A 538,124-nucleotide genomic window follows, 5' to 3' on the forward strand; every position below is an offset into this window, starting at 1 on the left:
ATCATCTATGCGGCTATGGCTTGAATCAGTGGGTTTGAGAGTTTTTTTACAATAAAAAAAGTTAAAGTCAGTTTCTTGACATAATAATTTTTAATTGAGAAAAAAAAGTTGAACTTTCTTGCAAAATTCGTATCATAAATACTGTTGGTCTGCATATGATATCGGGGGTTAAACTTTCTTGCAAACCATCATATGTGTTGCTGCCCAGTGCCCTCCCTCAGCACAAGAGGCTTGGAAAAATTGCAAGGCCCTCATTGTTCACAGACCATCTTCCCACAACACAAACTTGCCTATATTAACTTTGCTTTCCAAAAGGGCGATTGGCGAGGGGTAGTGTCCTTGTGTTTAGGGGTAGGCTGGGTGGAGAGTGAGACTCGTGCTCAATAGCTTACGGCTTGGAAGAGCATGCTTTTTGGTTAGGTTTTAATTTAGAGGGCATTTGGGTCAATTTAAGTGAGTTTTTGGCTATATTTGAAAGTTTTTTAAAAAATTGACATTTATGAATTCGGGGGTTAAATTTTGGCTATTTTTGATGAAAACTCCATTTTTAAGCATTACATGCGTGATTTGTGAATTGTAATTTGTGACATTTACTGATGGTGGCGAAAGATAAGGAGTGTCAGGATTATACATTACCACGTGGACTCGTGATGATAATCGACGGTGGAGAATGGCCTGTGATATATGAAAGTAACAGCTCATATTTTACAAATCAACTAATCAGTGGCGCCACTCACTCACCATCTCCCGCTTGTTTAGCGCAGGTCCCAGGTGCGCACTCCTTTTATTGACCCGAAAAAAAAGGTGCACTCCTTTTTATCCCTCTCAATCTCAAATCCAAGTTTTAATTTGGATTTTGATGGGAAATTTTGGGTCTCTTCATATTTACAAGGCAGCAATATGATGGACAACTTTTTAGAGTAAACATAGATTCATGTATAAAATAACAATAGATGAAAAAACAAAACAAGACAGCTGAAAAGAAAAAATGGAGAGGATTGTTAACGGCTACTAGTTAGTGAATTTTGATTAGTTTTAATTGTATTTTATTTCAATATTAGGTTTTAACTATTAGGGTTTTTAAATATTTTATCATTTGAAGTCTCTGCCTTTAGTTTTTAAATATTTCAAGATGCTTATTTTACCACTTTCCTTTTGTCCACTTACATTCATTTTTGTTTTAAATACTTTTTACTATAACATACAATTTCCAACAATGGAGTATAAATGTACAAAAGAAAAGTGGGAAAATCAGCTCTTATCGCATAAAAACTATTGACATTCTTTGACGAATTGCTTCACTTGTTGTTGTGATGCTTTTGAACTAGTTGTGAGGTTTCGAGATTCATCACATTTTTCTCAAAGTAAATATAGTAGCAATTTTAGGTCACCATTATTCTCAATCTCGTGTTTGAAATCTTTAATTTTCGTGCTCTTATCCTTATGGTTGTCAAAATTTGTTATGATGATTGTGAGAGAATTTAAGTAGTAGTAATTTCTTTTCTCGTTATATGAAAAAAAATATCGACATTGTAGTATTGAGTCAAGAGTCCACATTTGCGACTGAATTAAGACTAAATTGCTATAAGCTGTGGTTGAGATGCATCAAAACCAAAAACTTTGTTTTCTTGCATCGCATGTACCACAAACAAAACAACATAATCTCTGAAAGTCGCAATAAGAAAGACAAAATATAAACGCATCTCAATAAAATCTCCTTCAAACTTAAGCGGTCTCAAATGAACCAACTATTTTATATATATGGCCCAAAAACAAAGTAGACGCTATATAAAAAATAAAAAATAAAAAACCTCTTTTTTTGGTACTTGCTTTGAGAATCCGACACTGCCATCAGACTCGCAGAAAAATAATGTATCATTTTCAACCAAGACACAATCACGCAATACATATAATATATTCTCAGCTTTTAATTAAGCTTTGAAAAAAAAAAACATGCTTGGCCTTTTGTTTCGCATAAGGTAGCAAGTTATAAGCTTCCATCCTGTGTCTGTGTTCCAACAAAAATCATATTTTCCACTTCTCTTTTTCTTTATGGTTATGGTTTGATTGATTTTAACAACTTGGTTATTCTAATAATCATCAAGTTGAGTGAGTACCACTTGAAAAAGTTTTGTTTAGACGCAAAGGCATCTCAGATCTGCACAAGACATTGCTTCCACAACAATTAGAGCATCCTCCTTTTGTTTATCAAGTATGGAACTTCAAAATCTCATTTTAAAATTCATATTCGTTTTCGTAATCATCTCGACTATTTGCACTCAACAATGAAGAAAGAAGTTGTTAAGAGTGCATGATAACTATTTTAAAGACCGACGATAGTTTTCTTAATCAGGATATGTTATGATACCCTAATTGATTAAGCAGTAAATAAAAAGGGACATTTGGACCCATGTTGCACAAAAGTGATTGAAGTGAAAGGTAATGTTTTAAATTTACCCTTATAATGTGGTCCCTTTCATGATTCAGACACCAAAGAAGAAGAAGAAAAAACGTTGATAACGTGATGCGAGGACCACAACCAAGAGTGAGAGACATTAAAATAAAAGGTTCAATTCATAATAAACCCCGGCAATTATGCATCCACATTTTATGTTAATTTTGGAACAAACCCTACACAAAAAAATCCCCCCACGTGCAGCACAACACAACCAAGCACCTCAATATACGGATAAGCACAAAGGAGGAGAGCCAATGTGATTTGATCCAACTGCCCCACCGTTTTATATATATATCCCGTGGGCAGCATAGAAATAAGTCATATACCACTCTATCAGTAAAAATGAGCCAACTCTGCCGAGACAAGACTGCCTGCAACTGCAACCACCAAATTCGAGCTACCACTCCTTCCACCACAAGACCCCAAACAATACATGGAAGGGTGGAAGCAAAAAACAAACATGGCAGTATCAACAACAAAGACACTGCTTGGCTCTTTGCTATCTTCCTCATTACCAATTTACGAGAAAAACTTGTATAGGGATAACACTGTTTTGCTATCTCCGACCAATAGCGTTCCGCTATGCATATTAACTCTTTTAAAACAGTGCTATCCCGTGACATACAAGTCTTTCTCAGGCATTTACGGAAAAATAATTATAATTGACTCTTTTAAAAAATAGAAAAAACAAGTAAAATAACCCTTCCAAACAAGCCAAAAATGTCCCCATTATAACAAGGGCTTAGGATTTTTGTTTTTTTTGTTTTTTTGTTTTGCTCTTGAAAAATAAACAAACAATAACAACTAGTGGGAAATGGTAAATACAATCTCTACAACTGCTGCACATGGGTTTTTCTTCCTCTTCCAACATGACAGATTCACAGGCATGACCCATTTACCAATATACCCCTAAAATCACAGAAAATGAGAGGCTGCCCTGCTCTGCTAAACACATGATTGAACTAGAAGACATAAATAAAGGGCAATATTTGGACAAATAGTTCAACAAACACAAAGCAGTAGTGAGTAGATCCACATTACCATCCAGTAAACCCTAATCTTCATCAATCCAACCCAAAACTAACATAAAGTTAAAAACCCACCATAGAAAAATAATTGAATTTCCTTCAATTATGTCCCTCTATTGAGCATGTCCTTGTACCTTATGATGGAATCCAACCTTTGCAGCTTCAGCTGATTCTTGAACTTGTTGATGAAATCATCCGCCTTGGCATCCACCTCCTCATCCTCTGTCACTTTAGCTTTCCTCTCCCTCACAGTCGCTGGCCGGCGAATCTCCACAATATCATCTTCTTTAAAATGACCAAATGCAGACTTGGAACTCGCAGACTTCTTCATCTTCTTTGGGAGCTTAGTGGGTACTTCTCCGGATGCTGGTTTGGTGTCTGACTTCGTCCTGTTCACATGATGGTCCTGTAGAGGCTTCAGCTGACTGTAAATCTCATCCAGGCTCTGCTCTTCTTCTGATTCTGGTTCTGAGCTTTCTGGGTGTTCATGGTCTTCAAAATGGTCTTCATCTTGGAACTGGTCGTGTTCAGAATGGGATTCTGGCTCCTGGGTTTTGTGCAGAGTGGTTGTGGTGGTGATGGGTTGTGACGGGGTGGTGGAGGGTTGTGATGGGTTGGTGGAGAAATCTTGTGGAATGTAGAAGTTGATGGACTTGATCCTCTGTAGCAAAGAAGGGGATCTGGTGAATTGGGGTTGCTCAGGTTCTTGGGTGTGCCTAAAAGCATAATGGGTGCTCTCAGTAGTTTCTGGGTTTTTCTCAAAGGTGTTGGTGTGTGGCTCTGGGGATCTGTAGTGGTAGAGGTTGATGGATTTGATCCTCTGCAGCACAGATGGAGATCTAGCAAGGCCTTGCTGCTGGTTTTGTGGGTCTTGGTGTTTCTGGTTGGTGCCTAAGTTTGAAGCAATGGCAATGGTGCCTATCATGACATTGAGGAGGACAAAGAAAACAGTTGGAGTGAACCAGCTGTTCATGGAAGCCCAAATTGACACAGATTCCTCAAACATGGCTTTTGGTGGTTACAGAGTTTTAGACACAGAGAGAGAAGGATGGGGAAAGATGAAAATGGAGGTGAAAAAGAAGAAGGGCGGAAATAGAAAGCTCTCTGCTTCTGTTTCCCTTTATTTGGGTGGATATTTTCATCATCTTGTGCAGGTTTTTGGTATTTTCTGTGGAAATTTTTGACATATATTATTTTATTTTTATGATATCGAGGGCACGTGGCGGTCAGTGATGGGTGAGTGTGAGAAACAGACAGAAAAGAAGAGGTGGTTGTGAGGAAATGTGTGGTTGTGGTTGGATTAAATAAAGGCAGGGTAACTGAAGGTGACAGCATTGACGGGGAGCAAGACTGCATTTGCTTGCCTCTGTGAAACGGCACCGTTTGGTACTAGTTTTACCTTTTGTCAAGGGTTCTCTTCAATCTCCAATCCTTTGATGTGGGTGATATTGATTTATGATGATGCAAATATAACTTTTCAAAATATGTATGTGCCTCACTAGTAAACAAATTGATCTTCTTTAAATTATTTAAATAAGCATATGCTTGTCAAAATTCCTCTTCATGTGATAGATATTTTCATGCTTAACAAATAAGTGATCAATAGACCTATAATTGATCTAGTGAAGTGAACGTTTGGCAAGCATTTCCACCTATAATTGATTGATACAAGCACTTAAAATTTTAATTTCTTTACAAACCATTTCCCTCTCTTCAGCACCATGGTTAAACACAAACTCACAGTCGAAATATCGTGTACACAAGTTAAGAGTGTTTACATCAGCATTCGAGATTTTAAATTTAATTCTTCCTCCTTCAATATCGCTGAACCCTGAACCCTAAACCAACCAACATGAATTTATTGTCACTCAAAATTGTGGTTAGTGATTAAAGGATTTTATGGGCAATAGCAATGCCAGTATACTTTTATGTATTTCCTAAAGTAGAACAACATGGGCAATGGGCATGGCCGCCCTTGTCCATTAAATTAAAATGTCAACCCAGCATCTAACATGGTAACATGGGCCTCCTCCTCCTCCTCCTCCGTCTCCATTATTAAGCCTGTACCACCTTTAATTACTCAAACAGTCGGCAACACAACTTCAAGCAAGCCTTGCAAGCCCTAAACCATATGTTGATCATAGTCAAAGCCATCCCCTGTGGGACTAGCAGCACTGCAAGTTCCAGATGTAGACAGAATCTCTGCCATACATGGAGGGCTCTAAGAGCTTATGGGCTACATGCCCATGCCCATGCCAATGGATCGATGTATCTAATTAAACTTATTAGCCGGACCATGAAACTACGCCGCAACAACTAACTCTTAGTCTAGTCATACTTGGCTCGTTTCTTTAAACCTTCATCTCTCTTCATTAGGTCGGCCCAAGTTATTAAAACCCGATGAAGTCGGGCCAAGTCGAGCCCAAACCCAAAATGATTCATCCATCGCATGTACCATGCAGTGCACGATTAGCACACCATGGGAAAAAAGTGTCATCACGGTGTCCTTTATTTCTGAAGCAAAAGGCCAAAACAGAAGCCGCCTCCTCCCTCAATAAAGTTCTGTTCGTCAAATAATGTCGACACACTAGCTTAATAATTTTCTCATGACTCATATCACTGCTCTGTTCTTCTGCTTTAACACACTAAATTAGTTTTTTATTATTTATATAAATATATCCTAGTGCTCGTTTTCATATAACTCATATGCATTCTATCTCATCCCCCCTACAAATTTTGCTGTTAATTGCGATGAAGGTGTATGTGGTTTCGCATGGCCAACTGGAGCTTTGACCGTTGGTCTGCCTGCCTTGGTGCGTCTTCTTCAATTGAGGTACAGTTCTATTACATATCTTCACTGTTTTATTTCCAAGAAACGAAAGTTTACCTTAAAAACTGATTTTGAAATCTGGGTGTTTGTGCAATTTACTGAAACAGTTGTTCTAGGTTGGGTGCATGTTTTGCAAATCCAAATGATGGAAATGTTGGGTTCCAAATTAAAGCACAACTGCCTGTCTTTCTCCAACACCGTACTGTCCAAACCTAACGCCACCAGTGAAGTCTGCAGAGATTTTTCAGAGCTTTGTCCCCCAATGTACCAAAAAGAAGAAGAAATTTGGACTTGCGCTCTAAAACTTCAATGAAAGTAAACTTTTATTTTGATTAGATTTGTTATAAGGGTTGATGTTTATTTTCAGGGTCTTTTTGATGCCATTATCTTTTTTGAGCAAATGGGGATATTCATCAGCTTCTCAATAACCAAGTAAATTCTTTTGTTACTCGAATATCTGCGCGTTGAGTTGTTCTTATGAGTGTCGACAAAGACAACCTATGAACAGATGAGTAACCAAAAAGATATGAAACTTGTTGTCGACCAAGTTCATGAAAGTCCCCATTTGTCCAAAAAAAGATATTAGTGTCAAAACGAGCCTAACAAGAAAAAACGTCAACTCTTACAAGAAATCTAACTACTACAAAACATTATCTTTACTTTTTGCAGCTTAGTAGCTTATTAGGAATTTGATGATGTATTGGATCTTATTATAAAGTTGTTTTGTTGTACGGTTCTAACAGAACACGCTCCATTCGTAATTACTTGGAAATTTACAGATTAAGAAAGTTTGTCACTTTGAACAATTCAGTGTACGATGTTTGCTGGATTTACTTTAACTTACTCCTTAGTCTGGTCTCGCTTGTTTTGGCTTTGGTTTTCAGCTGTTTGCTCTTGTGCTTTGGCTTTGACCTTAATCTAATTGCTCTGTTTGCATGGTCACGTTTTGTTTGTATTGCTTTGTTTGTTTGGTCCCAGATAGATGGGGAAAATGTTTTAAATTGAAGCCAAAAGGCCTATGCCTCAGTGAGATTTAAAACCACCACAAACAGCTCCTGCAGTTTCATCCATATCTTCTGTTAAAAGTTTAATCCATGATGAAAGTTTTGCTGCATTTCTTTTTATTCTTGATGACTGTTAATTAAGTCCAAAAGTAAGTGCAATGAAGATGACCAAGCAGCATTGCTCCGCTTGAAGCAAAGCCTTACATTTGATTCTTCTGCTTCCTCCAAGCTTGTAACTTGGAATTCAAGTACCGACTGCTGTTCTTGGGTCGGAGTAACTTGCAGCAAAAGTGGCTATGCTGTTGGTCTTGACATCAGCAGTGAATCTATCGTGCTTGGAATTCGAAACTCCAGCAGATCTTCAACACCTTGAAAGCCTCAAATATGCTGCTAACGGAATTTGTCGCTCTCAAATTCCATCTGCAATAGGAAAAGCTTACGAATTTGAGGTATCTAAATCTATCCCATAATGCCTTTTTCGGGAAAATTCCAATAGAGGTCTCACGCTTGACAAGGCTGACTGTTCTTGACATTTCTGAGAATTACTATAGAGATCAGTTAAAACTTGAGATCCCCAATTTAAGCATGTTGGTTCATAACCTCACAGAACTTGAAGAGTTATATCTTCATCATGTAGACATATATCAGTACCACAAGGGACTAATGGTGCAAAGTAATCTCATCTTCACTTCCAAACCTGAGGGTATTGTCCAGCAGTTTTATTTCAGGCCCTTTTGATCAGTCCCTTGCCAATCTTACATCTCTATCCGTGATTTGATTGGATTATAGTCATATCTTCTTTCCAGTTCCAGCATTCTTTGCCAATTTTTCAAGCTTGACTTCCTTGAGCCTCATTTCATGTGGTTTGTATGGAACATTTCCCCCCCAAGAGATCTTCCAGATTTCTACACTACAGACTATTGACTTGTCCGACAATCCAAAGCTTTAAGGTTCCTTACCAGAATTTTCCAACACGGATCTCTTCGAATTCTGGACCTGAGTGACACAAAGTTTTCAGGGTTATTGCCGGACTCGATTGGCAACCTCAAAATGATGTCCTCAATACATCTTTCATCCTCCAACTTCTATGGATCAATACCAAAGTCAATGGAAAACCTTTCATAGTTTCTCTAAGCATTTCAGAGAACAAGTTTAACGGTTCCATCAATTCCATTCATTGGGAAAATCTTATCAATTTGGAAGTTTGTTGACTTCAGTTACAATCTATTCAATGGAGGCATTCCATTGTCCATGTTTTCTCTTCCATTGCTGGAATTAGTTGCTCTTTCCACCAATAAGTTCTCTCATCAATTCTATGAATTTTCTAATGTCTCTTCTTACCGATTAGGCGCCCTTGATTTGTCTTTCAACAATTTGGAAGAACAATACCCAAGTTTATTTTTAATTTAAGAGGGCTTGAGATTCTTTACTTTCTTCAAACAACTTCAAACAACATAAGACATAAAAACAAAATATTTTCACATGTGTGTATATATATTTGATGGTATACCAGCCACGTGGTGTATCCGAAACATACAAAAATTTCTCAGAGTAATACGTGGCTGGTACATGTGGAATTATTCTCCAAATTACATCATTGTTTTTTGTGACGTGTCTTTCTTCTTCTTTTCCCTTTTTCTTTTTTGATTGGAATTATTCTCCAAGTTACCTCCTTGCACTTTCCGGACCTTCAATCTTTGCCGTCCAGCAGCTCGTGTAGCCAGAAGCCACGGAAAGCGGCCCCGCTTGGGAACTTCTTCTTCCAAAAAGATATTCTGTTCTTTCTCTCTCTCTCTCTCTCCGCTTGTGAACTTTTGCTTTTGTGGACTGAAACGTTTGAAGACCTTGACTGTATTTCAATACTTTTATTCATCTAGTTGCAAACACACAAACCACTGCCTAGAAAGAAAAAAAAAATTATGAAACCACTGTCCGATAGTTCTGCAGTATCAATTAATGGATGCCAAGAAAGCCCATAAAGACTCCTCTTCATCCTCACCATCCTCCTTATCAATATGTTGGGAGTTCCGAGTTTGTTGAGCTTTGGAGGTGAAGACACACGCAAGGGCTTCACCGGCAACGTCAACGCCGCTTTTGCTGATGCCGGTATCAATGCCTCCTCTTCATCCTCCGCCTCAAAAAGTTGGATGTACCAAGTGTTCTTGAGCTTTAGAGGGGAAGACATACGCAAGGGCTTCGTGGGCCACCTCCATGCCGCATTCTCTGATGCCGGTATCAACGCCTTTCTTGATGACAAAGAATTAAGAAGAACGGAATTTATAAAAACCCAACTGGAGCAGGCAATCGACGGGTCCATGATCTCCATAATTGTCTTCTCCAAGAGGTATGCCGATTCCAGTTGGTGTCTTGATGAGTTGGTGAAGATCATGGAGTGTAGAGAAAAATTGGGGCAAAAGGTTATTCCATTATTCTATAATGTTGATGCTTCAGATGTCCGGAAACAAACTGGTAGTTTTGCACAAGCATTTGAGAAACATGAAGCGGGCATCTGTGAAGGTAAACTTGAGAAAGAAAAGGTACAGCACTGGAGAAATGCTCTCACTCAAGCTGCAGATTTGTGTGGGGAAGATCTTAAAAATACTTACAATGGGTAATTACTAATTTTCTTCGATTATCATCTCCTTACTTGACAACCATCTATCCCTTTTCTTTATGAACAAATAAATCTATCCCTTTTCTTTTTCCATCATATCAAGGATGACTAGTGATATGCATATGCACTTGATCAGCGGTGATCCTACATCCTAAATGAGTCCTTCTCTCTCTATATGTATATTAATGTGATTTTTAAAAAAAAATATATATAGGTATTATAAAAATTGGGGCCCTAGGCGACTGCCTTGACTGCTTATGGCCAGGCCTCCCCTCTTGTCATATAAGAAGAAAACATTTGGATTCGACAAGGCTGTGATTTAATCATACCTTTGTTGATCAATAATTGCAGCACTGATCATGATGAACTCTGTCCTCAATTGAATGAACCTCTCTGATCTAAACTTAGATAATTGAGGTGGCACAAGTTCTTTAGTAATTACAGATAGGATTATAAATTTGTAGTTTGTTGCCTAATGAATGATTCGTGGTTCTGCTTTTGTGTTTAATTGGCAGGCATGAAGCAGAGCTTATCAAGAAAATTATTGGGGAGGTTAATAAACAGTTGCACAGCAAATACAAATTCGACATCGAACACCCAGTTGGAATTACTTCTCGGTTGTGGGATTTGAGTGATCTGTTAGATATTGAATCAGGTTCTAAAGATGTTCGCATGATTGGTATTTGGGGGATGGGCGGCATTGGAAAAACAACGCTTGCCAAAGCTATTTATAACAAGTTTGAACATAGCTTTGAAGGTAGGAGTTTCCTTGCAAACGTGAGGGAGGTAATTGCAAACCAAGCCATTAATGGTCTGGTTGGTTTGCAAGAAAAACTTCTAAATGATATCTTGAAAAGCAAGGAGGTCATAAAGGTTGGTTCTGTTGATGTAGGGATCACTGTGATACAAGAAAGACTTCGTTGCAAAAGAGCACTTGTCATAATCGACGATGTAGCTTCAATACAGCAAGTAAAAGCAATAGCTAGAGATCGTGATTGGTTTGGACCTGGAAGCAGGATTATTATAACAACAAGAGATCAACATTTGCTAGAGCAAGTTGGAGTGGATAGCACGTATCCCGCTGAAGAAATGGATGAGGAAGAAGCTATAGAGCTCTTTAGTTGGCATGCCTTCAAAAGAGATTATCCTCCTGATCAAGAATATCTTGACCTCTCAAAACGTGTAATTCATTACTGTCAAGGTTTGCCACTAGCACTTGAAGTTTTGGGGTGTTTTCTGAATAAAAGAACCACATCAGAGTGGGAAAGCCAATTGGAGAGATTGGAAAGAAGTCCTCATGAAACAATTACAAAAATACTCAAAATAAGCTTTGACGGGCTACCTAGCCATACAGACAGAGATATATTCCTTGATATATCTTGTTTCTTTATTGGAATGGACCAGGACTATGTCACACAAATATTAGATGGATGTGGCTTTTCTGCAACGCTAGGAATCCCTATCCTCATTGAACGGTGCCTTGTAGCTGTTGGTGAGGAAAAGAATTTGATGATGCATGATTTGCTTAGAGAGATGGGAAGAGAGATCGTTCGTGAAAAATCCGGCCGTGATGACCCTAAAAAATTTAGTAGATTGTGGAATCGCGAAGATGTAATAGATGTATTGAGAGATGAATCTGTAAGTACTTTCCCAGTAAGTTTTAGAATGCATGATGCAAGAGAAGCATGTGTATCCCGTGTCTATAATAAAATAAATGCTCTACATTGGTTTCGTTTTCCATTTCTTTATATATATGCATTAAGATAAAAAAGTAACAAAAATATGTGCTTTGATTGCCAACACAAACTTTAGGTCCTAACATATATACATGGACTTTTATGTTTGTAAATCAAGTTTCATATGCAAATGGCCCTTTTCTTACTTAGTGCTTCTCTTAACAGGGAACTGAAGCAATTGAAGGACTTGCTCTAGATTTGCAAAGCTCTGACAAGGCTAGTTTCAGTGCAGAAGCATTTACCAATATGAAAAAACTGAGATTACTCCACTTCAACAATGTAGAGCTCATTGGAGAGTACAATATCTTCCCCAAAAAGCTAACATGGTTGTGCTGGCATGGATTCCCTTTAGACTCCATACCAGATGACTTTCCTAATCAACCAAAACTAGTTGCTTTAGACTTGCAGTATAGCAAACTCAAAATAGTTTGGAAGGATTGCAAGGTATAATAATCTCAACCTAGTTGTTGGCTCTTTCTATCTTGTTCTATACATACACTATGTTCACTCTCTCTTCATTTCGCATTAATGTTTGTATCAGACCTTCCTTTTGGATTTTAATTTTGGTTTTGTGTAACAGTTTTTTGAGAAGTTGAAAATCATTAATCTCAGTCATTCCCGTTGCCTGATAAAATCACCAGACCTTTCAAAACTCTCATGTCTCGAGGAATTGATATTGGAAGACCGTACGAGTTTGTCTGAGGTTCACTCATCCATAGGGGATCTTGGAAGACTTTCTGTGGTAAATCTTCAAGACTGCAACATGCTAAAGGATCTTCCACTGAATTTCTATAATTCCAAGTCTATTGAAACTCTTCTACTTAATGGTTGTTCAAGATTTGAAAACTTGGCTGATGGCTTAGGGGACATGATATCATTGACAACTCTGGAAGCAGATAACACAGCCCTAAGACAAATACCATCTTCTATAGTAAAATTGAAGAACTTGGAAATTTTATCGGTATGTGAGGTGACAAGGTCGCCATCAACTAATCTTTTGCCCCCTTCTTTACATGGTTTAAGCTCGTTAAGAGAATTATTTCTTAAAGGCTGCGGTCTAATCGAGGATGCAATCCCTAGTGATCTTTGGAGCCTAATTTCCTTAGAAAATTTAGATCTTGCAGACAATGATTTTCATAGCCTACCAAGCCTCAGTGGTCTTTCAAAGCTTGAAATTTTATTGTTAAACAACTGCTTAAATCTTTGGGCAATCCCAGATTTACCAACAAATTTGAAAGTTCTGGAAGCAGCTGGCTGCACAGGATTGGAAAAAATGCCAGATTTTTCAGAAATGTCAAATATGAGAGAATTGTATCTAAGTGGTTCTTACAAACTCACCGAGATTCCAGGCCTGGATAAGTCATTAAACTCCATGACACGGATTCATATGGAAAGTTGTATGAACCTCACTGCCGATTTTAGGAAGAACATCCTACAGGTTAATCCTTCTCTCTCTGTCTCTCTGTCTCTCTCTCTCATCTTTCTCTTTCTACCACATACACACACGTACACATGCGTGCTTAGGAATGTATTTCTTTTACAAATTGGACTCTACATGGTATAGGGATGGACTTCTTGCGGATATGGTGGCATTGTTCTGGATGGAGATGATATTCCTGATTGGTTCGACAGTGTCCATGAGAATAATATTTTGGATTTCAATGTTCCTCAAAGTGTTGGTCGTAATTTTAAAGGGTTAACTTTGTCCTTCGTTTACTCTTCAGACTTGGACAAAGAAATTCCTGTTGCCATTAGCATTACAAACTTGACCCAGTGTACTGATTTTGGAGCCTGGATCACATATAGAGCAGAACAATATGACTGTGAACTTGGAATTTTAAAGGGTTAACTTTGTCCTTCGTTTACTCTTCAGACTTGGACAAAGAAATTCCTGTTGCCATTAGCATTACAAACTTGACCCAGTGTACTGATTTTGGAGCCTGGATCACATATAGAGCAGAACAATATGACTGTGAACTTGGAAATCATTATGTTTGGCAGGGACAGTTATCAAATGGCGAGCTCAAATTGCAAGACGGTAATCAAGTCTTGATTCAGATAATGCCTCAAGATAATTGTGTGAAGGTGAAGAAAACAGGTGTTAGCCTGGTATGGGATAAATTTATGAACGAAAATATGATTGAATACCATCTTTGTGGGTATCAACGTCGCCAATCTCAAAAGGCAGGATCAAGCCATGATACCTCTGATGACATCATTTATCTAAAAAATGATAATGGCATAACAGAATCACAACACTTTTCAGAACTCCCAAATCTCGAAGATTGCAGCGATGATTTTCATAAGGATCTCTGTTGTGCAATTTCCTTCGTAGATTTAGATCTTAGAGGCAATGATTTTCATAGCCTAACTCTAGGCCCCAGTGGTTTTTCAAATCTTCAAAATTTGTGTTTAAATGACTGCATACATCTTCGTGCAATCCCAGATTTACCAACAAGTTTGAAAGTTCTAAAAGCATCTGGCTGCACAGGATTGGAAACGATGCCAGATTTTTCAAAAATGCCGTATATGAGAGAACTGTATCTAAATGACTCGCTCAAACTCACTGAGATTCCAGGTTTGGATAAGTCATTAAACTGCATGACAAGGATTCATATGGAAGGCTGCACCAATCTCACTGCTGATTTTAGGAAGAACATCCTACAGGTCAATCTCTCTCTCTCTCTCTCTCTCTCTCTCTCTCTCTCTCTCTCTCACACGCGCGCGCACACACACACACGCAAATTTGCATGTATATGCACATGCATAGATAAGAATGTAATGATTATACAAATCTGGCTCTACATGGTATAAATAGGGATGGAGTTCTTGCGGATACGGTGGAATTTTTCTGAATGGAATTTATGATATTCCTGAGTGGTTCGAGTTGGTCGATGATGTGGACAATCAAGTCTACTTCGAGTTTCCTGCTGGTCGTCATTTAAAAGGGTTGACTATATGCTTCTTTTACTCTTCAGACTACCCAGAACTTGAAGATTCTCAAGGTCCTATTTGCATTACAGTTAAAAATCTTACCAAACAAACTGCTTTGCACGCAAGGATAGCATTTGCCTCAGTACAAACTTCAAGAGAACCAGAAGACCATTATCTTTGGCAGGGACAATTGTCAAACGATGTGCTCCATTTGCAAGGCGGAGACAAGATCTCCATTCTAGTAAGGCCTCTGGTTGATTTTGTGAGAGTGAAGAAGACGGGGGTTTATCTAGAACGGGACAAACGCATGAAGGAAAATATACGTAATCCTGATCCTCATTTGTATGATTTGGAAACAAATCAGGTTTTTTCCGGGGGAGTTGTTGATGGGGCAGGATGGAGCCATGACGCATCTGTTGCCAGTAATAGATGAAGAATCAGCAGTGGAAGAGGATCCTCTCGGCCGCTGCGATCTATGTACTCGTTTGTCATTGTCTATCAAGGAAAATCTTGATTTTTCTGGGGGAGTTGATGATGGGGCATTTGTTCCCACTAATCAATCTAGTGCTGTAGATGAACCATTAGCAGTGTCTTAAAAGTTTTTTGTTTAGCGCGTCTTAAAAGTTTTTTGTTTAATCTTTTTTTCAATTGTTTTTCCTTTTCCCACCTACGTTGATTGTGGTTAGTTACCAAAGATTTGAGTTGATGGGAATGATTTAAGATTGAATTTTCCTTTTTTTTTTCTTTGCTCTAAATTCTTCCAATTGCTATGGAAAACTTCAGCACACATGTCATCTGGAAAGGAAAGCGCCGCAACCTTGAATTGAATTCTATACATTGCCGGGAGCCAAATTCTCCTTTTCTTTTTTCTTGTGTTTGCAAAAGAAACTTTACACATTGCCTGGAGCCAAATCCTCTCTTTTCTTTTTTTGTTCGAAAAATTCTCTCTTTTCTTTCACTTGCAAAGAAGACGCAAATCCCTTTCACAGTTATATCAGAAACAAAAAGAATGTAACAATTGACCAGTCATCACCTTCTTGTGACTCTTTGTGTAAACCTGCAATATATTACTCATCATTTTCTGTTACAGAACACTAGTTGCTTGCTGCTGCTGGTGATCTGGATCCAATATGTTCAGTGTCCTTAAACCTCCGCCAATGAGAATCTACTAGGGTTGGCATGGCAGGGCAGGGCATGGCTCTTGTGTAAACACCTGTCTGATTGATCCTGGTACATGTTTTCTTTGAACAATCAGGATAACATTAGAGGTGAGAGAGAGAGAGAGAGAGAGGCAAAGGCATAAGGAAATATCATACAGCAGAAAATAATTACATATCAAAACTTCCTATTAACCTCTTCGGTAATCTGATCCTATCATCGAGACTCCCCTAAAACCTCCATACAATAGCTCGTTTTTTGGATCATAATGGTCTCAATTTCTCATATTACTCCTTGCCTCAAATGGATCAAAGAAATTAACTTCTACCAACTTGAGAACATTTCCTGACTTCTTGAGAAATCAATACAGATTATCCTACTTAGACCTTTCAGGGAACCAGATTCATGGTGAGGTGCCAAACGGGATTTGGAGGCTCAATCTTCTTGAAGACTTAAAAATTTCAGGCAACTCCCTGGTAAGTTTAGAAGGTCCTTTACCAAACCTCACTTCTGCTCTAAGCTTGCTTGAACTGCATTCCAACCATCTTCGGGGACAAATCCCAATTTTATGGACTCATCGGATGTCTGGAGACCCATGGCACCTGGCCAATGCTTCAAATCATAGACTTAGCTCACAACAATTTCAATGGGGAAATACCAGGAAGATCTTTGAGAACATGGCAGGCAATGCTGGCAAACCAAGGTGATCCCCCTCAGAAATCAACCACCTTCTTGATGTGGATGGATCAGATGATATTAATTATCAGGATTCAATAACAGTTGTGAGCAAAGATATGGAGATGGTTTTATTATTTAGTACAGATTTTAACTATCTTCACCGTGATCAACTTCTTGTGCAACAAATTCAGTGGACAAATACCTGAGGAGATAGGAGGATTCAAATCATTGTACATCCTCAACTTGTCCAACAATGCTTTCACAGGTGCAATCCCACCATCGTTAAGTAACATGCGAAAACTCGAGTCGTCAGATCTCTCAGTGAACGGGCAAATTCCAGCAGAGTTTGCAAAGCTCACTTTCCTCTCGTTCTTGAATCTCTCAAACAATCACTTGGTTGGCAGGATCCCACACAGCACTCAGTTTTCAACATTTCCAAAATCTTCCTTTGAAGGCAACAAGGATTTATGGGGGCCTCCTTTGACAACAGACGACATAGCTGCAGGGTTTTCACCACCGCCAATGTCCAATGGAAGGAGTGTTCCAAATTCTGGCCATGATCAGATTATTGGGATGTTCTAAGTGTTGAAATTGGATATATTGTTGGCCTTGGAGTTGCCATTGGGTCCCTTGTGTTTTGCAAGGGATGGAGGAACTGGGATTTCAAAGCTGGGGAGGGCATTGTCTTTAAGATATTCCCTCATCTGGACAATGCAAATCGAAGAAGACATTGAAATAAGGGCTAACCACAAAAGATACCCTTAAGGTTTGGGGTCATTCTCAATATGGACCATGAGGTTTCAATTTCATTAATTTACTCCCTAATGTTTTCAAATCTAACCAATTTAAGTATTCTATTAAGTTAAGTTAACCATTTGGTCAGACGTTAACTAATGACGTGTCTACTGTGGGACCCATCTGCTAACTAATTCCTTAAAAAATATATATAGAAAATGATAAAATAATATAAAATAAAATAAAACTTAAAAAAACCCAGCCTCTTCCCTGCCAAACAACCCATCGCTCCCTGTTCCCCACCCTATCTCACCGACAAGATTTTGATCAAGAGCGGCATCCTCCTCAACACCGACCCCGTCATCGGCTAATTCTTATCAGAGGCGGAGCAACAGTGGGGTCAATGGGGTCGCGCGACCTCTTGGACGCCATGAAAATAAGCCTAGAGGTCCCTTGGAGCTGCTGGTGCGATCTCGTGGAGCTGCACGCCAAGTGGTCGACGAAATGGCTGAAAGAAGAAGAGTCTGCAAGCTGAAGAAGAAGGAAGAAGAAGATGCGCGCTGGTTCAGTTTTTTTTTAAAACAACCTGGGCAAAACGACGTCGTTTTGGCCCAGGGAATTTTTTTAAATGACCTGGCCAAAACTACGTCGTTTTGGGCCAGGTTGTTTTAAAAAAAAAAAAAAAAAAAAAGGGCCAGCATCCTTCTATGATAGACAGACCCGATTCCTCAAACAAAAACCCCCAATTTGTTTTGTGTTCTCCTCCAAGGCTCCAACCCTAAGTTCCCAACTCAATCCCCCCTCCCTCAAACCCTCAACTCCATCTCCTCCCTTCCCTTGCTGCCGCCAGTGTGCTTCCGTTGTCGTCGTCGTGTGGCGGCGCCAGCTACTCTCTTTGTTTTTGCTCAAGCTTATTGTGAAATTTCACAATTCAAGTAAGTTCTAAACCCTATGTTGCTATGTATGATATATTTAATTTAATTGAAACCCAATTCATAGTTATTTTGATTACATTGGTGGTTTGATTATATTGTGAGTTTTTATTTTCATTATTTTGTAATGTAGAATATATTTAATTTAATTGAAATCCAATTCATATTTATTTTGATTATATTGATATTTTGTTTACATTGTGAGTTTTTATTTTCATTATTTTGTATATGTAGAATATATTTAATTTAATTGAAATCCAATTCATAATTATTTTGATTATGTTGATGGTTTGTTTATATTGTGAGTATTTATTTTGATTATTTTGTATATGTAGAATTATTATGGAATGGTTTTTTAAGAGAAAGTCATCATCGAGTTTGGGTAGTTCGGCTAATGTTGATAGTTCAAATAATGTTGGTAGTTCAAGAACTCCAAGTTCAAGAGAAAGTCAGTTAGATGGTGTTTTGGGTTCGAGTTCAAGACAAAGTCAGTTAGATGGTGTTTTGGGTAATCTTCAAGCGGACCCTGGATTAAGAACTCGAATGATAGATTATGATGCTAATATGAGAGATGAGGTCCGAAGATCATATCTACAAAAAGGACCTTGTCAACCTAGAGGTCATAATTTTCCAATAACTAATATGTCAGGAATAAATCGACGCTTTATTCCCCAATGGTTTGATGAGTTTGATTGGTTGGAGTATAGTATATCTAAAGATGCGGCATTTTGTCTCTATTGCTATCTCTTTAAAACCAATTTTGAACAAGTGGGTAGTGAAGCTTTCACTGGAGATGGATTTAAGAATTGGAAGAAAGGGAGAGAAAGATTTAAGATGCATGTTGGACCGGTTGGGAGTGTTCATAATAAAGCTAGAGAAGCTGCTACAAATTTGATGAATCAAAATACACATATTGAGATGGCAGTGAGCAAACACTCCGACCAAGCTCGTAAGGCTTATCGCACATGCTTGATTGCATCAATCAAGTGCACTAAGTTTTTATTGCGACAAGGTCTTGCTTTTCGTGGCCATGATGAAAGTGCCACTTCAAGCAATAGGGGAAATTACTTGGAGCTATTGCAATTCCTTGCAGATAATGATGACAAAGTTAGAGAAGTTGTGATGGAAAATGCTCCGGGGAATCTCAAATTACTAGCTCCTTGCATTCAAAAAGATCTTGTGAGTGCATGTGCCCTTGAAACACTTGATTCTATCATGGATGGTATAAAAGATAGATTCTTTTCAATATTGGTGGATGAAGCACGTGATGTGTCGGTGAAAGAGCAAATGGCTATGGTGTTGCGTTATGTGGATGACAAGGGGCATGTAATTGAAAGATTTGTGGGCATCCAACATGTTACCGACACTACTTCAAGTTCACTAAAGGATGCTATTGACACATTCTTTTCTCACAACGGTTTAAGCATTTCCAAGCTACGGGGACAAGGTTATGATGGTGCTAGCAATATGAGAGGTGAGTTGAATGGCCTTAAAACAAAGATATTGAGAGAACAACCTTGTGCATATTATGTTCATTGCTTTGCTCATCAACTTCAACTAGCTCTTGTTGCCGTGGCAAAGAAAAATATAGACATTGCCTCTTTTTTTGCAACGGCAAATAGTGTGGTTAATCATGTTGGAGCATCTTGTAAGCGGCGTGATTTATTTAGAGGGCAACTCCAAGAAGAGCTTGTGATAGCATTTGAAAATGATTGTCTTATAACGGGGCGAGGCTTAAATCAAGAAACAAGTCTCAAACGTGCCGGTGACACACGATGGAACTCACACTATGGTACCTTGATTAGCATCATATCTATGTTTTCATCAGTGGTTCATGTGCTTCAAATGGTTATTGATGATAATCCCAATGATAGTGCGGGTGAAGCAAATAAGTTAATGAGAGATATACGCACTTTTGAGTTTGTGTTTCACCTTTTCTTGATGAAAGTCATATTGGGGCTCACAAATGATGTGTCACAAGCATTGCAAAGGAAAGATCAAGAAATTGTGAATGCAATGGCTTTAGTGAAATCATGCAAGGAAAAGCTATATTGGATGAGGAATAATGGGTTCGATGCATTGGTTAATGAAGCATCTTCTTTTTGTGACAAACATTATATTGATGTTCCTAACATGGAAGAGGCATTTTGTTTGTGCCTGATAAATCACGGCCATAAGATGGTCGAAGGAGCCCCTTCTCTCGGCCCTGGCATTTGTTCGTAAAAACTGAAACGCAGCGTTTCGCCAGGGTACTTCGCCTTCCTAAAGACAAAAGAAGAAATGCTAAGGCATGATCATCTCGGCCTCAAACGCAGGCCGAGGCCGAGGCCGAACAAAATCGCGGCCGGAAATATTAAAGTCAGATCATCACGTGATAGCAGGGACCCAGGCTTCATTTAATGAAGTAGTGCCTGTTTAATGCAGCAAACCCACTGGCCACAAAGAAGCATTTAATGCATGAGGGAAGGTGGGAAGTGACTGAAGTCAGGATTTAGTGATGAGGATCAGAGTGATTAGACGTGGACATTCTCACAAGAATTCTGACAGCCTGAGATATTGGTTCACCAGCTATCCAGGCCATAAATGCGTCTTCACGGCCAGAGGCTCAGAACCCACGATCAAGAGCGGCGGCCGAGATTCACCGGGATTTCTGGGGTCACACCACCATACTTCACGATCCCAAATGTCGATTGGACTGCCCACTTGCTCCAATCCAGCTCCACCATGCAGATTTTTAGCCTCGATTACTCCTCCAGAGACTCTTCCTATAAATACAAGACTCGAGCTACATTCAAAAGGTTCAACACCAAAACAAAGCCTCCCACGGAGCAACTTATTTTTTCCTGTAATGCACTTTCAATATCTTTACTTGCTTTCCTAGGAGTAGTGTTAGATTGTAAGGAAAATCCATTCATCAATATATCATACGACCCTTGAGTTTCAAGGCGCCGGAGCACCATCCTTGTTGTTCGTTCACTCACCCCATATATCACACGACCGTCGCTCCCTGAGCAGCGCGCCGGAGCACCGCCCAAAACCCACCACCAACACCATCACTTAACGGCCTTGTAGTTCAGGCTGTGAACCTAACAGCCGAGACCAGTTCCTCTCTCGGCTACAATCGTTTGACTAGGAAGACAGTTCAAACAGGCGCACCACTTATCCATCCAACACTCATCAACACATCGACGCACGGTAGACCGTGCTGGCACGCCCGCGCACAACCGCACCGCACCCAAAAGCAGGAAACCGCGTGTTAACGCACATCCCCTCGGCCCGGAACTCCAGGCCGTGAGATTTGCGCGGCAGACACATTTATACTTCCAGGGAGGTCAAGGCGTAATGCTCCAATAAAGACCAATCGTCATCATTATCGTGTGGAGCTCTTCATTTATGTCATTGATGAGCAAATTACGGAGTTAGAAGATCGCTTTAATGAGGTAAATACCGAGTTGCTTATTTGTTTGGCATGTTTGAGTCCGAAAAATTCATTTGTAGCTTTTGATAAACCAAAGTTACTTCGTCTTGCTCGATTTTATCCTCAAGACTTTTCGGATGAGGATTGTTTGGCACTTGAAGATCAACTTGAGATTTATATTCATTATGTGCGTTCCAGTAGTGATTTCTCTCAATTGGAAGGGGTTGGTGATCTTGCAAAAAAAATGGTGGAGACAAGGATGCATAAAGTATTCAATTATGTGTATTTGCTCATTACAATGTCTTTAGTTTTACCAGTTGCAACTTGTTTGTACCATATCTAATCCTCCACTCATCCATTAACATGTGGATCATAGAAACTCCCCAAGTGCCCAAGGCTCCAAACAATCAGCATCGGCTACCGATGATATTGTCTCAAAGCAGCAAAAGATCGCTACAGGCCCAACACAGCCTACAATCGGTATCCCTTACCGATTCTGCAGAATCAACCTCGAAGCACCCGCCCGACATATCTAAAGACTCGTGTCAACCTCATAGGGCCCTCCCACGAGTCCCACATCGAAAATGAGTACCAAGAGCATACAAAATGCCCTCTATAAATAGGCCCCTTCACTACAATACAGAGGTAAAACTTTTGAGCTTGACTTTTATACTTCTATATGGTCAACAACAAGAGCTCTTAAAACAACAAACTTACTTCGGCATCGGAGGGTCTTAGGCTGGTTCCACACCGGTTCCATAGACCTTACGAGTCTCGACTTCTTTCTATTCAGGATCGGCATCCAAGGACAGGAAGAATCTGTATCTATCATTCAATCGATATGCTAGATCGTCCTCACCGCTTGTAAGTTGCACTCATCTCTATCTGTTCAGTTTTTAGTGCCAACACAACTAAAACCCAGAAACTCCTAGCTACACTCGTGAATCATATCTTGGCTGTTAAAACTCGTCTTTCCATTTCATTCAAACACCTTCCCAAAACGGCAACAACATAACAACAACAAAAAGCTCACGCACACACGGTTGGATTCGACGAGGAGGCATCGATCACTGGCGTTGAGGGTGAGGTTGAAGTCCTCATCCACCAAAAAGTTTCGGAAAAACTCAAGAACAAAATTACCAATATTCTTAAGAATTTCATATCCAAACAGTAAACTTTCCCAATAAATCAAAGAGAAAAAGAAAAAGAAAAAAACATCAAATAAATCACACTGTCCACCACTTCACTAACTACAAATCCCAAACCCACCTCCAACTAACTCAGAATTACCCAAGAAAAAAAATTAAACCAAAAGAAAAAAACAAACAAGCAATCAATAACAATAACCCTCACCTTCTCGTCCTCATCCCCCTAATCCACTAGGGCCATACCCGACCCACTTTCTATTTCTCTATTTCTCTTCCTCCATCTCCCCCTCTCTTTGTCATCCCCATCCTCCTCCCTCTATTTCTCTCTTTCTGTGGCTCAGTTCGATTGGATTGGACAAATTAGGTTTTTTAGGTTCAGGTAATTATGGATTTGGAGCAACAACTTATAAGGCTAGTGAGTTATTTGGTTCTGATTGTGAGGTTGATCTTATTTTGGATGTTTGATCGTGTTTTGGGTTGGGGAGGGCTTGGGGTTGATTGGGGGAGGGAGATCTGTGGAGGGTTGACGAAGGGTGGATGGGAGATGGAGAGAGAGGGTTGCTAGAGCTAGGGATTTTTTTGTTTTTTGTTTTGTTTTTTGGTCTTAAATTTTTTTTTTTTCCAGAAATGCCCTTTACTTGGACTAGTTGGAGTGGATTGTCAGGGTCTGTGGCGGGTCTCACCATTGACACATCAACATTTAACATTTGACCAGACGGTCAATCTAACAGACGGGGTGAATTGGTCATATTTGAATACGTTGGGTATGAAATTGATGAAATTGAAATCTCGGGGTCCATTTCAATACTGACCCTAAACTTGTGGCGACTAAAATGAAGTTAGTCCTTTATCATAAATCAAAATCACATCAAGATCAGGAAAGTTTTGAACAGATCTGACCGCAAAATATTTATTACAAAAAGCGCGGCGGCTGTTTCATGCTTCCCGGTGGTCACCACCATGTGACCATGTCATCATCAGCAGTGTTTTACTCAATACGCCACATATCCACTGAGATCATATTGGCTTCTCACCTCAGTTTAGCTTTGTCTTTCTTCTTGTAAAGGGAAAAATGGAATATTTTTTGGGTCATGAGCGGAGGGTCACATGAACAAAAGAAGGTGGGAGTAGCACTAGCAGGCTTCAACTTCAAAATAGAAGAATATCATGCATAGACAACTTCGTTCTAAATATCATATATGACGACATTATAACGTAGAAGCACAAAGTCGTAATCTACTAGCCTTATACGCAATCATTTACATTGTCCATTTTTTTTGAAAAGAAAAAGAAATTCGGTTGAGATGAGATTATGGTTACGTCTGAACCATGCACTTCTTTTCAGTCTAATCAAATGTCAACTAGCAACAATTCCCCAAAGCTAAATCACTGTAAGTATCTGATTCCTGCATCAATTCCCAATATGAAAATACTCCAATTACTTGACCAAGTTGTGAGATGAGGTCATTATTAAACAGATTAGAAATGATTTCGATTCTTGATTTTATTCCGCGTTTTATTTATCACATATGGAACTAAAAATATGTAAATCTCACATTATAATTTAAAATCTATGAATTGAATGATATACATTATTCATCTCTTTCCCAAAATCTATAAAATAGAATCATAATAAAGGCACAAAAAGTTTTTCTCTTTTTATCTTTTTCCTTTTGGGGTTTATGTACGCAAACTTAATTATTAAAATCCAAAAATGAGTACCGAGTGTCGACACTGTCGCGCTCATTGTGATGCAAAAGGTCGAAGTTGAAGCCGTTGCCTCTCTTCGCGCACGCGAGCTTTCGTCAAAATATGTCGACACTCTCTCCTAATGCCCCTCCTCCTCCCTCCCCATTTGCTTCTTCCATCTCTTTCTTTCTCTTTCCATCCCTCTGTATATGTGTCTGTTTCTGTGCTCCGCTTCTCCCAACAACATCAAGATATCCCCCAAATTGAAATTCGCCTCTTCCCCCACCAAAACTATCAAATCGAGATTCGCATTTTCCAGATCAATCAATTTCGGTGGAAATTTTATATAAACCACAAAAAACAAAACCACATCCCCATGTTATTCATCGAGGTTCGTTCTCTCGCACACGCATGAATTTCAATATCTCTACGATTCGATTCTCTGATTAAAACGCTGCGTTTTGTGTAGGATCTTCTGCCCCTGCTCTCGTCTTCTGGTTTCCGAGAAAAAGCTCGGTTTTTCAAAGGTAATCTCGCTTCTGCGATAATAATTGAAATTGAAAACAAATAACAATGACGAAAAAAGTCTCCTTTTTCTAAAATCTGTTTCTTCAAATTCTGTTTTTTTTGTTGGGCGCTCAAAAAAAGAGTCGCTTTTGCAGTCCATGGCCAACACGAGCTGCGAGAGCTCCGACCTCGAGGCCTGCCGCGACGAGTCGGAGGCGCTCGTCCTCAAACTCATCGCCGTCGCTTCGATTCTCGTCGCCGGAGTCGTCGGGGTAGCCATTCCCCTCGTCGGAAAAAACCGCCGGTTTCTCCGGACCGACAGCAGCCTCTTTGTCGCGGCCAAAGCCTTCGCGGCCGGCGTCATTCTGGCGACCGGGTTCGTGCACATGCTTACGGCCGGGTCGGACGCGTTGAACGACCCGTGTTTACCCGAATTCCCGTGGACCAAGTTTCCGTTCTCGGGCTTTTTCGCCATGATGGCCTCGCTTGCCACGTTGCTCGTTGACTTTGTGGGGACGCAGTATTACGAGAGGAAACAGGGGCTGGCCCGGCCCATCGAGAACCGGGTCGGGTCGGATGTACCGGAAATTGAGGCGGTGCAGCCCGCAAAGGATTGGAATGGGAAGGTGTTTGGGGAAGAGGAAGGCGGTGGGATGCACATTGTGGGAATGCATGCGCACGCGGCGCACCATAGACACAGCCACCCGCATGGGCAGGCCGCGTGTGACGGCCAAGTGGCGCGGGAACCCGAACTTGAACACGGGCACGATCACGGGCACGGGCATTCTCACGGGTTCGGTGATGCTGACGAGGATAGTGGTGTTCGGCACGTCGTCGTTTCTCAGGTACTTTCCTTTTATTTACCGCCAAAGACTCCTTTGTAATTTGCGGTTCGGTACGTCGTTGTTTGCGCGTTAATGATTGCTATTGAAGTTTTTTTTTTTGGGTCAAAATTGCTATTGAAGTTCGGCCCTGAAAAGAATGCGTCTTTTTTTCGCTTTTTCACTTGTGTACTTGGCGCAGTAGGTAAAAAGTGTGTATCATGTTGCCACGTGTCTGGTTAATTTACTCTAGAGCTAGTGATCTCCGTCGAGTGGCGCCCACTCATGATCATATTCCCATTTCTTGATGGTCAGTATATGAACTAATAGGTGGACCTTTACCAAGGGCAATATTCTAAATTATTAAAATACGTCGAGTGATAGGGACAGACGCACTTTTTTCACCAACTAATGTAACCCACATTTGCGTTTTAGTCTTTTATTTCACCAAACTTAAGAATACTCGGAGGGTAAAAAAATAAAGAGTTAAAAATAAAAACTGATCTCGAATTTAAATGTTAGGCTCGTTAAAATTTAAAAACACATTAAACTTTTCCATGCAGATGCCATCCTCTTGGAAGGGCCTGGTCAGTCCAGATTTTTAGTTTACTGGTATACTGATTATTTTGGCTTTTTTGGGTTTTTGTGTGTGCAGATTTTGGAACTTGGGATTGTATCACATTCTGTCATCATCGGCCTATCTCTGGGAGTTTCACAGAGCCCATGCACCATAAGACCCTTGGTTGCAGCACTCTCCTTCCACCAGTTCTTTGAAGGCTTTGCACTTGGAGGCTGCATATGTCAAGCCCAGTTCAAGACCCTCTCAGCAACTCTCATGGCCTGTTTTTTTGCCATCACAACTCCCCTGGGGATCGGCGTCGGGACGGCCATTTCTTCATTTTACAACCCGTACAGCCCAGGAGCTTTAGCAACTGAAGGGATCTTGGATTCCATGTCTGCTGGCATTCTGGTGTACATGGCCTTGGTGGACCTCATTGCTGCTGATTTCTTGAGTAAGAGGATGAGCTGCAATTTTAGGCTCCAAATTGTATCTTATTGCTGTCTCTTTGTTGGAGCTGGATTGATGTCCTTACTTGCAATTTGGGCTTGATTTTCTTTCCCCCATTTCTCATTTTTGGGTGTTTATGTTCATTGTTTAGTACTACTAGTAAATACAAGGGAAAATCAGATTCTTTCCACTTGGTTGCTAAGAGAGTAGTTGACAAGTTGTAGCCTTTTAGATTGGGACGGCTCCAATATATTTTATAAAATCTCCAACACCCTTTCACCCATTTCTTTGCTGAAAGACAAGAAAACAAAACAAAACAACGTGGCTGTGATGATCTGATGCAAAACCCAAAAAATAACTTGTGTTCACTCAACTTTCAATATGAATTATGTCTACTGGCCTTCAACCTGCCCTTGTGGTTAATTGCGCTTGCACTAACTCCTAGTGGTCTTGGGTTCGAAGGTTGGTACCACATTCTCAACAATATGAATTATGTCTCACAAATCTAAAGATATTCTTGAACCAAAAACTGATTAGAGTTAAAAATACAAAACCCAAAATTGATTAGAATTAACAACGCAAAACCCAAAACTGATTAGAGTTGATAATGATTAACCCAAAACTGATTAGGAAGAAAATTTTAAAATTTTTTAAAAAAAACCCAAAAAATAAAGAAAGCGAAGTGAAACTGAAAGGGACAAGTAGAATGGTAACTTCCGTCCTCTTTAAGCTCTCTATCTCCACCCAAAGCAAAGCTTCAGACTTTGCAGTTGAGTAGATGAGATCATGAGAGACTTGAGTGTCACTCTTTCTCTTCGTCCCTAACCCTAAGATCTAGCTCACTGCACAGTCTGAGGAGAGAGAGAGACTAGTATAATATTCCAACTTTCACTCCATAATTTCACCAAAATGCCACTCTTTTTCCACCGCCAATCTTCTCTCCCAACCACCACCGCCACCTCCCCCTCTTACTCTTCCAAGCTCCTCAAGCCCCTAAAACCCAATTCTGCCCATGTCCCCACGCGCACTTCCCTGCCCATTATCGTCTTTTCGCTCGTCTCCCTCTTCATCGGCCTCGCCGGAACCATCTTCGCCATCACCGCCCTCCGTCGCCCAGCGCCCATTCCCGTTTTCCGATGCGGCAAATCGGAAGACACCTTCCGGGCATTCTACTCTCTTTCGACCTCTCGGCAGCTCGGTGATAAGAATGGTGGCTTGGTTGATCGGCCTAAGCTTCTTGGGTTCGTCGGAATTCAGACCGGGTTCGGCTCAGCTGACCGCCGTGCGGCTTTGCGAAGCACGTGGTTTCCTTCTGACCCAGATGGCCTTTTGAGGTAAATTTCTGTTTTTGTGCAGTGAAGTTCCTAAATTTTTTTTTCTGATGTTGGTTTTGATCATATTGTCTTTGTATATTGTTATTGTTATACAATACACTTGTTTGATAACACTTCTGGGTTTGCTTAACATGATGGGATGCAGATGTTGATCTTTGTTAGCTTAGCTATGATGTTTATCAGCTCAGCTAGATTAAGATCAACAATCTGGCTTTGATGAAAATGCCCTGTTGTTCTTTTTGTTGGGGTTTTAATAGTTTTTTTTTCCTACCATTCTCTTGTAGATTGGAACAAGCTACTGGTTTAGCTTTTAGGTTTGTTATTGGGAGATCTAAAGATGCAAAGAAGATGGCGGGGGTTCAGAAAGAGATAGATAAGTACAGAGACTTTCTGGTTATTGATGTCAATGAAGAGTATTTGAACCTTCCATGGAAAACGTAAGAGTCATCGGTTTTTATTGAACTATTTGTCATATTGATGGCTTTATGTTCTTGGCAGTTTATGTCATATTGGTTTCTCACGCTATTTTGTAGGTTGGCATATTTCAAAGCAGCATTTCAACTTTTCGAAGCAGATTACTATGTCAAAGCGGATGATGACATTTATTTGCGTCCAGGTATACTGTAATGCCAGACTATATGTTTTCATTAATCTGTGAATATGAGTACTTTGGAATTTACTGATGTTTTCTTAATTTGTCAGATCGACTAGCAACACTTCTAGCCAAGGAGCGAACGCATTCACAAACCTACATTGGATGCATGAAGAAAGGACCAGTAATCACTGACCCTAAAATGAAATGGTATATGGGTTTTCAAATTGTAATCAGAGCTTTTACCTTTGTGATCAATTTATTCTTTTTTTCTGATCATCCATCCATTTATTATTCAGGTATGAGAAATCAGGACATCTAATTGGGAATGAATACTTTCGGCATGCTTATGGTCCTATATATGTTCTGTCTGCAGAAGTGGTAGCATCATTGGCAATTGCTAGAAATAACAGGTCAGCCACCTGTTCTGTATTTGATTTCTTTATGTTAGTCGTTGTTTCTTTCAATTATGGCTTTTGCCAATATATTTAATTTTTTGAACCTCCAATTATGTGATACATGACTCGGGCTTTAGTTTTTGTAAAATATGAATCTACCTTGCTCCTTCAATCCACTTTGTTCTGTTTTATCATATTCATGTAAAGGTTTTGCTATCTACAGAACTTTTCTTGAAAAAATTTGGACTTCTCATTTAGAGAGGTTCTCAAGCTGTTATTTCGTTTCCTATGGATGTCCCTTTGCTTGATAGATGTATTTTCTATTTTTCAGTTTGAGAATGTTTAGCAATGAGGACGTTACGATTGGGTCGTGGATGCTTGCTATGAATGTCAACCATGAGGATAATCGGGCATTATGTGACCCTCGTTGCACACCTACATCCATTGCAGTGTGGGACATCCCAAAATGTTCAGGTACTTTATCCAAAACATAATATTGTTACGTGATTACATTATCTGTCACAATATAGTTGTGAAGAAATTTCCTAGCTAGTTATGTACTGCACATTTGAAAGACCATTGATTTATTTGTGGTATGGTAACGTAGATGGGCGAAGGCTTATGTTATCTTTTAAATGACAATCTGGTGCAATAATTCTTTTTATGCTAGTTTTTGATAAGACCATACTCTTATGTTCTGGTCTGTGATCTGCATATCAATACGACATGTACGAAAATTATTGGTTAGTTCAAGAATAAAAGCACTTTCAAGCTAGGCAAGGATGAACCTTCTTTTTATGGAATAGTCCATACCCTTTGGCGTTGCATTTGTCGAGTCATAGATTAGTTTAATACTTTAACCCTGAACAACGTATGACTTGATCTGTGTAGATGCTCTTCAAAGAGGATCATTAGTCAGTATTTTCCTTTCAAATAAAATATATCTAGATCACTTGATCTGACCTGGTCTGTGTGATAAGTAATACCAGAACTTGAATTGCAGACATAGAAAATGAAAAGCACCGGATGTCTTATTTGCAAAAGAATGTGATTGTTTAAAATAATAACGTTCCCGATAGTTTTGAACAGATCATTTTCAACTATAGCTTCTTGTACTGTGTTATTTATAAGAGGCAATGTTTTAAAAAGGGTGATTATCTGTAAGATGCTCTAATGTGAGAAACTCTTGAAAACTTTTAGGTTTGTGCAAAGCTAGTAGGCTGAAAGAGCTTCATGCAATGAGTATGTGCTCCAAAAGTCCAACTCTTCATCCCGACGACAGATAGTGAGCTATCGCATACAATGCAACTCCAAATGCCAGTAATGCAGGAAGATCAGCACTGGTTCGGTTAAACAATATCTTGTTTCTTGAAAGAGAAGAAGCATTCTTCTGAAGCCGCCAATGAACTTGCTCTCGATGTCATTTATCCATTCATCGGTTCTTGCTGTACAATCAATGTATTATAAACTGAGATTTTTCCAGAGAGTCTCCATCTTAGGCAATCTTCCTTGCCAGTGAGTATGTAGAATACCAGTAATACAAGAATACAATGAATATACGGTACCTGTATTAGTGCAAAAGACATGGATTAATTTGAAGACTGATAGGTTTGGTGTTGTACTTAGCCTAATTACAGTGTATTTTTTTAATTGTGATGTTATGTGAATGAAGTTACCATTTTAACAATTTATCTCTGAACTAAAAAGTTAGTGCTCACTGCTCTGCTCAAACAACAAACACTGGCACTGGCTGTATTTATCAAACCATGACCCCTAATCAGCTTCTTTAAAAAGACAAAAACTTGACTTGCTTATGGTAATGTACAGCTGTGTGTGGGAGGGCAATCTCGTCCATGTCGGCAAAGTTGTGTTTGCCGAGGCAGTCTTGTCCTCTAAACATGAGATCCACCACCAGTGTTCCAAGTCGGACAAATACCTCCAGCACTGACCGTCGGATCCGCTTACAAATAGGTCAACAAAAAGTCAACGGTCGTAAGCACGAGCAGCGATACAGCTGAGCAGCACAGAAACACGAGCCATCTTGCTAAATCTGACTACACAGGCAGCACTTTTGGATGTACTAATCGTCAGCTTTGATTCCTCGGTTTCAGTTACCACTTCGCTAGGACATAAATATTCCTACGTCATCACCCCTGTCCCATCCATCCTACGTGGCACAACCATGCCAGCGTGGCGCCTACTTTTCAACCCCATTTATATCCACTTGTCTTCGCTCCTTCACACACACACACACACTCCCCTGTTGTCTCCTCTGCAGTCCGCTTGCTCTGTTTTCACTCTCGTCAGAGTCAGAGAGCATGGAAGCTGGCCCAAAGTCTCCTTCGCCGGTAACTTCCATCTCCGATGAAATGGCCGGAAACTTCCCGGAGCTCATCGACCAACTCTCGCCGGACATGCCCATCGAAGAAGAGTTGATAGAGGAGGTCATGCAAGAGCTCTACAAGGAGATAACGCCAACTCCGGCGACGAACACTACCAAGCCGTCGTCACCGGCGGCAAGTTTTCCGACGCCGTCTCTGGTGGTCGGGAACGGGAAGAGCGAGAGCTGCGGGGCTTCGGTTTCGGACTCGGCGTCGACGGTGATGGCCGGCATCAAGTTCGTGGGTCCCACCGGGAATAATGGGGGGTTTTCGCCTGAGAATGGGGTTGGGGCGTGGAGTGAATGCGGTGGTAATACTAATAATGGGTTGGTGGTTGGGAAGGGAGTGATGGACGGCTGCGATGCAGGGGAGGCTGTTGATGATGAATGGTTTGAGAGAGTGATGAATACGTGGGGCCCAGTGGATCTTGATCCATGGTTCTGATGATCAATGATGTCTGATTTTGTTGTAGGTGTCCGTACATATGATCAAATAGTTAAAAAGAGGAAGAAAGAAGAGGAGGTGCTTTAGGTGTAGGGAGGAAGAAGCTTCAAGACTCCTGTTTTTCATGGGTGATATGAATATTGTGGGTGAAATTATGAATCTGATGTCTAAACCCCAACTTTAATTTTTTTTCTTTTTCTTTTTCTTTTCCTCTCTTGCTGGTCTTGGTATCATCCTCTTCTTCTAGTGTTCATGAAATGAGCAGCCAAAAGAAAATTAATCATCATTTTAATCACACCCTCCACTGCTTTAATTTTGCTTTTGTGTAATTAAGCAAGTGGCTTTTCAGAAATTATAACCCATCACTATGTTATTTTCATGGGATTGATCAATCCTGCATGCTGTTTAATGGGTTGGCAAAGTTCAGCCCAACATTACATTCATCTGGGTAAAAGTTAAAAAACAAAAACAAAAAAGTATTGAAAACTAGTTTATAGCTAGGGGGGGGTAGATGAACTGAAATGACAATTCTTGTTGGTAAAATTGAAAGCCATTTACGTCTTCATCTAATGAAGCCAATTGTTTGCAGAATCTGCACTAGTTTTAAGCCAAAAACAGAGATGAAAACAAAAGTAATTTATTAAGTGCTCATAAAAAAAGTAGTCTCTCTAGCATGATATTGGTAGCTTCTTTTAAATTCATGTTGGCAGGACACCTAATTGCTGCCAAAGATGTGTCCACAAACATAAATTGCAAGATGCATAAACCTCTGAATTTACTCTGTTTCTGCACCATCAAAATGAATCCAATGAAGCTAGCCACAGCCCCAGTTTGGCTTTCTTAGGCTTTCTTAGGCTTTTGGTGTTGCAGTCTTCAAACAAGAGAATCTTTGCTACTTCTGTCCATTTTTCTTTTCTCTCATGCATGCATGCCAGAGTGTCTTTACAAGTTATGTGGGTGCTTTGAGTGCTTTTCAAGAATTGGAACTTGGACCACAGTCCAATTGACCATCTCAGAAATTAAATTTTTAGTCATACATTTATAATATATATAAAAATGAGACATTGAGTTTGAATTTTTGTATCAGCAAGTGTTCTGTTTTAAGATTTTGTTTGCGTGAGAATAAGAACTCTGTTTGAAATTGAATCAGAAACTGATGAAATATTTGGTCATTTTCTGCTCTGACTGCAGACTACAGTACCTTCTTGTGTACCACTTGGATCAATTTTTTCACTCTGAAAAACTAAACCAAGCTACCCTCCAAATTAATTTAATATCTCTTCCATGATCCCATTTGGATAAGAGATATTTAGTAAACTTCCACTGTAAGTTTTAGATTTTAATCTCCAAGTGGGAAAAATAAGACCACTAATTATGCCTTGATCTTGAAGGCATCAATTTAATGCCTTTTGTCTTGTGAGAAAATTTTAAATGTAATCGGTTGCGTCTTAAATGTAATTAGTTATACACAACCAATCACGACCAAGTTTTTCTTATTTGAAGACCTTAGCCTTAGGTGTAACACTGCTTGAACCATCAATTACTTAGACGTTTTTATAAAAAATTTGTTACTTTTTCTCTGAGCCTTGTGATGTAAAATTCGTGAAATGTAGAGAAAGCTTTTGCAATTACCAAAAAGCACCTTATTGGGTTGGTCCAGAGTCTAAGACTCTCTAGAGCCAGTGGTCACTGCCTGTTTTAGGTCCAGGACCATCATCATCTTCACTCGTTACTGGTTTTAGGTTCTTAGGGTTGAAGAGGGAGGGTCCTATAATAAGAAAGCATTCGTCTTAGGGCCAGAGAGGCCCAGACCACAGTTGGTCTCACCATTCATTTTTTTCCTCTTTTTTTTCTTGGGTAATTATTATTTTTTCCATGTTTAGATCTCAAGAGTAAAAGAATTTAAAGAAGCAACTGCCATGCTCACCAGTAACCATTATGGTTCTTGATCTTGGTAATCATGCCAGATCATTCCGTACTATTTATCATTATGGTTCAAACTTCAAACTCATTCCTCAACTCGAGAACATTTCTTTATTTATTTTGTCAATTATCTTATGGTCCCTGGGCTTGAGAGTCCAGATTTCCAAGCCCAAAAATGTGAACGTTTGTGCATTGTTTTCTGATAGCCCAATTCTTTTTTAGGCTCTGAGGCCGATTCTGAAAAGATCTTAAGGCACTTTACACTTAACCCATTTGCAATTTCAAGTTGGTGTTACCGAGGCATTGGCTCAAGTGGTTAAGAACGTTCAACCTTAGACTTAAAGTTAAGTGTTCGATTCTTCTCCTTCGGAATATACGTGCTACATGTAGTACTAGTGTGAAAACACAAAATGAAGATTTAATTGATTTTCGTTGTACATTTGTAAAGATAACGAAACATGAGGTTGGAGATGAATGTTTTGTTGTTTCCTTTGATCAGCTACTACCACCACCACACAGTTTAAGCCAACAGATCGATGCCACCACCAACACCAAGGACTACAGACAAACTGTCATGTAGCTCAAAATCAAAATTTGGCCACTCAATTCGAAATAAAACCAAGATTTTGATAACTACACGATGGCAAGAAATGATCCGGCAGATTTTGTTGCATGCGAAATATAACATTGAGTGAGCTACATGTTATAGCTGCAGCAATATGGTGACAAAAATAATCCACCAATCAACTTCAAACATTCGTGCCCAGGACTTGCTCACACAACTCATCATACGTAGCATCCTTCTTCATCTCAAAAAAAAAAAAAAAAAAACCAAAAAAAACAAAAAAGAAAAAGAAATTATATATGCACATTTATCTGGCCTTCAATCAATCTTTCTTGGTCGAGAGATATCTCTCTTCAGGTTGTCAACGTGTTGATTTTTCTTCAGGTTGTGCCAAACCCAAGTTAACGTTTGTTTGTGATCAAGGTCACTTATTGATGTTGATTAGGTATCTCAGAATCATGGTTTAGGATTAGAGTTAGAACTTTTTTTTGTCTTCGATCTTCTTAATGATATAAGATGGGATCAGATATTTCATGGGTTATGTGATTTGATCAAGTGGCTCAGATGCCTGCCACGCATGCAGCAATGGGTTTTCCCTTCTTCTGTTTTTTTTTTTTTTTCCTGTCTTTGTTAACTATGTATGCATTGTCCATATGTATAATTAATTGACCAAGGTAAATTTAACATATCTTCTGGATTTCCTGCATCTCTTATCCTGTGACCAAGATCTAGCTTGGCTTGGGGGGTAGTTTTTGTTTTTGTCCCTGTGTGTGGGTTTGGAGGTTTTTTACTGCTTGCTAGTATTGGTGAACAAAATTTACTGGTTCATGTGTAAGCAAAAACAGAAAAGAGGGTTTCTCTTCCTGGAATATATATATTTTTAAACTGTAAAAAAGAAATTAATAAATAAGTAACATCAAGTAGTTAAGATAGCAAAGATTTTTGTCTGAAAAGAAGGGAATAAGAAGCAGACAAGAACATTAATGGAAAAAATCCTGTGAGACTGCAAGAATGAGTATAAAAAAACTAGCCCTCATCATTAACTGAAGCAGAGCATACAGGTCATGATATTTTGGTCACTCTCTTTGGGCATTCTAGGTTAGGAAATTAGAAAATGCCAGAAAGATAAGCAAAATGAAGAGACTTGCACGTAAACAAATATATATATATATATATATATATATATATATATATATATGAAAGGATAAAAAGTACGTAATCTGAAGGGGAAGGCATGGTAAAAAAAAGAGAGATGAAAATATCAGAGCAAATAGAAGGCTGATGGCAAAAGGTGTGGGGGACTAAGAGGTCGTCACTGTCTCTAGCCTGTACCAGCATTTGATGACTTTTTGGCAACACTAAGGATGGGAGACGCCCTCCATCTGCTTAGGCTATCCAAATTCCATTCCATACCCATCTCTTCATATATATATCTGCACTGTTTTCTAGATTTCATTTTTGTCATCAATTTTTCTTTTAAAATCGTACAGCTTGATTTGGAAATATCGAGTACGTAGATAAATTCTACACCTCGAGAATGTGTTGTAGAATAGTATATAAAATCTCAGTCTCTCCATATATTCATTATCAATTTGGCAGAATAAAATAAATAAATAAACAACTTCTAAAATTCTATATTTTTGTTATGCGATGTAAATTTCACATTCAGAATCGATGTGAAAATTTATACTCTCAACTCAACAAACCCAAAAAGCCAGTGATGGGTGTGCATATGTAAACCCTTAAACCCTAAAATGCACCAGACCCACACACACTCGCACAAAACAAATTATATGTATTTTAAATGATATATTCTATGGCCTGTTGTGGTATGTATTTGATGAAGTTTTTGAATTAACTAATATAAAAGTAATAATAGGGGGGGTGTCATGCATATATACTGTAGTGTCGTGTGCGTAGAATTGTGAGTAGTAGCCTTCAACACCTCCTTTAAATTTGTCATTTTGTAGCAGCTCTTGTTTTTCTGGCTGCTATCTGGACATAAAGTCACGTGAATGGCTTTCAATTTAGGGCTCTCTTCTTTTTTCTTCTTGCCCTTTCCCCTTATAAGAGTCCTCTGAGTATCAGGCCCTTTTGATCAGCCTTACCCTATCTCTCTCTCCTCCTTTGCTGGACACAACAACACCCATTTAACCTATCTCTCTCTCTCTCTAGATCTCTCTGTGATCTCTCTCTCTCTCTCTCTCTCCTCCATGATGACACCAGTGTATCTGAACCCGGCATCCTCTCCTTTCTCCATGGTGGAGCAAGCAGAAGATCAACGCCTAAAGCTCTTTATATCACCACCCTATGATGAAGCTGCTTCATGTACTTCTTTCCCATTTCCTACTTTCTTCGACTCCTTGCAAGATCAAACTCCTGGGACTACTTTTACTTCTCTTGCTCATCATCAATCACAACTATATCATCACAAGGTAATTAAGAAACCAACGTACATAAATCAAATTATATATTTTCCTCGTTTATTTTTGTATTGAAATTTTATTTGTTATGGCTCTTGATCCTCCCTTAAGTGATTCTTCTCTCTTTGACATGTCCATATATAATGAAACTTGTATAATTTCCTGATGTTCTCATAATTAATTGATTTGATGGGTTTTCTTACTAATTCATACTCCATATATAGCTACGTTTTATAACTAAGATTTGATCTTTTTATTGAAAACCCTTGATTTTCACTTGATTATCTCTAATTTCAAATTGTCTGATCTCAGGATAAGAACATTTGGGATTGTGGAACAAGTTACGATCAAGCATCCTCATCATCTTCTTTAGTTCAAGCTCATGTGGTGGACGCTATAAGCAACAAGGACCGTAGATTGTCCGGATGTGGTGATCATGACAGAGATACCAATATTGGAGGAGGAGGAGGAGGAGAAGAGGAAGGTAAAAGTAGTAATTATATTACAACCACAAGGCCAAAGTCGGTGAAGTGGATGTCCTCCAAGATGAGGTTGATGCAAAAGATGACCAGCAACAACCCTGATCTCCCACCCGGTACCACTGATCATATACCAGCTGAGATTTCTGAGCATAAATTCCAAAATCATGCTCAGCCTCGAGAAAATAGCGAAACCAGCTTTTCCAGTAATAGCAACAACACTGCGGCTGTTAGGGTTTGTTCTGATTGTCACACCAACTCAACCCCACTTTGGAGGAGCGGCCCTCTCGGTCCCAAGGTAAATATCTACATATATTTACCGTGAATATGAACCACACATTTACACAATAATTAACATTTTCCAAATTGAACAATATAAGCGTATGTTTATAAGCTAAATACAATGTTCTTAAATTTAAGGTATAATTTGTGTATTTATGTGTTTGGTGCAGTCACTGTGCAATGCATGTGGCATTCGGCAAAGGAAAGCGAGACGAGCCATGGCAGAGGCTGAGGCTGCTGCTGCAAACGGGTTTTCCGTTGGCAGCGCCGACACTTCATCTCCAAAGGGTAAGGTGGCCAAGGAGAAGAAATCGCGGGGCAACCATAAGAACAAGATCAGCAAGCTCATCATCACCGACAATGCATCAATATCTCACAATAACAAAAAGAATAATAATAACAAGAAGAAGATTTGTTTCAAGGATTTGGATTTTCAACGAGTGTTTCCTCAGGATGTTGCTGAAGCTGCAATGCTCCTAATGGAACTCTCTTGTGGCCTAATCAATAATCACTCTTGATCTCGAGCTTTGTCATAATTATTTCCATTACACCAATTTTGTTTTTACCTCATCTTTTTAATTAGGAGGATTTCTTTTTATTTTTTTCATTTTCCATTTTTGATGTGGTTTTGGTAGCTAGTTTAGCTTGAATTAATAAAATCCAAAGGGTTCCTTGATTTGCAGAAACTGTAACTGTAACTTATTATATTTTTATTTATTGTTACACGTAATTTGATTGAGATAACTTGGGCCCGTGAATGAAAGGTTATGAGAGCTCTGGTGACTTTGAGCCCATGAATGAAGGTTTTGGAACTCTCAACTGGGCCTACATTTTGATAATGACCTCCCTTCATATCTTTCTTTGCAGATATTTGAAAATTAGATCTTGAATGTCCTTCCTGTAACTTTCATATTAAATCACAACCAAAAAAAAAAAGATTTTAAAATATTCCTAAATTATTCTTTTAGATCCAATGGATTACATTTGAATAACTGTATAACTTACTTCGACTGTCATCAATATTGACATTTTAATTTTTAATTAGATTTAAATTGGTATAATGTTTTTACCATATCTGAAAAATAAAATTCCCATTTTGGCCAATACGGTGGCTGGTTTTTTATTTATAGTACAAGCGAAAGTTTAAACTATAGAGATGTGGGTTCGAATATGAAATCACCAGTTGCTTTATTTGTTTCTCGATGTTTGTATTTGTTTCCCCTTTTTATAGCTTCTACCATAAATGAGAAAATTCATTGAAAGCATGTCATTATGTTAGAATCACATTTGTCAGTCCAAATAACCTAATTTTGGCATGGAATTTGGCTATTAAAAAAAAACATGATGTTTTGGGCACATATTTATAGGGGCCAGTCTTTGAGTTAACACATTCAAATGCAAATGAAAAGGTTTTCTTTTTCTATTTTTGGTCAAAATTATGATGAAATGATCTCATTCCTATAAAAGAATGGAATTCCACAAATGCCATCTAATCTACGGTCAAAAAACACAGTGCCTTTCATAGTAGATTCCCACTTCCCACTCCCAAGGGGCAAAAGGCAGACCAAGTCCTAGTCTCCTAGATCAACATTTCCTTAACAATAGCAAAAGGATGTGGTCAGATCACAACCGTCCATTCTGTAATCAACTTGACAATCCTATGGCCATGATTGCTTCAGACTAAAAACAGTGAAAAACGTTAGCAGCACAAGAACAACATCTGACCGACGAAAGTTGAAACGTACAGTGTCTTCGTCAGCCACAAAACATACTTTCTCCTCTCAAGGATGATCCCCTGCTTTTCCCAAAATTACCACACCAACCCCCAACTCCACCAGATACAGAGGACCCCACCAAAAGGAAATCCAGCAAATCACAAAATTATAATTGGTTGGAAGACTATCCATCCACCCAAATTTCCATAACCACAAATGTGATAATTCTATGTGTTATCTGGTGGAAACTGTCATTTAAGATTTAGATCTGATTTAGTGAGTGAATTGCATTGCTTCATAAGTCATAACCTAACCCTAGACTGATTTTTCTATTTTGTTCTTATTGTCTTTGAGGTGAGACATGGAGATAAGCATACTGTGATAGAGAATCTGCCAACAAATTACACAAGAGATTCTCAGATTTTTACTCCAGATTTAACAGATATTCAAAAACTCTTTGGTAAGTGTTTTTTCTCTGGTTGAATAAAATTTGGAAACCATTCAGATCCATTGAAACTCAATCTTGTTTGCTTCAATACCTTCCATACATTAATGATTTCTGAAAAAAAATTTGTAAATTGTTGTGGGTTTTGATACCCTACAAAAAAAAACCTGTCTTTTTCTCAATAGGTGTGCAGTCACCCACCACCCACCACCACTACCAGATCCTGAACTCCCATCATATTTTCTAAATTTTTATATAAATTATTAAAATTATTATACTCATATATTTATATATAGACAAAACCTCTTTGTGTTATATCACTTATCAAAACAAACCCACCACCTCAACTGGGTTCACTCACTCCAATGGAATAACCAAAAAAAAAAAAAAAGCAAGCACCTTTGGAAAAAAAAAAACCATATATTTGTTTCCAAGTTTTTTCAACAACCCAATTTGCTTTTCCTCTGTTTTTGCTTTCTGTGTTTTTGCAAAACAAAAACAGAGTCTTTTGCTCCCATGGAACGTGCAAGGCGGCTGGCTAACCAGGCGTTCGTGAAGCGCTTGGTTTCAGAGGCCAAGCAGTTTCGCCAGAATGAGACTGTGTTGAGCTCTTCAACATCCCCTGTCTTGTACACGCCTTCAAGGTACGTTTCTTCATTGTCTCCATGCTCTTTCATGCGCACAAGTAGCAGATCAGATTCATTACCAGGCAAAAATGTGTCCTATAATGTTGGTTATGGCACTGGGACACAAACAAGGTCGATTTCTGTTGATGCATTGAAAAACAGTGACACTTTTCCTCGCCGCCATAACTCAGCCACCCCAGATGAACAAACCAAAATGGCTGAGTTATGTGGGTTTGGTAGTCTTGATTCACTTATCGATGCCACCGTGCCCAAATCGATTCGACTCGAATCGATGAAGTTTACCAAGTTTGATGAAGGGTTAACTGAAAGCCAAATGCTTGAGCATATGCAGTATTTGGCTTCCAAGAATAAGATTTTCAAGTCTTTTATTGGGATGGGGTATTATAACACTTATGTCCCTCCTGTGATTTTGAGGAACATAATGGAAAACCCAGCTTGGTATACCCAGTACACTCCTTACCAGGCTGAGATTTCCCAAGGGAGGCTTGAGTCTTTGCTCAATTTCCAGACCCTGATCACTGACCTCACTGGCCTTCCCATGTCAAATGCTTCATTGCTTGATGAAGGAACCGCCGCTGCCGAGGCAATGGCGATGTGTAACAACATTCAAAAGGGGAAGAAGAAGACCTTTGTTATTGCTAACAACTGCCACCCCCAGACCATTGATATTTGTAAGACTAGAGCAGATGGTTTTGATCTTAAAGTTGTGACTGCGGATCTTAAGGATATTGATTACAAATCGGGTGATGTCTGTGGTGTTCTTGTTCAGTATCCGGGGACTGAGGGTGAGGTTTTGGATTATGGGGAGTTTATTAAGAATGCTCATGCTAATGGGGTTAAGGTTGTGATGGCAACTGATCTCTTAGCATTGACACTGTTGAAGCCTCCCGGTGAATTTGGGGCAGATATTGTTGTTGGCTCTGCACAGAGGTTTGGTGTTCCAATGGGTTATGGAGGTCCTCATGCAGCATTCCTGGCCACCTCCCAAGAGTACAAGAGGATGATGCCGGGAAGAATTATCGGTGTTAGTGTTGATTCTTCAGGGAAGCCTGCGCTGCGTATGGCGATGCAGACAAGGGAGCAACATATCAGGAGGGACAAGGCTACCAGCAACATTTGCACTGCTCAGGTTCGATGCTATTCTTCATTTGATTTCTTTTATGATTTGCTTTTTAGGGCTGAACTGATTGAGGTTTTTTTTTTTAATATCAAAGGATAGAATTATTGACATGATTTCCTTAGCCTGGATAACCCAAAAACAGGGGATTACTGAGCAGGCCCCCTCATGTATTTCAATTTGATTTACTTGGCTTTGTTTGATTGGATATTGTGTTTATGTAGGCACTACTTGCAAACATGGCTGCCATGTATGCTGTTTATCATGGACCTGAAGGCCTTAAAACCATATCCCAAAGGGTTCATGGTCTTGCTGGGGCATTTGCAGTTGGATTGAAGAAACTTGGGACAGTGGAAGTTCAGGGCCTTCCCTTCTTTGACACTGTGAAGGTTAAGACTTCTGATGCGCATGCCTTTGCTGATGCTGCAATCAAGCATGGAATAAATTTGCGAGTAGTAGACACGAACACTGTAAGTTTGTTTGTATCTCCTGCGTCAATTATTCAACTAAAAGCTCTCTGGGGAGAGAGGAGGGAGTATATTGCTCTACTTTATCAGATTACTGAAGGTTAACTCCTTGCAGATTACAGCTTCGTTCGATGAAACAACTACCTTGGAGGATGTTGATAAGCTTTTCAAAGTTTTTGCTTTGGGCAAGCCTGTGAGTATTTTCATGTCTTTATCATAAAGGTGATAGTTGAAATTGTTTATAAGTTGCATCCATCTAAGTGAGAATTTTGTTTGATTTTCAGGTCCCTTTCACTGCTGCATCTCTTGCACCAGAAGTTCAGCCTGCAATTCCTTCTGGGTTAACTAGGGAGAGCCCATATCTTACCCATCCAATCTTCAACTCGTATATCTCTTTCCTGATGATTTGAACTCTCACAGTCTGCTATTTGGAAACTAGACTGACTTTCATTTGCTCTCTATTAGGTATCATACGGAGCATGAGTTGCTCAGATACATTCATAGGTTGCAATCAAAGGATCTCTCGCTATGCCACAGTATGATTCCATTGGGATCTTGCACAATGAAATTGAACGCAACAACTGAAATGATGCCAGTGACATGGCCTAGTTTTACCGACATTCATCCTTTCGCCCCTGCAGAACAGGCTGCAGGTTATCAGGTAGTTACAAATGTTTACTTACAAACAAATTTAACACAGTTGCAAATGTTTTTTTTCCTGAATTTCTTTTTGTTATGTTGCTTTCCTTCATACAACTAGTAACTTGATATTGTTTGTTGTCAAATAATAAAATCCAGGAAATGTTCAAAGATTTGGGTGACCTATTGTGTACCCTCACTGGGTTTGACTCTTTTTCATTGCAACCTAATGCTGGAGCTGCTGGAGAGTATGCTGGGCTGATGGTTATTCGGGCATATCATTTCGTATGGGGACCCTGAGCTTTTCTTGTTTCCCTCTTTCTAATATTTCTTAGCAAGCACTTTTCTGTAGAGCTTAAAAGAAAAACTTTAATTTAAGGTCTTCGAGGTTATGACCTAAAGGTTTATTCTTGTTACTAATCATGCTGAACCATTCACCGAATACCCACTGCAGGCAAGAGGGGATCACCACCGCAATGTGTGCATTATACCTGTTTCGGCACACGGTACCAATCCTGCTAGTGCTGCAATGTGTGGAATGAAAATTGTCTCTGTTGGAACTGATGCGAAGGGAAACATTAACATTGAAGAGCTGAGGAAGGCTGCTGAAGCAAACAAGGATAACCTATCAGCTCTTATGGTAAGCATCCTATGTTAGAAGAGGTTTAAATTATTTGAAATGATCAAAGATGGAGAACTTATGCAACATCGACAGACATTTGATCATATTTCGAATTATAGGTGACATATCCGTCAACTCATGGAGTGTATGAAGAAGGTATCGATGAGATATGTAAGATAATCCATGATAATGGAGGTCAAGTATACATGGATGGGGCTAACATGAATGCACAGGTCTGTATCTTCTCCTACGTTACTCCCCTTTTGGCTCCATGCTTTATAGTTTTGTGCTTGAAATTTAAATTCAAATAGTTTCTGGGCTGCAGATTGTTGGCTGAGTGTTTTGGTATTAAAATTTCAAATTCATCTACATTTCTGCATGGGCATTCCATTGTGATTGGTATTTAACTAGTAATTTATTGAACATCTTTCCTGTACATATATTATGTTTATTTTTGTAGATAGTTGTAATTCAGGCTCAATTTTTCATGTTCAATCTGATGAAGCTTTTCGTCCTTGCAGGTTGGTCTGACAAGTCCAGGTTGGATTGGAGCTGATGTTTGCCATCTCAATCTCCACAAAACATTTTGCATTCCACATGGAGGTGGTGGTCCTGGCATGGGTCCTATTGGTGTGAAGAAACACTTGGCGCCATTCTTGCCGTCTCATCCTGTGGTAATTTACTCTTTACATTGAAGGTTTCATGTGATTCTGCAAATTATTGCTTTGTTCATGTTTGTTTTGAACTTGAGATGTGTAAATGGAGGCAGTATCTGTTCAATCTTTCCAACTTTTTGTGATTTATTACATGCTGGATTTCTAAGCTTTTTGACATCGTATTGAAGGTACCTACCGGTGGCTTTCCTGCTCCAGACGAGTCTCAGCCACTTGGTACCATCTCTGCAGCACCTTGGGGTTCTGCACTTATTTTGCCCATATCTTATACTTACATAGCCATGATGGGGTCCAAGGGGCTCACCGATGCATCAAAGATAGCAATTCTAAACGCAAACTACATGGCCAAACGCTTGGAGGTTCCTACTTCTTCCTTCACTGTTGTTTTTGCTTTACAGTTTGAGCTTATGAGGTTATTTTTGCTCTGTTTTCTCATGTTGTCTATGTTAATTTCTTACAGGATTATTACCCCGTTCTATTCCGTGGTGTCAATGGAACTGTTGCCCACGAATTCATTGTTGACTTGAGAGGCTTTAAGGTATGTTCTTAACACGTGCTTCGATTTAGCCGCATGTTTCTTACATTCTCTGTCAAATTGAACTCTGGTTTTTTTTTTTCCTTGTAGCATACTGCTGGGATAGAGCCTGAAGATGTCGCTAAGCGTCTTATGGACTACGGATTCCATGGACCAACAATGTCATGGCCAGTTCCTGGTACTCTCATGATCGAACCAACAGAAAGTGAAAGCAAGGTACACCCCCACAGAAAGATTTGATATTTTTTCTAATTTTGGGTACTGTTTTTCTCTGGGTTAAGTAAACTCAATGTTTCTTGCAGGCTGAGTTAGACAGGTTTTGCGATGCTCTGATTTCCATTAGAGAAGAGATTGCTGAGATTGAGAAAGGAAAAGCTGATCTCCACAACAATGTCCTCAAGGTAAAAACACTCATTTCTTCTGAAGGTGAAAGCAAATGCAAGTTAAATTGTTCAATACTTGTAAAACAAGTTATGAACCTTTCTGCAGGGAGCTCCTCACCCACCATCTCTGCTTATGGGAGATACATGGACTAAGCCATATTCCCGGGAATACGCAGCCTTCCCCGCTTCGTGGCTCCGTTCGGCAAAGTTCTGGCCTACTACAGGTAAGCTATTTACACCCCCAAAAAAAAAAACTTGAATAGCATGCATTTTGGTGTTGTTCTGATTGCTTTTACTGACAACTAATTTTTGTTGACTGTTGCATCAGGACGTGTTGACAATGTGTATGGTGACCGCAACCTCATCTGCACCCTTCAACCGGCGTCACAGGCGGTGGAGGAACAAGCGGCAGCCACTGCTTAGTCTTCAGCTCTGTGCCTTTGAACTCAACACAAAGTCTGGCCCATGGATATATCTGAAGTCATCATTTCTTCTTCTTCTCCTCCACGTTGTATATAATTATCCATCTTCATACAGCCCTTTATATCTCTGGTGACATTCATTTCCTATTTATGATGATGACGATTAGATTTTCTAATAACAACTTGTTGCTGATTGCAACTCAGATGTTGTAATTATTATTGCTTCTGTTTTTAAATATTTTTCCTTCATTGGGGTCTTAGCTGGGATTATACATTTTCATGTTTTACCTTCTTCTTTTTTCCCACTTCCTAAGATTTAAACATAATTGGGAAAAATAAATAACAAGAAATAGATACATCTCTGTTCTGTGTCTGTTATTGTGGAGATTCGTGGATGGATAAATACGACGCAGTCAAAGTTTTATCTCTATAATATGAGGCTAATCCAATTCATTGACAGTTGTGTTATACTTTGATGTGACAGGCAATGCCAATATGCCACATTTACATTTTAGGGAAAGAAAGTATTGTTCCTTTATACCCTTATCTATATCTGGAACTTAAATGCAAATCTTCTAATCAACTGGTCTAATCAACATAAGAACCTCAACGATATAAGGAAGACTTTATTAATCATCAAAAGAAACACGGGTGAACATAAGGCTTGACTCCCGATTACAAGCATCAATAATCAAAGAGTCCTAAAAAAAAGTTCAAGGGCTCCTAAAACCATTCAAACGTATCACTACTAATAAGCAAAGCCTATGTGTGACCTCATTAGCATGTCGACGGATGAACACAAAAGTAGTCTCTGTCAAACTTTTGCCCTAATGTCCTCAAAGATGACTCTATGATTAGATAACACGAGAAGGCTTAAAATAAGTAAGATTGTTGATAAATAAACTATCTACAAAATAATATTTTTTATATTTTAAAATAGGTTTTTTTCTTTGATATATTTAGTCATATACCCATTTTTAGCACTAATGATATAAATAAACCTTACACCATTTAATTTCTATAAACAAACCCAAAAAAAGACAGATAGCCCTATTTAATTTAATTTTAATTATTAAATTACTTTAATGCCCTATTGAGTGTTTTGTGTTTTTTATTTATAAGGTTTTGGAGTTGGGCTTGTTTTAAGAAATCAATGACAATTTTGTAATTTATAATAAGTTAAAATATTCTTTATTATATTGTAAATGAGCTTTGGGTGTGTTTTTAAAGTTTATTTCATATAAGATTTTTCTATAATGTGGGCCTCTATATTTGGTATAATAGTGAATCTCCCCTTTTTTTTTTGGGTTCGATTACTTTCCTTATTATGGTGCATTACATTTTCTTTTCCTTTTTTAACAAGGCAATATTCTTAGATTTCTTATTCGGAAACAAAACGAAAATTGAAGATAATATTGATTATAGACCATAACTTTGGAATAGGCTCCCGGCTTTCTGCACGGGCCTTGGCGTATGGTGATCGCCGATCGGTGTCCAAAACAGACCCATACCAAAAAAAAATAACCAGTCCTTTAAAAACTCTAAACAAATCCGTACGACTATATATATATATATATATATTTTTTTTTTTTCTTTAAAGATAGAGTGGGCCCCACCTCCAGGGTCCAACAAAATTATTAAAATTAATAAAATAAGAAATGACAATGGATAAATAAAATACTATTACCACTAGGCACTATGCTGAGGTTGCTTGCGATATTTTTTTTAAACAAAGGGAAAGAAAAAAAAAAAAAAAAAAGGATGAATGCGGAAGTCAAATTTGTTTTTTCAGCCCCTCGCTCTTTTTTATAGTCATAATTAATTACCATCAAAACGAAGCAAGATGTATAATTTGCATAATTAACTTTCTAATTGTTGTTTATATTTATGTTGGTTTACGTTCTTTCTTTATCTATCTATTTGCACATCGCTGAGTTCAACGTGGATCCCATACAACGAACGTACCAACGTAATGGTGCACCCTCCATTGCTCCGTCCACCACATTGTGTATGAATTTCAAATCATTTGCTTTTGACCATCGCATTGCCTCTTTCCAACCATAGAAACATCTCTGATCATGATATCAACACATGTTTCGGTATAAATCTCTCACGCATTCTTTCTGTCTGTTTAGTAACATATTTGTTTTTATTTTTATGTGAGAAATTAAATATAAATGAAAAACAACGAAAAATGACAAGATTGATGGTAAGTTTGAAAATTTCTAGAACAGAGTAGTCGGTTCAGCCATCGCTCAGAGAAGTGGGGTAGGGCTACTATATCAAGGCATTCTTGATAAATGTGAAGGATACCACCAAATGGCTCTCTATATATTTTATCCCTCAACGTTAATAAACATCTATAAATTCGCCTATATCACACAATCGTTAAATGTCTATATCATAAATGTAGAATCAACACAACATAAAAATGATATTGGTGAATCCCGCCACACTTCTTTTTATCTTTTTCACACCTCAACCTCAACATACTACAAAATGCATCTATGAGTTACATTCGTTGTATTCTCAATATGATTGTATTAAAGTTGTTGAACTCTCTGAACATCACAACATCTATATAATAATTACATAATCAACACAGGAAAAAGATAACAGTGAGTCTCACCACATTGCTTTTCATCTTTTTCATAGCTACGATTGTGTTATGACTGTCAAACTCTCTTAACATCACAATATTTAGATCATAAATACATAATTAATGTAGGAAAATGATAACAATGAGTCTCATCACACTTCTCTTTATATTTTTCACACCTCAACTTCAACAAACAATGCCGAATACATATATGAGTTACATTCGTTGTATTCTTAATAGAATTGTGTTACAGCTGTCGAACTTTCAGTATCACAATATCTGGATCATAAATACAGAATTAGTACAAAAGAAATGCTTATCTCTTCATCATCCTTATCACTAGTTGATCTTTGGAAATGACATGGAGTAAGCCCATTTATATAAGGCAATGCCATTTTGGTCATAGAGAGCCATAACACCACCCTCATCATCACAATCCCAACCGTTGGATATCTAACATTTCCTCCTGAAAAATGCCTCATAAATACTCAAAGGTCAAGATTGGGTGAAGTCCATAGTAAAGACATGTGGATGAGCGTACGAACACAGTAGTGGGAGTCCTTCACTTGACTTAGGGGTGAGGAAATATAAACAAATTGTAGAAATTGTTTATTGGTTTTATGGGTTTTTATTAAGCGTGTTGGAGGGAATGAGAGAAAGGGTGAGCGGTTAATCGAAGTCTCTCTCTAAGTGGTGGTAGCTTGACGAAGAAGGGTGCGCAGGTTAAGCGAATCTGCTTTGTTTTCTAGTGGGCGTAGTTTAATCCAGTAGACAGAGAGACAGAAGGATTTCATAATTTCCATTGATGATCGATGTCGAAGATGAAGCACCTACTAAGAAAGCTTCACATCGGTGGAGGACTCAATGAGCACCAAAGACTGGCCGAGACCCGACCAGAGACGAGTCCGAGCACGAATCTCAACCCGACCGCTTCTTCGCCGGCGTCGTCCACGGGTTCGGCTACAATGGGGAGAATCACGGCCGTTGAATCGGTGAGTGATCGGACGGCTGGGGACGGTGGTAGCGGTGGGGGCGTGGATTACAATTTCTTGGAGGAGGAGTTTCAGGTCCAGTTGGCCTTAGCGATCAGCGCTTCGGATCCCGATTCGCGCGACGACCCCGATTCGGCTCAGATCGACGCCGCCAAGCGGATTAGCCTCGGCTGCCCGGCTACCGTCACCGACACTCAAGCCCCCTTTGAGATTCTCTCACTTCGCTATTGGGTACGTTTTTCTAATAGAAATATTTCTAGGGTTAATCATTTTCCCGCATTTTACAACTTAATCTGAGCCAATTGGAGTGGATTAGGTTTTCTGCGAACTTTGAATATTGTTCGTTGTGTTTGTATGGTATGGTAATTTGCATTTCGTTTCTTGGATCATTTTCTAACCATAGGGCGATGATAATGGTGTGAGGATTATCTTAAAAAGGTTTGATAGCTGAATTATGGATTGCTTTGTATTGCTTGCGGTGCCATTTTCTTTACAATTTCATGTTGAATCATTGTGCTAGTTATGTTAGGCGGGTGCTTCTTGTTAGTTCGGTACCCAAAAATTTGTGAGCCGTAAGAGTAGTGCATTGGTTCAAGGATAATTGTTGGTTTCATTTTGCAATTACAATTACTTTCCAACCTTATCTGAATCACGTTCCTTCGGTTTTATTTTTCTTCTTTGCATCTTAAGTTTGAATTTGATGAGGTATAGTTCTTTAATATTGTCAATTTCGATGAAATTAGCTTCTTAACTGATTTTTATAACGTGCAGAGCCAGAATGTTGTAGATTACAATGAAAAAGTGGTCGATGGATTTTATGACGTGTATGGAATGACCTCAAATTCTCTTAGACAAGGGAAGATGCCATTGTTGGTGGATCTTCAAGCTGTGTCTGTTTCAGATAATGTTGATTATGATGTCATATTAGTTAACCGGTTGGTGGATCCTGAACTGCAACAACTGGAGAAAAGAGCATTCGCTGTATCTCTAGAGTCACGGATTTCTCAACATGGTGTCCTTTTAAGTGGATTAATTCAGAAAATTGCTGATATTGTTGTTGATAGAATGGGTGGTCCAGTTGGGGATGCTGATGAAATTTTGAGAAGGTGGAAAGTGAGGAGGTACGAGTTACGGAGTTCGATGAAGACTATCATTCTTCCCCTTGGACTTATTGATGTTGGACTTTCACGCCACAGGGCCCTGCTCTTTAAGGTTGTGACAGATTTTTTACTACCTTATTTGTCAAACTGAATCATAGACAAAACATTGTGCACCATGTAACTTCCTAACATCTTCATTGCTTTTCTCAAAATCCGACTCTCATCCTATTGCCTTTTCAATTGCTTTTCTGTTGTTAATTGTTTCATACCTTTGGTTCTAGGTACTGGCTGATAGGATAAATCTTCCATGTATGCTGGTCAAAGGTAGCTACTACACTGGTACTGATGATGGAGCTGTAAACTTGATTAAAATTGATAGTGGAAGGTAATGGCCACCAATTCTAAATTTCTATGTTTATGCATAATTTTTTGATAACTTCAATCCAGTAAATCTTGTGATGTAGTAACTTTTTTGTGCCTTATGCTTGTCGCTGAATTGTTACTTTAACATAATGTCATGCTGTGTCAAATGGGATTGCAGATAGTGATGGTCAAGTTTCTAGGGTAGTTTATGAGGTTTTGGATTATCAGATGTGGTGGGGGTGCCATAGGTAAGGGGAGCACCATAGATGGGGGCTGTAAGCTCAATTTGTAGCCACAATGATTTATTGAGCATGGCTCTTATTCTGAAAATTGGAAATCCAGATGCTTAAAGAACACCCTGTGTCCAACGTTCATATGAGATGTTTTTTGTTATTCAAAATGTACTTTGTCAAGAGGCTGATACAAAATTAGAATATTTTTGGTTGCTTTCTATGTGAAGTGCTTTGATATTTGAATGAAATTTGAAAATTATATCTATACATATATGTGATTTTCATATATTCTCTGCAGGTCCTTTGGTTTCAGATGCCTCTCTAATTTTAAGCTGTTTTAACTTTCTATCATGTTTAAGTAAGGATATTAGAATTAAAGGTTCATGATATTTGTTTTCTGCTTTGCTCCTAAAATTCTGTGCACATTTTCCATCTAAGGTGAATTGGTGCAAGCCGGAAGATGTCCTGGAACTATTACTGATGATTAATGGGGTTGTTTCTCTGTGCAGTGAATATATTATTGATCTGATGGGTGCTCCTGGAACGCTAATTCCTGCTGAGGTACCCAGTAGCCAGCTACCAAATTCTTTCTTTGCCATAAGGAGCTTTCAAGATGCCACTGAATTGCCCAAAGATATGTTTTTGTTGCAAGCTGAAGGCACTGGAACGTTGGCAGTTCCACCCGATCTTGACAGACTTTCTAGAGCTGGCAGCTCACAGTCAGAAGAAGCATCATATGTAGGTGTTCAAACAAAAAATGATAGAAGCGTTGTTGAAGAAAATCAAACTGAGAGTTCGAGAAGTGATATTGGGACTCCTCTTAGATCACTTCGTAAATCATGTGAAAGTTCATCAGGCACATCTGAGAAAGCCACATCTGCGCAAAAAAGGAAAGTGAAAAATGTGTCAAAGTATGTCATCAGTGCAGCAAAGAACCCAGAATTTGCACAGAAACTACATGCTGTATTGTTGGAGAGTGGTGCATCACCTCCCCCAGATTTATTTTCAGATATGAATCCTCAATATCTGGACGAAGCTAAATTGCTTGATCAAATCCATGCAAATGGGAAACTTGTAGATGATGGGATTCATAATTATCTTGTTCAGTTATTATCAGGAAACGAGCAATCCACTCAAGCTGCTGCTGCAGTGAGCTATGCCAATTTTGATAACTTTCTAAAACAATCTGCTGTGGACTTAGCAGAGCAACGAAATGAATTGGAGACAAACAATTTTTCTCTTCCCTCTGATACTGTTGATGAGGGATTTGTAATTGTTTCTGGTGGAACTAGTGAAACAACCCAGATCAGTGCTAAAAGTTCAGATCCTGTTCTTGTTAGTCCCCCAGGAATAAATTCAGAAGCTTTTCATGAGGATAAAAGCCATGAACTTTCCTTATCTAAACCAATGGAAACAGCCAATAGTGGCCTGTGTACTAGTTGCGATAGTCACTATGAGAGGTACCCAGCACTGGGAGAAGTTGCAGAGTGGGAAATTCTATGGGAGGATCTTCAGATTGGTGAGCGCATTGGCATTGGTAAGCACCCATCTGTTGCTTAAATTTGGTATATGTTTTAGAAACAGGCTCACAATATTTCCTCTCTGGTAGGTTCATATGGCGAGGTATATCATGCAGATTGGAATGGCACTGTAAGTTTTCTTTCCAACACAAATAGTCATTCATCATATTCCTTTTCCTTGGCTATACATACAAAATTACTTAGCATGTAATATTTTGTTGATCCTTTGATTTAAAGAAATGCTAATATTTGCAACAATTTGATAAATGCTTTTAAACTCTCTTTTCTAACAAAATAGAGAGATACTTTAAAATTTATATCAGCATATTGGTTGCATTTTTCTTATTGGTTTTCTTGTTGAAGTAGAAGTGCCAGTTGTTGACATGGTTTGAAATTTCGATGATATCCTCGAAATTTCTCTCCTTGACAAGTACTAATAGTAGATAAAACATTTCCCAAATTTTTAAATTATATTTCACTCAAAGTTTCTCTCAACATCGATATTTTCTTAATATTTTGTTGATAGTTTCTGTACTTTCAACGATGATACTTTTGTTAACATCAATATTTGATATGCTGTTTTTTATTGGCATATGTTGGTTGTTGATGATGGCATGGGGCTTGTTATGGTAATTCTGACTGCTATCATTACAAATTGTTTATCGGTCTGTGTTGACTTTTTGCATGACAGGAAGTAGCTGTGAAAAAATTTTTGGATCAAGATTTTTCTGGTGATGCTTTAGTTCAGTTTAAATGTGAAGTAAGCATCAAGACTTGAGTTTGTATATCATATTTGTCAATTATATATAAGCATAAAATTCAAATTCATTGGTTTTGTATTAATTATAGTTGATTCTTGGTGTTTGTTCATGCAGGTAGAAATTATGTTAAGACTTAGACATCCCAATGTTGTCCTTTTCATGGGGGCAGTTACTCGCCCTCCCCATTTCTCTATCCTGACAGAGTTTCTTCCCAGGTTGATTTCCTTATTACTTGTCCTTTATCTGATTTGTTATATTTCTGAAATTGAATGACCATATGTAATTTAAATAATACAAAGTAACAAAGTAGAAGGAAAAAAAAACTGATGTGTATGCATGCAGTCCAAGATAACTAGGAAAGCCTGTAACTAGGCAAAAATAGGTCTATCAAGCAAAAAATTCCTTTACGGGGGCAGGAACATCATCCAACCAACTATACATCCACAACCCTGTTTCCTTGACATTGAGTCTATAGTTATCTGTTTAATCTTATTCTCTTGTTTTGTTCCTTAATCATTCACTTGGTACACAGGGGGAGTTTATATAGATTGCTGCATCGTCCCAATTCTCAACTTGATGAAAAGAGGCGAATGCGAATGGCTTTTGATGTGGTAAACCAGATTTTTTTCTTATTTCTTTGTAGTTTTTCCTTTCTGGTTTCTTTTTGATTTCTTAATCAGTGCTCCCTGAATTTATGCAGGCCAAAGGAATGAATTACCTGCATACTAGCCATCCTACTGTTGTGCATCGAGACCTGAAGTCTCCAAATCTCCTTGTTGATAAGAATTGGAATGTGAAGGTCAACTCAAAACCACCACTTGCGTTTTAAGTTCTTCCCTGATAATGCTTTTTTTAGTCATTTATATTTTTTCCTCTTACAATCTAGATAGATTGATATTGATATCTCTATTGGTGGGAGAAAAATTGATTATTCTTTCTCAAACATCTTGTTTATGTTGTGGTGCAGGTTTGTGACTTCGGGTTGTCACGTACGAAGCACCATACTTTTCTGTCTTCGAAGTCTACTGCTGGGACGGTAATATTTGTTCAATGTGAATCTTGAAAACAAAGTTGAATACCCTATCATATGATCAATATCTCATAAAAAAGATCTTTTACAAGAATAGAAACTTACGTACCCTTTTGTTTTATGTACTCATTGCATACTATTGGAGTGCAGCCCGAGTGGATGGCACCGGAAGTTTTAAGGAATGAACCAGCTAATGAGAAGTAAGTTGCCAGAAGGTGGATGCATTTTGGGAATTTTATGTTCTGGAGGTTACCATTACAATAAGCTTTGCTTGTTGCTTGCTTGCAGGTGTGATGTGTACAGTTTTGGTGTCATCTTATGGGAACTGGCTACTTGCTGCGTCCCATGGAAAGGATTGAATCCAATGCAGGTTGTAGGAGCGGTTGGATTCCAAAATAGGCGTCTTGAAATTCCAGAGGACATGGATCCAGTGGTTGCTGAGATAATACGTGATTGTTGGCAAAGGTAAGTTCTACACTTCTTTTAGGCAAAAATAGGGAGTCTGTAGAGAGCCAAGTTTCTTAGAAATTGAACCTGAACAGCATGACTTATACCATAACTGAGCTTGGCTAATCCAGATTTGCTCCGTTTGCAGAGAGCCAAATCTACGGCCTTCGTTCTCGCAACTCATGGTCCGTCTCCGACGTCTTCAACGCCTTGTTGGAAGAACAAACTCTACAAATCAAACGACTGAATAACCCCAAAAAAGAAAAACTTTACCGTGTTAATAATTGAAGTTGAAGCTGTTCCTTGTCTCGAAGAGCGAGGGCAGCATATAAGTTTTTGTCTTCAATGCAAGAAGGAAAAAGAGAATGCTGGATTTGGTAGTGTTGGCTCAGTCAAAGTGGGGGCTCAGCACAACCTATACGGAACAGAAGAGTGGAAAACCCTCCTAAATTATTAGACTGCATAAGAAGGGCAGTGGAGGTCCCATTGAAGACCAGTCTCTCTAGTAGTAGTAGTAATAGTAGGTTGTATCAAATCTGCATGTAAGAAGAAAAAAAATTGTAGAAAAAAAAAGAAGAAAAATTGAAAAAGAAAGGAAGAAAGAAACTAATAATTCTTAATTCTGCTACTGTGGAGATCTCATTTGGGAAATTGTAAACATCTGATCTCTGCATATGTTATTGTGAAAAGAGTAAATACATTTGGAGGAAGAAAGAAGAAAGAGGAAGAATTTATGTGCAATCCAGAACTAATATTATTTGTCTTTGTACACCCTTGAAATAAACTTCAATTTAAATCAAAATAATAACCCCAATATTTCTTTTTAAAAATTAAATAATAAAAATATCTCTGAATTGGATTTTTTTTTTTGGTCAACTCTGAATTGGATTGAGAGAGAGCGCAAGAGGCCAATAACCGTTCAGAGTTTCAGAACAGAGAGATCATTGCACAGTGCCGCCATGGCCTCTGCTGTTCCGTACACATCACCAAAACCATCTCCACCGACTCTCCTCTTTCCCTCCGCACCAATCATTTCAACACCAAGCTTCAGGTATCACCGCCGCCACTGTAGTAGAATTCCCAAAATACCCCTGTCGTACTCGTTCAGAAACGGAAGCAACAGCCCGGCGGAAACAGGGTGCCCTGTGCCGCCGGAGCAGCAGCCGATAAATGAGTACCAGAATCTGTCGACCTCCTTTCCCTTCTCCTGGGCCTCCGGCGACCTCATAGAGTACTGCTCTCGACTGATTGCAACTGGGTCTTCTTTTGCTCTGCTTGTTGGCCTCCCGGTTGCCTCGGTCGGTGCCTTGGGCGCCCAATCGGAGCCGTTGAAGCAGTCTCTGTACGCAGTTTCAAGTGGGTTTCTTGTGGTCACTCTTGCCGTCGTGAGGATGTACCTGGGTTGGGCTTATGTGGGCAATCGCTTGCTTAGAGCCACTGTTGAATGTAATTGCTCTGTTTCTCTCTCTGTTTCAACTGTGTTCTTGATTTTGAATCATCGACTGATATTGAGTTGCTGATGGGGTTTTCTGCTCTTCTTCTTTCTGGTTACAGATGAAGAGACTGGATGGTACGATGGTCAGGTAAATAGGTTTTTTAAGCTTGCCTTTGTAGAATCAGAAATGCAATTTCTTTTAGAAGTTGGAAGTTTGGCTTTTCAAAGTTAAGGCTTGACTGAGATTTCCTTGGCAGATGTGGGTGAAGACTGCCGAAGTTTTGGCTCGTGACCGGCTACTTGGTTCATTTTCTGTGAGTGATTGACATTACACAGATAGATTGATTTCTTTATTTTTCCCAGAAAATGAAAATCAGAGCTTGTTGCTGACAAAACATCCTTTTTTTTGGATAAGAAAATGACTGGGTGGTTGTTTTGCCTTGATTTTGTTCAACAGGTTAAGCCTGTGCTGGGCAGATTGAAGGTCACACTGGTATGCCTTGCGGCAGCCATACTTTCATGCGTTGTGCTCCTCATTTCCATTGATGGAGGAGGTCAAACTGAAGAAGCTGGCAATAGGGTTATACATGGTGTTTACAGTGATGAATCTGCAAGATCATTCGAGCCTGACGCCTTCTGTGGCGAAGCTGGCCTTCCCTAATTCTCAGCCGTTCAACAACTGCAACGCGATATGTATATGCTGCCAAACAAAGTGTAGAGATTTGTGTAAAGATTTTCTGGTTTAGAATTCTTTCTTATGTCTTTCATTACTTACAATCAACACATATATATACAAGTTCCTAAGCCCACCAAGTTAGGCAACCAACCTAGTTAGGCAACCAACCTAGTCAAGCCCCCCAAATATTGTAGGTGCCAAACATAGTAGGTGCCAAACCTTAATTGACTACATAATTAACACATGTTAATTGACTACATCATTAACACTCCCCCTCAAGTTGGTGCAAAGATGTCACGCATGCCCAACTTGTCAATAGACTCATTGAAAACTCTACTTGACACTGCCTTTGTCAGAATATCAGCCAGTTGATTTTCTGAGTTTACGAACGGAAACTTAATCATCTTTTTTTCCAGTTTTTCTTTGATGAAGTGTCGATCGACTTCCACATGTTTAGTACGGTCGTGTTGTACTGGATTATGTGCTATCTCGATGGCAGCTTTATTGTCACAATATAGGTTTGTGGCATTCACTTGTTTAATGCCAAGATTCTTTAGTAATCTCCGCAACCAAAGCAATTCACATACTCCTTGAGCCATTCCTCTAAACTCAGCTTCAGCACTGGATCTTGCTACAACTCTTTGTTTCTTACTCCTCCAAGTAACTAAGTTGCCACCCACAAATGTAAAATATCCAGAAGTTGAACGTCTATCCGTGATACACCCTGCCCAATCAGCATCAGTGTATCCTTCAAGATCCATGTGTGTATGTTTGGAGAACATCAATCCTTTTCCAGGGGCAGTCTTCAAGTATCGCATTATCCGTATTACTCCATTCATGTGAGCTTCACTTGGTTGATGCATGAATTGGCTTACCATACTCACAGCATAAGCTATGTCAGGGCGTGTGTGGGATAGATAAATCAATCGCCCAACTAACCTTTGATACCTTTCTTTATCAGTAGGAGCTTGATCTGGATACATTCCCAATTTGTGATTCTGTTCAATAGGTGTGTCAGCTGGCTTGCAATCCAGCATTCCTGTTTCTGTCAACAAATCTAACACATACTTTCTTTGGGATAGAAATATGCCATGTTTAGATCTAGCAACCTCAATGCCAAGAAAATATTGTAACTCACCCAGTTCCTTCATCTCAAATTCACTTCCAAGGAGCTTCTGTAGATTATGCATCTCTTCATTGTCATTACCGGTAACCACCATATCATCTACATAGATGATCAGGGCCGTAAGCTTTCCACCACGATGCTTTAAGAATAATGTGTGATCTGAGCTACTCGGAGTGTACCCAAATCGCTTCATGGAATCAGTAAATCTCCCAAACCAGGCTCGGGGTGATTGCTTTAGCCCATACAGAGATTTTCTTAGCTTGCATACGGTATTAGGACCGGATGTCATAGGAATCCCTGGTGGTGGATCCATATATACTTCTTCTTGTAAGTCCCCATGAAGAAATGCATTCTTTACATCATATTGCAGTAGTGGCCAGTCAAGATTTGCAGCCAAGGATATGAGAACACGTACAGTATTGATTTTGGCAACTGGTGCAAACGTCTCCTGGTAGTCAATTCCATATGTTTGTGTATATCCCTTGGCCACTAATCGAGCTTTGTATCGGTCTATGGATCCATCAGCTTTGTATTTAACAGTGTATATCCACCGACATCCAACTGGTTGCTTCCCATGTGGTAAAGGAACCATTTCCCATGTAGAATTCTTTTTCAAAGCTTCCATTTCAATTGCCATTGCTTCAATCCATCTAGAATCTGTCACAGCATCCTGCCACTTACTTGGAACACATACAGTAGATAATTGATTGACAAATGATGCATATGACTTTGACAATCTATGAGTGGACACATGGTTATTGATGGGGTATTTAGATTTAGCATTAAGGTCAGGGCAATATTGAGGTTTAGGTTTTCCCCTAGTGGATCTAGGTGGAAGTATATATGGTGCAACATTAGGTGGCTCAGTGATTACCTCAAGTACTTCTTCATCACTAGACGAATGATGCTGTGGCAGGGCAAGAGGGGTTGTATTTTGTAGTTGATCATCTGGGGCATCTGGATCACCTTCTGGTTCCATAGTCTCAAGGTCTTCACTGAGGTCAGAACTGAGAAGATCAAGATCTTCAGGATTTTCAACTCTGTGAAAACGCGACTGGTCGCTGGATTCTTCGTGACTGGTCGCCTCAGGCACTTCTCCATTTTTTTCAGTATATTTTTCGATCGTCTCTTCAAATGATGAGTCCTTCTCTTCACTCCCCCTCTCCCCCTGAAGAGAAGGGGTCTTGGAAACCACAAAGTAGGCCAAATCTTCATGAAAAGTGGCATCCATAGTGACAAAGAGCTTTTGAGTAGGAGGATGGTAACACTTGTATCCTTTTTGATTCAAGCCATATCCAACAAACACACATCGGAGGGCACACGGATCCAGCTTACTCCGTTGATGAGAAGGAACATGAGCATAAACAACACAACCGAACACACGAGGAGGCAACTTAAGGATGGTAGGAAGAGAGATGTGATGAGCCAAGGTATCTAGTGGAGTTCGGAAATCCAGAACACTACTAGGCACTCGATTAATCACATAGACTGCAGAGAGAAGAGCATGACCCCATAAGTGGTGAGGAACTGATTTATCAAGCATGTAGGCACGGGCAACTTCAAGTAATTGGCGATTCTTCCGTTCGGCGACACCATTTTGTTGTGGAGTGAAGGGTGTGGAGGTTTGATGGATGATGCCTTGGTCCTTGAAGAATTGAGCTAAGGCACCATTTACATACTCCCCACCATTGTCGGACCGGAACACTTTGATGGATGCTTGGAACTGAGTGGTGATCATAGCATGGAATTCCCGGATTGTGGTAGTAACATCACTTTTATGGGCGAGCAAGTACACCCATGTCATGCGGGTGCAGTCATCTATAAATGTAACAAACCATCTTTTGCCATTAGAAGAGATTTTAGCAGGACCCCAAACATCAGAGTGAACCAACTCAAAAGGAAATTCTGTTTTATTATCACTTGTGGGAAATACGGCACGATGGCTTTTGGCCAATACACACGTTTCACACTGAAATTTTTGATCAACTAGACCTCGAAATAAAGATGGAAACAACCGGCGAAGATAAGCAAAAGATGGATGTCCTAAGCGACGATGCCAGAGCCAAATCTGTTGGTGAGCATGTGAGTTTGGAACATGAGTATGAGCGGCACGTGGTGGTGGCGGTGGTGAGACTGTCAAAGAATACAACCCCCCTCTCCGTTTACCATGCCCAATCGTCTCGTGAGTCAAAAGATCCTGAAATGTACAATGAGAAGGATAAAAGGTGGCATAACAATTATGTGAATCAAGTAATTTTCCAACTGATAATAAATTGCAATTAATAGACGGAACTAAGAGTGTATGGGGTAAAACTAGAGAAGGGGAAAGTGATATGGTCCCTTCTCCAGCAACATTAGAAGGGACCCCATTGGCACTAGTAATGTAAGGATGGCGGGACTGAGTAGACAGTTTAGAAAAAAGGTTAGAGTCAAAAGTCATATGATCAGTGGCACCAGTATCAATTATCCATGTAGTGGGATGCGTACCTGAGTTGGGGTTGGAGTTAGAGAGCAAGGCAGGAGACGGGGATGCATCGGTAGTCATGACACAAGCAGCTTTGGGTGTCATATTGCGGGTCTTGTGTGTATCCCACCACTCAGGATAACCATGAAGTTTAAAGCATTTTTCGACAAGGTGATCACCACCACAATGGGTACATTTTCGAGTTCCTTTTGCATCATCAGGTTTAAGGCCACGAGGGGGCAGCCCAGAGGATGCACGGTGGGGTGCCCGATAGGGCTTGACTGCCATGGCACTGCTACTTCCAATCATGGAGGATTGGCGACTATCTTCCTCCATCACAAGTGCATAAGCTTCAAGGACAGGTGGTATTGGGTTCATAGCAAGGATCCGGCTACGGACTGAATCATATTGAGGATCGAGTCCTCCCAAGAAATCGTACACTCGATCGGCATCGAGTGCTTGTTGGTGAAGCGCCACACCATCAGGATTGGTGTGCTTACAAGGACGAAGGACGTCGATTTCCTGCCAAATTAGATGCAATTTTTCATAGAAAACACTCACAGGCTCACCATTCTGAGAGGTGGTGACTGACTGACGGCGGAGCTGGTACAACTTAGAGCTATTCTGAGTAACAGTATAGGTTTTCTGAGCTGCTTCCCACACCTTACAAGCTGTTGGGCAGTGATCAAATAAGGCACGAACATTCTTGGTCATGGAGTTGAGGAGCCATGACTGCACCAAACAATTGTCTTCATCCCAAGTGTCATAGCTGGGGTCATCAATGGCAGGGGCAGATTTTTTACCATTAATGAAACCAGCCATACGCCGACTTGTTATGGCCAAACGAACACTACGAGACCATGCAGAGTAGTTGGACCCATCCAACTTATCTGGAGTGATTTGAGAAGGGTAGTCGTGAGAGGAGCGGACTGGTGGAGTAGAGGAGTTAGCCTTGGAGGAGTCGGAGGCGTCACCCATGAGATAAGTCGGGATAAGTATATGCAGCGGAAGGATAAAACAACCAAGGGAACTCAACACAAGTTTTGTGTTGGAACAATATAGGAGCAAAGAAGTAAAGGCAAGATTAAGTAGAGGCAAGGTAAGGCAAGAATAAGGTAAGAACAAGGTAGAACAAGGTAAGAACAAGGTAAGAACAAGGTTATGCAGAGGCAACCAAAATCGATTGCTCTGATACCATGCCAAACAAAGTGTAGAGATTTGTGTAAAGATTTTCTGGTTTAGAATTCTTTCTTATGTCTTTCATTACTTACAATCAACACATATATATACAAGTTCCTAAGCCCACCAAGTTAGGCAACCAACCTAGTTAGGCAACCAACCTAGTCAAGCCCCCCAAATATTGTAGGTGCCAAACATAGTAGGTGCCAAACCTTAATTGACTACATAATTAACACATGTTAATTGACTACATCATTAACATATGCTCTGTCCATAGTTAGTGATAAACAAGTCAAAAGGTATAGGACAAGAATTTGTATGTGTTTTGCCTATCTCTCTTGATGATTTGTATTTAAATTACCGTAGCTTTTACATGTAATATAATTAGAATTATCCTTCAAATAAATATATTTCCTTGTTAGGTAAACTGCTACTTGTAGTAAACATTCAATTCTTGGGTAAACAAAAACCAACTTTTACACTATATGCATAATGGCTTATTCCACACCCAAGCTTAAAGTTCAAACTTTTGAGAACTTGGTCCCAAAAAGAAGCTTCTCACAAGAATGGAGTTGGGTAACTTAAAGTAGGAAAATGCTAGGGAGACCAACTTGTGTACCAACTCTCTAATAGAGCGTGGGACCCATTGTATTGGTGGGCTCCATCTCTATTAGAGAGTTGGTACACAAATTGGTATCCTAAGTTGGTCTCCCTAACATGACCCCTTAAATTAATGAGTATTCTAATTTCTAGTGTCGGTGCCACCCAAATGGTTGGAAACCTACCATCCCCACCAGTAAAGGAGGCCCTACCTCAAGGCTGGCTGGTGGTGGTACTGTCTTCCCAAAAGTTGATCAAAATAAAATAACATTGAGTTTGACTTTAACCATCGTGAAGATTGTTGCCCCTCAACATTTCATATCAACCTATATGACAATGAAAGTTATTCGAAAATCCATGTAACAGTAAATTTAAAAGTTACTCTTTCGCAATAAAATTCAGTGACGCTTTAAAGAAACATGCGTCGTCTATGAAATTTGAACTCGTAGTCTTCTCTAACAAAGTGAAGACCGAGTACCGCTGGCCCAAGTGGTCACGGGACATTTGATGTGGTTGCTTACATTTTATGATGAGAAGTTACATACAGACAACATAACTACTTTGGCGGGTAAGTTTATGAAGTAAGTTACAAACCCAACAACAAACGAAGCCAACCGTTTTCTAAGGACGGAAAGAGAGAATAAAAAAGGTTAGAAAAAGATGGCGAAGGAGGCAAAGACAATTAAGTGAGGAAGGCGGTGGGCCCACTGAGGGGCTGAATCTCAGAGAGGTTCATGCACCTTTGCCCTGTTTTCGCCTTCTCCTTCATCGTTTCCAAAATGAGAAAAAGAAAGTCTTAACAAAAAATTAAAAAATGAAAAGATATTAAAATTTTGATCGGTTTTCCTTTTTTTTCTTCATTTTTTCAGTCAAAATATAATCAACCAGTTATTGTGTCTCGACAACAATGAAGAATAACAAGACCAATAAGAATAGCTCTTCTTCTTCTTCTTCTTCTTATTATTATTCTTATTCTCTCTCTTTCTCCTTCTCTTCAACTTCTTCCGGTTCCTTGTCACCGACTTTTACCTTACTGGGGCGGTCTCATATTTTCCTCAGCTATCACCATCCTCTGCAGGTCAGTAGCATAAGATCTTTGCTGACCCAAATGCATTATATGTGGTTTGGATCTTGTTTTCTTTCAATGTATCAACAAATTTTATGGAAAGCCCATTTGGGTATTGTCTGCTAGCAAGATAATCTTTGGAAAGTCTTAAAGATTGGAATTTTAAGCCACCCATTTCCTCAAAGTAAACATAATTGATGTGATTCAGTGTTTCTCAGCTTAAAGTTGCATTGCTGGAGCAGATGTTTCCTTTTCTGAGCTAAATTTTAAGACTTGGGTATTTTCGGCCTGCAATGTATTTTTCAGGAAGTAAAAATCAAACCGTTAAAGCGAACAGTAATCTTTCATTTTTTAGTTTATGTATCATAGACTAACTAATCTTTCTGATTCTTTTTAAAGAAGGCTTTGCATTTTGTTTATGGCCGATTGAACTGATTTGCTTATTGTATTGGGAGACGAAATTAGTCTGAAGTTCCATAAAATTTTAAACAAAGCATATGCAGCACATTAGATTTCCTGTAATGGAGCTAAAAGAAGCTTATGACATTGAGCATATGAGGTCTACACAGAGTATCGACCATGAGCTGTGGCCTCTTGATGAAATTGATCCAAAGAAGGCAAAGTTTCCCTGTTGTTTGGTTTGGACTCCTCTCCCAATAGTCTCTTGGTTGGCACCATTCATTGGACATGTTGGCATTTGCAGGGAGGATGGAGCTATTTTAGATTTCTCAGGTTCCAATTTTGTGAATGCCGATGATTTTGCATTTGGTGCTGTAGCCAGATATCTACAGCTTGATAGAACACAGGTACTGTGTCATGTTGTTCTCACATTCGCCATATTGTTTAATAATTTTGTGCTCCCTCCCCCTTCCTCCTGGCTCTCTAAATTCTTGTGTGCTCACACAAACTCTTAAGGGTATTCATTAGTTTGATCTAAAATTGTTTGTGAAAGGCATTTAAGTGCATCTTAAAAGTACTTGCTTAGATGAACAAGCAATTAGAAATGTTGCCAAATCATGCATTTGTCTATTTGCTTGTTACTGTGGAAGAAAGAACTAGAATTGACTTCTTAACCAGTTGGTCCTTTGACAATTTTGTAATGGAATCTGAAATGTCAAAACAGTGTTGTTTCGCCACGAATCTGGGTGGCCACACTTGCAAGAGTGGCTACAAGCATGCAGAGTTTGGGACGGCAATCACATGGGATGATGCCCTGCGGTCAAGTTCACGGTACTTTGAACACAAAACCTACAACCTTTTCACTTGCAACTGCCATTCTTTCGTAGCCAACTGTCTGAATCGGATATTCTATGGTGGATCAATGAGTTGGAACATGATCAATGTGGCAGGCCTAGTACTGCTCAAGGGGCAATGGGTTGACGCCATGTCCGTCGTGAGGTCGTTCCTCCCTTTTCTATTGGTGCTCTCTCTAGGTGTTTTCATGGTTGGATGGCCTTTCTTGGTTGCGCTTCTCTCTTTCTCTCTCCTCCTCTTGGTGTGGTTTCTACTGGGCAATTATTGTTTCAAGACCTTGTTAGAGTGCTAGTTCCTGTTTTCACACTAACAGCTTGAAGGCGTGAACAGATGTTATGTAGTAAAGTTCCTCTGTATGACTCTGTAGTTCCTGATACAATTTTGCTATAGGTTTTTCTGTGAATATTGTTTCTGATTTCAAGCTGAGTCAACTTATTCAACTATAGTTGATTGATTTAGAAAGCTATTGACTTTGTACCCTCTCTAACATGCTCGATTTATGATTCAGAATGAGACAGGGGACCTCTGTTGCAGCCATACCAAATTGTAAAATGGGTAAACCTTCAATGCCCATATGGCATGGTCTTGTTTCTCATTTTGGGGAGTTTTTAGGTTCTTTCAATTGAATTTAGGTTATGGAAAACTATGTATTGCAAGTGGTCTTCATCTATTGTAATGGAAGATTAACTTGAGCGTTCATAACTGGCCCATTTGTCAGATGAAATTCTCTAATTTCCAGAGTCATCATTAAATATCAAAACGAACAAAACTTTCTATCCCCAATTTGCTGTGGGGAATGCCAAACATGAGCGGTGTTTGAGGTCACATACAGATTAATCTTATTACATGTTGGGTCCGGTAAGGCAAGTTAAAGTTGAGAAATGCTTAAGAAAACATTTCAGATAAGCAACGGGATGCTCTGCTCCTCAGGTTTAGCTTCCTTGCTTACACTGTCTTGTATAAACTTGCCTTCTCAAGCTCCGTATTTCGGGGCCTTCCAAAGCTTGAAGGCCACTTCGTGCAGAAACCTATCCGCTGGTATCACAAGATTTCCACCGTACTGCATAGAAAAGAACAAATTTCATAATTCATTTGTAAACATGCATGAGCCTTATGACCAGATAATGTATCAGCTCCTAGCTAGGCTAGTACAGTAGAGAAGATAAACTCTGGAGTCAGCTATATCAGTAAATCTCTTAACAATTTCTAGCATGTGCCATGCAGTAAACTCAATATCTGATAATCTCAAATTGTACCTCCTTGAAATCCTTAAATGAGAATGTCTCAGCCATATCCTTGCGGGTTACTGCATATTGCCACTGAGCAATTAACATTGGGCAATGGTGCCTGTTCACAAAGGATAGCTGGAGTTATTAAAGGTATTTCAAGTGTGCAAGAAACCACCAAGTTTTTACTCACCTAACATCCTTTCGTGGTTGAGATCCTTTCATGGTGTAACTTTGACGAGGAACAAGCTTTGAAAGATCAGATTTTTCGTCATCTTTTCTAAATGAGACTGACAAGTTGGGATCATCCTTTTCTGAGACCTTCCCATAGCTCATCAAAACAGACGAGTGCAAACGGGCACCGATTTCAGATCCAGGTTGGGCTATTTGCGTTATAGCACCAACCAAAGCATTGAGATATCCCAAATCATCAGTAGCCTTGTCTTTCTCAACATTCACCTCACCAGCCCCAACATGCACAAAAACTAAATCATACTGGCTCGTCTCCACTGTCTTCCCTGCTGGAAACCCAAGCAACTTAAGTAACTCAGATGCCCCAAAATCAACTGGCGGTTCAGCACCGGCTGGACTGTTTATATAAAGAGCATCGATTTGGAACACGCTGAAACCAAGTTTGGTACCAAAAGATTTCAAACTTGCATTGTTTGTAAATATCGCAGCTTTCATCCCCATGAACCTGAAGCATTATGAAAAACGTCACTTGACATTGGGTTGTTAAAAGTTCAAAACTTTTTTTTTGAACATTTCCAATTACAACAGACTGAGTGAAACCCAAAAGTTATATTACCTTTCTGATATGGTAACCAAAGATGTGGATCTCACTGTATCATGGTAAGCTTCATATGCATCCAGCAGTAATGCAAACTCTCTGACTATTCTCTCATCCTCGCTTTCTGCAATCTAAATTCAAGTAAATCCCGGTGCTTCGAAGTGGGAAAGGAAAGGAGTAAAAGCATGCCAAAATGAACCCTCAGAGGAGAGAGGGATGGAGAGAGAGAGAGAGAGAAGCAGGCGACCGCTCAGAGGAGAGCGAGGCCGCGTGAGGGTTTCTTTTAAGTCAGGAAAAAAAAAGGACCCGACCCGCCCAGGCCGCCTAGGCGGGCGCCTAGAGTGAAATCGTCCGCCTAGCGCCTAGGGTCCGCCTAGCGCCTAGGCGCGGCCTAGGCCGATTTTTCGAACACCCAAATACCAAAAAGAAGTGGATTTGAATTGCGTTTCAGGTCGCATATGACAAATCAACAAACTTGATCGAACCCATAAAGGCAAATTAACAAACTTGATCGAACCCGTAGAGTTCACTTGAGAAGAAAGCAAGCCTCATATTATTAATAATTAAATTATCTATTAAAATAGAAAAATTTCCAGAGAGAGCAAGAGACATTGAAAGAGTTAAAACCTGTGGGAGGGGCAATGGGGAGGCTCAAGAAGCCACAGGAAGCTTTGGAAGCGAGAGAGTGGAGATGGATGTGTGATGGGTCGACGAAACGGACCAACCCATCTCCGTACAAAACCACAGCTCGGCTTGGCTTGTCTGCCATTGCTGTATCTCTAATCACTGATCGAGGTTTACAACCAGCTGTGAGAGAAGGAAGATGAAGACTGATTTTGGGAAGGCGTGCGGTATGAATGAATGATATGGGGAATATTGTGCACGTGGCGGGGTTTGGAGGAGATAACAGCAAAAGCTAGATGCCTTTCTGACAGGGAGAAAGTGGTAATTTTAGATTTTTATTTTTGAGAAATGGTAAATTAAAAACTCAGAAACTCACTTCACACAGGGGATAAGGACTTGTAGCTCAAGTAATCAAAAGCAGTTATTCATGCACACACAACTTCAAGTGTTCGAATCCACTCTTTTTCAATATCGCTTGTATAAAATGCATGACTTGCACTTTAATTTTTTACATTGAAATAGCGCAGTGTATGATTGTATCGACACAGACACAGTAGAATACATGTTGCATGAAATTTCTTCCCTCTTTCTCTCCCTGATGCTTCCACTATCCCCAGTGCAGAGTGGGGGCCCAAGGCCCTAAAAGAATATTTATTGCAATCCCATTTGTTTCAGCTTTTCATACTGTATTGTGAAATGAAGATTCTTGAATATGAAGTTATTCTCTTTGAAAATTCTTAGACAACGATGTTGCAGTCAGCCTATTAATTAGTTTTGTCACTGAAGCAGCTCATATGACTCGTGAGTGACCAAGTCTCCTGCTTTAGAGAAGGACAGTTTGGTTGACAGTTCCCGTCGAGAGAGGAAACGATGTAGGTACGAAGAAACTCTGGCATTGACTCACTGAAGTCACCATTATTCTCCTTTTACTTGTGTGATTACGATAATAATCCAGTTTGCTACAATTCAGAAAAATACTGGTTTATTTTCTTATATTCAAAGAATCATGAAAACTTGTTCTCCAAGGAATGGGGAGAGGAAACTACTTTTTCCTATTCCCTATTCAACAGTCAGCAGTTTGAGAAAGTTCCTTCCTCTTTCGTCCCATTTACCATTGGGGAACCAAGTATTCTGCCATTCAAAATCCTGCTACTATTCACCATTTATAAACAAGCATCTTCTCATGCCTTGAGCTGCAAACCTTCCAAGACCAAGATAACATGGTCAAGTGTCCTCCCTACCCTGTTTTTCTTCTCTTACTATTCTTTAGGATTTTCTTGGCCATGGCACAAAACACAACCATCCCAATCAATGTGGGGGTGGTTCTTGACTTAGATTCCCGGTTAGGGAAAATAGGGTTGAGCTGCATCAACATGGCCCTCTCTGACTTCTATGCCTCTCATTCTAACTACAATACTAGACTGGTCCTGCACACAAGGGACTCCACGAGAGATGTTGTTGTTGCAGCTGATGCAGGTTCCCTCTCTATTGATCTTCTCTTTTTAATGTTTTGCTTTTTGTTTCATCCAAATATTTTTGAACCATCAATTTCTTTTTTATTATTTATTAGCATGTTAAAGGTATCATATCTTGTTGAAGTACTTGCTGGGAAAAAGCGGCTTAGATTAGAGTCATGCTTGTAATACGTCATCGGATTCGTAACGAATCATTAATTGATACACAAAGAATTAAAATATCATCAGAGTGTAACTTAACTTAAAACTCTCACCTTTGAAACAGCGCTAGACTTAATAAAGAATGTTGAAGTGCAAGCCATCATAGGGCTAAAATCATCAAAGCAAGCCAACTTTGTAATTGATCTTGGAGAGAAAGCTCAGGTGCCCATAATCTCATTTTCAGCAACAAGCCCTTCTCTTCGGGGTTCATATTTTTTCCGAATTGCACAGAATGACTCATCTCAGGTTAGAGCCATAAGTACCATCATCCAAGCCTTTGGTTGGAGTGAGGCAGTGCCCATCAGCGTGGACGATGAGTTCGGGGAGGGAGTGATACCTTACCTGACTACTGCTTTGCAAGAAGTAGGTGCCCGTACCCCTTATTGGAGTGTCATTCCTTCAAAGGCTACTGATGACCAAATTGTTGCAGAGCTGTACAGGTTGATGTCAATGCAAACCAGGGTCTTCATAGTGCACATGTTGCCTTCTCTAGGCTCTCGGTTTTTTGCCAAGGCAAAAGACATTGGCATGATGGAGGAAGGTAATGTTTGGATAACGACGAATGGGATGGCTAACTCTTTTAGTACCTCCAGCTCTTCTGTCGACATAGATAACATGCAAGGGGTGTTAGGTTTAAAGACTTATGTTCCAAACACAAAAGAGCTTGAAAATTTTAGAGCTAGATGGCAAACCAAATTCCAACAAGACAATCCAACTATCCTTAACGTTAAATTGGATGTTTTTGGACTTTGGGCTTATGATGCTGCTTGGGCATTAGCCCTGGCAGTTGAGAAGGTTGGGGGTACAAACTTCAGCTTCCAAAAGATGAACAGTTCTCATAATTCCACTGATCTGGGAAGCTTAGAGGTCTCTCAAGGCGGTCCTGAACTTGTCCGAGAGCTATCAAGTACAAGATTCAGAGGCATTTCAGGAGATTTCAGTCTTATTAATGGGCAACTACAATCATCAACTTTTCAGGTAGTTAATGTGAACGATAATGGGGAAAGAGGAATTGGATATTGGACACCCCAAAATGGACTTGTGAGGAACATAATTTCAACTAGCTAGAAACACAAGCAGATACTCTACTTCTAATGCCAGTCTTGGACCTATTATATGGCCTGGAGACACCACCTTGGCTCCAAGGGGCTGGCAGATTAACCCGAAAGGGACCATAAAAGTTCTGGTCCCGGTGAAGGCAGGGTTTGAAGAATTTGTAACTGTGAGACATGATTTTAGCACTAACACAACCAAGGTCGCTGGATACTGCATAGAAGTCTTTGACGCTGTAATAAAAGCATTACCATATCATGTTCCTTATGAGTTTTATCCCTTTGCAAAACCTAATGGGAAGATTGCTGGCCGGTACAATGATTTGGTCAATCAAGTGTTTCTTGGGGTATAACTTTTTTTCTTGCTGATTTCACATTTTATTCTTAGCAAAATTATCCAATGTCTTCACTGAAACATTGGCATTTTCACTTGACAGAACTACGATGCAGCAGTTGGAGACATAACTATTAGAGCAAACAGATCCTTGTATGTTGACTTCACATTGCCATTCACAGAATCTGGAATATCAATGGTGGTGCCTATCAAAGGCAAACATGACGCTAAAAGCACATGGGTGTTCTTGAAGCCTTTGACATGGGATCTTTGGGTTACAAGCTGCGGTTTTTTCATATTCATTGGTTTTGTGGTCTGGTTTCTTGAACATCCGATAAACGAAGACTTTCGTGGGTCTCCACATCACCAAATTGGCACAAGCTTTTGGTTCGCCTTCTCAACCATGGTTTTTGCACACCGTAAGCTCCCTTCATGTTAAACTATTTTCTAGTCTTTAGTGGTGATTAATGCTTTGTAGAACCACTTGTCCAACTAACCAAAACTACTCAAAACCCAATTGGAAAAATGAGCTTTGTGTACTGTTTACATATTCTATGACTCATGGCCGTCCATTTCTGTTTTCTTTTGAGTTTTTCTAACAGGGGAACGAGTAGTGAGCAACTTGGGTAGGTTTGTAGTGATCATATGGTGCTTTGTTGTCCTGGTACTGACTCAAAGCTACACTGCCAGTTTATCATCAATCTTAACAATTCAACAGCTCCAACCAATAGTTACTGATGTGAATCTTCTCTTGAAGAATGGGGACAATGTTGGCTACCAAGCAGGTTCTTTTATTTATGAGATTTTGAGCCAGCTAGGATTTCAGGATGATAAACTTAGAACTTATAGGTCCGCAGAAGAATTGGATGAACTTCTTCGAAACGGGAATGAAAATGGAGGTATTTCTGTAGCGTTTGATGAAACCCCCTACATGAAACTTTTTCTTGCAACCTATTGCTCAAAATATACCCTTGTTGAGCCAACATTCAAAGCCGATGGTTTTGCCTTTGTAAGTTGATCACTTGCTGTTTTTCTCTTTCTCTATCAGAGCCTCTCTGGCTTTCTCTCGTTTAATACGTGTTTCCTGATGTGGGATTTTTTTTCTTCTTCTCTTTTTGACCTGCAGGTCTTCCAAAAAGGTTCACTTCTGACACTAGATGTTTCAACGGCAATCACTCAAGTGCACGAGGGAGATAAAATGAAGGCCATCGAGGCCAAGTGGTTCAAGAAAAAAGCAAGCTGTTCAAACCCCAACACCGCTGGCTCTTATGACACTCTTAGCCTTGATAGCTTCTGGGGCCTCTTCATTGTTGCTGGTGTTGCTTCATCACTATCTCTCCTCATATATGTAGCTATGTTCCTCTATGAGCATGGCCACATCTTGACATGCGTTGATTCAAAAGCCTCATTTCGGACAAGAATCCGTGAAGTACTAAGAGCATATGATCAAGAAGGCAAGAAAAGCAAAAAAGATGTTCAAGGAATCGCTGCGGTTGAATCTTCACCGAACACCAACTGTCTCTGCCTCAGAAGGCCATCAAGATCAAGGCACCCAAATAAGATTGTACCAGAAATCGTTCTTGAAGAGGAAGGAACAACTTGTACTCAGCATAGTGAGTTGAATCCGAATGTTCAAGCAACCCAAGAAATTGAATGTGCTATCTAGTTAACGGCTATGACATAAACCATGGAATCTTGCTGTGGTTTGTTTGAATCTTAATTTGTAGTTTAAATCTTTATTGTGTAGTATATAAGATGTATGCATGCAGCAGTGGTTTTGATGTTTCTTGGTTAGGACTCGTAACGAGCCTAACTTATATAAGATATGACGGTAGCATAAATAAAATGTCTTAAATGTCTTACATTGCCTAATTTTGATTTTTATACATGATTTAGTAACTTTAATGAATCTATTAACAAGATACATAATTAGTAATCACTAATCGAGGTTTACAACCAGCTGTGAGAGAGGAAGACGAAGACTAATTTTGGGAAGCGTAGGGTATGAATGATAATATGGGGAATACTGCGCATGTGGCGTGGTTTGGAGGCGATAACAGCAAAAGCTAGATGCCTCTCAAGGCGAGATAATGACAACTAGGGGAGAGAGTGGTAATTTTAGATTTTTATTTCTGAGAAATGGTCAATTGAAAACTCATAAACTCACTTCACAAAAATACTAGGGTAGGAGCAGTTATCCAAGCACAAGAGGTCCAGTGCTTGAATTGCCTTTCTCACAGAAGGTCCGGCGTCCGAATCCCCTCTCCTCTAATATTGCTTGTAATCTATCTACATTGAAATAGCAGTGCATGATTGTCATGGATATCGCCACAGTAGAATACATGTTGCATGCAATTTCTTCTCCTCTTCGCCAGTGGAGTCCTTTCTCCATCCTGCTTGTTTTTCAATCTGACTGCTCTGCCTCAATAAAGGATCGAACGGATCAGAAACAAGAGGAATGTTTGGAATTGGAGGTACGCAAGTTTGCATTTTAGCCTTGCCCTTCTACTTTTTCCATACTCTGCTATTATCGATTCTTGCTTGAGATGAGACTCAGAGAGTAGAAAATCTTCTTAATCAGATCTTAATGTTTAGGCTAATCGTACCAATTCTCTGTTGTGTGTTAAAACTAGCTTACCTGTGACAAAACTACTAGTTTATTCACAATTCATCGGTTCTAGAATTTGTTTTTTAAGGTGTAAAATTCTAAAATTTGTTATTGATATGCTCCCTTACCCATGAATGCCAAGAAAGAAACCTAGCCCTTCTGGCTCTTTCGTGTATCTAAAACAAAAAATTAAATTCATTACTTTAGGATGTAATTAACTTAAATTTGTAATGCCATGTATCTTTTTGGTATTTTGTTTGAATTTGCAGATGCAAAGAATGCCAAGAAACCTAGCCCTGCTTTGGAGTTGATGTGGCTTTTCCCCTTCCTGAAGGCTTCTCCTCTCCTGCAGACAGTTACATAAGGGTGGGCAATGTGTGCATAGCTTGAGCAAATCGTCTTCAACGCTGCCCGAAGCGACTATGTTTGGAGCTGGGGGATGGATTGGAGGTGAAGGTACCAAAAGAGTTGAAACTTGAGTTGTTTGGCTTTCATCCCCATAAAACCTGAAACTTCATGAAAAGTCAAGCTAGTTCACATTGTGCTGATAACAGTTAATCACATTTTTTACCATTTCCAATTACAACTGACTGAGCAAAAACTAGAAGTCATATTACCTTTCTGATAAGGTATTCGTAGGATTTCTCCCCTCCCCCAGTGCAGAAGCCCCCAAATCCTAAAAGCCTTTCTCGTTGGTAGAGTGGGGGCCCAGTTGGCTTGGGTTCGAGCTTTGATATGGTCTTCCTCTCAGCTTTTCATACTGTATTGTGAAATGAAGGTTCTGGTATGAACCTATTTGCGAAGGAAAACAACTAATACATATTAAATGTTGCATTGAGCTTATTAATTAGTTTTGTCAAATTGTCACTGAAGCAGGTCATATGATTCGTGACCAAGTCTCCTGCTTTTGAGAAGGACAGTTTGGTTGACATTTTGGGTCAAGAGAGGAAATGATGTAAGTACGAAGAAACTCTGCCATTGACTCACTGAAGTCACCATCGTTCTCCTTTTACTTCTATGATTACTATAATAATCCAGTTTGCTACTCTTCAGAAAAATAATTCAGTAAGGCACATTTCCAATCTAAAATACCGGTTTCTTTTCTTATATTCAAAGAACCATGAAAACTTGTTCTCTTAGGAACGGGGGAGGAAATCACTCTTTCCTATTCCCTCATCAGCAATCAGCAGTTTGAGAAAGTTATTTCCTCTTTCCTCCCATTTACCATGGGGAACCAAACCAAGTATTTTGCCATTCGAAATCCTGCTACCATTCACCATTTATAAACAAGTTTCTTCTTCCTCATGCCTTGAGTTGCAAACCTTTCAAGATATTCAAACATGACCAAGTGTCCTCCTAACCCTGTTTTTCTTCTCTTCCTATTCTTTAGGATTTTCTTGGTCATGGCACTAAACACAACCATCCCAATCAATGTGGGTGTGGTTCTTGACTTAGATACCCGATTTGGGATAATACGGTTGAGCTGCATCAACATGGCCCTCTCTGACTTCTATGCCTCTCATTCTAACTACAATACTAGACTGGTCCTGCACACAAGGGACTCAGCGAGAGATGTTGTTGTGGCAGCTGATGCAGGTTCTCTCTATTGATCTTCTCTTTTTAATGTTTTGCTTTTTGTTTCACCAGAGAATTTTTTAACCATCAATTTCTTTTTTATTATTTATTAGTTAGCATGTTAAATGTATCATATCTTGTTGAAGTACTTGCTGGGAAAAGCGGCTTAGATTAGAGTCATGTTAGTAATACTTCATCGGATTCATAACGAATCATCAATTGATGCACAAAGAATTAAAATTGCATTAGCGTGTAACTTAACTTAAAACTCTCATCTTTGAAACAGCGCTAGACTTAATAAAGAATGTTGAAGTGCAAGCCATCATAGGGCTAGAATCATCAATGCAAGCCAACTTTGTAATTGATCTTGGTGATCAAGCTCAGGTGCCTATAATCTCATTTTCAGCAACAAGCCCTTCTCTCCGGGGTTCATATTTTTTCCGAATTGCACAGAATGACTCATCTCAAGTTAGAGCCATTGGTGCCCTCATCCAAGCGTTTGGTTGGAGAGAAGCAGTGCCCGTCAGCATCGACAATGAGTTCGGGGAGGGACTAACACCTTACCTGACTACTGCTTTGCAAGAAGTTGGTGCTGGTATCCCTTATTGGAGTCTCATTCCTTCAATGGCCACTGATGACCAAATTATTGAAGAGCTTCACAGGTTGATGTCAATGCAAACCAGGGTCTTCATAGTGCACATGTCGCCTTCACTTGGCTCTCGGTTTTTTGCCAAGGCAAGAGACATTGGCATGATGGAGGAGGGTAATGTTTGGATAACAACGAATGGGATGACTAACTCTTTTAGTTCCTCCAGTTCTTCTGTCGACATAGATAACATGCAAGGGGTGTTAGGTATAAAGACTAATGTTCCAAACACAAAAGAACTTGAAAATTTTAGAGCTAGATGGCAAACAAAATTCCAACAAGACAATCCAACTATCCTTAACGTTAAATTGGATGTTTTTGGACTATGGGCTTATGATGCTGCTTGGGCATTAGCCCTGGCGGTTGAGAAGGTCGGGGGTACAAACTTCAGCTTCCAAAAGATGAACAGTTCTCATAATTCCACTGATTTGGGAAGCTTAGAGGTCTCTCAAGGCGGTCCTGAACTTGTCCGAGAGCTATCAGGTACAAGATTCAGAGGCCTTTCAGGAGATTTCAGTCTTATTAATGGGCAACTACAATCATCAACTTTTCAGGTAGTTAATGTGAACGATAATGGGGAAAGAGGAATTGGATATTGGACACCCCAAAATGGACTTGTGAGAAACATAAATTCGAACAGAAACACAAACAGATACTCTACTTCTAATGCCAGTCTTGGACCTGTTATATGGCCTGGAGACACCATCTTGGCACCAAGGGGCTGGCAGATTCGCACGAACGGGACCTTAAAAGTCCTCGTCCCGTTGAAGCAAGGGTTTGAAGAATTAGTAAGTGTGGTATATGATCCTAGCACTAACACAGCCAAGGTCAATGGTGGATACTGCATAGAAGTCTTTGACGCTGTAATAAAAGCATTACCATATCCTGTTCCTTACGAGTTTTATCCCTTTGCAAATCCTAATGGGCGGAGCGCTGGCAGTTACAATGATTTGATCAATCAAGTGTTTCTTGGGGTAGACCTCGCATTCTCTGCTCTCTCTTTTTTCTTTTTTGCTGATATTCACTTTTTATTATAGGAAAATTATCCAATTTCTTCACTGACACATTGCCATTTTTACTTGGCAGAACTACGATGCTGCAGTTGGAGACATAACTATTAGAGCAAACAGATCCTTGTACGTTGACTTTACATTGCCATTCACAGAATCTGGGATATCAATGGTCGTCCCCCTCAAAGGCAATGATGGTGGTAAAAACACATGGGTGTTCTTGAAGCCTTTGACGTGGGATCTCTGGGTTACAATTGGCTGTTTTTTCATATTCATTGGTTTTGTGGTCTGGTTTCTTGAACACCGGATAAACGAGGACTTTCGTGGGCCTCCACATCACCAAATTGGCACAAGCTTTTGGTTCGCCTTCTCAACCATGGTTTTTGCACACCGTAAGTTCCACGCTTTCTATTATGTATATAATTTATGTCTATGCCTTAAAACTCAAAACCCAAATGGTAAAATGAGCTTCGCTTACTGTTTACGTATTTTATGACTCATTTCTGTTTTCTTTTGAGTTTTTCTAACAGGGGAACAAGTAGTGAGCAACTTGGGTAGGTTTGTAGTGATCATATGGTGCTTTGTTGTCCTGGTACTGACTCAAAGCTACACTGCCAGTTTATCATCAATCTTAACAATTCAACAGCTCCAACCAATAGTTACTGATGTGAACCTTCTCTTGAAGAATGGGGACAACGTTGGTTACCAAGAAGGCTCTTTTATTTATGGGATTTTGAGTAAGCTAGGGTTTAAGGACGATAAACTTAGGACCTATAATTCCGCAGAAGAATTAGATAAACTTCTTCAGAACGGGAATGAAAATGGAGGTATTTCTGCTGCTTTTGATGAAACACCCTACATGAAACTTTTTCTTGCAACCAATTGCTTGAAATATACCCTGGTCGAGCCAACATTTAAAGCCGATGGTTTTGCCCTTGTAAGTTGATCACTTGCTGTTTTTCTCTCTGGCTTTCTTTCTCCCGTTTAGTTTATTACATGTTTTCTGATCTGGGATTTTCCTTTTTCTTTTCTCTTCTTTTTGAGTGACCTGCAGGTCTTCCAAAAAGGTTCACTTCTCACGCGTGATGTTTCAACAGCAATCACTCAAGTGCAAGAGGGAGATAAAATGAAGGCCATCGAGGACAAGTGGTTCAAGAAAACAGAAAGTTGTTCAAACCCCAACACTGCGAGCTCTTACGACACTCTTAGCCTTGAAAGCTTTTGGGGCCTCTTCATTGTTGCTGGTGTTGCTTCATCGTTAGCTCTCCTCATCTTTGCAGCCATGTTCCTCTATGAGCATAGCCACATCTTGACATGCGTTGATTCAAAAGCCTCATTTTGGACAAGAATTCGTCAAGTACTAAGAGCGTATGATCAACAAGACAAGACTTGGCATGCTTACAAGAAAAGCAGAAAAGAAGATGGTGTTCATGGAATAGCTGCGGTTCAATCTTCACCAAACACTAACTGTCTCTGCCTCAGAAGGCCATCAAGATCAAGCAAACCAAATCAAATTGAACCAGAAATTGTTCTTGAAGAGCAGCAGGGAACAACTTCTACTCAGCATAGTGATTTGAATCCGAATGCTACAGAGTTAACGTCTATCACATAAACCATTAAATTTTGCTATGGTTTGTTTGGCCAGATTCTCTTAAAGGTTCTTGTGAAGCTGAATTTGTATTACAAATCTCCATTGTGGTGGAGTGTACGAATTGTATGTGAGTTTCTATTGGTAGATAGTGTTGCGGACAAAAATTGCATCGTAGAGCCTCTGAAAGCTTCAAAGAATGATCTCCTTGTGGGTTTTTTTTTGGGTCACTTCGGTTTGTGTATCTGGATACTTGTTTGCCGTATGTATGCTTATCAGTAGTTTAGCACTGAGATTACTTATTATATCATGATAGTGTATGGTTGCCTTGAGATACCATAACAATTACATCTTCGTTGTATGGAAGTTCTAACTTCTTTTCAAGTTTCAAGGCCAGTGGAGGATTCTTCTTTTTTTGTTTTTGTTCAAAGTGGAGGATTCTCTGCATCAGTAAAGGATCGAATGGATCAGAAAAAGAAGAATGTTTGGACTTGGAGGTATGCAAGTTTGGATTTTAGGCATGCCCTTCTACTTTTTCCATACTCAGCTATTTTATTCTTGCTTGAGAGTAGAATTTTTTTAATCTGTTTTTAATGTTTAAGGGCCCTTTCGGTAACGTTTTAAGAGGTTGTTTTCATTTTCAGAGAACAAAAATGAGGTAAAAACACGTTCGGTGGCCCAAAAACAAAAAAACACCGAGAATGTTTTCATAAAATGAAAACAAGTTCATGTGTACTTGTAGAAAAGAGAAAAAAGTTGTTTTCATTCTCGTGAAAAACGTTTTCATAAAAATAACTCACATATTATTATTTCAAATTGTACTACCAGACCCATTTTCATTGTTTTTGTTTTCTGAAGATGTTTTCTAATTAATCTACTAGACGCATTTTCATTTCCTGAAAATGCAAATTCATTTTCTTGTTTTCATTCTCTGAAAATATTCTCAAAAAACACTATTCGAAAACGTTACCAGACGAGACCCAAGTTACTCGTACAAATTATGTTGTGTCACAATTCATCGGTTCTGAAATTTGTTATTAATAAGATTCAAACATAGAAAGAAAAATGAAATTGTTATTGATGATTTGTAGTAATTCTTTTGCATGTGTATCAATGTAATTGGGATACGATGGTGGGTAGCTTAATATGGGCCCCAAACTTCATGGCCGGTCCTTACATTGCTCTGCCCTGTTGCTTAGTTAAACAGAAGTTTAATGATCTTTTACAGAATTTAGTAACTTTAATAAATCTATTAACAAGAAGCACCGTAAATTTTTACAAACACTGGTATGTTCAAATTCACTACAAAAATACTACTCTCTCACTGTACAAAGGCTTTGAATTGATGGAGATAGCTGCGCTCGTAGCGCTTTAAATGTTCAAACCAAATGGATAATCTTGTGATGCTGCCATCCCAGCGTGCCGACACTCGGATGTCTCCCCTTCCCAGCAATGCTACTTGTGATCTGCCACAAAACCATTTCAAAATTGTGCTGATTGGAAGTAGCTCTGCGTGTGAGACGCTGATGCTTCAGAGTTAAGTTCTTTTAAAGATCCTCTGTAGGAAAAGGCTTCAAATTCTCAGTCTTCTTCAACTTTGGTGTGAAAAATGAAACTTGGAAATACCGTGGTAATGTCCCTAGAGGATGTGGTTAGCGAAGCAAGTCAGTAAAAATTTTAACAATATTAGATATCATGAAAAGAAGCCATAGGTTCAAACACAAGTCAGATTGTAACTGGAAAATAAAGATGAGATTGGATGTTTGCATATCGCAGAATAGGATAGCATCTAAAGAGACACAGGCAAGTTACATACTTCAAATAAGGAAGAGTCATGTTTTTCAAAAGGGTTGGATGTCGAAGCACAAAAGCCTTCCAGTCTTCTTTGTTAATTTTACCATCTTTGTCAGCATCAGCGTCCGCAAATGTCTGCAAGGCAATTGAAGATGCCGTGAGTACTACATTCTCCACCAGCTCTGATTACCACCCAGTAAAACAAAATCCAAACTTACACAACTATGTAGTGCTTACCTTATCAATGATAGACTCAAGAAGATCATCTGACAATTTCAAGTCAGATTCCATCATTATGGCAATCACCATTTGCTTAACCTGAAACCAAACAGAGGCCACTTAGTTTAAATAATATCGTGTCTGCATTCACACAAGGTATCGAATCGTAAGTACCCAAAAAAACATAAATTTCCTCGGAGACTTAGACAGTAAAAAATAGTACAAGACTCACTTCTTCTCGCTCAATGAACCCGGTTTGTCTCAGATCATAGAGCCTAAATGCAACTGCAAGTGATTAACAAACAAGAAACATAAGATAACAAGAAAGACACACAACATTTAGCATTGCCTGTTATAGCAGTAAGACTTACAATCAATTTTATCATCTATAGGGGCATATGGATGGAAGACATCCAGTGCATGAACAAACTCATCAAATTCAATGACACCATTTTTCTTTTCATCAAAGAGATCAAAAACCTAGAAGAGCAAAAACCAGTTCGTGTAAGTAGAGTTGCAGCGAATTATATATATCCTAGTCAAGTGGTTCAAGATGTTGGTATGAAGCATTTACCCTGTCCAGGAAAAGATTTTCACTATAGGGAGTTCTGAATAGTGCTAATTGAAGCTCTTCCTGCAACACAATCATCATCCAAATAGTTATTACAATGCATGAAACTAGAAAGAAACAGCACATTTCTTCAAAATTGAATTTGAATGATTCAGAGAAATTTGGCTGACCTTATGAATCGATCCGTCGTCGATAATTGAACTACTCAGCTTCTTAAACAGCTCATACAATGCCTCCAGCTCATTAACAGTAACTGCATCATCAATTCATGCAAGTAAGCAGCACAAACAGCATTCAAAATTTCTCATTAACTATTCATTTCTTTCTTCTTCTCTTTTTCCAAAATCCCCAAAGCAAAAGGAAATAATTCACAATTCGAAGTTCTGCATAAATATAGTTTTCTTAATCTTCTGAATATTTTTTTTAAAAAAAATATTACATACATCTTGTTTCATCGGCCAGGACAGACATATCGCCGAAAGCAAAACGGCATTTGGTTTGGCGCGGACGGTAGCTGAAGCAATCGGTCACAGCAAAAACCAACACCTCTATAATCGCTATAAATGGTATAAATGCCGCGCAGATCCGCTCGCCCAATGTTAAAGAACTCGATCTCTGCTCAACCCCAGAAAATTACAAAAATAAAATACGATTAATGCTGCTTAATTCATCGGAAAATCAAAATTAAGCATAAACAATGGGAAATGAAAATTCGGCCTTTTTTTTTAATACCGAGAAATCCATTGTTGTCTGCAACAACTCATCAGATCGAGGCTGCTACTTCTCGCGCTTTGTTGCTTTGTGCTTTTCGATGAAATATGTCCGCGTCTGCAACAGAGAGCTTCGTGAGGCTTCTTCTCTATCGCTGCGTTGTTGGCGTGGATTATACATTTGCTTTCAGAGACGGACAGAGAAGAGGGCGCACGAGACCGCGAGAAGAAGTCGACCACAAAGCTTCAGTTTTATATATGAATCAATGGACAATGCTTATCAGGAGCCATTCCTCCTCAACAGCTAATGTGGCTTCTTTACAAAACAACACGTGTATCTTTTCTTTGTGTTCTTCCAGCTCCTTTAACTCTAGTTTTTTTGTTGGTTTTTTCTTTAACTTGGGTTAGTTTTAAGGAGGAAGAGACGAAGGCAGGGGCGGTGCCTTGTGCTTGGGCTTGGGTAGGCTACTAATATGTAATACTATTATAAGAAATAGATATAATATATAGGTTAAAATAGTAAAAATATTAAAACGTTCTTCTTCCTTTCTCCGCCAGCTAGTTATCACCCTCTAGCCATTTCTTTCTTTTCCTCTTCTTCTTTCTTCTTCTCTCCGGCTGTTTTTTCTTTCTTTCTTTTTCATTCTTATAATTTAGGAATTTGGGTGAAATAAAGACCACCTTTTTTCCAATTTTTTTTCCCACGATCCTCATATCAACTGAAGATAGACCTTTATTTTATTTCCATTTTGGCTGGCTTATTATGGTGTCTCTGGCCTTTTTTTTTCCCCCAGTTTTGCCTGACTTGGTGTGGCTAGAATGGCACGGGCAAATTTTTTGGTTTCACCTCTATTTAGCATGTAAGTTTTCTCCTCCTTCTCCCTCTCCCTCTCCTCCTCCTTTCTTCAACAACCATGAAAAATCTTTTTTTTTTTTAAAGAAAAATACCTGCAAGTCACCCTCCCCTGCCTTCGTCTCTTCCTCCTTAACTTACCCAAGTTAAAAAAACAGCAAAAGATTTGAGTTAAAGAAGTTGAAAATTTAAAAGAAAAAAAACAACAACACCACCAACAACACGTGTTGTTTTGTAAAGAAGCCACGTTAGCTGTTGAGGAGGAACAGGAGCCAAGCGTTGTCCATAAATAAATGGACCAGCATGATGTAGCCCTTGTCCTTGACCTTGAGCTTCCGTATGACGCGACAGTGACCTAAGCGCACCCTTGTCAAGTCAAGGCACGACACCTCGCTTGGTGGAGCCCGTCGTACCTCCGAGTGGGTCTGAGCCTACGAAAAATATAGAGTCATCTTATTAATTCTTGTGGTAATATTTTTCTTCCATAATGCTCAATCATATTTCAAGTTTGGTTCCACATTTTGTCAAATATCAATGAGAAAAAGAACTAATGTTTTTAATCATCGTATGAAAATGTAGATTAAGCTCAAAAAAATTCGGAACATTGTGCGGCTACAATTGATGCGAAAGAAAATCAGAAAAATTATGAATATATATATATATATATATATTCATCATTGGAGGATTTAAACTTGAAACTTTTCCAAGGTAAATACTAGTAAACTAATAACTAGTTGGTATTTGTGAATATGTTTTTAGGTGGACAACATGTCATTCACTTTTACTTTTATTTCCTCCTTATATTTCGTGACTCATTCAATCCAATCCAATCATAGACACTAAACAAGCAACATAAACAAGTGAAATGTGAGGCCTCCTTCAAGTTTTTTATTTGTTTTAATCAACATAGGATGAGATATTCAAACTTTGAATTATCTTTTTGATATAAGTGAATGTCTAAGAGCATCTCCAATCGATATGTCAAATTGCCACATATATGGATATGAAATGGCAAAAATTGAAGGTTAAAATTGTTCCAACCGAGTAGTCAAATTCTACATAAATTTGAATGCTGGAAGAGATATGTCAAAAATAACATATAAAAAAGCTTGATGTCAAATATTATTTTAATATTATTTTAGTTATGGACCTCACTATCATTTATTCTCTTTGCATTTGACATCTTCCTTGGAGATGCTCTAACTTACTCTATTTTAATCAATGAGATGATCGAACTCGAGTGTAAGAAATACAGTCACTTTTACACTAAGGTTTATTGATCGTTTTTATTTTTAATGTGATACTAATTTATTGGAGGAATTAATTATTTCCAATAACCATACACACTTTCACTTGTGAAACTCCTGAAGTTTACCAATTCAGCCGATCACATCAGTTTTCTTCATCTTAGGAAGGCACCCAGGTTTGTTTAATTTATTGTTCTTTCTTTATCTTAGAAAGGCAACTATTTTTGTTAATTTTTCGGGTCGAAAGGCAACTAAATAAATTAATATATTATAGCCTAGGATTGTTGTTTAATAGTTTAATGGGCATATGATTAGCACACATCCCTTGATTAAATTAAAGAATAAGGCACAGGGAGTTTACATTATTAACGATTGCGTATTCGTTATATTATAACCAGACGTTCATAGTATTTGACAAATTGACAATATTATTATTATTATTATGACGAGAGATAATATTTGATAATCAATATGATTACTTGATTGTGGTTGTTATGAAACCATCGTGGTCTTATTCAAATGGATATAAATTCTCAAGCGAAACTAGATTTTTGAAGTAGACTTTGTATCGATTCCTAGTACTAAACTTTAAGATTGTTGTTCTTAATTATTGGCAAACAATTATTAAGATTGTTAAGCAACCACATGGATTTTCCAAGATTCCAAAAATGTCAATGCCCTCCTAAAATTTGATGAAAGATAGAGAAAGTGGAAGATATTACATCCAAAATTACTACTCTAACACGAGATATTATTCAGATGTTATTATTGTATGGACGCTATAGTAAACAAAGAGGAAAGTAAGGATGGGTAATACAAAATACACAGCGTCCGCACAATAATAATATCTGAATGTCCGCATAGGAGAATTTCCCTATATATATATATATATATATATATATATATATATATAATAAATTATAGATTTGGACACATAGACCTTTTTTCCAAGCACATGAAACTTTTTGCCCATATTTGTATAACTCAGTTTATAGAATGGCCTAATATAACGTGTGTCCTAGGGTTGTGCCTGCCTACATTTGTTAATGTAACTCCATATATAGTTTTTTTCTGACCCAAAAAAAAAAAACACCTCCATATATAGTTTTAATGTCAAATATTTCGAGAAAAAAACATTCGTAGGAAAATGAATTTCAAATAATGTATTCTTGTCGTTTGCCTTTCTTGACTTTTTGGGCCAAGCAGGATTAGAAACGTAAAAGAGCTACCATACTCAACTTGAAGGGAAAAAAACAAATTATACAATTTATTGGGTTTATTGATGTCTACTCTAATCCTAACCCCTGATGTCTACTCTAGTCAAGATAGAATGATTACGGCTTGGACTCTAGAATTTTGTGAGGCTTGTATCTATCCATATCCAATCTTTGATAAAATGTACGTGCTCCAATATTTGATCGATTAGTGACAATAAATAGTGATAATGTGTTTTTGGAGAATATAATATCATTTTTAAAGAGTTCGTTCGATATCATTTTCAAATAGCATGCTTCGAGAATTTCAATGGAAGCTATATATATATAATAGGTTATAGATTTGGACACATAGACATTTCTATCAGACACATGGACCTTTCTGTCAGACACATGAAACATTTTGCCCATATTTGTATAACTCAGTTTATAGGATGACCTAATATAGCGTGTGGCCTAGGGTTGTGCCTGACTACATTTGTTAATGTAACTCCATATATAGTTTTTTCTGACACCAAAAAAAAAAAAAAAAAAAAAAAAAAAAAAAAACCCTCCATATATAGTTTTAATGTCAAATATTTCAAGAAAAAAACATTTGTCGGAAAATGAATTTCAAATAATGTATTCTTATCGTTTTTATTTCTTGACTTTTTTGGCCAAGCAAGATTGGAGACGTAAAAGAGCTACCATACTCAACTTGAAGGGAAAAAAAAACAAATTATACAAATTATTAGGTTTCTTGATGTCTACTCTAATCGTAATCCCTGAAACTGGATCATAGCTAAGCCACTTTCACCTATCAAGATAGAATGGTTACGGCTTGGACTCTATAATCTTGTGACGCCACTTGTATCTAAATTCAATCCTTGATAGATAAATCGTACATGTTTCAATATTTGATTGATTAGTGACAACAAATAGCGATAATGTGTTTTTGGACAATATAATATCATTTTCAAACAGTGTGCTTTGAGAATTTCGAAACTCTTTTGTTTTGAGAGAACTCTTTTGGTACAGCTCGCCTATTGTAGGGTTCTCTTTCTTTTGATTTGTTAGATTGGTTGAAGCAAAGATAGTTCTGGTACATCTCCCTTTTTCTATAAAATTCTAAGGAGATTCACTATTATACTCAAAACAGAAGCCTAAATTATAAATAAAAAACTCTATATGAAATGGACTTTAGAAACACATCCAAAGCTTATTTACAACATAATAAAAAGGCTTTTTACTTCTTTTAAATTCTAAAACTGTCATTGATTTTTTAAAACAAACTCAATCCCAAAACTTCATAAAAAAAAGCCCAAAACACTCAATAGGGCATCAAAATAATTTAATAATCAAAATTAAATTTAATAGGGTCATCTATCATTTTTTGGGTTTTTTTTTGTGTTTGTTTATAGAAATTAAATGGTGTAAGGGTATATTTATAGTTTTAGTGCTAAAAATGGGTATATGACTAAATATCTCAAAATTTTATTGTTGTTATCTTCGAAATAGGCTAAGTGGAGAGAAAGCATGAACCTCTCTTTTTCTCCTTCAAACTCATATCACTATCAACACCAACCCCACCATACAACTCTTCCTCAACTCTTTCCTCATATCACATGCAAGTAGCTTAGTTTATGAAGGAAAAAAAAACTTTGCATAAATAGTAAAAACATGGATTTAGGGAATGCTCTGTTGATGGATGAGCCTTTGGTCTTAGATAGAAGTGGATCAACCTTCGTCTAAGATTGTCACACCCACTTCCTATAGTCCTCTTTTATGTTCTATAGTTTTTCCTCTAATTTACTTTCTTCCCCGTACGTAATTTTACTTTTACCTTTTCTTTTTTATCACTACTTTTGGTTACTAAAGGCTTTTGGAGTGATTAATGTTGTGTTAGTTAGATGGCTTTTGGTGTCCTTGAGAAAAATTTTGTTTCAACGGGGATAGCACTATTTTGCTATTACCGGCCAATAACACTACACAATGTAGAAAAGTTATCACGCATATCATAGCATTATTGGTCAGAAATAGCGTTATCCCCATTTCATGCAAGTGTTTCTCCCTCCCACCGTAGCCTGAGACACAAATTAGCTCATCTTGCAAGCAACACACATAAAAAGACAAGACCACCAGGACCCTCCATAAAAATATTTACCATGAAAAAAAAAATCTTATATTGTCAAACTATAAATTATATACTGTTTATTAAATAAAATGTGAATCTTTGATTTACAGTCTAATAACATATTATATCATATTGTTCGTTGATATAATATTAGTAATTATGAAATCAAAGATCAATATGTATTTTCTTAGATAAAAGATTAATTTAAGTGATGAGAGTTGAGTGAAAAAATAAGTTAGAATTCGAGTCCATTCTATTGTAGGTGACCAAGAAATCCCTTAACACGTGATAGAATAAGTTTACATATTATGTTATTAGAGTACATTATAAAAGGTACAATCTCAATAAAATAAAATAAAAATCCAAAAGTCATTGTTCCCTTCCCAATTAGATTTTAAAATGGTAGTAGTATTCTTTAGTCTACTATATAAATGCTACTAACCTAGTAAATTAGTAAATCCAAAGCTGACCCATTTAAGCTAAAATCTTGTGCTTTACGCTAATATATATGTAATTTAATTTATAATAATGGAGAATGGCAAGCAAGAGGGTATTTTTGCTCAACACTTTAATCTAAGGTGTATTCTTACTATCCATCTCAATATTTGACACGTGTCTATTGACATAATCATAATTGCATAAATACAAAGTAAAGAGTTAACTATAGTTATGCCAAGAGACATATGTCAAATATTGAGATGGGTGGTGAGAGCACCTTATATTAAAGTGATGAGCAAAAATAAACCCGAAGATACAATGGGGGCTTCCCATCAATCACTGTCTGATTAGATAGTAGATGGATGGATGGAGATGAACAACAACAGCATCATGTGATAAATCCAACACATCATGTTGTGTGCGGTCCTCTTTCTTCCTCTGTTGTTTTTTATGTTGTTTCTTTCATTATGTTTAATAAGACTACAGTCTGTCAGTGTGCGACTCCCTCACTAGACTCCCTGAATTCGTGTCAAAGTGTCAACGCCGTTATTAATAAAGTTGTTAGCTTGTCCTTGTCAACACCTCCTCCTCCCACCCTTTCATTTCAATGCCAAAATATACACAAAATTTACAGTCTCCTATAGACAAATACGTGCATAAAAACAATCTTGAAAGGTTTGAACTTCTTTTATTTATGGAAATCATAAGACATTAGATGCAACGTGCAAGGATGACTATTTGAGCTATAAATCCCTTGTCGAAAGGTATAAACTTAGGATAATAGTTTATTGGGTTTAGATAAAGGTATAAACTTAGGATAATAGTTTATTGGGTTTAGAGAGAATCATAATTATTTTTTTTCTAAATAGTGGGGGCATCCTGGATTTAAGTCCCAATGATACTTGTGTGAGTTTCCCCTTCCCTTTCTTAATTTTAGCAACAACAAAAAAACAAAACAAAACTTTTGGACTAACTTTTACTTTGGCTAAATGTTTGTGCACAATGCGGACTGAAAATTTTTCATCAACCAAATTAAAAATAAAAATATCATTTAAATCGTTTTTCTTCTCAGAATAATATGTTAATTTATTAATAGGCTTATATAAATAATTTAGGTAAGAATAGTTCCAAACATTATTGATACATTTATATTTATTATTCTTGTATTTTTTAAATCACTATTAGACATGTTTTTATTGTTTTTATATTATGCTACCAAACGAATTCTCGAATCTTGAAAATGCAAATTCGTTTTCTCATTTTTATTTTATGAAAATGTTACCAGACGGGCCCTAACATTTTGTGATGTGGCTTGTATCTAAATCTAATCTTTGATAAAACGTGCTCCAATATTCAATCGATTAGTGACAATATATACCGAAAATGTCTTTTAAAGAATATATATATTTATATTTATACAAGCTATATTGGGAGAGAAGGGATTCGAACACATCATCTCTAATGCATGAGTGACTACTTTTAACTACTTCAACTACAAGCCCCCTTGCGGAGAAGGTTAATTTCAATATAGATGGAGACGGATGGATCAAGGGGCGTTAGATCTTGAACTTCTTGTTGTCTAGAGAGCACCTAGAGTTGGAGCAGTTTTGTTAGTTTTTTCTTACAACTTTACACTTTCAAGGAGTAGTTTTTCTTTCTCTGCTTTCCTTTTTCCAAGTGTCTTTTGTTTATGCTTTTATTTTTCTTTCTGTTTTTTCTATTCATTTTTGTCTATGGTGTTATTTACTTCATCTACTTGTTCTTGATTCTGTTAAAGTGCTTGTTATTTTATTTTCTGCTTATTTTATTTTATTTTATCTTTTTCTGAGTTTTAGTTTTGGCCACTCTTGTTTAGCATCCTAATGAAATTTTCTTTTTGTTTGTGATGTTGGTTGCAAGGATCATTCATTTGTTCGTCAATCTTGGAGAACCATAATTGCCACATTTCGTAGCGAAGCAGTTACAAGACAGGATGCAGTAGTAGTTGGTGTTCTTTACAGTTGGTCTAGCGACTTGTCCATGGGCTGAGCTTTGTTGGGCCGCTTTGTGCAACATTTATTCATTGTCCACTTGCCCAAGTTTTGCGTGTTGGTTGTTATTGATGAGCAAGCTTTACAGTGGTAATTTTTTTTCTTAACCGGATTTTCCTCCATTTGGAAGTTTTTAAGGCAAGGTTTTAACGAGACCACTATTGCTCCATCACTTGACTCCACTGGGGTCTTTTTGTCCCTCATGGTGATGATTTCTGTTGGTGGCATTGTGGTTTCCATGTGCAGATCGAAGGGGTGTTCATGCTTCCTCTTCTTTCTCTTTTCTTGTTGTTTTCAAGTTGTTCAAGCACGAGTCTTTTTTAAGATCACGAATTTGTTATTGTCTCTCATGTTTGGGTTTTGGATCGTATTGACTGTTTTAGTGCCATTTTTTGTACTCTCTTACAATGCTTATTATTTTTTAATAAAGTATCTTTTCCACACCACAAAAAAAAAAGATAAATTATTCCAACAAAAAAAACTGATAAATTATATTTTCCTTATATTATATAGTCTTTTTACGTAAAGGGGTAAAAAAAAAAAGAGTAAAATAAACACAAACAACTGAACAAGCCCCATAATCTTGACCAAAACAAAAAGATCAAGGGCCATAATGGTCAGAGTAAAAGGGCTCGAGTCTATAGAAACTGAATGGGCTGAGCATTTGTTTTTAGACTTTTGCTTTGCTTAACCCAGTCCACCCAAGTTTCTCTCCTTCTCAACCCAAGGGCCAAATGACACGTTGTCGTATTAGCGTAAGAAACGAGTCAAACGACAGGTATCAGATTATCTGTCACAAATGTACGTCAGCAGAACAGCAGCAGCATATTAGTCTTATCCGCATCTGGCTGACAAATAGCGCCAAATTTCTCATCTCCCGACCGTCCGATCAATCGAACGGTCTCAACGTGCCTCAGAGGCTCTTAACATTTTTCTCTCATTTGAATTTATCTCATTTAACTATTACGAATATGAAGAACCCAGTCGTGCCGAGTTGGACCGAGTCGACTCGGAATCTCTTCAAACCAGTCATCGTTTTAGTCATCACTTTCGCTGCCACCGTCAAACTATCTCAGTCTCTCTATCGCTACAACCTCCGCCGCCGCTCAAGAGCTCGCTCTGGAACGATGTCGTCGTCTTTTTCATCTGACAACGGCACCGGCGTCCAAGCTCGTAGGCGCAGTCGTATTCTCTCCAGCAAGCTCTACTTCGACATCCCCAACTCCAAGGTAAACTTATATATTAATTTCATTTGTGTTTTGAATTTTTTTGGTTTTGGATTCTGAGTTTTTTATCAATCAATCAGGTGCCGTTGATTTACTCGTCTGCATACGATATTACTTTTCTTGGCATTGAGAAGCTGTAAGAGATGAATTTGCAGTTCTTTCATTTTTACTTTTTTTTAAAATATGTTCAAATTTTTAAGTGTAATTGGTTTTTTAGGCACCCGTTTGATTCGAGTAAATGGGGTCGGATATGTGGGTTTCTGTTGGTGGATAATGTTGTGGACAAAAATTGCATCGTAGAGCCTCTGGAAGCTTCAAAGAATGATCTCCTTGTGGTATTTTCTTGTCCCTTTGGTTTGTTTATATAGCTGTGTGGTTGGTTACTTGTTTGCTGTATAAATGCTTATTAGTAATATAGCACTTAGATTGCTTACCATATGTAGCTTTGAGCAGGTACACTCGGAAGCATACTTGAATTGTCTAAAGAAAAGTGCAAATGTTGCTATGATAATTGAGGTAATGTTAATAGACCACAAACTTGACTTTGGTTTGATAGGACATTCTTGGTTTGTATACTCCGAAATGAACTGAGTGCTTCTGATCTGGATTAATGGTTCTGGCCGAGCTTTGTTAGTTCCATATATGCTATGAAGATTATGACATATTTGGGCTACGATGATTAAGGTACCTCCTGTTGCCGTATTCCCTAATTGCCTAGTGCAGCAGAAAGTTCTCTATCCATTTCGCAACCAGGTAACTGATAACCCGTGTTGCGTTTTAAGTTTTCAGTCGTGTTGCCAAAGAGGAAAAGAAAAACAAACCAAAGAGGTTTGCACTGATCATTTTCCATTGCAGGTGGGGGGAACTATCTTAGCTGCAAAGCTTGCAAAAGAGCGAGGATGGGCCATCAACGTGGGGGGAGGGTTTCATCATTGCTCCGGGGAAAAAGGAGGGGGATTCTGTGCTTATGCAGATATTTCTCTTTGCATACACTTTGCCTTTGAGCGGTTAAACATATCAAGGTAGTAACATTTTCACCTCAATTGAAATAGTTGTATTATAGGATAGGTTTTGAAATTTCAATAGTAATAAAAGAAAGAAAAAAACTACTTTCAAGTATGGATATGATCACTCATTATTTGCCAATACAGGGTGATGATTATTGATCTTGATGCACATCAAGGAAATGGCCATGAAACGGATTTTGCCAATGACTGTACGGTTACCTGATCGTCCTCATAGTCATAGGGTGATTTAAACTTTAACTTGACTCTCTTCTGGAATTCGAATAACTTTTTTTTTTTAACAGGTCGAGTCTATACACTGGATATGTACAACCCTGGAATATATCCATTTGTAAGATGCCTGCTCTTGTTCTGTTTTGAGATGCAAGTTTTTCGCACCAAAGTTGCCTGCTGTACTGCTGTCTATGAGAGCAGGACTCTAACATAAACCAAGGATCTAACTCCGCCTTCATTTGATCTTCTTTAGGATTATGAAGCAAGGAGATACATTGATCAAAAGGTTGAAGTAGTGGTGAGTCATCCCAAATTCCCATTGTCATATCAGATTGTAGTTGTTTCATACTTTGACCTTGTGTAATGTAATCCTTTTTCTTGAATTTAAACAGAGTGGAACTACAACAAATGAGTACTTGAGAAAATTAGATGAAGCACTTGAGGTATACACTTAACTTTGTCTCAGATATGTATGCTTAACTCTCATTTGCTGCTGATTAATTTGCTCCATTGAATGTCACTAGCAAGTAATGTGCTGCTGTTTCCTCTCTGGAATAGTGATGAAAATAATAAACCATAAACAGCTCATATTAGTAATTAGTATTAGTTGTATTACTGTTAGAATTAATATTTAGGAAATTACTAATCATTTTTTGCTTATAAAAAATAACCGTTCGCCAATTTTTGTGTACCATACCACGTGAACTAGACCGTGTTTATGTGTATCTTAGGTTTCTGTTCATAGTTTTGATCCTGAGTTGATAGTCTACAATGCTGGAACTGATATTCTAGATGGAGATCCTCTGGGCAGGTTGAAGGTAATATCGTTCATTGATCTTTTTGGTCAAAGAGAATATCACTTGCCTCCATTCTTTTTAGTTCCACTCTTTATGTTGAAGGAGTAGGTCTCATAATCTTGAAATGCAAGCGGAGGTATTTCCTTCACCGGTTTTCTGTTGAGGTGTGTTTATGTTGACTTGTGTAGATCAGTCATGATGGGATAACAAATAGAGACGAGAAAGTTTTCAGGTTTGCTCGTAAGAGGAACATTCCTATTGTCATGCTCACATCAGGTGCTCTCTCCCTCTGTCTCATTTTTGCCTCTTTAATTTTCACTGGTTTCTAGGATCGTGTAGTCTTATTACACTAGCCAGTTATGATAAGTGGATCAATAATACAAGAAATTTACCCACCTTTGCAATGTTAAAGTGGTTTACCACACTAGGTTCTTGGGTTTTCATGCCAGTCGGATGTTTTGCGAATTCCAGATGACTTATTGTTGCTAGATAGATTGCATAGAATCTTAGCTTTCTTCAAATTTAATCCACCCCTTTTATGTTTCAGGTGGTTACATGAAGTCTAGTGCCAGAGTTATAGCAGACTCGATAACCAATCTCTCGAACAAATGCCTTATAGATACAGGTAAAAACATGACTGCCACATGAACCATCCCCCAATGTATTTTGTGGCTATTTATGAGGTTGGGTCACTGCCAAGAAGCCATGACATGGGTTTCAGGATTCATACATGAATGATATATGCATCTAAGACGAGCTAGGCATGCATATTCACTAAAAACAATGTATAGCAATAGCTTAAGTAGCGGGGGAGATTCATCATTCTTCGTTCTGGTTGGCCATGACTGCATCTTGTAATATACAGTCACGCGTTCGAATTCGATGAGATAAGAGAACGCCTACACTTAGGTTCTGCATAAATGTGTTGATTATCTGAGATTAGAGATTATCGAATTCAATGTAATATAGAGTCAAGCTTTCAGCCCTTGTTTCATTTGGGAATTGTCGGGTTGGGGTCTGCTCAGGCTTCTTTCGGGCCTAATGAGGCGGGGCCATCTCAGCAAAACAATAAATAAAGATGACTAACTAATTGACTAGCAATGTTCCTTTTTCTTTTAGGATTTTAAATTGGTTCAGTTGATGCCTGAATTCAATTTAGGTCAAGTTTTAATATATGCCATGGGAATCCTAATCCTCCTCCTACAAAGTCTACAATTTCTATTTGTACGTGAATTAATTGTTACCTAACCTAACCTAAATGTTAATTGATTTGGATTCAACTTCTCTTTGAACACGGCTTTGGGGTGGGGCGGACTAGCTATTTAAACCCTAGAATTGTTGCTAGCCTTTGTATCCATTAATTTCTGGCTCGACGTACTGTTTCTAGCTTTTTCTTAACCATGTCTGAAAGCTCAGACAACAAGAATAACAGCATCTGCGACTGCAAGGAAATATTGACGGTGGTGCCGTTTGCTGTTTGCATCTTTCTTGGTTTTATGTTTCTCTTGTTCACGTTCAAGTCATGCGAAGGCCCCAAATTCAGCATTAACAATGCTTATCTTACCCGATTCAATTACACTGAAACCAATCATACTCTCTTCTACAACCTCTCTCTCAACATCACCCATTTGATTTGATCGACATCCGAGTCACTGCATACTATCAAAACAAAATATTTGGTCTTGTGAGTTTGGACCATAGGGTTTCACCAAGACCCCAAGAACGCATCCATTTTTCATAATGCGGTTGTTCAACGACGTGGTCATTGCTTTCCAGGAAAAAGTTGGTACAATATCCGGCGAAGTCATGTGCAATCTAACGGAACATCTTGGGATAATAATTACAAGCCTATTTATAAATAAATAAAAAGACCCCGTAAAGCCGAGCGGCTACTCTTTTTATATACAAAAAAGCCCGCATATAGCCGCTCGGATATACTATTTAAAAAAAAGGGACCCGCATAGCGCCTACGTGTAAAATAAATAGTATCGCCGGGTGCCTATACTTGTTAAGTATATTATATTCAAAAAGAGTACAGCCGCCCGGCTACACTATACCTTTTTAAATAAAAAAAACCAATAGTATAGCCGTACTCGTTAAGTATATTATATTTAGAAGGCGTATAGCCGAACGGCGATACTATTTATTTTATAAAAAAAACTCCAATAGAGCCGTGCGGCTATACTAAAATTCCCAATTATAGCCGGGCGGCTATACTATTTATATATATTTTTTTTAAAAGGACCTGTCTGTCGTTTCGATGCCCACGTGTCAACAAAGTATAGCCGCGCGGCTATACGATTTTTACATACTAAAAAAACCCTAGTATAGCCGACCGGCTATACACTTTAAGCATATTATACTCATAGGAGTAGAGCCGCAAGGCTATACTACTGATTTTAAAAAAATTAAAAGAAAAGTACACTTCTAGTTGCATTAATTTATACTTTATTTATATTTATTTGCTAGTTTTATCATCTTCAAAGCATATATTGAAGAGAGAGAAATTTCACAGTAAATCAATTTGAGAGTTCAATTTTTTCTTCTTATTTTTGTGTGGGAATGTTTGTCTTTGGTCTACCTCGTTCTCTCGAGTGCTACTAAATTATGCTATTGCACACATTATTTGTTGTAGAGAATTGCATGTTGAGTTGGAGTGTTCTTAGTAATTGCTTTAGATTTCAAACAACACTTTACATGAAGAATACTATTACCTTGCTTACTACTACACCCATAAATATTTGTTTGAAATTGTTGTTCTAGTTGGCAAAGAGACTGCAAAATCACCATCTTGCATTTTTGTTATAACAAGTAAGAAATAATCTTAGCCTCTCACATTCTTTCGTAGTTAGTAAAATACAGAACGAGAAAAATATGAATAAAATACGGACGTGTTTTATTCGTCAATATTTTGCCAAATTACAACTCATAAGTTCAACCACTATATAATATTTTAATATGATTTAGTTAAATTTTTTAATATATATTATTTTTATTCAATAATGTGTGAAAATTATGTGTATAATACATGAATTTTGTGTGTATTATTGAAAATTTTGTAAAAAACAAGAGTATTAAACATGAAAAATATGTACGTACGTGTACAATACGAGTATTAAAAGTGAAAATGTTAAATTCTTTATACGGGTAATAACTCTGGAAAAGTAAAAAGTAAAAAGAGGACAATAGAGATCGGGTAATGGCCTAATAGTAATGGATAATGCTCTAAACTACTTTTATCAATAAACCAAAATGAAAAATAATTTTTTTCAAAAATTCACAATTTCTATGTAAAGAGTATATCCGCTCAACTATATGAAGTTCTCCGAAAGTTTTTCTTAGATATAATATCTATTTGGAGCCTCCAAAAGTGCTCGAAGCATTAATATGTTAATTATTATCAATTTTTAACTTGTGCTTTAGCAAATATTGTCATTTTTTAGCAATATATGATGGATGAACAGATAAAATATCCAAGACTTTTGAAGTGAACTTCTTCAGATAAAATGGTACACATGCTAAAATCAAATACAAACCGGCCCACTTTTAAAAACTTCCCATCGAGCTTGTGGCGAAATTCTATAACGAGACCTCCATATATGGACCTTAGAAGCGGACCACACATCTTAACCACACATTTCCCAAAGGTGTATTTGATAGTGAAAGAATTTGATAATATTCAAGTAATTAAACGATTAAAACTAGGTCCTCGCTTGAAGAACATATGGACCTTATTATAGAACGACTCCGAACTTGTGATACTCTGGGTATTTGTACTTTTATCATCTCGCAAGAATCGGGTAACAAGAGTGCCCATGACTGCCATTTTCTAATGCTTAGTGGCAGAGACTAGCCTGAAATATTATTTTTGTATATGGTGACATTATCAAAGTATCAAATTTGACATTATTATGAATTCATTGCCGTACAAAACATCAAGTAGTTATTATTTTAATGGCTCTTTTCTTCCCACATTATGGGCATCATGCTATATTGCTGGCTTTTACCGCCTATATCGTTGATTGCAATTGTTTGTAGCTTCTTTCGTTGGGAAAGTTTTCAGATCAGAAAAATATATATATGAGATGCTTTTTATGGCCTTTCCTCTTTGTCAAGTAATAGTGATTTTGGCTGCAAGTTGGCGTCAAGCTCAAGTCCATTTCAACTCCAACATAAAACAATTTATTTTGGCGTGTTAGTAATCAAACAAGGTCATTGTCTCCTGACAAATGGCCGAGGGCAATAATGCACAAGGGAATTAATTTGGATTGGAGAGGTGCACGACATATGCCTTTTACACTTCCAATTATCACATTATTCTGTTTTTAATATTTGTGATCCAGTGAAATAATGTCTACCACCATGATAAGTAATTTCTCCAATTGAGCAAACTCAACTTTTTTCCATTCCAAACAATTATTCAATCATAATTCTATTTATGATCAATAATATGATTAATAATGTTATGAATTGTCACTCAAGAACACTTTGCATGGATTGCTAATTGACACGCTTATGTGAGTGGTTGTTTGTCGTTGATGAAAGTGAGTTATATGATCTATCAATGAATAACAACTAGCATAACTACAAGCTTAACAAACCTTAACAGTAATTCTCTAAATCCCAAATCAAATTCATTAATTTTGGACAACGCCAATTATAAACTCTCATAAGGGTAATTCTAATCTAAAAATGGTGATTCAAACTTGAATGCAATGAGCGCTCATACTGCCTTCATCAATTGGCTGAATCTAAATATGTAATAATTTGATTAGTTTGGAATCCCCAAAATAAAAAACATTTTCTATATAACATTCAATATTCCTTGAAGTTAATTCTTGCACACGCTTGCGTAGGTGAATTCTACGATATATCAACAGCTAATAACTACGGTAACTCTTCTAGTTTTGCAAAAGAGGCAAAGCTTAAAGTAGGGGTATATATTGGTTTGAAACTAATACAATTTCACCAATTCGCATCCGATCCAAAATAGATTGGATTATGATTTTTCCAATCCAATCCAATCTTATTAGAGGTTTAAATTCAATAGGATCCGATCCAATTGATATAGGATTGAATTGGATTGGATGATCGGTTTTCATAGTGAAATATGAAGTATTTATCGTCAAGTTTAATATAATCAAACATTTTAATAGACGTAAATGTAAAATATAATAAAATGTTAGAGAATTATTTTGATTTTATAATATATTAAATCACTCTATCAAATTACTTAAAATGCTTATATCTTTCTTAAGAAAAATTACCTAATGAGCAAAATAAGCATGAAATTAGATTGGATCCTCACAAGCAAATCAGTCATCCGATTCAATCATGTCGATTTTGGAAATTGGGGATCTAATCCAATTTGCCAAATCATCGAAACCGACTAAAATTGAATTGGATTAATCAATTTAGGGGGATTGAATTGGATCTTACACACCCCTAACTTTAAAAAAACAAAAAAGATAACCATAACGGTAATTCTCGAAGTTCCTAATCAAATTCATTAATTTCGGTCACCGCCGGCATTATAAACTCATAAAGCATTCCAGATTACATTTTCCACCGACGACGGAATCCCACACATTTGTTTAATTAATCTGAAGATTTATGAGTCTTTGACTCGAAGTTGACCACACCGCCCTAACTCTGGTTAGTTCCCACTCTCTCTCTCTCTCCCCCTCTCCTCTCTCTCTCTCTGCTTGCGATTTCTCGTTCTTGAAGCTCGACCATCTGCGCGCAGTTTTATCCTTCGCAGCTGCCATTTCTGCAATGTTGAGAAGAAGCTCGTCCTCCTCGCATGGCCTCTTCACTATTTTGATCCCTACGCTGCTCCTTCTCAGCTCAGATTTGCTTTTTTCACTGTCGTTCGCTGAGCCGCTCACTGAATCAGATCCCCTCCTCAACGCTAACGCCACCGAGTCCAATGTCTCCCTCTCCAAGCCAAAAGAAGGCAGCTTCGCTGACATGATCGATAAAGCTCTCGAGAACGAGTTCAAAGAAAATGATCAGAACGAAGGTTTGTAACTTCGTAGATCCGATGTTCCTCCTCTTTCTCTGCATTTGGGTTCAATTAGGGTTTTAGGTTGAAGACCAAAAAGAAAAGAGAGGAAATTTTCGAGGATCTTTGGTTTTCTTTTTGGCTAAGAAGAAAAGGCAAGAAAATTGGTTATGGGAAGATTACTTCTTGAAGAATCCATAAGATCATGTTAAGTTGTTAAAATGCAGTTATTATAGTCAACTAATACATGTTCTTAAGTTTTAACTTTGTTTATTGTTTTCCTTTGCTTGCTCGCACTTGCAGCTACTGATCCTGGAAGCTTTAACAACAGCGTAGCCGGCCAGCAGGTTGGTGTTAAGCTAATTTATCTAACATTTCTATACAGTGAATGGGCTACAGCCATAGAGAGTCATTACATCAAGATCTGATTTTGTTGAATTCAGTTTGTAAAATATTTTGAAATCCTTTCTCCAAACACTTTCTTATTGCAATTTATGCTTTTCTAGCCCAATATGTAATCTAATATTTTGATGCATTCGTAATTCATTCTCAAATTCGATATGATTGTAAACTTTTGCTAAACTTGACCTTTTACCCATCTTTCAAATCCATAAAGAATATGTTTCAGTTCGAAGGTCTGCTAAATCACAACTTTATCTCTCTTTGTGTGGATCAGGCAGTTCTGGAGACAGTTGCTAGAGTTAAGTCGAAGAAAAATGAGACAAAAGAGGAAAAGTATGCATCTTTTAACTTACACTTTTCATGTATTCTTATCACCATTAGAATAATGAGCTTCACTGTATAGCAGCCATCTTCATTATTTAAAGCCTGCTTCTCACTACTCTGTTGTAGCTTAAATAGGTCGTTTCAACTGCACGATGTTTTTAATCTGGATAATGATAATAGAGGAGAAGATACACCAACACTAATAGATCGAAAGGTAAGACTGCTTCATTGATAACATAACTGCTGTGGGTATTTACCTTCATGGTTATAAATTTAAATTTTTTTTATAATTTTGTTTAGGACAATGTCTTCATAATATCAAATTTCAAATCAAAATATCCAGTGCTGCAACTAGACTTAAGGTAAACTTGCTGGCTCATTACAGTTTTGTTAAGTTCATTGGTCATCACTTAATAGAAATGCTGATTTGAACTCTTCTACTTATTGCATTGTAGATTAATATCAGATCTGGTGGTCGTTATTGTATCTGCAACCTGTGGTGGCATTGCCTTTGCTTGTGCTGGACAACCGGTCTGATACATACATTCATACATACATACTCGTATACATATATTTCGAAGCTCAATAGAGAAAATATATAATTCTATGATCTTACTAAGCGTTCGTATTCTGCTTCCTTGATACTAAAACATTACAGGTTATTAGTGGATATTTGCTAGCTGGATCTGTTATTGGGCCTGGAGGGTTCAACTTCGTCAGTGAAATGGTTCAAGTATGTTTTACCCTACAAATTTACTATTTGCAAGAAGATTCTCTAGCAAATTTCTCTAGAGCCCTTTTGTTACAGTGGTTCCTAAGCTATGATATTGTACTCTTAGGGTTTTGGTCAGTTGATCTCGTACCACCTATCAAGATGAGTATGAAACTACAGGAAAAATATTTTAATTCATACTCATTCTTGAAAAGAAGAAACAGAACTGCCAATCATTTTAGCTAATCCTATCACTGCTAAGGCTTAGACATTTTTCACTTGTAGTCTTGTAGTATGCAATAAAAAAAATTCAGTAAGGCACATTTGCCTCTTTTACGATTAATAAATGAAATGAAACAATTACTTTATGTTAGAGATAGATCTTATTTTTGCTGAAATTTATTTGTTAATGTATTCTTCTTATATAAGATAGTTTCGTGTCTTACATCCGTCTTTGCTCTGGTTTATGTGTGCAGGTTGAAACTGTGGCTCAGTTTGGGGTAATTTTTCTTCTTTTTGCTTTGGGCTTGGAGTTCTCCACAACAAAGGTAGACTCCTCTCTCTCTCTCTCTCTCTCTCTCTCTCTCTCTCTCTCTATCTGCAGTTTTGATGCGCTTATAACTGAGCTAAATTTGTCAAACTTCATCCCTACATACTTGTAGCTTCGAGTTGTTCGAGCGGTTGCTGTTCCAGGAGGCCTGCTGCAAATCTTCCTATTTATGTGCCTGTGTGGTATTACAGCCTCAGTATGTCTACTAATTTTCCAGAGAACTTCCTTTAAAGTTGGTGCTTTCTTATACCTATTTTACATGTGAAAACTACCTCCAACTTAGGCTCCTGCTTCTTGGCATTCTCATTCTTTCTATGCTCAATTCTTTAAGTCATATGTAATTCATTTTCTATACCTGGTATTTAGAAGTGTGCAGTTCTAATAAATTTTCTTGACATGGATTTTGAAGCTAAATATTCTGTTAATATAGACTGTGTTATACATGTTTCTCATTCTCAATGCTGCAGTTCTGATTGGATGCTGTTTGCAGTTATGTGGTGGTAAAGTTTCCGAAGGGATATTCGTTGGTGTGTTCCTTTCTATGTCTTCAACAGCAGTGGTAAATTAACTTAAACCTGTCTCATGAATGCCCAAATACACGCAGATTTGCATCCACATTCACTCTCTTAGTTATTAACTTTGTTGGATGCGTAGTTTTCACAAGTTTTTTTTTGTGGTTCTAGGTGTTGAAATTTTTGATGGAGAAAAACTCTACTAATGCCCTTCATGGCCAAGTTACCATTGGCACCCTTATTCTGCAGGTTTGTTGGTTTTATATACATATTCTTGTGGACTTCAATTTCCTTTGTGAATGCCGAATTACTGCTTTTTGCACTGATTTGTCACTCTTCTAAGTATGTGTAGAGAAGATTTTGCTTTGCAGGATTGTGCTGTGGGTTTGCTGTTTGCTTTGCTTCCAGTTCTAGGTGGGACTTCGGGTATTCTTCAAGGAGTGATATCTATGGCTAAGTTGTGAGTTGTTTGTGTTTTCTTTTAATTGTCTTTGTTCTTCCCTCATGGAACAGTCTTGTATCATATGTGTGGTAGTTCATGTGTTGTCCTTGAGGTTTTGAAGTCAAGATATTTATAATGTTTCTTGCTATATTTTTATAAAATGACTCAATCAGTGACAAATCCATCTATTAGTTTTAAGTTTATAACATCTTTCTATCTTGAACCAGGATGGTGACATTGATTACATTTTTGGCTGTTCTATCTATATCATCTCGTACTTGTGTTCCTTGGCTACTTAAGCTGATGATAAGCTTATCTTCACAGGTACCATTTTCTTAAATTTGTTATATAAAATTGCTGGATGTGTTTGTATTTTCTGTAATTAAAATTTCATCTTTGCAGACCAATGAACTCTACCAATTGGCATCAGTTGCATTCTGCTTGCTTGTTGCCTGGGTATGTTTTCCTTCCTGCTCTTCCTATTTGAATAATACTGTTTCTTTTCAAAAAAAATGTTGGCGAGCTTCACATTTCTCTTATCTTATATTCTGAAGAATCATTTTCCTTCATGTTGCTTCCATTATGTTTGCTGGTTGTTTTCCATTTTGGCACAAGTCCTTTTTTAATGTGTTAGGAGAATTACATCTGGTGTTTTACTTAAGCCTATCTATGAATGGACATTCGTCTTGACTACTCACAAAATCCAGTAGCAAGTTGGGTTGATTGGTGACCTAAGAATAGTTTTGGCTACAAATTTGTACTATGTTGATTATATTTCAAAGATATACCCTTGTTATGTGAAAGATTAATTTTGCTTTGGCTATATGTCCTTTTATGCCTTATGAGTCGTGTTTATAAGTTCTGTCCGTTACAGTATATGCATAGACCCTCAGCATCTGGTTAGTAAGGTACTGTGCACCTTATGAGTTTCTCGAAAATGATGTAAGATAATTGTGCTTGAATTCCCTGACACTAGTCGTGACACTATAGTCTAATTGTTTTTACAATTTCAGTGTAGTGATAAGCTGGGACTAAGTCTAGAACTGGGTTCCTTTGCTGCGGGAGTGATGATATCAACAACTGATCTTGCTCAACATACACTAGAACAAGTAAGGCTATACTCCATGCCATATTCATGTGGATGATCTTCTTTGGATATATTCCTTACTTCTGTAGCTCAAGAATGCATGCAACCAACCATAAATAGAAGAAGTGGTTTATTTTACTTTCTTTGGTATATTGGTTATCTTCTGTCAAAGACCTTTCTTTGGCTAGGGAGAGAGCACCTTTGTGTTTATGGTATCCATTATTATACGGAAGGGAAAAAAAGGTTACCTATCAGGATTTTATTGGTGGGCTTAATTGAATTGGGTCCTTACACCAGCTGAGGTGTTTCATTGAACAATATTAGTGCAAGTATTTTCGCTCACTGCATAATGTGGGTTTGGATTCCCTTGGATGATTAAGGCTCTGTACCATCTACTAGAAAGTGAATGGTGAGCTTTGTGCAGACATGTAAGAAATGTAGGTTTCTAGCCTTCTAATGTACCAATACCCTGTAATTTGGTAAAGAATGCAACTTGCAGTAAATGTCACAATCATTATATGTATTGGTTTTCTCGTTCTTATGTGGATGATAAATCGTTGCTCATAATGTTGAAGCTCCCTATAGTAACTTTTTATAGCAGCACTGAACTTTTCCGTATTTGCAGATTGAACCCATCCGCAACCTTTTTGCTGCTCTTTTCCTTGCTAGCATCGGGATGCTGATCCATGTTCAATTTCTCTGGAATCATGTTGATATATTACTAGCGTCTGTTATATTAGTTATCATCATAAAAACAATTATCATCACCATGGTTGTCAAGGGATTTGGTTACAACAACAAAACCTCATTTCTTGTAAGTTTGATTTGAACTCATTGTCATATTACTTATTCTAGTAATTCAGTTGTTGACAGTTCTCGGATTCTTGTATTTGTATAGGTCGGAATTTCTCTGGCACAGATAGGCGAATTTGCTTTTGTGCTTCTAAGTCGTGCCTCTAATCTCCATCTAGTTGAGGTTAGTGCTACTATTGGTTTTTTTTTCTTTTTAATGATGAGATATACTTAGAGTTCAAAATTCACTTGCCTGAGGAAATTTCTGGTTTCATACTTGAGTAACCTGATTTTTTTGGGGGGTCAAACCTCAGTAACCTGATTGACGCTGTTGTAAATAATTAATGACCACAGTACATTAATATGGCTGTGTTCTCTGGATCTTTTAAACCTCCAACTTGTAGAAGAATGTGACAACAATTATGAGCTAGTGAGCTAAACTTTGACCATTTTCAGGGGAAATTATATCTCCTGCTTCTTGGAACCACAGCCCTTAGTCTGGTATGAAAATTATCTCCTTCTGTGTTATGATGTGCTTCTTTAGTCCATTATTGATGTTTTTGCATTTTATTTTTCATTGATAAAGAAAAAAGTGTAGATATGATTTTTGTAATAATTTCCTGCCTACATTTTCTGAAATTTATTGCAGGTGACCACTCCTTTTCTATTCAAGCTAATCCCTGGTTTAGTGCATCTTGGTGTGCTTTTAAGGTGGTTCCCTCCGGACGGGGCTGTTGAGGTATTGACATTTTAAAATTCATTTTCAGAACTGGTTTCATAGAACTTGATTGAAAGTTGAAGTTTATGCGCTTGTATTCCCAGCTTTATCTTCACGTATCTTACATATGTTTGTTGACTTCAGATTGGGTTTAAAGGAGATAACCTTCGCTCAGATAGTGGTAAACAGCGCGTTATTTTGATGGTCCGAGAATCACATGATTCGTGATCTCTGTATAGTTGAAACTGTAAAGGCAATCTCCGTTTTACCCAACATGTTTTGCTCCAGCCACATTTGGGGAGTGGGTGCTTGTGGAGTTGATAAGAGAATTGAACTGTTTTCTTCACTTCTCATACAAATCTACTCGGGAGTAATTTTCTGTTTCACATTACTGGCCTAATCAACCGCTCAAATCGAGCCTCAGTAATGGAAGAACAGGAAAGAGACTATCTAACTGCTGAAAGAAGTTAACACATAATGCTTTACCTATAACATTCATTCTTTGCGCCAGTGATTTATTCTTTTGGAGTTGTAACATAATTTTGCGTCTTGTAATTTGAACTGAAATTTGTAGTTCATATGTTTCTTTTTGTCCGGGAAGTGTAGAATTTTGGATATTTCTAGTAATGTCTATATCATACCTCCTCCATGCCTTCTCTTTCAGATATGCTTGATTGTAAAGATTCACTCTTTAAGTTCAATGGTTTTTTTTTGACTTGTGGAATTTTTAACTGTCATAGTTACCAAACCTCGACTCGATGTGTCACTGATGTGTGCTATAGGAACATGGGGGCCTATACAACCCAGGACAGGCGATTTTTCTCCTGTGGCACCGTGAAACCCGGTATATAAGCCAAGTTAATAGTTGGAACCAAAATTCATGGCCATGGATCCCAATCCTTCCAGTGGACATGAGGAGAGATTTTAGGAAAAAGTTTATTATCTGACTCTGTTTCTTCTTCTTCTTATTTCATAATCAATCAGTAAAAGAACACAAAGTGGTCATGCTGACAATGAGAACAAAATCAAAGGAGGTCCCCTGTGACTGTCCACTTTGTCATGCATGGGCATGCCCAGTTTAATTAATTAATTTAAAGGAAAAATTAGGGCGCGATCCTCCGCCACCAATTTTTTTGCAATTACTTAGTTCATTAGTGGATGGCATGTCACATGTACTTCGCTAATAAGGTTCAAAAATGTGATCTCCCTAACATTATTGTTTCCGATATAAAGCCACGAAGTTACATCCGACGCATGAAATTAAACAAAACATTAATGACCTAGAAATACTATTCCACTAGCACAAGCGGTGGCTGTAAATCTTCTGATCCATGTCATGTACTAGCTAGCTAGATAATGCTTAACATATAGGTGCAGTTAGAAGGGCTCTAGGGCAGGGTTTAGTCTGTTGATCCAACGGCATCAGAGCTGCAAGCTTAAGTTCTAAATCAGTTGCTGCAGTTGGAAGAGGAGCTGCAGGCTCTGCTGCTAAAGTCGATGAAGAAGAGAGCTGACTGCTGTCAAACCCATACCCATATGGAATAATAGCACTCGAAGCTTCAATATTATTAGGTCTAAAAATGTTTGGTTTGTTCATCAGTTGAACTGAGAGTTCATCTTTACCAACCTGCATGCAGCAAAGAAAAAAAATATTAAATTAAACTAAATAATTAACCGAACATGAATAAAACTCTATTTTGCAGGCAAGTTAAAATCCCCTCCCCGTAGTAGTTTAGAAGATTAGGTTAAAGTATAATATTATTTATATAAAAATATATATATATTAATCGAAATTAATTACATAAAGAAGGCTGGGACGGCGTCGTTTGTTGTTGAGGGTGTTTAGTCTGAGAAAATACTTCTGAGCATGACTGGCGACTTGGGTTGGAGTCCTTGTGGTGACAAAATGCCGAGAGATGCCCTTCCAGTCGCCCTTACCAAGCTTTTCTAGCCCCATCACAAACATTTGGTGCTCTTCCTCACTCCAAGCCACACCTACATATTATTATTAATCATCACCATCAACTCATCATCAAACCACAGAAAATTATGAAATTAGTAAATTGGCAATTCTAATCAAGTTTGTTTTGATCATTAATTCTTATACTATCTGTTGAACAGCGCGTTTGTTTTTATTTTTTATTTATAAATAAATTCTGACCAAAATTACACATTCATTAAAAAATTCATGGGTCCGCTAGTGACTATGATAAAGCTAGTTTGCTGGTTTACAAGTATTCGAAAACTTTAAAGTGTTAATGTGGGCCAACTATATTGTTGCATCAACTTCATATATTCCTTCCTCAGACTATTAGTCATGTGAAGTACCTTCTGATGCATGATGCATCAATCATCACTTTCAAGCAAAGTCGACAGAAAGAGAAACCCAGTAATTAACGATTAAACTGAGAGTTTATGCAAAAGTACCGTTTTTTTTCAAGAGAGAGAGAGAGAGAGAGAGAGAGAGAGCAGGACAAGAAGAACTGACCCTTGTAATTATTTTCTTGGGGTAATGCTGTGAGGCCATCAGAGGGATAGCCATTTGACATTTTCTCAGAATTTTCGTCGATCAAGGCGCTGCTTTGAAGGCGTGAAGATGTAGAAGAGGAGGGTGTTGTTGGAGAAGAAGCTGCGACAGATGACAAGCAGTGGACCATGCTCGGAGGACATCTCTTAATTATTATATTCTTCTTCTTCCTGGAAATTAGAGAATTATTAGATGAGGAAGAAGAAGAAGATAGGTCAAGTACTTGGACCCCAAAGAGCCTAAGGCCACCACCTCCACCTCTCTGCCGCCGCTGCCTGACACCGCAAGTCCTTGAATTGTGACCCATGTTCCCACATTGTGAGCATTTCCTGCCCATCTCCCTGGCTCTCTCAGATCAAAATGATATGGTATCTATCGTGCAGCGCTTGGTATTGTTATATGTAGTCAACCTCAACCAACCCTTTGTTTTTGGTTGGGAATTTGATGATATGAGATTATGAGTAGTAGAGAGAAGGTTGGGCCCACAACAACAAAATCAATGTTTGTGTTGTGTGTCATAAACTTTAGCTATCAATGCCTGTTGCTTGTGTTGTCTCCAATTCCTGAATGGAGGAGGAGGAGGAAGAAGAAGCATGCAGAAGCTGCATGCATGAATACATATGCATGTAGGGCCCTTCCCACTGGAGTTGTCCTATATGTAAAGGGAAATTAAGGGCCACCTTCTTATTAATCAGTGATATGATATTATCACGTTATGAATCTACGTGTTATAAGTGAAAGATAATTTATAAATAAGTTTTAAAAAGAAAGAAAAAAGTCTGAATCATCAATGAAGTGAGTAGCTAGGGTGCCTCCAACTTAGCAGACAAACATGGAGATGGAGTCTCCAACTTAGCAGACAACCATATGTAAATGGTTTTCATCGTACCCTGCTCCTTCTGATTTGGTTGAAAACCAACCGACCTAGTTCATCGATTCTTTCTTTCCAAAGTGTTCTTCTTCAGCATATTTATAATGTAGGAAATAAATATACATCTCATTCAAGTTTTGGGCTTTTTGAATTCATGTGATCTTAACAAAATTTAGAATTTCGCCATCGGATTATGTTCTGTTCAAGCCCATGTCCATAACATTATGTTCTGTTGAAGCCCAACCAGGATAAGGTCCTCGGACTCAGAAGCTTGGTGGAATAAAGAGTTCCGTTTGTTTATTATCTGTTTTTCTCAAGCGAGGAAGGAGGGACTGAACCTAAAACTTCGGATGCAGAGATAAATATTTTTAACCACTTGAATTACAAAAAAGTCATTACTTCAAAAAGACTATATAATTGGATTAAAAATTAAACAAATTTAATTTCCTTTTGCCATTTTGAGTGACGAAAAGCATTGTCTTTTACGATTATTGAAGTAAAGACAGACTTAAAGCAACCTAACATTATATATATATATATATATATATATATATATATATGCTTTGAAAACAATATTTGCCATACATTTCCGCATACAGCCATATATTGTTGGTTATGCATAATGCATGCAGAGGCAGAGCTGTATGTTATCTGTTTCTTTTTCTTTCTTTTTTCCACAACTTTGTGTGAAACCAAGACCCCCAGATAAGCATGAATATGCATGCCCATTATATATATATATATATATATATATATATATACATATCTTCCTTCCTAAACCATCGTTGAAAAATTCACTCAAATTCAACATCATTTAATTACATAATAAAGTGGTCTTTTTTATGATTTCTAATTCTTTGCAAAGATGATGGTTGAATGGACAATTAGAAACTAAAAATAAAAATGGTATATGCAAATTGCAATGCAGATAAAATATATTTTTTAAAAGAATATGTCAATTTCCTTACCAGTTTGTTTGCTGTGCTTTTAGAATAAAATCAAGAACCCCACGATTGCATCATAACTACCACTACCCACGCAACAAGCCCAAACCATAAAGCATAAAGTGTTCAATCTACTCTCTGTCATCAATTGCAACCAACAACAATACATTAACTAGTTCTTTCCTATTTATTCATTATTCGACAATTTTTAACTTCTGAATTCATAATTCACCAACAAATTTTTAAAAAAAATCACAATTTTCATCTACAATACTTCCTTTTTAAAAGATATTTTTTAATTGAGATCAGATGAGCGATAACATACTGAATTCACATACACTACACGAATGCTATGACTCGAGTTTATAAAACCACTACACTAGTGAGTCCTTCGTATCTACAATACTCTTTTTTCAAATTATTATTATTTTTTATAACAAAAGGGTAACCAATTACTGAAAATTATAGTGGACATTTTTCATATTGATAAATTTATGCATTTTTTTGAGCTAAGATAAAATTATACCAACTTTGAAAAAAAAGAAAAAAAAGAAAAAAAAGTAGAGAGTTTAGATATCACGCGGGAGTTTGTTAGAGTTGTCACATGATCCACGAATCTCCAGCTTGTCCTTTTCAACGATTGCGACTACTCCTCCCTTCTTCCCTCCCTCCAATTTTACAGTCTTTGTCCTCTTTACCCGGTTTACTCTCTATACCCCTGCCTTTGTCCCATATTTACATGCATGTCCCTCCTCCTCTCCTCCCAAAACTTAATCAACATTTCAATCTTGATGATCTCATGGCTAACCAATTTTTCTCAACACAATCAATGCATACATCAATATAATAAATTTACTTTTTACAGAGACGATATTTTACTTTAATTTAATTTATAAATTTATTTATTTTAAAAAACACGACATGCATGCATGCGTGCGTTAATTCAAACAAGTACTAATCATTGTCCCTAATTATGTCCGGGATTTGAAAGTTAGGCATCTTATGCTGGCTTTTGGTACATAATACAGATTTCGGATTTTCTCTTTCTCTTTTTTTATGTTTTTAAATATTTAACAACCAATGCCTCAAGCTATATATATATATATATAAGTAAAGTTAGATTTTTTCTCGAAACTTATGATTAATTTGGTAACTATATAAAAAAGATGCGGTCAACTTGAATCAGAGTAATCATCACTCCCCAACTTGTATATATATATTCTAACCACTCTGATTATAAATAAAAAAATTCCTTTCAGGAAAGGACAACCTCATGTTCATTCATATGGTATCAACCTTTTTTTTTTTTGACATCCAAATTTGGGCAGTGGCCTTTGTCCCATTACCCGCAAGATAGATAAAGCCAAAGAAGATTAAGCTAAAGCAAGATACTTCCCAATATAGTTGTTGTGATAGGGTCCACCCCAATCGTTATCTAAATTTGGAAGTAAACACTAATTTAAGCAAAACACAATCACATCATAAATCCCACTTGCCACTTAATTAATCTATATCTATATATATAAAGCAAAAGGCAGAGAATGGTGAAACATTCAAAATACCAAAAAATATCCTTGGTTAATGCAAACATTAAGAATTGAAATTATTAATTAAGTGAGGATAATATGGTAAATTTACACTTTTTCATATTAAAAAAATTTTAAATTAAAAGAAAAATCAGATAATGGATCCTCTTTTTATGGAACACAACTACCCATTGTCTTTTTTAATTTTAAATAAATTTAATTTTTTTCTTTTAAAAAGCCTCTCGCAGGCGCGGAAGCGCATCCAGAGAGGCTAGTATATATAAAGCAAAAGGCAAAGAATGGTGAAACATTCAAAATACCAGAAAATGCCCTTGGTTAATGCAAACATTAAGAATTGAAATTATTAATTAAATGAGGATAATATGGTAAATTCACACTTTTTCATATTTAAAAAAATTAAAATTAAAAGAAAAATCGGATAATGGATCCTATTTTTATGGAAAACAACTACCCATTATCTTTTTTAATTCTAAAAGAAATTTTAAATTTAAAAACAAAAAAGCCTCTCGCAGGTGCGGAAGCACGTGCGGAGAGGCTAGTCGAATATAATAACAACTGTAAATGTGAGTTACATCGGTTGGCCAAGTCTCGTTTACACCGGAATTCCATCTTGCTTCCTGTTGTAATAAAATATGTTACAAGGGCATATCTGTCCTAAAACAAAAACAAACGCAAGCATAAATGCACCCCTCATGTGTTCATATGATGGTTCACCTAGTCTTTTACTTTCAGTGTTCATTCATTTCTTCTCTTCTCCTTCTCCTTCTCCTTCTTCTTGAATGCTCTAATTAATTGTTTGATTTTCTCACACGTGTGAGCACAAAAGCCATGGATGCTAGCCAAGCTCCACCATATGGCCTAACCCAAGAGGAGTTTGCAGAGCTAGAGAGCCTCATCGAAACCTACCACAAATTCGAGCCGTCGCCAAACACATGCACGGCGCTAATAGCACAGAAAATCGACGCCCCGGCAAGCCACGTCTGGCCTCTGGTTCGAAGCTTCGACAACCCTCAAAAATACAAGCACTTCATCAAAAGCTGCAACATGAAAGGTGACGGCGGCGTCGGGAGCATAAGGGAGGTGACGGTGGTTTCGGGGCTTCCGGCCTCCACGAGCACCGAGAGGCTCGAGATTTTGGACGACGAGAAGCACATAATTAGCTTTAGGGTTGTGGGAGGCGAGCACAGGCTGAACAATTACAGGTCGGTTACTTCGGTTACTGAGTTCGTTGATGGCAGAGACGGAGGGAGTGATCAGGTGTACTCGATTGTATTGGAGTCTTATATTGTGGACATACCAGAAGGCAACACTGGGGAAGATACAAAGATGTTTGTGGACACTGTGATCAAGTTGAACCTGCAGAAGCTTGGGGTGGTGGCTATGAGTTCTGCGCATGGCATTGGAGGACATGAAATTGATGAATCTTGAATTGACACAACAGATTATGTTTATTTATTTTTTTCTTTTTTGGGTTATTTTTTTCAACTTTTAGTGGTTAGCTTCTTGTTCTGCAAGTTGGATATTGTTCCCTCTTTTGATTTTCTTTTCTTTTTTTGGGTTTTTTTTATTCACTTGGTACAGTTTGGATTTGATTAATTAATGTACATTTTTTATTTTATTTTGGTTCTACAGTTTATATTGAAGTGTGTTGCGAGGGTATATCCTACGTCGGAGAAGTTTAAAGTCTGTTTTGCACTACGTAAGATGTTTCGTATCTTCACTTATTCGTTTTGAATTAGAAATTAAATTAGATTATACAAGTGTTCGGACGTCAATCAATATATAATTGCTTCATATTGAATACAAAGCCTAGAGTAGGCGCATATTTTTCCAAGCAGCTTTCGTGCACTTAAATATAAAAGCACGGCTATCAGCTTAAATCCGGCTTAAAAAATTGATAGATTTCCGCCTTCTATTTGTGCACGATTGAAGAAAAAGAGAGAGAGAGAGAGAGAGAGAGAGAGAGAGAGAGAGATTTTTAGGGAAGGGGCAGATAGTTGGTGCATAATTTGGTCCAGTGCTTTTTCGTGTGGCTTAAATGTCAAACCTGAATTCAACGGCAAGGACGGCAAAAGGAAAAGGAGAAAAAATTAGGGTGACTTGTGATCAAGCCTTGAGGGACATGTGACCAGGAAGAAAGAAGCCTCTGCCTCGTCTGTCGCTTTAGTGAAGCAGCCAATTCTGGCCACTTATATTTCATTTACATTAATCTCAATTAATTATACCACTAATTAAGTGTTGTGTGGTGTAGTTGCCTAGCTACAGCCTATTAGTAGGGGAAACAAAGTTGGTAAATGTAGTGATCATAAAAGGAACTTATTTCACTTTTGATTTAACAATCATTTTTCTGCACATGTGGATTAGGTCAGTTGACTAAGACAGTGAGGCTGCCCCCTTACACCCAATTTCCGATTCTTCTCCACATAAATTATAGTAATTTAGACTCTCGCTTCACTTGTATTTTTATTATTTTTGAAAAACACTAATTAAATAGAATACAGATTTGTGAGTCATCTAATCTATTTGGGTTCTGCATGATTTGTGGGCCCTTTTGTTCAGGCTTAGGCCCGTAAAACTACTTCAAACTGATCTTGGGCCTGGCCCAATACAGGTCTTTCTTTCACCGTTGTTGAATCCGGCTAGTCTCACTTGAAAGGCTATTGAATCGAAGGCAGGGCAGCTAAGTTTACAAATGGCAGTGTAGATAAGCCGTAGGAAGACATGGGTTTTTCCAATTTCCAGTCGTTGATTACTTGAGTGTATTTACTTTCTAGCCAAATCATGTACTGGCACATGGAGATGGGCAGCAAAATCTCAGAGCAGGTTGCATGTACTGTCACATCAGGAAGCAGAGCACCTTCATGTATTTGCTTCTAATATTTTTAATATATAATAATTAAAAAAAAGCATTATTTGTTTGTATTAAATTCATGATCCAAGAATTCAAAACAAGATCAGTTAAGTGAGAGAGAGGAGAGCCACTCCTACATCATTATGGAATCTCATCTTACCAGTTTGGCAGATTCTCATCATTACTTGTTAGATTTTAAAAGCCTATTTGATAGTTATTATGTGATCCTAACCTATAGAATTAGGGCATAGGATTGGTTTGGTTTTGATCCATGCAAAGAGAAACTATGCCAAAAGAAAGTAGGGGGGTGGGTGGGTTTGTAATTGCTCATAAATTCATGAAGATTTGCCAAGTAGATTTTCTCATCAGATTTTGGGTTTGCTTGCATCAGCATTGTCTACAAAAGTACACTGCTGGCACAGTGCCTTGGCCCTCTCTCTCTATCTCTCTATCTCTCTCTTTTCACCTCTCAATTTGCCTTTTACGCCATTAGTTGTTGGATTCTGAAGAGAAAGTTTGAGAGCCTCTCTACATTTACTCTTGTTTCTCATCAGGTTAAGCTGGCTTGGTGTCCAAAACAGCTAAAAAGCAAAGGCCTTTTTACTATATTTTGCATTTCTGAAAAATGGGGCTGAGGGGACCTGGCAAGAACAGTGGCTTGAACAGAGAGAATCCAGATATTTTGATTGTGATGATTGCAGAGAAGCAGATAATGAGAGGTGGTGAGGAGGACAAAAGAGATCAGAATGAGAGGGAAAGAGATGGGCCCTCTAAAGCCTGCAGAGGAAATGAGTGGCACTCTGCCACTGCACCATGGAGTAATGTGTTTGCTCTTTGTGTTTCTTTCTCTCTCTATCTCTATATGTGTTTTGCTCTTTGTGTTGTGTGGCTCTTCTTACTCTCTCTATCTTAATTAATGGGTCCATTTCATAATTTCATACACATTCAAACTCCACCTCTGTGATAAAAGCATTTACCTCTCTGTGATAAAAGCTTTTCATTTGTTTTTATTTCTCTTTGGCTTTTTGACTCACTCACTCTCTTTCTTTCTTTTATTGGGTTCTCTGAGATGGGGTGTCCTTTATTTTTCAGACCCATTTATGTTTCATGCTTTTTTCAAATCTTGTGGCTTTAGCTAGAGAAAGAAAGAGAGATGAACTCTCTGAAAAAAAACTTGATGGGTCCTGATTCCTGAAACTCTGAATTTCAGTTTCTTGGGTTTTGGTTTTCTTGAAAAAAATTCCCACTTTTCTGTTCATTCAAACAAAAAACTTCACCTTTTGTGTTGCCTTTTTCATTTCTTGTGATTTGAGAAAGGTGGGGGGAAGGATGCATGAGACCTTATAATTAGCTTTTTCTCCTTGTTCTTTTTGTTAAAGAAGGAACAAAGTTATTTTTCATTGTACTCCCTGTAAGGCTTTACGGATAAAGTAAACGAATCATATCTTGTGAACTTTCACTGAATTGGCTTGTTCTGAGTTCCAAGGGAAGTATACTTATATTGTTGTCAATCATCATTCCATCTTTCATCTCATTATAAATCTAAGGGGTCTGATTTGGCAAATCCCATGAATCTATTTGAAGATTTATAACAACATTGTTTTGCCTTAGAGAAGGGTTTGTTCCTAGAAAGGCCTGCATTCTCATTGAGGTTTCTTGTAGGTGGGTGATAGCTCCTCCTCTGCAAGTAGGTGGCAGGTTGGTATCTTTCACCTCTTGTTTGTTTATTGTCTAGAACACTTTCAATTGATTAATCAAGAGAGATTCCATAACAACACCTTGACTTGCATGTACCTAATTTGTTAAGTGTTTCCATGGTAATTATTTTATAGAGTTTATGACAGTTTGCATCTATCCTGTTTTACCCAACTGTTTCCATGGTATTTAAAAGCACAGACTGCACCTAAAAACTGTGTGCGGTTTTGTTTTACTTCCCTCTTTGTTGCCTTTGAAATGTTGTTTATGTTTTAACTTTATTTTGAAACTTTTCCAGGCTAAGATCGATCTGTATTGGTCGTCAGTTCATCTTATCAGAAGGAGTGGCCTGATATTATATTCATCTCCCCTGTTTTTTGTTAAACTAAATTTCCCAGAGTGTCAAAAGCTGCTGTTTATGCTCAATGCTAACTGATATTTGTTGTCTCCTTTTATGATGGACAATCAAATGTATAATGTCCCGACGGACTTGACCGCCCGAAATTCGGTTGTCATGGATGGGATTGTACCACATACAACGATGAACTCACTTGTTCAATCCTATTCATTTGATCTTAATCACCAAAACCATGGCATGGCTTTAGTTCCAGTGCTTTCATCCTTTCCAGGAGAACCTGTCATGCATTCTCATTCTGAGTTTAATGGCACAAACGGTGCCGGCATTGTTGAATCAAATCCATTTGTTACATCCCAAAGAAGGCATAATGTGAGAGACTCCTCATTCATCAGTTCAAGTTTCACTGATAATACTGTGTTCCAAGCAACACCTCATTCTGCTGCTTCACTTGCTACCCTTTTAGCTGCAAGGGGTAGTCTTCAAGAAAATCTCAACAACTTAGCAATTTCAGGAACTCCGGTCAGTTCTTCAGAAGCTTACGTTTCAAATGACTGCTCTAACAACTCTAATTCTCTGTTTGCAACCTCTGTGAATTGTGGATATGATGAAATACTTGGTAGTATAAGTAGTCAGTGGGAGATCAACAAGTACGCAGCTCCTTCGGAACTTGGTGAGAGAACTTCAGTAAGAACAGGGTTTCAACCATATTCACCCACAGGAAATCTGGATCCAAATGGATGGTTATCATCAAATGGTGAAAATGCAATGACATATCATTCTTACAGTTCCTGTAAATTCAGCAACGAGCTCGCTCTAACTCTTGCCACATCCAGCCCTTCTATCGCTGGTGGGGTGGATATCCGAAATCAGTGTTCAGACATTGGTTCTTCTGGGATGGCTCACCCTTCTTTGAATCAAACAAGGTTTGGCTCATCGGAGCGAAATTCTTGCAACAGTGAGGAGCTTTCTCTAAGTTTTGGTTCCTGCAAACCTCCTCAACTATCCCAAGTAATATGTGGATCAAGATATCTTCATGTGGTTCAGGAAATACTTTTTGACATTGCAAGCTACTCACTAGAAAATCTAGACCAGTCGAGTTTTTCATCTGCGAGGATCGTGTCTGAGAACGCTGACAGTGACAGTAGATTTGAGGTACATAAGGAGCCTGCATTGCAAAAACAGGAAATCAAAACAAAGAAATCCAAATTGCTGACCCTATTACAAATGGTATGTCAGTTCTTTTGTATTATTAATTAGTCTAGAGTTATCTGTTCTGGTTCTGATTCTAACTTAGATGTCAAGTGCATTTAGATATTGGAAGTCCTGTAGACAAACTGGATTAAAATTTGACATTTGGTAAAATCAAAGTTTCTTAATAGACAAAAGGTGTAGAAATGTTTCATTTTACACCTCAATAACCTTGTTGGCCTGTTCTCGCACATTTGTTTGCTCATGTGGTGGACTTGGAAATAGTATTTGGGCACTGTAAGAGATTGATATTGTTCTTCTGTGGATGCAGCTTGATGACTGCTACAACCAATGTGTAGATGAGATTCATACAGTTGTATCAGCGTTTCATGCTGCTACCGAGACGGATCCCCATATACATGCTCGTTTTGCCCTTCAAACAATCTCTGTACTGTATAAAAATCTGAGGGAAAGGATTAGCACCCATTTCCTTGCAATGACTGCAAATTCGAACCCTGCATCCCCCACTGAGAGTGAAAGGTCTTTTGAAATCCACAAGCAGTTGGCTCTGCAGCATCTAAAAAAGAAAGAACATCAAATATGGAGACCCCAGAGAGGCTTGCCTGAAAGATCCGTCTCAGTTTTACGTGCATGGATGTTTCAAAACTTCCTTCATCCGTGAGCTTCTCATTTATGTCTTGTGCTTGTGCTTGATTGAGTATTCGGCATCGTGATGTGCTCAAACAATGCAATATATATTTTGCTGAAATGAAGTGTTTGTAAGTAGAGATATCCTAGAATGTCTTATCCATTTGATTGATTTCAGGTACCCTAAAGATGCAGAGAAGCATGTCCTTGCAGTGAAAAGTGGATTGACAAGAAACCAGGTATATTTGATCTCTGATTTTATTGCGTCCCCAACTTTTGGTTTTAATTTCCTTTTGTTTGGCATTTGAATCCTCAGCTTCTAAGAACGCATTCTCTATAAAATTGTCCATGCCAGGTATCCAACTGGTTCATCAACGCTCGTGTCCGGCTATGGAAACCGATGATTGAGGAAATGTACTCGGAGATGAACAGACGAAAGACTCGTCAAAGTGACAACACTGAGAGAAACAATAGAAGCCACCACCACAACATAAGTATTAACCATCACAAATTTGGTGTGAACTGAAGTACATAGCGAATGGAAAATGGGGCATATTCCACAACATTAATGTTACAATTGTATATAGTGGAAATTATTCAGGAGTAGGTTTCAGCGACCATGCTCGTTGCCCCCAAGAATGTTTTGCAAGCAATAGTAGAATCGTTGTGGAAAAAAATGGCTAGAAAATTATTTATTTTGGAACTTTTTCGTAATGAAAACCGAAAGGTTAACACGCGTGATTTAGTTTAATCCTTAATTTAAAGTACAGTTCATGCATGCTAAAAAGTGTTTGGGAAACGGACGTGGGAGTTTATAGTTCACGCAGGACACAACATTGTCCACTATGTATATGCATGTGTACCCTTCTCCCTTGTCAGGGACTCAGTGCTTGCTAAGCTGTAAGCAATTTGCTAAAGCAACCCCTATAAAAACAGATTAAGGTTTAAGCCTGCTCTTTGTCACTTGATTTACACGCACTACTACTTCTACTCTCTCTTTGATACTTTTGAGCTACCAAGTGGTGGTGGTGCCGGAGCAATGGCAGGGCTGGTCGTCGTTTTCGACTTCGACAAGACGATCATTGACTGGGATAGCGACAACTGGGTTGTGGAGGAGTTGGGTGTCAAAGACTTGTTCACACAGCTCCTCCCTACCATGCCTTGGAACTCTCTTATGGTGTGTTTCAATTGGTTTTTTTTATTCTTTTTTTATCAACAATTGTCAGTCGTTTACAAGATTTTAACTTGGTACTTCTAAAATGAAGATTGAGTGACACTAAACCAAAGGATCATTTAACTGTTGAATTGGGTGTGTAACTTCAGGATAGAATGATGAGGGAGCTTCATTCTCGTGGAAAGACAATTGAGGACATTGCAGAATGTTTAAAGAAGATTCCACTGCATCCCAACATTGCCTCTGCAATCAAATCAGCCCATGCTTTTGGGTAATTTCCTTTCCTTATAAACATACTATGAATTGACAAAACAGAACAAATTATGCTATAATTGTTATGAAAAATTCTAATTGTAACACATGCAGGTGTGATCTGAGGGTGTTAAGTGCTGCAAATGAATTTTTCATAGACACAATATTGAAGCATCATGGGCTAATGGATTGTTTCTCAGAAATCAACACCAACCCAAGCATTATTGATGAACAGGGCAGGCTTAGAATCTTACCCTACCATGATTTCCACTCATCTTCTCATGGCTGTACCATTTGCCCTCCCAGCATGTGCAAGGTGATTAAACTAAACTAATTGCATATGTTTAAGTACCCCAAATCAAAATCACAAGTTTAATTACATTGGTTTAGTATGTTTGTGGGGTTTCTTTTGTTACAGGGTCTAATAATGGAAAAGATGCAAGCTTCTGTTGCAGCAGATGGGAAGAAACATAAACAGTTCATCTATGTTGGGGATGGAGCTCCTGATTTTTGTGCAGGTTTGAAGCTTGAAGAAGGAGATTTTCTGATGCCGAGGAGGGATTTTCCTATCTGGGACTTAATTTCTGCCAATCCATTGTTTACAAAGGCAAAAATTTACGAATGGAATGAGTGTGATGAGCTTGGGGCTGTCTTGCTCAACACAGTTAATGCATTCTTCACTGAAAACAAGTCGAGATCAACTGATCAATTGGTTCCAGTTGACTGTGAGTCTCAAAACAGTTCGACCTGTCTCACTGCCCATGAAGCCTTTCAAAATGCTCTCCCAGTTCCACTTCCTCGCCAGTAGTTAAGATTTAAGAACAACTTCATGTTGAGGTAGCTTAATGTTGTATCATAAGTCCTTATAGTTAATCCAAGTGGCGACGATGCGTGGACAAATAAGTTAGAATTAAGTTAGGTTTAAGGTTTGATTACCTTCTATTGTACAGCTGAAAATTGTTGTATTATGTTATTTTGTCTTCATGCAAAAGTTACTTTTAATAGTGATTCACTTATCAGATTGTCGGACGACATAAAATATTATATTGTCGGATTGTGAATATAGGCCATTGATCATGTTCCGACATCTAGGAAAGATGATGAGCAAGAAATTGTTCATAATTGATGACAAGCTTTGCAATTTGCCAATCTTATCATGCAGGCCATGACAGACTCCACCAAGTCCACCTTGACTGCATGCATAGTGATTCATGGAACCATATTTTGTTTGTGGCATTATCATCAACTAGCAAGTGAACAAGAATGACATTGCATTTTCTTCTGCTGACACATGAGCCACCATGAAACTTCCATAGTGTGCCACGTCATCCATGAAACTAAAAAGAAGAAATAAATAAACATACAGGAGAAAGCACAAGTTCATCATCCATTTTATATCATTATTGTAATGTACGTTTTTTTTCGTTGTTTAAATAATTATTTCGCAGATATACAGAAGAAAACTAGCCCTCCCCCTCCCCCTCCCCAACTAACATTTGTGGACTACAAATGAAAGAATGATGTCTGCTTTCCTTATCAATTTTCCCTTGTATCTTTCTCTTTCTTTCTTTATCTACAGAACCGCTAATACCCCCTCTCTTTCTTAATCCCCAACCAATCAAGCGAGAGCTCAAACTCAGATGGCTCGGATACATTACAAAAAAACCCGTTTTTCCCTGCAAACCCTTTTTTCAACTTCTCTCATGAGGATCCCGAACCCGAGTTTTTATTGGTTTCAACTTCAAGCCCATGCTTTCCGGTGAAAGAAGCTCCGGTGCAATGCAGGACGGACTTAAGGGGCTTCTCGGGCTGACACTAGACTGAGAAGGCCTGTATAAGCCATATCCCATGAGGAAGTACTCTATTGGTATCAACATTGCATGGGGCTGCTCCTCCGTCACCATTGACCCGCATGCCTGAACCTGTAGGTCACACACACCTCCAGTGATGAGCTTGCTTTACATTTATGGAAAGATACAACTAATGCATGATATGACCATAGGAATTTGACATGGGTTCCATACCTCAACCAAGGCACTATATCGTCTGTCTAGTCTTGAAGTCATGTACAGAGCTTCTGAGTGAAACGGAGAGCTATCCCCAACAAATATTAGTGAACGGCATTGTAGCTTTCGCAATCCTTCAGAAATGTCAGGTCTCCTGCTAGACATAAAAAACAGAGTTAATTCCATGCCACCTAATGCGTCAAACTCTAATTTATTTAAGCGGATATAATTGGACATCTCGGATGCACAAAGGCAGTTCACGTGACAGAAAACTTGACATGTAAGATAATGGAGGTTAACATTTAAAAACTAAAAAGAAATTTTGGGGACGGGATTTACCCATTCATTGCTTCAAGAAATCGCCAAACATTTGAACTCTGCCTTTCATCAAGTGACTGTACGAGCATACACACATTAGACATGTGCTCAGCACTTGACCAACCTCATTGTTTGATTTACACAGACAAAGAACTTAATATAAATCAGAGAAGGTAATAAAGGCTAGAACACTGACCCTTCTGCATGCCTGAACTATATCTGACTCTGGTATGTGAACACCACCACGAACTTCCTGCCACCAGGATTAAAAACTTAAAACAATCAAACCAATTTAAATGTGGTGACACAAGTATATGTGAGTTAAACTAAAACAATGGCAGACCTTGCTGAAGTACCGCTTAAGCAGTATCTCCTTTACCACCCCGCACATGCCATAGAAGTACAGTAAATTCGACATCACCTGCAAATGATATGAAATGTTATGTGAGAACTAGATTCTATAAACAGAACAAAGTGACAGGTCCAGGAAAGGGGAAAAAACCTTATTATACAGCCATTCGGTCCAAGAGGCTGCTTTGCATATAGGAGACACAAGTATCAAGCCCATGACACGTGATCTATATTTCATCTGTTGCAAAGAGTTATGGATAAATCAGAAAATCCATAAAGGATTTATAGGAAAAATTAATAACACATATGAGCACTATTGTGCACTGTGCCAATAGAGATCTTACAGCAAACTGGGTGAGAATGTAAGCTCCAGCTGTAACCCCCATACACATCACTGCACCAAGTCTACAGAGAGAGAAAGAAACGTCAGGGTAATTCCCTTCCTTGTTCAATCTATCTAAATACGTAAAGAATAATAATGTATTAAAGGAAAAGATAGCTTCATGGAGCTTTTTTTTGTGCGTGTGTAGCAATAGCAAATGCATCTAAACATCTATTTCAACAACTAAACCAGAAGCATTCTGACTAACAGACAACTAATTCAGATTACTCTAAGGCAAGCTCCTGATTTACATAAAGTTAAAGCATAAAATGAAAAATTGATTACCCAAAAAAATCAAGAACCTCGGCAATCTGATCTACTAAATCATCAACAGAATACACAGAATCATCAAGGCTGATTGCAGAAGCTCCCAACTGAAATAGTTCTTGAAGAAAGCACGAGATAAGAAACGATGTGAATAATAGCACTCAATATAAAAGATAATTAGACCCGTGTAGACATGAGAATCAAGTGGGAGCCATATATGTAGTCAAGTTATTGAGTTACAAACCTCATGGCCAGGAGGACTGATATGATATATGCAAAAGTTGTGGAGCAGCAAGGAACATGCTTCTGGACAAAATAATAGTCCTTGAAAGCAGGACATATCTGATAAATCACATAATAAGACAAAAGTTAAGTTGGAGCTTCAAAGTAATGTCACTGAAAAAAATATGATGTTGAAGTGCATGATTTCTCTTGATCAATCGTTTACGTCCAAATGCAACAAATCAACTATATCCTTACGCACTCTACATAAATTCACTTTCCCTAGACTATCAAATAGTTTGGTTGAACTAATCAATGACGCTCCAGATCGTAAATATCTATATTACAGTTCATAAATTTCTCCAATTTAGGAAGAAAAGAGCAAAGCTAAACTATTTTGGAACTGCACTTTAAAATACACAATGCCCCTCTGCCACCCAAGAGAAAATAAAAAATAATAATACGAATAAAAATGAATTTTAGAAATATAAATGTCAAGCAACTAATAGTTTGCTTCTTACACCTATACTAAAAAAATGGCATTCTCGATATGATGGGTAAGATCAACCAACTAATAAGTAGAACAAGGTTGAAATGCAAGACAAAAACAAACCACAAGTACAACCCATCAAAAAATAATAATAATTGGTAGCTAAATTTTGTTTTACTTACGGTTTAGGGCTAAATCAGGATAAGTGACAAGAGCTGGCTTGTCCTGATCTCCCAACACAGCGACAGACACATAGCCAAGACAGGTTTTTACAAGATGCTCCTGCAGAGAGATTCCATAATAAGAATACAATTCCGGCAAAAATTCCAGGAAAGTAAATTGAGAAAACATAATATACGTCACAAACACAGAATAGTGACAAAGCATTGTTATGACTGAAATGAGCATTCAAGAGAAGAACTAGACATTAAAAAGTTCAACCGCCTTTTGGGGTAATTTACTCCAAGGAAACAAAGTATATCATCAAGAAGAAAAGTAGAGCATTCATGTACAGTGGTACCCTTAATTCAAAGTAGAAAATTAACCACTTCTGCTCATAAGGGCATATTGGCATTCGTCAAATACAGAATGTTATAAGTTTTTATTCCTTGACTCCAAGAACATCTACATACAATTACGAAACAAAACCCATTATATTTCCCAAAGCAGATAAATCAAACTGCTAACTAATTAACTTGAAATTTGACTTATATGCAGGCTTCCAAATGAGAAACTTGCGCTGTTTCAAGCAAAACAAGAACTCAAAAAACACAAAAACAAAAACAAAAAATAGACAATCTGAATTTGCTAGTCTTAGCTAAATTATTAAACCAGCAATGTTACACATAATTTACAGACAAACCATTCCTATACAACATGCATTTAAGAAAAACTAATGCTTGGCATATTCCTTGTAATCAGACGGTGGGGCATTTCACAATAGCAGAATCAATGCAATATTTGCATTAAACAAATTTCAAATGAGACCCATGTCATTAACAATAACCTGACAGGTTCAATGCTTACATGGTTTAATTTCTTTCAAACATTTTTTTCTCGGCAACCAAACAGAGCAAAAGTGTTGTTAAAAGCAAAATCATAAACAAACACAATACAATACAATTTATAGAAATGTGGGTACCTTTCCACCAAGAGAAACCCCCTCCATATCCACCGACACTGAATCACTTGAATCCCCCATTTCCCTCTCTCTCTCTCTTTCTCTCTCTCTCTCTCAAGTCTCAAATGGCTGAGGCATTGGACTTGGTTTCCATGTATTATATATTTATATTTGTATATATCAATCTCTCTTTCTCTCTCTGCCTCTGTCTCTGTCTGTCTCTTTAAAATGTTGACGCGCGGTGAACTCGCACGAGTTGCTAACCGAGTCACCGACGCTTAATCCCAGAGGGGCTCACGAGCGGTCCGTATGTATGAACGGGGTATGGTCCTACCACGGACGCGGGTTTTGATTTAACCAGGGTTAGAGATAGAAGCCGACAGTTTTTGCGATTTTACCAAATTATCCCTGATTTCCTAATTTTTCTTTTTTCTTTTTTGCCCTTTTCAAACAATAACCCTATTTGATAATTTTTGTGCAAACACGTGATGCTGATAGATGGGCATGTATTACTTACTGCTCTGGTGAATTAGTTATGTAGTTGAAGCTGTTTTTCCTTTTTTGAAGTTGTTTTCTTTTTCAGGTAAAATTTTGACAAATAATTGTTAGTTGCATTTTCAACCAAGGGCCAGATGGTAAAATAAGCCATATGATGCTGGCAATTGTGGGAGCATTAAAGTTGTCAAAGCGTGCCATTATTTACGTGTCCTTGTTAAATGACGGGGATATTGTTTTCAAATTATTTGTACATCAATTTTACCTGATCCATTACGCGTCGTAATTAATCCTATTAATTCTAAGGATAAGTCGATATGTCCAACAAAATAAATGGATAAGTCGATATGTCCAACAACAACAAAATGGACAAGTCGATATGATGAACAACATCGAAAATGTTTATTTATTTATAATAAATCTATGTCCGTACAATAGACAAATGTACAATGGTTTTTCTATTAACAAGCGATATTAAGATATTTACGATCAAATATTAAACTTCGACTCTTCGAGTTATGAGAATTTAAAGTTACACTCAAAATACTTTCAAATTTACATATACATATGCATACGCGTACCACAAAATAAGTAAGACTAACTGAGTTGTAAAAATAATTTTACGTGTGATTTGTTTAATGACACGCGTTATAGTATGAATTTATATTGATTTGGTTATCTTTCTTCTTTTATTTTTTGGGGTTTATTCATCTATTTCTAAGAATCTGAAATGTGATATATGTGTAAGTTATGTATGTAGCTGAAATTGGAATATACTGATGGATTTGTTTTGTTCATATGCAAAGATACACATAGATTTTGTAATGGCATTTTATAATTAATATTTTTGGGATGCATGGTAGGCTTTCATCATCTCAACCCACAGGAATCTGTGGTTGAGACATCGTGTGGCTAGATTTAGCTTACAACTTAAAAATATGATTATTGAATTATTCAAGTTGGTATCTGTCATTAGCACTCACCAGACAGCAATTCAAATGTTCTTTTTTTAACACAACTTTTTTGTCATTTTAGTGAAACGTTTTTCTAATACCAGATAACGAGTTTTCAACGGAAATTGCCACACAAACAGAACACAGCCTATATAATTCTCATAATTTGCCTATAATTCTTAACAAGCACGTTCTATTATTATCAATTGGGATTTTAAAGGTGGGGATTGAATTGACTTCCAATTTTAATTTTAGATTCATTTCATCTAGGTTATTTATTTATTTATTATTTTTTAGATGTCATTGTGCATCCCTGTTTAAAGAAAATTTCAGCCAACGGGTGTAGCCCTGTGTGTGTGAGAGAAATTCTCATCCCTTGTAATTTAAACTATCGCTTGTACTAAAAAAATAAAATAATCAAGACCAATTATATTTAGATACGAGTCCATTTAATCAATGGTGCTGATTATTCTCTAATCTTATATATATATATATTTTTAAAATTACTGACTTTATAAGTTTAAGATCTTTTAAAAAAATATATTAACATGAAATTATTTGATGTTATTTTAGAAGTTATTACATATAGAACCACCTACTAAATTCCATGTTTTTTTAATGAAATTGCAACACGAATCAATCACTCAAATAGAGCCAAAAAGGAATTTTCTCATAAAATTATTGTTACTAGAATTCACACCATTTTTTTATTCACCAATTAAATTATACCAACTCCCTCCCCACATATGCAATCTAGCAAAACACACAAAGGTCACTATTCTTATATGAGAGGTCTTGTCAATCAAAACCCCCATCGGCCGTCTATATGACACTTACCAACTTCATAATCTGTTTGTCTTATTAAATCGCTTTTAAATTAATTAACCCACGAGCCAAACATGCCCATATGATTTATTTTGGAATTACTCACTCTTTTTATACACTCTTGTAAGGTTATAGACCAGAATCTTTGACTAGTAAACTAACATAAGTACACCATAAGTTCCAATAACCCATCTCCATTTACCCCACCAACCACATTTTATATCTTCTTTAATTTTATCCTCCTTTTTTTTTTTCTTTTTCTGGTAATACTCTCATTTATATAAGTTCGTAATTGGCAAAAGATTATTTCCCATATGCGCTTAAATCATTTTCATTAATTTATTTATAACAAAGGCAATTTTAGGCATATTATTGCTTGCCATTAAAAGTATATTTTAATTTTGGTAATGCTTTTGAAACATATTTAAATAATGTTTGATAATGAGAACAACAAAAGCGATAGCTCAGCTCAGAGTGATGAACAACTTTTCTTGAAAGCTATGGCAGGTAAGGTATTGACTACATTAATTTGTTTTTTTTTTTATAAACAATAAATGTTATTAATTGGCTACATATAGCTTAGCCAAAAGGAAAAGAAATACGACTCTGCCTTATTTTTCAACCAAGTACCTTGGCATTTATAAATCGCATTGTTGGTGTTCCCACAGTTTTGAACAACAACTAGAAGCTGTGTCGGTCATCATGTTTGGCAACATAACACATATAATTTGTAGAGGAGTGTTACCGATAGTCGCGAGTGGACAGGTGATGATTTTTTAGTTACGCACTAATGACAATGATTAACGAGTAAAAGTACTTTCATGCATCCACGCACAATTCACATTAACATTATTCTAACTCTCGTAAGACTTAAAAGTATAAAATATATACTCCAAGCTAATGTAAGGGAAAAAGAAAGGAAAAAGGTTTGGTATGGTTTCATAATCTGTGGGTTCTTCTCCTCCTCGCACATCAAAGTTATGACCGTCCCTCTCAATCTCGAGTGCCACGTCGTAATTGGCCCCTTTTTAAACCTTTCTTGTGCAAATCATTAGTAAAGTTTGCATAAGCATTGCGTGTGATACAGGGCAAGAACAATGCTTTTCTTTTTTGGCACCATTTTAAAAATTAAATCCTCAAATAATATTTATAATTATTTTATATACAAAAAAAAATTTAATTATCTATTTATAGAGATTAAGATTCAACTCAGCATGCAGGCGAGGGAATGAAAAAAAAAAACTTTTTTGAAAAGCTGGACGACAGGTAGACTTGTGAATGTCGTTTGCTCGCGTTGGAGCTTGGAACTCACACCACGTATTACACGTGACCAGTTCAAGTGTGGACGCTTGGAGAGAAGTGGGCCCACTTAAACCCCATTGGCTTGTTCCTGTCGGTCATAAGGACTTGTCAGGAAGAGGAGTTAGAGTTGAAACAGGCCCGACCCAATCCTCTGCGGCCAATCCATTTAAACCACGACTAAACGACAAGGCATATCAGAACAAAACGACAACAATCTAACTGAATGGGCTGCTTTTCTACCATTTGAGTTCATGGGTCAGCCCCGTGTCAACATTCTGGGCTCTTGAAGACTATGCCAGTTTAGTTTGGGCCTTAAGCAATGTCCCAAAGTTTTAATAAAAGAATTAGGGTTTGTTTGGTTCATGATATAAAATGAAGTTTGAAAAACCTAGGATGGAATCCAAAAATATAGATTGTACTCTATTTATACGAAGTTGGTTTTTAAGAATAATGAAAATGTTGGTGACAGATATGAGTTCAAGTCTGAGTTTCGGATTACAATAATTCGGAGTTTCATGTCACAATTTCGTTGTTCATAGTCTAGTTCCAAGTTGAGGTATTGCACTAACCCTCACATAATAAGACCCTCTATCCAACCAAACATTATAATGGGCATATTTCACCAATCGCTTGTTAGATATGCTTGCGAGTATGAAATGTGAGATGTGTTCATTTAATAATTTGGTTGTATGTTTGAGATAAACGTGTTTCAAATAGAGGGATGAACTTGATGAGATAACAAAAATAATAGGAATCGGACTAGAATTAGCCGCTAGATGGTAGATATCCGACGGAAACCTTGCCACCTAGCTATGTTGTTAGAGTCTTAGAGAGATGCCTTTTAAGAGAGGGAGAAAAAGAGAGAGGCTAAGGTAAATGGTTTTATTTGAGTTAGCAGAAAAATAACAAGAACACAATATTTTTTGAGATACAAAACACACATGCATACACATCAACTTTTTTGTTTGACAAACACAAACACCATCTTAAACAGAAGTAAAAGATATTCGAGAAGTCATGCTCCTAAATAAAAACCCACCACCGTTGATTTCACTCTTGTACACTTGTAGCCCAACAAACAACGTTGGATCAAAGAAAGACGGTATCATTGTAATCTACGCCGAAATTCACTCGACCACATCCATAAAGTCGAAAATATATAAAAGCATATAATATAAAAATTAACGTCCCTTTCAATAGTTATCACATCTTAAATATATCACTCCCACTTTTCTTTCATTATTCTTCTTTTTAGGAATTTGGCTTCCATATTTATTTCACGCTTTAATAAGTCCAAATTTTCCCCCAATAAATATTCCTCCAAAACACAAACACAAAAAATTGAAAAAAATATATAATAAATTAATCATAATAACCGAGGACGATGAATTATTTAGATACCCGCGACAAAATGAGCTAAAAAGCTACGTCCTGCTGCGTCATTTTCTTCCCCTCTATTTTTCAGCAACGAAAGAAAAAAAAAAGAGAAGAGATCAGAGACAGAGAGAGAGAGAAGTAGAGAGAGAGAGAGAGTGGAAATTCCATCGCTGTGAGGACCGTACGCGTAAGGCTGGGAATGGATGAAGAAGAAGGCAGAGACTGCATTTATTTCTCAATGAAGATTGGTCCGAATCCGTGAGATTCACGCAAATCCGGTTTCTCAGATCGACTTCCTCTGCATTGATTTGTGTGATCTTTTTTCGACTCATTTATCTGTCAAAATTTTGGAATATTTATAAATGAACGTCGGCGGGGAGGGGCTCTTGGCTCCGGCGAGGTCGGCGGCGGATTTATCGCCGCTGGAGTGGAAGTTTTCGCAGGTCTTCGGAGAAAGGACCGCCGGAGAAGAAGTTCAGGAAGGTACTCTTCTCGATTGTTTCAATTCGTTTCATATTATTTAGGGATTCAGTATTGTTTTCATTCTCATTATCATTAATATTTTTTATTTAATGTTGCGATTTTTCCTTTTATTGGATGATTAGGTTCAGAAATTTGGCATTGAATATTGAGAATCGTAACACGCCAATAAAATTTAATGGATAAAGTTGGATTTTTTAGTTTGAGGACAGAGTTTTAGGTTTATGATGGCAGAAACACTTGAGCTGTAGTTGGTAGACATGTGGCGTGTATATTTGATAACTGATGCCTGATGCTGTTGTCATGAGATTGATATTATGAAGGGTTTATCATTTAGAATCTTAGATAGTGAAGTTGATGGCTGTTGGTTATCTGGCTATTAATTGACGAAACAAAAACATTTGTAGGCTGTCTATTTTGTATGTATGTCTGTCTGTCTGTCTGTCTGTTTTTTTTGTGTTGTTTTTATTTTGGAGCCACTACATTTAGTTGATAAGTATAGGATGCATGCATTTAGAATTAGAACATGCTCTTACCATTGCGACATACGCATTTATATATCTTAAGCTCGGAGGGCCTAGATTTAGAGTGAAGTTAACTGGAAATTAATTATGACAAATATATCTCTTTGAATGAATGTCATCACCTGAATACTTATTTTTGAATTTTTTTATAAAGATACTTCGTAAGTGTTTGAGGGCATTGAAGTTTTCTTTGGTACACTTCACATGCACGACTACTTAGCTTGTTTACATGCTCACTATTTTTTGCAGTTGATATAATATCCGCCATTGAATTCGATAGAACTGGGGACCACCTTGCCACTGGAGACCGTGGAGGTCGGGTGGTATTGTTTGAAAGAACTGATACGAAGGATGTAAGTTAGTTGACACGTTTTTTTGGGAGGCGGGTGGGAGTGTATTTTCCTTATAACCGTTCTGCTTTTGTATTTTTGTTTGTTACACTGTTGTGATTTAGTTCTACCTATATGGTGTAAACTTCAAATATGTAGCATGGTGGACATCGGAGAGATCTAGAGAGGATGGATTATTCAATCAGTAGGCATCCCGAGTTTCGCTATAAAACTGAGTTCCAGAGTCATGAGCCTGAGGTATTATTTTCTTTGTGCTTCCCTATGACTAGTATAAATTGACTTTTGAAGATTTCCTCCTTGCTGGAATCTGGATTTGACTAACTTGTATCTTTCTTGGTCTTTCCTAAACTCAGTTTGACTATCTTAAGAGCTTGGAAATCGAGGAAAAAATCAACAAGATCAGATGGTGTCAGACAGCTAATGGTGCGCTGTTTCTTCTCTCCACTAATGACAAAACCATCAAATTCTGGAAGGTAGCACTAGCCACTTTTGAACTTTTATGTGGTTAGATTATTAACTTATAGATGATTTCCCCTCAATATCACATCTCCTACTTATTTTTATGCAACTGCATTGCCTTTTTCATTTATATCTTGTTCCAAACAAAGATGGCGATTACTCCAACCATTTCACTTTACACATCATTCTCGTAGTGAACACAAACATAGACATACACGCAGATTGTAGTGAATGACTTTTTATAGCTGCTATAGTACAACGACTTCAGATTTAATTACTTGTAATTTTTACATTATGGAAGGAAATGTTCTAATCCTGCCCTAATTCTGAGCAGATCCAAGAAAAAAAGGTAAAGAAAGTATGTGAGATGAATGTGGATGCTTCTAAATCTGTGGAAAATGGGGCAGTTGGTTCTCTGTCAGCAAGCTCCAAACCGTCTCTTGCAAATGGAGTATGTAAAGAAAGACCCATCAGTTCTCCAAGCAATGACAATTTGATTCCATCTGGGGGTTTGCCATCTCTGCACTTGCCCGTGGTAGTTGTATTCCATCTGATTTGTTTATTTTCTGACAGCATATGGTTTTGGTATTTAAAATAGTTCCAGAGTCTATTATATTTGACTTTCTTGTTATATTATACTGTGAGAATTGGCACTTGCAGTTATTGACATCTTGGTGAATGATATCGTATTTTCAGCTCTAACACTTGAACAATTGTGGAATCCAGGTGACCAGTCATGAGACGAGCCTTATGGCTAGATGTCGAAGAGTCTATGCCCATGCCCATGACTATCATATTAATTCCATTTCAAATAACAGGTGCATTTTGTCTATGAACTAAATTTGAGTCTTATTTGTATGTAATATACATTTTGGTATTGTTGCTTGGCTGTTACCTGGCATGGTATCCATTTTCTATACACTAATGTATCTTACTTTTTGGTTTTGTAGCGATGGAGAAACTTTTATATCAGCTGATGACTTGCGAATTAATCTTTGGAACTTAGAGATTAGCAATCAAAGTTTTAATATTGTTGACGTGAAGCCTACAAACATGGAAGATCTAACTGGTAGAACCCACGGCACTACGATGTCCATCACTTACTTTTCTGATTTTTAACTATTGTTTGAAATACACGACAATAAATGGAGCCTAGTCCCAACTATTCAGGGTTGGCTACAAGACTCCTGGTCTTCCATTCTCTGCCATCCTGTATGATTTTTCGTTAATCAATGTGCAATAATATCTTTCCTAGTTACCTTCGATGTTTAAAGATTTATATGTGTAAATATACTTCTTAGTTTTGATGTTCCTGCTTTACTTGCTGCTTTTATTTCTCTCCGTGTGGATTTTTGTACTTGTTTCCTTTCTTATTATTTTTTTTTTCTTTGTCCCCCTTTCATTATGTTTGGATGGCTGTGTAGTAAACTTGAATTATGCCTTATTTAAGGCTTGTTTGGGACTGCTTCTCTAGGAAGCACTTCTACCAAAAGCGCTTTTATTATAAAGACGTTGAAATTTTCATAAGAAATAGAAGTGCTTCTTGGAAAAGCACTTGGGAGTGCTTCTCGAAGAAGCACATGGCTGGTGCATCTCCAGAAAGCGCTTCTATGGCCCAAAAGTGCTTCTAAACTTTTCTGCCAAACGCTATCAGAAGCGCTTTTGGTTGTCAGAAATCGCTTTTAACTGTTCCAGAAGCACTCCCAAACGGGCCCATATGCATTGTTAGTCCAACAGCTCCACACGTGTAATTATGTTTCTTTACATACTTGACTTTTTATGTGCAGAGGTGATAACTTCAGCAGAATTTCATCCTACTCATTGTAACATGCTGGCGTACAGTAGCTCAAGGGGCTCAATTCGTCTTATTGATCTGCGGCAGTCAGCTTTATGTGACACTCACAGCAAATTGTGAGTTGTTCAGTTATTCTTTCTCCCTTCTGCTCTTTTTTGTTCTTACTCTGTTAAATGTTTTTACCCATAAAATATGATTTAGTCTTGGAAATGTAAAGTTCCTTTGACACTTCCTACTTCCTAACTTATTTTTTCTCTTCACTAAAACAAATTTTAAATATGATTTATGACATTGGTGCAGGTTTGAAGAACGAGAGGTGCCTGGTTCAAGATCTTTTTTCACTGAGATAATAGCCTCAATTTCAGATATTAAGTTTGCTAAGAATGGAAGACAAATACTTAGTCGTGATTACATGACTCTTAAGGTTCATATTTTCATTCTCTTATTTTTAAAAAAGGTTCATCTTTTCATACTTTGAACCTTCAGATATTCTAATCCTACAAACAAAGTTACAGAACTACTGACGCTTGAAAACCTTGTTTTAACCTACCACTATGGGTGCCACATCACCTTGTTTTAACATACCACTATGGGTGCCACATCTTAACATCTCACTTATATTATTGTTTTGGTTTTGGTTTTTCAGCTGTGGGACATAAACATGGATTCTGGCCCAGTTGCAACTTTCCAGGTTCATGAATATCTAAGACCTAAGGTGATGTATTCTTTTAGAAAACATGTTTAATCACAGATGGTCTAAATGAAGATGATACAATTAAATACAATAAAATGCAACTTATTTTAGTTCTTTACCTTGCTCAGCTGTGCGATTTGTATGAAAATGATTCTATCTTCGATAAATTTGAGTGCTGTTTAAGTGGAGATGGACATCGAGTGGCAACAGGTTCTTACAGGTTAGCTTTATTCTCATACACATCCTTCGTTGCTATAACTTAAACCCTGACCTATGTTGTGTGCGGCTCAACATATGAAGAAACACATTTCTGTGATTCCAGCAATCAGTTTCGAGTGTTTGGTTGTTCTGAAGGGAGCACAGAAGCGACGACATTGGAGGCCAGCAAAAACCCCATGAGGTATCTTTTAAAAGTACATATAATGCTCGTTAGGCATGCGATACTGAAAACCATTTCCTATAGCATAGCATCTTTGAGTAAGAGAGGCTCTTTTTTCATTATTTTCTCTTGAACTGATTTCCTTAATTTGTTCTCATGGGCTTCCAGGAGACAAGTGCAAACACCATCAAGGCCTTCTAGATCTTTGGGCAACCTTCCTCGTGTTCTCAGGCGAGGTATGTGTTTCCTTGCTTATGATTGTGTGTTATTTCAAACTCTGAAACTTTGAGCAGTCAAGTTTAATTTACCATAATTGATTTCAACTCAAAGTCTCAGACAAACTTGCTTTTGTAGTAAGAGAAAATTAAATTTCAGAGAATCAATTAGGTTTGATAATTCTCTGATTTAGTCCCTATATAATTTGATTTAATGAGGTTTGGTTGCACTTGATGGTTAGTCTAAACTCAGAAAGTAATTTCCATGGGACTATTCATTGTGTTAGTTTGTATCTCCGCCGTCAATTTGACTAACCTGTCTGTACTCCTTTTCTTCCATTATAATATAAAAGGTGCGGATAACTCTGGGGCTGATGCAAACGGAAATTCTTTTGATTTCACAACAAAGTTGCTACATCTTGCATGGCATCCTACTGAGAATTCACTCGCCTGTGCTGCTTCAAATAGCCTTTACATGTATTATGCGTAAAGATGGTATCGGAAGTTGTATGTTTTGGCAGGCAAAGCTTCTCTCATTACTATTGACTAAAGGCTGCTATGCCTTCTTCCCCAGCTAGTGATGTGAAGCTGCACCCTTAATCAGAAACTCTGCAACCCATTACCTAACTGTGCAACATCAGGAAACATTTTTTAGCTGATGTCAAAGTTTTCAAGGAGAAATTAGTCTCTCTCCCACCCGTCGATGCGAAAAATTGATGTTTACGCTATACCATAAGGAGAATGCTATTGTCCTAATTGTGTCTTGTTAATTGAAGAGAGGTGATATTAGCTCATCTGCCTACGGAAAGAATACCCGGTTGATATTTGCTGCCACAGTAGACACCAATCGGGCCCAATCCTGAAGCTGGGAGAAGCTGTAGTGGCGCATCAACTCTGATTGATACCTCGGGGCCTTCCACCTTTGTATTATTTGAATTAAAGTTAAAAGGGTTGTGAAATTTTATCACTGTTTTTATTCTAACCATTCTTTCCCCTCTTTCAGAATCTGCTGATTTTCTTTGATCTTTAGCAAAAAAGTATTGGTTCCTTTGGATTGAAGGCCCCCGTGCAAGACATATTCTTTCAACAGTTTCACTGGGAACCAAGATTTGTGGGTCTTAATTCTTCTGGTTTTCTGATGTTTTATTCTTTAGGTAATGTTTTTAATGTAGGCACTGATCATCTTCTATATAAATCAGAGGGTCATAAAAGCGGAAGCCTGAGACTAGTTTTGTTGATCATCTGCTCTGCCCTTCTGCGTATTTCTCTTCTGCTTAGACCCTGCTGACATTAGTGTTGCCCTTGGGGCTAGAAACTGTAAAAACTCAACTTCTCTCTTATTTATAAGCCACTGTTTTATGAAGTATATGCTAAACCAATACCAATGAAACCCTTGTGAAGTGATTTACAGTTTTACTGCGTGTATCGTGAACATTGTGCATCATTTTTCACAAAATAAAATTACCACGGTGAATTAATTATTTCGCTTTATTGGAATTACCTTTACTACCACGGTGAAGTAAGATAAACTTGCTTGAGTGGGCTCAAGACCCCCACATCAGGCATGGGCCATGGCGGTGGACTTTGATTTGATGGTCTCAATTTTGCCACATTGGTTACTTTAAAGAAAGAGCAGTTAAATATCAATTCTCAATTAATTGCCTATTTTGACACAGTTTACTATTACTTACATAAAAATTAAATAAATAGTATTTGTCTGATTTGTGAGGTTTTTTTTCGGAAAATGCTAGAGGCATCAACTTTGGGCACTAATTCTCTAATAGAGCGTGGGACCCATTATATTGGCGGGCTTCACCTCTATTAGATAGCACCACCCTTTAAAAAAAAAAAATTGATACAAGTCAAGCCACATTGAGAGAGTGGAGGTTCGAACACATTATTTAGTGTTTATGAGGTCTTAATCAATTGAATTATAAGCAAAATTAGAGGAGGGAGAATTAAACCATGACCTCAATGTAAGGGTAATTACTATTAACTTGAGCTTTATTCCATAAAAGATTAACATGGATTAAGTGCCCGTTTGACATTGCTTATTTGGGGTGATAAGTGATTTGTAAAAAAATTTGGGAAGTCCAGCCTGTTTGGTAAACTGTGAGAAAATCACTTATTGTTAAAAATTGCTGTGAGAGAAAGCTATAAGGGAAAGCAGCTAATGATGTGCTTTCATTTTCTGATTATGCAGGAATCAGTTTTGAAGAGGCACTTGGTATAATGATTATGCCACAATCATTTTCTGATTATGAGGAAATCAATACCAACAACACTTTTAACAAAAAGTTTACCAAACGCCAAACTGCTTTCCCTCACAGCTGATTTCTCTCACAGCAAATCGAACAACGATTATTTTCACAGCACAGCAATGCCAAACTGGCCCTAAGTGGTGAATAAGAATAAAAATAATTTTTACCACCAAAAACAAATAAATAATAAAAAGAAGAGCCTCTAAATCCAATAATTTAGGAAACCAAATTGTAAAAAATCCAAAATAGGTAAATCCCATATGTTCTAAATTCTAATCATAGAAATTGTCATTTGATTCAGATGCAAAACTAACACGGAGAGAAGAGCTTCAGGCCATTTCAGCTTCCTCAAACTTCTCCTCCTCTCTCTCGGTCTCTCAGCTCGAAGCTAAGGTCATGGCTCTGCTGACCCGAGCCTCACGCATCCCTCTCCAGCTCTCGGCCCAGCGGGCCCTCTCTCTGCATACGACTGCGCCCTCGCTGTCGTCCTCCCCCTCCGGCTCAACTCCGGCCACATATGCCCGCCCTCCTCCCCCCTCGGCCTCGCTGCCTCCGGCTGGCCTCTCCAAGGCCGCCGAGTTCGTGATCTCTAAGGTCGACGATCTCATGAACTGGGCCCGCCGTGGGTCCATCTGGCCCATGACCTTCGGCCTCGCCTGCTGCGCCGTCGAGATGATGCACACTGGAGCCGCCCGATATGATTTGGACCGATTCGGCATCATTTTCCGGCCCAGCCCTCGCCAGTCTGATTGCATGATCGTCGCCGGCACTCTCACCAACAAGATGGCCCCCGCTCTCCGCAAGTAAGTAACTACCCCCTCCGCATCTCTTATTTTGCTGAATTGCTGTTTAGGGTTTTTGAATTTTTAGCTAAATTTTTTTTCTTTTAATGTTAATTAGATTTGTATTCACCTGCTAGAGTCACATATTGGAAAAATTGGAGCTGCGTTTCAGCAGTGTAACGAAACATGGCCTATTGCCTATTGCTTTATGAATCTCTGATTGAATGGGATTAACATGTCTGCCATTTACCCATGTTTGTTATTTTGGAGTTTCTTTGAGAAACCAACTTTTGTTTTGTTGCATTTTCATGCATTCTGCTAATAAAAATGCACATTTCTAGTTATGCTGATAGTTTATTGTTTACTCTTGATAACAAAAACTGGTTTGTGTTGTGTTGTGTTGTGTTATGTTTCTTTTGATGGATGGTCAGTATTCGGATAGTATTATTACATTTGTTTTTAAGAATTTTGATTTCATTTGGTTGTATAATTTCCTGGATTTTGGGAATTAGAAGGTGTTGACCTTTTCACTCTTTGTGTTATGCTAAAGTATGCACAAGGAAACAAGGGCGATAAGTGATTTTGATATCTGTGCTGAAACTATGTTGCAGGGTTTATGACCAAATGCCTGAGCCTAGATGGGTCATCTCTATGGGAAGCTGTGCAAATGGGGGTGGTTACTACCATTACTCATATTCCGTTGTTAGGGGTTGTGACAGGATTGTCCCTGTTGATATCTACGTTCCTGGCTGCCCTCCCACTGCCGAGGCCCTACTTTACGGCCTTCTCCAGCTCCAGAAGAAGATCAACAGGCGCAAGGATTTCCTCCTTTGGTGGACCAAGTGAGGGCATGGATTCACCTTGTCTTTGGGGGCAGCTTTGGCTATATCTAATCAAATAATAAGTCTATCCGGGGTGGTTTGCCCTGGCTAAGCACCATGTAAAGGGAGAATTTTTTTAAATTTAGATCCCAGGGTGTCTGTTGTTGTGCTTTCCGCATATTTGTGTTGTTTTTTGGGAGCTATAATAGTAGCCACAGATTCTGTAAAACTGTTTTTCTGTTGTTAAACTGGGTGCTTGAACTATCTGCCATTGTTTATCAACTTGTTTGCTTGATTGGTAGAAGCTGCTTATAGTTTTCTCTTAGTCTGGGATCAAATAATGTGCCTGTATTTGTGTAAACTCTCGAGTTTTGTGGTTCCAATTTTGAGTAGCCCTGTATTGTTGTTGGTTCCAGACTCTCAGAGATTATCTTTATCTCTTCTCCTAATGTTCCTTAGTAGATCTATGGTTTCAATCTGTAAACTTTTGCTGCTTAAAAGCTGTGGGTCAAGTATATGTTCTAATCAAGCTGTGGTCGGTTGCATTATATTATTGTTCACCCTATTAACAGTCAAGAACTGATGAATTAGTGACACTTCTTCCTTTTGACGGATGAACTAAATTTGAAAGAGTGATGATCCTATTGACGGTTTTTATTGCTTAGATTCACCTGCATTGCTGCTGCTCATTGCCCGAGCCGGACTCGACATCTTCATTTCCACATGCTACCCTCATTGCCCGAGCCAGACTCGACATCTTTGTCTCGACTGCGTTGTAATGCATTACATAAAAGCTTTTTGTGTTTTAATAATATCTCCAACGATCAATAATTGTTATTTACCATATACATAGACGAGTTATTCTCCTTTAAGGTTTTGAAGGGAAATCTGTTTTCCAGTCCATTATGTTAATAAGCTCCTGATAAAGTAAAGAACAATGATAAATATAAATAATTCTTTCTTTACATATTTAAGTTTATAATTCTTTTCTACAATTACTTTTATTTTACTTCTTTTCACACATTACATATGCTTCAAACTCTGTGTTATGTTTTTATGTTGATCGTGATTATACACTTATTTTTCTTTTTATCAAAATCCTTTGTAAACAAATTTTAAAACACGCTTATTTACCAGAAAATACTTTAGACGCGCTTTCCGTCCGGTAAAGTTAATAGACCTTTATTCCCAAACGCAAACGCCAAAAAATCTCCGTCTCATATAAAAATCCTACTCGTGCGGACCACACCCAATTCCTCACTCCCTCCTTTTTATCTCTATCGTCTAGGGTTTCTTCCTCTACGCAACGACAATGGCCGACGAAGCACAATACTCCTCTGGTCCCGATTCGGGGAACAACAAGCGCAAGTACGAAGAGCAAACGACGCCGCCTCCGCGAAGAGCCACTGGCTTCTCAGCCCCCATCACGTCCTCATCGCCCGATTCTGCACCTCCGTCCTACAGCAGCGTTCCTCCGCCAGTTGATGACATTCAGGTGGCCAAGCAGCGCGCGCAGGAGATCGCAGCTCGATTGTTCAACAACGCCAGTGGTGGTGTTGCTGCTGGTGGCCTTGAGGCTAAGCGCCCTAGGGTTGAGAATGGCTTTGATTCCATTGACAAGGGCTTTAGCTCTGCTCCACCTGGTTCGCCTCCTCTCTTTAGAGTTTGCTTTATTTATTTATTTATTTAATTATATGCTTATGTGGGTTTAGTGTTCTGTTAGGGTTTTCAGTAGTTTTTTTTTATAGCATACTTGACATCAACGAGTTGATGGTTTTAGTTTTTTCTGGGATTTGTTTGCTAATAATTGATTTGTTCCGAGGTGCTATTTGTGTTTTGTTGCATATGTGTATGCTTTGATTATGAATATGAATGCAACAATTGTGATTGTGTCTTGTTGAATGCGATACAGATTTGAAGCCTCACTTGTCAAGCACAGCTCCTTCATCGATCCCTGTATCGTATGGTAGCTTCCAGGGCTCAAGCAAAAAGATTGATGTTCCAAATGGAAGGGTTGGTGTTATTATTGGTAAAGGTGGTGAGACTATCAAGTATTTACAGACTCAGTCTGGTGCCAAGATTCAAGTTACCCGAGATGGTGATGCGGACCTCAGTGCACCAACTAGGATGGTGGAGCTCATGGGTACTCCAGAGCAGATCGCAAAGGCTGAGCATTTGATAAATGAAGTTCTCGCTGAGGTTCTACTTCTGCACTTAATTTTTTATTTTATTTTTTATATTTGAGTTTTATCATGCATCTGCTTGTGATATATGTAAAAGTTAATGCATTTAAATTCTGGATTATCATCATGGTCGTTGTTTGTGCTAACTTTTAGTTGGATGAGTTTTATCAAATTGATATACATGGATAAGCGCTTATATTTCTGCAGGCTGAATCAGGAGGTCCTGCCATAGTTTCTCGAAGGTTAACAGTACAAGCTGGTGCTGAACAATATGTTACAAAAATTCCTAACAACAAGGTACAGAGGTTTTTCTGCATTTATCAACGTGTTCTAGGGGTTTGGTTCTTTCGGATTGGTGACTCTGTAATTCCAGGTTGGGCTTGTAATTGGGAAAGGAGGTGAAACAATTAAAAATATGCAAGCTAGGACTGGAGCTCGTATTCAGGTTTGATTTGAATCATGGAAACGATCTTGCTCTTTTCTCTTGCAATTATCTGTCCTTTTCTTTGTGGAACATGAAAAACATAAAGCATTTTTCGATCAGTTTTTTTGATATATACCTTCTATGTAAGGTTGCACCTGGTTTTACTAGAATATCGGTATATGTAACGTGCCTTAGTAGTGGAATCAAATATAGCATAATGGTTTTGATTTGAAAGTCTGTATTCTATATAGGTGATTCCCTTGCATCTGCCACCTGGTGACACATCAACAGAAAGGACACTACAGATTGATGGGACGAGTGAACAAATTGAAGCTGCAAAACAGTTGGTCAATGAAGTTATTAGCGAGGTATGTGTGATTAGTGTTTGCCTAAAAATTTGGCCTTGTACACTTGTAGTTTGTTGTAGTCTGAATTTGTTAAATCTCATGAGAAGTAAGCTAAAGTAGATATGATTTTCTCAGAGTTTCTTAAGGCTACTTTAACTTCTGTCTATGCATTTAATTTTTGCACCTCTACTTGCTCAGTTAGGTTTTTTCCCCTCGCATTTGCTTCTTGATTTGTAGGGCTGCATTTAGTATACAATGAGAGTTGTTTCTTCTGTTTGGCACTGCTTCTTGATTTGTAGGGCTGCATTTAGTATACTACAAGAGTTATTTCTTCTGTTTGGCACCCGTACTGCCCCATAGTGCTTACTGAAATATGCCTACTGACCTGTTTGAACGGTCATTAGTCCAGTCTTTCCAATATATCTTTTGTTCTAACTTATTTTAATAGCTTTGGTGGACTTGCACTTTTGCATTTTGTTCTGGTAGTAGTTTTCTTTCTTGCAGGGTACATAAGTCTTTAAACATATAATTTTATTTTTAAAAACTGTGGCAAAATATTTTGTTTAGGAGCTTCTGGATTATCTTTATCTTTTGAAGTAGTATCACGTCATATACATCTATAATCTTATCTATACCTTTGTGATTGAATGTATATTGTGGATGACTTTTTTCTACATTCTTTCTTCCATGAAGTTGATTATTGATCTGAGTTCCATGTCGGTTACTTGCCATTATACTAAACTAATTTTTCTGATATGAGATAACTTTACCAAACATATACCGTCCCTATATATTGTATTTGGTAGTCTATAAGATTGTACGTTTCACCATGTCATGAAAGGTGTAGATGCTTTCCGCTATTGTAAACTCAAATTTTTAGGCCAGTGGTTGGGCACAATATGTTTAATGTTGCACTAGTTTTGCACTTGGTATTTTGAACATGCATATGGACCCAAGGATCGTGAGGTATTGAGGATTGGTTAAGTTTCTATTGTCCTCAATTTCCCTTCTTCACTTTTAGTCTTATTAATCCAGAAGTTGTATTTTCCGCTGATCTTGTTACCATGGACAGCATAGCTGGCTGAGGTTTTAAGTCTAACATTCCATGTGAACACTGGAAGGAGCCTGCTTCTGCAATTATATATGCATTGAGTATTGAATCATATGCAGGGTTCTAGTTTCACCTTAGGAAACTGGAGAGCATGGTAATCAATTTGGATCTCCTATAGATGAATCTCTAACTGTCTATATAGAACCTGCTGTGTCTTCTGAATTGTTATCTTAAATAGATATGTTGTATATCTGCAATAAGTTTCTTCTTCCCGTGTGATTGATGCAGAAATCGGCTAATTTGACCTTAACGGACAGAGTGTGAAATAGCAGGTTGAACTGCCAAATTCTTTTAGGAGTGATTATTATGACACGTTGAGCTGTTCTAGGTCATATGCTAGCTTATTCAAATATAGTCTGTGGAGGTCTTATACATACAGGTTTAGGTTATCAAGTCACATGGAAGCTTCCTTAACTCCAATAATGCTCAACGGTACAATTAGTTGTTCAATGAGTGAAATTATTGGGATAATACCATCAATGTGCTTATTTCTATTGTATCATGTCACTGATTTTCTTATTGGGAACTGTTGTAGGGTTAGTTTGTATTGGACCATTGGTGACACCAACATGTTATCCTTTGTGTTGGTGTTCCCTCAGCATCACTCTGGTATGGTTCTAAATCTGATTTCTGGAATTTAGTAATGATATTGCGGAGAGAAGCTTTGTCTTGGAAAAATTGAAGGTTAATAGTATATTTCAGGATAATTTGAGTCCCTTTTTTTTTTTTTTTTTTTAATAATTATTATTTAATAAATGTGTAAAATAGTTGTCTTTTAACTCAATGTTAAACTAATGAGATTTAAATCCTAGTTTTTTTATTATCACTTTGATTTTAGGCATAATTATATAGCACTTCGCCTGGGTTGAAGCTTCCATTAAATCTAGATTTTCTTAATATCATATTGCAAATAATTTAATTGTTTGTTTTGTAGTGGTTTTTAAATGTTCTGTATTTTTATTGTTGTGGGAATTTCCTTAGATTATTTGTTTGGAAATTGTCCTTTTTGATTTGCTTCCAATGACTTTTAATTCCTTTGTCTTTTGCTGGATTTAATATTTAAGTACCATTTTATTCAGTCCAGCTTATTTTTGTTAAACTTGAATATAACAAATCTGTCAGTTTTACCTGCTTTCTCTTCGTTCTCCTCTTTTTTTATCCTATATGATGACTTCTGTTAGAAAGATATTTTCTGAATTTATCACTAGACATGTTTTATGCTTCCTTTATCCTGAATTGTTCCAGTCTTCTTGTTCCTTCTCTCTTATTTCTCGCAATTCTTCTGCGTATAACAAATTGTGGAAGGATGCTTGCTGCTTATGTGTTATGTGCTTATTCTGTCAATTTTATATCGGCTTCAAACTTGTGGGAAGTTGAAAGGGTCTATTTGTGTTAGCTTTTAAGATGATCCCTGGACTTATGTCCCTGGTTGATGCTTACAGGTTTTTCTCTATTGATAAAGATTTATGTCTTTTACATAAGTTTAGATATTTGACTCTGATTACACCTTTTTTCTATGTTCCGTAAGTTTGGATTTTACTGTTGATTTAATATTTAAGTACGATAATGTGGAAAGCTATTAGTGATGTTTTAGTACATGGATGATGTCCGGAAGACTGGAAATATTTCTAGGATGTCTATTTATTGAAAGCTAAACTGATTCCTATGCATTGCTTGGATATTTGCTAATCCAGTCTATTGTGTGCACATTGCACTGATTGCCATGACGTTGTTGCCTCATGTGGCAATTAGGGTTAAATGTCAGTTTGCTTTTTATGTAAAAGCTTCTATATAGTATTGTGTTATTCTCGTACCCATTCACTTCAAATAGGGAGAGGGTGGGCTTCTGCTGGAGTAACTCAATTTATACAACCACCAGTACGGTATGTAGGCGTTTACACCTTTTTCCAATATAATATGAAATCCATTAATCACTGTAAGATGTTTTTGTTTTTCCTATATGTTATGTGTTCTGTTGAATTTTAGAAATTTTCATTTATACATGTTTCCAATGTTTGTTTTTGTACATGCTGTGTTTGTGTTTCTTTATTCCTCCATATCCCAGTATTATGGGAAGTTCGCCATGGTTATTTTGTTAAAACAATTTTCTTGCAGAATCGTGTTAGAAATCCAGCAATGGCTGGAGGATACTCTCAGCAAGGTTATCAAGCACGCCCTCCCACTGGCTGGGCTTCTGGTGGACCTCCAATGCAACAACCTGGTTATGGCTATGGACAGTCTGGAGCATATTCTGGCCCATCACCACAGTATAATGCTGCCCAGCCTCCTTATCCAGGCTATCCCCCTCAACCAACATCTGGTGGATATCCCTCCAATTGGGACCAGTCAGCTGCTGCACCAACTCAGCAGACTTCCCAGGGAAGTGGTTACGATTACTATGGCCAACAACAACCATCACACCAACAACAAAATCCGGGTGGTCCTGCTGCACCTGCTGACAATGCTGGTTACAATTACGGCCAGCCGCCTGTTTCAGGCTATAATCAGCAAGGACAAGGTTATCCTCAAGAAGGCTACGGTGGGTATCATGCACCACCTCAGTCAGGGTATGGTCAGCCACCATCATATGATCAACAGCAGGGATATTCTGCAGCTGGCTATGGTAATGTGAGTAACCCAACTCAAGATGGACATACTTCCTCTTATGGATCTCAGGGGGATTCAGCCCAAGCACCTCCTCCTGTTCAGCAAGGATACAATGCGAGTCAACAGCCTAGCCCCAACCCTGCAGGTTACCCAGCCCAAGGGTCTACTCAGCCAGGCTATGGAGTACCCCCAACTTCTCAAACTGGTTATGGTAGTCAACCACCAGCTCAGCCTGGATATGGAGCTGGATATGGAGCACCTCCAGCACAAAAACCTCCTGCAAATCCCGCAGTTTATGGGCAAACCACACAGTCGCCCAGCACTCCTGGAGCCTATGGTCAGCCAGCACCTGTGCAGCCAGGCTACGCCCATTCTCAGCCCCCACCATCTGGTTATGCTCAGCCAGATTCTGCTACCCGTGCCCCATCATCCGGCTATGGCGCAGCTCAGGCTGGGTATGGGCCTCCATCCTATGGTGCACCACCCGTTGGTCAGCCAGGTTACGGGCAGGCGCCACCACCTTACAATGCATCTTATGGTGCTGGATATGCACAACCTCCTGCCTACTCTGCTGATGCCAATGCAAATGGGAACACTCGCGGGACATATGATGCTGCACCTGCTTCACAGGCTGCTCAGCCAAGTGGAGTTGCCAAAACTTCCCCACAGAGTTGATGTGTTATGGTGAGTGGGTTTTAACAGATTGGTTAGTGCCCGTGATGTTTTATTGTATTTTCTGTAGTAGTAAGGCTAGTTAGGTTAGTTTCTATGGGACATCGTATTTGGTCTTATATGTTTGGTATTTTGGGTTTGTAAGGATATGATGATTACAAGAATTTGTTGGATCTTGCTCTCTCGCGTTTTCTATGTTCTCTCTGAATACTTGTCCAATCTTTTTCACTCTTGTTCAACTTCCTCTAAATGGCAGGTGTATTTGATTTGTGAAGTGACATTGGGAAAATCCAATGGATCCCGTTGTTTGTTTATTATATTGTTGATGTTTTAAAAGGGATTTTAACTTGAAACCGGTACTGTTTGTTGCAATTCTGATGGTGGTTATTATTATTATTTTTTGGACGGAAAAAAAAAAACCACCATCAGAATTGCAACAAATAGTGAAGAGTCTGAAGGATTTTTATGAGACCCAAAAACAAAGAAAGATTTGACTCATTATGAACAAATTAGAAGGTTTTTATTAAGAAATAGAAAGATTTGCTAAGAATGTATTGAACAGATTTCGAATGATAGTTGCTACAAACTTATTTCTAATAATAGGCACATAAGCACTTGAAAAAGAATGTATTTATTCATACCTACTTACATTTATTTTTAAAAAAAACTCCCCTGATGAAATTCCGTCGGCAGAGATCTATACCGGCAAAGTTTGCCGGATAGATATCTCCTGATGATATCGTTGGCAGAGGTTAATTTTGTCGCGACAGGTTCTTTTGTTTTTTTTAATTATTATTTTAGAAATATAAAAATAGATATTAATTTGGCATAAAAAAAATATATATGAAAAAGGGCCCTCCTAGTTGCATTAGTTTATGCTTTATAGATTTTAATTTGGTAGCTGCGCGGGTTATTTTATTCGGTAAAATTTTGGCAAATTACAAGTTAAAAGTTCGCCCACTATATAACATGTGATAATTATGTGATAAAAAATGTGTATAATACGTGAATTTTGTGTGAGAAAATTTTGTAAAAGATACATGTATTAAACATGAAAATTATACATGTTCAATACGAGTATAGCCGCGCGGCTATACTATTTATTGAAAAAGAAAGAGCCGAGTGAAGCCGATAGGCTATACTATCTTTTAAAAATAATGTGAAAAAACCAAGTATAGCCGGGCAACGATGCTATTTCTTAAAAATAAATTTAAAACGAGTATCGTCGAGCGGCTATACTATTTATTTTTTCTTTAAAAAAAAAAGATTAGAGTAACGATGCACGGTTGTACTATTTTAAAAAAATAATAAAAAACCGAGTATAGGCGTACGACTATACTATTTATTTTAAATGGAAAAAATGAGTATAGCCGGGGGGGCGATACTGTGTTGAAAAAAAAAATAGAAAAAACCGAGCCGAGTATAGCCGCTCGGCTATACTATTTTTGAAATTTTTTTGCAAAACCGTGCATAGCCCTTTTATAATTAAAAAAAAAAAACGTATAGCCGATCGGCTATACTATTGCTTTTTAAAAAATTGGAAAGAACCGAGTGTCGCCGCGCGGCTATACTATTTGATTTTAAAAAATTGAAAAAACCGAGTATAGCCAGCTATACTATTTCTTTTAAAAAATTGGCAAAAACCTAGTATAGCTGCCCGGGTATACTATTTAGCATAATCTTGATTTCTCATTTTTAATTACTTTAATTTGTAGTTATCTTGTGATTATTATTTACTTAGTGAATAATTAGTATCTAAATATTTTATTAAAATAAAAAATTAATGACTATTTGTTAAGTAATATAATTTATGAAATTAATTAAAATATTTAATATTATTATTCACTGAAAAAATAATAATTAAAACATAATTACTAACTAAAGTAATTAAATAAGGCTACGATATTATTTGATTACTAAAAAGAATTTAAAAAAAAATAAAATTTATTGACCTAAAGATCAAGTTCTAGTGGCAAGATAATCAAATTTTATTTAAAAGTAAATCAAATCAAATATATTGCTGATTCTTAACATGTGTAGCAAAATGAGTCGGGTTGCCCGATTTCATTTGGTACAGTAAGGGGTGGCTTTGATGACGTGAAATGAATTTAGTGGAGGGAATGAACACCGGATAGACTTCACCGGACGGTAACAAATTGCACGCCAAACTTTGCTTGGTCGCTACTCCACGACTGTAGTGTAAAAACCCAAATATTTCTACCCAAACAAAAAGAAAAAAATACCAAAAGTTCTCTCTGTCAACGAGAACAGAGCACCAGAGCAGCAAGGTATGTTACGCTGTTTATGAATCTGCAATTTGATTCTCTACGCATTCGCTTGTTTCAGATTCTTCTTGCATATGATATATCCATGGTTTTTTAATCTGTTAAATTCAACTCCCACAAAAACCCAAATCAGTCGAAGCTCTTTTTGGCATGGTCTGGTCTGTTGGTCTGAAAATTTTCACTTTCAAATGTGGTGATTTCATTTTGAGACAAGACATTAGTTTCAAGATACCAATTTGGTTGGTTATCTATCTTTAATCCAGGGAAAGAAGAAAGAAAAAAGAAAACTGATGATGGCCTCGAAGCTGGTTCAATTGCAAGGCAAGGCTACTCAAGCTTCAAAGGTTGCGGCTGAGTATGGATCTTCCTATTACAAGCAGCTTTTGGAGAAGAACAGGCATTACATTCAGGAGCCACCCACTGTTGAAAGATGCAACCTTTTGTCCAAACAGTTGTTTTATACCCGTCTTGCAAGGTAAACCTTGCTTGGCTTGCCCTGTCTGATTTCAGGAAGATTTCTATTGGAGTCACATTGCTTGGCTTGCCCTCTTTGATCTCTATCGTTATCTTTTACAGTATACCAGAGCGCTATGAATCGTTGCGGAAGGAGGTTGATTCTGCCAAACAACTGTGGAAGAACAGGCAGGAGCTGAGGGTGGAAGATGCTGGGATTGCTGTCCTGTTTGGCTTAGAATGCTTTGCCTGGTTTTGTGCTGGTGAGATTGTAGGTCGAGGATTTACATTCACTGGTTACCAAGTCTAAGGTTCTGGATGGCCTTGATCTAATTAGTTGATTTTGTTTTCTATATTTAGATTCATTGTTATCAGAGAGATGAAACTCAGAGGAACGAATTTATTAACCCATCAACCATTCTCCATTCTAGTGTTATATCTACTGCGCAGCGCACTATTATGCTTTGTTTGCACCTTATCTAGAATTGCACTTGAAAGATCCCAATTTGTGGACTTTCTTACACGTACTAGATTTAATGTTCAATTAATCTTGGCTCTCTGTGGGAAGCGACACTGTAGTTTTTCAAATTATTGGAAACCACCATAAAATGATGATACTCAGTCTTCAGAATCTATGCCTTCATGAATCAGAGCAACGTTCACCAAAATTATTACAAAAAGAATATTAAAAAAAAAAAATACATATCCTGGATAAAGGCCTAAATACAAAACTTCTCTCTTAAAGATGTTAAGAGGAGGGATCTTTTGCCTTTTATCTATCCGTGTTGTACGAGAAAGCCAGTATAATATTGGGTAGTAAAATATCGTAATATCCTTTAAATAAGGTGGTTCCTAAATGCCATTATCATTTGGGGTGAAAAAAACAAAATGAACGCCAAGAAGGAACCAAAGAACAGTTTGATAGCATATCTAGCAGGGTCGTGATCAACTTCTTCTGAGATAGTTCTTGGGGTTGACATGGGTGTTGCCAGTGGTGCGGCTTCAATTACTGCATCTGCCAGATCCATAATAAACGAAGGAGTACAGCCAAGGGCAGGCACTCTGCCCCAATTCTCAATTCCGGATTCAAGGGCCAATTCCTTGTACTCCATATCAATCTCTTCAAGAGTCTCTATGTGCTCACTCACGAAGCTGGGCAAGAAATAGATGTCAGATTTACTTAATTCTCTTTTGAGTGATATGAAGAACCGAAAATGTTGGAACCACAAACCAAATGGTATTCTCTAATAGCCCTAGATATACAAGACATCAGAGTATCATGATGAAGTGAAATACCTGACTGGAACAGCTAGCAGACTTTTCACACCTTTCTGGCCAAGCTCCACAAGAACTTCATCAGTGTAGGGCTTCAGCCATTGTACAGGACCAACTCGGCTCTGATCACAACCCAAGCACAAAATAAGGAAGAAAAATAATCAGAAAACAACATTTACACAAGTTGGAGCCCTACATGGTAGACAGCAACCAACAATAGTTCTGAGAACCAAGAAAGCCAGAATAGTAAAAGCTGGAACTCAGAAAATAGATTTTTATAACCAACCTGATAAGCAAGAGTATGTTCATTGTGGATCCCTCTAGATTTCAACTCTTTCATTATTAAGAAGATGCACTCCTCCATTTGATCTTTGTATGGATCTCCAGCATCCTTCACATAACTCTCTGGTACCCCATGGGCACTGAAGAATATCATGACCTAAATTTCATACAAAATTAGTAATGCTTACCAGTGCTGTAGAGTCAGTGGAATAACCATACAATAAATTTGAAAAATATGCTTGATAGCATCATTTGACCAAAGAGAAAAAGAAATTTAATTGCATTGAAAGAGCCATTTCAGATGAGTCTGTGAATTAATCAAGCGCACCTGTGCAGGCTCAGAAAAAATTTCTAGCTCTTTGGAAATCAAATCAGCCATTGACTTAATATAGCCTTCACGTTGATACCATGAGTTTATAATAGAAACAGGCATCCTTGATAGGTAGGCGTCTTTCCTGCAAGATGGTCTAACATTCAGGAAAAATTGAACAATGTATAAAAATGTCTGTAGTTACATAAATTGACAGTGAAATGTCACCTGAAAATATCTTGGAGCACACGAATGCTTGATCCAGTTGTAGAGATAGAAAATTGAGGATATAGAGGTAAGACAACAAGCCTGGTTATTCTGTCTTTCTTAATCTGCCAGAGGTAATGGAAAACATTTCAGTTATTTGATTCACTCACATAGAAGATAGATATATAGATTGAAGATTTTGGATGACAATTCTATCTTCTCACGTCATTTACATTAACCAAATCAAGTAGCTTCCTCCTTGGAAGTATTAATATATGATATGTGTGTTGTACATATAGAAATTAAAGACTCACTTGCTGAACTGCTTCCTCAGTGAATGGGTACCAGTAACGCATTCCCACATAAACATTTACAGGCAAGTCTTTTGACTTCAAAGCCTTTTTGAGTTCATTTGCCTGTAGAAAGTAACAAAAACCATGTAAGTGCGAAAATAAAAGAACAAACCAACAAATAGTCTATTTAATAATAATTCTTGCAGAACAGTTATTCTTTTCTTTGGTAAGGAAACAAGACAGATTATACAAACAAAACTGAAGGAAACATTTCAACAGGACAAGTTATGTATCTGCCCTACCTGCTCATCTGTTATTTTTCGCAACGGTGAACCACCTCCAATAGCAGCATACCCTTCTTTGCTTTTGGGAGCTCGAAGCACAGAAATTAATTTTGCCAATGGTTGCTGGAGAAACTGAAACAACCTTGGGAGCCGGATGATATCCTGGTTCACACAACATGGCAATTTATCAGTAAAAGTGTGTAAACAACTCATGGGGACACAAATTAGGCAAGCAAGCCTGAGTAGAACATACCGGATCCGCAAATAGATTGAACAAAAATGGTTGAACATCATGAAGCGTCTCTGGTCCTCCTAGATTGAGGAGGAGGACTCCCACTTTCTCTTCCGCAGTATGGGAATGAGATTCTACAGTTCCAGCGTAAGTGTATACACCCGCAGGACATAATGTTTCCCCAACAGGGCTTTTCTTACAAGAATGTGATACCCCAAACATGTCTCCTTTATCGCTTGGCGTAGAGCACGAAACCGTGAGCTGTTTCGGAAGTCGCAATCTCTTGGATGAAAGGCAAGAGTCAAACCCAAGCGATCTCGAGTAAGAGCACGACCTGCCACTAAATACATATACACATTTACTCAATATCTCAGCCCAACAGAAACTCTGAAACTAATAAACCAAAACCCAATTGCCATAACTCAAAGCTTCTATTTGGTGGTTGTAAAAACGTAAACTTTCAATACGATTTTCCGGGAAACAAGAAAGCCATACAAGAGAAAGCTTTCGCTCAAGAAATTTAAGGACTTTCTTGCATAATTTATATAAATATATGAATCTAATACCATAAAAGAGCCAACTTTACTGATCCAAACATAAAAACACACAGAAATTTTTTTATGATCGAAGGGCTTACATCGATAATTTATGATCCGAATGGGAAAGCTTCATTTGGGGAAGAACCCCGGAGCATGAGGTGGCGTCCATGGCGTTTGGCGTCGGAAAAAAAAAAACCCAAACTTTTCTCAAAATCTTGAAGCGTAAAAGAAACGTCTCAGCACTTCTTTAACAAAGTCGCTACCCTCTCTCTCTATTAACCACTCTACTACCCACCCTCTCACTCTGCTACTAATTCTAATTTTTGGTTGAATACGTGTTTGAATAATTGGACCAAAAACTAACGAATACGTGTTTGAAGACTTCAACCCCCACGTCAGCGAGTCCAACGAAAAGGCGGTTGCCATTGTTTACCCTTTTTTTTCCCCCCGGAAGTTCGCCGTCACGTGACGGCACGTGTTGAAATAGTTGGGCCCGAGAAAGCTCAAAATGATGTGTTTAGCCCAATATAGAATTCAGGCCCAACTATTTGAACACATGGGCTTTGAAAGTGGGCTTTGACTTGATGCTTCTTCCTCGTACACGTTTAGGGTTAGGCATCAGCACCTATAAATTCGTAGTTAGCTCAGTCCCTCATGCCTCTTCTCTTCCATCTCTGCCTACTTTTCCATCTGGAACTCAAAAGCTGCCTGCAATTGTTCTCCATTACTTAGATTACCGTGTTGTATGAACGCTTCTTGGTAATTAAATTTCATTTGAATTATATATATTTGTTTTGGGTTCTGGTTTCTGGGTTGTGGGTTGTGTTTGTTTTTAGAAATTGACACCAGGGCTCCATATTCGAGTCAACAGCAGGCGCCCATATTGGTGGCGACCCGACTGCCGCTTGGAGCCAATAGTAAAGTTACAGTAGTGGGTGAAGATCCTTGAAACTCAAACCCAGTTTGTTTCATGACACAATATCCACTATAAATTTTTTCATCTCTCTGTTTTATTTATTATTTTATTTTATTTAGGCTGGGATTTATTTTTCTTAAAAAAATTTGTTGTGATTGCATTATTTTTTTACTGGTAAGGTAAAAGTGAAGTTGGAAGAAGTGAATTTTGGCACTCCAGTCAGACACGGGTGTTTGTTACTGATGCTATAACAATCAACCTTTTGCATGGTGCCTATAAAGAGCTACTCATCACGATTGGAGGAAAGCCATTCATTTTCCACGCTTTCCTTCAAATTCAAAGCAGCTAAATCTTCTAAAGTATTTTTTGTTCTTGCTTTCAGTATATCAAGCAAATTGGTTTTTTTTTATAATTACAATATGTTGGGTTTTGATTCTTTTGGGTGCCTGAAAACAATGGGATAAAAGACCATAATAATGTTGAATCACCAGAAGCAGAGATTAAAGAAGCCTTCCTGTAAATGAAAATAATGAAAGAGTGTTTTGGGCTCTAAATATACGAGTCAACAGCAAGAACCAATTAAATTCCATGGTGCCTTGACTGCCGCTTGGAGCCAATATGATATTTGCCAATAGAAGAAGATAGCTTGAAATGCTCTATGGTTTCATGCTACAATCTGTGGCTACATTCATTCATGATTCAACATGTCTCACTTCCCTCATAATGTGTTAAAATTGTAGTTTCAGTGACTGGATTTGATGCCTTGTTCAATTGTTTGGTGACTGGTAATTTGCTGTTTCGATGTTTGTGTGGTTGCAGCCTTGCAGATTGCAAAAGGCTTATATGTGCTGAAGGGATATCGGCCTCTTGCTTGACAAGCATTCTTTTACTTGCAAACCAAAACAACCATGAGTTTATGGAATGCCTTGTGTACTTGCAAACAAAATGGACGAAATAAAAAGATTTTGAGTTTCAGTCAATCATGCACACTTCATCATTGCCATTAAGTCTGTAGAGCCTCCAGCAAAGATGAATTATTCAGTAACAACTTACCAGCAAAACCTAAATATCGGCGCATATCGCCATGATTCAGGCAATGCAACAATAAGTTCATTATCAGAAAGGTTGTTTACATCATTGTGTAGTTTGAAGTCCTAGGTTTCAAACGCATCACTTTAAGCTATATTATCATAACAGACTAAGGTCTGCAGCAGACAAAGGGATAAAGAAAGTGCAGCTGCAACCAACAAAATCCACCTCAAGACTTCTTCTCTTTTCAGATTTTGGACTTAAATACTAGTCTTGATTTAAAATTAAAGAATTCATAATCACAGGACATAGATTTCTAAGATGGCACTGATTGAAGAATGATCAGGAGTCATTAATCAGTATAAGAAGAGCCAAAAACTACACTCAGCTATCCTCAAATTGCAGAAACCGCCGAAACCGCCGAAACCAGAACCAAATTTTAAGACTGGGAAATGTCATGAATTCGCAAGTATCCTTAACACAACAAGAACAATCAAATGGACAAAGCGGGGTGCTTCCAGCATCTGCCTTATTGAGGAATGCTATTCAGACTCGCTCAAAAGCGATTATGGCCGAACTTGCTATACACGTGTCATGGCTAATGCGCTCTCAAAGTTAGCTATTAAAATAGTATAGAATATTACTATCACTTGCAGACAACTGCAGCATCGGATACACAACACGCATGCTCACATGCTCACTCTACTTGTTACCAATTTTACCCCTCATAGGCTTTGTTGCTTTTTTTTTGTCGAAAGCTTTGTTGCCTTTACTTACTCCCTCACTTTTGTTTTTGGTCAGACTTTACTCTCTCATTCTTACTGTAGAAAGAAGAAAAGTTGCAGAGACAAAAGGCATCATATCATTGCCACCTACATCAATATAGGGAAAAAAAAAATTTAGTTTAGATCAATATTTAGGCTCATTGTCACCTACATCAATATAGGGAAAAAAAATATTTATCAAAGAACAACTAAATTGATACCATCACTATATAATGCTGTCAAAGAAGATTACTTGATGACAAAGAATTTGTCTTCTCTTCACAAGCAATGATATGACGCCTTTTGTCTCTGCAACTTTTCTTCTTCCTGCCTCTGCAACTTTTCTTCTTTCTACAGTAAGAATGAGAGAGTAAAGTCTGACCAAAAACAAAAGTGAGGGAGTAAGTAAAGGCAACAAAGCCTTCGACAAAAAAAAAGCAACAAAGCCTATGAGGGGTAAAATTGGTAACAAGTAGAGTGAGCATGTGAGCATGCGTGTTGTGTATCCGATGCTGCAGTTGTCTGCAAGTGATAGTAATATTCTATACTATTTTAATAGCTAACTTTGAGAGCGCATTAGCCATGACACGTGTATAGCAAGTTCGGCCATAATCGCTTTTGAGCGAGTCTGAATAGCATTCCTCTTCTTCTTTTTATTCAGCTCGTTGGGTTTTTCTATCCCATCTTCATTTGGCTTTTTAGCCTTTTCGGTTTCCGGTTTCTTCCTCTTTTTCCCACTCCTTAAAACAACAAAAAGACGTGTTTCGAGGCTGAAAAGTTGAATTTTTCAAGTAACTATGGGACAAGCTAATATGAAAGCAATACCTGAATGGCGCATTCCTTGAACATCGGCAAAGTCGAGGCCATCTCGGTTGATGAACCTAATTTAAGCAATGCAGTCTTGCTTTTAGTATTTTCAAATACAAAAAATGCGATGAAGTGCATTGAACACCTACCAAAGACTGTTTTGATATTTATTTTATTCGAACTAAACCAATATAATCCAGGCCTTAGGTAGAAAATATTAAAGTTCGAACTTATGCCCTCATCTTGGAAGTACTTGTTCCCTCAGCACCACCAATAATTGAAATGCTCCTGATCTTGACATCTGATATAAATCTATCAGAAATAAATGAACCAAATGTAACTCAATCAGAATGTAAAGTAACGACATCAGAGATAATTTCATCTTAGAATGGTAGGTTTTAATAAAATTTCTCAAGACGCAACACAAATGTTTCAAAATTAAGTACAGCTATGTTTAACATCAGATATAGCAGATGAGCACAAGAACAAAAGATAATTATAAATGACACACAAATTAATTTGTTTTAGGTGAACCTGGAGATGCTACTAAGGTTGAATCCCATACTCAAACTCATACAGATTCGACTATGGAGATCTAACAAAACATGTTACCATTGAAATTGAATGAAAATATGGAAAAATGGGTATAACTACTCAACCAATGGATCACCCTGTCCCCATCCATTTCATGTTTATGCATTCCTTAACTCATGTCCTGAAGATAACACATAAAACAACAAAAGTGGATACTCACGGAATGTAAACAAGTAACTCAGGATCACCCTCATTGCTCTCCAAGTGTTCCTGTTGCAGAAAGTAGGATCAGATGAGGCTTCATATGCCTAATAATTGAAACATAAATTAAAACTAAAATATATGGTAAACCTGAACTGAACCTCAACCAATGGTTCATTATCAGAAAAGTTGTCATGTCAAAGTATAGTTTTAACTCCTTGATGCAAAAACGAACGACTTTAATCTATGATCACCACAGACTAAGGTCTGCTGCTGTAGACAAAGGGGTGAAGAAACCTCAAGACTTCTCTTTCAAATTTTGGACTTAAATACTTGGTACAGTCATGATCTAAAATTAAAGAATTCATTATCAGAGTACAGAGAGTTATAAGATAACACTGGTTGAAGAAAGATCAAATTCATTTAATCAGGTTCTGTTGTACATAAGAAAAGCCAAAAACTACTCTCAGCTATCCTCGAATTGCAAAAACCAAAACCAGAACCATAACCAAATTTTTTTATGACTGGGAAATGTCATGAATTCGCAGGTATTTAGAAGCAACAAGAACAATCAAATGGACAAAGCGGGGTGCTTCCAGCATCTGCCTTACTAATTCCCAACTCTTCTTCTGTGTAGATAGCAAAGCCATCCTGCGTTCTCTTTTTCGGTTTAGAAGCCAGGTCCCCAAATCCACCATCTCTAATCCTTTTGTCTTTCTTCTTTTTATTCAGCTTGTTGGGGTTTTCTATCCCATCTCCATTTGGATTTTTAGGCTTTTTAGACTTTTCAGTTTCAGGTTTCTTCGTCTTCTTCCCTGCGAATATTTCATCGATCTCAGAAGTTCGCTTTTTGGCTGAAGATGAGGGTTTTTCAATCCCATCTTCAACTGGTTTTTTAGCCTTTTCAGTTTCAGGTCCCTTCCTCTTTTTCCCCGCGAATACTTCATCAATCTCAGAAGTAGGTTTTTTCGCCGAAGATGAGGCTTTTTCCTCTTCTACAGTAGATGCATTATCTTGCATCTCTCTGGGAGTTTTTGATTTACTCTTTTTGCCCATCTTATGGATCCAAAAGCTGCATGTCATCCAGATTACATTACTGAGAATTGACAAAACAGAGATTTAAAAAGAAAAAATGGAATGGAAAATTTCCATCCAAGAACAGATTACTCAAAAACTGGAGCCCCTGGAGGCAACATACTCCTTTTGGGTCAGTTTGCAAGACTAACTCAGTTTGTAAACAATCAAAACAACAGAAGGAACATGAAACTGGAAATTCAGGTTACAGAATATCTGCTCCTCATCAGCTTCCTAGCAAATAAACATAACACAAACCAAAAACAGAAAATGTAAAATACTGATTTCAATTGCAATTTCTCAGCTTGTAGGCTTTCAATTTTTATAGAGACGAATTTCAGTGAAACATGGACTTGATCAAAAGAAATAGCCCAATAAGTATTACAAAAGCTCCAATTTTGAGAACTCGACAACATGTTCAGTGCTATCGAAAATTTGATAAATTTCAAACAAATGCACTGTAAGTCACAGAAACACACACAGGATAGTAAAGAAAGAATACAGAGAAAAAAATAAAAAAGAGTTCGAGTTTTTGGGAAGCGCAAACCTTTAGGTTGTTGATAAACAGCGAGAAAGAGTGAGTCTCTAAAACACTGGCTTGATGTATCGGCAGAGATGCCAGAGACTAAAAGATACAAGCGAGCTTTGTTGCAGGGTTGCGAGCGACGAAGTATAAAACCATGTATTTGTTTTTCGTTTCTGGCGAGCTTTTTAGCTAAAACCCTAGCTTGATGTGGATTATAATTCGTTCCCATGATTTATGATTTAAAAATAATTTGGGTTTTGCAATTAAATTAGCCCAATAATAATAATAATCCCATAGCCAACGGTCTTGGTGGAAAATGACATTGACTTCAAATAAATGATCTTATATTCGAAATCTCGTGGTACCTTGATAGTGTGTGTGAAAAATCATGTCCCTCTTGTAGTTAATACCGTCGCTTGTATTCAATAATAATAATCAAATATGAAAAGAGGTTGACTTATTTAACAAATGAATCATTTGGATTAATTTGGACAATATCTCATTTTAACGATTCTATCAAATTCCAATCCATTTTTTACCAAAAAAAAAAAAAAATTCCAATCCATTTTGTACAAAATAATAAGCTAATCCAGCTCAACATTCCAATGGAAAAGGAAGAGAATGGCTGGCTTGTTTGTTTTTTTTTGGGTCTGAGAATGGCTGGCTTTAATTTTAAGAGTAGCACTGTGCAACCCATAAAAAAGAAAGCCAACGAAACATAGCACAGGAAAAGGAGCCACAGCAAATAAAAGGATTCTGATGTGACAACAATTCAAGTAATTTCCTTGGTGTTTATATTATCGATATACAAAAAGTGTTCCATTCTTAACAAGCACAGCAGGTCACAGTTAGCAAAACTTGTTCATTTCAGACTTTGAACTGCTAGCATGGCTTGAGTTTCCTCATTCCACATGTGAAAGACCCCCACCTTCAGCCTTTGTCCTGCAAACAAGCACACAATTGACAAACAAAACCACATGCATCAGTTCTTTTCTCCACTGGCAAATAGTATCGAATTCTTTCAACAAGACATGAAACTCTACATTTTTTAACTGATAAACCCACAAAAAGTAAACCACATTTCTTTGAAAAAGACCAAAATTTTCCATTCCACAAGGATAATGAAAGCTTACTTGTGATCAGAAGGATTTGGCCTGAGTTCATAAACAATTGTTGCAACAACATCCCTCTTCAACTGTTCATCATAGAAAAGCAAATGATGTATTAGTTATTTGCACAACTTACACAACATAATATGCTCATATGGAATTAAATTACCTGAGTAGCTTCGCCTTTAAAGCCAATGTACTCTATCTTAGTTGTATCACCACCAAAACTATCAGGAAAATGCAATGTGATGCTGGCCACGTTTTGAAACTTGGAATACCTAATTATACGAAGAAATGTAATATTAGAGCGATAGCAGATGGTAAAATGAAACTCAAACAAAACAAAAAACAACAAAAGAACTCATTTCAGTGGCAATTCAAAGTAATTACCTTCGCTGTTCAATTTGAAAAAGAATAAGGTTTCTTTCATTGTGCTCAAGTTTTATAGTTTTCATGTTCTAGAAAATTAAACAACATGGTTTTTGAAGTAGTAGTAGTACAAAAGGCAGTGAATAAATACCTTGTCTGGTACTCCAACACTCCTTGAAAATTTTCGACCAAATCCCACTCCTTAAAACAATAAGAACACATGTTTCAAGGCTGAAAAATTGAATTTTTTCAATTAACTCTTGAACAAGCTAATATGAAAGCAATACCTGAATGGCTTGCATTCCTTGAACATCTGAAAAGTCAATGCCATCTCGGTTGATGAACCTAATTAAGCAGTGCAGTCATATTTTTAGTTTTTTCAAATATAAAAAATGTGATGGATATTGAACATCTGTCAAAGACTGATTTGATATTTATTTTGTCAGAATCATATAGAACAAGACTCGTGATCAGTACTATTAAAGTTTGAACTTACGCCCTCATCTTGCTAGGACTTGTTCCGTCGGCGCCGCCAATAATTGATATGCTCTTGATCTTGACATCTGATGTAAATCTATCACAATTAAATGAACAAAATATAGCTCAATCAGAATGTAAAGAAACAACATCAGAGATGACTTCATCTAATAAGTTGGTGACAGAATGGTATAGAACTTATCAGGATGCGACCAAATGTTTGAACAATAAGTACAACTATATTAAGCATCAGATATAGCAGATGAGCACAAGACAAAAGATTAATTATAAATTACACACAAATTAAGCGTTATGTTTTGTTTTAGGTGAACCTGGAGATGCTACTAAGGTTGAATCCCTTACTCAAAACTCATACAAACCCGACTATGGAGATCTAACAAAATCGGACACATGTTACCATTGAAATTGAATGAAAAGATGGAAAAATGGGTAAAAGTACTCAACCATTGGATCTACCTGACCCCATCCATTTCATAATTATGCAGTCTATAACTCATTTCATGAAGATATCACATAAAACAACAAAAGCGGACACTCACGGAATGTAAACAAGTAACTCGGGATCACCCTCATTGCTCTCCAAGTGTTCCTGTTGCAGAAAGTAGAATCAAAATGAGGCTTCATATGCCTAGTAATTGAACATAAATTACAATCAAAATATAAGGTAAACCTAAACTAAATCTCAATCAGTGATTCCTACAAATTTTCGTAAATGTCATTCTGAGATTTCAAGTAGATTAACTTATGAAATTTGGATCATTACTTTTAACAAGGACGTATAGAGAAGAACATAGAGAGCTCATTACCCCAGTAGAATTCAACCGTTGCTCCCAAGCTTTAAAAACTGACTTGACGCTTCCTGGAACCGCCTCATTCAAAGCCGAAACCTAAGAACAGAATAAGATATTCTCTCAAGGAGAACACGGCATCATGTCAATCAGCAAGAGGAAGCTCCAACGAAATATTCATTTACAGAATAACAGTGTGAAAATATTGCAAAGTATAAATCACCCCACATCAACAATCAACAATTATCAGTCATATAGCCACCCACAACCAAACTGCCAAAACCACAACACACAAGCACCCGTCCCCGAAAAAAAAAACAATAAAAGTTTCTAAACATTTCTGGAAACTAGCAATAACAGCATCTGCATGGAGTATTATTAGCAAAGCTTCATATCCAACTATTTTAATTTACAACCAAGAAGCCTACACATAAGAACCATTATGCTTACGGAGAAATGTGTATGAGATTCAGCATTTGAGCTTAAGGGTTTATGTTGATCACTGTTCGTTCAACTAATTTTCATTTGGGCACTTTCAGATAAAACCAAAACAATCACAAAATGGGCAAGCAGACTGAAACCTACCAGTATACGCAGAGCAGCAGTGTGATAGCTAACAACGAAAACATAGGAATAGAAAAATTATGACTGAGCAAAGAAAAAGGCAGAGAAATAGGACCTTGGGGAGGTCTATATGCTTGTAGAGAGACCAATCAGAAGAACAATCATGCTCTTCGCAGCTGTGGTCATGTAAGCAAGCCATCTCTCTCTTTCCCTCGATCACCAAATTTCTAAGAAGCAGCACAAAAAGGCGAAAAAGAAATCGAAGCAACCAGAAATAGGGAGCAAGCCGTGGCTTTTTCTGTGCATAGTGCCGAAAAGGCCCTTGTATCAGTAGCATAAAACGCACCCTTGACCTGTACATATATGTCCTTTTACTGTGAAATGCAAATGAGACTGTTTTCGCAAAACTTTCTTCTTTGCTTTCATTTGGGAAGTTCAGCTCTGAGCTGTGTGAGAGATGGAGGAAATAGTAGAAGGGGACGGGTCGGGTGCGGGCAGATACACGCTGAGACCAACGAGGCTAAGCAACGAGGACATTCTGTTCTGTATAGATGTTGACCCAGAGTCTATGGTGGAGATGAAAGCCGCGATGGGCCCAAATGGGCGACCTTTAACCCGCTTGGACTCGATCAAGCAAGCCATACTAGTCTTCATCAACGCCAAGCTCACCATCAACCCAGAGCACCGATTCGCCTTTGCCTGTCTCGGAAAGTCCGCGTCTTGGGTAGGTTCTCTCTGTTCATCTCTCTCTTTATTGCTTGGTTTCTGTTCGGTTTCCGAGAAAATTTGCGATCAAGGGCAGAGGATTTTATGGTTCTTATGTGTTTTTGAGGAATTGAACTCCTGGAAACCATGATCCATAGTTTTGAGGTTTTTTGTGATATATAAGGTTATGGGTAGATTGAATTTCTCATTTGCAGGAAATGTAAGCAATTGCATTGCATCCCATGAATTTGGTTTCTGGATGGATCAATGAAGGAAAATTAGTTTAAATCACTATTTTCAAGTAGCCCATTGCACAGAGTCTCACCAGGTCAAAAACGTTTTGATACCATGAAAGAGTTTAGACAGAAGTGTGAAACCCACGATACAATATGGGGTTGCTGTTCATGTATATTCATAAGAAGTACTACATCGGTTAACAAGAGTTGGATATGAACACTACTACTGAGGAGGCTTATTAGAGAATACTAATGATGAAGCCTTGAGATAAAATACATGATAAATATAAACAGATAAACACGTGAGGAAACTAAGCAGGTAGCACTTCTATTAGTTTTGCCTTTGATTAAGCATTGGTCACTTTTATTGAATGCGGGTGAGAAATCAATTCCTTTACTAACTGTTAAGGAGATTTCGGATCTTGATCATAGTTTCAAAGTGTACTTTCCAAGAATCATCCACATACCTTGATCATTTTGGTCCTAGACTTATTTTATGGGGTGCAGTACCAAGAATCCTTCACATACCTTGCTGTAGGGTTGTGTTTTGATGCATGATATGCATAATTATCATGCAAATACCCCATTAGTAGTAAATATTTATGCAGTGTAAGCAAACCTTCGGCAGGTTTTTGTTTGAAACACTCAATTTATCCTTTGTGTCTGTTTGTTTGATTTATGTTTTTGTAATTGATTTGGAACCTTTTGTTTTTCATTTTTATGAAGCTTCGGAAAGAGTTTAGCAGTGAAGTCGATTCTGCTATTGCTGCATTTCGAGTACTCTCAGCTACTTCATCTTCTAGTAATGCAGATCTTACCAGTCTATTTCGAGTAGCAGCTCATGAAGCAAAGAAATCTCGTGCTCAAAACAGACTTTTAAGGGTGGTAAGCAGTGGTTGGCTTCACTTTTCATGCTATTACATTGGTTAATTATTATATCCGTGTCATTGTAATATTTCCATTTTATCCCTTCCATGATGTTGAAATTTTTGTGTGTTGATTGCTAAAGCCTGACATGCTTGCCCTTAGATTCTTATTTACTGTAGATCATCTGTAAGACCAAATCATCAATGGCCTGTGAACCAGAAACTCTTCACTCTGGATGTAGTTTACCTTCACGACAAGCCTGGACCTGACAACTGCCCTCAAGAGGTCTATGATTCACTCGTGGATGCCCTGGAACTTGTTAGCGAATATGAGGGCTACATCTTGGAGAGCGGTCAGGGATTAACTCGAGTTCTCTTCCGTTACATGTGTATGCTGCTATCACACCCTCAGCAGCGTTGCCCACAAGACCATCTGGACATACCTAAGCCTCTTGCAAAAAAGTTGCCGGCAGCAGACTCAACGACTACTGATGATAGTATTATAACTGTATCCGGTGTATCAGAAGTTCAGAACACTAGAAATTAATTTTACTGAGGTCATGTTGCTTCTAAAAGTCTCATATGTATGTAGTTTGTCTGATGTTGATGTGAACCTCTTGTTGAGTGGGAATGAGTAGCCGATTTGATCTTGATCCTATCTGTCTGTACAAATTGTGAATGTTATGAATCCCAATGTTTATTTTAACCTATCTGTCAAAGGGTTTTTTTTATGACATTCAAGATCACGTTGTAAAATATAGCAAAAGCAAGTTCTTAGTACTAGTTTGTATGTGTATCACCATTAATATGAAGAGGGAAGAAGGCATGCGATGGTGGAGGCTGGCTTGCTATGCGGCGTCACGCGGCAGCTTGGCATATTAGATGGCAAAAGATTCTGGCACTAATTGTTACGTATTTATAAACTATGCCAAGGCTCAAATTCTCCCATAAGCGGCCTAAAATGAGGAAGGTGTAAGTTGAATTTTGCTACATGGAACTACATTCTCGGAAAACAGCTTAGTTGCCGCTTTGCCAGTCACATCATGAGACGTGTGTCAAAATCTCCCCCGCTCGAAAAAATAAAAAATAATTAACAACAAAGTGTAAGCCTTCCTCATAGTCTAATGCTACTAGATTGAAAGGTGACAAAACTTGATTGCATAAGTATATACTACCCATAGGCATTGATGAAAGACTTATGAGGTTTGAAATTAAATCTTTCAGGTTCCCCGCAGAACCCTGCCTTGCCCTTTGGAGTGAGGCTAAGGTTTTCTTCTCTTATTAAAAAAAACCAATCGACTATTATTTGCATTCTCACAAAACCCATATGACTCATTGCTTCCAATGGTGAGGTCAAAATATTGGTAATCAGAAAAAAAAAAAACAAACAAAAACAAAAAACTCTGTGAAGTCAATGTATTGGTTTGCCAATTGAGACAGCAGAAGATGCAGAGCTCGAAAAGTTGAAATGATAACCAAAATCCCTCATCCATATAATTTTTTTAGGATCATGCTAAGGAGACCAACTTTAGATACCAACTTGTGTACCAACTCTCTAATAGAGGTGGAGCCCACCGATATAATGGGTCCCACGCTTTATTAGAGAGTTGGTACACAAGTTAGTATCTAAAGTTGGTCTTCCTAGCATTTTCCATTTTTTTAAAGCAGAAGTCAACTTGGAGGGATGATCTTAATCACACGAATTATCTGTGACATCTCTAGAATTAGTTTTAGTAATTAAATAAATCCTTAGATTGTAAGGGTCAGATTCATCTCCATCTTTAACTCTTCTGCTCAGGAAATCTGCCGGCATGACGTGTCGCTTGTGTGTTCCTTGTCCACTTGTGCATGCTTACATATTGCTTGCTTGCACACGAGTACAAAGAAAAACTCCACTTTGAATTTTTTTATTTATTAAAAATAAACCCTAGATTTATTAATGCTTAGATTTGTATAATTGTGTTGTTTTTAAAGTTTGACCAACTGTTTTGATCTTCTTTTCATAAACTTGTCCAAGCCGTTCAGGCGCTATTTAACTATTATTAGTCTTAATAATCTATTTCTAATTGTCATGACCAATCTCCCTTCTCTGTAAAGTGCATCGAGTTGGTCATGTCAACTCATTCTTTTCTTTTTACAAGTGATGGTGGGGATAACTAGGTTAACACTTCAAATTGCTTCCATCTTCACCTACTTGAATGACAGATGAACATGGGCTCGTGCCTTGTGGGTCACTTATCTTATCTTATTTAACTTTTTTTTGCTTTTATAAAAGCAAATATTGAGCGAGGGGTGAATTGACCGCACGATCTTAAATGCATGAATGAATGTTCTAAACTATTTAAGTTATGAGCCCTTTATTGTGGGTTACTTAGACAGAAGTTAAAACCATCATGATTTGCTGGTTTTTAGTTGGTTAATTAGGGCCCGTCTGGTAACGTTTTATGAGAATATTTTCAGAGAATGAAAACAAGAAAAAGAATTTGCATTTTCAAGAAATGAAAATGCGTCTGATATATTAATTAGAAAACATCTTCAGAAAACAAAAACAATGAAAACGTGTCTGGTAGTACAATTTGAAATAATAATATGTGAGTTATTTTGATGAAAACGTTTTCCACGAGAATGAAAACAACTTTTTTCTGTTTTCTATAAGTACACATGAATTTGTTTTCATTTTATGAAAACATTCTGAATGTTTTCTGTTTTTGGGCCACCGAACGTGTTTTTGCCTCATTTTTGTTCTCTGAAAATGAAAACAACCTCTTAAAACGTTACTGAATGGGCCCTTAGTACATGTTCTGAATGTAAAAGTAAATGGTAAATGGCTTACATTGCAAGTTAGTTATATATAAGTTAAAGTAGACACCTCTCAAGTGGTATTTGAATCTCGGGGTGGAATAAAATAATTGAGAATTTATTTAAATATAGTCAAATTATTGAAGCTCCTTCAGCTCTCTTTGGAGCCACTTTAATTTGCTCCAATAGATGATCATTTTGCTAACATGTTGTGCCCTTTATATTCATGATTAAAGAGAGGAGGACTTCAAATGAACTTTGGACTATAGGAGATAGATAGGAGGAGGAGGAGGAGGAGATAAAGAAAAAATCCATTTCCAGTTTTAATGGGACTCTGCATATCTTCTTCAGCTCACAAAATTCAGGATGGCCATGAAGCTCCAATGTCCTTTGAAAGGAGTGAGGATTCTAATGGAATTCAGATGCATGGTTCCCTTTATTCTTTGGAAGGAAGCAAAGGAGTAAACCAAGATAGTGCCATTCTTTACCAGGTTTGTGAATGTTTCTTTTCCCTTTATTCTATGGAAGGAAGCAAAGGAATTGTTCTGTGTGTTTCTCTAGCTGCTCATCAAAACCATATTGTTTGTTTTTTGCTTTGTCTATACATAAATATATAGAATGGCAAGGCTTGTTTTCTTAGAAAATCATCAGCAATTTTGTTTCGAAAAGCATTCATGTAAAGCATGTTGCATAATCTGGGGTTTCATATTATTTTACTAGGCTTCTGAAAGTCTGTTGATTATAGCTTAAACCTCTTTTTTTTTTCTTGTCTTTTCAATAGGGCTATGGATTGGAAGCTGAAGCTTTCTGTGGAGTTTTCGATGGACATGGAAGATTCGGGCACCAAGTGAGTCAGCTGGTGAGAAGCAACCTGCCATCACTCTTACAAGGCCAGATGAAAGCTCTTGATCAACAAGCCACTGCAGTAGCAGAGGATGATGATTCGAAAAATCACATTGACAGAATAGAAAACGACTCAGAAGATTCAGAACCAAGCAAGAAATTTCACAAATGGAAAGAAGCCTTTGTCAGCTCCTTCAAAGTCATGGACAAGGAGATTAAGCTTCAAGAAAATCTGGACAGCTCTTGTAGTGGAACCACTGCTGTTGTTGTCATAAAACAGGTGAGAGAAACTACACATGATCATTGAACAAATTATTTCTCTTTCTTTATTTCTTTGTGTTTGGCTCTAATTCAAGAATCAAACAGGGTGAGGATCTTTTTATAGCTAATCTGGGTGACTCAAGGGCAGTCCTAGGAACCACTAGAGAGAATGGAATTGAGGCCATTCAATTGACCACTGATCTAAAGCCAGCTTTACCTAGTAAGAAGTTCATCATTTTTTTCCTTTTTTTTTCTTGTGTTTAATTTGAAGTGATTATCTGACTGGTGATCGTTTTTAATGCAGGTGAAGCAGAACGAATAAGGGCGTGTGATGGTCGAGTGGTTGCACTAAAGCAAGAACCTAACATCCAGAGAGTGTGGTTGCCTCATATTGACCTCCCAGGCCTAGCCATGTCCCGAGCTTTTGGAGACTTTATACTCAAGGACCATGGCATCATTGCCACCCCTGACGTCTCCTATCGCCACCTGACTTCCAAAGATCGATTTGTCGTTCTTGCAACGGATGGGGTAAGCCCTATTGGAAATGAAATGTGTACTTGTTAAGAGTTTTAGGGTTGCCAAAGAAAAAAGGGCACAGTTGCTTTCCTATGAATGGCATTTTAACCACAATGATGTGTTTTGTTCTTGGGCTTGGTATTTAGGTTTGGGATGTGCTCAGCAACAGTGAAGTTGCATCCATTGTGTGGGAAGCTGATAGTGCACAAGCAGCAGCAAAGGTGGTGACGGAGACTGCGGTGGCCACATGGAGAAGGAAGTTCCCTTCTGCTAAGATAGATGACTGCACTGTGGTTTGCTTGTTTTTGCAAGACAAACTACTTGATCATGTTGTGCCTGTAAAGATATGAGATTTTGAGCAATGCTTGTTGCTTTGTGATCTTTTTAATCTTCATACATTTTAACACGACACTATACTTTTTCAATTTCTGATAAGCTACCCATCCAATTATGTATATAAGCCCACGAGTTCCATTTTTGGTTAAGACAACAGTTGCTTTCAAGAATAAATATTTCGTCAAATCATCTGCCAGTAAATGAAATCTTTTAAAACCAACCAGAACCATTGGCAACCTTCAAAATGCTCAGTAAATTTTCAAAATGTCTACGAATAAACAATGATGTTTTGATTTGTTTTCTCCAGGCAATTCTAGAAAGACATCAGAGGGGTAGAAATTCATGAACATAAATATAATAAGACTTGACATTGTGGCAAAACGCATTCTTGAAATTTCATTGAAATGCTTTTAATCACAATATGATAATGCTGATAAACTTCAGTTAAACTCTTTACTAGGGGAAAAGAATTATGTTGCCTCCAGGCAAACGAAACAAATGAGAACTCTCTGCATATAAAAACCCCATCTGTGAGTAAACTCAATGCCTACCCTCTGGATGAAAAAATAGAAACAGAAGATCCTGGGCGAATATAAATCCATTTCTTCTAACATTCAAGTGCATCATCTTTGGGCGCCTCTCCAAGCAGGTCATCATCATATGAAACAGGCACCCTTAACCTATCATGAACAGAAAGTTGTTTCCCTTCAGTATTTGACTGAATGCCTTGAGTTTGCATTTGACATATAACCGGTACGGCATCTGAAACATTAGCTGGAGTATCATCCTTGAATGAATTCACAATTGCTTGAGATGAACCTTCTTTCCCTTGCTGTATTGGTTGTCTATTATTTGTTGACCTGAATTGCTTCTGCATGGAGATAGAAAACATAAAAAGTAATCAACAACGCTGTAGTTTTACACTTTTTCTCATAAAAGTGATATTTAATTGACATTCGGGAAATATCATCAGAAACAACACTATGAATCTATGATCCACTACTACGCACCTCAAATTCCCTTCCTTTTTTCATTATCTCTTTGTAGGCCTTTGGTTCTCGTGCTTTGATGATACTCCATAGTACTCCACCACCAAATCGGAAACGTTTGCCATCATGAGTCATCTGACCTCCACAAGCCTGGATCGCATCCACCTGAAATTTTTCATCATTTCATAAGTGATATCCTAGATACACCATGGTTTCTAGCAGGGAAAAAGTATCCATTCTCCTGATACTGGATTCCCTCCGGACTACAAATAACTAATATACGAGAAACATAGAAACACTTGTAACAACCACATCTAATAAAATTCAGAAATTACTTAACTAAGGATATCGTTCCCTACAATCAAAGGAAGCTCAAAGATGTTCATAATCACAAAAGTTTCTGTAAACCATCTCCGGATAGAGCTTATGGTTCCTGGGGGAGGAGCAAACATGAATGATGAGCTTTTTGGAGCAAAAATAGATGTGTATTGCTTTGTTATGCATATCTATTAGAGTACTCTTACATGTGTTTTGCATGCATATTGGCTAATGCAACTCCAAGAAAAAATGATATCAACCTACACAAATAGCATAAGATGAAGTGGTTCATCCGGGGGACATCACAGCTCAGAGCACAAGATTGAAAGGAGTAAAATGGCTTCTGCAAGAGAAATCTGCAAGGGTAGGGAAACAACATTGAGGATCAGAAATTATGCAAGGCTGCGTGGCCAAATAGTGTGCATAAGCATCGGCAGCTCTAAGCTGGTCCAAAATTAAGCAACCCAGAATCTCACCTTCCCTTGCAAAAGGCCAGTTGAATCATTCAAGTCCACTCTCAACAAAGGATACCCTGCCTTCCCCTTGAAGCTATAATGTGAAGGGGACTTTAAAAGGGACAGATGGCTCAGGAGGTAAAGACAACCTTAAAAGTAACCCATAAAGCATTTCTGGGCGCATAACCATCCTCCCAATAACAGGACCCTCGATTAGCAAAAAAACCAGAGTGTTCAAGAATCTATAGAACATAATTGGCATGGACAATATGATAGGTGATTTTTAATTGACATCACTGAAACCCAGCTCTGAGTACAAATCCCATGTTCTGAACATGAGCAGCAAGATCGGATCATCTTAAAGCTAGATGTGAAGCCGAGCCAAGGCAATCTTAAGAAGTACCCATGAAGCACGACCAGACGCTTAACCCATTCACCCAATAACAGGATTACCATTAGCAGAAAGACCAAGAGTGCTCAAGCAGGTACATAATAGAATTACTTTGAACAATATAATAGATGATTTCAATTGAGAATATCACTGAAAACTCCACTGAAAGGTATTGGGCACAAAGCACATGTTCTCAAACTGACAGCAAGGTCGGATCATCTACAAATGCACATTAATGCAGATAAACATGTACCAAATTTACAACCAGTTGCTAATGGCGTCTGTGAAGGAGATTTTCAGAAGAAGACAATTACAAAACATAATGTAATGCACACGTAGTTGCGTATAAAAGATAAAGCAAACAATACCCAAGTTATATAATTTTCTTTGTCACAGCATTTCCACAAAAGCACACAACAAAGGGCAGCATACCTCTTTGACGAGATCATTCAATGCAAGAACACCCAGACAACCAACAGCAGTATATACCAGATATGATTTCTTCTCTTTCAGTCGCCTACATGTATCCATCACAAACCTGAAAAAGACACAACATTAAAAGAATGTCAAAACCCACAAGAGAGCTCCAAATTCCTTTTGAATACATGTAATTTCTTTCGTTCTTAATCGGGCAGGACATAACCTGTCTATGTCAGTGACATTAATTCCAGGGCCACTGTTCCTTCTCCTATTCCTCTTCTTCTTACCCCTGCGCTTCTGATTCTTGCCCTGACGTTCTTGGTTTGCTACACTGACATTGCCACCACTGCTCTGTCCCGAACCATTTTGTGAGTTAAAATCCACAAGCTCCCCTTCTTCCACAAGCTCACCTTCTTCCACATCAAGCATCTCAACATCTTCGCCATCTTCAAAGTTATCGTCTTCAAATACTGCGTCTAGTATGCTGTGTTCTCCTTCCATATAAGGTTTTCTTCAATAGGGAAAAAACGCACCACGAAATTTATAAGCACCTACTGAGCAGAAAGCAGGAAGAAAACACGCATCAATTCCTGCAGATTTCCACAGACGTGACAAAAACTGCAAACTCGTGCAAATTTTCTCTAAGGCAAATCACCAAACAGATTATGCGAGCCCTAACCAGAAAAATTCACAGGTACAACGAAAACAAAAAAAAGCGTAAATAAATATAATAGATTTTTTTTACCGATGTACGAACCCTAACAATGCAAAAACAAAACGCAGCAATTCAAAGCTTCTGGAATTTTCCGATTCGAGTGCTCTGCTTAAGGACGATGAAGCATAACCGCGGCTTTTGGCGTTTGGTTCCTCAGAGGACTGCGTCTCGTTGGTATGGTGTTTTATAGTGAAGCCTAGATGAGCGCTGGCGGTAATCAGTAATGGCTTGTTTGGCTGCGTGGCAAACGATGATATTAATCCGGATTGGATTATAGTAGGAAAGGCCCAACCCAAGGAAGCTTTGCTTATTTGTACTGAGCGAGCCCAAAATGGCTGAAAATTATCGGGCTAACGTACTGTTTTGCAGCCCAATCAATTAGGGATATTTTATGATTTTTTTTGTTGAATACGTAATTCTTGGTAGTAGGTTCATTGAATCTGTCGACATTTGATTTATTTTCAATAGTGGGCCATACGTCATTGGCCAATCCGAACGAGTCCGCAACAAAAGTGAGTTGATGTGGAGTGTTGAGTGTGAAATTTTTAGGAGTAAGTTTCGGGAGAAAAGGTCGGACCACGTAATATGTCCAACCGTTCTTATTATAAGAAAGTATAAATTTGAGGGTAATATTAGGTTTACCATATTTTTCATACTACATCTTTAATAGAGGTGGAGCCCACCAATACAATGGGGTCCACCTCTATTAGAAATGTGGTATGAAAAATGTGGTAAACCTAGTATTTTCCTAAATTTTATTGAGCGCCAGTTGGACGGATAACATGGTTTTAGAGCAAGGCCAAGCAAGGCTGCCAATCCCAACCTGATATTCAGATACCATTGATTGGAACGGGTATGAGGTGGAAATACAGACCTTCCTTTATCATTTCAGCATCACTAGTTCTTGTTCAGCAAGCAATGGTGCATTTTTTTTGTCCTGTAATTCATAAATCTAATAGATACCCTCCTTTGTCTGCTGCATCATCAGTTTTGTTGTATTCTTTAAATCATACCTACCTTGTTTTCTACCTTTTCATACGAGGGGAAGGTGGGCATGATTGGTACCAAAGTTTCAACCTAACATTCTTCAACATCTAGTAGGTTTTATATTATAAAGTTAAAAGAAGAAAATACAAAAATATAACTCATTAGAGCTTCCAGTTCTTGTTTTGAACAATGATAGACTAAGCTCTTATTTTGAATGATAATAGATTAGGTCGGATGTTTGGGCCGAAGTATTCTTTATTAGTATTGTTAACAAGCTTATAAATCTGGCATAGTTATAAAGAATCTTGACTTGCTCTGATACTCAAAAATAAAAAATCTGGCAAGTTAACTAAAGAAACTGTATTCTTTAATAAATGAAATTACACCTTGTTATACGAATTACAGGTGAAAAAACCGGTCGAATTATACAGCGCCAACACCGTAATTCCCGCAATAATACGGTGCCGACGTGTACGCGCCAGATTGCACGCCTTTCCAATTAAAGAGTAAGCCCGCTTGGGCCCGCAATCGATCATCCAAGTCGCATTGAAAGAGAGAAACCACGTGGTCACCAATAAATATCAACTCCTCCTCCAACCTTCGATCTTTGTGTTTTATGCCAGCTCCACCAATCAGATATCCTCATCCCAATTTGACCGGAAACCGCCATGACTCGGTTGGCTAGCGCCGTCGTCCTGTTGTTCCTTGTCTCCCTCTCCGGTTTCGCTGCCGGTAGCCGGGACCTGATCGGAGACGTTTTACGGTTACCTTCTGAAGCTTCTAGATTCTTCGGCAGAGGCGATGACGGCCCTGATGAGCAAGACGACGGCACCGTGGGGACCAGATGGGCTGTTTTGATCGCTGGCTCAAATGGATACTGGAATTACAGGCATCAGGTCTTACTTTTACACGATATCATATTTCTTAATTCAGAAATATTCTTTTTTGTTTTTTTTTTTCATCAAACTTTAGTTGTTCATGGAATTTGAGTTATAATTTTGGATGTTAATTTCAATTTTTTTTTTCCCTTCATGTTTTTTGAATTGTTTGATATCTGAATTTGGGTGACCTCATATTGGAAAGTTTATGCTTGTATAATCTCCTTTAAATTTGACTTTCATCTTATCCAATTTCTGATTCGTTTACCTTGTTTGCTTTCGAATTTGTCAAACTAAAATTTGGAAGCTTGAGTTTGTTTTGGAACTAATATGAATTTAGCTCAAGCTTGTGTCTTTCTTATCTTCCTTGATCTCATCTCATTTTGACTAAGACAGAGTTTTAAATTTACATGTGGCTTGAGTTTGTTTTGGAACTCATATGCATTTAGTTCAAGTTCGTTTTATTAATTATTAAATTCCTTGATCTCATCTCAGTTTGAAACTTTGACATGGAGTACATCTCAAAGTTAACCATATTTGTATAGGAGCTGGATTTCTGTGTCACGGGTGAAATTGATACTTTTGTTGTGTCTATATCTTCATATGAATGTCAATAAATATCTTATTGGTTTCTCATATTTGAAAGCTAAGCCACCCTCATTTCTTGATTGATGTTTAACATGGACCTTTTTATCTTGTTTGTTTAGGCTGATATTTGCCATGCCTATCAACTACTGAAGAAAGGTGGGCTGAAAGATGAAAACATTGTTGTATTCATGTATGATGATATCGCTTATAACGAAGAGAACCCTAGGCCTGGAGTCATCATTAACAGCCCACATGGTGATGACGTTTACAAAGGAGTCCCAAAGGTCTGTTATCTTCCCCTCTAGGTGTTTACCTGCTTTTGAATTGATAGTTATAATTCCCCTCATGCGGTCAATTTTATGGTGGCAGGATTACACCGGCGATGATGTTACTGTTAACAACTTTTTTGCTGCTATCCTTGGAAATAAAACTGCTCTTACAGGGGGTACTGGGAAGGTTGTGGACAGCGGTCCAGACGATCATATTTTCATTTACTATTCTGATCATGGTGGTCCTGGAGTTCTTGGTTAGTATCAATTCTGCACATGACAATACTGATATTATTTTGCCCACATCCCCATATCTTATCTACTTACTCTTTCCCCAGGGATGCCTACCAGTCCATATATTTATGCTAACGATCTAATAGAAGTCCTGAAGAAGAAGCACGCAGCAGGAACCTATAAAAGCTTGGTAAGTTTCTAGTTGAACTGTAAATAGATGCTGCATTTACCAATAGAGTTGGACTAATTCGTAAAACTGCAGGTATTTTATCTTGAAGCTTGTGAATCCGGAAGTATCTTTGAGGGACTTCTTCCTGAAGGTTTGAATATCTTTGCAACTACGGCATCAAATGCAGAAGAGAGCAGTTGGGGGACTTACTGCCCAGGAGAATATCCTAGTCCTCCCCTGGAGTATGAAACCTGCTTGGGTGACTTGTATAGCGTTGCTTGGATGGAAGACAGGTATGCAGAATTTTTTCATTTTGTTAAATTTTCAATAAAGGGGTGGGAACAAAAGCAGCTTAATGTCAGCTTCATTTTGCATACCCTTGGTAAATAATAACAATTTCATCTTTCCCTAAAAGTGCATTACTTCTTTAGTATTGTCACTTTAAGATTTGCCTCAAAATATGAAGAATATATGAATTAGGTAGAAGTTTGAAACTGTATGATTTCATGCCAATTGTTTTTTCTTCTTTAATCCTTGCACTGGTGGTGTGGGTGTTTGGATTGTCCTTACAAGAGCAGTTTCTTTCTCAGGTTGGAGAATGAAACTGTTCAAATTATAATTTTTCATTTGAGATTTAACATTTTGACCTTGTGAACAGTGATGTACACAACTTGAGGTCGGAAACTTTGCACCAACAGTATGAACTGGTAAGAATTTGTCTCTTAACACATTGTTATGGAACAAATAGAGAATTTTTCTTCTTCTTTTGTACAGGAAAGAATCGCTTAGTGTCACTTGATAATTTAGGTAGACCAGCTGTTTATTATTGTATGTTTAAATAAATGAGATTGTCTGTATTTAGAGAAGTCTTGAGGGTCTGGCCAAGAAATATCTAGATGTGATCCTGCTAGTTGCTAATGTCAATTCTTTGATTTCATTATGATGGCCCAGGTTAAAACGAGGACAGCAAATGACAATTCTGGCTTTGGTTCTCATGTCATGCAATATGGCGATGTAGGGCTCAGCAAGGACAACCTCTTTGTGTATATGGGGACAAATCCTGCAAATGATAACTACACTTTTCTGGGCGAGAACTCCTTGAGGCCATCTACAAAAGCTGTCAACCAGCGGGATGCTGATCTTGTCCATTTCTGGCATAAGGTTTATCTCTTAATTTTTCATCCGTAAATAGTTATTTTGCCTTTTCTTTTAAATATCTAGTCTTAAAAGTTATGTACTAGTCATCATCAGTACTTATATTTGGAAGTATGTCATACTGTTAGATATTATGATTGATTTGATTAAAAGTCAGGAGAGATCGGTAATGATGATTGGGGAATACTCCATGTGTTCATTGTTTAAACGGTAACATATCATAAGTACCATGGAGGTTTTGGAACCATGCCGTGTGCCCTGCTCTCCTGTGAAGCTCCAAACAAAGCAGTAGAATATCTCTGCTTGGAACAAGAATTTTGAATACCAAAAATGGAATGAAACCAAGGTTTTGATTAAATAAAAGCCTTAATTGTTATGAAATTCTAAGGTTCTACTTCTGAATATTCTGTGGTTTTGTAACTATTTCTGTGTGTAAGCTGTCAGCCTGAGGATCTAAGCCCCTTGTTTTCACTTCTTTTCTTTTTCTGGATGCAGTACCGCAAAGCTCCTGAAGGCTCACCAAGGAAAATTCAAGCTCAAAAAGATTTTGTTGAAGCAATGTCTCATAGAATGCATATGGATCAAACCATGAAACTTATCGGGAAACTCCTGTTTGGAATCAAGAAAGGTCCAGAAGTGCTCAACACTGTTCGACCTGCTGGGCAGCCACTTGTTGATGACTGGGACTGCCTTAAGACAATGGTAATACTTCTGCTGTCCGTTTTCCCCTTAATGCTTTTAAAACTTTTCTGATTATATCTTGTTCTGCATATATAAAACAGATTTTCACAAATAATATTTGTGCCTGTGCCTGATGGGTTTGATGGGTTTGTTTGTGCAGGTGAGGAGTTTTGAGACATATTGTGGATCCCTATCTCAATACGGGATGAAACACATGCGGTCCCTGGCAAACATCTGCAACGCTGGAATGACAAAGGAGCAGATGGCTGAGGCTTCAGCACAAGCCTGCGTGAGCGTTCCTTCTAGCCGTTGGAGCTCCCTGCACCGGGGGTTCAGTGCATGATTTCAAGAATAAAAAAAATGTGGGATTTGAATAACCAATCCGTGGTCATCTCTACATGCAAAACATATCTTAGGAAAGCATTTCGATGATTGTTAATGTTATTCTGATTGCTTCAGTGTAACCTTGTGTAAATACAACTCAAGCCCCTGTACTGTAATGCACGTACGTACTGAATCTTGTAAGTAAATATTAGCATGTTTGTTGCGTATGAATACGTACCTGTTTGCTGCAGCCGGTGTACACATCAGGCTTTGGTTATATAAAACTTCGCAATTACGATATGCCTTTGTTTTATGTTCTCTGTGGTTGCTTCATTAAGGAAGTGAGCGGCTCGGCTCTAATTCTTGTCTGTCTCCAAATGGTAAATTGGTAATCTAGCTTTTCACCCAAAAAATAAAATAAAAAGTGGTAATCTAGTGGGCCTTTCATAAGATAATGTCATTATCATTGTGATTATATTCCCTGTAATTGAGTTTTTCAAAAATAGAATTAAAGATATCAATCGCATTGGGAATTGGGGAAAGTTAGAAATATTAAAGAGAATAAATGGTTATAAGAAAATGTGAGTATTTTTGTTCATCACTTTAATCCACTCAAGGTGTATACTCCATCATTCTCAATACTTGACATGTGTCCATAAGCATAATCATTATTACATAAATCAAAGTAAAAAATTAATCATGGTTATGCATAAGGACATGTGTCAACTCAAGTAGTAAGAAGCATTGTGAGCATACATCTTGGGTTAAAGTGATGATAAAAAAATATTTCCTATATTACTCTCTTAATTAATATAATTTATGGTTTTTCAAGAATTGAATGACGATTTTAATGTGGAAACACAAATTTCTATGCCTGATGTAAATTCAGGAATTGGAATGATTTGAATATCCATTTTTAGGCAAATGAACATGCCATGCTATAGGTGTGCCCAATCTCGTTGTGGAGAATGTAGGCGTACGGTATGAGAGCATGCGTCCAACCCCAAATTCCCTTTCTTCCTCACCTTGCTTGCTCCAACCTGTAGCAGCCAAAATGTAGGTAAGCAACAACCTACATTACGGGTCCAATAATGTACAATTTTGGCAAAGTCCAATTACTTTAAAGATGGAATGATTTGGTATAGTTAATGCTAATTGTATTACATATTTTAATCGAATAATACTCACCACTTAACTTGACACATGCGAAATTATCCTTACTAAACATGGAGGTAAAAATGAATATTATTATATGGCAGTGTCCCATCCCATGGTCTCCCAACAATCACAACCCAACATTTTCTTTTTCTTTTTCTTTTTTATTTTTAGAAAATACAACCCAACTTTAAAATATGATCCATAATTGCACATTGTCAAACCAACAGTGAAAACAAAAATTCATGGGGAGCAGGAACCGACGCTCTAGATTCAACAATTTTATTCGGTCAACACACAAATATTTAAGCTCGGCTTATTTACGGTCTATAATCGGCCATAGGAACCGGACATCAAGGACAATTGTCTGATAACGTTTAATCCACGACTCTGGTTAAACTTACCATGGTTAGTTCACTATAACCACACTACAACGAACCGGTTCACCAGAAAAATAAAATTAAAAATTAAAAATTAAAATAAGGTACAGGATGAATTAAAAAATAATTGGGTAATGCAAATTATTGCCACTTAACGGAGTAGTAGATTCTGTTAGATTCATTTGACGACGCGAAGAGGGGAAGCATAGTAAGAACGTTGTAACGGGGTTTAAAAGAGACGGAGCTGACGGTTTAAGACAGGGAGACGCGGGAGCCGTTGGATTGTTGATCAAGGGCCGATAATGCTCGGCGTTGGACGGTTCAAGTATGAAGGAGAGTGGGAGGGGTCGTATAAAGCCTGGGTTTTGAAAGGTGAGAGTGCATTTCGTTCCATCAAAACAACAAGAAGAAAGAGGAAGAAGAAGGAGAAAGAACCTCTCTGTAGTTTCGGCCTTCGGTTTTTCTTCTGCTTTAGAATTTAAAGAGGAATTCGGGGGAGAATTCAAAGCTTTTCTCTGAGCCTGTTGTGTGTTCGCGGGAGAGACAAGGAGAGAAGAGCTTGCAGAGGTTTGTGATGGAGAAAACAGAGCTCGATTTTGGTAGTTTTAATGTAATCTGATTTCTTAGAATGACCGGGTTATTTTGTGCAATTTCTGTTTTGCAGATACATTCACAAGAGCTTTTGGGGGAATTTGAAGTGAAATCAATCGATTTCCTGGGATAATTTCCAAGCTGGATCTCATTTCATTGAAATTTACAGAGAAAAGGTCGAGAAATCTAGTTTAAAGGTGAGGGGAGTTGGATTTGCTTAATTTCCTAAACGATTTCGTTCCCCTATTCTAACTCATCGTTCGTTGATTTTGGTTTCACAGGTACATTTCCAGGAGATTTGACCCCTTTTTTTGAAGAAATCTCAACTGGGGTATGAGATAAAGAAGAACAAGCATCTCTCATTCATGAGTGTCAGGGACATAGGCTCTAAGTTTCAATCATTTCGTTGATTTTCGGCTCTAGATTTGCATTTTGCAAAGTCAGAAGGCCTAGAAGAGCAAGATTGCCCAAAAGAAGCAAACTTTCTTTAGCAAATTCAGGATTGTAGCTGCTTGCGAAATCTCAGTATAACAGGTGCAGATTCATTTTCCGAATCCTAGATCAGTGAAATTAAGTATCGGGCTTAGGATTTCACTGGCGGATTTGATTTCCTTCCATTTTCGGCTCTTCGAATTTTGATATCTTTCTACTCAATTTGGTTTCTTCAAGAGGCTCTCACTTTTCTCTTCTTTTTCGTCATGTGCAGCAGAGTCCAAGCAATTGGTTTCTCTGTTTTTTGATTTTCGATGTTCAAAAGCAGATAACTTTGCAATAGAATTTTAAGCTTTTCAAATGAAGCCAGCTGAGTTCCTTGACTCTCTCTCTCTCTCGCTGGGTCTTACATTTGGATCCATCATGGGCTTGGAATCTTTGTCCATCATCTTCTTTCAATTTTCTGTCATCTGCCTTCTATGCAAGAATTTTCAATTTCAAAAAACTAATGGACCTTTATATTGGGGAAGGTTATCTCTTCTTCTTCTTCCTCCTCCTCCTCACTTCCATTTTAAAGGCTTTTAATATATTTTTCTGAATGATTTCCGTCTGTATTATCAGCATTGAAAAGAAAAGACCTTCTCTGCGAAATTTTACCCTCTGTTTTGTGAAAAATCTATCTATCTTTGGTGTTCTTTGCTGGCAGTCCGAAGTTTTTGTTTTTCCGAAATTCAAACACCAGCAGAGTACAAAATCTTCTGTTTGGTTCTCGGGAAACTGATGCAAGAAAAAACTGAGCTAAGAGACGTAATTGCTCAACTTATTTAATCGCAATTCGATGGAAGCGTCTGATTAAAAAGAAAATCAAAGATACAATTTTCATTCTTTGTCCTTTCCCTGCATTTTTTTTTTCGATCTTCATCTTCTCCGTCTGTTTGGGTAGGCCTTGATTTTTATTTGAATTTTATTTCTAGGCACTCGCAGTTGCAGAGAGCCAGCCACAATCCAATCCCAGATTCTCAGTTTTTGCCATTTCCGTCCCTAACTTTAATTATGAGAATTAACCGCGATTAAAATGTAAAAAACCATGTTAACCAACTAACTAACCGCTGTGATTAATTCTTGTTTTGGCATGGGTGGACAGGTGTACAAAAGGAGATGGAAAGGGACTGTCTTAGGCACACCCATACTAAAGACACCCACAATTCCAACACTCGAGACAGAACCGGAGGGGACGCCTCAGCCTCTCTGCTGTTGAGAGCGAGTTCCGATGCCATACGACACGCAACGACGTCGTCCGATTTCGTTTTGCAGTGGGGGAACCGCAAGCGCCTCAGGTGTATGAAGATCCAGGTCAAGGACAAGGGCAAAGACGACTCCGACGCCCCGGTTACCCGAACCACAGTCCGGGTCGACCGCCGGGTATTCCGACCCGATAAGGACCCAGCCAATCAGCCCTCCACCGCCGGTAACTCTAATCAGACGAATGGGTATTTAAATCTCCGTCAACGGCCGTTATCTCCGCAGCAGCCGCCACTTCAGCGTGTTCTCAGGTTACCACTTGCACTTCACGCTTTTGCTTTATCTAAATCTATATCTATTGCTTCCACGGGACGTCGTTTCGGTTGTCCTGCCATTTCGTTAACGTGTAGTTTCGTCGTTTTATGGGGTAATTATGGTGGCGTTTTGTCGTTTAAATTAGTGGCGGGTGGGCCAGGTGCGCGGGTTTTGTCATTTAGTTATTTTGGGTCTTGTTGCCTACGGTTATATCTGTACAGTTTTGGTGCGGTTTTTATATATACCTTGATCTCACCGTCAGATGCATTATCTGTACAGTCATAATCATCAGATCAGGAGATTTTATATACAGAATTGCTTGATTTTAGATTCTAGATTTGTGAGGGAAAATCTCAGAAGATTGCGTGGCCAATTTCTCTACGTCTGTGAAGGTCAAAGAAAATAATTTTGTTAGGTAAGTGTTTGTTGCTTTGATTAGATTATTTCATATGCAACAATAGAGTGATTGCAAATTCTGTTATCTTCTTCCTTGTTTGGTTGAAGAGAAAATCTTGTTTGGTTGAAGGGAAAATCTCTGATTTATCCTTGTGCAAATTTGTCGCTTTAGATTGGATTGATTTATATGAGTAGGACTGGATAAATGGATAAGGCTAGACAGCATGGAATTTTGTCCCACACCACTGGTTTTTTATATTCCTGGCCTGCCATTAACATGGCTGTTTTAATGCTTAATGTGTAGTTTAATGAAATTTTATCGGAGGGTTTTTGAGATTAGGAGTTTTAATGATGAAAAATGGGGCCGAATTTGTTGTGAGGCTTATCTTAATGATCCACTCTCCAATTGGTCAGGTGGGTGAAGAGATGTAAAAGCCCAGAAGGAGAGCTCATGCTCATGTAGTCATGTAATCTTTTTGGCTTGGTTGTGCACAACATAAAACACATTAACATAACAAACAACTTCAATTAGAGAAAGATATAAAGAGTCTTAGTGCCATAAGGTCGAGGATTTACCCTCACATTCACGGCAAGAGTTCGACTCTTCCTTTTTTTAGGATGGGGTATTAAGTTGATGATTTCAAGCATGATTGATTTGATCCTAGTTTTAGTTTTCTTGTTTGGAATGAATGCCTTATTTATTGTGAATCATTGATTTGTTATTTTATTTTAGACATCATGTTAGCGCTGATTTGATCATAAATCTAGCATGATTAGGCTTGAGTAAATTGAATTCCACTAGGACGTGTAGCAGGCTTATTTTGCTCATGGTCACACCGGATCGGAGCTCCACTGCATCTTAGAATGATAGCATCCGATCCATAACGACCGGTACCCTGATTCCATGGGCTCATTGGAAACAGGAAATGGGCAATTCCTATTCCACGTGTCCACCGAAAACCAATTCATCAACCCCGTTTTTAGCCGTCGGATCATTGATGGATTAGGCAACGGGTCCACTCCTTCCACGTTTCAACACGTGTTCCTTAACCCCCACAAAAGGCACTCTCAATCCAACGGCTAAAATCCTGCCTAAAAACCAGCTGTGCACGTTATACAGTACATCACATCCCTGTCCTCTCTCTCTCTTTCTCTCTCTCTCTATAAAATATCTGACTTTTCATTAAAGAAAAGAAAATTAACAACTCCCTCGTTTAAAAGCAGAACACAAAGGTCCCCCAAAGAAGCCAAAAACCACGCTAATTTTCTACGCAAAACCCATTACAAACTCTAAGCCTCTCTCTCTCTCTCTCTCTCTCTCTCTCTCTCTCTCTACACTACCAATCCACCGATCTAGATCGTCCCAAGGTCATTCCCGTAATTTCACAACTACCCACATAAATTTATTTTAATTTAATTTTTTGCCCAAAAAAAATCATTTATTATGTTTTGTGCCTGCTTTTTAATGGGTTTATTGAATTGAATTGAATTGATTTGATTTGATTTGATTTTGATATGCGTATCTGAATTGTGTAGAAACTCAGAGACCACAACAAGTGCCATGAGAGGCCAGAGCAACGGAGGCTTGAGGGGAATTGCATCACCCGACAACAGAGGGGGTGCGCACGATAAGAAAGGCAATCACCACCACAATCACCACCACCATAATAATGAGAATAACAACACCAAGTCTGCAGCTTCTTCGGACACGGCGCACGATAGTAAGAAGGGGGGAGGTGGGTCTTCATCGGGAAGCGGCGAAGCAGCGTTGGCGCCACCGATGATCTGGCCGCCGAAGTTCGTGATTGCTTTGACCAACAAAGAGAAAGAAGAGGACTTCATGGCAATCAAAGGGTCAAAATTGCCTCAGAGACCCAAGAAAAGAGCAAAGTTCATTCAACGCACCCTCAATGTAAGCTCCTCTATTTTCCTTTTTTAGATACTTTACTTATTAATTAGTATTAATTAAAATTAAGTAGTTTTTTTTTTCTTTCTCTATTTTTTAAAATAACACCATTGCCTTGCAAAAACAAAACAAAACAAAACCCAGTTTGATTTGATTATATTTATATAGTTGTTTGACCTTGTATTTATGCAAATTGTTGTTGTAGTGACAAAATGTGGACTAGCTTAGAAAGGGTAGAATGCTTGGAAGGAAAAGCAAAAAAATTAAATTTAAAAAATTTAAAAAAAATGTGGGTAAAGCATGTGGTAGGGTGGAAATAAATAGAAATTTCTGGTATTTGTTTAATTTGGGTTAAAAGAAGCCAAATAAGATTGCTAAAGTGACAGCAAGAGCAAGGGATACACGTGTCCGCCAAGCCATCTATGCATATACCTAATATGCCTAAAAGTTTGTTTGCTGTCCGACTGGAATAATATTAATAGGACGATGGTTTGGGTTAAGATTAAGTTCTAAATTATTCGTAATAATACGACAATGAAGTATTTTATTTAGGGTCGCCTTGTTTAGTGGAAAACTGATGTTACACGTGGCAATACATGGTTGTTGCTTTTGGGTTGGTTATTATGGTGATGGACGGTGCATGGAGTCTCATGTGGCCGCATGTGATTTAGTGGGCATCAGTGGACGTTTAAAGCAAGTGGGCCTTAATTCTTTACTAACCGACAAAAAAAAGGGCATAATGGGTCCAAACGGACCCTGGGCCTGTAACCGTTGGTTTTTATTTTCTTGGTTCTTTTGGAAATAATATACTAAGTGGTGAGGGCATATAGGTATTTTCACTAGCTCTTAATTATGCTAACTGTTTTCCGGGTTGGACCGCACTGTCAACTGCTGAGCACAAAAGCATGAAAGCACAACGCACAACGCACAACGCACCGTTTTCGTTTTTTAAGTTCCAAACATAGCAAACTCATCAAAGTGCTTGTCAAAAAGCCTATCCAGCTTTTTGCCCATTACCTGAAGCAAAAGGGTTCCCTTTTGCCAGTCTGTTTTTGCTTGTTTTGGCCTCTGCCTTTTAATTAGCTGGAAGATCATTGTTCTAATTAGTTTTTTATTTTCTGTAATTTTGTTTTATAGCTGGTAAGCCCAGGAGCATGGCTCTGTGATCTGACCCTAGAACGGTACGAGGTCAGAGAGAAGAAGATTTCCAAGAAGGTATTTTATTGAGTAATTTTCTTCAATTCAGGGCCTAAATCAAATTTCCTTAATTTGCCTTTAATATTGATATTTTTATGCATTTTTGTATGATGCTGCAGAGACCAAGAGGGCTAAAGGCGATGGGCAACGTGGAGTCTGACTCTGAATAGAAAGGACTTTTAGTGAAAAGACTAATATAGCATTTTCGTTTTTTTTTTCCCCTTCTTTTTTTGAAGGTATGAGAAAAATGTTAGAACCTTTGTAAAATCTTCACCTTTCAACCATCAGAATAATGAATGGATTCATTTCCGGTCCTGTATACAGAGTCTTGTTTCTCATTTTCCTACTAAGTTTGTTTAATCATAACAAGAAAGAAAAAAAAACAAATCATCACTTCCAAGCACACGAACAAATGAAATTTCTCTCCTTCGAACCCTAATTGTGGAAAATAATTAAAATAGGCTTCAGGGATGTAATTCCAGTGGTTAGTCATGAAATGATATACAATCCAACAATTTTTTATTTTCTTTTCAACCTACAACACATTTTCTTATGTCATGTAAGAAAAGGAAATTAACGGTGTTGGATGGTCGTCCAAGCGCACGTGACTGACTTATGATTGTTCATATATTTATATACGGGTCTCAATCTCACATAAATCAATGACTTACGGTGGAGGTGCTGCTCATCACTCATGGGCAAAATCAATTTCAGACTTCACCATCCGAGTGAAAGAAACTCGAGACTCGATCGCTCTCAAGATGTGAAGAAAATCACAAAATTGACTCTTGAGACGAGATTTGAGACTAGTTTGAAAGTTACTTTCAAAAAGGAAGAAAAAAACAAACCATAACTCCCTTTAGCTGACACACGTAACGTAAAACCACAATATATGAATTTGCAAAGCTGTTAAAGATACATATAAAAATTTAGCTAAGACAGGAGAAAAACCAAAACCCCAACTCCCTAAAGTTACCCATTAGCAAATTGGAGGGCCACGTCCAATTTATAATGATAAAATAATATCATTGTTTAGTCGCATGATTTGTGGATGCCACTTTACATTATGTGGCCTCCCTAATTGGTATTTTGATGTGACACGGAACACTTAACGCGGTAATTTAATTTCTTAACGTCATTGACAATTTCAATGAAAACCCATGACTTATCATATCGGGCCACCAAACCAAACCCAGCTGAATTAAACTATTGGAAGAGGAGAAAACATTCCTAATTCAAATTAACATTCATAATTCACCATCATTAACGTCAAGACTTTAATTAATCCCCTTAATTATGCCACGAAGAACCATAAACACATTTTAAGAACGACATCTGTTCTGTGTGAGTTTGTGGAGACAGATCCACCACCCACCATCCAGCTGGTCCTCAAAGGCAATTCTAACGTTACCTGCAGGTCTTGAAGACAAGACGAAGATTTTTCAATTTTAATTAGCACCCAAAAAATAGTATGGATAATAACCCCGATAGGCCCTAAATATACCCTTACCCACTGGGGATATTTGTCAATAAACACTGACCATTGAAATTAGTGATTTTTTCCAAGTCTGTGACCCAGAGCTTATCAAATTATAAACTCATTAAGTGTTGCAGTTGGAAATACAGCTTTATTCTGTTAGAATAAATAAATAATTAACACCGACTTGGATACGCCGGTTTTTTGGAACATTATTTTTAAGGAAAGTGAAAATAAAATAATTGAGATCTGGAATTGTCATTTGCCGCTTTTTATTTGCAGTGAATGAAAATGAAATAACAATTTGGATATTAGTTAATTTTGATATCACAAGCTAAACAAACAACATTCTGAAAGTAACTCAAGCATCAAACACAGGAGGAGGAGGAAGATGAACGAAATAAAATCAATGAATTATTTACTCATAATAATGATAATAATCGAAATCCACAAATACAAAACCCATAGTAATAAACCAAGTGCATTATATATGTAGTCTATGCATCACAAAAACCCACGTGACGCTGAAAATCCTATAGATCCATAATCACCAGCTACTAAAATGACAAACACTACTAATAAAAAACCAAATCAGAAACCCAACCGCTCAATACACAGCCCCAACCATAGTTGCAGTAGTAAGCGAAGACTCAAACCCTGAGCGCAGATCCGAAGACGATAGCGGCGAAGGCGGCGGCGAAAGCAGAGATGAACGACGGGGATATGGAGGCGGATGCGGAGGTTGGGCTCGGAGCTGGAGATTCGGCGGCCTGAGCGGCACCTATGGCAGAGAGGACGGTGACGAAGACCGCCATGAGAGCCACGAGTGAAGTTGCCTTTGAGACTGCCATTGTTGATTGGTGTGAGTGTTGTTTGTGCTTCGGAATCTAGGGTTTTGGGAAGACGCAGAGAGATTGAAGCACAAATATCAGAGGTGGAATGAAGTAGGCTTGAGGAACGTATTTATAGCGGGGATTTTGGGCTGGGGCGGGCAGCCTGGGCAGCTGCCCGGTTCTACAGGCTGGCTACTTGTGATTGGTTTGGCGCGACAGCTCACACCGCTGGTCTGGTAAATTTTTCTCTGTGGGCCCCACTAGAAACCAGCGTCTACGCGGAGTCGTTTCACACGCGATTTTACCTTCGTCTGAAACGACGCCGCGTGCTCACATTCCTTAACGAAAGGGGTTTTCGCTTCGGGGCCGAGTCGACTCAGTGGAGAACATATTCGCAAGAATCTTTTAGCTTGCGACGCGCGGATCAGATTCTGTCCGTACGGCGTCAATTGAGTCACATCACAAGATGAACGGTCCAGATGAACACGTGGGAATGGAAGAGGTTATAACGGTTTCGCGGTAAAAAAATTTAGTTTTTAATTTATTTTTAAACTTAAAAAATGGCCCACAATGCGCAATCAGGGAGATTACAGCGCAGAAAACACAGCGAGGATGCGTGACTTTCTGGTGAGCGACTCGATGGCCAACGGGCGATCGACACGTGGGATTTCGAAAAAGACAGGTTTTTCAATTGCAAGGAAAAAGATACGACAGGTGTAGGGTGGGATTTGGTTCTGTTGCTTCTGATATTTTTATTTCGCGGGATTTCCAGAACATTCGCTCGGCATTTTGCGTTTTGGAGTTGAGGGGCGCACATGCGTGCTGGTGAAGTTACCGTAATGCCCTTAAGAGTGATTGGGTGCGTGTCAATTTTATATTCACGTTCATTATGAGGATGCCTATGATTATTTGCTTAAGAAAACCAAAGGAATGTGGCGCTGAGCGGTTTTGAAGTCCATTAATGTGTTCCAGGGCTTTTCAACATTTTGTTCCATATTCCATGCCGTGCCCACTGGCTAATGGGTTTGATGTGGGCCCAACATATTCTTTCCTCGTCAAATCCAAATAAAGAGGCCGAGTGTTACGGGAGCTCCTATAATCCGGGTCGGCTTTTGTCGTCGAGATTTCAATTCAACTGTCTAATAATAATACTTTTAGAGTGCTGCTAAACGAATCCTCAAATTAACTGAGTACACTCTACTACCAAACTATTTATTGAATCACTAATTTACTCTAATATAAAATGATCAAAAAGGATATATTGAATTGTGAAACAAATGTAATTTTAAGAATACACCATATTCAACTAAATTGGACTTTTTTTTTTTCTTTTTTTTCTTTCTCTTTTGGGTTTGTTTGTTAACCTCAATAATAATAAAAAAAGAATAATTAGGGAGGGACCAACCATAAAGCCAAGCAGGATTAACAAATGTGTCCAGAGATGGGTAAGTTAAGAATTACCATCACAATGTCTGTCGGATCCATATAGAATTGCAGAATTAATGACAATGATGATATTTCTTCTGAAAACTTTTCAAACAGAAGAAAAAAATATGAGTCCTAGACTTGTAAATCCGCATACAAAAAAAAGGTTCCAGGAAACCATCTGCATTTGTTTCTGAATTTGAATGAGGTTCCAGCCAGCCAACCAAGGCCGGCAACGCTGCAAATTTAAAGGCGACACTATACTATGATTCCCAGTTACTCCACTTCACACTGTATTTTAATCCTTGACCACCAAATGAACATGCTTATGCTTGTTCTCAACTCTAAATCTGGAGCTTGAATTGATCTGGCACCAAACAAGTAATATGATTAAAAATAATTATGTAAAAGTGGAGCCAAGATCAATAGATAACATTTAATTGAAGGTACTAAATAAACATTGCATAGGCAAACCCTGTGATTCTTCAATAGCCTTTAGAACAAGTTTTTTCAGTTTCCTCATCTTCAGGACTCCGTCATTCTGCACCATTTGAGTATATATATACAAACAAAGCTGTTTTAAGTTTTTATAATGGTGTATTAGGAGTATTTTTAGTAGTTAAATAGGGTGTACTTAGATCATAGGGTGTACTCAGTTAATTTTAGAGTTCGTTTAGCAACAATCTACTTTTATTGATCGAACAACTATTAAAGACGCCCTCACACAAGTGGTACGAAGCATAAATGGGCATGTAAACCATAGAGGACCAAGCTATAGAACCGTTGACGCACGTAAGTTCCACAATACTGTTAATATATGAGCGCGACTACGAGTAACTGTTAACCTAGAGTCGGAGAAATGATATTCAAATATAAAATATTTTATTCTAATGTCGATTTCTGAATACAAAAATGTGAATTTGATGCAGTGCTAAATAAGGTGTGCTACTTCTCTATACATCTGATACTGTTGTGGACAGGGGGGTTTGGCCAAAGAGCTATCAAGTGAACCTCAACTAATAATAATATTACATCTGAGGTTGAATTCTATGATGACAAATAATACACACCACAAACAGGGAATTTTGCATGCTCTTCGGCTCAAGAAGTTTGATTTGACTGAGGGTTTATGTGTTAGAAGCCCAAAAACTTTGGTGCTAAATGCAGAAGAGGTTCCATAGCACTTGGAGCAAATTTTCTTCCAAAAAGAAAGCAGATTGAAGAGTTCCGGTCGTTGTAAGTGCAGCGATGACCCTCGAGCATTCTCTTGAAGAATTCCTCAGTGATATCAGCTCTTCCAAAGGTAGCTGGGTGAGGTCCACCCCTTGACCAATCCACCCAAGTGATGCTTCTGTTTGCTAAGGAATTCCCTGCTTGAATGGTTAGCATGGTGGGGAAATAGTGCTCATCAACGTAACATGCGGGTCTACAGAACATTTCAAATTTTGGGTAAAATGTTGTATCTTCGACAATGCTGATGGCAAGCTTCCGGTTAACTTCAAACCATTGGGAGCCCTTGCGCCACTGGGTTATATTCACTTCAGGTGCCATGTTATTATTATAGCGTCCTCTCCCGAATGGCCCAGGGTCATCAAATGCACCGATGAAGCTGTACTTGGATTTCATTAAGTAGTGGTAAATGACACTGAAGTTATAGAGCGGAATGCAAGATTCGGAAACAAGAATGAACCGTTCATTGGATATGTCAAGCAATGCATTAGCAAGGAGCCTTCTCTCAGCATCACACATACTCATTCTTCCCCACTCAGAAACCTGCACAGCAGAAAACCAGAACTCTTAGCAGATATGTAAGAGATATTGCATAATATCTATCCAGATCTGAACAGCAAAAATTTCTACAACAGCAACCAAGATGACCTCAACGAAATTAGACAACACAAGTTACCCTCAAGCTACAAAGCAACAACAATATAATTTTCCCTGGATACTCTCTATATTTGAAGCTACTAACTGCGGATCATGAGTTTCTCCTCTGTTCAAAACACCCAGGTTAAAAAGTAAAACAAGCAGAGATTTTATGGAATATGTTCATGAATCTGAAATAAATACTTGGTATGCTTCTATACAAGCTTGAACTCTATCACAAAGCATCATTCACATAAATAATTAATTTCTTCCTCATAACCTGAAAGCAGATATCATGACAGTACTGATTGTGGCACGAGAACAAGTCAGGAATCAAGAACGTAGATAAATAAAAAAACATCAGGACTATGTGAAGAGGTCCAGAGTGCCACCCAAGCAGTCAATGCCTTTACATCAGCTGTTCATCATGTATGAATGCATTTATGCATCTGCTTTTTTCATGTTTATAAACACAGGTGTTGTAATAGTCTCAAGATCCAAAAGTTAGCAGCTGGTGGAGTGGACCAAGTGGAGTTTCACATGCAGGATTGTCAAATTCATGGAATAAAGAGTCAAATCCATTCACTTAGTTGCGTTTGCACTTGACACAAGAGTCCATGGAACAAATAGGGCGACCTGCCCTCCCCAAGAGATGGTCTATATATCCTACATCACTGTAATTCTCCATACACATCCCAAACATGATAAAACTGAACTGTTCCTTTCTACCAACACACGGAAAGGTAGTTTTAACCCTTTCTTTGATGATCACCAAAAATTACCAACTCTTGGAAAGATGAATTCCGGATTTCATCATGTCTTAAGCTTCACATACATAACCTGACATTTTTAAATGCAAGAGACCAGGGTGTGTGCTCACCACCACAGAGCAAATATAGAAAATCAAGATGTGCAGAAAGTAAAAACCAGATAAACCAGTGATGGAGAAATAGATATCTAAGAATTTACCACAAAATAAAAAAGATTTTTTTTTTTTGTACTTGCTGAAGGATGCTTAGTAGAACATGCAATCTCATAAAAGGATAAAATATCCATACCTGGCTAGGAATGTGTCTCCCATAAAAAACGGACGAAGAGTGAAAATGAGGTTGAAATGACGGCAGTGAATGAACGTAGATCGAATAATATCCTTCATGTCCCTTCAGAAACCTCTCCCAAAGGGGTGCCAGAGGCAACGGCCCCCTGGTCAAGAACATAAATGCAATCTTTGGAACTCTCTCAAAAGGATACTTCTTTATTCTAGGCATAAGAGATGCCCTCCACAATAATTCCTTCTCAGTCATAGTGTGTTGAAGATTTGATGGCGGCTTAATCCACCGGTCCAAACCACTCGGTTCCTCATAGCATGGCTGGAAAGAGGACGTGGCCGTTGTCATCACCCCGTTAATTCCAAAATGACGAATCGTGAATATGCTAATGACTGAGAAAGTAATACAGAAAAGCAGAAACAGCACAAATAACTGAAGTAGCCTTATCGGCAATGCCTTGGTTTGGTTTGTCCTGCTAGTAACTCCGGGGTCCTTGCCTTCCTCTAATGGCACAACCCTTGATTGCATGGTTTGCATCTTGATTAAATCACTGCACCAAAATCAATTTCTAGCTCTTCTGATTACTACAGAGTACCTCCAAGTCTCAAAATTTTGGACACCTATTGACTTCTCTCAAACAAGAAAACCCAGAGTCCAAACGGTGAAGTGAACACGAATTTAATCATATTGGAATCTGAATCACTCAGTTTTCTTCAAAACTACAACCCCACCAAATAAAAACACACTCTGGACAGATCTGACACTAATACTACAGTACTGAACACATATTGCGTAAAAAATCTTAACTTTAGCAAATGGGTTCTTAATAAACCGAGCTTATATCAAGGATCTAAGCTAAGATCATACATATATGGATCGAACTTCTCTTTCACCAGAGAAAAAAGTATGACATACCATGTGACTTTTGAGGTTGAAAGCTAAATTGATGAAGACGAATGAAGGATTTAGATCCTTGTATTTGACTGCTTGAATTGCGCCCAAGAATATAGGAAGTGGTCAATTGGATGAAGAACAAGAGAACAGAAGAAGGAGGTCACGCAGAGGAGACTTTGGCGGCAGAAACAAAAAGTTGCCGTGACCAATAATAATGAGAGTTTGAAAAACTTGGGGAGATTTCTTGACCAACTGAGTGTGCGCGTTGTGTGTGAGATGAGAGAATTTTGAGGAAGACGACGACTGTGTGATGATCTGTAGAATCTCAAGTTTTAAGAATGTCTCTCACACGGCGCGGTGCGAGTGAGGAGGGAGAGGGGGATCGAGCTTGTCGGCTAAATTGGGAGTGTGATATAGAAACACCCATCCAGTTTCATAGCTTGGAGGAAAAACGAACTTGCCTTATCTGTTGCGTGTGTGTATTTTTGGGTAAATTCATTAGTTACTGAAAAGATAAAAATGGACCTCGGGATGGGATGCTACTAGCTTTGATTTTTCTTTTTCTTTTTTTAGTACAAGTGATAGTCTCTAAACTAAATGGGAGAGAATTTCTCTTACACACACAACTATGATGCTGTGAGAATTCAAACTTGAGACTAGTCTGCAAGTTAAAGCTCTTTTCCACACACTAGATCCTGTTGGCAATATACTTAGATTTTAAGATGGGCAAATAACACTAGAAACTTTATTTTTTATTACTAATTGCAAACACCCTATTGGAACACGTTTCACCCTATTGGAGCATAATTAGCATCAGAGCAAGAAAATCAACTATTTTTCAACCTCATAGCCACATAAATGAACAGATAAAAGGATAAGAGTACAGAAGCCGAAGTACAGATGTAAATGTAATTATTGGTTAGAGATTGGGTTTAGTTTAAACAAGTTAATGAGGCTTTGATTGATTGTTGAAGCTTAAAGTCTTATTGTGGTGGAGAACCCAATTGTATTAAACAATGTAATAAACACGACGTGGTGTAGTTGGGCAGACCGCAAGTCTTGGCCTCTAATTAGGTGGGATTTCAGTTCTTTCACCAAACCAAAGAAAGCCATGAGGAAAGCTAAAGAAAGTCTAAAGGTAGGAGCCATATGGAGGATCAAATCTGCCTAGTAACCAGTTGTATATCCCCTTCTGTCTACAACACTTTACATTACGTAATTGGTTGTATATTTCTATTCTATCTGTTTACAACAATCGTCATGTTAGGTAATGAGTGTTGTTGACAAGGGAATACAAAATCGGAGATAGCTAAGATTCTCTCCATATGTAGAATCTAGACCCACCTACAACCGCATCTAAGATTCCCCCAGCAATAAGGACACAGGGACAGCTGAGGATCCAAAATGGTTCATATACATGGGGTTCCCGATCCCGATCTAAACTTTGTTAAAAATAAAATTGATTGGTTGGTAGAATCAACCACACTAAAAAACAAACAAGCAGTTTTAACTCGAGAGAGTAGAATCATAAAGCCTTTGCTGCTGTGAATGGTGATCCTGCAAAACGATTCATGACGTAACCATGATTTGCAAAGAAAACCGTCCATGCATTCATTTTGAACGTGTGATATAATAACACGTCGTATCAACAATGAGATCCGTGAAAACTGAACAATGTCACAACATTAGCTCTGTAGTTTGCCAGTATATCTACTGTCTATGAAAACGCCAAAGTTGAAGACTAATACTAAGATGCTACAGAGCGTTTTCTGCTCACAGTCACAGCACATGAAACAGCCAAGATGTAGATGTGTCTATCTTATACACAAAGGAACAGTTAGCTTCACATGCCAAATTCTATATACCATGGCATATTTCTTGTAGCATATACCACTCTACTTCACCACAAAAGTGGCACGGAGGTTGGAAACCATAACTGGGTACTCTCCCTTCTCATCATATTCAACAAAGTCCCCTCCTGACAAGTCAACATGGTCAAATTTTGTCCCTTCCACCTACAAGAATGAACACTAGTTTAAGTTGAAATAAAGATGCATCCAGCAGAGTCGATTGCAGTACATAAATAAGTAGAACTTCCGAAAATGAAAACTAGAACTTCAAAAATCGAACTATTCTCCTATTTTCAAAAATTCAACAACAATTCAAATGCAAAAATTCAATTGACTGGGGCCTCTAGTAATTCGTTTTTCACTCCTTGTTTCTTTTTCTAAATTTCATTATCAATCTAATTTTCACTTTTATTCTCCTTGGGGTGGGGAATGGCGATAGGCGGGCATGACACTCCTCCTGGCCAAGCAGAACAGTAAAAATGAGTTGACATTTGTTGACACCATCTCTGGTCCAATCCGCATGGTAGGCTTCCATAGTAAATCTAGTGTACAAGACAATTATACTGTTTGTGGGATGCCCTTACGTCAGAAAAATAAAATATCACTATTTTCTGCAGTTCCCACCTCTTGAATATGATATGCTCATCAGATGTACTAACCTTAAGACCTTTATGCTAAAGGACAGAGACCTGAGCTTTCTCACCCCAAAAAGAAAGGATCAGAACTCAAAAGGACAAAATACCAAAATAAGCTTTGAAAGGCGCTCCCACATTATGGAATAGGATATGCAATCCTTAATGCTTAATGTACTATAAGTACAAACAAGGAGAGTTAAGAAGAGAAGAATAAAAGAATTTATACATATGCACTGAAGTTCATAGGAGTTCCTGAGATTTAGTGCTTAGGAATGCTCACACGATTACTATTTATAAGATCATTCAGCTCAATGGTCCCAGCAAAAGTCATTTTCCATCCATAAGTACAATAAGAAAGTTTTATACAATGTACTACATAATTGGAAGTTGATGTGTGAAGAAGAGAAACTTACAGATTCAACCTTCCACCCACCAGCAAATACATAGTCCACAGGCTCATAACCCCTGCACTCAAACATCATCAAGGGGGAAAACTTCCTTTCTTCACACATTTGCTGGGTCAGTGGTTTACCATGACCTGGCATCATTGTCAGAGTTCCATCCCTTCCACAAAACTTGCACTACAAGGGGAGATGCAAATCACCACACATATACAGCAAACTTAACCAGAAAATATTCGTTCAAAGATAAAACATAAAGGGAACAACCCCCATATCCATGAATTGAAGATATGCAATAGTAATAACTTATGTCAACGTAGTTGACTCATATGTCATCAAATAGAAACTGCACAGAGAAATGTGTTGGAACCCACATATGTAAACTTTAACCAAGAGAAGAGAAATGAAATCCCGATAAAATCTCAAAGTTGTCGCTACAATTAGGCACCCAAACAAACAAAGCATTTACTCAACCAAACAAGCATACTACAGAAAACACAAACTACCATAACTCTTCTGTTCCTTTCCTTCTATTTCCTCAGAAACTAAATATACTTCAATAAGCTCTTAAATTCCAAAGCCCATTGAGCAATTAGTAGAGAGAGAGAGAGAGAGAGAGAGAGAGAGAGAGAGAGAGAGAGAGAGAATGGTTACCTTCTGAACAAGATTAACGGTTGCCTTGCCCGACGGAAGAGGAACAGTCTCGTTCAAGCTCACACAAGTTTCCCTCTGGCTCAGCTCTCCACACCTCTCACATTTCAACTGCAAAATCACAAAAAGAATAGAATCATGTTAATAATGACTATATCAAGCTCGGGAGACTAAGCGACGAACATCGACATCAATTTTAAGCTATAAACCCTAGAAATCTGAACACGAACACAAACTATAATGACAAAATCGACTGCATTTTTGGAGCAAAAAACTTGACGAAAGGAAATGAAGGTGACCTTGAAGAGATAGGAAAAGTTGGGGTCGTTGCAGCCTTCCTGGGGCTGAAGGTTCGTCAGGTTCTCGAGGTCCGCAGCGATCTGAAGTAAAAATTTCACCATTTTCGATTTGGCGTCAATCTCGAAATACACACCGCGTCTTTGTCTCACTGTGTGTAGAGAGCGGCAGGATGAGAAATAAATAAGGGGGGCTTGGGCGACGAATCGACGCGATCAGTTACACGGCGTCGTTGTGCGGAATTTCATTTTTTTCTCCTAACACGGGGATTTTTAGCTCAAGTTAAAGACAATTTACCATAAAATCAAATCATCTTTTGTATCGCTTGTATTAAAAAAAAATTATATTATATGAATTATATACATGATACAGGTTACTTGTGATACCTGTTACAAAGAGAAGTTTGATATGATGAAAGTCTTTAAGTAGCAAATGTGATTTAAGTCAGTTAGTCAAAGTAGTGTATCCGTCTTTTTTTATAATAGTTTTTAGATTTATGATAATAGTACTTCATTTGAAATTTTGAAGGCCATTGAAGTGAAGGAACCAAAGCAATATTGTAGGAATTTAACAATCATTTTGCCATTCTAATTTGTGAGGACATGTCATAATGGTTAGTCCTCATACCATTTTCCATTTTACACGCAGAAGTTCAAATATTGGACCAAAAAACAAAACGAAATTGGCATGATTGGAAGGTGAACCATGCAAAGTTTGCAGATATGTAATCAGAATCATGTGCTACATATTATGGAGGCATTGTCCTTAAAGAGATTCAACTAGTGTTAGGATCTTAGCCCATCTCATAAACTGAAAGAAAGATAATCAATTTCCAATTCATGATTTTGGGTCTTTGTGATTAGTTAACAACAAATGGGGGGAAAGGGGTTGTTTTGTGGTGAAGGGATTGGAATAAGGGGCATAATGGTAATTATGTTGGGAGTAACTGTGACTCTTATTAGATGTGGGGTGCTTGTGGAGGGTAATTTGTTCTCTAAACAGAAGATTTTGGAAACTGAAAGACAATTAAACCAACTTAGAAGGCCTGCAGTTAAAACCATTCAGGTAAGAATTGTCCAAAACTTGAGCCCTTCACATAAGTTTTCTTCATTGTATTCATTTACTCAGTCCATATTAATCTCTATGATTGCTTGTAGAGTGAAGATGGTGATATCATTGATTGCATTGACATCTACAAGCAGCCAGCTTTTGATCATCCTGCTCTCAGAAACCACACCATCCAGGTCTGCCTTCTGTTGTTCAAGTTGAAAGTAGACAAAGATTTACTCTGCAACTTTAATCTTTTTACTACCATATAACAACTGCTTTGAGTCTTTTTTTCAGATGGCACCAACATATGACACAACCAAGGAGACAAAGACAATGAAAAAAATGGACAGATGGAAGAAGAGGAATGAAGAACAATCTCCCATTACAGTGAAGCAAACATGGCACAAAAGTGGAAGCTGTCCTCAGGGAACAATCCCGGTCCGAAGAATCCATAAAAAGGAGCTTCTGAGAGCCAGCTCCGTTAAGGACTATGGAAGAAAGAAGCACAGTTCTACCTTGTCTCGTCATGTTTCACAGTTAAGTAACAACAAAACTGTGTACCTTCAACGTGCAAACCACTCGGTACATCAATTCGCCACACACATTTTTAACCAATTGGTAAATTAACTACAACTGTACATGCATCTAATGGTGAGGGTTTTTTTGTGCGTGTGTGTGTAATTTGTAATGGCATCAGAAGGCAATATTGTTTACAGAAGGGTACAGATATAATGGAGCCAAAGGAGACATCAAAGTTTATAACCCTGCTGTCGAGCTTGATGATGAATATAGCACTTCTCAAGTTTCTCTCATAAATGGTGCTTATTATGACTTTGAGAGTGTTGAATCCGGATGGGCGGTATATATATATTAACATAATAAACCTTTTCACTTTCATCTTGAAGCTACTTACTTCTTCTGTCATATTTTATGTTCATGACATAACTTTTTAGTCTGAAAAATTATTCTAATCCCTCTTCAGGTAAATCCCAGCGTATACGGGGACAGACAGACTCGATTTTTCGTGTATTGGACTGTAAGCAGACATGAATAAGGACTTAACATTCATGTGAGTAATTCCACTAGATTTGATGTGATTTCTGATGTTTCTGCAGGTTGATGGCTCACAGAAAACTGGTTGCTTTGATCTCACTTGTCCTGGATTTGTTCAGACTAGCCATGAAATTGCTCTTGGTGCAGCAATCCATCCAATCTCTGTTCCTCATGGGCTTCCATATCAAATAATCGTCTACATCTACAAGGTCAGGTCAACAGTTTAACAACATAACGCACTTGATGAACAGTTTAGCAACATAACATGTCTCACATTATTCGTAATACTAAATAATCTTCAATTGAATTTCCTTTTTGTTTTGCCTCCAAATTTAGGATCCAGTAACAAGCAACTGGTGGGTGCAATATGGGGAGAGAATTAACATCGGTTACTGGCCGCCGGAGCTTTTTGTTTTATTGAGCTACCATGCAACAAGTGTTGAATGGGGAGGTGAAGTTTATAGCTCAAGAGTGGGAACTACGCCTCACACAAGAACAGATATGGGCAGTGGACACTTTGCTGAGTCATCAGTTTGGGGGACTTCAGGCGTCATAAAAAGAATTCGAGTACATGAGAATTCACCTGGGCTGAAATTCCCTGATATAGTTAATACTTTGATGGATGAGTTCAACTGTTATGATGTCAAGTATCTTTCGGATTATGTTGAAGATCCTGAGTTCTATTATGGAGGGCCTGGTAGAAATTATATGTGCCCTTAAGCTTATGTTAGCTTTGCTAGGACTGTTTGAGACCCCATTAGAATGGGTAATTATGTTGTTTTAAACTTTCATCAGTTATTTTTTCAATATCAAACTCTGTAAACCCCAAAGGTCTTATTCTCAAAATGATGTAGTTTTAGACATAAACACGATACAAGCACTAAAAACACAAGTAGATAATTCTATTTCGTCCCAAAAAGGAAAAGCCTTAGAGAGTGGAAATCTCCTAATAAATTGGTAAAATTAGGCATATTAATTTTCATTTCTATCCAGAGGTTGCGCAATATTTGAATTCAGATTTAGAGGGAAGTGACGTTTTTGGTGTATAGGCATCGATTATGTGTTACACTAACATAACATGTTCAACTTTGCACAAACGACTTGGAATTTCATTTTTTTATATATAATAATCGAGAAAAATGTTTGTCTCATTTCTTAAAATGAGTCATTCCTCCTTACATGCAAATTACAATTTGACATGATCTACACGTGTTAGGTTGACTCATTTAATTCTATGATTGACACATAGCATTATCACCTAATAACATAGATAGATTAAGTTATATAGTAGAGATATGATGAAATCAGTACATTTGAAATTTTGAAGTAAGGTCACTGGAGGGAAGGAAACCAAGCCATACTGTAGAAATTTAACAATCAGTTCTTCATTGGCTAACGATTTATGTAGCTGGGTTTAACCAAGGTTAAGGACACACTTGTCCAAATATTCAACAGCTACCATCTTGAATTTAACACTTGGCAATTCAAATATAGAATAAAAATGTGAAATTTGCATGATTTGGAAGGTGAATCATGCAAATTTTGCAGATATATGTAGTTTGCAGAAGATATATATGGTGCACATTGTTGTGGGTGGCATTGTCCTTAAATAACCTAAGCTCATCTTAGATTCTGAAAGCAAGATAAACAGTTTCCATTTTATGATTTTGGGTATTTAAATTACCTGAGATTTAGTATATAATCAAACAAATGGGGAAAGGGTTGTGTTGTGGTGAAGTGATTAGATTAAGGGGGATGAAGATGATGGTAATTATGTTGGGAGTGACAGTGACTCTAATTAGATGTGGGGTGCTTGTGGAGGGTGATTTGTTCTCTAAACAGAAGATTTTGGAAGTTGAAAGAAAATTAACCCAACTTAGAAGACCTGCAGTTAAAACCATTCAGGTTTGAATTGTCCAGAATGAGCCCTCCACACATGAGTTCTTTTCTTATTATATACTTCATATGTTGTATTCATTCTCAGCTCAAATGATTGTTTGTAGAGTGAGGATGGTGATATCATTGATTGCATTGACATTTACAAGCAGCCAGCTTTTGGTCATCCTGCTCTTAGAAACCACACCATCCAGGTCTGTCTTTCTGTTGTTCTAGTTGAAAGTAAAAAAAAGGAAAAGATTTACTCTGCAACTTCAATCTTTTTACTACCATATAACAAGTGGTTTGAGTCTTTTTTTAGATGGCACCTACATATGATGCAACAAGGGAGACAAAGACAATGGGAAAAATGGACAGATGGAAGAAGAGGAATGAAGAACAATCTCCCACTACAGTGAAGCAAACATGGCAGAAAAGTGGAAGCTGTCCTCAGGGAACAATCCCGGTCCGAAGAATCCGGAAAAAGGAACTTCTGAGAGCCAGCTCGGTTAAGGACCATGGAAGAAAGAAGCACAGTTCTACCCTGTCTCGTCATGTTTCAGAGTTTAGTGACAACAAAACTGTGAACCTTCAACGAGCAAACCACTCGGTAAATCAATTCCCCACACACACATTTTTTAATTAATTGGTAAATTAACTACAACTATACATCTAATGGAGAGGGGTTCTTTTGTTTATTGGTTTTTGTGTTTGTGTAATTTGTGATGGCCTCAGAAGGCAATATTGTTTACAGATGGGTATAGATATAATGGAGCCAAAGGAGACATCAAAGTTTATAACCCTGCTGTTGAGCTTGATGATGAATATAGTACTTCTCAAGTTTGTCTCATAAATGGTGCTTATTATGACTTTGAGAGTGTTGAATCTGGATGGGCGGTATATATATTAAAATTAATAAACCCTTTCACTTTCATCTTGAAGCTACTTACTTCTGTTACATTTTATGTTCATGGCATTACTTTTTGGTCTGAAAAAATGCTCCCTTCAGGTAAATCCCAGCGTATACGGGGACAGACAGACTCGATTTTTCGTATACTGGACTGTAAGCTGACATGAATCATAAATTAGTTTTCATACTAGATTTGATATGATTTCTGATGTTCCTGCAGGTTGATGGTTCAAAGAAAACTGGTTGCTTTGATCTTACTTGTCCTGGATTTGTTCAGACTAGCCATGAAATTGCTCTTGGTGGAGCAATCTATCCAATCTCTGTTCCTAATGGGCTTCCATATCAAATAATCATCTACATCTACAAGGTCAGGTCAATAATTTAACAACATAACGTACCTAACCGATAATTTAGCAACATAACATGTCAACATTACTACTCGTAACGCGATAATAGGTTTTCTTCTAGTATCTTCGATTGAATTTCTTTCTGTTTTTGTCTCCAAATATAGGATCCGGTAACAAGCAATTGGTGGGTGCAATATGGGGAGAGAATTAACGTTGGTTATTGGCCGTCGGAGCTGTTTGTTGCACTGAGCTACCATGCAACGAGTGCTGAATGGGGAGGTGAAGTTTATAGCTCAAGAGTGGGAACAACTCCTCACACAAAAACAGATATGGGCAGTGGACACTTTGCTGATTCTGTTTGGGGGACTTCAGGCGCCATAAGAAGAATCCGAATACATGAGAATTCACCTGGGCTGAAATTCCCTGATATAGTTACTACTTTGATGGATGAGTTCAACTGTTATAATGTTAGGTATCTTTCAGATTATGTTGAAGATCCTGAGTTCTATTATGGAGGGCCTGGTAGAAATTATATGTGCCCTTAAGCTTAGCTTAGCTTTGCTAGGACTTGTTTAAGACCCATTAGAATGGGTAATTATGTCGTTTTAAACTTTCATTTATTTTTCCAATATAAACTATAAAAACCCAAAACTCTTATCCTCAAAATAACGTGGTTTTGGACATAAACACCAAAAACACGGATGATTCTTTTCGTCCCAAAAAAGAAAAGCCTTATGGAGTGGAAATCTCCTAATTAATTGGTAAAATTTTGCGTTAGTTACTTACCATCTTCAATTTGACCGAAGTTCTATCCAAAAGTTGCGTAATATTTGAATTCAGATTTAGAGGGAAGTGACGTTTTTGGTGTATAGGCGTCGATTATTTGTACATTAACAAGTTCAATTTTGCACAAAGGACTTGGAATTTCATTTTTTATTATATAATAAATCAAGAAAAAATATTGGTTCCTTGCTAAAAATGATTCGTTCATTTTTAGCATGCAAACTACAATTTGACATGAGTGTAAATTTTTTAACATGCTTTTAATAAGTGATTTATGTATATGTGTTAAGTTGCGATTTGAAAGTAAAGAGAAACGACTTTTAATAAGTGAGTTATGTTTATGTATATGTGTTAGTTCTATAAATCAAACTAGAAGAAACACATACACATGCGTGTGTAATTTGCTAATTTGTAATATCGGTTACAAAGAGAAAGTAGGTATGGTGGAAGTCTTAAAAGTCCATTGAGGGTATAGGCGCGCGGCTCTACTTTTAAAATTTTCTAGCTATACTCTAAAAATGCTGTGAATGCAAATTATATATATATATATCTACCCCCAATATATTTGTAATTCAAAGCCGCGCGGCTATACCATTTTTTGAAGGAAAAAAAAAAGGACCCTCAAAATGGTATAGCCGTGCGGCTGTACTAGTTTTTATAATAAAAACCTTCGTATAGCCGGGCAGCTATACTATTTATAATTAAAAAAAGGACCACCGCCTAGCGCTGAGCCTTGTCACGTGTCAAAAATAGTATAGCCGCGCGGCCATACTTGTTTTTCCCTATTTTTTTAAAATAAGTATAGCCGGTTGGCTTTACCCGGTATTTTCTTAAATTTTTTTAAAATAGGATAGCCGTTCGGCTATACTTAGTTTTTTATTTTAAAAATAGTATAGCCGCCCGGCTATACGCGTTTTCCCCTAATTTTTTTTACTAAAAAAGTAAAGCCGAGGGAAGGAACCAAGCCATATTGTAGAAATTTAACAATCATTCTTTATTGGCTAAAGATTTATGTAGCTAGGTTTAACCAATTCTAAGGAATTGTTTAAATATTCAACAGGATACCATCTTGAATTTAACATGTGACAATTCAAATATTGAATAAAAATGTGAAAGTTGCATGATTGGAAGGTGAATCATGCAAATTTTGCAGATATATAAAGTTATCAGAAAATATATATGGGTTTAGGAAGATAACCCAAGCTCATCTTAGATTCTGAAAGGAAGATGATCAATCTCCATTTTATAATTTTGGGTATTTGAATTACCTGAGATTTAGTACATATCAGACAGAGTTTAGTTAACAACAAATGGGGAAAGGGTTGTCTTGTGGTGAAGTGATTAGATTAAGGGGGATGATGGTAATTATGGTGGGAGTGACAGTGACTCTAATTAGATGCGGGGTGCTTGTGGAGGGCAATGTGTTCTCTAAACAGAAGATTCTGGAAGTTGAAAGAAAATTAACCCAACTTAGAAGGCCTGCAGTTAAAACCATTCAGGTTTGAATTGCCCAGAACTTGACATAAGTTTTCTTCTCATTGTATTCATTTAATCAGCTCATATGATTGCTTGTAGAGTGAGGATGGTGATATCATTGATTGCATTGACATTTACAAGCAGCCAGCTCTTGACCATCCTGCTCTCAGAAACCACACCATCCAGGTCTGCCTTGTATAAGTTCTAGTTGAAAGTAAACACATTTTTCTTCTCTGTGACATTATATATTTACTGATAATATGAGAAATGCTTTGAGTCCTATTTCAGATGGCACCAACATATGATCTGACGAAGGAGACAAAGACAATGACAAAAATGGATAGATTGAAGAAAAGGAGTGAACAATCTTCCGTGACAGTGAAGCAAACATGGCAGAAAAGTGGAAGCTGTCCTCAAGGAACGATCCCAGTCCGAAGAATTCGAAAAAAGGACCTGCTTAGAGCTAGCTCAGTCAAGGACTATGGAAGAAAGAAGCACAGTACCCTGTCTGGTCATGTTGCAGAGTCTAGTGACAACAAATCTGTCTACCTTCTACGAGCAAACCACTCGGTACATTAACTCCCCATTTTCACATTTTTAATTGGTCAATTAATTACTACTATACATCTCATGAAGAGGGTTTTTTTTTGTTGTTGGTAATTTTTGATGGCCTCAGAAGGCAATATTGCTTACAGAAGGGTACAGATATACTGGAGCCAAAGGAGACATAAAAGTTTGCGCTCCTTCTGTTGAGCTTGATGATGAATATACTACTTCTCAAGTTTGTCTCATAAACGGTCCAAGTTTTGCCTTTGAGAGTGTTGAATCTGGATGGGCGGTATATTAACATAAACCCTTTCACTTTCATCTTGATGCTACTTACTTCTGTTACATTCTATGTTCATGGCATAACTTTTAGTCCGAAAAATTACTCGGAATCCCTCTTTAGGTAAATCCAAGCGTCTACGGGGACAGAAATACTCGATTTTTCGTATACTGGACTGTAAGTTGACGTGTTTCATGACTTAGTTTTCATGTGAGTAATTCCACTAGACTTGATGTGATTTCTGATGTTCCTGCAGGCTGATGGTTCAAAGAAAACTGGTTGCTTTGATCTTAATTGTCCTGGATTTGTTCAGACTAGCCATGAAATTGCTCTTGGTGCAGCAATTTATCCAATCTCTGTTCCTGATGGGCTTCCATATGAGATAATTGTCTACATCTTCAAGGTCAGCTCAACAGTTCAAAAACATAACATGTACAGTTTAGCAACATATATATAACATATCTGATATCTAACAAAGACAATGTAATATTAAGTGTTCTTCTCATATCTTAGATTGAGTTTCTTTTTTATTTGCTTCCAAATTTAGGATCCAGTAACAAGCAATTGGTGGGTGCAATACGGGGAGAGAATTAACATCGGTTATTGGCCGCCGGAGCTGTTTTTTGCATTGAGCTATCATGCAACAGGTGTTGAATGGGGAGGTGAAGTCTATAGCTCAAGAGTAGGAACTACTCCCCACACAAAAACAGATATGGGGAATGGACGCTTTGCTAGTACTGCGGGATTTTCAGGTGTCATAACAAGAATGAGAATACATGACAATTCACCTGCACTGAAAATCCCTGAATGGGTTGAGACTTACATGGACGAGTTCAACTGCTATGATGCTATCTATGTTGAAGACTATGTTGAAGATCCTGAGTTCTATTATGGAGGGCCTGGTAGAAATTATAAGTGCCCTTAAACTTAGCTTAGCTAGGAATTGTTTAAGACAAGCACCAAAACCACAAGTCGATAATACTATTTCGTCCCGAAAAGGAGAACATATCCAATTTTCAATGTTTACCAAAATGGCATATCAGCTTAATTTCCAGGTTTTCAAATGAGGTTTTTTTCTTGGTAGCTAACATGGAATCTGTGTTTGTATGTAATTGGTATAGCATATCTTAGAAGAAAGTGAGACAGAAAGGTAACAGAGATCTCAAGCAAATGTCCAACATTCACAAGATTTGACTCTCTAAATTAAATAAAAGGACAAAATGCTGCTAATGGGAACATCTTAATTCACTAGATAAAGATAAAACCCGTTTTCTGTACATGCAATTATGTCCAAATATTGCACCAAGACAAGAGTACTTATTATGTTTCTATACTTAAGAGAGGCGTGCATGAACTGCACATTTGACATATGGATGAAGCCGCGAGGACTTGCATCATATATATATAATAACACATTATCTTCTTTCTTTTCAACCAGACACGCCTTCATTTGGTTTCTCAAAGGTTAATTTTACTACCTAATTATCCTGTTAATTTTATCTATAGCTTGATTGTATCTCTCTGTGTGTGCAAGAGTGTAAGTGAGACACAAAAAGAGATTGAAGATGGGGAATAAGAGGGCTTTAATGTTCTCGTTAGCATTGGGATTGTTTGTTTTTTGTGTTAGTGCAGCAGAACAACACCATGTGAATGCTAAAACTAAACAAATTTCTTTGGAAGTTCATAAGAAGTTGAAGCTTTTGAATAAGCATGGTGTGAAGACTATCAAGGTCTGATTTTCTGCCATTTTTATTAGCTTTCTGACTAATCACACTTTAACATAATTTTATCTATATCAGATCTGTTATATAATTTTCTTTCCTCATTCTTTTCTATTTCAAAATTTAGCTCAACCCTTTGTGCTATTGCCTCTGCTGTCTTAAATTTCACAATTTCTTCTTTGTTCTGCTGCTGCTATGACTTGGTAGGCTCAGAGGACTGACTGTAGTTTTACCACTTGATTATTTGATTTCTCGCAGAGTGAGGATGGAGATATCATTGACTGTGTTGACATCTACAAACAGCCTGCTTTTGATCATCCAGCATTGCGCAACCACAAAATTCAGGTCGACTTTTAAACCTTTGTACATTTGGAGAATGTATGAAACAAAAACTTGAAACAAAAAATAAAACATTCTCCAAGTTTTAAAAACAATCATGTTTTCTTCCAAATGTTGATATAGTTGGTGTATAATATTGCAGATGAGACCCAGTAGTCATGTACAAAATTATCATAATTCTTCTCAGCTGGTATCTCAATTTTGGCTAAGGGGTGGAAGCTGTCCAGACGCAACCATTCCCATTTGGAGAATTCCAAAGCAAGATTTATTGAGAGCTACTTCACTTGAAAACTTTGGGAAGAAAATGCCAGTGCATTCTTCCTACTCCCCCACAGATGACAAAGGCACTTTGTACATCAACAGCACCTGAGTCGAACTCGGGCCTCAAGTTAATCGTTCAGTAAGCAAACACCATGAAGATTTAATTAACGAAGTTTACTTTGATCCTTGTCTAACTTGTGCAAAACTGTGTTTGCTAGGCTGCTATCTTGTTAACTACTGGATACAATATATAGGTGCTCAAGGAGATATAAATATTTGGACTCCAAGAGTTGAATCACCAGATGAGTTCACTACTGCTCAAATCTGGCTTAAGAATGGACCTGGAGAGGCTTTTGAAAGTGTAGAAGCAGGCTGGGTGGTAAGTAGTATATTATGGTAACTTCATTTGAAAAATATTACTTCTCAACTATCAGTTCCTCAAAATCACTCCACATATGTGTATAGAACTGCTACTCTTTTTTGCTCTTCTCTTCGTTTGGCTTTGGACAGGTAAACCCAAAGGTATATGGTAACGGAGCAAGTCGACTTTTCGTATATTGGACGGTAAGTACTTCATTACAAAATGATCACAAAAAGAGGAAAATGTAGCATATATTATGGTTGCTCCATCTGAAATGTGCTTGCACTTAATTCTTCTTCTTCTTCTTCTTTTGGGTTTTTTCAGAAGGACTCATACAAATCATCAGGTTGCTTTGATCTCACCTGCCCAGGATTTGTGCAAACCAACAAAGACATAGCCCTTGGTATGGTCCTTGGACCTGTATCATCTAAAATGGGACCCCAATATCAAACCACCTTCAGCATCACCAAGGTTTGAAAAGCTTAATCACTTTTCGTGCATTCAAATCATTTCCATTGTTAGTCAACGGGATTTAGCCCAGTAAAAAGGGCTTTGACTTGCAAACTAATGGTCTCAAGTTCGAATCCCCATGACACATTGACAATTGCGTGTGTGAGAAAACCCCCTCCCCTTCCTAAATTTGGTGCACAAAGACATTTCCATTGTTGAACATAAATGTGATGGTTTAAAACATATGTTGTAGGAACCAAGCACAGGAAATTGGTGGGTGCGTATTGGCCAAAACGTTCCTGTGGGATATTTTCCTGGAGAGCTCTTCTATTATTTGACACGCGGTGCTGCAACATTAGTTGAATGGGGAGAAGTATTTAGCTACAAGGTGAAGCAAAATCATCCACACACTGCAACAGGGATGGGAAGTGGAGATTTTACATCGGGCAAATTGGGCAATGCATGCTATGTGAAGCAAGTTAGGATTTTAGATTATTCAAAGCAATTGAAGTACCCAGAATGGGTAGGCACTTATACAGATGAAGAGTATTGCTACTCTGCATTGAACTATGCTGTGTCACTTGCTCAAGAACCTGTGTTTTACTTCGGCAGGCCAGGTCGAAATCCTCCTTATTGTCCCTAAGTTGTTCATAATCTCAAATGAGGACGCTTAATTTCCGTAGTTTTTTCTTGAAATAATGTCCAAATATATGATGGCTTGAGCCAATGTAGCAAGACTATTTTATATTTGAAGCCTATTGTTATTGATTTATATGTGATCAGAAATGGACTTATAGTTTTGGTCCCATTGTGTCTGCGATCCTCTTGCATTGCTCACTGGTTGTGTTTCACAGAGATACATCTACATATATGAGCATATAAAAGCCAAATTACAAGACATCTACATATATGAGCATGTAAAAGCCAAATTACAAGAGATCTATGAACATAACAGGTCTAATAGCCATATTAACTTTATTGGCCTACTCAAATTCTGAGGTTTCGAAAGATTAGGTTTTTTTTTTCTTTCTTATTTTAAATTTGGTGAATAATTAAGATGGATTTTGAGTTTGGTAATTAGGGTGATCACTTGTCCAGTATTAACAAAGCTTGGATCGAAAGTAACATAAAGTGACAGTATAATTTCTGGAACTTGATTTTCACTTTTTAGCTTGATCTTCAAGACAACAATATTAGATATTCAAAAATGGACAATTACTCCTATTACCCAAATAGTTGCTACCTATGCCCAATAACACAATACATGAGGGGAAATATCGCATATTCAGATTACACTGCTCTGGTTGGGTATTCCAGAGGTATACATGATATACATATATGAAGAATATACAATCACAAGATCAAGAAATAAGGAAAACCCCATTACAGAATATCATACCAAAATGGTACAGCGGAAATGACCAGGCCACACCAACTTGGATGAGACCAATATCATTTGCACGCCAATGAGAGAAAATCAACTAGATCGAATCATGCTGTTTTCTCTCTTCTTGTATAGATTGGAAAATACGAGCAGCTGATGCAGTTGCAGTTCTTGGATTGTGCGGCACAACTCTAATCGCTCGTGTTGGCTGGCCTGAATCATGAGGTTGGGCAACTCCTTCTGGAATTACCGGAGCCATGGGAAAGAGTTGAAGAGCATCACTTCCTTCAGCATTTTGATCCGTCCCCAATCGTGCTCTGTCACCTGGACTATTTGCGGTACTTCCTTGTAGCTCACTGTCGTTAGATGCCTGAAACATCATGGCATGAGGAATAGCTCCACTTTTCTGGGATGGCATATTGCATGAGCTTTGATGCTGCACATTAGAGTTTGTTCCCTCTCCTGATAACTGATCGATTTGACCATGTGAACCAGGTCCAGCAAACCAATGCATTTGTTCGACGCCTGATCTTGGCATGGCTGGATTCATAACGGACATGCCATATGGAGGAAAGTAAGTATGGCCTAATGGAGGAGGGACAGGAAGAACCCCCGTCCCTTGATGATGATGAGAAGCTGGAACCCCATAGTTTGGCTTAACAAAGTTACCCGTCATGGGAGTTGAGTTGAGAGGTCCACATCCTCCACAAACCGGTCCCACAAATCCAGGTCCATGATACGGCTTGTATACAAGTCCTTCAGAGGGAGACATTACAGGAATTAACAACTGGTGTCCAGGTGATTGATGGAAACACCAAGGACTGGCTTTATTGTCAGTAGCGACAGGTGTTGGCTGTGGGTTCCCTACATATGGCCCATAATTTGAAGTCTGACTACCATTTTTCACAGAAGAAAGAGATGTTTTCCCAACTGCATTTTCTGCGGAACATTCAATTTTGTTGTTTGGCTTCTCAGGTTCATGTTTGCGCTTTACAACACGTAGTAGTGGCTTTACAACATACTCTGATGAAAGTTTCTTTGCAGGAGAACCCCTTAAAGAAGATGTGCCTAGGAAAGCAGTATCTTCAAGCAAAAGATTAGGAGACCCAGCAATCAGTCGTTGGACCTGTTGAAAAGAACTAGAAAGTTAAAAATCTACCCTCCTGTAGTCCTTTTGGGGTTCAAATAGCATCATTTATTCTGTGTTAATATATACATATTTTTTTTTTTGGGACTATATACACATATATGTTTATTCTCATAATTGCATTCCAAGAGGAGCAGAATTACAGGGTCAGAGACTATGTTATAGTCTAACCTTAATGAGCCTATGCAACTCAAATACTTGCACTGCAAACAATCTTTGCTGACTGTAGAAAGTAACAGGAGTTGGATCAAAAACATAATTGTACAACATATACCAAATCATATGAAGCCGGGCAAAACACAAAACCAAAACCAATACAAGAAAAAAAAAAGAACTGGACAGAAATGAAGATCAGGCACTTGATAGAATCATTTATTCCAAAACAATCCTCACTGTGTAATATATTCAATATAAAACTCTCATTATTTAAGAGATAACAGCCAAAGGACCAGGTGCTTTAATCACAAAATATCTGCATAACCCATGAAAAGCACCATAGCCTGTTAACTCCACATGACCACACCCCCAAGCTAATCCTTAGACTCGATATTGATCAGGAGTGCAGGCAAATATGACATTTACCAAACATGGGAAGCAAACATCTTAAGGATGGATTCAGAAAATTGCACATCAGAAAATAGTTATAAACAATGAGGCACTTCAGATCAATAAAATAATAATAATAATGAATACAATAAAAAGGAATGCTAAATGCTAAAAACACTATCTTCAGAGCAATAAAAACAAAAGCTAAATGCTAAAACAGATTCCAAAACATAGCAACTATCTGCAATATAAATCAAGAAGATGTCTGCAAATCTCCTTTATTTCACATAATTAGAGCTCCAAATATGTAATATTCAATTAGAACCATATAAGAACTATACATTCAGTTGTATGGATGTCATGAATGATCCTCGTTACAACAAAGTCGGACAGCAAGCGCATAATAGAGCTTTCTAATTCACATGTAAATACTTACAGCTCTTTTCTTATAGTACAGGAAAAGAACAAAACAAAACCTTCAATAATGAGAAAAGAACATGTAATGATGAGAAGAAGCCATATATAGGGGAAATCTCATATTCTATAAAGCACATAAAAAGAGTACGCAACCCCAACCCAACCAAATTTTCCAACACATGACATCAAAGCACTACATAAGAGATGTAATCCTCCTCACCACCATGTCCACCACCAATTCCACAATGTCAAATATACTCCAAGATCCACAAAATGTAGTCCCAAGGATAATCCTTCATCACTTGTTCCCTCCTTGCTCCCAGCCCTCAAGTGCCATGAAGGGAAAATTTCCCCAGTGGCCAAAAAACCAAAGCATTACGAAACCGAGACAGGAATACACCCGAAAGGCAGACACAAAAGGGCAATGAATATTGAGATGATCCGCTGTCTCGGAGGTCGCGTTGCACAATATAACTCTATTAAGATGTATGTTTCCCTGCTGTAAGATGATCCATATCCACTGTTAAAATGTTATCGAGGGCCTTTTAACAAATAGAAATTCCACTTTAGAAGGGATCCAGGGACTCTGCACTATGAAATATCACCTCCCTCAAAGTCGCATTTAAAACAAAATTCAGTCTATACACCTAGTTGTTATATTCGATGGTGTAAATAACAGTCTAAAACACTTATGAAACAAAAAATCCAAAGCATTAAGTGCAGAAATATTAAATAAAACAGAGGTATTATGAGACCAAAATGCTTCACAAGGACAGCTAAACACGTACTATATTTGGAAAAAGGTAAACTTCAAATTAAGCACAAAGTAACAACTGAATTGGAGCAGCTATTGGAGAAAATAGAGACTTACTTGACAATTGCTTTTCTTGCCTTCCAGAAATGTTTCTGACCTATTATTCCTACAACGTCATCGGGAGAGATATCCAAGCCAGATATAGAATCCACCATGGAAGTCTCTGAGACATCATCACTTTTGTCTACATGTCCCATTTGAGGTGAAATACACGTTCTATCTCCATGGTATTCACTGTCATCATCAAGCTCATTGGGACCACCAGGATCCTCCCCAGAATAAGACAGACTTCTTTCCTGGAAAACAGCTCCCTTCTCTACATCTCTTGTACACTCAACAAGACCATCACCTTGACCAGTGATGTTTGGCTGTGATCCAGATCTAGACTCTTGTTGCAAGCAAGCATCACTCCCAGATAACCTGCTGAATCTAGGAACAGGATAGTCTGCATACTCTTGATTTGGAGATGCACTTACTTCTTCCGCAGGCCCATCAATCTTTTGTCTAGTTGATATTTTTGTGGCAGATTTTGCTGAATGGTCCCTAGCCGGGCCACTTACTTTTATTAGATCCTCTTCTCTTTCACTTCTCAATTCTCGTCTCAAATTGAGAGTAGTTGGGGAGCTTAATTGTTTTGGATCCTTCTTGCCCACATTTTTGAGTTTCACTGTATGGCCAGAATGTGTATGGCCAGAATGAGATGGGCCAATTGGAGCAAGTTTTTCCTTATCAATACCAATTTGAGTTTTACTATGACAAAGACCCATCCTTGATTGAACAAATACAGGCACCCTAAAATCATCCTCCTCTCCGACCTTCTTTCTTTGGTCGGGTTGTGTCAAGGGCGTGTTCTCATTTGCTCCATCAGATTGACGAGCATGAAACATCTCAGCCTGATGAGTAGGTGTAGATGGATGAACATGAAGCGGAACAGGCAAATTTCCTTCAGAACGACTCCCCTGAAAACATAAATTGCTCCAGAAAAATCAGATATGCAATAACCAATTTTCCCTATAGAAGCTTCCAATACTATTTCTGAATACACTATTGATTTTCCCCTCTTAAAGTGCAGATATGCCAATATTGGTAATATTGGCATTTTCTTTTCTGGACTGAACTATATTGGCAAAAAACACAACACATGTACATAGTAGCATGCAAAACTACTGGATATAGCATAAAACAAAATTTGTAGTTAGCTACTACAAAAATAGAAAACAAACCTAGTGAAATCCATAACCTAACTAAAGTTCAAAAGGATAACACTTCAAAACTAATCCTCAGTAAACCTTAAACGAGAAAGTTAAGCACAAATTATGAATTTACCTGGCTCGAGAAAGCTGTGGGAACCACACTGCTGGTGCTATTTGGATTAAGAGGCATCACCGCAGGGTTGAACCTCTGAGATGGGATACTGAGCTGTTCATAGAGCGCCATCTTATTCCTTGGAGGTGCTCTTGGCCCTCCTTTATCTGCATCATTCACATGGAGTCTTGGGAACATAGGTCCCATAACCTTTTCTTCGTTCCCTCTCTTCATTTTCAACACCAACACCAAGTCCAAAAATCTATTCTTACTTTAAATTCCCAAAAGCCACCCTCAAAAACTCAAACTTGTTCAAACCCATGCACCAAAAACAGCTCTTTTGTTGAAATTGTGCTCGCTAAAACGAGAATACCAAAAGGGATCTAACAAAATCCCAGCTAGCTAAAAAGCCTTCTCCTTTCTGATAATAGATCAAATTCCAGAAAACCCAGAAGCAGACCAGGCTTCTAAAACCTGAACCGACATAAACAGACTCAGTTTATCACACCCAAAAAAACCAAGCTCCAAATTAGGCAAGACCCAGATGTCAAACACCAAAAGTAAACAGATTCCCTTCGAAAAAATGAGAGATTTATTCACAACCCAGCTGGGGAAAAAAGGGTACTTGAGAACTGAAACTGATGGAGGAACGAACTAAAAGCGTGAATTGTGGAAAAGAAGGGATAGGAATAAAAGAAGAGCCAAGAAAGAGATTGGGAGTTGAGGGCTGAGAAAGGCTAAGGCTTATTTTAGGGATTCCGCAAAGGGATCGTCTTCTTAGAAAAAGGGAAAGTGAAAAGTGCGGGGGTTGGTTGGGCCCTTGTTTGGATAGACCCAGAAGAAGACTAGAACCTCCTCTTTAAGAATAGAAAAAGACCCTCTGTTGCCATTGCCAACTTGGTATTATCTTTTTTCCCAAGACTACTCCTTCCGGTATAATATATTTTTGTCCTTAGTCCTAACCATGATTTACTCTTTTTTCAACTACTTTATCTGAACATAATTCAACTCAACAGGACGGATGAGGCCATTTTAGTTGAGATCATAGGAAAATTGAATATACACCGTAAAAACCCAACTACCTATGGTATTTTATTCTCAATTCTGATAAGGGTCTCATATTCATATTCTTTATCTCGGTCGCGTATTAGTTACATTCGAGTAAGTGATGTATGTGCATGATTATAAGTCTTTTTATTTATGCGGACGTATGATTATAAGTAATCGATAAAATGAATCTCATAATTCATTAATGTCTAACGAGACACGTGCACAGTGCATATACGACTGACGGTATCATTTATCTTACTCTTATATACTCTTTCACTCTTTTGTTTTTCTATTTTGTGATCATCTCTATTTTGCCCTCAAGATTGGCCATTCGGGTCAGTTTTGCACTTTTTGATCCTACGTGTAGCTGGAACATAAGGACACGTGTTAGTAACTTTTTGGGAGAGTGGGATCTAAATGGTGAACAGCTTGACAAGCAACACAGAAAGTTTGATTCGGGAAAATCTGCAGTCGTCACACACAACCAAAACTATTTTTATCTGATTCCATAAGCATTAAACCCAATACTTTTGCCTTTTATAAACATTAAACCCCACATGATTTTCTCAGATAACATGGGCAAGATCACAAAATGGTAGCATAGAATATAGAAAATATATCACTTTAGACTAGTTTTGGGTTAGGGGGAATGTGGCCCACTTCCACTGCAAGTATAGAAGTATTCATTTTTCTTGGTCAAACCAAAAAAAGTTTCAATTTTTCTAAATTGGTTTGTTGAAAATTAAATCGGGTCGGGTTACCCCCACGGGCTGTCGGTTCTCTCAAACTAAAAATAAAAATATAATAAAAGAAATGGACATAATATTTGGTGAAGTGGAGAGAGAACCAGGGATAGTTGGTTTCAGAGGCAAAATTAGATTGGCGTGGATGGTCCGATCACATGGCCTCTTTACCTCCTCCATATCAGACACACCTTCCTCTATCGCCTGACCCAGGTGGGTCCTTTCAATCCGATCCAATTCACGAAAGTTTTCATTTTTATTACAAGTTTCTTGTGCCTTCGATTTTATGTTTCCTTCGGGTTTGCTCATTTGCTTGCTGGGAAAAATGTGAGAAAGAAAAAAGTATGTGCAAAATGTTGAATCTTTGATGATCGATTTCCATATATGCGTGACCCCAAATGATTTTGAAGTGGGTTTATGAATTTGAACATTTTTTTTTTCTTTAATTTTCTGGAGCTAGCATTAACCTGTAAATTTGAGCTATTTTGTTTGAATTGCAGGTGAGAAACCCCTAAATTATGAACCCCAGTTGCCGCTGGTTCCTATTCATGTAGTCACTCATGCATCTCAGCTTCCTGCCGAGTTCCTGGAGCCATCAGCTGAAAGGCAATTGGTAATTGGCTTTGATTGTGAGGGAGTTGACTTGTGCCGTCATGGAACACTCTGTATCATGCAGGTATGTAGAGTTATACTTACTCTGTACTCTTATGAATATTTGTTCCACTTCAAATTTAGTTTTTTTTTTTGTTTTTTTTTTGTTAAGACTTCAAATTTAGTACCAATCAACCTCATTTAGTAGATGTGTGCCTAATCCAAACAAGGACATATGGGTTGCTACTAAACTACCACAAACAAAAGAATTAATAAAAAAGAAAAGCAGTTATTTGCATCCCAAATTGGTTGTTTATTGGTTTCTGATTGAATTTCAGCTCTTTGCTTGTATTCCCATGCAGCTAAAGAAAATAACGAGAGCTATCTTTAGGTCTTCTTTATTGTGAATTTTCTGCTACTCATATCCCTGGTTCTGGTTCTTGTTTTCTAATAAAATGATGTGTTTTCTTTCTGTCAGCTTGCATTTCCAGATGCTGTATATCTGGTTGATGCCATTCAGGGAGGGGCTGTGCTTATCCAAGCCTGTAAGCCTGCACTTGAGTCTAGCTACATCACCAAAGTTATTCACGACTGCAAACGAGATAGCGAGGTCTCTGATTGGTTTTATTTGCATCCCATCATGTACCTTCTTGTAATATGACATTTTATTCCCATGATTGAATTTTGTCCTATTTTATAGGCCTTGTATTTTCAGTTTGGCATCAAGTTAAACAATGTTGTAGATACTCAGGTGAGCATCCTTTATCACTGGCTTTAACTTTTCAATGGATTGTTTTTTTAAGAGAAACGTATTATGGTAGTTAGAGAAGTAATATAATTGAGATGGAGAAAATACTCTTATAAGTGATTTGAAATTTCCCTTTTGGTATTCAGATTGCCTATTCGTTGATAGAGGAACAAGAAGGGAGGAAAAGATTGCTGGATGATTATATATCATTTGTGGGCCTCCTTGCTGATCCACGCTACTGTGGTATTATATATTTCGTGGTATCCATTTGAAGTTTCTGTTTCTGATCATATTTGATTATGCTTTTGGATTACATTGATTTTATGAAATTAAATGATGCCTTCATTTTTCTAAGAGTTTCGAATTAATCTTAACGGGGAATTTATTTGAAAGATCATTCTTGAAGTACCGCCTCCAAGTATTTTATGTTAGCTTATTCCATACCAGAAGTTTTCTGAATGACAAAAGAAAAATAGACATGAGGGCATGGTGCATTGGATTATTAAGTTTTGATCTTCCCATATGGCTTCAGTTTTCACTGTAAGAGTTTGAATGCAGGAATATCTTATCTTGAGAAGGAAGAAGTTCGATTCCTCCTTAGGCAGGTTAGTGTCAACATCCTAAGAATTGTTCTGGATTTTTTCCATTTTCTTATTCTCTATGTTTAGATTTTCCATATAACTTAGTTTGTTACTAGTCTTCTTATTGTTATCTGATACTATACTAGATTTCTAATAAAATATATTGAAGGTTTAAGTCGGTGTGGTGACTGGAATATGATAATGAGATTACAGTCTGACGAACAATAGGCTTAGAATCACTCTACAGTGGTTTTAAACTTGAGGTTATCAACAGAGCATTAACCTTATAACTTAAATTTGTCTATTTTGTTGATTCATATTTGCTTTACACCTAGCAAAGGGCTTTAGATAAATTTGCTTCTAGACCTGTAGTTTTACCAGTGCAGCCACAGTATTGTTTTGGACTAGGATCTTCTGTCAAATGACATTTATTTTATATGTACTGTACAGGACCCCAACTTTTGGACATACAGACCTTTATCTGAACAGATGGTCCGTGCAGCTGCAGATGATGTCCGCTTTCTTCTTTATATCTATTACAAGATGATGGAGAAATTGAATCAACAATCATTATGGTATCTTGCAGTTCGAGGTGCTCTCTATTGCAGATGTTTTTGCATCAACGACAACAATTTTGCTGACTGGCCACCTCTCCCCCCTATTCCAGGTATTGAATCCTCCTTCACAACTATACTAAGACTTCAAAATGAGATGAAATGTTTTGCATTCATATAAATACGGTCTCATATGAATACAAGCTTAAAGTTATTACGTCTGAGGCTGATGTTCGGCTCCAATTAATTCTGCCACTAAGCATTATGTGCATGTCATCCATTAATGTCCTCATTGCTAATTTTTGATAGAATTGTGTGCTTGTCATCCATTAGTAGAATCTCTAGCCTCCTAAACTTACTACGGATACCGTTTTATGTATGACATTAGACCATAGTGTTTCCCTAATGTACTTGACAGCACACGGTCTTTGTTGGAATGTGCAGCAAAGCACTTTAGAGTGTACATTTAATTGAATACTAATTGCGTTTCAAAAAATCTTGAATACTAATTCAGATGTTATTTCTCCTAGCAGATAACCTAATAGTGGATGGCAATGCTCCGGAGGAAGAAATCCTTTCAGTGCTTGATGTTCCTCCAGGAAAGATGGGACGTGTTATCGGGAGAAGAGGAGCTTCCATTTTGTCAATAAAGGAATCTTGCAAGTACCATTCTATCTCTAACTCTGCATGTTTCGGTAACTTGTGCTCCATTTTTCTCTCCATCGCTCCCCACTTATTATTACTTCAATGGTACAATTTTACAGTGCGGAAATTCTCATTGGAGGTGATAAGGGCCCACCCGATAAGGTCGGTCCATTGCATTTATATACCAGTTTCAAAGTAGGCGTAAAATTAATCCAAGTTGTTTTTTAAATTATTTGAGTTCATATTCAAATTCAGACCTTTGCTTATATGATTTCATCATCAAAGCAAAAAACGACTGGAATTTGGAAAACTTTTAAATTCTTTTGTAATTTTTATTTGGTTTTGATGTAGGTGTTCATCATAGGACCAGTGAAGCAAGTGAGGAAAGCAGAAGCCATGTTGAGGGGGAAGATGATGGACGTGTACTACTAGAAGCATATCATGTTGTCGTCTTCACCCCTTTCTTTATAAATAAATAAATAAAAGAATTCTAAGAAATTGGGTCATCTTTTCCTTTTCTTCTTTCCGTGCTCTTTTTCTTTTCTTTCGGTTTCTAAATATCACTTTGTTCTGCACACCGAACAGAACCCGTCATCTATTCAAATTGTTCTGTTTATGAAACGACATTCTGTTGTGCAAATAAATTAAATAATTGTCAAACAAAAGGACAAAGTAAAAATAATAATAATAATCTGTCGTGGCTGAGACACGGGCAAAATTAAACGTTTAATATACAAATAAAATCATAGTAACCTATTGATATCTAGAATAATTTTCACGAAGCTGTTTGCAATCCACTGGAATTTATATATAAAAAGTGTCGCAATCATCTTCACTCACGATCAATACAATCCTCAATACCACAATATCCATTGACGGATGTATGAACAAACTAAGCACACCAAAAGACGGGACTTTCTCTTCAATATTTTGGCCGAGTAGGCAAAAGAATATGTAGACGAGAAAAATGACGGAAATAACAAAATTACTTTTGGAAACCACCGTATTGGTATTGTTGGCCGCCGCCGCCACTGAGACTTGAGAAGATGTCATTGCCTCCCATTCCTGGCGATGATGGGAACCCAGATTTTCCAAGACCAGTCCCGGAACCCATTGCTCTACCCATGTAATACGAAGTTGGGGGCCCTTTCTCCCTTTCATCTGATCCATCAGTCAATCCACCCACAATCCCTACATCCGCCAGATTTACCTTCTTGGCTGCAAGTACATGAAGTGAAGAGGGGATTACAAAAGCATCCTAAACATGTGATTCAAAATGTCAATATACATAATCTCTGCTCAAACAATTATTTAGACATACATCACCCGGACAATTTTTCTAAATCTCAACTCACACCTTGAACATTAAGCAACATTTACTTTCATGTACACACATATAAATAATGCTCATGAAAGGCAAAATGCTAGTTGAAATGGTTGAACTTACGAGCAGATATATTAAGATCAATTAGTCCACGGCTAAGTGAGTCGGCCCAAATGCCAGATTTCACCTGGAAATCCTTCTTAGTTGGACCCTTCAGGTCTGCTGAAGATTTTTTACCCAAATTAGTGTCGCTGCCATCATTGACAGAACTTTGGGAAGGTTCTGTAGATGTTGAATCAGACTGAGAGGTGAACGCCCCAAAAATATCAGATTCACCAAAATTGTGAAGTGGAACAGTGGCGAAGGGATCAACAATGTTGGTGTTTGTTGGGGCAGCATTTGTAGACTTGGTTTCTGGCTGCATAACTGGATCAGGGGCGGAAAAAAGATCTACTGTTGAAGAAGCCGATGGAGAAATGGTTGGTTGAGAAGCAAATAGATCAACACCATTCTGTATAATTAGTTAGAAAAGAAGATTGTTAGCCCAGAACTTTAAACCCTGTATGAGGAACAAAAGTAATATTAAAATAAAACTTAAAATGGAAACTCCTAAACTCAGTTGCTTGTTAAAATTCCAAAATCACAACTAAAATATTTTCTACATGTTCGAAAGTTGCATAAATTAAATTCTGCCCCCTGTAACCAGGGTACGCTTTACTCATACACCTCTTTGTTATTGTTTGGCATTTAATGACAAACATCACAACCAAAATCTATGACTGGCTAAGCAGCAAGCACACTGAAAAAGCTACCTCAATTGTGAATTGGTGTACATGAGCTATGTGCCAAAATTGAGATGTAACTGCGTCTGACCTGAGTTTGAGAACTTGCTCCATTTGCTGCCTGGGGTGGTGCTGATACAAAAGTTGAGTCTGCAAATGCTCCAGTCTCTGCCTGGGGTGGTGCTGACACAAAAGTTGCATCGGCAAATAGATCAACCTCTGATGAACCGCTGTTAATCCCAGGCTTTTCTGCAGGAACAGATGTTGGAGCATCTATGAAGTCGTCCATCAAACTTTGTCCAAACAGATCCACTTGGTTTGAGCTTGCAACAGCAGCCTCTGTTGAAATAATATAGGGCAAAATGAAATGTTCAATTATATCCCAGGAATCATACATATTATTTAAAAAACCAAGAACAGTATTTCAATAATCAATGCACTAAAAGATTACTCCATTAAACGTCACTGCATAGGATAGAAGAAAAAGTAGGGAAAAATAACATCAAAAAATAGTGTGTTCAATGTAACTAGTGATATTCATATAAACGCATATGTTTGAACAACTACCATAGAAATCAACTAAATATGTAGTACATCCTATAGCACATGCAAATATTCAAAATATCACTATGTTTAACAAATCAAACAATCTCGAAAAGCATCCTCAATGCCTTCACGACACCACTTGTGATAAAAAATCAAAGAGCCAAAGGGCATCAAATTGATTGTAGCTACGAGACACATAGTAGATGGTAAACATGAAGCAACATTTGCCAATGTCTGCCCTGCAAAACTTCTTTTTAACTAACACTAAATTAACAACTGTACCAGAGTTAGTATACTTACTAGCAGCAGAAGTCCCTCGTGGATCAAAATCATCATCATCATCATCATCATCATCAGGAACATTTGCGCTTTGACTATGAACTGAACTGTACTTATCAGAGTCATTTGATTTATTTGATGACTTTGACACACTGGATGGTATATTATCGTGATCCTTCCTGCAAGAAAAACATTCGGAAGTTAATAAAAACAAAATCAAAAAGAAACATATATGTGCCACAGTCTCTCTGTATACATCTGTGCAAGGTGTGTGTGCGTGAGAGAGAGAGAGAGAGAGAGCTGCAGTCGAAATTGGTCATTAGTAATAAAAATCGTAACTATTCCCACATCTTTCCCTCTAGTTCTGAATCTCAGAAGAGCCTTATCCAGTGTTAGTCAACATTTCTCAGCATATAGGCACAATTGTTTGACCTATCATGAACAGTAATGATTAAGTACCTGCTGCCATAGCGTGCTGAGGCCTTCTTTGAAGAGCTCTCTCGATGTGACCTGCTAGAGCTGTCCTTCTCAATCTTGTCTTCTTCATGTCGATCCCTGTCTCTATAGCTATCCTTGAACCTATCACCAGCTCCAGTACCAGTTAGACCTCCATAGCGTTCGCTACTCTGATAGCTGCTACTACTAAACGAGGCTGAAGTTGCTGAACCTGACTTATATGTTATCCCAGTAGATGAAAGTCCAAAGTACCTAAAGTTGGCAACGTACTAATAGTTTATAAGATGAAAACTAATCAAAAGATTTAGAGAAGTTCAAGTAAACTTGAAAATTTAGTCCCAGAAAAATTAACTTACTTGTCACGATTCGCAGCAGCTTTATTTCTAACTTCTTGTATTTTGTCTTTGTTATTTAAAAGAGCCACAATGGTTTCCGCCTTCTTCCTCACATTTATTCCCAAATCCTTCCCATTTGGCTCAACATATTCAAAACTTGTGAGAGCCTTCACCACCAAAAAAACAAGGAATAAAGAGGTTTCAGTACACTCAACCGTATTCTTAACTTCATATCCACCAAAAAAAATCAGGATAATAGAAATAGTCCTTACTGAGATTTGGAAAGTATGTTCTATAATGTCATCCACAGCACGTTCAGATCCATGTGACACCAAATATTCTATAACAGCCAATGCCTAATACAGAAATGATTTCAAATGTTGAGGGCATAAATAGGCACATGATTCTATGAAGTTATAATACACTAAAAACCTCTGTAAGCACCATATTTGAACAATATTAACTGAATTCTTACCTTATAGACATAACGCCATTCTTTTCCTGTCTCAGTCAATCTTGTCCACAAAACATTCATAACCATCTGACATTCCGAACTGAAAGATAACAAAAGTCAGCAAGTCCGGGTAAGTACAGCAAGCCATGTTCTTTCTGATTCTGAAATTAGTATTGCAGGGAGGATTAAACAAGGGAAAAAAAACAGATAAATGGAGTTGAAAATTACAATTTTTTTGTGGCCTGTGCGATCTCTGCCAATGCAGATCCATGAGGACCCCAAGGTTCATTATCCGTTGCATCCAATACCTATAGCATATCAGTAATGAAACAAATTTGCGTGAGCTAAAAAATAAAAATCACAAATTGAGAAATAGCTGATATTCATATCATCCACAGTTTACCCCTAGAAAACGAGAAAAAAACAAAACGTATCAGCTACTTAAGCTAAAATACAAATTTGACGCAGGGATTTCTTAATTGGAGAAAACTTTTTCCACCAACCTCTCAAAGCTAAAAGACCAAAACTAAGTCCAGAATATCGTTATTTCTGTCTAAATGTATCTTAAAAGATAGAATGTATGCTTGCAAAATGCACAATGGTACAACAATCATTGAACATAAACAGAAAGGGCACTAGTTGCACCATGAATACAATAATTCGAGTTCAGATCTACAATTTTAATCACAAAATGAAAATTCCAATGAAAAATTCGAAGAAATTAAACGTAACCGAAGTGAATTAAACTCTATTTGGTGTTTTACCTTCTGTTCCATCTCCGGAACCTTCAAGACCTTCAGATTCACCTCCCTCTTTCTGCACATTAAGACAATTAAATTAAATTAACAGCTGATAAAAATGAAAAATTGCGTAAATCGAAAATGGCAAGGGCGGAAGCTGACATTTCTCGGACAGTTTGATCGAAGACCTTCATGAAATCCATGACGAATCTGCAGAATCTGAAATAATCAAAAAAAAATTCGGAAATTCGTGATCAGTTTGGAACAGACAAATATTGCGACGCATCCGATGGAACCGCGAAATTTGAAGTCAATGTATGAAGTTTTACAAGACTATAAAGGAAGAAGAAGCACGTTTGAGTCGAAACCAGAAAGGAAAGGATTGCAGATCTTGGCGTGCGTCGCAGAGGATAGAGAGAGAGAGAGAGAGAGAGAGAGAGAGACGTAATCAGGTGGTCTCGTTTGTGGTTTTAAATCTCATATACTGTCCGTCATATTTTGCAGTTACAAAGAAATTGAGGGTTAAACCGGTAAAGCCAGCGCGGCTCGCAATCATATACTGTTGTTCACAGTTTGAGTTAAAATATGGGCTTTTTTTTGTTCACCCAAAAATAATAATAATTTGTCGTTTTTGTTACTTAAATTTTTTGTTTCGTTAAGAAATTTTATTGACACTCAGAAATTATGAATGTACACTAGAAGCTTCTTAACTTTGGATTGGGCAACTTATTTTAAACTACCTTGTTAAAATTGGTTTCTCAATTTAGCAAGTTTTCCTTATTTCAATAGGACTTAGGTGAGGTTATAAAATCCACCTCAATTCTGGGCATTTAAAATCACACAAAAAAGTTGATGCTGAGAACCAAACGAGGTATAATAAGTTTGTGAAAGGGTTTTATTCAATTGTATACATGCTCGGCTTTGAGGTTAAAAGCCAAAATTCTTTGACGACATAAATAAAATTTTGCCGAATCGCATAAATTTTTAGTTCAAAAACTCTGTAAGGATGTAAATAAAATTTTGTCGAACCACGTTAATTCTTGGTAATGTGTGTTTTTTTTTTTTTTTTCATTTTGGGCTTTAAGGGTTGCTCGCAGTGTGAGATTGTGGTCTTCCATAAATCACCATTTTTTTTTATTTTCCCAAAATTAGGATTACTGAAAAACTCATGAAATTTGTGAATTGGATCTACTAGTCGGCCCAATAAGCCCAACCCTAGAAATATATGGGGCCTGGGTTTTCTTAAGACCGCTCGGCCTTCGCGTGCCGGTTCATCAACTCCAATTCCTAATTAACCGTCTGGTTCATTTCTTCATACAACGAACAAATCCCATCATCGTAATCCCGCTGATTATTCGTCTGTCATAGTAAATTACCTCACAGCCTGTGTGATGTATGTCTCCCTCTTTTGTCTGGTTAAGTTATTTCTGGTACCTAAAAAAAACTACCATTCCTTGTCTGCTTTTACTCTTAAACCAGTCCAACCTTCGTGACCGATCACCCTGCAAAACTCTGAACGCGGTTTCAATATTGTCAGTCCGTTTTTTTTGTTCTTTTTTTTTATATTTAAATTGTTTAGCTTCATTTATGTTGACCGTTGCTTTGTTCAATCAGATGGGTCAAAGTCACTGATCAACTTGTTTGATTTGGTTGCAGGGTCTTAAAAGATATTGTTTTGCTTGTCTGGAAAACAAATCAGAGCAAAAATGTTTAAGCGAGTGTTTGGGAAAGCAAAGCAGGAACCCAATGCCCTGCCAACTATACACAAATTAAACGATGTATGATTTTGGGTTTGTAGGTGTTCTCAGGGTTGTGCTGGAATTTTTTGCAAATTTTACGAGTCTGAATTTTGTGTTGTGATTATAGTTATATGGGTTTTTGTTTTTCTGCTAAAAGTATTGTTTTTTGGGATTGTGCAGACACTTGAGATGCTAGAGAAAAAGGAGAAAGTTCTTGTAAAGAAGGCAGCTGCGGAGGTTGAGAAGGCTAAGCAATTTACTCAAGCACGAAACCGAACTGGTAAGACCCCCCACAGGCTACATGTCGTTTATTTAGTTTTTTCTCTGTCTTAATTTTTTTATGAAATTATATCATATAAATATATGTTTTGTATAGGATCCGGAAAGAACTCTTTTTTTCCCTTCTTTTTGATTTTGTTGGGTTTTTAAGAATGATGCTAGGCTGTTCTGTGTTCAATTCTGTTGCATGGTTTGCCATTTGTGGTGGAAGGACATGTAAAACACTAGAGAAAACAATGGAGTTATTAATTACCTGTTTAAATCTGAACCCGTAAGCAAGTAAATTATGTAGGTTTTGAAAGCAAACCTTTTTTTTTTCCGCAATTAGAATCAAATTGTATACCTTATCCTTGTTTTTTATACAGCGGCAATAAAATGTTTAAAGAGGAAAAGGCTTTACGAACAACAAATTGAGCAGCTTGGAAATTTCCAATTGCGCATTCATGATCAGGTAGGTACTGTTGTAAATTTTAGTGAAGTTTCATTTGTTGAGAGTTTATCATGAAGACATATTTTGAATTGGGGTTTTAGATGATAATGCTGGAAGGTGCAAACGCCACAACGGAAACTGTTGATGCATTGAGAAGTGGAACATCTGTGATGAAGGCCATGAACAAGGCCACGTAAGTTGCATTTAAACTGCATTCCGTAGAATTTATAGATTCCATGGCCATAATTGCCATAACAATGAAAGAAATTTAAATTCAAATGAACTATAGCATCCTCTGCAAAGTCAGTCTTAAAGTTACTCTCAAAGCACTTTGGATGATCTTTCAAAGGAAGCATTCCATATCCTTCTGTTCTGAATAGTACATCTCAACTTTGGCCTTTTTTTAACAGGAAAATTGATGATTTGGAGAAAACAATGGATGAGATCAATGACCAAACTGAAAGCATGAAGCAGATTCAGGAGGCATTGTCAGCACCTATTGGTGCAGCAGCTGATTTTGATGAAGTATGATCTTTGCAAGTTCTTAGTTCATTCATTCAATGCTTTATTTTCCACTATATTGGGTTCAAATTATGCAACTTTGTTTCTGCAGGATGAATTGGAAGCAGAGCTTGAAGAACTGGAAGGAGCTGAATTGGAGGAGGAGCTTTTCCAGCCAGCCACAACTGCTCCCGCCGCTGCAGTACACGTAAATGCCCCGGTAGGCAGGCAACCAACCCAACCAGCTCCTCAGAGGAACAACCGTGAGGAGGATGAGCTTGCTGCATTACAGGCAGAGATGGCACTTTAAGAGGTTACTTATATGTATCAGGTTGGTAATTTATCTTGACAATGGAATCCTTCACTCAAGCGGGGTGATGCACGTAATAAGATTTACATTGTCGTAGAACTTAAATAAGAATTCAGCTTCTGTTGGATTAAGATTTAAATTGTCATTGAATCAAAGTTATGTTTCTGAAAGCATTTATGTTACTTCATATGATCTGATGGGTTTTGTTGCTGTGTTTGCAGTTGTTAACATATATATAAGGAGAAGATTAATAAAACTTGAATTATGGAGGATGATGCGAATCTCTCGGACTCTCCAGACTGACTTGTGACTTTTAATACTGCATTTGATGGTCTGTATGTATACAAAATAATAAGTTGTTTAAACTGTTTTTAGTACTCTGTAATATAATGGGTCAAATATTAGGCTTCTTTGTACAACTAATACTGGGAACTTATATTCAATTTTTTTTTTCTTTTATCACTATCGAAATCTTATTATGATTTTACCAAGTTAAACATAAACTCTATGCTTGATCACAATTTTGGAATCATTAAGCTAAGATTTCGAGCTAATCGATGACCTGCAAAATTGGCTATAGCTCACAGAATGATTCTAAGAAAATCTCAACACGCGCATCACATCAATTACATGAGGGCAATGGAAATATATTATTACTCGCCATACATAATATCGATCCGTTGACTGAGCAACGTGCGTGAAAAATATTCAAAACGACACACCATAATTTGAAGGATTCAATGTCTAAGAGAAGAATGAACAAAACATTAAAGCATGTATGCGGTGGGTGTGAACCATGCTTGCAATTTGACAAAGACTCTCTACTTAAATATAAACAGAACAAAACAAGTTTGGGGGGGGGGACCATAAGTGCATCATCATATGAACACGCAAGAAAAACAAGAACCTGTATGTTTTTGCTCTGGTGTTTCAAAGAGTTTCATAATTTTAATTTTTACTTTTAGAGAGGCAACAAAGTTGAGGTTATCTTTTTCTTTGACTTGGAATAACTCTGTCTTCCATAAAGAAAAGTCTGAAAGAGATGTCCCATCTTAAGTTCTTCACTTGCTGATGATTGTAAGGCATAAATGGGGTGTGATTTCTTAATCACATCAGACTAATTGCAAGATTCTTCACTTGGTTTGTTTTTTTTCCTTTCTTTTTCCTTATTGATTTCTCTTAACAGCTAAATTTCATGAATTTGGACTTTCTGAAATAGCCAATGGAGAAGAGGAACCTCTATCGTGAAAACAAGGGGCTCTTACACATTGTCTTTTCTGATTTCTGATATGGGATTTATGCTTTCTTCTCAAGTTCATTTGAAGAAGCAAAGAACCCACTAGTGTAGTAGTTTGGAGCAATTGTTCCTCAAGAAAAATTCTGGGTTCGAGTCCTATCATCCGTGTAGTGTGTGTGAGTTTAGTATGTTATCGCCCCTCTCAATAAAAAATATCCTCAAAAAAGTTCATTTGGAGAAGGAATATTCATCCACACATAAAATGCCACCAAGAAACAGATAAAGAACATTCATTATGGTGCAACCTTTGAAGTTCAATGTGAAAGCAAGCATAAGATAAAAGAGAGAGAGAACAAAATGTGAACCCCATCTGTTTTAAACCTTTCTGTAAATGCAATATATCCCATAATTAAGAAAACTTCAAAACCAGATTCCCAGCCCTGGATAGCTTCGATGTTTTTCAAACAATCCCTAATTGGGGCAATTCGCATAGATGGAGCATATGCAATGTTTGGTAGCTTATAGCAAGTGACCTAACAATGTTTGGTAGCTTATTTTAAGATGATGACTAAGACTAACAATGTTTTATTTAAATTGGGTTTCCAAAATAAACAATAATGATTAAGCAATGCTTAAGAACTTAATAATGGCAGTGATTAGTGAGGCTTAATTATAAGCTTAGCCTTGACACGAATAAGTCTTCTCTTCACCAATAAATTGTACGGGAAACTAAAAAATAATTATGTCCTCTCAATTCGTGAATGGACAGGGTACTTGACCGTACAATGAACAATGAAAACGATCCATGGATAAGTTTAATGTTTTAATTTTGAATCACAGCTCTCAAACAGTGACATTTAACCTTAGGCACACTGCATGAATAATTTAAACCATATGGAGTCAGAACACGTTTTTTCCAAAAAAGGATGGCTTCTCAATACACATAAAAAGAGAGGAAAAAAAAATTATAAGTTTCTATGGGGTAATGTATGCACATGTGTATTCACATTGCTACATGAGATGAAAATATCTAAGCGATAATGGAGAGGGGGATTGGACAACATGACCTCAAGTGTAGAGGCGACTGCTCCTGACTTGAGCTACAAGTCCCTTCCAACTTTTTCCCAACTTTGTTTTCATATAAAAATTGATTTCTTCAAACATAACCTTTGATTTTACCACTTCAAGTCCTGAAGTTGCAGAGATGATGTATGTTATGACAGAGTAAAATATCAAAAGCAGGGCAGAGTATCTTTTATGGTTATTTTTTGAGAGGGACATTTGGGATCATGATCAACTTTGAATTGGCCACACCCCCACACAACTTTCATGACCGCTGGCATATAAAGAAACAGGCAAACATGCTGAGGCCATCCAACCCCCCCAACACTGATTCTTTTTGCCATTGTACCTTAAAGACAGAGTAAATTAATTAACCAAATTTCTGAGAACCAACAATGGGAATGCCTGTGAAAGTTGAAAGCTTTATACACAGACAAACAAAACAAACAGAGAGAAAGAGGAAGGGTTCCATACATGTTCATCTACTAGTCATTGCTTAAAAATTTGATTTACATCACATTTTCTCCTCCTCTATGAACAGAAGCAGAGGCCCAACTGAGACTGAATATAACTAGAATAAGTGAAAAAGAAATTAAAACAAAGGGGGAACAAAAAAAGAACATCCTTTTTTCTAGCTAATATTTACTTCCCCCATTCCCTTTGCCAATTCTAAGCATTTGCTTTTGTTTCTTTTCCCCAAGCTTTTTGTTTTTTCACAGTTGGTTGAGAACCCTTTGATTCAGTCCTTGTTTTGTGCCTCAATATGAGCTTGAAAAGAAATCACCAAAATTTGTACAGCTAGCTGGGCCAAATTCACTGGTTGTTTCTCCAAAGCACATGGCATAATTCACATCATAAGGCAGACCGAAATCCGTAAACATCCCAGAATCATCAAGGGAACCATTTCCAGGTAGTGAGGCACACTTGTCAACAGCAGCTATTGAAGAAGAGTCTGAAATGTTTGAGCCATCCTGAGATAATGAAACAGTATTGTAACTTTTCTTTGAACTTGCACCAAAATCTGAAAAAGCCATGACCTTGGAGCTGTATAATTGATCTGGTGAGTTTAAGGTCCAGGTTTGGTGGTAGGCATTCAGTCCAGAATTAACATCAGTTAACATGTGCAATGTGGCTGGAATTTGGGTTTGGAATGTTGAAAAGGCAGAGTCTTGGGGTTCAGCTTTTGGGACACAAGGCAGGGCCGGTGAGGCTGCTGAGCCAGGAAGAGTGGCATTGTTTGTGGGCTCTTTGCTGTTCTTTGTTGTGAGGTTTTGTTTTCCTCCAAATAGCTTCTTCTTTAATTTGGTGTTCCAATAGTTCTTCACATCATTATCTGTTCTTCCAGGCATCTGAGAAGCTATCACTGACCATCTAAAAAAAAGTGGGGAAAAATGTTAGAAATTACCAGTAGTGTTGCAGATATAAAAACCATGAAAACATTGAGTATAGTATAAGGATAAATGGACTTGCCGGCTTCCCATTTGGTTGTAGAGGCTACATATAATGTTGTCTTCCTCTTCAGTGAAGCATCCATGTTTGATGTCTGGCCTCAGATAATTGAGCCAACGTAAACGGCAACTCTTCCCACATCTCCTAAGACCTGCCAAAAAAAAAACAGAAAAATACAATTGTAAGAAGAAGAAAAAAAGTTCAATCTTTTCTCATCCAGAAAAATTCTCAGAGTCAAACTGATGAATGGGTTTAGTATGGACGATTCACTGAACAAATTGGCAAAAGAAAAAAAGAAGAACCTTTTGTTCTTTTTTTCATAATTTTCATTCTGTGAGGTCAAAAGATAGAACTAAGTATCGCACAGAGTGTGTGTGTGTGTGTGTGTGTGAGAGAGAGAGAGAGAGAGAGATACCAGCTTTTTTGGGAAAAAGGATCCAATTTCCACCAGTTCCATGAGTCTCAAGGTAGCTCTTGAGAGTTGCGTCTTCATCAGGTGACCATGGACCTCTCTTCACATTATCTTTGTCACAACATGGAGTGCGTCCCATGGCTAATTACTCACTTCCACACACACACCACCAAAACACTAATTTCAGAGAGGGAGAGAGAAAGACTTAGAACCAGAGACAGAGACAGAAAGAAAGTTCAGACACGCAGATGCTCCAAAATAAGCAAATGCAGGAGCTTTGGTGGAGAGCTTATAAAGATGGTGGCACCTTAAAATAAGAAACAAATAGAGTAAATGAAAAAAGGCTTGACCTTGTACTTGTACGACCTCCCCATTTCTCAACTTTAATTATAATTTCTTTTTATCTGGTACTTGTTCCTTGCATTCCAAGACAAAGACCCAGTCAACATTCACACAAAAACTGTATTGACTTTATTTTTATTTTTTTTGAACTTTTAATATCGGGTAGGGTAATATCATGATTCATGAAGATGAATGAACCGTTCAAAACTGACGGTCCCAAAATGTCCTTTAGTCGAATTCTACTGCTTTAATTAGTTGTGTTCTTCTAGCTCTCTGGTCAGAAGATATGGGACTTAGTCACCACAGAGGCACAGAGGAACAAAACCCTACTCTTGCCTTGATTAAATACTATCTTATGAGAAAATTGTGTCCAATTAGCAATAGTAAATGGTAAATTGGAACTCAGACACAGACAGTTCCAATAGTGAATGCTTCAAATGAACTTTTCAATGTGAGATTCTACTATTTTTGGCATTTTACTATTCAAAGTAACCCATCAAATTCAAGGTGATGAGCATTGATGTCTTTGGTCACAGACTCACAGCCAAAAGGGTTTTTAAAGATCATAAAAATAAATAAATAAATTTCAAGTTGGTGTGGCTGCATCTCCATTGCTTTCCTCTTGACTTCTTTGGTATTTTGTTGTTTTATCTGCTTTCAGTCTAAAGATTCCATGTCACGGGCTCAAGTCGTTTTTAATGTTTACTTATATTTTACTCACCATTTTTTTCACTTTTAACCCCACCACCACATCATTTTGGTGCACGTGGGTTAATTTAATTGGTTTACTTGAAGCAATATTTCATACATTCAAAGCCCAAGTCTCCTTAGGGCCTTATCAATCGACATAACAAGCTGAACTGACCAATTTCTTCATTGGGTTCACTTGGGCTGGGTTGATGCGTGCGGTGCGGGTACCACAAAGGAAAAACGTACAGAATTTGAGGAGAAGACAGCTCTACATATCTTTGATTTTTCTTGCAGCTTGATATATTTTTATACAGTGTAAGTATTTAGCAAACAAATGATCTTTCTTAATTGAGGTCGTCGATTTGATTTCCCCTTCCTCCAATATCACTTGTATAAAAATATGTGGATAAACTAGCTAGTTAGAGCATCCACAGAAGGGGGGTGTATAAGGGGGTGTATGTTAAATATACACCCATTGTGATCGGAATCACCTGCAATGGGGGGGTGTATATGAATGTATAATTACATCACCACTTTGGAGATGTATATTTAGATGCAATTGTGCATCTTTTTTTACATCTCTTGCAGGTGGGACCCAATTGCAAAAAGGTGAAGGAAAATGGAGAAAAGTGGCTTTACACCCCTGAAAATACACCCCCTCATTGGAACAAAAAGCGTATTTACACCCCCCGAAGGTGTAAAGGGACGTAAAAGTGGCTTTACACCCCCAAAAATACACCCCCCACTGTGGATGCTCTTAGATGTATACATATTTGTTTTGAGGACATTAAAAGATTGGAACAATATGATTGAGAATTTGAGCCTAAGTTACTCCTACTCCTATACTACTGATATAAAATAAAACAAAATATTTGATATGCCCAACTTCCATTAATTTACCCTTATTATTTTGTTGGATGCGCACACAAAATCCAATATGCTAAATTAATTTTCTAATAACTTAGAAAACAAAACAAAATAGCTAATCATGACATATTTATTTTTACACTACCAAACTCTTTCTATAAGATAAAAACAAGATTTGGATAAGAGCCCAACTTGTCCACATCATTTTTGTGCAACCACCACATTTTCAATCCAAAATATATAAATATTATATGGTCCTCCTCATAGCAAACAACAACGTAACACCCAACGAATAGATGGCACAAAGGAGCGGAGGAAATATTGCCATATAATTGTCAATCAAATTAGCACGATCGCGACAATGTTTTGTCCGTTGGAAAAAAAATATACTTGGGTCCCTTCATTACCAAGTCAATGTCTCACAATCTATTCAAGCTTGCATTGCATGGCTATACACATTTTTTTAAGTATAATAAATATTTTCTTGTCGGGAGATAAATAGAGATTTATCCGATTGACTTTTATTGCAATGTATGGTTCAAATTCAATTTGACAAATTAATAACGTAAGTCTAACAAGAAAGCATTATCCTCTAAAATCATAAGTTCTTGCAAATATATATAAACTATGAAACCTATAAATCTTTAGACAACTGATGGAAAGGTAGGTATGGAAAGGTAAGATATTTGGAATTGGTTCAAGTCCTTGTCCTGGGTTTTGGAGATGGAATTACATGTAACCAAACATAGCCCAATAACACACTCTTCAAGGGATTTTGTGATTGAAGCTTTTGTTTTGATTTGATGGTAATATATATATATATAAATAAGAGTAAGACCCACCAACTCAAACAGTTTTGATGAGCACGCCACTACAGGATCCTTCCCACTCAATAAGTAAAGTTGCCATGCCACTGCAAAAATCAACGAAACCCTTGGAACCACCGTCCGCTTTGTCTCCCTTTTTCATTCTTTTAAATCATTCAGTTCCCTTTTTCTTTTGTTTTATTTAATCCTTCTATTCATTTAAACCCAATCTCAATCTCAAGAGAGGGGATTTTTTTACACACACAAATTACACAACTAAAATGCCCATGAGGATTTAAACTTGAAAGAAAAAAAAAAAAACTTTATTGTAACATAATAACACTGTTTTACTATCCCGGCCAATAACACAACGACACATAAAAAAATTATATCGCGTGTCATTATATTATCTCCTAAACCTAAGAGCTCTAATATGCATTTCAATGCACTTTTCTTACTTTCAATGAGATATATTAATCAGAAACAGAACTGATGATTTTGATTGCTACATAAAACAATTATTTACACGGATGTGCTTCTCTAAACCATCACTTTCAAACTTAATTGATTGTATAGACATTAGTTATTGTAACTTTGTACGATTAAGATTAGGTTAAGTAGGAACAAGTGTGGCCGTTGAATAAGATACGTTGATTATCTTACCTCTTATCATGTAAAAGTTTATTCGAATATGCAATTTAAAATAAATTGACAACGTGCGTAAATTTTTGTATGATTTATACAAAAGAATGCAAATAAAAAACACTAAAAATGATCATCATCATAAGAGATCATCAGAAGAGATTAATTTGATGTGTAAGTTGTAACATAAGCAAATGGTGCCTCCTTGACCATATCCTCTCTTTGAAAACCTTCACATCAAAGACATTATCTCGCAGATAAAATCCACGAAAGAATAGTCAAAGCACAACTGGTGGCACAAAGTGGATAAATTAAAAGATTTCCAATGGATAAGGACGGGCTTATCAGCTCCACAAGCCACGTCAGGAATCCAATCGCAGTGTACATGAAAACCAGATATAATTGTTTATAGAGGGTGGTGGGTTTAAATTACAATGATTCTTTTCCACAGGTTTAATCATTTTCTGAATCCATATTCCATACATAGCTCTAAATTAATAATCTTTTTACGGGATACTTTATTAAATAAATTATAATTTTCTGTTGCTTCATTCTTTATAATAAGCTTGGAAATCAAGCTTTTGATCAAAGCTAAAGCATCAATGAATTCTATCTGCTTGGAAACCCACAGAGTCAATTAGGTCACAGACTTCATTTCAATAAGACAAACTATAGTCTAAATTAATCTAATGTTCTAATCTAATGTTCGGAAAGAGAGTCAATAAGACAAACTATAGTCTAAATTAATCTAATGTTCTAATCTAATGTTCGGAAAGAGAGACAATCGATAGTCTAAATTGAGACAATCGATAGTCTAAATTAATCTAAGAAGAGACTCGAAGGTGCAAGACGGAATGAATAAGACAATAAAAATAGCAACTAAATTTCATAATTCATTCATATGAGATGCTCTGAGAATCCAAAGCTTCAGACTGAAGCTTGAAGACAAAACACAACTTTTTTCATCATAATGTTGGCTACCCAGATTAAAAAACAACATTTTCTTATATGTCTAAGACATTAATTATGAGAAAAAGAAAACCCCAACTCAATTGCAGAAATGGGGAAAAGGAAAATTGAGGAAATTAAATTTACATTAATTAAGCCATGAAAATGAACTTACAGATACGATTATCCGAGAAAATTTGACAGAAGATGCAAAAAAGAAAATTACAATTCATAGACATTGATCAAAGAAAGTAAACAACAGCTACCCAAATCCCCAGCAGCCTCAAGAAATTCTTCTTTTTTTTTTTTATCTGTACAAATTGCAAAACGGGACTTTGGAAAATCTCCTTCCTTCCTTCACAGTTCATCACATCAACTATTTACAAGAGTTTCAAAATTAAACTCTATTCACAAAAGGTCAGAAGAATCAGAAGGCCACCGATATTTAACGCATCAGCCAAAAAAATGAATCAAAACGGAACGCGATCCACAAACGAGTTCACACAGCACTCGGGTTTCATTCACTCACTCACTCACTAGCTCCGAAACCCAGCCCACATCAGGAGCTGGCATGCCCGAGTCCGCTCGGCCGACTCTGCCCATCGAGTTTTCCTTACTCAGCCTCGCATACATTCTCGCTCGGAGGTCCCTCCCGGACTCCACCCTCTCCATTGCCGGCTCTTCCTCGCAAGAGTGGTCCCAAAGATCAACCGCTCCCGGTCCAGCCCGACCCGAGGTCCGAGTCGGAGTCGAAGGAAGGCTACAAAACGCGGGTCGGAGCGCAGACCCGCGTGGAGAAGAACCAAATCCAGATCCCATTTGTGGGCCCCATGCAGGCTGAGCACTCATTTTCATCTTAGCAAGCTTAAAGTTCCGCATCGAAGCGACGAGTTCACTCACCGAGTTACATCCGAGTTGAGGACTGTTGGGCGACATTGGTGGCGAGTCAGACGGCGGAGATATCGGCGGCGATATCAGGATCGAGGTGGGTGACGAACCGTACGAATACGAGTCGACTGCGCCCGACCCGTGAGTTCTCGGGCTCTGCCCGGGCAGGACCCGAAGTTGTTCGGGCGTGTGAGCAAAGAAGCAGACGCGGCGGTTGCAGCCCAGCCCATCCTTGCATGGCTGCGTCCGGTAACGGGCCGGGTGGAGCCAACACTCGAAAACGCCGTGCGCGAACTCGCACGAGTCGCCTTTGGCACAGTGGCCCTTGCGGAAGTCGGGGCAGGCGGCGCCCGAGTAGTGGTACTTTCTCGGGTCGCGGCGCCGGGCCTTCTCCCCCGGGTGGGCGTACGGACACTCGGTCCAGTCATGTGACCTGCCACGAGCGCATCGCCGGACCTTGAACTCGAACATCCGGAACTGGTCACAGGAGATCGGGTTCATGGCCATGTCCGGATCGTCGCCGAGCGAGTCAGACTCGTTCGACGGAAGGTAACGGTGGAGCGCGGCGAGCGAGTCGAGAAACATCGGGGAAAGTGGAGAGTAGTCTCCGTTACCGGCATTGCCGTTTACGTTAACGGTGGGATTTGGGGCGGAGAACGGCGACGTTGGGGTGAGATCGTCGAATGGGTCCCACTGAGGGACTTGGAGGGTCGGGTGCAGTCGGGTCGGTTCTCCTAGCATCATTTTCGTGTGGGGCTTGGACTTCGGAGTTCCTGCAAATGCGAGAGAAGATGGTCGCTGGGTGTCTCGTATATATAAACGGTTTTGAAGTAGGAGAAAGAAGGAGAGAGAGAGAGAGAGAGGGGGTAAATGCCAAGTCGGCCACATAGTCAGAGAGTGGGGTTGGGTTTTAAGTTAACCGTGGTGGAGTTAAATAACGTAACTGCGGTCAATTAACTCTAGTAAAATATCTACCGCCTCCAGAGTAGCCCTTCTATTTCCATGGAAAGCCAACGATTTTTCAAATTTTAATATATTTTACATTTTTAAAAACAATAAATCCCATTTTTAGTGCTGCACTTGCACCTTTTTAAAATATTTATTATAATTGCTTCGCACCCGTCAAAAATTAAAAAACCAAAAAAACAAATTATTGCTTGGAAGAAAGCCAACGAACACTTAGTTGATCTCAAACAAAGATTTATAGGATCGAATCCAATAAATCGGTGCATGAAACTTGTATAGATCTGGTTTGATGTTAAAAATGTTTTATTTTCCCCAATCAAATTTGCTTTATAACGTTTTTCACCTAAAAATGCATGCAGAAATGGAGGATAAGGTTCATGATCAAACAAAAAAGGAAGATAAGATCAAGCAATGAAAGTCATGCAACATTTCAACCACTTCGATTATGATTGATTATAGACTTATAGCTCATTGCTATACCCTAATCTTCAAGAGGCAAACAAAAATAGTACTTGCGTCTTTTCTTTGGAAGAGCTATTTTCATCAAAATTTGTGCAAAATTTAGATTTCTAAAAGAATAAAAAAGATTGCCCAGGACTTTTATGTTCAGTATTTGTTAAAATGGTCATTGGATAAATGTTTGTTCAAAGTAAGACATGTATTTATAAGGGGTTTATAATTTAAGTAGTTTGTATTAAAGAAAGTGGGATTTTTAATTATAGCGGTACTTGAATTTATAGCCGAGTTTTATTTTGATTCTTCAACTGATTTGTGTGTCATTTATATCTTTCACTTCTCATACGTGTTTCAATTTAGTCATTTCGTCAAAGTCTATCAAAAATTCTATTTTAGGGGTAAAACGTCAATTTTGATACTATTTTATCCTCTAAACCCAACAGAAAATATAATATAGAATAACTAAATTAGAACATGAATGAGAGTTAAAGGACCAAAATTACTGAAAAACGAGTTGAGCACCAAACTAAAATGGAATATAAGTTTAGGGGCCATTACAGTTAACATATATATCTCAAATGGGTCAAATTTTATAAGGTAATTAAAGCTCGTAATACGTAGAGATTGTGCATTCATTCCAGTGAGCTACTTGGATGGATTTATGAACTCACGGACAACGGGCCCTGGTTTGGTACAAATTAGTACCACCGGATTAAAATTGCACGTAGATTTGGGTCCAGGTTAACCTAACCGGGTCAAGGTGGTGATAAGAAGCTGGGACTGAGAGGTTGTGGGCTCAACCCCCTCAATAAAGAAAAGTTGACAGGTAGGCAAAATGTAATCGCGGTGGGACCCTCCGTCAATGGATGGTTCATAAATACTCTGGGATGGAGGGAGGGTTACGTGTAATTTAATTCTGTACGGCAACACGTGTGAGCTCGTCGAGCGATGCTGTGCGTACACGTGGTTGGTAGTTTCTCGAGGTGGCGGTGACTTATTTGTCCTTGGCTGACAGTCGCAGGGCTCTAGTGGAACGGATGGTGTACGTGTGGCACCTGATTGGCTCCTCCACATTTGCCCTCCTCGAGATCCTCATGATCTTGTCGACTCAGTCCACTGGAGATTTTATTTTTTATATTTATCTTGTTTTTCCTATATGTAAATTTCATCATGGTTATTTATCTTAGAACAAAACAAAATCTTAAACAAATGGTTTTCCCAAAAAATAAAAAAATTTCTTTAAAAAGTGGTAAGGGAAGATAGTCACAAATTAACAATGTCACTTTTGTTTGATTTATGTTTAATCTTTACTCTTTTGGTATTGAGAGTATGTTACAGTCAGTCACTCATGTACATTAAGAAGTCTTGAAACTAATCATGATTTGTTTTGAATGAAGACATGAACTTAGGTAAGTTAACTAGAGCAGTTGTTCCTCCCGTTATGCACTCGAATTCGAATTCTCCATTCCATAGTTTAGATTAATTTAAAATAAAATAAAACCATGCTCTTAGTTTTGGTTACGATGTTCGGTAATGTAAGTAGTTGGATGACGATGAATAAGTGGATAATCATTTAATCCCATGCATTTGGTTGGTCTACTTGAAAATTAGAATAAAGATGCTAGGCTTAGCAAAAAGAGAATGAAGATATTAATAATCGTGATTTGGTGGGGGTTTATGGAAGACAAATCTCATCGGCCCGTGGTTTAGGGCCTCGTGCTTGGTAAATGTCGCCAGGATACGCAGCACAGCACAAGATTAAATCACTAAATAAACCCAAATTGAGCACCAGGTTCTATCTTAATCGCAGTCATAAAACCCTTTTTAAAGCACTTGGAAGAGTTATAGTCTTCAACCATTAAATAATTATAAAACTAATGAAAGGAATTATTCTCAAACGGGTGATGGCTCCTTGGGTCGTTTTGCATCAAAATCGGCTCAAGCCCAAAATACAAAACGGGCATTTGAAATTGGGCTAATTTAATTTTAAAAATAAAATTATTTTAAATCATTAATCGTGGGAATTATAATCCACACAAGCTAGGGTTTTTGAGAAAAAGTTCGCCAAATCGGCTCTGACAAAGCTCGAAAAATCGGCCTAGGCATGTCCGGTCCTTTTTTTCCTTGAGGCCAGACCTACCAAGCTTCTTCTTGAGGCCAGAATTACCGAGCTCTCTCTCTTCCCCGACTTGGAGGGGCGGCGCTGATTCGATCACCTCGCCGAGGTTGTCGTCGTTCTGAATGTCTGACCCGTCTGTGGCTTTTTCACCCTCCATGGTGCAATCGGAACTCCAAGCGACGGTAGCACGGAAGTTGTGATTTTTGTGCGGGTGAGATTAAATTAGAGTGAGGGGATGAGACTACGAGGCACGGCGCGGGGTAAGGGGTTTAGAAAAAACATTTAAATAAATAAATAAACCCCAGTATAGCCGGCCGGCTATACTCTTTAAATAATGTATTTAACGGCTATACTTTTTAAATGATATATTTAATGGGTATCGTATAGCCGAGCGGCGATACTATTTAAATAATGTATTTAAAGGGTATAGTATAGCCGAACGGCTATACTCCTTAAATAATGTATTATATTTAACGGGTATCGTATAGCCGCACGGCTATACGTTTTAAATGATATATTTAATGGGTATCGTATAGCCGAGCGGCTATACTATTTAAATAATATATTTAAAGGGTATAGTATAGCCGTACGGCGATACTCTTTAAACAATGTATTTAAAGGATATAGTATAGCCGCACGGCTATACACTTTAAATGATATATTTAATGGCTATCGTCCGAGCGGCTATACTCTTTAAATAATGTATTCAAATAATATATTTAATGGGTAGATTATAGCCGCGCGGCTATTCTCGTTAAATAATATATTTAATACGTATAGCCGCTCGGCTATACAATTTATTAAAATAAAAGGACAAGCCTAGCGCCTGCAAAATTTGTTTTCCTGGCTGGGCAGGTCTGGCATCTCTGCAACTGCAAACACATCAAGCTAGGATTTTAGTGACTCACTCTTTCTCAACGTTTATCAACAACCTAAAGGTTAGCTCTTCCCAACAATTCACTTTTTTTTTCTGTGTATTCTTGATGTTGTGACTTTTAGAGTGCATTCATTTGAAATTTCTCAAATTGTCCATAGCCTAGAACAAGTTGTCAAGTTTTGTGATAAAATATTGGGCTCTTTCTATTGAATAAGTCCATGATTCACCTGAATTGCGTCTCTTTGAAACTTCAAACCCTACACCCTACAAGCTGAGAAATTGCAATTGAAAATCAGTTCCATTTTCTGTTTGCTAGGAAGCTGATGATGAACAAATATTCTCTTACCTAAAAGGAGTGTGCTTCTTTCTGGGGCTCCGATTGTCCCAGAGTTACTTGAAAAATTCAACTTTTCAGCATTGAAACACGTCTTCTTGTTGTTTTAAGGAGTGGGATTTGGTCGAAAATTTTCAAGGAGTGTACCAGACAAGGTTTTTATTCACTATCTTTTGTACTGCTTCAAAAACCATGTTGTTTAATTTTGTAGAACATGAAAACTGTAAAAATTGAGCACAATGAAGGAAACCTTATTCCTTTTTAGTTTTATTTTACCATCTGCTATCCCTCTGATATTGTGTTTCTCTATATAATTAGGTATTCCAAGTTTCAAAACGTGGCCATCACCTTGCATTTTCTTTTAATGAAGCGGGATATCAGCTCTGAACAAGTTGTCGAGTTCTCAAAATTGGAGCTTTGTGATAAATATTGGGCTCTTTCTTTTAATTAAGTCCACGTTTCACCTGAAATTCGTCTCTCTGAAAATTGAAAGCCTACAAGCTGAGAAATTGCAATTGAATTCAGTATTTTTCCATTTTCTGTTTTCGGTTTGTGTTATGTTCGGTTGCTAGGAAGCTGATGGGGAGCAGATATTCTCCAACCTAAATTTCCAGTTTCATGTTCCTTCTGTTGTTTTGACTGTTTACAAACTGAGTTGATCTGGTTGATTGTTTGCATCTGTTCTTGGATGGAAAGTTTCCATTCCCTTTTTCTTTTTTTGTCAATTCTCTCAGTAATGTAATTTGACTGAAATGCAGCTTTTGGATCCGCATTTGTGTTCACTCGTACATTTAGAGCCCAAAACACTCTTTCAATCCTCTCACATCAGTCTTAGTTGTTTTTCATTTACAGGCTTCTTTAATCTGCTTCTGGTGAAATCACATTTGTTCTGGCTCCTGTCATAGAATCTAACAATTAATTTACAGTCTTTTCATATGCATAAAGGGATTTTTGTAGACATGTCACCTGAATTTAATACATAAACCCAACAAATTGTTATGCTCCAACAGACTCAAAAAATTGTTATAAAAAGGAAAACCAATTTGCTTGATGTACTCAAAGATATTTTTTTTTGGTCGAAATGCAAATTCATTGAAAACCCACAAAACGGCAAGGAACACAACAAAAGGGCCAAGTAGGAGCACCCGCAAAGGACTAACGCAACAGCACCCAAACAGGACCATATCTAACTAAAACCCCGGTATAGGCATAGCATGAAGATCATGATCCCGTCCGAAAGAAAATTAATCAGGCATAAAGCCAGCAGTAAAACAAAATCCACACCTAACATGTGGTAGTAACACCAAATTGAAACAATAAAAATTACAGATAATACAGACAGATCTAACCCAAAATCCAGTAACTCTCAGAGCAGTCCAAAGGCACAAGAGTAGTAACCAAGTAACAGGAAGGAGGTGGTGCAGGCACCAGAGTCGGAACGTTGTCGCGGCTCGACACACCTTCCGAGGGGTACGCGAAAGCTCGCGGTTTGGGTTGACCGTAGTCTCCAAGTGATGAAGTCGGTTAGAAAGGGAAGTGGGGGGATCTGGGTTTTGACCAGCAACAACCCAAGAAATCGCATCTTCACCGGAATCGTAGACACCGACGCACCAAGGGGAAACCAGCAACCGAAGAGACGACGGCCACAGGACAGCTCTGAGGAGGATGGAACGGTGGATATATGAGGGATCTAAATAGATAAGAGGCATGAAGCCTACGATACAAGCAGGGTATGCTCGAACGACGTCACCCGCTCTCATCCAAGGAGAGAGCGAAGGGACCAGCAAAATGGGGACACCAGATGCTAAGAGAAGAACTCGGTAGACCAGCAAAACACAACAGGGGGGGTGAGGGGGGAGGGGAAAGACCCGAAACTGCAAATAGCACTAAAATCAACACCGAAACTGCAAACAAAAACACGAAATAAAGCAGCAACCAAAGTCGGCGATCTGCAAAGTAACCAGAGGCAGCAAAGTGGTCCCAAAGCAACTCAAAAATTGACAACTCCGGATCTGCAAAAACGAAAACCGAAAAACCAAAAGAGCCAGTCACACAATCCCAGCCCAAAACTGCGAGGAAGGGAAGGAGCAAAAGGAAAGGAGGGACAAGGAGGAAGGGCGGGTGAGAAGCAGAGGGGACGGGTATAAGGGAGGGAGGAGAGGGGAGAAAGATGGGGAGAAGAAGAGAGGAAAGGAAAAGGGAAGAGCTGGGAAAGGAGTAGGGGAGGGGATGAGGGGACGATGGTAGAGGAGAAGGGATCGGGGGAGGAGGGGGAGCCAGCCACCAACCCCTAAAGGGGGCGGCGGCTGCTGTAGGTTCCTAGGGTTTTTCTCTCTTCAAACTAGAGAGAGAGAGAGAGAGAGTCATGCATGGTTGTTAATTTCATTATTACTCAAAGATAGAACAAAAAAATTCATGACTTCTGGGTAGAATACCAAATGGGTCTTAAAGTCTTCAACCATTAAAATGGAGGAGGATTAATTATGAAACTAATTAAAGGATTATTCTCAAACGGGGAATGGGTCGTTTGGTCGTTTTGCATCAAAATTGGCTTAAGCCCAAAATACAAAATGGGCTTTTGAAATTGGTTTATGGGTTCTCAGTTTGCCAAGAAATTTACTTACCAGTTCTTGGGTCAAGACTCTTGAACTATTAGACACGTTTTGAGAGAGGCATAGATACCTAGTCCCATATATATACAAAACGATAGTCTAAACTACAGGAGAGAGAGAGTTTCTCACACATACACAACCAAGATGTTAAGGGATTCGAACTTAGGGGGCTTCTCCAATGCGAACTCTAAGATGCGAACTCGTTGCGAACTTTTGTTTTTAACCGTTGGAAAAAGAGCGAAAAGAAAGAAAATAAAGCCACACAAGCCATCCAACGGTTAAAAACAAAAGTTCGCAACGAGTTCGCATCTTAGAGTTCGCATTGGAGAAGGCCCCTCGAACTTAAGATCTCTTAGAGCATCCGCAATGGTTGTTCAATAGTTCAATAAATTGATCTTTTTTGGCATCTACTGAATTGAACCACAATTTTACTTGCAATAGTACAGTTTAGTAGCTTCAGATAAATAATTTATATATTTACACGTTTTTTTTACATACTCAAATAAAATAAGGGGTATGATTTCCCCACTCCCCTTTTCTCAACTTACACTCCCTTTTGCTTTTTAATACTTTTTAATCAATTTTGTTCTTTCTCTTTTCTATTCTACCCTTACCTTACATTAATTTCTTTTTACTTCACTTTTATATTAGTTTTTTTTTTCTTTATACTTAATTTTCCAACTTGCACTCAATTTTCAGTATTTTTTTTTTCCTTTAATCGGGTAAGAAATTAAGTTTTTTTTCTTTCCTTTAATACTAAAAATGGAGTGTAAGTTGGAAAATTAAGTATAAAGTAAAAGAAATAACATAAAAGTGAAGTAAAAAGGAAATTAATGTAGGGTAAGGATAATAGGATCTGGTCTGGAATTTGGAGTTTGAAGGTGGTCCCAAAGATTAAGAATTTTCTATGGAGAGCTATTTCAAATGCCTTGGCAACTAAATGGAACTTGTGGAAAAGGCACCTCACACGTGATCCTATCTGTGGCCTTTGTGGGAACTTTGAGGAAACTATTGAGCATGTTTTGCTTCTTTGCCCTTGGACCCAAGGTGTTTGGTTTGGTTCCCACTTGGGATACCGTCATAGCCCTCAACTTATTACTGCTCTAGATAGCTGGCTCACTAATATCATGGACAATAGATCGAGAAACAAATATATCAGAAAGGACCTGTTGAACTCTATCGCTATAATATGTTGGGAGATTTGGAAAGAGAGATGCTATGTCCAATTTCATGGTGGTATCCCCAACCCTGTTTCGATTCTCTGTCGTGTTTCTTCTGGTATTGCGGAGCTTGTAACCTGTCATCAGAGAATTTCTTCTGATCATGTGGAAACACCTCTCCGTTGGCGCCCCCAAGAGGCTGGTCATTTCAAAGTAAATGTGGATGGGGCGTGGAAGAAAATCTCTTTGAGGGCTGGCACGGGAGTGATTATCCGGGACCACACGGGCCATTTTGTGGGAGGTGGAGCTAACTTTTTGATTCATTCCTCCCCTAGGGAGGCAGAAGCGGAAGCGGTCCTTTCTGAACTACGTTTGGCCCAGGACCTTCATCTAAGCCACATTACTTTGGAAAGTGATTCTATAGATATCATTGACAGCATTTGCAAGAAGAATCACAAGGTGCACTGAAAATTTTTCCCCATACTGAAGGAAATTAGACGTTGTGCCCATATCTTCTCTTCTGTTCATTGGAGTTGGACGCCTCGCGTCACAAATGAAGCAACCCATGCAGCTGCAGCTTTAGCCAATTCGAGGGTGAAAACGCTTTGTTGGGTTTCACAACCCCCTCCCTCTCTGGTCTGTGTTCTTACGATGGATGGCCTCCATGGCCCTCCATAGATCATGGTGTTTTGCTCTTCACATTTCTTCTTTGTCTGGGACCTTGCTATTTCCCCTGCTGCTGGATTTTCGTCCTTATGAAGTTATTGTGATTGTCTTGTTTATTAAAGTATTTCTGTTTCCTTGTGCTGTCCTGGTGGATGCTTCATCCCCAGATGTATGTGGTTCTGGTCCTCTCCAGGTTTGCTAATGAAAGCTCCGCATTGACAAAAATAAATAAATAAATAAAAGGAACAAATTTAATAACACTAAAAATGGTACAATTGCTATATTCTCAAAGAGATCTTTAAGAAGAGGAAAATTTTGAATATATTTGAAATAATTAATTAATTAATGTATTTTTTTTAAATTGCATTGAAATATTGAACAACCATTATGGATGCTCTTAAAAACATAATGCATTAATTGTTGTATTTTTTTCATTTTTTATTGGCATGTGGGTCCCATAGTTAGCCTATTGCAATTGCAATAAAGGGTTCACCACATTATACCCTCTATTGCAATGAACTAAATCACATCATTGTAAGTGAGATTTTACTGTTTTAGTTCAATTTCATGCAATAAAATTGCATTAATTCTAACCATTGCAGATGCTCTTATCTGTAGGTCAATACCTTTTTTTACCGAGCTAGACCCATAGATGTATTAACATTATCTTTAATTCTTCATTTATTTGTCTTATAGAAAATTACTACTCTTGCTATATTTTGCAAAAACTAAAACCCGTCTTAATTTTTGGTCTGCCTAAAATGATTATTTCATATTGATGGAACAGTTGTACCCAATCTTATATCTTTCTGGGCTTGCAGCCTTGCACACAAATTTGAAATTTGCAAATGAAAATTCAAAGTTGGGCTCCACTCTTATAAATATAACCATTGACTCAATGAGCACAGATAGTTCTGAAAGCCCAGTCTTACCTAATTTTGCAAAGGATCCAACAGCCAAAAGATTAATATCATTCATGAATCTTGCAATCAAAGGCTATAAAAGCAAATGAATATTCAAATCATCAATTAAACCCTGTGGAGAGCTTCCATTCCAATACAAGCATACCACCAATCTGCAAGACAAAGCAAACCACAATCCTTGGAACAACAAAGAAAGAACCAAGATTTTTTGTCTTGTTTTCTAATTTATTTGTTCAGATTGGTAGAGTCGTTCGTTGCTTTTAAGGATTGTCGATCCAATTGTTTTGTTTGGGTTAAATTAAACCCAGATAGACAAATAAGAAATGGTCCCGCGCTTTTCGTAGTCTTCACTTTACTCGAAAATTTGCAGTTGGGATTGTGTTTATATATGAGGAGGCTCATAGCTTGGTGCTTCAGAAGCCGAGTCTCCAAAAGCAATCAGCATAAGCATCCAAAGGTAGTGTTTTTAGTTCTCTAATTATCTTTTATGAGTAAAATGCAGTTACCCATTTTGTATTTCTTTGATTATTTGTGGTTTTTTGGTGTTGGGTTAGAGATCCAAAGAAGAAGCCATGGAGAACCAAAAACAGACCGACAATGGCGCCGACCACAAGGAGGTTTGGCCTTCTGTTCTGTTCTGTTCTGTTTTGTTCCTCAACTTTTTTAGACGTTTTTCTTGACATTGGGTTATTCGTTAGGTTGCCTTTGGAGAATATTTCATTCAGGAGAATTGCAATTGTCTTTTACTTTATAAAATGTATTTCATTCAATAAGAGGTTTTGCTTTATTCTTTTTTATTTTATAGAACTCACTGAACTTTGAAATCAAAGAAAATTAACTTTTGAAACACGAAATATATATATTTTCCAAATAATAAACACAAAAATAGAAATTATGTTTTTATTTATAAATAAATCTAAGCAGACAATCTGACGTTACATGGTATTTGATTTTGAGTCCTAAAAGAGGAAAATGATGATAAGGGGTTAAGAAGTAGCTACCTGAACTTAAATGCTCCAAATGCTCCAACATTTTTATGACTTCTGCTTTCTCCGGCCAGAAATTCGTCAATTCAAGTAGCAGCCATGCTACAAATATCATACTGAACCATGATTTCTCTGGAGGGCTGCATTCTTGGCACCCCAACTGCTGCGACGGCTTTGTAGTTTCAGCTGATTCTGGTCACCCAGAAGCAAAGTCAGCAGGCAATAATTATGCTGTTGTTAACAATCGAAAAGAATGTTGGCAAGGGTTGGAGCAAGATATCACTGGGAGAATTTCCCCAGGTTCCACTTATATGGTTTCGGCTTGTGTTGGAGTCTCGGGACCTCTTCAGGGATCTGCTGATGTCCTGGCAACTTTGAAACTTGAATACCAAGGTTCAGCAACTAACTTCTTGTTGATTGGAAGGTAACCGATGTTTTTATCGTATTGCTGCATTTGTTTCTTTATAGATAAGGAACTTGTTTTAACAGTAGTAACCACCTACAGAATTTCTGTATCAAATGGGAGGTGGGAAACGTTGGATGGAAAGTTTTTGCTGTCAACAATGCCTGATCGGGTTGTATTCTATTTGGAAGGGCCTTCTCCTGGAGTTGACATTCTCATAAAGTCAGTTGTGATCTCATCTTCTAGTCCAAAGGAATGCCAGGTACATATAGTCCCTTTTCTTGCTCCCTCTGAATTATATATGGAAGCTTAAGAAAGATGTAGTAATTAAGTGTTGTTTATGGAAGAAGTTTGCAGCGACTGCTCTCAATTTTTTTTAAAGTAGGAAAAGGTCTTTTTCTTCTTTGCTATCATCTATTGCTGATTGATTTTGGAATGTGTATCTTCCTTTTGTGTTTTGAAAGAACGGAAGCTCAGGAAATGTCAATCTTGGGGATGAGAATATAATCCTAAATCCAAAATTCGATGATGGATTGAATAACTGGTCTGGAAGAGGCTGCAAAATTGTTCTGCATGACTCGATGGGAGATGGGAAAATCGTCCCTCAAACTGGAAAGGTATTTGCATCTGCAACAGAACGCACGCAGAGCTGGAATGGCATCCAGCAGGACGTCACTGGAAGACTGCAAAGGAAGCTAGCGTATGAGGCCACTGCTGTTGTTCGGATATTTGGTAACAATGTCACTAGTTCTGATGTACGGGCTACCTTATGGGTCCAGTCACCAAATCAACGTGAACAGTATATTGGCATTGCTAAGTTATTATCTTTCTCCATGTCTCTTTCTAATGAAATTGTCAAATAATTTGTTTCTTCAAATAAAAATCTTGATTATTATGTTAATTTGCACCTTATCAGATTAGCCTTAATCTTAATCGAAGTTGGTTTGCTATAAAGTGTGCAGGCAACAGACAAGGATTGGGCACAGTTGCAAGGGAAGTTCCTTTTAAATGGCTCCCCATCAAAAGTAGTCGTTTATCTAGAAGGTCCACCAGCAGGAACGGATATTCTTCTCAACAGTTTTGTTGTCAAGCATGCTGAGCAAGTCCCTCCCTCTCCTCCACCAGTTATTGAGGTTGGTTGAATAAGTGATTCTTTTTCTATAATATTTCTGTGCATGTTTTCTTGGAGCTGAATACATAGATATAAGCACTCAAGTTTTGGCTTTTGTTTTCATAGAATCCAGCCTTTGGAGTAAATATAATTGAGAACAGCAATCTAAGTAAGGGCACCAATGGCTGGTTTCCGCTTGGTAACTGCACTTTGAGTGTCGGAACTGGTTCACCCCATATACTTCCTCCAATGGCAAGAGATGGCCTTGGACCTCATGAACCTTTAAGCGGTCGCTACATCCTTGTAACAAAGCGCACACAGACTTGGATGGGTCCTGCCCAGATGATTGGTGACAAACTGAAACTCTTTTTGACATATCAAGTATCTGCTTGGGTTCGGATTGGTGCTGGAGCAACTGGTCCACAGAATGTGAACATTGCACTTGGCGTGGACAACCAGTGGGTGAATGGAGGGCAAGTTGAGGCGAGTGACAACAGATGGCATGAAATCGGTGGTTCCTTTAGAATTGAGAAGCAACCATCCAAGGTAATGGTTTATGTCCAAGGCCCTGCTCCAGGTGTAGACTTAATGGTTGCTGGAGTTCAGATATTCCCTGTTGACAGACAAGCAAGATTTAAGTACTTGAAGAGGCAGACTGATAAGGTAAAGGGGTTGTTCTTTCATTTGTTTTGCAAGCATCGTTATAAGTATTTCCAGCATAACATTATTACAAGCATCATCAAACTTGTCTCACTGAGCATTGCTTCATAAGATAAGAGCCTAAAGCATATAGTGATCTGAATTCGCATTCCCCTAATTTGTTCCGAATTTGAGTATTTCTCCTTTGTTGGAATGCAGATCCGGAAGCGTGATGTTGTCCTAAAATTTTCAGGATTGGACTCAAGCAGCCTGCTTGGCAGCTTTGTGAAAGTTAAACAAACGCAAAACAGTTTTCCTTTTGGGACATGCATAAGCAGAACAAACATTGACAATGAAGACTTTGTTGATTTTTTCGTTAAAAACTTCAACTGGGCTGTATTTGGAAATGAGTTGAAGTGGTATTGGACTGAACCCCAAAAAGGAAATTTCAATTACAAGGATGCTGATGAGTTGGTGGACTTATGCAAGAGTCACAACATAGCCATCCGAGGTCATTGTATCTTCTGGGAAGTGGTGGACACAGTCCAGCAATGGATCCGTTCATTGAGCCAAAATGACTTGGCAACGGCTGTCCAAAGTCGGCTCACAGATCTTCTTACCCGCTACAAAGGGAAGTTCATGCACTATGATGTCAACAATGAGATGCTGCATGGCTCATTCTATCAAGACAAGCTGGGTAAAGATATCAGAGCAAAGATGTTCAAGAATGCAAACCAACTGGATCCATCTGCAACTCTGTTTGTGAATGATTATCACATTGAGGATGGATGCGATACTCGATCATCACCAGAGAAGTACATTGAACATATTCTTGATTTGCAACAGCAAGGTGCACCTGTGGGTGGCATTGGAATTCAAGGACACATAGATAGTCCAGTGGGGCCGGTTGTTTGTTCTGCTCTTGATAAATTGGGCATTCTTGGCCTGCCAATCTGGTTCACAGAGCTTGATGTGTCATCTGTCAATGAACATGTTCGAGCGGATGATTTGGAAGTGATGCTCAGGGAAGGTTTTGCCAATCCTGCAGTAGAAGGTATAATGCTGTGGGGTTTCTGGGAGTTGTTTATGAGTCGACAAAACTCGCATTTAGTGAATGCAGAAGGTGATGTGAACAAAGCTGGAAAACGTTACTTAGAGCTCAAGAAAGAGTGGCTTTCTCAGGCTCATGGCCACATTGATGAGCAGGGAGAGTTCATATTTAGAGGCTTCCAAGGAACATACAGTATAGAAATTGTCACTGCCTCAAAGAAACTTGTGAAGACATTTGTTGTTGGCCAGGGCGAGTCGCCGGTGGAGGTGCCCGTTGCCCTATAAATTTGCTGCTTCACTCAGTGAAGGGGTCATTATTTTCATACCTTGTATTTCAAATTTGTGTTGCACTGTTGTCACAGTTGTGCACAGAAAAAAGGTTCCACTTGTATAAAACACAGAATAAGAAATAAGATGAAGTTTGTTGGTTGTGATTAGTCCAACACAGAATATAAAACGAGCCCATTAGGCCTATTGAGTTATTTTTGACTAACTCACACACAAAAATGTTACGAATTTGATGTACATAAATCGTGTGGAGTTACATTAAACTTTACTAAATATGTAGAAGATGAAAAATGAGGGAGGAGCATGTATAAATCGTGTGTCTGCCTATCTCCTCCTAACAATGATTTGGGTCCCAAATGATATAAATCATGGAAATTGGGCCCAAACTCAAAATGCCTTTATCAAAGGGAATGGGCCCACCCAACACCATCACATCAATCTGATAGACTCCCACCATCTACTACTACTTGCTATATATATCACTATCACTATGACAACTAGTTGGAGTTGGGAGAGAAAGAGTTCTCTCTCTCTCTCTCTCTCTTCCTTACCATGATTATGATGATAAATGGGACCCGAACACAGTCCCATCCCTGTCGCTAAATACCTGGTTCCAGTGGACCCTACACCCCACATGGGTGCATAGTAAGGCTTGCCCGTGGCTCATATTAGCCGACCCTCTTCTATATCTCTCTTATTAATGCCCATTTTACCATCCATATATATATATCTTTCAATTATGATAAACAACGATTTTGGCCGTTGTTTAATGCATCGAGATTGAATTTATTAAATTTGACAATAATTCAACATATTGTGTTTTATAAATTACATTTATAAAAATTTCACTAATTTTAAAATTAGCTCAGACTCAACTTCAATTCAATCCAAACCGACCGTTGTAAACGATTATGGATGTCAGCATCACGAGAGTTTTACGATTGATATGATGGGGGGGTGTTGGGTGGGTCACAGACGTATCAGAAGGTTTGAAAGAAAAGTTTATTTTCTTCTTAAAAATGGTAAAATAAATTGTATGAAGAGAAAAAAAAAAAAAGTTTGAAAGGGAGTGAATGAATGAATGGTGGAGTGAGAGACTGAGGGAAGAGAGAGAGAGAGAGAGAGAGAGAGAGAAGTGGGGACTGGCAGGAGGAGCAGAGTGAGTGAGAGAGTGGAGAGAGAGAGTTATGATGTCTAGTGCATTGGGAAACAGCTCCCGCGCTGTTTTCGCGCGCCTTCCCCCAAAACGACATCGTTCGTGGGACCCAGCCACCCGCTCTGAAATAAGCTCCTGTCTGTCATTAACCAACACCTCCCCTGCCACTCACACACAGTCTCTCCTCTCACATTTGAATAATGTTTTTATTGTTCTTTTTTAATACCTTAAAAAAATAATAATAAACTCCAGAATTTCTTCACTGAGTGCTAATCAAAATGACTGATGGGTCATCGACTGGTAGTTCTCTGAAACCCTAACCCTATAGATTAATATAAATCCTGAAAATGAAAACATCAACTTCTGGCACGTGCTACATTTTTAAACATTTTATTCAACTTGTCATAATTCAGATTTTATTTTTAAGTAGAATAAATAAAGGTTTTCTTGCTTTTGGTTTCTTTCTTCCTTCCTTCCTTCTTTTTATTTTAGGGTTCGGATTCTGAATCTGAATCTCTACGCAAGGATTCAGAGTCAAGTACTGATAAGTGACAATTAACACAAATAATTCTTTTACTCAAACTGCGTTGACCCATTTCCCACGAGACAAACTCATTTGGTTAAGCGGCTTAATCAGAGAATTTAGCAGTAGACATAATACAGTTGTTCTCGTACACAGCTACAAATGTTTGCATAATCCCCAAATGGTTTTTTCTGTCTTAATGTCATGCGCTGGAAGTTTAATTAATAATGCCGTGTGAATTGATTATATCACGTGACCGTATTATAATATTACACTAGAACGTTCATACTTTTGTATTAAACAAATTTTTTACTCGGCCACGTGGAAGACATGCAACAAGATTTACTGATAATCAGAGACATATGGGTCAGCATGAGTGTCTATTACAATAGTAAATTAAAATTAATCATAGCTACGCTGCTACGCATATATGAATTGAAGTAATGAATTAAAGTAGAAGCTTTTGACTGAGATTCTCTCCTGGTTGTTGGAGTGGGCATCAGCATACTTACCTACAATTATTATGATCTGGGACATTCAAAGTGCAAAGAGAAAGCAGATTCTGTCCTGTTAGCTTTTGCTAACTCGGGTAATTTTTAATGATAGACATGTGGAAAACCAATTTGAAAGTCCATGCACTAAAATTGTTTAGTGAGGGCTTTAATTACTTTAGAAAAAAAGCTTGACATTGAGAAAGAAACGTTCTGCTTAAGAATCATTAAAAAGTCACTTAAGTTAAATCCTAATATCTTAGGCTTTCAATTCAATCATGCAGATGTCATGATTTACATGCAGCTTATAACCATTAATTAATCTACTTTGAAACTAATTATCATACGCTGCTAAAAATTTTGAACTTTTGCTGGAGGGAAGCGTTGTAATAATAATTACTAGATTTATATTCCTCTAATATTCAAAATTAGGTTTTTTGGGATTTTTATCTCCAACATACAGCATAAACAAATGCCTCATGTTTTTTGGGATGCTGACATTCTTCTTGATATTGTTTATTCTTGTAAGATGAATGAGGAATAAAATACTAATTTTTGTTTCTCACTCCCAAATTATTCTCACCGCATCTGAAATCAATTTGGATATAAGCGATATTCTACTCTAAATTACAGAAAAAGGAATTCAAACTCGAGTAAATATGACAAATTCAAAGTTAAAACAACATTGCCAATTTACAAATCAATAATTCAACCCCCTAAAAATTACATGTCCAATGAAAATGAAACTCATAAGAGCCAAAAAGAAAAGAAAAATCGTACAGATTCAATAGGTCATTGATGCATGATATTGCAAAAAGTCCATGGGTAAAGACAGACAAGATACCTTTTCTTTATTCAACAACTTGAGTCTTTATGTTTACGCTAATTATATTATTTTCTGTTCCCATCAAATCCGACTCTTAAAGATGAAATTAGACATATAATACCTTATTCTTAATCTTTTAGTCAATACTTAGTGCTCATCACTGTACGATCGAAACAGCCAGCTTTGATCTTTACCCTTACAAATTAAAGACAAACCTTTTATTGTTTCACATTGGTTGCGACCCTCCAACCTCTTCACTTTCATAATTAGACACAAAAGTCGAATACTTACCGGGCTAATAAAGCGAAGACAATTGTTTTAACTTATGCCCTTGTATGCTAAGCAGCTGGGTGGGGACTAATGATTATCTTAATCTAGGTCTTCAAAACTTGAGTACGTGGACAATATCCTTCCACGTATAGCTTGCTAATCAGGAATCACAGCCGAACATTATCTCCTTGGATGCTTTTCATTAAGTTTGATTGGTTGCTTAACCAAGTATTTAAAATATATTATCTCCTTCTACGGTACGTAGTGTATGTCTTGTCTTGTGATGTATTCAAAAACCTTTGTCTCAATCTCACTCATGAGACCAACAGTTCCCCCCATAATCAAACATACCAATCTTTCTTTTTTAGTAGAACTAATTAATAATGAAATAGAAAGGAGCTGTCCATCAAATTTCTGGTAGTTCAAGTGTATTTAATTTATAGCGTCGTATTTGTTTATGCTAAATTTAAATTTACAGATGAATTATAAATGCAAGTCAAGTCAGTCGGTCAAAAGAACGACAAATTTATAGCATCGCATTTGTTTATGCTAAATTTAAATTTATAAAAGATTAATAAATGTGAGTTAAGTCAGTCCGTCAAAAGAGCATTGCGTCTATCATTTAGAATAGTTTGAAACGTTGCATTCAAAGAAAATAAAACCAACTACGGATAACTATTAACCTGTTGCAGTGAAAAAATTTCCTCCAAGTTATCTTAGTTAGCTTTGGTAAGAAAACATTACCAGCATTGAAGGAAGTTTTGGGTTGATGTTATTTATTTACGCGCTCTGTTGTAAGTTGTGAATGAGTTGACAGGAACAGCTCATTCATATGATGATGAGAAGATGGTGATGTGATTGGGAAAAGGGAAGCACCAATAATAGACAGGTGAACTGTGCATCTAATCTAATCCCAGCCAACTCAAACCCGATGGGTGCATGTATATATTCGTGTTAGGATCACAACTTGCCACGACGTTTCTGATTGGACAACATTAAAAATCAAAAAAACCAATACTACGTATGTTACTCATGTCCTCCGATGTATAAATTGTTAAATTTCCTCTCAAGTTTGGTCATCTCTGTTTATCTCTTTAGAGTATAACTTTTAAAGTTAGTCGGTAGTTTTCGTGATATTCAGTGGAACTATTTCTGCTCAAATGGAAGCCAAACTGATGCGCATCATTTTCTTAAAGAAAGGGGCCAAATCCAAACTGGTAGCGGCCCCAATGAGCTCCTATTTTACTTTATTTATGTTTTTGTAATTCACCCATATTTTAATGTGAGCAGGGAATGAATGTGTTAATTTAAGTTTGGTTTTACCAACGGGGCTAATTATGTGAAAAAGAACATTAACTCGCGAATCATTGGTCTCAGGTTCGAACTCTCACTTGTCTTTGAGAAACTCCTACTTTCCTTACAATTTAAGCTATAACTTGTATTTAAAAAATAAACGTTAGATTCCACTTTGCCTCACATAAAACCCATTATTTAACCCTTCATGGGGTGTCTCTTTAGCAAATTAAATCTACTATTTTGTAACATGAAACCCAGTATTTTACACTTTATAGGGTGTTTGTTTAGCAAATTAAATATACTATTTTTCACTGCATATTGTCTATCTTCTCATTTTTCTTTTTTTTTGGGGTCAAAGAAGTATTCTTCTTGGGGAGTGAGTGAGTGAGTGAGTGAGTGAGAGAAGGAAAGAAATAGTAGAATGTGCATGGGGAAGAGGCGAAGAGCAGTGTGAGTGAGTGACAAGTGAAGATGGGGGGGCACCTGCTTCTAGTACTAGCTACTAGCTACCACCCTGGTCATGTCTTCCTCTTGGACACGTCCAATCTTTCCCTCATCTCAACTCTGAAAAAAAGCAGAAAGAAAATGCAGTTAAAAACTTAAAAGCATAAGCTTCCTGGCTAAGGACATGTTTGGCAATTGGTGCATGGCCACGGCCCCCCCACGGCTTTAGGTGTACATGTAGCGCGAGTCTCCCGGGGGGATTCTTTACATATAAAAGGGCCTCTGATCATCTGATCAGTTTTCAGTGGGGTCTTTCTCTCTCTTCTCCTCTCTCTCTCTCTGTTTAAATTCTCTGGGTGCGTGCGTCGTGCGTGTGAGAGAAGGTGGTCGTCGCCGCCAGCTATACCTCGTGTTGCAGTGCTGCACACCCAGCAAAACGACGTCACACCACACACCACACCCTCCCATTCCCTTCTCTACATAATATTTTAATATTATTGTGTCACTGTTAAGGTTAATTTGTCTTGCTCTGTTTTGCTCTTTTTCATCTATGTATGCGTCATTTGACTGACTCATTTGTACACACAGCCCTCCTCTGGGTCCCATTCCACTGTTTACCGTTGAAATTTCGTACTCCTACGGTCCTACCTTCTATATACATATATTACTAATAATACAGATTGCACTACGGATCTTCTCTAGTGACCTAGTCCTCTGTATGCATGTATAAAAGTGAATAATACACGTGTTATATATTGTACACGTGTTATAAGTTGATATGTATAGATATTTATTTTTTTTAAAGGAAGAAAATAAACCATGTCGTCTATCCATATTATAACATACGTATATAAGATGTATCACGTTACCATATTACCATAGTATTTTATAATTTGTCATTCTCTAATGACCTACTCCTCTGTATGCATGTATGGAAGTGAGGGACCCTTACTATGTACAATTTTACGTTATATTCAATTTCATTATTATTTCCTCAATTATTTTTCAATTCCTTTATTGCCCCCCTCTTCTAATGAGTAACCCTCCACGCGATGAGTTCTCAGAACGAATAAGTTTTTCCTCCAACTAAGAGTGGAAAATTTCACTACGACTTGCTCACTTGTGTATGGGAGCGAGTGGATGGGAATGAGTTTTACTGTAGAGTTCACATGCAAATCCTATTATATTATGAGACTCATATGTATCAACGCTTCATGCTCACATAGGCATATTAAATTTACATTTTTGGAAAACAAATTCTTCTTTTTTCTTCTATACAAGTGCACAAAAATGAGGAGGAAGAAAACCAAGTTTACCTTGTATTTTTATAACAAATCGATTTTCTACCTCCCTCTCCCTTCCTAACATCGGCACACCCAAAAAAAAAAGCGATTTTCAAGGTTAGGGGGTCTGTTGTTCAGTAGTTGTACTCTTAAATGCAAACATATTTTAAGGGTATACTACGTCGTACCTATTCTCAGAAAGTTAGGGAGAAGTATAAATTTTTTTCTCGTTTATTCTCGATAGTAATGCGACATTAAGTCAATCAATTGTCATTTCATTATAAATTCTTCTAGGTGTTCGATGAGAGGTTAGCTGCTGAGATTTGCATTCAGATCCTGTCGCTTGAAGGAGAAAATGAAAGCGGAATATTGATGACCTGTTAAATGTGTAACTGGTTAATGTGATTATAAGGTGTAAATAGCTAAGCATGTGTGTTAGGCATTAAGATGCTCTAAACCGTTGAATAATAAAATCCAAGTCAATGGAAAAGAAAAAAAGATGGAGCGTCTTGTAAGTAAGTGAATAATACACGTCTAGATTATTCTTATCGTCATCAAATCAATAATTATTTGATGTTACAGTGGATAAAGCAGCTCCAGGAACACAGTAAAAACTTGATTAAACAACACTTTTGTCATATTTAACTAAAACAATTAGGCAATGAGAACATCATCATTTTAGTGATATGCTTATCCTTTAATTGCGCCTGTCATTAGTGTGCTTTGGTTAATGAGACAAAACCCCAAGGGAACTGTATCCCCAATTTGTTTGTCCATCACTTTCTCTTTTGGGTGCTTATTGGACCTGAAGAAGAATGATTAATGATTGTAAGTGCAAATTATAATGGGGTTATGGTATGGATAAGATTTTTTTATTCATTATTTATTTATTTTCCTATTTTAATTGAAGAATGGTTATATGAGATTGATGAAGGAAGTTGAGATTCCATCTTAAAATCGATTGGTTATGGAGTGAGTAGATTTCTTCATTCAACTGCCTTCTCCAAATAGAAAAGGCATGAGGGATTATAGTTTTAGTATAACGTACTTATTTTCACCACAAAACTCAAATTAAAGTGATGGTTGCACACAAGTTCGAGCATCTAATTTAAATTTATACATTTCTAATGTGAAATGAAGGGTTTAGCGGAATTTGTAATTGTTGAGTAACCAATAACTATTTGGTGTAGTGACATTTAGGGTCGTTCGGTAACGTTTTTTGATAACGTTTTTTGAGAATGAAAACAAGAAAACAAATTTGATTTTTTTGGATTCAAAAATGTGTCTTGTAGATTAATTGGAAAACATATTCAGAAAATAAAAATTGTGAAAACGTGTATGGTTGGACAATTTGAGAATAATAATATGTGAGTTATTTTTCAAGTATACTTTTTGCTAATTTATGTCCTAAAAAATAAATTGTTTTAAAATTCTGATATTTTAAAGGTTAAAATTATTACAAATAATGAAAAATGTATAATTAAAATAATAATAAAATATAATTAAAAAAAAACCTAAATAATAAAATTCTATTATCTTTAGTTTAAAATAAATATGAAATTGAATAATATATGATGATTTTATCATTAAATTAATATACACTGGGGTAGTAAAATAAAATAATGAAGTGGAACGAAAAAACTTAAAATTGAAAACTAAAATTGACGAATAAAAATAAAAATTAGACCAACAAAAAAAAAAGCATTTAGACCAATACACTGTGTAGAAAATGATAATAATAATTTGGTGTTTTCAATTTTTGTACATGAGTTTGAATTTGTTTTTAGAAAATGAATTCCAATAAAAATGAAAACGACATACCAAACGCATTTTTTTATAGAAAATGAAAACGGGACCTTTAAAACATTATCGAACGGCCCTTTAGTCACTATTTTGTTATACCTAAAACTTGTTGCATCTAGAATTCGATTAACTAGTAGAAATTTTTTCTTATAATGACACATGAAAAAATTATACCACATATTATTACGCTATTGACCAGAATAGTAAAAAGTGCTATATCCTTTGCATGAAAGTTTCAGTAAAGCTATATTAACTTAAACTAAAAAAAAAAAATATAACAAAGAAAAATAAAAAGAAATTATTTTTTTATAATAAAATTCAAAAGAAAAGAAGAAAGTTAAAATAGTGCCCCAAATGTCTATATATGCGAAAAGAAACGAAAACCATATTAAATTAAATTAAACGAGAAAGGAGCAAATAAAAGAGTCAAAAATGGGAAACGTCCGTGAAACAAAGGTTAAAAATCAAGACTAAGAGGGAAAGAGCAAGAAGATCAGAGGGAGAGATGAAAGAAAAATCTACTATCTATTGAGTTGCCTTACCGCTAGGTCTCCTAGAGAGTCATAGCTTTTAAGCATTTTCAAATATTTCTCTTTTCTTTCAACAAAGCAAAGCCAGTCTCTTTCAACCTCACCCTCACAGCGGGGAGCCCCGAGTTGCCGGTTCCGGCCAAGCTATCTCCTCCACTTCCCTCCTCTCTCTGATATTCCCAAACCATCAATCATGATTCAAACGCAAGCACAATTGATACATATTCTGTAACGCAATTATAACATGCTTAGTTCCCCGTTTAGCTTCACTTCCTGGCCTCCGTAATTTCATGGTTTGCCAATAATATTACTTCCCATTTCTCCCACTCAACTCCTTGACCTTTTTTGCGTATAAAAACTCCGGCCATGCTTTGTTTGTCCACTAGGGTTTTGGTCTCTTCCTCTCTTGCTCTATTTCTTCTTCTTGCTTTAGGGTTTTAGTTTGCTCTTCTTGATTGGAAATCATCTGGGTTGTTGAGAGGAAATGGAAGAGTACAACCAAATGGATCATGAGAGCTCAGGTGGTAGAGGAAATTTCCTGTACGCCTCACCAAATCTTGGAGGCAACTATGGGAGGGCAAGCCATGATCATCAGATGGGCATCAACGCCTTTCATCTTCAATCGAGCGGTGGTGGTGATTTCCACTCTCCAGGAGGAGCACACCCAATTAATGTCAAGACTGAAGCCAGCACATCCCATCATGGCCATCACAAATTTCAGTACAACAACAACAACAATAATAATAATAATAATCCTCTTCTGTCATCAAGAGGGCACCAACCAGTAGTTCAACAACAGCATAATCTGGACCGTCAAAACGATGATCACACCCTGAGCTCCAACGAAGTGGAAGCCATCAAAGCCAAGATCATCGCCCACCCTCAGTACTCTAACCTCCTGGAAGCTTACATGGATTGCCAAAGGGTAAGTGTTTTATTAATTAATCAGTTATATTCATGTTTATTTAAGTAATTAAAAACAAACTTATATATATATATATATGTGTGTGTGTGTGCGTAGGTGGGAGCACCGTCTGAAGTGGTGGCGCGGCTAACAGCTGCTAGGCAGGAGTTTGAGGCAAGGCAGCGGTCTTCAGTGGCTTCAAGAGAGGCTTCAAAAGATCCAGAACTCGATCAGTTCATGGTGATTCATTTTCCAATTTCATTAGTCTTCTTAATTCCCTATATTATTACATGAACATTTGCTTGAATTTTTGTTTTTCCTATTTCTATTTGGATCGGTGACAATAAAATAATAAGCAGGAAGCTTACTATGATATGTTGGTGAAATATCGAGAGGAGCTAACAAGGCCCATACAAGAAGCCATGGATTTCATGCGGAGGATTGAAACTCAGCTCAACATGCTTGGCAACAATAATGCTCCTCCTCTTCGCATCTTCTCACCCTCTGGTAATTTTAACTCGATTTCTCTCTGCACACTCACATCACACACGTATAACTTTTGGGGAATATATTCTTAAATATTTAGTAGCATTGGAAAGGAGCTTGTTGGAGTGACAAAATTGATGTGGGTTTTGCTTTGGTCTTGGGATGGTGCAAAAAAAAAAAAAAAACTGATAGTCCGACTGTTTTGTCTCTCTTTGAGAAACCAAAATTTGTCAGTTTCTTCTTTTCATTTGATTGAAGTGGCGGGTCAAATCCTGTGTACATGTTATGGGTTGAAGGGAAGAACTTTGACCCCATCAAATAATGTGCCTTCCCATGGCGAAGAACAAAGAGGGATGAGCTTAAGCTAGACGAAGAAGAAGCAATAACCCCACACCTACCCTTTTTAAATTGATTCCCGAGTGAGTGGCTTAATTAATTAACATACCCAAATGATCACGAGCTTAATAGTGTGATGAAGACCTAATTTTTTACTTATTTGTATTTTGATTTTGTAAGAAGATATATCCACATTGGAAAGAAAAGGCACAAAACAGAATTCGTGTAGCTAATCTCTGACAAATTCTCATTCTTAATAGGGTTCTTGCCCCAAATCAAGACGTCCTTTCTGGTTCATAAATCTATATGGGGAAGGAATGATTGTCTTCTTTCCCGAGCCTCACTAGATCTGCTAAAAAGGGTAGTTTCTAACTATAATGTTGTGGATAAACAAAATCCCTAAACCTCATACAGACCAAAAAGAGAAGACAATCTTATTATAGAGAGAACATAGGATGCTGTTTTAAATCAGCTACACCATGTAGCCAGTACGGACATGTCAGAATTGAAATAAAATACCACCAGTTATTAATTTCCATGCTACTAGCTAATAGCTATACGCCCTATATGTAATGACCCAGATTTGACTTATCTTCAATTCATGCATATCTTCTTCATCTTATTATTGTTGTTTTCGTTTCTGGTGTTGGAGTTGCCTAGCTAACCTATTAGCTAGCTAGCTACGGAAAAGGTAATTTTTATGTTAGGTAGCTGTTCAGTCAAAACTGAAAGTAGTGGCCATGGAGATCAGTCTGTTTTATCACTCCACACGCAGGCTTCATATATCCGAACCTTGATAGTAACTTACGTTGACCGATTAATTGATCTGAATAAAACTTTTTGGGATAATATAGATAATGTATTTTCAAGAAAAAACCCTTTTTTTATTGTTAATTTTTACGTGAAGAATTGCAATAATCCCTTGGTTGAGCTTCTGTTTCTGTCTACCAAGGTTTTGAATAGTGTATCCAAATTGGTGCTTCTCCCATAAAAAATATTCTTCCTTTGGGGTTGTTTTTTTGGGTAAATATGTAATCAATCATGTTATGAATTTTAAGAAGTGTTTTTTTTTGGGTGAAAATGATACCAGAGTTTTGCTGAGAATATTTCTTCTTAATTAAGCTAATAGTCACAAGTTTGAGTAATTTGATTGGTACATATGTACTGCCTATACACAGAGGACAAATGTGAAGGAATTGGTTCATCTGAAGAGGAGCAGGAGAATAGTGGTGGAGAAACAGAAGTGCCTGAGATTGATCCAAGAGCTGAAGACAGAGAGCTCAAGAACCACCTGTTGAAAAAGTATAGTGGTTACTTAAGTAGCCTGAAGCAAGAGCTTTCCAAGAAAAAGAAGAAAGGGAAATTGCCCAAAGATGCCAGGCAGAAGCTTCTCAGTTGGTGGGAGTTGCATTACAAGTGGCCATATCCTTCAGTATGTTTCCCCTCTAAATCCCAATATATATATATATAAACATTTCGTGCTTGCTATATGTTCGTGCTATGTTACGAGGCCTTTAATCTAAACATCGATTAGATAACCTCTTATAATTTGGCAACATAACATGTCAGATATGTGACAAGAGTTTATTACGTACAGGAATCGGAGAAGGTGGCATTGGCGGAGTCAACCGGTTTGGATCAGAAACAAATAAACAATTGGTTCATAAATCAGAGGAAGAGGCACTGGAAACCCTCAGAGGACATGCAGTTCATGGTGATGGATGGCCTACACCCTCAGAATGCGGCCCTGTATATGGATGGACACTACATAGGCGATGGCCACTACCGTCTGGGGCCATGACCAAAACAAGTCATCAAGTTGTTGTAGCCTCTTCTGCTCGTGCAGGGCTCTCACATGGAAAGTTTGGTTAAATTAATTCCATATATATCCAAAAGACAAAGCAAACTGCTTAAGTCATAGTTTGTGATTCGTATTGCTAGAAACTTGGGAAATGAATGTTCTACATTCCAATCTGATAATTTATATATTTTTCTTTTCTGTTATTACAAATGTTGTACTTTGTTACTCAAATTTTATCCAGTGTGGTCTACATGTTTCAGTTTCTATAGTCGTCGTTGACTTGTTTGCGTTTTAAAAATCGATTTGGGATATTATTAAGACGTTCTAGAATTAATGTTGCCTAATTGTGGAAAGCCCTTTTGAGTAGGAGTGCAAAAACATAGACTGATTTGCAGCGTCAGTTGGGCTGGTCTGGTCCATGGTGGCAGGGTGGCATAACTTACTTATAAAAACATGATATTTTAAATAGGATCGATCTAAATGGTAATGAAGTTAGGTTGGTTCGGTTCCAGTCAGATCAGACCCTAAAGTTCTAAGAGGATAAGTTTTTTTTAGGTTGTTTGTTAAGGATATGATAAATTAAGTTTAATCCACAATTCTTGGAAGAATTGTCTTCAATGGTAGAGGGCACATTCAACTGGTTTAATGGGGCGGACAAAAAAGGTTGGGTTTAATAGTTAGACGGTGTTTGATAGGCCTCCAAGGGGTCATAAAAAAACAACAGCGAGATAAAGACGATAGAAAGCAAACGTCCACGACAATTGTAACGTAAAAAACACAAAAACAAAGAAACCCTCCTCCAATCCAAAACACAAACGTTGGCCTATAATCTGCCCATTAAAGTTGAAACTGATCAATTTGAGTCATTTTCCGATAGCATTATTATAGGTAGTTAGGTAATTAATATATATGTAAGCACTTTGAGAAGTTGTGGATGGTGCCGTGTTCTTGGAACCCAGCTACAGTTTGAGAAAGAAAAAAAATCATATCATGAATAATTGGTTTAGGTAAATCCCAATATAAAACAGTACGAATCTTATCTTTTCACTATTACTACAGAGATATATTTGAACCATAAGCAATTCAACAATTAATCCACGTCCTCATCAACCCTACGTAGCATCTCTCTCTCAAGGAAAATTATAAGTATGATAACAGCAAAAGAAGGTTTTGAAGGTGTGTGTGTGTGTGAATGATTGGGACTTCTCAAGACAGAAATGGGACAAATTCTTTCAGTTCGTTTGTGATAAATTTGATGCTTATTATGAATTTGTATTACATATGCGTTGGCACTTTCCAGTTCCTTTTTGGTAAATCCAAAATTTTGATTACGTTTATACAACAGTAAAAGAAGAGGTGAAAGTATACCACCCAAAAAATAAAAACCCTTAGAAAAACACAAAAAGGTGACAGCAAGAGAACTGTGGGTCAGTGGCTATGGGCTGAACAACCCAACCAATTTACCATTTCCATGGTTTGGGCTCAATGTTATGGAACAAGTCTAACTAAACGTGCAGTAGCGGTCTGACCGTGACTCAGTCTGCAACCCAACTTCAGCCCTTTCAAATTATAATCAGCTCATAACTGGGAGCGGATCTATATACCAAAGTGATGGGGTATTGAGAAAATCTGAAATATGAGAGAAATTTACATATTACGGAGTATGTCATTTCACGTACTATCTCGTTTATCGCCATAAGTAATAAAAAAGATAGAGAGAAATTAGTAAACCTATTCTTCATATAGCCATTTTTTATTATGCAAAGTAATAAGAAAGATTGAGAGCAATTTTAATCGCCGCCCTATTCTGTATGTAAATTAGGGTAATAGGAGAAGAAGAAAAATGATATCACCGACTCTGTAATTAACTTATCACATTGCATAATAAAAAAATGGCTATACGAAGACTAGTAAACCTAATAATTTTGTATTCAAGTAAATATAGCGCAGCCTCAGACACTAAATGGGTACTTTTCGAGTCATTATCCAATAAGCATAGCTTACCACTTGGTGAAGTTATGGATCCATGATATTGACCCATGCTGGTTAGGATATATATTTCTTTAGGCAGAGACAAGAAAAGAACAATATCTTTTTTCCCAGATTACGAATTAGATTTGTCTCCTTCGCCCCATGCCCCGACCTAACACGGAACAAGCACTCACTGAACAATCATCACCCCGGACCACATTAGCTAAAATATATGTATAGGATGCCAGGCCTAACCCAAATCTAGTGGTATATTCCAATGTTTTTTTTTTATCCCCATTTAATTTGTCCAAAAGGGATATGGATATTTAATTATTCATTATATCTAGAGTATTGGATATTTTGTTTCTATATAATATGCCTACCACTCTACATCCCAATTGGTGAGAAGGCTGCCTAATTATATTAATTACCATCGTCATGATCAACAACGCAAGTCTAAAGCTAGCCCTGACTCGTTCTCCAGGAGAGTTGGAGTTAGGGTGAGTGTGTTGAACCGGTGAATGGGTAAACAAGAATGAATCGAGATGAAAAAAAAATCAATAAAATCTGATTCGGCTATCGATTTTTGTCACTTTAAAAGCAAATGATGTCGGTTATATAATTTTTATTTGTTCTGACATGTGTTGATTTTTTATTGGTAATAACACTATTTTGTTATTTCCGGCAAATAATGCAATGACACGTGGAAAAGTTATTATACGTATCATTGTTCTAGGAATAGCAGAAGTACTATACCATTGCACGAAAGTCTGTCTCCTCCATCTCTTCCTGTTCCTCAAACTGAACAAAATCAATTGGTCGATTTTTGGAGTGAAGCGGGCCGAACCAAGACCCACCCTAGTTGGAGCAATGTAGAAGGGATTGTTGGTACTTGAGAAGGAAGTTAGAGGAACAGATAACACAATTACGGCCATAATTATGATGCCGATGTTGATTAAACTTTTGATCATGATTGCATCAATGAACAACAACAAGAACAACAATCAAATTGTGAACCGCTATTTGTATTGTCTTAATCAATCGATCATCTTTCACACTATATTTCAAATAATTTAACTTAAAAGGTTTTGAAGTCTAAAAACGTGCATACTCCCTGCAGTAGGCAGGTGGCAACCAAGTTGGTCATTGAACACCATTATTTATGATCACTATCTATACCTATCTTAGGTCTTACTCATGCCATAGGCCCATAGCTTAGGCTTTTCCTTGTGCTTCTTTTCTCATTCTTTGTCTTTTTTGAACTGTTCCTTTTGTTAACAAATTAGACCGGGCAGTGGGCACAGCTAGCAAACTTTAATATATATTTCACAAACCTGTAAATACTCTCCTATATCCTATGCTACTTCCAAAGATATCATTATCAGATTACGCAAAACAAATTAATAGTCGGTTTGTAAGGCTTGGAAAGTATCCCTTTTCCTCTTCCTTCTTGCTTTCTTTAAAATAAAATATTAACTTTTTCTTTCTCTTTTCTTTCCTCCTTGGATGGAAGATTACAACATACAAAGCTGCACACGTCAAGAGGACGACGTTCAAGGATGGATCATATTAATATGATATGGACTTGGCAAATTCGGTCGGTTGTTAATTTCAACCAATATAACTATTTTTTTTGGTTGGGTTCCTTCCTTTCCTTTCTAAATAATGACATTTGGAATTATCACAAGTTTTCATGATGTTAATAGGTCGTGGACTCGTCACTGTATTATGAATTAATGATTTATTTTTTCCTGTTCTTGGGTTTCATACTATCATAACACAAAGCCATGCTAGATAAATGATAAAAATTCAATCAAAATTTATAAGTTAAGTCAAATTAAGTACCTACTAATTAAGCAAACGCAGATTGTTTGTCGTCGTTTTTATTTTCTAGTTCAAGAGATTTTTTGTACTAAATCAAACACATCGGGTTCTTTAATTACTTTCTTGTGAAATATAATTTGTGTTTGCTCATAAAATTAATCGTATTCGGTATAACTCACAAACTCTTTTAATAAAGAACTAATTAGGGCACATTTACCACTGTTAGGTACAGAAAAAGCAACTGATTGCTATTGATATTGAATTGCAAGAAATTCATCGAATTGATTTTCAATACCTTAGTCCAAATCACGTCCCGCTCGACTTGTCCACCAACTTTGCTGAAATTCATAGAGGCTGATCAAGTAGGTTTAATTAAGATGGACTTGAGAAGCTTGCCATACCCTAAACATGGCATTACGTACAAATTAAAGTAAGCTAGCTAAATTTGTCAATGGACAAGAAGCAAGAAGACAAGAATCCTTCATATTACGACTAAATCATAAAAAATTTACAAATATTTGTAAATAAAGAGAGAGAAATAGACAACCTCTCTACAGTTAAATTTCATTGATCTCTATACAAATTAATTTGAACTTTAGCAAGCTGTAGATGGATGGGTGCTAAAGGGGTTGAAGATCAAGTGAGCCGGCTTCGATCCAATCAAAAAGGAACTCGTCGACGCCCCATGATGATTATGGTGGTCACCGCCGTTGCTGATTTTTTCACAAGAAGGGCACATGGTGAGAGTGGCTGTTGGAAACTGCATGTAAAAGGGTGGTGGTGATGCTGCTGCTGTTGCCGTTTGTTTCATTAACTTGAGCTCTTGCAGCTCCTTGTGTAGCCTTCTGTTCTCTTCTTTCAGCGTCTCACAGCACTTTTTCAACAACTCACAATCCGCTTCAGTTTGCTTCAACTTGGTCCTATACATGTATATAGAACAAATTAGATTTGAGGCTATATATTTCTCATGCAAGCATCAAACATCTTGGAAATAATGAAGAATAAGATTTATCACGCCTACCTGGCCCTCCTGTTTTGGAACCAGACTTCCACTTGTCGCGGGCGTAGATTTAGCTTTCTTGCCAGGTCTTGCTTTTGCTTCTGATTTGTTCAAGAAAAAGAAAAAAGAACAAAAAGAAAACTCAAGCTTTAATAATTTGAAAAACAATGATTTTCCCCACAAATTATGGACAGATAAAGAAGTTAATATGGTGTAAAATATTTACGGGATTGAGGGTGGTGTGTTCTCTGAAGCTGTCTTCCAAAGTGGCAGATTGTTCTTTTGAAAGCCTGAGCTTCTTTCTGGGGCTGCCCTCATGATCTTGTTCATATAAGTCCTCGCTTGCTCTTGAGGAAGTGATATTCACCACTCTCTCTTCCTCTACCTCTACCTCTACCTCTACCTCTATCTCTTCACCTCCCAAATCTCTGTCCCTCTTGAAACTCGACGAGTTAGAAAACGATGAAACGGCGCCGCTGCAGGGAGAAGAGGCCTGTTCCTGTACAGTTACTACCTGGTGCAAATCAGTGGACTCGGCCTCCTCAATCTTTGAAGCGTCCGATGGGCCTAGCGTAAGAGAAGGCAATAGATGATCATATTTCAACTGTATTTGCTTGTTCTTGTACATGTTTTGGTGATGATGATGATGATGATGATCAGGAGGAGCCTGCAAATTTGTATGGTCATGATCTGGGCTGTCACTGCAGCCTAGGCTGAGACCAAGGCCAGTGTTACAAGCTTCATCAAAACTCATCTCTCTCTAGAAATTTTAAACTCAGCTAGCTCAATAAATTTATTTTTGGGGAGGGTTGGCTTGTGGGGCTGGGTTTATTTAAGCAAAGGGAAGTGAGTGAGAGGAGGAATATGGGGTTTTTGTGGAATTATAAGAATTCGATCGACCCCATGCCACTTTGTCCTCATAGGTTGACCAAATATATCAAAACAAATTCTCTACTTGTCTATCTTGTTGTCTTTCTGTGATGTCTCTATACAATTAATGTGTGCTGTATAGCGTATGAAGCTAATTAGTCTGTAATGTAAGCATGCGTGGAGCCACATGGAATGTGGGTGTACACAAGAACGCATAATAAAGAGAAGACAATGATGATTCGGCACTTTTCACACCTTTTCTTTCCACTTTTTCATCTACTCGATTTTCACTTTACATATTATTTATTTATACCACAACTATTTTATTCTACATATCTTAATATTACTCTTTTACAACCGGACAGGGTGCATGAGAGAGATGGAGACAGATTCTCCTGGTATGGTATGTATATACCTTCACATATTGTTACATTAGAATACATTTCAAGTAATATTTATGGACGACTATATCAACTATTGATGCACGTAAATTTCTATGATTTATAGTCTATATAAATTTAGTATGCAGTCTCTATGCAAATGGAGGAGAATCAAACTCGATTGTAAGAGGATGGACACACTCCCTTTTAGTATAAGGCTGCTGATGAAGACTGAGGTACAAAATTAGTTATTTAACTATTATTTGGGCATTTTAGTGTTTTCATTTTTAGTAAATAACTAGGTCTAATTATAAACTATTTAAATGTGAGATCAGACAAACAATAAATAAATAAATAAATAACAAATCCTATTCGTTGTGGTGAATTAAATGAAAGCAATCCAAGGGAGGAGACAACATTCATAAGAGTCTGATGAAGACCAATCCGTTGTGTTCCTGCATGTAGACATAGTCGCAGACCACCCAAATGCCTCAACCCTCTTACCATCTTTAGTTACTTATTTATTTATTTATAATCTTTTTCCTTTTTGATACAATCTTTAGTTTACTTTCACAAATTCTCAATTATCACCTTCCTATGGCTATCTAACTTTGTAGACTCAGAAATTTTAAGAGCATCTTTTGTGAAGATAAGCGATGAGAAATGATAGCATTTGTACGGTTAATCCACCGACGAATCTTATAAGTTCAATGCATCCTTTATGCCAGTCATAATTATCAAAATCTTTCTTACAGTTTTGATTAGACATCTAACCGTCAGAGACTGATGCATTTTTAAAATTTTTATTTGTGTGTGTTTGTTCACGAAATTAGTTATTCATGACATGGACATAACATACGGAATGAAAATTAGTTAGACTTAGATGGCATAAAGATTAGAGATAGGGTTATCGTTATCCTGGCTAAGCCTTCGTCGATAAGTTTTTAGTGCGATCGAGCAGATAGAGATATATTGACTTTGACACAGTGCCAATCAAATAACAATTCGGCCTAAAAGATGATTGGGAATAATTGGGTTAATTTATTATAATATAGAAAGAAAAAAATATTATTCCTTCATGCATCACTAACCTTAAATTCAATGCATAAGGAAAAAAGAGAGAGCTTACAATGAAAATAATACTAATTTTGCTCATCTTATTGAATATATACCGTGATTTGATTACAAGTGGTGAGCAAAATTGTTATCGTTTATGCTAGTTTCATTTCCGCTAGCGACCACGTGTCTATAAGAGAGGCTTCAAAGGGATGCTAACACGTGCAAAGGCGGCAATGGATAGGCAAGTGGAACCCACAAATGATTTTGCATGATGGGGCATTTGAATTGATTCTTAGGGGTGATAATTATTATTGTGGCCAAAGCCAGAAGACCTAAATAAGACTGTAGTGTATAAAGCATGCAATGATGGATCTGATGAGAGTATTGTGGTGTTGGAGATAAGGTTTCAGATGTGTTTCCGGGCTTTAAGGCCAGCCGACCACTGAGAATGTGGGATTGTGCTCAGTGTTTGGCTTTTCCACACCCCTCTCTTTCTTTCTTTCCCATACCCCAGAACCCTCTATGTCAAATTAGAACAAAGCCACCACTTTTGTCTCCATTTCTATACGTAGTCACAAGGCCACCTACACCTTTTTAATACAAAATCATTATATAACCTAAGGATATTTGTAACTCGAGTAGTTATTTTGCATTCGAGTTTCTGTGTTCGAAAAAAAATCAAGAATTAGCTAGGGTTATTCTATATTTGGATAAATATTACTGCATTTACACAAATGTGAAATCTTTGGCACTGTGTATTTTTGTTCTGCGGTAGGGGAATAAATTCGAAGAGGGGGTGGGATGGGACAACAAGAGTCTAGTCAGAGTAACATAAGCAAGTCATTGATTTCGAAGAAAATTGAGAGGAGCATCATCAGCAAGGCACCGACTTTTCCGAAAGCAAAGCCTTTTGCTTACCCCACTGGGATTGTATGCTTACTGTTTGTGTGAGACTAATTAAGTTTTCAGATTGGAGCATCTTATCATTTGGACCCAAAAATAGATATATAGGCCATGTCATCAGCGAACCCCCCACCTCACCTTCCTTGAATGCGACTTCTTCACTCTCAATCTTAGGGTGAGTTAGGCCAGTTGGGTCAAATTTAATCTATGGTTAATAATCTATTATATAAACAAATGTGAGTTAGGTCAGTTGGTTAAGGGAGTGTATCCGTCCCTTGTATCCGAGTTTAGTCACCCTCCCTTGCATCCAAATATCGCGTTGTAAAACAAAACCAGTTTACTATATACAATAAATTATTAGAACTAAATAACTAATTAAATCATGACAATTTGATTGAAAATGAAATGGGTTTCGTCGAAGATATCATCACCTTCTTTATGGGCACATGCTCGTGAATTATGGGCTCTTTTTTGTGAACTGGTGTGTGAAAAGGACCAGGGACCCCACGGAAATTTGGGTGTCAAGATTGGCTTAAATTTGGATTTTTGGCAGCATAACGAAACCCACAGGCCCACACTACATAGCAAGGACGTAAAACCATATATCATATATGTAATGTTCAAATGTTGTATCATATTAAATATATAAGACTTGTCGTGTGCAATTTTTGAAGATCTGAATCAACCAATACTCCAGTCCAAACCAGAAGCAGGCAATGTCATGTGCCCCCTTCGATCTTATCTTCATGACAAGATTTTGGAACTTCGACATGAAAATGGTAGAGGCACGATGGGTCTATATATGTTGGGCTTTTGGGCTTCAATGGCTTGGTCATTGTCAGCCTTGCGAGTAAGTGGTGACCTTTCTGACTTTTGACGCATATGGGTCTATATCTCATCAACGGTTAAAAATCTCCCACATGAGTGCGGACAAGGAAGGCCGGCCCTACCAAAATCCTGCAAAGATATGAAAGACACTTATAATGATAAGGAACTTTGTAAGGGGGGCTTTTACCTCAAGTAGTTAAGAGCATTTACCCATGCACTGGAGGTCCTAAATTCGATTCCTTCATCTTCAATATCGCTTGTATATATATTAAAAAAAATTATAATAATGAGAACGAACTTGGCGATTGTATTGAATTTAGGCACTAAAGGTATTTTGGACCAGATCAACTCGGCCCAAGCAAAACATATATGGGTTCAGGTCCAAAAATATCGCACTCTTGATTGGGCCCCTGGCCATTGTTAATTTGAATTTGAGGCCTGGCTAGCCCAGCCCAGACCAGACCAAATTGCTTGTATTTTAACGGGTGATTTGCGTGTCCCACGGGTATCTGGTACGTGCTGGACAAACCCACCAAGACAGAGGTGCCGACTGCCCAGTGGTCCATGCCGAGCGTTGTGATCAAGCCAAAGCCTCGTTGTCGTCCCGAAAAGCCAAATGAAATTTCCAAATTGCCCATCAAAACTTTCTGAAAAAGCTCTGCAATCTCTGCATGCGTAGGTGAGATGAGGTGACTCAGGTGAGAGACTGAGGAGAGAGATGGCTTCCAGCCTTGCAATGTTTACTCTGCCGCGTTATCTCTGCTCCGCCACCAGCAATTACAACAAGGCATGCAATTTTTTGAAGCAATCTCATTTTCTCAATTTGTATTATAAAGTTTGCCTTTGCGTTGCATGTGTTAATGCAGCAGCAGCAGCTGCTTCGACTGTCGCCGTCTTCGCTGGGCCCAGCGGCTTTGCTCGCCGCCTCCTCCACCACAAGCCTCCGAGCCGTTTCTCCATCTCATCATGCCTCCTATGGGTACACATACCAGACCAACCACCTTTACTTAATTCAACTAATCCATATCGAACCTTAATTACATTTCCGCTTGTTTCTGCTAATCATATTCTTCTTCCTCTTGAAAAAGAACAGCCAAACGTCTGAATTGCCTGATACAACTTGGGATAACCTTGGATTCGACAAACCCATGTCAGCTGATTACATGTTTATCATGAAGAGTTCCGAAGATGGAAGCTTTTCAGATGGTGGGTTACAACGTTTTGGGAAAATCGAGTTGAACCCAGCAGCCTGTGTCTTGAACTATGGCCAGGTTAGTCTTCTCGTTATATAATATGCCTTGCCCCCTTATTTTATTAGTACCCACAATTCAATTTCTTGGTCTGATTTGAAACTTGGCACTATAGCTACTTTGGTGTTTCAACTTGACTGATACATTCATCTTCTTACATAAAAAATATTTGATTTCTGTACATTATTATTCAGTCTGCATAGTTTTAAGATTAGTTTAATTTGTACAAAGAAAAGTTCCTTTCTTTTTTATTCAGGGAATAATTGAAGAATTGAAAGCCTACAAGAAGCCAGACAATTCTATATTACTATTTCGCCCAGAGGAACATGGGTTGCGGATGAGAGTGGGTGCAGAGCGCCTGCTTATGCCTGCACCAACCGTTGAGCAGTTTGTGGAAGCTGTCAAAGTTACTGTATTGGAAAATAGACGTTGGGTAAAGTTACAACATGTTTCTTCCTAAGACAAGTCCTCCTTCTGTTGTATGTTCTAGTCATTCTACTCAGTGCCTCTCTACAGGTTCCCCCACCAAATAAAGGCTTTCTACATATTCGACCGCTACTTATTGGGAGCGGACCTGTTCTCAGTCTTACACCAGCTCCAGAATTCATCTTTCTGATTTTGGTGACCCCAATGGGGGACTATTCTAGGGTAAATTGTTTAATTTATGTTCAAACTAATCCATGTTTTGGAGTTGTAAATTGTAAGCTGTAACCTTTCCCCTTTTGAAAAGGATTTTATGTGGTAGGTACTCTAATTCAACTATAACACATTTTTCATTTCTATGATGGCGACAGGGAGGCTTAGAACCGATCAATTTGGTGGTTGAAAACGAAATCCATCGTGCAGTCCGTGGTGGAGCTGGAAGTGTAAAGGCCATAGGAAATTATGCTGCTGTAATTTCCACTTACCACTTATTCACATAGCGCTTAGTGGCTGTTTATCAATTGGTCTTCCTGTTGGCGCACTATGGTCATTTTGGCATTCTCACTGTTTAGTAATTCATAAAGAAGCTTCTGCTGATTGCTTGAAGCTGGCTACAACAAATCTTGCTTTATCCGGGCTCTTATCATTTTCTATGACAAGATGAATTCAGTGTGTTATTTTTCTTTTTTTCCGGATACAGAGGATTTGCTGTTTCATACAAAGCTATACTAGGAAATCTAACTAGGCTGAGATTATATATTGCTGTTTTGTTTAAGTTTCATTTCTGCGTTCAAAATATGGTCATATCATATATGCATTCAATGATCAAGGACTGATATGAAACCCTTGATTTCTTTTTATAGATTTTGAAAGCACATGTGGAAGCTAAAGCAAATGGTTTCTCTGATGTTTTGTTCCTCGATTCTGTTCACCAAAGATATGTTGAAGAGACTTCTACTGCTAACATTTTTCTCGTGAAGGTATGGTTGAAGCTCTGGCTTTGGTTATCAACAAATAAATGGTATGTGATTGTAGGCTATATATCATCTATTGAACCATAGGTCGGTTAATGTTTTTCATAAAAATGCAACTGATAGGATAAGATTATCTCCACTCCAACATTGGAAGAAGGGACAGTTTTGCCTGGCGTTACACGTAAATGTGTAATTGAAATTGCTCGCAGCCAAGGGTATCAGGTATGTATTTTAGGTAACTAAAAAGGTACATAGCTAGGTCTCTCCTGCAATCCTTTATTTTTTTTTGTAACTTTTTCTTCATCGCCAACTGAAAGAGTACATTATTTTTTTGCTTTTCCGTTGGTCATCCTTCTTGTTTCTTACTTCTGTAATCAGTCATCAATCTGCAATTGGTGATGGGAAATAGGAATGATATTATTGATGGTGTGTGCGGTTATGTGGGAGTAATAATAGGTAAGAGAAGAAACTTGTTCTCTTGTGATAATCAAAAGACAGAAAGTAGTGGGACTCTACTTTAGATATTGATGATGTTCCTTACTTCATACAAAATGAAGAGAAAATGGTGGCTTTATATAATAGCCACTGCCGACTAAACACATTAAAAACACAACTAAAACCAAACATAGTTAATTCAACTAACTTCTACCACACCATTATTTTAACCCACAACTACTAACAGCCAACTATTACTATTTTACTAGCCGACTATTAATGAAGTCTAGATTATTTTAACAATTGGCTCAGCTGGAGCCACATGTTAATGTCTTGCTTGATAGGATAGATCATACTGTGTCTGTGTGTTTGTTATATAACCCAGCATATCATGTAGACATGTCTTCTTGCCAACTTCAAATTGTAGTTGGCACCGCCATTCTGATGGGTACTTTGAACTAATCATTTTCCCCCCCTTAGATGATAGGTTGTCATTTGAATTACTGTGATCAGTTAGCATAAATTCTATGATTGGTAACGTTTCTAGATTTTCAAATAGGTCTGATTACTCATTTAGGCCTTTGCATCCAATATATGACAGGTTGAGGAACGCCTTGTGTCGGTTGAGGAATTATTTGAAGCTGATGAAGTCTTCTGTACTGGAAATGCTGTCCATTTATCCCGTGTGGGCAGCATAACTTACCTGGGCAAAAGGTGAGTTTCTTATAATTTGGTTCCTTGATACGATGATGTCCATCCTTTGTTTATTACCTGTGGTCCTAACTTAGATGTCTTTAATTAGCTATTCCTAGAGCTAAGATTTCTCTGTTCTTGCAGGGTGTCTTACTGTGAATCTGAACCTGCTGTCGTGTCTCAGCAACTGCACCAGGAGCTGTCAAATATAGAAACGGGTCATACAGAAGACAAGTTGGGTTGGACAGTGATCATGAAGTAGGAAGGATTGATCACTGATGTTAAACAAAACTTCTAGTTGTGAGCATTGACAGCTCTGTAGAACGAATAAACATTGTTGTAGTCTAAATGTAAGCCAAATGCATATACGTCCAAGAAAGTTGGACCACAGTTTGAAGTCTATTTAGCCCTTTTCAACTTTCATTTGTGAAGAGTCAATTCAATCTCTAGATATCTTCCGATTACGACGAAGAAGAACGTCATCTTTGGACTAGTAGTTAGTCAAAAGAAGCAACGTATCATTTTCAATACTCTGTATTTTTGGCCTTTTGGACCACAGGGGCCGTATTTAGAAGACAGTACGGCATGCTAAGTTCTTGGATTTCTTATCAACTAATTAAATTGTATTCTTTTATTTTCGCCTGACCTGGCATCCTCAGCGTTGAAAACGCGTGGTCATATATAATTATCTGCTCCAATCTTCTTTTAGTAATTTTGAAGGTTATCAGACTCTCATATCCATCTCATTCCTATCGATAAGTAAGTGATGACTCAAACAATGACATTTTTGTATTTAATATATACATAAGGTCCCTCCAATATGAGATTGATGGCTACGTACTCTGTTTCCAGATCCCCACATACCAATTTGGCTCTTTGCACCCGTTTTTCTCTCACTTGCCACTCTATTATTGTGACCCATAACCCATCCTCCTCTCTGCACTTTCGACACTCTGCATTTATACCCATCTCTCTCTATCTCTGTCTCTGAGTCATCTCTTTTGCTTTCAATTCTCAAATTCTATCTCCTGAATATAGTCTAGGTTCATTTGCTGGGTTGGTTGTTTGAGAGGTCAAGGCAGAGATATATCAGCCATGATTCAAAGTACAACACGATTTCATAAGTTGGTTCGATCCGTTGGAGTTGATTCTTCATTATCTTCGTCAGCCAAGGTTAATTTTTCAATTTCCTCTGTTTTTCATTTTCCCCTGTTTTTTATTTCCTCTGTTGTTTTTTTTTTCATATCCCTTGTTTTACTTTATTGTATTACTATACTTTGGTAAGCTCCTTTCTGTACTCTTAGCTATCAAAGTTCATTGGTTCTATTTCTTTGAATACATTTGTCTATAAATGAAGTCATGTTGCATGCTGCGCTTGTTTTATGTTTGGCACAGTAATATTTTAGCCTTAATATTGTCTGCGAGCAAAATGAGCAGCATATATAATGTTCATGGTGAGGAGCCTTGTCTAGTTACACATTTTAAATTTCTTAATGCCTTTTCCTGAACCAGCTAACTTGTCGAAACCATTGTTTGAAAATTTAGACAAAATATTACCCTGAATTAAGGAGGAGAAACTGATCTCTCTCTTTTTTTCTTTTCATATTACCCTGAATTAATGCAGCTTAGAGTTCACCGTTGCTTTGGTTCTGTGGCTGCATCTAATGCGGAACAAGCATGTGAACAATCTGTAGAAAGGTAAAGGTACCTTCTGTGAAGGAAAAAAAACAGTCCTGCCCTGTAAAATCAAGAATGCTTCGAGATTTGGTTGGTAGCTTGAGATTTTGGTAAATTATTGTGATAATTTAATTATAAAGGCTTAAAATAATTCTGAGATATCATAAAGAAACTCTTTTCAGCAGTTTGTTGGCAGCATTATTATCTAGCAAATAAAAAAGTTGAAAATTATTATTTTAATATTTACAGTTATGGGGATATGTCTTTCAGCTCTGCTGGTGTGCCTCTTTATGTTTTCTGCATTATTTGTACAGCTATAATGTTAAAAAGAATGAGTATGCTGATTTGGATTGGGATAATCTTGGGTTTGGTTTAACGCCAACTGATTACATGTACGTTATGAAATGCTCCAACAATGGCACATTTGAACAAGGCCAACTTAATCGTTATGGAAACATTGAACTCAACCCTGCTGCTGGAGTACTAAATTATGGACAGGTAAGCAAATCTCCTCCACTCTTTCATCTTACAAACTTAATAGTTGGATTTTGTTTTGACCCCAAAAGAAATTCATGGTTGGGATTAAAATGTAAACAGGGTTTGTATGAAGGCACAAAAGCATACAGGAAGAAAGATGGAAATCTCATTCTCTTTCGTCCAGACCAGAATGCAATGCGGATGCAGTTTGGTGCAGAAAGAATGTGCATGCCCTCACCGTCCGTCGATCAATTTATTGATGCTGTGAAGCAAACAGTTCAAGCCAACAAGTGTTGGGTAATCCTTGTTTTTATTTTTGCATTGAAACTTAATTCATTTGTGGACAAATTTATTTACAAGTTTACGAATGTGTGCCGTGACAAAAAAACAGGTTCCTCCACCAGGGAAAGGGTCTTTGTATATTAGGCCTCTACTTATAGGAAGTGGTCCTATATTGGGTTTGGCTCCATCTCCTGAGTATACATTCCTTGTATATGCTTCCCCTGTGAGGAACTATTTCAAGGTTAGCAATTCTTTTACAATACTCAAGCTTATTTGATCAGCTTTCAAATTTAGGAAGATATATATGCTTTCTGTTCTTTTAATAGGAGGGCTCTGCACCCTTGAATATATACGTTGAGGCGGAGTATGATCGTGCCTCTCGTGGGGGAGCTGGAGGTGTCAAAAGCATTACCAATTATGCTCCAGTAAGCAAAATAATTCATATGCTCAGTTATTTTGAGTAAAGGGGTTTTGCTAAGACTTGTGTAAAATTCAAGTTTCATGGAAATAAGTGTGACTTCCTGTCATAATTTGTACTTCATATGTAGGTTTTGAAGGCACTACTCAGAGCTAAAAACAGAGGATTTTCGGATGTTCTGTATCTTGACTCGGTAAATAAAAAAAATCTGGAGGAGGTCTCTTCTTGCAACATTTTCATTGTGAAGGTATTGTTTTAGCTCTTTGTACTGTACTAGGCACCTCGTTTTGTTTACATTTTCATTGTAAGGCTTCCCATGAAGCTTTTGTAACCTGATGAAGTTCTCATTCTTTCTGTACAATACTAAGACTTATTCTAAATCTTCAGTTTTGTACTCAGAATTGGCTTAGCATGGGTCGCTCATGCATGTAATTTCCATGTTTTAGGGCAACCTTATTTCAACTCCGGCTGCATTCGGGACGATTCTTCCCGGAGTTACTCGAAGAAGCATTATTGAAATTGCTCGTGATCTTTGTTACCAGGTGATCTTCTATGTCAGTAAAACCATGCCATTTCTCATTACAAGAAGAGAAAAGGAAAAAAATTAGTAAACTAAAAAACTTATCCCTTATGATCTGATTCTAACACCGTACCCCTATGTGTTAGGTTGAGGAACGTCCTATTCCGGTGGATGAATTGAGTGAAGCTGATGAAGTGTTCTGCACAGGAACTGCTGTTGGTGTTGCTCCTGTGGGCAGCATTACTTGTCAGGGCAAAAGGTGCTATTATAGGATCATCCAGATTATCATTTTTTAAAAAGAACAAAAAAATATCAAATTTACTTTTTGAAAAGAAATAAGATTGGCAATTTGGCACATGCAGCTCTACAAAATTGTGCGACTCTTATGGCAAAGTTCATGTAGGAATATTTCTAACTCGCTTTAGCTCATGCAATTGGCTCATATGCAGGATGGAGTACAAAACGGGTGCTCAGACTGTGTGCGCACAACTTTACTCAACCCTCGTAGGAATTCAAACGGGTCATATTGAGGATAAGAAAGGCTGGATTGTTGAAATTGAATGATATCCCATTTCAGATTTTACAGTGGAATAAGATGTACAAAATTATAATCACCCACATGTGCAGACCGTCTCGGACGACAGAACTACTGTGTGCCATTTTTTTATCAGTTATTCAAATCTACAACTTGCACCTAGTGTTAAATCTATCTTTGATTATTCATTAAACAAAAGCCATAATCAATATCAAAATTTGATCTGGATAGAAATTACTCAATTAGTATATTACAACTCCTAATCTTTGACAAATATCATGTCTAGAAAAATATGAATTGGCGCCCGTGAAAATAAAACCACATTGTACTTGAACCTCGGAGGCTTTTTTTTTGGTGAAAACCAAGGTATCCCCCGTGCGATTGCGAGGACTAACCATCGAGGTACTGTCGGGCGCAAAGTGGGGACCTCTCCCAACAAAGTCTGCTCTATTCGCAAGCGCCTGGGATCGAACCCAGGACCTCTTGTTTAAAGGATCCAAGCCCCTTCCACTTGGACCAACTCCTGTTGGTTCCTCGGAGGCTTTTGGGTTAAGTTTAAATGGTGTGGAAGAGTGAGGTAACGAGTTAGAATTAAGATAAACAAAAAATTTGATTCTCTCCAATATAACCAAGAAAAGAGAGCTACATTGCTAATTTGAACACTTTGATTAACGTATGATTTATCTACCAAAACTAGAAATAGTTACAAATTAAAGTTGAGCTTTAAGAGCAATTCCACTAGTTGCCCTTAGCCATGGCAAGGGGGAGGGCTAGGGCAGGCACTATTCACATGAATAGTGCCTGCCCTTGCAAAAAGCAATGTTGGTTTCCAGCAGTTGCCCTAGTTTAGGGCAAATACTATTCATTTTTTTTTTTTTTTTACATATTTGTTTACCTAAACAATTAATTTGGACAAATTTTTTTTTAAAGATTTTTGGTGTGGGAAGTGAAAAATATGACTAAGTATTTATTTAAAAAAAATATGAATTTTTTTGTTTTTTTTTTCGATTTTTTTAAATTTTTTAAATTTTTTGTTGTTATTGACATCATCGCTGACATCAGCACCCCTCGTTTTGGATCTAGGATTGAACCTGCCTCGGGCCAGCCCGACTTCATGGCCCCCACAGCCAACTCGGGCCAAACCTTGCTGCTGGAGGCCCTTTTTCTCCCAAACCCCCCTAGCCTCAGTCCAAACCCCGCTGCTGGACTTGCTCTTAGTATAAGCTTTCTGTTGATTCTTAAATGTATCACATCTTTGGGGTTGAGTCAAACCATGTCTCTACCATGCCCTGAACTGAAGTGGTTGAAAATACAAGACTTCTAGACCCAACTGTTTTCTTATGGCCATTCATTAATTTATTCTTTGCTGACTGGTAGTAGTAGGAGAAAAACAAAACCAAAATGCATAAATTCCTTGGAGAAGAAGGGTAACCAGACTACTGTTTCCATGACCAACTAGAAGAGTGCTTTTAAAAAAAGGCGTCAAAAGCTCAGTTGGGATCTTTATCAATGAGGACACGAAGTTAAAAAACGAGAACTTGATAGTCATGTCAAACGTCTTTCATGCAGATACAGAAACATCATTGCATGATCTTCCCTCTCTTAATTAACCTGCCACCACTTTCTCCCAGGCAACCCCAGCCATGTAAAACCTACCCATTACTCATTATGGACTTTGCAACAACCCATATTGAAGCTTTTTTGTTTTGTCTAAATGAAGTTGAAGACTTTTTTCTAATTTGAGCAGTTGTCATCTTAATCTCTCTGAGAACTCTCCAAAGCAAGCTGCCTCATTGTTCTGCCGGAGCTCCAAAAGACCAAAAGTTTGAGATTTCTGAGCAGGTGTTTCTCTCTGTCTTCCTTCTTATGAGTGACTATTCTCACGTTTTACTATATTTTTCTCATTTTTTGTTTGTAATTGTTAGCTGGTTTGTCTGGTACGCCAGTGCAGAGCAACCATGGCGGCGAGCCATACAAATGAAGAGTTGCGTTCTGCTAAACTTCACATAGAAGAGATAAGGACTAAAAAGTTCTCTATTGGGAAGAAAGAACCAAACCCCTTAACCCTCGATCTTCACCATGCGGTCACCAGTTTATCTGCGGAACTGTACCAGAAAGACATCCATTTCCTGATGGAGCTCATACAGGTCTTTTGCTTCTTTTTCTTTTTCTTTTGTTAAAGAAAGTTTTAATTTTTTCCTTTCTGGTCAAAACTTCAATGAACTTTATAGACAATGTTAGGCTTCTGTTTTTATTTTTCGTGACCTTTTTCTTTGTGGGTTTTTATTTGAAGAACGCAGAAGACAATGAATACAAAAAAGGGGTAGAACCAACGCTGGAATTTGTGCTGACCAAGAAAGACATAACTGGGACTGGAGCACCGGCTACTCTGCTTGTTTTTAATAATGAGCTTGGCTTTTCCAGGAAGAATATTGATTCAATCTGCAGCATAGGCCGTTCTACAAAGAAGGGAAAGAGGCAGCAGGGTTTTATTGGAGAAAAAGGTAAACTAATAGCAAACCCTATTTCATTTTAAAACGCTTATATTACTTTTAACTTTAAGTAGAGATTCCTTATGATGAAATTATTGCAAGGAGAAAAACAAAGTATGTATTTCATGCATTTCACATCTTGATCTAGAAAAATGAACAGGAATGAAGGAATCTCCTTATTGACTTCTGCCTCTGTGAATTAGGAATTTTTTGAAGTCTAGATTTTCTACTATGTTGTTGCCTTCAGATGCACACTTGCAGCATGTCTTGAATTCATAATAAATGTTCCGATTGTAATCAGAGCTGGCTAAATTCTTTTGAAAAAAAAAAGCTAACATTTTGAGTTGCATGCATACCTTCCTTATTAGTTGGAGTAAACAATAGGTGCCTTCTGAACAATGGTTATCAAGTTGAACTCATAATACCAATATTTCCTTGCAGGAATTGGATTTAAAAGTGTGTTTCTTGTAAGTTCACAGCCTCATATATTTAGCAACGGATATCGGGTCAGATTTATGGAAGAACCAAACCAAGATTGTGGTATTGGCTATGTAGTTCCTGAATGGGTTAGTGGAAAACCTTATTTATCAAGCATATGTGATGTATATGGTGTCAACAAGATCTTGCCAACAACTACGTTTATTCTTCCCCTGAAGCCTGACAAGGTGGAGGCTGTTAGAGCACAGCTGTCAGAGCTTCACCCAGAGATTCTCCTGTTCTTATCCAAGGTAAAGCGGTTATATGTACGTGGGTGTGATCCTGAAGAAGCTGATGACATCTCTACAATTTCTATATTTAGTGAGACTGAACATATGGATTTGAGCGATGAAAGAGCCAATTCTCGTGTTGTGCAACTTTCAGTTAAAGAGAAAAAGTGTGATACTGAGTTGTGCAAGTATTACTTGTGGAGAGAGGCATTTCCAGTAAAACCTGGGAATCAAGTTAGTATAAGGATGGATGTGGAGAAATGGTTGATTACTCTTGCTTTCCCGTTTGGAGAAAGACTGAGAAGGGGAACGTCTTCTGTTGGTATATTTGCTTTCCTTCCTACAGCAATGGTCACAAACTTCCCCTTTGTAATTCAAGCTGATTTCATCCTTGCTTCTTCACGAGAATCTATACTGTTGGACAATGTATGGAATTTGGGAATTCTTGATTGTGTCCCATCAGCCTTTGTAAATGCTTTCCAGTCTTGTGTGAGAGAACTTCAACTATTTCCTTCCGTGGATCAGACATTTCAGTTTTTACCTGCTCAAGATTCAGCAATTCCTGTGTTCAACAACTTAAGAGAGTCCATAAAAACTAGTTTGCGATGTTTACAGATAGTGCCTTCTGAAATGTTTTCTGGTAAGAGTTGTTTATTCCTGACGCCTAAACAAGCAGTTCGGGTCTTGCCAAAATTCAGGGACCTAGTCCTTCAAATGGAAAGTGAAGGGGCTATTTCAAGCAATTTATCTTCATTGAAGAAGGTCTTGCATTCATCTCTGGACCTCGAAAAATACAGTGCAGTTCTGGACTTTCTGGATGTGGCAGCTGCTAGTGGTCATTGGTACACAAAATGCATCAAATCCTGCAATATTGTGTTGTTATCTGATGAGGTATATGTTGAACTACTTGGTTTTATTGTTGATAATGAGAAAAGGTTTGCAAAAGGTATTAAGACCATACCTCTTATTAAATACATCAATAGCGAAGGAAACTTGGAATTATGTACAATTGCTGAAACCACAACAGGGATTCCAGGGACACTGAAGGTTCGATATGCTATGGAGCTGGAGCTTCACACTTGGCTGAGCAAGTGCAATATGGAGTTTGGATGTCCTGGTGTGTATTTCATTCCCAATAGCACACAGAAAGCTCTTTTAAAGAACAAACGAATTTGCAGAAGGAATTGGCCTGTCAGGAATTGGCTTAGCCAAGCAAGAGTGTCTTCTTGTTCAGCACACGATTACGCTTCATTGCTTCAGAATCATGTATCAGGTGAGGAACCAAATCTTGCAGTTACATTGTCCAATTTCCTTTATCACACCCACAGGAAAGGCTTCCTTGATGATAATAGCATATCTGATATTTGTCAAAGGATCCCAATTATTGATGGGGCTGACCATGTTAGAATGCAAAGAACCGTTACTCTTGTCCCTGCATTAGATAGCAAATGGATGAAGTTGTTTGGACCTCAAAACCCATTTGTGGAACAAAATTACGTTGATTTAGGGTATGTTTATTCTAAAAGTAGTCTGTTTCTGGGAGAATCTACGCCTGAGAAGGAGCTTCTTCATTTTATTAGCAAGCATAGTAAAGCTGTGGACTTACCGGAGTTGTGTCCTCCAGATGTGGTACTACAGATAGCATCTCATGAACTGTCAAGTGAGCAGGCCTTTTTGCTACTCGATTGGATCAGATTACTTCAGAATAAAGGTTCACCTTTACCTTTGATTTTCATTGAAAGCATTCGAGATGGAAAGTGGATGAAGACATATTCAGGTTATGTTTCTCCAAGAAAGGCCATTCTTCCAGATGAAACAGGGAAAGCTATTATTGATATGATGAAGGATGTTCTGAAGGATGTCCCCATTTTAGACCTGGAATTTTATATGAACCGAATCAATCTTTATCAAGATGAATTGAAATTTCTGGGTGTGGGACTTGGATCAGATGATGTGCGGAGGCTGGTTACTAATTGGTTAAATTCCCTTGCTTCTCCTGGAATGAACAAACTGTGCACGTTTGCTTTGCTGACTTTCATTAATTTTTGTAGAGGAAGAAATATGATTGATGAGGACTGGTTGGATGTTGTGAAGGATAAGAAGTGGGTGAAGACTCATCAGGGTTATAATGCTCCCAAGGGATCTATTCTTTTGCCATCTGAGATAGAAGCTGAAACCTGTTTAAAAATTACAAATCTTCCTATTGTTGATCAAGCATTCTATGGAAGCGGATTAGGTTCTTTCTTATCAGAATTAAGGCTACTTGGAGTTGCATATGGTCTGGAGGAGGTGCAAAAATCAATTGCAGAGAATATGACTTTAACTTCAAATCTGTCTTCCCTGACTGGTAGTTGTGGTTTGTTGATTCTTAAATGTATCAGATGCTTGGGATCTGGAGCTGCTGGCTTGATTATAAAGATTAAATGTAAACCTTGGATAAAGACAACTTTGGGTTTTAAAACCCCTTCAGAAACTGTTCTTCCTGATCCAAGATGGGGTGCTTTGTTCACTGCTCTTCAGGTCCCTGCCATAGAGGAATCGTATTATGGGAATGCAATTAGGCATTTCACTGATGAGTTGAATGCTATTGGAGTGGTGGTTGATTCTACCGGAGCAACTAAGATGATACGTGCTCGGTTTAATTCCCTACTGTCTTCTTCTAGCTTAGCTCCTGCCACAACGATGTTGTTGTTAGGTTGCATCAGAGAGCTGAGTCAAAATATGTCTTTACAGTGCTCTGAACTGAAGTGGTTGTTGTGTGAGAAGTGGTTGAAAACACGTCATGGTTATAAGACACCTGGTGAATCAATTATTTCCGGCTCTAATTGGGGATCGATCTCATTTGTTGTTGATCTTCCTCTCGTAGATGACGCACACTATGGTATTGGCATATATAAGTTCAAGGATGAACTCCAGATGTTGGGTGTCATCATGGATTTTGAACGAGGAGCTCCATTTGTTGCTAAAGGTCTCCACAACCCAATTCAACCTGAACTACTTGCTGCAGATGGTATGATATCATTGTTGGAGTGCATCAAGCATTTAAGGTCCAGGTCTGATGATGAGCCTTTACTGGGTGACTTACGCCAGAATGTTGCAGAAAGCAGGTGTTTGAAGACCATGAAGGGTTACAAAATTCCACAAGAATGTGTGCTCTTTGATCCAGCATGGGAAAGTATTCTTAAGAGGTCAGATGCTCCAAGCATTGATGAATTTTTTTATGGAACTAGCATTTTTTTGTACAAGAATCAGTTGAGAGATATTGGTGTGAAGGTAGACCCATTGGATGTTTGTTCTCTTCTTTCTGGGCTTCTTTTGTCACTATCAGACAGGGGTGTAATTACAAGGATTTATGGCTTCCTGAACAAGTTCCAATGGAGTCCGAAAGATCAAGATAAATGCAACTTTAAGGTGTGGATACCTGGCTCAAAGGGTAGTACAGGTGCATGGGTTAATTCTCAGGATTGTGTACTTCATGATAGGAAAAATCTGTTTAGCTCCCGTTTTTTCTGTCTTGAGAAGTTTTACAAGAAAGGGCTCCTTCCCTTTCTTTCTTCGGCCTTTGGAGTTGCAGAAAATCCTTCCATCAACGATTACTTGTGGCTATGGAACTCATGGGCTTTGATGGAAAACGGTCAAGTAACTGTTGCAGAGTGCTTCTCCTTTTGGGAGTTTGTTGTAGACAACTGGAATCAACAGGTAGAAGATACTGTGAAGCGGAACTTGACCAAATTACCTGCCACAATGGACACGGTTGATGAAATATATCTGGTGAGCAGAGAGGAAGTATTTATTGCTGATGACTTGCAACTGAAAAAGATTTTCTCCAGCTCTAATAAGGTTCCTCTGTTTGTGTGGATTCCCAAGAGTATAAGCGAGTGTTCTATTACTCCAAGAAGACTACATGCAATTTATGAAATACTCGGAGTTAGAAAGATGTCTGAGTCAGTTGAGTGCAATGTGAGTGGCATGCTATCATTAGAGCATTGTGAAAAGGTTGATCCAAGAGAGAGATTAATTGGGAGGGGTTTAATAAAAATTATTCTGGGTTTTCTAGCTGGTCCTGAGGTAAATATGCCAGTGAAAGAGAGACACGAGGTCGCTAGATTGATAGTTGTACTGTCTGTGTACAAGAGTGACAAACCAATTAAAGTCTGCTATCAACTAAAGCCATCTGCAAGTACAACAGTTGAAGTGGAAAAATTAGAGCTGGTTCTTTGGGTGAAGAATTCTCCGCATTTGCTCATTGATGAATTAGGCTATGAGTATGGGAAAGATGATCTGGAATTTGTTGCTTCTTTTGCTGATGAGCTCTCACGAGGACTGTTAGCACAGGTGAGGCCTACTGCAGCAGATGCTCTGAGCAAGATTATCCAAATGGGGTATATGTTCAATTTTAATGAGAATGAAGTGGAGTTTTTGCTGATGAAAGAAAATTTGGAGTTACTTGTGGAGGATGTTAAGTTTCTGGATTCTGCATTCCTCTCATCAAGAGAAACTACTGTAACTGCTGTGTATCGAAAGCGTGCACATAAAAAGTTAGAGCAATTAGGCCCTTCCACACCAATGCCTGCATGCAAGAAGCAGCGTCGGTGATAAAGGGGTGTTGATCCTGTGGCTCTTTTTTCTTTGGTTCATGGCTTGAATTATCAGAACCATAAAGTTTTATTTTGAATGTATTTTGGTACAATCCTTGTGTATATACGGGGTCTGATGTCTGGCATGTAAATCTTTAGAATGTTGATCCTCTCCTTGGCTAGTTTACTTATGTTTGGGTTTTAATCCAAGGATATGGTTATGCTTGTCATGGCTAATGGATGAACTGTGAGACTCCTTTTGTATTGTTATTACTTATATGAATATATCCGGGCATGAGCCTATATATCTCATGGCCAAGGATATGGTTATCCTTGTTTGTTTGTTTGGAACGCTTTCTCTACCCCTCTGCATGTTGAGTACGCAGTTGCAGTGCAGAGAAACAATGGCAACACCTACAGATCAAGCCTTACGTGCTGTGCTGCTAAACTTCACATAGAAGAGATTCAAACCCTTCACCATGCGGTCACCAGTCTCTGCCAAACCAGCAGGCAGCAGCATATATAGCCATACGTGCATTAATTAAAGGTAATCTAATCGGCCTGTGCAAATGAATATATCTCCACCAGTTACACCATGTTGACCTAGAAAAGGTTTGTGGAAGTAGAACTCTCCCACCTCATCGAGCATATGCAATCAAAGTTTTGCCTATGTTTTTCTTTTTTCCAGCTATTGGGGTAGAGTGGATAGAATGAACTTCGTAAAAATAACACTAAATTCCTATTTTTTTTTATAAGGGTAACTCCACCCTTGCCTACAACTTTTCTTCACGTGCTAGTCACGTGACCAATTTCGCTAGAACCATACAGTATACAACAATCATAGACATAGGGCTAAACCCATGAAATACAATATACATCTTAACTAATCAAACATGTAATGGTGTAAAAGGGGCTGACAACTTTGAATGTTGGTTTGCATTTGACAAAACAAAAATGAGAAAGAAATATAATTGAGTTGCGTGGAGATACAGCTAATTGACTTGGTGCATATGCGTTGTGTGCCATCAAATTAAAATATGCATTACTTTACAAGTTATGGTCAAAAACAGAGAAAGTAAATCACAAAGTATGCAGGTCCATTCAAGATTGGAAATATATGGATCGATCCATCAGAGGCATCACACAATCTTCATATCTATTATATTATTGCTCTGTTCATACTTTATTCATGGAAGCCTTAGCGTTTCTACTTTTGTTTCTTTAGAATTTTGTATTGTGTTGCAAATTTCAAATGTTATGTTTTTCAAACTCTTTGCATTTTAAATGCATTCAGTAATTAAATTATTTTTCTCGTCTCTCACAATTATTCCTCTTGTGCTACCTTAATTGAAGTGGCCTAATATGGACGCGATACGTTAAAACATGAGACGTGAGGTATGAATTGTGAATATCTGATGCGAATAGTGGAATTCATAATGTTAATAGTAACTAATAATAGTAGAAGCCTGATGTGAATAGTAATAGCAAATAGTAGAATTCTGGTGATGGTTGGCCGGAATTTGGTGGTCGGAATAGTGATTCTGGTTTAGGAGAGGGAGAGAAGAGAGACGACAGTTTCCCCTCCAATGTGTAGGTAAAGTGACACGTTATTCTCATACAAGAGAGTGTTCCGTTTATTAATATTTATCACATTGAAAATGGCATGCCAGTGCTTGGTTTTTTCATGTTAATGATGCTTGATTGCACATTCTCTTCTACATGAGATGAGGGGTCTTTTTTATTTTTGTTTTCTTGTATCAAAGATTTCGCATATAAATAGTAGTTTCCCAAAGTAAGTAAGAGGGCAAGGTTGCGTTCTAGCTTTCTATAACATTTCCTTTATTTCCAATAGTCTCCATCTTTTAACATTAGCATATAACTATAACAGAGTAGGGATTGAGAGAACAGATACACAATCAAGATGGAAGAGAAAGGAAAAAGAAGAATTTACATGGAAGAGAAAGGAATAAAACCAAATAGACAACTAACTCGATCGGAGCGATCCGTGGACCAAAGAAAATGATAAAATGGCACAATATGCCTTTGCGGCATACTCAGTTTCACTGAGGTCTTTCTGTGCTCTAAGAAATTCTAGATGATTGAAAGGCTTATACCTTAAGGGGTGATCCTTGTCCACAAGCTCATCTGGTACATGTATCTGTTATTAAAAATTGTGATTTTTTCTTTTTCTATAAAATTCTTATTCAAATACTTAGATATAAATAATATATATATATATAGCTTAAATAGTAAAGTAAAATAAAGAGACAAATAAATAAATAAATAAAAGTTAAGATTAAGAAAGCAAGCCTGGTATAGTGAAAGCACGTCAAAGACGCTGTCCTAAAGCCTTTGTAGCCTCCCTACGTGCAGGTAATGACGGTCTACAAGACTCCAAGATACGACCCCAATACGCAGGCTTAAGGTCCGCTATGAGCACGTTCACAGTCGGATAGAGATTTCCAAACCACAGAACCGTTGCCCAAAAATAATATAGAAAGTAGGGAATATATGAAAGTATGAGAATAGAGAAATCTGATTGTGGTGTGTTGAAATGTGAAGGAGGAGTGGCCTTTTATAGGCATCCAATACTCGTAACCTCCAGACACATTTAACCAGAAAAGTTGGTGCAATGAATAGAAAATAAAAACTGAAAATTAAACAATTTGTAACTCCCATAATAAATAAAAGAAAACAGCCAAAAATTAAAACAGGAAATAAAACATTAAAATTTAAAATCCTTTCAAATAATAACAATCCCCCACAGAGGGTTTTAAAATTTTAAAATAGTAAAAGATAAAGAAATATACATATGGGCAACATAATACTATGCAATAGGTGTAGGTGCCTTCCGGGCTTGAACCTACACTTAGTGATGATAGTTTTCATTTGAGGAACCTGAGTGTACACAGTATTGAACTCAGCACCTTTGACCAAACTTCAACATATCCCACACATAGTATTGGTTGAGGCTTGGAAGCGGGGTAGCGCTATTTATGGCCATGCGCTAATCTTGATTCTCATGAGAGTTGCTAGAGAATAGCCCAATTCTCACAGTCGCGGCCTCACGACGTCTCTCACTTAGGTGAGTTCTCCAAGAGTACATGTGACCTGCACCCTGCGGGAGATTGCCCGCCTCGAAACTCATTCAGGGATAACTCCCTTCCTAACGTCACATTATATAGCACTGATGTCATAGGGATGAGCATGAGGACATCTCTAGGATGCCTCCACATGATATAAATAGTGCTCAATGAGTCACGCAGTATGGATTGTTTCTACCCATTGAACTTCCTTCATGGGATCGCCAATCACAGAAGTTGGGTTACCTCCCTAGGTGACTCCCTTATGGGCTTAAACCCATCCCCCTCGACATTTCTAGGACTCTGCTCCTAGAAAGACCTTTAGTCAATTGGTCAGCAATGTTGTTCTCCGACTTCACATACTCCAAAGACACAATGTTCTTACTTAATAGGCTCTTCACAGATTTATGTCTCACATGTATGTGCCTGCTCATTTTCCTATTTGTATGAGATTGTTTCACCAAGTCTATTGTAGCCTTGCAGTCACAATGAATAGATAAAGCAGGCAATGGTTTCTCCACCAGAGGCATATCCATTAATAAACTCTTAATCCATTCAGCCTCAGTGCAAGTAATATCCAAAGCTATGAGTTCAGACTCCATAGTACTTCTAGAAATAATTGTTTGCTTCTTAGAACCCCATGAAATTGCAGCTCCACCCAGTAGGAAAATGTAACCACTAGTAGACTTCACTTCTTCATTGTCTGTTATCCAATTTGCATCACTATATCCCTCTACCACATTTGGAAATCCTTTATAGCACAGTGAATAATCCATTGTCCCTCTTAGGTACTTGAAAACTCTTTCCAAAGCATTCCAATGTTCCTTGCTTGGGTTATGTGTATACCTACTTAATCTTCCAACAGAATAAGCAATGTCTGGTCTAGTCTTATTTGCAATGTACAACAAGGAACCTATCATCTCGGAGTACTTCAGCTGAGAAAACGGTTCACCTTGATTTTTCTTTAAATGAACATTGGGATCATAAGGTGTTGGTGTGGGCTTACACTCAAAGTAATTGAACTTCTTCAACATCTTCTCAATAGTACTAGATTGACTTAGAGAAATTCCTAGTGTAGTCTTCTCAATTTTCATTCCTAAGATTATATGTGCTTCTCCCATATCTTTCATGTCAAAATTCCTAGATAAATATGATTTCACATCATTTACAATCTCTAAATTCGTCCCAAAGATCAAAATGTCATCAACATAAAGGCACAAGATTACATGTTCTCCATTATTCTCTTTATAATAAACGCATTTATCATGACCATTAAACTTAAAATCATAATCTAGAATCACCTTGTCAAATTTCTCATGCCATTGCTTAGGAGCTTGCTTTAGGCCATATAAAGATTTAACCAACTTGCATACCTTGTGTTCTTGGCCCTTAACTATGAATCCTTCGGGTTGCTCCATATAGATCTCTTCATCTAAGTCTCCATTTAGAAATGCAGTCTTCACATCCATTTGATGAATCACTAAATTATGCACAGATGCTAAAGCTATCAAAGTCCTTATGGTGGTAATCCTAGAAACATGTGAATAAGTATCAAAATAATCTATCCCTTTCTTTTGTGTAAAACCCTTAGCTACTAATCTCGCTTTGTACTTATCAATACTTCCATCTGGTTTCAACTTTTTCCTAAACACCCATTTGCACCCTATCGCTTTATTTCCAGCAGGCAAATCCGTTAATATCCATGTATTATTTTGGATTATCAATTGAAAATAATCATTTATAGCCTCTTTCCAAAATGGTGCATCCACAGACATAATAGCTTCCTTATAAGTTGTGGGATCTCCTTCCACTAGAAAGGTATAAAAATCATCTCCAAAGTTCTTCTCAACTCTCGCTCTTTTGCTTCTTCTAAGTTCTTGAGATTCTAAATTTTCAATCGTAGTTGAGCTAGAAGGTTTCTCACTTATTTGTACTTCCTTAGAAATTCTTGTTTTATACGGGAAAATATCTTCAAAGAATGTAGCATCTCTAGCTTCCATAACTGTGTTGTTTGCAATCTCCTTTACTTCAGAATTAAACACCAAGAACATATTTGCACTGCTATTTTTTGCATAACCGAGGAAAACTGCATCTATAGTCTTAGGACCTATTTTCTTTCTCTTAGGATCGGGTATGAGTACCTTAGCTAAACACCCCCACACTTTTAGGATTCTAAGGTTAGGTGATCTTCCTTTCCATACCTCATAAGGAGTTTTCTCATTATCCTTCAATGTTATCCTGTTGAGTATGAAGCAAGCAGTTAACATTGCTTCCCCCCACAAATTCTCAGGTAGTCCACTACTAAGAAGCATAGAATTTACCATATCCATCAGAGTTCTATTTTTCCTTTCAGCCACTCCATTAGATTGGGGTGAATATGGTGGAGTAACTTCATGTATAATTCCATGTTCTTCACAAAACACTTCAAGCTCATTTGAGGTATACTCTCCACCTCTGTCAGATCTAAATCTTTTAATCTTTTTCTCCAATTGATTTTCTACCTCACTTTTATAAATCTTGAGTTTATCAAACACCTCATCTTTTGTCTTAATAAGATAAATATGGCAATACCTAGAGAAGTCATCAATAAAGGTCACAAAGTACTTGTTTCCACCTCTAGTAGGAGACCTATTTGAATCACAGACATCACTATGTATGAGCTCTAAGATTTGGGTGTTTCTCTCTACAGGTTTGAAGGAATTCCTAGTTTGTTTGGCTTGAACACACACTTCACATTTGTGCTTAAGGTCTACGTCAGACTTAGGGATTAGCTCAAGATCCATTAATTTTTTGATTTTGCTTAGACTTACATGTCCTAACCTTCCGTGCCATACATTACAAGATTCAACATTAAAAACTTGAGGAGAAATTTTATTATCTTCAAAAACTACATTTATTTTGAACAATCCATCACAAACATATCCTTTTCCAATAAAGACATTGTTTCTAGTAATAACGATCCTATTCGACTCCATTACAATCTTGTATCCTTGTTTTACTAAGGATGATCCACTGATAAGGTTTCTCCTCATGTCAGGAACATGTCGCACATCCTTGAGAGTTAGAGTCTTCCCAGATGTCATCTTCAATTCCACTTCTCCTATTCCACGTACTTGTGCGACGGTGTCATTTCCTAGGGTTACACTTCCTCCACTTGAGTTTTGGTAATTTTTGAAAAATCGTTTGTCAAAACACATATGTACGTTTGCCCCAGAATCTAACCACCAATCACTATTACTTAAATGTGCAACATTAACTAGAGGCTTAAAACTATACCTTATATATATTGGGTTCATCTTGATCATCTTGATCCACCAACACATTCACTTGGGCTTTAGGACCCCTTTGTCCTTTGTTCCACTTAGGCTTTGGCTTGTAGGGCTCGGTCTTCTTGTAATGACAGTCTTTGGCCCAATGATTTGTTCTCCCACAAACGAAGCATGGTTGATCCTTATTGCCATTGGAATTGTTATGGGATCTAATGTGCTGGCGATTTGGGTTTCGGTTGAATTGATTATGGTTGGGTTGGCTATTTCTGTTTGTCCTCTTGAAAAATTTCCTTCTAGATTGGAAACGATTCCTATTGTTTGAACTTTCCACTAGGTTCACGTTTGTCTTTTCTTCCTTAGGCTTGTTGCTTGATCTATGTTTCTCTTCAATCCTAAGGGAGTTTAATACTTGGGTTAAGGTGAAATCTCCTTCTTTGTGCCTAAGGGTTTTTGCAAAGTTTGACCAACTTGGGGGTAATTTATCTATGAGACAAGAGACTTTAAACTCTTCACTAAACTTAGTACCCTTAAGTTCTATTTTCCTTAAAAAATCTTGGTACTCATGAATTTGTTCACTTACAGTTTTATTCTCAACCATCATATAGTTATTAAAGTTTGAGATTGTAAAACGATCTATTCCCGCATCTTCTATCCCATATTCAGCTTCTAATTCATCCCACAAAGTTTTTGCATTTTTTATATCTTGATAAACATCATATAGATCATCGGAGAGAGCACTAAGGATTCTATTATGGCAATGATATTCTAATTCTTCTTTTGTCATCTTCTCCTTAGTTTTAGAAGTAGTTTCAGTAGTTTCATTGGGTGTGGTTTGATCTTCTAAGGCAGAAAATAACCCTAAGACAGTTAACCAATATTTAAGTTGTCTTTGCCACCTTTTAAAATTTGTCCCATTAAATTTTCCAGGTTTAACGCTATTGGTCTCTACACTATCCATCTCAATTCCAAATAAACAATAATGAACCAACAAAATCTGAAATTTAAATGTAATGCAAGTTGAAATCTAATAATTAAACAATTGGTAATAAATAATATAGGATATTTATAAACAAACAATAACCTTTTGTATCTATATATTTATTTTAAACGTACCAAATTTATGACAGGATATTTCACTTCAATTTTGTCTTAAAACAACGGTTATAAAACTGGTGTACTTAATTTACTTTTAAAACTGACTTAAGATTTTGTTTTAAAACAAACGAAGTGATTTTGTTTAGAAGGGATTTTTTGAATCTTGGATTTGAAAGTCCTTAATCTGAAAACTGTGTAGGCAAGTAGTAATTAATAAAAAAACCGCAGGCAATAAAGATAAGGTAGTGAAGATAGACTTTATTAAAATAAAGATTAAAACGTAGAGACTAAAACGTTAATATTAGTTTTAAAATTAAAGCTTAAATATCTTCCAAAACGTACAGACCCAATCAAAGTGATTATTGAAGTTGAATTTTATAAGGAAAATAAAATGAAACTTACAGCAGCAACAATATATGGTAAGAATAATTTTAACGTACAAAGGCTTTAGATTGTTATTAAAAATTGTGGTTTTTTCTTTTTCTATAAAATTCTTATTCAAATACTTAGATATAAATAATATATATATATATATATAGCTTAAATAGTAAAGTAAAATAAAGAGACAAACAAATAAATAAATAAAAGTTAAGATTAAGAAAGCAAGCCTGGTATAGTGAAAGCACGTCAAAGACGCTGTCCTAAAGCCTTTGTAGCCTCCCTACATGCAGGTAATGACGGTCTACAAGACTCCAAGATACGACCCCAATACGCAGGCTTAAGGTCCGCTATGAGCACGTTCACAGTCGGATAGAGATTTCCAAACCACAGAACCGTTGCCCAAAAATAATATAGAAAGTAGGGAATATATGAAAGTATGAGAATAGAGAAATCTGATTGTGGTGTGTTGAAATGTGAAGGAGGAGTGGCCTTTTATAGGCATCCAATACTCGTAACCTCCAGACACATTTAACCAGAAAAGTTGGTGCAATGAATAGAAAATAAAAACTGAAAATTAAACAATTTGTAACTCCCATAATAAATAAAAGAAAACAGCCAAAAATTAAAACATAAAATAAAACATTAAAATTTAAAATCCTTTCAAATAATAACAGTATCACCCCTTTATGAAGTGAAAACAGTCCGAACGAGTATCTCACCTCATTTTCCTTCAATGTCACTCTATGTCTACACGGTCGAACTCGATCGTTGCTCCAAACCTAGGCCAATCAAAGCATGCAAATATCCTTAGCCTATTTTGGATTGCTTCTCACATGGCTAGATTTCTAATAAAAAAATTCGACGTTCTTCAAATAACCGAGCATCTTGAACAAACGCTTATAAGCGGAAGTAAGCAGAAGTGCTCCTGTAAAAGAGTCTCAAACGAGCTATAAATAAAGCATGAACAAAGTATTATTTGGTGGCAGACCTGAAATACGTCTCCGCCATGAATATCACGGATGAAGGTAGAGGATCAAACACTACCCACTCATCATTCTTTGTATTGATCTCCAGACCATGGACATGATTTTGATGGAGTATGGAGGAAAAGTTCTTGTCCGTATGACTGCGTAAACCCACATCAACTCCAAGTTTCTTGGGTTCTTTGTATTTTATAAGCCGGAGATAGTAAAAAGTCGATCGGAAGTGATCGTCATGGTACTTTTCTACACCATAGTTTTCAAATACCATTCTTGTCACAGCTTCATCTATCTCTGCCATCACTTTTGCATACAAGTCAGCAGTCTCACTGTGCAACAAGAACAAGTGTATTAATCTTGTAAACAAACCAATAAGCTATATATATAGTTGTAAATCGAACTTGACTTGCATATGTAGAATAAAATTATACCGAAGTTGGTCGTTTCCATTTGGCCAAAAAAGATGTGTGAATTCCTGAGTTTCTTGAGGGTTTGTGCCATTAATAATTCCAAAGGTCTTCTGCCCAGAACGGGAAGTTAGGTAGCCAGCACGTAAAGGGTTGTCAGGAGTATCGACGGGGAAATTAAACAACTCGTCAAATGCATTAAAGATGGTTTTGTGAAGTTCCGGAGGAACTTTGCTGGGTAGGATTGCCATGAAACATCCGAACTCTTCGAGCGCCCGACAAACGTCTTTGCGTGCTGAGAGCCAAGAGCTTGTCCCCGGCTTCAGGCAGTCCACTTTCGAGAAATATACCACTGGAATCCTGGCCACAGTTTGGGAACTCATGTTCATCTTTTTTCTTCTTGGTTCTCTCACTGGCTGTATATGAGATTTTGAGGGCTCTAAGCATAAAGTAGTGCAAGATGCATGTACCAAAAATGATATTTAGTTTTTTTTATTCCTCAAACCTTGTCCAAAAAGGCCAGGGCGAAAAATAATAATAATAATAATCAAGTGACAGAGTGAAACCCCAACCTTCTGCACCGCACGACCTGGGGGGGAAGGAGGTCCTCTCCTCCTCCCCTTCCCTCCGGTTCCTCTTCTCCAGCCTCCTTGCTGCTTGTGGATCTCCCTGTGGAGATCTGTTGGCCCGTCTTCTCCCCTTCTCTGTGGGTGTGTCGTTCTCCCCTTCGTGGGTGTGTTGGTCTCCCCTTTGTGGGTGATTTGCTCTGAGGCTTTATGCCTTCGGTTTCCTTGTACCCAGATCCCCATTTATCTCTCACCCCTTGTATTTAGTTGTCCCCTCTTCCATCCATTTCCTTTTATCTCCCTCACAAACGCCATTCAAATCCCTTCTCTACGGTCTTGATCCTTCCCACTGAAATTTTCTCCTCCTTTTTGATCTGGCTTCACCTTGTAGCTGCTCCAATTAGCCAAAAACGCGGTTTTCCGCTCACAACTCTAAAGATGTGTAGAGGTCGAGCTTTTGCTCTTTCTCGGGTGCATGCACCACCTCCTTCTACTATGTTGATGTTTGTTTGGTTCTTGTGTTTGTTCTGGTGCTTTGTCAGGTTTGATTTGGGAGGTGATGATCTTCTTGTGGCTGGCTTCTTTTTTCTTGACTGTGTCTTTGTAATATGTGGGATGTTATGGTATTTGAGTGGATCTGTGGGTTGTGCGATTCACTCGCTTTGTGCCCCTCGGGTGTGGCAGCTCTTCTCCTCAACTTGTCCCGGTGATGTCGTCTCAGGCGATGGCGGCGGTGGCGGCTCTGTTGAATTTTGGTTAGGGTTTGTTGGCCTTGATTTGGGCTTGTGTGGGCTTAATGCCTTTTGGGTTTTTAATTTCTTGTTGGCTCTTTTGCTTTTATTTGGGCCTCTGGCTTTGTTGCTTTGTTAGTGAGCCCAGTTGGTTGGGTCTCACTTTTGGGTGTATTGTTATGCCCCTTTGTGGGTTTTTAATGAAGTCCACTTTCGACCAAAAAATAAAATAAAATCAAGTGACAGAGTCATTGGCATTTCATCAAGCAGGTGGGGAATGGCCCATGGTGGACGTCAGTTGGGTCCGCCACTGTCGATAATGTAAGGAGTGAATGATTGATGTCAATACCAAAACCACTTTTCATTTGTTTAATTAATGTGATTTTAAATGGTTACTATATAATTGTTTGAGACAATACAGTAGTGTGCGTGTGCGCGCTTAACATGATTCGATAACCCAATTCAGTCCAGCCACTTGTTACAACTCTTGTTTTTTGGGCTGTCTCTTCTAAATCCCATAGAATTTTTGCCTACCTAGTACCAGCCCAATCAATATGGGCCCATCAAAACAAACAACCACTCGCCGCAAGAATTCTATAGTTAGGGCCTTATACATGGCCCTTAGGTAAGGTCTTATCTCTTAATCATTGGATCAAATTAGTTAGCCTGATCCAACAGTTAAAAAATATGTGCTCACCTAAAGGCCATATATAAGTCCCTCACTATAGAATAACTCCCACTCGCTGAGTCGGACTCTCCCCTGTTCTTTTCAATTTTCACCTTAGCATATGCATGTGTGTTTCTAGAATGCTGAACTCTAATGCATTGGTAAAGTGAAATATTATGAAGAGGTTTTAGGTTCAATGGTCCCTAAATTTTGATCCGATTTGCATTTTGGTCTCTTAATTTCCAAAATCGTTCTTGTGGTCCTTCAACTTCCGTTTTGTTAGGACCAATGGTCCTGCTGTCAATTTTGTCAATTTTTTTTGTAAAAAATGACCATATATTGCGCACGTGGGGATTAGTTGAGGGATAAAAATGAAAATTTATGTGGAGCAACTCCTACTTGGCTCATGAAATTACTTGGCTCACTAGCTGTATATGAGGTTCTGAGGGCTCTAAGCGTAAAGTAGTGCAAGATGCATGTACCAAAAATGATATTTAGTTTTTTTTTTTCTTCCTCAAACCTTGTCCAACAAGGCCAGGATGAAAATAATAATAATAATAATCAAGTGATAGAGTCGTTGGCATTTCATCAAGCAGGTGGTGAATGGCCCATGGTGTTGATAAGTTAAAGAGCATTTCCAGCATGAGGGCTTGTCATGCCCCAGATTCAGGGGTCGGTGGAAATCCCGCGCCCGGTGAGTGAGAAAGAAAAATAAAATAAAATAAAATATTTATAAATAAAAAAAACCGAAACAAGGTTTGAAATAAACTTCTCATATAAAAATAGCTCCCAAAAATCTTACAACTTTACAATTAATAAATAAAGCTCTATCACTCTCATCTAATTCAGCCTCAACCGATTTAGTCCTTGTCTTGCCCACTAATTCATCTGAAAAATTAAACATGTGAGGGATGAGCAACCACCACTCAGTAGGGACATGAGACCTTACCACAGTAGATTGATATAACTAAATTAAGTGACATGCAATCACACAGCCAAATATCACATTAATAATAATACATGAATAATGAATGCTCTTCATATACTCCCGTTAATTCATATAACTGGACAAGCAGACCTGCACGTCCCATACCATGCTTATACCACTTGGTCCCGAATGCCCATTTATATGAACTAACACCCATCTCAATCATCCCTTTATTTCCCCTTTTGTTAGTCATCTAACTCCCTGTCGCTAGTCCTGAATCACCCAATAAAAATCATGTGCACTGTGGGATCCCTGAGACTTGGTACCCGCCGAGAGTTAGACTCAACTACATAAAAGATCATTCTCATTACCCTCTTTTCCATACTTTCTTTATCAACCCAAGAATTCTAGCCATCACCGATAACATATGATCATGTCAATATTAATAAAATAATATGGATAATTAACAACACTTCAACACCCATTATCAATAATAATCCAATAATAATATCATGCATAATATAGTGCTCATGAAATTTAATTAAATCAATCCCCGTAAAGGCCCCCCAAGAAATCCCTACCTCGATTCCAAAGCATTGCTCCAAGTTAAGAAAATACAAGCTAAGCCCCAAATCTCCTCCAAGAATCACCTCTCTCTCTATATATATATATATATATATAGTCCCGATCTCTTGGACCACAGGGGTCCAAGAGATTTGTGGTCACTCACCGTTGGATGTAAATTCAACGGTTCACTCACTCTTGCACTCCTTTTAAGAAACTTTTTTGAACCATTGGATTAATATCCAACGGTAGGTGACCACAATTTCTTGGACTCCTGTGGTCCAAGAGATCAGGACTGTATATATATATATATATATATATATATATATATATATATATATATATAAATTTCTTTTCTAATTTCTCATGTTTTGAAACTATAAGGTTATGCTCCTATTTATAGTATTTATAGGGATATGATAAACTTCAATCTTAAAAGGATAAGAACATCCAAGTTTATCCAAAAGATAAAGAGTGCTGCTATTTCCACCCACTTGTCCTATTTCTTCACCCACCTTATCTTCTCACCCACCATGTAAATTTGAAAAAACACAAACTTATCTTTCCACCCACAATTATTCCTAAAATACCCTTTAATTGTATTTTTCATATTTTCCATTACAATTTTTAAAAAAAATCTATAAAAAACAATAAAATTCAATTAGCTCATCCCCAACCCAAGTTGCCGTCGCCGCCCCCCCTCAACCTCCTCATCTGGTGAAAACCCAACAGTCAACACCATGAACATCACACCCACAACCACCTTTTCACCAGTCAACACCATGACCATCACACCCACATCCACCTCTCATTCTCCCATCTGCAGCCATCCCCGCCACCAATTTGATTTTCCCACCCCAACCCTCACTCCTCCTTCGCTGGACAAAACCCAAAATGTTTATATCATTCCAATGCCACTGGGGCCAAAGTACAGAGCATTCAAAAGAGGAATTTTCATCTGGAGGCACTACACCCCAGCTAAGAGAAATTCCCACAAAGCATTACAATTAAGAAGGTCCAAGAAGACCATCTGAAACCAACAACTGAACTAGTGACAGAGTACAGCCCCCTAAATTGATTGGAGATCGGTGTGGGTTTCCAAAAAAAAAAAAAAAAGAAAGAAAATATGGGTGTGGGTGCATGTGAGAGAGACAGAGAGAAAGTTGTAAATTTGTCGTCATAAGTCATTTTACAATGAGGTAAATTTGTTATTAAAATTTTGAAGATAAGGTGGGTGGGAAAATAGGACATGTGGGTGGAAATAGCAACACTCAAAGATAAATATCTTAACAAGATAAGATCATCCAAGTTTATCCAAAAGATAAATATCTTAAAAAGATAATATCGTCCAAGTTTATCTAAATGATAAATATCTTCTTTTATCCATTTAAAATACGGGTCTTCACAGGGCTAGCCCGGTCAAGAGGCCCTTTAGGCTTCCAATCTCGTTTCCAGCAGTCAAGGCTTTCCAGAGCAAGTGTTGGGCTCCACTAGCCTTTGCAAGGCCCAAAGCAAGACTTGCCTAGGCAAGATGACTTAATGTTGACGTCATTGTGACATCAGCAGCCAATTTAAATAACAAAAAAATTATAATATAAAAAGGAAAAAAAAACAGAAAATTTAGAATTTTTTATATTATAAATACCTAGCCATATTCTTCACTTCCCACACCAAAACTCTATACAAATTCCTCTATTCATATCTCATGTGAATAGTGGTTGCCCTTGGGTTGCCATGGCAATGGGTTGAAAACCAACAAAAAAATTATTAAGGCAGGCACTATTTATGTGAATAGTAACAGCCATTGTCTCCCTTTACTTTTTGCCATGACAAATAAGTGGAAATGCTCTAAGGAGTGAGTGATTGATGTCAATACCAAAAACACTTTTCATTGTTTAATTTATAGTAAATTGAGCTTAGACCCATAAAATTCATTTTAAATCACCTACAACCCTTTCCTTTAGTTTTCTATTTAAAATACCCAATTTTTTCAAATAATACCCGATGACTAGGATCCAACTAAGCAAGTTACCTAATATAACTTAAAATCTGATTTATTGTATTTTTCGGATTCCAAACCTACCCCTATTTATAAGTTATTGTGTTATGAGGGGGTGTAACTAATGACACACGTTGAATTTGGAAAGATCTCCAAATAGTTATAATGGATGTAGGAATTAATTTAGAAACTTATTTGAAATTAAATATTAAATTCCATATTAAAGTATTAGTAATCTATTTACGACTAGTAATCTATTTTTGAATTAATGTTGTTTTCCTTTTATGAATTACGACTAGTAATCTATTTAACTTATTAGTAATTTAAATTCAATATTAAATTTAGGAATTAATGTTGTTTTCCTTTTATGAATTATACGACTAGTATTCTATTTTATTATAGTTTTATGAATAATAGTGTACATTCTAATTTTGTTGAAAAATAATTTGATAATCTATTTATTATTTGTTTTTTGAAAAACATTTTTTTTAATGAACCTATTTTTTCTAAATGAACTTATTTTTTCTCTCCAAATAATGTACCTATTTTTTTTTCTCTAATAATGTACCTAGTAAAACAATTTACCTAATATAATGAACTTATTTTTTTGCTAAATTTTGTATATATTTTTTTCTCTAAATAATGTACCTATTTTTTTTCTCTAATAATGTATACCTAGTAAAACAATTTACCTAGTATAATGCACTTATTTTTTTCTTCTAAATAATGTACCTATTTTTAATTTATAAAAAAATGTGCATAAATTTCAATTATACGACATACCTATTTTCTATAAATTATTATGTACCTATTTTTAATGCCTGAAAAATGTACGGAAATTTCAATTACAAAGTAACTGACCTATTTTTGTTAATTTTTTTGGAAAATAATATACCAATATTTTTATACATATATATTTATATTTATATTTTTCATATATACATTATTGGATATGTAATTTACTTTTTCTTTTTTTTTTTGCAATTTTAGGGGAATGGCAACCAAAAGAAATGGGGTGATTGCTATGCTATTAATAGGGAGTTTTAATTACAATTATGGCAATTAATGAAATGCTTGGAATAAATTATAAATAAAATATGAAGTCTGATGGCAAGGATGTAAAAACATAGGAATACTATGACCTATTATATCTTAAGTTTGAAATTGGGTTTTACAAATAGATTTATAGAATGATGGGTATATGTCTAGGAAATAGAAATTGTAGGGACCTATATCAGACAAGCCCTTTAATTTAATGTGATTACTATATTGTTTGAGACATTAGTGTGTGTGCTTAACGTGATATGGTAACCCAATTCAGCCCCCACCACTTGTTACAACTCCTTTTTTTTTTATCTATCTCTTTTCTTTTTCTTTTTTGGGAGAAATTTTAGGATTGCATTAATAATTCATCCAAAAAAGACACTAGCCACAAAGGGCCATTACAATAACGGCCCTCAAAGTGAAAACAGTGGCTTCACTTCGAGGGAGGAAGAGAAGAGGGGAGAAGGGAGGAAAAACAGTGGCTTCCTCGCCCCTCAAAGTGAAAACAGCTCTAGGAGGGTTTTTTGGGAGAGATTGGGCTAGAATTTGGTATTAAGTTTGGGCTCTCTCTTCTAAAGCCCATAGAATTTTTCAAATGTGATTAAAATTTGGCTTGTAGATATGGTTGCAAGCAATGTAATTTCTACTTTGAATATTATATATATATATATATATATATATATATATATATCTTAAATGGGGAGCATTAGTTAGATAATCTTTCAAAAAATGATAATTGCTAAAATGTTGTGTGTCAATTATTTCAGCTAAACTTGTTTATGTAATCATTTCACCAAATTTTTGAAATTTCAGTTGGCAAACTGGAAAAAGTCACCAACTTTGAATGTCACATAATAAACCAGAGAAAATTTAAATTGACGCCTTCACAATATCTAAATTTGATGCTTATTTACCGAGTATAGACATAAGAAAAACTGTTCATGCATCATGCATGACTGAACACATTGGAAAAACTGTGTGCATTTGGCATTTGGTCATGGAGATGAAGTTTCAGTATGTGCTTCCATTTATGGTCATTGGCTGCAACGTGTATGCACCAGCAGCATATATAGCCAGCCATGCATATGCATTAATTAAAGATAATCTATTGGCCTATACAAATGAAGTATTTCTCTACCAGTTACACCTTGTTGACCCACCCAGAAAAGCTTTGTGGAAAGTAGGACTCCCACCTCATCATGCTTGTGCAATAAAAGGTTTGCCCATATTTTTCTTTTTTCTTTTTTCTTTTTTCATTTAAGGAGCTGTTGGTGTAAAATGGACTAATTTTTTGACTAAATTTCGTGAAAGTAGCAGTAAATTCCTATTTTTATAACGGTGTATACAACTTTTCTTTACGTGCTAGTGACGTGACCAATTTTGTAGAACCATTATATAGTAAGTATACAACAATTGTAGACAAATTAATCAAACATGTAATGGTGTAAAAGGGGTTGACAACTTTGAAGGTTGGTTTGCATTTGACAAAACAAAAATAAGCAAGAAATATAATTGAGTTGCGTAGAGATACAGCTAATTGACTTGGCGTATGTGTTGTGTTGTGTGCCATCAAATTAAAATATACATTACTTTTTAAGTTATGGTCAAAAACAGAGAAAGTAAATCACAAAGAACCTGGAGAAGGAATGGATGTGAGAATTGCAAAGATTGTCAAAAAAATAGTACTGCTTGTTGAAATATGTAGGTCCATTCAAGATTGGAAATATATGGATCGATCCATCAGAGGCATCACAAAATCTTCATATCTATTATATTATTGCTCTGTTCATACTTTATTCATGGAAGCCTTAGCGTTTCTACTTTTGTTTCTTTAGAATTTTGTATTGTGTTGCAAATTTCAAATGTTATGTTTTTCAAACTCTTTGCATTTTAAATACATCAGTAATTAAATTATTTTCAAGTGGCTTAACATGAAAATATAGACTCGATACGTTAAAACATGGTACGTGAAGGATTAATTTTTACAGGCTTAAGTGGCTATCAACGATTGATATAAGTTTAACGTTCATATTCACGCACATAAATGACTATCAACTGTTGATATATATAGAAATCGACATGAGAATGAATTGGGAAGAGGCAGCGGCGGCGCACACAAAACGCGACGCTTAGTAATAAGAAGTTAGTTGGTGCAGATTGGTAGACATGATGAGGAATGTGGTGAGATAATATAAACCGCTGGGTTGCCTAAGCTTTTTATGCATGGCTGCTCGATTTTGCTTGATTTTCTTCTGTGAAGCACTCACATAACAAAACCTGGAGGGACAGGACAGAGATGACCAGCAAACCAAAGGACAAAGGTCAAGCAAATGACGACATACTGATTTGACGCTTTGCCCCCACCAACTCTAATTATTCATTGCATCTTCATAACGTCTGCATTTGAATTTCATGTTTGCTTTTGGCCTCCCATTACACATTGCTCTATGATTAATTAACTATTATTAATTAGTTTACTTACAAATTAATTTCCCTGCTATTCTTATGTAGTTTTGCCATTCTAGTTGACTTGGAAATTAATTTGCATGTCATTCCAAATTACAAGTCTAGAAGTTATCTCCGTTTAATTTGACTGACATTAAAAAAATGGAAAAAAAAATATAAAATCTTTTAGCACTTTGTAGTCAATTACATAAAAATTATATACCCCAATTTGTAAATACCATATTACCAATTTAATTTGCGCAAGAAACCCTACGTGGCACCACACATAAGGATAGCTGCATGGTCGGGGTCACTAGCAGTGGAAACTATCCTCTAGGGTGTAGGGCAGTCTTAGGCCCCTACGCAATAAGTGTACTTTTTTCTTTTTCTTTTTTCTGGGGATCGAACAAATTAACCATCAATGTCATCAAAATGGTTTCTAATTGTCTTGCCTTCTTCTTCTCTTGTTGGTCATTTGGTCACCTACCAAAAAGGAACATGTACACTAATTTCCACTCAGTTTCAATCTCTGTTAACGGCTTGTCATTTTGCTTCTAGAACCCCCGCTATAGGTTTTCTCATTTTTTGGTTAAAACCTAGAGGCTGACTTTTAGTGATGGAAATAAAGGGAGAAAGGCTACGTAACAATTTACCAAAAAGAAAAATAAACAAGAAAAGAAATGTGAGTTTGAGTAATCGAATTACAAACATGTTTCACATATGTATAATGCATATAAATGATAATGTTTTTTTACCCGTATTTAAGTAAGGATGATCATAATAATGAGTTGTCACACTATCTGAAAAGAGAACATGTTTAAATATTATCTTTATACCGCCGTGTACTTCACACATTTTGAGAGTGAATATAAATGAAAACTGTGAATTAATTATAATAATATGTACGGTAATATTAGATATGTCCTAAGTATATGGGGTTATTTATAATACAGTGCCAAAATATTAATGTATGTATGTCCCAGCGTACTAGACGGTGAGGATGTCGTTAGAATTTGTAGTTCCAAGAAAAATAGCAATCCTGATGTGATGATATAAATAAAAGGCATGATTCTGGACTAAGAAAGACAAGAAGAAAATCCTTGCTTCCATTCTGGCACACTCATTTCCTTCCAATTTTCTATTCAAACTCACACTTCTTTTTGCCACACCCTTTTTAAATTCCACTTGGCCCCGTTCCGGGAACCATGCTTATCCCCTTTTTCATCACACTTTACAATTAACCTATTTAATCTCTCTCTCTCTCTCTCTCTCTCTCTCTCTCTCTCTCTCTCTCTCTCTCTCTCTCTCTCTCTCTCTCTGTGAAAAGTTGTTAATATTAATTAATGTGGATTAATAATTGTGTAACTATCCTATATAGTATATCAAGGTAGCTATTAGCTCAATTAGGTTCCAAGAAGAAATTAAGGATGGGGAGAGCTCCTTGCTGTGACAAAGCCAACGTGAAGAGAGGACCATGGTCACCTGAAGAAGACACCAAGCTCAAGTCTTATATCGAACAGCATGGCACCGGCGGCAACTGGATCGCTTTGCCACAGAAGATCGGTACCTCTCTCTCTCTCTCTCTCTCTCTCTCTCTCTCTCTCTACCTTCCTCTTCTTTATACTTAATGTCAAATTAGAGTTTACTTGTTACATGAAATTGGTTATGTTTAATTTGTTTAGTTTTTTATGAATGAATTTAGGGCTTAAGAGATGTGGGAAGAGCTGCCGGCTTAGATGGTTGAATTATCTCCGCCCAAACATCAAGCATGGAGGGTTTTCTGAGGAAGAAGACAACATCATTTGCAGCCTCTACATAAGTATTGGAAGCAGGTATATACACTTAATATTATATACATAGTTAGATTAATTACATTGATGCAACTAATTTCCTATATCTAGCTATATATAGCGAGGGCCTAAAATCATGATACAAATAAGGGTTTTTCATATATTTATGAATATATATGTATATAGGTGGTCTATAATAGCGGCGCAGCTACCTGGAAGAACTGACAACGACATAAAGAACTACTGGAACACAAGGCTGAAGAAGAAGCTTCTGGGAAAGCAGCGTAAAGAACTACAGCTGGCTCGCAGATCATCATCCGGCCTGATCAAACAAGACATCAGAAGATCATCAGGGAGTGGCGGTGGAGGGAGTAACTCTCATCCCATGGTTCCGACCGCAGATGATCAAAGCCCTTACTGGCCAGAGCTGCCAGTGCTTGCAGTGCCAACAGTCCTACCTTACTCCCCATCAATTCAACAACATCAACAGCAACAACAGCACCAGTCTTGTTTCAATGACCACGCATCCATCAGAAAACTGCTCATCAAGCTTGGAGGAAGGTTTAATTCAGATGACACAAATGTTCAACCTATCCAAGATGGGCCCACCATTAATCTTCAGTTCCCACCAGCTCTTGACTCTCAAGTTTATGAGCAACATTCTTCTGCTCCTGTGGCCTTGATCAGAAACAGCAATGACATCATGGTCAGCTCTCATCATCATCAATTTGAACAAACCCAGTACATGGTCAACAACAATACAGATGACATAACTGGAGATGGTATGCACATGTTTCAAGGGCAAAATGGTAATTACGTGACTGATCAGCTTAAGGAAATGGTGTACAACAACATGAACCCACAAAGATTAGATGCGCTGGAGTTCCTATATGGGGACGACATGACGATGGTTATGAATGGTGAAAGTATTGGGTGGGGTGAGATGCAGCTGATTTGTCCTCCTACACATGTGGCCTCCTCCTCAGTCGACGGCGGCAGCTATGAGCAGCAGCGACTGGTGCCTCAAGAATTATGTGGTTTCAATAATGGGTTGAGTAGCTATCCTGCAGGGGATCAATAAAATTAAAAGTGATGAACATCTTGTACATTTGATTGTAATAATATTATCAGAGATTTGGTAGCAATAGGGGTGGTGGGAATTAATGTTTTGTAGGAAAACCCTAATAAGAAACCCATTCAATGATATGTCTGTTTTTTCTCTCCATGATTATTGTCCTGGTAATTGATGGTTACGAGCTATATATATACTTCTCCTTTGTAATTTTCATACTGAATTTCTTCATTGATGTTGTTGAGTTAGCGGACTTTGGAGCTCGAAGCTAGCTAGCCCTCTATTTAGCAATATTACTTTGTGCACATTTGATTCATCATCAACTACATATATACATGTTTGTTTGTTTCTGTTGATTCAGACGGTGGGGATCAGCAATATTTCTCGAAAGAAGTTTACAAAGAAGAAAAAGGGTATGTGTTTTCTCTTGCAATTAGCATCTATATATTTATGTTGGTCACAATAATGTTCATTCGAAACCCGGCCGATAGCTAGGAAGAGCCACACCAGGTTTCTATGGAACATGCTTCTTTTAGGCTCGCAAATTAATGCATCAGTATGTAGAGAGAGAGAGAGAGAGAGAGAGAGAGAGAGAGAGAGAGAGAGAGAGAGAGAGAGAGAGAGAGAGAGAGAGAGATATTAAATTTTGAAAAGAGTAATGCTATATTTTGTACACAGTTGAACTGGCACATGCTAACACCCTCCTCTGCATACTGCATGCAAAGATAATCTACATTCCTTGCAAATATTTCAATAAAAACCATCTTCTTCTCTTTGTCTGGGCAAAGTGCATATATTCTTCTTGTCATATTATCCATTTTAGATTTAAATATTGAAGATTCTTACTCCCTTAAGGCTAGCTATAAGAGCATAGTGAAACCCTAGCGCTATATGTGTCAGAAGTATACATATTATTAATGGTCCCTTCGATATAAGTGCATTCAGCCATGTCTGCTCACAATGCATTCATTCATCTTGAGTTTCACTTTCAAATTATTATCTATGTGCTTGAAGGAGATACATGGGACTCATACATGTCATAATTCTTTTCTTCTTCCAAACAGTACGAGATGGTTATAAATTCATATTTCTCAATCTAGACAGATTAAATAAGAAAAAAAAAAGGACATGAAGTATGCCTTTTTCCACAGAAATTGAAGAAAAGCAAAGGAAAATCATGTGCAAGTTTGCATATTAGAGAGCATTCAAATAGACTAAATCTGGTCTTTGGATGTTCTGAGTACTAATTTCAAATGCCAAATGTGTCAATAAGCTCGATGCCGATTGTTACCTAACAAAGCTTCAATTATACATGTATATGTAATAACTATCAATTCAGCCAGCGTGTGCTAGCTTGAGCCATGAATGTCAATCGTACTTGTTTTAAATTCAAGCAATTTCTTCCGGATGTGAATACAGCAGGCAGATGTTAATTAGCAGAGACCTTTGTTAATTTTAGATTATTGTTTACCACATGATTAGTTTATTACTTCCAACTCTTGTTAGTTAACTAACTAAAGCTTCCTTTCTACTTTATTTCCAAATTCAACCACCTTTTTCTTGGTTTTCTGTTTCCAACCCATTAGGGATTTCAATTATTCATACAAAGTTTATAAGGCAGATTAAGCGGGTATGATCATTAATATAAACTCTAGTTAGATCCCGTGAATTCACGACCCCGAAAGATTGGGTACTTTTATGTAGTTAACCATAAATTTTTATTTATTTATCAGAACTCAGTGGGATGATTTAAGCCTGACACCATCTATCCGCTATGCCTAACCTGTTTAGTTACGACTTACGTTCCTGGGAAAGGTCAGAGAAGTAAATTCAATCTGGTGTGGGAGCATTTGATCTGTTGGCTGACTGCTACAAAGTACAATATTAGTCGATTACAGTTGTAAACTGCAAGATTTTGGATTACAATATTTACTTTCTGTTGACATTTTGCAAACTTTTGCAATTAATGTTTGGTAAGCCATGGTCCTGACTTTGTTAGAATTGGTTGACATAGTTTGAAATTGGTTGCGGCCTCACCAAGCTAGAAGTTCAAAAAGTTGGCCCCATTAATTAGACCAACTCTCAAATTCAAAATTTATATGAAACGTCTTAATCTTTTCATGATCTCCTTGAAAAACTAGGTTAACTAAATGTGAAGGAAACAACCACATATATATATATATGCAAGACAACAGAAATTCTTCTATACGTAAGTCCAGACGTTATTATCATGCGGACGTCATGTATTTTCTACTACCTTTCTATACTTGTTTACAATAACATCCGCACGGTAATAATGTGCGGATATCTGAATGAGATATGCTATGTAAAACATAAAATAGTTAGCATAATTAATTAAGTTTTCGGAATAATATAAAATCATAAATATATGAAGTGGGATATCTAAAACATGGCCATAAGATCATAGTCTGTCTGGCTTATGTATATATATTATTACAGTTATAAGCATATATAAAGCGGACATACAGAAACTCCAGCAAACAAATTAAGGAGACATTAATACAGTTCTGAGAGCTTAACTGTATGAATTTTAAAATAAGCCTTGTTAATAATATTCATCTAATTTCTTCCTGTAAAGTTAAAAGGAATATCCCAAAGGAAGAAGAAACAGAACAGAAAAGTCCCCATAGAAAAAACCAAGATATCAAATTTGACTTGTTGTGGTTTCCCTTTAAATTCCCGTCAACTTGGTGACGATAATAAACACCACCAAAATTTAATTTACATCTCTGACAGAAGTGACAAGAACCAAAGGACGACTTGTGTGTCACTGCTTTTTCATTCTATAATCAAATAAATCAAACCCCCCCTAAATATTTTAATGCAAACATTGATCCTTATTCACAATAATCTGCAAGAATATATTTTTCTTCATTTGTTTTGAATATTATACAATGAAAATGACACTCACTAACATGAAAAATTCTTGCAAGTTTGTCGTGCTGTTCAGCTGTTGGACCTGAAAAAAGTGGGGTTCTTCTGTATTATAAAAATGAAATTCATCAGAGAATAATAATATAGCAAAAAGACTGCACAGCTACAGTAGTATATTACTGCATAGGGGTGTGATCATTCAAATTATTATACCATTTACGAGGTAGTTTTTGTTTTTTTTTTCTTTATATACAAGTGATATTCTAATTTAATCTATCTAAATTATAAAGAGTGGGATTCGAACTCAAGAGCAAAGTGGGGAGCATATCCTCATCTTATCTAGTCAACTTGGCTAAGCCTATATTTGCAAATTTTTAATTGGTTTTTAGGTTTTCAAAAGTAGGATAAGGAGAGAATATGATAGTTCTTCTTGTCCGATTAATTTGGCTCATTTGGTTGTCTTTTTTTTTTTTTTATAAAAAAATTATTTAATATAGGCTTTTGGCCTTGGCAATCGTGGAAGCTAAATGTTACAAATGTTTGCATCGCCTTCCAATAAAATTAGATTATGCCAAAAATTACATCTTTTAACCAATGCCATACGCAATGAAATTAAACACGTGCTTATTAATCATTTATTTGGTTTGGTCCAATAATACTTCATTCTCAAAGATAAAACTTCAAATTTTCTTTGGTGGAATTTTTTTTACTGGACAGTCCTTTTCATCTTATGTCATTATGTCCTTTTTTTCAAAATTTACATTTGTTTGTCTGGTTTTGGGTACATTCTTTTATGGGAGATTCACTATTATACTCAATATAGGAGCCCAAATTATTTTTAAAAAAACCCTATATGAAATGGACTTTAGAAACATACCCAAAGCCCATTTACAACATAACAAAAAGGCTTTTAACTTCTTTTAAATTACAAAACTGTCATTGATTTCTTAAAACAAACCCAACCCTAAAACCTCATAAAAAAAAACCTAAAACACTCAATAGGGCATCAAAGTAATTTAATAATTAAAATTAAATTTAATAGGGCCAGCTATCATTTTTTGGGTTTTTTTTTGGATTTGTTTATAGAAATTAAATAGTGTAGGGTTTATTTATAGTTTTAGTGCTAAGAATAGGTATATGACTATTCACTATTATAGCCAATATAGTAGCCCAAATTATATAAAACCCTATATGAAATGGACTTTAGAAATACACCCAAAGCCTATTTACAACATAACAAAATGGCTTTTAACTTCTTTTAAATTACAAAACTGCTATTGATTTCTTAAAACAAACCTAATCCCAAAACCTCATAAAAAACCATAAAACACTCAATAGGGCATCAAAGTAATTTAATAATCAAAATTAAATTCAATATGGCCAGCTATCATTTTTGGGGTTTTTTTTTTGGTTTGTTTATAGAAATTAAATAGTGTAGGGTTTATTTATAGTTTTAGTGCTAAGAATGGGTATATGACTAAATATCTCTTATCGTATTGGGTCTTCATGTTGGAGTCATTCTATAGTGAGGGTCTTATATATGGCTTTTAGGTGAGGTCCTATTTATTAACCGTTGAATCAAGCTAACCAATTTGATCAAACGGTTAAGAAATGGGGCCTCATTTAAGGTCCATATATAAGGCCCTCATTAGAATTCTTGCTTCATGTTGTATGATAAGGCCCAAAATCCTTTTCTTTTGTCGGATAAGCCCAGTAGATTTGTATTGGGTCCAAACTCTTCAAACCTTAACCAGCCTGACCCAAAACTGAAATTACTACTTTTTCATTTATAAAAATAATAAAATAAGCCCGTGAATTTTACGTTTGAATATTGTGGGAAATTGGAAATGCCCCAAATTGGCATCATCAGCTAAACCCTAGAGAATGAGGAGAAAACTCTGGAGATAGAAGAGGAAGAAACCAGACGGTATCAATGGCGTTTCCGGCGTCTATTGCGTCGCCTTCGTCTTCAACCCCCAAATTTCCGGTACCCTTCTTCACTCTCTCACTCTACTAAATGTCCAACTATTTGAAATATCTGAAATTTTCGAACTTTTGGATAACTGATTGGTTCTTAATTTTCTCTATTTCAGATTAATGTCATTGAACGGAAACCATGCCAATCCAAAAGTTGCTTTCTTTTACATCTCCGTCGCCGACCCTTCTCCTCAAGCTGCGTAAAAGCAGTGTCCTCCATGGCACAATTTGGCGAACCCAGTAAACAAAACAAGCAGAAGCAGCAAATTGAAATCAGTGTCGTGAAGGAGAAGCTGTGGGAAGCCATACCCGTCCCAGTGAAAGAGCTTCCATGGAAGAAAGCAGCAGATACAGCTTTGGAGCAGCTGCTTCTTCTTGGGTACAAGGCACTAAAATGGTCCTTTATCAGCTTGGGTGTCCTTAGTTTTTTATCAGATATCATATTTTCCGTCTCCAGGAACTATGAATTGATCATGCCCTTTGGTCTCTTTGTTGGGTGCTTCTTGACTGATGTCTTGAAAGAGACGTTGCAGCAAGTGCTTCCAAGCTCAGAGGAGAGTGGACTTGAAAAGCACTTTTTAGGCATAGGCTGCTTTCTTGCTGCTGTTAAGTTTCTCTCTGCTGGCCTACCAATGCAAGCCCGAGTTTTTCTTCTGCATGTTGCGAATGGCGGGTTCATGCAGGTCTTGTGGCTCCGGAGAGGTTTATTGAACAAAAGAGATGAAGATGCTTCCTTGCCCATGGATGTGAAATCTTAATTTTCTGCAGATGCTTTTTCTTTTTAGTTCTTTTGGGGAGGAAGATGGGGATGAGTTTTTCGAATCATTGCAAGCATACATATATGCAATTCATTCTGTTGCTTGGAGAATCAAATAATCTAACTTCCATATATTTTGAAATGTTTGAGCACATATGGCGTATAAAAATACTGAACATCACTATGAATATGAAAAGCCCACAAGGGCTACAACTATATGCACAACTATTTGCTTGCTCAACCACAACTGTACAAAATAACAGTTGCTATTGGATTTCCAATAAAGAAAAACTGGGATAAACAAAGGAAAAAGAAAGAGCCTGACTGTATGCTTGTGGAAGTTCTGAACTTTGAAACCAAATGTCTCACTCGAGTTGTGTCTCTACAAGGCTTCCAAAGGTATTTTCCGGCCAAAACGAGAACGTGCTCCTCAAGATAATCTTTTACTCGTCCAAGCATCTCGTTCCGGCAGGCACCATCAAATATGGTAATTTATAACGGATGGACTTGAATTTGGGTATAAAAAATACAGTCAATTATGTACCACGAAAACTCATTTTACTTCTGGCTAGATTCTGCTGTATCAAAAGTAACATCCCATGTTGGATTTACTTGGCTAGGTTCTTTCCCTGAAAAGAGAAAAGCACAAAAAACCAGGCAATTACAACATTGATGCCGGATACAGGAACTCTCCCAAGTGTTGGATGAAGCAAACCTGGGTTCACGTTCTCTGGATCCTGAATGCTGTCCCCGTCCTCATTATGATTCACGTCTCCAGAATTGAATGAGTCATCAGGAGTGACTGGGGACTGGCAATAAGCTGAATGCAGCTGTTTATAAACCTCTTCCATCCTCCCCAATTGCTCATCCTTTCGATCCATCTCCATGAGAATCTGTAAACAACGCCCTCATCAAGATTCAGAAGAGATAGAGAGACGTAATGGTCTCAGACACACACACATGCAGAAAGTCCAATTTGAATCACTACCTCTGAAACGTGGTTCCTGAATATCGGATGAAACCGCTGTCGACAGTACTCGTTAAACAGAAGGGTGAAAATAAGCAGTGGGATAGTGAAACCTGATGCAATTGGTGATCTTCTTAATCCAAAGACACCGAGGGCAATTATTTGCATAAGAATCAATGAAACAATGACTGTATTGTGCATCATAGGCCAGAACTGTCCCCCACTTTCATATTTTGGTATATACACGTTGAGAATCTGAAATGCGCATTTTAAGATTCAATCCATTATTTGATTCTCCAAAGAAAGAAAAATAACTATGAACTGGGGACAATAATTAAACACAATTACTAAGAAGAAGAAAAAAACAATAAAGTAAAACACCACACATGACGCCCATAACATAGACCTACACAATAAGGAACGCTATATGATAATGTAATACAACATTGTGAATGCACCTGCAAAAAGAAAATCCTTTATTCAACTTTTTATTTAATTCTTTATACGAGGCCTTTAATGTAACTTTGATGACCAAAAGCTAAAGGAAACCACAACAAATCTAATACAACATCTAAATTTCCTTCAAACCTAACAAAACTAAAATCAGAAAATGAGCTTCTACAATGTGATTTCCATTCCAAAACTGTCTGCAAACACAACCAGACAGGCACTAAGAACATGTGTTTCCGGAAATATCACTAATATTACCTTCCAACTTAAAGAGCACAGAACAAGAAAATAAGTGCAACTTCATTCTATGCAGATTTTGCATAAAAATGTTGTAGCTATAACCTCATGTACAAGATACCGGGTTTACTTGCTTTGATGTATAATAACATATAAGAACAGCAAATAAAAACCAATGCTAACCCATGGAATGCACGATGTTAAAAAGCATTGATAGGAGGAGTCCTCACCTGGTTTCGATATATAAGGTAAGCAAGTACAAAGTAAACCAGCAAGAATGGCAATATTAGGGGAACCAGGATGGAACAGGTGAAGCCAACGAACCCAAACAGCAGGACTCTAGGAATTTCTGTATGATATGGAAACGTTAGTGTGTCATTGTACCCATCCTTGAGTAATATGAACCTTCGGAAATAGTTGCAGAGAAGAGGATAAATTTGCATGAGTTCACATGCCAAGCTTGCCCAACCGGATGATAAAACATAAGTCATGAAAAATTTAGCCTGAAAATTTGAAACCATACTCATAATTAAAATCAATATTAAAGCTCTACACTTTCTAAGATAAAAAAAGACTGGAAAACTTTTATAAGGATCTCATTACTAGCACGAGGACTAAAGATCATTAACTCTTATAAAACTCTTACGTCACTTTGTTAACCCTCATGACCATCAGTTCAAATTAAAATGGCTTGAAGTTTACATAAGAAGACAATTGCAAATGGACAAAGTAATATCTATGAGTAGAGGGCTTAATCCTTCTCAATTGCAAAGCATATTAGTTCAGAACTTGAAGCCAAAAAAACAGTAGGCACATGTATCGGATTTAATAATCAAGGGCATATCACCTGTGCTGGAACTGCGTTGGCAAGTTGCACAGGTATGTCTTTCACACTAGCAAATACACTCAATTGGCGGATAAGAGACCCAGTAAAAATATTAACAAAAAAGACATTCCAGATTGTGAAGTATAAAACTTTGAAGCAGGCACTCTTTTTCCTCCCACTACGGGAGATACACCCCTCTGCTGTCGAAAATAGCATCATAACTGGTGGAACTGAGTAAAAAGCCAAAATTAAAACCACACTTGGCAGGTACCCCGTCACCAGCTGGCTTATAATTTTCCTGCAAGCACAAAATGTCCGTGTCAAGCATAACAAAAAAAATATGGTAAATAGCATTAAAAAAACAGTAACAAGCACAAAATGTGTGTCATCGTTTACTTACTTCTTAAGAAGTCCTCTCAGAAATGGAAATGCTGCTTGTAGAAATTCTAGTTGAGTCAAGCCTTGAACAAATGTGACGGGAATAAGAAACACAAGCATAAAGGCAATAGCAGCCAGAAGTGTAGCTATCTTCCGGATCCACAATTGTCCGTACGGTATCCAAAGGTTTGACCAATAAACATCATTTGGTTCCGGAGCCATATCTGTCACCCATAACATGGGATTTGATGACTGAAGCACCTGTGAAGTAACAACAGCAGCATAGCGAGTCTTGAAAAAGACAAAAGCAGCAGCACACACCTGTATGTAAGACCCCACATATTTTAGGTTACAATTTTTCAATTTCCACAAAAAGTTTTGGCTGACTCGCAGAAAAACATTTATATGACAAGAACAAGTCAAAGAAACAGAACCACAAATGAAAATGTCTATCCTCATTTTTCTTATGGGGAAGAGACTATGTAGGCCAGATTCATCCTCATGACTATGACTTCCATGTGGGAACTTTGGCCAGCTAGCTACTTGGCAGATTTAGGTTCTGTCATACTTGCGCCATATATAAATGGACTAATTACGGGAAGAATGGCATAAATATATGTGCTTGTATGTGTGTGTGTGGGATTTTATTCGAAATAAACCTATTAACTCACATAAATAAAATACATACATTATATATAAATATTAATTACTCATTCAACATTACTTTTATTTCTATAAATAAAAACCAATCGCACCAAAGATACTTCCGTTTCCAAAATCATGCTTAGGGCCAAAATACCACGTGGCCAACCGTATAAGGAACATCTAGAATAAAGCAAGAATAAATGACGATACTAAGAACGCTTACAACAAAACAATATTTTTCAAAGGAATATTGGCATCACTGCCTTTAAACTGCAGTACAGAATTTGTTAAGAACTCAATGGTTGCCAAACCATTTTAAAGGGACCAAACCAGATGCAAAAGAGTCAAGCCATACACAACCACTAGTTGTATATGTATATGTGATGGAAAACCAGAGCTAGTTAAATTAATTGGGGCCAGAGCTTGTGTGACCTTTTTTCTTCCACCCACACCATCGTCAATAAGGGATGACTTCCCTCTAACACTCTCTGTTTCGTTCGAGAGAATCTTAAAAGAATCAGTAGCTCCTCCACAAAAACCACACTGAAACAAATCTGGTTTACGGGTTTGGTCAACAGAAGCATCCTTAAGAATCTTGCACACCTTCCCTGCATCACTCTGCAAAGTTTAACATGTAAATTCCAAATTTGTTATATTAAAAATAAATAAAATAAAATAAACTTCACAGTTCAATTTATGGATCTAGGGGTAGAAATACCATGAAGCAATATTCATCACAATAAAGATTCCTTTCATCAATTCAGTATTATACCTTAAAAAATATAAAAACAAAGAGGTATTTACTTAGAGGAAATCTCTCAAGAATATAGTTGCCTCAAAACAGAAACTGAAAAGAAAATGCAAGAATCAACTGCAAAGTTGCTCATTCTCCTTTGCATTTAGAATCCTACAACTTAAACTACTGAATAAAATCACCAATACAGAATCAAGTTTATCTTATTTTCTTTCACATACCAAATTTCAGCACCAACTGATAAATCATAAAATAGTAAACATACGTTTTCCTTTTTCCTGACACAACGTGCACTGCAACTCTTAAAATCATACACTAAAATCCGAATTATTGCAGGCTGCACACCAAACCCCATAGTAGTCTATGTTATCTTCTACAAAGACATGACAGTTGATGACTCCATATCCTCTGTCTAGTCTCTGATTATTGAATGCACACCAAAATATACAAGCAATAAATGGTGTAGTTGATTACTAGTCAAATCCTCTGTAAGACTTGATTATTAGTCAAATGGGTGTAGTTGCAACTCCTAAATTTGAAAATTCATCGACATAAAACAGAAACCAAAAAATAACATTCAATTTTGTTTAGGGGGAATGATTGAACAAATGCAATGGCAGAAAAAAAAATCAGGCATCCTGTATTCAGTTTCCATAAAAACCCAGCATATATTTTTCATATATCCTTAAACCAGATATTGGTCTAAGTGCAAGTCATGCTAGCAGTTATGACAGTATAAGCCAATAATAGAACATTTGACTGTTGTGTAATTTAAAGATTTTAAGAACTTTTAAAACAATTAAATTGCTAGGGAAACAGTATAAATAATTCAAGCCACATACATACCATCAGTTTCTGAATTTTACCAGATCGATACACCATTTGGTGTGACAAGTAGCTTGATGCATGATATTTTGTGAAGAATTTTCTTACTGAATCACTGTATGATTCTTCCACTGACCAGGGAATAGCACGAACAACAACTGTAAAGTAACTTGGATTTGAAGAAGATGCAGTGATATGTGCCAGCCTCATTTTAGTGATGGTCTTATATTCCTACAGAAAAACCACAACAGATTCATAGACTTAATGTCTTAAGATATTTATATTTGTAAGGATTAAAGGCAAGATGAAGAACTTCTTAAATTATATATACTACAATATACAACAACAGATAGAGGAGATAGGGTTTACATCCTTACAAAGTAAAGGAGAATACAAGCTGAAAAGGTAATAATGTACAATGCGAGACAATGGGTCCAGAGCCTGACATGAATTACAACAGAGAGAAAATAACCAATAAGAAACTAGTTTCCTGGTGTATATAACAAAACAAGTTAAATCAATATTTTAAATTCATCAAAATTGAGACAAAATAATATGCGGATTCATAAAATTTGTTTGCTATCTACACCTTCAAATGTGTACAATAAGATTGAGTATACGATAAATCTTTTCTTTCTTTAGAAATTGGATTAATCATCAGGACTATATATCTCATACCACTTTGAACCTTCTTGAACATTCAAGATGGTAAATACTTCCAAGGATTGTAAAGGGATGTGCTGATGAAGCATCTTCCGCCCATGATAATTCACCGGAAGCACTATAAAAACACATACGACAGCAGCAATGGAAAATATTCGAAGGCTGTGAATAGATAAACAATTAAGGGAAGTGAGAAATCATAGACCCATTCAGTAGAAATTGTTGTTGTACAAGCATGGACTTGAGCTGAGACTGAAATGGCACAAACATAAAGCATAATAATCTGGGCAGGGTTGAATTACCTGAAAACAACCATCCTGATAAAAACTACAGAATCCAAGCCACCAACAGCCAATAAATCTTCTTCTTTCGTTCTCCAGGCTTTCAATAGCCAACTAGCAGATGGAACAAATCTATCCAAGCAGAAGGGGTCACTTCTTCTTGTGGCTATTGAAATTCTTCGTCCAAAGTAGACATTAACATTGCTTGGTTGTTTTCTCAATATCGAATACAGCGAAAAAAGTATCACACACACAGCTATATTAATTCCAGCAGAAGTCAAAAGAGCTGCAAGATTCATTTCTGTACGCTATATCTGCAAGCTTCCAAGTATCTTATCACCCAACGAAACACACACGAGACATCCCGAGGGTCACTAAATTCCAGACATCCCGATTACACCATCAGCTGAACACTCAGCTGCTGCAATTTTCCTACCTATCTGAATTTAAAAGTAGAATCCATAAGTCCTTGTTTCCTTATTCATATACCAAATTCAACTTCATTTCTCACTAAGACAAAACAAAAGCTGCTCACATTGCTTCGATTCAAATGATATGCAACAACATACCGAAGCAACCGTTGAATTTCACACATACAGAAATCTCAAACAATCAATTATTAAGAATTTGATGAAAGATTCAGACTCTGTGAAAATTGTAAACAAAGTAGACAGACAAAGTCCGCAATAATTAATTAGATCAAAGAAATGCAGAATTAGAAGAAAAACGAGTACCTGAACCAATCCGAGTAATTCAAACTCCAAGTGATCCAAGCGGGTCTTGCACATAAAGCGAAATAAACCGAATTGCAAAGCGAGAGTCGAATTAAGGCTTGTACGCCATGGCCATTGCCATTGCCGCGCTTTCGCTTCGACTTCACAGAAACTCCAGAGGAAAAAATAAATAAAAGAAAACCCTAAAAAAGGTTTCTCAGGCAAAAAGAGAAAGAGAAGGAGATCAATGATTGGGGAAGAAGGGAAAGCGAAGAACCAACTTTTTGTCTCGGAGAAATACGTAAAGGTATCCCGGAATGACACGTTCGTTTGTGTATTTCACTCTCACTCAAAAAATCGCAGGACCAAAGGGAAAGCCACGTGGCGGACAGCCACGTCCAACTGTACAGGTATATGCAACTGCCGAAGGTTCTTTCGTATTGATTTTCAGTCCTTTTTGGCGTGCGCATTACGCTACATCCATTCATTAATATGCACTCGGACTTTCGTGATTGCAAACAGCGGTGGGCGTGCAGCCGATCAAGAATAAGTTAAGCCCAAAACAAACGGCCCATTAGGATCTACGAGATGAGACGAAAGGACATTATTAAGGAAGTGCTTCTATAAGAACAATGTGGAAATGAAGTCTTTTTGTTACTCATTAACACTTTATATTATGAGGTAGAACTGGATTGGATCGAAAATAATATAACACTAATTCAATAATGTGTTTGGTACAATAACTTAGTAGGATTAGAATTCAACTTAATCCCAAATTTTTTTATAAGAATTATAGCAAGAATTCTATAGTGACGGCTTTATATATGGCCCTTAGGTGAGGCCTATCTCTTAACTGTTAGTTCAAATTGGTTAGCCATTGGATCAAATTGGTTAGCTTGATTCTACGATTAAAATATAGAACCTCACCTAAGGGCCATATATAAGAGTTCAGATCCTTTGACCCCAATTTCTTTGTCTCCCTATGTCTCTTATCTCAAATCTTGACACATGTCCATCCAATTAACACAACTTAAGAGCATCTACAATGGGCTCCATAAATAATCTCCTTAGACAAATTTTATGGATGATTTGGAAAAATACAACTCCAACCATGCTCCCTATCCACCTCCTAAAATAAAAAGATCTCTAGGAGCTCCTAAATATGAGGAGAGAGAAAGGACTCCTAGTGACTCCCTATAATTTAATGTTGCTTTATTTTATGACTATTTTAAATATTTAATTAATGCTAACTTTAAAAAATATATATATATAGAAATTGACCAATTGAAAAAGAGTTATAGTATTAACCAAGGTGGTTGGTGTGAGTGGTTCGGTACTCTCATTCCTTAAGAGAGGTCAGGGGTTCAATCCCTACTCTCGTATGGAGTCACCACTTTGGCCAGCACTTTACACCTTATGGGCCGACCCGGTGTGAGCGGGGATTAGTCTAGGTTGTGGTTAAGGCTTAAAGGTGTCACCCATAGTTTGGGCCAATCCAGGACCACCTCGTGGTTTAGACCAAAAAAAATATTATTGTTAGTGCTAAAACTAGACAGGTAGTAAATAGACCAACTTAAAGATGAGGTGAATGTTGAAGGTGAGGACCCTCGGTATGTGAAAGCATTCGGTAAGCAAGTAAACATGCATACAGAAGACAAACGTACGTGGTTCACCCGAATAATGGGCTACGTCCACGGAGAAGTATGTTCTCATTACGATAATGTGAGTATACATTGCACATAGGTTTAGACTCAAGGAGAAGAGGAAGAATACCGAAGGCCGAAGGCAGATGCCGAAGGCTGGAGGCCGAAGGCAGGCTGAAGGCCGATGCAGATGCCGAATCATTGGGGGGATGTGAGGACATCGCACGCGCCGAATGATGAAAGGGTGCCGAAGTCTGAAGGCCGAAGGCCGATGCCGAATCATTGGGGGGATGTGAGGACATCGCACGCGCCAAATGAAAGGGTGCCGAAGGCTGATGCCGAATCATTGGGGGAATGTGAGGACATCGCACGCGCTGAATGAAAGGGTGCCGAAGGCTGAGGATCTGGTATGATCCGTGGGTTTTTAAGTGGGCTCATGGGTAAGCCCATGAGGCCCCAGTAGCCTGCCCAAACTCCTCATTCTTTTCTCTCTCTTGTTGAAGGAGAGGGGTCTTCTTTTATAAGTGAGGAAGAGTCCCCTCTTCTTGTGTTTTGTCGATGTGGGACTTCCTTCCCTTTGTTTGCATTGGCTTGGGAATGCTTGGCTAGATATGGTACAAATAATTATAATATTTATGAGTCCCTAAACTAAAGTATGATTGGAGTTTTTCTAAAAAAACACAGAAACAATTGTATATAATTTTCTACTAGTGAAGCAATTCGGAAAGAAAAAATTTTGATTCACTTTTTCTGCTTGGTACAACCAATGGAAGCTTTCTTTCCTAAAGAGGTCCTGTTGGTCAGCTAGCAATCTCCCTTTCTTTTCTCTTTTGTGCTTGTCTTTTCTCTTTTGTTTACAGCTAGCAATAATATAATGGTTGGAATTACAAGTAGATTTTGATGGAAAACAAAGAAAAAAATTGGTTAAGAGTATTCACTTTTTCCACTTGAAGTTCTAAGTTGGATACCCCCTCCCCTAGTATTACTTGTATAAAAAAAAATTGCACGGGTGACAGCTAAAGCCACGTGGAAGACAATCCAACTGTCCAAATACGTAACATCTTATTTAGTTTGCAAGCCGCCCAATTGGGTCATATCCAATACCTGTTTGTCTAGGCTGTCTTTGCCAGTTGAGCAACTGGAGTAGTCCAGCCCAAACTGCAGGGCCTTCAATACGTTGCTTTATAATCTCCAATATTCTTAAACTGAATATTACAAACTGACAATTGTACAACACACAAAATAAAGTACTTTCGATACAAATAAAGTACGAGAAGAAACACAATGAATAAATACAATATTTTGACTACATTTTCTGGTGATGAAACATACACTATCTGCAATCATCACATACTTAAATCTCTAGCTTAGCTAGGCTTCATGAGCAAAACAAATAACTTCAACATTTCACTTGGGCTAATTAACGGTCTGGTTCACGATCATATGAAGCCAATTGAAAAACCCACTTGGTCTGCAACCAAGTTGATTTAGAGACCACCGATTGGTGAACCATGGTGGGCTCCACAAGGGCCTTGACACGTTGCATTGCAACATCGAGTGTGTCCTCGGACATGTTTGCAAAGCACATTCTGAACCAACCCGGTTCAGAGCAATGGCAAGACGACCCAGGAGAGATGTTGAGCCCAAATTCACAAACCACTTTCATCCAAAGCTCCTTTTCAGCTTCAAAAGTGTTAGACTTCAAAAGGTGCCTCATGTCCACCCAACAAAACAACCCAGCATTGCTTTTCAAACACCTAATCCCTGCCCCTTTGAGCCCACAAACAAACATCTGCCTTCTCTTTCTAAGCCTCTTTTGGTTCTCCTTCAAGTAATTGGCTGTGAATTTCTTGTCTTTGAGCATTTGGGAAAGCATGTATTGAGTTTGTGAAGAGACAAGTCCAAAGCTTGACATCTTTGTGGCGGCCGACACAACTGTTTGATTGTTTGAGTATATCATGCCTACCCGAAAACCCGGCAGGCCAAGATCCTTAGAGAGGCTGTACACAATGTGGACGCGGTTCCATAGTTCAGTGTCTTCTAGGTTTCTTTCGGTTACGGCTTCCACGATGCTTACGAAACTAGGAGAGTTGAAGACTGTTCCTGAGTATATTTCGTCGCTTATTATGTGGATTTCTTTTGCAACAGCAAAGTCTATGAGGTGGTTGAGCTCCAGTGTTGTCATTGTTGTGCCTAAAGGGTTTGAGGGATTTGTGACCAGCACCCCTTTGACTTTTAGATTGAATTCTTGGGCTCTTTGATAGGCTTCTTCCAATGCAGGCGCAGTGATTTTGAAGCCATTTTCACTTGTGCATTGTATGGGAACAATTTCAACTCCGGTACGCCACTTAAGATCTCTATCGAACCTGCCAATAAAAGCGATATTTAATAACAAAAACTAAGTTTAAGTTTAATATGCAAACTTAATTAAGTATTAAATACTAATTAAGAAGTTATACGTGTGGAAAAAGTATTGTATGCGCCGTTATATATGTATGTGAGACTCACTGTTATATATGTAGTGAGTTTCCTATATGCGTATTGTGAGAAAGATATTATTTATAACTGGTGCATACAAAAAGTTCTCGAGTGTAGTGAGGGAGTAACTGACGCATACATACCCTGGATAGTATGGAGTGGGAAGGAGGAACGCTTCGCCAGGCTCAGCAAGGCAAAACATGAGAGTCTCATTTGCAGAAGTTGAACCAGCCGTGAGCACGAGATTGTTTGGATCGAATTTTACTCTATTACCTCTCATTTCCGCCATGAACTCTACCAGCTCCTGTACATATATATATAAACCAGTGAATGTTAGTCACCATTTTTTATAAAGATTGTGAGTATATAAATACTTATAAAAGAGAGAAGAATTTAGGGAATATTACATTTTTGAAAGCAGGGAAGCCGTGATAGTCTTGAAAGAGAGCCAGCTCTCTGAAAACGGATCCTCCATTTCTTTTCAGCTCCAGTGCGTCCGGGTTGGTTGCAAGCCATGACTCAACCAAGTCAAACGAAAGCTGCAAGGAGAGATATACGTACGTGTTGTATAAATCAATGTCAGCCACTACTGGAAATGGAATTGCGTAAGAGACTGAGAATGTCTAAAAATATTATGACACTAATTAATAATTAAGAACAATAAAAATAATAATAATACACATGTAATTAAAGACCATGCACACGCACTCAAAATCACCAACCAACTTAGATTTGTGATCAACTTGTTCAACAACCATCTAATCACATTATATTATTATTATTTTGCTTCATTGTGCTGCTGACTTGAGGCATGGCCACGTCACCGGATGTGACATAAATATTTTATTTGACACACAAAGTATAGCTAGCTAAAATTTCATGCTGCTTACTTGATTCTCTGCAAGTCCCATCTGAATGATGCCGTTTGGATTTTGAACTGGATCATAAGGGTTCTTCTCATACTCTTGCCACCCTAGGAAGTAGGAAGAGTCTTGCCCATGTGAGTCACAACTTGCTTTTTTCGACAACATTTTCAAGCTAGCCCTAGTTAATTCCTTGGCTACTAATTTAGTGCTTTTGGAGATTGAAAACTTTTAGAGAGAGAGAGAGAGAGAGAGAGAGAGCGAGCTAGAGAAGTTGTGGAAATTGGAGCATTTGCATGCATATATATAGAGAGAAGGGGCCTCATCATGGCTTGCTCGAGGGGAAGATGAGGGAACAACCAAAAAGAGACACAAGTCCGACAGTATGAATAATGAATTGACGGTGCCGATACTTTGACCAGAGAAAAACGCAGTGGAGCTGCTTACGTATTATAATTAAGATCATTAACAATTATATGTTCTTTTTGGCTCATCTTAACAATAATTGTTATAACAATAAAAGTACCACTCTTTTTTGATTAACTAGTTGCTTTACGGATATCGTCATCGTTATTAAAATTTTGCACACGTACTTCCCTAATTAATTTGAATTAATTATACAATTAAGTACAGTACAGCTAGCTAGCTGTCTTATAGCATAAGTGCTGCTTCCGAGATATAGACATAGATTCTTATATATGATGGTAATATTCATACTTAGCTTTTGGTTCCATTTTATATATTTTTACCCATAACATATACAAATATATATACAAAGAGCTTCCATTGAAGGATCTCTCAAATGAGCTTATTTAAGGGACACCCTTGTAAGGCCTACTTCATATTGTATTTCACTAATCCAAACCTTCTATTTTGTATATATTTATTCAAAGATCATGTTTATAAAAAAAAATCACTTAAATCCAATATCATTTGACTACTCGATTAAATTATTGAAATTTTAGCACTTTCTTGAAGCACCGTATTCATTGATTCTGTAGGACACAATTATGTTTAAATGGTTTCCAATTTGTCTAATTTGTTGCAAGGATAATCTATGAATGAAGACCTAAAAAATGAATGGTTTGGATCGTTGAAAATTTTTTTGTACGATACCCTATATATATATATATAACAGTCTCCTTCCATTGAGGAATTCTAGATCCTTATGATTTTTTTTTTTTTCAATGATCCAAACCTTCTATTTTTCAATTCTTCATTCATAGATCTTCCTTGCAAAAAATTAGACAAATTGAAAATTATTAAGACATCTAATTGAGACCAACAAAATCAATGAATATGGTGCTTCAAAAAAGTACTTTGAATGGTCAAATGATATCGGATTCAAGTGATTTTTTTATAGAGATGATCTTTGAATGAATATCTACAAAATAGACAATTTGGATTAGTGAAATACAATGTGAAGTGGACCTTACAAGAGTGTCCCTCGTATTTGAGGGATTCCTCAACGAAAACTCTCTGCATGTTATAAATTCAACTTAATTGTGAACCATTAAAATCCTTGTATCCATGCTATTTGATTCTACATTTGATAAACAAAAAAAAGCATACATATACAAAACAAAGGAAAAAGAAAAAGAAAATGAATATATACGCAAGGATTTTTGGCGGCAATTAATTTTGACATATGTGGTAATTATGTCATTATTCCCTTAATTAATATTAAACATTTTTTTTTCGTGATAGGTGTGGATAGGGTATTGTATTGGATGTCCAAGAGAAGGCACTCAATTCTGACTTCCAGTGAAGCACCGACAGGCCAACGTCATCCCTTTTGGCCTGAAAGCGAACATCTCCATTTCAAGTACACGAATGTCTTTTGAGTCATCGACTTCTAATTAATCAAGTTTTTAATTTTTGTTTAATTTGGATTAATTTGTTATTAACATGGATTCATTCGCAGATATAGCCTTTACATCAAACCCATCAGTTTCACAGCTTGCTTAAAATCTAGCTAAGAAATTGTCACGTCACTTGTCACATGATATAGTAACTATCGAGTCATTTTGTAACCTGAAAAACAATGGAGATATTATTTAGCGTGTTCATCTGAGTAGTTCTAGTCAATCATGGTAACCCAGGAGACCGTCAAAATCAAGCAATCCAATTTTGGGCACATTTGAGACTTTGCTTGTGAGCTCCTCTTTGTTATTATTTCCTGGATTGGGAGAGCTCACTCTGCAAGCTTCCCCACCCATTGTCCATATTCCATTTCCATATAACCAGTTCTAAGGTTGGGACGAGGCTTTAGGTGGTCCATGGTGCACAAAATGCTAGTTAGTTAATGGTTGTGGGATGCTGCCACATGTCTGAATTTCAAATCGGACCCCGGGTGGTCCATGGCTAATGAGCCATGAGAATCTGCACAGAAGTGCAGGGGCTTCGTCTTTGTCCAAACTCCAAATGATATTGGGTCCCATTTAACCCTCAAATTCTGTCGGCCATTTTCTATGTGTCTCCTCCCCCTTTCAGTTTAAAAATACTTTTAAAGAAAAGAACCCTGAAATTTTGCCTTTCATTTTCGATGAGTTTCTTAGAAACCAACTGAAGTGATCCTATCCTCTCAATTAAATCCCTATATTATAGAGCTAGCTGCCACTGCATGCTGATTGGTTTTAAGGATTGACCTATGATCATAGAGGATTTAGTTAACACGTGCCCACTTAGTACATTAATACATTTAGGCATGATCATTTCCTTAACCCTAAAGCAACCAAAAAAGTGGCCCCGAAATTCACTACTCATCATCGCTTAACGAAATTTTTAACGGTTAAGCTAATGGTGGAGTTACATTGCAACAAATTTTCAATGTTTATGAAAAGGATAATCTCGTAATTCTTGGTCTGTAAACCCTAAATATGCCTTACAAGTGAAACCGCGTGATAATTAACTAAACCCTAATTTGTCAACAACAAAAAAATCTCCCTAAGTCTACATATAATGTTTAAGAAATAATAAATGCTTAAGCAGTGACGGAAAGGAGTTGGTGTGTGGTATTATCCACCCATTTCACGATGCATAGTTGTCTCGTTTAACATAATCACACGCGTTATAGAGTGAGGGACAGCTCAGTTGGAAGATTTGTTCTTGATTCTTTGGCATTTAAGCTGCAATTATTTCCCACGGATTCTGTCTTTGAAAAATAATAATCTAGAACTTGACCTTGCCATTTTAATATTCAATTATTCATGCAGAGGAAGTATATATACATGTAACATATTATATTTTGGCAATGGTAACCATCATGATGAGCTGCCTGAAAATGAACCAGCGATGAATTAACGCGGTTTTGTAATATGCCAAAAACCCTAAAAATGGCTGGTGAGATGGAACTGTAGGAAATTAATTGTGCTTTAATCTTCTTCTTTTTCTTTTTTTCTTTTTTTTAAAGTTGGGTGCGAGTCAAAGTCGTGCTCTCACTTCACACGCCAGAGATATGAGTTTGACTATTTGAGGCCTGTTTTTTTTAGATATAAATATGCAGTGAGTGAGTTGCTGATGTGTTTCGAAATTATTACAGACCTTTTGGAATTTCCAGTTGAATGTTTTCAACAAAGTGATTATTTGCCTATATGATGCTCTACTATCCCATCGAGAATTGATTTTCGGGTGAAATCTCAACTGCCTTCATTCTTCCCATTTGAACCCAAAATTATTTATTCATAAAAGTCACTCTGCTCACTTTCAATCAGTTGAGCTGGGGAAAGAAGCATCAAAATAAGCAAAACAAAACAAAAAAACATTGGCCAAATGGGTACGCAAGAGCCCTACATAAGAAGATTCATCCAATTGTGAAATTACATCGAGGAATCAAAACCAAAATTTTTCTTCATTGTGGATATACTGTACTTGTTTAGGATTGCACGTCTTAAAGTTTTGGATAAGCAGAAGTTAGTAGCTAGCTCTCATAACTAGTACTGCATATGCATATGGCTCCGTCCAGACCACACAGCTGAATCTATGGACACACATTGTGCCACTTGTTTATCTTTCTTGTTTTGTTCAAGCAAAAAGTTCATCCAAATTTGAAGGGATAATGGTTTAACCTAATTTAGTTATTGTATAAGCTGAGTGGAATATATGCTTTCAATATGATATTGTTTTGGACTTTATAATTATATAGTGGAAGCCCATGTGTCTTGAAAAGTGCTTGTAACCCAAAAAGGTGATGAACTCATTGGTGTTTTTTGTTTTTCGAAAGGTGGGAATAGATAAAGGTGTTTGATGAAATGTTTCAAACGAAGAGTCTGTGGAGCCGGTTGCTAATATAGGTATACAATATGAGAGAGAGAGAGAGAGAGAGAGAGAGAGAGATGATAATTGGTATAGGGGGGGAGGGTTGTGCACGCGGTTTTGTAGTACTAGAAGATGATAGTAGGTGGCTGAAAACCCTGATCGCCATGTGGAAACCACAATGAGCAAATGTGGAGGTTCCCCTAGCCACACTCTGATAATTTGCATGACTTTAAGGACTCGAAAAGACCCCAACATGGCTCCCATCACACGTTACGGCATATAATGTCCTCATGCACACATATATATTATTATTTTCATCTTCTTTAAATATCTTTGTTAGATCTTTATAGCTAGAGAGTTCCATGCAGTTAGGTACCGGTGAGAAAAGTACGTACAATGTTTTCTTCATGAGTAAGATTGAAAGAACAAAAATTGAATGTATAAAGCATGAAGATGTTGATAGGAAAAGAGTGACTGGAAACTAGAGGTCACGTATACTTGTACCGTGCGTAACACATAATTGATTAGCTGAGCTCTTGGACGTATATACGACATGTGTTTGGTTAGAAATTACTGAGTTTTGTATGCATTGTCATTGCCATGTACCATAAACGCTTGTGTGTAAAGGTAGATTGAAGAAGAAAAGAAGTGAAGGCCAGCTAATATGGTAAGCTCTTGGATGTGACTCAATTAAAAAAGACAATTGAGCCGTATATATATGAGGAGTTCGAAGTCAAAAAGTTTAAATACGAAGTCCAATGAGATACCATTTCTATGTTGTTACTTTTGTCCTTTGTTGCAGAGTTTTGTACCATATTGTAGTTATGCTTCTGCAACAAAGCAAGAAAATAATACCTTGCTTTTTGACCTGTCCATCTTAAATTATTTTGCAGGCTTTTCTTGTTGCAAGGCCACGTGACATGAGCTACTTACAAGTTTACAACAACCCAAATGCCAAATGGGAAAATTTTACTTATTAGAGAAGAAGCTACGTGACTGTAAAAATTGCCAAAATTATTTATGTTATTCCAAGGCCACTTTGGAGACTCCAACACTCAAAAACCTTGTAGCTTTTAATAAGAGTCTTCTTGTCGCATCAACATATCAAACGCAGATTAACAACCCGGAGGTTCCTTCCATTCGATTTATTTTGGAGATGACAAGATGTTGCAGCAGGCAATACATGCACACTTGCTCCTCTCAAGTCAAAGATTTCCAGTCATGACTCATGGCCAAGCCCTAATTCTTCACCATAATTAATCATGGAGAAACTATGCCGGCCGACCCATGCGTGCTGTCTTATTTTACGGCTCTTCAACATATGATGTATGTTCACGTGAGGAAGAGAGTTTGATGCCACTCCAGGTGAGGAAAGATGGCATTTTCAAATTAGGAGTCGGGACAAGATCGGATCCAGAAAAATTTCGGGATCACGTGTTAAGTAACAAGATATATTCAGTTTCTTGTTTTTCTTAAATTATAAATATTATTGATGCATAAAAATGGTGAAACACGTTTGGGCCCAACATAGAGATGATGTCGTCTTCGGCCTCACGGGTTCTTCAGCAGAGGAAGTGATCTGCAAGGTAAAGAACAAACGATTAGTCCTTGAGTACTGGTCGAAAACTCTCCAATGCTATAGTTAGGTTTTAAGGACAAAGTGAATAGTTATATGGATAAAGTAATGGCTAAATAACCGAATGTAACAATGATCTCGTATTGGGGACTTGTGCCCCTTTTTATAGACTCTGGTGGGTGTGCGTCCGGAGTGAGATTTCGATGTGGGACTGTGGGACTGTGGGACTGTGGGCATTGACAGATAAGGTACCACGTGAGAAATCATTAGTTAGGCGCATTCTTTTGGCGTGATCTGCAGGATGGGTTGCCAAAGGCTCATCACCTACCAATGGTATTCTGTGGGTCAAAATGCTTCGCCGAGCGGCGCTCCCCTTTTGGGTCCGTTGTTTCACATGTCTTGTTTTAATTGGCTGGTCAGATATAATATAAACAAATATAATCTCAAATATTCAACACGCACAATATATAAGTCCTGCGTATCCAACAACCAACCTACAGACCTCAGGCCTTCATTATACAACATCAATCATCAATATAAATTGGGTCTCAAAACAACTTAAATAAGTTTCCTAGATCCATACTGACATAATTGAAGATAACAACACAAAACAAGATATTTAGTTAAAATATGACACGTGTTCGAGTTCGATGAAAATTTTTATTTCTCGAAGAAAATGCATTTTGATAGAGAATATCGTACCATTGAAAAGCCCATCAAGTTAGCTCAAGTAGCGAGGGAGTGTAGGAAAATTGATTAGAAATAGATTTAGGATATGTTAACGATTCAATCTCTCAAATATAACCCAATGATACCCTAATTACAGAAACAGTCATGACAAATTTTTCTCACGTTGGACACCTAAACGTAGGTCCAAAATCCACTCATTTCACATCAAAGCCCAAGGACCCCATTTTTTTTTCTCGTACAACAGAGTTTGGAGCATGTCATCTTATCTCCAATTTTATCGGATGTGCCAAAGGGGAACAAGAACCTCTTTAAATGCAATAACGCATTTGAAAGGGCCAACCCAAGTAAAGCAAAAATAGGATGGAAATTGTCCATGCGACACCTAAGCTAAGCCTGGGTTTTTTAATGGGATGGAGCTTTTTGCATCATGCATGCAGGCTCAATGTCTCCCACTAAAACTTCTACCTTATCCTTGAACTCCATTACCAGAACAGCTTGGAAGAAGATGAACCTTTTTTTCTTTCAGTACCGTCTACAACAACACGACTATGATGTTGTTCATGTGCTTTTGTTTTGTTTTTTTGGTACAACATAATGGACTTGATTTAGTGGATGGGATGAGGCTATCCCTGCCGCCCCGTACCCCACTTCTCTTTGAAAGTATTGTCAAGGGGGGATTCAAGCAAAGAATCTCGGATGCATGGATAATTACTCTTAACCATTTAAGTTATAAGCCTATATTGCCCTATCCCACCAATCAAATGTTTAAACTTGGATAAAATAAAGGGCTTCTTAGATGTAGGTCCAAAACAATTTGCTGTCATTGGGTTTGGTCCTCGCATTTTTGGTTTTAGATGTAGGTCTTTTGATATTTATTACTTTTTTTGTTGTGTCGATTTTACCCTTAAGGTAAATTAGGAAAACACATTGAAAATCTAAATTTAATGCATTATTTCCTTGTAATTGAATTCCAGAATTTAAATTTTGAATTTTTTCCTTGATGATTTTCCTAATATATGGATAAAATAAAGATCCACATATTATACCAGTAAATAGTGTTATCATTAGCAACGAAAATACTTAGTGATAAATCATGTTACCTATAAGTTAGAAACATAAATTAGAAAACTACCTATAAGTCAGATACAAAAATAGACAAAATAAAATTGTATGTTACCTATAAAAAAAAAGGTACATAAAATACTAGTACACATTGTCGAAAATATGAAACAACATATATATACATATGCAATAGGCAATAGGCAATATGACATAAATGATTATTACCCAATTCAAGTCATAAGGGGCAACATTGGAACAAAAAATGATTTTAAAAATAAAATAATACAAATATTACATAAAAAAATATTTAAAAAGGAATGTAATTCTATGTGACACAAAAGTCAAAGGACTTGAATCAAAATCACCAAATATGAGGATTAACCCAACTCCTCAACAGGAATTTGAATTTATATTAACTTTTCTATAAAATAAATAAATAATGCAAATAATAACTTGAGATGTTTGGCCAGCCTTTACTTAGTTTTAAGCTAAGAAATGGATTAATATTAATATTAAGCTAATAAATTCTTTGACTAACATCACTATTACCTATATTACAAAAGTGAATCATGAATATAAAAATCTGAAAAACAATAATATGGTGTGTTGCTCTCTTCTTTTTGACAATTGAGAATAGATGAAATCCTAAATTCGATTCATCTTGAAAAACTGGGGAGGAAATAAGAGCCTGCAAACCTCCATCTCAAATTACATCAAAGAATTGGCTCAAGAAAAACTGATTTAGCCGACACATCTGAGAACTAATTCAGGCTTCCCTTCCCAAAACAATTTCAATGAAAGAATAAACACATGAAAAAATAAGGTTAGACGGATCGTGGTAAAGATTCCTACAAAATTTATGTTACTGTGCCAAGCAGCTTCAAGAGAGATATGTCAAGATGTCAATTGAATGACTTGAGGTGAAAAACTTGGCAGTTTGAGACATATGACATCTTTGTTGCGGCCAGTTTAAACTTCTTGGCGGCATCTTCGTTCTCTTCTAAACTAATCTGACCAAAATACTTAGACCACCAGGATGTGCTCCTCAATTTAGCCTTCGGAAAGAAAACACTTCAATATGTCAGTTATGCAGTGAATGAAAACAATTATGTAAAACCCCAATAACAATTTGAAAAATCAAAGACAAGGTAGAACGACGAAATAAAAAGAAACATTAGAAGGCAGAAGGGTATAAAGACATGGACAATGAACATAAAATGTTTTATCCTTTTGACATGTTCAAGGTTCGAAGAATAATTGAACAAGCAAACATAAAGGAAACTAGAGTATCCTAAGTGCAGCAGTTACTTACCGCCTTCCCAAATTTGGAGACCTCAGCAGCTTTAGCTCTCTGCTTACGAGGATAGCCTATATGGAAGATATCAAACATCTCATTAGTCCGACAGATTCGTAAATTTCTCCCACTAAGTTGTGGATTTTGTATTGCTACTTGGCACAAATAAAACACTCTGTTCCTGATATGAAAGAAGACAAAATCTTCTCTTTTTTGGTCAAATCACAAGACAAAATCTTATCGAAGAACCAGAAATACATCTTCAAAAGAGTAAGAGGCAAAACCAGGTGGACTATACGGCACCCAAACAGGCACATTTTATCAAAATGAAAAGAAAATACTCTTGTCACCTTCCTAGATTCGACCTGCTCACAAGTTGTTACAAAAGAAGACAGGTTACAGATCTCCAAATCCAAACTAAGTGTAAGATGACGACTCCAGAAACATATGAAATCAGGCTTATACGGATTTGAACATCAATAGTTAAGTAGAGGTTGGCCATCAATGAGGGGCATAGAATTGCAAATGATGTGACCATAATCAGGTAGAAGAACCTCAAGGATAGAAGCGCAGCCTATAAATGTACAACGAAACGCAAAATACATAAATGTATTTAACAAGTAGACATAAGATCTTACCAGTAAAGACCACAAGACCATCAACTGATACCCTTGCCAGATCCGGGAGGGTCTTGTTGAGGTATTTATCCGACAAATAATCCAACGCATCCGAAACAAGTACAATAGAAAACGACTTTGGCCTGTATGGAAGCGGATACTTGATATCAACAACACGAACTATGTCTTTGCGCACAAGAGCTTTGCAGCTTCTACCAGCATCCTCTACATCATAAGGTTCCACACCCCATGCTTCAGTTTCTTCCTCACTCAGCAATGTAGAAACCACTGCACAAGTATCAGGGCCAACGTGCAAAACCTTATGCATGCTGTCACCATATGCTTTCTTCAAAACAGGAATTACTCGTTGGACCTCCGCTGTGCATGAGTAATCACCTGCAGCTAAAATCTTCATATGAGGAGACCTAAAAACAAGTTCATAGACCAGCAAAAATGTAGCAAAATTACGAAGACGTGAACTAAATCGCCACCTGATTGTCAACTCATACCATTTTCCAAAGCCAGAAACTGGGATTAAATTTCACAAACTAAAACATAATTGCTAGTGTTGCGACGGTTTTAATCATTTTCACACAAGAAGATACATATTGTCTTTAAGGCAAAAGACCATTTTTTTGTAATTTACTCCCCAAAAAAAATGTTTTGTGGCATGGTCTGGTACAAAATATAAATAAAAAATTTAAGAAATATGCAGAGCATATACAAAATATACCTTCAACCCTGCTAACAACCCCTTTAACAATGCTACCACCTCCACCTACATGCAGTCACAAATACATAACATGAACAATATCTATCAGACCAAAAAATAAAAATATTATGAAATGAAGTCGAATTCGTTACGCATTAAGCAAAACAAATCGATATGTAAAATCAAATTAAAAGCAAAAGGCTACCAACCTCTGCCGCCGTTGTATGAATAGGCAAGAAGAAGCAATGCACCCTGAAAATTCATCATTACCATTATTCAAATGAACCCAACATTATTTCTTCAGCCCACAAATTAAAATAAAATAAAAGGAAATTGAGTGTAAATTAATTACCACAGCGATAAATGCGACTGATAAGATCGGAGAAGACCTCGACTTAGAATAGGCAGAGCCTGAGAGTAAAGAGCCTCCATTGTCCCCAAATCGCCGAGACGGGTTCAAATTCACATTCACTGGCCTCCGAGACATGGCTTTTCAGACTCTGCTGTTTTATATGTATCTCTGCCATAATTAATTAATCAATTAAAATCGCATTTGCCAAGCACATCTGTTAACGAAATTACCAGAAAAAGAGGCACTAAAGAACCCACATTGGATCGGATTTGCCTGCTGCTGACCCAGAGAGTCTCTGTGCTATGCGTTGGGAGTTGAAGACGATGGTTCGTTTTTTATTTTTTTGGTTCCAAAATCTAATTGGTTTGGGCCGATTGGGCCCATGAGCCCACGGCCCACAAATCACACAAGCCCACATCCCCAAGATTGGAGATCGGTTTCTCTGCTCAGATGTGTCTCCAACTCCATTTCCACTGAGAATTTGAGAGAGAGTCGTATTCCAAGGCGGTGTAAGCGACTCTGTGAGGAAATACAATTAATAAAAAGTCCTATTTTTTTTAACAGGAAAAACCCTAGCCATGGTTGTTGGGTTTCGCGAACATTTACAGTAACAATTGTTGAATTCGATAGGTAAAGCTTGAGACTTTGCGGGAAAATGAGCGACGACGATGATAATCGGAATAGGAATAAGAATGGCCCGTGGACGCCGCCAAACAGACCCTACCAGGAGAAAGAGGAAGATATGAAGATTTGGGGAATTCTGGTGTTCGGTCTAATTGGCGCCACCGCCACCACTCTCGCGGTAAGTTCAATTTTCTTCATCTTCCTTCTTGTACGAGTGTGAGGCCAATAGGAATTGAGAATTGAGAATTGTGTGGGAATTTGGCAGGTTTCTCAGCTTCGTAGGACTGTTGATTGGGTCTATACTCAGGTAGATTTCGTATAAATAATGGGTTTGTCTGCGATTTTGTAAATTCGAAGCCTTTTGTTATTTGTGAACCGAAAGTTCTATGCTTGAGATGAAGTTTAAGAGACCATGGTTAATGTAGTTAAAAGTGCTTAATTAGAAAGTAATCCTGTTCTTTTCTTTTCTTCTTCTTAAATAAAAGTTAATATGTGGGTTAGTTTGTAGTTCTTACTGGAGCTGATCATGTTTTTCATTGCATGGAAAAAGTTGTTCAGATCACAATCATCGTGGAAAGGAGGAAGCGGTAGTTCATTCCGGACATCCTTTCAGGAGGAAGCATGGAAAAAATATAATCGTCGCATGCAAGAGGAGTATGAGGAAGAACTGGAGAGAGTGGTGAGTTTTCATTCTAATTTCTATATTGGTTTTCAGATTTACTTCTCGGCAACTATCTGTTAATCATGCAAACGTTGATTGTAAAACTCTGATTAATGTTTATTTATTTATTTGTAAGACTGAAATCTTCCGCCATTATTGCCATTATTGTAAAACTCTCAGAGTGAGTGCTGTTTCTTAGCCAATTGCTGTTTTGCCTTTGCTCAAACTTTTTTATTTATTGTATATCTCTAAATGCAAAAGGCATGCACAAGTCATCACTTTGCATCCCGAAAACCTGCTGAGCTCAGATTTAATATTTTCAACTCCAATGTTAGAGTAGTTCTTAGTGCTTGCCTTAAAATGTCAAGTCTCTCTCTCTTTATAACAAAGAAAGCATCCCTAAGATGACTCATAGGGTTGTTTTCTTTTTAATCACGATTGTAACATAGAAAGCATCCCTGAGTTAACTCAAAGGATTGTTTTTTTATTTTTTTATCATGATTGTCATCTGTAGGAACGTATTAGGCGTATGCAAAGTGTGTTCAATAGAGAGAGGAACAAATACAAAAGCAGCTATGAGAGCTGGAGGGAAAATGGTCAAGGTGCATACCATCAGCATTTCCAGCGAGAAGATTGGTATTGGAAAACTGATACATCCTTCAAAGACCGGAGGAATAACTACAGGGAGACTCCTAGGGAAAATGCAAGCTATTTATTATCGCATCACTACTCAATATTAGGCCTTGACAGGTGAAGTTGGTATCATGCATAGATCTCCTTTTCTGTGTGTTGTTGATAGTCAATATCTGGCTGATGTACCAAGTTGAGTTTATATCATTTTAAGATGTAATGCTGGATTCACTTTGCAATTTCGTCCCATGTTCAGAAGATCAGATCTGTCAGACATGTATTTGCATGATTCCCCAATCTCATCAATAACATAAACTTGACATTTTCACTTCTCTTCTTTTTTGAACAGGTTTAGAAAGGCACCTTACACGGATGCTGAGATTAAGGTATTCCCTGTGTTTTGACGTACTGTTAACAGCGTTCAGAGCTAATAGATTTCGCCCTCTGTATTTTCCCCTATTAATTTTATGACTGTAATTGGATGTTGGCTGTACCTCGTGACATTTTATTTGTGGTGGAGATTATGATGGACCTGCTATAACTTCGTGTCAGATATAACAATAGAGATCATTGGTTCAAACCACAACAAGAACTTGTAGTTCTGATATGTGCGTTGTATTGAAGTTCCAGCAGCTGTTACTAGAGTCTAATCCATTAAAGAGTTTCATAGAGTAACTGAGTCATTTATTTTGTGTTCTTAACCTTGTTTTATTCTTGCAGACGGCTTTTAGGACCAAGGCAAAGCAATTTCACCCAGATCAGAACCAAGATAATAAAGGTGGGGTTTTCTTGGCCATTACCGAATTTTTGTTAGCTGATGCCATTGCTTTGCATTGAAGTTCACTGCTTGTCTTTTGTTGCAGAGGCCGCTGAAGCAAAGTTTAAAGAGGTAATGACGTCCTACGAGGCCATAAAGAAAGAGAGGGGACACACGAATCTGTGAACCGGCTGATACAGCCTGAGATTTTTGAGACGTTTAAGGGCGCAGGGTTGTGCAGTATTCAACAGGGCACTTCCACCTTTTCTTTGCATTATTAGTAACAGCAAGAACATAATTCTGAGTAGATTAATCTTAGCCTCGTGATAAAGAATTTGAAAGTTCGTTCTTGATGTTGTATATCATATGGGAATAATTGGTGATATTTTTTTATACCCACATAAAGTAAAGGCGGGCTATGTATTTGGATTTTGGAGAACATGCGACTATGCATGCATAGGCTTTGTAATATATTGTTTTAACAATTTTCCAAAAATTATGTGATGTATAAAATTAATTGAGTGTGATTAACTGAAAAATAATTCGGTAGAATTTAATTTTGTTTACCATGTGGATGTTCTGTGTTTTTTTTATCTTTTTCTACGGGTTGAATTTGATCCTTAAATAAAATAAACAAATAAATAAATTATTGAGGACATTAGAAGTTTTTTTCTTTCTATTATGTACTTTAAAAAAATAAAATAAAGGAATAAACACATAGAAAGAAAGAGTCCTTGGAAACAAAATCTGCGGTTACTACAACAAATCTCTGTTTTTTGCATTCACCACCCTCCCCCTTCAACTTCGCACGAGGAATGGCAGGTGGCAGTCCAAATCGGAGCCTCCGCCGGCAGCACGATTTTCTCAAAACCTTCAATTTATGCTATCTTCAGTCTTTTTCATTTGCTTCTCACTTGAGACAGGTGCTCTGTAATATGCTGGAACAGTAGCGGGAAAAAACATTTGTCTAACTCCTTCGGCCTTAATTATGGGGAATATGATTCCTGAGGCACTCTGCAGCAGAGAAACTTGTCTGGTCAGAAATTAAGCACCTCACTAGTGTGAAGAAGGGAAAATACAACCAATTTATACTCACGGAAATTAATCTGGCTCCAATCCAGGCGCGTTTAGGCGATGGAAATGGCAGCAACAGTCGACCAACACCATATACTGCAACAGCGAAGAAATGGAGAACCAAACTCAACGGGCGAGGGTTGAGTCCTGAGAGTAGAGATACTGGTCCATTAGAGAATACACCTCCGAGACTTAGGTAATCGAAGCAAGCCTGGCGCATTTCCTTCCTCGCTTGATCAGGTGAAGAAGAAAAGACCTTGTAAAGGGCCCCTGCCAATGTATTTATAGTGGATGCCACTGGCTGAAAATTGGAGGATTATATAAACTGAGTTAGAGTTTAGATAGCGCAGAACTTCGTGTTTTAAAACACCAGCATATTAATATAACTTACCTTGCGCAGAGTGTAAAATGATTCTAGATATTTCGACAGTGTGGATGCATCATTTAGGTTGGTCAAAGGCCTGAGAAGATTCCGCAGCACAACGATATCAGACAATGCCACGGTCATTCCTCCCCCTGTTAGAGGGTGGCGCATATTGAATGCATCTCCCATCAATAGTGCTCCAGGAGTAGGATAGGGAGCGGCTGGCATGCTTCTGTTGGGCATTGTCCTTATGGTACCCTTATCAACTGCAGCTATGAAGGCATCATAAAGTTGAGGGGGAATCTGCAATTGAAGTGCAGAGGAAACATGAAACCAAATCCTGGATTTAATGGGTAAATAGAAAAATGCAGAGAAGAAAAGAAAGTTCAATAAAGTCATAAAAAGCATATATATGTACGGTACCTGAGGAGCCACCACAGTCTTCAAATACTTTGCCATTTCACCATTTGAAATGGAAGGAACTTTTTGTCCAGGTACATCAACCAGACAGCGAACCTCCGTACTACTGATTTGATAGAACAAAATAGGAGAAGGGTCTGCTAATATAACATGTCCGTGATTTGCATGTGGAAGATCGCAATTCTCCAGGATTAACCCAACAAAACAAGAAGGCACATCCACCTGCAGAAAACAAAATTAATAAATAAGAAGTTGATGACAGCTCTAGGCATTAACAAAGTTGAATGTTACATATGTTTTTAGTTACTTTGCAGACAAATATAATGCTATATATCCAAACCTCACCTTAGGATCACAAAGAGAGCGACGCAAGTTGGAGAAACACCCATCACAAACAATAGTAAGAGGTGCATATGCTGTCATCTCTTGGCCAGTCTTATTCTTGTATTGCACACCTTTAATTGTTCCCTTTTCTTCAAGCAGAGAAGTAACTGTTCCTTGCTCCAATTGCACACTAAAGACAATAAAAGAAAAGGGAAAGCATAACTACAAGTGAATAGAAAGTCTCCAAAGAAATGAAATATATTAAACAATAGCACGTGAACTCGCCACTGAGTCAACAGGCAGAAACAAACAGTATAAAGGAAACCAACATTTGATTTGTATCAACCAAGGGAGAAAATGCATACTTGGGAATAGTTGCAGCCTTCTCCCGCATCCTCTGTATGAAACGGCCATTGTGGAAGCTCCTTCCAGACACATCTGAGTGAAATTTCTCCAAGGGGTAAGAGAGTCTAGTATTTTTCCCGTCCTTGAAAAGAGCATAGCCAAACACCCGCTGGGCATCAATTTCCTCCACACAATCTGCAGTCAGATATAATTCAAAGTCCATTAACTAATGATTTCTGCTGTAATTCAGTTAATCAATTCCAACTAATTCACTATGAAAGAAGAAACTTGCTGCATAAACATATACATCTCCATGGTTAAAAAGTTTGAATGAGACTACCTTCTAGTCCCAGCTCAATTAATTTGAGGTAGCCTCCAGGTTGTAGTAGTTCACCAACAATTCGGTCTGGCTCTTGCAAGTCTCGTTCAATCACATGAATTCGACGTCCATCCTTCAGTCCAAAGTAGGTTCATCAATTTCCACAAGAAATAATTTGCACTAGAATCAAACCAGATAAAAGAAAACTAAGCAATTGCCATCTCCCTTAGGGCGTCTTCAGCTTTGATGTTTGCTTTTTGTTAATGAAAAAAAAAAAAAGGCCCTGTTTCAACAATCTTTTACAGTACGGATACAATGTAAAAAAATTAAAAATTAAAAGTCAAGCGCAAATATGAGCTTGAAAAATTAAGCTGCAAAGTACATCAAAGCTTAATTTCAATCCATGACCAGCGTTGTAAGCTTGAATCTGGTCAGTAAGACAAAACCTCACAAAAGTGCAGGCCCTTGTAATTACAGGACTTAGTGGTAGTTGGTAACAGATGGATTACTTAGTCTACATGTTTTTCTTTTTGGTGGGAATAGTATGTCGTATTAGACTCTTCATATATAAGGAATATACTTTTGTTAGCAACGCATTCTGTCCTTTACAATCCCCAGTCCTAGCTGTTAGACAATACAGGACATGTAGTAGTTATTCAAACGTAATGTTTGAAACAATAATCTAAACAAAAAATATAAAAGATTGCAGAAAGAGATATTCCTTTAGATTTGTACCTCTGCCTGTACGAACTAGACTTTAACAGCACACTTGATCGAATCAAAAGGTCTTAGTATTATCAATTAAAATTGCACATATGTATTTTAACTGGGCAACCACTTACAATTTTACCAAAGATCCTACCAGCAAAATTTCCGCAGGCAATAAGTTCGTATATAAAGTTTTGACAGTAACTATGCGAGTGATGCAACAACGTCGTCGAAAACTCGAAAATTATTAGGACCAGAACAGCAAATTGAAACCACCATCTTTATTCATATTCTAGCATGATTATCAGAGATGATGTCAGATTAAGACATAAAGGTGTAAGCTACCTAGATGACATTTGAGCAGGTTTGTTTACTTGTTAAAGCTTAATTCAGAAGGTTATTAGAGTAATTCTGTATAACATGCAGGTGTATGTGGTGCCCGCGCTTGTGTGTCACTGTGTTTGTAATTAACCTTAATTTTATATTAAATCAAATCACTACCAGTTTTCAAGAGCATCTGCTTTTTCTTTTTAACCTTTTCAAAAGAATTCAAGCGCGTGTGCCTCATCGCACACAGCAATCAGAATACCATACCGATTCAAATCAACAAGAAATGAAAACAAATGTGTTTGTTTGCCGAGAAAATGAAACTCAAGAGGCTCAAACGAAGCATATTCTCTCACCTTGCCGAGAGTGTGAGCCAGAGCAGCGCCGGCGACGCCTGCTCCGACTATTATAACGTCGACATCGCCGTCAGTAGATCTGCATTCTCCATTCGAGACCATGACGCTCTTCACGCACTCGCTTCTCTTCTCCACCAAAGCGCTGCGACGATCGTCGTTCCTCTTCACCAGCGTTCTGTACAGCGCCACGAGGCCCAGCACGGAGGCCAAGATCCATCCAAGCAAGTACTGATCCGCCATTTCTCCTCCGAAAATGCGAACTCGATCGAAGCTCTCAGAGACGACAAGAGGACGAAACGACGACGCGTCTCTCTGTTTCTCACTCTCTCTCTCTCTGTATTGGCTTTTTTCTTGATGCGTCTCTCTCTCACACACAATACACACTCTCTCTTCTCTCGAGTCTCTGGCTCTTCGCTGGCTCTTTGCCTTTTTTGGAACGGTTATACGTTGTTGCAACGGTGCCACGATATGTGTGTTGGCAGGGCATGTTCACCTTTTATAGGGCTCCACGAGTCAAAATGACAAATATGTCACAGCTGTGCAATACGATGCGTTTGGTTGGATTTCTATCTTGCGCCATGTGAGTGTTCTAGCTTAAGCTGTGCGTATTGAACCCTAGGTTGACTGGTGCTTCACTTTTTATTCTAAATTTTTATGTTTTTTTATATTTTATAATCATGTATTATTGAGAGGTGTATTCAATTAAAATTTTAAAAGAATTTGTAAAAGTTTGGGTGTATTCGATTCAGATTTCAATTGACTTAAAAAAAATCCATCGAAATCTAGGTCTATTTAATTATGACTTTTTAGACATCAAACAAAATTTAGGTATATTCAAAAAGTCATTTATTTTGAAGGAATTAATGAGTTGCCCAATTTCGTTAGAATTTAAAGTGGTAAGTATAAATACAAAATGCCTTGACAAATCTTATGTCAAAACCCTAGAAACTTTGAAAGTGCTCTGTGCTTTCCAGTCTTTGAACATGTGTGCTTGTCAAGTGGAGGTAAAAAATCTCATCTTTTTCTACTACGCTTTCATATATGTATGATCTCTCATCGATAGTCTTCCCAATAGTTGTTGTTGTTGTACATCATATATCATATATCTTCAATATCGATAGTCTTTGAACATGTGTTCCTCTTTTTCCCAATAATTATTGTTGTTGATTACAAATAAAAGCTCCAATCTCTTCTCTCTGAATAGTCGTTGTTGTTGTACATCATATATCAATATACAATAGCACCCCACCCTCTTTTATGCTTGATTGAAGATTGCAAGGAGTTAATGAGACGGAACTGGAGTTGCAACATCTCTCATGTTTACAGAGAACAAAATAAAGTTGCCGACCACCTTGCCAATATGGGGCATGGGCTCCCATTGGGTATGCACCAGTATGAGTTTGCTCCTGATTATCTTACCAATACTTTATTGGATGATAAATTATGGAGGACCCACGCTAAGGCTGTGCCTGTTTAGCCTTTCTTTCTCTTGGCTTCGGCCATCCTTATAACCAAAAAAAAAAAGAAAAACAATCCCATCCTAGTTTTGTTTTGTTTTTTTTATTAAAAAAAAATAAATTTGTTTTTGTACATCATATTATGCTATAGCCTTCTTTATCGATCTACATGCATCCCTTTTTCTTTTTTTTTTGCCTTTTTCCTTCTTTATATTAGTTGCTTATATGTGCAATTTTTTTTTTTGGTCATTAATGGAGATGGAAGAAGCACAGTACTATGAAATGAAGAAATCAATGAAGAAAAAGAAGAAGAGGAAATGGACGACGAAGAATTAGAGAAACATTATTTTGAAACCATAAAGATATTGTTGATGACAGCATAAGTAATAGCTCAAGTGCTAAAAAAAAAGGGGAAATGAAATAAAATAACATTTTAGAACTTTAATAAACTCTTTTAAAATCTATGATAAAACTCTAACGAACACCATTAAAATCAATCTAGGAATTCAATCAAACTCTATGTGGAGTTTATAGAAATCAATTGAAATATATTGAACTCTATAAACTTTATAACTCCATTGAACTCTTTTAAAATCTTAAATGAATACACTTGAAAAAATACAAGTAATTTGATTTCCTTTTGTTTTATAATCTTTTTATTATATAGTATTGGAAGTTGTAAGTTTAAAGTACAAATAATTATGGCTTAAATGTTAAAATAGTCTCTGTATTTTATTTATCCGACCAATTTAGTCTCTGTGTTTTTAATTTGGCCAATTTAGTCATTGTGGTTTACCACATGTTAGTGAATGTTGTCCATTTCAATGTATATTTGTTTTTTATTTTTTGCCTGCTCTCCAATTTACAAGCATCCACAGTATCACAAACCCCTTTTCTATTTTACATGGCCCATGAGATTAGGGAACAAATTAGATGAATAAATTACTGGTTGAACTGTGAATAATTTGACCAAAATTTCGTCTTGGGTTTAGAACTTAGAGTCAAGGCTCTCACTTCGAACAGTTGTCAAACAAAAAGAAGGTTGGGGTACTCGAAAAAATATATATAATTTTTTGGTTACGAACGTATTATTATATAAAATCAGGTGAATCTGATTTGTACAGTATATTAGTCAAGAATAATTAAGCTGGGATGGCATATGATCTAAAATAAATAATATTGTAATCTGATTGGTGGGAGCGTGACAGGCATTACATGTTTTACGGAACTTTAAAAAAGGATATTTGGGAAAAAAAGAAGTGTGGAAATTGGATCAAGAGACCTATATTATAATTTTTAGCCAAAGAAAGGAAAAAAAAGAGAGAGAGATCAATATATTATAATTCTCAAGCTCGTCACACATTAACTTTCTAATTAAAGTGTTTAATATACAAACAGTCTCAAACCTAAAGTTCGAAACATTGATTAATTTTTTGTGACAATATATTTTATGCATGAGTTCAAGCTTTCACATTGATTTTTGGATGTTTTCATCCTCTCCTCTGTGTTATCATCAAACATCTTTACCAAAAAACAAAGTATAATCAGGATTAATTTGCAAGATTAACGTAAATTATATACCAATATAATAGGAGGAGTAGTCGGATGACCAAGGTCCAAGACAAAAGTGCACTCCGCCGCTGAAGAATTCGGCGGGCACACTCGTCCGTACGCCGTCAATAATAATGCAACAATAATTTATTTTTTATGAACTAATCAGTCAAAATGAGTAAGACGTGATATAAAACCAATTGGCGGCATCAGAGTGTAGTTTGGGTTTGCCACTTGCATCGCATGTGTTAAGAAATATGTCCAAATTAACGGCTTCTTTTTATTAATTTGCCTAATGTAAAATCCCGCGCAACAACATAACAAGTTTGACTCAAGATGAGTGAGACTGAACTTTACCATGGCTAGAAAACGTTTTTGGTCGATATAGTTTTCATAAAGTTCAACTTTTATGTTTTAGGATTTTTATAAACTTGTGTTAATTTATTGTACGAAATTCGTCAATTTTAGTCTTTTATGTGACGTTTGCGTGACATTTTTTATATATATAATAAATGAATGAAAGTTGACCGATGTCATTGGATTGGAATAATTTGTAAATTACATAAACTAAACTCAATGGGATTAACCTATATAATCATATTCTATATTATGACAAGACTTTGTAACTCGATTGGTTAAAAGTGCTTATTATGGCATACGACGAGGTTCTTCCTCTCTCAAATATCTAGAGTGCTACTAAACGAATCATAAAATTAACTGAGTACACCCTACTACAAAAACTATTTATTGAATTACTAATTTACCTTAATATAAAATGACCAAAAATGATATATTGAATTATGAAACTTCGTCATCGTCTCCTCGACCGGACATAGCAATGCTTCCTTTATAACATCTTCTCCTCCACCGTCACACTAACACCGTCGTCGCATCTGCTTCTCCACCGTTACAGCAGCGCCGTCGTCGTACCATTATACTAGTGTCGTGGTCGTCTGATATTGGTAAATCTCATTTTGATTTTGTTATCAAATGGGTTATACTATCTTGATTTGTTCTTCACTGCCCACAATGTTTCGTAACCTTCCTCTGGAAATTGGTTTTAATTTGTTCTTCAAAGGGAGCAGTTTCTAGGTTGTTTCAACATCGAAAATGCCTTTATAGCTTTTCTGGTTTAGATCCAAATAATATGTTGAGGGCCCATGAAAATTCCTTCATATAACTTGTGAAATCAAATAATAAGTTCAATGTTTGTGTCTGTAAATTCAATACATTTATAAATATAAACATAGGGCACAAATTCATGTAAAAAGAGAAATTTGGTTTAGGATTGGTATTAAGGTGTTGTCTGATAGAGAGTATAGGTGTATCAGAGGTATTTTTTGTAGTTAAATAGGGTGTACTTAATTAATTTTATATTTTAATTAAAATATTAGGGTGTACTTAGATCATAGGGTGTACTCAGTTAATTTTAGGGTTTGTTTGGCAGCACTCTATTGTATATTAAAAGAAGAAATCATATTATATCGAATATAAATTTTTAAAATTTTGTATTATTCTTAAAATTTACTAATGCCACGTTGTCATGCTATGCAAAATGAGTTTTTGAGCCCAATGCGAAAAGGGCCCAACGGGCCTGTTGGCAAATCCATTAAGGCAGAAACTCAACTGAGAAGCAGAAAATTAAAATTAAAAGACGGGCGTAGCGGCAGTAGCGGGAACTGATTTGCGAAAGGCGAAAGAAACCAACCAAACCAAAGAGGCAAGACGCGGTACAGCAAGCAACAGCAAAAATGGAATTTGAGTGCTCTACTCTGAGTCTCTGGAGAGAGGCCCTATCTTCTTACTCGTCTCGCATCCAATCACTCAACAAACCCAATTTGGTTTCTCTCGACGACTTTTACCGCAACGAGCTCCCTTCTCTCCTCCACCAACGAAACCCTAGCCCCTTCATCACCACCTCCGAGCTCTCTGACCTAATGCGCTGGAAGCTCACACGTGGCAAATGGCGGTACCTCTCTCTCTCTCTCTCTCTCCTTCAACATTTTTGTGTGTATATATCAATTCTGCGGTTAGACTGAGGAGTGCTAAATTTGTATTTAAAATTGTGAATTTGAGGCCGAGGCTGTTGGATTTCGTATCGGCTTTGGACGAGGCCGTGGTGAAATCGGCCTCCCAAAAGGCGTTTCAGGCTCTTCCTGATATCTCAAAGGCTATCTCTGAGCTCACGGTGCTCAAAGGGGTGGGTCCCGCCACCGCCTCTGCCGTTCTGGCAGCTTACGCTCCTGACGTGGCGCCCTTCATGTCCGACGAGGTGAATTAGCTTAGGGTTTTGAGTGTAGATTTTGGGTTTATTGCTTCTCATTTGAGTAATGTCTTTCTGGTTGATTTTCAAATTTAATTTGTGTTTGTTTGGTAACAGGCTATGGTTGCAGCTCTTGGCAACTCCAAAGACTATACACTCAAGCAGTACCTGTTATTCGCAAATAAGTTACAGGAGAAAGCAAAGGTCAGTCAATTCCTTCAGCATTGGTGTAACTCGGAAAATTACTTGATGACTGCAATGCAAGCATATAACACATGCACATTATACAAATCTAGTGCCAATTAATATAGTGTAATACTGTATGTGGAACAAAAATCCCAGGGTTGGTGCGGTTGTATCATATGATCTCGCATCTACCCATCATATGATGTCCATGCGATTTGATGATTGTGAGAGGGCACGCATACCCCCTGCCGGATTGAACTTTCTCAGGGCTGATTTTCATCGTCATGAGCATGAAAGCTGCTATCTTTGTAATTCAAGCCTATGTTTTTTTATGGTGATGGAGTGTAGCATGTCCATTTTCCGTACTAAATTAAATTATAATATTAAGTGTGCCAAATCTGTAAGTTGTGATACTTTTAGTTTGGCATGGTGTTAACAAGAATATTATCTAAACTAATGTCACATTATTTACTTTTCCATGGATTTTGCTGCCACTTTTAACTATCTGCTGGTGGAATGCATGCAGGAACTGACTGCCGAAGGGGAGAGCTTCACACCATCAGATGTAGAGAGGGCTTTGTGGAGTGGTGCTGTAGGGGCCAAGCTGCTATCTTCGGAATCAGATCCAGACCTCAAAACTGATAAAAGTAAAAATCCCAACAAGAGAAGGCGAAAGCGCTGATGTAGTGCTCAGCCATTTAACTGGCTTTGGCAATGCTTGTAAGTTCTAACTAACTTCAAAACTACATTAAAATGCTGTACAAGCAAGTATTTCATCAACTCTCATGAACGAAGCTTGTGCTTTGCATTTTGCAAACTATGAATCATTGACTCATATGAGTAAATATTGTCTGAATTTATTTTATTTTATCAGTTTCTGGGATCAAAAAGCCCTAATTCTCAACGTAAACTAGAAGCCCATTTAAACTTTGGCCCTACCATTAGCAGTTACTGTTAACATATCGTTTGAATGAAATTCTAGACAGACTTTGTTGGTTTTGGTCCATGCTTGGTCAAAAAACTCTGCAATACGTTAAATTGGTCAGCCCCCTCTCAAAGAAACGCGTTTATTAAAATTTGAAACACCCAATTGGAATGAAATCCATAAAAAAGCTAATTATCTTTTATAAGCTCTCCTATTTATTGGGCCATCCTAATGCTTTTCCAAATCGTAAGGAGTTTCCTAGGCTCCCCTTTTGTCGTTTGCTTTGTCATAACGGCCTTCCAATTCCAAGCTGTAATCAAGTCTGCTAACGTGTCAACGCGCTATTCGTTTCCAGGTCGGTTCCTGTGCGAGCAACAAATCAGATAAAAATCCCCTCCCCAAACTCCCTCAACGGCCAACCCAACAACCCCCATAATCTACCAAAATGACGATTGTCTCGTCAGACCGGAAGTACCGGCGCAGCCCCAAAACTCCGCTCCTGCCCCAGAAGCACGACGACCATGACTCCGTCGAGGTCGGTTTCAACGGCGCGTCGTTTTCCGGAGCCGTCTTCAACATGTCGACTACAATCGTTGGTGCCGGGATCATGGCTCTGCCGGCGGCGGTTAAGCAGTTGGGCCTGATTCCGGGCCTAATTATGATCGTTTTGGGGGCTATGTTGACCGAGTCGTCCATCGACATGATCATGCGGTTCACGCGAGCTTCCAAGACAGCCTCGTATTCGGGTCTGGTCGGCGACGCTTTCGGTGGGCCCGGACGGAGCCTCCTCCAGCTCTGCGTCGTCGTCAACAACTTGGGCATGCTCGTCGTCTACATGATCATCATCGGTATAGTTTCTGCTCAACAATACTTTTTATTTTTAATTTCTGGAGTGTATTTATTTTTTGGTCAACGAGGTTCAGACTTTCCGAGTTTAGCTGCTAAGCGACGTCGTATGTGCCCCAGCTTATATTTTGGGAAGGGGCTAATTTTGGAATTTTGGTGTTGCAGGGGATGTGATGTCGGGGACTTCGTCGGAAGGAGTACGCCATTCGGGTGTAATAGAGGAATGGTTTGGTCAACGTTGGTGGACCGCACGGTTCTCGTTGCTTCTTCTCACCACGCTCCTTGTTTTGGCTCCTCTTATTTCTTTCAAGCGCGTGGGTACATTCTCTACCTCTCTCTCTCTCTGTTTTTTTTTTCTTGTTAATAATTACATATTTTGACAAATTGTAGTCGCAAAAAAACTAGTTGCATTATATAATGTAGCCCAAGTTAGTAAATTGCTAGCCATTTTCTGGTCCTGCTTATATTGTCATATAAGCAGCTACAGTTCTGGCAATGAGCTTGCATTGGTTGTTTTGCTTGAACAACTATTGAAGACTCTGAACTTCCTTGAGTTATTTACGAATGAATGGAGGCAAGCGTTATTATGTATAATAGGAAAAAAAGTGTTCATATGATGTTCCTAAGAGATGATATCAGATCAAATACCACGTAAATAGGGTTTCAGCTGTTGACTGGCATAACAATTATTGATTCAGTGACTGATTTCTGTACATATATTATCTTTTTGTGCTAGATTCGCTGCGATACACATCAGCATTGTCGGTTGCTTTGGCTGTTGTTTTTGTGGCAATAACAGCGGGAGTAGCAATCTTTAAGTTGATGGATGGAAGCATTGCATTTCCACGTTTGATGCCCAAACTCGTTGACCAGGCATCATTTTGGAAGCTTTTCACTACCATTCCCATTCTAGTCACTGCCTATATCTGCCACCACAACAGTGAGTACTCCATATGCAAATAAGCCTGCTAGATTTCTTTTGTTTTTATAATAGAATTATTGTTAAGGAAATAATGCTTTGTGGTAATTTGAAGATTATATTAGTCCATTAAATTTGGTAATGAATGCTAAGGGAGCGGTTAACAATGGTCATGTTACGTTATATTTTGCCCATAAGATACAAACGACCACCATAATCATAGGCGCTGATCTATCTCACGGCAAACTACATAGTTAGGGACTACAGTTCAAGCTTATCAAGTGACTCGGTGGATACACTTTGGTTCTAATTTCTACAACCATGGTGCATATTGTAATCTCAAATGGCATTTGATTGCTTAATACAAGGATGTGTATTCTATTAGCTGACTACTTTTCTATTGCACTTGCAGTTCACCCAATAGAGAATGAACTAATAGACCCTACCCAGATGAAGTCAATAGTGCGGACCTCACTTGCATTTTGCTCATCTGTTTACATTGCAACCAGCTTCTTTAGTTTCCTTCTCTTTGGGGATCACACGCTGGATGATGTGCTGGCAAATTTCGATGCTGATCTTGGAATTCCGTATAGCTCATTTCTTGATGATATTGTTAGGGTTAGCTATGGCGTCCACCTGATGCTTGTTTTCCCCATTGTATTTTTCTCCCTTCGCCTCAATTTAGATGGTCTTCTCTTCCCCTTTGCCATTCCTATTGCATTTGACAATCGAAGATTCTACACAGTAACTGCAGCTCTCATGGGTTTTATTTTTCTTGGAGCCAATTTTGTGCCTAGCATCTGGGATGCCTTTCAGTTCACAGGTGCTACAGCTGCCATCTCCGTTGGTTTCATATTCCCCGCTGCCGTTGCGCTTAGGTAAGCAACATTGACTATAATGAACTTGTTATAATAACATTGATAGAATTGCACGTCGAAGCATAATATTTTTCTAAGCTCACACACTTGAACAGAAGGACAAGCTAAAAATAAAAGGTTGCATTTAGCACTTGATGTTTTGATTGACTGAGAAGAAACCTTCTCTGCTTTGACCTAAAAGCCATGCCTTCCTCCTCTGTCCTGTTATGCAGGGACACTCATGGAATTGCAACAAAGAAGGACAAACTAGTGTCGTGGGTGATGATCTTTTTAGCTGTCTCCTCAAGCACAGCGGCCATCTCCAGTGACATTTACAGCATTGTCAGTCGTGATAAACTCGCTGGAAGCTGACATACGAGAACAGCAAAATTTTCCATTCGTTTCATTTAGAATTAGATTAGATTCCTTCATCTTTTTTCCATACTTTTTTAATACACACTTTTCTTTAACTTGTTTTTATTTTATTTTTAATAATAAAAACCTACTAATCATTGATCATTAAGAAAATAAAGCGATTGCTGTATCATGTTGTTATGTGGAAAGATTAATCAGGTGGTGGATAAAATTACAATTAACTTGACCAAAGAGGTTTAAATAATGATTCTTAGTGGGTCCCCCACCAAACACCAAAGCTGTTTCGCATTGCGTTGTTGTGGCATTATTCGACTCAAAGCTTTTCATCGGTTGGGATTGGATGATCATCTGTGCTTGCTTTTTGAACCTGGTTTTACTTTGGTCGTTTTCAATTTTTCCGAATTGTGATGACTATAGCATCCGAAACACACATGGCCTGCCCCTTTCCCTTTCTCTCTCTCCACCTGACAGATCTAGAACAGCTGACCAACACATGAAGATTGATCAGTTTGATCACATTTTTCACAACCTCAGAAGCTCTTATATTGTTTTCGTTCACTTTCATGGTTTCATGGTTTCATGGTTTCTCTGCGCCAATAATATAAAATATACAGAAAAGCATAAATTATATGTTGCCCACAGAAAATTTTCTTTGGGATTGTTTATTTGCCAATCTGACGTCTTACGTTGTTGTTGTGGAAATCATACAAGTCGTGGTCTTCAACAACTAAAATATATCGCTGGGCCTAGTGTTTGTCTCCTCGATTTATCCACGTGGATGATGTTATTGTTATTACTAGTTTGTCTCCTCGATTAGAAAAATATTTGTGCATGATGTTATATAGCTGGGCCAGTGTCAACTCTACAAAGGAAGGCTGATGTTTGGTTTTTCTCTTTCGAACTTGCGTGTAAAAGGGTGGTTGCACGGACACTCCAAAATGCTGGTTTTTGAGATTTTCCATGTCGTCGTGTCGCCGTATTGCCGTGTCGCGTTCCCGTGTCCCTGTACCCGTGTCCGTGCAACATACTGTCTTAACCTACATTTGCCTAACACCATTTAGAGGATTATAATTGTCGACAATATTTGAACAAGAGACAACAAAACCATACTATTTTTGCCAGTTGCATTGCATCTTAACTCGGATAAAAGTAAAAACCCATAAATTTGATGGAAGATTCGATGACAGATGGTTCTGCGCGATAGAAAACGATGTTTGAAAGATTCAAAATTAGACAAAGTCATCTTGAGCCAGTAGGAAGGAAGTTTAGCAGAATGAGACAAACAAAAGTTTGGAGCATCTGGAATTTGGCCAGGCCATGCCTATATTCACACCTGTTTTTGAATGAGATGTTCACGGCGCTCTCTTTTTTTCAAATTTACATAAACATTGCGTATAAGTGTTAAGTAAGAAGGTGTTTGGCCCGTGGTCCATACTCCATACTGAAACTGTTGTTAAGTCAAACACTCAAACTTTTGTTAACATCCGATGTATACAGTAACTTTTGCTAACGGAACACCCTCCCTCTCCCAATTATAGCTAAATGCATATGGCAGTCAACTAGGTTGGATTGGATCCTTAGCCTTAACAAAACTTGACAGAATGAAATCTTGAGTGTTTGACTTGTTTGCTATCTTATCCTTTTTTTTTTTTGTGGTGAAATCATGAAGGATTGTTGAGAAATGGCTTCATACTGTGAAACCCTAATGATGTGCCAATTATAGAAGAAGTGCAAAAATAAAGTAAAATTTGTGACTTGGATTATAATAGCAATGAATTTGTTTATAGTTGGCCCATTTCCATCTCCAACAAGAACGACAATGAACTTGGACATCCTCAAAAGTCATGAGTCACAATAGAAAAATGAAACAACTCACTCACAGGGAATTTACAAGACATGGACACCATTACTTTACATCCAAATACATAAATAAATCAGCACGTTTGCAATGCATAATTGGATGATTTAAACCAATCAGAAAACGACATGTCAATTCGTGATTCATTTATAATAATAAAAAAAAAAAGAAGTTTCAATATTTGACAAACAATTGAATTTGAATATATAAAACAATTTGACGAAATAGTCCAAAAGATATTTCTTGCAATCGTAAGCTTTTAAAAGTTGGATTTTGCAGTCGTAAACAAACCGGTGCTTTATTATAACATTTTATTAATGATTGATTTATATAAAGCGCAGTGTCGGTTCGGGGTGACACATCACATATATGATATACAAGTTACATATATCATTGTGATATAACTAATGTTACTAATACAATTAATTATCAATTAACTAGAATATTATTTCTTTACTAGGAGCTATAGTACTCTGATTTTGCTTTAAACCTGCCACTTGGACAGTCATTATGATCCCTAACGCATTTAATTATGGATTAAGAGCAGTGCTCTTTGATCGCACCTATCACCTAATCTTTGATTAGATTTAAAGAAAGAAAATGCCACATGGACCTACATGTCCTCCAACTTTTGTAACTTTCTACTTTTGTTCAATCCGTTGCTGAATTAAAACTTGTATAATTCTCCGTTTTTCTTCTTCAAAATTTTAAAAAGAAAACAAAGAGGAAGAAATCAAAATCGAAAGCAATCACAGTGGAGAGCTGTCATCCACAATTAAAAGTTATATTATCATTGCTATTCCAAAGCCAATTTCACCGATTAAACATCATTAGTTATATAATACAATACTAATTCGGTCATTAGTGTCCTAATGCATCACATATATTTCTGTGAAATTTTATAACCAAACCGTGCGACCTAACATTATTGTTTTCCAAGAAACATGTTATGATTTAAATTGTAAAAGGAAAAACACAAAAGAAATACAATGCTTATTATGTAATGGGACTATAAATAGTTTAAGTTGTGAATGTCACTCACGTAATAATACGTGCATCTCGTTTCATTGCATGGGTTTTAATTTTTCATCTATAAAAAAACGATGGAACGTTTTTCATATGAAGTGGGTGGGATGACGCGGCAAGTACCCGGGAATTACGCACAGAGAGCTGTGGGCAGCCCAGTCACTGCCGGCTGTGGTGGGCACCCAGTTATGACCGAGGACCACCGCCATTCCACGTGTCTCCTCCTCCGACCATCGTGGCACACACTTTATGAAAACATGGTCGTCACGTGCGGTTTGTGATCCTAACTCATCGATCTCACGTGTCAAGATCGACGGACCATTTGTTTTACAGTTTTTACTCATCGTCCTTGTCTCAATATTACTAGGAAAAGGGTCTATATTCTTGTCAGTGGAATAAAAAGACAGTTTTAACCCTTATCCTGTATGTATGCACTCTGTCCCAGTCATCTCCTGCCAGACCTTTTTTCAAATTTTCTTTTTTATGGAGGAATTTTTTGAATTTTGAAAAATGGCTCGCTTGCTCTCACTTTACTGACATGCCTACGCCACGAGAGTTGTTAGTGTGCGGCGCGTCAGCATAGGAGCACCACCGTAACCGTAACAGCCTGGTGCTTCCCGTAATTATCCCCCGTTCATAAACTGATAATTGTCGGTGGGTAACAAACAAGGAGGCGAGGGTAATTTAGACCATTTGTAATATCGTATGTTGTCATATCCTACCGATTATAATTTTTTATGGCGCGCCACACACTAGTGAACATGCAAGCAGAGGGCGCGTCGTGAATCATGTTTATAGAATAATTTTGCATTAGTTGGATTAATCAACATATTAAACCTCTCAATTTTCCCTTGTTTAGTATATTTTTTTGGGACAAACGATAAGATAATACAAAATACTTTTATAAATGGGTAATACACCCACAACAAGACTAAATCACCACTAATAAGGTATCGTACTCATCACAAATATACATGGGCGGAACCAAGGCAAGGGCTGCCCTTGGCTCTAGCCCAGGGACAGTTTGGGAAAAAATAAATTAAATATACATATAGTCTAATATTTTAACTATAAAAAATATATATATAATCTCAACACCAATATGCATAGTAAGAGGTCTTTTACATTTGTATTTGGTGTTAAAGTTTGTCCCAACAACAATTTAAAAAAATTTCTATTAATTTGTCTCCAAAAGTGAAGCATTTTTCTAAATAAAATTCACCTTTTCATGAATAATATGGCTCTAATTTTTTTTCCTTGTGTTTACAATTAGCATGATTTATATGATTTAATGTATATTTTTATTTCTAGAAAAACTATCATTAGATTTTAAGCTAATAACTTTAGCTAGCCCATCCATTGAAAAATTTCTGGTTCCGCCCTTGCAAATATATATCGTTTTCGTCATTCATGTGAGCTATCATTCAATCAAGTGAAGACAAATATCACTAAACTAAAGGCTAATTGATGCTTCGTGAAGTTTATTTAATAGACTTTGGAATCATGACGAAAAGAATGAATCAACTTCAAGTAACAAAATAAACATTTATGGATTATAATAAAGTGAGCTTAGTTGATCATTGTAATAAAGTTGACCTAACTTGGTTTAATTGCATAATAAATTATTTAGAATTCTCATTAATTATCTACTATTGATCTACCATTTTGAAATTTATGCTATTTTTTGTGAATAAACCAAAATAGCAAGCATGCAATACAATCTAGTAAAATTAAATTATCATTCGGTAATGTGATGCACGCTCTTGTCGCCGCGTGGATGATGTCCAAAAGCACTGACCCTAACTAAACCAGCTCATTTGAAGCTTCCGAATTAGGGAGACTGGTCTGAGGGCCTCCTCCTCTTCGTCCAACAAAATTCTAATAACATCCATTACTCGGTAAATAAAACTAAAAAATTATTATTATGAAACTAAAAACAAAACCGAAATAAAAACCTTCTTTTCTTTTTTTTCTCACTTTTGTCGCATCGAAGACGCACTTGGTGCTGGTGGTAGTTAGATCGTCACCCTGTCTTTCTCGTTGAACTTTCGTCTGTTTATTTTTATTGTTACTATTCACTTATTATAATTTCCATTTTCTAAGACTTGAAAAAGTAAAAGGAGAAATGGGAAAAGACGTTTGAGCTTTGAATTCACACGAGAAGCAGCCACCCAGATGGAATTGGAAGCACGAGCGAAGCATCTGATATCCTCGTCCACGCGGGAAAATCTCTGTAAATTCTCATATACCCTTTTGTGAATTGCAGATTGTAGCCCCACAGAAAAAAAAGAAAAAGAAAAAGATGGGTCTTTTCTTTTTGGTTGTGAACTTGTGAGAAGGAAATGTCTAGGGCTAGGGCTTACGTTGTTGGTTGCTGCTGATTTTATCATCGTTTTAAAAGAGTAGGTGAAGAAGGAAAAACCCCAATAAAAACGTAAAAACAAAACAAAATTAAAAGGCACAAACTTTGTCTGTCATTGTCGGAAATCTGCGCGTTTTCTGAATTTGTATTTGGGTTTTGTTTATGAAACCCAAAGTAGATATTAATCCATGATTGTTGTGATTTTCTTTCTTTCTAAATCATCTGGGGGTTAACGTTCTGTGGTTTGGTGAATTTAGAAAGAAAATCTGGCGGTGTTATGGTAAAAAATATCAACTTCAAAAAGACTTTGTGATTTTGACTCGATAACGTGGGTTCGTATGAATATTTTGATATAGTTTTTGTCAAGTTTTTCTCCTCTCCTCCCCTCTTTGATTTAATAATTATTCCGAATCAAAATCAAAGACGTGTTGAGCTGTGACCATCTCTCTCTCTCTCTTCTCTTTCTCGTTGCTCTTCTTATTGCTTCCGAGGCCTCTTTTGCAAGCTGTAATTGAATGGTAGCACATTTGGCCTCAAGCCCCACACAAAGTCATTACCTTTGTTTGTCTCTCTCTCTCTCTCTCTCTCTCTGGAATTCACTTGTCTTATAACTTGTCACCGAATGTCACAATGATTTAGAGACGCCTTGCTCTGCTTTATCAACCACGCGTCCATCTTCATCTCTCTCTCTCTCTCTCTGACAATGAGATCGAAGCTCTAGCCTTTTTCTGCCTGCTGGGTCTCTTCATATTCAAGCGGTCGAAAGGGTTTTGGCTCTGCCGAGAAGAAAATAGAGAAAAAAAAACGTTTCATTTCTCAGCTGGGTTCTTGAGATCAGACCCCAGAAACCGGAAATGGCACCCTCCTTCAGCTGGTGGTCTAACAAAGACACCCTCCGAGGCACGCCCGTGGTGGTCAAGATGGAGAACCCAAACTGGTCCATGGTTGAGCTCGAAGGTCCTTCCGAGGAGGACTTCCTCATCGCTGAGTCACCGGGTCGAGTTCGAGGCAAAAACGCCAAGCAGTTCACTTGGGTCCTCCTCCTCAAAGCTCACAGAGCCGCCGGTTGCTTAACCTCTCTCGGCTCCGCAATGTTGGGCCTTGCCTCCGCAATACGACGCCGTGTGGCCTCGGGTCGGACGGACACCGACACCGACGTCGAGCCCGTCGGCCGCGGCAGAGCAGTCGAGAACCCAGCCGTAAGGAGCAGGTTCTATTTCTGCATCAAGATGTTTCTGTGGTTGTCTCTGATTTTGTTGGGTTTTGAGGTGGCTGCTTATTTTAAAGGTTGGCACTTTGGTTCACCACATCTTCAGCTTGAGTACTTGTGGGCTTCACCAATGGGGGTGAAGGGAGTGTTTGATTGGGTCTATTCGAAGTGGGTTTTGATTCGTGTGGAGTATCTTGCTCCCCCACTTCAGTTCTTAACCAGTGCCTGCATTGTGCTTTTCATGATTCAGAGCTTGGATAGACTAATCCTCTGTTTGGGGTGTTTCTGGATCCGGTTCAAGAAGATCAAACCAGTCCCAAAAGAAGGTGCTTTTGATCCTGAATCTGGGGAGACTGGTTATTTCCCTATGGTTCTTGTTCAGATCCCCATGTGCAATGAAAAGGAGGTAAATTTCAAGCTCACTTATAGCTCTTATGGTTTGTGTCAGTTACACTTACTTTGCTGGTAGAGATATCTTTTGTTTTTGTTCTTTTGCTCTTTGCTGACTGTAGAGTTTGAAAATCAGGTTTATCAGCAATCAATTGCTGCTGTGTGCAATTTGGACTGGCCTAAATCGAAGCTGTTGATTCAAATTCTTGACGATTCTGATGACCCAACAACCCAATTTCTGATCAAAGAGGATGTCCATAAGTGGCAGCAAGAAGGAGCCAACATTTTGTATCGGCATCGAGTGATCAGAGATGGATACAAGGCTGGTAATCTCAAGTCTGCAATGAATTGTAGTTATGTCAAAGACTATGAATTTGTGGCCATTTTCGATGCCGATTTTCAGCCCACCCCTGACTTCCTTAAGAGAACAGTCCCTCACTTCAAGGTATGTAATTGTTAATTGTGTTGTTATGGTTTGTTGTCTTTGTTGGGTTGTAATAATCTCTGTAATCGAACTACATTATCATGTAGAATCCATGCTTTTAATGAGAAGTGCTGTTAATTATTATTCTTAAGCAAACCACGATTACTAGAATCAGTTGAATTAAAATTCTACCTTTTGTTGGCATTTCAGGATAATGATGACCTAGGGCTGGTTCAGGCTCGGTGGTCCTTTGTGAACAAAGATGAGAACCTACTAACAAGGCTGCAGAACATTAATTTGTCATTCCACTTTGAGGTAGAGCAGCAAGTGAATAGTGTGTTCATTAATTTCTTTGGGTTCAATGGGACAGCTGGTGTGTGGAGGATAAAGGCTTTGGAGGAAGCTGGTGGGTGGTTGGAGAGGACCACTGTGGAGGACATGGACATTGCTGTCCGTGCCCATCTTCATGGATGGAAATTCATTTTCCTCAATGATGTTGAGGTACAATTTTGTCCCAAATTATGTCTGTTAAAAGTAAGTTTACTCTGTTTCTTTATTGGACTAATGGTTAGTGCTATCTCTGTGCTCAGTGCCAGTGTGAACTACCAGAATCTTACGAAGCTTATCGGAAACAACAGCACAGATGGCACTCGGGGCCTATGCAGTTGTTTCGCCTCTGTTTGCCTGATATCGTAAAATCCAAGGTATATGTACTTTTTGCACCACTTGTTCCTTGTTCAATTAGGCCTATTTTGCTGTTTGTTCAGAAAGGTATTGTGGATTATAGTTCACTAATACGTCTCGTATACTTTGCTTGTCACAGATCAGCATTGGCAAGAAATTCAATTTGATCTTTCTCTTCTTTCTGCTCCGGAAACTGATATTGCCCTTCTATTCTTTTACCCTTTTTTGCATAATTCTCCCCATGACAATGTTCATCCCAGAGGCTGAGCTACCAGCATGGGTTGTATGTTACATCCCAGCTACCATGTCATTTCTCAACATCCTCCCTGCCCCAAAAGCCTTTCCTTTCATTGTTCCTTACCTTCTCTTTGAGAACACCATGTCTGTGACCAAGTTTAATGCTATGATATCCGGCCTGTTCCAGCTTGGTAGTGCATACGAGTGGGTTGTGACTAAGAAATCCGGTCGTTCCTCAGAAGGTGATCTTGCCTCCTTAGTTGAGAAAGAGCCAAAGCATCAAAGGGGGGTGTCAGTGCCGGATCTTGTCGAAATGAAGGAAGAAATTAGACAGCAGGAGCAAAGGGCTTCCAGGAAGAAGAAGCATAACAGAATATATACAAAGGAGCTGGCATTGGCTTTTCTTCTTCTAACGGCTTCAGCAAGGAGCCTTCTGTCTGCTCAGGGCATCCACTTCTACTTCTTGTTGTTTCAGGGGATATCGTTCCTGCTGGTTGGTTTAGACCTAATTGGTGAGCAGGTGGAGTGAAGAGAAAGTAATAGACTTTGTAGGGATATATGGATGATCTAAAGTAGACACAGACAACATGGGTGGTAGAACCGTATCAAAGTAGAACCCAGAAAGAAGAGTCCTGAAGAGAAGGTTGTAGAGGGCTGAGACTGAGTGTACTCTCCTTCTTGCTTGTCCTCCACCCTCCAGACTTCCCCATAACATACCACCCTGAAGGAAAAGAATAGTTTGTGCTATATGGAGAAAGGATGTCATCTTGGTCAAACGCAGATGGTACTCAGAAACACAGATGCCCTTTAACATATTAAATGTTTTGGTTATTTTTTCTATTTATTTTGATTCTTTTGTTTGTAGTCAATTCTTTTGTAAGAAAATTTGTCCTTAAAACATCAAACACAACTTCTTTACAGTTTCAAGGCCATCTTCTTGATGCTTTCTTCTGTCACCTGATCAAGTATAGCCTTAATCGTATAGGTTTCTTCTCTTCTTTGTTGAATTTTTGTAACGTCAGAAATGGAAACAACTCCTCATAAGGTTGAGGTTCTTGGATGCTTAAAAGGTTGGAATGAGCTCTTATATTACATGTTCAGCTCATCCCGCAGTGGGTTATTTTGGCACAACACCAACCAGATAACAAGTTTTAAATAATATATAATCAGTAAAAGTTTGATATGCCTTGCCCAGATAAAAGATTTTCAGATGTCAAAACTCAAAAAGTACTCAAAACAATTAGGTAATTGTGATATACTACTTCAATTCTGTCACCTGTCAAAACAATCACGACTACAACTCATACTTGCATGATTTATGTTATGGTAAGTGTATTCCAACAAATTTTTCTTTTGGTTTTGAAGATTTGAGACAGACTTCATATACACAACTTCCAGACGATAGGATCTTCTCTTAATTCCCAATTCATGATAAGTAGAGAAATGACTGAAACACGGTTAAAGGATCAAAACCAACCAAGAGAGATGGGCAAGTGAGCTGTCTGTTTCTTCAAGGTGTGAAGAATTTTTTTTCTCTGGTAAAAAGCTAGAAGCTAGAAACGTGATGGGCTGCTGCAATAATAATGAACCTTAGACTGGGACGATATAAGATGATGACCAGACCTGACGTGTTAATTGATGTTGTGCTGGTTCTTACCATGAAACTGCATCATCTACATGCTGTATCGCATCGCAATCCCACAACCCACAAGAGAGAGAGCACAGATAGAGTTGCTTGCTTGCTGCTTCGTCAACTGGTTTTGATATCATCTTATTGCAGAAGAAGCATCAATCTCTTTACTTGTATGAAAAAGAAACTGACTTGTTTTTGCTCTACTGGTTTGTGTGAATATTTGGTTTGCATGTAAAACTTGGAAGAAGGAAGTTTTACTTGAATCTACCAAGATTGCTTTGCTTCATCCGATAGTTCACAAATATCTAGCAAAATAGATAAAGTTTTTTTCTTTTTGATGCGAAAAAGTAAAAGTTTTGGACCCCATGAAATTGAAACTACTGTCTTCTTGTTTTGTTTTTGGTCTCAATTCGCTGGTGGGGTACCTTTTGCCTTTTCCATCCTCGAAAGGGCATTAAATCAACAACTAAAACCGACTTGGAGAAACATAACTCATAATTTATTGCAATAAAATGGAGATTTTTATGAGGAAGTTACATGAATATCAAACAATCTGTTACTCCACATCTATTTTCTTATCATGATGCACTCTACAAGAAAATAAAAACATTTCTTTCACAGTTTCTTCCCCAAAAACCCTCAGAAAACTTCAAGCATAGTCCTATTCTACAAACACCAATAACAAAGGTACAAACAATCATCTTCACCAATCAAAGTCTTGCCTTCCTTGTCTGATTATACACAATTTTTTTTTTTTTTTTTGTAATTTAACAAAGTCATCTTCTTCTGCTAAAAATTCGAAGAACAAACAATTAGGAACTGAGAGCCTATACAACTGAAAAACATTCTTCTTCTGTTTCCTTTTTTTTTTCTTTCCAGTTTTTTCTTCTTCTCTAAGTGAGTCAAATACAGTTAACTGAAAATTTGAATTATCCGTTGCGAGGGAGTAGACCATAATATCTGTTCCAAACTTATAGCTCTGATTTCAAGCGGCCTGCTGAACATGATAGCATGTTAAGGTTAGAAGAATGTGAGACATAAATTTCCAGTGATTGCATGCATGAAGTTGTGTTACTTACCATTTTGTCCCAAATTGTCAATAGCTGAACTAGAATCAAAACCCATATGGAAAAGACCTTGGAGCTCACTGTCTAACACAGTCTGAAAAACCGCACACATTATTAAATCAACAGATGTTTTGGACAATCGAAAGGATGATAATGGCATGATTTGAAGATTCTCAAATTACCGGAGGCAAGGAAGGAAATTGTGGAGCTGAACTTGGCATACTTGGCAAGTTTCCTGGGAACATACCATGAGGGTATGGGTGAGAAGAGCTGATTCCAGGACTAAACCCAAAGATAGCTCCACTGCCACTTCGTGAGTTAAGAATCTACAAACAAAGGCAAACCAAGCTCCAAGTTTAACACATTTACCCAATAGTATTGACACAAATAACAAAATTATCGACTAGTAACTAGGGTGAACTCACATCTTTGGATAGAATCCGTTCTATATCGATGTTGAGTTCTGGATTGACTGTCGCGAGTTTCATTGATAAAAACTGAAAGATGAAAGAAAGACAACCTCACTGAATCATAGAACATTTAGGTGCTACAAAACCACGCTACTAATATTTTACAATTATGCACATGGTTCTCTAACTTCAGCTGCTGTAATTCTGTTCAACTAGCAGAAGTTGCAGCGCACCTCTATATGTATGACTACGCAGATATATTTTAATTTACAAAACATGGAGCTAATTCCTAATATTAGATTGCAGAATATCTTACCTCAACTTGCTGTTGCAGAGATTGCACATAGTTGATGATCTCATCAAGCATTACAGCCTTCCCAGTAATCTAGAAAATTGATTGGTTATCTAATTGATCAGTATTTTATATAACATAAAGAGATCATTCAGCACATTGACCAACTCTGAAATTCTGAATACCTTATTGCATCCTGGAACAAGTTCTTGAAGCAATCTCATCCGCTCGCTAATCTTTTCTCTTCTAACCTGCAAGCAGAAACTTTTATTGCATCAATAAACTAAAGAATAGGAGATTTTCTTGAAATTTGATACACAGATATATAGTAATGAGAACATACCCTTTCGGCGAGGCTATGACTATTTGTAGCCTGACCCCTTCTGGCTCTAACATGAATGTAACTGTCCTTTGGATCTCCGCTCTGAGAACTTTCTTTAGCCTGTTTGCCCATCTGCTTACCACGCAAATTTGCAGCCGTGTTGTCTTCAACTTTTGCTTTTTTCTCATCTTGTTCTTTCAGATAATCAGAGCTCTCCCCAGACAGATCCTTGTTAATTTCCCCTTCAGCATTCTAGTACAGATAACAAAGCAATTATGATCACTAGGGCACTGTATTGAAGGGAAACAGAATCATCAATGTCCCAATTGATACAAACTGAACATAGCTCAATTTACCTTATTTGGACTGAATGCAGAATTGGATTCAGGAACTCGTTTCCTTCTCTTTCCATTGGGTGAAGATCCTAAAGCACCCTCTTCCGAAATTTGGCGATCATCATGAGATTGGGCGCCAATTGTTGAAGTCCTCTCAGTGCCCCCCTCCCTGTTTGGGTTATAGTTTGCAGCACACCCAGGGTTTCCAATCTGAGCACACTCAGATAGGCCAAAAGAACCAACCATTTCTGAGAAGCTCCCACTTCCAAAACATGGAAGCTTTGGCACCATGTCGACATAGCTTGAATCAGATGGATATTGAACAAGGTGAGAGGTGCTACTCATTCCCGGATTTTCCAACGCAACGGGGTAAGGAGGATTGGAAAATTCTCTGTGAGAAACGACTGAAGAACCTCCAAAATTATCACTCTGACTCAATGAAACAATTGGATCCCAACCAGAACCAAAGAAAGGGTCAGCTCCATTTGAAGGCTTAAACATGGATACTGAGCTCATTGTCATTTGTGAAACCTTTTCAGGCAGTGGATTTGTGCTCATCCCTGAAGATGGGCAATTCAGACTTCCCTCATTTCTATGTTGAAACCCCCCATCCTCACTGTCATGACCACCCATTTCTGAATTCAGAAGCTTATGGCGTCCCCCTATATATTATTCAAATGACAACACCCCACTTAACAGTTGGCGTAGACCAGGCTATGAATAGAAAATGAAACACAAGAAATCTATGAAACTAAAGGCGAAGTGGGTGGCTTTGACCAAAATTGACTGGTGATATCTTGCAGACTCGACAAGGAACAAGTAACCTTTGCAGCTTTATAGACCTGAGAGGGTGCTAAAGTAACAACAGATGCCTCGCGTTGCAGAATCCCATGGACACAAAGTGAAAGGATAAATCCAGTGCATCAGGCATAAAATCTTATATGGTACCAGCTACTCTCCTCTTCCTTTCAAAAACCCTAGGATCAAGCTTACTCTAGTGCAGAGAAAGAAAAAATAAAAAATAGAAGAAAATGCTCCCCCCAGACAAGAAAAGTGAACCTTTCAGAGCATAAAGTAGACATGGACAAACAATGACATTAGCTAAGTAACAGCTCAACAGAGTAACAAAAAGAAAGCAGATTCCCTTTTCCTCTTTTGTATAGGGGCGAACTAAAATTTCATATCCTCAACTCAATCAAACATCAATCTGATTGATGGAAAGCGGTTCTGAATCTCTTCAACTATGACCAAAATTGGAGAATCACTCCAAGCTTCAAGCAATGAATGATTATAATAAAAAAAGAAAAATATGTTTACCAGTTACTAATAATAAGGAAATAACAACCAGCTGAAGTTTTGAATAAAAAAGACCCAGAACCAAGAAAAAGGAAAGTTACAGAACCCCTTTTGAGATATTCTCAGATGGGTACCCAAGAAAGACCAAAAGGCATCAAATTCTACTTGAATTGTGCAAGAGCTGAAATGGACAGGGTTTTAGCAGTCCCCTTAATTGGGTTTTTGATTGTACCTTCAAAAGCATCAAATGCTTGGTTAAATTCGACAAGAAAAACCCAATTCACCAATTGGGTACTTTCACAAACAGCAAAGGAAGCATCAAGTTCCAACCTTTATAGATCAAAAACAATGCAGAGAGCTATGGAGCTAGAAAGAGACATAGAAAGAGTGAGACTTTGCTTACCTGCTCAAGTTAACAGGTGACATGTATGATTTTAAAAGACCAGACTAACTACTGCCAACTGCTCTTGTTGGAAAATTATTACAGAACCTAATCTCTTTCCCTTCCACACTTTACTCTTTGTAATTTCTCTTCTCTCTACTTTGAACTTTCTTTCTTTACAATTTATCAATTATAATAATGGCTCCCCCTGTATTTTCTTTCATTTAAAATTGAAGAGGTTCTTCTCTTCAAGGCCAAGCTTTGCTTGCTTCCATCTTTGACATACTTTTTTTTACTGACACATTTGCCAACTATTCTAACAGACCTCTCTTTGCTGTTACACACTCATTTTTCTCAGTGCCAACTAACCCCCTTTCATTTCTTTTGAGAAGGCTCATTATGCTCCTAACCTCCATCATCCTCCATCTACATCATTGCACATCACTGTAATTCACTGGGGCCCATACAAAATCTTCCTTGTGCACCATTAGATTTCTGATTTAGTATATGTCTTCCCTGTCAAAGATGCCTTCCACTTTTCATCAAAAAAAAAAAGATGCCTTCCACTTGTTCACTTGGTGGGCCCCACTTGACAGGTGTATGTCTATCAAGGGACCACAATGAGAGTGTAGGCTGTGGTTGCATAACAGGGATTGGTACCTCAATTTCCTTCAAGTAATTTAATATTAGTTGGCACTACTTGTAATCTTTTTCTTTTTTACTTTGGAGGGGTTTGAGCCTCTGACCCTCAGGAACATAAGGAATAATGGAATCTAATCATCAATTTACCTCCTTGTCCTGGTACGGTTTCCAGCTGTAGTATATTATTGTGTGTTTTGCTTTGCCCTCAGCCAATTACCCAACAAACCTGGTCAAACCAAATTATCTGGTCAACCCTCCTAGGCCTGGTTGTGATCTTGCTGGAAAAACCAAAAATTATTCCGAAAATAGCGGCTAATTTGCTACGAGGTCGTGATCTGGTGTGACACACTACATCCTATAAATGGGTCATTAAATATTGTTTAGTAAATAATTTAAGTGGGGTTTTTAATCTCTGTTTAGTGAATGAGGGACCCACAATAAGGACTGCAAATCAAATAAAAATAGGTAGATACGATGATAGGGATGGTACACCTAACTTGATCAGTGATCGATGCGGGTACTCACGACTCACACTGGATCATACCCCTCACCTCATTTCAAAGTGGTAAGGCTAGAAAAAAAACCTCTCAAGACCAATTTTTTATTTTTTTGTGAAATGAGAATAACAGTGATTGGCCGTGACAGACTGCCACATGAAAAAATTATCACAAGTGACATATCGTAATTGGCCGGAAATAGCAAAACAATATTATCTCCATTTTACATAAGTGTTTTTCCTCTTTAGAGAAGAACAAGATCAATATCTTGGCTTTCAAATATTTTTATTTTTATTTTCTAGGTTTGAAAGGGATTTTGTTTGCATATTGAAATTGAAAAGATAAACAGTAATTGGGGTGATCAAAGTAGGTTTTGATTGGTAGAAAGTGATAAATTATGCTCAAAATTGACTTAGTTTATTGATAAAATGCATCCAAAACCATGAACATGATACATTACAATAATCTGAATAAAGCTTTCTTCTTTAATCTAATCAATGTTTTCCTCTGACAAAAAAAATAAAAATAAAAATAAAAATAAAGCTTTCATTTAGTTTGGCCAGCTCTACTTCCAGTTAAACAAAGCCACAGATGTGATTCAATTCAGCCAACTTCCTCATAAAAATGTTTCAAACTCCAAAATCCCACAAAGAATTCATTTATTTTTCCTTATAAAAGAAAATGGAATTGATTATAATATAAACCAAAATAATTCAGGTAGGATTATTGACCCAGCTACATTGGTGGTGGTCCTTTCAGAGTATAAGAGGGCAGGTTAGATCCCAATAATGCTGCATGTGTTAAACATCAGTGAACTGTAGCAGAAACTGTTCATAAATAAGTAAAGTAAACAAACCACCATAATTAAGTTTTTTTTAGATAATTAACATATAATTAAGTTAATAATAAAGCATAAGCCACAAAGACTAGAGAAGAAAAGAGAGAGTCTTATCACGCGTGCAGGGCATGGCATTGAAGCTTCAGGTGGGTCTTAATCTTAATCCAAGATATATATGTGTGGTCCTACCCTGATTAGCAATGATGGGGTTGATACCTAAGACTAAGAGAGACGAATCTTATAAGATTTTTATTAGCCCCATCAAACCCAAATTCTCTTTAATTAAATAACTTCTAATCTTTGCTTTAACATACTTCCCCAGCCCATGCTTGAAAGATTTATACTTTTAAAGAAGCTTTTTCCTTCTTTACCAAATCAAAAAAGTTGCCACCCCTCCTTTTTCTAGTTGCACAAAGCTCTACTTATTGCATGCAACGAACTTGTAGCTTAAGTACTTAAGAATATTGTCTCTGCATCTAAGATATATTGAGTTCGATTCCCCCTCTATCTATCTGCAATAGATGAGTAACCCTTGTAATTATTATTTTAATGGGTGGTTGGAGTTTGAATAAACACAGTACAGCTACAACTCATGAAGAACAGATTAAAAAAAGAGCACATGATTAGTAAAACTCAGTCCATGATGGAGTTTAGAGATATTAAATCACATTCAAATTAAGAATTCTCAAAACTCACCATATCTTCCAATGAAAATTAACAAAGCATGCGCAAGAGGAGAAGTAATCATCATCCTGATTTAGCTATGATGCATGCATGCCTTGGTCTTTACAATCATTTTAAAAAACAGAGAAAGAAAAAAAGCTTCTATTGTGCCTCACTGAAAATGGGGTACATCTTTTGTGTATGGAAGTACTAAAATTAGACCAAATGAGGGACAAATTAAACTAACTGCAGGATAATGAAATGATGGGTTTATTTTACTTTATATTTTTCCCAATTTCAAGATTTTGGGAAAAATAAAATCAAGGGGCATATGAATCTTGCATCGACCCTGATGGCCAAAGATTCATGCATTGAACATAATGATGAACTGAGAAGCTAAGCTGAGCAAAACTGGTACCTCTCAGCTTCTGCTTCTGCAGGTTACTGAATTAAGACCCGCCAGCAGATTTTATTCTTCTCAAAAGCACTAAGTGTCTTTTCTGTCAAGGAAAAAATATATACGAAGTCCATGAAAACATAATGTAACGTACAGATTGTTATCTATCAGGAGAGCTCTGTAGCTATAGGTCTTGGTCTTGACTCTTTTCATCTCTCTAAATTTATATTCCCCATGTGAATTATGGAATATCACAATTCTTGACAGATAAACAGATAGAATATATGTATCACCTTTTTTACTGGCTTCACCTGCACATTTTGTGCTAAGATGCCCCCATTGCTTCATTTGGTTGAACTACAACCAAAATTCTACTGAGAGATTCATCCTGTTCTTTCCTAAAGACTGTCATAGAGTTTCCTTTTTGTTTTCTAATTTTATGGGATTTTCTTGCAATTTCACATAAAGTGCTGTTATTTCCACCCACCTCTCCTATTTCCTCACTCACTTTATCTTTAAAACTTTTAAAACAAATGTACTCATTTGTAAATTGACTTCTCTATCCCTTAGCTAATTGTTGACAACTGGACACTCACTTAACTCTAAGTTAACACTCTTTAAGTAAAAAATAATAATAAAGGAAAAAAAAGAAGCCCAACAAACAACAACCAGAACACCCACCCGACACCACGAACCGACCTCCCCTCCTCACCTCACCACCAGCCACATATTCAACATTCTTCAAAACTTCAAAACCACGCAATCCCGATTCCACATATTCAACATTTTTCAAAATCACACAATTCCAATTTCATAAATTCAATATTTTAGAAAACCTCGAAAACCCAATTCCAAAAATTCCACTACTTTTTATAACCCAAGAGACCTAATTCCACAATTTCAATCATTTTCAAAACCCAACAAACCCAATTTCACAATTTCAATAATTTTCAAAACCCCTGTAGCACTTGAGCATGTCAGGGTTTAGGTACATCAGAAGTGGTTCTTGTTAGGTTCGGGCGGCTGCCAAATGTTATGATTCCATATACAAATCCAACCTTTTCTTTTCTTTTATAAAATTTTCATGAATATAAACACACCACCTTACGTATGTATGGTGGTGTGTTTTACGGTATGTATGGCAAGCTCTTCTTTTCTTCTCTACTTGTGTGTTACGGTACTTGTACTGTGTTTATGTATAGAATTACGTCGTTTTAGGTCATAGTTGTGGGCCAGTTGTTTAACAGTCATCAGAAACAAAGCCATTACTTTCATATAACAGCCCAATCTATAGGGTTCTAGGAATTATTTCTAAATCGGCCCAGGTCATAAAATTGGAGCTGGGGAGCTGAAGTAATTTAGTTTAGCCCAATCTTAGGACTGGGTGCCTGACCCAGAAAAAAAGAAGAAAGGAAGGAGGGCCGGCTCTCAAGGTTTTTAGCCATTAGAGTAGGTCTAGACCTTGGTTTTCTTGGGTCTAATGGGCCTCAAAATTATACCCCAACAGAGACAGCAATATATGTGGTCTCAAATAAAAGGTGTTGAGGGTTAATGTCAGCTAATTTAGCCTCCTTGTCGCATGCATCTAGAATTCATTAAACTTTCATTGAAAATATTATATATATATAAAAGAATATGAAAAAAAATTACTGTTATCTGCAGCAGAAATCAGTAAAACAGGAAGCTTTATTTGCTGGTGAGTAAAAAGTGTTTCAGGGAGGGTTCAGAAACTGAGTAGATAAAACCAGAGAACAAAACAATTGAACAAGCAACAAACCATAAGGAAGTGATGGTGGTGATACTGTGACAATGACAATGCAACCATCCCTGTTTTTTATTTTTCTTTTCTTTTCCTTTTTGTTGTTGGTTAGAATGCCACCATTAATGTTACAGGACCTGAGAAGCGTACGTGTCTGAAATCAATGGGACCCCTGCAAAAAATTTGAAAATGCAGAACCAAATTGAAGAACACTGGTAAGGTATTATCTTGGATTTTGTTCCAATTTGATCTGTTTCTCTCTCAGGGGTCCAGCTATTTTGACTCTCCTGTCTATATAGTCTATAGTTCAATAGTAGGGGGTTTGTTTGTAGTGGAAAAACTTGTATGAAACATTGATAGTGTTTTGTTATTCTTAACCAATCACAGACTGTCACGTAGAATATTCTTAATCAATCACAGACTGTCACGTAGAAAATTTATTGTAAGTGGTATGTCGTTATTAATTAAAAATAGAAAAATAGTGATATTTCCGTTTCGTGCAAGTGTTTCTAAAGTTTGTTTGTTGAGGCAAACATTAAAAATCATAAATACATTAAGGCCATTGATAACCAGATAGCTTAAAGAGGGAAAGTTTCAGTAATGTATGGAATTCCAAAAGCTCTGAGGCTATGAGCTGTGGACCAACATGAAGATAAAGGACATCAATAGGCTTCATGTTCATCTACTCTCTTAAATTTGAATTTTTCTTTTATTTCTTTTATGATCTGTCCTAAGTTGGCATGGCATCTCTCTTGTAAGCTAATGAAGATCACATGATGTTGGGATCTGGGAACACTCTCTGGGCTGGTCCCAAATTGACAATCAAACAACTAGAAAGTTGAAAAATACTAGATAGATAGATAGATTGTGGTCCAAACCAAAAACCCAAGAACCAAAAACCAGAAACCAAGGCCATGCAGCAGGGGAGGGAGAGAGTTCAGTGTTCCTTGTGTTGTGTGAAGTTGGGCAAAGAAAAGAAATAAACCACAAAGTCTCCTTGGGAGAAACAGGAGCCCTTGAGAGGGAGCAATGAGCATCAACTATTGACTATTTTTATCCCATCAAATCAATTATTAGCAAAAATCGTTTGGCAGGGTCCTTCTTTTTCAGTCACAATATTGTCACTCTTATTGGACAATCACAGCACCTGAGAGATGGGTCACCATCCAGTGAGCTGTAACCTGCTGCAACTATGTATATATACACACCAGAGTTTTATATCAAACCCTAAACCTATGGGTCCATTTACTTGTTTATATATACAGATACATGTACAATTTTATCTTTATACATACAGATACATGTACCTACATGTTTTGGATGACATAGCCCATATCTAAAACTGCTTTGGGTATCTTTCTCTCAGGCCACCACCGAAACACTTGTGTGAAATGGGAATAACACTATTTTGTTATATCCGGCCAATCACAACATGTCACACACGATAACGTTTTCACGTGACAATTTATGATTGATTGGGGATATCAAAACAATGCTATCTATATGTCCCAAATTCCAATTTTATTAAGATAAAATTGCTTCGAATTTTTTTTATAAAAAAAATTTGGAAGGGTTGGTTGCAAAATTCAATAAAATTTCCCATATGGTTTGTGCAGCGTACGTGTTTTCTTCTTTTTGTTTATTTTTTAGCGTTCATGTTAGAACACTGTGCTAGATATATTGTTGTCACTGTATGTTGACAACAAAGTCCTTGAAGCCTCTGTGACTCAGTAGAAGTTTTTACCCATTGGCTTGGCCCCATGGCAGACAAGATTTCAACCAACTGTTTTTGTTATATTTATATATACATATATGGTTTGCATCTGAACACATCTTCGTTGTTGAACCTTATTTACCTAACTGGATCACATTCACATGGTTTCACCTTCAATATTATCTTCGTACCATGTACTTTCTCTCTTCAAATTTCCATGTGCAATTTCTTAAATTGTGACACTTCCTTAAACAAAAAATATATACTGATTTATAACTTTTATATATATATATATATGATGATGATGATGAGCTGCAAGGATCCAGCTCGTGCGCAGCTAGATGAACAGAAAATTACTTTATTTTTCTCTAACTGTCTTACTTGACTTGTTTTCCCCTAATCCAACCTGTATACAACAAACGGGTAATCATATTTGTTGACTAAACTCAAACAAGGTTGAAGAAAATTGTGATGATTGATGCTTACTTTTTTGTTAAAAATAACGAGTGCCCTGTTTGCTTTGCAATCTTTTTCCACAACACAAGCTTTCAATCTTTTTGACCATTGAACTCAGTAGTCATTTTCTGGTTTTTTTTTATAAAATTATTATTTTTAATAGAACTCAGACTCAGTTGTTTCCCTCTTGCAATGCCTTCCTTTTCATGTCTAATCATGTACGTTTTATTTTCTTCAATGTTTTGTTAATTCGTCCAAGGATTTCCACCGATTGCTTTTTTGTATAATTAGCAGCATTTCAAAAAGTTCAAGAGTGCAAACATTAACACTACAGTTGTATATAATTATGTGTTTATCTCTCTCATTACGTAACTAGTCAACTGACCTTAAATAGATACATTACATATTCTTGTGTACAACTAGTTACGTTATTATGAGAGATAGACGCATTATCGTATGCAACTCGTTATGCCTAAGAATATCGCTGGCAATTTGTGCTTCCAAGTAAAGATGTGGAAAATGCACTAATTCTAACTTTATTTGGCTTAGCTTCCAGCTTTTCTGGCACCAATTCCTCGTTGTCCTCTTATCACATAAACACCAAAATGGTCAAGATTGCAATTGATGTCACACGTGAATGGCAAGAAACCAAGCACCGTAAACGTGTGGTGAATGATCTCAATCATGTCAGTTTTTTTTTTTTTTTTTAACCACATCAACATTTCACACCACGACATGGAATAGCTTTTAGATCCAATATCTCTATGGATTAGTGGAATTACAAAAGCCAAAGAAATTTTTAGCCCTAACTTTGCTTTTGCGAAAAGAAATAGGAGACAAAGTAGAACCTAATTATGACCATTAAACCATAAAATAAGCCAAACTAAAGTCTCCATATCAAAGAATCTCTTCCCATCCCCTTTTCTTGAATAATGCAGTGGGAATGTTTGTTTGCTGCCTTTCAGGAAAAGCTCAAATAAGAAAAAGGAAGGGATTGCAATGATGATGTTATGCAGATTGAGGAACACAGATGAGATAGTTGAGTCAAAGCAAGATAACCCCTTTTTGAATTATTGGAAAACAATGAGCTGGTTTTGTACTTAGGAGGAGGAACCTATCAATGTTTAAAAGCAAATTCAATTATGGAAGGGCCACTTGTATAATATTGCTCACATCATTAAGCATAATTTAAATCATTAATCAGCCCTTAATCCCCTTCTCCCCATATTGCAAGATCCTCATTATCCCCCATATGAGCCAAAAGGTTTGGTTTTGGAAAAAGTTTCTTACACTTACTTTGGTTACAAACAGACAACTGGCCTCCCATGGCCTACCCTTGTCTTTTTCATTAACCCTGAATTTCCTCCACTAATTATCTTCAGATAACATAATCACCATCACCTTTTTCTACCCCCCTAACATCATTAATTTCTTCCTCTCTTTTTTCTCGTCCATGCAAAAACTTTAATACATTTCAACAAAACACATCCAATTGTCTAGGTGTCATTCCAAGCAGCAAAAAGAGGCAAGTGAGACATGGAGATAGCAGCAGGCCTCAGCTGGGCTGTTGGGAACCAAGAGCTAACAGCAGCAGCTGCTGCAGAAGTAGGGCAGATGAACTTTGATGCTAATGGTGGCTTTGCAAAGAGCATGTTGGGGCCAGATTTGTCAGGGCTAGCTTCTCTGGAGCTGCTCAAACTGGTCACCAATGAGGATGGATTTGAGAAATGTGCCCCAACCTTAGCAGACTCATCCATCAATGGCTGATTTGAGTTCACTGATTCAACACCAATAAGGTCCTGCAATGCCATTGAGAAAGAGGGATGCCTATAGTTCAATGAACCAATCGATTTCTGATCAACTGCTTGAACACAGCTAGTTGGTTGTTCCTGTGCAGATTGGTACAAGGCCATCTTCCAGTCCAGACCATTCCCATTGTTGATTTCGGGTTGGTTGGCTTCCCCATTGTTCTGTGCTGATGGGTTATATTCGATGGCATTGGCCTCTATGTTAGGTTCTATCTCTTTGGTACGCCTAGCAAACTCTCCAGCAAGCAAGGTATTGCTGGCCATGATTTTTTCAACATCATATCTGGTAATGTCAAAGTTGGTGACCGCATTTACGCCGCGGAACTTGATTGCAGCTATATCATAAGCTTCTGCAGCTTCCTCTTGGGTACCTGAATTCAATTCAAGTGAGAAGTTGTGCAAAACTCACATTAATTATAAAGCTTTGCATGAAAGAATTAAACTTTACAATAAAAATATAGCCTTTAATAAGTTATTTTAGCTGGGAAGTCCTTCTCTTCCTCTTTATCTTCTCTGAGAGAACACAGCCTTAAAAAAAAGTTCCTTCTTACAGTGCCAAAGCAGACACCACCAGCCTTAAAAAAGTGTGAGAACAGAGTGACAAAAAATGAGTCCTTTGAAAAAGTGCTTACAGTAAGAGCCTCACGAAATTTAGAAAATGACCTAAACTATGGGAAATAATGCATATGAAGAATAAAGAGAGTTCAAACAATGCATGAATTTACCGAAAGTCCCAAGATACAGGTCTTTGTTTCCTGCTACCCTGCCAATCCTAGCTTGCCATCTCCCATGCTGGTGATGTCTGCAGAAAACCAAGATGAGAAAACAAATCTAAAATTAGTATAAAGTAACCATTTGAATTTTGAACCTTAAATTTGTGTTTAAGGCAAAGGAAAAATCGACAAACCTTGTTACTCCTCGGTACATTGAAGCCCCCCTTGAAAATCCACTGCTTTTCCTGAAAATCAAAGAAACTCATGAATAATCTTCTTAAAATTCAGAAGCATTAGAAACAGTCTGAAAATAACAAATAAAGAACATGTACCTTCTCAGATGCGCTACATATTCCTGCCGGCTCATATTCTTCATCTCTTCAAGTTGTGCAGTGTAATTTTCCAACTGCCAAAATACCAAGAGGATGAAATTTCAGATACTAAAAATAGCTTTGAAAAAAAACTAAAAAAAGCTTTTTAAAAAACCTAAAAAAACTGCCAAGAGTAGAGAACCCTACTGGAAAGTTTATATGGGTTGCAGAACCCCAGTACTTAAGGGCGGCAAGATCATAAGCTCTTGCAGCTTTCTCTTCCATATCATAGCCTCCTGTGGTTCAAATGAGAAAATGATTAATGCAAATCAATAACAAACCAGTGATTAAAACAAAAAATTCCTCATTATTGTTACAGAGAAAAAGACATACCCAAATAAACTGCATTATTTGATTTGAATGGCATCCAACGGGAGCATAAACATGACAGGTAAGAATTAATAGCACAAGTCAGATATCACCAACAGGTAGGGACCAAAAATTTCAGCAAAACATAAAAACTTCCAAACATTTACTAAGACTGGTACTGTTTTTTTTGACCAACCTTGCCTTCCTTTTCTGGTTTGCCCTTCCTTCTTGCAACTGTTGTCCCAAAGATGGGCCTCATATCTACCAGTCCATCTATGTCTGGTGGAAACAAATTGGAGAAAAAGGGTTACTTGGATAACAGTCAGAGAAGGAATACAGAGTTAATGTAATGAAAAATGGAAATACAAACAATTTCTATCAACATAACAAGAGTGAAGAAATGGGATTAAGAGATGGTTTAAGTTGAACCTTGTGACACCTCTGTACTGTGAAGTTCTCTGCCCAAATGTGTCAATGGACTTCCTATGTACAGGTTGCTTTTGGCTAATTTTCCCACCACCTCTCTTCTTTGTTTCTATGGCCACACATTCTGTTCCAGTGGGTGAGATCTGCCTTGGAGCTGTAACACAGCTGGACTGAGAACCAGGGCTCATGGACAAAGTAAGAGACTGTAAATCCCCACAGTTCATTGCACCATTAACAGAACCAGAACCTCCACCATCATGAACCAGATTGTTGTTCATGTGCTGCTCCAGAGCTTGATGAGCAGAGTACTGCCTAGCCACCCAGGTTTTCAAGCCCTCTTGCATTTGAGTCATTTGGGGATTTTCAGAGCCTACAATGTGAGTCTGCTTAGATTCTTCCTCCAATGGTGTTTGGTACATTCCATGGCATGGAATTCCAGAGTAATATGGGTGGGAATGGACTGGAATATGTTGCTCTGCCTCTGCATTTTCATGGTAATAGATGCTGTCTAAGCTCAGAGCCATTGCCTCTCTTTCTTGGCTTCCATAGTCACCAGCTCCCATGCTTGCTCCACCTAGAAAGTCCTCCAGTTTTGGGGATGAGTTTGGCACCACCATTCCTTATAATAAAAAAAACAAAACAGAAACATTTCAGAAATTCAAGCAGTTTGTTTAGAAACAGAAGATGAAAAATGTACATGTTAGGTTGAGCAAATTAACCTTCTGTTTGTGACCTGCTGAGAGCTTCCATGATACATAGAGACCCATCTGACTTGAGTGGCATAACAGTCAAGGGAGAGTGAAAGCCACCATTTTCTCCAACTCCATAACAGAGTCCAGAACTGCTGAGGTGAGGGTTCAGATTATAGAAGGTGCTTGGCAGAGCAGCAGCAGCTGAAGAAGCCTGACCTTGATGATTGTAGTGGTGATGATGATGATGCTGATGAGGGTCAGAAGTAACCTCCATTTTCATGTGGGGTGAGAGTGAGAACCCCAACCAGTTATTATTGCTTCCATTGTTGTTATTATTGTGATCATTCATGGACTTCATCTTCTTCTTTCTCTCTCTTCCTTTTTTTTTTTTTTTTTAATCTCTTTCCCTTTCCTACTTCTAAAGGTTCTCACTTGAACTTCTCAGCAGTATCTCCAGCTGCAAGGCAACTCAATCATTGAGAGCAAATAAACTAATCATGTCAAAAATCTCTTGCCTCCCTTCCCCCATATATGAAAAACTTGGTTTTTTGTTGTCTAGCTTCTGAACTGGTTTCAAGGAAACTAACTTAAACTCTTCAGTCTATGCACTCACATATATAACATCTTGTTTCTCTCACTCTCACTCTCTCTCTCTCTCTCTCTCTCTCTCTTTCTCTCTTTCTCTCTCCAAAGACAACAAAACCTGTGGTCTCTTTAAACTAAACAAAAAGAATAAATATTTCTAAGCTAACAAGCAATGCTGGAGAGCACCCCAGCATATATCCCATAGGGATCTGTGTATATGAGAAAGACCACAACTTTTGCTTTTTCCTCTCACTTATCTTGCCCTTTTTCTTAAACCCTTCCAAAAACCCAGATCCAATATAACGCTAAAACCCTTTTCCAACACACAAACCCACGTTTTACCTCTCAAAAATACACCTAAGTTTCCTCATTACCCAAACAAGCCCAGAAATTAAATGCAACCCAGAAAAATTATTATAAACTCTTTTCTCTTCTTCTCACTCTTCATTGACAGTGGTCAGTGGTCAGTGGTCAGTTGAATCTAGTGGGTGTGAAATAGCCAATGGGGTGGAGAGAGAAATGGTCAGATGTCCAAAACTAGTTTGCTTTATTTTTACAGTCACAGGACCTAAGATAGATTTGACGAGCAGGACACTGCCCCATCCAGTCACTTCATACAGTACAGCCTTTGTGCCACTCTGCAGGCTCAAAGTATCTCAAATTTTAAAATCCCATTCATGTTTTCTTTTCTTTTCAGTTTAAATTTTGCTCCTGTCCAGTTTGGTTTACATACTGAAATGGGATACAAAACAGTAACGTAAAACAATGGAATAACTAAAAAAAGAAACAAAGATTATTTTAACTATTTTTCTATATTTTATTTTATTTTGTTGGCAATTGGTGTTATAATAAAAAGGTGAAATTGCAATGAAATAACATTATTTTGTTATCATCAACTAATAATGTTATTTCACGTTGAAGTGTTATCACGCATGTCAAAACATTATCGATTAAGAATAACAAAATAAAATTATCATGTTTCATGAAATTCTTTCTCCATAAAAAGGTGATAGGCTCATAGTCCATCACAACTGTCCAGTTTGATAAGGATTGGAGTGAAATTATTAATTATGTGCTTCATTTGACCTCACAGCTGCGATGGTAATCAATTAATATCCAAGTTAGATTTTTTTCCTGTTTGTTTGTTTTATTGGTGTTGGTTCGTTTGGCATAATGCTCCTATGATTGGAAAATTACGAATTTGGTAAATTAAATGTTGTTTTTATTATTTATTTATCATAAATACGTGTTAATTTGGACAAAGCAATTTAACCCTGGCTAAAAAATGTGGCTTAATTTGGATTTAAGTAGGGAGCCGCTGAGTGTTTAAGTCAACACCTGCTTCCAGACAAAAAGTAGGACGTGGGTCTTGTGATATGCTAGAAATATTCCAGGAATGATGAGCAAAGGCCCCCCCATCAAAACGAGCTTTTTGTGCAAAATGCATTTTATTTCTTCTCCTATTTTCATCTTTTAGGTTTGATACTTTGATTAAAAATGTCCTCCTGCCATTTTCTTATTCTGCATATTCCCACTGCTGCTGCTGTTTCATCACATGCGTTTCTGAGAATTGTTTAATACTGGTATATAAACACGTGGATTTAAAAGAAATTACTTGGATTTTTTGAAGCATTACATTTTTATGTAACCATTTTTGGTCAATATATTCCCCAATTTTCCCTTTCTTTTTTGCTGAAAATGGCAGGTAGTTGTACAAATAACTTTTTCAGTGTCTGCTGGTTGATGAGGCTTTCCTTTTTTTTTTTTTGTGGGATCAGTGCTACATGGAGCTGTTTGTGCATGAAAGTTTTCATGGGGACAGATTTTCAAATGTGAATGATTTTGGTTTGAACCTTGAAATATTGACTGAGTTTTGGAGGGAATTAATTGGAAAAGAAATACCAGAGAAAAAAAAAAAAAGAGAAACTGAGTGTGTAATGTGTGTGCATAGAGGCCGCCTTTTATGATGATATGGTAATGATCAAAGAGACCACTAAGATTCACTTCTTTTTAATTAATTTGTGCATGCCCTTTTGTACCAAAACTAATAATGCATGCCCTTCTAATCTTAGTTTCATATATATATATAAATATAAATATATATAATTTTCACCCAACTTTGATGGGTAGTGCTTCTTTTGTTTTAAATCAAGTTTAGGGGCCCTACTAATTGCATCAAAATGGCCAAGCATTGAACCTGAAAAACCAAACTTGATTAATTAATTAGTGTTTAATCACATCATTTACTAAATGGGTTACAGAAGATGGCGGGAAAAGGGGGATGCCAGAAGCACAAAAGAGACAATATTTGTCTTAGCTTGTAATTTGTATTTTTGTAGTATTCAAATAGTCAGACTTGTGGACCTTACTTGGGTAGAAAAAAAAAGCCAGAGAATTGCACACACTATTGAGCAAGTCAAACAGTAGAAAACAGTTAAATGCCAGCATACACAAACTTCTTTAATTTTTTTTAAAGAAAAGACGCCCTATAAATAATTACTTTACTTTAAAAATACTCCGATGACGACGGGATCTAGCCCAATAAGAAATACTGTAATTTGCTAATTAGAAATCTCAAGAAGTTCGAATTCCCGTGATTTGTGTGTGTGAGAAACCCCCTAACTGATTTCTCCATCATCAGGCCACTTAACTCCATATACATTGTTTAATATAATTAAGAGATAAAAAGAGGATATACTTTTAACTAAATTAATATGAAATTAATGCACTGATTGAAGACATGTTTATCTCCTTAATTAATATCAAACAGCATGTCGTGGTGGTGGTGGTGCCAAAGTCAATAGAAATTTGCAGATAAATGAAGCTGCTGCAGGTGCTCCACAGAATCCCGGTAGTGTACAATAATTTTTTCTGGCGGCAAAAACAATTTTGTCTATGGTATTATTCACAAACAGTGCCTTCTCTACAAACAACTACACGAAAGAAACATAAATAAACCTAAACATAATTACCTGCCAAATAGAAAAGATGGGGTACAGATAGTTTCCAGCCACCCCAGTTATTTAGGTACTTCCAGTTCCAGATATATATATATATATATAACCCTAAATTATATTTATTTGTTGGAATTGTTGCAACGTGTAAATGGTGTATATAGATAGATAGATAGATAGGGAGTGAGAGTCAGAGAGGGATTAAATGAGGGGAGAGGAGTTAAGAGAATCACGTGAGGAACACAAAATCCAAACAAAATCTAAGGAAAGATCAGTTCAGCACATAAGCCAATATGAAGATAGAAATAAAGTGGATTATGAGATCACTGGAGGAAGCCTGGATGATGGCTACCCAACCCAACCCCAGCCAGCCCAACTCAGACAAGGACAACTGTAGGTTTATTTAGCTGTGGACTCTCCTCCCTCTGCTGTTGTTATGTGCAATGCATGCCTCTCTCTCTCTCTCTCTCTCTCCCTCAACTGTTGTGTTTCTCTGTTCATATTGAAATTTTGCTTTATCTCACTCTCTCTCCCCATTTATTAAGCCTACCTTGCATGCCAAGCCCAGAGCTCTTTACATTACCAATTTCTACTGTCACTGCCCCTCTCTTTCTCTCTCTCTCACAGCCTCAGCCCGAGATGACATGTCAAAATCTAAGCCTATCTGTCATGTCACAATCACCTTAGATTCTCTCCCTCACACATTTCTTTGAGAGTGCCTTCCTTTAATTCTCTTCTAATTAAACGGATAAAGGAGTACTGCTAGGTGATTAGCTCTGATATAAGAAAATAGAAAGAAAAAAACCCCAGTTTTCTTCTGTCATCTGTGAAACATAAGCCTCAAAAAGTACCTTGATTACAAATTTGAGCACTCAACTGACCTTAAGCAAATAAATACAAGTTAGAACAGACCACACCTATTACTTAGACAGGAAAGGCTTCATTTTGAAATCTAATTCATATTTGATTCAATTGATGATCACCAGTCTCTAAGATACGATTGAGACGTGCTTTTAATGCTTGATGCTGTATAGCATAGCTACTAGCTAGTAGCAGTGTAGCACTGCACAGGCAGGTAGGCAGGAAGGCAGGCAGGCAGGTAGGCACATAGCTTTTTCAAATGTATTCATTCATTCATTTGGGGTTTCCTTTTTGCTTGATTAAATGGAAGAAGGGGATGAAAGATGTTTCTTTTTTTGGTATTGTGGGTTTTTAGGCCCAAACATGTTCTGACCGCATGACAGGAATGTGGTGAAAAAGAAAGCCATATAGCCTTCCCCCCTTCCCCCATCCCCCACACAACACAACTCTTTCTATGCATCATCAACCCTAAACCCTCGCTTTCTTCACGTGACCCTCTTCTGTCACATATAAATGAATTTTTTTGAACTTGTACAAGCAAAAAAGAAAAAGAAAAATGCTATTACTTATCAACTTAATCAGCTTGTGAAAAATGATTACAGAATCCCATTATCCCGCAAGCCAAATCAGATTCTTCTCAGATGATCATAAAATCATGATCACATGATCTATCAAAGGTCAATGGTACTGGTGAACCATGACTGAAACAACTCTGTCTGACTGAGGAAATAATTTTAACAACTGGGTTTTTAAAAAGTAGGGTTCTTGCCCTGCCTAGCCATATTCTGGCAGATGGGACATGTTGAGCAGCCAAGGTGACGGCTACAGGGCTACCTCTAGGCTAGCATAATCTAGAATTTCAGCTATAGCCACATTAAAGCCTAGTTACTCCCAGCTATGCAGACAGATATGTCAAATCGTCTTTTTCTTCTTTCATTGTTTGTATTTTCTTATTTTATTATTGTTCTATTTAAGGAGAAGGAAGAGAGGGAGGAAAAAAAAAAAAAAAAAGGGAAGAAAAAATATTCCGTTGCCGGGACTTGAACCCGGGTCTCTCGGGTGAGAGCCGAGTATCCTGACCAACTAGACTACAACGGATTTGGTTGGCAATTAGGGGATGGCAAGGCCAATAAAGCAAGAAAGACATGGAGATGTCCAAGAAATTTAACTAATCTAGCACATACAGGCTCAATGGGCTTTTCCCATAACCAGTCTAAGAAAGTCTATCCATAAGTCTGGCCCATTTCCTTTGGCATTCCCATTCCCTTTTGGTTATTAAGCACCCCATCATTATAACCCCTCACTATTAGTCCTCACTATAGCCCCCATGTTCCCTGTCCACGGCAAAAATTGAACCCCAAGAAGCTAATAGCATGTTTCGTGATGGATTTTTCATTGCCATTTTAATATTGATCCATTCTTTTTCACTTCCACTGTATATTCTGTACATTTTTCAGTCAATTAAAGCTTGTTCAAGAATGGCTAAATACGAACTCAAAAACGGTGACAAGAATTAGACAAAGGAGACGCTTCATCACACACAGAATTCAAAAGAACTAGTCAAGCAGTACAAACCAACAATTTCGACTTCCATTATTTCTATAGCTTATTCTGTAACCATGCGGCCAACAACCCAGATTAAATGGGATAGGAAGAATAAATATAAATAAACTGGTGGAAAGTTGGTCAAACAAACAAGTATTCTCTTCATAAATCAATCTCGTTTCTTATCTTACACTCTTTATGTTTCACAATGTATGCGAAAGGAAACTATCCAAAGGGCTTATAAGTATGAGAAGAACTGAAATGAACTGATGTCAGGATTGGTAATAACTGTATGGTACAACTAGATTGAATTAACCGCCATCATCACCACCTTCGTACTAATGATGTGAGCAACTGCAACAAATTTTAAACAGTTAACTGTTAGCAACAGTATGTCGAAATTCTCTACAAGTGTTGAAGTGTTGAAAGACGGATATGAAAAAACGAAAACAAAACAAAATGTGGGCTCTGTCCAGTATAAAATACATTGTAAATTTTAACTATAAGGTAAAAAAAGGCTTAAATTAATAACAATCTACTATTCTCCAGTTTGATAGGCATTGCAGCTATTCCCATTCTAAAGGAAGTTCTTGATCTATCTCTTCTTGTTAACAACAATACTAAGGGCAAAATTTTAAATTTTAAATTTTATCATTTCAAAGTCTTGTTATTTCCGATGAACAGGGCAGTTTCTGGGAAGTATAAAATTAACAAACTAATTAAGATCAGAACTTGGAACAATTGTAGGCAATATCAACTACACCTTTTCCCCTGTGCTGTATACAAACAACTGACATGAAGGAACTCATGTCAAAAATGAGCAGCCTTTCGGACATGGGTTCTGGCTTACTTATGGCCGCTCTACATGCTTCAAATTCCAAGCACAATATGCAACAACTTTCACACTGAACCGTTTTCTAAAACAGGCAAACTACTCCCTACCATGAGATTGAGTGCAAGGAACCTATTCTCGTCATATACACTGAGATTAATTTGTTCGTACCAGTACGGGAAACAACATTATCCAGGAAAACTTGCAATTGTGAAGGCAAAATACTATAACTATCACATTAAGAAATTCCAAATGACAGTTTATGCCAATAATATTTTTGTACCTCAAACAATTCAAATGGACTGCCACGGCGATATACATCACTCTTCTTGCTCTTATCACCAGGAAGAAATTTATACAATAGCGCTCTCCATCCAAGAAGTAAAACAGCAGTGCTCCCCATTGTTACAAGTATAAATTTGTATGGTGGAAGGTGGCCTGCCGTTGATGCCCTTATGATTATCCCAAGCTGCCAAAAAAGTAAAACGGAAGATGTAGTGACATCAGGTGTCTAGTAAACATAGTGCACACCAATAGAATGGAAAGCATCACTCAGTAAAACAGCTATGCTCTAATGCAAAATGTTTCAAATTAACAGATCATGCAAATCAAAAGACAAAACTCGAAGAAACAATAATAGAGATAAGAAGGAGCAGCAAAGTGGGTTATAATTTTATAAATGAAAGCCTTGCATAATAAACTTAATTGCTTCCTCTCAAGCTACAAGAAGCAATACCACTGAAACTACGGAAAACGAAACCAAATACTTAAAGCTCCAAACATATTAACTTACTGGAATCCCCAGGGCCCATGACTTAGCTGTAGCAGTAAGAGCCTTTGACTGACCATTGACTCCACGTCCATCCTTCCCATAGCCTCCAAGGAAATAAGCACTCAAAAACCACCCTGTTCAACCACATTTGGCTTTTTGGTTAAAACAAAGACCCAAGGCCATGCTTTCTTTCAATCTCAAAACAAGCTTAACAATGAACAAGCATACCGGCGATAAAAGGGTCAGCTGTGCGCAGGGTTTCAAATTCGAAAACAGAGAACCCATGACTGAATCTTCCAATTGCAGCAAACGTAAGCAAAGCCAAAACATCCCCACCAGCAAGCAATGCCACTCGACTGAAACACAACCCACAAACTGAAATCAATAAACAAAAATTTCAAAATTCAAGTAATTTTTTCTTTCCAAAATTGTTCAAATTACCCCCATTTGCGTAAACGAGAAGACGAACTGGGCTTCTCGAACTGAATGACACCTTCCAAGGGTATGTTCTCCTGACCCACGAAAACTGGTTGGTCATTGTCCAAATAAGGAGGAGGCGGAGGAGCTGGTGAGCTAGAAAAGGCCTGTTTGGTTGCGGCTGAAGTCGAATCGACGCCTCCATCGGCCTTCGCAAGCGTGATATTGAGGGATTTCGAAGGGTTTGCTTTGGAAGCGAACCTGGGTTTGCGGTTAGAGAAGAGAGGTGGATTTGGGTTTGTGAATTTGGGAGGGGACGAGAGAGAACAGCGTCTGGCCGATAAGGCTCCGCTTGAAGCTTGGCCAAGCACTAGCATTTTTGCGCTCTCAGTTTTGTTGTTTCTTCAGCTGCTCCGCTTGTTTCGCTTTAACAACACCACAAGTTTCAGTGCAGCCCAAGTAGACGAAACGCCATCGTTTTCGTCTTCTTGTCTCGTTTGGTTTGGGCCTTGACGATATTTCATAATTGGCTTATTTATGTACATGCCCCGTGCTTTCAAAGTTGTCTTAGACTACTACATGTGCTTTGAAACGTCTTAAAATACCACCTACATTTTTAAAAACTGTCTCACGTTACTTATTCCGTCAGTATTAAGAAACATTCTGTTACGTGGTGTGGGCCCCACTTCTTTTCAATCGCTTAACAGTGGAGAGTAAGGGTTATTCAGTTTCAAAAAATGGGGTATTGGGTGAGAAGGGGAAATTGGGAGAAGGCTAGGTACTCAATTCCATGATTGTCTTCTTGAATCCCACAAAAATGGTGATCACCAGTTGCCAAAGACACATAATGTGTTCCATTTGGATGACCAGCTAACAAAATCAATATCACCTCAACATTTCAACTCACCACAGCTAAATCCTTCACTAGAAACAACCTTTTTGAACTTAAGATTGCTAATAGACTGGTAAGAAAACAGAGTGCTCTGTTTGGAACTCAAACTTTTGTTCCAAGTTTCAAAAATTTCCCAACAATCCACCGTACCAAACTCATGATCAGAGTAATATGACCCTCTAATGGCACATACATGGTTCTTCCCAGCAGCAATAGGAGAATAAGCAGTGGTCTTGAATATGGGAGGTACGAGATCTATACCTGGGACTCCAACAATATGCCAGCAATGTGTTCGCTAAAATACCACAAAGAAAGCCTTCACTGCCCGAGAGGGCAGCCATCGCTGGAATGTTGCTAAGAAAGGCCGAAGATGAGGAAGAAGTCGAAGATGGAGTCGATGAATAGTTGTTCTTTCCCCAGCAAACCATATCCTGCTTGCCACTAGCGTCTATAGCACAAAAACCCTAGCTTTCTTCTCCCAATTGCCCATTCTCACCCAAATACCCCCTTTTTCTGAAACTGAATAACCCTTACTCTCCATTGTTAAGCGATTGAAAAAAAGTGGGGCTCACACCACGTAACGGAACATCTCTTAATACTTACGGAATAGATAACATGAGATAGTTTTTAAAAGTGTAGATGGTATTTTGAAACATTTCAAAGCACAGGTGGTAATTTGAGACAACTTTGAAAACATAGGGGGCATATACATAAATAAGCCTTCATAATTTTTCTGGTTTATATTTGTTGTACCCACAGTTTCGTTAAATTTTCTTAAAATTTCTTAACTTCAGTCAATGACAATTTTGAAAACAAGTGATAATCTAAACTATAGGTCGAGAGGAGGTGTTTTGGTATATATACGATATTTAAATTTTATTTTCCAACACAAAGTCATCCATATATATAAACTTGATGTGCATATCGAATTTGATTAGGTAAATTAATTAACAAGAGACTTTGGATGAACGCCCCCATTACTTCTTATTTTGAGTTTTCATCAAAAATAGCCAAAATTTAACCCCCGAATTCATAAATGTCAATTTTTAAAAAAACTTTCAAATATAGCCAAAAACTCACTTAAATTGACCCAAATGCCCTCTAAATTAAAACCTAACCAAAAAGCATGCTCTTCCAAGCCATAAGCTACTGAGCACGAGCCTCTCACTCTCCACCCAGCCTACCCCTAAACACAAGGACACTACCCCTCGCCAATCGCCCTTTTGGAAAGCAAAGTTAATATAGGCAAGTTTGTGTTGTGGGAAGATAGTCTGTGAACAGTGAGGGCCTTGCAATTTTTCCAAGCCTCTTGTGCTGAGGGAGGGCACTGGGCAGCAGCACATATGATGGTTTGCAAGAAAGTTTAACCCCCGATATCATATGCAGACCAACAGTATTTATGATACGAATTTTGCAAGAAAGTTCAACTTTTTTTTCTCAATTAAAAATTATTATGTCAAGAAACTGACTTTAACTTTTTTTATTGTAAAAAAACTCTCAAACCCACTGATTCAAGCCATAGCCGCAGAGATGATTTTTATTGCCTGGATTTATGAAAACATCGGCTTTTCCTTTTCTTCTTCTTTTTGATAATTACATTGTCATTTTTATGATAGGATTCATAGGCATGATTAAGTTGACGAAGCCAATTTTGTTTTTGTGCTCCCGTGCTATTTTGGGTTTTAGCTTTTAGGTGTAATTGAGTTATAATTTAGAGGGCATTTAGGTCAATTTAAATGAGTTTTTGGTTATATTTGAAAGTTTTTTAAAAAACTGACATTTATGAATTTGGGGGTTAAATTTTGGCTATTTTTGATAAAAACTCTCTTATTTTATGTATAATGTAAAAGATTGAGAGATGAAATGATGAGAGATAAGTGAATTTTCTTCGCAATTTGAAGTAGAGGGAAATCATGTTAAGGAAAGGATCAAACAAAGAATCCAGCAACACCCATCAAGGATTGGCCTTCTCTTTGAATGCAAAGAACTATGGGCCCACCTCATAATTGCCAATGGATTACAACAGAAACAGGTTAAAATTAAAATGTATTTACATTTTCCAAGGGGAAATCAATGCCCAATGTGACTGATGATTTGTACAAATTAACTCCAATCACGCAAATGCTTTCAGTTCCAAACCTAACTACCTGAATTATGAATTACAGAGGTCACAGTCCTGCGTAGATAGATGGTGAAGTTATCCATCAAGACCTCTTTGAATTTCTTTTCTTCAAACTAGCACTGTTGCTTCCAGAATCCACGTCTAGTTTCTCCGCTTCAACCCGAGATGACTTCACAGAAGCTGGTGACTGCCCATTGCCAAAAACAACCTGATTCGACATGCCACTGACAGCACCATGCCCCAGAATCCCACTATACCCACCTGCCTCCAAGCCCCCACCACGCATGTAGCTCGGATATAAAGAGTTGCCATAAGGAAACATCCAGGCCTGAGGAGCAATTGGAGCAATGCCATAAGGAATCCCACCAGATCCTCCCGTAGGGTACCAACCGCCATAAACACCGGTTCCATACATAAATGGCCCAAACCCATTATAAGGTGTGGGACTAGGAAGAATCCCATATGTAGGAGTAGGACTATAAGTATAAGGAGGGTAATTGACCGGTGTATAACTACTGTCGTTACTGTTATTCTCCTCCTTCGGCACAGCCTTCTTGACCTCCACAAACCTACCATTCAACTCATGAAAGCTTTGCTGCATAACATTCTCAACAGCATCCTCCGAAGCGAAGGTAACAAAACCAAACCCCCTAGGCCGGCGGGTTGTATTGTCATACATCACCACTACATCCGTTACACTCCCAAACTTCTCAAAATAATCCTTAAACCCCTCCTCAGTTAGACTCGCTGATAAACCCCCAACAAATATCTTCCTTGTTCTAAACTGATTGTTGCTATTCTCAAAGCTTCTACTACTACTCCTACTCAACCATCTACTTTGATGTTGGGTTCTGGGTTGTTCGCTTCTGGGAATTGCTTTCTTTACATCAACCTATAAACAAAATTGATAATTAATTATGCAACCCATAAATTAAATATCTGTTTTGGTTTTGCTTCAAAATGCAATGCAAGAAAGGAAACTATAATTCTGAAGTTTGCATTTTTAATTCCGTTTATCCGACTTACACAAGTAAATTAGGGGGAAATTATAATACTTTCTCACTAAAAAAAATTCCCCTTTTTTTTCTCACAGCTTACATTTTCTCAGCAACCAAACAGAACGATTAAACAAAGCATGTAACTTGTAAGCAGATAGGACCAAGAGAAATCTTACCGTTCTCCCCAGAATCACATGGGGATCTTCTAGGGCTTTATCAACTGAAGACGAGTCAGAGAACCAGACGAAGCCAAAGCCTCTAGGGTTGTTGGTGCTGCGGTCCTTAGCGATGACCGAGCCCAGAACGGTGCCGTAGCTCCGGAAATGGTATTTCAGTGTCTCTTCACTTGTCTCCCGAGAGATGCCCCCCACGAACAGCTTTGCTTGATCAGAGTCCATGGAGAATTCAGCCCAAAAACCCTAGCTGTAGCTGCACAGAAACCCTAAAACCCTAAATTACACCAAAATCCCTAGAAACAGGACGAGCTACAAGCAAATTAAAATTAATAAATAAAAACAAATAAGATAAAAATAAAAAGTAAAAGCCTTTGGTCAAGAAAGTTGATAAATTATTAACCAGCCCAAAACTCACAAGTTGACCTACCGAGTTGCAGTGACTCGTGAGCTTAGCCACCAATCTACCACGAACAAAACAAGTCAACAAAAGTCTACCTCGATTTGATTGATTATCTATAATCCATGGCCCAGGATCTGAGAGATCTACGAGACTACGACTTCCTTATACATGTGGAAGACTAAACGCAGCGTCGAAACTTCTTCGTATAAATTTTTGGAAATGGGCTTTGTGTTTGATGGCCCAACATCTCAGCTCTAAACATCTTTGCTTCAGGAATTGGACCCTCTGCTGTTTTTTGGGCTAGCTGTAGAATGTTGTTATTTTTAGTTATGCCACAAACAACAAAATTAAGAATAACTAAAAAAAAAACTGACGTGGGTTAGGTCAGTTCACTGAGGCAGTTTGTTCGCTGTCTTGCACTCGAGTTCGATCTCATTCTTCATACATTAGTTACAATATCGCTTTCTCAAAGAAATAGCATACTTGAATGTTGTTTAATTTAACTACATTTTCAAATAAGTAAACCGTTAAAAATATATTGGGTAAATAAAATAAAATAGTATACTTTTCAAATGGAGGAAAAAAGAGTATGTTTTTAATTCTACTCGTACCGTTTTATGCCACATTAATGAACATGAAATATACAACATGATAATAATCAAAACAAAATTCAGAGTATAATGATCCAAAATTCACATTAGGTAAGATTGTGAATCTGTACTAATATGTCGAAAAAAAAGAAAAAAGAAAAACCAAGGTTGGTGAGTTGGTTGTTTGCAGGAGTATTCAATCCCAAGATCTTCCCACATGCTAAAGCTAGGGGCAGCTAATTACTAATATAATCCTTGAGTTCGTTTGCGTGCGAATATTCGAAAATCGTGTACAAATTTTCATTTCAAGGATAAGAAATTAAGAATCCACGTTAATCATTTATCTAATCAATCTCTTCCCCCTTTTTTTAATTTCTTCGCATGTGGCTAGCTATGAGGTTTGAACAAGTCATGTTGTTTGATGAGACATGGACTTGGAGACAATGCCCGTAATAAAGTCATTAGGTTCAATAATTTATTCGCAAAGGATTTTTATACGGCCACACGGTCTAAATGTGTGTTGTTATATTGTCAATATAAACCAGTAGTATATATGAATTTTTGTTCGAGTATAATGAACAATATGACGAGATAACATTACTTTGTATAATCATTTAATTAATCAAAATATTCTCCCAAACCTTAATTTAAATGGCATGAATTCGGCGTACATATTTTGTTAATTGACAATAATACTATTTACCATAATAAAATCAAACTCCGAAAGACGCAGGGCAAAATGGATGAATAAAAGTAAAGCAAACAAAATGATGAGATGAGAAGCATCTTTGGTGTTTTGTGCTTTAAGAATTAAACGAGGTTTTAGCAGTCTCTCATGCTTATTATCTTTGTCATCTTCTCGTTGCCAAAACCATGACATATAATACCCAAAGCTCGTTGCTCATAAAAGCCAGCATTTCTTTATGTAAATTATATCTTCGGGTTCTGGGTCGTCAAAATGGCTCAAAGGCCATGCTAGTGGAGGCCATGAGTGGGAGCCCAACTTCCAAGTAAATAAAAATCTACTCCAAGTGCTATATACATCAACTTGTTGGAGTTTGATCCAAGGTTGCATAGTTTAAGTTTATATTATATGGAAAATTGCATCATCTTGAGCCATGTGGCCATCAAGCCAAGAACATGGCATTGCATGTAAAATTTGGATGTCATTTTGATTTTGACAAGAGTAATACTATAAAAACTATTGTCCATTTAATATGTTAATTTTAGAATAAATCAGTTGTTATTATTATTATTTAAATTAGCAATATTATACGTCGGTGTGACAATAAGAAGAAAAACACAAAGATTGTGTTGAGTGATGACCTTTGAAAATGAAGAAAGACAACCTTGAAATCGAAAACCTTGGAACCCAAATCAGTCTAGTCTAGGAGAGGGAGAGGGAGAGGGAGAGGGGAAGACAGGCATGGTGGCTCCTTGAAGAATGAAGATTATAAACCCATTTGTTTATTTTGAGTTTGACCAAAAAACAAAAGGCGATAAGACATGCCTTTGGGATTACACACCCCCTTGGGACTTTGCAAGCCCTAGAAAAAATTAGGGTCTTGTTTTTTATGCTCTCCACATCGAAACCCGCAGGTTATTATCATTGTTTTTTTCTCAAGACCCAATGAATAATAATAATAATAAAGCTTTCCCTATGCAAGACATTTCTAACCCACTATTCCGCGAACCAAAACCCTAACAAACTAACCCTAATATTATATTATAATATAATGTAAGTTCCCAATGCCATTGTATTATTCCATGTCTTGGAAACCCGCTGTAGTTTCTTCCTTGAACTCAGAGCTCAAAAAACACAGGGATTTTCACAGAGATACTTTGTGAATATTTATACATACGTGTTTAATATCCGAATAATTCATTATTTTTTCGTATAATTAACAAGTATAAAGTATTTTCCAAAATTGAAAGAAAGAAGAAGAGAAAAAGCAAAGTTTGTCACATGACCATCATGAGCTCAACTTGGGCCCCATGTGAATTGTATACAATGTGATATTCTGGGACCCTATAATTATTATGTTTGTTTTTACTCTTTTTGGTCTTCTCAATTTACATCACGCTTATTTTTTAGGCTTATTTATATCAATATTCTCGAAACTACGGTCAAATCTCACATTACTCTTTTAAACTTAAAATGATATCGTCAATTTTATCCAAAACTCTGTTATTTTTTATAATGTGATAGGGTGTTTTTTAAAGCTCCATATGATAAATTAGAGAGCACAGTTGAGTTTTAAAGTTTTATTTTGCTGGACTTTTGAGAAAATAAGAGTCACCCTGTCGATTGTGAGTTAAGATGCTTGCACAAAGTTGTATTAATTTGAGAATATTGCTCGCTTCCTTTTTTAGAATGAAATTTTTTTTGCAAATCACAATTTAATACATATACAAAAATAAATAAAAAATAATACACAAAAGAAACTTCTATACGCACGTCATATTGTTATTAGCAGAAATGTATGAGCTACTATTTATAGTGGAATAAGGGAAGTATATTCCTTAATTTGAGGCTTTCAGAGTGTCAAATCAAATTACGAAGACGATACTTTTTGGGAAATTTCCGACTCAGCAATTATTATTCAGGTATAGTTACAAATTTATAATAAATTATTATTATTTTTGGTTTATTCCCGCTTTGAAAGAAAGAAAGTCAAAGAGTCGTACTGCAAGGAGATGAGGTCCAGCGCTGAATAGCGAAACTCGTCCACAAAATATCAGATGGGGGGATGGGTATGTGGGCCCATTTAGTGGGGTGTGGTGGAAAGGCCCGTTTTTAAAGATGTACGAAGGGGATGACGTAAATGGGACAATGCACCCAGCCCATGGCTGTCGGCAAAGAGGAGGCGAACTTGGTCTTCCGTCTTCGACCAAAAAATATATATAAAATAAAAGTAAAACTCGCTTTTTCTTGAAACCCAGCAAATTAGTTTCATTTTATTTTCTAATTTATGGTGATGGCCACTTGTCATTCCAATAGGGCGGTGAAGTCTCTGTGGATAAAGACAAGCAACGTAGGCGGGGACTAGGGAGACATGTCTTGGTTCCACGTGTCACTTTCATCACCACACCCCCTCTTGACACGTCAACGTCACACTAACAACCACTCTCACTCTCTCTCTCTCTCCTCAAATTTAAAATAAAAATAAAAATAATGAAAACCAAGAAAGAAGATGCAAGAGGCAAAGAGATAGGAAGGGAAAGGATTAGTGTCATTTCCCAGATGAGATGCATGCCAATGCCCAGAAATATTATCCAATATGTTTTCTTTAGCAATGCATATAGATATATAATTTATTTTTTTCGATTACAACACCAGTACTATTATGAAGTAATTTGTACTTTGGGGTAAGAAAAATAAATACTTTTAATTATTTATAATGTTCTGCACTAAATTTTTTTGCATAATGCAACTGTTTAAGTAAATTATTGTCAATAACGTGTTATGTTGACATCATATTGTGACCAACACGTATGTTTCTTTCATAATAAACTCGTGGAAATATAAGTGAATTTTAACAGTTAATAATGTGTCTCGTACTCGAAAATGTGCATCAAGTAGTAGAGAGAATAATTGTCCTGCAATCTGTCTTTCCTACCTTCAATTTTGACAAGGAAACATCAAGCATGCTTCTCCAAAACCATCGTTTTCCCCTTGTTTTTTATTCTGTCCATTTTTTATACTTCCAAAATGCTCTACTTTCCAACTTGAACATTGTTGAAAATGAGTGGTTGGTCGAAAATAGGAAAACAGTAGTATCTCCGTTTCCACAAATGTTTTTCTTACAGAGGAGTTTGTCTTATAAGGTGGTATGTAGTAACAATAATGTAACTTATAGTTCAAGAAATACTAAAATTAAATGTTTTGAGCATGCAATATTTGTGTGACTGTGCCTCCAATCTGGAATAAAATTGATCTAGTTTCTGCATGCATGCAGCATATGCCAATGTTGTTGTCGAAGCGTCACAGTTGGGAGACACTGCCTCCTTCCTGCCAGATTATATTAATCTTAAACATCCCCAAGTACTTTGGTACGGCCACTGTAAATCGACAAGACCAAAACCAAAGCAACAAAATCATACATTCCTCCCATCAGAATAAACATATGTAAGCTTTTTACTTGGATTTACTTGTATTCCACAGTAAAATTTGCTTCTCTTCTACTTTTTGTACGTATTTTTAAGTGCACATGTACAAAAAATTCATGAACAATATTCTCACTGATATCTGAGAAAATTTTCCTGTCCAACGCTGCAATTTTGTTGACCAGGATCATGTGGTCCAGTTTTTGTTTATATACGGTAATTGCACAAAATCAAAATTTTACCCTGATTTTACTTTTACAACCAATCCTCTCATTCCACGTGTCTCGACGAAGAAAGACTTCACTTTCACGTATCAAATTGTACCATGCCAATAACAAGCAAGAAATATAGGGCAAGGATAGTGATATTTATTTTGAAGGAACGACCTACACCGCAGCAATAAAGCGACCCGAACAACCCTGCGAATGTAATAAATATCCATGCCTTGCCTACAAGTAACAAGTTTGTTTTTCCCCCTTTTGGGAATATCAAGTAAATTTATGTTAAAGATGCAAATTAATGCTGTAATTTTCTATTGTACTAACTTCGCATTTGAATGTGTACTGCGAATCTTAGTGAAGCTTCTGAATTTGGAACATCACATTGACCCAGTGACCCTATTTCGTATTACCCTGGGGCCTCAGCCCTTGCCAGTCAATTATCCAACTGCGTACACTTTTTTTGGTTTTTATGATGAAAATAGGAAGGATGATCGATGGAGGATTAGACGAGGATACTTACGTACATAGCAGGATTCTGTCATCGGACGATCAAATTATCCGGGCCAGAGTTTGATAGGGTTTTATTTAAAAATAATCAGCTGGGATTAATAATAATAATTAGATATGTTTTAGGGTGTATGCATTATAATAGCCAAATTGATACTTGCCCAAGTGTACGTAGTTGGTCATTTTTTTGTTTAAGGGAAGCATGTGCACGCACGCAGCCAAGGGGGAGGGGGAGAGAGAGAGACCGGAGAGAATAATTTTTAGAAACAAGTTGAAGAAGAAGAAGCAGAGGATTTGACCAAGTGGCTACACACGGAAGTAAAGAATCACTGGGTCCCAGTCTTGCACAATAAGAAAATCGTGTGGGTGTGTGCTGTGTAGAGAATAGAATTTTCACTATTTTTATAATCTATGCATATCTCATTACACGTAATGCAGATACAAATTATAATTTATTTATAATAAAAAAGGCTATTAATGAAAGAAATATAGCCCAAATGGGTGGATTGGAATATTCAAACACAATCAATTCAATCTCTTTGACCACCATCTCCTTAACCACCCGCGAAGGGCCTTTCAACACAGGTACAGAATATAATTAATTAAATAATTAATCTGTCCATTTTGAATTAGTGCAGCATCTCGTCTTCCTTGAACACGTGTAGCATATGGCGGAATCGGTATCCTAGTGAGGATTATCTTACATTTGGGATTGAGATACTTAATTGTTAAAATTGAGAGTGTATGAACAAACATACCTTACGGGTACAACTGTAAAGTATTTGAATGAAATTTTCATTTAAGATCATTGAAAAACGACAACATATCAGGTAAATTCAAATGTTCTTATGCTAGGTATACACATATCGTTGGGTTGTTTGATTTTGTGTTCTCATTTAGAGGAATAACTTACCTACAACGAGGTATATACCAAATTCTCCAGCTGTCATTTATGCTGAATTACCGATCATACCGAATCGACAGTGTGATTAAGAGAGAGTAGGAGTAAAGATGGAGGGGGTGAGAGTATGGAACATTCGTATCACGTGGCAATGCATCTTTGTTCATGCACCCCACCACTAGTTGGACCTTTTACCTTTATGACTCACAAACCCCTCAAAACCGCTATCGGACTTTGCAAGGCAAAACCCACTTTTAACTATATACTAAAAGAACCTCAACACACAAAAAAAAAAAAGAAGAGAGTTTTTATGAACATGTCCGAGATTTTTATTTTTTATTTTTTATTTTTTAATGAAAGTGTCTGAGATTTAGTATATGGGGAACTATATCATCAAAACAATCCATCAGATTTGTCCATAATTTATTACGTAGCTTATTTGTTTATTTAAGAATACACATAGTGGCACATCGAAAACTTAGAAAGTCTCATATAATGAATGATTCCACTTTAAATAACATTGAGACTTTTTGTATAAAACCCCACACATACTAAACAAGTAGTTAAATTGAGAACAATATCGATGTTACTAATAGTGGGCTAAAAGTACGCCCCTCTAAACTCTTAACACTACCTACCACAAGGCATCAGATTTTTCTATCATTTGTTCTCTAAAACATTGTATTAAATTAAATCAAATATTTAACTTAATTATCAAACTTGACAAGTAATAAAATATTATTTGTTTAGTTAAAGAAGACAAAGACAGTGCAGAGAAGATATGCACATTTTACAAGCTCAAGGGATAACTGAAATGAAAGTTTGTGTTTTTTTTGGGTCTGAAAGTTTGTGAGTTACATACATGGAAAATGAGTCAAACAAGTTTTTAGATTGAATCCCAATGCAATACTTGTCGTTGTGGAGATGCCATTGCCATATAATGGAGTGTTTTTTCTACCATAGTACAATTCTTGTGCGGTCAAGTTTTTTTCTCCTTCTCTCTCTCTCTCTCTCCAATTATTTAATGTTTCACTCAAAATATCAACTTGCTAAACAAAAACCAGTGTGGTTTTTCAGTTTCAGCTGAGGAGCTCTTTCGTCCAAAAAAAAAAAGCTGAGGAGCTCTTAAAACGCGCCTCTCTCCACCCTCTAAAGCTTGTGTCTTTTTTAGGCAATGACCCAATGTTGCATTTTATCTTAAGCCTCTAGCTGGTGGGGGGTTTAAGACTTTAAATAAGTTCTTCGAAGGTGGGCTTTTTTTCTATATGGATTTTGGGGTGGTGGGTTTTGATGGGTTGGGGGGTGCAGCAGCAGAAACTGGTTTTGCTTCTCTTGCTAGTTCGTCATCAGATCAGGAGACCAAGCACCAATGTTACGGATCTGGGCTCCACAAGCAGGGGAGATCTGCAGGCACTCTTGAAGAAGATTGGAGAAGCTCAAAACTGCCCAAGACTGATGATTTTCTTTCCGCTTCCAAGACAATGCCTAACAACAGCACTCATTTCTCTGATGGGCAGCAATTGCTGAGCTTCTCTAATTCTCCCAATTTAGAAGCTGTTTTGGTTGACAAGAGCTCTCAAAATGCCTCATTGCCTTACTTTCACCAACCATTATCTGCTTTCAATAGAAGTGCAGGTACATAATCATCAGTTTAATTAAGGGTGTTGTTTATTATGTGGGTTTAATATTAATTAACATATGGGCACTTGCATCATTGCATGGAGCTTTTGGGTTCATGAGGTTGGTTTTTGGCTTTTGGTAAAGATGTTGGCTTTGGTTGGTTCCCCAAGCAGAGGACTGGTGGAAGGTCTTTTCATGGAACATCCATGGTCTTGGTTTTGAGTCTTGTCAAGCGCTAAAAAAAAGTGGAAAATATTTTCTCTTCCTTAAAAATCTTTTGTCTGCTTGTTTTATGGGAGGGGATGGCTTTGGTAAAATTTCAGTACTTTGGATTAGTTGGGCACAAAAGAAGAAAAATTTATGAAGCCCGGATTGGAGGAGAAATAAGAACTAGCTAACAAAGACCTGTTCTTTGATTGGTTCTGATTCCTTTTTCTCTTCCTTTTCTTTTTCCCCTTCTTTCCCCTTTATTTTACCTTCTTCTAGCAAAAACAAGAAATTCATGATTGTTAATTTCTTGTTGTAGCCATAAATGCACAGTCAAGGTATAATTTTTGGGTATACTGCCAACTCCTTTTTTTCACACTTTCTTTATCTTCTACACTGACAAATAATTAACTCTTTTAAAAAAAAAAATTATCAGATAGTCATGAAATGGTTTCTTAAAGTTTTGGCTTTTCTGTCTGGTCTTTTCTTTACCTGGTTCTGTTGCAGGCCACAGTACTGGGAGCTTCAATGGTGCTGCCATGCATTGGGCTATAGCAGGGGCCAGAGGGCCATTCACTCCATCTCAATGGATGGAGTTAGAACACCAGGCCTTGATCTACAAATACATTACTGCAAATGTGCCTATACCATCTAATCTGCTCATCCCAATAAAGAAGGCCCTTGATTCTGTCTTTCCAAATGGACTTCCGAGGCCCAATACATGTATGTAACTTCATCCTTCTCTGTTCCTCAGGAAAATTAGAAAATGCTATTTATATGTACAGAGTAGAATGTTCAACTGTTAAGTACTAATCCAAGAACATTTCTTGTATCTATATTCCACATGTTATTCTGTAAATTTTAGTATCATGTTTGTGCCTGACAATGAACATAACTTAGTCCACAAGTCAAATTTCTGCATCCGAAACCAAGATTGGGGTTTTTATTTCTTCATTCCTTTCTTGCATTCTAAGTTTTTCATTTTTGGGTGTGTGCATATGTGCAGTGGGATGGGGTCCTATCCATTTGGGATTCTCCAACAACACTGATCCTGAGCCAGGAAGGTGTCGTAGGACTGATGGGAAGAAATGGCGGTGCTGGAGAGATGCCGTTCCTGACCAAAAATATTGTGAGCGGCACATGAACAGAGGCCGCCATCGTTCAAGAAAGCCTGTGGAACCTGTCGCTGGAACCACCACTGCCACCACCACCACCACCTCAAAGCAGCTTATGCCTTCGGCTTCTTCATCAGCATCCTCGGTGCCCATGCCCGCTGGCGGTGGTTCAAGCAGCCTCAGCATTGCCAACCAACAGCTCAAGAGCTTGCAGCCTGCTGCATCTAATTCTTCTGCAGCCACTCAGATGAACAGGTAAAGCAGATTCAATTTTGTATCTTTTCAGCATTTATTCGTTTTTCAGGCTTCAATCTGGACATCTAAAATTGGCATTGTGGAGTAGTACCACATTCATTACTTTTACTATCCAAAGAATTGTGGAATCAATTATATCATCATCTTTTCAGTGCTGATGGTGACTGGTCTCCTTTAAACACATATTCTCTTTCTTTCTTTCTTTCTTTTATAAAAAATTTTAATTTTGATTTCTCTTTGTTTTTAGGATGTTCATGAACAAAGAGAATGTGGGTGAAAGAATGCATCAAACACCAGGCCCCTCCATGTTGTCTAAAGAGAACCCATGCTTGATCCAGAAACAGCAAATCGGATATGAAGAATCCTCAAGAACAGAGTTTGGGCTTGTACCCTCTGACTCCCTCCTCAACCCATCACAGAAAGGATCTTCTCTAATGAGCTGCAGAAACTATGGTTCTTCATCACAGAACCTGACAGACCCTGCAGAAACCAACTCACAACAGCATTCCCTTCGCCACTTCATCGACGATTGGCCTAAAAACCAATCCGATCGCCCAGCTATTTCTTGGCCTGACCAATTTGACATGCAATCAGACAGAACCCAGTTGTCAATTTCAATCCCCATTGCTTCCTCGGACTTCATACCATCCACTTCCTCTACAAACAACGAGAAGCTCACTCTCTCCCCACTCCGGCTTTCGCGTGAACTAGACCCCAAGCCAATGGGTTTGGGAGTAGGAGGTGCCCTCAATGCACAAAACAGTAAGCAAGCAAATTGGATCCCAATCAGTTGGGAGACTTCACTTGGTGGTCCTTTGGGGGAGGTTTTGCACCATACGAATAACAACACTGCAGCAGAATTGAAGAACTCTTCAGTGCTTAATCTTATGACAGAGGGATGGGATAAGAACAGCCCTTCTTCATTAGGGTCATCTCCTACTGGGGTCTTACAGAAGACAGCATTCGGGTGTCTCTCAAATAGCAGTGCAGGGAGTAGCCCAAGAGCAGAGAATAATAACCTCCTTGGTTCCAGTATGTTGGACTCTTCCTCCTTGCCTGCCTTGTAATCATTTCACAGACTCTGAGGCCTTTAGGTGAAGGAACAAGATTCAGTTTTTATCTGTAGTGCCAAGCATAATTAGTCACAGTTAATTTGGATCCTATTTTTTTAAATATCTAGTCTTGTTTACTTATTTTCTTCAATTTCAGTATGTGTTCCTTTTGTGGTTGTTGGTTCCCTCAATCGCTTCATGTTCCTTTTTTATAACAAAATGAAAAATTTGCACCAATTCCATCTGAAGATGTACAATTTACCGGCCAGACTTGACCTTGTTGGAAATGTGACAGGAGGCTTGTCCAACTATATTAAGCTTCAGATGTGAATATGTGGGTTTCAATGGTAGTATAATTACGTTATACATTGAGTAGGAGACTTGGCAACTACTCTTGAGTAGGAGACTTGGCAACTACTCGTTACAGTCTCTTTGTCTCTCACAACACTTCCAGCGGTGACATTTTCATGGCAAAAGGCCACCTGGGCTGGCTAAACACATCCCACCAAGCAAATCCAGCCCGGACAGGAGGTGGGCTCCACCAAGACTGGGCAGGCCTGAAAGCATGATGAATCAAAGCTGCTGTGAAGCCCTCATTACAGTCTCTTTGTTGGAGGAAAACGACTAGGAGAGAGATATGTTTTAGCCAGCAACATCACAGGTCCAGTATCAAAGCTTCAAGTAGCAATGGCAACCTCCCTTGTATTGTGTGATTTGATTCTATTTTCTTAAAAAGGTTGATTTTCTGCAGTTTTTCTTTTTTTAGGGTAAGGTCTTACGGTATCATTTTACTCCACATACAAACTGAGAATCAAGATGTCCTATCTTTAGACCAATTTCTCTACAATTTCGAAAATATTTTATGACCCAAACTTTTTCTTTTGGGATTTAACTATATTAGCTAAAAAAAGGAGAGCTCAGAAGCCAAGCGTAACAAGAGAATTTCATTGAAAATCCCAACTACAAAAGATGGGAATTTCTTACGTGTTAGCTGCTCATCACTGCTACATTGTGTCATTTCAAATGTCAATCATCTGCCTCAGAAAGTAATGTCACTTGAACCAAAATCTAAAATGATGATCCAATTTTGATCAGAATCCAAAACACAAAGCCATCTGGGTAAGCATAATGGTTTAACTTCTAGGGTTATTACTTGAAGATAATGTGGAGGTGTGCGTAACCCCATATTCATTTTTTAGTTCTGTCAACTAGGGCTTTAAACACCACCATGATTACTTTCAGGAGATGTCTAAACACAAAGCACTATAGCAAAATGCTCTGTGGATTCAAAAATCAACTCCTATTTCGATCCAGAACCAACAAAATATTATCAAATTACTGATGGGGAAGAAAGAACAAACAAAACCCTAATGCCAAATTAAAAATTCAAGCTCATGGATGATAGAAAAATCAGCCGATTTGAACACAAACAGAAGAAAATTTAAAATTGACATAATTGAAATGGGTGGGTTGGTGCTCATATTCTATGGGTGTATAGGTGTCTGTCATGCCATGGCTATAGCATTCAGAACGAGGAATTTTTATAATCATCGCAACCAACCCTTCACAAATTCACAAATCACAGGAAATGGAACTTCACAGATTAAATCATAAAAAATAAATCTATAGATTTAGAAAACATATGTGTTTACCCAGAGGCCTGAAATCTCAAAATCCTAGGGTTTTGAGTTCTGGGTTTGAAACCAGTGGAAAGTAGACGAATAGGAAACTCAAGGCCGCTGTGGTTGCTGCTTTCTCAACCAGTTTTCATATTTTTATAGAGAACGGTGAGGGGAAGCCCTAAAACCCTAGCGCGCCCACATCAACCGGAGGTCAAACGGCAGTGAAGATGGTGTCGTGTCATCATATTAAAAACGACGCTGATGTATTTTATATTGGGACTTGAAATAAGTGAACAATTGGGCCAACTAGCTTGGACCTAAAACTGAAGACAGAGGCCCGGTTTCTGTCGCAAAATAAAAGATATTGTAGCTTCAACTTCAAAACTATATAATATTTGTCCTCATTTTTCATACGGTCATACCTAAACTAAAATACTATATAGCTTCCATATGAAGTTAAGATATTCCAATTCGTACAAATTAATATATCCTAACTTGTTTCCATGGATAGGAATAGGATATGAGTTGATTGTTTATCTTTTTATATGTATAATGTATGAACGAGGGATTGAGATTTAAACTACGTATGTATTCCATCATTTTGAAGCAAAGTATCATCGCCCAAATTGTTTAGTTGGTTAAATTGATCGATTTTGATTGTAAGGTCTTGATCGCTCCACGATTCACCAAACCATAATATTTTAATTGACCTAATATTGGATTATAGATAATCCCATATAAAAATCATTACTCAAAATGGAATATAAAGAACTTCTTAGTTTCATTTCTTATGATCATAAATTGATTGATACCCAATTTATTAATTTCAATTTGAAAGCGTATAGATAGATGGATATATATATGGATGAAAAATCATTGTCCATGGAGAGAGAGAGAGAGAGAGAGAGAGAGAGAGAGAGAGAGAGAGAGAGAGAGAGAGAGAGAGAGAGAGAGAGAGAGAGAGAGAGAGAGAGAGAGAGAGAGTGATAAGTACATGTAATTAAAAAGGAAAGGAAAAAACAAACAAAAAAACAAGAAATACCTAACATTAATGAAAAGAAAATACCCTAATTGAGATTCATACTCACGCCTCATTTATTTGAAACCGATCTGAAAATCAATTCGGGTGTTCAGAAACATTAGCCACCAAATCAAATCCAAGTTTGTTAGAGAACCCTATAGCTAAAGCCAAACTATATATTCCTCACAACTTTTCTACGTTATTGATCAATGACGTGAACTGAAAAGGAGCTTGCCATCTTTTTTCCCATTATTCATATCTGCATCCCTAACACAGAAACAACATTTAGCTACCCATTTAAAGGCAAACGATTAGCACATAATCGCAACCATAAATTTAAACCAAAACATTTATCATTGCATTACTTGAACACCATGCACCGGAGAAGATCAAGTGACAGCGAGGCCGTTATGCCACGGCCATCTCAGGCTAGTGTACCCTTTTCGTGGGAGAATGAGCCCGGGATGTCCAAGGTTGTAACGGTTGTACATGATCATCGCGATCATAAAGTACTATCGGAGCATTTGAACATGGAGCACTTAACGTTGAAGCTGAGGCCGCCTCCTTGTCTATCAACATCCCCAGGTAGGAGTGCTAGGTTTATGGTGGTTGATCGGCAAACCCGTCTTCCTCTGTGTTCTATTCAGCCTTCGGTTAGGTTAAACTCGTTCAGATTGATGGGTGGCGGTGTTAAAAAGGAAGAAGACCCATTTTTGGCTGCTTTGATGAAATGCAAAGCCAAGAACCCTAATAGTCCAGCTGGAAATTATGGTGAGAAGAAAGTTAAGACCATGTTCAGTTTCTCATGCAAGTATTCTTGTGGTGTTAGGGAGGACAGTGTAATTAAAATGCCTCAGTCTCCTAAATAGAGAGATACCACGTTTGATGGCAACCAAACAGTGTTTTATTTGTCGTTTTTTCATATTTTTCACGTTACCTAAAGGGCCTACGGTGTGTCGTTTTTGTCTTCCCAAATAGAGAGAGATATAGAGGAAGAAATATGAACGTGGTCCATTTGTGTAGTTTTCGATTACCAAGTTTGGTGTTTCATTTTGTCCTTTATTCTTCTTCACATAAAGGCCTTAGGCCCCCTATCATTTGTTTATAAATTGATGTATCATCATGATGTGGGAATATTGTTACTCTTTCATTATCGAACTCAATAAGATTTTATTTCTTGTAACTTTCATTTACAAATTGGTCAAGTTTCCTTTTGAGTTTCGACTTGCAAATTGTACCCAAATGTGGCAATGATAGGTACATGAAACATGTAGCCCAATTGTTCCCTACTCAAATTCTTCTTTTCTATTTGCACACAGTAATTTCATTCTCACATATACCGTGTGTCTTTAGTGTCCAAGTTTAATTAATTAACTCACACCTAGCTACATCAAATGTTAAAATGCTTATTGGTAACCTTGGCAAAATAAAAGAGAAGTTTTCAACTTTGGTTTTTAAATGTGACAGAAAAGTCTATGGTGCTTGTCTTTTGTGCATGTAAAGAAGTTAAATATGAATTCAGTCAAACATCATCCAAGTTTGTCTCGTGGCTTCTTCAACTTTCATTTCCCCACCAAAAATTTCAATTCAATAATATAACCAAGTCAGCCAGGCCCACGATAACACAGTAATCTTTCTTTTATCACCCATTCATTGTCTTTTCCCTTCAATCTTCCACTCATACCTAAATAAAAATTAACACGCCGGACACCAAATTTTTTTTGAATTATTATATTTTCATTATATGTTATCTTGGTCTTTCCCATCTCTATTTTCATTTTATGATAATTTGAAATCGAAAGTTTATTGACTTTTTCTACCACTTATATTTAATTTTACAATAATCTCATCCATAATCTCCTCTTCGTATTTTCATTTAAAAATGAAGAAAATATCGCAGTGCTTTTTGGAAATTCATCAAGCTCTTGTTTTATCTTCACATTTTTATCGAGCTAAAAGATTCGATCAGACTTGTTATCAGATATGAAAGGAATTAATTCATGTGGTACACGTGCACCAAACTAGTTAAATATTTTTTTTGTAATTTTATCTACTGGTAATATCACAATACATTTTGGCTTTGCAATATGAAGCAAAATAAGAAAAAGTTACTTGGCTTCTGTCTTGTTTTTTGAATGCAATGAAGTAAAAAATAATATAATATGGGCTATCTGGGACTAATTCAATTCATTTATTTTTTGTAGGTTTCCTTTGTATTTACTTACTTTTCAAGATATAGTTTTCTTCCTATGTCATCAAACAAATATGTAGTTTGTGGATTTATTGCTTTTTGTCAAGTGAAAGGGCAAGCACATAACTTGTCCGCATCAACTAGTGACTGAAAAAAACCCCATTCTCAGATCCCCTTCACGTTTTTTTTGCTTGGCCCTATCGAACTCTGCCGCTTAAAAAATAAAAAAGATAAAAAGAAAAACCCACAAAGTATATGTAGATAGCTCACTATATATATATATTCTCATTTTCTCCACAAATTTCATAACCATACAGAAAAAACCCAAGTATGAGCAGTCAAAGCAAGGTCCAATATTCCCTAGGCAAGGTGCCCTTCTCATGGGAAAACAAGCCTGGTGTCTCCAAAGCCACACAACCACCACACCCCTACAGAGAGCTGCCACCCCCACCTTGCCCTTGTGGTGAGGCTCCTCCTAAACTCTCTCTCCAAGATTTTCATCTGCCTCTGCCTCCCTGCACCTTTCAGCCCCTTTCAAGAAGCTCCTCCACAAAGGCTCTTAGAAAACACGAAGACCCTTTTCTAGTGGCCTTCCAAGAGTGCACCAAGCCCCCCGAGGGGAAGGCAAAGGACAAGACGACGTCGTCCAATAAATATCGGTTTCGATCTGGACTGGGGAGTTGGTTTGGGTTTGACTTGTCGTGTAAATGGTCGAGCAGTGTAAGGGATGATAGTTTGGTCAGGGTGTCTCGGGTTCCCTATCATAGAGACAGACCACTTTAGACTTGGTTCATTTCCAATTAGTATGTGTATTTGGCCCTAGCTATGGGTAGGGATAACGATCTTCATGGTGATCATTTTTAAGAAAATGATGTTGCAATATTTGGTTTGGAATTTTATCATGTTTTCAACTTTCGTTTTTCTCCTTTCTTGAGTTTGGTCTATCGGAAAGTACAAGAGATATTGAGGGAAGGAAATAAGTCGAACTCAGAACCTCGTCATGAATAAGGGTAAATACTTTAATCACTTAGAGCTACAATAAGAACTTAATGAAAGTGGAGACAAACCATTAATTTGTGATATAATGAGAGTATGGTTATTATTGATAAATTTGTGGAATCCTCAACAAGGACTTTGGTTCATAATAAAAAAAAGCTTGATATTGAAAACACCAGCTCTTGATCCCCCTTAGAATTAGTGATTTGCTTTGTCCTATAATTGAATTTTTTTGAAGCTTAGTTGATATGGTAAAATTTGAATTTTATTTTATGAAATAAGCAACAAAAGATATTTAGAAAAAACATTTACACAAACTTTGGTAGGTAAAATTCGAATTGAAGTACCTTAAATAAAACGGGGAAGTCATGACTATTTGAGTGAAGAAATGAGGGGAAGTCATGACTAATTTGAGGGAAGAAATGAGTTAGATCAACTACTACTAGTAATTAATTTAATTTATGATTTTCAAGTATTGTATTATGAATTTTAATGTGTAACCTATATAATTTTTGAGTCATTATGGATTAATAAATGAGATATTTAGTCATATACCTATTTTTAGCACTAAAACTATAAATAAACCATACACTATTTAATTTCTATAAACAAACCCCAAAAAAATCAAAAAAATGATAGCTGCTGTTTTGTAATTTAAAAGAAGTTAAAAGCTTTTTTGTTATATTGTAAATAGGCTTTGGGTATATTTTTAAAGTCCATTTCATATAGAGGTTTTTTATAATTTGGGCTCATATATTAGGTATAATAGTGAATCTCCCATAATAAATATGGTGGAAGTTAGGAGTTGAAATATCCATTTCAAATAAATAAACATAATACAGGCTTCATCTGAAATCGGATTGGAGAGGCCGGTAACGCAGAAAAACAGCATGAAAGGCCCATTGACCAGTCGTTGGATCTCACATATTTGGCATTCGCGGGATTTCGTTAAAGAAAAAAAATAAAAAATGAAGAAGAGAAATAAAAAAAAGGTGCGTGTGGGTATATCCGACCCGCTCAAAGCGACCCGAACCACAATGCACAAGTAAAAACGCTTTAACTGTGACTGCGTGTAAATTCCGCGGAACACAGGGTAATTATTGGAAGTCGGTAAACGTTAGTACAACTGTCTCTGATTTCTTGAGCCCTCATTCTCTGTAAACAAATCCCTCTGATTTCTTAAACCCTAGCGCCTAGGTGGAGACACAGTCAGCGAGATCATCTAGCTCTATCTTTCGTCAGCAAGAACAAGTTCTCGCACCACTGATCGCCCACTCCTTTTCCCACCTGTAAGTGCTTCTTCTCCCCCGTCCTCTCAAAACTCAGAACGGTTGCTCATCCCTTTCTTCTTCGTCTTCTTTCTTTCCTCAACATTTGCCCTAGGTTTCAAGTGCAGAGTCCAATTAGATTAAATTACAGTCTTATTATTTTTTATATACAAATGGTCCGTGGTCGAATTTATTTTAGTAATTGCGGATGGGAAGTCTAAATAGAAGCAGTGCATAGATGAGTTTAGGTGCATTTGAGTGTTCGTTTTCAACTAGTCTCATATTGGAATCAATTCTTTACCTGGTTTGGTGCACTTTCAGTCACAGTTTCCTGCTTTTGGGTCTCCAACTAGCGTTAGCTTGTTGATTTTATTGAAAATATTTGTTTGTTGATTTTTGCAGGTTGCCTAATTGCATATGCGCTGAAATGGCTAATAACCCTCAGTCCTCAGCTGCGCAGGTACCTAACTTCTAACCTCATCATTGCTAAGCAGTCATTATGAGTTTATTTTTGTCCTGTAATGTAATTCACTTTTGATTATGGTTTATGATTTAGGATAGTGGAATTACATGTACATGTTGTCTTTCTAGGTGTCATATAAACTTCATATTCTGTCAGTACTTACTTTAACCATTCTAAGTGTATGAACAAATGTGGTTAAGTAATATTTTTTATTTATGTAATTCCTTCCTTATAGGAATACACTATTTACTTACTTTTAATTTTGGTATTTTTTCTTTAATCTCTCCCTCCCTCTATCGGTCAGCCATATCGGCCTCCTCCAGTTGCTTCCTTGGGTCCTCAAAGTTTTGGTTCATCCCCATCTCTTCAAGTAATTTCTTCTCCTGCCTATCTTCGGTGACTTTTGTCATCTCTACTTTCTGGTCGATTATTAATAAGTGGTGTATGTACAAATCTCTTTGATGCAGTATCGACCAGTGGTTCCAACACAGCAAGGACAACAGTTTATTCAATCAGCCTCCCAACAGTTTCAGCCTGTGGGACAAGGTATTCCTCCTTCAAATGTTGGGATGCCTGCTAGTCAAAGTCAGCAATTACAATTTTCTCAACCAATGCAACCGTATCCTCTCAGGCCAAGTCAGCCTGGTCATGCTACACCTTTGTCACAGGCTTTGCCTATGCAATACATGCAGACGAGGCCTATTACATCTGTCCCATCACAGTCTCAGCAACCTGCCCTGCCTTTTAATAATCAGATGCCTGGCTTAGCTGGTGGCGGAATGCCTTATTCTTCATCATATATGGTAAGCTCACATGATGTTATCTCTGTATATGTGTTTTCCTTGATTTTATTGAGCAGATTTTTTCATATACTTACATGCACCTGAATTGTCTCAGTTCGCACCACCTTCATATGCCCAGCCACAAAATAATGTCAGTTCTTCGTCCCAGTTTCAGCCAATGTCTCAAGTGCAAGCACATGTATCTGCCACAGGACAGCCTTGGGTGTCCTCTGGTAATCAGGGTGCAGCAGTTCCTACACCAGTACAGCAGTCCGGTCAACAACCTTCAAGCACTACTTTCACAGATTCTGTAAGTACTTTATTTATTGTATTTCATTCAATTCAATTACCTTCAACCCCATTAAAGGATACCAATGTCATGACTTTTGTTCATGCAACCTGTTTTGATATCTGATTTTGACACTAATTGTTAAAGTCATCTGGTTTTACAGATGCCAAAAGAACTGTCATCTGAGTGAATTTCTAATTATTGCATCATCTAAATTGTCATTTTTATCACACTGGTCATGTTATTACGATTGTCATACATCCCCTATGAAACAAGATGCACACTTGGGTGCAAACAGAAGACTTGAAAAGCAATGCAAGCAATCAGGAACTTTTTGGTAGTTGTTTACTAAGTTCTCAGACATGACACTGATAATTTTATTTTAATCCTGATTTAGACATCGAGCACATAGCTGTCACATGGAAAATGAATGTTTTTTTTGTTGTTGGTGTAATTTATATTTTTCTAAATTTCAGGCTGTAAATGTTCCTAGCCAAACACAGCAGTCTTCTTCTGATTGGCAAGAGCATACGTCGGGTGATGGAAGAAGGTAATTCATGATTTCTCTGCAGCTTGTGTTTTCTATACTTTTCTCCTCGAAGTTGATGAAATGTTCAATTTATACTGGTAAAATATAAATATTTTAGGCCGCTAATGGTCCATTATGTATTTATTTTTCAATATGAAACAGTGTGGTTCATTATTTTGAGAGTTACTTTCTGATTTTCTTTTAGTTATTCTGAAGTCCTTCCTGACCTTGTGTGTTTTTTTATTTCTGTTTACTGATGGATTCATTTTTTCAGATATTATTTCAACAGAAGAACAAAACAATCTAGTTGGGAGAAACCTTTAGAATTGATGACACCAATGGAGGTGAGTCATATTGCTGACTGGTTACCAGCAGCTAGAACTTTTATATTTCATCTCCAATTACCTGTTGAACTGGCCCTTGAAATGTTTTTTTTTTTGAATTTGCACTATAAATTTTGTTGCCATTTGTGGATGTTTGACAATTTTAGGTTGTAGCCATGCTTAAATTGATCGAAATTGTTTATGCGAATTATCCTTTTATTTGCATGTGCTTCAACTGGTTTGTAGATGTCATGGCAAGTCTGGAGAAATTTTACGACTGCTCTGTAAGCTCACTTTGAAGACGGGGTTTCAGTTTCACAAGGCAGGCAATAATTGTTATTTACATCTTATTTATCTTGTAGTTGGATGTGGTTAATGCATGCCAAGCAGTAATTGTTGCCTTCCCTCATCTCATCCATCCTCCTTGCTGGAGTTTTAAGATGGGCATGTTTTTGCCTACTTATTGCGGCAATTTATGACTTCTGTGGGTTGTTTTAGTTTTAGTATCTTATTAGGAAAATATTATTCATTTATATATGATTCTTATAAGCACATCCAGCCGTCTCATAGATTGACATGTACATACACTCACGTGCACACACACACACACACACACAGATGTGCACCCAAACTCCCACTTTGATGCTGCTTGGCTATTTAATAACTTTTTTTTATATAAATTTTAAGTTAGTACGAAAATAACCATACATGATCTTTTTTAAAAATAATTTTCTTGAAAAGTTCTCTCTGCATGTGCTTGTTTGTTTTTATATGACATTTTTGCTGTCTATGGTTTATAAAGGCTTTTTCAACAGGAACTCTTGTGCTACTTTCAGAGGTATGAAATGTCATGTCACTGGGATTGGGGGTTCCCACTTTAACAATTATTGGGTCTTTGAATATTATTTGTATGTGTCCTAGTTTTATCTGTCATGGTTTCATTAAATGCGAAGGTCTAACAGTATGTTTAATTCGACTAGCATAAAATGGAAGGATTTCAAGGATATTTAGAACTTCTTGTGGGTACTGTTATTTCTGTTCTGCTGGTGTTAAATAAGTTATTCGGAGCTCTCTCCCTGTTGCTTTGCCACAGAAGGCAAGGAACCAGAGTCCTATAGAAGTCTACACATATGTGGAATTTGACTGGGATTATTCTTCACTCTTCTTTTTCATTTTTCACCTGTTATAAGGATTTCGTTCAATCTTCATCTTTTTTATTTCTGGTACACCTGTTGGGTGTGTAATTGACCTCAGCAGGGCAGACATCTTCATTTATAGACATGTATGGATCTCAGGTTGATGGCGTGTTTATTTCTCATTGTCTGTCCTTTAAATTTCCTTCCAATTTCTGTTATCATCTGATCAAGGTTGTGTTTTCTTTTGTGCCCCATTGCTATTTGTTTAAAAACCTATTTTCTACTCGGGATTCTACTGTAGAAACTCATGTACTGTTATCTTTTTCTAGTGAACTTCGTATCTGACTGATTATGCTCATAATTGTAAACTTATAACCATGACCTTTAGTATTCTTTCTCAAATGACTTTATTGAGACTATTTTCACTTAATAATTTTTGTCACTGTGATAGAGAGCTGATGCATCAACTGTTTGGAAGGAATATACTTCTTCAGATGGGAAAAAGTGCGTCATATCCTTATATTTCTATTTGCTTTTCTAGTTACTGCTTTTGTTTTCTCAATATGATTTGTTTTTTAAAATTGTTGGGGCCTGTTGTTGTTAACTATTAATTTGTGGGTGGCTGTTGCAGGTATTATTACAACAAAGTTACAAGGGAATCTAAGTGGACAATTCCAGAGGAGTTAAAGGTTTCTTACCATTTCCTGTCAGTTTTTTTTGTCTTCAGCCTTCTTTTTTATTTTATTTTTAAAATTACTAATGTTCTCACTCTGAACTACGTGCTTCCAGTTGGCTCGTGAACAGGTTCAAAGAGAACTTGCCCAGGGAACACATTCAGAAATGAATTTGACTTCTCATGCCCCTCCTGCTGTTGCTTCAGCTGAAACACCTATGGGATCTAGTTCAGTTGGCCCCAGCACTTCTTCAGCCCTACCTGGGATGGTATCGAGCCCAGTTGCAGTTATACCCGTGTCTTCCTTTTCTAATCCTTCCCCCATTGCGCCTACTGGATCATCAGTTGCTTCTGGTGCACAGTCTTCCATAACAGGTAGCGTTGGCATTCAGCCTCCTGTGGTGACTGTCACTCCAGTGGCTGCTTCTGTTTCAGGGAGTACTGGAGTTCCTCCTACTTTGGTCAACACCAATACAAAATCAGTGTATGAATTTTTTTTTTCGGTGCTTTATTTTCCACATCCTGTTAATATTTTTATGATTCACATTATGTGTTCTAGTTCAAATTGGTTTTATGTGTTCTGAAAAATTACAGGAGTACTTATGAAAATGTAACATCTCAAGAAATTGGAAGTGCAGATGATGGAGCTTTTACTCAAGATATCGAGGTAAGGTTTGATTCTTAATGGCTATTGCAAATGTCCTAACTGAGCCGGAAGTTTCCAGTCAAGTCCTACAAAATTATGGTTGCACAATAGAGATAAAAGTACATTTTATTCACCTTTTCTTGACAGCATGTTGAAATCTAAGACTGATTTCACAGCAGTTCTTTTTAAAAGAAAGGTTTAATTTTAGCTAGTCCCTATTGCAAAAGGCACCTACCTGTGAGGAACGCAGTTAGCCAAGACAATTTTGCAGAATGCTTCATTTTCTTTTTCTGAGATTTCTCTCTGGCAGGAAGCAAAAAGAGGAATGGCAGTTGCTGGAAAAGTCAATGTGACTCCTTCAGAGGAGAAAACAGTTGATGAAGAACCATTGGTGTATGCCAATAAGCAGGTACACATATTAGATTTTATGTCTTTGTCCAATTTTTCATTGTTGTGCCTGTTCAAAGAAAAAAAAATTAGTATGTGTATAATTATGTTCTCTTTTAGGAGGCAAAAAATGCATTTAAAGCACTTCTGGAATCTGCAAATGTTCACTCCGATTGGACTTGGGAGCAGGTAGCTTGGCTATTCCATTCTTATTATCACCTTCTTTTGTTGTTGAAGAGTCTTCTGACAGTTTTTGAAATTTTATCAGACAATGAGAGAGATCATTAATGACAAAAGATATGGTGCTTTAAAAACTCTAGGTGAGAGGAAGCAAGCATTTAATGAGGTAATCTTATTAATGATTTCTTAACTGCTTTAGAGTGTTTGTCGTTCTTTTGTTTATTTGCACGTATTCAATACTACTTTTATTTCATTAGAATTGTGCACTGCTCAATGACTCTCCCCCTGATTAATATTCATGATTTTTATCAAGAATATTTCGCAGCATTTTGTGACCTAAAACTAATGAGATTTATTAATTTAGTACTTGGGTCAAAGGAAAAAACTGGAGAACGAAGAGAGGCGCATGAGGCAGAAAAAAGCTCGGGAAGAATTTTCAAAAATGTTGGAAGTATGTTGCTTTCTAGTCATAATTGGTTACTGCATTTTTCTTTAATAATTTTATAATACATCATGCCTTGATCTTAACAAAAAAGTTTGTGTTTTGATATTTTTCTGAAGGAGTCCAGGGAACTTATGTCAGCAACCAGATGGAGGTTTACTCCTCTCTGTTCTATAAATAGTGTGATTTTGAGTTTAGTCTTTTTATATGTATTTTATGACTGGGAAGAATGCAAAATGTTTTAGATGTTCTGACTGATATATTGGCCTGATCAGCAAAGCTGTCAGTATGTTTGAAAATGATGAACGATTCAAGGCTGTAGAACGAGCGAGGGACCGGGAAGATCTTTATGAGAGCTACATTGTAGAATTGGAGAGGAAGGTAACAATTTGCCTTTCATTTTTCATTTTCTGACTTATGCTTTGCACCATTTGTAGATATCATATTGTAAATTAGGGCCTTATATTTGACTCCAGATATTAGTAGCAAAAAATTTTGGTACTGAGTAGATAGGATTGAGAATTGGCTTTACATGCTTTAAGCATGAATTATGTTGAAGAACCACAAATTGGACAGGTGGTATTGGCTTATTGGTTTGCTGTCTCACTTATTGTCCAGTTCTCCACTTGTTCTAACTCCCTTCAATTTGTGGATTTGTTTAAAGTTGCATTTTCCAACTGTTGAATTTGCTTTGGTAAAACCGCCTTAAATGATATCCTCATTTTTATTGTCCTTTAGGTCTACAAAACTCATGGGGTGCTCATGTTACTTACATATAGATGTTGACACTTCCTAGATTGTAGGGAATATAAACTGACAGAAAAGAATACAATTTTGAGTTCGTTTCTCAAACAAAAGCAATAAAAAACTACTGAGATACATTTATCTTTTAGAGTGAATTGATTGCCATGTATTAGTATTCCATTGTCATTCTCATTTGGAGTGGGACAATATTCTCATTTGGAGTGGGCAGATTAAAATTAGTGGTCCCATATGTCACAGAGGATGCCTATTCTTACTGCCTAGGTTTCAATTCTTATATGCAGGAAAAAGAAAAGGCGGCTGAAGAGCACAAGCAGAATATTGCAGAGTATAGAAAATTCCTGGAATCTTGTGACTTTATCAAGGTAAGCCTTGTAAAAGGAACGTGTACGTGTATTTTATTGTGACTGATTTTATCTATTACCTTTTGTCGTGATCATCATTCATTTGCAGGTGAACAGCCAGTGGCGGAAAGTTCAAGATCGCTTAGAGGATGATGAGAGATGCTTGCGTCTTGAAAAACTTGACAGGTTGCTCATTTTCCAGGTAGATCACATAATCTATGTTCAATCATGTGTGAGAGAAGATTGGTTGTGTTCATGTACTAGAACTATATTATGTTTTTTTTGGTTGCAGGACTATATTCGTGACCTTGAGAAGGAAGAAGAGGAGCAAAAGAAGATACAGAAGGTATAATCCATATAAATGATAATTTATTTTTCTTCCAGTTCAATGTTCTTATCTTTGTGTTTCGCTAAATTTAAGGAACAATTGAGGCGGGTTGAGAGGAAAAACCGCGATGAGTTTCGAAGGCTGATGGAAGAACATGTTGCCGACGGTATTCTTACAGCTAAAACTCACTGGCGCGATTACTGCATGAAGGTGCTCAACTCTAATTGTTGTGGAGATAATATATGAAGAAGAGCTGCATAGTAAATTAAAAGACAAATGTTTCATTGCTTCTGCATCTGAAGCTCTTTTGATAAGTGTTGTCTTTGGATTGTAGGTTAAAGACCTGTCTTCGTATGAAGCTGTTGCATCTAATACCTCTGGTTCAACACCAAAAGAATTGTTTGAGGATGTTGCTGAAGAATTAGAGAAACAGGTGTGTTACCTAGCATCTTATACCATCATGTCTTGATCCATTAATTATCTGTATTTTAGCTAATGTTGAGAATAGAATCCGACATCGAGAATTATTGGCCAACAATATATAAATGTTAGACCTCTCCACTAGCCTACTGGTTTTGGATTAGATGCTCTAGCTTCTATGTAAGTATCAGAGCGGACAATTCACATGTCAGGGTAACAGTCACGTGCTCCTCGCACCCAATATAATTCGTCCATGTGTTTGGCTCAGTCATGCCATACATGAGGAGTGAGTTGTTGAGTATAGAATCCCACATCTGGAATTAATTGCCATGCATAAAAGTATATATTATCATGGTCCTCTTCGCTCATTGCCAATTTATAATGGGTCGTATGCATGTATACATTAACAATACAATTTTAGTAATGGAGTTTGATTGCTCAACACAATGTAACTTGCAATGCAGATGATTCTGTATGTCTGACATTGTTCTTTTGCTTATGGACAGTATCATGAAGATAAAGCTCGGATAAAGGATGCAATGAAGTTGGGGAAGGTATGATGTTATAAACTTGCGTGAAATTTTTGAAAACATGTCAAATATTAATCATTTTTTCCCTCAGGTTACCTTGGCTTCTACACTGACATTTGAAGAATTTAAGGTTGCTATTTTGGAAGATATTGGTTTCCCATCAATATCAGACATTAACTTTAAGGTAACCCCTTTCACTTCTTTGTCCTTTTTTGATATTTGCCGTTTCTTTCCTAAAACTGAAAATTATTCATTTGCATACTTGGAATAAAAAGGTCCGTAAAATTCGAGTTAATTGTGTTATTTCATTGGTTGCTGGCATATTTCCCCCTGATTAACCAAATAAAATTTGTTTGTGCCTGGAAATATTGAAGTGGCTATTTGTATTGTATAGTTCACTACAAATGGTACCCTTCAAATTTAGACTTACAGAGCTCACATGTTTGTAGCAATTTCGTGTTTCTTGTATATTCTTCTAACAAATACATGCATATTTGTCAAAAAAGACTAAATAAGCGATACACTTCTTGGTTTTCTTACATAAGTGAGTGCTTCTTCACTTATTAAAGCTGAAGGGTTTGAAAACGACAGCCAGTAATTTATTAAAGTGTCACCACAATCTCCATCTGATTCGGCCCAATGAATACACTGTAATGCCGTCATCTGTAACACTCTGTTCACTGATGCAAGGATCAACTTTGTTTTGGTTTCTAAATCAGCAACTACTTTTATTTGGTTTCTCTTCAAACCATGATGTGTGTATTTGAATCTGCTAATACTTTTACTTATTTTGAAGCTTGTATATGAGGAATTATTAGAGAGGGCCAAGGAGAAGGAGGAGAAAGAAGCAAAGAAGCGTCAACGACTAGGTGACGACTTCAATAAGCTATTGCACACATTCAAGGTGTGGTGTCACTCTTGTGGATTAAATTAAGTGTTACGTTAGAGATTGCATTGACCTTCCATGTTCTGTTCCTTGTAGGAAATAACTGCTGCTTCTAATTGGGAAGATTGCAAACACCTTTTTGAAGAAACCCAAGAATACAGGTTTTTCTAATGATAACTTACTATTGAAAACATTTTAACATGTTTTTTTTTTCCCTCTGAATGTTTGATATTGCTGTTTGTAAATGTTTTCTTGCCTATTTTCAGATCAATTGGGGAAGAGAACTTTAGTAGGGAAGTTTTTGAGGAATATATTACAAACTTACAGGAGAAGGCTAAAGAGAAAGAACGCAAGCGAGAGGAGGAAAAGGTGTGGATTTTATTGCTATGTATAAGTTGGGTTGTCTTTTATTTATAAAAGACCAAGATAGATCTCATATTACATGCCATTTTAAAATATGTGCTTTAAAATGAAATATTGAGTAAAACCATTTCTGGTTTGATTATTCAATTATTTGTACAATTTTCTGGGCGACTCATTATTTTATCTATGCCGACTCAATTGATTCCGTGAATCATAACTTCGTCAATTTAGTTTTGGTACATGTTTTCATGCTTGAATTTGGAATTTTTGTACTGATTTTATTTCTTTGCAGGCTAAAAAAGAGAGAGAGAGAGAGGAGAAAGAGAAGCGTAAGGATAAAGAGAGGAAGGAGAAGGAGAGAGAACGTGAAAAAGAAAAGGGGAAAGAACGGTCTAAGAAGGATGAAACAGATAGTGAAAATGTAGACGTAACTGATAGTCATGGTCATAAAGAAGATAAGAAAAGGGAGAAAGACAAAGATAGAAAGCACCGGAAGCGGCATCAAAGTTCCATGGATGAGGTAGGTTCTGATAAGGAGGAGAAAGAAGAGTCTAAGAAACGCAGACATAGTAGTGACCGCAAAAGATCAAGAAAAGTATGTGAACTTATTTCCTAATATATTTGGTCGAAACTTTTAAGCTATTTATGAATGGAAAATGTATGATATTTTCCTGGTGTTTTATGGTAGCATACACCTGAATCTGACAGTGAAAGTCGGCATAGAAGACACAAGAGAGAGCATCAGGATGGTTCCCGTCGAAATGTTGGATATGGGGAACTTGAAGATGGGGAGGTTGGTGAAGATGGGGAAATTCAGTAGCCCTGCTGTTCTATTTTTACAGTGCTGTGAATTTTGTGGCTCTGCGAGATGTAAGCATATTATGGTTTAAACGTTCCAAATATAACCAATTCTTTTTAGGAGTTCTTATGGTTATACACTGGAAATTTGATAGATCACATGATGCTTCTGTTAATTATGAAGGAATAATTAATACGTTAAGAGTTTCTTCTTTTAAGCATTATGTATGCAAAGTATATTTGATTTCTATGCCAAGGCGATGCTCTGTGTAAAAGTTATGAGGATCGAATACTTTCATTGCAGTTAATTTTTAATCGAATGCGGTGCACGATCCAATGGTGGCTGGAAGGCAGTAGTACTAGTAGTACATGTAAATGTATTTTACCTAACCCGTAAAATGTACTGAGCAGTAGAATTTATGGGACAGGGATAAGATTAATCTCTATGGACCACTGCATTGACTAGTTGCTTTCATTTGAAATGTGCATTAGATCCTACCCTAATTTCGCCAACTGCATTACAGGATGATCTTGGAAGCTGATTGGGACCATATGATGGTTGCATATGGCCCCTTTGGAATGAGACTGACTTTCACATTAAATGCAGGGAGGGATGGGGCAGAATAATTTTGGCACTCTAATCTAATGTCTTTCTATGCCGGTTGTTCAAATATCTACATCAACCAATTTATCATGGCCTGGTAAAATGCTTCTTGCTTCTTGCTTCATGGAATAATGCCGATGTTTTTGTTCTCCTGTCGCTTAACAATAATGAATATATCTGCCTAAAAAATTAACTCTTTGTTTTACATTTTGTGCTCTCTTAAGTAAATGAGCGTATCTTTTTGTTAATTAAGTACCAGAACTTAATGGTGATGATGGGGAGAAAACAGCGAAGTTGACATGAGTTTGCTATCTTTAGAATTCAATTAGCTCAACCAACTTTGGTATCAGACAATTATTTTATCACTTTTCAGCCACAATTTCTTCGATTATCTCATCTAAAATGGTGTCGCTGATTTCGTTCCCGATTTCCCTTCTTTCTTGGTAATTGTTACTCCATTCTTCAGCTGAACCCAACAAGTCCAACTCTAAAACAGAATTTATGTTGGCTTCATGTCCAGCCTGATTGCCCCATGTCCCTAATTTCTCATAAAGCAGGTTTCCAATCTCTTCGGCCCCCGGGAACCTTTTGCAGTTTCGCTGCTGGTCTCTCTCTTTCTTTGCATGAGTTTCTGTCATCTCTCTCACGCAATCAAACAGAAGCTGCCTTGTTTGCTGCAACACCCTCTTGGATTTCGCGAAGTGAGGGGAAGGATTAATATTAGACCTGACTGGCTCTAGCTTTTCTGACACTCCAGACCTTCTTGGCTTCTCTAATGCTGGCTGGAAAAGCAGCTCCCACAGAGAAGCTGATACTATTGAGCCGTCTGCTATCTTGAAATTACAAGTAGATGGACATGGACTTTCCTTTTTGCTTGACATGGCCGGGAGTTCTTGCACTGTTTCGCCAAAATAGAAGATTGACCAAGAATAAATAATCTAAATAAAGGAAAAAAGAAAACTACATAAAAAAAAACCTTAAATAGTTTATTGTAATAAGAGAGTATGAAGAGGTGAACCTGCATCTGCATGGGAAGGTGGTGTATCTTTTAGTACTGAAACGGGGTTTTGTTGCTTACGGTGACCCTGCAATGAGCCTCCATTGAACTGTTCTATCTGTAGCAACCTGTTGGCTTTGTTAGCAACCAAATACTATATATTTTTTATTTTCTAGAGATCGAAAGTCTTTTTGTTTTCAACCGGTAGTTATCGTGTTTTTACATGAAAAGATTAGGAGGGATATTGGGAAAGTGGTGTTTCTACCTTTCTCTCTTTGATCATATTGCAGGGTTTTGAAACTTGAGAAGTGTCGGCCGCAAGGGAGGCCTTATGATCATTTTGCAAAGAAACTGAGGCTTCATCCTTCTCACCCTCCGTGCATGAATCATACTGTGTCCTACTGCTAGCAGAGGAAAATCTATCTGAATCCACAATTTCTTGGTTCTTTCTGCGCATTTCGGTGTCAGCATTGAGTTCTGCTTCTTTGTTTTCAGAACTCTTATTGCTTGGCCCACTGTTTCTCGAAACAAGCTTGTTATACACAGATCTCAGTACTTTGGAACAGCTGAGAGAACCCTTTTTGCTCTTGCTTAGGCCCCAACTGGATGATCTGTTAAAAGTCTTGCAGAAACTAGAGCCACCCTCTCTATTTGAACTCAGGCTCTTTCTCAGATACCCTCTTTCAAATAGGTAAACCTCTAGGACAAAGGGTTCTTGTTGCTCCTGGAGGAGCTCTGCAAGTTGTTTTACTGGCTTCTGTATTGTGGAAGCCATTAGTAAATTCTGTGTTGGAGAGGCTGAGATGGAAGAGTTGGGGTGCAAACTAGAAAAGTTAGCAAAGGAGAGATGATGGTGATGAAGGGGTTCTGGTGAGTTAATTTAGACAGAAAAATCATTTCTATCAGCTTGGGGCTGAACAGAAGCAGAACAGAGAAGAAATATTGGGTATTTATTAATGTCAGAGAGAGAGAGAGAGAGAGAGAGAGAGAGAGAGAGCTGCAAGCTATTTCTGTGTTGTATCTATTTAACTGTTTAAAGTACCTTTAAGACCTATGAGCTCCAGGGTTGGTTGGTTGCAACTTGCCAGTTAGGTCTTATAGGTGTGTTTTTAATCCAGTCTCTTTTGACCCCAAAAAAAAAAATCTAGTCTCTTATTTCAATGTAGTTTTGGTAAATAAATTTCTGTTGATTCATTAGCTGTCTTTGATTGAGCCCTCACTTCTTCTTCCTGAATTTTATCTCTGTGCAATATATAGAACTGATAAATGGTCCCAGAATTTTTCTGTCTTACTTGGGCTTGGTGGTGGTGACCAATGACCATAACCTGCTTTTGATGGAACAGAGGCAACTTGAATACGGTTCTGCATGGACTTCAGCCTCAGAACCCAACTCCCATACTTGTATTTCCTTACCAATAATCTAAAATGAAAGTCGAAAGATATTCGATAATCTAAAATGTTACGTTGTCCGATTGTGAACACGAACAGCTTGATGCCATTTAGAAAGGGAAATATCATAACATTTGTTTTTGTATTGTATTTGTCTGCGTCATAAGATGTCCGTATTTGAAATGCTGTCTTAAGCTCACACATGCTGACTTGTGCGTGTGTGAACATATGCTATGAATGCGTCATGTGAAATATTTTATTTTCTATTTTTCGTCCCTTTCACTTGGCCATGTCCGTCTTTCCTCGATTAGTTTTTGTTCCAACCAGAAAAGAAGAAAAATAGTTTGCTTACGGATCATGCAAACGAATGCAGACATTGTCATCGACAAGGAAATTTTGGGGATCACGAGGAAAAGTATTACCAGTTATGCAGTTTCAGAAAAAAGGAAAAGAAAACAAAAGTATTACTAATGATGCAACGAGAAAAACAGATATGTCATCAACATGGAAATGTTGGGGATCACAAGTAAAAGAATTTCCAGTGATGTACTGGCCAAAAAAAAGAAAGTTCAAAATCTAATTCGAGATTGTGGCCCAGAGATTGTTGACCAACCTTCTCCCACTCGCTCTCCATCCAAAAAGTAAAAATTCTCTCATATTTGTGTATAAAACCAAGATATACGTAAATGAATACAATTTCAGGCATGCAGCTTTTGTGTTAATTTTTCTGGCTTTATACGGCTTGTATATGGATTAATCGTATGTGGTTATCATACTTTTATATTTGTATTACTCTTTTGTGAATATTTGTGTATTTGTTCTTGTGGGTATTTGTATTTGTCCTTGTGGATTTATGAATACAATGATTGATTTTCTCTATAGAAAAATATACGAAAATTGTTGGATTAGAAAAACAAAACAAAAATCAGCAATTAAGGACATGGTATCGTTAGGTTTAAGGAAATCATGAATTCAATTATCATAAACGACAATTGTTGGATTAGAAAACGAAACAAAAATCATCTATACTCATGACAGAAAATCTGTCATCAAAATCATTAGATTTAATTAGAATCATGCAACACGTGTCACGTATTTAATGTCAATGGGACCAGAAATGTTCCCAAAATTATACATGATATAATAACGTAACCCTAATCTGATTAGTCTTGTGGTCCCGTGATTTACGCTAACATCACGCGCATTGGAAATTTGTTGCACCTAATAGTAACGGGACACATCCTCAAATATTAAATGTTGTGACAGATTTCCTTTCCAGAAAAATATAGATGATGGGTTCTTTTATATTTATTTTGTTTCTTGTGGGGCTTTATATTTATAATGTGGATTTCTCCATCGTGATGCGATGGTTTATGGGCCTCAATTTCCACCAAAATCTTATCTTACAATAAAAATCCCTAATCAACTCAAGAAAAGAAACGCATTAAATTCCTTCGCTTTCTTTCTGAGGCTAACACCTTTTGCGTGTTTCAGGCCACCATATCACTAGCTAGTATGTGATGTAATTTTTAATAGCCCTAGGGCATTTTTGTTTTGCTTTTTCGATCAGGTAAGAGGGAAAAGTAAGATGAAATTCTTGGAACCCCATAACATTTTTGGTTTGCTTTTTAGTCAGAAAGATGAAATTTTTTAAGTGTGTGTGAGGTTAAAGGACTTTCTGTCCCTTGAGTTACAAGTCCCGTACAAAATGTCACAACATTAAAGTCAGAAGGGAAGTTGAAAAAATATGTCTACCGATCGAAAAAATCTATCAATCGAGAGTTTTTCATTTCATAAATACATAATAACAAGCATTCAAAAGAGTCATTCTGAACACAAAAGATAACGAACATTACAGCCTACATTTAGTTGATAATCTTTAACATCCAACAGATTTGGGCATTGAAGCTGGATTTTTGTCTCTTAAACTCTCAATTTTGGACTTAAATTCACTGTGGAAAGACATGAGCGATGTCTTCCTACAGCCAAAAGCGACACTAAACTGTTTAATTTTCTCTTCAAGATCTTTCCTTCTGAGCACCTCATTATTCAGATCCTTGAGAACATTTTCCTTTTGGTCAGTAGCCAGAGCAAGTGTTTGAGATGATTCAGAGACCATTTTGTGCAAAGAATCTCTTTCTTCTCTCAAAAGCTGAAACTCAGCTTCCAAGGCATCATATCTTTGTTTTGATTTCTCCAGAAGCTGGTTGTTGGAATCTAACTCTTCCTCCAGGCCATGGTATCTTTCCTTGATAGTGATGAGTTCATTGCTTAGTTTTTCCTTCCAACATGCATTTTCTCCTCCGGTTGCACAGCCCTTTATCACAAAAACTAAATCTTAAAGACAAAACAAAACCAGCGTAAATTGCTCTCTGTACACCCCCCCCAATCTCCCAACTAAATTTGGTTCTTTCATAATTTCCGCAGGATCAGCTAATTTAAAAGGCCGGACCAGAAATACCAAGATAATGGAATCATTTGCACATCATTATAAAAAAATTGATTTAGATGCTTCTGCAGATATACGAAAAGCACAGGACAAACAAGAAATTTAATCTGCTGAAAGTACAAGTAAATTGCAAGGAAGAAGACTCTGGAAATAACATATTTATGGAACATAACAAGTAATGATAAAAGCTTCAATCATTCCTACTGTATGTTTACTACGTGCATATGACAACATTTTGACTCTTCTTTTAGTTACACTGGAAGAAATGAAACCCTCGACCTATCCTAATCCTAACATATTTTCTCACCTCCTCCCAGCTTGACCTAGCCCCAAGGGTTTGCAAAAATTTGACTAGAATATTTTTTTTTTAGAACTGTTGTTGAGTGTAACTGATACTTATGTATCAAAATTATTTAAAAACATATAGGATATCCTTAACAACAGGGCAGAGAATAAAATCACAACTAATGGATAATATCTTGATAATTGTGACCAGGCAGCTACCTTGTGTTCACAGCTGCATAGTGAAGTCCTTACTTGTTCATTTTCAATGCTTGGTCTTTCTGATGATACCAATAATTTAATTGTGCTGTTCAACCTCTCAGAGAGCACTTCTCGCTGTTCTTGGATCAGAGAACTAGTCTCGGAAAATGATCTTTGGCCTTCACCAGATGCCACTGAGAAATGGGTCTCTAGAGTCGTAAAAAGGCTTGTGCCAATTTCACTTATGCTTGAGACCAATTTTGCCGCAGAAGTTTTCTCATCGGATATAAAGCTCTGTCCAGATAACCCTAGTGTTAGTCAATTGTATAACACCAAATAAAGGTTGGGAGAGCCCAACATGAAAAACCGCTATTACCTGAGTCTTTGATAAAACATCGACATAAATATCTTTGCAAGTTGCCGCACATTCAGAAAGCCTTTGAGGGATTTCTCGAATTAGCTGTGCTTCTTTTTGGAGTTCAGATATCTCTGAAACTAATCGATCATTCAATACGACTTGTTCGTCATGTTTCCTCTGCACATATAAGCATCAATACAGAAATCCATGAATGTGGGCAGGAGTATAATTTACGCATTTTTAGATTCTATTGTATCAAAGAAGAACAAGTAAAATTTATGAGATATACTAACCATAAGATCATCTCTCTCTTCAGTGGCAAGTTCTAGTTGTCTCTTCAAATTCTGGACCTCCTGCTTGTAATTCTCCTTTGAACCCTGAAAAAATTTGATGAGACAAATGAAAACAACTCTTAAAAATCATGTCCCAAATTTTTTGGAAATCTTACAAAATGGTGAGTGTTACTGCAGTAGTCCATTAGTCATATCATATATCACAGGAAAGTTAGTTGCATCTAAATTTTAAGATGTGCTGTAAATGAGATATAAGCTGCGAATGCAGTTTCAACAACACTTAAAAGATACTGGCAAGTTGCAAAAGAAAATACCAATCTCTAACTTAACTTACACAACCATGACAAACTTAATCACAATTTAAACACAGTGAAATACATCAAGCGAACAAGCAAAATGCAACACAATAAAATAGCATGAGGATCATTGCTTCTCCCTTTCCTTCGACGTAACAAACAGAAAAATAATGAAAATTTCAGGAGAGTGAAGAAAAGTGGATTAAAATTAGACTCACAGCAGTTTCATCACTTGGCGGAAAGGATTGAACTGTTCTTGAAGGAGTCATTTGAAGGGAATCAAGGTCAGCTATGAAACCTTTGTTCATTTTAAACCACGTGTCTTCATCAACGACGTTGCTAAAAGAATCTGGAAGAGGGCTAAAACCGGGCACTGGTGAATAATTTGATCGCTTGACAACAAAGGAATGGGGAACTGCCTTCAAAGAAGGGGTCCTAAAGAGATCTCCTTGAGATTTACCATAGCTGCCATCACCGTCTTCCTTAAGGCTTTGTCTACCAGAATCTTGTGCCTATAAACAGATTTAACAATATCAGAACATCAAAGAAATAACTTGAAGACCCTAAAACAACATAAAACATGAAACTTAGAATAGATATGACTCAAAATTTGTACGTATAACAAGGCATACAGGTTATACCTGACTAGAACTTCTGTCGACGTCTGAAGTAGTAGAAATACTACCGAGATTGTCAATTTGGATCTGCTGATCCCTGATGCATTGTTCGCGTTGTTTATGTGATTTCCTCTGCTCTTCCAGTTCCATTTCCAGCTTCTCCCGCTCTAGTTCATACTGAACAATGGAAAGTTAGCAGCTAAGTGCATAAAACGAAGAATGTACACAAGTTATACTTGATGATGAAGATGATACTCTATATTCTTCAAATTGGGGGGAAAAACAACATACCTGAAGCAAGTCGTTTCGCAATTTTAATACCTCTTGCTCCAGCACCCCGGCATGGGATCCCTGATTTTCAACAAAAGAAAGTTATGTTAGCTTGTGCCTTAATTTTTGTGTAAAATGACATGTGATGATTCCTACCTGAAGTTTCTTACGAAGCTCTTCTATCTCTTGTTTTTGCCGCTTCAGTAAGGCTGCGTCTGTCAAAATCTGTGAAAGATTCAACCATTATTAAATTCCACTGTTAAGTTAAACGGAGAGGAATAGATAAACAGACTGAAAAGATACAGAAGCTTTATAAAAACAAAAAACTAATGAAACAGAAAAAGGATGGTTTACAAGTTCAAAAAGTGGTTGAGGCAAGTTATGGATTGAAATCATGTTCCAATAACTTTTGAACTTCTAAGAATTCATTCCCATGAAACGCCACTCTCTTCATACCCAAAAATTTATATAATACTCAAACTTTCCAATTGCAATGAACCAAAAAACAAAAGAAAAGACGAATGTGCAGCAGTAACAAAGTCATCAACCTCGTAATTAGAAGTTTCTGAAGATGTTATAATCCCAAGCTAGCACAACATAGTGTCGAATATAATACACAAGAAGATACAAACCTCATTCACTTGAGCACAATTAGTGATGCGCTTAGCTCTGCTAGCAAATTGAAGGGTTCCCTTTGTTTCCTCAATGTGTACCTAAATGCATCCATAATTTTTATTATAATTATAAACCATACAGTTGGCGTATGATGCTAAAATAAATAAATATAATACCATAGGAGCAAATGATATGCTACCTCTTCTGGTGCTATAGTACATATAATTGAAGTTTTGGCATTGCCACCAAGGGCAGGTTGAAGTATACGGGTAAGCTTACTATCGCGATAAGGAATATGACCCCTGCATAAAAGTTATCATTAGAAAGAAAGAAAAAAATTGTTTTACATTCAGCTAGAATTGATTTACTAAAAGAGAAACAAATACCTGTTTTTTGCACCATCACTAAGTTTGTTAATTACATTACCAAGAATCATCAAGCTCTTGTTTATGTACTTTCCTTCCTTAAGACGTACTCCGCCAGCTCCAGTTTTAGCAATCCGTTCAGACCCAGCTAAATCTACCAAATTCTGCATGCACGAATTAAAATTTAAAGACAAATAATCACAGAATCAGAAAGTAAATAATTCGGATATATTAAAACATGAGAGAACAAATATCTGGAACAGTTTATCAACATAGACACAGAATGGCAGAAGAATACGCACCAAGACAGACACACGAATTGCATCAATACTTGAACTAGTGTCCTTTGCGTTGCTTTCAATTACCTAAACTCATAAGACATATACCACTAATTAGGAGTAAATCCAATACATAATTGGAGCTCCATATAACAAAATAAAATATGGACATACCATTCTGAATATTGTGTGAGATCTACTACTCCGAGCATTCATATTTGTTTCTCCAAAGTGCCTATTAACTGCAAGAAACATTTCACCACACACACATTAAGAACGAATATTCAAGTAAGAGCGCATACAAAAACATAAAACCCTGTTACTCAAGTTTTGGTTGCAAGGTGCAGACCTTCTCCAGACTCAATGAGCTTTAAAACCTGTTCAGCATTACTGACAATTTCCTCCCTGAGGCCAGCAACAAATATACCACGCTGAACACGAGAAAATCAGTCATTCCAATTCACTTAAAGAAGCTATCTAAAATTGTCAAAAGGGTCAGTAACCAACCTCCAAACTCTCATGAATCTGCAATTTCTGGTTCTCTACTGCAAAAAGGTCGTTAATTTCCTCGTTATAGATTTCCATATAGGAAACTCGAATCAGAAACTCGCGGTGCGAAATCTGAGAATGCAAAGTAGCATCAAAGTCAATACAGTAAGCATCAAAATTCAAAACAAAAATGATAAAGCTCATTACCATCTGGATTCTGTCAAATACATCTCTAACTGCTCGATGAATGATTCCTGGGTCTTTTTCAGAACCATTCATGGTGAAAGTCTTGCCACTGCTGGTCTGCCCATACGCGAATGCAGTTCCTGAAAATTTTACACATCAAAATATCAAATTGAATACAAATTCCATCAAATCAATTAATTTAAAATAGAACTGAAACTTTGAAAATTTTCTCAAATACCATTGAATCCTTCGACTGCAGCATGAATAATGTCCTTGGTAAGAAGCTCGTAAACCCTAGAATTCGTACAGCCTTCATCGAACACATGATCTATAACAACAAAATCACATTTCTTACAAGTAAATCTCTCGGAAACACAAACAAATACGAATACTGAAATAAATGTACAAGTGTGAATGTATAGGTCCTTACCAAAAGCGTAAGATACTCCGGATATGGGGGTGCCATGAGGCTTGTGAAGAGAGATGCGGTTGTCGTCGACCTTCCAGAAAGTTCCTCCATTGGAGACATCTTGAGATACAGGAGGTCTCACTCGAACCGCCACGCAGATCTTCTCCATTGAAACCTTTACTGAGTCTCTGGTTTACTACGGCCGCTTAAACTTTCTCACCGATTCAAACAGCAGGCGGGCTAACACTTCGAACAAGTTCTGATTTGAATTTGTTCGCTTTACGAAAATGCCCTTCTCTTTGTTTGTTATGATATTTTCAGTCCAGATTTGAACGGTTCAGGGTAACGGCCCAAAAATTTTAAATTTGAATTTTAGCGCGTCGGCCCTGAAAATTTGGGTGCCAAATCCAGGAGAGACGTAAACAAATGGGCTCAATATGCGGAAGCCCAAAGGTTCATGGGCCTGTATATCCCATGCCCTTTTCTCGTTTGAAGCCCAAATAGTGATCTCTTTGTTCCCCAATGGGCCTATCTTCCTCATTTTGAACTAGTGCGGTACCGGTACGGTCCAAATTTGTGAGGTCCATCTCTAGAGTCATTTTATGTGGAGGAATTTAGATAAGATCCTTTCTTTTAACTGTTGAATCAAACTAACCAATTTGATCCAACATCACTATAGAATTCATGTCCATCTTTATTAAAGAAGAAAGTCTTAGGTCAAGCGGTTGAACTATGTCGTTAGTCTGACTGCTCTCACAAAGGAGCGGGACCCTCTATATATTGGGTAAATGAATGGTGTGATTCAACTGTTTGACCCAAGACCTTCTTCTATCATAAAGATCCAGTTTGAATTAGAGATAATCTCGAGCAAGCCGCAGTAACGTGATTTTGAAAACCACTAGAAATAAGAAAGTTTAAGATTGACTGCGAAAGATAGGAAGAAAGAAGGGAGAAGGAAAGTGACTATGAGATTGCAAATAACTATTGACATGACATATACCTGCCTTAACTTTGATACCCTTTTCTTTTTCGGGTGATGATTCTCTTGATGATTCAACTTGACCCACAAATCCAAAATCCAAAATCCAATACATGCATGAACATAGGAAGACGAAGAAGTCAAAAAGATATTTACTTTTACCAACATCTTTTTTTACTTTATCAGTACTTTTGTTTAAATTATTACCAACAATTGAAGCACGTGGTAACATATTTGATCTAGCAAGTGTGCCTTTCTTTGACACGTGGGTTAGTTGTGATGAACTTGCAAATGAAGAAACTGTCGCGAAAGAGACCTAATGGATGAATGAATGAAAGTTTGCTCCTTTTCTCATAGATACAGTTTCTTCTAGCATGGTCAGGAGTTTGGAGGATTAGGTCATGAATGGTAGTTTTCTCCTTTTTCTTTTCTATTTTAGTTATTAGAGGTTGAATTAATATTCAAATGGGTCTAGGCCGATAAGTCTTTTTTTCTTTCGCTTTACTATTTTGATCCTTTTAATTATATATCGCTTTGGCGATTTGATGGGGGCTACAAATCCGAAAATCAAATCCATTCCTTGCATCTGGATTGAAAATGCCCCATCCATAATCCATTCCACGACAAGATTAATTGTCTAATTGTATTGTAAGTTATATAGTCAATGCACCTTTTCTTTGTCCAATATCCATTAAGCATGGCCAAGTATAACTCTTCAAAAAACATTAAACATATAAATACAATTAAGGCTACATAATTAAGAGGTTGAAAGCCCAATTGGGTATAGGCTAGCTTTAGTCGGTGGAGCTCTTCCATCTCCACTCATGTCGACAGAGTTTCGAAATCCTCATACACTCAATAAATATTTATGTATAAAACCCCCCAATAATCGCTTGTACTATTTATTTATTTATTTTTTAAAAAAAGAGGTTGAAAATTATTAATTACTACTTTTGGTTGTTTGCCATTTGGTCATCGTTCTCCAAATTAATTCAACCTAATACGTTAGCTTGTGTTAAGGATGAATTGAGAATCTTCCATTATAAAATTTTGGGTTGCTTTTTCTTTGAATGGACATGTCAAAAGTTGGAGCCTATTAAACCCAAACATATGCATGCTACCATACACAAATAATCTTAATTAGATGTGGTGGTTGGTTCTAATACCAATTGTAATGGTTGATTATGAACCAACCATTACTTCTGAAAAAGCTCCAGCTAGCTGTAAAGGAGAAGATCAAAGATTAATTATCATATATATATATATATATATATAGCCTTTAATTCCAGTCTCTTTAATTATATCCTTATAATTCCAGTCTCTAATAAAAAAGAAGCATAAATAATTTTTGTTGCTGGTGATCGAAAGTAGACAATTTAATCTGTGCTTGATTGATGATGACAATACAAATTTAATTATCTGGTCTGGATTTGTTGCTTTAATTTCTTTCCTTTTTTTTTTTCTATCACTCCATCTGGTAAGTCCATGTGTCGAATGTTGCCTAATCTAGATGCCAACTTTTGTTGCTTCGTCTCTCTCGTGCAGTTTTTAGGTAAACGTAAGATGGCTTTGTCCGGGTAGTGGAAGGAAGGTAATGCTGCCCACATGTGCTGCATAATGCCAATTACAAAAGTTATGATAATTAATCTAAATTCATATCTAATCACACTTAACTACTAACCCCTTTCATGTTAAATATTATCTAAACTAAATTCAAGAAATAAGATACAATGGTATCATCTTTTTCAGTGTTTGCACTGAATCATATGACAGATTCAATATTTGAATATGCATATACAAATACTTTGGTTTAGGAACAAGTTTCAATAATTGTGAAGATCGATGTATATTGTGTATTAAGATTTGTTAAATTTTAGAGAGACGAATTCATGGCCTACTACTAGCAATATCGATATTGTTCCTAATTTAACAACTTATTTAGCAAGTGCGAGGTTTTATATAAAAAGTCTCGATGTTATTAGTAGTGAAACCATTCATTATATGGGGTATTTGATTTTGTTAAGTTTCTGATATGGGACTTCAATATTCTTCAACAAAATTTGTGATATTACCTTATGGGGTATTTGATTTTGGTTCGATTTACACCCAAAATGTAAATATAAAACGGAAACGCTCATGTTAATTACGTTAAGTTATATTTGTATATATCACACAAAGTAGAAACACACGAATCGTTTAGGTAAAAGGCTATAGCCATACATATATATATTAGCATGAATTTTTAGGTGTTGGTCTTTTTCAAATTTGCGCATATTATATATATATATATGTTGCGGAATTGTAGCTAGCAAGCATCAATTTTCACGCAACATAGAGAAAATTATATTATTTTGGAGAAAAAAAGAAACATGCAAAACCAAAAAGCTACAAACTTATTCTCGAATCTTTACATAGAGTATAGACCGACAACGTGAAACAAATATGCAGTGCAGCAGCGTTCCTTTTCGTGAGCACAGCGCAGATAATTGAAAAAGGCAAAAACAAGAGCCTCCACTTTCATTATAATCCTCCAAAATATTTACATATGCATGCATGGCGATATCTAGCCAGCTATATGCCTAGCCCTAATCCCCACCAAATTTTCGTGGAGCTACGACCTAGAACCTGAAACTTGCAAATAAGAAGAAAAAAAACCCATCATTTTCAGACAGCCAAATGTACCCCGACCAACCATATGATACTCTTTAATCTTGCTCTAATTAATTACCAGTTAATTAGAGCTTATTAATATAAATGATGATGATGATCATTTTGTTAATTACTCTTGGGGATTTTATATATTATTGTGACTGCATCTGCATGGCAACAAAATTCCAGTATAAATCCGAAAGTCTGGCCCTTAGGGCTAGGGACTCGGATGTCAACCGGTCATTTTCTCTCCATGTTACGTGACACTTTTGAGCAACTACGCCCAACCGGTTCTTCAGCTCCCGGTTCTCTACTTTCAACCGGTTCACATCGTTGGTCAGGTCCTCAAAGTGCCTCTTCTTTCTCCATCTGGACCGCCGGGCTGACTCACGGTTCGACGTCTTGCGCCTAAGCTTTTTCTCGTCCACCGAGTAAACTGCCCGGTTCGAATCCTCTGAACCGGAGTTTGGAGAGGCCGCGTTTCCCTCTTGGAGCAGGGACAGCAGTTCCTGGATTTCAGCTGTTGTGAGTCCGGTTTCTTGAACCGGGCACTCAAACCGGTTAAAGTGGACCGGTTCGTGGTTGAAGCGCATGGCTGAGAAACTCATGGTCATTTGAGTGTAGCGTAGGGAGGAGAGGAGGAGAAAAGGGAAGGAACGAAGTGGAGGGGCTGAGTATTTATCGTTGAAGGGGAGGGACACGTGGGGTCCACCACAAGCAAAAGTTTTTGGAGCAGGGAGGGCATTATTGTCCATGAAAAGTATAAATTAACAAAAAACAGCGTCTTGAATTAATTAACTTTTATTTAATTATTTAGTTGTTTTAAAAATAATATTTTAGGGTTGGTGTAGTGCCATTACGTGCACAACTTTTGTGTAAAGGTAGTGGAATGGAGTGCGGTGGGGTGTGAAGTTTGGACTGAGAGAGAAGAGGAGAGAGACGGTGGGCTCCAACATACAAGATCAGCTTTAGCTTAACCACGAAGAATCAAACAAAAATGTATATACAAACAGCTAATTATCTGAAAGCTTAGTCGACAGGTTGCGCCGATGTCGACAAAGGTGGTGGGGGGGTTAATTAAATAATTAAATTATAAACATTACGTGTTATGTTGTTAAATCATGAATTTAAGAGAGGTTAAATCTACAATGTAAAGGAAGTGTACGTATAAAATATTCAGACGCAAATAGATTTTGTGAAAGGAATATTTCAGGGCAGTTTTCTTAGTTAGCATTCTTGGACGTTTTCGATGGGGTTTGGCTTTCATGATCATCAGTAAATACAGAGCAAATTATAAGTGGAGGCTAACATGCACACGTTCTCTTCTGCGTTTTAAGCCTTAACCTGCATATTTATATGAATTAAAGCCAACTGATGAGGCTTGTCCTGCCTCCCTTTCAGTGTGCCCCAAATCCAAAGTAGGCTTCATGTGCTGCTGCACTGATTTAAAAATTTATCTGCTTTGTTTTCGAATGCTAAACCTGCAACAGGCCAGCTTGAGAGCCATGTTTCATTGGATTCAACATTACAAACATGGCCTAAAGTAACCAGATAGAGGGAGCTAAACTCTAAAGAGATGAAAACAATAGTATATTTGTCGCTTTGTGCGACGTCGTTTTGATCAGGTTGATATTCAAGAGCCTGCATGGACATCCCTCTGTCTGAAACCGGCCTAAAAGAATCGAACCTTAAAAGCTACAAAAGTCAAGAGATCCCTATGTAATCGAAAGCATACGAGTAGGACTAGGTCATGATTGCAAATAAAACTAGGGCATATATTATAGACAAAGTGCTTCCACTCCCCAATATATATAATATAGAGCCAGATGTTCACTGAACCTGGAAAAGTATATTGATCATGAAGATGTTGCTGAGTTTTGTAAACAGAAACAAAAAAGAGAGAAAAAAAATATAGTGTTGTACAATACATTTAATTACAAACAGCTCTAGGCCAGCGCCGTATGCGCATACGGAGAGCAAGAGGTCTCCATATACAAGTGGATTACAAACTTTACAATGATCACAGGACATCTCTGCTCGTCTCACGTTTTCCTCTTGCAGGTGCATACTCATTTATGATATTCATCACCAGTGAGAAGTACATAAGATGCATGCTTACAAGTTTACTGGAGGAGTACCCTGAGTTTCACAAATGAGGACTAAATTTAGTGCTCTTCAAAGCATGGAAAGAGTAATATGTTTTATTTTATAAATTATTATTTATTTATTGCTGCCCGTTATTGCAGTATCTGGAAAGTTCCAGTTATCAGGTAAGTTAATAACACCTCAAGTAAACCCACAAAAGAATACAAAGTCGAACAACAGATTTTCAACCTTGCTTGTGCTCTTATTTTATTTAAGAAAATGGAGGAAAGAGCAACTCTGAAGCGCCAATCAGAGACTTGTAGGTAAAGAAGTGCCGAGAGCAGGAGCAATTTTAACACAAATTACGATTACCCAAAAGTATATCCGTTTCATTCATTAGCAGCTGGGAACAACAACCTCACCTTAAAGAGAAGATCATATGCAATGTGTTCCCAGGGTAATGTAATGGACATTAAGCAGCATTTGAGAGGTACCAACTCATCATCAAAACTATGGCTAGAAGCAGCAGCTGCATAGGCATTCTTTGCAGCCACAGATGCAACAGAAGCCGCTTTACGAACAATGGAGCCAATTCCAAATCCTTGCTTGGATATAACAGGTGAAAATGGACCTAGATCTTGTTGGCTTTGATCTGATAACACAACATCTACTTTCAGTACATGCACCAATGCTCACATCATACAATCAATTACTTGATAAAACTCGTAAATTTGTCACAGAACAAGTAGGAAACATAAAACCAGATGTATTTTGCATGAAAAACAAATTGTAATATGTGCCAAACTAATAATATTAATTTCCTCCTAAAACAGACAAGAAAATTAACTCAGCAACTAATGTATAATATAATTTTCATTCAGACCTTTAAAACCTCTAATTACTTAGAAAGTGCTGGTAACATCATAATCAATCTCCACCTGAGCTATTTACAAAAACAGTAAACATCCAACCGAAAAATGTCAACAATGTTTTTTTGTTTTTTTTTTCCCAGAAAGGAACATTTTGCAGTTACATTTCCTCTAGAACATAAAGACCAAGAAATGAAATAGAAAACTTTCTTCCATCAGTCAATTATAGAGAAAAGATCCCTTACCTGCAACACCGGAAACAGCTACTTCAACTTCGCCACGTCCTCCAGGACCTTTCATGTAAAGTCTGTCTTGTTTGCCAGGGGAATTACCAAGAAGATTCCCAAATCGAGACTTGCCAGCTGTGAGAGAGAGACAGAGATGTGTGAATAAAGAAATATTCTGACATCCCATACCCTAGGAGACTGTAGAAAGTTAAATAAATGATGTTTGCAAACCTATTTAATGTATTGTTCAAACTATATAGTTTGGGTGGAACTCCAATCTTAATGGACTAATATGAATCAAACTGCTCTATAAATGAAAGCAAACAAAGAATTAGGTTTAAGTGAAACAACAGAAATTGAGTTATCTGTAGGAAAATGTACCATCATATGCATCTCGAACCATTTGATAGCTGACAAATCCTGAAAAAAGAGTCAGCTGCAATCACGATACCAGCAAATCAGAATGTATACAGAGTAGTCCTTGAAGCAAGAGCGTGTGTGGGGATTTCACCTATCTCACATCTAATGGTAATTCTGGCATGTGAACAGAGATTTAAAAGAAACCTTAGTATTTTTTGTCTTTGAAGAATTAGTCTCGACCCTCAAAGAGGAACTATCACTGGAACTGCAACCATCTTGTTCCTTTACCGTGGGAAATGCTGCCCCATCATGTGCATTGAGAATTACACAATAGCAATGGTCCGTTTCAGTCAAGACCTGAAAAACCAAGAAATACAATCATTTCTTGCAGCATTATAAATTGTAGACATGTTAGAATGCGCAAACTGAAAGAGTTACATGCAAGGGTGTTTAAAATTCTGGCAGATATAAGATTTAGAAACGTGAAAGCTACAATAGGCCCTTTACCACAGCATCAAAAGTGGAGTCGAAGTCATCGATTGCGAAACAAATATCTGGATAAGCAGGTGTTGTCTCCACTTCCTAGATAAATGTTAGCGACAGTGTCAGAATGAAATGGAATAAAATGAATGATTCTGTGATATCAGGATTATCAGAAAGTACCTAAACTAACCTTTCTTGAGTCCAATTGAAAATTGACACGGCTTGGAGATGCATAAACAGTCTTTACAACCTGCAGAGATGCCACATGTTATATGGAAAACTTAGACTGTTATAAAATATGCAAACTGTTTTGCAATTTTTGCACCAATATGATACCGAAAAAGGAAGATTACTAAGACATACTTAGATACAGCAATCTTAGGCAGTGCATACCTTATATATTGGAGATAATGGTGTACCCTGCTCAGCTTGATGATTCCGAAGGTCCTGATGACTGAAAATCAACACTTATTTTAACTTCTACCATTGCAAAGCTCTGGTAAAAAAGAAAAGCACATAAGAATATTCCACTAGAAGTTCTACGAAATACATCTAACTAAAGCCATTGGTTACTTTTTCTAAGATTTTGGGATAAATAAACTGGAGCAAAGAAAAGTTTTAGTCCAGAGAGACCACAATCAGTGACTGAAAGCAACAAGAAAACTCTATGAGCAACATACTCAAATTTCTCAGTCAGGGTTGTGTTTCCAAAAGTGCAGTTGATCGTCATTTTAATGAACAAACACATTTCACACATGCAGATTACCGCTAGACAAGATAAGAGTACATTGATATATACTCAATAAGAGAATGTTGTGTCTTGGGCGTGGAATTTACAAGAACAAAACAAACTGGACACAAATGAAAAGGAGAATCTACCTGCAAATAGCCACTGTGACAGTAAATGCAGTGTGAGCAATCAAGTTCAAGTAATATGAACGCCTCCAATCCACCTCCACATTATTTTCACCGATCAAATTATCCAACTGTTTGATAAAAGTAAGTACCAGTTATCTCCCATTAACAAGCTCATGACTTTTAACAAAATTCAAAGCGGTTCTGAAACTGGGTTTTACCTTAGGTGCCCACCTGCGTACAAAGTAAGGAGAAACACTTTCGTCACTGGAACCATGCCCATAAGAGCTCTGCCCACAATGCAACAATTCAATCAATGAAGCTAAAACTAAGAAAGGGGCATAATTGGCAATGTAATTAAGCAAAAATTGAAAAAATTAAAGTGGTACCAATTTTCTGACAAAGAACACGAGATCATCGTCCTGGCGTCCCCTGGAGTCCTTGCCACGAATGAAATACAAATCCAATACATCATGCCAAAATTTGTGGTCCATTTCGACATCGGACACATCGTCCGCGTCAACTACGGTTTTCCCTAACAAGCTCGAATGCTTCTTCACCATGCTCAACAATTCGAATCTACGAAACAAAGAGGGAGCTTATGAAATCTAAAATTCCCGAGAAGCAGACAGAAAACAGCAAAAAATCAAAGACGCGCGTACCTGGAGGGGGTTTCTTCTCCATCGCGGAGCATTTCGATTTGATTTGTGAGTTCGCTTCTCTCTCTCTGTAACCAAATAATATGAGTAGGAGAATAGCAGCTAGAGGCAGCTAGGAGGTAGCAAAGGGTGGTTGGTTATGGTGACGAGCTACGATGACTTCACTCGGTGATCTGCCGCTCTGTAATTGTGTTCCACCTGACAGAGAGTCACAGGGATGACTTGCGTCACTTTGGACTTTGGCGTAGTTTTATGTTTGCATAATTATATATATGTTCATTAATATGAAATAATATCAACAAGGTCGTTGTAGTATAGTGGTAAGTATTCCCGCCTGTCACGCGGGTGACCCGGGTTCGATCCCCGGCAACGGCGCTTAGTTTTTTGGTTCCCATTTTTTTTGGGCCAAGACACCTTTGGACCATAACCAGTTGGGCTAGAAATTTCAATCCATGTTGATGAACTCGTCTACAGGCTTTCCTTTTTATTTCAAATCCAAGTTTTTGTCTTTTTTCTTTGGGTCGAAAAACTTGGCCTAGTTGTCTCTCTTTTAAATTTTGCTCAATGTTTTATTGGAGTAAAGTAGACAGTAAAATATCCATATTGTTCTTCTTGCTGTGTCTATTTACTGCTCAATAACGTAAAACTTTTTTTGCCTTGAACCCCACAAAACCTTCCGTACATATTCAAATTGAGTGCTCAGTTTTTTTTGACTGGAAAGTGTCACTGTGTTGGAAGCACTTTTATATGGAAAAAGTTGAAGCAAACCAACTCACGAGCATGCGCAGCCGAAATTCACTTTGGTTTTATGCTAACTTGAGGATTTTGATGGGAAATATAGATAAGATTTTTTTTTGGTCAAAAATATATAGATAAGATTTGATTGAGAGTGCATAAGAATATCAGGTTTGAATAAACAGATTAATTCAGCATAACTTCTCTCTCTCTTTTTTTATAGCTCTAGTGCTTAAATGGTGGCACCTACCAAAAAGAAAAGAGTATAATGGGATTTTTTTTGCCAAAGTTAGGGAAGAAAATGGGGAAAAATTCACACACACTATGGGGGTTTAAACCCATAAGCACTTGGGACTGAGCCAATCCAACTAACACCTCATTGGTAAAAAGAGTAGTGAGATAGGAGGTTAATTATGATGCTGTTAGACGTGACCCTTCACCATAAAAAAGAAATTGGGTCACTTTCTTTGCTTAATTCTCTTTGTTTACTTGCATTACACTTGTTAAAGGCAGACAGATAAATAAAGGTCTTGTTTGCTTTGGATTCTTCGGGTTTTGATTGTACGTGATTAAGGGGAAAAGAGAAAACAAAAAAAGTAAAAGAAACTTTGGGCAATGAAGCAACATGATGATGATAAATGAAATGAAATGACAGCATGATTCAAAATCATGGAGAAAAAAAAGATTTGAATATATTTAAAGTGACTTTTGCTGCTGGATTTGCTCCATTTCTTTCTGCTATGAAATTTAAATAATAATTGGGACATTATCAACATTATTACAGTAAATTAAAATAATCATTTAAAGGTTGCTAAACAAAAGAAGAACAGAGTTGTAAATAAAAATATATGTTATTAATTTCATGTTCAAATCACATATTCAAAAGCAGTAATTTAATTAACATAAGTCCTCTTTGATGTTCATAATTATATTCCAACCCCTCCAAAAACCATAACCAACAAACGTTCACAATTGCAAGAGAAGCCAGCCCCCATATTTGATGCCACTTACCGAAAAAAGTGAAGAGAAGAGAAGAGATTTGATTGACTTGTTACACATAATTTAACACAACTTTGGTGCTCAATCGGTCAACATGGTCCTCCAGCAATACCCTTCTTTCCTTTACCTGTTCTCCTCCGGCTGGGGGTTGCCTCAGCCTCATATCGAAGATTCCCGTCGTTAAAAATCAACGGCAAGTCGTTGCTGTCATCACCGTCGTCTTGCGTGGCGATACGGATGCAAGAGAACCTCTCTAAGGATGCAAAGAAACAAGTTGTGACACTGTTAATGAGCCACATAGCCACCCCATCAACCTTGCTACAACCGTGTGATGAGCCGTGGCTCGACGAGGGCCGGGACTTGGGGTGGACAGAAGTGGTAGTTGACTGGAGATTGAAGAAGTTGGAGGAGGAGGTGGTGGTGGCCATGAATTTTTGGAGAATGAATTAGGTTGGGGTAGCTAGCCGCATAGTGAGAGAGGGGGTTGAGAAAACTATAGGCTTTAAGCATTTCTTTAGGGGGCCTCATTATAAGGCTTGTGAATGATTATTAGTTGAAATTCCAATAGATGCCCTTAACAGTTTGCAGAATTACAAAAATGTATTACTTTAGGCTAGATAATTTAATGTGACATTTGTAAATATTTATTCGCATTGCTGTCGTTTCTGGCTGGTTGGGCGGTCTACGACATCTTGCTAAAATACAAAAATGCAGACTTAACAGTAAAAAAGCATTGAATCATATGCTGTTTCTATGAATATACTCATAACAAGCATTATGATGTTATCTTTCCTTCGTTATCAAGTTAAATCATAAAAAAGAAAAATTAGTTACAACTTACAAGCTAAGTGGATACCGTAAGTACCATAAATGAATTATTCTTAGTTCCAAATAGAGTTATAGAGATTAGTTATCGATATAATGAGAAAATATCGACAACATATGAAAATGATATCGATATAATAAGACTATTTGAGAGCATATCCCTTTTTTCCCGGGAGAACCCTGATTTTGTTATTCTCCACTGCATAATTGCTCAGTATCTGTGTGTGGAGGGTGAACCTGTAAATTGCACTTATGAATTTTTGTGAAACTAGCATAGAGCTGTAGGTAGGGGCATCTCACTTCTCCACTATGCTTAAAAAGAAGAAGTATATTTATGTAAATTAATCATGAACACAATGGATATGAAGGAGGAAGCTGCGAATATATTAAAGAATGGATGAAGATAATGATGATACTCAAAGGTAATGAGAGTGAGTTTCATCATATCCATTACCTCATTTTGAGAGAGAGAGAGAGAGTGAGAGAGAGAGAGTGAACCAGACCCTAAAGAAAGTCAACTTTTAGAAGGTGTGTGTTGTGTAGGTATGTGAGTGTGACTGTGTGTCCCTGCCTGCCCTGCGCGCATGCGGAAGAGAAATGTGATTGATTGAAAATGTTTCCTTGAAGATTGACTGACCCAAAAAAGTGCATCCAAAAGACTGTTTTCAAAGTTCAAAGACAGAGAGTACACTTTCCTGTTTGGAGGCCCAATTCCCAAACACCAAATTAAACAAATTCTGTTTATGCTCTCGGATTTTGTTAGAATTTAGGCCCAATTGTAAGAGGGCCATGTAGCCTTGCTTGGAAAATTATATTTCCATTGACACTTTATTTCTGCAATCTGCATACCCAAATAGATCAATCGTGGAATTACCATTTTTGTTTTGTTCATGGAGTTTAGTCAATTTGGGAAAAATAACTAACACACTGTTGTAGATGGATGGATATAAGCCAACCCACCATCACTTTGTCTCGTATCCACCTTTTAAATGAATATTGTTTGTATTATACTTAAACAGTATAAAATAAATATACTAACCTCAATTTCCCTCTCTTTGATATGTGATTAATATGGCTTGAGAAAACGCGTACTGCATAAGCAAATATCTTTCTTCTTCACTTTGATTTGATGTGTTTTTTTTAAGGACAAATCGAGTAGTAGCACAAGCCTAAAACGCAACAAATTTGCTCAAAATAGACTAGTTTGGGACTACTTTTCTAGGAAGTATTTCTGCTCTAAGCGCATTTAACAAATTCGCTTTTATTATAAAAATCTTAAACTTTCATATATAAAAAATCCAAGGGCTTTTTTCTAAAAGAAACAAATGGCATGAGATTCTCTAGAAAGCCTTTTTAAACTTTTCTGTCAAAAACCGTTAGAAGCATTTTTAGTTATCAGAAAGTATTTTTAGTCTTTACAGAAGCAACTCCCAAACAGACCCGTAATATGTTTCTAGATCATTTTCATAAATGCTTTTCTTCGGTTACAATATTCTCAAATTTTGTTTTCTTTTCTGGTACCATAGTTAAAGATGAAGATTAACAGAGAGAGAGATTTTGGTGTAAATTCTGGTAGAGTTGGCTCTGCTCCAATCATCTAAACCCGTCAACGAGTCACCATCCAATTGGACATGCAAAACCAACAAACAAAACCCCACTATAAATTCTCCAAACAGAGAGTCAAATTACAACCCAAAAGAGAAAAGAAAAATGGCTAAGCTTATCACCACCCTTTTCACCACAGCTCTCCTCCTGAGCTTTCAACTCAGCCTTGCTGCTCGTCCAGACCCTGCTTTCACCAACGCCGCCCTGAAAACCCAACAACAAGTATGTTGTTTTAATTGTTTTAATTGTTTTAATATACTTTTCTGTCATTAATTCTTATTTTTTTTCTTTCTGATAATCAATTTTTTTTTTATGAATCTGTCCAGGACAAAGAAGCAGAGGCCATTGCTGTTGAGGATGGTGGGGAGATCAGCTGCACAGGGTTAGAGATGGAGGAGTGCCTCATGAGAAGGACTCTTGCGGCTCATGTGGATTATATTTACACACAGAAGCACAAACCATGAACTTCTCTGTATCTCTGTTGTGTAACCAATCAATTATGTCTATTTTTTTTTCTTTTCTAATGGTGAAAGGCCATGCAATAAGACATCTGTTGTTACAATTACATCATGTTGGTGACAATTAATAAGAAAAATTAATACGTTCTCTGTGTTATTTTTGCCATGGGGACTTCAGATCAGACTGGTTCCTCCCCACAGTTCAATCTTCAGAGAACTCTGTTTCTTTATTTCCCAAGGAAAAAAAAAAAGGGATCTATGATAAAACTCTGGTTCCCCCTTCTTTTTTATTTTTTTTATTATTTTTATACAAGCGATATTATACTTTAACCTAATCTAACTACAGAGAGGGGAATTCGAACTCGGGTATAGAGTAGAGAACACATCCACTATAGCCAACTTGACTAAGCTTAGACATGGTTTCCTTTTTTAGTAATGTGTTTTGAGCAACACGAAATTGGTTCCCATTTTGCTAGTAAAGGTTAAATACAAGACAAGTCATGAGCTTCCATTTTGCGGGTACAAAATTTACACTGAAAAGTCGAGCACTGCGGACTTTGGTGCATGGTTTCTTTATCTTAGCAATGTTGGGGGATCGGAATTAAGAAATTACTAACTCCTCATTTTAGTTGATAAACCAAATTTGTTTTAGACTATAAATGAAATCTCGATGTAATATGTAATTTTCAATCAAGTAAAATAAATTGCTAGCCATTGTTTTGCCACATTTTTCTTTAAGTGATGCTAAACAAACCCTAAACAGCCTACTCACCATATTCAATTCTAATTCAGGACTTTACCCCAAGTGAAAGTTATTCCAGACAATTTCATAATGAAAAAAAAGAAGAAGCAAAAACACAATATTGTATCTTTATTCTTCTATGCCATGTATGGTCGGCATACATAGTTCATCAACAAATGCAGTCAATTCCCACAAAGTAGTAAAAGAATATTACGCAAGGAGATAAGTCCACAGAAATTTCAAATCTTATTACAATCAGAAGGTGAAAATCGCATAATAGTATTTGCCAACGCTGTTCAGAGAACCTTTTAAGCTATTGGGCAACTTGTATTTTTCACTTTCCTATTACCTATATATATAGTGCCTTTATAGTTTATTCATAAGTTCACAGCATAAAATTCTAAAAAATTATCGGCTGTTCACCAACCACTACTAAGTGTTCATCGGTATTTACTGGTGTCATCATCAACCTAATATTTAAATTAATGAATGAGTTTTGTGTTGTGTGATAGAGTGTATTAGGGTGTACCAGAAATATTTTTGGTAATTAAATAGGGTATACTTAGTTAATTTTATATTTTAATTTAAATATTAAAATATACTTAAATCATAGGATGCACTAAGGTAATTAGGGTTCGTTTAACAATATTTTCTTTTATACATGACATAAAGTAACTAAGAGAGTTGCATGGAAAATGGCAAGGAGGCTGATAGGAAATGTTTCGATTCAATCAATCCACTAGGAAGTTACCAAGAAGCTCAAGTGCGAATAAGATTGCAGCTTGGTGGAGAGGGAGTAGATGTCACTAAAACACTGTTCATATGTGGTCAACGATGGTCAATGAAAGCATGATGAAAATGTGGTAAACAATGCATATTAGCTAAGCACGAAAAGCATGATGAAAAGCTGAGTGTCAAACACGGCTGTGATATAATAAAATAAAAAGTTTAAATGGGTTTTGCTGGCTGCCTTGAGAAAATCCTAGGATAAACTAATGCATTTTGAACCACCACCATTTGACATACTGATTCCATCTGGTGCGGTGCATGCATCTGATCTGAACTCACAAAGAAGAAAATTCATAACCCACAATCCTGTCATCACAGATTCAAAATCCCGTAAGCCATGAAGATGATTGGAAAATGACCTAATTAAGCACAAGGAGAATTTGTTGGAGTTATACAACAATTTCTGAATGGCCATTTACTCAAACGGGAATTTCTTTGGAATTACTTATACTTCTCTCTGGATGTTTGAAACAGAGAACGAGTTGTCCAGCCCGGCTTGAAGCAGAAACTCTAACATATACAAAATATACTGGTTTGATAAAAGGGGTCAAGGAACTCAAATGTCTGTCACCTCAAATAAAGGGAACAGAGGCCATCACTAGCACCAAGCTTTTGCAATGGCAGGATGTCCTGAAAGTGGCAATTTGATCCATTTATCAATGAATTCAATTGGCTGTTACAATCCAATTCCACTTCCCATTTATAAAGTATCTCAGATTACCTTAATGGAAAAGAATCATTACTGGTTTCAAATAACTACATTATTCCCTGCAGCAGGCATTGATCACTGCTTCAATCATCCATTTCCTACACAAATCTAATTTCTCCCACAGACACTAAATTAGGTATAGTTCCAGAGTACGTAATCACATTTCCTAATGTTTCTAGTCAACATGCAGATTAGTATATGGGATTGAATTCTTAAGTAGCTAACAAGTCAAACATAATCACAGAGCATTCTCAGTCTTTAGTTCAAAAACAAGCATATTATCCATATTAAGGGGGAACGGCAAGCATATATGGTGACACCTTGGAGTCTTGGACCCGCAACTCTCTCCATTTCCAGATTTAAACAGATGAACAGCTAAGATGCACTCCGGCAACAGTCAGACATATATGTATAGATACATTTACTCAGGTAGGTTAAAATGAAAAATTCACGGACAAAAAGGTAATAAATTTTCCTGAAACTCAAATCATGCATCACCATGAAGTCATAAACCCCTTTTTATCCCCTTCAATTAACAGAGAGATATACAATACATACATAACCTTCCCCAAGGGGAGCCATACCTCCCTGACAGGAGCTTCTCACAAGGGAGAGATAAAGCCATCAAATTAAGCAGTGAAGAAAACTCTAGTACCGCCCAGGATATATAAATGCAAAGCAAGACATATGGTAACTATAACGGACGACTTTCCACTGAAGTATCTGATGACTTGCAATCCCCTGTCTTCAACCTCCCCATGAAGTACATTAACACTTCTTTTCAAGCCATCTAACACCGTCCACAACATAAATTCAACAAGAGAACGTACTGTCTCAAATGTCACCCTCCCTGTCACATCAAGAACAAACTTCCTATTGCTTGGCACTGCCAATGTAGATGAAACCTTGCCGACCCACCCACTACTCTGAATAACATCCCATGAAGTTCCCTCCTTTGGCTGCCCTGCAGATACTTCTTGCTCCAAGCACTGATCTGTAGTTCCACTTAGACCTTCATTCTGATCAACAATGGAGAAAGAATGCGAATTTGAGCTTGAACTCGAATTTGAACTCGTCAAAACTTGGTGAGAAGTTCTGACGACCGTTTCCACAGCACCATTACAAAGAGAAACCAGAACGTCCCTTACTTTGTTTTGATGCTTGCAATTGGTCAATCCATCAAACATTTCATCAATGAAATTGATATCCTTCGTTTTGTCAAGGTACACTGCAACTGCAGTGCTTACGAAAACCTGTATGCAATTTGCTATGAGCTCCTTACTTCTATCACTGCAAACCACATTAACCCATCTAGGCACATCCGATAAACTTGACCTGGACGAACTGGAATTATCGACTGATTGATCATTGGAGTAAAAACCCATAATCAAGTTCCTCGCAAAGCTTCCAACCACAACAGAAACGAACCCTGTCCCGGCTGTAGAGAAAACCTTCTCCAAAACCCTATCGGCAAAGCTCGAATTCCCCAAACCCGTCTCTGATTCACTCTGATTTTCCATCTCCAATTTACACCCTCGAACAATCCCAACCGTCATAGCCTCTGTAAGCTTACTCAGCGACCCAGAGAACTCCTCCGACCTCGCAATTTTCGAAATTTGCACTAAACTCTGGGGCATTTCGTCTGAATCAGATCGTAGAAACTCCTTCAAGTCCTTGGAGACAATACCGATCGTCTCAGCCGAATCAGAGACCATCTCGGCCACAGAAATTAGGGCTCCTAAGAGCTTCACGAACCTCTTCCTCTTCTTGACCACAGAGGGCAAGTTATAAACCCTATAAGCACCATAACCGGACACGCCAAGAGCTGCAAGTGCGAAAAGCCATCTCTTTCTCCGCCGAGAGAAATTCAAGCCTTTCGTGACTAGCCCAACTTCCATTTGAGCTCAAACACAGAGGAAAGCCTAAAAGCTTGGGATTTTGAAGGTGATCTTGGGAAATCAACTGACAATAATTGACGAAATGGGGTGTCGATGTGGTCCAATGGATTGGGGACTAAATATCGATTCTTGGATCGATAAATTCTAGGGTTTCTGGGGTTTGAAATCGCAATAAATACAAAGACCATATATTGATTGAAGAAATTAAAACTAAAGCTCGATGAGAAGACGAACCATTGTGACTTTTACATGATCGATTTGTGTGTGTCAGAGAGAGCGAGGAGACGGCGGACGTTGCAGTCTCAAGCTGGACGCCCCCGCCATAAATATTTATTTTATTTTATTAATTAAATGGCCTCGTTCGCTGAATGGATAGAATAACCGCGACGATAAATAACTGAAAAACCGCATTGACCCGGAACATCTTGTATTTTTTTTAAGTGACGAAGGATTTTTATTTTATTTTAAATCTAGCCCACTTGTTCAAATTTTATGTCCCCAAATATTTTCTTAAATTCAACCAAAAAAAAAAAAATCTTAAAAATCTTAAAGAAAAGTATCCAGCACTTTTTTTTTTGGGGTTGAAAATGAAAATTTTCATTTCGGTTTATTGCAAATGAAATTTTTAAAGGCATAAATTCGATTGTAATCCTACGGCTCAAAAGCATATTTTATTTTTAACCGCAATCGTCAGTGATCCAAAAGTTTTACCGCTTCGATTGATTGCCAAAAAATTCCAAAACAAGTTATGATATGGTCTCATGAAACTTCATATGATTATTTCAATTCAATGACAGCAAACACTACAAGATCAAATTCAAATGTATGAAATGAAGCACCCTTTTCAGAAGCAAATCTCCATACAGCAGCAGCAACAAAGACCAGCCAAACTGCAGATTAAACAATTCCCTAGTCATGTAAACACACTAATTAATATTAACCTTTTTGAGAGAGAAGAGATATAGTTAATTACCATCCTTGCAAGCAACCATTATTGGATTTAGATTTAGACTGTGTTTCTGTTGGTGGTGGTGGTGGAGGAGGAGGTTGATAAATTACTTGAGGCGGCGGAGGAGGCTGAGGATAGCCTTGTGCTGTATATCCAGGTGGAGGATAACCACCATAACCTACAACAAGTACAACCCATTTGATTGATCCAGATATACACACTTCTATGACTATTCAAATAAAATTATAAACCCATTGTTTGTATCCAAACAAGTATGAAAAATCTAACTGATCACTGCAACTGAGTTGTAAATATTTCCCCCCAAATATTTGACAAATCCTTCACTATAAGGGGACTATATATACACGGTACACGGTACCCTGAGGAGGGGGAGCAATGACGGGGGCTGGTTGAGGTTTGGAATCATAGTAACTCATCTTTTCCACTTGAGTTTTTAACCTTCTTTTCTTTTTTCTGAAAGCAAGAGTAACACCAAGAGGGCAGATAGATATAGAACCTAAAATGAAGATGAGATGCGCATACATATATATATATATATATAGATTTCATGCCTTCACTCATGCAATGTAATAATTAACACACGTTATTTACCTTAATTGTTTTAGAGGATTAGGATTGTTTTCTTCATATGATTTCAATTAAAAAGCGTGGCCATTTATTATAGAATCGGATTCTCCTCTCTTAATCCTCTCTCAATGTTTCCAATTTTAGAGTTTCACATTTACAAGACTAGAATTGTGGAATCACAATGCATGACACAAAAAATGAGAACTAAAAATTCGATTAGAAACACAAACACCCAAATGAAGCTTGCTAACAAAACAATCAAAGCCTTGACATTGCAATTAGAGTTCCGATTACAATGTTTGGATAAAACATTATGCCAAAATGTTTTGCTTAATTACTTCAATTATAAGTAATGCTACTTGTAAACTTTTCTTAACAGATGAACAAGAGCTTTCATAGCCATGACATTTGCTTACGCGACAGTTTGATTTTTTTTCCTTACATGTGGCAGCGGATTAATTAAAATTTTCTAAACCCTCAGTGGGTCAAGGCCAACCAAAACATTTCGTAGCCCAAAACTCAACTTTTTGGGTGTGGTTGGCGGTCCATGAAATTTCATGGTAAACCAAGGCCGTTTCAATGAGCCGGACCCGGGTCAAATTTAGCCGGCCTTAGAACTTGCATCAATGAACGCAACCATTGTTGACTTGGCAGTTAGCTCTGATGGATCGAAAGATTTACCTTGGTGGGTTACTCTGTTTTGCCACAATATCTTTGGTTATATTTCATCTTCTGCTCATAATTTTATATTTTCTGACTCCAATACGTTGGGAAACTAGGGGTTTGATTGTGATTTTTCAGGAAAATTAAGACTAGTTTTTTCTTTCTAGAATTTGGTTTAGTGGTGGCAGTAAAGTAAATTCAATAGTTTTTTGGGTTTATGGTACAGAGAAATCCAGATTTTTATTGATGGTGCAATATATAGGCAAAATTGTAACAATGGTCCCTGGACTAAGACCAAATTTTACTTTTCGTCCCTCATATTACTAAATTGTTACAGTCGTACTTTATTTATGCTCCACTTTCAGAAATCGTTCTTTCCGTCATTTCAGTCAACTTTTCCGTTAAAAATAAGGGTATATTTGTCTTTTCATGTAATCCACTCTTCTTTCTCGTTATTTTCTCAGTTCTCAAGGAACATAAATTGAGAATTTTTCCTTCGAAAATCTCATGGTTCCATATATCTGTGCTTGTTAATTTTCTCAAATCTCAACTGGGTTTTTCACTGTCTCTGTAACCCAAATAATATTAAGTTGTAAATATGGGGAAGAGAAGAGTGTTTTTGTTTTTGTTGCTGGTTTTAGGGCTGGCTATGTTGTTCGGTTCATTTTTACACATGATTTTTCATGTTATTCACCTATTATTTTGAGTTAGTTCTTGACATTTTATAGCTTTTTACTTCCTTTTTGTGTTTTCTTAGATTTTACCTTGGTTAGAATGAAAATGAGCTAAAAGTGCATTATTGGTTATAAATTCTGTTTTTGTTCATTTTCGTAGGTCAACTTCTTGGCCTGGGATCAACATGCTCTGGTGCTCGGATGAGGTGAAGATCTTCATGAAACTTGTTCCAATGGATGTTAACTACAACATATCCAAATTTGAGCTCCATTGGACAAGTATTGCCTATCCAACCAATCCAGCATGTTACCACAGCTCTAGAAATCCGAAGTAGTCCAGCTTTTACCTCCAATGTGTCACTTGATTCTTCTTGTTACCATAACACTTGGTAACAAGAATTTACCTTAGTGAAAGAGATATTTTCTGAGGTAAAGAGCATATTTTCAAGGACAAAGCTTCATCATGGCAAGGGGACAATGGGTGAAGGCTTTGGAGGAAAGAATGACTTTTATATTCAAAGTGTGAGCTGTAAATTGATGGGCAAAGGGAAAGGTGAGTGCAATCTGAAGTATGAGAGGCTTTTGAACGTGGGTAACCGGGGCAATTCTATCAATTCCAAAATTTGCAGAGATTTTGAGCTGGAGATGAAGCTTGGAGCTAGGGAGCTCAAGGAGGAAGACAAGAGCAACAAAGCAAGAAGTGGAAGAGATTTCCACCATTGAAGACCTTGAGCTCCCATGTTCACAAAATCTGTAACTTCTTTCTAGTTTTGTTTTGAGTTTGTATTTGAAATAAGTATGAGGAACTAAACTCCATAGCTAGGGCTTAGGTTGAAGCCCTAAACATGAATACCTTATTGTTTTGATGCTTTGAGTGTATGAATTTCTAGATGTTGTTGATGAACCCCATTCACTAATTGAATCTTATGATATGTGTTTGCTTCCTTTGCTTAATCACCTTAGGTTGTATGCATGTAGCTAAAGTTGAGAAGTTGTGTAAGATAACCAAGAACATAATTTCTAATTAGCAACAAATGATTGAACTTGTTTAAGTGAGCATCATGTGAATTGGTTTCTTGACAACAATTGATGAATTCCAATTCACCAAATTAATCTATCCTTGATGTGTGTTTTCCTTGATTGATTACCTTTGAAAGCATGCTTCTTGAGGTTGTTGGGATTATGTGTATCTTCATGTTTTCCTAAGCAATAAATGGATGGAGTAAGAACCATCCATGTGAATTGGTTTCTTGAATACCTAATGTAAACACCATGCTATTAGGATTCTTGTGATGTTCATATTCTCTTTGAACTTAATGGGTTTTCCTTGTAATTGAATCGAAGTACGAACCATACCTAGGTTTGGTTATGGGGAGGGCACAAGTATTGTAGCACGAACCATGCACTTTACGTATATTAGAGAGAATCAATGCGTCTTGAGCCACGACCCATGGTCTTGATTGCGAACATCTTCATCAATACGTTTAGAGTTCATGACTTGAGTATCCATGAATATGGGTAGAATTGTTTAGGGTGGATTCCGAAACCCTAGTGTTTGTTACATTTTGATTCCACTCTTTGATAATTCATCTCTGCCACTCTCATTTAATTTCAAAGTCCATTTACTTTCATGCAATAGAAATAGGTCACTTCAACCAAACCAAACCCCCCCTGTTCGGTTCATTTTTACACATGATTTTTCATGTTATTCACCCACTATTTTGAGTTAGTTCTTGACATTTTATAGCGTTTTACTTCTTTTTTGTGTTTTAATAGGTTTTACCTTGGTTTGTATGAAAATGAGCTAAAAGTGCATTATTTGATATAAATTCTGTTTTTGTTCATTTTCGTAGGTCAACTTCGTGGCTTTGGATCAGCATGTTCCGGTCCTTGGATGAGGTGATGATCTTCATAAGACTTGTTCCAATGGATGTTAACTACAACATATCCAAATTTGAGCTCCATTGGGCAAGTGTAGCCTATCCAGCTGATCGGACAATTGACGCTGGCTCTGGATGTTTGTTTTGGCCCAGTTTTCACCCCCACTTAATAGCATTTTATTTCTACTTGTTACCACACCTTTTGGTAACAATGGATTGCATTTGAGTGGCATTTCCTGAGTCAATTGGAGCCTTGGATTATACCTTAAAGCAAGGTTTCATCATTTGCAAGGGGACAATGGGCAATAGCTTTAGAGAAAGAATAAGTTTTATACTAAAAGAAAAGCTGGAAAGGAGGAGAGAGAGAAGTCAAAAGGGATTGCAATCAGATTTGGGGGAGTTAATGCAACGGGAGAGAGGGTATTCCACCATTCTACACAATTGAGAGCAGATTTTGGAGCTTGGAGCTAGGAGAAAGCCAAGGTGCAGTCAAGAAAAGTGGAGAAGAAGACTTCCACCATTGATGATCTTGAAGCTTTCATCATTTTCTGAAAATCTGTAAACTCTTTCTAATTTCATTTTGAATTTGTGTTTGAAATGATTATGAGGAACTAAACTCCATAGCTAGGGCTTAGGTTGAAGCCCTAAACATGATTACCTTTTTGTTTTGATGCTTGAGTGTATGAATTTCTAGATATTGTTGATGAATTCCAATTCACCAAATTAATCTATCCTTGATGTATGTTCTTCTTTGATTGATCACCTTTGAAAGCATGCTTCTTGAGATTGTTGGGATTATGTGTATCCTCATGTTATCCTAAGCAATAAATGGATGAAGTAAGAATCATCCATGTGAATTGGTTTCTTGAATACCTAATGTAAACACCATGCTATTAGGATTCTTGTGATGTTCATATTCTCTTTGAACTTAATGGGTTCTCCTTGTAATTGAATCGAAGTACGAACCATACCTAGGTTCGGTTATGAGGAGGGCACAAGTATTGTAGCACGAACCATGCACTTTACGTATATTAGAGAGAATCAATGCGTCTTGAGCCACGACCCATGGTCTTGATTGCGAACATCTTCATCAACACGTTTAGAGTTCATTACTTGAGTATTCATGAACTTGGGTAGAATTGTTTAGGGTGGATTCCGAAACCCTAGTGTTTGTTACATTTTGATTTCACATCTTGATAATTCATCTCCGCCATTCTCATTTAATTTCAAAGTCCATTTACTTTCATGCAATAGAAATAGGTTACTTCAAACAAATCAAAACCCCCCCCCCCAATGTGTGTGTGAGTTGCGTGTTTGACACGTTACGTGTCTTTGTTACTAAATTCTATTTGTTTCCGTAATTGTTTTGGACTTTTGGTCCCCGTTGTGTTCTTCCATTTTCTGTGCTGAATTCAACCGTATAAAGAACGTGAATTTTGGACGTACGGTTGGAAAGTTATAGGCAAAACACTGGATAGAGGTCGAAACTGGAAAAACAGAGAAAACGACTCTGCCCAAAAACGACCGGTCGCTAGTGTCTCACGACCGGTCGCTCAGCACACAATTCTGAAGTTTTGACTCTGTACTAAAACGACCGGTCGCTTTTACCTCACGACCGGTCGCCAGACAAAAAACGACCGGTCGCTCTTAACAAACGACCGGTCGCTGGTCACTGTTCACAGCACAATTCTTTTTTTTGTTTTGTTTTGTTTGTTTCTTTTATATTTCTTTTTAGTTTAAAATTTTCATTTGTGCATTGTGGTGTGTTAGTTAAGTGTTCTTTTTGTACTCGAATTAGAACTTATAGACAACCGACAAGTTCTTCGTGGGATCGACCCCGTACTTATACAATCTATACTTCGATAGATTCGTGCACTTGCGGGTATTTTTAATTGGTTGTTTGCACATTAAATTGTGTCCTGTTAGGAATGCAACAATTTTTGGCGCCGTTGCCGGGGAACTGGCACGGTTGCTTATATGTTTTGTTTGAGTATATTTAGAGTACTTAATTTTATTTTCATTTTTTTCTTTGTTTGTCATTTCATTTTATTTGAGTTAGTTTTTGTTTTCTTCTTATTGCAGGAACATTTTGCTTATGTCCCTTCTGAATTTGGATATTTCATTAGATAGCACTGTAGAAGATATCCAAGCTCAAGCTTTGAGAGAAAGGAACATCCAACTAGCTGTGTCTACTCCATTGCCTTTTTCACTCTCGCCATTTTCATCATCACCAAGCTCACCAAAAGTCGAGTCACCTCCACCTTCACCAATGGCGGCAGCAGCTGCAAATGCGGAACTTACTATGCAAGAATACTCTTCACCGCCAACAACTGGACAACCATCTTGCATAGTATATCCCGCAAGCACTTTGGAAAACTTTGAGTTGAGATCGGGCATGATACACATATTGCCTAAGTTCTTGGGAAATCCTGGAGAAAATCCTAATGCACATATCCTAGACTTTGAGGAAGTGTGTTCCACAATAAAGATTGAAGGCATGAGTAGTGATGAGATAAGAATGAGACTTTTCTCATTTAGTTTGAAGGATACAGCAAAGGAATGGCTTCACTATCTACCTCCAAATTCCATCACAACATGGACGGATCTTGCTACAAAGTTCTTGCAACACTTTTTCCCAGCACAAAGGACAAATGAACTCCGAAGTCAGATTACAGGAATTCTGCAAAGGCCGGGAGAAAGCTTCCAGGATTATTGGGACCGTTTCAAGAAACTTCTAATCACTTGTCCGCATCATAACATACAAGCTTGGCTTCTAATGCAACACTTCTATGAAGGACTTTTTGAAGCGGACCAAAACAATGTGAATGCAGCTGCAGGAGGAACTATAATGACCAAGACTCCAACAGAACTGCGAGCAATATTTGATCTTGTTGCTGCAAATGCTCGCCAATATAATTCAAGGCAAAGACCAGTCAGAAAAGGGGAATCCTATGATGTAAGTACCCTTTCTAGTATGGAAGCTCAGATTGCAAACCTAACCAACATGGTGAAGAAATTGGCACCGGGATCATCCAAGGTTTGTGCATTTTGCTCCACAATTGGTCATGACACTGAGGATTGTCCCTTGGCACATGAGGAAGCAAATGCAATGGGCTCATTTCAAAGAAATCAGTGGCCTAAGAATGATCCTTTCTCACAAACATACAATCCGGGGTGGAGAAATCATCCAAATTTCAGGTGGAGTGACAATTCTAATGTTCAACAAGGGCCAACTCAACCACCTCAAGGGCCAACTCACCCACCTCATGGTCAACAACATACTCGCCCACCTCATGGTCAAATGCACTACTACAATCCACCACAACCACCACCTCAACCACAATCTACAGGAAAATCTTTGGAAGAACTTGTTGCTTCCATGGCTAGAAACACAGATAGTTTCATCACTGAGACAAAAAGCTACATGCAGAGGAATGACACCCACATGCAGAAAACGGATAAGGCCATTTCCAATCTAGAAAATCAAGTGGGGCAAATTGCTCAAGCTTTGAGTCAAAGGGAACCTGGTATGATGCCTAGCCAACCAGAGATTAATCCAACTGGGCGTGAGCATGTTCAAGCAGTTACCTTGAGAACTGGTAAGGTAATTGGTGAAATTGATGGTTCTAAAGATTTGATTCACAATGTTGATGACATGCAGGTTGAACAAGTGGCTGAGCCTAAAGAAAAGGATGAAAGCAACAAAGAGAAAGATAAGCAAGCAGCTTCTTCATCCGAGTGGATCCCAAAGCATGAACTTGCAAGAAGGGCAAGAAAGGAGAAGGTAAGTCGTGAACCTACTGACGAAGAAATCTTACGTGCTCCTTTTCCTCACAGGCTTATGAGTTCCAAAAAAATTCAACAAGCCAAGGAAATATTGGAAACCTTCAGAAAAGTGCAAGTCAATATTCCTCTCTTGGATGCAATCAAGCAAATTCCGAGTTATGCAAAGTTTTTGAAGGACCTTTGTACCACCAAGAGGAGATTCCAAGATCATGAAACGGTTGCACTAACGGAAAAAGCTTCTGCTGTTTTGCAAAGGAAGCTCCCTCCCAAATTGAAAGATCCAGGAAGTTTTACAATTCCTTGCATAATTGGAGATAAATTGTTTGACAAAGCTTTACTTGATTTAGGTGCTTCAATTAATCTGATGCCTTATTCTGTTTTTGAAGCCCTTAACTTAGGTGATCTTAAACCAACTTCTGTCAGCATTCAATTGGCGGACCGATCAGTGAGATATCCAAGAGGAATTTTGGAAGATGTACTTGTGAAAGTAAATGATCTCATCTTACCAGCTGACTTTTTGGTGCTAGAGATGGAAGAAGCTCCTATTCCGGGTGCGGATCTTCCATTGATTCTTGGCCGCCCTTTCATGGCCACTGCAGATACTGTGATCAATGTTCGACAAGGAACATTGACAATGACAGTTCAAGGGGAAACAATAAAGTTCAAAGTTTATGATGCCTTCAAACTCCCCAATGATGAACATGAATGTTTTCGTACTGATACATTGTGTCATATTGTGCAAAATACATTTAATAGTACTCATGGTACAGATTCATTAGAAAAGGTGTTGACACAAAATCCTCAAGTTGCTGAAATTGTTGATAATGAGTTACTTGAGGCTGTGAAATTCCTTGATGCATGTCCAGCCATACCACGTAAGTACACTCCAAATTTTATACCTTTGCCAGTCAATACTGAAAAGCTTGTTCCTTCTCTTGACAGGGCACCCGAGTTAGAGCTCAAACCATTGCCATCCCACTTGAAGTATGTTTATTTAGGTAAAACAGAGACATTGCCCGTGATTATTGCTAGCAATCTCAATGTAGAAAATGAACAGAAGTTGATGCAAGTGTTAAGAGAACACAAGGGAGCAATTGGTTGGAGTATTGCGGACATCAAGGGAATAAGCCCAACAAGATGCATGCATAGAATTTTACTGGAAATTGATTCCAAACCCACAAAGGATGCTCAACGCAGGTTAAACCCAATCATGACAGAGGTAGTCCGAAAAGAAATTCTGAAGCTATTGGATGTGGGTATAATTTATCCTATTTCCGATAGCAAGTGGGTAAGCCCGGTCCAAGTGGTTCCTAAAAAGTCAGGAATAACTGTTGTAAGAAATGAGGGAAATGAACTTATTCCTTCTCGTGTCAAAACGGGATGGCGTGTTTGTATTGATTATAGAAAATTAAATACCGCCACCCGAAAAGATCATTTTCCATTACCATTTATTGACCAAATGCTTGAACGTCTTGCAGGTCACAGTTACTACTGCTTCTTGGATGGCTATTCAGGATACAATCAAATTGCCATCGCTCCTGAAGACCAACACAAGACGACATTCACATGTCCTTATGGTACCTTCGCCTACCGGCGTATGCCATTTGGATTGTGTAATGCCCCGGCCACCTTCCAACGATGCATGATGAGTATTTTCTCCGATATGGTAGAAAAATTTATTGAAGTATTCATGGATGATTTTAGTGTGTTTGGTCATTCATTTGATTCATGCCTTAACAACTTGTCTTTAGTTTTGCAAAGATGCCGGGAATGCAACTTAATTCTCAATTGGGAAAAGTGTCATTTCATGGTACAACAGGGAATCGTTTTAGGTCATGTGATTTCCAGTCAAGGCATTGAGGTTGACAGAGCCAAAGTAGATGTGATAAGCGGGTTGTCACCTCCCACATCAGTGAAAGAGATCCGATCCTTCTTAGGACATGCCGGGTTCTATAGAAGATTCATAAAAGATTTTTCTAAGATCTCTCGACCATTGTGTAGCTTGCTTGCCAAAGATGCAAATTTTGATCTTAATGATGAATGTTTGGCAGCTTTTCAAAGGCTCAAAACTCTTCTCACAACTGCACCTATCATTATGCCTCCAAATTGGAATTTACCTTTTGAATTAATGTGTGATGCATCTGATTTTGCAGTTGGAGCTGTATTAGGACAAAGAGTTGAGAAGAGATTGCATGCAATATATTATGCAAGCCGTACCCTTAATGATGCTCAGTTGAACTATTCAACTACTGAGAAAGAGCTGTTAGCTGTAATTTTTGCTTTAGAGAAATTTCGTTCGTACTTGATAGGCTCTAAAGTAATTGTTTTCACTGATCATGCAGCTTTGAAATATCTCTTGGCAAAGAAGGAAGCAAAACCAAGATTGATACAATGGGTTTTGTTGCTCCAAGAGTTTGATATTGAAATCAGAGATAAGAAGGGATCGGAGAATGTGGTAGCTGACCACCTTAGCCGATTGATCACTAACTCCAATACCGAAGAAGACACTCTTCCTCTTCGTGAATCCTTTCCTGATGAGCAACTTTTTGCATTACAAATTTCTGACCCATGGTATGCTGACATTATCAACTTTCTCGCTACAGGAAATATACCAAGGGATTTGTCAAGAGATCTGTTTGTACCATATCTGACCCTCCACTCATACAACGACACGTGGATCAGAAAAGCTCACCCAAGTACCCAAGGCCTCGAACAATCGGCATCGGCTACCGATGACATTGTCTCAAAGCTGCAAACAACCGATACAGGCCCAGCTCGTCTACAATCGGCACCCCATACCGATTGTACATAATCAGCCTTGAAGCACCCGCCCGAAATATCTAAGGACTCGTGTCAACCTCACAGGGCCCTCCCACGAGTCCCACATCGGAAATGAACACCACAAGCATCCCAAATGCCCTCTATAAATACACCCCTTCACCATCAACAAAGGGGTAAGACTTTTCAGCTTGACTTTTATACTTCTATATGGTCAACAGCAAGAGCTCTTAAAAACAATCTTACTTGAGCATCGGAGGGTCTTAGGCTGGTTCCACACCGGTTCCATGGACCTCACGAGCTTCGCTTATCTTCTATTCAGGATCGGCATCCAAGGACAGGAAGGATTGGCATCCAACATCCAATCGATCCCTCGATCGTCCATCCCACTTGTAAGTTGCACTCATCTCTATCTGTTCAGATTTAGCGCCAACAGATTGGCGCCGTCTGTGGGAAACGACACAAAACGCTATGTCGTTCTCCTTCACGAGTGCTCTCGGCACCCTTTTGAGCCATGCCCTCGGCACCTCCTACAATCGGCCTTCGGCGCCCTTGCATCATTCGGCGCGTGCGATGTCTTCACATCCCCCCAATGATTCGGCATCTGCCTTCGGCCTTCGGCGCCCTTGCATCATTCGGCGCGTACGATGTCTTCACATCCCCCCAATGATTCGGCATCTGCCTTCGGCCTTCGGCGCCCTTGCATCATTCGGCGCGTGCGATGTCTTCACATCCCCCCAATGATTCGGCATCTGCCATCGGCCTTCGGCGCCCCTGCATCATTCGGCGCGTGCGATGTCTTCACATCCCCCCAATGATTCGGTATCTGCCTTCGGCTTACGGCGCCCTTGCATCATTCGGCGTGTGCGATGTCTTCACATCCCCCCAATAATTCGGTATCTGCCTTCGGCCTTCGGCGCCCCTGCATCATTCGGCGCCCCTGCATCATTCGGCGCGTGCGATGTCTTCACATCCCCCCAATGATCCGGCATCTGCCTTCGGCCTTCGGCGCCCTTGCATCATTCGGCGCGTGCGATGTCTTCACATCCCCCCAATGATCCGGTATCTACAATCGGCCTTCGGCGCCCTTGCATCATTCGGCGCGTGCGATGTCTTCACATCCCCCCAATGATTCGGCATCTGCCTTCGGCCTTCGGCGCCCTTGCATCATTCGGCGCGTGCGATGTCTTCACATCCCCCCAATGATCCGGTATCTGCCTTCGGCCTTCGGCGCCCTTGCATCATTCGGCGCGTGCGATGTCTTCACATCCCCCCAATGATCCGGTATCTGCCTTCGGCCTTCGGCGCCCTTGCATCATTCGGCGCGTGCGATGTCTTCACATCCCCCCAATGATTCGGTATCTGCCTTCGGCCTTCGGCGCCCTTGCATCATTCGGCGCGTGCGATGTCTTCACATCCCCCCAATGATTCGGCATCTGCCATCTGCCATTTGCCATCGGCCTTCGACACCCTTTGCATCATTCGGCGTGTGCGATGTCTTCACATCCCCTCAATGATTCAGCATTCGGCCATTGGCATCAACCTTCGGCATCAGCCATCAGCCTTCAGCCATGCCGAACGGCACATTCCAAGAGACACTTCTCCATTACGGCGCCATCAGCCTTCGGCCATCGGGATCAGCCTTCGGCACCATCAACCTTCGGCATCAGCCATCAGTCTTCAGCCATGCCGAACGGCACCTTCCAAGAGACAGTTCTCCATTACGGCGCCATCAGCCTTCGGCCACCAGCCTTACCATGCTGGAGCAACCATGAATGCTAAAGCAGCGACATGTAGAAGATAAATCCTTGCAATATAATATTAAGAAGAAGAAGAAACACATGGGCCACCCTATCTTTTCTTGACATGCCTTACCGTTCGGCATATTCCTTGGAAAGCATTATTGGAGAAACTTATTATTCTTGGGGTCAAGAAAAGCCACGTGCATTATTTCCAAGAGATAAAAACACATTTTCTTATCTTATACTTTAATATATTTATAAGCATGGGATTCAATAATTCCATATATTATTCAAGTGGCTGACATAAACCATGGGCTCAATCGGTGACCCAGTCACCTTCAATTCTTCTTATTTTAATACTATTTTGTCCTATTGGCTATATAGGAAAAGCCAATCAGAAAGTGACTCAATTTGCATGGCTTGCATGGCTTGCATGGCTTGCGTGACCAAGAGTGAAACCACCATCTACATGCCCCCAACTAGCTACCGAACGGTAGCCATGCCAATAGCTTTCTCAAGACATCCACTTGGTCAAAGATTCTGAACGGCAAATAAATAGCTCCTGTAGCGCATGTCAATATTCAACCCCTCGAAGTGCACTGTGCGTCTTCAAATCGCAAGACCTTACTGTTCGGCATCCCGCTTCGCATGGCTTCCACGCTGTGGGAGCAGCCACCTTCTAAACCAAATATGGCTGTCATGATGCACATGGCGCAAGGAGCAGAAAATTTTGTCGAACGGTAATGCTGGGAATGTCACCAGGAAGCCACCTTCCCAACGGGACAAATCATCCTACCGTTCGGTAGGAAAGAATTGAACCAACTGATATTCCTAGACCTCTAGCTGATCGGAAATCCAATGCTCGGTAGCTTCCGATCGGTGCCCCACAGGATGAAAGCCCCCGTTCACGGCTCGCACATCAAACTACCGTTCGGCACTGGTTCTCTTCTCTACCAAAATTTGTCAAGCCATTAAATGAACTCCAGACACATTCAAATCATGAGCCCTTACCGTTCGGCACCTCGCTTCGCATGGCTTCCATGACTGTGGGAGCAGCTTCCGTTCAAACCAAATATGGCTGTCACGTTGCATGGCAAACGGAGCAGAAATCTATTCCAATCTAACGGATGCCCACGTGCATCCCCACCACACCATGAGCTGTCAATTGCCATTCGGCAATTCAATGGAATACCCATGCAGTGGACAATGAGTCAAGGGATCAGCATCATGTCGTTCAGCACCAACTCAACTTGACTGAATTTCTTATGGCAAGTCATCCCACCGGAGCAATAAAATCTCCCATGGCTATCGAAGTCCATGCACTTGTACAGAATCAATGCCTCTGGCTGTGTACACCATGCCGATGAATTGCTCTAGACACCCAACCGTTCGGCAATCCCACATGCCTCACACTAAGGCTGAATGGCAAAGCACAGAATGGAAAACTCCAAGGTAGCCATCGGCACCGCATCCTCCAAACAAATTGACTGGCCAAACCATGAGATTGCTCACGGCACCCAAGAGGCTTAAAGAGACCACCTTCATACCGTTCGGTAGCCTTTCCCTATCGACCCACTGGGGGACTTGGCCCTTTATCTGTCGTTTGGAAGCTTTTGATTGCTACCGTGTCTTTTTGCATTCTACACTCATTGCTTGGAAAATCTTTCAAAGGGAACCAAACGGCACCCAAGCCCAACATGCATATTGAAGATGACAATTACTGATCGGCATCCATGTCAGTGATTCCTTCAAGGCACCCAAAGACCCAAGTCAAGGATGAAATCATCATTAGCAAATCCAGCTGCCGTTCGGCACCACCCATGCTCAAACAACCACAAAGCTCCGCTAATCCACCATGTTGGGCACCCATGTGCTGAAGACAATTAGCCATCGGCAATAGCCATACGACGCGAGCGTTGCCTACGGCACCCCGTCAGCATTTGACACGAGCGATGCCTTCGGGACCCTGTCATCATTAGGCAGGAGTGGAGCCTTCGGTACCCTGTCATCATTCGGCAGAAGCGATGCCTTCGGCACCTTATCATCATTCGTGCCGTTTCCTTTTCCAAGCTCACTCGCTCGGGCACTTGGGGGACTACATACCACCATCGGCAGCATTGAGACCATCGAGTCCGGATCAGAATGCCGAGGACAGATTCAAGTCCCCAACCGAGAAGCTTCTCAATCGGCAACTTGGGGGATTACTGTTTGTACCATATCTGACCCTCCACTCATACAACGACACGTGGATCAGAAAAGCTCACCCAAGTACCCAAGGCCTCGAACAATCGGCATCGGCTACCGATGACATTGTCTCAAAGCTGCAAACAACCGATACAGGCCCAGCTCGTCTACAATCGGCACCCCATACCGATTGTACATAATCAGCCTTGAAGCACCCGCCCGAAATATCTAAGGACTCGTGTCAACCTCACAGGGCCCTCCCACGAGTCCCACATCGGAAATGAACACCACAAGCATCCCAAATGCCCTCTATAAATACACCCCTTCACCATCAACAAAGGGGTAAGACTTTTCAGCTTGACTTTTATACTTCTATATGGTCAACAGCAAGAGCTCTTAAAAACAATCTTACTTGAGCATCGGAGGGTCTTAGGCTGGTTCCACACCGGTTCCATGGACCTCACGAGCTTCGCTTATCTTCTATTCAGGATCGGCATCCAAGGACAGGAAGGATTGGCATCCAACATCCAATCGATCCCTCGATCGTCCATCCCACTTGTAAGTTGCACTCATCTCTATCTGTTCAGATTTAGCGCCAACAAGATCAAAAGGACAAATTGCTGAAAACCACCAAGTCCTATGTGTGGGATGACCCATATTTGTGGAAGTATTGTTCGGACTCCGTGATTAGGCGATGTGTTCCCGAGACCGAATCTCAGTCCATACTCACATTCTGTCATTCGAACGCATGTGGTGGCCACTTTGGAGCCAAGAAGACAGCTTTAAAAGTTTTGCAAAGTGGATTCTATTGGCCAAGCTTGTTCAAAGATGCATCACAATTCTGTCTATCTTGTGATAGGTGTCAACGAATGGGTAACATTTCATCTCGAAATCAAATGCCTTTAAACCCAATTCTAATTGTTGAAATATTTGATGTTTGGGGAATAGATTTCATGGGTCCATTTCCTTCATCTTTTGGAAATCTATTTATTCTACTTGCGGTTGATTATGTTTCAAAATGGGTGGAAGCAATTCCAACCAAGACTAATGATGCGAAAGTTGTTCTTAGCTTTCTTCGAGCCAATATCTTTTGTAGGTTTGGAACACCGAGGGCCATCATTAGTGATGGGGGATCCCATTTTTGCAACCGATCATTTGAGACCCTACTCAAGAAGTATGGCATAACTCACAAGGTGTCCACCCCCTATCACCCTCAGACTAGTGGACAAGTGGAGATTTCTAACAGAGAGGTGAAGCATATATTAGAGAAGACTGTTGGTCCTACTCGAAAGGATTGGTCTTTGCGCCTTAACGATGCTCTCTGGGCCTACCGAACTGCTTACAAAACTCCAATCGGTATGTCTCCATTTCGCTTAATCTTTGGTAAACCTTGTCATCTACCTGTTGAGCTTGAACACAGGGCCCTTTGGGCAATTAAGAAGTACAACTTCGACATGAAGGAAGCAGGAGATATCAGAAGGTTACAACTGAGCGAACTGGATGAGCTTCGCAATGATGCTTATGAGAACGCAAAAATTTACAAAGAAAAAACAAAGGCGTTTCATGATAAGCATATCATTAGAAGGTCGTTTGAAGTAGGGCAAAGAGTATTACTCTTTAACTCTAGGTTCAAACTCTTTCCAGGTAAGCTTCGTTCCCACTGGACTGGCCCATTTGTTGTTACTAATGTCTTTTCCTATGGTGCAGTTGAAATCCGACCAATAGGCATAGGAAAGGAATTCAAAGTTAATGGGCATAGGTTGAAAATCTACCACGAAAATACTTTGCATCAAGAAGATGAAGTGCTTCACTTCATTGATATACATTCGGGGATGCAAAACTGAGTTGGGAAGGTAAGTCCTTAATAAAGTTTTCAACCCAAAAAAAAAAAAAAAAAAAAAAAAAAGAGAGAGAGAGAACGACCGGTCGTACATGCCTCGCGACCGGTCGCTCGTTTGGAGTTTCAGAAAAAATTGAATCTGCTTCGAAACGACCGGTCGCTTTTCACTCGCGACCGGTCGCTCTTTTTTTTTCTTAAAAATTGAATCTGCTTCAAAGCGACCGGTCGCTTTTCACTCGCGACCGGTCGCTCGTCGCGATTTTTTTTAAAAATCCGTCTTTTTCTTTCCTTTCTCTCTTCTCTCTCCTCACTTCCTCTTCTTCCCAGCGACAGACCCACCCCCCCTTCGACTTCTCTCTTCTCCCTCCCTCTACCTCCCTCACAACCCACCCTAATCCTAACCCAAATCACACTTTTCTCACTTAATTTTTCGAGTAGAATCCGTTTTTGGCATCTATTCCTTGAAATTTCAAGTGTTTTCTTCAATTTGAGGTGATTTTCAGTTAGGGTTACTGTAGCACCAAGGTAATTTTCGAATTTTTCTTGGTGTTTTCTCTTTGATTTTCTTACTCTAATGCATTCCTATAGTTGTTTTGTTTCTAATTTGTTGTTTCTCTTGTTTTTGTTTTGGGTTTGGCTTGTGTTTATCATTTGGTGTGATTTTCCTCAATTGGGTATGTTTTTCTCACTCTCAATCTCTTATTTGATTATTGTTGTTGTTATTTGTGTTTATTATTGGAATTTTGTCATTTTGGTTGAATGTTGGGAATGTTGTTTACATTTTGGAATTTTGGCTTAATTGTGCATTGTGATTAATATTGTGGCATTGTGGTATTTTACATTGTGATTAAATTGTCGACTCGTTCGAATTGGTGTATATTTGTATTGTGGCAAATTTTGGCTATGTGCATGCATTTTGGTTTTGATATTGGTATAATTGTGGCGTATTGCATGTTTGGGAATTGTGGCATGAATTTTGTTGTTGATTTGTTTTGTGCATATTGGTTTTTTTTTTTTTCTCCTTAGATGTCTAGAGCTAGACAGGGTACCAGAGGGGGTGCATCTTCTTCACGAAGTGCACCTCAACCGGAAGAGGCAATGCTCACTGCCACTGTGGTTACTGAGCGTAACTTAGATCTTAGTCCCTCCATCCAAACCGCTGGACTTATTCAAGTCCGGCACCTTATTAGGGACCGAAACCTCCTACCCTTAGCTCACATCTATGCAAAATATAATGAATCAATTGTGCGTGAGTTTTATGCCGCTTTCCCCAGGGAAGAACTTAGACGTAATGCAGAGGTGCCCCTTAAGGTTCGGGGCAAAAATATTGTACTATCCACCTCCATTATCTCTGAGGTTCTTCAAATAAGTGACAGAGAGAATACTGTTAATTGGAGACAATTTTTGGGTGAGGATTTTGACATGCAAAGGGCAGCTGAAACACTTTTTTATGCTGACCCTGCTGCCTTTGCATCTCAAACTAAAAAGACTGTCCTCATTCAGGGTAAGTTGACACCCTACTTTGCCATCCTGTGGAGCTTTGTGCGCCACAACATTTATCCATCCGGCCAACGGTCGGAAATTCCATCAGTAGGGGTCAAGCTCCTGCAAATTTTGCATGAGGGAACTTTTATCTTACCAGTTGTTGACATCATTTTTGAACGCCTGAAGGCTTGTGCACGTAAGAAAAGCATAATTTATTATCCTTGCCTTGTTAGCATGATTTGTGACCGCTCAGGTGTTCGGGCTCGCCCCACTGATATATATGTTGAGCCCATGGGTCCCATTTCGGACACTTCTGTGTCCAAGAGTATCTCTTAGAGGCGCCATGCACATGCACCTGCACCCGCACCTGCTCCAGTGCCGCCTCATATGCCACCACCACCACCACACGGGCCGGCCTCATTCCAGCCATTCCCGCCTGCTCCCACTGTCGACACTTCTGCTTGGGAGCCCTCTCTCCAAGCCATTTGGGACTTGCAGATGCTCCAGTATCAGCAGATGCAGCATATGAGCACTTCCATTGACGCCATTTGGACGCACCTCCAGATGCCAGGTCATCCCGGGACCTCTGCACATGTTGATGGTGATGATGTTGATGGTGATGATGATGATGAGACTGATGATGATCAGTAGTACTTTGAGCTTTGTACCCTTTTGAACTTTTAATTTATTTTGTTTTTGGGTTTTATTTTGAGACGGTTATTAGTTTGTTTGTTTCAACTTTTACTGTTAGTTCAACTTTTAATTGTTTACTATTTCTTTTATTTTGTGATTATCCATCCCAATTTTTCTATATGGCATTGTTTAGTATTAAATCTCCATCATTTATAAACATTGTTTCATATAAGTTTGGGAAGTAGGTTGTTTATGTTTATGCACTCAGAATTTTGGCTCAAATGCTTATTTCATTCCAAAACATGTGATTCTACACACAAATTAAAAAAAAAAAAAAAAAAAAAAAAACAATAAATTTTTGAATCACTTGTTTCTTTTGCATTTTGAGCTAGCTGAGGCTTCTGCTAATTGCCTCTGTCTGTTCTTGCTTGTAGAATCTGCAGAAGCTCTACATGATCTTCGTTCCTTTTCTGCAGCATCTCTACATGCTGGTTGGCGCTGTAGAGCCGCTTCTGCAAGTCCGCCACCAGAGCTTTCAGGGCCGCCACCTCCTCACTCAGTGCCCCGCACTCTCGTGTTCTCGCCAGTAGGCGCATGCCCAAATTTGTGGCCGAGACCGCGTTGAGCACGGTTAGATTGTGGGACTCGTCCACTGCCATCTGGTCAGACCTCTGCGCCACATGCAGGTGATCTGCAACTGTCAGTCTGTTGACAGTCATGCCCTCCGGCATTACTGCCCTTCGCGGCACCACCTCAGAGAAGTTTGAGGCCGAGCCATGGTGGTATGAGGAGTTTGGGAAGATAGGGTTTGGAGGAGCCCTTATCTGGGAATTTGGTGGTGCTAGTGACAGCTCAAGGTTGAGATCATCAAGGTGAGTACATGTGGATGCCATTGTTTTGTTTTTGGATGTTTTTGATGGTTTTCCTTGAGTTTGCAGAAAGAATTGCAGGGTACTCTTCCGCTTGCAGAGGCGTGGCTTAAATAGACATATGCAGATGAGAGGAAGAGCCAACGCCATTTCGGATTTCCCGGGCATGCTCGACCTAATCGCTTCAAGGGGGAGCACATTAACTTTCACTTTACTTTTCTTTTTTCCGTGTTTTTCTAGTGTTTTGTGTTTTTGCCTTTCCCTTTCGGCTATCACCTTTGTCTTATTTTAGTTAGGGAAGTGTGTTTTCCCTTTCGGCTGTCGTCTTTGTTTTGTTTGGGAAGTGTGCTTCTTTTTCTTTTGCAACTTCATTTCTTTTATTTCTGACCAAAAAAAAAAAAAAAAAAAAAAAAAAAACAACAACAAACAAATACACGGAAAGGGCAAAGACAACCAGGCACACCACTAATACATTAGAAATTATTCTTTCACAGTGCTCGGTGTCTCGGCCATTGGACCTTTGAGTTTAGCCCTATGGCTATCCTCTTCCGGGGCTTCACGCACAGCCTCTTGGGGCTCATCACTCGAGCTCCCAAAGATCGCACTCTTAGCTTGAGCGTACCTACTCTCGCGATCTGTTTTCTTGCGTTTACCCGGTTGGTCCAGGTCCTCCAGCTGCTTTCTCATGTCATGGGCGTAAACACTTACCATCTTTGAGAGATTTTTGTTCTCTTCCCGCAACGCCTCCAGCTGGTGTCGATTCACCTCCACTATCCTTGCCCTTTCCCTTTTTAAGCTTTTAATAATACTCTGGCACTCTTCCACCATACTTCGCTCCGCCGCCAACTGACCTCTTAGCACCTCCACTTCATGGGACTTCGCAAGTAGGCGATGACCCACACTTGCGACTGTTGCGGTGCTTTGCACGCTTAGTGCCAGAGCATCGCTCACGACCCGGTTGTCATCCCTTGATCCCAGCACCCGTATATCCTTGGGAGTTACTAGATTTCTAGCAACTCCAAGGGCAACATCGTTGTCCAGCAGTATCGAGTCATTCACTGTCACGTGCCCCCGTGCAGAGGCAAAGTAGGGCATCCACACTGGTGCCACTGCTTGGCCCCGAGTCTGAGTCGGTGGAGCTAGGTTGAGATCCAGCGAGAATGGGTAGGAAGAAGCCATTTGAACTTTCTTTTCTTTTGTTCTTTCTTTTCTCTGTTGTGTGTTTCTGCGTTTGTGTGTTTTTCCCCAACTCTTTCTCTTCTTCTTTTATAGAGTTAGTTTCTACGTAACCCTAGACACGGCGCTTCTGCGTTTTGCGCGGCCCTTACGGCCTATCCCCTTAGGTCACCTCACCTGGTCCCCAACCCCTTTAATTACAGTTCTGCCTTTCAGCACTTTTGAGAAACAAAAGTCGTCACACCTTCCTATGAAGCCAATAATTCTGGCTTGGGACCGAGAGAGAGACCGCTGCTTGTCGACACGTCTCTCACTTTGTTTCCCGTGACTCACAGGTGCCGAGACTTCAGGGCCCACTTTTTTCTATTTTACTGAGTCCTCGCTCTTTGTGCTTCTGACTTGGTTTCTCTGTTTTATTTACTTTCTTCGCTTTTGGGCTTTCGTTTGGGTTGGGCTTTCATTTGGTTTGTGCATTTCATTGGGCTGGATTTCTGCATGTGTACGATTGTTGTTAGGGCTTACTGTTTGGTTTTGTTTGGTGTTGTTTTGTTTTGTTTTGTTTTGCAACCGTGTTGTAGTTGTTTTTCTTATTTGTTTTTGTATTTACTTGCTCTTTCCCTTTATTTCTTGTTATAACGTTGTTAATGCCTGAATTCTTTAACATTGAGGACAATGTTTGTTTCTAAGTTTGGGAAGGGATAGCAAGTCTTTTTCGTTTCACTTAAATTCTTACTTTCTTTTATTTTGTTTTCTTTTCTGTTTTGAGTCTTTTTTTTTTTTTTTTTGTTCTTAAGTCACTTTCCGGACATATATGATGAGATTGTGATGAATGTTTAAATGACTTGATTGAAAATGCTTTAAAAAAAAAAAAAAATTTGTTATTCACTAAATGGCATCGTTCTAGCATGATATGTTTGAAACCCTCTACGCACTTGCCATTTGTTTCATAATTCTCTAGTTGAGGGACTTGCATGATCCAAAGAATTGTATCAAGCATGAATTAGACTTGTATAACCATATAATGTGAGCTTTGAGCCTTGTGCTTCAATTCATGAGTGTTATACACATATTCTTACTTTTCTTGTCATCTGAGTTGTTGTTTGATCTCATTATTCATTGATTTGGTTGAGCACTTAAAAGTCACTCATTCTTGTGCAATTTGATTACATGACATTTGAGAAATGATATTAAGGCCCTCTTTGGACCGTTTGTGCCTTTCAAGCTAACCTTATGCATGCTTAAGCATGATTTTCCATTGTAACCACTTTGAGCCTACATGTATGCCTTTTCTTTCAAGTAACCAATTATTACTTCTAGCCCTAGCCTGAAAAACAAGAATTTACCTTTCTAAGGAACTCGTGAGCTTTAATTTAGATGTGTTTTTCATGCTAAGTTTGGGAAGTTTGTTATTACATTTCGAAAAAAAAAAAAGAGAAAAAATAAAAATAGAAATGAGTACCTCACTCAAAGGGTGAAAGAAAAGAGAAAAGTCGTGGTTAAGTGGCAATGGTTTCAAATTCAATTCCATGTTTCTTGGTTGTTCGAATGGAAGGAAGGAGTGTGATCATAATTAGTGGAGGTATAAGGCTTTGTGGTCTATTTGATCACCAAAAACTGAGTGAAAATCTCAAGCGTGATGTTTCAAAGTCTTTTAGTCAACGATTATATGCTCTTACATTGTGAGTTCCTTGGACTTTGTTGTATCCATATCCTTCATTTCTTACTCACCTTACACCCTTAGCCCCATTACAACCTATAATAAAGACCTAAATTGATCCTAAATGTCATGTGGTTGATTTGCACACATTTTTCAGCTTTTAAGTGTTTAGCATCCTTCTTGAGATCATATTCATGCATGTTTTTTTCATCTTGCTAATTTTGAGTTAAGTCCCGTATGGTTTAACTCTATTCTCATATTTATTATTGAGTGATGCATTGTAACCCTCTTCCGAGTGATTCATTTGTGAGAGGACAACTTTGGTGAGATTTGAAGTTACATTTGTGCTTGGTATGATTTTTGAAGTTGTGTGAAAACTGAAATTGGAGAATGAGTTCCATTTGGCCATCACACTACTACACTTGAGCATGTTGTGTTATGAATTTTGCCGCCTTGTGAATAATGTGTAAACTGAGTTTTTCTTGTGAAAACTTTTGAGTCGTTTGCATGAGTTGCTCTCTCCTTAGAAAGTGTTCGGAAAGTTTTGTTTCGAGTCTTGTTTTAATTTCTGTTTTGCTCGAGGACTAGCAAAAGATAAGTTTGGGAAGTTTGTTCGGTTCATTTTTACACATGATTTTTCATGTTATTCACCCACTATTTTGAGTTAGTTCTTGACATTTTATAGCTTTTTACTTCTTTTTTGTGTTTTAATAGGTTTTGTTGACGCTAAATCTTGAATAGATAGAGATGAGTGCAACTTACAAGTGGGATGGACGATCAAGAGATCGATTGGGTGTTGGATGCCGATTCTTCCTGTCCTTGGATGCTGATCCTGAATAGAAGATAAGCGAAGCTCGTAAAGTCTATGGAACCGGTGTGGAACCAGCCTAAGACCCTCCGATGCTCGAGTAAGATTGTTTTTAAGAGCTCTTGCTGTTGACTATATAGTAGTATAAAAGTCAAGCTGAAAAGTCTTACCCCTGTATTGTAGTGGGAGGGGCATACTTATAGAGGGCATTTAGTATGCTTGTGGTGTTCATTTCCGATGTGGGACTCGTGGGAGGGCCCTGTGAGGTTGACACGAGTCCTTAGATATTTCAGGCGGGTGCTTCGAGGTTGATTCTGCAGAATCGGTAGGGGATACCGATTGTAGGCTGTGTTGGGCCCTGTAATGATCTTTTGCTGCTTTGAGACAATATCATCAGTAGCCTATGCCGATTGTCCGAGGCCTTGGGTGCTTGGGCGAGTTTATGAGATCCACGTGTCGTTGTACGAGTGGAGGGTCAGATATGGTACAAACAGTAGTCCCCCAAGTTGCCGATTGAGAAGCTTCTCGGTTGGGGACTTGAATCTGTCCTCGGCATTCTGACCCGGACACAATGGTCCCATAATTGCCGATGGTGGTATGTAGTCCCCCAAGTGCCCAAGGGAGTGAGCTTGGATAGGAGACGGCATGATGTGCCGGTTGTTGCAAAGGGGCGAGTGAAAACTCATGAATATGCGGCTGCCGTTCGGCACGAGAGGTGAGTGAGAACTCATCAATGTGCGCCTGCCGTTCGGCACGAGAGGTGAGTGAGAACTCATCAATGTGCGCCTGCCGTTGGTTAGTGGAGTTGTGCTCGAAGGTGGCTAGATCTGCCACGTTCGGGAAGTTGAAGCGTCTCCGAGGATTGGAAGCGTTGCAACTGACGTTTGGTCTCTCCCATGCATGCGTGACACGTGTCGGCATGGCTGTGAAGAGCCGCGTCGTTTCGTATCCCGATGCGTCGCTTCGCTTCCCGATGCTAAATCGGCCTTATAAATGTGAGGAGAAGACGAGAGTACAAATACTTGGAAATTTTGAGAGCAAAGAGAGCTTGTGAGAGGCGATTTCCGGCAACCGTGCTGAGGCTGAGCAGGCGATTTTCGGCAAGTTTGAACAAGGCGGAGGCGATTTCCGACGAACTTGAGCCACCGTGCAAACAAGGTATGTTGCCGTGTTTTCGTATTCCCATGGATCAAAGTGTTGAATTGCAAGAATTTATGTTTGAACAATGTATGAACAAGCATGAACACGCATGAACACGTATGAACGTAGTGTTTTTAGGAGGTAGAATAGGATTTGGATTCTAGCACAGCCCTTAGTGTACGTTCGTGTGTTGTTTGTAGATGTCAGATACCGAATCCGAGCGTAGGCGTAGTCCGAGGGCATACGAGGATGAGTCGTCCTCGGGGAGTTCTGCCGGAGAGAGTGGGAGTTCTGAATCTGCGAGCTCTTCGAGCTGTGAGATAGTGGAGGGGGCAGGAGGGCGTGCCGAGGCTGGGGGTACTTCAACGAGGGTGCCTGGGGGTGATGAGCCTTCGACCTCGGGTCGTGAGGCCGATGGGGGTGGTGTCTCTGTTGCCGTTCCCGGGGAAGGGGTACTGAGGGTCGTCAGGGGTAGGCAACGGATCCCGATGGCGAAGCCCACGGAACCTGTGTTCGGAGTAGATGACTTAGAGCCGAACACACTGACCGAATCCGAGTTGGCGAAGATTCGGTCGGAGTACAACATTCCGGAATCGGTAGGGATGCGAATTCCGGAGCCCTTAGAGTCGCTAAGTGACAATGACAAGGGGGTGGTCTTCTTCACAGATGTGTTTAAGCATGGCCTTCGGCTGCCGTTAAAGCATTCGGTGCAGAAGATCCTGGCGGCGATCGGTTATGCGCCAGGGCAGTATAACCCAAATTTTTGGATTACGCTGCTCGGGACGATCACGGCGTTCAGCTTGGCCGGTGAGGGGGAGCCAAGCTACGAACAGTTCGCCCAGCTGTACAGTGTGACGAGGGCGAAGAGTGCCGATCATGGAGGGTGGGTTCAGTCCAACTGTCTCTCGGCAGGGCAGCGTGGGCACTTTGTGGTGGGGGTGCCGAGCTCTCAAAAGACGTGGCGCAAGCGTCGAGTGATTGTCTCCGGTGATTGGGAATCGGCACCCGGAGTTATCGTTGAGAGGAGGATTCCTACGTCCTTCCAGACAGTCGGTAGGGTAGAACCTGCCGTTCGGCAGGGTTAATAGTGTTTTTTTTTTTTTTTTTTTTCTTTTCTTTTTGGGTACTGACCGTTGGTATTTTGGTTTCAGTGTCCTTGAAACGGCCGGCCGCACCGATCAGAGAGATTGAAGCAATCGAGAGGGTGAGAGCGAAGATTGCCGAAGAAGATCGGTTTTGTAAGGAGCTGCTCTACTTCCGGAATCTGTTCAAGGCAGGCCTGATCGGTAGGGCCGAACACGATCGGAGGGTGAAGGAGGAAGAGGAAGAAGAAAAAAGGCAAAGTAAGAGATGCCGTTCGGCAGGGTCGGTGTTTTTTTTTTTCTATGCTGCCGTTTCCTTTCTGACTTCGTGCTTTTCCTGTTTTGCAGTGGCAGGAGGGAGGCCTATGAGCGAGGCGACGAGGAGGCGTCTGGAGGGGCAAGGGGCGCCAAAGACGAAGAAGGTTCAGTCCCCCGGGCCGAAGAAGAGAAAGACGGCAGGGCCAGCGGGAGGGACGTCGGCTGATGAGCAGACGGTGGCTGACCGCCGGAGGGAGAAGAGGGCGGCGGAGGCAGAGGTCGTTCGGGAGGCCCACCTCCAAATGACGGGCAAACGGCAGATCGAGGGTCCCATCGATGTGACGCCGTTGCCGAAACGGCCAAGGGGCCCGAACGAGGGGACATCGGTGTTGATCCCTGATGATGAGGTGGAGGGAGAGGAGGGACCGGTTAACATCGCGTGTCCTCGGAAGGCTGTGCCGTTCATCAACTGTATGATTGACGGTGCTCAGATGGAGCTGGCTGAGCTGGAGCAACTGTCAACGAAGACGTTGCGTGAACAAACCGGTCGGGCCTTCCGTCTCCAAGCAGCGGTAAGTGTAGGATTTGTAGCTCAAGGATACTTTGATTCGGCATGTATTAATGTGTCCGTTGGTGTGGCAGGCTAATATGGACATGTGGCTCTGCGCGAAGCGAGCTATGAATGCTGCCGAACGGTACCAAAAGAGATTTGAAGAGGGCCGTTCGAAGATCGCTGATGCCGGAAAGATGCTGCAGGAGGCGGACCAGCGTGCCGAGGAGAATGCGGCGAAAATTGCTGAGCTGGCGTCGAAGCTGGCGGCGGCCGAGCTGGACGTGATGGCTGCCCATGAGGCGAAGGCAGCGGTAGAGGTGGCGATGGATGCGGCCGAGCGGTCGCATGCCAGGGAGCTGGTAGAGGAGAAGGCGAAGGCCGTTGCGGACTACCGATCGTCGGAGGAGTTTACACGTTTGGTGGATAGAGAGGTCATGGAGCAATGTGACGACTTTCTCTATCGAGTCAAACGGTATAATGCTGACAAGAAGCTGAACCTGAACTTCCTCCGGGATCCACCACCGCTGCCGGAAGGGGTGACCGAAGAGATGGTGGAGGCCTACAAGGGCGAGGATGCCGAGGCCGAGGAAACCGACGACACCGATTCAAGCAGTGGGGAGGAAGGTCATCCCGGGCCGAGGGCTGCCGTTACGTCTACTGCCGAGCCATCGACTGATCCTGTGCCTGCGTCAGCTGATGTCGATGTTGTAGCGACCGAAGCCGATCCACCCACCTCGTAGACTTTTTGTTTTTAACATTTTTGAGCGTGCCGAACGGCGTATTGTAAAGACAGATGGCCCTTCTGTGGCCCCTTATTTATCAATGTTCAGTTTGTTTCGGGTTAATGTGCCATGTCCCTTAATTCTGTATGTGCGCATGTCGTATGTAGAGTATGTTTGACATAATATTGCTGAATGGTAGTGCCGTATGTATAGAATAGGGAGTTCCAAATTAAACCGATTACAAAAGTTGATGACCGAAGGTGACGACCGAAGGTATGATACAGAGGTGATGACCGAAGGGGCGTTCACTTGTAGTAATATTTGAGATGTTCTATATTCCAAGGGTGGCCGAGGGTTTGGCCATCGGTACCACGCAAACGGTAAGTGCCTGGGCGGCAGATGGTGACAACTTCGTAAGGACCTTCCCAAGATGGACCAAGGGTGCCGTCGTTGGAGTCCTTGGTGGCGAGGGAGATTTTGCGTAGTACCCAGTCCCCTACTTTAAACGATCGGCGTCTGACGCGCGAGTCGTAGTAGCGGGAAGTCCGTTGTTTGTAGGCGGCATTCCGAAGCTGAGCCTGGGAACGGTGTTCCTCAATGAGGTCCAGGTTGAGAGTGAGCTGGGCTTCGTTTTGCTCTGGCTCGTAAGATGCCGTTCGGCACGATGGTGCGTTGATCTCGACTGGAACAACGGCTTCGGAACCGAAGGCAAGGGAAAATGGCGTCTCGCCAGTCGACCGTCGATAGGAGGTATTAATGGCCCATAGCGCTTCCGGAAGGAGATCGGGCCAAGCTCCTTTAGCTGTCCCAAGCTTTTTCTTCAGCGTCTTCTTGATGATCTTGTTGATTGCTTCGACTTGGCCGTTCGACTGCGGATGTGCTGGGGAGGCGAAGAACAGGTTGATGCCAAATCGGTGGCATAGGTGCCGGAACTGAGAGGAGTCGAATTGTTTTCCGTTGTCGGTGATTATTGCGTTCGGGAGGCCGAATCGACAAATGATATTCTTCCATACGAAATGTTCAACCCTGGCTGCAGTGATTGTTGCCAAAGCTTCGGCTTCGGTCCACTTGGTAAAGTAGTCGACGGCGACGATGGCGAATTTGACCTGTCCCTTGCCCTGGGGCATAGGGCCGATGAGGTCTAAACCCCATTGGGCAAAGGGCCATGGGCTAACAATCGGAGAGAGTGGTTCGGCAGGCAGCTTTGGAACGGAGCCGAAACGCTGGCATTGATCGCACTTCTGGACCAGGGTGGTGGCATCGGCATGGAGAGTCGGCCAGTAGTACCCTTGCCGAATGGTCTTGAAAGCCAATGATCTAGCCCCAGAATGGTCCCCACAGGCCCCCTCGTGAATCTCTCGTAGGACGTAGTTTCCCTGCTGCGGGGTCATGCACCGAAGCAATGGTAAGGAGTGACCACGCCGATAGAGAATCTGATTCAGAAGGAGGTATCGTGCCGATCGGCGGCGGATAGTCGTTGCTTCAGGTTTGGGGCCAGGCAACGTGCCGTTGGCGAGGTAGGCGTGGATAGGATCCATCCAACTTGGATCCTGCCGAACGGCATATACTTCGAGGTCGGTGGTACTGCGCCGAGTGAGGACCTCGATCGGCACACGGCGCCCTATGTTGTCGTCGATCGCTGATGCAAGGCGTGATAGAGCATCGGCGTGGCTGTTCTCGGATCTGGGGATCTGTTGAACTTGGTACGCAGTGAAGTGGTGCAGCAATCGGCGAGCGTGTGTCAAGTAGGCAACCATCGAAGTGTCCTTGGCTTCAAATTCAGTCAGTATCTGGTTCACGACAAGTTGTGAGTCGCTACAGATCCTGAGTTGCTGAGCGCCCATTTCTTTAGCGAGCCGAAGGCCGGCCAACAGAGCTTCATATTCGGCTTCGTTGTTGGAAGTCCGGAATTGGAATCGGATGGCATATTCGATGGTTGTCTGGTCAGGGGCCTTGAGTACCAAGCCGGCTCCGCTGCCCTGTCGGTTGGACGAACCGTCAACGTAGAGAGTCCAAAGTGGAATTGACGGATTAAAGATTCCTTCGGTCGGGTGGGCGACTGGTACCGTCGAAGATGAATCGGATGCGGCGTCCTTCGAAACTGGCCCCTCGGACGCGGTTAACTCAGAGATGAAATCGGCTACAGCCTGTCCCTTCTCGGCAGGACGAGGGTGGTAGCGGATGTCGAATTCGCCGAGCTCGATGGCCCATTTGACTAGCCGACCGGATGTCTCCGGTCTCTGGAGTATCTGGCGCAGAGGCTGATTGGTGAGGACGGTAACACTGTGAGCCTGAAAGTATGGCCGAAGCTTGCGTGCTGAAAGGACGAGAGCGTAGGCGAGTTTTTCGAGCTCGGGGTACCGAATCTCAGCGTCTTGCAAAGCATGGCTAATGTAGAAAATGGGGAGTTCGATGCCGTTCGGCTTGCGAATGAGCACAGAGCTAAGTGCCGTTGCCGAAACCGAGAGGTAGAGGATGAGTTCTTCGCCGGGGAGAGGAGTGGATAATAGGGGTGCTCTGGTCATGTAGGCCTTAAGATCTTGGAAGGCGCGATCGCATTCGGCAGTCCAGACAATCTGCCGTTTGCTTCCTTTGAGGGCTTTGAAGAATGGAGCGCACCGATCGGTAGCCTTGGAGATGAACCGGGCTAGAGCGGCGACACGCCCAGTCAGACTCTGAATGTCCTTTTGTGTCTTCGGGACCTGCATGTCGAGTAATGCCTTGATTTTTTCAGGGTTGGCCTCGATTCCTCGTTGGCTGATCATGAAGCCGAGAAATTTGCCCGAGGAAACGCCGAAGGCACACTTGCTCGGGTTGAGGCGCATGTTGTACTTTTTTAAGACGCCGAACATGAGCGAAAGGTTGTGGAGATGAGAATCGGCCGTTCTGCTCTTGACCAGCATATCGTCCACATAGACTTCCATCGAGGTGCCAATGAGGTCGGAAAAAATTTTGTTGACCAAGCGCTGGTATGTCGCCCCAGCGTTCTTCAGGCCGAACGGCATGACGTTGTAGCAGTAAAGTCCCTTGTCGGTGATGAATGCCGTGTGTTCGCGATCGGTAGGGCTCATGAATATTTGGTTGTAGCCTGAGTATGCATCCATGAAGCTGAGAAGTTCATGGCCTGCCGTGGCATCCACCATCTGATCGATCCGTGGCAGAGGAAAGTTGTCCTTTGGGCAAGCCTTGTTTAAATCGGTATAGTCTTGACACATTCTCCAGGCGCCGTTTGATTTTTTGACTAAAACCGAATTTGCCAGCCAAATTGGGTAGGTTACTTCCTGGATGAAGCCGATGGTCTTCAGTTTGTCTACTTCGAGCCTCATTGCCTCATACCGTTCGGCATCGTAGGCCCGCCGTTTCTGCCTGATGGGTTTGAAAGTGGGGCAGATGCTGAGCTTGTGGCTGATGACACTCGGGGCGATGCCGGGCATATCGTCGTATGACCAGGCGAAGACTTCTGCATTGGTTTGCAGGAAGGTGATAAAATCGGCCCTGAGTGCCGGACTCAAGGTTGTACCGATTCGAACTTGTCTGTCCGGTTGTGCTTCGGAGAGGGTGACTGGTTCTAAATCTTCGGCGGGTTGCGCTTGCGGGGTTACAGTCTCATCTCGGGGGTCATCTGGTTTGTCCGTCCCCCTGCCGTTCGGTACGCCCAAGCTGGTGGCGACCGAGTATGTTTCGCGAAGCGCAGCCCTTGCCGATTCCTTGGTTGCCGAAACGTAACACGTCCGTGCACTCAATTGGTCCCCTCGCACTTGGCCGACGCCAGCGTGTGTGGGGAACTTGAGGAGGAGCATGTGTGGTGACAGCATGGCCTTCATTTTTGTGAGCGCCGTCCTGCCGATGATAGCGTTGTATGCCGTTGGGCAGTCGACCACTAGAAAATGGGTGTAGAGGACCGTTCGTCTGGGGATGGTACCGACAGCGAACGGGAGCTGGACACTGCCGATTGGTTCAACCACATCGCCAGAGAAGCTCAGGAGAGGGGTGATATCCTTGTTCAGATGCCGAGGGTCCACACCGAGGGCGTTGAAAGCGTCGGCGAATAGCACGTTGACCGAACTGCCGGTGTCGATGAGGATTCGGCCTACGTCGAAATCCGATATATCAGCCCGTATGATCATAGGATCAGAGTGGGGGAAGATGATGCCTCGCTCTTCTTCTTCAGAAAAGGTGATAGGTTCCCAACCGTTGCGTTGAATTTTGTCATTGCGTCCTCCCGCCACGCTGAGGATTTGTGGATGCCGTACGGCACGAACGTAGTTTTTAACGGATCGGTTGCTGGCTTCGGCAATAGGCGCCCCTCCACTGATCATATTGATCTGCCGATTCAATGAGTTATCCGTTGCTGGCTTGGTGTTTAAATACTGATCCAGCTTTCCGTCATTGATGAGGCGTTCAACGATTTTGCGCAGCGCGATGCATGATTCCGTATCATGGCCGTTGTATTGGTGGTACCGGCAGAAGACACCGGTGTCTTTTTCGCTCTGGCGAGGGAGTTTCCGATTGTTCGGCTTCGGTATCATATCCCCTTCGGTCAGGAGAACTTGCTCATAAGTGGTGTTGAGCAAAGTGAAGATTTCGTCTGGCCGATTCCCCTTGTGGTTGCCCTTCTTGTTGTTGTCCTGCCGTTCCCGGAAGTTGTCCTTCCGCTTGTTTCGCTGAGTGGAAAAAGCAGGGACAGGGGGTGCCGTTCGGTAGGGGGCCTGGTTTGCCGATCGGTCGACCGGGAATCGGTCGTAGTTCTGCGTTGGAGGCTGATCAGTCAACGCCGTTTCATTAATTCGGAGTAGGTGGTCCAGTTGCTGCTGTGGACCAAATAACGAAACTGAGACGACCGAAGGCCGCTTTTGAAGGCACCGAAGGCCGCCCTGTCGTCAGTTTCCGGACATCTGGAGTACTCATGGCTGAACCTAGCCGCATATTCCCTCAACGGCTCATCGTCTTGCTGCCGAACGGTATATAGATCATCGGCGGAATATAGGCGATCGGTCTGAATCATAAAATGGTTGAGGAAGGTTTGCTTCAACTGATTGAAATTGTCGACCGTGTCTGGCTCCATCCGATAGAACCAATTCAGAGCGGCTCCGGTCAGGGTGGAGGGGAATAGCAAACATTGGCCTTCGTCCGTCAGTCCTTTGCAACCCAGAGCTGATTGGAAGGTATGAATGTGGGTAACGGGATCTTCGACCCCCGAATAAAACGATATGCGGAGTGCTTGGACCTCCTTCTCGTGTCTGAATGTCCGGATTCGATTGGTGAACGGCCCTGGCTGTACCGTTCCCCATGTTGGTGTCCGAGCCTGGTCTTGTTCCTTCTCGATGCGAGTCATCTTCTGTAGGAGGAGACGAATAGTCGGATCGGTAGATGGAAGATCGTCACCAAAGGGTTCGATCGCTCGGTTCCTTGTGCGTTGGTCAGTATTGTGACCTCGCCTTCCTTGGTCTGCCGTTCGGCTGGGGCTTCTCTCGTAATTTCCTTTTCGCCGATCGTTGTCTTGGCTTGATCGGTGGCTGTGGCGTCATGCAGAGGGCCCTGCCGATGAGATTGTGGTTCCTGGGGATGTTGGAACATAATCTGATTCGTCCGTCTCTTCCAGGCCGATCGCGCCGTACCTCTGGCGTAAGGGGGATTTTGGTCCAAGTACCTCCAGGCGTGGATCGTCTAGCTTCGCCCGGACCTGGATGGGCGATGACTGCCGTTCCCTGCGCCGATCGTTGATCCTCTCGCGGCAATCAGAATAAACGCGATATTCGGGATGGCGTTCCTTCGGAGTGGGCACGAACAGTCTTCGGGAGACAGTTGGTCCGTTCGAGGCCTGCTGCTTCCCTCTATCCTGGAAAGTGGGCTTTCGTACGCTTTTAAACGATTTCTCCTGCCGAAGCTGTGTGGCTGGTTCCCGATCGTTCTGCAACTGGGCGGAGAGTGTTTGTTGTTGATGCAGTTGCCTCTGGGTGTCATCCAGTTTGGAGGCGAGAACATTGTTGTGCTCCTGCATTCTTGCCATATCCTGCTGTAGGGTCTCCATCCGAGCCTCCAGGGTGGTCGGTCGAGCAGGTGTCTGAAGCAAGGGAGTTGGATTCGGCTCGCCAACGAGGCCGAGGATGGGGCCATCGGTAGGGAGGGCCGAAGATGGATTCATTTTTTGGTCTCAGAGTTCTTTGTTTTGAGATATGGGTTGATCGATAAGCGATTCCCACAGACGGCGCCAATCTGTTGACGCTAAATCTTGAATAGATAGAGATGAGTGCAACTTACAAGTGGGATGGACGATCAAGAGATCGATTGGGTGTTGGATGCCGATTCTTCCTGTCCTTGGATGCTGATCCTGAATAGAAGATAAGCAAAGCTCGTAAAGTCTATGGAACCGGTGTGGAACCAGCCTAAGACCCTCCGATGCTCGAGTAAGATTGTTTTTAAGAGCTCTTGCTGTTGACTATATAGTAGTATAAAAGTCAAGCTGAAAAGTCTTACCCCTGTATTGTAGTGGGAGGGGCATACTTATAGAGGGCATTTAGTATGCTTGTGGTGTTCATTTCCGATGTGGGACTCGTGGGAGGGCCCTGTGAGGTTGACACGAGTCCTTAGATATTTCAGGCGGGTGCTTCGAGGTTGATTCTGCAGAATCGGTAGGGGATACCGATTGTAGGCTGTGTTGGGCCCTGTAATGATCTTTTGCTGCTTTGAGACAATATCATCAGTAGCCTATGCCGATTGTCCGAGGCCTTGGGTGCTTGGGCGAGTTTATGAGATCCACGTGTCGTTGTACGAGTGGAGGGTCAGATATGGTACAAACAGGTTTTACCTTGGTTTGTATGAAAATGAGCTAAAAGTGCATTATTTGATATAAATTCTGTTTTTGTTCATTTTCGTAGGTCAACTTCGTGGCTTTGGATCAGCATGTTCCGGTCCTTGGATGAGGTGATGATCTTCATAAGACTTGTTCCAATGGATGTTAACTACAACATATCCAAATTTGAGCTCCATTGGGCAAGTGTAGCCTATCCAGCTGATCGGACAATTGACGCTGGCTCTGGATGTTTGTTTTGGCCCAGTTTTCACCCCCACTTAATAGCATTTTATTTCTACTTGTTACCACACCTTTTGGTAACAATGGATTGCATTTGAGTGGCATTTCCTGAGTCAATTGGAGCCTTGGATTATACCTTAAAGCAAGGTTTCATCATTTGCAAGGGGACAATGGGCAATAGCTTTAGAGAAAGAATAAGTTTTATACTAAAAGAAAAGCTGGAAAGGAGGAGAGAGAGAAGTCAAAAGGGATTGCAATCAGATTTGGGGGAGTTAATGCAACGGGAGAGAGGGTATTCCACCATTCTACACAATTGAGAGCAGATTTTGGAGCTTGGAGCTAGGAGAAAGCCAAGGTGCAGTCAAGAAAAGTGGAGAAGAAGACTTCCACCATTGATGATCTTGAAGCTTTCATCATTTTCTGAAAATCTGTAAACTCTTTCTAATTTCATTTTGAATTTGTGTTTGAAATGATTATGAGGAACTAAACTCCATAGCTAGGGCTTAGGTTGAAGCCCTAAACATGATTACCTTTTTGTTTTGATGCTTGAGTGTATGAATTTCTAGATATTGTTGATGAATTCCAATTCACCAAATTAATCTATCCTTGATGTATGTTCTTCTTTGATTGATCACCTTTGAAAGCATGCTTCTTGAGATTGTTGGGATTATGTGTATCCTCATGTTATCCTAAGCAATAAATGGATGAAGTAAGAATCATCCATGTGAATTGGTTTCTTGAATACCTAATGTAAACACCATGCTATTAGGATTCTTGTGATGTTCATATTCTCTTTGAACTTAATGGGTTCTCCTTGTAATTGAATCGAAGTACGAACCATACCTAGGTTCGGTTATGAGGAGGGCACAAGTATTGTAGCACGAACCATGCACTTTACGTATATTAGAGAGAATCAATGCGTCTTGAGCCACGACCCATGGTCTTGATTGCGAACATCTTCATCAACACGTTTAGAGTTCATTACTTGAGTATTCATGAACTTGGGTAGAATTGTTTAGGGTGGATTCCGAAACCCTAGTGTTTGTTACATTTTGATTTCACATCTTGATAATTCATCTCCGCCATTCTCATTTAATTTCAAAGTCCATTTACTTTCATGCAATAGAAATAGGTTACTTCAAACAAATCAAACCCCCCCCCCCCCCCCCCCCAATGTGTGTGTGAGTTGCGTGTTTGACACGTTACGTGTATTTGTTACTAAATTCTATTTGTTTCCGTAATTGTTTTGGACTTTTGGTCCGCGTTGTGTTCTTCCATTTTCTGTGCTGAATTCAACCGTATAAAGAACGTGAATTTTGGACGTACGGTTGGAAAGTTATAGGCAAAACACTGGATAGAGGTCGAAACTGGAAAAACAGAGAAAACGACTCTGCCCAAAAACGACCGGCCGCTAGTGTCTCACGACCGGTCGCTCAGCACACAATTCTGAAGTTTTGACTCTGTACTAAAACGACCGGTCGCTTTTACCTCACGACCGGTCGCCAGACAAAAAACGACCGGTCGCCAGACAAAAAACGACCGGTCGCTCTTAACAAACGACCGGTCGCTGGTCACTGTTCACAGCACAATTCTTTTTTTTGTTTTGTTTTGTTTGTTTCTTTTATATTTCTTTTTAGTTTAAAATTTTCATTTGTGCATTGTGGTGTGTTAGTTAAGTGTTCTTTTTGTACTCGAATTAGAACTTATAGACAACCGACAAGTTCTTCGTGGGATCGACCCCGTACTTATACAATCTATACTTCGATAGATTCGTGCACTTGCGGGTATTTTTAATTGGTTGTTTGCACATTAAATTGTGTCCTGTTAGGAATGCAACAATTTTTGGCGCCGTTGCCGGGGAACTGGCACGGTTGCTTATATGTTTTGTTTGAGTATATTTAGAGTACTTAATTTTATTTTCATTTTTTTCTTTGTTTGTCATTTCATTTTATTTGAGTTAGTTTTTGTTTTCTTCTTATTGCAGGAACATTTTGCTTATGTCCCTTCTGAATTTGGATATTTCATTAGATAGCACTGTAGAAGATATCCAAGCTCAAGCTTTGAGAGAAAGGAACATCCAACTAGCTGTGTCTACTCCATTGCCTTTTTCACTCTCGCCATTTTCATCATCACCAAGCTCACCAAAAGTCGAGTCACCTCCACCTTCACCAATGGCGGCAGCAGCTGCAAATGCGGAACTTACTATGCAAGAATACTCTTCACCGCCAACAACTGGACAACCATCTTGCATAGTATATCCCGCAAGCACTTTGGAAAACTTTGAGTTGAGATCGGGCATGATACACATATTGCCTAAGTTCTTGGGAAATCCTGGAGAAAATCCTAATGCACATATCCTAGACTTTGAGGAAGTGTGTTCCACAATAAAGATTGAAGGCATGAGTAGTGATGAGATAAGAATGAGACTTTTCTCATTTAGTTTGAAGGATACAGCAAAGGAATGGCTTCACTATCTACCTCCAAATTCCATCACAACATGGTCGTCACTGTTCACCGCACTGTTCACATGTGATAAAAGGGTTATAGAAAGTGCTGTTTGTGTTTTTCTTTAGTTTTCTTGTGTTGTTTCATTTTCTTTTACATTTCTTTACTCATTTCTAGTTTCCCTTTTTCATTTGTGCATTTGTGGTGTGTTAAATAAGTGTTCTTTACGTACTCAAACTAGAACTTATAGGAAGCCGACAAGTTCTTCGTGGGATCGACCCCGTACTTACATAATCTTTACTTCATTAGATTCGTGCACTTGCGGGTATTTTTAATTGGTTGTTGGCATATTAATTTGTGTCCTTTTAGGAATGCAACATATGTCCGCAAGGACTTGGGGCCAGTGACTGTTGAAACTTGGCTGCACAAGAGACCTTCAAAGATGCCTAGCACAATTTGAACAGTACAAAGCGCACAAGACCTTGCAGCCCCACTTGGACTGTTCAAATTTTCTTCTTGTGCTTGGAAGGTGTTACTAGAGGTGGTGTACAAGTTGGATTTTAAAAGAAAATTATTGAATTGGATTTAAAGAGAGAAAGGCATGGAATCTTCTCTTTTCTTCAACTGTAACAACAGAAAAGATACCTTCTCTTTTCCCAACTCCCAAGGCCACTCTCCTCAGCTCACCAACCAGGACAAAGACATTTTTGCCCATGCCAAATAGGACTTGTCCATGCCACATCATCATTTTTAACAAAAAAGTTGACTGAGATGACGGAAATGATGATTTCTGCATAATTAAAGTACCATTGTAACAATTTAGCAATATGAGGGACGAAAAGTAAAGTTTGGTTTTAGTCCAGAAACCATTGCTACAATTTAGCCATATATATATATTTATTTATTTTAAGAGTATAGCCGTCGCCCGGCTAGAATATTTAAAAAGTATAGCCGAGCGGCTATACCCTTTAAATATATACGGAAGAGGCGAGTTCATACCTTTCTTTTCTGAAACCACTCTAGGTTAAAGATGTACAGGTTTTTTTTTTTAAGTCAAGTAAAGATGTACAGGTTGACTACCATCTAACGGTAAAGATTGTAATGGCAAAGGTTTCTGTTTTTAAGTTGTGTACTGACTAATTTCTGTCGGACTGTACTGACTAATTTTTGTTGGACTGTACTGACTAATTTCTGTCGAATAGTATTAATCTGTTCCGGAGAGTACTGACTGTTTATCCATAATATTATAAGCCGTTTGGTGCTGTTTCGGATAAATAGTCTGACTAAGTTATACTGTGTTTGGTGTTATTCCGGATAACATCATATCAAACAATTTTTTAAAAAAAATTCTTTAATAATTTAAGTGGAAATTGAAATTCAAATGTCACGAATTTTTTTACTACGACAGTTCTACTCCTTCAAGATTCCAATCTCCTTAGTTTACATCATTTGGCTACTTTGTTATCCAGTTGCTGGGAGCTTATGCATCAAATTGATAAGGCTTATTATCACAAAAGGTCCCTAAGGTTTACGAAACTATCAGATTTCATCCTTAATGTTTTTTTGTGTCATTAGTGGTCCTCAAGGTTAGTATGTATGATCACAAATGGTCCCTGCCGTTAGATTCCGTCAAAAACTCCGTTAGTTTGCTGATGTGGCATATATATATATATATATATATATATATATATATATATATATATATCACAAAACATCCCTGAGGTTTACATATCACAAATGGTCCCTACAAATTTTTTTAATTTTTTTAAATTTAAAATTCATAAAATTTTGGTTTTATTTTTTAAATTATTTTAAAATATATATTGTATTTTAAATACACATGACACTATATTATTTTAGATGTGGGCTCCACATAGATGCCACATCAACAAACTAATGGAGTTTTTAAAAAATAATTTAAATTCATAAAATTTAAAAATGAAAAAAACCAAGGGTTTAGGGATTATAAATGGTCCTTAAGGTTAAAATCCTTATATAAATGGTTTTTTCATTTTTAAATTTTATGAATTTTAAATTATTTAAAAAAAAACTTCATTAGTTTGTTGGTGTGGCATATATGTGGAGCCCACATCTTCAAAAATATAGTGTCATATGTATTTAAAATACAATATATATTTTTAAATAATATAAAAAAGAAAACCAAAATTTTATGAATTTTAAATTAAAAAATTAAAAAAATTCGCAAGGACCATTTGTGATAGATGTGTAAACCTTAGGGATGTTTTGTGATATGTATATATGCCACGTCAGCAAACTAACAGAGTTTTTGACGGAACCTAACGGCAGGGACCATTTGTGATTATACATACTAACCTTGAGGACCACGAGTGACACAAAAAAACATTAAGGATGCAATCTGATAGTTTCGTAAACCTTAGGGACCTTTTGTGATAATAAGCCAATTGATAATTGTGTGATGAAGCACGTCTATAGAGAGAAGAAAATGGTTGTAGACTGCTTGGCTAATGGGAGTTTCAATTTTGATTTGGGACTTGTTTCCTTTGCTGATATTCCTAATTGGGTAGGGGTCAACCTAGATGAGGATATGATGGGAGTTCATAGAACTCGCTTTATTACTGTTGCGTAGTTGTTTTGGGGCTCTTCCCCCATCTCACCCAAAAAAAAAAAAAAAAAAAAAGATCTGCCTGCATATGTATATATATATATACTTCAATTCAATAGCAATCAATTTTGAACAAGGAGAACTTCGATAGTCACCCACAACAAAAGCATCAATCCGAAGTAATTTCCACAAAAATTCAATAAAATATAAAATATAAAAAGAAGAGAGAAGAAGCAAGAAGAATCATATTGGAGAGAGTATGAAAGAAAGAGAGAGAGTGAGAGATGGATATCTGGAGAAGAGTGAAGAAAATAACTTGTGGAGAAGATAGCAGAGAAGAACCCTACGGAGAAGAAGATGAAAAGAGCGTCTGATTTTTCTACGTGTTCTTTTTCCCTAGCCGTATAATTAAGCGTGTATTATCTAAACCGGGGTGTGTGGGTTGTATTAATTAGTCAGGTAAGGAGAGTATTAAAAGCCCAACCCGTATAAAATAGTCAGGTAATTGAATAATACAAGTTCACACCAAACACCTAACATAGACTATTTACTCCTATCCAGAATCTAATACGGTGTACCAAACGAGCCTCTAATATCTTCAGAGCACTGGAGATGCTGGATGCATACTTAACTTTTATCCTGCCAATTCTTTTGGAATTCGGATAAGTAGTGAAAATCTGAGCGTGGCAGTGTGCTGTGTTTTATTGATGGTGTAATGTTGAAATATATTCTTTAAATATATATATTTTAAAGAGTATAATATTTTAAAATAGAATATTTTAAAATAGAATATTTAAAATGTATAGCCGCTCGGCTATACTGTTTAAATATATACAAAGGAGGCGAGACAAGTGCTGAATATTTAAAGAAATGACATTGTGTTGATGATTGTTCCTCCCCCTGAGCCAATCACGATAGGATGTTAGTGGGCCAAATATATCTTTCCCGCTAGACTTGAGGGTATTGTTTTAAGATGTGGTGATGCATCAAAGAATGATGTCATACCAGTTTAGCAGTTTATTGAATAGCAGACTTATTTTAGGTATTGCTCTTTCAAGAGTATATTTTTTCCCTCTTTTATTATTATTGATGATGTTGGCGATGACGGTAGAGCTGAAGAAATTGTGTTTGTATCAGATTAAGCTGGGGGTGGTGGTGTTTATTCCTTTTAACATGTGGTGTATAGTTTTCTTGGGTTTCCTTTCCCTTTCTATTTGTCTTCCAAGGTTTGAAACCTTTTGTAATGGGGGTGGCTTGATGAAGCAGAGGATTTACATAATATAGCACAACACAAAATTCCTAAAAATGATGATATATGCAGAAGATATACAACAAGAAAGGCAAAATTGGTTTTATTGATCCAATGGTAATACATTCATCTTGCAAATTTTCTTTTAAAGACACGAAATTGGGGCAATTCATTAATGAAATGACCTCTTGTACCCTCTCTCAAAATCCCTAAATATTGTAATTACAATCCTATCACAATCAATCAAAACATATACTTTTCTGTAAAGACTTCAATGACAAGGTGGCAACCCATCATGTACAAATTGGTATTCAGAACAAATTGCATCACCAGAGGCTTGAGTCCCGGTGTGGGACTATTCCGTAGGGTAATCAGCAACGACTTAGAAGAGTCCCAGTGCAGGACTATTCAGTACAACAATCTGCAGGTGCATAGAAGAGTCCTAGTGTATGACTATTTTGGCAGGGCAATTGACAAGTGATATACAAGTCCTCACCACCGGTGTTCATCAGATGACTTAAGGTTCCATCTTTTATCCAATGAGCAGAGCACCGTACCGATGATTAACCTCTCTTTCCTTGAGGTTTCTTATTCCTTTGAGACAATCTTGAGTTTTGTGGGTGTAAGGAAATCTTCGTCCTCGAGATCACTGAAAGATATGTCTTCTTCATTTACCACATGAATAGCCGTTCCACTATATCCGTCTAAATCAGAATCTTCCTCTGGCCAGTCATCCTCATCATCTTCGTAGATATTGTCTAGTATCTTAGAGGATGGACCAACTGTTAAATTCTTATCCTCTGTCTTAATGATGGGATTTTCTTCAATAACAGACTTATCAATGAATGGCATCTCATTACTCTCAACTGGATGCTTCTCAGTCTCATGGACTGTGGAGGACATGGTTGATTCATAAGGATGTGTCCTTAGCAGCTTGTCCTCATAATAAACACTACAGGATGAGACCGGAACAAAATCGTCATTTGGTATGTTAGAATTGTCTTTTAGAAAAGACGTGTTTCTTCCAAATCCTTCGTATTCTGACATAGTCTGACATTGTAGCTCCTGCATCCACTTTGCTCTGGCTTCCATTACCTGCAACCAATATGTTAGACTGCATGAAATTTCAGAAAAGAAATATATACCAGGCAATTGCTCAATCAAAAAGTGCAAACAAAACTTTGGTCTCAAAATTTATTCCAATTTATTCCAATTTTTCTGAAACCATCTATCTAGTCAAGAATTTCGAAATCCTAACTTTATTCCCCCATGAGGAAACAAAACTTGAGACATCAAAACAAAATACACTAACAGCCTTGAAACAAACTTCATTTAGAACCACAGACCGACTAACCTCTTATCTCTCCTCTTTCAACAAACTTAACAAGACAAACAGTAACCTAAATAAAGTATTGAAGTTGAACTCTTCTAGAGATGAATATCCAACATGCCTGAATGAACATCTAGAACTATCAAAACCCAGGCCTGGAAAAGTTGGCAAACTCTAATGGAGGAGTTCAAGCTAACCAAAAGCAACAAGAACTTGTGAGATACAATGAAGTTTGGCCTTGGATAAGAAGAAACAAATGGAAGGCTGCAACTCTAGAATTGGCACGAAGCACAAATTCCCACTTTAATACACTACATGGTATGGTACTAAAATCCTGTAAACTAATTCCACTATAGTAGTAACTTTCATTCAGAATCTGAAGGCCTATGTTTGAAACAGCATCAAACTTAATCAATTATTTGAGGGACACTATATACAAAAGGGAAGCTTACTTGGGGTGTGGACAAAATCTCCGCATCCTGCTTATTGAGCCTCGAATGCAGAAGCACAAAATAGACTTTCCAGAAGTAACTCTCGCTCATATGGCATGGACAGAGTTCAAATCTCAAAGCAGCTAATCTTGGAGCAAAATGTTCAATCGCCAGAGCATGCTCTTGCTGGGCATCAGACATTTCAAAATCTAAAATAAGAAAGGTGTATGAATTAGGCACCAACCACCGAACTACATGATTAAAAAAGAGCAATAAGTTTGATCAGGAAAGAGATAATATCAAAACTAAGGGTTTTGTCCAATGTAATCAAACTCCCCTTCCAACAATTTCACCATGAACTCATTGAAATTTCTGCAACTATTATCAACTGCATTGTGCATAACATCCCCCATTGGTAAAGAGCAAATTTTATATTCCTAATTTAAGATTTGCAAAAAACCAATGTACATTTTAACCGCATCGAATTTGATATCCCCCATTGTAGTCAATAATTTGAAGAAGATTATGCAATGTACATTTTAACCGCATCGAATTTTCCACACTTCTAAATTGACCAATGAGAACTGAGACCTACATTCATACATACAATACATGCATATCATTTTGTGTACATATTTCTATCTATACATACCGCCTAAGTCCTCTTCCTCATCAAGAGGAAAGTCCAGCCACGTTTCTGGATGCATCGCTATGTTTTTAGCGAAAGCCAGGACCTCCTCAGTGACCCCAACAGCGCACTCTTCCAATGCATCCTCTTCGTCTTCAATCAAATCCATCGCCAATTGCTCGGGCCGATTATCGGGCGGCTCAGATCGATCGAAATCGGGACCTGATCGATTGGACAGCGTGGAGGGGTCCGAAGGCGGTGGCGCGAGGAAGGTAGCGACGCCCCAGAATTGGCGGGTCAGGGTTTGTTTGAATTCGTCGAGGTCATCCTTCACGCCTCGGGTTTGGGCGTCGTCTTGTTCCTCGTCTGCAGATTCAATTCCACTCCTTCCATTGTCATCTTCTTGGGGTTTGGTGTCGGTGGTGGGTGAGATTGGTGCTTTGTCGTTGTTGTTCGGTACGACGTCATTCTCGGCACCACCGTCGTCGTCAAGCCGTAGAGAGTCAGCGAGCGAGCGTGCGAGCCATGACATTTTTTTTTTTTTTTGGAGGAAGGAAGAAAGTGACGGATTGGAAAATGGGACGTTCAAAAAAGGTACGGGCGCAGTGGAAAGTGCGGGTATTGGATCCGCTGGTTTACGAACTATCCTTGTCGATAGTGGTAGAGCTATAGAAAAATGCCACGTGTGCACGTGCCGGGGTGAAAAACCAAATTATTTTGTCCGGCACAAGATAAATATATGATTAGGTAGATCCAGGTATGATATTGGATCCAATCATATGAGCTCCAAGATTATAACGGACTAAAGCACAGACACCTTTTGGACCAAATAAAATAAAATAAATTTGAAAGTTTTTTATGGGCTACGGAAACAGGTGAATGAAGTTTACTTTCCAAGCTGTAAGCCCATGGTTGATTTGGATTTTGGGCTTATTGCACTGTGTAGATTTTGGGCTTGAGTAAATTCAAATTTTAATCTGTGGCCCGACTTTGAATTCAATTTTACATTATGCATACATGAGTTAGGTCAGTTGGTTAAGACAGTGTGCTTGCTTTCTTGCACTCGAATTCAATCCCCCTTCCCGTATATTATAGTAGTTTAGAATATCACTTTGTAAATAAATAAATAAATAAACTTAATGCATTAAAGCTTCAGTAGTCATGATTGTTCCAATTGTGAAATGTATATATGTATGTTATGTATAAAATTTTATAAAAAATATAAATTACAGGTAACTTGACAAAATAAAAAATATGTTTTTGGAGGTGAATATTTTTCAAGAAATAATTGAAGCAGCAGGCTGAGGGACAACTATGTAATTTTCACCGAAGTATTGTGAACGACTCAAAATTATTATTTATCATTAATATTTATATTTCCATTATTTCGAGTCTTTTTGGTTTTGGCCGGCATTATTTCCATTCAAAGATGCCATGTTGCAATTGCAAATGCTACAAAAGAATTTTTGGTTCTTGTCCTCTCTGCTTTTCAGGTAGACAAGGTTTCAATGCTCTCTTTTTCCCCTCTTGAACAAATTTCTTTTCATTGCCAAGGGCCCAAGGCTTTGTCCATGTGCGCCCATTCGTGACAACAAAAGTGACTTTGAGGGCCCTTAAAATGCTTCATCTAGTTTCATGTTTTCAACTGCAAAGTACTAATTATTATTATTATTTTTTTATACGAGCGATATTAGAGGAGGATGGATTCAAACGCATTATCTCGAGTGCAGTATAACCGCACTTGACCACTTAAGCAATAAGTGCCTCGCATTTTAATTTTAAATTTATTACACCAAAATATTAAAACCAAAACAAAAACAAAAATCATTGAAACTTTGGGAATCCAAAAAGCATTGCAATATCATCCTAAGATTATGATCAATGATTTTGATAGGACTTGGGATTAGTTGGCTAATTTTTCTCTGATATAATTTTTTCTAGGGGTTTTCATTAAAGCTCAGTCAGTTTTGTTTTCCCTTCTCACTTAACTTTTCGTTCACGTATGAATCAAGAAACCCCCTGTTTCTGTAGCAGCTTTTCCACAAAGAGTAAAACAATGTCCTCCTTCACAGCCCTGTTGCCAGTCAATGCATCCAATAAATGAAGGGAAGGCAAACAAAACAAGCAAACACAAAAGGCCCCTCCTCTCCTCCACCCATCTCTCAGCCAGTCAGCTCTCTCAAGTCATCAAAGGACAATGCAAATCAGAACAGCACAGTGCCAAACATAAATGAGTGAATGGGAATTTCTAAAGTTGTGGCAAATTCAAAAACCATCATGTAAAAATTAAAAATTTAGTGTTCAATGCTCATTGTACATGACTTTATCTTGTGCCCAACAGGCTCTACGAATGAACCCTGCAAAATCCAAATCTGCCTAGAACTTTACAAGAGGGAAATATGACTGAGAATCAATAGGGCTGCACAAGCCAAGCAACATAAACTACAATTACAGTAAAGTTTTCCCTTCACTCAACTCCTTTACAGATACATGATAAAAGCCACTCTCTTGTTTGGACATGAAGAAACAAGCAACCTATCTGTAACCATTGTTGACAAGACAACAAACAAAAAGAACTCAATTTGGCTTGAAAATTGTTGAAGCTTCTTGGCAAAAAGGCCAGCTTATAGACAGTGGAATTGTAGGTATGCAAATTTTGATACAGTGCCCAAATTGATCCACATTATGATGCTTCTGGTGGTGGAAACAATTGATCCCATCAAAGATGTTTAGTATACACAATAAAGAAGGGTACCTCAGAAACACCACAAGTGACTTGTCTTGAATTTTCTTGGATCCCACAAGCTCTTTGGCTCCTTTATCCATTGGGACAATGAAAAATTGAGAGAATGTATATCAACAAAGTACCTTTTTTTTTTTCTCTTCATTGTATTGTTCTAGTAAGCTTACACTTGGAAATGAATATTGTGGCAGTGTAATTTAGACTACACAGCTTCAAGAGCTCTGCAGCCCTTTGCTTCAATACAGGATTGCAACCACTCTGAATTACAAGAAGCAGCTTGGCTGCCAAACCTGCCTCCACAGCAAGCGAAGCGCATTCGTCCGGGGCGAGCTTGCAAACCGCCCACAAGATTGACAATGCAAGCTGAGTGCAGCTCTCTGAAACCTTCATCAATAGCCTAACCACACTGGGGATTGTCTTAGGACAATCTTTCAAAGCCTGCCTTCCCTCAGGAAGCGTTGACAAAACTTCTAGGATATGAAGGGCTAACTCCAAACACTCATGATTCAAATTGGGTAAGAGCTCAATCAATTGAGGAACTGCCCCGACGCTCACAACCGAGTTCCTGACTGACTCATGCGAACAAATTGTCTTCAGCAGACTGAGACCAGGCAAAACACCATTAGAGTGTCTTTTATCCTTCACTAACCTCAACAATCCAACCACAAGACTTAAGCTTGAGACGTTTTCTGACTCCAAATCCTCGCCCTCCATCAAAACTTCAATCAATTTCGTACAATTGATCTTGGTCTCAATGGATCCCTCATTCAACATATCAACCATTAACGATATCTTTGCCGGTTGCATCAGAATTGTCTTGGCTTCTGAACTGAGGTCCAAATTCACAAGTGTCCCAATTGCTTCTGACCCAACAGCGTGTGAAGTGAAAGGACCCAACAGAGAAGTAATCAAAGCAACACCTCCATTGTCCACCACTGTGTTCTTAGCTGATGCATGAGCAGCAGTCACTACCTGTCTGAGCTCCTTGAGAGCTTGAACTCTGGCTTGGCCCTTAACCTTCTTCAGTGTCTCCAGAATCTCCAAAACCCTTCCTTGCACATCCTCTGACCTCTTCTTCATGGCCAAGTACTTCTGTGAAAACCAACTGCAAATCAGCTGCTGAAGGGTCTTGTTGGGTGTGACCGAATCATCCCAGAGCTCTTGCATTGTTGTGGGACAAGTATAGTGGCCCAAAGAGAACCATTTGAGAATGTTTGATCTCTCGTAAGTCTGACCCGTGCAAAGGGTTACAGGGTCTTGCATTGGCTCCAATGAGATTGGACAAATGAAGACTGAAGGAATCTCAATGGACTCAAGCTCCTCAATCATCTTCTTCAGATCCAACTTTTCAGCCACAACACCAACACCACCACCACAAATTAACCCATCTCCACCACCCAAAATCCCATCTTTCACTGCAGTGTCCAGATCTAGAACTTGGCCACCACTACCCACATCAAACTTCATATCCCCAACTCTTCTCCTACCAGTTGGCTGGTACATAGGCATTTTTAGAACCCCTTATGCAAATCAAGAAGAAAACCGAATAAACTACACTTGGCTTGGATAAGAAAGAGTTAAAGACCCTCAAAATCCAAAGACACCAAAAAACAAGAATTCCACTTGAAGACCAATCTGTCCCATCACATCCACCCAGCAAGAAGCGTGTGGCAAAGTAAAGGAGATAAAGAAAAGAAGATGGAGAGAGAAAGTGTGGAAAAGAGAGGAGGGAGAGTTTTCTCTCTCACTGTTGCTTTCCTTTACTCTCTTTGGCTAAACCTTCTCATTGACAATTACAAGCAAGCAACAAAGACCATCAAATGCCAAAGGGGATATCTTTTCTCCCATTTCCTTGCTTTATCTGATCTCTTTCTATGGTCAAAAGGCCCACCTTCTTCTTCTTCACCACCACTACCACAACCATCATTATAATCATCACCAAATCAAGCACATCATGAAGTAGTAATCTTCTTCTCCAATACCAAAGCTCTCACTTCCTCTTCAAGCTCAATAAAAAGTTTGAAATCATAAACCCCAGATCAGGGAAGAAAAAAAGCAACAGGGCAATCAAAAGTGACAAAAAGGTCCAAACTCACTCATATCACTCAAACAGCACTCACGCAACTGACCAAAAAGAATACAGAGAAGAATTTTATAAATTTCTCAGAAAGAATTATAACAACAAAGACATGTGAGAATGAGAAAGCTCAGAACCATACCATGATAGCAAGTTAGAAAAGAGAAGGGCAGACGAAAGAAAAGCATAAGAAAAAAAGCTATCTTCTTCTGCACAGTCTCCTCCACTGCTCTGCAGGTCTTCTTGTGGGGGCAGGTGACGAAAACCCCCAAAAATTTGTTTATTATTATTATTTTCTTAAATTTCCTCGAGAAAATGATAGATTTGTGTGTGTGACAGTGTGTGTCTGGGTTACCGGCTATCTCCGGTTCTGCAAGTCCTGTCAAACTGTGCACCACACGTGCAGTCATACCTTGTTTCTGGTCACAGACACAGTAATATCTGATGATAATCTTTTCTTCTTGTTTTTTGTAATTTATTTTTGTATTATCGATATTCATGCAATTCTGTATAATTTATATAAGCAGGCAGATGCAGTGGCAGGCAGAGAGTCTGCATCTGTGACAATGTAATTACGCAACCAATGCCCAGATAGGATAAAGGTTGTTTTTGACTCAATTATTTTTAATAAAGGTCGTTTGACTGAATTATATTCTGTAATTAAATTTAAAATTATAAACTAATAAACTTTTTTAACTTTAATTTAATCAACATTTCTATAATGACTTTGGATAAAAGGGTGTTCGAGTTTTCTTTTTATATCGACCAAAAAATAGTGATATAAATTGTTGTTTTATTCCTTTTTTTTTGAAAAAAAATAAATTATTATTATTATAAAAAATTCTCTATATATACCAAAAAAATGTTACAAAAGGGTGCTTGAAACCTTCCACCATGTTTGTCGGCACTAAATCTTGAATAGATAGAGATGAGTGCAACTTACAAGTGGGATGGACGATCAAGAGATCGATTGGGTGTTGGATGCCGATTCTTCCTGTCCTTGGATGCTGATCCTGAATAGAAGATAAGCGAAGCTCGTGAGGTCTATGGAACCGGTGTGGAACCAGCCTAAGACCCTCCGATGCTCAAGTAAGATTGTTTTTAAGAGCTCTTGCTGTTGACCATATAGAAGTATAAAAGTCAAGCTGAAAAGTCTTACCCCTGTATTGTAGTGGGAGGGGCATACTTATAGAGGGCATTTAGTATGCTCTTAGCGCTCATTTTCGATGTGGGACTCGTGGGAGGGCCCTATGAGGTTGACACGAGTCCTTAGATATTTCAGGCGGGTGCTTCGAGGTTGATTCTGCAGAATCGGTAGGGGATACCGATTGTAGGCTGTGTTGGGCCCTGTAATGATCTTTTGCTGCTTTGAGACAATATCATCAGTAGCCTATGCCGATTGTCCGAGGCCTTGGGTGCTTGGGCGAGTTTATGAGATCCACGTGTCGTTGTACGAGTGGAGGGTCAGATATGGTACAAACAGTAGTCCCCCAAGTTGCCGATTGAGAAGCTTCTCGGTTGGGGACTTGAATGTGTATTCGGCATTCTGACCCGGACACAATGGTCCCATAATTGCCGATGGTGGTATGTAGTCCCCCAAGTGCCCAAGGGAGTGAGCTTGGATAGGAGACGGCATGATGTGCCGGTTGTTGCAAAGGGGCGAGTGAAAACTCATGAATATGCGGCTGCCGTTCGGCACGAGAGGTGAGTGAGAACTCATCAATGTGCGTCTGCCGTTCGGCACGAGAGGTGAGTGAGAACTCGTCAATGTGCGCCTGCCGTTCGGCACGAGAGGTGAGTGAGAACTCATCAATGTGCGCCTGCCGTTCGGCACGAGAGGTGAGTGAGAACTCATCAATGTGCGCCTGCCGTTCGGCACGAGAGGTGAGTGAGAACTCATCAATGTGCGCCTGCCGTTCGGCACGAGAGGTGAGTGAGAACTCATCAATGTGCGCCTGCCGTTCGGCACGAGAGGTGAGTGAGAACTCATCAATGTGCGCCTGCCGTTAGTTAGTGGAGTTGTGCTCGAAGGTGGCTAGATCTGCCACGTTCGGGAAGTTGAAGCGTCTCCGAGGATTGGAAGCGTTGCAACTGACGTTTGGTCTCTCCCATGCATGCGTGACACGTGTCGGCATGGCTGTGAAGAGCCGCGTCGTTTCGTATCCCGATGCGTCGCTTCGCTTCCCGATGCTAAATCGGCCTTATAAATGTGAGGAGAAGACGAGAGTACAAATACTTGGAAATTTTGAGAGCAAAGAGAGCTTGTGAGAGGCGATTTCCGGCAACCGTGCTGAGGCTGAGCAGGCGATTTCCGGCAAGTTTGAACAAGGCGGAGGCGATTTCCGACGAACTTGAGCCACCGTGCAAACAAGGTATGTTGCCGTGTTTTCGTATTCCCATGGATCAAAGTGTTGAATTGCAAGAATTTATGTTTGAACAATGTATGAACAAGCATGAACACGCATGAACACGTATGAACGTAGTGTTTTTAGGAGGTAGAATAGGATTTGGATTCTAGCACAGCCCTTAGTGTACGTTCGTGTGTTGTTTGTAGATGTCAGATACCGAATCCGAGCGTAGGCGTAGTCCGAGGGCATTCGAGGATGAGTCGTCCTCGGGGAGTTCTGCCGAAGAGAGTGGGAGTTCTGAATCTGCGAGCTCTTCGAGCTGTGAGATAGTGGAGGGGGCAGGAGGGCGTGCCGAGGCTGGGGGTACTTCAACGAGGGTGCCTGGGGGTGATGAGCCTTCGACCTCGGGTCGTGAGGCCGATGGGGGTGGTGTCTCTGTTGCCGTTCCCGGGGAAGGGGTGCTGAGGGTCGTCAGGGGTAGGCAACGGATCCCGATGGCGAAGCCCACGGAACCTGTGTTCGGAGTAGATGACTTAGAGCCGAACACACTGACCGAATCCGAGTTGGCGAAGATTCGGTCGGAGTACAACATTCCGGAATCGGTAGGGATGCGAATTCCGGAGCCCTTAGAGTCGCTAAGTGACAATGACAAGGGGGTGGTCTTCTTCACAGATGTGTTTAAGCATGGCCTTCGGCTGCCGTTAAAGCATTCGGTGCAGAAGATCCTGGCGGCGATCGGTTATGCGCCAGGGCAGTATAACCCAAATTTTTGGATTACGCTGCTCGGGACGATCACGGCGTTCAGCTTGGCCGGTGAGGGGGAGCCAAGCTACGAACAGTTCGCCCAGCTGTACAGTGTGACGAGGGCGAAGAGTGCCGATCATGGAGGGTGGGTTCAGTCCAACTGTCTCTCGGCAGGGCAGCGTGGGCACTTTGTGGTGGGGGTGCCGAGCTCTCAAAAGACGTGGCGCAAGCGTCGAGTGATTGTCTCCGGTGATTGGGAATCGGCACCCGGAGTTATCGTTGAGAGGAGGATTCCTACGTCCTTCCAGACAGTCGGTAGGGTAGAACCTGCCGTTCGGCAGGGTTAATAGTGTTGTTTTTTTTTTTTTTTTTTTTTTTTTTTTTTTTTTTTTGGGTACTGACCGTTGGTATTTTGGTTTCAGTGTCCTTGAAACGGCCGGCCGCACCGATCAGAGAGATTGAAGCAATCGAGAGGGTGAGAGCGAAGATTGCCGAAGAAGATCGGTTTTGTAAGGAGCTGCTCTACTTCCGGAATCTGTTCAAGGCAGGCCTGATCGGTAGGGCCGAACACGATCGGAGGGTGAAGGAGGAAGAGGAAGAAGAAAAAAGGCAAAGTAAGAGATGCCGTTCGGCAGGGTCGGTGTTTTTTTCTATGCTGCCGTTTCCTTTTTGACATCGTGCTTTTCCTGTTTTGCAGTGGCAGGAGGGAGGCCTATGAGCGAGGCGACGAGGAGGCGTCTGGAGGGGCAAGGGGCGCCAAAGACGAAGAAGGTTCAGTCCCCCGGGCCGAAGAAGAGAAAGACGGCAGGGCCAGCGGGAGGGACGTCGGCTGATGAGCAGACGGTGGCTGACCGCCGGAGGGAGAAGAGGGCGGCGGAGGCAGAGGTCGTTCGGGAGGCTCACCTCCAAATGACGGGCAAACGGCAGATCGAGGGTCCCATCGATGTGACGCCGTTGCCGAAACGGCCAAGGGGCCCGAACGAGGGGACATCGGTGTTGATCCCTGATGATGAGGTGGAGGGAGAGGAGGGACCGGTTAACATCGCGTGTCCTCGGAAGGCTGTGCCGTTCATCAACTGTATGATTGACGGTGCTCAGATGGAGCTGGCTGAGCTGGAGCAACTGTCAACGAAGACGTTGCGTGAACAAACCGGTCGGGCCTTCCGTCTCCAAGCAGCGGTAAGTGTAGGATTTGTAGCTTAAGGATACTTTGATTCGGCATGTATGAATGTGTCCGTTGGTGTGGCAGGCTAATATGGACATGTGGCTCTGCGCGAAGCGAGCTGTGAATGCTGCCGAACGGTACCAAAAGAGATTTGAAGAGGGCCGTTCGAAGATCGCTGATGCCGGAAAGATGCTGCAGGAGGCGGACCAGCGTGCCGAGGAGAATGCGGCGAAAATTGCTGAGCTGGCGTCGAAGCTGGCGGCGGCCGAGCTGGACGTGATGGCTGCCCATGAGGCGAAGGCAGCGGTAGAGGTGGCGATGGATGCGGCCGAGCGGTCGCATGCCAGGGAGCTAGTAGAGGAGAAGGCGAAGGCCGTTGCGGACTACCGATCGTCGGAGGAGTTTACACGTTTGGTGGATAGAGAGGTCATGGAGCAATGTGACGACTTTCTCTATCGAGTCAAACGGTATAATGCTGACAAGAAGCTGAACCTGAACTTCCTCCGGGATCCACCACCGCTGCCGGAAGGGGTGACCGAAGAGATGGTGGAGGCCTACAAGGGCGAGGATGCCGAGGCCGAGGAAACCGACGACACCGATTCAAGCAGTGGGGAGGAAGGTCATCCCGGGCCGAGGGCTGCCGTTACGTCTACTGCCGAGCCGTCGACTGATCCTGCGCCTGCGTCAGCTGATGTCGATGTTGTAGCGACCGAAGCCGATCCACCCACCTCGTAGACTTTTGTTTTTAACATTTTTGAGCGTGCCGAACGGCGTATTGTAAAGACAGATGGCCCTTCTGTGGCCCCTTATTTATCAATGTTCAGTTTGTTTCGGGTTAATGTGCCATGTCCCTTAATTCTGTATGTGCGCATGTCGTATGTAGAGTATGTTTGACATAATATTGCTGAATGGTAGTGCCGTATGTATAGAATAGGGAGTTCCAAATTAAACCGATTACAAAAGTTGATGACCGAAGGGGCGTTCACTTGTAGTAATATTTGAGATGTTCTATATTCCAAGGGTGGCCGAGGGTTTGACCATCGGTACCACGCAAACGGTAAGTGCCTGGGCGGCAGATGGTGACAACTTCGTAAGGACCTTCCCAAGATGGACCAAGGGTGCCGTCGTTGGAGTCCTTGGTGGCGAGGGAGATTTTGCGTAGTACCCAGTCCCCTACTTTAAACGATCGGCGTCTGACGCGCGAGTCGTAGTAGCGGGAAGTCCGTTGTTTGTAGGCGGCATTCCGAAGCTGAGCCTGGGAACGGTGTTCCTCAATGAGGTCCAGGTTGAGAGTGAGCTGGGCTTCGTTTTGCTCTGGCTCGTAAGATGCCGTTCGGCACGATGGTGCGTTGATCTCGACTGGAACAACGGCTTCGGAACCGAAGGCAAGGGAAAATGGCGTCTCGCCAGTCGACCGTCGATAGGAGGTATTAATGGCCCATAGCGCTTCCGGAAGGAGATCGGGCCAAGCTCCTTTAGCTGTCCCAAGCTTTTTCTTCAGCGTCTTCTTGATGATCTTGTTGATTGCTTCGACTTGGCCGTTCGACTGCGGATGTGCTGGGGAGGCGAAGAACAGGTTGATGCCAAATCGGTGGCATAGGTGCCGGAACTGAGAGGAGTCGAATTGTTTTCCGTTGTCGGTGATTATTGCGTTCGGGAGGCCGAATCGACAAATGATATTCTTCCATACGAAATGTTCAACCCTGGCTGCAGTGATTGTTGCCAAAGCTTCGGCTTCGGTCCACTTGGTAAAGTAGTCGACGGCGACGATGGCGAATTTGACCTGTCCCTTGCCCTGGGGCATAGGGCCGATGAGGTCTAAACCCCATTGGGCAAAGGGCCATGGGCTAACAATCGGAGAGAGTGGTTCGGCAGGCAGCTTTGGAACGGAGCCGAAACGCTGGCATTGATCGCACTTCTGGACCAGGGTGGTGGCATCGGCATGGAGAGTCGGCCAGTAGTACCCTTGCCGAATGGTCTTGAAAGCCAATGATCTAGCCCCAGAATGGTCCCCACAGGCCCCCTCGTGAATCTCTCGTAGGACGTAGTTTCCCTGCTGCGGGGTCATGCACCGAAGCAATGGTAAGGAGTGACCACGCCGATAGAGAATCTGATTCAGAAGGAGGTATCGTGCCGATCGGCGGCGGATAGTCGTTGCTTCAGGTTTGGGGCCAGGCAACGTGCCGTTGGCGAGGTAGGCGTGGATAGGATCCATCCAACTTGGATCCTGCCGAACGGCATGTACTTCGAGGTCGGTGGTACTGCGCCGAGTGAGGACCTCGATCGGCACACGGCGCCCTATGTTGTCGTCGATCGCTGATGCAAGGCGTGATAGAGCATCGGCGTGGCTGTTCTCGGATCTGGGGATCTGTTGAACTTGGTACGCAGTGAAGTGGTGCAGCAATCGGCGAGCGTGTGTCAAGTAGGCAACCATCGAAGTGTCCTTGGCTTCAAATTCAGTCAGTATCTGGTTCACGACAAGTTGTGAGTCGCTACAGATCCTGAGTTGCTGAGCGCCCATTTCTTTAGCGAGCCGAAGGCCGGCCAACAGAGCTTCATATTCGGCTTCGTTGTTGGAAGTCCGGAATTGGAATCGGATGGCATATTCGATGGTTGTCTGGTCAGGGGCCTTGAGTACCAAGCCGGCTCCGCTGCCCTGTCGGTTGGACGAACCGTCCACGTAGAGAGTCCAAAGTGGAATTGACGGATTAAAGATTCCTTCGGTCGGGTGGGCGACTGGTACCGTCGAAGATGAATCGGATGCGGCGTCCTTCGAAACTGGCCCCTCGGACGCGGTTAACTCAGAGATGAAATCGGCTACAGCCTGTCCCTTCTCGGCAGGACGAGGGTGGTAGCGGATGTCGAATTCGCCGAGCTCGATGGCCCATTTGACTAGCCGACCGGATGTCTCCGGTCTCTGGAGTATCTGGCGCAGAGGCTGATTGGTGAGGACGGTAACACTGTGAGCCTGAAAGTATGGCCGAAGCTTGCGTGCTGAAAGGACGAGAGCGTAGGCGAGTTTTTCGAGCTCGGGGTACCGAATCTCAGCGTCTTGCAAAGCATGGCTAATGTAGAAAATGGGGAGTTCGATGCCGTTCTGCTCTTGACCAGCATGTCGTCCACATAGACTTCCATCGAGGTGCCAATGAGGTCGGAAAAAATTTTGTTGACCAATCGCTGGTATGTCGCCCCAGCGTTCTTCAGGCCGAACGGCATGACGTTGTAGCAGTAAAGTCCCTTGTCGGTGATGAATGCCGTGTGTTCGCGATCGGTAGGGCTCATGAATATTTGGTTGTAGCCTGAGTATGCATCCATGAAGCTGAGAAGTTCATGGCCTGCCGTGGCATCCACCATCTGATCGATCCGTGGCAGAGGAAAGCTGTCCTTTGGGCAAGCCCTGTTTAAATCGGTATAGTCTTGACACATTCTCCAGGCGCCGTTTGATTTTTTGACTAAAACCGAATTTGCCAGCCAAATTGGGTAGGTTACTTCCTGGATGAAGCCGATGGTCTTCAGTTTGTCTACTTCGAGCCTCATTGCCTCATACCGTTCGGCATCGTAGGCCCGCCGTTTCTGCCTGATGGGTTTGAAAGTGGAGCAGATGCTGAGCTTGTGGCTGATGACACTCGGGGCGATGCCGGGCATATCGTCGTATGACCAGGCGAAGACTTCTGCATTGGTTTGCAGGAAGGTGATAAAATCGGCCCTGAGTGCCGGACTCAAGGTTGTACCGATTCGAACTTGTCTGTCCGGTTGTGCTTCGGAGAGGGTGACTGGTTCTAAATCTTCGGCGGGTTGCGCTTGCGGGGTTACAGTCTCATCTCGGGGGTCATCTGGTTTGTCCGTCCCCCTGCCGTTCGGTACGCCCAAGCTGGTGGCGACCGAGTATGTTTCGCGAAGCGCAGCCCTTGCCGATTCCTTGGTTGCCGAAACGTAACACGTCCGTGCACTCAATTGGTCCCCTCGCACTTGGCCGACGCCAGCGTGTGTGGGGAACTTGAGGAGGAGCATGTGTGGTGACAGCATGGCCTTCATTTTTGTGAGCGCCGTCCTGCCGATGATAGCGTTGTATGCCGTTGGGCAGTCGACCACTAGAAAATGGGTGTAGAGGACCGTTCGTCTGGGGATGGTACCGACAGCGAACGGGAGCTGGACACTGCCGATTGGTTCAACCACGTCGCCAGAGAAGCTCAGGAGAGGGGTGATATCCTTGTTCAGATGCCGAGGGTCCACGCCGAGGGCGTTGAAAGCGTCGGCGAATAGCACGTTGACCGAACTGCCGGTGTCGATGAGGATTCGGCCTACGTCGAAATCCGATATATCAGCCCGTATGATCATAGGATCAGAGTGGGGGAAGATGATGCCTCGCTCTTCTTCTTCAGAAAAGGTGATAGGTTCCCAACCGTTGCGTTGAATTTTGTCATTGCGTCCTCCCGCCACGCTGAGGATTTGTGGATGCCGTACGGCACGAACGTAGTTTTTAACGGATCGGTTGCTGGCTTCGGCAATAGGCGCCCCTCCACTGATCATATTGATCTGCCGATTCAATGAGTTATCCGTTGCTGGCTTGGTGTTTAAATACTGATCCAGCTTTCCGTCATTGATGAGGCGTTCAACGATTTTGCGCAGCGCGATGCATGATTCCGTATCATGGCCGTTGTATTGGTGGTACCGGCAGAAGACACCGGTGTCTTTTTCGCTCTGGCGAGGGAGTTTCCGATTGTTCGGCTTCGGTATCATATCCCCTTCGGTCAGGAGAACTTGCTCATAAGTGGTGTTGAGCAAAGTGAAGATTTCGTCTGGCCGATTCCCCTTGTGGTTGCCCTTCTTGTTGTTGTCCTGCCGTTCCCGGAAGTTGTCCTTCCGCTTGTTTCGCTGAGTGGAAAAAGCAGGGACAGGGGGTGCCGTTCGGTAGGGGGCCTGGTTTGCCGATCGGTCGACCGGGAATCGGTCGTAGTTCTGCGTTGGAGGCTGATCGGTCAACGCCGTTTTGTTTATTGGGGTCGAAGCCGATCCCTTGGAGTTGAAATGCTCAGCCTTGGCGTGGATAGCCGCCTGTTTCATTAATTCGGAGTAGGTGGTCCAGTTGCTGCTGTGGACCAAATAACGAAACTGAGACGACCGAAGGCCGCTTTTGAAGGCACCGAAGGCCGCCCTGTCGTCAGTTTCCGGACATCTGGAGTACTCATGGCTGAACCTAGCCGCATATTCCCTCAACGGCTCATCGTCTTGCTGCCGAACGGTATATAGATCATCGGCGGAATATAGGCGATCGGTCTGAATCATAAAATGGTTGAGGAAGGTTTGCTTCAACTGATTGAAATTGTCGACCGTGTCTGGCTCCATCCGATAGAACCAATTCAGAGCGGCTCCGGTCAGGGTGGAGGGGAATAGCAAACATTGGCCTTCGTCCGTCAGTCCTTTGCAACCCAGAGCTGATTGGAAGGTATGAATGTGGGTAACGGGATCTTCGACCCCCGAATAAAACGATATGCGGAGTGCTTGGACCTCCTTCTCGTGTCTGAATGTCCGGATTCGATTGGTGAACGGCCCTGGCTGTACCGTTCCCCATGTTGGTGTCCGAGCCTGGTCTTGTTCCTTCTCGATGCGAGTCATCTTCTGTAGGAGGAGACGAATAGTCGGATCGGTAGATGGAAGATCGTCACCAAAGGGTTCGATCGCTCGGTTCCCTGTGCGTTGGTCAGTATTGTGACCTCGCCTTCCTTGGTCTGCCGTTCGGCTGGGGCTTCTCTCGTAATTTCCTTTTCGCCGATCGTTGTCTTGGTTTGATCGGTGGCTGTGGCGTCGTGCAGAGGGCCCTGCCGATGAGATTGTGGTTCCTGGGGATGTTGGAACATAATCTGATTCGTCCGTCTCTTCCAGGCCGATCGCGCCGTACCTCTGGCGTAAGGGGGATTTTGGTCCAAGTACCTCCAGGCGTGGATCGTCTAGCTTCGCCCGGACCTGGATGGGTGATGACTGCCGTTCCCTGCGCCGATCGTTGATCCTCTCGCGGCAATCAGAATAAACGCGATATTCGGGATGGCGTTCCTTCGGAGTGGGCACGAACAGTCTTCGGGAGACAGTTGGTCCGTTCGCGGCCTGCTGCTTCCCTCTATCCTGGAAAGTGGGCTTTCGTACGCTTTTAAACGATTTCTCCTGCCGAAGCTGTGTGGCTGGTTCCCGATCGTTCTGCAACTGGGCGGAGAGTGTTTGTTGTTGATGCAGTTGCCTCTGGGTGTCATCCAGTTTGGAGGCGAGAACATTGTTGTGCTCCTGCATTCTTGCCATATCCTGCTGTAGGGTCTCCATCCGAGCCTCCAGGGTGGTCGGTCGAGCAGGTGTCTGAAGCAAGGGAGTTGGATTCGGCTCGCCAACGAGGCCGAGGATGGGGCCATCGGTAGGGAGGGCCGAAGATGGATTCATTTTTTGGTCTCAGAGTTCTTTGTTTTGAGATATGGGTTGATCGATAAGCGATTCCCACAGACGGCGCCAATCTGTCGGCACTAAATCTTGAATAGATAGAGATGAGTGCAACTTACAAGTGGGATGGACGATCAAGAGATCGATTGGGTGTTGGATGCCGATTCTTCCTGTCCTTGGATGCTGATCCTGAATAGAAGATAAGCGAAGCTCGTGAGGTCTATGGAACCGGTGTGGAACCAGCCTAAGACCCTCCGATGCTCAAGTAAGATTGTTTTTAAGAGCTCTTGCTGTTGACCATATAGAAGTATAAAAGTCAAGCTGAAAAGTCTTACCCCTGTATTGTAGTGGGAGGGGCATACTTATAGAGGGCATTTAGTATGCTCTTAGCGCTCATTTTCGATGTGGGACTCGTGGGAGGGCCCTATGAGGTTGACACGAGTCCTTAGATATTTCAGGCGGGTGCTTCGAGGTTGATTCTGCAGAATCGGTAGGGGATACCGATTGTAGGCTGTGTTGGGCCCTGTAATGATCTTTTGCTGCTTTGAGACAATATCATCAGTAGCCTATGCCGATTGTCCGAGGCCTTGGGTGCTTGGGCGAGTTTATGAGATCCACGTGTCGTTGTACGAGTGGAGGGTCAGATATGGTACAAACAATGTTCATGGTAGGTATGCCCAGGTTTGAATGGTCAGATCAACCACCAATGGCTTGGCCAACCCTTGCAGAAAAAGAAAAGAGTAGTAGTGGGTTGATAGAACGGTTGAAGAAATACATTAAGATAATGGATATAAATTGTAATATATGAGCATGTTATGAGTGGTCACTTGTTCATGTTTTCATATGAACTTTTATTTTTCTTAAGGAATAAGTTGGTGTGCAAACTTTAAAAACTCTTTTTGTAAGTGAATTGGTATCTTTTTTTTGACAAAATGATTCTTGTGGATTTAGTAATTAATATTGTTTCTCTGTGTATTCAACCTTATGCAATACGATTTAAATTGATGTTTGCCAATGCATAATTGTGCTATTCCAATAAGTAAGTACATGAATGGAATCCACTTTGCACAATGTTCTTCCCACTTTGTCAGCTCAACATTTTTTATCTTTCTCCAAATTAATATACTTTGTAAATTGTTTCAAGTCTTCTCTTGTTGAAGTCTAAATTTCTCTCTCTATTTTTTAGGATTTGTTTTTGTAGATGTGAAGATTCAAACCCAAAAAGGCAATTGAGCATTTGATGGGTTGGTTTTTTAGATGAGTTGGTAATTTGCAAACCCTATGTCGTTTTATGGTGAGAGTGCCATATATGGAATATAGATGTAGACCTCAATATTAACCACACGATTCATGTGAAAAGTTACTTCACTTAAATTTAATGAAATAATCATATAACTAATATGAAGATCCACGTTATGAGCTCCTAGATGTGGACCTCTAAACATACCAATAATACAGGAAATGTCACCACTACCAGTCCACCTGTAGGTTGAGAAAAGAATATGAGGAATGCTAGCAACCTTCTCTCTAACCTTCTCCTTTGGACCTTCTCCATTTTTTGCTTGACATGTGTCATTCTCCTTACATTTAAAACAATTTAATTAAGATATTATACAAGCTAACTTTTGCTTTCCAAGTTTACCCTTATTAAATGTATTCAATTTATCCAAAAAAATTTCACAACTTTCTTATCATCTTATTATTTTTTTTTTAACTTCAATTATTTTTTTTATAAAGAAAATGTATGCTTTTAAAAAAAAGAGGATGTCCCTTTTTTTTAATGTCAAATTTAGACCTTTTTTTTTCTATCTAAACCCCTTGTGTTAAAAAAAATGGACATTTCCTTTTTTTTTTTTAAATTAAATTAAATTATTTTTAAAAGTAGACATTTTCTTTAAATAAAAAATAATTGACGTAAAAAAATTAATGAGGTGTAAGAAAGTTGTGAATTTTTTTTGGATAAATTGAATACATTTAATAAGGGTAAATTTGGAAATCAAAAGTTAGCTTGTATCATATATTAATGACATTGTTTTAAGTGTAAAGAGAATGACATATGTCAAGCAAAAAATGGAGAAGGTCCAAAGGAGAAGGTTAGAGAGAAGGTTGCTAGCATTCCCCAAAGAATATTATTAGTCAAAGCTATACTTCCCAGTCAGTCCTCACTCTGATTATATTATAATTTTATATAATCACACAGTTAACTAATATAAATTAAATGTAACTTAAGCCAGGGAAAAAGTGTCTGGCTCTTTGAACGCACGGTTCCCAACCACGTGGAAGTACGTGATTGGTCATAAGAAAGCAAGTGCATCTCTCTCTCTCTCTCTGTGCAATCGTCCAAAGACTTGAAAGTGGTCAAACCGGACACCGGAAAGCCAAAAATTGCCAATCGAGGCAAATGTAAATTATAAATCTTTTTTCTTTTTACAATTTTATTTTTTTAATTTGAGGAAAGTGAATTACAAATCTTTAGATCCTCAGGATCGGTCAAACCACCGAGCTGGCAGCCTGGCACTTTATGAAAGCCACGCTCTGGTGGGTCCCGCCCCACGGGCCTTCCCAGTCTTCCCCGAACTCCTATGCTCTTCTTTTTAAAATATTCGCCCTCAATTAAAAATTCAAATATGTATTTAAGAAAATTTTAAAAAAAATCCCGTTTTATTTGCTCATTTGGTATCAAGAGCAATTTTGTTCTTATTTCCGATGTGGGACAGATATAGTGCTGCTGCAGTGCTTTTTCCACATATGATCAAAATTCACTCAACACTAATTACATTCTCAACTAAACTGAGCTGGGAATTAATCCCAGAAATTTCTCTGACTATTTCTTCAAGTGCACCTTCGTCTTTGAGTATGGCCGTATGAGAAACCCCAGGAATTCTGATGGTTTTTAGGGTTTGATTTTTCACATCAGACCATAGAGATTCATGTGCCATTAAGCTCACCATGTTCACAGTCCCATCTCCATCCCCATAAACAATCTCAGGCTGTTCATCAAAACCCTTGTTTCCATAGAACAAAGTCTCCACTGTCTTCACACCACTTCCAAAAACACAAGTAATAGGCACCCCGGGAGCAATCAGTTGATCCATCATGCCCAAAACCCGCGTTTTGAAAGGATGAACGCCCTGTTCAAATCCAATATCACTGAGAAATTGTGGAATATCATTGGCTGAATATGTAGCATTTGGGGTGATTACAAGTAGGGTTTTACGACCAAATAATTTAGGGTTTGGCATTAGCCAAAGGTTGCTCTCTGAGCTCCTTTGCTCTTCTCTTACTAGCAATGGATCCACTAGGGGCACCCCTAATGTGTTGCCTGAGGCAAATGTGAGCATTTCGTCCACGGTGCCACCCCATGGTGTGGAGAGTGAAACAAAGTGTTTGATGAATTTCCGGCGCCACGAAGGTGTGTTCCGGTTGAGGAGGTGGAGAGCAAAGAGGCCTCCTAAGCTGTGTGACACAAGAATTACTGGCCTTCCTCCATTAGAGGTGCTTGCACTTTCTATCAAATCTTTTAGGTCTTGTAAGAACTTGGAACCAACATGGGATGGATGATCTTCTGGTGCCAAACCATACCGAAAATCGTATGGGGCCCCAAATAGGGTTTTTTCGTTGACATAGCCAATGTTTTCCAACGATTCCACTAGAGATGCCATGTATCCCGTGATGCGCCTATATACAAATGTAGTTATCTACTAGTAGGGCAAACATAAAATCGATTTTTAACACCCGTGTTATGTTGTCATACTCTCAATCTCAGTAATATTATATTATAAACGATAAAATGCAACATTGTTCATGTAACATTTGTGCAGCATAATTGATATTCTAAACTTTGTGACAAGTGAAAATTTCTCAAATTTTTTAAGACCATCTTTCTATGGCAACAATTATTGAAACAATTAACTTAAGCAACAAATCAGCTTACTTGAGATTGGGGTCGAGGTAGAGAAGGGACTGGGTGGAACCAAAGTGAGGCACCCTGGTCTCGATCCCAGGGGCATTTTGGTAATCATCCAAACCAGGGTCATAATAAAGCGTCATGCGCTCAGCAAAGCAGGAGGTGAAAGGAGCCAAGAGGACACTCGGGTCGAACCAGAGCCTGAACCAGCCGTCCTTCTTCCTCTGAAATGGGTACCAACGGCTGCACAGCAGACTAGAGGGTTTGTACTTGCTGGTTAGCCGGGCTTCCAGCTGGTTCCCGCCATTCCCAGGTATGAGGATCAGAGGGTGGAGGTTGCTGCCTGCCTGACACGTGTACACCATCACAGCCATTGATGAAACCAAGCTAACCAGCAGCGCCAGTTTCAGCCCTAGGTCCTTCATAATTTGCTCCTCTTTGTCTTTGATTGTCTTTTGGGCTTGTCCCTGCGACAGAGTGATGAGCAAATTTTGACTGCATTGTACTTGCTATCATATCTTCTTGGCTTGTAGATGTACACATCTGCTTGCTACAAACTTGTGGTGGAAAATGAGATACGTAATGCAGCCCATGTATTTTTTCCATGCACCCACCAAAAGAAGAAAAAGCCCATCTGGGTTGGGCCTTGAGGCCTTTAAATTTGGGCCTAATCTTTGAAGCAAATTATTGAACTTTGGGCCGTTTTCTGGTCAAAAGTCTCTGTTCAATTTTTATCATAATTTCGTGGAACATTTGAGAAGATTGGGCACGTTAGATAACATACAAATAAGGCTTAGTCAAGTTGGATAGAGCGGATGCGCTCCTCACTCTACACCCGAGTTTGAATCCCTCTCCTTATAATTTAAATTAATTTAAAGTAAATTATCGTTTGTATCAAACAAATAACATACAAACAAGAAATGTCATAATACTTGTTTTATTCAAGTCAAACTTAAATGTCCATATCAGTTAAAAACATGTTCAAGTGATTGGTACTTGATTGCAATATCCTAATCATTTTTTCCAAACACGCATACAACCGGCGCCCACAAATTATATATATATATATATATATATATATATATATATATATATATATATGTTGGCCAGCTTTCAATTTTCTTTTATAATATTTAACTCGTGTTAAGCACATAATTCTTTGCCTCTTTTTTTTTTTTTTTAAAAACCTTGTTTATTATTTATTTGGGTCTAAACTTTAGATATTTTCTATTTAAACCCCACACTTCTCTTAGTTCACCCCATGTTCTAAATTCACCCCAACTTTTAATTTAAATTTTCACAATTTCTAAGAAAACCTCACTATCTTCCCAAACAACCCTTAAATACACCCCAAGCTGAAAAAATAAGAAATAAAAGAAATTTTCTATTTAAACCCCACAAGCTATCCTTAGTATAACATGAAGAAAAATTCAAGCTACCCATATTGGAATTCCAGAAGTGATACGTAGAGAACAAATTGATTCTAATATTGACGTTTCATTTGCTGCAACACAAGTGTCAATTTAACGATTGAATGTTGCCAGATAATTCTAATATTAAATTGACACTTTGCACTAGGAGTAGGCCATCTGATCGACCACCAATGGAGAAAACATTGAAGCTTTTATCATAGTGGAAAAGCAACAAGAAAAATAACCGAACTATTGAAGTAGCAGTAGCAGGATTATGATTTTAGATGCATACTGGAATTCCAGAAGTGACAATAATATTACTATTCCCAGCCAAAAAAAAACACAAACAAATGGAACCCCAAATTCGAAATTTAATATTTTCTAGAGAAATAGAACAGTTTTACCAAAACATCATGTATTAAAAAAAAAAGTAAAAAAAAAAGCAATCAACGCCCAAGCAATCAACAAAGGGAAGAGAATAAGATCATTACAACCAAACAATCAATAAGTCTTTCCATCAACTCCCACACATATTTTAAAGAGGCATGCTTGTCAATGTTCTACGTTTCTGGCAATACGATGTAGAAGAATTTGTATTTTTGTAAAACTCAATATGAAGAGTGGTGGGGTGTGTAGGGTGTGTATAGATGTACTAGGGTTAAGTATTAAGTTGGATGACTTTTTTTTATCTTTTTACACAATAATAAAACTTACATCTTAATAATTTAAATATTGGGGTGAACTAAGAGAAGTGTGGGGTTTAAATAAAAAATCTCAAACTTTATCCCACGCCAAGTCTTTTTTTCATGAAATTACCAAGACCAGTCAAGAGCACTCATAGTGTGACAGGGTCAATGTCTGCCATGGCCTCACTGCGGAGAACACTGATTCAAATGTTCAATAATTTTAGATAGCAGTCATTGCATTGCAGTGGCAAGCAATTGACTGAATTTATTTATTTTGACCGAAATAAAAATGATTGAATTTTTTTATATTAAGTTGATCATTGTTTTAACTTGCACGCACAGGATTGCCATGGAAGAGAAGCTCCTTTTACAAGAAATGAGCGTGTAGTTGGTTTGCAATTTGACCATTAAGCCACCAGATGACTCATCAAATGGATGAGAGGAACAACAACAACATAAAAATAGAAATAAATAAAAAGTCAAATGTGGAAAACCCCCATAGTCAACTTAAACCGTCTTTTCAATTTTGGCCTACTTCATCATTTCAAATTAATTAAGAATGCAAGCAAACCGCCTTTCCCTCTTACCTCTTTTTTTTTATTTTATAAAAATACCACAAGGTGTCCCCACACTTGAAGAGTGGGACTAATTCTCGCTCGGGATTCGGCTTGTCCCTAACCACAAAGTGCTTCGAACGGATTTCGAACCCCTACCATTGAGGCACCAGATAGCTCCTCAATTGAAGGTGGCAGTTTGCCAACCGCACCACACTTTGTGGTTCTTTCCCTCTTGCTTTTCATTCCTTGTATTCCTCATTAATTTTTATTTATTTTTATAAAAAAAACTTTATTAGATAACATTACAATTAAAGACATCTAAAGTACCAATTTCAAGAAGATAACAAACTAACATGTTAAAAACAAAACTAAAACTGATAAAAGCCGCATTAGCCCACATCACTAATCCTTGTATTCCTCATCCAGTTTATGTTACATTATTCCACTTGTACATAGATTTATGTATTTAATGTGTTCAAAAACTATTTAATCTCTTTTTAAGTAAAATATCAATATTTTGTATTTAATACACGTGAAATAAACTGCATAAGAAATACAAAAAGAGAGAGAGACAAAATAGAAATTAGTTAACATTCCTAATTAAAAAAGCCCAAAATCTTAGAACACCACACCTCTTTGTTCTTATCTCTTTGCCTTTTCTAATCTCGTGGGTTTTGAAAAGTCTAAACCCACCTCCTTGTTCACACTTTGCTCAAGCACGTTGTTTCTTGGTCATCTTCCACAAAACCGTATATATTCACATTGCCTCTCAACCCACCTCTGCCTCTCTCTCTCTCTCTCTCTCTCTCATTTTTTTAATTTCCCTCATAAACCCAATTACAATCAAATCCCACTAAAACCCTTTTGCTCAATCACCAATTCTGATATCTTGTCACACAAAAAAGTTGTGCAACATGAGAAGCACCAAAGCACAGAACAAAAACAAGTTCATGAGAATCATCACAGTACCCATCAGAGCTCTGAGTAAAGCGAAGGACTTTTATGTGAGAAGCATGACAGATGTGGCTGAGAGAGTGAGCTATGGCAACACCATGGGAGGCCCAGGTGGCCAGTTCCCTTCCTCAAGCCTTCCCAAAAGCTTCAGCTCTAGGTCAACTTCTGGGTCGAGTGAAGCCAGTGGTGATGATTTTTCAGAGCTTATCAGAGCTGCCTCTGCCAGAAGCTATGGAACAAGGATTGATGTGGATGCAATATTGAAAGAGCAGCAGCTGAAGCGATCTGCTACAACCACCACCATGGGATCAAAAGCTGTGCTTCCCAAGTGTAGCAGCGTGGCCATGGGAAGGATTGATGAAGACGGGCCTGCTGATTTTGATGAACATACTGCTGGTGATGTCAAGCCTGACTTGTTCTACCCAAGAAGCAGAAGCTATGCTGTTACAAAGAGAAGTGTTGCTTTCTGATCGTTCTGTAGTGGGAAATTTCTTGTGGTTTTTATTCATTTTCTTCTGTGATTGAAACTTGAAAAGTGTTTGTACAAAATTCAGGTTTTGAAATTAGAGCTGGTTTGATAGTTTGAAGTGAGTTTGTTTGTATATATGCATCCTGTTTCAGGACAACTTTTAAAGCCTATCTACTTTGCTACAAATATAAGCAAAATTATGAGAAAAAAAAAACTTGGGTTATTGCTTAATTGGGTTTTAATTGCTTAATTGACATTATATTACAATTTACACATAATGTTCCTTTTTTTTTAAAACTTTGGATGAATACCAGATTATTCCAATATTTTTCTTTTAATGGTGTTGCACGTTTTCTTTTTAAAGGTGAGATAGCAAAATGGTAGTAATAACTCTTTCTGTTCTTTAAAATTTCAGCGTTGTAGTTGGGTGGGTGGCTGCTGAATTTTTGCTTCTTCTTTTTTCCCATACAAACTTGAACAACTCACTTGCCCAGTAATCCACCATGAAAGCAACATGTTTGAAGCAAAAAGCCCATACAGATAGAATGAAAATATCGTTAAAAAAAAGCCAAATACTGTTTAGGTATATGTAATATAATGGGAATATAGACTGCCAATTACTTTTATGAAGATTCAAAATTTATCTTCCAACCAATGAAGTGGATGAGATGAGATTGAGAAGGCAACAGAGGAGGTTGTGGCAGCTGACTCAAGAGTGCAAAACAAAAATGCGTTAGGTTTTTTTTTTTTTTTTTTCAATTTTCCTTTTTATTATTTTTTTTTCAGTTTTTTTAATTCTTAATGGGTGAAACATGTTTTTTTTCCCTAAGTTCTTAGAAGTAATTTGACAAAGGGGTAAATTTGTCTCTAAAATTTTGAAGATAAGGTGGGTGGGAAAATAGGACAGGGGGTGGAAATAGCAGCACTCGTAGTAATATTCTTGTACTCCAAAAACCATGACACATATGTAATTAATTTGTTTATCTTAAATTCAATTAATTTTGATATGAATTTTTATTGCGTGTTATACATAATCCGTTATTATCTCATTAGGATATCCACACGTTATTATTGTGCGAATACCATTATAAATAAGGAGGAAAGCATGGAGGAATAGTAAAAAATACATCGAGTCCGCACGGTAATAATGTCAGATCTCCTTATGTGTTGGTTTGATGTCAACTTCGAAATAAGTTGATAAGTCAAGATCTTTTGATATAAATAAACCCATTTTCAAATAATTTTCTTTAATTTAAGCCATACACATAATTACATTGATTCCGCATAAGAGAATTTCTTATACATAATTATGATTGTTTGTTAGCAAGTCGCATAAAAAATTGGATTAATAATGCTAAATATAGAATTACTATATTCTATATCGACCTAACCTAACACACAACGACAAATACATACAAAAAAAAAAACAAAAATGCTAGAAGATAAATATGATAAAATATTTCTAATTTTCTATTAAATGAAAATTGACAGATTGGAAAGTCGTATCTTGTGACAAACCAAAAGTTTATTATTGTTTCTAGAGCTTTCTTGTGATGTCCACATTATTCAACTGAACGAGTCAAAGCTTCATAAAAAATCTATGGGTTTTTGGGACCACCTGCAAAGTCGCGAGCCACCAAGTGTGAAAACATGGATTCGTTTTTTTGTTTATAATTCGCACAATTTATGATTTAAAATAATTTGATTTTTTCAATTAAATTTGCCCAGTAAGATAGTTCCAGCTGTTGTAAAGGTCTTCGAAACTACCACAACTGCAAATATCAAAAGAACATGAATGAACGATAAGAAACCCCCACATAGAGTGTGAATTATGAACGTCAAATATTTAGTGACATAAATAAACTTAATGCTTACTGAGGGTAGTTTATGGGTTTAACCCTGCAATATTTATGGCAACATATTACTTAATTACAAAAAGTTTTTCAAGTCCATAAAGGAATTTAAACGAATTAAATACTATTTATTAAGTAATTTATGCAATTAATTAAAGTATTTAAATACTAATTATTCACTAAAGAAATAATTACTAAAAACTAATTACTAATTAAAGTAATTAAATAAGGCTAAGATATTACTTAATTACAAATATTGAACTAACGAAAATAATTTTTACGAATTTTTTTAAAAATAAAGTCCAAAAAAAATTTAAAATAATTAATTACTATATATAATTTATGAAATTAATTAAAATGTTTAAATACTAATTATTCACGAAATAAATAATAATTAAATAAGGCTAAGATATTTCTTAATTACAAATATTAAACTAAAAACACAAATTTTTTTTATAAAATAAAATAAAATAGGCATATTCTAATTTATTAAAATAAAATAAAAATATTCCAATATATTTAAACCGTATAGCCGGGCGGCTATATTATTTAAATATTGGAATGTACTCAAACCGTATAGCCGACCGGCTATACTATTTAAATATTCAAATTTATTCAAAACGTATAGCCGAACGGCTATACCTTTTAAAAATTCGAGTTTATTCAAAACGTTTAGCCGCGCGGCTATACTATTTAAATATTCAAATTCACTCAAAGGGTATAGCCGGGCGGCGATACTATTTAAATATTCGAATATATTCAAATAGTATAGCCGCGCGGCCATACGATTTAAATATTCCAATTTATTGAAAGCGTATAGCCGAAGGGCTATACAAATAAATATTCGAATTTTTTCGAAGAGTGCGGCTATACTCTATACTAATTTAAATATTCGAATTTATTCAAATAGTATAGCCGCTCGGCTATACGATTTAAATATTCTAATTTTTTTCAAAGAGTATAGCCGAATATACTTACATACAGAGTATAGCCGCGCAGCTATACTGGGTTTTTTTTTTTCCCTCCTTATTTTTGTTTATCCACATAACCGCCCCACTGCCGAGCCTCGTCGGCTCATCCCCTCACTCTAATTTAATCTCACCAACAGAAAAATCACAGCTTCCGTGCTACCGTCGCTTGGAGTTCCGATTGCACCATGGAGGCCGAGAAAGCCACAGACGTGTCAGACATTCAGAACGAGGACGACCTCGATGAGGAGCCGGGCGAGGTGATCGAATCAGCGCCGCCTCTCGAAGTCGGCGAAGAGAGAGAGCTCGGTACCTCTGGTCTCCAGAAGAAGCTCCTCAAGCGCGGTTATGGCTACGAAACCCCCGAGCTTGGTGACGAAGCCACTGGTAAAGTGCCAGCTCAAAATTTTTAATTATTTATTGTTTGTTTAATTATATTATAATTTTAGAGACATTGAGTGTGGGAATTTGAATTTAGTGCACTACGTTGGAACTCTGCTTGATGGGACGAAGTTCGAGTCGACCAGAGACAGATACGAGCCTCTCACCATTAAGCTCGGTCAGGGTCGAGTAGTGAAGGGTTTGGACCATGGCGTCGTCTCTATGAAGAAGGGAGAGATTGCATTGTTCACATTGCCTGCTGATCTGGGCTATGGTGTTGTTGGTGGGGGTGGCTCTGTTGTGCCGTCCAATGCTGTTGTTAGGTTCGAAGTCGAACTCATTTCGTGGATCACAATGGTGGATTTGAGCAAAGATGGTGGGATTGTGAAGAAAATTATCGAGAAAGGAGAGAGGAATGAGCGGCCTGGTGATTTGGATGAAGTTCTTGGTACTCTGATGCCTCATTATATAATCAATTTGAGTTCTTTATTGGTTATTATATTGTGTTAGCATGTAATCACAGTTCTGTCAACATCAATTTGGATGTTTTTATTGGAATTTTGTTGTTAATGCAGTCAAGTATCGGGTGGCGTTGGTTGATGGTACCGTTGTTGCAGAGACTCCAGAAGAAGGAATTGAATTCTATGTGAAAGATGGTATTTTCTTTTTTTATTTTAATCTGATGTGATTTTAATGGGAAAGGCAATTCCTTAGTGATTATACCAATTTGTGATAATTGAATAACGTGGGGTTTGTGTTTGTTTCAGGTCATTTTTGTTCAGCATTGCCAAAAGCAATCAAGACAATGAAAAGGGGAGAGAAGGTCAGATTAATTGTTCAACCTCAGTGTATGTCTTTGGATCCTTGTTATCAAACTGCTATGTCTGGCAAAAAGAAAAAAATTGAATCGTCTGACGATGAAAGTTGATAAATAATTGTAGATGCCTTTGGTGTGGAGGGGAGGGATGCAAACAATGGGTTTCATTCTGTCCCTCCATGTTCTGTGCTGAACATTGATCTGGAGTTGGTGTCTTTCAAGCCTGTTATTGATGTTACTGGTGATGCCAAGGTAATAAAGAAGGTATTGAAAGAAGGGGAAGGTGCGTGGGTTGCTAATGAAAGTGCAAGTGTTACTGGTAAGTTTATTGAGATAAGCATTATTTTAGTAATATTACTAGAATCAGTTTGGAAGTACCTGGAGGTAAAAGTTTACCTGATCTTGAAAGCAATTAGAAATGTGAAGTATATGTAGAATGCGAGATAATATTTTGTTAAATTATGCACATTCAATGATAATTTGTAGTTAATTACAAAAAATGTTCGTCAGTTTCATATTTATTCCAAGAAGAAAAGGTTCTTTCAATCATGCACGGGCATTGATATCAAATATCTACAGGCCTTCAGGATAGCCCAATTGATAGTCACACTTTTTTTCTAAAAAGGAGGTCCCAAGTTGATATTCCCCCTCCCCAAATGTGTAACTAATAAAAAAACTTCTATCAGATGGTTTACCAACTATTATTGAATGTCATAGTAAGTAATTTTTGGAATACATAATGAAACTGTGATATCGTACCATTCTACTAATTAACTTAAACATTTCTGGACATCTCCAACTGCTGCAGTTAGCTATATAGCTAGTCTTGAAGATGGCACTGTCTTTGAGAAAAAAGGAATAGATGGAGAGCAGCCTTTGGAATTTATCACCGACGAAGGTCAGTTACTCCAAGTTCATTGTTTCTCTCTCTCTCTCTCTCTCTCTCTCTCTCTCTCTCTCTCTCTCTCTCGGCATCTTTTTGTCTGATAATCAAGAAGAAATCTCAAAAGGATTTCTGGCTAATATTTGCATCTAATCTACAGAACAAGTGATTGCTGGTTTAGACCGAGCAGTTGCAACAATGAAGAAGGGTGAACAGGCAATATTGACTATACATCCTGATTTTGGATTTGGAAGCATTGAAGCAAGGCGGGACCTGGCTGTAGTTCCACCACATTCAAATATCGTCTTTGAAGTTGAAATGCTAGATTTTATCAGGGTAATGATCATTTTGATGAAATTGTGGGATTTGAAACAGTACTTTTCCAATATATTTGTAATGACGCTAGAAGGCACAAATTTCCTATTTTTCTCTCACAACTACAAAGTTTCAAGCGCTACTACAATTACTTTCTTAATTATCACTCTTCACTTCTCTTTTATGAAAAGGAGAAAGCACCATGGGAAATGATCAATCATGAGCGACTTGAGGCAGCCAGAAGGAAGAAAGAGGAAGGCAACCTTCTCTTTAAAGAGGGGAAGTATCAGAAAGCAGGACAAAAGTATGATAAGGTAACATAGTGCAATTTTGACTCCCAAATGGACCTTATGTTGGTTCTATTTTAATCAACTTCATATTTTTCTGTTGCTTTCCTCTTATTTCAGGGTGTTGACTATGTTAGTGAAGATGGTAACTTTGGGGACGATGAGTCAAAGCTAGCAAGAGAACTTAGACTGTCTTTCTGGTTGAATGGTGCAGCATGTAGCTTAAAACTAAATGACTTTCAGGAAGCAATCAAGTTATGTTCAAAGGTAAGCTGTACCCAAAAAACTGATGGATGAAGTTTCTGCGTCTTCTAGCATTCACATGCTTTCATCATTCTACATGTCTCAACGTTTTGGGGAAAAAATATTAGGGCAAATCTCGTCATATTTTCTATGTTGTGATCCTCCACAGGTACTAGATATCGAGTTCCATAATGTAAAGGCCTTGTACAGACGGGCACAAGCATATATGCAAGTTGCAGATTTGGTCTTGGCCGAATTAGACATTAAGAAAGCTCTCGAGGTTGATCCTCAGAACAGGTAACTGAAAAAAACCGATTTTCTTAATCCATATGAACAATTTGTTTTGAAGTGTTCTGTGCTCTGTGGAACAGGGAGGTCAAGTTGATTGAGAAGAATTTGAAACGACTACAAGTTGAAAGCAACAAGAGGGATGCTAAGCTCTACACAAACATCTTTGGACGTATGACAAAGAAACTCAAAGTTGAGAAAGTCGAGAATGAGAAAAGATGAGGCTGCCGGTGCGGCGATGCAAAATGGTCGCCGATACCTTGGCTTCTACTCTGAAAATGGAGTGGCTGTTGATTCTTGTAAACAATATCTGATCGTGATTTATGAATTGTGTATGATGTAAAGTAGTGAGAGAGAATTGATGAAGGTACAAGAAAGAAAAAGGAAAAATAATTAGGGCGTTTATCCATCCTCATATTATTGTCCCGAGAAATAACAATAGCTTATAGAAAGAACGGAAATTTTCTTTTTACGATTTTAAGTTTTAACTACAATAGAATTTGGAAACTAAATGGAAGAAAATAAACAAAATAGTGAAAAAATCATAATAATAATAAAAAGGACTTTTAGTTTTTCTTGTCCCTAGTAACTCAACCATTTTGTCGTGGCTCTTATTATTATCCCAGCCAGCCAACTTTTTAGTCGACGTATCCCCTAACCCCAAACTTTAGGCCACTATATATTCACAATAAGACCGCACGTTGAGCTCCATGTCCTCCATATATATAGCATAAACCTTAATTGTACAATAATAAAAGTAGTAGAACCAAGGGCCAATGCCAATATCAAATCCCATGGCAAGGCTTTCTTCTCTTTGCCATGGTATGCTGCTTCTACTTTTTACTTCTGGTTTCTTCACAGCTTTGCTCACAGCTGCTTGCAGGCTCTTCCTCACTCGTTAAGTCTCTTCCCGGAATCCATGGACCTCTTCCTTTCGAACTCGAAACTGGGTATTTATATTCGTCTATATTGCTGCAAAATATCAGTTAGCGTCAGTGCTGAATGCATATATATGGGGAAAATGTTCATGTTGATTTTTGTCAGAATGTGTGGTCTAGATTATCAGAGTCGGCCGGCATAAATTAAGCATTTACCTGACAATATAAATAACTGTACATACGTAAACATATATTTATGTGAATTGCTAGGTACGTGGGAGTGGGGGAAGCAGAGGAGGTGCAGCTCTTCTACTACTTCGTCAAGTTAGAGAGCAAGGCAGAAGAGGATCCTCTAATGCATTGGCTAACTGGTGGACCTGGTTGTTCTCCGGTGACTGCCTTTCTGTACGTAATAGGTAACACTTTGCTTTCTAATAATTTGGTCATAAAGAAAGAGAATCAGAAAGTCATAGCATTTTGATACTAAAATTTTGCAATTAGTCTTTCTTCCATAGGGGCTAGGCTTAGTTGTAATTTGATAGTTTCACACCAGCAGCAACTCATTGGTCCTCTTCATTTTGTAGGTCCACTGAATTTTGAAATAGAGCAGTACAATGGGAGTTTACCTACCTTATCTTAAATCCATACTCATGGACAAAGGTATTTATACTCTGATTCATCACCAGAATTAGAACGATATTAGACATCATCTTAGCAAGCAATTATACTTCTCTTGAGAAGAAAATTAATCTAAATATATACATATACTTTTTGTTTTTCGAATCGAATGGTATGATGAATTTGGATGGCAGCTATCTAGCATAATTTTGCTTAGATTCCCCGGTTGGAACTGGATTTTCGTATGCAAGATCTTCATTTGCTGGCCAGCCAGGTGATTCGGAACAAGTGCAACATGCCCTCCAATTCTTCAGGAAGCTGAGCAAATTTAGAAACAATTTATTTGGGGTCTTAATGAGCTCATCTAATCGACAAGTTTTCTTTACTTAACACCAGTTGATGGGGAAACTTTCTTGAGTGCAGCCGCTGTATACAACCCATCTCACACAAAATTGACAATATAACTGGCACGTGAGGTGAGGGGTTGAACATGAGAGGAGGACTTCTCACTAAGTAAAGCACATTAATATGACATGTTTAGGCATTACTCTAGCTAAGGAAGATCAATTTGAAGAGTTTAAACTTCCATTTTATATATATATTTCTTTGTATTATTAGAGTTATGGATATTTGCTTTCTCAATAATATATTTCTTACGTCCGCAAAGCCCTTCGCATACGCAAGGTACGATAGAGTTGAACACTAAATTGGTAAACAAAAAATGTAGACAGAGATGAATCTTTACCTTCAATTGGTAATGCAGGGAAGTATAGGGAAATGGCAGCGATGCAACTACGAAAAACCTTATGTCCATGACATTGAAACCAGTATTCAGTATCATGCAAAGCTTAGTGCTAAAGGCCTTCCATCTTTAATATAAAGGTGAGAATTTAAACCCACCACACACGAGACGCGCGCAGATATACATCAAGCATGGATAAAATCTTTAAATTATTCCATTATTGATGACTGGAGACCATGGCTTGTGCAAGGTCAAATTGCAGGGTAAGTACTTACAATTTTGGATTGAGCTTGATGATCCAGTGAGCTAATGGAAATTTTAATTGTTGCTTTGGGATGTAGTTATACAAGAACGTATTCGAGTCGGATGACGTATGAAGGCAAGAACATTTGTTTCAGTTTTCTGCTCTTCCAATCAACAATCACAGGAAGATTATGATTCAATTGGAACTTCATAATTTTTTGTATTCTTGTCTGGTTATAACTTATAATTTGCATGCAGGGGGGGGGGGCAGGGCACACAGCTCCTGAGTACAAGCGTGAAGAAGGCTTGACCATGTATAAAAGGTGGATATCTGAGGAACCTCTTTTAACCATCTCCAACTTCACAGCTGTATATTTTTCTTTTCCAGTCAATTACAAATTTACAATAATGTTACCATCAAAGAGAGCAATAAGGTTGCTGATCAAGGTTTTACATTTGACAAAATTTATTGCATCTTAACGACATTAACATTAGAAATAAATGTTTCATATGATGGTTTTATAAGAATGAAAACCCACCACCATGAGAAAGAAAACATGTTTAACAAAAATAACTTAATGATATAAGACCCAAAATAACAAGAGGGCCGTCTTTTGTATTTGTTTTTGGGAACTTTTCCTTCATTTAATGGCGGCTCTTCGCCGGGTAATTTGTATACAGAAGATCAAAATGAGGGTAAAATAGTACCTATAAAATTACAACGCTATCCACTCCTACATCTCGAGGAAGCATTTGAATCCATTATGAATGCACGGCTCCTCCTATCTGTTGAAGGATATGTCAAAACATATAGGCTTTCACAATAAGGAGTTTGTCTCCTCCAGTGTTGGTGTCTCAAAAAATTGGGTCGCATAAATCTCCATTTCTATTTCTCATGCAATTCCTTTTTTGGCAGTGAATCGGGCCTCCTCCACCGGAAACTGAACCACCGTATACCTACATACAAAAGCAACAGCCCCCAAAATTTATAAGTGGGCAATATTGTTTCTCGAACACAATCCGAGTTAGCATTAGTCATATATACATTGTGTTGAGATGAAAATGATGAGACTTCATGAAAAGGATAAAGATCTTACCAGTGGAACTTCTTGAGAAGAACTTTAGCACTTCATCAATGATAATAACCTAAATCAGATAATGAATGAAGCTTGAATGAGTGTTGACAAAGACTAGCTGCCAAAGGCAGTTATGATGTATCATTTCCAGACAGAATTATTGCTTAGCTTACAAAAGTAACACATTTACAGCCCCACCATGTGTAAGTTTCTATGAATTTTAAATCTTTATAATGCTTTATTTGCATTAAGAGACAAATTGTCACTTCTTAACACACGAAGTTGACAACTTTTTTTAACTTCCCAAAGCAATATTCTGAATATATATGTAATAAAAAGGAAAGAAATCATTAGTTATTTACCCACACAAAATTTTTATGTAAGAAATGTTAATCCAGCATATCCACGCTATTAATGCCTTGAATTAAGAGCTAAAATTTTAGAGAAAATGTCTCACATAGATCATGCATTTTATAGCTGAAAAGTATTATATTCCAATCGTAAGAGAAATTGTCATAATAGTCAAAAAACAGAATCACAAAAAAGGACTATGAGAGGGTAAGCCACATACAGGAAATGAAAGGTATAACACAACCGTCCACTCAGACCAAGATAATGGTGTTACCTACAGCAGAAAATGTTACGAGACCATTAATTATGTTCATTTCTATAAAATAAAAAAGGACAACAGAAACCATCAATCACAAGCACAAGTACAGGAAACTACTTACAGAGAAAAGAACAGAGAGTGGATGGACATATAATATTAGCACATGAAGGATCATCGTTAGAATGATTGAACCAACTAGCCACAAGTTACTCCATGGAGGGATAACCCTGGAAACCACAGAAAGTCAGTGCTAAAGTAAGTCTAATCTACAACTACCCAGAAACAATCAAAACATATATTATGTTGCAATAATTCATATATCAATGATACGGGAATAAAATCTTTCAAGATGTTTGTCTCAGTATCTAGCCAGCTGAATAGTACCTAGGAACAAGACAATATACAAAGCAAGGACAACTACCCTGAATGGTTGCCATAACAACTGTAAAGAGAACAAGGATAATCCAGTCAAGGGTGAAAATTGCGAAATATTGGAAACTCAACAAGAACACAACCTTACTATATACTACCTTAAAGGAACAAGACAATATACAAAGCAGGACTAATAACAAATTTTATGTGCTTTCAATCCGATAAATCAAATGAGTTGCAGCAATAGTTTCTTAATTAAATATCAGACGAAAATTGTAATATCATAAACATCGAAGTATATACTTACAGAAGAGACTGATTTTCGCTGAGATTATTCAAGGCATTGAACATTTCAACAACCACAAGCACAGTCATGGACACTGTTGATGGATGGCGATCATCAAATATACTGCATGGATAAGTTGTCTCCCTCGTTGAACATGAGTCGAAGTTCATCTGAAACAAAATAACTAAGAAACTAAAAAACTACAAATTAAACATAACAAAGGATATTATCTATGCACCTTTCTATACCGAGGTAATTATTAAAAAAATTGTTATCAAAACCACAGAAACCAGTGAACAGCCTGAAGAATTCCTCCATTTACTTTGACTCTTAGTCACAAAAGAGCTCTAACAATAATTTAAAACAATGCGGGACTTCAGTCCGTAGGATCTTACCAATTCAGAATACGGCAGTTTAGGACCACTATCAGAGTAAAGAAACCACCAAATAAATCCCGCAACTGTGGCGAGCCCAACATAAGCTGCAATTCATAAACCTTCATTGGAAGTTGAATGAAAATAAACAAACACATGTACAGTAAACTGAATTACTGATTATTAACCTGCTACTACCCTAGCTATTTGTTATCCAGATCACCAATAATTTATATTAGAAAGACAGCAATTAAAAATTTCACTTTAGAGATTCACCAAGGTGAAAAAAATTATAGAAAAACTGTAAATGGTTTCATGTTATGTCTTAGTTCTTAACTAATCGCCAGCATTAATTCTGGATATTGGAACATATAATTATGAAAAACAAGATTGTGAACCCACACAGTCCTATTTTGTATTAATCCATATGGAAAAATAAATGCAACCAAGAAAAAAGTAGGGAACGAAAGGTCATTCAGTAAGTGATCCCAATACTTTTCGTTCAAAAGTTGCTTATGAATGTGAGACATTTGCATATTTATCAAGCCTGAGACAATAAACTAATCAATAAAGTGACTCAAAGATGGATTCAAAACAATATGTATAAGGCCTACAGTTTATAAGGCTTTAAAAATTTTCATTATATTTATTAATGGAGAGCAGTCCTGTGTGCTATTTTAGAAGGTTGACAGGAAGTAAACCAAATGTAATCGACATCAACATCACTAGGAGCCATGTCAAATGTGATTTATGCATACCTCCGATTACCAAATAACGAAAAAACAACCATCCACTAACAACTGCTTCATTGACCTGCACACAAACAGAAGTTAAAGTGATATTATGCTGAAAATAGGATTCTTTCAACCACAAAAGAATAGTTTTATGAGATTAAGATAATATCATCATGGGATCATAAAGCATACATACACTTAATGAAAGAAAACAAAACAAAACTGTCCAATTACTATAATTCTTCACTAGCAAATGGAAACAAGTCCATGAAAAACTCAAAATTCTAACGTTGAGTGCATGGAGTGCAGACACAACTAAAATTGGACAGTTGCAATAGCAGATTAAATTAATGCAATACCTTACGAGGTTTAGCCTTCATCACATCAGAATCTTGCTTATTAAAACCAATAGCAGTGGCAGGTAATCCATCAGTAACTAAGTTGACCCACAGCAGCTGGACCTGGAAAAAGTTTTCATAAAGTATTACGAAAAATACAACAAACAAACAGGCTCATCAACTAATATGTCTGCAAAAGGTCTAACTAAACCTAGGAAATGAAAGTAAAAGAAGCAGAAGACATTACGGTTCTCACATAGAATGAGTTGGAAAATGAAAGCTCAAAATCTGAACATTAAATGAACTTACAGGGGCAAGGGTATCAGGTATGCCAAGTACAGCTGCCACGAATATACAAACTACTTCACCGATATTTGAAGAGATCATATATCTGATAAATTGCTTTGTGTTATTGTATATAGCCCTTCCCTCTGCAACAGCCTGCCAAGAGTTGACCATTCATAAAGTTGAATGGCAGAGGTATAACTTTTTACTCCAGTCCTCATTTCTTAAAAGTACTAGAAATACCAAAAAAAAAAGAAAAAAAAGGAAAAAAAAAAAAAGGGGAAAGACAGGCATACCGCAACAATAGTAGCAAAATTGTCATCGGCCAAAACCATGTCTGACGCACTCTGATAAAGGCAACGATAACAGTGATCAGAAGAGCAAAAATAACAATATGAATGACAATTAAACCGTGAATACTGCTTTTAACTTTTTTTTAATAGAACCATGCAGGCTTCTCAACTGCTATTGTAAAAATTAGGGTGCCACAATGTTCTCTAAGCTGAGAATGGCTCTAGGACCCAATAGTATAGAGGTTGATTTCGGAATGACATGTGTGAAAACAGTGTATCCAGATAACATGGGGGAAACAGTGCATCTACATACTTTTGTCTTTAATCATACAGGGCAAAGAAATTACATATGGGCAGAGATGCTTTTAGAATAAGCTAACATGAAATGCTACTTCAGAAGAGGCCACTTACCAATGGCCTCTTCACCTAGTGATAAGTATAGTTACTCAGAAACTTCAGTTTGAAGACTGCAACAATCATCAGACACTATCATGCTGTTAGGGTGGCTCTCAGCCAGTGCATGGGTCATGTGGTTTAAGTTTCTGACCAGAAAAAGAAAGCATTAATTAGAGTACAAGAAATGAGCACCTTAGCAACAGCTGTTCCTGAACCCATGGCAATTCCAATATCTGCCTTCTTTAGTGCAGGCGCATCATTAACACCATCACCAGTCATTGCAACCTAACAAAATTCCAAGCACCCTAAAGCTTTAGAGAAGTCGAAACAAGTGTATGGAAATAAGTACAACCACAACTAATCACACACACACAACTAACACAGCTGAAAAAAAAAAAATCCTTTTTTGGTCAGTTACATTACATATTTGCTAAGAGAGCTTCTTAATGTCTAATCCAAAGCAAAGTATAACAGCTATTTTTATTTTCCCATTTAGACTCTGCAATTCTCACTCCTCTGTACGCACAATCCCCAATGAATAAGTTTCTTTTACAAATTTTCTGGGAGCAAAACACCGATTCTTAGCATGAAAAAGAAGTTCTTGCATATATAAAATGATTCATCATCCAGTGATAAAGTTATAGAGGACTGTACCACTTCATTCTGGTGCCGCAAGGCCTCAACCAGCATCCTTTTATGAGAAGGTTCAACCCTAACAAACCAGAAACATATAATGCATAATTACTAAATAATTTGAAAGAGAAAATGACTGAAAAAATTATTTCAAAAGATGGAACACATGATAAATACCCAAGCTTCCATAGAAAAGAGACAAGATACAGCACAGATGCAACCAGCATACCTGGTGAAGAGTGCCATACGTTGCAATGCCAGTGTTTTCTGCAATGCTGGTAATTCTTCAAACTCAGTCGCAGTGTAAGAGTGTCCAGCAAGATCTGCCAAGTGATCAAAAGCACCTATCTTGCGGCAAAGGGATTCGGCTGTGGACTAAAATCGTGTCCAAAATCAGCAGGACTGTTCTAACCATGTATGTGGATAGACATGCGCATGAGCATACATCCATGCATAAAAGGACAAACTTACCTTGTTATCCCCAGTGACAACTATAACACGTATGCCAGCAGTCATGCATGAAAGCATAGCATTTCTCACTTCCTCTCTTGGTGGATCAAGCATTCCAACCTTCAAAAGAAACAGAGGAAGAATGTATACAATTAAAAGAAATATTGTTAATCAACAGGGGGAAATGACATCCATATCATGCGAACTAAACAAATAAAATGAAGTATTAAGCACAGTAGCAAAATATTTGATATAAACACCAAACAAACTATTAGCCATAACTCTATGGTTGATCAAAATGATCATCACACCCAGCAAAAACCAGAAAATGGTCAACACACCCATGCTATGACAGCTGCTATGCTCCAACGGTCACAAAGGCATATTCAACACAAGGACAAGCATATTCCTTATTCTTATCCGATGAGTCATCATCAGGGGTCCTTGTCCTAGGGTTTCCTGTATAGTCTCTTGTGTATATATATACACCTTTTACCTCCATTGTTAAATAGAAAAGAAAACGGTAGTCTTTATTGACTGATACATTGACTGTAACCCATCATCAATAGTAATAGAAATATACTCTTTTCCTTCTCAGTATGAATTCTATCACAAACTTGACTCTCTATTTGGAATAGAAGGCATACCAACCCAATGAATGTAAGATCATTCTCATCATTATGGGAGAGACTCTGAAGACCCATGGGCATCCGCTTGTAGGCCAGAGCCAAGCATCTTAATGTTTCCTTTCCTGCAAAACTGACCAAAGAATATTTATCTATACAACGAAATGATCTCAAAAAAATTCAAGCTTGCCAGTACAAAAATTAGACAGGTTTGACTGGTAGAACTTTTACACGCCATGTGAGTAACAATGAAAACTTAAGCTTTAGAGAGACAGAGAGACAGAGAGACAGAGAGACAGAGACAGAGAGACAGAGAGACAGAGACAGAGACAGAGACAGAGTAAAATATATGAAAGGAGTATTAAACTATAGCGACAATACAAAAATTAAGATATTGCCAAATCCAAGTTTACCAATTTACATTACAAAATAAGAGAAATATGCCCTCTAAGGATTTGATTCCATCACTGCATATGAGTTCATCGCAGAGTGTATTAATGGGTACTAAAACCTAAGAACAGTGTAAACCCTCTTGCCTTAGAGAATTTCTCAACAACCAAAAAGAGAGATAAACTGAAGCCAAAACTCATGCGCCTATCCAAAGAGATTCAAATCTTAAGGACTAACTCATTTTGGGGGGTCTTAAATCAATGTCTAGTGAACAGAATATAAATGAGTTGACCACCTAAAGAATTTCAGTGTAAAGATTCTCTAATTATATGTAACACTGTACAATTCAATTGTACAAAATAACATAAAAGACAACATAGTCAATCAATGATGAACAAAATATTTCTAACCTATGGAACCTTGACTCCAGCTCAGCTCGGATACTAGTGGTCAGTGGTATGGTAGAACCATCATCATTGCACAGAATATTTGTGCATCTAGAAATAATACTCTCTGGAGCACCTTTTGAAAACATAATCTGCAACTGGTTTCGGCTACAAAGGACACTCATCATCTTCCGATCACGTGTAAAATCTGCAACAGAAATCTGCAAAGCATATATTAAACCAATAAGCAAATACCAAATCTTAGGAAATGGAAATCCCAAGTCAGAATTGTTCCACTGCATTTCCTTCTGTATTGATCAAGTAAACAGTTCCACCGTTACTGCTTATGACATTAAACTTGAAGAAGGGCAACATTGATGAATAAACATATACAACCAGAGGCAAACCAGAAATACACAAGAAGACAAGTAGAAGCAATAACAAATTATTCCAAGTTGTTCAGTAAGGTGGCGGATCAGCATTAAAACATCATGATTCATCAAAAGATTTAATTATGCAGAAATATATGTTCCATATAATACCAAATATGATATAAATATAGAAAAATTAAAATATATAAAAGCAGAAGAATATAACATACAATTTCCAAAAAGATTGGATAGTTGGAAATTATAGAACATACCTACTAATATGATATTTTATTCTTAACTCACAATTTTAGCTTCCATTTATTTTTTGAGGCATGATCTGAGAGGGAAAGGGGTCACAACACAAACCTTTTTAAAATGGTCCTCCCAGTAGTGATTACAGTAAGATGCACGTTCATGCTTGCTCAGCATATTCAGAGAAGAAGGCATAGAATCAAAGCCAGGAAGACCAATCTGGAAGGGAAAGAAAGTGAATTTAAAAACTTACAAGTATAGACCATGAATAACTGCACAACAAACAAACAGAGAAAAGAAGGGGAACAAAGAATAAGAATTGAAAACTGCAGTTATTAGCTGATCTTGAGACTTTAGAATAAGTACAGAAATGAACCTTCTCTGCAAGAACACGGAGGGCTACTTCAGTTGACTCGCCAATCTTTTCGTAGTTACCCTTGTCGGGATTATATTGCAGGATAGATTCATTGCATAGCGCTGAACACATTGCAATGTGAAGAAGACAAGGTGACTGAGCTGGAAGTTCGAGCTGAAAAATAGATCACACATCAAATCAGTGCAGAACTAAATAGGAGAACCTGAATGAAGCATTTAAAAATTATGCCAGATATCATTTATAGAACCGCAAAGATTATTACGTTGACTAAGTTTTATATTAAAAGGCAGAACATAAACATTTAAGTACACTGAAGGGAAAGGCAACCCTAATGTAATACATTCAAATTTTGTTTATCTGAAGGTAGGCAAATTCACATTTGAAGAGCTCTATCTGCTTGAACAGTATGCAGTTCAACCTTGTACTGTTCAGGCCAAAAAATAAATTAAATTAAACAAAGCTTGTATGGTTTGAATTTTTATCTATATATACAAAACTATTTAAGCGTGGACTTCTCTCCAGATCTAGCCTGATATATCTATATAATATGTATACTTTTCCCTACCTTTAAAAGCTTGATATTGGTTTTCATTCTTGAAAACTGATATGGCACACAGATGTGCTAAGAAATTAGGAACCTTATCAGATGACTTGCAAGTGAATCAAGTACAATACTATAAGAAACAAAGTTCACACACAGTGTCACATGTCTTTATTCTTTACTTTCAGCCACGCTTGGCTATATGCCAAATATGCAATAGTGAACTACCTGAAGCCCAGTACTGTCAAAAATTGTGCCTTCCGGTGTATATGTTGTTCCACTGACACTGTATTCAGAAATAACCGGAGCATGCTGTACAGTATGAAGTACACAAACCTGAAGAGATAGCAGTAGCAACGGGTGAAAACTTATTTGAAAGCAACATAACTGCACCAAGCCACCAACGATGGTAATTTGTGAAGAAAGTTTAAAATTAACACTCCAGGATTTTAAATCAGGTAAACAAGCTGTAGGTTTGAGATTATCAAATCAGGTACCCAAGCCAATTTAATATAGTTCTTGTGAAACCTAGCAAGCAAAGTAAAGAAACTTCTATCGATTGCACTGATGACTTGTCAAATAACAAATACTATTTCACATGTGACAGACCAAAAATCATGTCGTCCTTCATGTTATGTACTCATAAATTCCTTGTATTCATCCAACCTTCCATAAAGTATGCACACGAGGGTGCATTTCTGTGCCTCTTCCATCACTGCATAAATGTTTGTGTGTGTGTGTGTTGTGCATGTGTTGCATCCTTTGGAAGTAAGTTATTACAAGTTTCAACTGCAAGTAATACATATAGACAATACGAAGCCTCAAATGTACCAAGTGACAATTTTTGTTCCTGGCTATTTACAGCAATTTAGGAAAGCAAAAAAATAAATAAACAAACCATATTCAATTGTTTACCATGGCAAGGTCATTATATAATCACCTTTGAGGCAGACATCATATTGGTTGTCAGAGTTCCAGTTTTGTCACTGCAAATTACTGTAGTGCAGCCTAAGGTCTCAACAGATGGCAAAGACCTTACAATGGCATTCAACCGAGCCATACGTTTTGTCCCAAGAGCCAAACAACTAGAACAAGAACAAAGAAAGACCATCATAAAGAAAAGCATCAGATATGGATAAGCTTCCTATTAGATACTGGTTAATCTTAATGACTTCCTAGAGATAACATATTACACTCCAATTACAAAATCAAGGTTTTAAGAATTTCTCAGTATTAATACTTACTAATTTAAACCTCAATTCATATTGATAAATAGGATTCCAACAGAAATTGATAGGAGACATGAAAATACACTACAATTTATCCACCGGAATATCGGCAGATTCCATTAATTCTCATGAAATCAACAAAACAGCCTAGATGCACAAACAAGAACTCAAGAACTTAAATGCTTGCTGTCAAATTAAGTTACTTCTAATGCATATACTTCAATGAAAGTAACGGCTGAACAGTTCGAGAGAAAGAGCCATAAAGAACACCCACTATTTCTCTTTTCTTCTCTATTCCATTTCAGTCCCACCCAAACGATAGACTATACAACGTGAGACCTCAATCTATGGCTAATTAAATTCTCATTAAACAAATTGGCACTCCACTTCCAGCTCTATCACCTACCCCACACGTTGTTTGATTATAAGACAACCAATAATCAAATCCATATCAAAACCCAGTCCCACAATGGGGTGCCTTTTTCAAGCTGAAAAAGTGGCACCCCATTGCTCTATCACCTATCCCACACTATAATGAGACAACCAGTAATCAAATCCATATTGGAGACCTAGTCTCCGGATGCAGTGGCTTTTGAAAAGGGTAAATTAACTAGTACACACATTTGTTCTATACACCAAGTAAAAGTTCAAGTACTCACGTTGTAACAACAGCTGGAAGTCCTTCAGGGATTGCTGCAACTGCAAGTGCTACTGCAATCTTAGTGGCCACAAGAAAATAGTTTGTAAACATAAAGTGCGAAGGAAGAGCCATTGAAACAGAAATATGATGGATAAAAGTTAATAAAGCATTAACCTTCAAATTTACTATGAAAAATTACCTTAAAGTAATGAATTGCACCGCGCAAGAACCCACCATGAGCAGGGTCACGAAAATGACCAATATTGACAATCCATACCAGTACACATATGCCAGCAATAACCTAATAATGCAACAAAAGTTAAGAAAACCATAAATAATATCTGAAAACACAAGTACGATACTAACAATAAAAACTACTTGAGATCAGTGGCCAAAATAAAAACTTGGGGAATTACCTTGGCCAAGAAAGTACCAAACTCATCCAGCTTCTTTTTCAACGGCGTCACTTCCTGCAAGCAGCCATATATTTGAATAATTGGAAGTAAACACAGCTTGTATATGTAGAAAATATAATTTCAACAAAGGATCTTTCTTTCAAGTTTTATTTCCTGTTGAGTTTAAGAAAAGAGGGGGATGGGGCATAGAGGAAAGGACATCATTTCATAAAGTACTAAGTCCATAATCTTGGTGAACTTTGCAAATGGTCTCCATGAAGTAAAATTAATATATTTCAAGCACTACGCTCTGCAACGTGACTCTTTCCATCATTTTGCTACCGATGTAAGAACTAGGAAGAGATGGAGAAACATAAAACACACAGACCCACACCTCTTTGACCTAGACACTAAAGTGGCAGTACACAAACAGCTTTGCAGAATACAATGCTAGAAAGAGCTTTCAAAATTTAAAGCACGATAACATGCTACTGACTTTGGTAAAATCACATGTCTAGCGACAAACTACTGCAAAACTGAATTAAAAGTTCTTACATCTTCTGTTCGCAACATTGAATCATGTATGCCGCCCATAGCAGTGTGTGTTCCAACTCCTACTACGATAGCTCTAGCCCTACCAGCCACAACTACTGTACCCTGGGGACCACGATATGCAGGAAGTTAATCATTGCTTTGGAACTGATTACCCAACCAAAAAGAACAAGAATAAGACATAAGAAATGCACAACTTGCTTATCACATTCCCTCAAGTTTATAAAATAGGTAAATCGGTACATATAAATTGGATCCAGCATATTAGCTTCATAAAACATATAATTTTTTTACCGAGAAAAGAATATTTGTCTTGTCTTGATATACAACATTTGTTGCAGTGGTGGACTCAAGCTCTTTTTCCACAGAGCAACTCTCACCTGCCATCATCAAACAAAAATTCCCCGCTAAATTGGATCCAGCATGTGCTTAATCATAACATACTCAACAATTGTGATCCATGCAATTCACAAAAACAATAACAACAAATATCCATGTGATTTACTATGTCCAGTACATAAAACAGATATACCTGTAAGAATTGCCTGATCAACACGTAACTGATTACTTAGCATCTCAATCATTCTCATATCGGCTGGAATTTTGCATCCCACTATGCATTTTAAGCAACAAAAAATTAGAATTTATGATTAACCACAATAATATGCCAATTTTGCAGACTCAAAGCAGGTGACCAACTCACCAGCCACTTCTACAATATCACCGGGGACGAGCTCTGTTGCTGGAAGTATGGAGAAGCAACCTGCAAGGAGTTACTTTTACATCAGGTTTGGGTGATGAAGGATGACATAGTCTTGAGTAATTTAAAAGCATCAAGAAATTTGATATTATGTTCATAAGATTTTGTTGGTCAAGCACTACTTCCAAAAGCTTAAGTTGTGCTTAGTTAGCAATTATCTTCCTTTTCCAGGCATTATTGACAATGTTCCTTCCATTTGTCTTTTTATCCCCAAGATCCAGCAATGAGCAATGTTTAACCACAAAAATGAAGCATCCAAAACAATTGACAACAATAGATATGTTTTACAATTCTCCCCTTTGGCAGACAGCTCAGCGATGTGAATAGCTATGAAGGGATTTCTTTTTCAAACAAAACCAACTAAATACAACAAGCATACAACCATACTGGAGAGGTCTCTACCAGCACCTCACAGTAAAAGGGTGTACTACAATACACTTATGATCTGAACTTCACAATTTAAGCCCCGGAAAGAAACGTTTAAATAAAAAAGAGGACTAAAAACATGAAATCATAACATACTATAAACATCATTTAGCATAGTCAAGTGACTTCATAAACAAAAATATTTACCATTGCGCAGCACAGTTGCGATATCAGCTTGGTATGCACGTAGCTCCTACAATATCAAGGTTAAAAAGAAGGAATCAGAACGAGCTGAAGCTACATAGGCTAAGTAATGAATTTCCACAGCAAAAAGTAGGTTAAGTGGTAATTCATGCATTCTTATTCTACAACATGCAACAGAAAATAAGACTACAATGTTGGGAGTCCACGCAACCTAAACACAGATGCATTGAAAAAGGTAGACATGAGTACGTGGGGAAGGGTGATGAAAGATATTAACACAAGTGTTAATGGCCAGTAGGCATACTGTACATAACTCAAAGTTTCAATAGACAGAACTTAAAACTTTGTAGCCTTTCAAGATGTTTTCTTGTAGCTATGAGAATTCTTAAACACAATAAAGGTAAAATTACCTCAAGAGCCTTTTCTGCATTGGTTTCTGTAATCACTCCTACTGCTGCGTTTGCAGCCAATATCATGAGGATAACCTGTGCATCCAATAATTTCAAAACAAAAGAATCTTTATTAAGACCATGTTGTATCCCATGTGCTTAATCAACAACAGATACAGAAAACAGTTATCGTTAATTGTATCAAAGCCTTAATTTGTAAAGGATCAAGAGCTCAACAATTTTTTGCAAAATAGGTTTTAATACTTCAACAAAAAGACATACATCAAGACTTACAGATGGAAAAGAAGGAATTGAAGAAATCATGGTTGAGTGCAAATCAAACACTAAGGATCACATCTAGACATGGTAAGTAAAAGTTGAAGAACATAAGAAAACACCAAGACAAACATCTAAGCATTGATAACTAAGCTAACAATCTTTTTCGGCAAGTCCAAACCAACAGTTCAACATGCAAATTTTTTTTTTTTCCGTTTATTAGGAAACATAATATTAGATTAAACAAGAACATGCATACTATCTTTTTTGGCTAGTAGAATACTCCTGAATGGTGACTTCTAAGCATAGTTTGAAAAACCAATAATAATATTAATAAGTGATCAGTTTAGCAGAGCAGACAAATATGATATCTTACTGAAGGCTCCAAAAACGCTGTTAAGCCTGTGTCTCCATTAATCAAAGCCAGAACAAATGAAACCAGCGCCGCAACAATCAATATCTTTACAAGCAAATCATCAAACTGTTTCAAAACCAATTTCCAGAATGAAGCCCCTGCATATGGAAAGCAGATAATATTCATTAGAGGCATAAAATGCACGATCTTGATTTGTGAAAGTTTCGGTGTTATCAGAAGGTTAGATCACTACTGGTAGCATATTCCTAAAAGATGAATTCCAGGCAAATAATTTGCATTTAGACTCCTAAAACTCCTCATTCTCACCAAACCCACCAAAACTAGCCATCTCTTCTAAAATGACCACGATAGTGGTTTTCTACACTTTGTGAAATAGGGAGTAATAACAAATTATTGGTGGTACATTGCCATCCAGAGAATCAAAAGAGGTTATCAAAATCTCTCTGTTTCCCTCTTGCTAAATCATAAGTAGTTTCCCTCAGCATCTTGCATCAAAGCAAATTGAGGATGAAATTGGGATTATTCACAGATTTCTGACACAGACATCATGTAAACTTGCTTTATGTGAGATGGACAGAGGAGAGGGAAAGAAGAAAATGGTGTACTTACTTTTTTCTTCTGGAAGCACTGCAGACCATATTTGAAGCATGAAACGAAAGAGCAAACCACATTAGCATTAGAAAAATGAATAAAACCCATAATAATACCAATAACAACAACGACAAAGGGATTCATATTTCAAGCTTGGGGAAGATAATTAAGAAACCAGGAGTAACTAAATTTAGTAATAACATAAGAACTTCATCATCGTGTAAGCTTCCATCAATATAGGCTAAAACCACGTAACCAGTAAATGATGGAACACCAATTGAAATATAGCAGTGCTTGTTTTTACCTTAGGCAAGTCAAACCAAAGGGTGTATATACTATCTCAGATATACAAAGTAGAGTACCTAAAACCAGCACTCTACTTCACCGGACCCAACAACTAAATTGATGTATGCATACGCGTTGGTACTTGGGAGCAAAAAAACATACCATTTTTACCATAAAGCCTTGCATGTTGCGTGACCTGCAAACAATATAACACTTGAAACCTTGAGGAAGAGCAATTACCTTCAAAACTGGGTTTGAACTAAAAGACCAATAAAACAGTAGAAATTACAGTCTGGAGAAATAAACTCTACCGTACCTGCGCATCAGTGAGACCCCTTTTCGGGTCCACGCCAAAGAAATCCAAAACCTAACCAAGAATACGGAAACAGTTAAACAAGGAAATATTTTGAAAAACTGACTGTATAAATGAAAACCCAAAGGAAAAACAAGAAGAAGAATAAAACATTCCCAAAGAAATGCTGGAACCAAAAGCTTCCAATGCATTTCAATTCTTCCACCCTAATTTGAATTACTGAAGTGATTGGAGCTAGTTTATCATTCACTGTAAGATTTTCCAGGAAAATGTCATGCAGAGGTGTGAATTTACTGAATTAATGAATTACCGCAGTGACGGATCTGGCGTAAGCGTCCTCCATTCACGGATGAAGGGTTTTGAATCGGAGCTCTGGAACTTCTTCTTCTTCCCTCTTTCTCACTTCAACCTTCTCTCTCTCTCTCTATCTATCTCTCTCTGTGTTTTACTAGTTCGTGGCTTGGGTTGGGTTTTTGGTATCTAAAACCAACAAACTAAGGGGAAAGCGACCAGAGAGACGTTATGTTCAAGCGAAGGCCTAACGTTCTAATTTAACGGGCCACGCAAGTCATGCGTTAGCCCATTGTATTTATGTCGGTGCCCCGGCCCAGAGTATAAATTAAGAAAATTTGGGCTGGGCCTCCAAGACATTGGCCCTCAGATCAGATGTCACAAACACCCCAAAAATATCTTTCGACACCCACCTTGTTTGGACAATTATGTCCAAAATTTTAAAAGGGTATACTGCTGAATTGCCCCCTGAACTTGTACATAACTCTCAATTTACCCCTTGACCTTTTTTTTTAGTCAATTACAGGCTCGAATTAAATTTTATTATTAATTTTCCCCTCACCGTCAAAATTCGAACATTTCATCCAATTTGCCGTTAAATATGAGGGCAAATTGGTCAATTCATATGTTAAAAATAATAAAACACTGTAAAATACAATAGTATGACATATAAAATGAAAAAAAAATCATTTTAATAAACAGAGGGTTGGGACCCACCCACCCTTTCTTCTTCCTCTCTGCCTCTCCCTACGACTCCCTCTCTCTCTGCAACTCTCTCCTCTCACCAAAACCAAACACCAAACCCTTTCTTCCCTCTCTCCCTATGACTCCCTCTCTCTCTGCAACTCTCTCCTCTCTGCAACCAAACACAAAAACCAAACACCAAACCCTTTCTTCCCTCTCTCCAACCAAACACCAAACACCAAACCCTTTCTTCAAACACCCTCTCCCTGCGACTCTGCCCCTCTCTCTGCGACTCTGCCCTCTCTATCTATCTCTCTGCCCTCTCTCTCTCTCTCTCTCTCTCTCTCTCTCTCTCTCTCTCTCTCTCTCTCTCTCTTTATGCAACCAAACCCATCAGCCCTCACCCTCCAAACAGCCCCATTTTATTCAGATCTTGAATCCATTGATGAGTTGTGCGATTTAGGGTTGATATTTTGGGAGAAGGGGCAATGAACTTGTGAGGTGAAGAGGTCTGGACCTTTAAGGCTGTGGGGAAAAAATCAAAGGGGAAAGGCACGCGAATGGGTTTGTAGTGGTTATGGGTTCGTTGGGGGGGGGGCTGTGGGTGAAAAAAATCTGGGTTCGTTTGGGGGGTGGGTTTGTGGGTTCTGGGTTCATTGTGGGGTGGGTCTGTGATGGGGGATGGGGGGAGCTCGAATGGGAAAGGGAGGGGAAGAGAGAGAGAGAGAGAAAGAAAGATGAGCTTGAGAAACTGGTTTGGCAAGAAAAAAAAATGGTGGGATTTTGTTGCAGGTCAAGGGAGGATAGGTTGGAGAAGAAGACGCAAGGGTGGGGTGGGTGGGTCCATAGGATTTTTTCTTCTTTTTTTTCTTTAATTTTTTCAAAAATATATATATTTCTTTAATTTTTTTTAATGATTTGATGGATTATTTGATGAAATGTTAATGATTTAGACGGCAGGGGGAACATTGATAATAAAATTTAATTCGAGCCCTTAATTCGCTAAAAAAAAAGGTCAAGGGGTAAATTGATAATTAGGTACAAGTTCAAGGGGCATTTCGGCATTATACCCATTTTAAAATGAGGACATTTTCTCTGTACACCAGACGACAGTTGGCAACTTACCTCATTTTATCCTTCAAATTTATACTACCAATTGGTTTTTTATTTTGTTTTTTTTTCACTTCAAATCAGAATTAACATAGAAAAAATGAGTTTGGTTGTTGTGTCTTATGAAAATAGGAACCATATTTTTATTTTGGCTTTTACTTTTTAAAAAAATTAATATGAAAAATTGTTCATTTATTATATTATCCTTATTCAATGAAAATTTTCAATTCTTAATAAATTCATTAATTAATGGAAATTTTTGGTGTTTTTAATGTTTGACTATTCTCTGCCTCTATTATATATATATAATTTATTATTTTACACTGATTATATCAAACTTTTTATTTTAATGTAACTGTACATAGCGACACAATTCGAACAAGAACAAAAAAATCCCTTATTATGCTCCCAAATAATAGTACAAATTATTTTTATTGAATAATAAAGTGTGTACTAGTTCTTTTTTTTTAGAATAAGATTTTATTCATAAACTAAAAATGCATACAAAGGCACAAGTACAATGGCCTCGTTAAAACCTTCCTATAAAAACCATATGGGACAAACCCCAAGGTAGAAAAGAGTACTACATATGTCATGGACTAACAAGAGAGTCTGACACATGCCACTTTGGACCGCTACAGAGAATTAAACAGACAAAACAAAGCACAACTCCAGGCCTCGCAAAGAACACCCTGCCACAACATAATACTATCAAAGAAAAACTCATATGCACGCATAGTTCTATGTACAGAACAACGTATTGTGAGCGTCAGAACATAGCCAGCAGAAGTACCAAATACCAATTCCTTGATTCTTAATCTAGACCCCTACCCAAAGAGGTAGGGGGATCAAGATTGGCTTCTTAGCCTGACAAACTTCCAACAGAAGAACATCATAATGTGAATGTTTATTAGATGTCAAGCCCACAAACGTTCCAGCGAACACATCATGGTGAATTAATAGACCCCTCGAGGTTGGCCTCCATCACCTTATTAGAAAACTTGTCGATGTAGAAAAATCTCTCAAAACAGTAAGGGCTGGATCACCACCTACATCCCAGAGCTCCATCATAAAAGAACCCAACGAGAGAAGAACAGAGATTGCAACCAACAACCTTAGTTTAAAACTATGCACAATACTGAAGATCTTAGAACGCACAAAAGCCATATGGTCCAAGAAACAACCTAGACACCAATCACATGTAAACCCCATGCATGCACCACCAACACCTCACGATGCCTCCCTTGTCGCAACCCTCACCACCAAGCCACCAATCCACCAAAAAACGAGGGACTTGACTAGGGATGGCAAAAATCCCCGTGGGGACGGGTCCCCGTCGGGTTCCCGACCCTAACGGGGGGAGATTTCGGGGCCAAACAGGTAACGGGTACGGGGATCCCCGAACTTGAAAAATCCTCGACGGGTATGGGGAGGGGATGGTATTGGCGTCCCCATCCCCGAACCCGACCTTAAAATATATATGTTTATATTTAAATAAATAAATAAATAATTATAATATTTATGTTTAACCCTAAATTAACCTCCCTCTCCTAATTGTTCCTAATATTGTCTGGATTTTCATATTGATGTGATTTTGAATAGTTGAGTTGAACTTTATAGTTAATTTGAATGTGTTGAATGATAATTTAATATGAAACTTAATGTTAAAATGTATGATAAATAATTTTTATGCAAAAAAAATCGGGGATTCGGGGCGGGTATGGGGGATAGTCCCCCGGGGACGGGGACGGGGATTCCCCGAAACCTATTAAACGGGAATTGGTTCGGGGATGGGGGCGGGGATGGAGAGTGGGGACGGGGATGGTATTGTCATACCCGGCCCCTACCCGGCCCGTTGTCATCCCTAGACTTGACCAAGAAGGTCGATGCACCAACAAAATCGACCTAACATGCAGTGAACAAACAACGCTCAACGATTGTTGTGACGACGCTAAGGCAGTGTGTACCACTTAAATTGTTAAAATACAAAGAGAATGTTTATTAAAATATTTATTGGTACGATATTGGGTCTTAATTATAACCTAAATTATTTAAACTCTCACATACCCAAATATAGTTTACCAGCCATATGATATTGACAAGCTATGGGATGATTTGTGCTCATAGAATAGTATTGAAGCTCGACTCAACTTGTTTGTGGATCAAACTTTTAAGCTTATGCTTGGCTAAGCTCAACTTATTTTTTGAAACGAGCTTAACTTTAAGTTTGGATCAACTGAATGAGAATTGAAAAATAATCAAGCAAAAATTAAATAAAAAATAGTAGTATATATCAAATGTATATCTATTAGTTCAATTCCTCACTTGTAATAGCTAAAAACTCTGGCAAGACTTCAGAGCAAAGCTTCAAGAGACTAAGTGCCCGTTTGACATTGCTTATTTGGGGTGATAAGTGATTTTAAAAAAAAAATTGAGAAGCTCAGCCTGTTTGGTAAACTATGAGAAAATAACTTATTATTAAAAATTGTTGTGAGAGAAAGATATAAAGGAAAGCAGCTAATAAGGTGCTTTCATTTTCTGATTATGCGGTAATCAGTTTCGAAAAGGCATTGGGTTTATTAATTTATTTTTTTCTGTTTCTGTTTTTGTTTCTTTGTTTCTTTGACAGAATATTTATTTTTAATGGAATACATTGGATTTAACTTGAAACATTAATTTAGAGCATTTGGATACAAATATTTAATTTTCAACATTATACTTTATTTATTTTATAATTAAAATAATTTTTATGGTGTGAAAGAAATATATTACAATATATATATATATATATATATATATATATATATATATATATATAAGTGAAAGTGAAAGTGAAAGTGTTTTTTTAATAGAAAAGTCATTTCAACATAATGCCCTTTTTAATCATTATACACAGCTCACAACACTTTCACTCACAAAATTTACCAAACACTTAGAAATTGATTATTGTACCAACAACACTTTTAACAAAAATTTTACCAAACGTCAAACTGCTTTCTCTCATAGCTGATTTCTCTCATAGCAAATCTGACAGTGATTATTGTCACAGCACAGCAATGCCAAACTGGCCTATGAGATTGCTTAATTCCATATGTGGAAAGTAATCAAAGAGAACATGAATTTGGACCTTCGTAATCACAAGGTGTGTGAACCCAATTGATGAAACATTAGTAGTTTAAAAAATTATTGGAGGGAATCAATACGTGAAAAATAAGTATTTTATTCTTAAGATTTTCACCATTAAGGAGAAAAGGAAGTGACTTATATAATTACCCTGAACTGAAGTCCAGTCCAACAGTTGACACTGAATCTATAGGTGACACAA

At 38.2% G+C, this 538,124-nt stretch overlaps 79 protein-coding genes, 4 long non-coding RNA genes, 5 other non-coding genes and 7 pseudogenes across 135 annotated transcripts; 56 read left to right on the forward strand and 39 right to left on the reverse strand.

Annotated features, from left to right (window-relative positions):
- Positions 1–3,245: 3,245 nt before the first annotated feature.
- On the reverse strand, positions 3,246–4,649 carry LOC110764676 (bromodomain protein (DUF761)). Its single transcript, XM_021967690.2, has one exon. It carries the CDS (start codon positions 4,490–4,492, stop codon positions 3,590–3,592), a length of 903 nt encoding a protein of 300 aa, XP_021823382.1. The 5' UTR covers positions 4,493–4,649; the 3' UTR covers positions 3,246–3,589.
- Positions 4,650–5,970: 1,321 nt separating this feature from the next.
- On the forward strand, positions 5,971–6,651 carry LOC110764716 (uncharacterized). The gene is made up of 2 exons (XR_002527926.2): positions 5,971–6,319; positions 6,424–6,651. It is a non-coding gene; the product is annotated as an uncharacterized LOC110764716 (long non-coding RNA).
- An 805-nt stretch (positions 6,652–7,456) lies between these two features.
- On the forward strand, positions 7,457–8,730 carry LOC148297955 (receptor-like protein 6; annotated as a pseudogene).
- Positions 8,731–8,755: 25 nt separating this feature from the next.
- On the forward strand, positions 8,756–15,263 carry LOC110765029 (TMV resistance protein N). The gene is made up of 7 exons (XM_088249155.1): positions 8,756–9,931; positions 10,450–11,572; positions 11,836–12,114; positions 12,251–13,108; positions 13,235–13,514; positions 13,610–14,337; positions 14,489–15,263. The coding sequence occupies exons 1-7, from the start codon at positions 9,336–9,338 to the stop codon at positions 15,035–15,037; spliced, it is 4,413 nt and encodes a 1,470-aa protein (XP_088105281.1). The 5' UTR covers positions 8,756–9,335; the 3' UTR covers positions 15,038–15,263.
- Positions 15,264–15,838: 575 nt separating this feature from the next.
- LOC148297956 (receptor-like protein 33) lies at positions 15,839–17,174 on the forward strand (annotated as a pseudogene).
- Positions 17,175–18,317: 1,143 nt separating this feature from the next.
- Positions 18,318–21,961, forward strand: LOC110760491 (uncharacterized). The gene is made up of 2 exons (XM_088247241.1): positions 18,318–20,251; positions 21,421–21,961. The coding sequence occupies exons 1-2, from the start codon at positions 18,450–18,452 to the stop codon at positions 21,866–21,868; spliced, it is 2,250 nt and encodes a 749-aa protein (XP_088103367.1). The 5' UTR covers positions 18,318–18,449; the 3' UTR covers positions 21,869–21,961.
- A 2,447-nt stretch (positions 21,962–24,408) lies between these two features.
- Positions 24,409–26,982, forward strand: LOC110764987 (zinc transporter). Of its 3 annotated transcripts, none has more exons than XM_021968049.2 (4): positions 24,409–24,753; positions 24,832–24,889; positions 25,011–25,714; positions 26,346–26,982. In XM_021968049.2, the coding sequence occupies exons 1-4, from the start codon at positions 24,505–24,507 to the stop codon at positions 26,799–26,801; spliced, it is 1,467 nt and encodes a 488-aa protein (XP_021823741.2). In that variant the 5' UTR covers positions 24,409–24,504; the 3' UTR covers positions 26,802–26,982. The 3 variants fall into 3 exon arrangements, with proteins under 3 accessions (XP_021823741.2, XP_088111945.1, XP_088111946.1); XM_088255819.1 differs by having other exon boundaries at positions 24,410–24,753; positions 25,025–25,714; XM_088255820.1 differs by having other exon boundaries at positions 24,749–24,889; positions 25,025–25,714.
- A 426-nt stretch (positions 26,983–27,408) lies between these two features.
- LOC110764995 (Galactosyltransferase family protein) lies at positions 27,409–30,710 on the forward strand. The gene is made up of 7 exons (XM_021968059.2): positions 27,409–28,033; positions 28,318–28,470; positions 28,567–28,649; positions 28,736–28,835; positions 28,925–29,038; positions 29,355–29,497; positions 30,224–30,710. The coding sequence occupies exons 1-7, from the start codon at positions 27,609–27,611 to the stop codon at positions 30,307–30,309; spliced, it is 1,104 nt and encodes a 367-aa protein (XP_021823751.1). The 5' UTR covers positions 27,409–27,608; the 3' UTR covers positions 30,310–30,710.
- A 443-nt stretch (positions 30,711–31,153) lies between these two features.
- LOC110765384 (uncharacterized) lies at positions 31,154–32,007 on the forward strand. The gene has a single exon (XM_021968504.2). The coding sequence runs from the start codon at positions 31,342–31,344 to the stop codon at positions 31,846–31,848; it is 507 nt and encodes a 168-aa protein (XP_021824196.1). The 5' UTR covers positions 31,154–31,341; the 3' UTR covers positions 31,849–32,007.
- Positions 32,008–36,353: 4,346 nt separating this feature from the next.
- LOC110765341 (GATA transcription factor 21-like) lies at positions 36,354–38,206 on the forward strand. The gene is made up of 3 exons (XM_021968443.2): positions 36,354–36,771; positions 37,072–37,536; positions 37,691–38,206. Exons 1-3 carry the CDS (start codon positions 36,550–36,552, stop codon positions 38,036–38,038), a joined length of 1,035 nt encoding a protein of 344 aa, XP_021824135.1. The 5' UTR covers positions 36,354–36,549; the 3' UTR covers positions 38,039–38,206.
- A 1,333-nt stretch (positions 38,207–39,539) lies between these two features.
- GLDP2 (glycine decarboxylase P-protein 2) lies at positions 39,540–45,446 on the forward strand. Its single transcript, XM_021967597.2, has 15 exons — positions 39,540–41,456; positions 41,669–41,914; positions 42,027–42,104; positions 42,196–42,296; positions 42,377–42,572; positions 42,710–42,835; positions 43,005–43,190; positions 43,292–43,405; positions 43,694–43,846; positions 44,017–44,205; positions 44,307–44,384; positions 44,472–44,597; positions 44,684–44,782; positions 44,871–44,988; positions 45,093–45,446. The coding sequence occupies exons 1-15, from the start codon at positions 40,197–40,199 to the stop codon at positions 45,185–45,187; spliced, it is 3,165 nt and encodes a 1,054-aa protein (XP_021823289.2). The 5' UTR covers positions 39,540–40,196; the 3' UTR covers positions 45,188–45,446.
- Positions 45,447–48,392: 2,946 nt separating this feature from the next.
- On the forward strand, positions 48,393–55,000 carry LOC110764781 (Protein kinase superfamily protein). The gene is made up of 13 exons (XM_021967808.2): positions 48,393–49,008; positions 49,549–49,989; positions 50,159–50,262; positions 50,983–52,010; positions 52,083–52,123; positions 52,685–52,753; positions 52,869–52,969; positions 53,287–53,365; positions 53,455–53,553; positions 53,722–53,790; positions 53,935–53,984; positions 54,073–54,249; positions 54,380–55,000. The coding sequence occupies exons 1-13, from the start codon at positions 48,598–48,600 to the stop codon at positions 54,480–54,482; spliced, it is 2,772 nt and encodes a 923-aa protein (XP_021823500.2). The 5' UTR covers positions 48,393–48,597; the 3' UTR covers positions 54,483–55,000.
- Positions 55,001–55,042: 42 nt separating this feature from the next.
- On the forward strand, positions 55,043–61,538 carry LOC110764789 (YCF36, putative (DUF1230)). Its single transcript, XM_021967817.2, has 5 exons — positions 55,043–55,677; positions 55,786–55,814; positions 55,924–55,980; positions 56,124–56,361; positions 61,372–61,538. The coding sequence occupies exons 1-4, from the start codon at positions 55,191–55,193 to the stop codon at positions 56,325–56,327; spliced, it is 777 nt and encodes a 258-aa protein (XP_021823509.1). The 5' UTR covers positions 55,043–55,190; the 3' UTR covers positions 56,328–56,361; positions 61,372–61,538.
- An 847-nt stretch (positions 61,539–62,385) lies between these two features.
- RTE1 (protein REVERSION-TO-ETHYLENE SENSITIVITY-like protein (DUF778)) lies at positions 62,386–64,497 on the forward strand. Of its 5 annotated transcripts, XM_021968305.2 has the most exons (4): positions 62,386–62,789; positions 63,272–63,583; positions 63,901–64,007; positions 64,127–64,267. In XM_021968305.2, the coding sequence occupies exons 1-4, from the start codon at positions 62,619–62,621 to the stop codon at positions 64,155–64,157; spliced, it is 621 nt and encodes a 206-aa protein (XP_021823997.1). In that variant the 5' UTR covers positions 62,386–62,618; the 3' UTR covers positions 64,158–64,267. The 5 variants fall into 5 exon arrangements, with proteins under 5 accessions (XP_021823997.1, XP_021823981.1, XP_021823966.1 ...); XM_021968289.2 differs by having other exon boundaries at positions 62,388–62,789; positions 63,347–63,583; positions 63,901–64,497; XM_021968274.2 differs by having other exon boundaries at positions 62,391–62,789; positions 63,901–64,497.
- A 244-nt stretch (positions 64,498–64,741) lies between these two features.
- LOC110765189 (rhomboid family protein) lies at positions 64,742–66,923 on the reverse strand. Its single transcript, XM_021968266.2, has 5 exons — positions 66,675–66,923; positions 66,066–66,171; positions 65,451–65,954; positions 65,288–65,378; positions 64,742–65,091 (listed from the first exon to the last, which is right to left on the reverse strand). The coding sequence occupies exons 1-5, from the start codon at positions 66,814–66,816 to the stop codon at positions 65,005–65,007; spliced, it is 930 nt and encodes a 309-aa protein (XP_021823958.1). The 5' UTR covers positions 66,817–66,923; the 3' UTR covers positions 64,742–65,004.
- Positions 66,924–67,722: 799 nt separating this feature from the next.
- Positions 67,723–70,751, forward strand: LOC110765421 (glutamate receptor 2.7-like). Its single transcript, XM_088246451.1, is given in 5 exon segments — positions 67,723–68,147; positions 68,412–69,409; positions 69,411–69,746; positions 69,837–70,152; positions 70,336–70,751. Coding segments are annotated over 5 exon segments (2,322 nt in total). The 5' UTR covers positions 67,723–67,891.
- Positions 70,752–71,851: 1,100 nt separating this feature from the next.
- Positions 71,852–77,470, forward strand: LOC110765395 (glutamate receptor 2.7-like). Of its 4 annotated transcripts, XM_088247030.1 has the most exons (8): positions 71,853–72,207; positions 72,611–73,125; positions 73,218–73,296; positions 73,732–73,937; positions 74,203–75,536; positions 75,649–75,964; positions 76,103–76,509; positions 76,627–77,470. In XM_088247030.1, the coding sequence occupies exons 3-8, from the start codon at positions 73,292–73,294 to the stop codon at positions 77,182–77,184; spliced, it is 2,826 nt and encodes a 941-aa protein (XP_088103156.1). In that variant the 5' UTR covers positions 71,853–72,207; positions 72,611–73,125; positions 73,218–73,291; the 3' UTR covers positions 77,185–77,470. The 4 variants fall into 4 exon arrangements, with proteins under 4 accessions (XP_021824216.2, XP_021824206.2, XP_088103156.1 ...); XM_021968524.2 differs by having other exon boundaries at positions 71,852–72,207; positions 73,218–73,937; XM_021968533.2 differs by having other exon boundaries at positions 72,611–73,296.
- Positions 77,471–78,390: 920 nt separating this feature from the next.
- On the reverse strand, positions 78,391–80,867 carry CBL10 (calcineurin B-like protein 10). The gene is made up of 9 exons (XM_088255784.1): positions 80,477–80,867; positions 80,188–80,359; positions 79,915–79,997; positions 79,748–79,807; positions 79,545–79,653; positions 79,406–79,458; positions 79,192–79,272; positions 78,977–79,089; positions 78,391–78,799 (listed from the first exon to the last, which is right to left on the reverse strand). The coding sequence occupies exons 1-9, from the start codon at positions 80,486–80,488 to the stop codon at positions 78,742–78,744; spliced, it is 741 nt and encodes a 246-aa protein (XP_088111910.1). The 5' UTR covers positions 80,489–80,867; the 3' UTR covers positions 78,391–78,741.
- An 8,394-nt stretch (positions 80,868–89,261) lies between these two features.
- On the forward strand, positions 89,262–92,604 carry HDA2 (histone deacetylase 2). Of its 5 annotated transcripts, none has more exons than XR_002528043.2 (13): positions 89,269–89,578; positions 89,656–89,711; positions 89,793–89,910; positions 90,029–90,091; positions 90,260–90,328; positions 90,431–90,597; positions 90,727–90,791; positions 90,885–90,931; positions 91,067–91,111; positions 91,206–91,256; positions 91,545–91,631; positions 91,804–91,886; positions 92,158–92,205. XR_002528043.2 is itself a non-coding variant. In XM_021968592.2 (13 exons), exons 1-13 carry the CDS (start codon positions 89,321–89,323, stop codon positions 92,256–92,258), a joined length of 1,215 nt encoding a protein of 404 aa, XP_021824284.2. In that variant the 5' UTR covers positions 89,287–89,320; the 3' UTR covers positions 92,259–92,604. The 5 variants fall into 5 exon arrangements, 2 of the variants coding, with proteins under 2 accessions (XP_021824292.2, XP_021824284.2); XM_021968592.2 differs by having other exon boundaries at positions 89,287–89,578; positions 91,799–91,886; positions 92,158–92,604; XR_015836825.1 differs by lacking the exon at positions 92,158–92,205 and having other exon boundaries at positions 89,262–89,578; positions 91,523–91,631.
- Positions 92,605–97,116: 4,512 nt separating this feature from the next.
- On the forward strand, positions 97,117–103,816 carry KEA6 (K+ efflux antiporter 6). 3 transcript variants are annotated; one of them, XM_088247282.1, is made up of 21 exons: positions 97,117–97,265; positions 97,357–97,632; positions 97,918–97,961; positions 98,291–98,349; positions 98,467–98,554; positions 98,641–98,702; positions 98,796–98,871; positions 98,999–99,073; positions 99,529–99,600; positions 99,715–99,798; positions 100,093–100,161; positions 100,286–100,363; positions 100,486–100,574; positions 100,784–100,880; positions 100,959–101,012; positions 101,570–101,665; positions 102,269–102,457; positions 102,542–102,619; positions 102,892–102,936; positions 103,085–103,174; positions 103,298–103,816. In XM_088247282.1, the coding sequence occupies exons 2-21, from the start codon at positions 97,386–97,388 to the stop codon at positions 103,379–103,381; spliced, it is 1,776 nt and encodes a 591-aa protein (XP_088103408.1). In that variant the 5' UTR covers positions 97,117–97,265; positions 97,357–97,385; the 3' UTR covers positions 103,382–103,816. The 3 variants fall into 3 exon arrangements, with proteins under 3 accessions (XP_088103408.1, XP_088103407.1, XP_088103409.1); XM_088247281.1 differs by lacking the exon at positions 97,117–97,265 and having other exon boundaries at positions 97,272–97,632; XM_088247283.1 differs by lacking the exon at positions 97,117–97,265 and having other exon boundaries at positions 97,272–97,632; positions 98,476–98,554.
- Positions 103,817–104,513: 697 nt separating this feature from the next.
- Positions 104,514–106,017, reverse strand: LOC110744807 (transcription factor MYBS3-like). The gene is made up of 3 exons (XM_021944820.1): positions 105,642–106,017; positions 104,955–105,148; positions 104,514–104,780 (listed from the first exon to the last, which is right to left on the reverse strand). The coding sequence occupies exons 1-3, from the start codon at positions 106,015–106,017 to the stop codon at positions 104,514–104,516; spliced, it is 837 nt and encodes a 278-aa protein (XP_021800512.1).
- Positions 106,018–109,741: 3,724 nt separating this feature from the next.
- On the forward strand, positions 109,742–110,660 carry PYL2 (PYR1-like 2). The gene has a single exon (XM_021944855.2). The coding sequence runs from the start codon at positions 109,871–109,873 to the stop codon at positions 110,468–110,470; it is 600 nt and encodes a 199-aa protein (XP_021800547.1). The 5' UTR covers positions 109,742–109,870; the 3' UTR covers positions 110,471–110,660.
- A 1,562-nt stretch (positions 110,661–112,222) lies between these two features.
- ATH1 (homeobox protein ATH1) lies at positions 112,223–116,533 on the forward strand. Its single transcript, XM_021944816.2, has 6 exons — positions 112,223–112,711; positions 113,556–113,591; positions 113,887–115,173; positions 115,466–115,812; positions 115,961–116,021; positions 116,138–116,533. Exons 3-6 carry the CDS (start codon positions 114,043–114,045, stop codon positions 116,306–116,308), a joined length of 1,710 nt encoding a protein of 569 aa, XP_021800508.1. The 5' UTR covers positions 112,223–112,711; positions 113,556–113,591; positions 113,887–114,042; the 3' UTR covers positions 116,309–116,533.
- A 142-nt stretch (positions 116,534–116,675) lies between these two features.
- On the forward strand, positions 116,676–118,210 carry LOC110744806 (inorganic pyrophosphatase 2-like). The gene is made up of 4 exons (XM_021944818.2): positions 116,676–116,959; positions 117,106–117,227; positions 117,323–117,524; positions 117,627–118,210. Exons 1-4 carry the CDS (start codon positions 116,822–116,824, stop codon positions 118,014–118,016), a joined length of 852 nt encoding a protein of 283 aa, XP_021800510.1. The 5' UTR covers positions 116,676–116,821; the 3' UTR covers positions 118,017–118,210.
- A 359-nt stretch (positions 118,211–118,569) lies between these two features.
- NDL2 (N-MYC downregulated-like 2) lies at positions 118,570–122,577 on the reverse strand. The gene is made up of 11 exons (XM_021944817.2): positions 122,386–122,577; positions 121,427–121,526; positions 120,777–120,874; positions 120,551–120,639; positions 120,228–120,288; positions 120,035–120,121; positions 119,876–119,953; positions 119,729–119,785; positions 119,554–119,609; positions 119,233–119,368; positions 118,570–119,130 (listed from the first exon to the last, which is right to left on the reverse strand). Exons 1-11 carry the CDS (start codon positions 122,443–122,445, stop codon positions 118,900–118,902), a joined length of 1,053 nt encoding a protein of 350 aa, XP_021800509.1. The 5' UTR covers positions 122,446–122,577; the 3' UTR covers positions 118,570–118,899.
- A 4,752-nt stretch (positions 122,578–127,329) lies between these two features.
- On the forward strand, positions 127,330–133,626 carry LOC110744833 (serine/threonine protein phosphatase 2A 55 kDa regulatory subunit B beta isoform-like). Of its 3 annotated transcripts, none has more exons than XM_021944858.2 (14): positions 127,330–127,799; positions 128,570–128,673; positions 128,809–128,907; positions 129,024–129,143; positions 129,464–129,667; positions 129,856–129,947; positions 130,080–130,198; positions 130,917–131,040; positions 131,225–131,348; positions 131,571–131,639; positions 131,747–131,838; positions 131,941–132,018; positions 132,166–132,233; positions 132,566–133,626. In XM_021944858.2, the coding sequence occupies exons 1-14, from the start codon at positions 127,679–127,681 to the stop codon at positions 132,700–132,702; spliced, it is 1,551 nt and encodes a 516-aa protein (XP_021800550.1). In that variant the 5' UTR covers positions 127,330–127,678; the 3' UTR covers positions 132,703–133,626. The 3 variants fall into 3 exon arrangements, with proteins under 3 accessions (XP_021800550.1, XP_021800552.1, XP_021800551.1); XM_021944860.2 differs by having other exon boundaries at positions 129,464–129,661; XM_021944859.2 differs by having other exon boundaries at positions 127,331–127,799; positions 129,464–129,664.
- Positions 133,627–134,753: 1,127 nt separating this feature from the next.
- Positions 134,754–136,340, forward strand: LOC110744835 (NADH-ubiquinone oxidoreductase 20 kDa subunit). Its single transcript, XM_021944863.2, has 2 exons — positions 134,754–135,276; positions 135,867–136,340. Exons 1-2 carry the CDS (start codon positions 134,870–134,872, stop codon positions 136,099–136,101), a joined length of 642 nt encoding a protein of 213 aa, XP_021800555.1. The 5' UTR covers positions 134,754–134,869; the 3' UTR covers positions 136,102–136,340.
- A 964-nt stretch (positions 136,341–137,304) lies between these two features.
- Positions 137,305–143,601, forward strand: LOC110744832 (KH domain-containing protein). Its single transcript, XM_021944857.2, has 6 exons — positions 137,305–137,719; positions 137,989–138,275; positions 138,467–138,556; positions 138,633–138,704; positions 138,935–139,051; positions 142,257–143,601. The coding sequence occupies exons 1-6, from the start codon at positions 137,389–137,391 to the stop codon at positions 143,421–143,423; spliced, it is 2,064 nt and encodes a 687-aa protein (XP_021800549.1). The 5' UTR covers positions 137,305–137,388; the 3' UTR covers positions 143,424–143,601.
- A 1,867-nt stretch (positions 143,602–145,468) lies between these two features.
- Positions 145,469–146,721, forward strand: LOC110744836 (uncharacterized). Its single transcript, XM_021944864.2, has 3 exons — positions 145,469–145,708; positions 145,969–146,180; positions 146,282–146,721. The coding sequence occupies exons 2-3, from the start codon at positions 145,996–145,998 to the stop codon at positions 146,466–146,468; spliced, it is 372 nt and encodes a 123-aa protein (XP_021800556.1). The 5' UTR covers positions 145,469–145,708; positions 145,969–145,995; the 3' UTR covers positions 146,469–146,721.
- Positions 146,722–146,782: 61 nt separating this feature from the next.
- On the reverse strand, positions 146,783–149,878 carry LOC110744834 (ferrochelatase 1). The gene is made up of 9 exons (XM_021944862.2): positions 149,679–149,878; positions 149,063–149,381; positions 148,828–148,971; positions 148,547–148,648; positions 148,254–148,357; positions 148,044–148,170; positions 147,720–147,872; positions 147,455–147,555; positions 146,783–147,310 (listed from the first exon to the last, which is right to left on the reverse strand). The coding sequence occupies exons 1-9, from the start codon at positions 149,747–149,749 to the stop codon at positions 146,995–146,997; spliced, it is 1,437 nt and encodes a 478-aa protein (XP_021800554.1). The 5' UTR covers positions 149,750–149,878; the 3' UTR covers positions 146,783–146,994.
- A 347-nt stretch (positions 149,879–150,225) lies between these two features.
- LOC110744829 (uncharacterized) lies at positions 150,226–151,476 on the forward strand. The gene is made up of 2 exons (XR_015832951.1): positions 150,226–150,339; positions 150,676–151,476. It is a non-coding gene; the product is annotated as an uncharacterized LOC110744829 (long non-coding RNA).
- Positions 151,477–154,233: 2,757 nt separating this feature from the next.
- Positions 154,234–155,647, reverse strand: LOC110744827 (stress response protein). Of its 2 annotated transcripts, none has more exons than XM_021944854.2 (2): positions 155,453–155,647; positions 154,234–154,927 (listed from the first exon to the last, which is right to left on the reverse strand). In XM_021944854.2, exon 2 carries the CDS (start codon positions 154,912–154,914, stop codon positions 154,384–154,386), a length of 531 nt encoding a protein of 176 aa, XP_021800546.1. In that variant the 5' UTR covers positions 154,915–154,927; positions 155,453–155,647; the 3' UTR covers positions 154,234–154,383. The 2 variants fall into 2 exon arrangements, with proteins under 2 accessions (XP_021800546.1, XP_021800544.2); XM_021944852.2 differs by having other exon boundaries at positions 154,234–154,903; positions 155,453–155,646.
- Positions 155,648–156,177: 530 nt separating this feature from the next.
- Positions 156,178–159,064, reverse strand: LOC110744813 (PITH domain protein (DUF1000)). Its single transcript, XM_021944829.2, has 9 exons — positions 158,875–159,064; positions 158,214–158,294; positions 157,947–157,996; positions 157,406–157,483; positions 157,197–157,254; positions 157,061–157,110; positions 156,710–156,818; positions 156,565–156,626; positions 156,178–156,373 (listed from the first exon to the last, which is right to left on the reverse strand). The coding sequence occupies exons 1-9, from the start codon at positions 158,956–158,958 to the stop codon at positions 156,334–156,336; spliced, it is 612 nt and encodes a 203-aa protein (XP_021800521.1). The 5' UTR covers positions 158,959–159,064; the 3' UTR covers positions 156,178–156,333.
- Positions 159,065–159,134: 70 nt separating this feature from the next.
- Positions 159,135–161,276, forward strand: LOC110744811 (BRISC/BRCA1-A complex protein). Its single transcript, XM_021944828.2, has 3 exons — positions 159,135–159,483; positions 160,427–160,585; positions 160,730–161,276. Exons 1-3 carry the CDS (start codon positions 159,217–159,219, stop codon positions 161,111–161,113), a joined length of 810 nt encoding a protein of 269 aa, XP_021800520.1. The 5' UTR covers positions 159,135–159,216; the 3' UTR covers positions 161,114–161,276.
- Positions 161,277–163,490: 2,214 nt separating this feature from the next.
- On the forward strand, positions 163,491–165,445 carry LOC110744809 (putative protein phosphatase 2C 72). Its single transcript, XM_021944822.2, has 5 exons — positions 163,491–163,856; positions 164,147–164,488; positions 164,575–164,689; positions 164,774–164,997; positions 165,132–165,445. Exons 1-5 carry the CDS (start codon positions 163,692–163,694, stop codon positions 165,333–165,335), a joined length of 1,050 nt encoding a protein of 349 aa, XP_021800514.1. The 5' UTR covers positions 163,491–163,691; the 3' UTR covers positions 165,336–165,445.
- Positions 165,446–165,650: 205 nt separating this feature from the next.
- LOC110744810 (phosphorylated adapter RNA export-like protein) lies at positions 165,651–168,810 on the reverse strand. 6 transcript variants are annotated; one of them, XM_021944823.2, is made up of 5 exons: positions 168,652–168,810; positions 168,118–168,448; positions 167,907–168,012; positions 166,332–166,475; positions 165,651–166,192 (listed from the first exon to the last, which is right to left on the reverse strand). In XM_021944823.2, exons 2-5 carry the CDS (start codon positions 168,393–168,395, stop codon positions 165,929–165,931), a joined length of 792 nt encoding a protein of 263 aa, XP_021800515.1. In that variant the 5' UTR covers positions 168,396–168,448; positions 168,652–168,810; the 3' UTR covers positions 165,651–165,928. The 6 variants fall into 6 exon arrangements, with proteins under 6 accessions (XP_021800515.1, XP_021800516.1, XP_021800518.1 ...); XM_021944824.2 differs by having other exon boundaries at positions 168,118–168,445; positions 168,652–168,809; XM_021944826.2 differs by having other exon boundaries at positions 168,118–168,512; positions 168,652–168,807.
- A 1,352-nt stretch (positions 168,811–170,162) lies between these two features.
- On the forward strand, positions 170,163–174,194 carry LOC110744816 (vacuolar-processing enzyme). Its single transcript, XM_021944833.2, has 9 exons — positions 170,163–170,492; positions 171,182–171,346; positions 171,432–171,588; positions 171,670–171,755; positions 171,828–172,027; positions 172,393–172,441; positions 172,686–172,895; positions 173,385–173,591; positions 173,731–174,194. The coding sequence occupies exons 1-9, from the start codon at positions 170,265–170,267 to the stop codon at positions 173,911–173,913; spliced, it is 1,485 nt and encodes a 494-aa protein (XP_021800525.1). The 5' UTR covers positions 170,163–170,264; the 3' UTR covers positions 173,914–174,194.
- Positions 174,195–175,800: 1,606 nt separating this feature from the next.
- On the forward strand, positions 175,801–181,827 carry LOC110744817 (uncharacterized). The gene is made up of 7 exons (XM_021944834.2): positions 175,801–175,996; positions 176,094–176,217; positions 176,302–176,554; positions 177,597–178,005; positions 179,942–180,317; positions 181,449–181,526; positions 181,628–181,827. The coding sequence occupies exons 4-7, from the start codon at positions 177,611–177,613 to the stop codon at positions 181,676–181,678; spliced, it is 900 nt and encodes a 299-aa protein (XP_021800526.1). The 5' UTR covers positions 175,801–175,996; positions 176,094–176,217; positions 176,302–176,554; positions 177,597–177,610; the 3' UTR covers positions 181,679–181,827.
- A 4,276-nt stretch (positions 181,828–186,103) lies between these two features.
- On the reverse strand, positions 186,104–189,496 carry LOC110744823 (glycosyltransferase BC10). Of its 2 annotated transcripts, XM_021944842.2 has the most exons (3): positions 189,074–189,496; positions 188,168–188,708; positions 186,104–187,016 (listed from the first exon to the last, which is right to left on the reverse strand). In XM_021944842.2, the coding sequence occupies exons 2-3, from the start codon at positions 188,693–188,695 to the stop codon at positions 186,378–186,380; spliced, it is 1,167 nt and encodes a 388-aa protein (XP_021800534.1). In that variant the 5' UTR covers positions 188,696–188,708; positions 189,074–189,496; the 3' UTR covers positions 186,104–186,377. The 2 variants fall into 2 exon arrangements, with proteins under 2 accessions (XP_021800534.1, XP_021800533.1); XM_021944841.2 differs by having other exon boundaries at positions 188,168–189,495.
- A 1,142-nt stretch (positions 189,497–190,638) lies between these two features.
- Positions 190,639–193,059, reverse strand: LOC110744826 (uncharacterized). The gene is made up of 4 exons (XM_021944847.2): positions 192,889–193,059; positions 192,593–192,700; positions 191,951–192,118; positions 190,639–191,067 (listed from the first exon to the last, which is right to left on the reverse strand). Exons 1-4 carry the CDS (start codon positions 192,988–192,990, stop codon positions 190,948–190,950), a joined length of 498 nt encoding a protein of 165 aa, XP_021800539.1. The 5' UTR covers positions 192,991–193,059; the 3' UTR covers positions 190,639–190,947.
- Positions 193,060–193,711: 652 nt separating this feature from the next.
- Positions 193,712–195,808, forward strand: LOC110744839 (NEP-interacting protein, putative (DUF239)). The gene is made up of 7 exons (XM_021944866.2): positions 193,712–193,951; positions 194,044–194,130; positions 194,231–194,518; positions 194,634–194,795; positions 194,919–194,972; positions 195,052–195,198; positions 195,326–195,808. Exons 1-7 carry the CDS (start codon positions 193,760–193,762, stop codon positions 195,707–195,709), a joined length of 1,314 nt encoding a protein of 437 aa, XP_021800558.2. The 5' UTR covers positions 193,712–193,759; the 3' UTR covers positions 195,710–195,808.
- Positions 195,809–196,627: 819 nt separating this feature from the next.
- On the forward strand, positions 196,628–198,666 carry LOC148297957 (protein neprosin-like). Its single transcript, XM_088247335.1, has 7 exons — positions 196,628–196,894; positions 196,993–197,079; positions 197,187–197,474; positions 197,600–197,761; positions 197,874–197,927; positions 197,995–198,141; positions 198,286–198,666. Exons 1-7 carry the CDS (start codon positions 196,700–196,702, stop codon positions 198,664–198,666), a joined length of 1,314 nt encoding a protein of 437 aa, XP_088103461.1. The 5' UTR covers positions 196,628–196,699.
- Positions 198,667–200,133: 1,467 nt separating this feature from the next.
- Positions 200,134–202,253, forward strand: LOC110744821 (protein neprosin-like). Its single transcript, XM_021944840.2, has 7 exons — positions 200,134–200,403; positions 200,480–200,566; positions 200,669–200,950; positions 201,057–201,218; positions 201,330–201,383; positions 201,463–201,609; positions 201,754–202,253. The coding sequence occupies exons 1-7, from the start codon at positions 200,215–200,217 to the stop codon at positions 202,129–202,131; spliced, it is 1,299 nt and encodes a 432-aa protein (XP_021800532.1). The 5' UTR covers positions 200,134–200,214; the 3' UTR covers positions 202,132–202,253.
- A 518-nt stretch (positions 202,254–202,771) lies between these two features.
- LOC110744840 (protein neprosin-like) lies at positions 202,772–204,981 on the forward strand (annotated as a pseudogene).
- A 550-nt stretch (positions 204,982–205,531) lies between these two features.
- Positions 205,532–210,813, reverse strand: ELF3 (hydroxyproline-rich glycoprotein family protein). The gene is made up of 4 exons (XM_021944835.2): positions 209,973–210,813; positions 208,704–209,605; positions 207,041–207,092; positions 205,532–206,848 (listed from the first exon to the last, which is right to left on the reverse strand). Exons 1-4 carry the CDS (start codon positions 210,183–210,185, stop codon positions 205,820–205,822), a joined length of 2,196 nt encoding a protein of 731 aa, XP_021800527.1. The 5' UTR covers positions 210,186–210,813; the 3' UTR covers positions 205,532–205,819.
- Positions 210,814–211,806: 993 nt separating this feature from the next.
- Positions 211,807–215,361, forward strand: LOC110744824 (3'-5' exonuclease domain-containing protein / K homology domain-containing protein / KH domain-containing protein). The gene is made up of 10 exons (XM_021944844.2): positions 211,807–211,957; positions 212,245–212,420; positions 212,814–212,945; positions 213,036–213,086; positions 213,230–213,326; positions 213,642–213,688; positions 214,115–214,331; positions 214,752–214,881; positions 214,983–215,025; positions 215,215–215,361. Exons 1-10 carry the CDS (start codon positions 211,903–211,905, stop codon positions 215,293–215,295), a joined length of 1,029 nt encoding a protein of 342 aa, XP_021800536.2. The 5' UTR covers positions 211,807–211,902; the 3' UTR covers positions 215,296–215,361.
- A 167-nt stretch (positions 215,362–215,528) lies between these two features.
- On the reverse strand, positions 215,529–220,275 carry LOC110744820 (ENTH/VHS family protein). Of its 4 annotated transcripts, none has more exons than XM_021944839.2 (12): positions 220,134–220,275; positions 219,942–219,998; positions 219,804–219,855; positions 219,268–219,347; positions 219,061–219,139; positions 218,858–218,941; positions 218,607–218,752; positions 218,254–218,502; positions 217,816–217,973; positions 217,061–217,308; positions 216,311–216,698; positions 215,529–216,081 (listed from the first exon to the last, which is right to left on the reverse strand). In XM_021944839.2, exons 2-12 carry the CDS (start codon positions 219,980–219,982, stop codon positions 215,849–215,851), a joined length of 1,758 nt encoding a protein of 585 aa, XP_021800531.1. In that variant the 5' UTR covers positions 219,983–219,998; positions 220,134–220,275; the 3' UTR covers positions 215,529–215,848. The 4 variants fall into 4 exon arrangements, with proteins under 4 accessions (XP_021800531.1, XP_021800529.1, XP_088102531.1 ...); XM_021944837.2 differs by having other exon boundaries at positions 220,109–220,268; XM_088246405.1 differs by having other exon boundaries at positions 220,148–220,220.
- Positions 220,276–221,014: 739 nt separating this feature from the next.
- On the forward strand, positions 221,015–223,501 carry LOC110744825 (vacuolar protein sorting-associated protein 32 homolog 2). Of its 2 annotated transcripts, none has more exons than XM_021944846.2 (8): positions 221,015–221,172; positions 221,436–221,557; positions 221,699–221,798; positions 222,163–222,248; positions 222,329–222,420; positions 222,638–222,752; positions 222,841–223,059; positions 223,260–223,501. In XM_021944846.2, exons 2-7 carry the CDS (start codon positions 221,486–221,488, stop codon positions 223,036–223,038), a joined length of 663 nt encoding a protein of 220 aa, XP_021800538.1. In that variant the 5' UTR covers positions 221,015–221,172; positions 221,436–221,485; the 3' UTR covers positions 223,039–223,059; positions 223,260–223,501. The 2 variants fall into 2 exon arrangements, with proteins under 2 accessions (XP_021800538.1, XP_088107091.1); XM_088250965.1 differs by having other exon boundaries at positions 221,171–221,311.
- A 2,305-nt stretch (positions 223,502–225,806) lies between these two features.
- Positions 225,807–227,521, reverse strand: LOC110744815 (transcription factor MYB36-like). 2 transcript variants are annotated; one of them, XM_021944831.2, is made up of 3 exons: positions 227,202–227,521; positions 226,808–226,937; positions 225,807–226,708 (listed from the first exon to the last, which is right to left on the reverse strand). In XM_021944831.2, exons 1-3 carry the CDS (start codon positions 227,335–227,337, stop codon positions 226,096–226,098), a joined length of 879 nt encoding a protein of 292 aa, XP_021800523.1. In that variant the 5' UTR covers positions 227,338–227,521; the 3' UTR covers positions 225,807–226,095. The 2 variants fall into 2 exon arrangements, with proteins under 2 accessions (XP_021800523.1, XP_088103260.1); XM_088247134.1 differs by having other exon boundaries at positions 227,089–227,215.
- A 4,100-nt stretch (positions 227,522–231,621) lies between these two features.
- On the reverse strand, positions 231,622–233,231 carry LOC110744808 (zinc finger CCCH domain-containing protein 23). Its single transcript, XM_021944821.2, has one exon. The coding sequence runs from the start codon at positions 233,123–233,125 to the stop codon at positions 232,019–232,021; it is 1,107 nt and encodes a 368-aa protein (XP_021800513.1). The 5' UTR covers positions 233,126–233,231; the 3' UTR covers positions 231,622–232,018.
- A 3,503-nt stretch (positions 233,232–236,734) lies between these two features.
- LOC110744831 (uncharacterized) lies at positions 236,735–237,812 on the forward strand. Its single transcript, XR_002524716.2, has 2 exons — positions 236,735–236,860; positions 237,452–237,812. It is a non-coding gene; the product is annotated as an uncharacterized LOC110744831 (long non-coding RNA).
- A 4,709-nt stretch (positions 237,813–242,521) lies between these two features.
- Positions 242,522–247,140, forward strand: LOC110744814 (endo-1,4-beta-xylanase 1). Its single transcript, XM_021944830.2, has 8 exons — positions 242,522–242,951; positions 243,049–243,111; positions 243,555–243,904; positions 243,986–244,145; positions 244,348–244,700; positions 244,839–245,016; positions 245,121–245,657; positions 245,853–247,140. Exons 1-8 carry the CDS (start codon positions 242,883–242,885, stop codon positions 246,966–246,968), a joined length of 2,826 nt encoding a protein of 941 aa, XP_021800522.1. The 5' UTR covers positions 242,522–242,882; the 3' UTR covers positions 246,969–247,140.
- An 8,801-nt stretch (positions 247,141–255,941) lies between these two features.
- Positions 255,942–259,384, forward strand: KNAT1 (homeobox knotted-like protein). The gene is made up of 5 exons (XM_021966090.2): positions 255,942–256,518; positions 256,615–256,737; positions 256,857–257,004; positions 258,498–258,751; positions 258,917–259,384. The coding sequence occupies exons 1-5, from the start codon at positions 256,078–256,080 to the stop codon at positions 259,118–259,120; spliced, it is 1,170 nt and encodes a 389-aa protein (XP_021821782.1). The 5' UTR covers positions 255,942–256,077; the 3' UTR covers positions 259,121–259,384.
- A 3,998-nt stretch (positions 259,385–263,382) lies between these two features.
- LOC110763325 (homeobox-leucine zipper protein HAT9) lies at positions 263,383–264,812 on the reverse strand. The gene is made up of 3 exons (XM_021966084.2): positions 264,142–264,812; positions 263,937–264,016; positions 263,383–263,835 (listed from the first exon to the last, which is right to left on the reverse strand). Exons 1-3 carry the CDS (start codon positions 264,667–264,669, stop codon positions 263,511–263,513), a joined length of 933 nt encoding a protein of 310 aa, XP_021821776.1. The 5' UTR covers positions 264,670–264,812; the 3' UTR covers positions 263,383–263,510.
- A 3,662-nt stretch (positions 264,813–268,474) lies between these two features.
- On the forward strand, positions 268,475–272,153 carry LOC110763327 (branched-chain-amino-acid aminotransferase 5, chloroplastic). 2 transcript variants are annotated; one of them, XM_021966086.2, is made up of 10 exons: positions 268,475–268,742; positions 268,822–268,934; positions 269,049–269,226; positions 269,462–269,638; positions 269,722–269,853; positions 270,000–270,098; positions 270,492–270,608; positions 270,726–270,824; positions 271,639–271,751; positions 271,875–272,153. In XM_021966086.2, the coding sequence occupies exons 1-10, from the start codon at positions 268,674–268,676 to the stop codon at positions 271,990–271,992; spliced, it is 1,215 nt and encodes a 404-aa protein (XP_021821778.2). In that variant the 5' UTR covers positions 268,475–268,673; the 3' UTR covers positions 271,993–272,153. The 2 variants fall into 2 exon arrangements, with proteins under 2 accessions (XP_021821778.2, XP_021821779.2); XM_021966087.2 differs by having other exon boundaries at positions 268,476–268,653.
- Positions 272,154–272,302: 149 nt separating this feature from the next.
- LOC110763329 (branched-chain-amino-acid aminotransferase 2, chloroplastic) lies at positions 272,303–275,809 on the forward strand. Of its 3 annotated transcripts, XM_021966088.2 has the most exons (10): positions 272,303–272,903; positions 273,355–273,428; positions 273,722–273,905; positions 274,005–274,181; positions 274,276–274,407; positions 274,493–274,591; positions 274,715–274,831; positions 275,031–275,126; positions 275,251–275,363; positions 275,554–275,809. In XM_021966088.2, the coding sequence occupies exons 1-10, from the start codon at positions 272,826–272,828 to the stop codon at positions 275,666–275,668; spliced, it is 1,185 nt and encodes a 394-aa protein (XP_021821780.2). In that variant the 5' UTR covers positions 272,303–272,825; the 3' UTR covers positions 275,669–275,809. The 3 variants fall into 3 exon arrangements, with proteins under 3 accessions (XP_021821780.2, XP_088101835.1, XP_021821781.1); XM_088245709.1 differs by lacking the exon at positions 273,355–273,428; XM_021966089.2 differs by lacking the exon at positions 272,303–272,903 and having other exon boundaries at positions 273,382–273,497.
- Positions 275,810–277,351: 1,542 nt separating this feature from the next.
- Positions 277,352–283,700, forward strand: LOC110763326 (uncharacterized). The gene is made up of 4 exons (XM_021966085.2): positions 277,352–277,481; positions 277,565–277,786; positions 277,933–278,143; positions 278,573–283,700. Exons 2-4 carry the CDS (start codon positions 277,598–277,600, stop codon positions 283,432–283,434), a joined length of 5,262 nt encoding a protein of 1,753 aa, XP_021821777.2. The 5' UTR covers positions 277,352–277,481; positions 277,565–277,597; the 3' UTR covers positions 283,435–283,700.
- A 1,699-nt stretch (positions 283,701–285,399) lies between these two features.
- Positions 285,400–293,019, reverse strand: LOC110748007 (putative 2-oxoglutarate-dependent dioxygenase AOP1; annotated as a pseudogene).
- Positions 293,020–302,671: 9,652 nt separating this feature from the next.
- Positions 302,672–304,626, forward strand: LOC110744373 (uncharacterized). Its single transcript, XM_088253679.1, has 3 exons — positions 302,672–303,137; positions 303,277–303,406; positions 303,551–304,626. The coding sequence occupies exons 1-3, from the start codon at positions 303,002–303,004 to the stop codon at positions 304,443–304,445; spliced, it is 1,161 nt and encodes a 386-aa protein (XP_088109805.1). The 5' UTR covers positions 302,672–303,001; the 3' UTR covers positions 304,446–304,626.
- Positions 304,627–309,152: 4,526 nt separating this feature from the next.
- LOC110744372 (uncharacterized) lies at positions 309,153–310,166 on the forward strand. Its single transcript, XM_021944339.2, has 2 exons — positions 309,153–309,318; positions 309,425–310,166. Exons 1-2 carry the CDS (start codon positions 309,265–309,267, stop codon positions 310,064–310,066), a joined length of 696 nt encoding a protein of 231 aa, XP_021800031.1. The 5' UTR covers positions 309,153–309,264; the 3' UTR covers positions 310,067–310,166.
- On the reverse strand, positions 310,160–317,122 carry LOC110744371 (hyperosmolality-gated Ca2+ permeable channel 2.1). 3 transcript variants are annotated; one of them, XM_021944336.2, is made up of 12 exons: positions 316,826–317,121; positions 316,113–316,531; positions 315,826–315,972; positions 315,525–315,588; positions 315,169–315,378; positions 314,001–314,186; positions 312,946–313,244; positions 312,567–312,843; positions 311,950–312,222; positions 311,054–311,287; positions 310,781–310,958; positions 310,160–310,694 (listed from the first exon to the last, which is right to left on the reverse strand). In XM_021944336.2, the coding sequence occupies exons 2-12, from the start codon at positions 316,388–316,390 to the stop codon at positions 310,624–310,626; spliced, it is 2,217 nt and encodes a 738-aa protein (XP_021800028.1). In that variant the 5' UTR covers positions 316,391–316,531; positions 316,826–317,121; the 3' UTR covers positions 310,160–310,623. The 3 variants fall into 3 exon arrangements, with proteins under 3 accessions (XP_021800028.1, XP_088102628.1, XP_088102627.1); XM_088246502.1 differs by having other exon boundaries at positions 310,160–310,958; positions 316,113–316,527; positions 316,826–317,122; XM_088246501.1 differs by having other exon boundaries at positions 310,160–310,958; positions 316,826–317,122.
- Positions 317,123–319,552: 2,430 nt separating this feature from the next.
- On the reverse strand, positions 319,553–322,041 carry ACS11 (1-aminocyclopropane-1-carboxylate synthase 11). The gene is made up of 4 exons (XM_021944341.2): positions 321,816–322,041; positions 321,333–321,464; positions 321,069–321,229; positions 319,553–320,813 (listed from the first exon to the last, which is right to left on the reverse strand). Exons 1-4 carry the CDS (start codon positions 321,954–321,956, stop codon positions 319,868–319,870), a joined length of 1,380 nt encoding a protein of 459 aa, XP_021800033.1. The 5' UTR covers positions 321,957–322,041; the 3' UTR covers positions 319,553–319,867.
- Positions 322,042–329,957: 7,916 nt separating this feature from the next.
- Positions 329,958–332,673, reverse strand: LOC110748288 (putative pectin methylesterase CGR3). Of its 2 annotated transcripts, none has more exons than XM_088254278.1 (7): positions 332,606–332,673; positions 332,349–332,516; positions 332,206–332,248; positions 332,018–332,062; positions 331,306–331,680; positions 330,686–330,741; positions 329,958–330,428 (listed from the first exon to the last, which is right to left on the reverse strand). In XM_088254278.1, the coding sequence occupies exons 2-7, from the start codon at positions 332,481–332,483 to the stop codon at positions 330,276–330,278; spliced, it is 807 nt and encodes a 268-aa protein (XP_088110404.1). In that variant the 5' UTR covers positions 332,484–332,516; positions 332,606–332,673; the 3' UTR covers positions 329,958–330,275. The 2 variants fall into 2 exon arrangements, with proteins under 2 accessions (XP_088110404.1, XP_088110399.1); XM_088254273.1 differs by having other exon boundaries at positions 331,306–331,686.
- A 125-nt stretch (positions 332,674–332,798) lies between these two features.
- Positions 332,799–335,533, forward strand: LOC110747302 (Chaperone DnaJ-domain superfamily protein). 2 transcript variants are annotated; one of them, XM_088254284.1, is made up of 7 exons: positions 332,800–333,150; positions 333,238–333,279; positions 333,523–333,651; positions 334,148–334,383; positions 334,613–334,649; positions 334,984–335,041; positions 335,127–335,533. In XM_088254284.1, exons 1-7 carry the CDS (start codon positions 333,004–333,006, stop codon positions 335,204–335,206), a joined length of 729 nt encoding a protein of 242 aa, XP_088110410.1. In that variant the 5' UTR covers positions 332,800–333,003; the 3' UTR covers positions 335,207–335,533. The 2 variants fall into 2 exon arrangements, with proteins under 2 accessions (XP_088110412.1, XP_088110410.1); XM_088254286.1 differs by lacking the exon at positions 333,238–333,279 and having other exon boundaries at positions 332,799–333,150.
- A 141-nt stretch (positions 335,534–335,674) lies between these two features.
- LOC110747303 (squalene monooxygenase SE1) lies at positions 335,675–339,725 on the reverse strand. The gene is made up of 8 exons (XM_021947499.2): positions 339,258–339,725; positions 337,888–337,999; positions 337,568–337,742; positions 337,224–337,392; positions 336,882–337,100; positions 336,486–336,761; positions 336,117–336,395; positions 335,675–336,034 (listed from the first exon to the last, which is right to left on the reverse strand). Exons 1-8 carry the CDS (start codon positions 339,495–339,497, stop codon positions 335,894–335,896), a joined length of 1,611 nt encoding a protein of 536 aa, XP_021803191.1. The 5' UTR covers positions 339,498–339,725; the 3' UTR covers positions 335,675–335,893.
- A 4,200-nt stretch (positions 339,726–343,925) lies between these two features.
- LOC110768551 (DNA binding protein) lies at positions 343,926–345,396 on the forward strand. The gene is made up of 4 exons (XM_021972317.2): positions 343,926–344,234; positions 344,342–344,537; positions 344,646–344,732; positions 345,241–345,396. Exons 1-4 carry the CDS (start codon positions 344,017–344,019, stop codon positions 345,394–345,396), a joined length of 657 nt encoding a protein of 218 aa, XP_021828009.1. The 5' UTR covers positions 343,926–344,016.
- A 688-nt stretch (positions 345,397–346,084) lies between these two features.
- On the forward strand, positions 346,085–348,793 carry LOC110768550 (amino acid transporter AVT6A-like). The gene is made up of 5 exons (XM_088246947.1): positions 346,085–346,487; positions 346,651–346,803; positions 347,222–347,425; positions 347,817–348,282; positions 348,495–348,793. Exons 1-5 carry the CDS (start codon positions 346,085–346,087, stop codon positions 348,631–348,633), a joined length of 1,365 nt encoding a protein of 454 aa, XP_088103073.1. The 3' UTR covers positions 348,634–348,793.
- A 5,504-nt stretch (positions 348,794–354,297) lies between these two features.
- CSLC12 (Cellulose-synthase-like C12) lies at positions 354,298–357,754 on the forward strand. Its single transcript, XM_021972318.2, has 5 exons — positions 354,298–355,498; positions 355,619–355,927; positions 356,117–356,407; positions 356,497–356,610; positions 356,730–357,754. Exons 1-5 carry the CDS (start codon positions 354,737–354,739, stop codon positions 357,354–357,356), a joined length of 2,103 nt encoding a protein of 700 aa, XP_021828010.1. The 5' UTR covers positions 354,298–354,736; the 3' UTR covers positions 357,357–357,754.
- LOC110768553 (basic helix-loop-helix (bHLH) DNA-binding superfamily protein) lies at positions 356,824–362,929 on the reverse strand. 4 transcript variants are annotated; one of them, XM_021972321.2, is made up of 9 exons: positions 362,586–362,929; positions 360,908–361,548; positions 360,573–360,803; positions 360,415–360,480; positions 360,254–360,322; positions 359,953–360,024; positions 359,710–359,853; positions 359,540–359,621; positions 356,824–359,457 (listed from the first exon to the last, which is right to left on the reverse strand). In XM_021972321.2, exons 2-9 carry the CDS (start codon positions 361,517–361,519, stop codon positions 359,432–359,434), a joined length of 1,302 nt encoding a protein of 433 aa, XP_021828013.1. In that variant the 5' UTR covers positions 361,520–361,548; positions 362,586–362,929; the 3' UTR covers positions 356,824–359,431. The 4 variants fall into 4 exon arrangements, with proteins under 4 accessions (XP_021828013.1, XP_021828012.1, XP_021828014.1 ...); XM_021972320.2 differs by having other exon boundaries at positions 360,908–362,414; XM_021972322.2 differs by having other exon boundaries at positions 362,415–362,929.
- A 7,722-nt stretch (positions 362,930–370,651) lies between these two features.
- On the reverse strand, positions 370,652–374,908 carry LOC110768548 (AP2-like ethylene-responsive transcription factor ANT). The gene is made up of 9 exons (XM_088247386.1): positions 373,877–374,908; positions 373,161–373,776; positions 372,928–373,010; positions 372,756–372,764; positions 372,570–372,658; positions 372,384–372,457; positions 372,246–372,296; positions 372,064–372,140; positions 370,652–371,709 (listed from the first exon to the last, which is right to left on the reverse strand). Exons 1-9 carry the CDS (start codon positions 374,205–374,207, stop codon positions 371,027–371,029), a joined length of 2,013 nt encoding a protein of 670 aa, XP_088103512.1. The 5' UTR covers positions 374,208–374,908; the 3' UTR covers positions 370,652–371,026.
- A 4,366-nt stretch (positions 374,909–379,274) lies between these two features.
- On the reverse strand, positions 379,275–379,347 carry TRNAE-CUC (transfer RNA glutamic acid (anticodon CUC)). Its single transcript has one exon. It is a non-coding gene; the product is annotated as a tRNA-Glu (tRNA).
- Positions 379,348–379,935: 588 nt separating this feature from the next.
- Positions 379,936–382,248, reverse strand: LOC110763150 (uncharacterized). Its single transcript, XM_021965907.2, has 5 exons — positions 381,840–382,248; positions 381,627–381,754; positions 381,420–381,532; positions 380,910–381,095; positions 379,936–380,148 (listed from the first exon to the last, which is right to left on the reverse strand). Exons 1-5 carry the CDS (start codon positions 382,190–382,192, stop codon positions 380,119–380,121), a joined length of 810 nt encoding a protein of 269 aa, XP_021821599.2. The 5' UTR covers positions 382,193–382,248; the 3' UTR covers positions 379,936–380,118.
- Positions 382,249–384,722: 2,474 nt separating this feature from the next.
- On the reverse strand, positions 384,723–386,565 carry LOC110763151 (RNA-binding protein 1-like). Of its 2 annotated transcripts, none has more exons than XM_021965908.2 (3): positions 386,431–386,565; positions 386,004–386,269; positions 384,723–385,721 (listed from the first exon to the last, which is right to left on the reverse strand). In XM_021965908.2, the coding sequence occupies exons 2-3, from the start codon at positions 386,223–386,225 to the stop codon at positions 384,912–384,914; spliced, it is 1,032 nt and encodes a 343-aa protein (XP_021821600.1). In that variant the 5' UTR covers positions 386,226–386,269; positions 386,431–386,565; the 3' UTR covers positions 384,723–384,911. The 2 variants fall into 2 exon arrangements, with proteins under 2 accessions (XP_021821600.1, XP_021821601.1); XM_021965909.2 differs by having other exon boundaries at positions 386,004–386,256; positions 386,431–386,559.
- A 7,130-nt stretch (positions 386,566–393,695) lies between these two features.
- LOC110763164 (growth-regulating factor 2-like) lies at positions 393,696–397,163 on the forward strand. The gene is made up of 4 exons (XM_021965926.2): positions 393,696–394,364; positions 395,064–395,279; positions 395,563–395,926; positions 396,174–397,163. Exons 1-4 carry the CDS (start codon positions 393,995–393,997, stop codon positions 396,991–396,993), a joined length of 1,770 nt encoding a protein of 589 aa, XP_021821618.2. The 5' UTR covers positions 393,696–393,994; the 3' UTR covers positions 396,994–397,163.
- Positions 397,164–397,890: 727 nt separating this feature from the next.
- Positions 397,891–397,986, reverse strand: LOC148297958 (small nucleolar RNA R24). The gene has a single exon (XR_015833180.1). It is a non-coding gene; the product is annotated as a small nucleolar RNA R24 (small nucleolar RNA).
- Positions 397,987–398,450: 464 nt separating this feature from the next.
- LOC148297959 (small nucleolar RNA snoR8a) lies at positions 398,451–398,538 on the reverse strand. Its single transcript, XR_015833344.1, has one exon. It is a non-coding gene; the product is annotated as a small nucleolar RNA snoR8a (small nucleolar RNA).
- Positions 398,539–403,939: 5,401 nt separating this feature from the next.
- PRP40A (pre-mRNA-processing protein 40A) lies at positions 403,940–416,135 on the forward strand. 4 transcript variants are annotated; one of them, XR_015836423.1, is made up of 30 exons: positions 403,940–404,097; positions 404,479–404,536; positions 404,844–404,909; positions 405,007–405,342; positions 405,437–405,631; positions 406,087–406,160; positions 406,414–406,483; positions 408,050–408,102; positions 408,230–408,287; positions 408,388–408,755; positions 408,866–408,938; positions 409,228–409,326; positions 409,425–409,493; positions 409,573–409,650; positions 409,849–409,935; positions 410,046–410,080; positions 410,202–410,307; positions 410,973–411,053; positions 411,142–411,234; positions 411,325–411,378; positions 411,454–411,570; positions 411,695–411,793; positions 412,287–412,334; positions 412,402–412,494; positions 413,107–413,214; positions 413,293–413,357; positions 413,463–413,565; positions 413,852–414,154; positions 414,248–414,429; positions 414,882–416,135. XR_015836423.1 is itself a non-coding variant. In XM_021965921.2 (29 exons), the coding sequence occupies exons 2-29, from the start codon at positions 404,504–404,506 to the stop codon at positions 414,377–414,379; spliced, it is 3,096 nt and encodes a 1,031-aa protein (XP_021821613.1). In that variant the 5' UTR covers positions 403,940–404,097; positions 404,479–404,503; the 3' UTR covers positions 414,380–414,575. The 4 variants fall into 4 exon arrangements, 2 of the variants coding, with proteins under 2 accessions (XP_021821613.1, XP_021821614.1); XR_015836425.1 differs by having other exon boundaries at positions 414,965–416,135; XM_021965921.2 differs by lacking the exon at positions 414,882–416,135 and having other exon boundaries at positions 414,248–414,575.
- Positions 415,256–416,733, reverse strand: LOC110763161 (uncharacterized). Its single transcript, XM_021965924.2, has 3 exons — positions 416,224–416,733; positions 415,980–416,076; positions 415,256–415,859 (listed from the first exon to the last, which is right to left on the reverse strand). Exons 1-3 carry the CDS (start codon positions 416,731–416,733, stop codon positions 415,324–415,326), a joined length of 1,143 nt encoding a protein of 380 aa, XP_021821616.1. The 3' UTR covers positions 415,256–415,323.
- Positions 416,734–419,084: 2,351 nt separating this feature from the next.
- On the reverse strand, positions 419,085–424,728 carry ZCF125 (P-loop containing nucleoside triphosphate hydrolases superfamily protein). Of its 2 annotated transcripts, none has more exons than XM_021965905.2 (18): positions 424,477–424,728; positions 424,285–424,374; positions 424,068–424,186; positions 423,879–423,992; positions 423,721–423,802; positions 423,546–423,613; positions 423,396–423,458; positions 423,115–423,257; positions 422,928–423,030; positions 422,746–422,826; positions 422,270–422,338; positions 422,135–422,194; positions 421,868–422,020; positions 421,445–421,738; positions 420,931–421,014; positions 420,656–420,814; positions 420,334–420,573; positions 419,085–419,664 (listed from the first exon to the last, which is right to left on the reverse strand). In XM_021965905.2, exons 1-18 carry the CDS (start codon positions 424,622–424,624, stop codon positions 419,227–419,229), a joined length of 2,508 nt encoding a protein of 835 aa, XP_021821597.1. In that variant the 5' UTR covers positions 424,625–424,728; the 3' UTR covers positions 419,085–419,226. The 2 variants fall into 2 exon arrangements, with proteins under 2 accessions (XP_021821597.1, XP_021821596.1); XM_021965904.2 differs by having other exon boundaries at positions 420,301–420,573; positions 424,477–424,727.
- Positions 424,729–427,925: 3,197 nt separating this feature from the next.
- BZIP4 (basic leucine-zipper 4) lies at positions 427,926–428,719 on the reverse strand. The gene has a single exon (XM_021965925.2). The coding sequence runs from the start codon at positions 428,695–428,697 to the stop codon at positions 428,236–428,238; it is 462 nt and encodes a 153-aa protein (XP_021821617.1). The 5' UTR covers positions 428,698–428,719; the 3' UTR covers positions 427,926–428,235.
- Positions 428,720–429,912: 1,193 nt separating this feature from the next.
- CW7 lies at positions 429,913–433,849 on the reverse strand. 2 transcript variants are annotated; one of them, XM_088253123.1, is made up of 12 exons: positions 433,625–433,849; positions 433,352–433,541; positions 433,184–433,252; positions 432,987–433,093; positions 432,501–432,561; positions 432,298–432,357; positions 432,132–432,206; positions 431,829–431,981; positions 431,646–431,700; positions 431,283–431,399; positions 430,591–430,820; positions 429,913–430,222 (listed from the first exon to the last, which is right to left on the reverse strand). In XM_088253123.1, exons 1-12 carry the CDS (start codon positions 433,654–433,656, stop codon positions 430,199–430,201), a joined length of 1,173 nt encoding a protein of 390 aa, XP_088109249.1. In that variant the 5' UTR covers positions 433,657–433,849; the 3' UTR covers positions 429,913–430,198. The 2 variants fall into 2 exon arrangements, with proteins under 2 accessions (XP_088109249.1, XP_088109274.1); XM_088253148.1 differs by lacking the exon at positions 433,625–433,849 and having other exon boundaries at positions 433,184–433,196; positions 433,352–433,485.
- Positions 433,850–433,924: 75 nt separating this feature from the next.
- TRNAD-GUC (transfer RNA aspartic acid (anticodon GUC)) lies at positions 433,925–433,996 on the forward strand. The gene has a single exon. It is a non-coding gene; the product is annotated as a tRNA-Asp (tRNA).
- A 3,852-nt stretch (positions 433,997–437,848) lies between these two features.
- Positions 437,849–438,400, forward strand: LOC110763165 (phytosulfokines 3-like). The gene is made up of 2 exons (XM_088247389.1): positions 437,849–438,007; positions 438,112–438,400. Exons 1-2 carry the CDS (start codon positions 437,891–437,893, stop codon positions 438,247–438,249), a joined length of 255 nt encoding a protein of 84 aa, XP_088103515.1. The 5' UTR covers positions 437,849–437,890; the 3' UTR covers positions 438,250–438,400.
- A 2,530-nt stretch (positions 438,401–440,930) lies between these two features.
- On the reverse strand, positions 440,931–442,756 carry CF9 (Carbohydrate-binding protein). The gene has a single exon (XM_088247586.1). It carries the CDS (start codon positions 442,379–442,381, stop codon positions 441,113–441,115), a length of 1,269 nt encoding a protein of 422 aa, XP_088103712.1. The 5' UTR covers positions 442,382–442,756; the 3' UTR covers positions 440,931–441,112.
- Positions 442,757–443,139: 383 nt separating this feature from the next.
- On the reverse strand, positions 443,140–443,837 carry LOC110763167 (uncharacterized). The gene is made up of 3 exons (XR_015836116.1): positions 443,710–443,837; positions 443,355–443,508; positions 443,140–443,271 (listed from the first exon to the last, which is right to left on the reverse strand). It is a non-coding gene; the product is annotated as an uncharacterized LOC110763167 (long non-coding RNA).
- Positions 443,838–449,788: 5,951 nt separating this feature from the next.
- Positions 449,789–449,895, reverse strand: LOC148297960 (small nucleolar RNA R71). The gene has a single exon (XR_015833309.1). It is a non-coding gene; the product is annotated as a small nucleolar RNA R71 (small nucleolar RNA).
- A 33,342-nt stretch (positions 449,896–483,237) lies between these two features.
- Positions 483,238–486,159, reverse strand: LOC110763166 (BSD domain-containing protein). Its single transcript, XM_021965929.2, has 3 exons — positions 485,573–486,159; positions 484,942–485,129; positions 483,238–484,254 (listed from the first exon to the last, which is right to left on the reverse strand). Exons 1-3 carry the CDS (start codon positions 486,078–486,080, stop codon positions 483,748–483,750), a joined length of 1,203 nt encoding a protein of 400 aa, XP_021821621.1. The 5' UTR covers positions 486,081–486,159; the 3' UTR covers positions 483,238–483,747.
- A 1,653-nt stretch (positions 486,160–487,812) lies between these two features.
- LOC110763158 (U-box domain-containing protein 30 pseudogene) lies at positions 487,813–490,651 on the reverse strand (annotated as a pseudogene). The gene is made up of 2 exons (XR_015833018.1): positions 490,511–490,651; positions 487,813–490,290 (listed from the first exon to the last, which is right to left on the reverse strand). The product of XR_015833018.1 is annotated as a U-box domain-containing protein 30 pseudogene (transcript).
- Positions 490,652–494,003: 3,352 nt separating this feature from the next.
- Positions 494,004–495,370, forward strand: LOC148297961 (uncharacterized). The gene is made up of 3 exons (XM_088246734.1): positions 494,004–494,074; positions 494,158–494,639; positions 494,710–495,370. Coding segments are annotated over exons 1-3 (1,134 nt in total). The 5' UTR covers positions 494,004–494,073; the 3' UTR covers positions 495,361–495,370.
- An 8,320-nt stretch (positions 495,371–503,690) lies between these two features.
- On the reverse strand, positions 503,691–505,474 carry LOC110763148 (alpha/beta-Hydrolases superfamily protein). The gene is made up of 2 exons (XM_021965903.2): positions 504,983–505,474; positions 503,691–504,726 (listed from the first exon to the last, which is right to left on the reverse strand). Exons 1-2 carry the CDS (start codon positions 505,378–505,380, stop codon positions 503,808–503,810), a joined length of 1,317 nt encoding a protein of 438 aa, XP_021821595.2. The 5' UTR covers positions 505,381–505,474; the 3' UTR covers positions 503,691–503,807.
- Positions 505,475–508,376: 2,902 nt separating this feature from the next.
- On the forward strand, positions 508,377–509,151 carry LOC148297962 (uncharacterized). The gene has a single exon (XM_088254043.1). It carries the CDS (start codon positions 508,525–508,527, stop codon positions 509,032–509,034), a length of 510 nt encoding a protein of 169 aa, XP_088110169.1. The 5' UTR covers positions 508,377–508,524; the 3' UTR covers positions 509,035–509,151.
- Positions 509,152–511,946: 2,795 nt separating this feature from the next.
- Positions 511,947–515,479, forward strand: LOC110763156 (peptidyl-prolyl cis-trans isomerase FKBP62-like). Its single transcript, XM_021965912.2, has 11 exons — positions 511,947–512,241; positions 512,333–512,683; positions 512,811–512,891; positions 513,003–513,083; positions 513,177–513,371; positions 513,861–513,950; positions 514,096–514,271; positions 514,442–514,564; positions 514,658–514,804; positions 514,950–515,077; positions 515,152–515,479. Exons 1-11 carry the CDS (start codon positions 512,043–512,045, stop codon positions 515,288–515,290), a joined length of 1,710 nt encoding a protein of 569 aa, XP_021821604.2. The 5' UTR covers positions 511,947–512,042; the 3' UTR covers positions 515,291–515,479.
- Positions 515,480–515,565: 86 nt separating this feature from the next.
- On the forward strand, positions 515,566–517,031 carry LOC148297963 (serine carboxypeptidase-like 7; annotated as a pseudogene).
- A 23-nt stretch (positions 517,032–517,054) lies between these two features.
- On the forward strand, positions 517,055–518,029 carry LOC110763153 (putative serine carboxypeptidase-like 52; annotated as a pseudogene).
- A 78-nt stretch (positions 518,030–518,107) lies between these two features.
- On the reverse strand, positions 518,108–533,186 carry ECA3 (endoplasmic reticulum-type calcium-transporting ATPase 3). 2 transcript variants are annotated; one of them, XM_021965913.2, is made up of 34 exons: positions 533,025–533,186; positions 532,718–532,768; positions 532,564–532,597; positions 532,135–532,152; positions 531,526–531,662; positions 530,895–530,969; positions 530,488–530,533; positions 529,858–529,917; positions 529,687–529,767; positions 529,449–529,534; positions 529,158–529,259; positions 528,624–528,677; positions 528,407–528,508; positions 528,227–528,285; positions 527,279–527,423; positions 526,567–526,674; positions 525,798–525,950; positions 525,536–525,640; positions 524,823–525,019; positions 524,044–524,155; positions 523,418–523,516; positions 523,176–523,321; positions 522,968–523,025; positions 522,506–522,598; positions 521,921–521,971; positions 521,649–521,780; positions 521,361–521,462; positions 521,026–521,080; positions 520,289–520,374; positions 519,915–520,063; positions 519,357–519,462; positions 519,197–519,250; positions 518,647–518,695; positions 518,108–518,506 (listed from the first exon to the last, which is right to left on the reverse strand). In XM_021965913.2, the coding sequence occupies exons 1-34, from the start codon at positions 533,055–533,057 to the stop codon at positions 518,436–518,438; spliced, it is 3,009 nt and encodes a 1,002-aa protein (XP_021821605.2). In that variant the 5' UTR covers positions 533,058–533,186; the 3' UTR covers positions 518,108–518,435. The 2 variants fall into 2 exon arrangements, with proteins under 2 accessions (XP_021821605.2, XP_021821607.2); XM_021965915.2 differs by lacking the exons at positions 518,108–518,506; positions 518,647–518,695; positions 519,197–519,250; positions 519,357–519,462; positions 519,915–520,063 and having other exon boundaries at positions 520,289–520,389.
- Between the last annotated feature and the right edge of the window lie 4,938 nt (positions 533,187–538,124).

This window comes from Prunus avium, chromosome 1 (genome assembly GCF_965620075.1).
Source record: "Prunus avium chromosome 1, drPruAviu1.hap1.1, whole genome shotgun sequence".
Taxonomy (NCBI): domain Eukaryota; kingdom Viridiplantae; phylum Streptophyta; class Magnoliopsida; order Rosales; family Rosaceae; genus Prunus; species Prunus avium.

What these genes read in the sequence shown, in the direction of transcription:
- LOC110764676 (XM_021967690.2), bottom strand. Translation starts at nt 4,492, where the DNA reads ATGTTTGAGGAATCTGTGTCAATTTGGGCTTCCATGAACAGCTGGTTC.
- LOC110765029 (XM_088249155.1), top strand. Translation starts at nt 9,336, where the DNA reads ATGTTGGGAGTTCCGAGTTTGTTGAGCTTTGGAGGTGAAGACACACGC. An exon ending in ATGTATTGAGAGATGAATCT is followed by an intron (nt 11,573 to 11,835) that starts GTAAGTACTTTC and finishes TTCTCTTAACAG; the next exon opens with GGAACTGAAGCAATTGAAGG. An exon ending in TTAGGAAGAACATCCTACAG is followed by an intron (nt 14,338 to 14,488) that starts GTCAATCTCTCT and finishes TGGTATAAATAG; the next exon opens with GGATGGAGTTCTTGCGGATA.
- LOC110760491 (XM_088247241.1), top strand. Translation starts at nt 18,450, where the DNA reads ATGGAATGGTTTTTTAAGAGAAAGTCATCATCGAGTTTGGGTAGTTCG. An exon ending in GTTCCTAACATGGAAGAGGC is followed by an intron (nt 20,252 to 21,420) that starts ATTTTGTTTGTG and finishes CGCGGCAGACAC; the next exon opens with ATTTATACTTCCAGGGAGGT.
- LOC110764987 (XM_021968049.2), top strand. Translation starts at nt 24,505, where the DNA reads ATGCCCCTCCTCCTCCCTCCCCATTTGCTTCTTCCATCTCTTTCTTTC. An exon ending in AAAAGCTCGGTTTTTCAAAG is followed by an intron (nt 24,890 to 25,010) that starts GTAATCTCGCTT and finishes GCTCAAAAAAAG; the next exon opens with AGTCGCTTTTGCAGTCCATG. An exon ending in GGCACGTCGTCGTTTCTCAG is followed by an intron (nt 25,715 to 26,345) that starts GTACTTTCCTTT and finishes TTGTGTGTGCAG; the next exon opens with ATTTTGGAACTTGGGATTGT.
- LOC110764995 (XM_021968059.2), top strand. Translation starts at nt 27,609, where the DNA reads ATGCCACTCTTTTTCCACCGCCAATCTTCTCTCCCAACCACCACCGCC. An exon ending in GACCCAGATGGCCTTTTGAG is followed by an intron (nt 28,034 to 28,317) that starts GTAAATTTCTGT and finishes ATTCTCTTGTAG; the next exon opens with ATTGGAACAAGCTACTGGTT. An exon ending in GCAATTGCTAGAAATAACAG is followed by an intron (nt 29,039 to 29,354) that starts GTCAGCCACCTG and finishes TCTATTTTTCAG; the next exon opens with TTTGAGAATGTTTAGCAATG.
- LOC110765384 (XM_021968504.2), top strand. Translation starts at nt 31,342, where the DNA reads ATGGAAGCTGGCCCAAAGTCTCCTTCGCCGGTAACTTCCATCTCCGAT.
- LOC110765341 (XM_021968443.2), top strand. Translation starts at nt 36,550, where the DNA reads ATGATGACACCAGTGTATCTGAACCCGGCATCCTCTCCTTTCTCCATG. An exon ending in CACAACTATATCATCACAAG is followed by an intron (nt 36,772 to 37,071) that starts GTAATTAAGAAA and finishes GTCTGATCTCAG; the next exon opens with GATAAGAACATTTGGGATTG. An exon ending in GCGGCCCTCTCGGTCCCAAG is followed by an intron (nt 37,537 to 37,690) that starts GTAAATATCTAC and finishes TGTTTGGTGCAG; the next exon opens with TCACTGTGCAATGCATGTGG.
- GLDP2 (XM_021967597.2), top strand. Translation starts at nt 40,197, where the DNA reads ATGGAACGTGCAAGGCGGCTGGCTAACCAGGCGTTCGTGAAGCGCTTG. An exon ending in TTTTTGCTTTGGGCAAGCCT is followed by an intron (nt 42,105 to 42,195) that starts GTGAGTATTTTC and finishes TTTGATTTTCAG; the next exon opens with GTCCCTTTCACTGCTGCATC. An exon ending in TCCACAACAATGTCCTCAAG is followed by an intron (nt 44,783 to 44,870) that starts GTAAAAACACTC and finishes ACCTTTCTGCAG; the next exon opens with GGAGCTCCTCACCCACCATC.
- LOC110764781 (XM_021967808.2), top strand. Translation starts at nt 48,598, where the DNA reads ATGTCGAAGATGAAGCACCTACTAAGAAAGCTTCACATCGGTGGAGGA. An exon ending in TTCTCTCACTTCGCTATTGG is followed by an intron (nt 49,009 to 49,548) that starts GTACGTTTTTCT and finishes TATAACGTGCAG; the next exon opens with AGCCAGAATGTTGTAGATTA. An exon ending in ATAAGAATTGGAATGTGAAG is followed by an intron (nt 53,554 to 53,721) that starts GTCAACTCAAAA and finishes GTTGTGGTGCAG; the next exon opens with GTTTGTGACTTCGGGTTGTC.
- LOC110764789 (XM_021967817.2), top strand. Translation starts at nt 55,191, where the DNA reads ATGGCCTCTGCTGTTCCGTACACATCACCAAAACCATCTCCACCGACT. An exon ending in GCTTAGAGCCACTGTTGAAT is followed by an intron (nt 55,678 to 55,785) that starts GTAATTGCTCTG and finishes TTCTGGTTACAG; the next exon opens with ATGAAGAGACTGGATGGTAC. An exon ending in GGCTACTTGGTTCATTTTCT is followed by an intron (nt 55,981 to 56,123) that starts GTGAGTGATTGA and finishes TTTGTTCAACAG; the next exon opens with GTTAAGCCTGTGCTGGGCAG.
- RTE1 (XM_021968274.2), top strand. Translation starts at nt 62,619, where the DNA reads ATGAAGAATAACAAGACCAATAAGAATAGCTCTTCTTCTTCTTCTTCT. An exon ending in GCTATCACCATCCTCTGCAG is followed by an intron (nt 62,790 to 63,271) that starts GTCAGTAGCATA and finishes TTTTAAACAAAG; the next exon opens with CATATGCAGCACATTAGATT. An exon ending in TACAGCTTGATAGAACACAG is followed by an intron (nt 63,584 to 63,900) that starts GTACTGTGTCAT and finishes ATGTCAAAACAG; the next exon opens with TGTTGTTTCGCCACGAATCT.
- LOC110765189 (XM_021968266.2), bottom strand. Translation starts at nt 66,816, where the DNA reads ATGGCAGACAAGCCAAGCCGAGCTGTGGTTTTGTACGGAGATGGGTTG. An exon ending in CAACCACGAAAGGATGTTAG is followed by an intron (nt 65,379 to 65,450) that starts GTGAGTAAAAAC and finishes CTTTGTGAACAG; the next exon opens with GCACCATTGCCCAATGTTAA. An exon ending in CATTTAAGGATTTCAAGGAG is followed by an intron (nt 65,092 to 65,287) that starts GTACAATTTGAG and finishes TTTTCTATGCAG; the next exon opens with TACGGTGGAAATCTTGTGAT.
- LOC110765395 (XM_021968514.2), top strand. Translation starts at nt 73,682, where the DNA reads ATGACCAAGTGTCCTCCTAACCCTGTTTTTCTTCTCTTCCTATTCTTT. An exon ending in TGTTGTGGCAGCTGATGCAG is followed by an intron (nt 73,938 to 74,202) that starts GTTCTCTCTATT and finishes TCTTTGAAACAG; the next exon opens with CGCTAGACTTAATAAAGAAT. An exon ending in AAGCCGATGGTTTTGCCCTT is followed by an intron (nt 76,510 to 76,626) that starts GTAAGTTGATCA and finishes AGTGACCTGCAG; the next exon opens with GTCTTCCAAAAAGGTTCACT.
- CBL10 (XM_088255784.1), bottom strand. An exon ending in TATAGATGATAAAATTGATT is followed by an intron (nt 79,459 to 79,544) that starts GTAAGTCTTACT and finishes AATCACTTGCAG; the next exon opens with TTGCATTTAGGCTCTATGAT. An exon ending in TTGAGTCTATCATTGATAAG is followed by an intron (nt 79,090 to 79,191) that starts GTAAGCACTACA and finishes ATTGCCTTGCAG; the next exon opens with ACATTTGCGGACGCTGATGC.
- HDA2 (XM_021968592.2), top strand. Translation starts at nt 89,321, where the DNA reads ATGAAGAACCCAGTCGTGCCGAGTTGGACCGAGTCGACTCGGAATCTC. An exon ending in AACGGATTTTGCCAATGACT is followed by an intron (nt 90,792 to 90,884) that starts GTACGGTTACCT and finishes TTTTTTTAACAG; the next exon opens with GTCGAGTCTATACACTGGAT. An exon ending in TATTGTCATGCTCACATCAG is followed by an intron (nt 91,887 to 92,157) that starts GTGCTCTCTCCC and finishes TTTATGTTTCAG; the next exon opens with GTGGTTACATGAAGTCTAGT.
- KEA6 (XM_088247282.1), top strand. Translation starts at nt 97,386, where the DNA reads ATGTTGAGAAGAAGCTCGTCCTCCTCGCATGGCCTCTTCACTATTTTG. An exon ending in AATGAGACAAAAGAGGAAAA is followed by an intron (nt 98,350 to 98,466) that starts GTATGCATCTTT and finishes ACTCTGTTGTAG; the next exon opens with CTTAAATAGGTCGTTTCAAC. An exon ending in CTATGTCTTCAACAGCAGTG is followed by an intron (nt 100,162 to 100,285) that starts GTAAATTAACTT and finishes TTGTGGTTCTAG; the next exon opens with GTGTTGAAATTTTTGATGGA.
- LOC110744807 (XM_021944820.1), bottom strand. Translation starts at nt 106,017, where the DNA reads ATGGGCAGGAAATGCTCACAATGTGGGAACATGGGTCACAATTCAAGG. An exon ending in CCAAGAAAATAATTACAAGG is followed by an intron (nt 105,149 to 105,641) that starts GTCAGTTCTTCT and finishes AATAATATGTAG; the next exon opens with GTGTGGCTTGGAGTGAGGAA. An exon ending in GCCGTCCCAGCCTTCTTTAT is followed by an intron (nt 104,781 to 104,954) that starts GTAATTAATTTC and finishes TGCTGCATGCAG; the next exon opens with GTTGGTAAAGATGAACTCTC.
- PYL2 (XM_021944855.2), top strand. Translation starts at nt 109,871, where the DNA reads ATGGATGCTAGCCAAGCTCCACCATATGGCCTAACCCAAGAGGAGTTT.
- ATH1 (XM_021944816.2), top strand. Translation starts at nt 114,043, where the DNA reads ATGATGGACAATCAAATGTATAATGTCCCGACGGACTTGACCGCCCGA. An exon ending in TTTCAAAACTTCCTTCATCC is followed by an intron (nt 115,813 to 115,960) that starts GTGAGCTTCTCA and finishes GATTGATTTCAG; the next exon opens with GTACCCTAAAGATGCAGAGA. An exon ending in GTGGATTGACAAGAAACCAG is followed by an intron (nt 116,022 to 116,137) that starts GTATATTTGATC and finishes TGTCCATGCCAG; the next exon opens with GTATCCAACTGGTTCATCAA.
- LOC110744806 (XM_021944818.2), top strand. Translation starts at nt 116,822, where the DNA reads ATGGCAGGGCTGGTCGTCGTTTTCGACTTCGACAAGACGATCATTGAC. An exon ending in AAATCAGCCCATGCTTTTGG is followed by an intron (nt 117,228 to 117,322) that starts GTAATTTCCTTT and finishes TAACACATGCAG; the next exon opens with GTGTGATCTGAGGGTGTTAA. An exon ending in GCCCTCCCAGCATGTGCAAG is followed by an intron (nt 117,525 to 117,626) that starts GTGATTAAACTA and finishes CTTTTGTTACAG; the next exon opens with GGTCTAATAATGGAAAAGAT.
- NDL2 (XM_021944817.2), bottom strand. Translation starts at nt 122,445, where the DNA reads ATGGGGGATTCAAGTGATTCAGTGTCGGTGGATATGGAGGGGGTTTCT. An exon ending in TCAGTCCTCCTGGCCATGAG is followed by an intron (nt 120,640 to 120,776) that starts GTTTGTAACTCA and finishes GAACTATTTCAG; the next exon opens with TTGGGAGCTTCTGCAATCAG. An exon ending in CCGAATGGCTGTATAATAAG is followed by an intron (nt 119,954 to 120,034) that starts GTTTTTTCCCCT and finishes TATCATTTGCAG; the next exon opens with GTGATGTCGAATTTACTGTA.
- LOC110744833 (XM_021944858.2), top strand. Translation starts at nt 127,679, where the DNA reads ATGAACGTCGGCGGGGAGGGGCTCTTGGCTCCGGCGAGGTCGGCGGCG. An exon ending in AAACATGGAAGATCTAACTG is followed by an intron (nt 130,199 to 130,916) that starts GTAGAACCCACG and finishes TTTTATGTGCAG; the next exon opens with AGGTGATAACTTCAGCAGAA. An exon ending in GTGATTACATGACTCTTAAG is followed by an intron (nt 131,349 to 131,570) that starts GTTCATATTTTC and finishes TTGGTTTTTCAG; the next exon opens with CTGTGGGACATAAACATGGA.
- LOC110744835 (XM_021944863.2), top strand. Translation starts at nt 134,870, where the DNA reads ATGGCTCTGCTGACCCGAGCCTCACGCATCCCTCTCCAGCTCTCGGCC. An exon ending in ATGGCCCCCGCTCTCCGCAA is followed by an intron (nt 135,277 to 135,866) that starts GTAAGTAACTAC and finishes ACTATGTTGCAG; the next exon opens with GGTTTATGACCAAATGCCTG.
- LOC110744832 (XM_021944857.2), top strand. Translation starts at nt 137,389, where the DNA reads ATGGCCGACGAAGCACAATACTCCTCTGGTCCCGATTCGGGGAACAAC. An exon ending in TAAATGAAGTTCTCGCTGAG is followed by an intron (nt 138,276 to 138,466) that starts GTTCTACTTCTG and finishes ATATTTCTGCAG; the next exon opens with GCTGAATCAGGAGGTCCTGC. An exon ending in CAAAAATTCCTAACAACAAG is followed by an intron (nt 138,557 to 138,632) that starts GTACAGAGGTTT and finishes CTGTAATTCCAG; the next exon opens with GTTGGGCTTGTAATTGGGAA.
- LOC110744836 (XM_021944864.2), top strand. Translation starts at nt 145,996, where the DNA reads ATGATGGCCTCGAAGCTGGTTCAATTGCAAGGCAAGGCTACTCAAGCT. An exon ending in TTTTATACCCGTCTTGCAAG is followed by an intron (nt 146,181 to 146,281) that starts GTAAACCTTGCT and finishes TATCTTTTACAG; the next exon opens with TATACCAGAGCGCTATGAAT.
- LOC110744834 (XM_021944862.2), bottom strand. Translation starts at nt 149,749, where the DNA reads ATGGACGCCACCTCATGCTCCGGGGTTCTTCCCCAAATGAAGCTTTCC. An exon ending in TCGGATCATAAATTATCGAT is followed by an intron (nt 149,382 to 149,678) that starts GTAAGCCCTTCG and finishes ATATGTATTTAG; the next exon opens with TGGCAGGTCGTGCTCTTACT. An exon ending in CTGCTAGCTGTTCCAGTCAG is followed by an intron (nt 147,311 to 147,454) that starts GTATTTCACTTC and finishes TTTCTTGCCCAG; the next exon opens with CTTCGTGAGTGAGCACATAG.
- LOC110744827 (XM_021944854.2), bottom strand. Translation starts at nt 154,914, where the DNA reads ATGACATGCAGCTTTTGGATCCATAAGATGGGCAAAAAGAGTAAATCA.
- LOC110744813 (XM_021944829.2), bottom strand. Translation starts at nt 158,958, where the DNA reads ATGGCTTGCTTACATGACCACAGCTGCGAAGAGCATGATTGTTCTTCT. An exon ending in AGCATATAGACCTCCCCAAG is followed by an intron (nt 158,295 to 158,874) that starts GTCCTATTTCTC and finishes TTCTGTTCTTAG; the next exon opens with GTTTCGGCTTTGAATGAGGC. An exon ending in GAGTTACTTGTTTACATTCC is followed by an intron (nt 157,484 to 157,946) that starts GTGAGTGTCCGC and finishes TAATTGTGATAG; the next exon opens with ATTTACATCAGATGTCAAGA.
- LOC110744811 (XM_021944828.2), top strand. Translation starts at nt 159,217, where the DNA reads ATGGAGGAAATAGTAGAAGGGGACGGGTCGGGTGCGGGCAGATACACG. An exon ending in TCGGAAAGTCCGCGTCTTGG is followed by an intron (nt 159,484 to 160,426) that starts GTAGGTTCTCTC and finishes ATTTTTATGAAG; the next exon opens with CTTCGGAAAGAGTTTAGCAG. An exon ending in AAAACAGACTTTTAAGGGTG is followed by an intron (nt 160,586 to 160,729) that starts GTAAGCAGTGGT and finishes GCTTGCCCTTAG; the next exon opens with ATTCTTATTTACTGTAGATC.
- LOC110744809 (XM_021944822.2), top strand. Translation starts at nt 163,692, where the DNA reads ATGGGACTCTGCATATCTTCTTCAGCTCACAAAATTCAGGATGGCCAT. An exon ending in ATAGTGCCATTCTTTACCAG is followed by an intron (nt 163,857 to 164,146) that starts GTTTGTGAATGT and finishes TCTTTTCAATAG; the next exon opens with GGCTATGGATTGGAAGCTGA. An exon ending in CTGTTGTTGTCATAAAACAG is followed by an intron (nt 164,489 to 164,574) that starts GTGAGAGAAACT and finishes AGAATCAAACAG; the next exon opens with GGTGAGGATCTTTTTATAGC.
- LOC110744810 (XM_021944823.2), bottom strand. Translation starts at nt 168,395, where the DNA reads ATGGAAGGAGAACACAGCATACTAGACGCAGTATTTGAAGACGATAAC. An exon ending in AATGTCACTGACATAGACAG is followed by an intron (nt 168,013 to 168,117) that starts GTTATGTCCTGC and finishes TGTCTTTTTCAG; the next exon opens with GTTTGTGATGGATACATGTA. An exon ending in AAAAAGGAAGGGAATTTGAG is followed by an intron (nt 166,193 to 166,331) that starts GTGCGTAGTAGT and finishes ATCTCCATGCAG; the next exon opens with AAGCAATTCAGGTCAACAAA.
- LOC110744816 (XM_021944833.2), top strand. Translation starts at nt 170,265, where the DNA reads ATGACTCGGTTGGCTAGCGCCGTCGTCCTGTTGTTCCTTGTCTCCCTC. An exon ending in TGGTGGTCCTGGAGTTCTTG is followed by an intron (nt 171,589 to 171,669) that starts GTTAGTATCAAT and finishes CTCTTTCCCCAG; the next exon opens with GGATGCCTACCAGTCCATAT. An exon ending in GGGACTGCCTTAAGACAATG is followed by an intron (nt 173,592 to 173,730) that starts GTAATACTTCTG and finishes TTGTTTGTGCAG; the next exon opens with GTGAGGAGTTTTGAGACATA.
- LOC110744817 (XM_021944834.2), top strand. Translation starts at nt 177,611, where the DNA reads ATGGAAAGGGACTGTCTTAGGCACACCCATACTAAAGACACCCACAAT. An exon ending in CCACTTCAGCGTGTTCTCAG is followed by an intron (nt 178,006 to 179,941) that starts GTTACCACTTGC and finishes TGAATTGTGTAG; the next exon opens with AAACTCAGAGACCACAACAA. An exon ending in TCATTCAACGCACCCTCAAT is followed by an intron (nt 180,318 to 181,448) that starts GTAAGCTCCTCT and finishes TTTGTTTTATAG; the next exon opens with CTGGTAAGCCCAGGAGCATG.
- LOC110744823 (XM_021944842.2), bottom strand. Translation starts at nt 188,695, where the DNA reads ATGCAAACCATGCAATCAAGGGTTGTGCCATTAGAGGAAGGCAAGGAC. An exon ending in GGAGACACATTCCTAGCCAG is followed by an intron (nt 187,017 to 188,167) that starts GTATGGATATTT and finishes TCTGCTGTGCAG; the next exon opens with GTTTCTGAGTGGGGAAGAAT.
- LOC110744826 (XM_021944847.2), bottom strand. Translation starts at nt 192,990, where the DNA reads ATGGTGAAATTTTTACTTCAGATCGCTGCGGACCTCGAGAACCTGACG. An exon ending in CCGTTAATCTTGTTCAGAAG is followed by an intron (nt 192,119 to 192,592) that starts GTAACCATTCTC and finishes CTCCCCTTGTAG; the next exon opens with TGCAAGTTTTGTGGAAGGGA. An exon ending in GTGGGTGGAAGGTTGAATCT is followed by an intron (nt 191,068 to 191,950) that starts GTAAGTTTCTCT and finishes TCATTCTTGTAG; the next exon opens with GTGGAAGGGACAAAATTTGA.
- LOC110744839 (XM_021944866.2), top strand. Translation starts at nt 193,760, where the DNA reads ATGGGGGGAAAGGGGTTGTTTTGTGGTGAAGGGATTGGAATAAGGGGC. An exon ending in GATTTTTCGTGTATTGGACT is followed by an intron (nt 194,973 to 195,051) that starts GTAAGCAGACAT and finishes ATGTTTCTGCAG; the next exon opens with GTTGATGGCTCACAGAAAAC. An exon ending in TAATCGTCTACATCTACAAG is followed by an intron (nt 195,199 to 195,325) that starts GTCAGGTCAACA and finishes CTCCAAATTTAG; the next exon opens with GATCCAGTAACAAGCAACTG.
- LOC148297957 (XM_088247335.1), top strand. Translation starts at nt 196,700, where the DNA reads ATGGGGAAAGGGTTGTGTTGTGGTGAAGTGATTAGATTAAGGGGGATG. An exon ending in GTGTTGAATCTGGATGGGCG is followed by an intron (nt 197,762 to 197,873) that starts GTATATATATTA and finishes TGCTCCCTTCAG; the next exon opens with GTAAATCCCAGCGTATACGG. An exon ending in GATTTTTCGTATACTGGACT is followed by an intron (nt 197,928 to 197,994) that starts GTAAGCTGACAT and finishes ATGTTCCTGCAG; the next exon opens with GTTGATGGTTCAAAGAAAAC.
- LOC110744821 (XM_021944840.2), top strand. Translation starts at nt 200,215, where the DNA reads ATGGGGAAAGGGTTGTCTTGTGGTGAAGTGATTAGATTAAGGGGGATG. An exon ending in TTCTACGAGCAAACCACTCG is followed by an intron (nt 200,951 to 201,056) that starts GTACATTAACTC and finishes TGATGGCCTCAG; the next exon opens with AAGGCAATATTGCTTACAGA. An exon ending in GATTTTTCGTATACTGGACT is followed by an intron (nt 201,384 to 201,462) that starts GTAAGTTGACGT and finishes ATGTTCCTGCAG; the next exon opens with GCTGATGGTTCAAAGAAAAC.
- ELF3 (XM_021944835.2), bottom strand. Translation starts at nt 210,185, where the DNA reads ATGAAGAGAGGGAACGAAGAAAAGGTTATGGGACCTATGTTCCCAAGA. An exon ending in GCAAGAAAAGCAATTGTCAA is followed by an intron (nt 207,093 to 208,703) that starts GTAAGTCTCTAT and finishes TACTTTCTACAG; the next exon opens with TCAGCAAAGATTGTTTGCAG. An exon ending in AGTTGCATAGGCTCATTAAG is followed by an intron (nt 206,849 to 207,040) that starts GTTAGACTATAA and finishes TCTTTTCAACAG; the next exon opens with GTCCAACGACTGATTGCTGG.
- LOC110744824 (XM_021944844.2), top strand. Translation starts at nt 211,903, where the DNA reads ATGGCCTCTTTACCTCCTCCATATCAGACACACCTTCCTCTATCGCCT. An exon ending in GAACACTCTGTATCATGCAG is followed by an intron (nt 212,421 to 212,813) that starts GTATGTAGAGTT and finishes TCTTTCTGTCAG; the next exon opens with CTTGCATTTCCAGATGCTGT. An exon ending in ATAAGGGCCCACCCGATAAG is followed by an intron (nt 215,026 to 215,214) that starts GTCGGTCCATTG and finishes GTTTTGATGTAG; the next exon opens with GTGTTCATCATAGGACCAGT.
- LOC110744820 (XM_021944839.2), bottom strand. Translation starts at nt 219,982, where the DNA reads ATGGATTTCATGAAGGTCTTCGATCAAACTGTCCGAGAAAT. An exon ending in TTCCGGAGATGGAACAGAAG is followed by an intron (nt 219,348 to 219,803) that starts GTAAAACACCAA and finishes GATATGCTATAG; the next exon opens with GTATTGGATGCAACGGATAA. An exon ending in GCACAGGCCACAAAAAAATT is followed by an intron (nt 219,140 to 219,267) that starts GTAATTTTCAAC and finishes GTTATCTTTCAG; the next exon opens with TTCGGAATGTCAGATGGTTA.
- LOC110744825 (XM_021944846.2), top strand. Translation starts at nt 221,486, where the DNA reads ATGTTTAAGCGAGTGTTTGGGAAAGCAAAGCAGGAACCCAATGCCCTG. An exon ending in TCAAGCACGAAACCGAACTG is followed by an intron (nt 221,799 to 222,162) that starts GTAAGACCCCCC and finishes TTTTTTATACAG; the next exon opens with CGGCAATAAAATGTTTAAAG. An exon ending in AAGGCCATGAACAAGGCCAC is followed by an intron (nt 222,421 to 222,637) that starts GTAAGTTGCATT and finishes TTTTTTTAACAG; the next exon opens with GAAAATTGATGATTTGGAGA.
- LOC110744815 (XM_021944831.2), bottom strand. Translation starts at nt 227,337, where the DNA reads ATGGGACGCACTCCATGTTGTGACAAAGATAATGTGAAGAGAGGTCCA. An exon ending in CCTTTTTCCCAAAAAAGCTG is followed by an intron (nt 226,938 to 227,201) that starts GTATCTCTCTCT and finishes TTTTTTTGGCAG; the next exon opens with GTCTTAGGAGATGTGGGAAG. An exon ending in TACAACCAAATGGGAAGCCG is followed by an intron (nt 226,709 to 226,807) that starts GCAAGTCCATTT and finishes ACTTTTTTTTAG; the next exon opens with ATGGTCAGTGATAGCTTCTC.
- LOC110744808 (XM_021944821.2), bottom strand. Translation starts at nt 233,125, where the DNA reads ATGATGCTAGGAGAACCGACCCGACTGCACCCGACCCTCCAAGTCCCT.
- LOC110744814 (XM_021944830.2), top strand. Translation starts at nt 242,883, where the DNA reads ATGAGGAGGCTCATAGCTTGGTGCTTCAGAAGCCGAGTCTCCAAAAGC. An exon ending in CTCCTCCACCAGTTATTGAG is followed by an intron (nt 245,017 to 245,120) that starts GTTGGTTGAATA and finishes TTGTTTTCATAG; the next exon opens with AATCCAGCCTTTGGAGTAAA. An exon ending in TGAAGAGGCAGACTGATAAG is followed by an intron (nt 245,658 to 245,852) that starts GTAAAGGGGTTG and finishes GTTGGAATGCAG; the next exon opens with ATCCGGAAGCGTGATGTTGT.
- KNAT1 (XM_021966090.2), top strand. Translation starts at nt 256,078, where the DNA reads ATGGAAGAGTACAACCAAATGGATCATGAGAGCTCAGGTGGTAGAGGA. An exon ending in CTTACATGGATTGCCAAAGG is followed by an intron (nt 256,519 to 256,614) that starts GTAAGTGTTTTA and finishes GTGTGTGCGTAG; the next exon opens with GTGGGAGCACCGTCTGAAGT. An exon ending in TCGCATCTTCTCACCCTCTG is followed by an intron (nt 257,005 to 258,497) that starts GTAATTTTAACT and finishes GCCTATACACAG; the next exon opens with AGGACAAATGTGAAGGAATT.
- LOC110763325 (XM_021966084.2), bottom strand. Translation starts at nt 264,669, where the DNA reads ATGAGTTTTGATGAAGCTTGTAACACTGGCCTTGGTCTCAGCCTAGGC. An exon ending in AACACACCACCCTCAATCCC is followed by an intron (nt 264,017 to 264,141) that starts GTAAATATTTTA and finishes TGAACAAATCAG; the next exon opens with AAGCAAAAGCAAGACCTGGC. An exon ending in TTCCAAAACAGGAGGGCCAG is followed by an intron (nt 263,836 to 263,936) that starts GTAGGCGTGATA and finishes ATACATGTATAG; the next exon opens with GACCAAGTTGAAGCAAACTG.
- LOC110763327 (XM_021966086.2), top strand. Translation starts at nt 268,674, where the DNA reads ATGGCTTCCAGCCTTGCAATGTTTACTCTGCCGCGTTATCTCTGCTCC. An exon ending in CCACCAGCAATTACAACAAG is followed by an intron (nt 268,743 to 268,821) that starts GCATGCAATTTT and finishes GTGTTAATGCAG; the next exon opens with CAGCAGCAGCTGCTTCGACT. An exon ending in ATAACTTACCTGGGCAAAAG is followed by an intron (nt 271,752 to 271,874) that starts GTGAGTTTCTTA and finishes CTGTTCTTGCAG; the next exon opens with GGTGTCTTACTGTGAATCTG.
- LOC110763329 (XM_021966088.2), top strand. Translation starts at nt 272,826, where the DNA reads ATGATTCAAAGTACAACACGATTTCATAAGTTGGTTCGATCCGTTGGA. An exon ending in TTCAAGCCAACAAGTGTTGG is followed by an intron (nt 274,182 to 274,275) that starts GTAATCCTTGTT and finishes ACAAAAAAACAG; the next exon opens with GTTCCTCCACCAGGGAAAGG. An exon ending in GCATTACCAATTATGCTCCA is followed by an intron (nt 274,592 to 274,714) that starts GTAAGCAAAATA and finishes CTTCATATGTAG; the next exon opens with GTTTTGAAGGCACTACTCAG.
- LOC110763326 (XM_021966085.2), top strand. Translation starts at nt 277,598, where the DNA reads ATGGCGGCGAGCCATACAAATGAAGAGTTGCGTTCTGCTAAACTTCAC. An exon ending in TCCTGATGGAGCTCATACAG is followed by an intron (nt 277,787 to 277,932) that starts GTCTTTTGCTTC and finishes TTTTATTTGAAG; the next exon opens with AACGCAGAAGACAATGAATA. An exon ending in GGGTTTTATTGGAGAAAAAG is followed by an intron (nt 278,144 to 278,572) that starts GTAAACTAATAG and finishes ATTTCCTTGCAG; the next exon opens with GAATTGGATTTAAAAGTGTG.
- LOC110744373 (XM_088253679.1), top strand. Translation starts at nt 303,002, where the DNA reads ATGGGGAGAGCTCCTTGCTGTGACAAAGCCAACGTGAAGAGAGGACCA. An exon ending in CGCTTTGCCACAGAAGATCG is followed by an intron (nt 303,138 to 303,276) that starts GTACCTCTCTCT and finishes GAATGAATTTAG; the next exon opens with GGCTTAAGAGATGTGGGAAG. An exon ending in TACATAAGTATTGGAAGCAG is followed by an intron (nt 303,407 to 303,550) that starts GTATATACACTT and finishes ATATGTATATAG; the next exon opens with GTGGTCTATAATAGCGGCGC.
- LOC110744372 (XM_021944339.2), top strand. Translation starts at nt 309,265, where the DNA reads ATGGCGTTTCCGGCGTCTATTGCGTCGCCTTCGTCTTCAACCCCCAAA. An exon ending in CTTCAACCCCCAAATTTCCG is followed by an intron (nt 309,319 to 309,424) that starts GTACCCTTCTTC and finishes TCTCTATTTCAG; the next exon opens with ATTAATGTCATTGAACGGAA.
- LOC110744371 (XM_088246502.1), bottom strand. Translation starts at nt 316,390, where the DNA reads ATGAATCTTGCAGCTCTTTTGACTTCTGCTGGAATTAATATAGCTGTG. An exon ending in ATCAGGATGGTTGTTTTCAG is followed by an intron (nt 315,973 to 316,112) that starts GTAATTCAACCC and finishes ATCTATTCACAG; the next exon opens with CCTTCGAATATTTTCCATTG. An exon ending in TCAGGAACCACGTTTCAGAG is followed by an intron (nt 310,959 to 311,053) that starts GTAGTGATTCAA and finishes CGTTGTTTACAG; the next exon opens with ATTCTCATGGAGATGGATCG.
- ACS11 (XM_021944341.2), bottom strand. Translation starts at nt 321,956, where the DNA reads ATGTTGTCGAAAAAAGCAAGTTGTGACTCACATGGGCAAGACTCTTCC. An exon ending in GCTTCCCTGCTTTCAAAAAT is followed by an intron (nt 321,230 to 321,332) that starts GTAATATTCCCT and finishes ATATATGTACAG; the next exon opens with GAGCTGGTAGAGTTCATGGC. An exon ending in CCCACTCCATACTATCCAGG is followed by an intron (nt 320,814 to 321,068) that starts GTATGTATGCGT and finishes TTTTATTGGCAG; the next exon opens with GTTCGATAGAGATCTTAAGT.
- LOC110748288 (XM_088254273.1), bottom strand. Translation starts at nt 332,483, where the DNA reads ATGTCTCGGAGGCCAGTGAATGTGAATTTGAACCCGTCTCGGCGATTT. An exon ending in GGTTGTTAGCAGGGTTGAAG is followed by an intron (nt 331,687 to 332,017) that starts GTATATTTTGTA and finishes TGAAGATTTTAG; the next exon opens with CTGCAGGTGATTACTCATGC. An exon ending in TGGTCTTGTGGTCTTTACTG is followed by an intron (nt 330,742 to 331,305) that starts GTAAGATCTTAT and finishes TCTTCCATATAG; the next exon opens with GCTATCCTCGTAAGCAGAGA.
- LOC110747302 (XM_088254284.1), top strand. Translation starts at nt 333,004, where the DNA reads ATGAGCGACGACGATGATAATCGGAATAGGAATAAGAATGGCCCGTGG. An exon ending in TTGATTGGGTCTATACTCAG is followed by an intron (nt 333,280 to 333,522) that starts GTAGATTTCGTA and finishes GCATGGAAAAAG; the next exon opens with TTGTTCAGATCACAATCATC. An exon ending in ACACGGATGCTGAGATTAAG is followed by an intron (nt 334,650 to 334,983) that starts GTATTCCCTGTG and finishes TTATTCTTGCAG; the next exon opens with ACGGCTTTTAGGACCAAGGC.
- LOC110747303 (XM_021947499.2), bottom strand. Translation starts at nt 339,497, where the DNA reads ATGGCGGATCAGTACTTGCTTGGATGGATCTTGGCCTCCGTGCTGGGC. An exon ending in TGGCTCACACTCTCGGCAAG is followed by an intron (nt 338,000 to 339,257) that starts GTGAGAGAATAT and finishes TTTGGACTGAAG; the next exon opens with GATGGACGTCGAATTCATGT. An exon ending in CATTTTACACTCTGCGCAAG is followed by an intron (nt 336,396 to 336,485) that starts GTAAGTTATATT and finishes TCCAATTTTCAG; the next exon opens with CCAGTGGCATCCACTATAAA.
- LOC110768551 (XM_021972317.2), top strand. Translation starts at nt 344,017, where the DNA reads ATGGAATTTGAGTGCTCTACTCTGAGTCTCTGGAGAGAGGCCCTATCT. An exon ending in CTCACACGTGGCAAATGGCG is followed by an intron (nt 344,235 to 344,341) that starts GTACCTCTCTCT and finishes TGTGAATTTGAG; the next exon opens with GCCGAGGCTGTTGGATTTCG. An exon ending in CGCCCTTCATGTCCGACGAG is followed by an intron (nt 344,538 to 344,645) that starts GTGAATTAGCTT and finishes GTTTGGTAACAG; the next exon opens with GCTATGGTTGCAGCTCTTGG.
- LOC110768550 (XM_088246947.1), top strand. Translation starts at nt 346,085, where the DNA reads ATGACGATTGTCTCGTCAGACCGGAAGTACCGGCGCAGCCCCAAAACT. An exon ending in CGTCTACATGATCATCATCG is followed by an intron (nt 346,488 to 346,650) that starts GTATAGTTTCTG and finishes TTGGTGTTGCAG; the next exon opens with GGGATGTGATGTCGGGGACT. An exon ending in CCCGCTGCCGTTGCGCTTAG is followed by an intron (nt 348,283 to 348,494) that starts GTAAGCAACATT and finishes CCTGTTATGCAG; the next exon opens with GGACACTCATGGAATTGCAA.
- CSLC12 (XM_021972318.2), top strand. Translation starts at nt 354,737, where the DNA reads ATGGCACCCTCCTTCAGCTGGTGGTCTAACAAAGACACCCTCCGAGGC. An exon ending in TTTTCCTCAATGATGTTGAG is followed by an intron (nt 356,408 to 356,496) that starts GTACAATTTTGT and finishes CTCTGTGCTCAG; the next exon opens with TGCCAGTGTGAACTACCAGA. An exon ending in CTGATATCGTAAAATCCAAG is followed by an intron (nt 356,611 to 356,729) that starts GTATATGTACTT and finishes TGCTTGTCACAG; the next exon opens with ATCAGCATTGGCAAGAAATT.
- LOC110768553 (XM_021972321.2), bottom strand. Translation starts at nt 361,519, where the DNA reads ATGGGTGGTCATGACAGTGAGGATGGGGGGTTTCAACATAGAAATGAG. An exon ending in AACGGATTCTATCCAAAGAT is followed by an intron (nt 359,854 to 359,952) that starts GTGAGTTCACCC and finishes CTTTGTTTGTAG; the next exon opens with ATTCTTAACTCACGAAGTGG. An exon ending in TGACAATTTGGGACAAAATG is followed by an intron (nt 359,458 to 359,539) that starts GTAAGTAACACA and finishes TATCATGTTCAG; the next exon opens with CAGGCCGCTTGAAATCAGAG.
- LOC110768548 (XM_088247386.1), bottom strand. Translation starts at nt 374,207, where the DNA reads ATGAAGTCCATGAATGATCACAATAATAACAACAATGGAAGCAATAAT. An exon ending in CAACCCATATAAACTTTCCA is followed by an intron (nt 372,458 to 372,569) that starts GTAGGGTTCTCT and finishes GTATTTTGGCAG; the next exon opens with TTGGAAAATTACACTGCACA. An exon ending in ATGTACCGAGGAGTAACAAG is followed by an intron (nt 372,141 to 372,245) that starts GTTTGTCGATTT and finishes GGTTTTCTGCAG; the next exon opens with ACATCACCAGCATGGGAGAT.
- LOC110763150 (XM_021965907.2), bottom strand. Translation starts at nt 382,192, where the DNA reads ATGCTAGTGCTTGGCCAAGCTTCAAGCGGAGCCTTATCGGCCAGACGC. An exon ending in TCTCGTTTACGCAAATGGGG is followed by an intron (nt 381,755 to 381,839) that starts GTAATTTGAACA and finishes GTTGTGTTTCAG; the next exon opens with TCGAGTGGCATTGCTTGCTG. An exon ending in GTCCATTTGAATTGTTTGAG is followed by an intron (nt 380,149 to 380,909) that starts GTACAAAAATAT and finishes AATTTGTTGCAG; the next exon opens with TTGCTCACATCATTAGTACG.
- LOC110763151 (XM_021965908.2), bottom strand. Translation starts at nt 386,225, where the DNA reads ATGGACTCTGATCAAGCAAAGCTGTTCGTGGGGGGCATCTCTCGGGAG. An exon ending in ATGTGATTCTGGGGAGAACG is followed by an intron (nt 385,722 to 386,003) that starts GTAAGATTTCTC and finishes TTTTGTTTATAG; the next exon opens with GTTGATGTAAAGAAAGCAAT.
- LOC110763164 (XM_021965926.2), top strand. Translation starts at nt 393,995, where the DNA reads ATGGATTTTGGGGTGGTGGGTTTTGATGGGTTGGGGGGTGCAGCAGCA. An exon ending in TGCTTTCAATAGAAGTGCAG is followed by an intron (nt 394,365 to 395,063) that starts GTACATAATCAT and finishes GTTCTGTTGCAG; the next exon opens with GCCACAGTACTGGGAGCTTC. An exon ending in GCAGCCACTCAGATGAACAG is followed by an intron (nt 395,927 to 396,173) that starts GTAAAGCAGATT and finishes CTTTGTTTTTAG; the next exon opens with GATGTTCATGAACAAAGAGA.
- PRP40A (XM_021965921.2), top strand. Translation starts at nt 404,504, where the DNA reads ATGGCTAATAACCCTCAGTCCTCAGCTGCGCAG. An exon ending in GCACTACTTTCACAGATTCT is followed by an intron (nt 405,632 to 406,086) that starts GTAAGTACTTTA and finishes TCTAAATTTCAG; the next exon opens with GCTGTAAATGTTCCTAGCCA. An exon ending in CTGAAGAATTAGAGAAACAG is followed by an intron (nt 411,794 to 412,286) that starts GTGTGTTACCTA and finishes GCTTATGGACAG; the next exon opens with TATCATGAAGATAAAGCTCG.
- LOC110763161 (XM_021965924.2), bottom strand. Translation starts at nt 416,733, where the DNA reads ATGGCTTCCACAATACAGAAGCCAGTAAAACAACTTGCAGAGCTCCTC. An exon ending in ATATGATCAAAGAGAGAAAG is followed by an intron (nt 416,077 to 416,223) that starts GTAGAAACACCA and finishes AGGTTGCTACAG; the next exon opens with ATAGAACAGTTCAATGGAGG. An exon ending in ACCTTCCCATGCAGATGCAG is followed by an intron (nt 415,860 to 415,979) that starts GTTCACCTCTTC and finishes TTGGCGAAACAG; the next exon opens with TGCAAGAACTCCCGGCCATG.
- ZCF125 (XM_021965904.2), bottom strand. Translation starts at nt 424,624, where the DNA reads ATGGAGAAGATCTGCGTGGCGGTTCGAGTGAGACCTCCTGTATCTCAA. An exon ending in CGCCAAGTGATGAAACTGCT is followed by an intron (nt 421,015 to 421,444) that starts GTGAGTCTAATT and finishes AAATTTTTTCAG; the next exon opens with GGTTCAAAGGAGAATTACAA. An exon ending in AAGAGAGAGATGATCTTATG is followed by an intron (nt 420,815 to 420,930) that starts GTTAGTATATCT and finishes TTATATGTGCAG; the next exon opens with AGGAAACATGACGAACAAGT.
- BZIP4 (XM_021965925.2), bottom strand. Translation starts at nt 428,697, where the DNA reads ATGACCATGAGTTTCTCAGCCATGCGCTTCAACCACGAACCGGTCCAC.
- CW7 (XM_088253123.1), bottom strand. Translation starts at nt 433,656, where the DNA reads ATGCTCCGCGATGGAGAAGAAACCCCCTCCAG. An exon ending in GGAGAAGAAACCCCCTCCAG is followed by an intron (nt 433,542 to 433,624) that starts GTACGCGCGTCT and finishes TTTGTTTCGTAG; the next exon opens with ATTCGAATTGTTGAGCATGG. An exon ending in CATATGATCTTCTCTTTAAG is followed by an intron (nt 430,223 to 430,590) that starts GTGAGGTTGTTG and finishes TGTGAAACTCAG; the next exon opens with GGTACTCCTCCAGTAAACTT.
- LOC110763165 (XM_088247389.1), top strand. Translation starts at nt 437,891, where the DNA reads ATGGCTAAGCTTATCACCACCCTTTTCACCACAGCTCTCCTCCTGAGC. An exon ending in CCCTGAAAACCCAACAACAA is followed by an intron (nt 438,008 to 438,111) that starts GTATGTTGTTTT and finishes GAATCTGTCCAG; the next exon opens with GACAAAGAAGCAGAGGCCAT.
- CF9 (XM_088247586.1), bottom strand. Translation starts at nt 442,381, where the DNA reads ATGGAAGTTGGGCTAGTCACGAAAGGCTTGAATTTCTCTCGGCGGAGA.
- LOC110763166 (XM_021965929.2), bottom strand. Translation starts at nt 486,080, where the DNA reads ATGTCATGGCTCGCACGCTCGCTCGCTGACTCTCTACGGCTTGACGAC. An exon ending in TGAGGAAGAGGACTTAGGCG is followed by an intron (nt 485,130 to 485,572) that starts GTATGTATAGAT and finishes TTCTTATTTTAG; the next exon opens with ATTTTGAAATGTCTGATGCC. An exon ending in AGATTTTGTCCACACCCCAA is followed by an intron (nt 484,255 to 484,941) that starts GTAAGCTTCCCT and finishes TATTGGTTGCAG; the next exon opens with GTAATGGAAGCCAGAGCAAA.
- LOC148297961 (XM_088246734.1), top strand. An exon ending in CCTTCCGTCTCCAAGCAGCG is followed by an intron (nt 494,640 to 494,709) that starts GTAAGTGTAGGA and finishes TTGGTGTGGCAG; the next exon opens with GCTAATATGGACATGTGGCT.
- LOC110763148 (XM_021965903.2), bottom strand. Translation starts at nt 505,380, where the DNA reads ATGAAGGACCTAGGGCTGAAACTGGCGCTGCTGGTTAGCTTGGTTTCA. An exon ending in TACCTCGACCCCAATCTCAA is followed by an intron (nt 504,727 to 504,982) that starts GTAAGCTGATTT and finishes ATTTGTATATAG; the next exon opens with GCGCATCACGGGATACATGG.
- LOC148297962 (XM_088254043.1), top strand. Translation starts at nt 508,525, where the DNA reads ATGAGAAGCACCAAAGCACAGAACAAAAACAAGTTCATGAGAATCATC.
- LOC110763156 (XM_021965912.2), top strand. Translation starts at nt 512,043, where the DNA reads ATGGAGGCCGAGAAAGCCACAGACGTGTCAGACATTCAGAACGAGGAC. An exon ending in TGAATTCTATGTGAAAGATG is followed by an intron (nt 512,892 to 513,002) that starts GTATTTTCTTTT and finishes TGTTTGTTTCAG; the next exon opens with GTCATTTTTGTTCAGCATTG. An exon ending in CAATCAAGTTATGTTCAAAG is followed by an intron (nt 514,805 to 514,949) that starts GTAAGCTGTACC and finishes GATCCTCCACAG; the next exon opens with GTACTAGATATCGAGTTCCA.
- ECA3 (XM_021965913.2), bottom strand. Translation starts at nt 533,057, where the DNA reads ATGGAGGACGCTTACGCCAGATCCGTCACTGCG. An exon ending in CGCAACTGTGCTGCGCAATG is followed by an intron (nt 529,918 to 530,487) that starts GTAAATATTTTT and finishes AACTCCTTGCAG; the next exon opens with GTTGCTTCTCCATACTTCCA. An exon ending in TTGACAGTACTGGGCTTCAG is followed by an intron (nt 525,951 to 526,566) that starts GTAGTTCACTAT and finishes TCTATTTTTCAG; the next exon opens with CTCGAACTTCCAGCTCAGTC.